The sequence below is a fragment of the Stegodyphus dumicola genome, chromosome 2, assembly GCF_044657685.1.
Source record: "Stegodyphus dumicola isolate Sdum_Otavi_A_Nest chromosome 2, ASM4465768v1".
NCBI classification, from domain to species: Eukaryota; Metazoa; Arthropoda; class Arachnida; order Araneae; family Eresidae; genus Stegodyphus; species Stegodyphus dumicola.
In genome coordinates this window covers 80,927,158-81,401,828 of record NC_140769.1, presented here as the reverse complement: position 1 = coordinate 81,401,828, position 474,671 = coordinate 80,927,158, and the positions used below count along the sequence as shown (strand labels likewise).

The 474,671-nt window shown below is 32.1% G+C and overlaps 5 protein-coding genes and 1 long non-coding RNA gene across 11 annotated transcripts; 3 read left to right on the top strand and 3 right to left on the bottom strand.

The window, feature by feature from the left end:
- Window positions 1-14,133: 14,133 nt before the first annotated feature.
- LOC118182642 (uncharacterized) lies at window positions 14,134-24,932 on the top strand. Its single transcript, XM_085810816.1, has one exon. It carries the CDS (start codon window positions 14,643-14,645, stop codon window positions 15,960-15,962), a length of 1,320 nt encoding a protein of 439 aa, XP_085666942.1. The 5' UTR covers window positions 14,134-14,642; the 3' UTR covers window positions 15,963-24,932.
- Window positions 24,933-28,537: 3,605 nt separating this feature from the next.
- Window positions 28,538-29,026, top strand: LOC146998496 (uncharacterized). Its single transcript, XM_085810817.1, has one exon. The coding sequence runs from the start codon at window positions 28,538-28,540 to the stop codon at window positions 29,024-29,026; it is 489 nt and encodes a 162-aa protein (XP_085666943.1).
- A 19,039-nt stretch (window positions 29,027-48,065) lies between these two features.
- On the top strand, window positions 48,066-188,586 carry LOC118187126 (uncharacterized). 2 transcript variants are annotated; one of them, XM_085810814.1, is made up of 6 exons: window positions 48,066-48,402; window positions 158,074-158,193; window positions 165,002-165,104; window positions 165,206-165,366; window positions 168,103-168,169; window positions 177,066-188,586. In XM_085810814.1, the coding sequence occupies exons 1-6, from the start codon at window positions 48,259-48,261 to the stop codon at window positions 177,602-177,604; spliced, it is 1,134 nt and encodes a 377-aa protein (XP_085666940.1). In that variant the 5' UTR covers window positions 48,066-48,258; the 3' UTR covers window positions 177,605-188,586. The 2 variants fall into 2 exon arrangements, with proteins under 2 accessions (XP_085666940.1, XP_035213213.1); XM_035357322.2 differs by lacking the exon at window positions 48,066-48,402 and adding an exon at window positions 156,473-156,756.
- Window positions 188,587-191,684: 3,098 nt separating this feature from the next.
- Window positions 191,685-346,896, bottom strand: Vps8 (vacuolar protein sorting 8). The gene is made up of 41 exons (XM_085810815.1): window positions 346,693-346,896; window positions 346,450-346,518; window positions 327,978-328,093; window positions 321,237-321,375; window positions 316,979-317,033; window positions 313,445-313,569; window positions 313,271-313,357; window positions 304,064-304,131; window positions 303,870-303,920; window positions 298,785-298,900; window positions 290,709-290,752; window positions 290,320-290,442; window positions 286,903-286,983; window positions 286,372-286,455; window positions 286,157-286,243; window positions 278,417-278,527; window positions 278,200-278,290; window positions 275,256-275,442; window positions 270,387-270,609; window positions 266,790-266,879; window positions 259,336-259,430; window positions 259,106-259,221; window positions 252,378-252,451; window positions 244,452-244,486; window positions 243,973-244,039; window positions 242,217-242,309; window positions 241,744-241,883; window positions 241,043-241,127; window positions 239,660-239,758; window positions 237,309-237,398; window positions 237,175-237,224; window positions 236,897-237,056; window positions 233,357-233,452; window positions 229,735-229,899; window positions 229,564-229,645; window positions 227,056-227,138; window positions 226,888-226,968; window positions 214,262-214,425; window positions 212,515-212,710; window positions 204,740-204,805; window positions 191,685-192,076 (listed from the first exon to the last, which is right to left on the bottom strand). Exons 1-41 carry the CDS (start codon window positions 346,777-346,779, stop codon window positions 191,939-191,941), a joined length of 4,209 nt encoding a protein of 1,402 aa, XP_085666941.1. The 5' UTR covers window positions 346,780-346,896; the 3' UTR covers window positions 191,685-191,938.
- Window positions 346,897-390,164: 43,268 nt separating this feature from the next.
- On the bottom strand, window positions 390,165-396,284 carry LOC146998495 (uncharacterized). Its single transcript, XR_015039465.1, has 3 exons — window positions 396,147-396,284; window positions 393,519-393,608; window positions 390,165-390,302 (listed from the first exon to the last, which is right to left on the bottom strand). It is a non-coding gene; the product is annotated as an uncharacterized LOC146998495 (long non-coding RNA).
- A 20,953-nt stretch (window positions 396,285-417,237) lies between these two features.
- LOC118202698 (protein GUCD1) lies at window positions 417,238-472,911 on the bottom strand. Of its 5 annotated transcripts, none has more exons than XM_085810809.1 (10): window positions 472,762-472,911; window positions 470,621-470,779; window positions 448,182-448,250; window positions 447,892-447,991; window positions 444,728-444,819; window positions 430,215-430,320; window positions 430,068-430,116; window positions 424,110-424,184; window positions 420,764-420,853; window positions 417,238-420,410 (listed from the first exon to the last, which is right to left on the bottom strand). In XM_085810809.1, exons 2-10 carry the CDS (start codon window positions 470,725-470,727, stop codon window positions 420,319-420,321), a joined length of 780 nt encoding a protein of 259 aa, XP_085666935.1. In that variant the 5' UTR covers window positions 470,728-470,779; window positions 472,762-472,911; the 3' UTR covers window positions 417,238-420,318. The 5 variants fall into 5 exon arrangements, with proteins under 5 accessions (XP_085666935.1, XP_085666936.1, XP_085666937.1 ...); XM_085810810.1 differs by lacking the exon at window positions 472,762-472,911 and adding an exon at window positions 472,720-472,750; XM_085810811.1 differs by lacking the exon at window positions 420,764-420,853 and having other exon boundaries at window positions 472,762-472,910.
- Between the last annotated feature and the right edge of the window lie 1,760 nt (window positions 472,912-474,671).

Here is a 474,671-nt window from a genome sequence, read left to right as displayed (position 1 = left end):
TTAATAATGTCGATGTTATAACATAATAGGCCTGCCAAATTGCGATGGAATGTCCTTCCGTATCACGTAAATATATACTATGTAGATTACTGCTATACGAATTCATTATAGATAATCTTCATCAAGGTTACCCAGTAGAAGTACTGAATAAAACACTGCTGTTCTCAAAGAAGATAGCTTAACTTAATATTTTTGAGACCTACAAGACTGACAAGCGAGTTATTGCTCTAGACTGGATTCAAGTGACAAAGTCTTAGAAAGGATAAAGTAATCCCTTTTTTTATGGAATTCTCTAAATCAGAGTTTCTTAGTCGCGGGACCTGCAGCAAAGGATCATCAAAAATTTTAGCAGTTTTAATATTTCTTTAACTTAATATTATAATCTTACATTTGTCAAATATTTTTACATATTGTAGCTGAAAATAGATAAAGATAAGACAATACAGACAAAGAAAAAATAAAAACGTTTCGACGCATTCTTTTTATAATATAAACGTTCATTTTACTTGCTTTGCACGTGACGCTATCATTTTGTCTGTTACTTATTTAAAATTTTCACATTGCTCTATGACTTAAAATTAGAAACTAAAGTAAATGACCTAAAACTGCAATATTAAATTACAGAACAAGTGAAAAAATTGACATTTCACTAACGCGTGTGTCGGATTTGCGCAATGTTTATGGGGTCCCACAAAACTTTCTTAAATATTAATTGTCCTGGGGTCGCGAAAAATATCTCAGGGATAGAAAGGGGTCGCGACTGAAAAATGTTTAAGAAGCCCTGCTCTGAATTAGCAGAAATGACTACTTATGCTACAGATAAACCTCTGCTACTTGCGGGTACGTAAAATAATTTGAGATGAAGTTAAATTCTTTCCATTTGCTATTTTCCTACTGTAACCTCCTCCTTCGGAAATTTCATTATTCGCGTAACTTTTCCCTCTCCATTTTCCGATGATAAAATTAGCAAAAATGGAGGGACAAATACGGTATTTGTCGCTTTTAGAAGTGATCATCTTAAGGAGATGGTCGACTTAACAGGATTTATAATATTCAACTGTCCTCCAAAAGTTAAGGAACAGTATGTTTTTTGTGTCTAATTTGAGGATGAAGCAACATAGAAACAAGAAATTTACAGGACATGTTCACTAAACACTTCTTTAGTGAATGCGACGTAGCATGTTTCTAAAGTTCAACACAAACATGAATTACAACAAAAAATTGCACTCTTGGTAGAAAAATCCAGTCTTGGAGGAACATCACAGTTTTTTGAGGAAAAATGGGTTTGTAAAATTACAAAAATATGTTTCTAATAAGGAATGTGTCCACTCCTAGCTGCAATACATTGGCACATTGGCGGCAGCGACGTTCCTCGCTGTCAGTTAAGTTGTCGGTGAGTGAAATGGGAAGCAACGACCAGACACGGAGTAATCCTTGTTCAAGCTCATGCAACGACCCTGGATGAGGACTTAAAGCAGCAACCTGTCTCCCAAGGTAGTCTCAAAGATGCTCTATCGTATTCAGGTCTGGGAATTGAGCTGTCCATTCCATCCGCTCCTTACCGTGACCCTCAAGATATTCTTTTGCAACCCGAGTTCGGTGCGGTCGCACGTTGTTATCCATCAGAAGAAATCCAGGACCAGTATCAGCGGTATATGGGCGGACATACTGATCAAGAATTAATTTGATTGATTTAAACAACACAGAAACAAGAAATTTACAGGATATGTTCACTAAACAGTTCTTTAATAATATCTCGATATCTCACACCGATCAAAGTTCCTAAGTGCAGGTCAGTGTCACCACCGAGAGAGGTCCCAGCCCAAACCATTATTTTACCATCTTTGAAAATGTGTCTTTCTGTCCTTTTCTTTTTGGTTGTATCTAGTGCCCTCCAGATCAGCTTGTAGAGACATTAAGTATTTTTGGAAGCAGTCAAGATGAAAAATTAGCAACGCCTTCGCCGAGAATCGAACCACGGACCTCTGGAATACGCGCCTAGCGTGCAGATCACCACACCACGAAAGCATGCCATGAAGGCGGGAGAAATACTTTATAAGCTAACGACCTGAATCACTCTCCAATGTGAGCCGGGACTCGTCTGTGAAGAGAACAGACGCCCAATATTGACTGATCCAGAAAACCGGTTATCTTACCCAATATAAACGCGTACCTCTGTGTCCTCGGGTAAAGGGACACAAACAAGTAGTCGTGTTGCATCAAGACCCGTATTGTGCAAGCGTCTACGCAATGTAGTAGCTGAGATTCCTGTTCTTGTTGGCACTAAATGATCTGCCATGAGCTGAGGCACAGTAATGCGACTACGTACGAATGGCGTACTCTTTCAAAAGATGTAAAATGGTGTTCCTTTTAATGCTTTTAAAAGTTAGTTAAAAAAAAATATACATGAAAGTGTTAATGCCTAAAATGTTAGAAAAGTAGGTTAGCCCCTCTAGTCCAGTGATCCATAAACATACAATGACTAGCACTAGCACTGCAAAAAATAACCACTGACCCTAGGACTTGTTCACTGTGTTTAAAAATTGTTTTGGCAGAAGCCATCTATTATCTGCAAAACTCAGCCAAGGGTTAGGCCTATAGGCAAATGACAGTCATTTATCTAAATCCTCAAAAAAATAATAATAAATAATTCTCAGGCTCATGTTTTTAAATTGCACGAAAATTACAAATTAATGTTCCAACTGGTGCAAGAAGATTTTTTGCCGAAATGTGGAAAAAAAAAAAAAATAGTTGATTTCAAAATTCAAACAGGAAGTGCTGAAGGCGTCTTTTGCTTGAAATTGTTCTAGGCAATCTCTGAACAAAATCGTTAAGCCACTTAGAACACACACACACACACACACCATCATCAAAAAATAAATAAATAAATAAATAAAAATAATAATAATAATAAAAAAGATAAGCGCAATTAATTTACATATGCTCTTAGAATTTAAGTGATATTGTAAATTAGTTCGCAGCAACAATAATTATTTTTATTTCTTTGCAATAAGATTTCTAAATTAAATTTTAAATTTATATTTGCCTTATACGAACAGAGAATTTTATATTTGCTTTTTACGAATAAAGAATATTTGTTAAATTCAAATTTTATTCCTTGCAGCAATGGCGCAAGAAATTTATCTAAATTTACTATTTTTTTGTGAAAAAAATATAAATTATGATATACTAAATTCAGTTAAAAATAAAATACAGGTATAAAATCTTTCCTAGCTATACTTATGCAATAATATAGTATCAGATTGCAGTTATAGAGCTGAAGATCTCATTACTGTAGTGCACAGAGAATGAATCAATAAATTCGTACAGAAAACAGGTGGAATAATTTTCACTAAACACAAAATAAATATATCAGTACAGATACGCTAAATGAAAATACTTTAAATAAACGTACAAATAATTAATTACAAACTAATATTAAAGAATAAACATGCAATGACTATTCAAAATATGGATTTAACAAGGCTATTACCGCCATCAAATGGTTACATTTACTGTTTAACCATTATTGGCAGATTCACTCAATAAGCTGACATAATTCATTTATGATATTACGATTAATACGGTACCACAAGGTCTTGATTTCAGTTGTGTTCCTCGGCTCTGCATTCCGTGCTTCATGACTAGTGATCAAGGAAGGAAGTTTGAATCGCACTTGTTCCGATTGTTCACATAATTATTAGGAATCAAACATTTTCATACGTCTGAGAATTTTAATTGTGCTCTTAAAGCCTAATTAAAAAAAATCATTGGCTTGAGGTGAACGTTGAAAGATGATCGTAAAGAAAAATTAGCGTATGGCATAGCAATAAAACTACTCGGATAATTTTTTGAACCAACATCCCCTGATGCTAACGCAGCGGACTTTATTCGAACATGATAAAAGAGAATTTATGCAGCTTAAAAGCTACTGCTGAGAATAATGGAGAGACGTGTAATTTTGTGCCTCAGGAAACTTTCACGTTGAACGCCTGTTTTCATCAAACATGATGCGGTTAAATCACTTTACATCCAACTTATTCAGTTTCAGTTTTCGAGCTCACAAGCCAGTTCACTAATGCATGAATGTAATTTTGCCAAGCTAGTAATGTTGGACGAAGAAAAGGATTTGCAAGAGAATAATAGTATCATCAGCATAAAGTTCTAGAATTATATTGGATGTTTGGGGGATGTAGCTCACACATAGCTTGTATATGGTAGACTCCAGTAAAGAGCCACGTGACACGCCGGCTAGAAGAGCACAATGGGAGCAGTATGCGTTTGAACAGTTTCTGCCTGTTAGGTAGAACGTAATGATGTTTATAATGCTGCTTCGGAATCTCAAGATGAGTAAATTGTAAATGAGATCGTCTAGCTAGACCTTATCAAAAAACTTTAGCCTATATCAAGAAAAAGACCAGCAGTGAACTTCTTTTCTGTAACGCCCTTAGAAATCAGTTCGACCACCCCCTTTTAATAGTGAAAAGTGTTCCCCTTAGTCTCAGCAGTCCCACTATGCACCCTTTTTCCATGTTCTGGTCCTTAATTCAATGTCCCTCGTTTAGCGTGGCCAATTCCCGGAGGGCACAGTACTAATCTATTTATTTATTTATATTTATTTTTAATTCCGTTGAAGGTATCCAACAGGCTGAAGATCACTTAACCCAGTAGGCCAGCTGTTCCGTCGATGGCGAAAAGAAAGTTCAGACACCCTATAAAGCTGATGAGTAATTGTTAAGTTCCACGAAAGCCAAATTGCTGTGGAATCATGATTCTGTTTTCGCCACTGAAGGCACTGAGTCTTACCACTAATGACGCATAAGCGATTTTACTAATAGAAGATAATATACTGATTGGATGGTAACTTGTTGGCGAAGTGTGAGGCTTGTTTGGTTTTATTATGGGCAAAATGACCGCCATTTTCCAGGGTGACGAGAAATATTAATGTTTAAGAACGATGCTGATTATTTTCATCAGCAGAAGAACCATATTTAATGAGAAATTCTATGCCATTTTAATGGTGAATTCGTCAAGGCCAGGGCTTTTCTTGTAATTTACTTTCCTGATGTAGCCGTAGACTGGACCGATACTATCTCAATACGGATTTGTTGTGGATCTTGGTAGGACGGTTTAAGGACGGAATGTCTTTGCAGATTTTCATGAGGTGTCCCATAGTTGTCCCGTTGGAACTTAATCTTCAGTAAGGGAATTAATATAATTCGTCCATCTGAGTTGTGCTTGTTTATTGATAAGAGACTTGACAGCATCATGTAGTCTGTTGAGGACTTGTTTGTCAGCTGGATATCTTGTTCTTTGCCACTTTCTGCTGACAAAGTTTCTCTGTTTAGTAAAATTTTCACTCTTAAGCACTTTGGTAGAAGAGTTTTCATACGCCGAGATGATTTCATCCGTAACATTCTTGACCAGTCTGTCAATATCATTCCTTGAGTGTATTATTGGAAACGTGTACTAGATGATGCTTAGAGCTTTGGCAAAATATTACAAATTAGAAATAATGGCTCCATTGTCTGGTGAAATATAATGACTGATGTTCAAGATGATCCGAGCTGGAGTGTGATCTTATGATAATTTATTCAGCACATAAATAACCAGCCGATAACCGGTATTTATGAGAAAGTAGAAATCTATAATTCCACTGGAACCAGCGTTATACAATGTTGAGGTAGATGGAACTGCTAATTCATATCTTGGCAGGTTTTTCCCAAATTAAATACCTGTGGCGTTGGATTTGTATCATGACGCGATTGTTGACAGAGAGTAAAATATTCAGGTCGGAAGAAACATGTTCTGGTTGATGGTTAAGACCTATACAGTTAGAGCAAAAAGTATGTATAAGTGATGCGCTTGAAGTGATGTTAATAGCTGTGGTCTCTATGGCTGAAAGCTGGGGTATTGTTATTGGATACTGAGGAGTGCAACTCTTGACGAGAACAGAAGCACCTCCACCTTTCGGATGAATGTTGGGGGTTTTGTCAGAATGATAGGTGATATAGTAGTAAGTATTGATTTTTGTATCTGGAATAAGTCTGGTTTCTTGAAGAAAAAGGAAATTGAGGCTATAATCATCTACGCAATCACGAAGTCTACTGGACAAACCATTTACATTCCATGTAATAATACACAGTGAATTAATAGTGTTATTATGAATTAACAGAACTAGACACATCTTCAAAATTAAAAATAGCATAAACAATGTATGAAATGAGTTACTCTCAGATGGACTTGCGAAATTCCAGCAGTAATTTTATGAACAATAGTAAAAACTGAGGCACCATTAAATAAGACACTAAGCTCCATCAGGATCTTAAAGATGCCTGCAAAGGACCCACTATTTTCTTTTTCGATACTGGACCAAGCAATATGTTGACTTGTGGTCAGATTTTGGTTTTTGCCTCTAGGTATTCATGTTACTCATAGTGCGATGGAAGGGAGCATCCCTCATGGCATTATCAATAGTCTCCGAGCTTCCCAAAGGTTTGGATCCATTCATGTTAACAGATTTTGGATGCACGTCTCAGTACTCGTTTGGAAGGGAGTAGCCATACACATTATTAATTTTCGATTTTTTGCTTTTGAATCTAGTGGAGTATTTAGGGCACTCCTTATAGTTTTCAGTGTGGTCTCTCCCTTATTTACAACACGTACGATTTTCCGTTCTTTTCTCAGGCAGCTCATGCTTTGCAGCTCATGCTCATGCTTTTGCGCTTTCCGGTACACTTTATAGGGTTCAACACATACCTTCAAATACAGAAAATTAGTTAATTAATATATTTTTTCTACACCTGAGGCATTGGCAAGTTATACTTGAAACAGTGGCTTAGGCACCCTGATTTTAACTTTATGCATATTGGTTACCTTAATAACATGAAGACCATGTGAGGTTATTTAATTAAGAGTATCATCTAATGGAGAGTTCGAGGGCCGTCCCTTTACGATAATTTTAACAAGTTTTTCACTTGGCATGGAAATAGCATAATGTTTGCAGTTATCTCTTGTTCATCTGAAAGCATCACCAGGTGCGTCACATGGTTTCGCTATCTACTCCGTGAAATTCAAGTACTATGCGGTAGCTTTTGTTCTAATGACTACGTCTGTATGAATAAAATTGATTGTTTTTATGTAATAAGCAAGCAGAGCTTATAGGAAACAATATCAAATGTAAAGTCCTACATGTTCGAAGTTGTCGAATTTGTCAAGTAAGTAATTTGTTACGTAGCAAAGTGCATTCTCATCTGTTGGTTTAACCTTAAAGAACTCACCTTTAATGATGTGAACTTGAAATTCCGCTTTAGCGTCATTTTTCACCATTGTTAAAAGTTTAGATAGCATACATTTGATCTCACCATAACGGGTTTAATCCTAGGAACAGGGCACTGCGAATCGTAGCCCTCAGCTTTCATACTATCATTAACGAATAAATGTTCAAATTGGCTTTGCCTAGGAATATCATTATTAGGTTTAACCAATTTAGCCGAACGAGCCAGATTTTAAGAGTGCCATCCTCGTTATCACGCGGGACTTAACATTTTATTTGAAATTTTTCTCTTCGCACCCGAAAAGCTACTCGGAGTATTACTATCATTACACACATTTGCATTTTCATTAGAATATGGAAAAAAAAAAGTATTATTAGGCAAAACACAGCATAACTACAGTTTTTAACATGGTTATCATTAGCATCATTAATAATTAAATTACATGTTTGCTTTATTTCACTATTGTTAAAATTGCATATAATGATGATTTCACTTTTCTTCAAAATTTTCATAATGATGTCAGTTTCCTCAGTCAGAAACTCGCAGGATTAGCAGCCGTTTGCAGAGAAGAAATACTCTCTTCATTTGAGTATGTTAAAACAAACATCTGTTTGGCAGAATAGAAATAATTAAAAACAGCTTTTTTCATAAATTCTGTTATCCTCGTATTTCCTGTAAACAAATGGACGTCGATATCATGGGCCTTATGGCGTACAACATGTGAAACTCTTAAACACATGATTCGTTTGCGTTAGAAGCATTAGAAACTCTATCCAGTCGAAACGTGAGATGAAAGCAAATCAATCAGCTTGTAGAGTCATTAGGTTTGTTTTTAATCCGGACACACTAAAAATGAGCAATGCGCTCACCGAGACTCGAATATACTCCGATTGTGGTAACCGTTACACCATGAAGGCATGCCGGAAAGAGGGAGAAAATAGACTGGGGATTAGGGTACCCAATCGCCAAATCTTGGTGCTGAAGAATCATCATCCACCACCTTTTATTTCGGGCGCCATTGTAGAGTTATTAGATATTTTTAGAAGCCAGAGACATGAAAAATGAGCAATACTCTTGGTGAGACTCGAACCTGGACCTCTCGAATACGCGCCGAGGGTGCTAACCTTTACACCACGAAAGGATGCTGGAAGGGGGAAAATACCTTATAAAATTCTGCGTTAGTGCTGAGTTTCTTGAATAAACGCTAAGCAGATAATTCACATTTTGAAAGTCACTACCACTCGCATTTGCTGAAGCGTCGTTCTTAGGCTCCAACCGCAAAACTGCATCAGCGAGTGGGAGAAAAGAAGCACTTTTCATCACAGAAGCCAATTCGGAAAGCAGGTCGAAAGAGAACCTGCTCCGTTGATCGCCAAGGGAAGACTCGCTATGGGCAATCAAGAAAGTACTGGTCTAGAGTACTGGTCAAGAAAGTGGTCAAATCTTCCCAAACGCATGTGCGCCCGAACAGTCGAAATCACTAGCTCTACGTAAGATAAAACCAGGCAGATATGTTCATTATCCTGCGTGTTTCTTAACACAATCACTAGAAGAGAAGTACTGAAGTGGTCGCTATCCGCCATAACTTAATTATGTGTAACTATGACCGCAAAGAGCATTTCTTGTATTATAATCATGAAGGTAAAAACAGAAGAAGATGTCTTTCTTCCTCCGCAGCTAAAGCAGTTGCTTTCGAGCTTTTACAGTCAAACACTTGTTAATAATTTCGTCATACTTTACTTTCACTGGTAGTGAGGAACTTGAAAAAACTGCTTCTATGGCTGCAACAGATTAATAATTGTTAATATATCTGAAGACATTTAACTTAAAGAGTATAGGATCAATCTGGAAGAAAAATTGAACAAAAAGTAAGTAAAAGAAAACCAAGAATGAAACGTAATAGAGTTTTTCATACAAATAAACCAATATTCAGGGTCAGAGTATGATAATTTATTATCCACATTTAAATCTGTCGAATAGCATGATTATATGTTTCATACTGATGCTTTGAGCATACGTTCAGGAAAAACTAATGCTCATTTATCCGCTTATGTGTGTTGCTATAAAACTGAGATGGGCACTTGTATAAATGCAGTATAGTATATGGGCAGCAACCTACTGTCAGTGCCGCCCAGTCGGTACAGTGGTCAGGGAAGCTGACTGCGATGCGGAAGAGCCTGGGTTCGAATCCTAGAGAAGGCATGGTTGTAACTGTCCGTCCCATCATAGGACAGGCGATGGTGGCCCATCTATTAGGTGCCTCCATAATAAAGAGACCACCACATCCGGCCTTGTATAGATTAATGAACTGCGTTACATTTGTAATTGTTCACAATCTGCCATTGGGGGAAAAAAACCTACTGTCAGTCGTGAATCTTTTATCTGGTGCAAAAATAAAAGCAGTTAATTTATCATCATCTGATGCTTTTAAATTTGCAGACCTCTGAAGAAACACCCAGGCATATTGTTAATTAAGTGGTGGGGAATTATTAAACAGGATAACAGCATTTTAAAAGCAGAAACTCATGAACTAAAGAAACTGGGTGGGAAAAACCATTTCACATCTTTAAACAATATTTGCCCATAACAGACATCTACTATACATAATACTATGTATATATGTTGGGTTTAAGTAAGTTAAGAAATTCACTTGAAATGGCTCTCAATATTGGTTTTGAAAAGTGCTAGCAATTAATTTAAGAATGACGCCATTGTTACATAAAGTACCCTTATCCGTCAATGAGGTGGTATCTTCGATTAATTTCATATTTTTACTACCGACTAAAAGTTAAAAATGTGAAAGCACGTCTATTCCAACGATAGGTTTATTGATATCTGCAATCATTAAAAGGCTAGCTGAAAAGTCTGCTTAACTCCAGATAAAATTCCAACAGTTTTTGATCATACGTTTTGATTGTCGTACTGTTAGCTGCAAACAACTCAAGTTTATATACAGTTCTTTTCTCAGATGACGATGGTCGGATAACCAATGTTTCTGCTCCAGTGTGAATTAAAAAAATGTGTTGGTGGTGCGTTGTCACGAATATATAGACGACTCAGCTCGACCCCTTGAATTTTGGTCGCCACTGAAAGCCGAGGATTCAGTTTCCCTGTTTTAAACCCTCTTATTTGCATGTAGGTAAGCTCTCTCGCTAAAACGTTACTGAAGATAACAGTTATTTCTGTCACTGTTATTTTTGGAACGATTTATTGCATTTGATCTGTACCTTCATCTTCGTGGACTGGAATCTCTACATCTACTCATTTCGATTATCTGAGGTGCTAAGTTTGGCATCTACTTCTCAAAATCTTAGGCGATATTGTTATCAGATGGTGAAGAAACAATGCGAACTATCAGAGTTGAATTGGGATTGAATTCCCTTATCTTGTCAACCATTGTCGAAAGTCTGGACAAATCATTGCTGTTTACAGACAAAATGATTCGCATATTAAGCGAAGTCGCATATTAATACTTCGGATATTAGTCATTGCACCAAGGTTTTCAAAAATTAATCCGGCACCTGCTCCGTCGCCAAGCTGCGCATTTCCCAGAGATGTTGGGATGGTTTCCTGTCACCCAATTCTAATTTAGTCAGAATTTTCTGAGTTTTTTTTTTTGTGTTTCAGAATCGGCAAAAAATTCAGAAAGGTCTCTTCAATAAGCCTCGAACTGACTACATAGTCAGATTTTGCTTGATCAGTCGAAACTCCAGCCTTGCGAAATTATGTTTCAATCTGAAAGGATCACATTTTTTTTGGGGGGGGATTTCCAAAAAGAAGGAACTTGAGGACTTACCCTGGCATTTGTAAAGCTCTCCGATGCTGTTTCACCATTTTCGGTTGTAGTCATTTAATTGCTATCAATCAAACACGAACGCGGTTACAATTTATAAGTTCGTTGATTAAGGACAAATGTTTAAAGTATGCAGTAGGGAACAAACTTCTTTGAATAAATTTATTAACTAGATAACAGGAGTAAACCAAATAATAACGAGTTCTTCTCTCTCATTTTTTTCATATAAAAATTTCTAACGTTTATTTTCTAATTCCAAACTTTTTTCCTGCTGCCCTTGAGAAAAAGGAACTCCCAATGCGAAGAGTTTGACAGATAGCATTCTAGTATTCTAAACAATGTCAGCACAAATGACATGTTAGAGTCAACACTAAAGTCAAAATTGAAAATGAAATTCTAACAGTTTTAAATTCTTACAAGTATATCGGGATTATTACTGATCAACGCCTGACTTTCAAAGGACATATTACTTCTACAGAAGATAAGGCAAATGCGGCACTTTGGCTATTGCATTAAAGGAAGAAAATATAAATTAATCATCCGCATGTAAAGAACTCTTTATTTAACCTTAATTCCCCGTATCATGCTCTACGCAGTCCCGACTTGGGCAACTGCTTTGAAGACAGGAAGATTAAAGTTCAACGTCTTGCCGGGAAAAAAATAAATCGAAAGCCATAACAAACGCTGCGTGGTTTGTTCGAAATTCGCACTTCCATGAAGAATTAAATATAAAATGCATCCATGAAGAAATCCTAATCACAGCACATAATTTCTTTCAAAAAATGCAAAATTCTCCTTATCGAGCCGTTCAAGAAATTGCAAACAGTTGAAAACACTGTTAAAAGAACGATTCACTACAACTCACGCTGGCGGTAGAAAATCTGCACATATGTAAATAGAAATTTTCCTTCTCCTTGAATTACCTGGTACAGCAGGTTAAGGACTTTACTTATCAACTATTAGTTACTTCATTTATTTAACCATCATTATCATTCAAAGCTTTAGTGTGTTTGTAAAAATTACTACTAAAGTTTGAGCATGAGCGTTCGTCATTAGCCAAATCACACCACGTGACTTTACTTACATTCATTTCCAATTCGTCGGCCTGCAGTATGCGACTTCAATCCTAAAAATGATTTTCACAATTATTTCTCCCTTAACGCAAATTATGAAAGTGAAAACTTTCCCATTAGCTTGTTCATGTCACGTGATCAAGAAATCGTAAGTTTCAACATTCTGCATGTCTAAAACACTGAGTAAACAGTGTATATATAAATTAGAGACTAACTTTCAGACAGCAGTGCTTAATTCACTCGCTGATAAGAACTTTCTGATTCTGTAAAATTAGCTTTGAACTTTTGACTGTGCCAAAATAACAGCGTCGCCTCCGGGTGTAAGGTGCGATTGCAACATAATTTAAAAAATACCGTGATTGACCTTGGAGCAATTAACTAAATCGACTAGTAAAAACTCACAGAAGTTGAAGCTAGTAGCAAAGTGATGATCCGTGTTCCGAGGTAATTTGATTGGCCAGTGTCAGCAGTTCTTATGCATGCCGGCGTTCCTCAGGGAAATTTACTTTCACATAAAATGTTCAACATATTTGTTAATGATATTCCCAAATCACCTAGTGTCGATCTAACTTTATATGCGGACGACACGGCCATCATTTCTCAACATTCTAATATCACCACAGTAATTTCTGTATTGCAGAATTATCTTTCAAGCCTAGAGCTCTTGTTCGGACTGTAGAAAATTAAAATTAATGTCGCAAAATGTGCTACCACTTTATTCATCCGAAGAACTCACCCCAGTTTACCTAACTTGCAGTTCTTCGAAGAACCAATACACTTGGTTCCTACTTACAACTATCTAGGAGTGATACTTGATTCTAAATTAACTTTGCAACCTCACATTCGAAAAACAATCTCTAATGAGAAGGTTGTCAAATCCCAAGTATTGCCATTTTTCGCTACAAAAAGCGACCTGTCCAAGCAAAACAAGATCGCGCTCTACAAATCAAATGATAAGGCCTTTTGACATATGCAAGTCCCGTATGGGACGTAGCAGCAATTACTAACAGGAAACAGATAAAAATTTTCCAAAATATTATGTTACGGCAAATTTACAAAGCTTCTTGGTTTGTTACGAACAAGGATATTCATAACGCTATCAAAACTCTTCCCTTGAATCTCTTTTTACAACGACTTTTGGTAAACATTTTCAAAAAGATTCCTTCGATCGGAAACCCCGTTTTTCATGCTTCGCCTATTTATCATCCTGGAAATAGTTCTTCAAAGAAAAGACCCCAATTTTCCAGAGCTACTCTGGAAAACGCATATAATACGTTACCATTTTCTAAGAGACGTTGCTATGGGGGAGGAGGCGCCTCGAAGCTATCACTCTACTCACTCGATGCAGCGCCCCGCCTGAGCAAATTCGCTGTTCTTTCAGTTTCGTTCAGGATCACTCTCTTTGTCTCGTAAACGGGCTTTATTATCTCTTTCAATCGTAAGCAGCTGCAATTTAACTTAAGCACTTCCCTGTTAAAAAGGTTCGGGTGTACTTTCTAATGTTAAACTTTAATCTTTTTAAGAGAATTTATCTTATGTATTATTGGATCATAACACTTAAATTTACTTATTTATTTATCAATCCAGTTTCTCCTCAGAGGCGGATCGGGCCCTGTTTCTATAAATCTAACTAGCCTAACGAGTTCCCCCACCTCTCCCTTCCCAGACACGAATTACTTGCTACGTGAATGACCTTTCGCGAGTGGTTCCTTTCTCGTGTTGTTACACCACATGACCAATCTTTCAAAATCTTTTCAAAATTCATGATGTCACTCTTAAAAATTGATTCTGGACCTTTTTCGATATCAAAATTGTTAAATTAAGTCCTTCAGTGTGTTTACCTTCTTTCACTGTGGAAGACAGTTTACCATTTGCTTATTTTTGACAGTTTACCAATTCAATACTACATTTACCTCTTTGAAGATCCCTCTTTTTGGTGATAATAATTCATGTTTGTTGATATGGGGATAAAGGCATTAAGCCTATGAGCCTCGTTTGAAACCTTCCTTGTAATTGATTCCTTGGTTCTTGGTCCTGGCAATTCTAACGTCAAGAATTTTGCTAATGTTAACGGCTCTTGCTAGCGGTGTATACTCGTGGTAGATATCAGGCTTCTTTTTGTTTAAGCTCAGAATATCGCATATATTACCTTCGCATCTGAAAGACATCGTAAAATTCTTTCGTTTCATTGAAGCTTGCTTCCTTGTTTCACATGCACAGCTCTAATTTTTTAATGTCATTTTTTTATACCTTAGACAAGTATTTTGAGCCCTTCAATATGCATTTAAATTAGTCTGGCCAATTTTTATATCCGAAATAGTGTATCATGTAATATGGCTTGTTTGACATTATTGGCCTTACGAAATTTAAAGTTAAATATCGGCAACACCGGTGTTTATTATGTTAAGTAGGTGAAATAATAAATCGACGTTTTCATGTAAAATGCTTCTCTGAAATACGAATGGTTAATCTGTCGTACGTTTAATTAAAAACTTTATCATGATCGAAAATCAGATCATGAATAATTTAATTGTAGTAAACATGGATGCATATCCTTGCGATGCTGATATAGCTAATATGGATTCGTTTCCTTCGGATGCTGATATAGTTAATATGATAGATTCATTTTCTTGCGAGGCTGATATAGCTAATATAGATTCATTTTCTTGCGATGCTGATATAATTAATTTAGATGCATTTCCTTGTGATGATGGTGCAGTGAAAGTGGATGAATTGCCAGATAGTGCTGATATAATTAGTTTGACTGCAGTGCTTAGTGGTGCTGATGTAGATGAAATGAAATTTCCGTGCGATGTTTGTAATCAGCACTTTAAAAATAAATCGCAGCTTGCGGAGCATTCTCTCACTCACATAGAATTAAAACCATATGCCTGTAAAATTTGCAAGAAACGTTTCCGACAAAAAAATTACCTTCGAAATCATTCATATACTCATTCAGAAATAAAATCCTTTTCTTGTAGTGTCTGTAAAAAGCTTTTCAAAGTTGAGCGAGATCTTAAGCTACACTATAAAACACACACAGGAGAAAAACAATTTAAACCTTTTGTATGTGAGGTTTGTAAAAAAGGGTTTACTCGCAAGCGTCACCTTGAAGAGCATGAACTTACTCATACAGGTGAAAAACCATTTGCTTGTGAAGTGTGTAAGAAATGCTACAGAGTTAAAAGTCAACTTTATTATCACATGCGATCGCATTCAGCAGAGAAACCATATAAGTGTGAAATTTGTAAGAAAGCCTTTACAAAAAAGTGTAGCCTTCAAGTACATTATGTGAAGCATAGACGTGGAGAGTATTTTGCTTGTGGGGAATGTGATAAAACATTTACAAACAAAGAACAATTTAATGAACATAGCATTTCACACACTGGGAAAAAACCATATGCGTGTGATGTGTGTAGGAAGTGTTTCGGTAACAGAAAAAATCGCGATATGCATTTTCTTACACATTCCTTAGGAAAACCTTATGCATGTGATGTTTGTGATAAAACATTTACAAAAAGGGATGCACTTAAAATTCATTCTAGAACACATACTGGAGATAAACCATTTAAATGTACGTTTTGTGATAAAGGTTTCTTACGTAAAGATTCTCTTGAAGAGCATCATCGTGTCCATACAGGAGAAAAACCTTATATATGTGATATATGCAAGAGAGGTTTTAGTCAAAAAAATAATCTCGAAAGACATATAAAAACGCATGCCAAGGAAAAATATGTTTGTACTGTTTGCAATAAAAATTTTGCAGATAAAGAGAAATTAACAGCACATACCTGTACCCAGTCGCAGTCTGATCCATAGCGAAGCTTTCAATTTAAAAGTATTGGCTATGTTTTAAAAACTACAAGCAGGAAACTGCATATCTCTAGTATGTTTTATGACATAGCTTTTGCAAAAATTAATTTTTTGTTAAACATAAAGCTTTTTTCAAAGAAATTTAATGTTACTGTATAAAATATCACAATAATATAATTTTATATATATAAATAATATTAACAACAATAAACTCTTTTTGAGCTATGAGAAATATTTTAAATAATATTAACTTTGGCATTTTCTGATTATCTCTACTTCCCACCAAAAAGTCATAAACTCATTGCTGACTTCAGAGAGCATCCACAAACTTGTAAGTAACTTTGGAGAGGTACGTTTGTTTGGATATATTTACATTTTTTCAACAACACATCTAGTGCAATCTATTTTTACTTTCTTGTACAAAGTAAAGGAAGTATTGTAATCACGAAAAATTTCAGATTTGAACGGAAATATCCATTTTAACTATATTTTTGTGCGACATCTGTGCATATATGCAGAATAGAAGACTGTTTTTTTCCAAAACCTATAGTATAATGGCTTCAAAAGTGACTGCTGTAACATTTAGTTGTGCATCTCCCTTTTTTCATTGCAACACCATTACTGAGTGTGTGTAGGTATGTATATATATATTGTAATATATACAATATGTATATTTACATACACATATTCAGTATATTTATATGTATGGATAATGAAGTTAAAAGTCAGAACTTAAATTAAATATAAATTTAGTTAAAAAATATATAAAGCTCTACCTATCTCTGTCTCCAGGAAATGGTTACGAAAACTGAGTAAACACAAGTGAAGGGTACAATAAAAAAAGTAAATGATTGAAGAAAATTTTGAAAACTACAGAACATGAGACTAAAAAAATACAAATTGCAATAAAATTGCCCGAAAAATTAATCTCCTCTGTTTAACACTTCAAACAGAACTTCTCAAGGGAAAAGTGTTTTGAAGCCTTAAAATAAGTTGATTAATGAGTTTCGAATACGTGTTTTGTTCCTCTGGATCATTTGAGACTTTAAACCACTTTTTCAAAATTTAAATCGTAAATTTTAATGTATACTGGGTGATTCTAAATTGTTTTTGCAAATTGAGAGGAGTGATAGTATTCTTCCAGATGAGCAGTAATTACCATAGAACATAGGGTCGCATTTTTCTCTGAGAGGCAGAAAATAGATATACAGTCAAAAGTCGTTAATTCGGACACCCATAATCCGGACCTCAAAGCTAAAAACTTTCTGCGCATGCGCCGCTTTGACGCATGCGCATAGGCGTTTAAGCGTGCGCGTAAGACCTTTACGACTGCGCATTTAATGTATAACGGACGGTATAAGCTAAAATTATCTAATTGTCTATTTCAGTTAATGTTGATGATTGCGTTGTTCCTTAATCTTCGATTTGGATCCGGCGTATTATTTTTTGCAGACTGTAAGAGCAAGTTTATAAAAGTAAGCTTGAACTTTCGATTATGTAAAATAGAATTTCCGATGCTGGAGCTCCCAAAGGATCTACGAAAACGAAAGTATGTTTCGATGTCCATCAAACAAGAAGTGGAATTGCTCCAAAAAATGGATAAAGGCATATCCTTTGTTTATCTAACCGTTCCGAAATCTGTTTATCAATAATTTCATGCTGCTCTGCGCAGGGGGGGACGTGGCGGTGCGCAATGAACTGGAAGTTGATCTGTCAACACTATCGTTATCTTCAGGGCAGATGTTTTTATTTTATTCAGCTTATAATTCCTTATTAAATGTAGTATTTCATCTTGATGTACTTCATCTTTGATATGATTTAAATCAAATTCCTCGTCATTATAAATATCACGAATACAAATCAAATGGTTTTCTGGTTGCAGTTTTCTAATTTCGGCTATGCATAATGTATGCTTTACGCATGTGCGCGTTGAAAGAAATGTTTAATAAAGTAAACAAATAAATATTAAGCTTTTTTTTTTGTAAATTTTGATACCCTTTATATCATAATTGCTCATTATTTTATAAATTACGGTTTCATATTTTTAATTTTATAATTTCTGCATGCCATCTTACCAGATTTAAACTGATGATCGATAATCCGGAATCACCGAAGTCCGGATGAAAGACTTTTGACTGTATTAGAATTCCAATCTGAACTTAAGATATTGTTGGGAGAGTGAAAGAACGAAACCAAAAGTTTCACAGTTTAGGGAAAAACTTGCAGAGTGCACAAAACAGAAAACTGAAAACTTTCCGTTTTAGTGTTAATTCAAGCTTAGACTTTGATGGCAAACACTAAAATGCACATCTTTGGTTGGCAACGTCTCAACCTCAATGATTGCAACAAGTTAATTATCTAAATTATTAGGGGTGGGAACTACTATTTTGATATCAAGTACCAAGGTAACAGTTTTTTCCTCTTCGCCATCTTCTATCCTGTCCTCCTGGACTTGCTGTGCTGCTCCCATTCTACTTGAAGCGCCCTGCTAATGGGGTAAGAAGTTCTGACAGCCGAAACACAGCATGAACTTTTCATTCTAATCATGGCATATAGCGGAAGTTGGAGTTAGTTGATAATATTCAGCCCTTGATTAGATAATTAACTTGTTGCAATCGTTTGCGAGGTTGAGACCTTGCCAACCAAAAATGTGTATTTGAGTATGTGCCATCAAAGTCTGAGCTTGAATCAACACTCGAATGTCAAGCTTTCAGTTGTATCCATTTTGTGCACTCTCTGTGAGTTTTTCACTAAACTGATTGTGCAATTTTTGGTCTCGTTCATTTGCTCTTCCAATACTGTTGTAAGCTCAGGTAGGAATTCTAATATTCCTCTTTTCTGCCTCTCAGAGTGAAATGTGACCCTATGTTCTATGGTAATTACTGCTCATCTGAATGAGTGCTATCTTCCCTCTTAATTTGTAAAAACAATTTAGAATCACCCTTTATATGCACATACCCATCCCTGCAATTGGCCTTTATTTTCACAATAATTGGTTGTAGTCATATGTTACAGAAGTGTTTTAAATGATAAAAGTATTCATGTTTTGGCAATGTCAAATTTTTTTTAAAAAATGCTTTCTAACAAATAGCATAATCTAACTTTAATATGGTTTCCTGGTTCCTATTCTTATATTTAGGGTTTTTTTATACTCATTATGAAAAAATAAATTGAAGAAGTTTGACTCCCATACAACAGAAACTGACCTTTATACTTAAAATTTCAAAATTTGCAGTTTTGTCATTTTCAACTTACCTTTAGAGATCAATTAATTAAGTTAGAATAATTCAAAGAAATAAGTTTAAATGAAGTGTTGCAAAAAATGTGTATAATTTAATAGGTCTAACAAGGAAGTCATGTGGTTAAGAAATAAGGTATTTTTAACATTATTTTTCTGTACAAGACATGCATATTTTTTGTCGCTGTTATTCACCCCATGTAGACAGTGGTATGATTTTAATTAAAAAAATATAGGGATTTGCACAAATTCAGCATCACTCGCAACTGCAAACTTAAGATCTAGAAAAGAAGGGGCACCATGCCTATAAGCAAACTTCATTACATTCTACGTAAGCTAAGTCCAAAATTTCTTCACGATGATGAAAACTGCAGTATGCTATAACATTAGAACTCCTATAAGAGGGATCATAATGTGCATTGACATTGATGAAAATTTCTGAAGAATTGGAAAACTGTCTTAGGAGCTGTTATACCACATGCATGATTGACACATAAATACTTTTTGCTGACATCTTGGTTTACCATATGAATACATCTGGCAACAAGGTGCATTATATTTATCAGAACTTTTTCCTGGCTTTTCAGTGAAGGTGCAGATAATCAGAAAGTAACTATGTTCTTTGTACTTGAATAACACAAAAGTCTCTTAGATACAAGCAGAAACAAAATGTTTAAAAATCGATTCACCATTAGTACTTAAAACATAGGGCTTAATTTCTAAAATTAGAAATGCTAGGTCTGATAGGTTATCAGATAAGATAAATAGAAATGACAAATAGCTAAATAAAATGTAAAGATATAAAACAGTAAATTAATGGCAAAAAGTTAAATAACTAATTAAAAATACCAGAATTTATTTTATTTCAGGCTCTGACTTGAATTATTATTTTATTAAAAAAACTGAGAAATGCATAACTGATGAAACAAATTATTAAAAAGGTAAACATTATTATATGTGTGGCTGAAAGTTATTATCTAATGTAAGCTTACAATTTTGCTGTTTTGTAGTGATGTCCAGTGGAAATCAAAATTTAATCCCATATGTTAAGGGAATATTCTAATTTGAGGTGTATATTATAATTCTCATTAAGATTACAAATGTTAATAGTTAATTACGATGTTAGTGCATACTGAGCTCTAATTTCCCAGTCATATGGAATTTGTAGTTTAGAATTTCTCAGTGGATCATTTATGGCATGTAAAACAATATAGTGTTAATTAGTAGTATATCTAAAAGAAGTATAGTAACTTAAACTTTAAAATTAGGCAAATTAAACCTTAGATTGTTATTAATGTTAAAGAAAAACTGTTTACATTTTGAGAAATCTTCTTCAAGGTGTGAGATTATTGAATACCAGCCTAAGAATACATTTTGCCCAATTTTAAATGCTTTATGTGTCTGTGATTCTTCAGAAATGTTAATCTTGTAAAAGTCTGCAATTGCACGATGTTAATAAAATTCCACTTACAACAAATGTATATAGAATAATAATTAGACTAATGAATTAAATGTGTCTCAAACTCAGTTTGCATGTGGGCTGAATGTGTAGTCTGAAAGCAAATGATGGACCAGATTTTTTTTTAACAAAATGACAGTGAATATATATATTTAGATATATATATAGAGAGAAAGAGATATATATTGAAAAGGTATACACAATTCTGAATGGTAGTATTGTTATAATGCAATCTAACAGTATGCACAAATAAATAAGTTTAATAAGCTGTACATTAGTATGTCACAATCTGTACAGCCATATGAACTATACAGCTATGCATCCAGCTAAGCAACTGGTGACAAATTCAAGGAAAGTCTATAACAGAAGTGCCAACTTAATGAAAAAACATGAAAACATCAGAATACTAAAGCATTATCAACTGTTTTCTTGCAAAATAAATTTACTGATTGTACCAATACAAGAAGTTCTCCCACATTAACCAGGTCAAGTGGCCTAGCATACAAGCACGTAATTGACAAAGTATTAATATATTCATTCTCTTTTTTCATTCAACAGCAGTCATGTGCATAAGTCTCTACAGCTTCAATATAAACACTATACTTGCAACAAAAACAAATATGTAATTTAAATGTACTTATTGGCCATAAAAATTGCTTTGGGGGCTGGATGTAGCCCATGAGCTAGCAGTTTAAGATCACTGTATTGAATAATGATGATAAAAATTCAAGCAGATATGTACAGAAGTTTTTAAATGTTAAAAATATTTATTGTATTGATAAATAATGTTACAAACCATATTAGCATGGATTTGTAATGAAAGTTTTATACCTTTCAAAAGCATGGTAATTAAAGAACTGTGATTGATATTTTAAAACACAGTTCAGTAAAGTTATGTGTAATTTTAGCTTTTGCCTCTCATTTTACTAAAATGTAAGAATTGTTATGAATGTGTAGAGCATCGATGCAGTTGTATGTTTTACTCTGATGTGTGACAACTAGTATGTGTTTTAATACAAAGCTTTAACTGTCATTTATCTTTTTGAATGTTTTACATTCTAATGATACATAATTATAATAACTTTAGTGAGTAACTATATTTGTCTTTAAACTTTAGTGATTAACTATATTTGTCATCCTTCTTTACCAGCAATTAGCTATGAATGTCAACATTTTTAAATGCACTATATAGGCACGTTCTGTAGGCAATATATATCTCAAGCACTGTTTAATTCTAGCCTTTAAACTCAGAATTAGTTTGTAGTGTGCAATATAATTAATGATTTTCAAATATTAACTAAGAGCATTTTCTTAAAATTTTTATGAGACATGTCCTGCAAAATATTTCCCAGCTATAAAACTTGCCAACTGTATTCAAAGAATTTTAAATAAAAAGTTGTGCTCATGAGCAGAACTTAGTTTCTGAAATAAAAAGATTAAAAATCCTATTGAAAAGGCAATAAAACAGTAACTAAATAATAATATTTAGTATGCATTAGAAGACATTAATATATTTATAAAAAAATAAGAATTAAATATTTAAAGGAAAAGAAAGGAATATTAGCAGTAAAATATGGTAATAAATGTCGAGTAAATGCAAATATTTTTTCATATAAGTTCTTATATTATTATCATATGGCATGCTTTTTTAATCAGACTATTAGGAAATATTTTATAATTATAAAAAATTAAATTTTGAATAAAGTAAAACACTGCAGATTACAGATTTGTTATATTTTAATTTTATCATTAATACTATATTTGATCTAACAAGTAATGTGTATTTGAATTTTCCTACTGATACTTTAAAGAAATTTCTTTTTCAACAAAGAAAACAAAGAGAATGTATTTTACAGTAAACATCTTTGGTGTTACATTATGAGTATGCTTAGAATTTAATTTAATATTTGATTTTCTTTGAATGTTAAATTATTTGTAATACAGTATATATATAAGGCACTCAAATTAAATATGGATTAGGTATCGAATACAAGTATTAAATTTTTTTTTCAGAAAAAATAAAAAGAAATAGTAGAATCAATAAAAATGTACCCTGTCTGAAATTAAGCTCAGCTCATGAAGACTGCTCTTTTCACAGTATTAAACATGCAAGCTGTATGTATAGATTCAAAAATACTTTTTCTCCATGCATTGAAGGATATACATAAGCATGCTTTTTAAATGTGTCTAAATGTTTAAGGCAGAATATTGTGAAAAAGATTCCTAATATAGAGTAGCAGGTCATAGTTAAAATTGAGTAGATACATGTTTCTCATGGCAATATGAGATTTTTGGCATTTTGTGCACAAATTTTCAGATGTTTATAGAATTAGAGTATTACAAATAATTATTTTAGTTGTTAACTCTCATGTATAAGGAAATAATAATAATAGTGGCTCAAGTTTGCTGTATTAAATTAATATCACTTAGCACGTTTCTCTGGATGATAATAATAATAGTACTAGTGTTTCAAATTTGCTGTATTAAATTAATATCACTTAACTTGTTTCTCCGGAGTGGAAAACTTATTTATGCTTAATGTTATTCTAAAATGTAACTATGATATAATTTGAATGATTTTGTATTGATATAATTTGAATTAAACTGAGAATATTGTTGTGCTTATTAAATCCAAACATACAGCAACTTAAACCATCTCATGAGTAATCTTGGGTGATATCAAAAATACTTTTTATTAATATTGAATGTTTGGACACCTGTGGTGACAGATTAACTGTGTTGAAGTACATCTCAGTTTTGATAAAAATATCTCAGAAATTGAGATAAAGATCTTGTAATCCCACTCAAAAGAACTTTTGGCTAAATATATTTTAAGTACTGTCATTCCACAATAGCATAATATGTTTGCAAGCATTCATATCTTATACAGAATTCAAACACAAACACAGTGATAATGGCCTCAGCTTTGTTAACTGCTAAGGGGTAAGGATGGATTTAGAGTGAGGGATATTGTGATTCAGGCACCTCTCTCAGCAAGCCACCATGCAAGTTCCATAAAAAATTACCATAAGAAAGTTAAGTAGTATTTGTTACTGCATGTTTTCTTTGAAATACTATATATAACAGTAAATAGAATTGTGTAGTGAGCTGTAGATTTTAATTCTTCATCTTTAAGTGTTTCCTGTCTTTTGGGGTGATTTATGCTATGTTATATACTCTCTATAATAATGTAGGACTTAAATGGTATTCAAATATGAAGATTTTTTTATTGCTACATCTTAATTTATTTTCTTTATGCAGACTTATAATTAAAAAATTATAGATATTTTATGTAAAAATAGAGCAAAATGGTACCATATTTACTTGATTAATCTCTCAGATGGCACTGATATTATAAGCCATTATTCTGTGAGTATGATGTAATCATCTCATTTATTTTAGTTTAGTAGGATATATGTAGTCATATGAAGATATCTGGAATATTGGTTCCTGCATTAGTCCATCAGTTAAGTTTTAAAATGATTTGTTCAGATGTAATTATAGTTTGTCTTACAAGAGTTTATCAGTTTTACTCTAGCAACCAGAGTGCTGAAGAAAACATTTCTGCTAGATTAGAGCATCATAACCCTTCCCCCAAAAAGGTACCTTTCAGAATAATGGAATTTTAACAGGTAAAAGAACTCATTTATTTCTATATATAAATTCCTTCTTTAAAAAAAATATGCTCATACCTGCTTTTGCCACAGATTTGGATGGAAGGTAAAATACTCCTGTGTAATAAATAATGTGGAAGAATGCAATAACTTCATTTTCACGCCATAGTAAATTGAAAATTGCTATCCTTTTGAATATGGAGGGGGGGGGAATTATTGAATAAAAAATTTTCTCAATTCTCATTATTTGATTTTTGTTGTGGTTTCAGGTTTGCTATATCGTTTATCAGTAAACATTACCAAATTTGGCAATTAGCCATTGGTCGTCAGAAGTACTAACTTACATAAATGACATTTTAATCAATGGAAGAAATAACCTTTTTGTTTCTGTTAAATTAATGCATAATTACAAATTTGTTAGTTATGATAATGAACTAATGTCTGTCTCAGAAGTGTAACTTCTTTATTAAAACACATGGTTACATTAATTTAAATTATTAATCATGATGCATCAGATGAATTATTAATCATGATGCAGCCGATAGAATCAGTGCATTTCACCGAGTCAAATAATAAAAAAAACCGCTAGTTTATTTCTCTTACATATATTTGGCAGACATTGACACACACACACACACACACACACATATATATATATATATATATATATCTGTAAGAAAAATAAAGAATATGCAAAAGATTAAATTTGCAACGTAAATTTCCCTTCTCAATTCTAAAAATAGTAACCTCTCTCTGCAGTGCGTCATTTCTAGATTAATCCATGTCATATAACTCTTACATAATTCTGGTGATGTAAATGGAACTAAAACTCAAGCAGCCAATAGTAATTTTACAGCAATATTAACTATCCAATCAAAATGCATTGAGAACCAAAACTAACTCTGTCTGAATTAAAATTTCACTCTGAACATAACACACTTGCTTCCTATGCTTTGGCTTAGCTGAACTGCAACCTATCTGCTCCTTCTTTCTTACTACAAATTTACCTAAAATGTAAACTTTTTGGGATAGGCACATTTAACGTGCCAACTTGTTAGTGGACGCAACATGTTGCTGAAATAAAAAATGAAGATTTAATCTGCCTTTGCCTCCAATTTCCTATTTATTATGAATCAACACTTCTACACCATCAAAATTCCTGCTGGTAATTACTTTTGTTTTTATCACATATATATATACACATACATATTGGCCGGCAGACAACTCTTATACATGGTGGCAGACATTCACATATGTGTTGATGGCATAATTATGTACTTTATTATACATCATTAATTTTCCCTATTAATTAAAATTTAAATTTGTTTCTACTTGAAAAGTTCTTCCCATAGATAAGTTATTATTCCTTCAGATAATCTTCGAGTTATTTATCTTAATTAACCAATCAATTGCATTTGCTCATAAATTAGAATATACTATATAAAGTACATCTGATGTGCCATATTTACTCATATATTTCTCTTCCTTGCATAGGCCACATTAGTGCCTGAGTGGTAAGACTGCTGAATATACAGGTGTTGGCTGCATGGCTGGTAATGTAAATATGAGCCTGTTTTCATTAGAAGGTCCTCCACAAAAGCATCTTACCCCTAAGCAGATAGCCCTTATGCGTTATTCAATTAACGTCATTCAGTTAATCTCTCCGTTGGATTTTTTTTTTTGGGGGGGAAAGGGGTTAGCCTTTTCAGCATTTGATTTAGAAACTTCTGATTTATGGTAACAATGTAAAATATGTGCACAGGTTAAATGATTTCTTTTATTAAAATAAAATAATACTAGTATGTCCATTTGTTACACTCTTTTTTCCTTCAATGGTTTACGAAGGGATTGATTGAGTAATATATACGTAATTATTCCCTCTCAATTTTCAAGAGGTAAAATTAGTAAAAAGGGAGTTATATGGAATGAGTTAATATGGAATAATTATGATATGTCTGTTTATAAAGATGCAGATGTAGTTTTTTTTAATATTATTTATAGTTCTCCATCATTCATAAAATTAAGTGACTTTATGAATGCAAGTCCTGTAGAAAGCAGGGTTATGCATCATTATTTGTTTTGTATTTGCACTAATTACATGTCAGTTTTTTATATTCAGGAATTTCAGTTGCTCCAAGTTATGATATAGAATATAATTTATTGAATTAATCATTTTCTTAAGATATTGGGAATATTTTGATCTGCTAAGCTTACATTTTTGGGCATTATATGAATGAATATAAGAAACTTGTATAAATTCATTCATATAAAAAATTCTGAAAGCTTTCAAATTTTATAATACACCCAAAGGGGCGTTTTTTTCATTTACACATATATACACGTTTTGAGAGCATTTCAGCTAACACCTCTTTGGGCTAAAAGTATTTAAAAATAGCATATGGTTAGAGTTTCCGATGGACAGTTTTGTGTGCTGAAGATAAAAATATTTTATTTTGCACAGTGTGTTCAAATTGTTGCTAATCCTTGGTTTGAAATCGTTGAGTTTGTTAATAAGTTTTAAAAATATGAAATAGATAATAAAACAAATTCAAGATTCAGGCTTCCAGGTGCTCATATTTGGGGGGAGGACTATGTTATTAAAAATTTGATGCCTCAGGTATCATTGTTTTTTTCACAATGCGAGAAACTATGTACATTCATGATGATTCTTCGTTACTTACTTTCTTTGAATATAAAACAGGACGATAATATTTGATGGCAACAATTTGAAAAGTGATAAATCTGTGTATAGTGATTCGACACAAAATGTCATTTCGTGACTAATGGTCCTTCTGGGCTTTTGCCTCTTTGAGATAAAAAAAATTCTCACATAACTTATATATCAATGAGCCCAGATTAATTTTTCATGCGAAGCAATGTCTGTATTCATTCAGAAGACGTAGTAATGCTTGCTGGTGATCAAGGTCTAGATCCGAACCAATTTTAACTTCGCTTTAAATTTTAGGAACTTTTATGTTGTTAATATTTTCCCTTTTTGTGGGATTCGAGCTTAATTCATAAATTTCAGTATTTAAACATAGTTCAACTTCTTCTCTCCCAACGTACTGATCGTTTTGGAGCCTAACACTTCTATCGCCAATGTTAATCTTTGGTATGCAAGTTTCACCATTTTTAATTTCTAATAATAAACAACCGATACCTCCGGAAAGGTTTTCTATCATAATTAATCCATTATCTACAAAATCTGTTTGAGAATCGATAAGACTGATCGCATTTTTCTCTAATTCATTTGCATCAAGAGCTTTGTTGATGAGGCATTCGACGAACCTATCTCTTCATAGCAGGAAACCAGTACATTTTTTGAGAAAGGCAGACTCGATTTATTTTTTCATCAATTTGGAGGTTACTAAATGGTTCATCTTCCCGATATCCGAAGTGAAATCTTTTTCCCATTCTGACACAGGCGATACGAGGGAGATCAAGCCATGTCTGTCCGATGATTAGATCAACTGGCTGTGCATTATCAGGAACAAGGTATACATTTATGCCTTGGCCTTTTACATTATCAACTTCAATATCGGCTTTAATCTGTGGTGTTGCCATGAAAACACCGTACGAAGTTTTGTGAGTTCTGCGCATGCCCGCCTCGGATGAGCAGCAGATGGTAAGGAGAGAGTGGTGTGTATGGAGCCGGAATTTCCCTTCTCATCGGAATGTTATTATTGATGTGTAAAATAAAGATTATATATTTTATACTTGTGTCTTGCCTCACCATGGAACTCCTACATTGGTGGCTGACGTTGGACAACGCACATCTTTTGATCGTTTCTTGGAATCTGGACAAAATACGAAAACGAAACTATCCAAACATCATAAACAATGGATGAAATATCTGCAGTGAAAATACCTCCTTTCATTCCTTCTGATCCATCTCTTTGGTTCACAATGGTGGAATCTACTTTTGAATTAGCGGTTCCGGTTTAATCCTAGTATCCGGTGCACACGGGATTTGGCTGTTTTGGCGACTTTTATGATGAGCAGTAAAAACGGGACATATACGATAAGTAGTAAACGGGTATTCAAAGAATATATATAGTTATACATAGTATATACTATGTAGATAGTGTATAGTGTACTATCACTATATATACATAGATGTTCTTTTGGTAATTTTCGGTGTTGGCGATAATTTTTAAAATCGCGCCAAGACTGCACCGTATATTAGGATTTTACCGCGGTTCCAAAGGCTATAACAGAATCCAGAACCAAGTATAACCACTGTGTGGCGCATTTACCTCCTGACATCGCTATGACCGTGAGGGATATCATCATTTCTCCTGACAACACAGATCCATATGGGAAACTGAAAAATGAAGTCATTTCTCGCTGTGGTGAAAGCAAATCGCAGGGAATACGTCGCTTACTTGCCGGTGAGCAACTAGGGGATCGAAAGCCGTCTGAACTCTTACGCGTTATGCAGCGGCGTGCAGAAACTCATAACGTGACGGATACTTTTGTTTTGGAATTATTTCTGCAGCAACTACCTACACATGTGCAATCTATTTTAGCATCGATCACCCCTCTAACCACACAAAAGGCTGCTGAAATAGCAGATAAAATAATGGAAGTGTCATCTGCTCAGGTAAGCGTAGTTTCTGATTCTTGTGCATCATCTAGTGTTACACCGAACTCTGAACTGCTTAAAGAGATAAAATCGGTTCGCAAGGAAGTTGCATTTCTAAGACGTTCAAGAAGTCAGTCTCGTAATCGTAATTTTTGTCATGCAATCAAATCGTGAGAAATCTGAAAAAAGTGATCTATGTTGGTACCACCAAAAATTTACTTCTAGAGCAAAAAAGTGTACCCCACCCTGCAATTTCCAGGGCAAGGAGTAACGGCGACATACGCCTCGCCTTCTAGTTCTCGTCGCCTATTTGTTCGTGATCGCAAAACCAATATTAATTTTTTAATTGATACCGGTAGTGATTGTTCCTTAATTCCAGCCTCAAGATCTGATAAACTGACTACTCCTATTCAAACTTTTCTGGCTGCAAATGGTACTCAGATAAATGTATATAAACAAAAGTTATTATCTTTAGATTTAGGTTTAAGAAAACAGTTTGTTTATCCTTTTTATGTATGCAATGTTCAAACTGCTATAATTGGTGCAGATTTCTTACATTATTTTAACCTACAACCAGATCTTAGAAATCGTCGCTTAAACGATACATGCACCAAATTAAATTCTTATGGTACTTTATATGTTGCTAGTATATATTCAGTGAAATCTGTAATTTGTAATGATCATTATGCTAAGTTGTTAAATGAATTTCCTCGTATTGTTCAAGCTCCCTGTGCAAACCAAATTGTCAAACATTCAGTTCAGCATCATATTGAAACTTTTGACCCTCCCGTTTTTGCCAAACCACGTCGGCTTGCACCCGATCGTTTGAAAATTGCAAAAATGGAATTTCAACATCTGTTAGATTTAGGCCACATTCGCCCATCCAACAGCAATTATGCTTCGCCATTGCATATGGTCCCTAAAAAAGATATGAATGATTGGCGTCCTGTCGGTGATTTTAGGGCCCTTAATGCTCAGACTAAAAAGGACAAATATGCAATCCCTAGTATTATTGATTTCACAAGTGAACTCCATGGGTGCAACATATTCTCCCATGTAGATTTAGTCAAAGCATTTCATCAAATTCCGATTGCTCCCGAGGATGTCCATAAAACTTCTATCTGCACACCATTTGGACTTTTCGAGAGTACTCGGATGCAATTTGGTTTGTGCAATGCATCAAGTACTTTTCAAAGGTTTATCGATGAAGTGACGAGAGGTTTAACCGGTGTATGTGCATTTATTGATGATAATTTGATTGCCTCTAAAAGCCACAAAGAGCATATTAACAATCTACGAGCTCTCTTTCAAAGGTTAGATCATTATAGTTTAGCAATCAAACCCTCAAAGTGTACATTTGGTGTTCCTACCTTAGATTTCTTAGGATATAAAGTCTCTCGATCTGGAAGGTATTTCTCCCATTCTAGATCGAGTTGATGCCATTTCTAAATTTCCTAGACCAACAAGCTTAACACAGCTTCGCAGATTTGTGTCACATGCAACGCACATTTTGTCCCCTTTAATTAAGCTTCTCGAAGGTCATTCTAACAAAAAGAAATTATTCCGTCCAACTAAGAAGACTGAAAATCCTCTTCCGTGGTCTGAGGACGCCGAAAAGGCATTTTTAGCAGCTAAAGAAGCTCTTAAAAAGCTACCCTCTTAAGACATCCAATTCCTGCTGCTCAACTCAGTCTTTGGACCGATGCATCTGATGTTGCTATTGGCAGCTCTCTCATGCAACTCCAAAATGGTCAATGGGAGCCAATAGCATTCCTTTCTTTAAAACTGAATAACAGTCAACTGAAATGGTCTACATATGACCGCGAACTTCTGGCAATATATGAGTCTATCAGGAAATTTCGGCACATGTTGGAAGGTCGCAACTTCATCATATTTACCGACCAAAAACCACTAACATTCGCTTTCAGACAAAAAGCAGAAAAGTGCTCTCCTCGACAATTGACACCTTGACTATATCTCTCAATTTTCTACTGATATACATTATGTTAAAGGTAGGGAAAATGTTATTGCTGACACATTCTCCCGAATAGAAGTACATTCTGTTTCTCGCTCACTTATTCTGGATTTCAAACAGTTAGCCTCAGCACAACTTACAGACCATGAACTACAACAATTACTAACTTCTAAATCTTCTTCTTTGAAGCTCTCCAAACAGTATTTTCCGCTTGAAGATATTTATCTCTATTGTGACTTTGTTCACAACCAATGTCCCTCGTCCTTTCATTCCCTTTTCATTTAGACCTAGCATCTTCCAAAGTATTCACAACCTTTCGCATCCAGGTATATCTGCCACTTCAAAATTGATCCGCAGACGTTACATTTGGCCTAACATGCACACTTTTATCAAAAACTCTGTGAACGCTTGTGAGAAATGTCAACGTTCCAAGATACACAAGCATACAAAATCACCCATTTCGACATTTTTACTTCCTGATGCCAGATTTTCTCATATTCACATACATTTTATTGGCCCATTACCAATTTCTGGAGAATCAGTATTGCTTGACCATAATCGATCGTTTCACGCGATGACCGGAAGTAATTCCTACATCTGATATGTCGATTGAAACTTGTAAAGCTCTAATTAGTGGATGGATAGCTCGTTTTGGATGCCCTTCCACTATCACTACTGACCAGGGTCGGAACTTTGAATCGCATCTTTTCAGGGAGTTCACGAACCTGCTGGACACTCATCGTATTCGTACCACTGCCTATAGACCTCAATCAAATGGAATCATTGAACGTTTTCATCGCCAACTGAAAAACAGCATAAAATCGCAAGAGAATCCTCGCTGGACAGAATCGTTACCTCTTATACTTTTGGATATTAGATCTTCCGTCAAAGACGACATCCAAGCAACTTGTTCTGAGTTAGTCTATGGTACTACCTCAAGACTGCCTTCGGACATTTTGTGCTCAGATCAGCTTTTTCCGCCATCCCCGTCACCAACATATGTAAATCGTTTACGATCTATCATTCAATCTCTGATTCCATCGCAACATCAAAACACTGTTCAGAGCCTATCCACATTCATCCATCTTTAAAATCGTGCTCTCATGTTTATTTGAGAATTGACTCAGGTCCTCATCCAGTCATTGAGCGACATGATAAAACCTTTATCATCTCCATGCACGGTAAAAATCAAACTGTTTCAATTGATCGACTCAAACCTGCATTTTTCATTAGTGATAAAACCTTTGTCCCTAACACTAAACCTTCCAATAAGACAGACACACTGAAACCTACCATGTCACATGTTCCTAAAACTGTCACAAAATCTGCACGACATGTCAATTTCCCTCAACATCTGTCTACCACCTACTATATATAATTTATATATATTGTTATTTATTCAGTATTCCATTATGTAGTTTAAAATATTATGTGTTTTATATTGTACCTTTTCCCTTCAACATACTGTTGAATTGTATATATAAATTGTATAATACAAATGCTGTATCATTTTTTTTTGTGTGTGTATCATTCGGTCTCCCTCACTGGGGGGATACTCTGTGGTGTTTCCATGGAAACACCGTACGAAGTTTTGTGAGTTCTGCACATGCCCGCCTCGGATGAGCGGCAGATGGTAAGGAGAGAGCGGTATGTATGGAGCGGGAATTTCCCTTCTCATCGGAATGTTATTATTGATATGTAAAATAAAGATTATATATTTTATACTTGTGTCTTGCCTCACCATGGAACTCCTACAAATCATTCCTATGGAGGTCAGGCAGGCGCCCTTTGATTTCCAAAACTATACAATTTATTCATAACATGTTCGGGTTTCACTTTTAAGTTTCTGAGCAACTGAAGTCCTTAAGAGACAACAAGAACTCCCTGTATCAATTAAAGTCTGTACTTATTCAGAATTATTCAGTTTTGGTTTCTTCAAATATGAATTGCTCTCTTCTAAATTTTCACCAATTTGCTCAACAGAATAGTTTTTATCATTTGAATGATTATTTTCAGCTTTAGTAACACAATTTTTAGCTTTATATCCTATTTTATTACATTTTCGGCATATTACTATTGGTTTTGGCAGCGGACAGTCCTTTGAAATATGTCCAAAATTATCACAACTGAAGCATTTTGGTTCACCTTTTTCATTATGTGTGATACCATAGAGTTTTTTCTTTTTGTTGATTGTAACAACTGAACCATCTTTAAAGGAGTTGCCCTTGCATTCCAAAAGAAAAAAAGCAGTAGCCGCATGCTACCTCGATTTTGAGAAAGCTTTTGATCGAGTGTGGCATGCTGGTCTCATTTTCAAGCTCTCTAATTTTCTACTCTCAGAGGGATTCATAAAAATTATCAGTTCATTCCTCAAGAACAGAACTTTCCAAGTAAGGATAGAAGATATCCTTTCTATTAAGAAAAGAATGTTCTGTGGAATCGCACAAGGAAGCTGACTCTCCCCACAATTATTTAGCATCTATATTATTAATGATCTGCCTCAACCATTGAACTCAAAAGTATTAAAATATGCAGATGACACAGCTGTTCTTGCTGAATCAATAAATCCGCAACATGCATTGAATAATCTTCAACTTTATGTTAGCAATATAGCCCATTGGTGCAAAATATGGAAAATTAATTTTAACGCAAATAAATGCTGTACAGTCCTTCATAGAAGGTATAAAAAGAACATGCGCGTAAATGCTGGCATTCTCATCAATAATGTGATTATTCCGCAATCTCATATGTATAAATATTTGGGAGTTGTAGTGGATAAACGTCTTACTTTAAGACCAAATTTAATATGCAGCAAATAAAGGGAACGCCGCCTTTATGGCCATTCACCCTATTATAGGGAGAAATTCAAAACTGAATTTGAGAATTAAGAAAATGCTTTAATCATCCCTCATCAGGCCCATCACTTTATACGCAGCCCCGGCTTGAGTTATTGGATTAAAGTGAGAGAGGAAGAAACTTGATATTCTTCAAAACAAAATTTTAAGAGCTATTACGAACGCTCCCTGTTTCGTCAGGAACAGGGATATTCATAAAGACCTGGAAATTCACCCCCTGCTCACGCAGATGCTGATTAACGCTTATAAATTCTACGAAAGCATGACTAACAGCTCTTATAACACGCTTAAAAATATTATAGACTATGACCCTACTTTAGAGCATGTGGTCAAAAGACCAAAGACTGTGCACCACAATTCGAAGTGGTAGTGTATATAATGTATATTTGTATATAGTTTTCTCTCATTTATTCAAAATCATTTTATATATTCAAGTATTTACTTTTAATTTCAAGTTATAATTTCTCACTTCGAATGCACCCATGTGACCGTAGGGTCTAATCCCTTTTCGTATCGCGCTCAGCCTTATTATTGGCCGAGAGACATCATATGACTGACACTACACCCTTCTTTTCACTAAGCTCCATACTCAGATAGAGAGAGGACACAGAGCAGGAAGGACGCTGTGCTGATTATTGCCATTGCTTATCAAGATTTGCCTTCAGACTACCCAGAATGCCATTGATACTGCTTCAGATTACTAACAGGACTGTCGCTTATCGACTGTGCTTTTCTTACTGCCTTCTTGAACTTTTTAGTTTGCTTACGGATATTTTAGGAGCTGCCACTGATCTTTATATTCTTATTTCTTCGATAGATCGTATACCATTTACAGACCTTATGCTTCATGCATTTTTTGCTTATCACACCGTTTGCGGACCCCTTTAAGGAATGTATACATTTGCAGTACAGTTTTTCGCCTTTTGGTGAGGTGTTTAGACACCGTTCATATTTTAACAACAGCGAATGTCCAAAGGTAAATAATGGAACGACGGGACCAAGACTCTTCGTAGTCAATGCCCGATTCTCACAGTAAAAGATTATATTAGATTAGATTACAGTTTCGTTTGTCGTAAGACCCTTCTTTAGAGAAAGCGAGAATATTAAAGAAAAGTTCTTTAATTTCTCTAAATCGGATTACTACGTGTAGGGGGACGTTTAAGAAATGACAGATTATCAGAGTTTATGAAACATAAGATAATGTTGCCTAATAACCATCCTGTTACAAAATCAATAGTGAAGTTTTACCATGTTAAAATATATGCATGGATGAGTACAATTAGTTAACTCTGCGATGAAACAAAAATATTGAATTATAGAAGCAACCGGAATACTCAAAGAAATAAGAAAGTACGTTATCTGTGCTAGATTTTGCTCTGAGGGTTTCGAAACAAATGATAGCCGACTTTCCTCCTGCGAGAGTGAATCCCGGAAGACCATTTCTTAGATCCAGTACTGACTTTTCAGGACCATTTTTGATCACTCTAGACGCGACAGAGGAGTTAAACCACTGAAAATGTACGTGTATGTGTTTGTGTGCTTCGCATCGAAAAACCGTCCATTTAGAACTTGTCAGTGATGTTAGTGCTCAGGCATGTATAGCAGCTCTAAAACGATTCAACGGTCGATAAGGAAAACCATCGGAAACAATCAGTGATTGTGGAACAAATTTTATGGGTGCAAAGAATTATTTAAAAGTGTCTACGATCGAGGCACTTGGTTCCTACTTGACCAGTGAAAGCGTTAAATGGACAATGAAGGCTTCGTCAGCCCCTCATTTTGGAGGCCTTCGGGAGGCTGACGTTAAACCTATGAAGTTTCACATGAGACGTGTTATAGGATCGCAGATCCTCTCACAAGAAGAATTTTCAAAGTGTCTGGTGGTGATTGAAGCAATACTTAATTCCCTTTCTTTTGTGGCTGCTTCTGAGAACACAAATGATTTTTCTGGCATTACACCGAGTCACTTCATTATCGGTTTCGAGTTAAATAAGGTGTTGTGAGCTCCATGATTTATATTTGTAACGATATTCAACAGCCGTTGGTTTCTTTTTTAGACGAAGTTTTGTTTTTCTTATTTGGCAACAACAAAAGATTAGAATAGTATAGAAGTAAAGAAGATTAGAATAATGTTTTGATTTCCGAAAATTATAATAGAGTGGTATAATGCCTAAAATCTCGTTTTGGGCGAGATGAATTACTTATTGAGTTCTACGTACGAGAACTGTTAAAGTTAGTCGTAAAAAATGCTACAGGCAGTAACCGAAAATTAGACACTGGTAGACTGTACAACAAACTGGAATGCTATTTGAGAGCTCTGGAATCCATTGGTTTGACATCGGATAAATAGTCTGCCATACTTTACTCTCTCATTGAATCTTTCATACCGGAGGACATTTTTTAGGGTGTGGTAGCGAAATCCGATAGTTAGTACACTGGATGAATCAGCAGAGAATCCATACAGTGAGAAGCTAAAAAGCTTGTTAATGTTTATGAAAACGGAAGTAGAAGGAGAGCAAGTTCTCTTAGCGAAATTTGGGTTTTCAAATAAATATGAAAAAGAGGAGAAAGAAAGGTGAATAAAGCTCTTAATCAACCGACAGCTGCAGATTTATTTTCAGGAGTTTTCGAAAAGAGAAAGCAAAACGTAGCTTGTGTATTTTGTGAAAAGGCGCACGAGAGCAGAGATTATTTTAAAGCTCAAACTCTGAATTTCCAGCAGAAACAAGATATTTTAAAGGATAAGAAAGTCTTCTTTATATGTTTAAGAGCCGGACACCAGTCAAACTTTTGCAAGACAAATATTAAATGTATTCTTTGTGGAAAAAGACATTTGTGACATTTAATGTGTCCAGAGCTGAAAACTAATAAATTAATGAATAATTCTCTTAAATCCGAAGAATCAAAACCAAGCAATAACATTCTGTCAAATCATTGCTACTCTGGTGAAGTTCTACTTCACACATTACAGGTTAGATTGAAATCAGGAAATAAAGAAAAACAAGTGAGGGTATTCATTGATAGTGGCTCACAACATTCATACATATTGAAGACAACTGTAGAAGAGATGGGTATGGAACCTAATGATAACAGGTTTTTGATTCACACACTTTAATTATTAACGACAGGATTAACGACAGAGATAAAGGAGCATCGTCAGTATGAACTTGACATTGAATTCTCAAACAATACATTTTCCTGTAAGATAGACGCTCTAGATCAGTTTATTATTTGTGGAAATATTTCGCGGCTAAAGAAAGGGGGATCATGGGAAAAAAGAGTTAAAGGAAAAGAAGATATTGCTTAATGATTATAGAGAGAATTTTCCTGATATCGAGATATTGATCGGAGCTAATTTTTTGTGATCATTTGTTTACGGGGAATCATTATCTTAAGTGTGGCTTAGTCGCATATGAAACGCTTTTGGGCTGGCTGATTATGGGGAAAATGTTTGATGAGAATCCTGTTAACACCTCTGCAAACTTAATCACCTCTCTACTGATAAAAAATACATCAATTGCTGATCTGTGGAACTTGGATAATCTAGGCATCAGAGATCATGTTGAAATGAAATCTAAAGAAGAGACATATCAATTAGTTATGCAACAGTTCCAGCGAACTGTGAGAAGGGATAAAGAAGGTCGTTACATCGTGAAGCTGCCTTGGCTAGAAGAGCAGGAGATTTTGAAGGAAAATAAATTGGTTTGCGAAGCGCAGGTGTGCATCCACTGCGGAGAAACTTACCTCTGAGCGTTCCAGGATTTTGGATCCGTCATGAAGACCGGTATTTAAACAACATTTATTAATTGAGTTTGCGTAATTACTTATTTTAGTCTGTATTTTCTAAAACTTACATTCATTAAGATGATATTTGCATTATTAAAGAAAGTAAGAAAGCAAAATATCTTAAATTATAAGCTAATATATACCAAGTAGCAAAACTTCTGATGACCGGATAAAGCAGGTCATAACGCTCAGAGGGTTAAGGAAGGCAGATATGCAGATTATGATGCTGTTTTCCAGGAATGGTTAGCGGAGAATATTACTGAAGAAGTACCACCTAAGGAAGATAATAAAATTCCATACGATTATTTACCCATCGAGGCGTTTTCAAGAAACAAAACTCCACCACAAGCGTTCGACTTGTTCTCGAGGCTTCATGTAGATTCGGTCATTCTCCATCACTTAATGATGTTCTAGAAAAAGGACCAAACCTCTTAGAGAAAATCCTTCCACGGCTGCTGAGTTTTCGGGAAAAATCGATTGGCATCATTTCAGAGATGAGAAAGGCCTTCTTACAAATTTCTGTTGCGGAAGAAGATCAAGACTATTTTTTATGGTGGGATTTTTATAATTTTTATGGTTTTAAGATTTTTATGGTGGGAGAATTTCGAGAAAAGAATATTAAAAATTTACCGCCATAAAAGGGTAGTCTTTGGACTCACATGCAGTCCATTTCTCTTAGCTACAGTCATTAATTTTCATTTGGAGGAATGCCATGATGATTTTCCAGAAATAGTGCTTAAATTAAGAAATGCCTTTTATGTGGATAACTGTGTAATAATTGTATCTGATGAAAAGGAATTACAGTCAAAAGTCGCTAATTCGGACACCCATAATCCGGAATGATCTATAATCCGGACATCAAAGCTAAAAACTTTCTGCGCATGCGCCGCGTCGACACATGCGCATAGGCGTTTACGCGTGCGCGTAAGACCTTTACGACTGCGCATATGCGTGTGCGCAAACGCACAATACGTTTTCGCGTGCGCGTTTTATGTATAACGGACGGTATAAGCTAAAATTATCTAATTATCTATTTCAGTTAATGTTGATGATTGCGTTGTTCCTTAATCTTCAAATTGGATGCCGCTTATTATTTTTTGCAGACTGTAAGAGCAATTTTATAAAAGTAAACTTGAACTTTCGATTACGTCAAATAGAATTTCCGATGATGGAGCTCCCAAAGGATCTACAAAACGAAAGTATGTTTCGATGTCCATCAAACAAAAAGTGGAATTGCTGCAAAAAATGGATAAAGACGTAAAGAACGGGACACAGAGGTTAGTGAAAACGAAAAAATTTCGATTGACAAGTTAGTCGGTATTCTCGGCACAGCAATTACGGGACTTGAACAGCGGAACTTTGTAACTGAACAAGAAATTATGTCTGTTTATAGAATTAAAGAGAAAGTATTATCACATAAAACGAAGCAACTTAAACAACTTACATTGAAAGAAATGTTTAAGAAAGTAAACAAATAAATATTAAGCTTTATTTTTGTAAATTTTGATACCCTTTAGATCATAATTGTTCTTTATTTCATAAATTACGGTTCCATATTTTTAATTTTAGAATTTCTGCATGCCATCTTACGATATTTAAACTGATGATCTATAATCCGGAAAAATCGATAATCCGTAATCGCCGAAGTCCCTACGAGTTCGGATTAACGACTTTTGACTGTACTGCAATTTGTACATGAGGCTAAACAAATTCTAGCTTCAGCATGTTTTGACTTACTTGGATGGGAATATACTTCTTTAACAGGAGATAAAAGAGAAAAGGAATCTCCCGTTCTTGGATTATTGCGGGACAGAAATAAAGATGTCCTTTTTTGTAACTTAGAAAATGTTTCCTTTAAGAAAGAACCTGTAACAAGAAGAAATATTCTTTCAGCTGTCAACAGTATTTTTGATCCCATTGGATACCCAGTAACCATCTGCATGAAGATGCTAATACAAGAAACCTGGACTCTTAAATTAAGCTGGGATGAGGTATGTCTTGAAAGTGTTTGTAAAAGATTTTCACTGTGGACGGAAGATCTTCATTTATTATAGGAAATTAAAATTCCAAGATATGTTCATTGTGATGGTTCCCAATAATGATTAAGTCTTCACACTTTTGTAGATGCTAGCAAATCTGCTTACAGCGCAGCTGTATTTCTTCGTAAAGAAAACCGTGATGAAGTGAAAGTTCATTTAATTCAAGCTAAGAGCAGAGTTGCTCCCTTGGCGAAAGCAACAATTCCCAGATTGGAATTATTAGCCTGTTGTGTAGAAGCACGCATTATATCTTATATAAGAAAATAAAGGAATTTGACAGAAGTCCCAACCACATGTTGGACAGATTTTTCAACCGCTTTGTTTTGGATTAAGAATGAAGATAATTGGAGTAGTTTCGTTAAGGAAATTCGAGGTTTTCACTTCAATGGATTCAAGGAAACATATTCTTGGCAGTCATAATCCGGCAGACCTCCCATTCAGAGGTTGTTCTCCAAAATTTCTCCTTACATCGAAATGGTGGGAGGGACAAAAGTGGCTAAAGCAATCTGAAGACAACTGGCCCAAATCTCAGATTCAAAACCAACAGTGAAGAAGCTTATGAAGAGCGAAAGAAGGGAGAAACTGCTTTAGTTAAAACTTCTGTGTCAGACGAGCGATGGTACTTACGACGATTTTCCAAGTATTTAAAGATTTTGCGACTAATAGCCTGGATATTGCGTTTCTACAATAACCGTAAATATTCTGAGAATGTATTGAAGGAAGAGTTGTCTGTACAAGAAATTTCGTGGCAACTGTTTCCGATAAAGGGAACATTCCTCATAAATCCGAAAATGTTAAAAGAGAGTGACTTTAAAGGAACTGATTTTGAACTAAAAACTAGATGTGGCAGAAAAATTGTCAAACCTTCTCGCTATAAGTGAACTTTTTAAGCATATGTTCTGTATTATTATTTAATTTGTATTGTGAGTATATTAAGTACTAAGGAAGTCTATTGAGTAGAAAGTCTAAATTTTTATTTTATTTAATGTTTTGAGTTTCATAATCTATTCTAAGAAAATCAAAAGGTGGGAGTATGTTGTGAGCTCCATGATTTATATTTGTAACGATATTCAACAGCCCTTGTTTTCTTTATTAGACGGAGTTTTGGTTTTGTAGTTTGGCAACAGTAAGAAAGATTAGAATAATGTTTTGATTTCCTTAAGTGTGTAAGCAAATAAAGTTGTGCCTTTCTAAGCAAGAAAATGTTACTGTTTATTTAAAATATTTCTTTTCAAATGTTATAGAATGGAGTCAGATTTAATTTAAGGACGAGAACGACTGAATGAAATATTATTCAGTTAGATTCAACGCAACAAAAGGTGTTTCTGAACCTGATTTTACAAATGAGAAAATTCTCATCCCTGAACGAGTGGCACAGATTTCCCAATCGTTTTGGAAATCGGAGTCAAAAGACTGTTTGACTCAGTTCCAAGTACGTAATAAGTGGAAACTCACCAGTGCCGATTTATATGTGAATGACTTGGTGATAATAAAAGAGGAAAACTTGCCGCCACTTAACTGGAAAATGGCAAGAGTAGTTCACAAATATAAAAGAACTGACGATAGAGTAAGAGCAGTGAATTTAAAAACTGCCTCAGGTGAAATGAAGAGACCAATCCATAAACTGGCTCTACTTCCCGTAGATGACTGACTGATTTGATATATGTTCTTTTCCTTCATTTATTTTATGTCTTATATTTAAAATTAGTGTGCTTAATTTTCATTTGAGCTGCTGATGGGGTCATGGGGGCCCAGTACGTTACACATTCACTCACCGAAAGAGGGCGTTTCTGTTTTTCATAAAAAACTAAAAATAATTTATTTCTGCTTTTAAATGAATGAAGTTTTCTATGATTTTTTTTCAGTGATGTGGCAACACGTGATTATTTTCATTATAACTGTGTTGTAAAGATGTAATATTTATTATGTTGTGTTTGCAGTTTGTGTTTACGTTGGAGAAAAGTAAAATATTTATGATATTTATTGTGTAGAGTTTGTTTTCCAGCCCTTACCACAAAGAGGTGAACACTGCTGATGGCATTTCCCTGAATTTTACTGAGCACCGCCAGCTAGTTTGCATCCTAACGACTTTTTATGCAGCCTATTTTCCAGAAGAAGTCGTATGGCCGCTATGGAACAGCTTCAGTATAGCCCACCTTCAAAGTTTCACGAATTAGTTTTGGCGCCAAAGCACATGAAATACGTTATTTTGAAAAATGGTTGCCATCAAGATTTTCGACGAAACTCCGTGTTTCGAAAAATGGCGGCCATCTTGATTTCACCAAAAATCGTGGATAATAGAAATAAATTTACGACTATTATACACGATTTTAAGAGAAAGAAATAAGAATCACCAGAAATCATGGATAATAGAAATAAATTTACGACTATTATACACGATTTTAAGAAATGATTAATAAAAATGATTAAGGTTAAAAGGATGTAAGTTTAAAAACAATACCGGAAACCTTTAGCTATTTCACCTTTAATAAATAATTTGGTAAAAGCGTAGAGTATGTTGCATCAACAAAGTTAAGAAGGCGGAGCTGTGTGACATCCATAAACGGGCGGGAATAAGCTTGTGACGTCACAATGTATTCTCCATGCTACGCGTAATTTGTATTTTCTCTTAAAAATAATAATGAATTTTTTATTAATGTTATTTTAAATTACCATCAAATTCTTTACTTTAAATTTACATTTCCGACATTTAAGCTTAAGCTTAAATGAAAATAAGTATAATAAATTGTTTATATTTAAAATTACTATGATATAGTAAGCGAATTCTTCCGATTATTAAAACGATAAAGAACGTCGCAGTCGCTCATACTTGTATTTCATACAGCTTCAGTATTTTCAAAGACTTTAAGCTTCAGCATTTATACAAATAAAAAAAGATTTTTTTAAATTTAAATTAATACTCTGGGACATATCAATTTTATCATATTTACAAATTAACGTTTTGCTACATAACGACATAATTCCTTACATACCAGTAACTAGACAATTTTCATTATTTTCTAAAAATTTTAAACTTCACATTAATGAAAAACAGGTTCCTAAATTCCTAAATCACATCATATTCTCTGTAGGGAGGTATACTAGAATTCTACACATTAATAAATAAAAAAATCTAATTTCTCACAATGAAAGAAAATATTATAAGCAAATAAATACTACAAATTTGGAACACTAAGCAATGCTTCACATACACACACATATTATCAAGTGTAATTCCGATAGCAAAAACTACGTATTATAATAATGAGGTAAAAGTTACTTATAGGGTCAAAGCTTACAGTTTTGCTACTATTGAGTAGATCGTCGGGCTATCGATATATATCGTAAGTCGGAAAGCATTATAAACATATCAAAACCAAAAAATTAAAAATACAATTATCCTAATTGATTTCTCAGCCGTACGTTTCTTGCATCTCCAAATACTACCATTCGATGACTTTTTCTGACTAACTAACCAGCATGGTATCTTACATTTTTCACAAAAAACGTTATCCTTCAATAATCGACAATCCATCAAAAATCCTCTAAAAAGTTCATACTCTCTTGTTAATTCATACATAAAATATCTGTTCCCCAAATTTTACGCTTGTTTGAAAACTCCCACCTTAAATTTTCCTTTATAATCTCCTGATACTTAATTACAACATCACTAACAGCAGTTTTAGAGCAAGCAATAACTAAACGCAAAAATATCACCTCCAAAGTAACCAAAAAAGATATACAAAATAGTATTCACTGTATCTGAGCGTTAAACAATCGACAATAACAGTGTTACAAATTGTGTATTTAGGTATTAATTTTAGTAGAATTCTAATTTAAAATGTTGTATTCCCCCCTGCAACGCAGCGTAAGACAAATTTTAAGAGAAATCTATACCGGAAAAGTAAGAATACGGGGCACGTGCATTAAACTTTGAGTAAATGGATATTTCGGTAATTTGTATTGCAATTGAATAAATGTAACTGACTACTATATTAGCTGTAACCGTAATTCCATCCTCTTGTTTAAACAAGGAGTGCTGACCGAGGCAAGCGGCAGCACGATCGCTGCGCTCCGTAAAAAAGTGAAAAAATTTCCTTTCCTCTTGGTGATTATCAATTAAATTACTTTGAAAAATGTTTTTTTTTCCTACAACACCTATATCATTCCAATGAATTTCGGCTCCGATGTTGACGAGAATAAAACAGCGGACAATGTAAGGATATACTCCAAAAGCCTGGAATTTTAAGACAAGTACTTTTCTTTCATCTAAACTAAATCAAATTTCTATAAATAAGTGCCTTTAAATCAATAAATCTTAATTTTTCATCAGTTTAAAGCATTAAAAAATACTTGAAATTGCCATTGCTTGTGGCTTCCTTTGTGTATCAACTCCAAACAGACGCCAACGTTATCAGTTCACGTCTGTCAACATTACAAAGCCCTTAAGGAATCTCGAGAGAGGGAAAATTTGGGGATGAGAGGGAAAATTTGGGCATCGCGCTATTTCCCTCTCGGATCTTCTGGATTCTCTTTTCTTTTTAGATCGCTTGAATATAGTTTCGCCTTTAAATAATATTATACCTCACCGATTTTTTCTCATACAGTTCTTTGCTATCTGTTAAATGTCCATATGTAAGGGATGGTTTATTCTTCACCGCCTTAAATGAATTCTTAGAACTATGAGCTTATATAAAAACAGTGTGCCTCATTGTGTTATACTAACATTAAATAACTAGTAATAAATTATGATAGTAAAATAATTAATCTTGTAATAAATTATGATAGTTAAATTAATAAATACTGTTTAATTTGTATTTTTAATACAGATACTCAGTAATACACACACACACACATATATATATATATAGTATATTTTTGGTGTGTGCGGTTGTGGTCTTGTATTGTATATGGTTCTATGTTGTTAGTCTGCTACTGTTTTTTGAAAAATGTATGAAAATGTTGAGAATGAAAGTAGCATAAGTTACTTTAGTTAAATTAATATATACTTTTGTTTGATGACTTTTGTTGATATCTCAGGATGCAAGCATACATATTACTTTATATTCCATGGTAAATACCTTGATACGAAGCATTTTAACACCGTCAATGTTTGTTTTTCCCCAGTAACACATCTATTCACCATTAAACACACTCACTACACACACATACCTGTGAGACACTATTCATTGTAAATGAAGACAGTTTCTTTTCCTTTAAACTACACTCATGGACACAATCGTATTTTAGGATATTTTCTACTTCTTTTCCTTTTCTTTCTATAGGCACCCTTTTCCCCCCTCTATTATTTTTGAACCATTTATTTTAAATTTTATTTTGTCCCATCTTTTATTCCTGGTTCTTTTGAACTCGTACAAGATGTACGAAGTTCCTTTTTACGCTCCTCAAATACGAAATTGCCCCTCTTTCTATATACCTTTCCTTCGCACCTATGCTTGATTTTTCGCCAATCGGTGCAGAAAGACTTAGCGGGTGCAAAACAAGACATCTGTCTACTTTGTCTGTCTTTGTCGGAGTTCCCAGTTTCCTCCACTATCGGGGAATGAAACTCCACGGAACAAGTGGCGTCCATGTTTGTAACTTCAAAACATTGCATTACGGCAGAGAAACGTACTTGTTTTTAAGCTGCTCCGTGCACTAAAAATATGTAAAATTTATTATGAAATACTTCGCTAATGTTAGTTTTTTGTTTTAAAGTTACAAAGATGATATCCGTAATTTATTACGTACAGAAAATCATTAAGAAATATTTCGAAATCTAAATGCATGTGCATAACATTAAAGTCTTTAAAAATAATGTTTCTGCATATTTCAAGAATTTGTTTAGGTTTTATTAGCAACTTGTTGGGTGTACTTTCCAGTTTTTCCTTTAAGAAGTGATATTTCTGATTTATTCACAATATTATAATTTATTAAAGAATCATTTAAAATATATTTAACCTGAAATTAATAGCAGATAATTATCTAAAAAATTAGTCACAGGTTGCATTTTTTTAAATGAAAGTTTTAAATAAATTCTTTTAACAACCAACAACCTTATAACAACAAGAATATAAATATTAATAAAATAAAACAGGTTTATGTGAATTCAGTGATTTTAGTTTATGCGCGTTTCATATTTATGAATCTCAAAGAAATTGCCTTGAATTAAGCTGAATTACAGAAATATACCTATACCTATATTTTTGGACACATCTTTCCACATGTTCAGTTGTGTAAATATTTTACTTACTTTTATCGCTATACTGCCCACAAATTTGTAAATTTATGCAAAAAAATTTTAACAACAGAAAAGTGAGTTTATCTTGATCAAATGCACAAATTATATTCTTAACAGTTAAAAAAACTTTAAAATGAATAATAAGTAATACATAAAGAAAAGCATTACTTTATTTAACACCTTTACAATTCATAAAAATAGTAACAATTGCTGTCCTACTTTTCATGAAAATTATCAAACGAATTACCTAAAACGTTCAAATTATACAGTTTAAATCCTAGCATACATCATTGTATATTAAGGAACAAAGATGCCAGCTATAAACAGAAACATTAAAATGTATTTAACATATTTTGTTTATTATTAAGTCCTTTTTTTCACATCTGAAAAGAAAACAACATGACATTGTTATATTTTTTACCATAGTTATCAAGTTACATAAAAAAAAATCAATACTTACGCGTGAAAAGTAATCTCAGGAATCATTTTCGAAAATCTATTTGTGCATCCATATACAACACAAGCTGACATGCTTCAAAAAGAAAAGCCAAAAAATATTGCAATTACAGACTTCCTTGCACAAGTCACAGCGATAACAGGAACATGGCCGCCAAGCTTCATCGTTTGAGTTGAACCTTCCCTCCTTCTATTCTAACCTCCTTGTGTTTAAATTGCGTTTGGCGAATAGTATGGGTTACCAGATCATATCATTTATCGCCGCTCTTGGCAATATTGTTTTGTTTAAAATTCCGGGTGGGCTGTACTGAAGCTGTGCCGGCACTTCAAATCTCTTCTATTCATTGATTTTGACCGTCCACCAGCAACTCACCTAATTCGTTGACTGACGCCACTTGCTTTAATACTTTCGTCTTATTTTGTCCTCACTGCTCCTTTTGTTTTACTAATGGTCTTCACCTGATACAGAGTAAAAGGAAGCAGTACTTTCTGAAACAGTAATTCACTATAAACTGTAATTCATCAGTTGCCATACAAATCTTTTACATGAAAAATAATACAGTGTAACCTCGAGATACGAGTTTAATTCGTTCCAGCATTGAGCTCGTATAACGAATTTCTCGTATCTAGAAACAAACTTCCCCATTGAAAATAATGGAAATCCAGTTAATCCGTTCCGCACCCCCTTATGTTTATCTTTTGTTTATCCTTATGTTTATCTATGGTTTCTTTCTTAATTTCAACCACCCAGGGCTTTTTTTTTTTTTGGCAGCACTATCTGAGGCAACAATCTTCTTGGGAGGCATCGTAAAATAATTATTTACATGTTAATTGTAATAAACAACTAACTCACAAGCACACAAACACGTAGATCAAAGAACACCGAGTGATCTGATGAGGGAATTCCCCGAGTCGAGCTGAATCGGGAAATGGTGCCACGCATACCGACAGCCTGGCTTAGTGCTCGTTACTCGAGGCAATGCTCGTATTTAGAGAGAAAATTTTCGTTTATACTGTTGATATGCATATAGGAATGGACTGTTGCCAATAGCGCGATAAACAGTGTATTCTGGACATCCTGTAAAGGAGTTAATTGTGTAACTTGCTTATTCTTTACTCTTACTTTTCTCACTCCATCAGGAAAGGACAGTGATATGACACTGTCTTTTATATAACACCCTTTTCGATATATATCTAGAATACTAACAAATCTTAATATATTTTAATGTCAATAAAATGTGTTTCAATTACAATTTCTGTCTACAAACTCTTTTTGGATTACAAGTTAATTAGCTATCATCTCGCTTGATGATACGCTGGATAAGGTAAGAGGAATCATTTTGCTCTCTACTTTTATTAATTTGTGAAATTTCGAGGCTATAAAAATGTTTTAGAACACATACTTTCCTCGTATTTCGAATTTCTCGTATTTAAAGGTGCTCGTATGTCGAGGTTCCACTGTAATTGCGATTTCGACATATAAGTGCTAGCATAGTACATAAATACTTTCATCATCTTTTACTCAGAAGTAATCTTACAAATTGTAAAAAAAATAAACCTACTTTAACAGTCTATTAGTAAGAAAAACCATTAAGAAATTGTTTAATTATAAAAATTAATTTAAAAGCGTACACTTATTCTTTTTATTTGCCTGGTGAGGTAATTTTGTAGAAATCAACGTAAACCATCAGGGAGGCTAGAATAGACCTCCTTGTAAACCAGGCGGTAAAAAAAATTACGTAACCAAATGGAGGCGGGGAAAGATCGCGAAGTAACAAATCACGTCGCTTGAAAATCTTGCCGCTAGAGCGACAGGTTTTGTTTATGCTGTCAAACCTTTGGCAACCCTGCAGTACTGAAGTAGCGCGTCGCGTTAAACACCGCTCAGAGTCTTTTTAAGTATGTCTTAGTGGAATCCGCGAATTGCTGTGTAAGCTATCCGGTGAAATGCACTGTTATATAGTGGCTTAACTGGATGTAATCTACAATTTTCTAGTCACCCAACCGCTTTACTCATAATATATTTGACGATTACATTTTTTATTAAAATTAAAATGTTCGTCGGCGGCGGTATGGCGTCCCCCAAAACCACCAAGAAACACACTAAAAAACATCGCCGGCATCATCATCACCATAGTCATCATCATAGCTTTCATCCACCTCAGGATCTTCAGTTATCTCATCTTGAGGCATCCCAAGTAAGCAGAGCATTAAGTGGATTGTTTCATTCAATGTAGTGTGTGCTTCTACTTTGATAGAATAGCTAAAACAGTTATAGCTGGAATTAATTATGTACTTTTACGAAAGATTTTAATATTTTCTAGCAGTTTTAATACTCTTAATATTTACATATATACTGATACTGTGTGGTTTTTTTTTTTTTTAAATTATTATTTTTATGGTAATATAATGCTTATAGCCTGGTGTTGATACTACAGTGAAACTTCATGGGGGATTAGATGTTCAGTATTAATTTTGAAGCTGAAGAGAGCTGTATATTTCATATAATCTTGTTAATTATTTTATCTTCTTTGCAATATTTACTTTCCAACTCTTATTATAATGTATGATTTTTTATCATAATCGGTAAAATTATTTGAAGAGAACAGATTTTAGAAATTAATTTCTTAATTTGTAACTCTTTTTTGCTTAGTACTTCTCATGAAGCTAAATTTGAAGTACAGTTTTCTAAGAGGTTCTTGTAAGATTACATTAAAATTTTGTTACAGAGCTGAGCACAAAAAGCAATTTTTTTTTTTTTTGAACATCTTTACTCAGTAATCTTCTAAATCACATGCAATTTTTTAAAACAGACTTTTTTTGTAAAGTTGTATTAAATTTGTATTGCAATTTATTATAAAACATATTTTTGAACATCTTCAATCACTTAATCATCTAAATCACATACATGATTATATTAATTATATATTAGGATTGAATTTTACTTTTAATTACAGTAATTATAAAAAAATTGGATTTGTTAATGAAATTTAAAAAAAATGCACAGTGGAATTTATTTTTTCTACTATTAATTTTGAATTAGTTAATTTTCTACAAGTAAGATCTAAATATAAATGCCATATGAAAATTTGGTACTGTTCTGAAAGCAGGATCGGATTCAGAAATGAATGCATGTATATATGGATGATGTATGTGTTCATGCATGCATGTAAGTACGATTGTATGTGTGTATATACATATACACATACATACAAACACACATTGCATATATTCATATGTTTCTGAATTCGGTCCCTATAACAGAAAAGTATCAAAAATATTTGATAATAAATTATTGCTTAATTTACGACCTGAGGTAAATATATATATATAATTTATCAAGCAAAGCAGTAATTATAATTTTTAAAAAAACCAATTTTGGTACACACACAATAGTGCATATTAAAAATGCAGTGTCAGGGCCAGTCCCAGAGCCTGTGTGGCTGCAGAAGGTGCCAAAATTCGTAGAATTAAAGAGTCACTGGGCTGCAGAATTAGGACCTGCAGAGATTACATCGGGTGCCAAAGTACCCAGTGCCATCGGGTACAAAGTACCTAGTGTAATAGAAGAGTGTATATTCAGTTTATAATGTTAAAAGAATTATATGTGTTTGTGGTAAGTACTTTATAAGGTGCTAGTACTTATCAAGAGTTAAAACTCGTAAAGCAAGAGTATTAAATGTTTGGTTGTTAAGTATCTCTGTGCAACAGTGGCTGAGCAACTAAAATTGAAGAATGCTGGTATTTTGCCCCATGTTTAGGGATTAATACGCTGTATGCACGTATTTTCAATGTTTTTCCCTATGTGTCATATATGGCCCATTTTCAAATTTTGCTTACATATGCTATCCCAGAGAAAAAGAAAGAAAATTCAAGATAAATTAATATTTAAAGTTTAATCTGAGCAATGCATTGCGTAAAATGACTATAAATATATTTCTACAGGAAAATTGTTAACTGTATGTGTACTTTATTCTTCTTGATCATAACTACCATATGCCTGGGTGTGTTATGTATATTGTTGTTATGATGGAAAAAAGAGTGAATAGAAGAAAGATGGAAAATGATTTAATAAAGAAATAATAATAAATAAATAATATATAAGGAGAGTGACCCCAGAGATCACGTGACTTATGTATTGTTAATGTAAACAAACAATGTAGATATTCTCAGAGATCATGTAACTTATGTATAGCTAATGTAAACAAACAAGATCCTTCTCTCTCTTCTTCTCATACGGAATGTATCTCGTTATTGCAAATTAGGGAACCACTCTTATTCACGCCCTTGGTTGGCGACAAATTTAGAAACTCTACTGCACCATATTACTGTTTCAGAAGTGTAGCTAGGGTTTTCAGTGCCCGGGGACAACTGAAGATTTTGCGTCCCTTTCTGTGTACCAAGAATGTAAAACATTTAATTCTAAAATTTCATAACATGAATTCGGCGCCCCCTGAATGCTGCGCCTGGGGACAGCTGTCCCCGCTTGTCCCATCCTAGCTATGCCACTGTACTGTCTAATTTTTTTTTTTTTTTTTTTTTTTTTTTTACATTTTGAACTTTAAGCTTAAAATGTCTGCAAAAACACAGTTTTTGCACATGCAAAAACCACATTTTTAACACACAATTTATGCCAAAAATCAGAAGCGAAAACAAAAAATTTAGATGGCAAAAATGTAAAGTTTTTAACTAAAAATATTTGTATCCATGTACATGGTGATCTGTTTTAACTTGAAAAAAATCAGAGAATTGCACAATCTATGCAGTGTAGGAATCTAGGTATTACACACACCTCGCTAAAATAAACTAACATAACAATGAATTTCAAACAATACCATGTACACAGCGTTCTTTTTTAACTTAAAAAAAATCAGCGAATTGTACAATCTATGCATTACACACAGCCTGGTCATTGCACAAAAATCAACAAAATAAACTAACTAAAATAAATTACAAACAATTCAAAAAGCAACAATAACGACTGAAACTCATAGCAAAAAAATAATGAACATAACATTCTACAAAATAAGAACAACAGTAAAATGAAATGCACTTACCATTGTGACTGCTGCTTCAACCAGCAGAAATATCAATTTCAAACATCAGCAAAACTCATCAATTTCCACCAACTTTATCCATCCTTCCCCATCTTCTGAGACACAGAGCAAAGTCCAGCATACTTTCGTGAATAAAATTTCGCCCGTACCTTTTAATACTAAATTTACCTTGCACACAATCCAAAATATGCGACTGAAATTTTGCCACCACGCCTTTCATTGCAGCAAAAGCCATTTCAAAATACCCATAAAACCAACCAACCAGCAAATAAAAACACTCCAGCAAAATCAAGTTTCAATGTCAAAAGGGGTGCCATACAAACAATATTGTGCTAAAAACCATCGTAGGACACACAATCATGCCAAAAACCAGAGCAGAACACATTTGGCGATGCCATACATCTGAGGGTATATATAAGAGTAGCACCCAAATTAGTTAATAATTATAAATTAATATGCACAAAATTATAATGTTTATAAAAGCTTCAGAACTTTTGTCAGTCATCAAAAATTGTCTCACAACCACATTTTGGGAACTATTATGTTAAATATTATTTAAAGAATTTTTTTTATTGTGTTATACATACATAATCAAGTGCTGCAACATATATGATAATTTTGCATTGCTGATGTTTCAAGCATGGTTAAGTACTGGAGTTTTCAATACTACCATCTTCCTGATAATCTATTTATGTGTCATCAGATACTTCTGTCTCATAAAATTCCTTGTAATTTATGAGCTTTAATTTTCTAGATCTGTATATTATTTATTCTTTATGGCAGGACTGGATAAAGACTTTTAGAGGCCCTAAGCAGTTAAAAGATTTTGATGCTGTCATGTAAATTATGCTATTTCCCCCCCCCCAATTTCTTCTCTTTTGGTCTTGGTGTACTACCATACATTCCATGATTAAATCAGCAATGGGAAAGTTTTGTGGTGCTTCCTTACCTAAGTGCTTAAGAACCTTTTTGTGTTGCCCTTTTCCTTGATGCACTAAGCCCATGTTTCTTTTGCTTAATGGTCAGTCTAGGTGTCTAAAAGGATTCAGGAATGAGAGAGGGCTACAACTGTTTTGACTGAAATTTTGGCCAGACCTGTCTTTTTGGTATGCTGTGTGCCTGATCCATCGTATAGTTAATAACTGTAAAAAATTTAATGGCTGCACTAGAATTGTAAAACACTAATCATTTTATTTCCTGTACACATTATCATTAGGGAAGTTTTATTTTGATATCATCAACTTATCTCTTTTGGATGTATGTCCATCTGTAATATTTGGAGTTATCAGACTGCTAAAGCTAAATAAGGTTTAGAGGTTGACAGATAACATGTGCTGTAATAAAACAAGTGGTGGAAAATTTGGAAATTTATTCTACTTTACTCTTCATTTTTTTTAAATGAAATTTTTATAGTTTTTAAAAAATGAATATACAGTCAAAAGTCGTTAATTCGGACACCCATAATCCGGAATGATCAATAATCCGGACCTCAAAGCTACAAACTTTCGGCGCATGCGTCTTGACGCATGCGCCTAAGACCTTTACGGCTGCGAATATGCTTGTGCGCGTGCGCAAAATATGTTTACGAGTGCGCGTTTAATGTATAACGGACGGTATAAGCTAAGCTAAAATTATCTAATTATCTATTTCAGTTAATGTTGCAGTTTGCGTTGTTCCTTAATCTTCGAATTGGATCCGGCTTATTATTTTTTGCAGAGCAATTTTATAAAAGTAAGCTTGAACTTTCGATTATGTCAAATAGAATTTCTGATATATATTTATTAATATGTAAAGGATCTACAAAGCGAAAGTATATTTCGAAGTTCATTAAACAAAAAGTGGAATTGCTGCAAAAAATAAATAAACACATATGCTTTGTTTATCTAAACTTTAACGTTTGTTTATCTAAACTCTGTTTATCTTTAACGCGGCTGGCGCAATGAATTGGAAGTTGATCTGTCAGCACTATCCTTATCTTCAGGGCAGATGTTTTTATTTTATTTGGCTTATAATTCCTTTCTAAATGTAGTATTTCATCTTGATGTACTCCGTCTTTGATATGATTTAAATCAAATTCTTCGTCATTATAATGCGCTTCCGATAGCGAAGAAAGTAACAGAGGTTATTGAAAACGAAAAAATTTCGATTGACAAATTAGTCGGTAGACACAGCAAAATTATGTCTGTTTATAGAATTAAAGAAGATGTATTATTACATAAAAAACAAAGCAACTTAAACAACTTACATTGAAATAAATGTTTAATAAAGTAAACAAATAAATATTAAGCTTTTTTTTGTAAATTTTGATACCCTTTAGATCATAATTGTTCTTTATTTCATAAATTACGGTTTCATATTTTTAATTTTATAATTTCTGCATGCCATCTTACCAGATTTAAACTGATGATCTATAATCCGGAAAAATCGATAATCCGGAATCGCCGAAGTCCCGACGAGTCCGGATTAACGACTTTTGACTGTATTCCTCTGATATTTTACTAAGCTAGCATAAAGGTGTATTATGACACTTTTTTCTTAATATTACAAATGGTAGAAGCAAGAAGTAAATCTGTTTTATAAAACCGTCTGTGTTATACTGAAAGTGAAGAATTTTGCTATGAAACAATCGAGTACATCCAGATTTTAAGAAGGCATATTCATTTAGCAATTTTAAGGGTATGAGGTTTTATATAACTGTTAACCACATGTTTATTTTACAGAAATTTAATTTAGTCGGCTCTCAGAAATATGATGGACACTGAGAGAAAGTTTGGAGGTAATCTAGACTATGTCTCTTATTGTGAATTCTTTAAACAAGTATCCAAGTATTAACAAATTTGAATTATTTTTTAAGAGGTAATGTAAAACTTACCAAATTTGGAACTACAAACAGTGCTATCTGCATAAGCTGATTGAAAATCTCTAAGACTTCTTTTCGTATTAGATAATGGCCACAGATGTAAGGGCCTTACATTTTTTTTTCTTTTTCAAATTAAAGTATTTCATATTGAATTGCACTTTTTATAATATTTCATGAATGATTCAAAATTATGAAATGGACTGTCTTAAAAGGCATTTCCTTTTAGCGCTGCAAGTGCAGTATTTTTTCAACTTTTTTATCTGAAGAGAAATTCTCTTTTTAGCATTAAAAATACCTAGGAATCTCTGTAATTAAGTCTGGGCTATATGAAAAGTATTTTTAGAGCTGTGTCAAAGAATTCAGCCAATACCACAGCAACATTCTGTCAACATTTCCCTAGAGTAAAAAATCATTGTTTCTTGAGCAAATTTGATATCTCTTCATTATGGGTCCCTGCAATTAGGTTTTTCAGAAATTTTGTAGAATACCATTTACTGTCTGCCCACAATTTGGCAGTCCTGATGCCTGTAACTGCTGTGGATGCCCTGCCAGGTAAATGCCATGGATATTCAGTTGCAGGTTTAGATATAGTGATGTAAGATATTGACAAAATTCAGTGGCGGGTTTTTATGACTAATATTGGGGAGAAAGTATTGAAGTAATCTTAAAATTTCTCAGTCGGTATTTGTGTGTGAGTTTTATTTGAAATTTTTATAGACTGAGATAAAAAGAATGAAATTTAATAAGAAAGTGCATTATTTCGAGACTGACTTTTGTGTGAGAAGAGATTGTTAAGTTAAAATAAATTTTTTCTTTTCTTCCCTTTTTTGCTGTTTGCAGATCTAGACTCCTTTTATTTATATGTGGGGATACCTATATCATCTAAAACCATACTTTGTTAGGCATTTTTTTTTTTTACTACTGGGAGCAAAATCTGTAGATTTTTATTTATTTCAATTTTTAATCCCTTAATTTCATATAATAATAAGATCAGTTCGTAGAGTCATTAGATTATATCAATGCAGTATAATGAAAAATGTACCATGCCCTTGCTAGGATTCATACTCCAGATCTCCCGAATATGCACAGAGTGTGCTTCCATTTATACCATGAAGGTGTGTAGAAAAAAGGGAGAAAATACCTTATATAATCCCCCTTTTAAAGGATGACTGGGTAGAAGGTGCCAAATCCTCGTGATGACGAATTTTTATCCACCACCACCATTTTTTTTATGTTTCTTTTATCTCCTTAACGGTAACTTCTTTTAAAGGCTATTACCCCATAAGTAGACTAATTTTTTCTTCCTTATTTATGACTTACGTTTTAAGGAATCATCACATTTTCCATTGTGTGTTTTTGTGTGATTTTGTGATTAGCATTTTCTGTTAGTCATCTGTTGCAATATTCATGGATTGAATCTCATTGATGGTGCAACTGATTTTCCATAAAACATGGCTTAAAAAATCCAACAAGTCTATATAGCTGGGATGGCCAACCCAATGGCATGTGTACCACAGTGTGGTGTGGTGGAATTTTAAAAGTGGCTAGTATTGTCTGTATCAACTGTGTTGGTAGATACACACATAAACACATTAGAATAAGTATAATAATCCAGTTTCTGTGCAAGATGTTAATTGTTACCGAACTGAAATCTAAATCAAAATAAAATTATTGACCTGTACCAGCATATTACACTGAAAAGCAAATATATGGAACTTGTTTCAAATGCAATCCAAATTATATTGAATTTTGGAAATTTGTACCAACAAGCAATTATCCAATTTACACAATTTGGCTGTCAGATATTGTTATAGGATTGGATTAATATATCTTTGTGAACAAATGTTTTCTATTATGAACAAATTGAAATCAAAATATTAACTGATATGCACAATTTTTAACCTAATTTTGTTAGCATTTTCTAAAACATCTAATTTTGTTAGCATCTTCAAGAACTAATCCTAATATTTACTTGGTTTAAAATATACTTGGTTAAAAAAAAAAAAAAAAAAAAACCCAAATTCAAAAATTACATTAATTAAGTACTGACTTTTTAATAGTTATTTAGAATTAAATGTTTAAAATTATTCATTTTTATTTTATACATAAGCTGACTGAACTTTTCAAAATGTTTATTAATAATAAAACCCTAGTTTGTACGTTTGTTTTATTTATTAGTTTATTTTTTAAATGTCCACTACTCAGACTTACTTAAAAATGTGCAATTTTATTAAAAATCCCATAGTCAGCATATAAATAATTTTTTTTTTCTTTTTTTCCCAAAAGGTTGGTCACCCCTGCTCTGTTCTGATGCACATACTAAATATGTGGTTAATGATAATTCATGACCATCTAGCTTTGGTTGATTGGCTCTTGTGCCAGTTGTCTGTTAAACAGGGGAGAATATAAGGAATTTTTTTCATCCTCTATGCATGTTTTCATGGTGCAATTAATTAGGACATCCTTTTAGCAGTTGGAAGATCTGTGATTAGAATTCTGGTGAGGGTACAATTGATTTTTTACATTTACTGGCTCTGAAAAACTTAAAACGCCCTCCAGTGTTTTCTTTCATAATTTTCTCTCTTTACCATAATTTACATTTTCTTTTATAATTTGGTTGCTAGTGTATTCCTTCAAATTTCTTTTTCCATTATTTAGTTAGCATGTTAAAAATCGTCCATAAAAATCTTCTGTATTTAGTCTCAAATTTAATGTGTTTAAACATTTGATTGGGACTGTAACAGCAGATTTAAAGAAGAAAATCTTGAAAAATTCTTAGTTTTATGTTAGTATTATTGATTGTAACAGATCTTGATAAGCAATAAATTTAGGTATAAGATTAGTCTTCTTTGTGCTGGATATTGAACGGAAGAATAATTGTAATTCAGACTGCATTTCTTTTTAACATGTTTGCTACCAACCAGCTCATATATGATCCAAATAGTTTCCTCAAACAGATCGAATCTTATGTGTGATGCCTTAGAATGTCGTGCACAGAGACATTCTGTGTCTTAATTGGATATTTTTTGTGCCTTACAATAATTAATTAATCCATTTATTAACTGATATATCATATAAGCTTTAAAAATATAGAAATACATGCAGTGTTGTAAACAACATATGTAACTAATAAATAGTTCTGTACAAATATGGAAATTATATTATCTATGTATTATGGTGTGGTGTCATTTGTTTTTAGTAGTGGTTCATATTTCCATCACATGCAAAATGCGAGTACTTATTTCTTTGTGTTCTGTATTTACTGTAAAATAAATCATACAAAATATTGCTTTAATCAATTATGCATTTGGAATAAATTAGTAAAAAGGATATGTATATTTTTAATTACTTCTATTATTAAATGTTTAGCCATTTAAGAAGGATAAATCCTTTCAAGTCTAAGAAAAGTACATTAGCCTCTAAAATTGGGAAGAGGGAAAGATGAAATTAACTTATTCTATTTCTGAGTGTCAAAAAAATGCATGGGTAAGAGGAAAAATGAAGAATTTCTTGAAAGGGTTCCTTAAAGTAGTTAGTTAATCTTAAATGTGTGATATTTATTAATAATTTTTCAGTAGATTTTTGGTGAGTCAAATTGATGTTAGAGAGGAAATATGTAGACTGCATGCAACTGCTGTGAAATCCCTTTGCAAATGCTTCATTAATTAACACCATATATCCTCTAAAATATATTGACTGATATGAAACTAAGTATGGCTACATAGAATTGATGGGAAGCAAATCCGGTTTTTCCAGTACATGTTAATTATGTGTTATCAAAAAGTTTGTGAAAATGTAAGGATATTTATGGGATGTGTAATATAATTAATTAAAATATCAATCCTTTTTGTTTTTCTCATATAAATATTGCCCCCATTTTCATATTTTGAACAAAATACTAACCTTTTAACTGTTAGAAAAGTTAAGATAAATGACTGAGATGAGTTAAATTGCCCCCATTTTCATATTTTGAACAAAATACTAACCTTTTAACTGTTAGAAAAGTTAAGATAAATGACTGAGATGAGTTAAATGTGATGTGTTGATAGATTCTCACTATAACTATTTGGAAATATTTCTCAAGGTAAATTTAAGCAGAACTTCTATACTTGTTTATTTTCTGTGTAACTTGAAATGATACTGACTTCATAAAACAGAATTCTGAATAGTTGTCTTAGATTTTGATAAAAGATGCAAGTTCAGCAAAATTATTTAGTTAGTTCAGCAGCTTCTGATTTCTCAAATTATTGAATGATATTATTAATTTATTAGAGTTCTCTGGAGTAGAAAGGGAACAATCCAGGGAAATATTAGTTACTGAGAATCTGAAAACAGATGGATTTTTCTAAATTGCTTTTACATAGAAAAAATAGTGCTAATTATGACTTAATTCTGTGACATCAAATGTCATAACATAAGACTATTATTTCATCTTAGACAGGGACCTAATTTGCAATCTGTAGAATGAATAAATACACTTACTTGGCACATTAGCAGTCAGAGCGAAGTACTGAAATATTTAGGCGATGTATATATGTTTACAGAATAAGGCTTTTGCTTATAAACTTCAGGTGAGGAAAATTGGAAAATAAAATATGCATGAGATATGATACCCTTACAAATGTGAATTTTACGGTGAATGAAGAGAGTAGGAAAAAGGGCCCTCTACTATTGCATAACTCAATCAAGTGTCCAAATGAAAGATAATATCTACATAAAGTAAAACACAAAACGTAGAAAAAGGAGTGAACCTTATTAAAAGTGATGAGTAGAAAATATTCCTAAGGTAGTGGGTTGTGTATAAGTTGTAGTAAGTAGTCTTTCCTCAATGCCTCCTCATGTTTAGTCAGCAAAACTTTCTCATACAGTCAAAAGTCGTTAATTCGGAAACCTATAATCCGGACCTCAAAGCTTTCTGCGCATGCGTCGCGTTGACTCATGCTCGTAAGGCCTTTACGGCTGGGAATATGCGTGTGCGCATGCGCATAATAAGTTTACGCCTGCGCGTTTAATGTGTAACGGACGGTATAAGCTAAGCTAAAATTATCTAATTCAGTTAATGTTGCAGATTGCGTTGTTCCTTAATCTTCGAATTGGATCCGGCTTATTATTTTTTGCAGACTGTTAGAGCAATTTTATAAAAGTAAGCTTGAACTTTTGATTATGTCAAATAGAATTTCCGATATATATTTACTAATATGTAAAGGATCTACAAAGCGAAAGTATGTTTCGAAGTCCATTAAACAAAAAGTGGAATTGCTGCAAAAAATGGATAAAGGCATATTCTTCGTTTCGCTAACCATTCCGAAATCTGTTTATCAATTTCATGCTGCTCGGCGGGAGTTCAGGGCAGATGTTTTTATTTTATTTGGCTTATAATTCCTTACTAAATGTAGTATTTCATCTCAATGTACTCCGTCTTTGATATGATTTAAATCAAATTCTTCGTCATTATAATTCGCTTCCGATAAAGAACAAAGTGACACAGAGGTTACTGTAAACGAAAAAATTTCGATTGACTAGTCGGTATTCTGGACACAGCAATTATAGGACTTGAACAGGGGAACTTTGTAACTGAACAAGAAATTATGTCTGTTTATAGAATTAAAGAGAAATTATTATCACATAAAACGAAGCAACTTAAACAACTTACATTGAAAGAAATGTTTAATAAAGTAAACAAATAAATATTAAGCTTTTTTTTGTAAATTTTGATACCCTTTAGATCATAATTGTTCTTTATTTCATAAATTACGGTTTCATATTTTTAATTTTATAATTTGTGCATGCCATTTTACCAGATTTAAACTGATGATCTATAATCCGGAAAAATCGATAATCCGGAATCGCCGAAGTCCCGATGAGTCCGGATTAACGACTTTTGACTATATTTGATTCTGGAAAACTGAACTCAGTACCTGAATCTTTAGAAAGAGAACTTTACTTTCATATTTGTGAAAATGTTTTCTGCTGCCTTTTATAAAACACCTGTGAGTGACCTGTAATTGAAATAAGCAGGAATCTTAAGACATGTTACAGATATATTTTTTCTATCATTATAAAGGAACTGAGTTAAAATATTTTGCATTCAAAGAAGCTCTCTATGAAAGGGTGTTAACCATACTGAATATTGTAGGAGTAGTTCCATTCTTTGAGAAGTCATCTGCTGAAAATTTAATAGCTTTTTAAAATTTAATTTTATATAAATTTGGCATAGCATTGGTTTTGGTTTTCAATATATCTGTTAGGGTGGATAATGCGGATTTGTATCTAAAATACCTGCTACGAGATTAAAGCTGACTTTGGTTTACTAAGATACCTAATGGTGGGATCTGCTTAATAATGATACCTGATGAATGTGCTTTTCCTACCTACTAGAGCGGCGAAGCATCATGGGCACTGACGATGACATCGGTAGGTACTTCACATGTGTATGAGTCATCAGATTTTTAACATTTGGTAGCCCTGCATACGATTCCGAAGTCTGTCCAGTGTTTTAAAATTATTTATTTAAGTATCCTGATTAATGAATTCAGTGGTGCGGAGCGAGGCCACGACGTTCAATTGACAACTGTATATTAATTTAAATAATGAATATCATTATTTTAGTTATATTAAAGTGTGTTTATGCTGTATCGAAATATATTTGTATGATGTTTGTAAAATAAATTTGTAAAATATCTCATTGATATAGTATAAATTAATAAAAAAGATATCGATATCGATTCCATACTATTTCAAATTCAAAAATCCAAACTTTGCTCGAAATTATTGTCAAATTTTTCAGAATTCAATTTTGCCTTTGTAAAAGCAAGGAATGTACGCGGGAGGTGGGTAACGAAAGAACGCTGTGCTTGAAGTCTTAAACTGGCTTAATCGAGGCCGATTTCTTATTACAAGTGATAGTATAGTTGTAGCGTACTGTTTTTAAAATCTGATATTGCTTTTGAACTTTCATTTTATAGTATATGATAGTTTTAACTAAGAATGTATCTTCTGTTTAATTTTGGCATTGGTGTCGCCCTTATAACGAGCATTCCATATGATAGGTATGCTGAGATTTTGATTTAGATGCGATTCTTGATGGTCATTTTTTTAAATGGTGCTTGTCATCTTTTAAGCTGTAATGAAACTTTTTGCAAAAATTGTTGTAAGTAGTAGAAATTTAGAATACGCTCTAAAGTTTGATATTTGAAAGAATTGCGATTATGGTGCAATACGTCTGGAGTGGTAATTGAATTGTACCCTTCTCACTGACAAATTAAAGGAATGATATATGTTTTTAAATGATTTATTATGAAGTTTAAAATATTAATTTCAGATATTCGGTAAATCTACGACGTAAATTTATTTCTTCAAAATAAAGAATCAAATACAAAAAAATTTTGGATGCGGTAAACTTTCTCCGAAACTGTTATTTTAATGTGGTTGTTTAATAAGAACGAAGAACAAAAGATTGTTTTTCTTATGAAAATGTACAGGTAGAAAAATGAGGGTTTCTTAAAAAATAATGTCACTTTTCTTTCCTTCCAAAGATTCAAGACATTACGAATCCTTTATTTTAATACTCTTGTTTCCTTTGAAACTGTGATGCAATCGTACCTTCAGCGTAAAAGTACTATTAAATACAGTATTTTTGATTGAATGAGGAAAAGTGATCCAGTTTGAATGTTAGAAAACTGGCTGATCACGTTTTTAGAAAAGCAAGTGTATCTTTTTTGCTTTGAAGGAAAGAGGAAAATGTTCATTAATTTTTATTATTCTCGTTTGAATGGTCTTTTGTGGTGACTGCAAATATAACATATGAATGTAAAAAATTGCTGCAGAAATATACGGAAACACAATACTTTTATTTTTAAATGCAAAAAAAAAAAAAAATGTTAAACTTGTATTTTTTTACGTTACGTACTTGGGGGTTTCCTGTTTCTGAGGCCCAAATGTGCCGTCAATAATTTATATGATTTTTTTAAAGGGAAAAAAAAAAATGAAACTGTAAGTATATAAAAATAAGGCATTCATTTATTTCGCTGTGCTGAATAATAATTCTTTAAGTTTTCTTAAAAATCTTTTATTTAATTAAATTTTTAAATGGAAAGGAAATTCTAGAGGTTAGTTTAATTAATTAATTAATAAAACTAATCAACATAATTTGTTCCGTTCATTTCATTAACAAAGATTTTAGAATTACCGATGCTTGTTTTACTGGCTTTCACTATAATTTGTTCCGTTCATTTCATTAACAAAGATTTTAGAATTACCGATGCTTGTTTTACTGGCTTTCACTATAATTTGTTCCGTTCATTTCATTAACAAAGATTTTAGAATTACCGATGCTTGTTTTACTGGCTTTCACTTGCGTTAAATTTGCGACGTATTTCCAAAGCCAAAAAGGACATTCAGGTCTTTAAGAAAATCTCGCTGTTTGTTGTTTTATTTCCTAAATGACTGTCAGATAGTTTCTTCACTATGTTGACATGAGTCATAGAGCTCCTTCTTGCATAAAAATTGTGATTTCCAGATACTGACGTTGCAGCAGTGTTGATATGACATCGTTTTTCCAGAAAGATTCATGTAGTCATTGACAGGTGACAATGTTTTCAGGACCGACTTTCTCTAAAATGAGGACTTTCTCTAAAAGGTCTGCTTGAAATGCGAGCTATACATTAACCGTTGAATAATGAAGAGACAACTGATACAATGCTTGAGCATTTTCAAGTGTCCAGACTTTGCAGTTTTGTGTATTATTTACATCTTGAAGATGGAAACATTCTTCATCCTTTTACAAAATGTTCCGTAGTCGGTCATCGTCGACTTTCATCTGAGTAGTAAATTGGAACACGAACAATTTTTGTATATTTTTGTTCCTTATACGTAATGGGTAGCATTAGTCATGTTCAAGAATTGTTGAAAAGTGTTGTATGAGTAACATTTCAAGGGTGTGCTTCAAAATTGTTCGCAAACTACAGGAAGATCCATCAGTTCTATGCGCACATCCATGAGTATTGCGTCTTTGAAGCAACTACCTGGCTAACGATCGGCTTTCTTCGTTTTCGAGGGCTGATGTTTCGAGAGTCTAAACAGTCAGTCTTTAGAAATCTTAAAATTATTGTGCTCTAACCGTTAGCTGACACTGGCCCGGAATTTAACATCTTCAGTGCTCTAAATTTTTAAAGGAGAAACGTTTTGATAACAGAGACTTAGAAGAAGAAAGAATTCGACCAGTAATGATGAAGTCGCAGAATACTGGTAGTTCGGTTCTGGATTCGAAGCCAGGCGAATGGGCAGGCTGCATAGGCGTTTTCTTGGTTTTCTCCATGTGTAATGCGTATACGAGCCGGTTTTCCTTAGAAAGTCTTACCCGAAGGCATTCCTTGCCCTAGGCAGATAGCCGTTGTGTGCTTTGCCGTAACTAAATAAACCAAATCAAACGATCATTTTAATGACAAAGTCACTGCTATTGGAGGGGAGGGGAAAAAAAAAAAAAAACCGTATCTTTCACAATTAGAAGTATGTTTTATGGTTTCCTGCAATATCGCAAATGTTTCTGTTGCGTGCTTGTGTCACATTGTAAGTCATTTCCAACTTTTGGTGCTACCAGTAAATATCACAGCACCATCCAACTGGAAATTTTTTAGTATTATGTTTTTTCTTCACCGAACAAATTTCTATAGTTTCAGGAGCATTCGTGAAAAATTTCAAGTCATTTTTATTTGTGGTTTTTATTTTAAACCATTTTAAAATGTATTTTAAATAGTTTGTTGCCGAGATTTTAACATATTTCCTACGTAAAACTGGATATTAAAGAAATTAATCCTTTGTCAAATTTAGGTACTATATGTGGTGTTAAATTTATATACTTAAAAAAAAAGAATTCTTATATGATTATTATCATACGCTGCTCTTTCGAGAACAATAATGTCTTATCGTGTATGAAATTCAAAGCTTGAGAACAGCTGTGTTGTAACCCTCAAAATAAGAAGGATGTATTAAAATGACTAGAATTCCAAACTGATTGCTGTGATATAATAGCAATCAGTATACTATGCTATGGTGTGAGCACGGGTTAACTCAAAATTTTATAGGAATGATTGCTTTGTATCCAAGCGTGTGATACTCGAATCAATCATATTTCATTTGCAAAGCTTCTCATTGTCACATATCGCAGTTTGTATATTGTTAAGTTTTCAAACCCCTATTTTAGTGGTGTGTAGTAGAATTTTCGGACCAAGGACCAAGGCGTTTTGATTGCGGAGTACCTTTGCAATTAATTGAAATTACCCCCACATCTTCGTTAATAAAATTTGAAATAGCTAAGAGAAGATGTTCGCTAAAGAAAGTGAAAGGAGCATTAGGGGCTGAGAAAAGAGCTCAATAAAGAGGTTAGAATTTTCGATCACCAGTCTATTCCTGCAGTTGTCTAGATGACGTGATACTTGCATGCGGTCACGCATACTTATAGCCGACAATCACATAGCTGACGAGACACTTAACCGACATCAGTTAGCCTACAGGACATTTAGCTGACAAGACATTTTTCTGATTCGGACAGTTAGCCGACATGACATTAAGCCGACAATGAGTCTCGCTGTTCCCTCATGCTTTCAAATTTCTAATACTTTCACATTTCATTATTACTTTGCTCAACACATCATGCCACATTGATTCTGGTATAAAGTCGGTTCGCTCCTCCTACTAATGACATTTCCTTTCCCTGTCAGGAAGTAGAGTGATTCGCCCTACTCCTCGCCGCACTGGAACTACTTTTTTCCCCTGAAATGCAATTTTATACCCTCAGAATGCTATATACACGTTAGACATCGTATATTTATTAATCTGGAATAGGGCTCCAGGCTAGGAAATCGTGCCTCGTGGACTGCGGCCACCTAACAGAAGTAGGTTGGTTTATGTAATTATGGCAGAGCCAGAGGGCTATCTGCCTAAGGAGAGGGATATCTTTGTGGAGGACATTTCAAAGGAAAACTAGTTCGTATACACGTTTACACTAGGGGAAGATTATGAAAACACCCATGCAGCCAATCCGTTCGCGGGAGTCGAAATTCGGACCCAACTACCAATGCTCAGCGACTTCACTGCTCGGCCACCGCTGGGCCTAACAGAAATAGTGTATCACTTTACGTAATATATAACTTGTCATCGTCGTATTCAACTTTTTTAACATTTTGTGTGTTAGCTTTCTTTATTAAATATCATGTTCCTCGCACTTAAACCATAAGATCCAGTGCAACAGCAATATCGCAAAATAGTTTTAAAACGAGCATATCTTTAGAATTTCCGATACAGAGACTCACGCGCTGGAGATAAAAATGTTTTTTTCTGTACAACGTTGCCATTGCTCGCTTTGAAATCCTTGAGTTTGTTAATCAAAAATTCGTCAAAGTTTTAAAAAATAGGAAATCGATCATAAAACAAATTTCAAATTTCAAATTTGGTCTTCCACATGCTCATATTCGTTGGAGGATTACGTTATTCAAAATTCGATGACTCTATGTACCGTTGTTTTATCACAATACGAGAAATATACATACATTTATGCAGATTTTTCATTATTTAATTTCTTCAAATATAATGCAGGACTCTAACATTTTGTGGCAACAGTTTGAAAAGTGAACCGACATTTATGAGTCCGATGCAAAATGCCAAAACGAAACTAATAGTCCTTCGGGATTCAAATCCCTTTGGACTAAAAATTCCTTTCGAAAATTAATTGATATTCTCTGACGAGAAATTTCAACGCTTCATTTTCAATATGGCCAATATACACCAAACAGCACGATGGATATCAAACTATGCTAAATTACACAAGAATTAAAAACACATATAAGATGATTATACATATAAGATGATTATACATTAAACACATATAAGAATCGAAAAATGAATTTTACTGATAGGTAAATACCGAATTTATAGAGAAGTAGAGAAATAATTATAATTCATAGAAAGTTAAAATAATTGTTGGGTATATGTCAGCTAAACGTCACTGTCGACTTAATGTCTTGTTGACTAATTATCTTGATTGTTAAATGTCCTGACGGCTAACTGTCTGTGTCGGCTAAATATCCTGTCGGCTAAGTGTCCATGTCGGCTAAATGGCCTGTCGGCTAACTGGTGTCGGTTAAGTGACCAGTTATCCGGCTAAGTGTCACGGACCCACTTGCATGCAGTTTCAAGCTCCTGTGTTTTCTGAGCTCATATTTTTGCTCCAACATCATACTGATGAGAACTACGTGATAAGAAAAATATCAAAATGGGGACTATTTAAGATTGTTTAGTCCTTAATCTACATATTACATGAGATTCTTTTTGGAACTATGTATGCATACGAAACAACGCAAATAAAAGGAGAATTGAGCCACTGATTTCTCTTAAGCTATAGCTTTCTTTAGAGCTTCTACCTTGAATCAAACTATAGTAAAAATTCGATGATTTGAATTCGCAAGAAGTCGGACTAAAATCTCCTATTTATCAAATTTAGTAACAATTAGTCATCTTTTCTCGGCAAGCTGAATTTTTTATCCGAAATTTATAACAACCTGGATCATCATTATCGTCTTTCTCCCTCCCTTTTTTTGAATGATGCTGAAATTATATTTATATATCTTTAGTAGCGCCGAAATCAGATATTATACTTAAAAACCACGGAGGTGATGCCTCACATCTCTTTTGTAGAATACTTCAATGCGAAATAATTAGCATTTTCTTCGGTTCTGGATTATTTAATAGTCATTCAACAAGCATCTAGTATTTTTCCTTTCGTAAGAATTTAAGAATGTGCTATACGAAAAACTGCAGTGCCAAAAAAAGAACCTGTTTGTAATATTGTATTAAATCACATTAATTATGTTAATGTTTACACAGACTATTTCTGCTTTTGAAAAAAATATTACCGAGTGCAATGGAAACCTTTTGTTAATTTTTATCGTTACTTTCAAATAGGACTATTAGTATGCGTCTGATTTTTAGCAAAGCTTAATGATTCCGTGCCATCTATGTTTTACGTAACACTTTTCTAATGTAAATATGCTAATAAAGATGTATTTCTTGGTTTTTGCATTCAAAATTATTATTGTTTTTACCTTCGACATTACTACATCAAAATAATTCTCATTCTTAATGTGCTTAATATTTTTTTTCATATCATATTAGATGAAAGAAAGTGCTGCTTATTTGTTTTGAGTTCTGTGTATTTTGACGTTTGAAAATGCCCTTAGCAAAGCTTTTAGAAAATTTCTGGGCCGTTACGCTACGTTACGTTACATCATGCTACCAATCCACATATCATTGACTCGCCTCGGCATTGATAAAAACATAAAGCTTTTATCTTTCATGCAGCTTCCCGAAGAATCAGTTCTCAATATTGCCATTCAGTAAAAAATAAGATGCTTAATGTGCTGACAAATTTAAGTTACACATAATTCTTTAACAAGCTCATTGATTTACAAGCAGTAAACACTTAATTTAAACATTCATTTTATTTTTAGTAATATATCTAGCCGATACAAATTACACTACATTTAATTTATGTATTATATTTAGTTGATTATTCTGCAGCGTTATTGTAGTTAACTAAGATGTTTCTAATATCATTAATATTTCAAATAGTCTATATTACGTACCAGAATCATTTAGGTTTTTAGAACAATTTGCAAGTCTCGTTATTTTGAATTTTTGATTATTCGAATCTTTTTCCTTTCCTGCTTTGTTTAATTTAAATTTATCGAAGTTAAAACTATACAATTCTAGAAAACTGAATTTAAAGTGAGAAGAGTTTGAGTCCATATGATTGAGTAGCCGTAGTATTTGATATTACATTGCTCTCTCTGAATGCTTTAGAAAGCATATTTTTGCTTTTGACATTTGGAATATTTTGAAATTTAGTTTTGTTTTACCTGAATATTTGTTGCTTATAAGTTTTACATCTTTTCGTATATTAAAAACTATGAAATTAAATTATTTTTAATTATAATTCTTAATAAATTATAATTTTAATTAATTACAATTTTAATTCTTTGCTATGCTAGTAAACAGAGATTTTTTGAGCATATTTTATAAGTTTGTTTTTATGCGGCTTCAACTAAATCGAAGCAGATAGTTGACATTATTTTGAAAGCCTAATAAACGATGTGCATTTTTGATAGATGTTATTTCTCGAAATATCGAAAAGGCATTGTACTATTAACCTACATCCGTTGGATACGGGTATATGGATGTAACGTATACTGAATTCCATTACAACTGACGAATTAGGACTTTCTTTTTTTTTTTTAGTCCAAAGAGGCAATTTGGCCAGGAATATTAATCTCGTTTTGGTATTTTACGTTGAAATGTTGGTTCACTTTTCAAATTGTTTCCACCAAATATTAGAGCCCTGTATTATGTTTAAAGAAATTAAATAATGGAGAATCTACATGAATGTATGTGTTTCTCGCATTGTGATAAAAACAACGGTACCTAGAGCCATTCAATTTTGAATAACGTACATTTCCACCCGATTATGGGCATCTGGAAGCCCAAATTTGGAATTTGTTTTATTATCTATTTCATATTTTGTAAAACTTTAACGAATTTTTGATTAACAAAATCAAGGATTTCAAAGCGAGCAATAGAACGTTGTACAGAAAAAACATTTTATCTCCAGCGCGAGACTGTGCATCGGAAATTCTAAAGATATGTTCATTTAAAAATTATTTTGCGATATTGCTGTTGAACTGAATTTTATGGTTTAGGTGCGAAGAAGTGTTATTTAATAAATAAAGGTAACACACAAAACGTTAAAAAAACGCCCCTTTAGGCGTAATGTAAAATCTGAAAGATTTATTTATTTATTTGTTTATTTATTTATTTATTTATTATTATTTTTTTTTTGTTCATGCATTTAATCGTACAAGTACAGCCTTTGAAAAGTTTGAGACTGAAAATGATTTTGCGTTTTTTTTCGAACATTAAAAAAAAGGGGGGGGGGACTTATGAACAATTTTCTTCAGTCCGTGAATAACAAATAATGTGTAGGATTAGCACGTGCTTTTTCTGTAGATAATTGCAGTTCTATTAATTTTTTTTCCCTTCCCGTATTAAAAAATTCCGATGTTTCAGGATTTTTACCTTCTGTCCAGGCCTTTGTTGCAAGGTATAAATTTGCTTCTAGCTTTTGGTGGATATTTGTGACTCGGGTCGTCTTACGTACGTGTTCTGCTGATGAATTTTCAGTATTTTTAAGCAAAATATTAAAGCACTGATAAATTTGAGACAATTATAGTTAAATAAATATCAGATAACTTATATTTTTTGTGCATTTAAACAAATCTGCATGGCATAAGCAGCTTGTTGAGCAACATATTTGCGCTTGAATATTTGAAGACCTCCGGCAACATATATTCAGTGCAGGATTTAAGCTATAGCTTAGAGCCCTGCTTTCTTGGGATCCTCCAAAATACTCCTCTAGGTATTAGGAAATCATATTTGGCGCTGATATATAATATCTGGACTTATAAAGGGCCCCCATATCTCAAATAGCTTAAGACCTCATTAAGTCTAAATCCGGCCCTGCATATATTGAATAAATAAGGCCTTCGGCCCCTTGCATGTAAGCTTTTAATTACTCCATAAATTGCAACCTGTTTTATAAGATCTGGAGGAAGAAATTTAAAAGGGAATCAAAAGGTAGGGAAAAAGAAGAGAGTTGGCTCCTTATAATAATATATCCTTATAATCTCCTTATATAATAGTGCCTTGAGGTCATAGACTTTACCAGAGCAAAGGTATAAGGTGTGTAAGCCAAAGCTGGAATCAGGTCTGGAGGAGAAGGGATGCATTTGTCTTAAGGAACGCATCCTCTTTCAGGACCTTGTAATTAAAATGGTTATTAGTTTTCCGAAGGAACTTATCGTTAATTTTACTAACACAGTCAGGGATTTCATTATTTTTAAGATTTCTCCGTTTTGTCCCTCATAAAATTGCCAGTAATCATGAGGTGTTCATTTTATATCATTTTCAGAATATAAATGCTCTTCCAGGTTGCAGTTGCCTGTGCTGTAGAAGCATACTCAGCAATATGCCTGGTAATAGCTATACAAAATGCGCTTTTTACCTAGAAAGTCGAAATTCGAAAAGTGATTACCTAAAAGGGGGTAAGATTATTCACAAATGGAATTTCGTGTGTCAAACATGGTGATATTATGACTGATGTCGAGTTGAGTCGTGATGCGATTTTTATCAGAATTAATGCTGGTCTTCCATTTTCAGCGTCAATCATCCACTATCGGTATTTTATTTTATAACTTAGATATGCATATTAAGTATGAAACGATTTGGTTAAAATATCCGCATAAGCAACTTTGGTTCTAACGTTCGGAATATCGTAAATACATTGGAAGTAGAGGATGAACCGCAGAGAAACTTCTCCTTGGATACTTTTAATATGTGAGTATAAATTACTTTGCCTGACTTAAAATGTTCGATGCTGTAAGATGGATTTCATGATTAAGATGGTTTCTCTGTAGGCAGGATTATCAATTTTATTGTAATTTTTTTATTGGATTTTGTGAGTTAGTGTTTAATCTTGTTGCCTTGCCTCCAGAGCGAATAAAGTTTTGATTATCCAGCATCCGCTATGCCCGTTGAAAATCGAGTTCAGCCTACTAAGTACCATCGTCATCTTCCGGCTAATATTAGCCTAGTTAATATCTCCTTGCCTTCCTGTTTCCTGTTCCTATTAAATTAATTTTCTTATTTTTATTTATTTGTTTTATACTTTCTTCTATCTCTTAATCCAATACTTTATATGACCTTGATGTTGTTTGTTCGAAATAAAAGAATAAGCATTGTAGCTTCTATTATTAGAAAACATTTCGTTTATAAATCCGGATGTCGATAATTTCAGAAAATAAATTTCAGAAAATTCTCATGAGCAAACTATAAGTTCTCACAACTTCAAAATTTGGACTCAACCGTATTTAATTTCAGATATTAATTTCTAGGTGAAACAATTCAAATTTTTGCATGTTGAAGAATTAAATCTGAATTTCTTTTGATGAAAATGGAATAAACCAATTTTGAAGCGAGACCGAAGTGTAGGTTTATTTTTCTTTGGAAACATGGTCATTTACTTCATCCTTTATCAACTAATACTGAGTATAATTTTTATCTTTTTCTAATTTTCCTTACTTTTGGCCAGTATTTAGTGAAGTTTTAATTAAATCACTCGAAATCCAGTTTTAATAAAATTAGAATATTACAATAAATTTCTTTCTTTAAATATAACATTTATAGATAAAACAATTTCAAAATCTAAATTAAAATTAAATTTTACTTCAAAATATTTTATTAGTACATTTTTTCAGAAACTTTTCATTTTTACATCCTTAATATTTTACATTCCTTAATAATTTCCAACACTTTTTCACATAACTTTACAGTTTGAATTTTGCAGTTTTTACACATTTTTACAACAGAACACACATTTTACATTACTTAAAGTTTACAGAATAGGTTTTTAAAATTAATCACAGTTAGCAGCTTTACACTCAACTTAACCTTACATTAGCGCCCTCTATTTAAAGTTTGCAGAACACACTACTTACATCACTTAGTTTGGCAATGCTTCTCCACCCCCCAACAACAAACTAGTTGGTGAGTTAAATTAAAACTTACTATTTACTTGCTTTTTTAGTATTTTAAATATAATTATATGTTTTTTATAGATAATGTCTAGTTTCTTTTCATTTAATGCATAATTCGTGCTGGGAAAGTTTCTGTGAGCAAGAATTTCTAAACTACTTTGGTATTCTAAAAATTTGGTTTTCTACTCTTTTTTTAAAATTTTAATTATTGTCTTTTAATTGCTAATTTCTCAAAATTCCACTTGTTTAAATTTCTTTTTAGTAATTCACCACATGAATTGAATGATTGAAGAGTTAGGTTAGGATGCAAGCCAACTTCCCCTTGATAAGTTTGTGCCCTGCCTGCTCAACAATCATTTACTTATGCATTTTTCTAAATAATTTTTTAGGATTAAATAATTTATAGAATTTTATATTTATTCATGAATTTGATACTTGCACTTGATTTACATATGCTCTTAGAATTAAAATGATATTGTAGATTAGTTCGCAACAACATTAATCATTTATATGTTTGCATTAAATTTAATTTAAATTAACTTTAAATTTGCTTTTTACGAATAGAGAATGTTTGTTAAATTCATATATATATATATTGTTACGAAATGTCAAGACGCGGTAAGATAGCTTCCCCGCAAAGCAAGTTTAGGGTTGCCATAAATGGCAATTTTGGCGACAAAATTGGCGATATGCCATGGACGGATGGAGAACCTCCTAGAACGAACTCTTACCGATTTAGCCCAGTATATTCTCGAACACAAGCCGAAATCTATATAAACCCCGTTGGTCCGCAGTGGGAGTGTGCCTTGTCTAGAGAGCGAGATAGTGTGTCTCATCTAGTTAGTCCGTGCGGAGACTATCGAGTTCACAGCCGGCCAGCGAGTGCCGAGTGGGTCGTCGAGTGCATCGAAGAGTCTCTTAGTGTATCGCGGTTAGTGCATCGTCGAGAGAGTGTGTTAAGCTCAGAGAACGACTGAACTGAAGAGTCGGGAGCCGTACTTTGTGTGTCGTCGAGTGCACCTCGATTTGTAGCGTGGAGAGTCTCGAGAGTACGTGGAGTTCCGAGAACGACCGAGCAGAGTCGGGAACTGTACTCTGGTGCTTTGCAGTGAAGCTGTCTTCACTGTTATAGCCTGATAGTGTGAAGGCTGTGTAGCTGATTGTGTCAGCGTGTTTATATAGTAGTTCTTCGACAAACAACTGTAACGTGATTTTGGACCTGTCCTGATTAATATTGATAAATAAAGTGTGTTTCGATACTTCATCAAGTGTCGTCGTTATTCTCTCCAAATCCACACGAACCCGTCCGAACGTGAAGGAAGAAAATAACGTAACAACTGGTGTCAGAAGAATAAAAAAACGCAACTATGTATGTATATAAATTATTATTATTTTTTCCCTCTGGAAGGGGGCAGTAAATCGAAGTTGTCCCAATGAACTTTATTTAATACTTTTATTTATTAAATCGAAGTCAAATGTTGTCCACAAACCATTAAAGTAATTCTCCAATCCGCAAATGTAGAATTCTTGCATTCTAGGTAAATTATTTTCCCGTGGTATTGTGAGCTGTCTGTATTCAAGGAACTTGTATTCTTGCTGTTATGAATGCTTAAAAATGCTTATAAAGAAAATTCTAATTAATTTTATAAATACAATCTATAAAATGTCAAATTTTTATTTGGAATGAAGCGAAACTGCGTTATTAAATATTTTATGTTTTTCTTAATATATATTTATATTTTAAAACAGTTGATATATTTTCTTTAAAAAAATCAAACGACAGCATGTTGCCCAAATATGAATTTTTGCCTCATTTAAAACATTCTTGTAACTGAAAGTATATGTCTACGACCTACGGTTGCGAAAATAAAGGCCGAATAACGACTTTTATGGATACTGTACATCTATACAGAAACCGAGGTGTTTTTAGATGCAGTTCTCTGAAAATCTCATTAATAACAAAACAATTAGGAAATTTCGTTTTTTACAAATTTCAGTTTATGTAACTTCGACCATATTTCAGCATATGTATTTGAAGTGATGTATTTTAGAGCTTGCTTTTTTTAGCTGAAATATATCCTAGATCTCTTTGTAGGGAAGCAGTATTTAGTTAATGTCAAAACTATAAATATTTACACTTTTTTCCTTGTGTATAACAGATTATTTCCTAAATCAGTTTCTGCTTTTGTAAATCAGTTTTTTTTTTTTTTTTTTTGCTTCCTGAAGTATAGTCATAAAAATGATAAACTGCAATGAAAATATCGCTGTATTTTTTCTTTGAATAGAAACAGCTTTTATAATTTATTAAATTTATTCCAACATCATTTCAGCCAACTGCATTTTTTTAGAAAAGTAATTTAACAGGGAAATTGGTCTTCATTTCGGCTAAAAAGAATGGTTAAATTTAAAACCAAGCAAAAACTGTTTTCCCGTTGCTTTTTTTTTTTTTTTTGGTTGTGAGTAGCTATCAATTTGACAATCGCTTTTCAGCATAAGTAAAGAAAGGGAAGAAAAGGAGTAATCCAATAATCTTTGAGTGCCGAACCACAGAAATCGGTTTAGGGATCAAATTATTCGATTTCTTTTGAAATTGGCTTTTATGTGAAATGTAGCTAATCATATTTCCTTGGTTTAGATTTGTAATTCAGCACCATTATTTATTTTAAATGGTTACTCTGTCTGTTCCCTTTGTTTTATACTTATTTATTGCCTTCGAAATATTTGTGAGTTCGTGTTAGTAGATTGTAGATTCAGATTCGTAGGCATAAGTGCATGTGATTCGTTCTTAAGGTAGATTTTCGGGATTAAGAAGATCCAATTGAATATTTCTTTGTCTGCCAAAAATGTAGCACAGACTGATTTTAGTTATTATTAGTCTTTTGTTGAGAAGTATGTTATGCAATGCAAACGATTTTTAAAACAAGGAGATAAAACTGTGAAAAGACTGATGAGAATTTACTTGGAAAGAAACAATCGAATTTTTTTATCGGATCTGTTTTGTCATATTATTCTATGTTTGAAAGTTTCGATTTTTACATGCTTTGATTTGGGTTTAATTACCTGTTGTTAAGGCAATACCTAAAATTGTTTTAACGTATCAAATGAAGGAAAGCATTGTTAGAGAATTTAAAAAAAATATATATATTTTTGTTGTGTAATAAATTTCTGTGTGGGTGTGCTTAAATAAAATAATTTGATGCTTGCTAAATATAGGCAAAAGCTCTAGCATTTAATAATGTATATTCTGTTTTAAACTGAGTTAAAACTCTTGTTCAGTTTATTGATATATCTGATTTAACGACAATTATTGTGGTCTTTTGGTGGTTGCTACACGAAGTTTGAGTGTATTTCCAGAAGACTTTAAAATATTTCAAAAGTTCGAAAAGATGGAAAGAAATAAATAAGAAATTCCGTATATGTTTGAAAAAGAATATATACGGAATGAAACATATACGAAAACATTCTGTATATGTGCCTGACTTATGTCAGATTTCGTATACAAACATATACGGAATCTTCATTAAACATACAAACATATACGGAATCTTCATTAAGCATACAAACATATACGGAATCTTCATTAAAAATTGAACATTCAAAGCATTCAAAAACATCTTCATTAAAGGGTGTAACATGACACCCTCCTAAAACACCGAATACACTTAAAAATAATTAAAATTTTTTTTTGCATTTAAAATTACTATAAAAACAAGCAATATCCAACGGGCGGAAAATGCACTTTTCGGTGCACCGACGAACTGTAATTCACTGTACTACTAAGAGTTTCAAATATTAACACAACCGCGCCACTTCTGGACTGTATCAGCAAAACAACTCAACCAAGTGCGATTTGAGGTCATCGTTATTACTGAAATTCTTACCATTTAAGAAGCTTTGTAAACTTAGAAGTAAATGATAATCCTGTGGTGCAAGGTTGGCGTTACATGGGGGATGCAATATCACATCCCAGCAATGCTCGAATAATTTTGTACGTATTGCTAAAGATGTGTGAGGCCTCGCATTGTCGTGGTGGAATGCGATTTGCCACTCTTGGCCTTTTCTCTTTGATTGCTTTCGCTATTTTCATAAGTTGTTGGCAGTAAACATCTGAGTTGATTGCTTGGATGCAACTCAAAATACACAATACCTAGCATGACCTTTTTCTGGATTACTGTTATTGTAGGCGATCCATTTTTCATCACCTCTGTTAATTCCTTTAGAACAAGGGTCGATAACATTACATTTGAAATGCGTATCGCAAATATTGATTCATTGTGTAGAGTGAATTTCTTTCAGTTCATGCGGAGCCTAAATATCGAGCTTCTGAAGAGTCCAAGACATCTTACGTGATTTTCAGTTGCTGTGTCTGATACATTTAACATTTTGCAAACTGTCGCAATATGACGATTCGATTGAATTATGGCTTTAACTTTGTCTTCATCAGTTTCAGAAGGTCAGCCAGAACGTTTGTGTTACATTACGCCCATATTCTTCAAGTGAAAAATCTCCAGAATGAAATTTTTTAAACCATTCTGATGCGTGCATCTTTCAATCAACACCACAAACTTCATGTATCTCTTGGATTTTAAGCTAGAAAGCACTTTTTTATTCTTATTTTTTATTTTTGGTATCTGTATGAATTGTTAAAAAAATTCTTTTATGTCGTGAAGTGTCTATGTAAGGATTAAGATAATATTGGAGATAAAGCAATCGATATCTGATGTGTACTTGGATTTTGGCAGAATGGCCTGAATTTCTTTTAGATGATTATTTCCGATCTTTATTCAGAAGATATTCCTATTTTCTATTAGTACAGCGATTGAAATTCTGCGATGAATTAGTTCGATCTCCAAGCGAGGATATGTGCGGATAATTCGTTAGGAATCGAGAAATTTTAAGTACTCTTCTTCCATAAGGACAATAAAGTAGCAGACGCAACAGACAAACATAGACCTCCGACCCTGATCCGACTTGCGGACCCATGCGGAGTATTTATTAAAGAATTTTATTTTAGTATTTAGTGGAAGTAAACATAATTAAACTGTAAAGTTTTATTTATGTTAATAAATAGAAATCTTTATTTATTTATTTATTTTTAAACTTTGTTTTTCAGCAAATCCTAAAAAGTCATTACTATGCAGTATAAAAATAATTGTACAAAATATCGCAAAACATTGGATAGAAAATTTTATGAATATTCCTTAAAATAATATCTATTAAGCTATCAATCTTAACTGTAAATGAATAAACGATCTTTTATATACGTTTTTCCGTAAGCCTATTACTATGCATTACTTAAAACAAAAGAATCTAAACATTTAACGAAACGCGCATATTCAAACCTGAAGAAAAGTCACGTCACTTTGTAGCTTTCCGTGACGTCACTCTGTAGCTAACATGAACCTTACAAGGTCCATGGTAGCTAACCAGGCCATGTTCTTCCATTTGGCCGTGGCGCAACCCCCGCAGTACCCGCCCGGCTTTATACAAAGCATTGGGCAGAAAAAATCGTAGATATGAATTTTACTTAGTTATTTTGCCTCCGGGCAAATCACATTCTATCGGCAGCGTACGTCGTAAATTGCGTTCTGACCATTCTGTGAGCCCCCGTCACGAGAACTGAATGGAGTCAAATCCCCAGGGAGTTAGTTGGTCGACGATTTCCAATCTAGCTCCAACCACAACCGAAGGAACAGACACGACAACACCAATACGGTCTCTGCCAAGCCTTAACTTGCCTTAGACAGAACTAAGGCTGTAGTCCTGTGATGTCAAATTATGTGCCCCCATGGTTGAGACTGCTTAAGTACGGATCCTAGCTTGTACTTCCAGCGTCGGATCTTTGATTTTTCTGATGTGGAGCAAAAGCTAAAACTGCCGCTCTCACCCATCATCCTTTAAGCTTTTCTAAAAAGTTTTAATTTCTTTACTAAATACAGAAATAGGTAGTGTTTGAGGTCAAAAACCTAAGCTCCATTTTATACTAAATTCTTAACTTTTTTTTTTTTTTTGGCTATAAAGGAAATATACGTAACGAAGTTACATAATTAAAAATTCGTCCCCTCCTAGGTGAACCGCCTTTCTGGTGAGCTTACTTTTGGATTCAAGTTTAATCCTAACTCTAATCCTGAGTGCTTCTAACCGTGACCTTCGAGACCGACCTGTTCTCGAAGGCCACGTTCTAACCCTCCAGTCCTCGCCACCATTCGTTTTCGTTCTAGGGACAACGAGGATTCCCCAAGCTTCTCACTATTCCGTATTATTGCATTACTGGTTAAATTAGGTTGGGTTAGATTACATGAATATGGCAAAGACAGGAGAGCTACCTGCTTAGAGGATAACTGCTTTCGTGGAGGAACTTTTTAAAGGAAACTGGCTCGTATTCATATTACACATGAGGAAATCCACGAATAGAAACCATGCAGCCAGCCCATTCTTTTGGGTTTGAACCCAGTCAAGGCCGAACTACCAGTATTCAGCGGTCTTAATCACTCGGCCGGTGCTCAGGACATTTGTTTGATTATTTACTATGTGTTTCGCCATTAGGCTCTGCATGTTAAAGGAGGAATATCCAGTGGAAAAAACTTTGTAAGGGAAACTGGCTTGTATCTATGTTACACACGGGGAAAATCACGGAATTGTTCATACAGCCAGCCCATTCACCTATACTTGATCCTCGGACCGAACTACTAGTGCTCAGCGGCTTTTATAGCTCAGCCACTAATGGAACCTTTGCATCAAAATATTGGCTATTGCCGAAAGAAAGTATTCTGATACAATTATACAGAATATGGGCTATTACTGAGAAAATTCGTCTTGCTTCCTGTCTTGTTTTTCATACTTCTTATTTCATAAGTAATTTTACGTTCTTATCTGCTTTAACGCTATTAAAATATCACGGAATTAGGAACGAAAATTAAAAATTTACTCTGTAAGACTTTTGTTCGGCAAATAAGTACATGGAATCGTCATAATTTGATCTGCGGTTTGATTTTTGCTTGCCAGAATCGCGAGAATTGATAAACGCTCTTGGCTCACCGATGATCGTAGATATTTTTTAATATATTTTAATTTACTAATTCAGAAGTCAAACAACAAAAATCAGCGTTATATTTACAAAATTTTCACAGGACTAGTTTCTATGGTTTTACCGAACCACCATCCTCAGCTGCAAAACCGCAAATGAACAAGATAGGAAATAATGATTAGATAAGAAAGCCTAGACAAGAATAGGCAAGTGGCGCCATCTGTTGGTAAAACCAGAACTAAAACATAATTTCTTTAAAGGCCGAAGGCAAATTTGGATTGGAATTAGGATCGTTAACTAAAACAGAAAGATTTTTATGAATGTGAAATGCCTCTAGAAAATCCAATTCTCCAATGGAAGATGTTTTTTGAATAATTTTGGCAACAGAGAAATTGAAAGTGTGATTTTCGGACCAACAATGTTGAGCAACAGAAGACTTCTGTGTTTCCTTTTTTCTAACATATGCCTCATGTTCCTTGACGCGAAATTTTAAGGCTCTCTTAGTTTGGCCAATGTAAATTAAACCACACTGGCAAGGAATTCTATAAATACCCCAGGAATTTATATCCGGAATGGGATCCTTGAGTATGGAACTCGGAATTTTATTGATGGGAGAATAAACAACCCGGAAGTTAAATTTCTGCGAAATATGTGCAATTTTATAGCTAATTGATGGAAAGAAGGGAATGACAACAGAATTTTTATAATCTCCTAAAACAAGAGTGTGCCTTTTAGTGTGTTGAGATGAGAATTTTTTAACTGCTTGATTAATAATGTTGGGTGAAAAGCCCCTGTCAATAGCTATTGCTTTTAAATAATTTAGTTCTCCATCAAGGGATAGTTTGGAGGAGCAAACTTGAAGAGCACGGAAAACATAGGAATAATATGATGCTAACTTTTGTTTAGTCGGATGACATGATTTAAAGTGTGGTGGAAGGCAAACCGATGAAGGTTTACGGTAAACCGTAGTACTGAAGTTGGATGTGTTACGTGTGACCAGAATGTCGAGAAACGGAAGAGAATTGCAAGTCTCAAGTTCAAAAGTGCAGGCTCAATAGAATTCATTGTTGAAAGAACTTTATTTAAATCATCTTTATTACTTTCAAACAGGGTAAAAGTATCGTCTACGTAGCCGGAACTGTGCCGGGAAGTTTAAAGTTTCAAACAATTTTGATTCATAGTAATGCATGTAGATATCAGCCAGGATGGGACTGAGGGGGCTTCCCATGGCTAATCCCTCAGTTTGCTTGTAATATTTATTTTGGAAAACAAAATGTGTTTGTTTCAAACAGAGTTGAGTGAGAGAAATTAGCTCATCAATTTCGATGCAGGAGAAATGAAATTCGCGAAGTCTGGTTTCTAGACATCTTAATGCACCCTCCACTGGGACATTGGTGAATAATGATTTTACATCAAAAGAAACCATGAGTAAATTACGAGGAGAAATGTTTTTAACCTTTTTTACAAACTCTATTGAATTTTTTATGGTGTAAATGTTATTGTCTAATAGAGTGGAAAATCTAGAAACTAAATATTTAGCTAAAGGATACGAGGCAGTACCTAAATTTGATACAATAGGGCGGAAAGGAATACCACTTTTATGAATTTTGGGAAGAGCATATAATCTGGCACAATTCGCAACAGAAGGGATAAGCGAATGTTTTAAGTTGCTTGAAATGATTTGCGAAGATTTGATCGCAGTTTTTATTTTGGATAAGTCCGAAGGTGAAGGATCTTTAGGGATCGGATTATATGGTCCTTCGTTTAAGAGTTTAGTGACACCATCGAGGTAAGTGTTCTTATCCATGACGACTATTTGGCCACCTTTGTCGGCCTTTGAAATGATAATATCCGGGTTAGAATGAATTTCGCGCATTGTAGCTCTTTCTCTCGCAGTTAGATTTGGTTTCAAAGGTTTATTATTGAATTTCACATTATGAGCGATAAGATGCCTAATCATTTCTTTCTGTGAATCTGAAACTTTACTGAACTTGAAAGCTTTTTCGATAGGAGCCAAAATCTTTGGAATCGAGGGTTTACAGGTTTGTGAGAAGTTAAAATTATATTTTAGAATTCTCTCTTGTTCTTCTGAAAGACTAATATTAGAAATATTAACTATTGGCTTGATGTTTACAATGGGAAGATTTTTTGAAGTACTTGAACTGGAAGACTGTAAAAGAAGTTTTTCGAATTTAACTGCAAGGGTGTTTTTATGACGGTTAACTGCATTCTCCGTTCTAGACCAAGACTTTTGCTCAAGGCCAGTGAATTTTGGATATGATTTAGCGAGTTCCAGGTGAAGCTTATAGAGTTCATGTTCAACTTTGGACAATTGTTGACGTGTATCCCTTATCACGGACCGAAGTAAGGCAAGCTTGCAATTTAACAGAATTCTTGAAACGCGACTCGAAAGTTTTTGATTAGTTTTGATTTGAATAAAATTGGGGATCAATTTTTTACATTTACATTTAAGTAAAAAGTCAAGATGATTCAGGAATTTTTGCCGTTTCAGGCGTAATTTAGTGAAACGATTAACGGATTAAGGCATGATAAACAATGCAGAAAATCAAACTAAATTAACTGAGCAATAATAAAGTACACACAAAACAGCAGAAAAATCCCTCACTGAAATGAATAGAAAACAAAACGTTTGTAAGCAAAATGCATGAAATCAGACAAGCAAAGCACAATATCCAAATGTACAAAACATAAACATAACTTGAAAATTGCAAAAATGTACTCACCGAAACTCCTACAATCACAAAATGGCGGCCACACCACGTGCAAAAAAGAAAGCAAAAACCGTAAACCTTCATCGGTTTGCCTTCCACCACACTTTAAATCATGTCATCCGACTAAACAAAAGTTAGCTTCATTTTATTCCTATGTTTTCCGTGCTCTTCAAGTTTGCTCCTCCAAACTAGCCCTTGATGAAGAACTAAATTATTTAAAAGCAATAGCTATTGACAGGGGCTTTTCACCCAACATTATTAATCAAGCAGTTAAAAAATTCTCATCTCAACACACTAAAAGCCACACTCTTATTTTAGGAGATTATAAAAATTCTGTCGTCATTCCCTTCTTTCCATCAATTAGCTATAAAGTTGCACATATTTTGCAGAAATTTAACTTTCAGGTTGTTTTTTCTCCCATCAATAAAATTCCAACTTCTATACTCAAGGACCCCATTCCGGATATGAATTCCTGGGGTATTTATAGGATTCCTTGCCAGTGTGGTTTAATTTACATTGGCCAAACTAAGAGAGCCTCAAAGAACATGAGGCATATGTTAGAAAAAAGGAAACACAGAGGTCTTCTGTTGCTCAACATTGTTGGTCCGAAAATCACATTTTCAATTTTTTCTGCTGCCAAAATTATTCAAAAAACATCTTCCATTGGAGAACTGGATTGGAAAACAAAATGTGTTTGTTTCAAACAGAGTTGAGTGAGAGAAATTAGCTCATCAATTTCGATGCAAGAGAAATGAAATTCGCGAAGTCTGGTTTCTAGACATCTTAATGCACCCTCCACTGGGACATTGGTGAATAATGATTTTACATCAAAAGAAACCATGAGTAAATTACTAGGGGAAATGTTTTTAACCTTTTTTACAAACTGTATTGAATTTTTTATGGTGTAAATGAAGGATGTCAAATTCTCTGCCCGCGGGCTGCATGCGGCCCACAACAAATATTTTTGCGGCCCGGCCAGTGTATCGGCAAATAATAATATATAATAATAAAATAACATATCGACGAAGAAAAAAAAATGAAATTTTTACTGCTAAGTAATTAACAATAATTTATTCAGTGTTGTTAGATTACTCACAGCGAGCTGACACACACACTACTTAAATTACAAATGCGTGTGAGTAGCTTGCGTTCAGCTACCTACGGCTTTTGGGGGACACGTGCACTCAGAACTTGTACGCATCCCCCGATAGCCGAATGTGGCCGAACTCATGGTCTCAGTTTTCCAATCATAGTTTTGTACGATATATTGGTGCATGCATATGCATGCACTTTGCTTTATTATTAATTATTACTTAATTCATATTGTTACGGATTTCATAGTTATTTATTTATTTAGTTTTTTTTATTATTTAGAATTGTAATTAGATTTGCTTCATGTTGCCTTAGCAACGCAGATGATTTTTGAAAAGACAGCTGCGTTGGAAGGTTAAAAATAGAACAGCGCGTGCATTTAATACCTAATAAATAAATATCTCGTAATTGCTGTTGCCATCCACAAAAATCCAGATATTTATAGATGTTTCCAGTATATTCGAGAAATTAATTATAAAGCTTATAAAAGCCGAGAACAAACAACTCATCTCAGTAGTAGCTGTAGTTCTAGCGAACTGTTTGTTTACTTAATGCTGTGATTGATTTGTAGCGATTTCGCTGTGAGATAGAATTAGTTTCTCTGTTTTGAATTGATTTTTGCTAAACGTTTGACATTTTGTGATATTGTTAGAATATTTTTGAAGAAATATTTCAGCATTTTGATTTATCTCTTATGGAAAGAATAAATTTTTGTTAACTTTGAATTTTTGAAGAAATATTTCAGCATTTTGATTTATCTCTTATGGAAAGAATAAATTTTTGTTAACTTTTTAACGTTAACCGTGTTTATTCCAGCCCTTTGTATTCAGTATGCCTATATCAAAACCAAGTGGTAGTAAAATTAAGCGAAAAATCGCTGACGAACAAAGAATATTCCAAGTAAAATGGGAATTAGAATATTTTTGCTGTGAAATAAAAGATAAAATAATCTGCTTGATATGTAATAATACTATTAATGTACCAAAGTTATATAATATTAAACGTCATTACGAACAACACAAATCGAAATATAACAATTACGAAGGATTAATGAGAGAAGAAAAGTTAAAAGAGCTCAAGTTAGGAGTGAAAAAGCAACAGTCCATGTTTAGTAAAGTATTGCAAGAAAGTGAAGCGGCGGTGCATGCAAGCTACGTCTTGTTCGAGTTGATAGCTAAACATTCGAAGCCTTTTACTGACGGTGATTTCATCAAGGAATGCCTAATGAAAGCTGGAGAAATTGTTTGTCCTGGAAATGTGAAGGCTTTTCAATCAATTTCATTGTCTCGAAATACAGTTGCGGAAAGAGTTACTGATTTAGCCGCGAATTTAAGTGATCAGATCAAAGCAAAATCATCTAGTTTCGAAAGTTTCTCCATTGCCTGTGACGAGAGCATGGACATTAATGGCAAAGCTCAATTAGCAGTGTTTCTTCGTTCTTGTGACAAGAATTTTAACATTTTTGAGGAATTACTGGAACTAATACCGATGCCTGGTACTACCACAGGAGAAGATATATTTACTTGTGTTTTTGGACTTCTGCAGAAATACAATCTACCTTTGGCAAAATTAAATTCTGTAGCTACAGATGGCGCTCCATCAATGACCGGGAAAAACAAGGGCTTCGTAGCATTACTAAGAAAAAACTTAGTGAAATTCACGGTTCAAACATTCATCATATGCATTGTATTATACATCTAGAAGTTCTATGCACGAAAGTAATGAATATGGAGAATGTTTTGTCATATATAAAAGAAGTTATAAATTTTATAAGATCTCGAGGTTTAAAATCGGCTTCAATTCACTGCTTTCTTAAGTGAGTTAGATAGTGAATATTCGGGTTTGTCCTACTATACCGAGGTACGTTGGTTATCTCTCTCCAAGATTCTCAAACAATTCTGGGATTAGAAAGAAGAAATATGTCAGTTTTTAAAAACGAAAAATCAAGACGTAAGTTTGTTTTACGATCCAATATGGATACAAGATTTATCTTTCTTGGTTGATATAACCAAACACTTAACCGATTTAAATTTATCGTTACAAGGAAAAGATCATATCATTACGAACATGTTTGACATAATTAAAGCATTCAAATGTCAACTAGTTCTTTGAGAAAAACAACTTAAAAATGAAGATTTGACGCACTTCCCGACGTGCAGCATGAACAAATCAAGTTTAGATGATACTTGTTCGTATCAAAAATACGCAAAAAAAATTGCAAATTTAACAACTGAATTTTAAACGAGGTTTAATGATTTTAGTTCCCTCGAAGACAATTTTTCTTTTGTTTTCTTCGATTTTCTCAAGTATTAACTCAGTACCCAGCCATATGCAAATGGAGGTGATCGAGATTCAATGTAACTCAAATTTAAAAGCAAAATTCATTGAAGTGGGCGTGCCTGAATTTTACAAATATTTACCAGCCAGGTTTGAAAATACTCGAAAATTCGCATATGAAATTATTTCCATGTTTGGTAGCACTTATCGGTGCGAGCAGTTATTTTCAGTCATGAAAGGTAATAAGTCTCCTATTAGAAACCGTATTAATGATGCTCACCTTGGGTCAGCGTTGAAAGTTATCTCTGCAAACAAAATTTCTCCCGAAATAAGAAAAATAATAGCAGAGAAGAGATGTATCAGGACGTAAACATAAAATTTTTCTTGTTCTTTTCTATGTAAATATATATATATATGTTTATTATTGTATTATTCGAAATAAATCTACGTTTCTAGGAATATTGATTTTTTATGCGGCCCGCCTAAAGTTAAACCTTGTTTGTTTGGCCCAAGTGTACCTATGAGTTTGACATCCCTGGTGTAAATGTTATTGTCTAATAGAGTTGAAAATCTAGAATCTAAATATTTAGCTAATGGATACGAGGCAGTACCTAAATTTGATACAATAGGGCGGAAAGGAATACCACTTTTATGAGTTTTGGGAAGAGCATATAATCTGGCACAATTCGCAACAGATGGGATAAGCGAATGTTTTAAGTTGCTTGAAATGATTTGCGAAGATTTGATCGCAGTTTTTATTTTTGACAAGTCCGAAATTGAAGTATCTTTAGGGATCGGATTATATGGTCCTTTGTTTAATAGTTTAGTGACACCATCAATGTAAGTGTTCTTATCCATGACGACTATCTGGCCACCTTTGTCGGCCTTTGAAATGATAATATCCGGGTTAGAATGAATTTCGGGCATTGTAGCTCTTTCTCTCGCAGTTAGATTTGGTTTCAAAGGTTTATTATTGAATTTCACATTATGAGCGATAAGATGCCTAATCATTTCTTTCTGTGAATCTGAAACTTTACTGAACTTGAAAGCTTTTTCGATAGGAGCCAAAATCTTTGGAATCGTGGGTTTACAGGTTTGTGAGAAGTTAAAATTATATTTTAGAATTCTCTCTTGTTCTTCTGAAAGACTAACATTAGAAATATTAACTATTGGCTTGATGTTTACAATGGGAAGATTTTTTGAACTACTTGAACTGGAAGACTTTAAAAGAAAAAAATTCTCATCTCAACACACTAAAAGGCACAATCTTGTTTTAGGAGATTATAAAATTCTGTTGTCATTCCCTTCTTTCCATCAATTAGCTATAAAGTTGCACATATTTTGCAGAAATTTAACTTTCGAGTTGTTTATTCTCCCATCAATAAAATTCCGAGTTCCATACTCAAGGACCCCATTCCGGAGTGAGTGAGTAAGTGAGTGCACCGGTATGATGGCTTCCGACCACGGACATGAAACAAACGGAATTATATACCATCACGGCGGGTATGAATTCCTGGGGTATTTATAGAATTCCTTGCCAGTGTGGTTTAATTTACATTGGCCAAACTAAGAGAGCCTTAAAATTTCGCGTCAAGAAATACGAGGCATATGTTAGAAAAAAAGAAAACACAGAAGTCTTCTGTTGCTCAACATTGTTGGTCCGAAAATCACACTTTCAATTTCTCTGCTGCCAAAATTATTCAAAAAACATCTTCCATTGGAGAATTGGATTTTCTAGAGGCATTTCACATTCATAAAAATCTTTCTGTTTTAGTTAACGATCCTAATTCCAATCCAAATTTGCCTTCGGCCTTTAAAGAAATTATGTTTTAGTTCTGGTTTTACCAACAGATGGCGCCACTTGCCTATTCTTGTCTAGGCTTTCTTATCTAATCATTATTTCCTATCTTGTTCATTTGCGATTTTGCAGCTGAAAATGGTGGTTCGGTAAAACCATCGAAATTAGTCCTGTGAAAATTTTGTAAATATAACACTGATTTTTGTTGTTTGACTTCTGAATTAGTATTTATTCGGCGTGTTATTGTGTCTTAATGTTTTAATTTGCTGAAACTACGATCTGAACAGGTTGAAGTGTTCGTGATTCGTCCTCAAACAGTTCATCAGATTGCTTTTTGTGCTTTGGAATTCTTTATTTGTCAGAATAGACTCAACTGCAATTTTTTCGGCTACTGTTTTAGACTCTTGTAACCAATATTCCATAGGATTTTCCTCTCATTTTTTATAATTCCTCAGTTTTGGTCAGTTCTTTCGTTAACTACACAGAACGCGGAAGAGGAATTCCTTTTGAATTTCTGTATTTACTCGATTGAATTCTGGAAAAATATTATCTCAAATTTTTCAGGTTGATAGTAAATACAAATTTTTCACAGCATGTACCAGATGTCCATGCTTTGATTCCGCATCAAGAGAAATATCTTTAATTTCTTTTAAATATTTGAATATTTCCGGTAAATTCATTAGAAGGACTTTCACAGCCACATATTTTTCCGACCATCTCGTCTGGCCGCTTCCTTTTAAGTTGTATTTTGTACATTTTTTAATAATATACTGTCGAGTAGTGCATCCAACAAAAAGTATTTTCTGAGTAATTCCAAACAGATTAACTGCTTCCGCGCGCGAAGAAGCAGAATGCATATTGACAAAATACGAGGAGTGAGCCAAACATGGCACAAATTCCTCCAGCTTATTCATTTCTGTAATTCTAGCTTGTACTGTTTTAGAAATGCCAGCCATATTAGACCCGTTGTCGTAAGACTGACACCGACATTGTTCAATATCTAAACCATGAAGTAGTTAAGACACTAATTTTCTACAATGCGTTCAGAAATACATTCTCCTATCTTTCCACCAACTTCTATGAAATCAATTAAATTTTTCTTTATCTCACACAATCGCCACACGTTTTTACACAATCACCACACGTTTTTACACAATCACCACACGTTTTTACGTATTGAGTCACCTGGTTCATTTTTTTTCTATATGAGAAGCATATGGGGTAAATATGATTCCTTTCCCTTTGTTAGGTGCTTTGACCTATTAGGTGCTTGTACTATTAGGTGCTTGTAGTCGAATTATGTTTGGCAAGCGGAGAGATTAAATTCAGAAAATTTCCTTCGCTAGGTCGAGGACAGTTTGTGAACAGGTTACTTGGGATTTCATCAGACCCAAGAAAAGAACTACAGCTTGTTGAAATATACAGTGCCGCATCCATGACTATATAGAATCTCTCTCCATTTTTCTTTCTCTGTGTGAATGAGTCGCTCAGTGTCGTGATCGATGCCTTGGCACGATTTCATTTGTTGTACTCGAATTTTCCACTTAATTATGCATCTCTGTGGATTCCAGATGCTTCGCGCTCAGTTAATCTTGCTAAAACGTTTTTCCAATTAATGAATCCTGTTATATGTTGTAACTGCAGCACCATGTTTCTGATAAATCTTGCAGGGTGTACAGAAAATTGCATTCTTGTTTTTAGAATATGTAAACCAAAATCTAAGCTTTTCATTATTTACTTATGTTCTGTATTACATGTCAAATGTCTGCCATGACGTTCAATGAGATTGAGGTTTACGTTTTCCCGGATGTTTACCGGCTAATAATACTAGTTGACTGCTTAAGAAAGATTGTTGGTGACCGTTCATTTTTTTCTATGACCAGCCAACTGCATGCGTCCAACAAATCAAAATTTTTTAGTTTTTCGTCTTTCTGCTGCCCGCCCCCATCTAAATGAAGAGATCTTTATATCATGGTTTCATGTCCTCCAGCTATTCGTTTGATGTCGATGAAGAAGTTTATTCTTTCAAATGCTGACTTGTAGATTGTTTGGAGATGATATATGCAGTCATGTTTGGTCATGCAAATTGCAAGAAATATTAATTCCCTCTAGAATCTGAGCACAATCGGAATTGCGGCAAGATCTGACGTTCTACTTCTTTCGTGAAGATATTTTTTCATCTTAGCTGAAATTCGTTTTCTCTGTTTGGCTTTAACTTTGGCTCCTTTTTCTGTATTCCTCTTTTCTGCCCCTCTACGCGCAGATGGTTTCTTTTAATCTAAATGAAATTCACTATGAATTGCCTTAATAAGAATAACTAAGACTTGATATAATTACACTGAACATTCCGAAATAAATGGTCGTGTGTCGCTAAATATAGTGCAGGCTAAAAGCAAGCATATCTATAAAAAATAAAATAAAATAAATAAATAAATAAAAAATAAATAAATAAAAATAGTAAATTTAGCTTTAAAATTCAAAATGCGCTCCACCGTTCCGAGTCAAACCAAAGGTGACCCTAAGTTGCCAACTGGCTGCAAAAAATTCTAAATGCCTTGCTTCAGCTTGAAGACATAATGGCTGTGTCTTGTATATACTCGATGAATATTAATTTGAATTATTTAATTTGTCCAGGATGGCCCAAGGTTAATTTTTTGGGTTAGCTCTTAAAAAATAGTTACAATGCTTCTCCAGACGTTGCTATGGGAACCAGGTGACTTCTTCAACAATCTATCGTTCTGTTTATTATTTGAATACACCTGGCACAGACAGCAAATGATACAGGGACTTCACATGTTACTGATAGGGTCAGTTTGATTCTATCAGTGACGCCTGAAGTCCCTCTATTGACCTCTTTCTGATCTTGTATAGTTGTAATCGGTTGTACTTTATTTTAATTCATGCGCCTTTAAAAGGGTTCTTAGTATTTAATTACAAATCTTCTTAAAAGAGGTTTTTAAACTTGGCTTTAAAACTATTAATATTGTACTAAAATTAGAGAGCTGTTTTATCGAACAACATACCAAAACGATCCACCGTTATATTTGAATTTGCCGCCCTCAAAAGTTGCCGCCCGGGGCAAGAACCCCGGCTTGCCCCCCGCTAGATCCGGGACTGAGTACTTCCAAGGAATTCTCCTGAGTCCCCCCCGGGGGGACAATACAGTAGCAGATATCTGTGCCTTGTTTAAGATTCCAAACCATGGAGGTTACTTCCTACCTCCATGTTCCAAACAGAGCACAATGACTTCATTGTCATCTTCCGCTAACCACCACACTTTCCAAGGCGACCGAGAAACCGTATTTTTTTCTAGGAACAATTCAGCTTTATTTGCTAGATTAGGTTAGGTTTGATTAATTGATTGAAGCAAAGCAACTTGAGGACTATATGTGCCTGTGGGGAGGGTTGCCTTTAAGAATGGAGAATCTTTTAAGAAAAATTAGCTCGTATTCACGTTACACATGGGAAAAACTAAGAAAACGCCCATGCAACCAGCTCATTCTCTGTGACTTGAGCCCAAGTTTATCAGGTTCAATTGTTCCTTCTTACCTTCTTCGGGAACATGCAAGGACCTGACTCGGAACAGAGAGCTTACTAAAGCTATGTTCACTAATTGTGGGAAGTAGACAGGATACACAAGAAGGGTATACAAAACCCTTTATTTTTCTCTATTTACAAAAACTTCCGTACTTCGGAATACACCGACCCGCTACTTGGGGTCTAACGTAAAAATATAAAAATAGAACTAAACTCTAATTAACCTTTAAAATAATAAAACGTGGAAGATTGGCCTTATATTAACAGGAAGCGTATGTAGTACAGAGAACTGTGAACACTACAATACGTTTAAAATTTATCAAGAGGATTAAAACCTCTGGCCTGGAAGGCAACAAGCAACTGCGTAACTTCTAAGGTAAGCGGCCTGCTTCGACTCACTGCTTCCTCTCTTTCGCTTGGCAAAAAGCCACCACTTAAATACTTGGCGTTCGCCAGACAAACTTTGCATAAATACCTTCACGCTTATAATTCTGGCCGGAAGTAGAAAATAAGAAGTGATAGTAAAGATTTAAAATAAAATAAACGTTAGTAAAACTTAAGATCCTTACATACTTCCCGCCAGAGTTAATTAGTTTGAAACTGAGGTCTAAAACGACCTTGTTGAAAACTTTTAGCTCTAGAATCTAACGCGAGGCCAATCTTTTACAAATATTTTTTCGCTAGAAACTAGAAATTTAAAAGAAAGAAATTTGTTTTTACAATAGCAGTTCCCAGGATACACAATTTTTTTCATCTGTACTGCATCCAAACAGGAGCTGTTATTCAAATCTGGTTCCTTCCAGAGATCTGGAAGGAAAACTAGTTTAATGAAATGTTACACAATGAAATGGCAAGTAACATGTATAATTATATTTCTCTTAACATTCTTATTTCATTCATGACTATTTTAATTATCTCTCCCCGTGCTCTCTGACATGTGTTGTAAAAGAACACCAAACACGAATGTGTTTCTGTCTACGTGTTCCACACTTCCTCCTACAAACAAAACACTAACGTGTTAAAATTCAACATACAAGACCTCGTAACACACCCTAATTTCAACTCTAAACCCTGAGGTATTATTCTGAAAGTGGCTAACTCTGAAGTGTAGCGTCAGAGAGCCTAACTACATCATTCAACCTTTAACACATATTCACCATGATTTAGTCTTTTTACAGTCACACGAATAAAAAAAAATTTAACATTCACTTTTACCATATCACGGTATTTCTTAACATTTAAAATAACAGTTCACATTGTATATAAGAACATATCAACATGCCGTTAATTTTACACATTTGAAAACATACATTAGTAGTACATTGTTAACTTCTATTCTTTTCAAAGCAAGTGCCAATTCTTTCTACATTGAAATACTACATTTCAAAAAGTCTTTCAGACTAAAACTTCTTTCTTGCTAGAATGTTTTAAATAAAATTTATACAATAACTTTTTACAATATTTAAGTCTTTACACAACGCTATTATACATCAACTTTAGTTTTACGCGCGAGTAATTGAAAAACATAATAAGAAAATCGGTCACAACTCATTTCTCGCCCTTTTGGCGATAAAGGTAGACCTCGCATGAGGTAAAACTTCTTGAAATCTGCCACTTGCAGTAAGAATGAAAGATTAACTTAAGTTTGCAAAGTAACATAAAATTTTACTTATCTTTGTGATATTCGGACATCCTTTTCTGGGCCCAGTCCTTAAAGGTATTGCAGATAGTTGTTTGATTTATCCTCCTTCTTGTACGGGCTCGCCCTTCAGTGCCTTCCTCTGGAAGCTTCCGTTTTTCACCACTACGGCCACCCTTGAACATCTTCCTTCTGTCCTCTGCTTGTGGTCTTGGCCGTTTGAAGGCAGCTGGTCTTGGTGGAACCGGGAAACTTCTGTCGTGATCCTGCTTGGACCTCGTTGTTGGCCGTTCAAATTTTTCTTGTACTTTTTCCTCCGCCGCTGATGGCCCTTCCGCAGTTCGGCGACATTTGCTGCGGAGAGTCCTGTCGGATGAGTAGATCTTCCGTTTTAGAGCCGGGTTATAGTTGCCGTCATTTCTCCTGGTTCTCTTCACATACGTCGTCCTTCTCCCTTCTTCATTCTGTGGGTGTTCGTGAACTCTCTTTTCTGGACGGTGGAACGGCTTCTTTTTCTTGCTACCTTCACTTTTTTCGCGGGGAAATTTTCTTTTCACTTGCTCCTGCCTCTTAATGGCTTGCCCTTGTACTTGTCGATTTTCCACCTCTGGAGCTTGTGCCTGCGGTTTCTGCCGTGCCGGATCCTGCAAAAGATCTGAAAATATTTGCATTTTTTACGATCAAAGTAGGGTTTGATTTGATCAATGTTTGTGGAGCAGGTTTCACCATTTCTGGCTTTTAACACTACTACAGCGTGAATTATTTTTTCTATAACATATGGTCCTTCAAATCGTGGAAAAAATTTGGCAGTCTTATCTTCTGGTGCTGAAGAAAGTGAATGCTTAATTTTTAAAACTTCATCCCCTACTTTATAAGTTATTCCCCGTCGTTTCAAATCATAATAGAGCTTCTGTTTTCTTTGTGTTACTTCCGTATTCTTTTTTGCTTCTTTTATTAGTTTTTCTATATCACCCATTTTAAATTCTGGGGCTCTTTGTTGCACATAAAATAATTTATCTAACGGCGTTATAATCTTTCTGCCTAAAAATAACTCAGCAGGAGTTTTGCCCGTTGTATCATGTTTTGCGGTCCTAAGGGCGAAAGCAAATTCATTGACATAGTTATCCCAGCTTTTATGAAAATTTTTAACATAACTACGGATAATTTTCACTATATTTCTATTGACCCATTCCGCTATATTTGATTGCGGCCGATAGGGGACCATTTTTAAATGACGTATGCCCAGTTTTTGGCACATGTCTTCAAATATATTACTTACAAATTGAGGACCATTATCCGATATAACTTTTAGGGGCGCCCCGTATTTTAAAATATATTTATTTAAAATAGAATCAGTAACTAATTTCACGGAGGCTCGTTTTAAGGGAACAATTTCGGTCCATTTACTGAAATGATCAACCATAACAAGGAGATAGCGACTTTTATTTAACTGACTTTTTGGGAAAGGGCCCAATAAATCGATGCCAATTATTTCATTTGGAAATTCGGATTTAATACTATTTAGAAATCCGGCCGGGCGGAAATTAATATAATTAACTACTTGACATGTTGGGCAGGACTGAACATACGCCCTTGTTAACTTTTGCAGTTCAGGAAAGTAGACTGCCTCGCGTACGCGTTGGATAGTTTTTCGAATACCAGCATGAGAAGCTAAAGGGCTGTCATGGAGCTCCTGCAGGATATTTAATCTAAGACTAGCTGGGATAACAGGTCGAAATTCGTTGTTGGAATTCGTAGTTTTTGTATAGAATAATAGACCATCTATTAGTTCGTAATGGGCCGCCTTATTTCTTATCGCCACAATATCTTGGTGGCTAAAATTTTCAGGATCCTTTAAATACTCATAAATGCTTCCAAACTCAGGATCCTTACCCAGTTCGGTTATTACAGTTTCTCGGGAATTTATTGTACATGCTGTGAGCATTGCCACCTTTACGGTATTACCTTGTTCATCTATTTTAATTCTTGATAGGGCATCTGCTACGATATTTTCCTTTCCGGGGGTATGCTTGATTACCAGATTATATTCTTGCAGCTTGAGTTCCCATCTTATTAACCTTGGGGATAAATTTTTCCCTGAGTACAATTTAGTTACCGCCGCATGATCAGAGTACACTGTTATCGGCGCCTTTCCAAAATAGACTCGGAACTTTTGCACTGCTAACAGAACTGCAAGTGCCTCTCTCTCGGTCGCGGAATAATTTCTTTGTGTTTGATTTAAAGTTCGGCTAAAAAATGCCACGGGCTGCTGATTTTGCGAAAGTACCGCTCCTACTGCATAATCCGAAGCATCCGCTGAAATTTCTAAATTCTCATCCTTTTCAGGAAATTTCAACACAGGGGCTTGCGTTAATGCTTGTTTTAATTTTTCGAAAGCACTATTGGCTTCGGCCGTCCACGAGAATCTTGCCTTTTTCCTTTTTAATTTTAACAATGGCTCAGCGATAGCTGCAAAATCTTTTATAAAGGACCTATAATATGAACAAAGTCCTAGAAAAGAAGAGAGCTTCTTTGCCGTGTTTGGAGTCGGATACTTTTGTTCAGCGATTATTTTTGATTCGTCTGTCTCTATTCCTTTCTGAGATATCTTGTAACCTAAATATTTTAATTCAGGGGCTGCAAATTTGCACTTTTCGACATTAACTTTTAGACCGGCCTCATTTAATAAAGAAAACACCTGTCTTAAATCCTGTACATGTTGGTCGAGATTATCACTAGTAATAATGATATCGTCTAAATAGATAAATGTGGACTTTCCAAGAACAGGTCTTAACACAATGTCCATGCATCGCTGAAATGTTGCCGGGGCCCCTGAAAGGCCAAACGGCATACGCAAAAATGCATAAGTGCCAGACTTGGTTATAAAAGCAGTCTTAGGCACGTCCTCAGGCCTCACCCCTATTTGAAAATAACCAGTCGTTAAGTCTAAAGTCGTCCTAAATTTGGTTGATTTTATGTTCCTTAGAATTTCTTCTATGATCGGTAACGGATATACCGGATATTTAGTTATGGAGTTTAATTTACGGTAATCAATAGCGAATCTCCACGTTTTTGGATGCGTCAAAGGATAGTCATTATTTTTCTTACATAAAACCACCGGGCTAGCATAACTACTTGAGATGGGCGTTATGATATTTTTACGTAGCATATCGGTGATATGCCATTCTATAATTTTTTCCTTATTCTTATCATACCGGTATGGTTTTTGGCGAACTGGCATTGCATCTCCGGTGTCAATACTATGGTTAGTAACCTGAGTAAATCCTCGAATATAACTAAATAACGAAGCAAATTCACTTACCACTTGTCGGATTCTTCCTTGCTCGTCATTAGGCAGGTGGTCAAGATTTAACTTTGGCGGTTCAGCCTTTTCTGCACGAACTGGTTTCATTGTCAGCTTAAGGGACGCTTCATTAAAATCCAGTGTTGCTTGTGCGTCTGAAAGAAAATCTATTCCTAAGATTATATGTGCTTGCAGATTCTTTACTATAAAAAACATCACCTTTACTTGTTCGTCCTTGATACGGATATACAACGGTACTTTACCTATGCGCTTACATTTTTCTCCTTGCGCCGCTAACACTGTCGTATTATCCGAATTATATATGCGGTATTTGCGAAAATACTTCCTAAAAAAATCTTCTGCCACACAGGAACACTGCGCGCCTGTATCCAGGAGTGCGGTGGCTGGGATATTATTCACCAACACTTCAATCTTCGGAAGAGTCAAATTTTTCACCATTACTGTATTTAACTTGAAGGAAGAGGGGTTTTCGTGGCCTTCGGATTTCCGCACCCTCCCGTCAGCAGAAATCCGTTTTAGTTTAAATCCTTTTTTGTTTCCATGCTTTCCTTCTTTTTCCACTGGCCTTGAGACTTTTTTCCTGGGTTGCTATTGAACTGTCGACGTTCGCCGGCTGTTTTTGAATGCTCGGGTTTCCTTGCCCACTGATTCGCTTTGCCTCCGTACCGTGTGCTTGAGTTTACTGTAGTCTTGGCGTACCAAATTGGTTTCGCTGTTCATATTGGCGTCTTCTTTCGACGTCCGCCGTTCTTCTACTTTCAAACTGGATTGCTAGCTCAAATAACTTTTCCAGTGTAGTCGGATTTCTTAATTCAATAAAGTCTTGCACTTGGGGCAGTAACCTCGGCAAAATCACTTGAATTATTTCAGGATCCGGACGGTTTCCATACAAGAGTTTGAAGACGTGAATTTTTCTTAAAATAAAGCTTGAGAGGTTTTCGATTCTTTGTTGATATATACTGAAAAGTTCCGTTTCTAATTTCGCACGATCCCTTACAACAGGGAAGGCTTTTAGTAGGGCAGTCTTGAAATTCTCGTAAGTATAGGTGGGACTTCCTGCTTGACCCAAGAGACTTCTGCCTATACATTTGAACCAGTTAAGCGCTTGGCCCCTCAAAGCGCTGGTAGCTAAGGTAACTTTTTGAAACTCGTGCATGGGGTAGAGCATGAAGTGGTCATCCAATTTTTCCAAAAAACTGGTTACCGGTGAGTTTCCATTAAATGTTGCTTCTGGTTTCATCGAAGCGCGCATGGTCTGGACGATGTAACCAAATCCTTCCAGGGCGGCAGCTGGCATTTCTGGATTCTGAGCCGTTTCTGCAGGCAGCACAGGTTCTTCTTGAAACTCGGCCATGGTTATTCTTCTTCGTTGGGCGCCACTATCAGGTTCAATTGTTCCTTCTTACCTTCTTCGGGAACATGCAAGGACCTGACTCGGAACAGAGAGCTTACTAAAGCTATGTTCACTAATTGTGGGAAGTAGACAGTATACACAAGAAGGGTATACAAAACCCTTTATTTTTCTCTATTTACAAAAACTTCCGTACTTCGGAATACACCGACCCGCTACTTGGGGTCTAACGTAAAAATATAAAAATAGAACTAAACTCTAATTAACCTTTAAAATAATAAAACGTGGAAGATTGGCCTTATATTAACAGGAAGCGTATGTAGTACAGAGAACTGTGAACACTACAATACGTTTAAGATTTATCAAGAGGATTAAAATCTCTGGCCTGGAAGGCAACAAGCAACTGCGTAACTTCTAAGGTAAGCGGCCTGCTTCGACTCACTGCTTCCTCTCTTTCGCTTGGCAAAAAGCCACCACTTAAATACTTGGCGTTCGCCAGACAAACTTTGCATAAATACCTTCACGCTTATAATTCTGGCTGGAAGTAGAAAATAAGAAGTGATAGTAAAGATTTAAAATAAAATAAACGTTAGTAAAACTTAAGATTTTTACAAGTTAAGCTATGAGTTCCGTTCGACCGCTAGTGAGCCTTTTATTTTTGATTAAAATGCCGTGCAATTGTCATCTTCCACTAACCACCACAGTTACCAAGGCGGCCGAGAAACCGTATTTTTTTCTAGGAAAAATTCAGCTTTATTTGCTAGATTAGGTTAGGTTTGATTAATGGATTGAGGCGAAGCAACTTGAGGACTATGTGCCTGTGGGGAGGGTTGCCTTTAAGGATGGAGAATCTTAAAGGCAACCTTCCTCTTAAGAAAAATTAGCTCGTATATACGTTACACATGGGAAAAAACAAGAAAACACCCATGCAACCAGCAACCCATGCAACCAGCTCATTCTCTGGGATTTGAGCCCAAGTTAAGCTATGAGTTCCCTTCGACGGCTAGTGAGCGTTTTATTTTTGATTTAAATGCCGTGCAATTTATTTTACGTACGGCCGAAGAAAAATAAAATTTGTTATTGATAAAGTACTTTTTATCTTATAGTTCTTGTAATTTATGCAAAATATATAAATATTATTATTTTTGTGAATTTTGTATAAATTGTGTGAAACATGAGATAATTATTGTTTTATTACTCTAAGTTCCTTGGATACTTTGCTGAATGCTTAAATTTTAAAGTATAACTACATATCCCTTAAGAAGAAGGCACTGTAGCCAGTATAGTAAAAGTCTGATAACGCGGGAATATTTGAAAATTCTTACAAATTGGGGGGGGGAACAGTCGTGGAAGAGTTAAGTAACGACATCATAATTCAAGGATATTTTTAATTTGTATGTAGCAAAAGAATAAAGAATAAAAGAAAATTCGATCAAGAGAACTTGACGTCAGGCTGGTGAAATACTACATTTGTAAAATTTGCTAAAATGTAAAAAAATGTAATATTGAATAAATAATAAATATTCATATTCTGCTGATATTTTTCGGATTCTTTTTTAAAGAGCGAAGCTGTGAAGCAAGTGAACATTCGAACTTCTTAAGAAAAGACTTCATGCATGGATATAATAGTGATTTCTAAGTAAAAAGCGATTAAATACAATTAAAGGATGAATAAATTTATTTACTAATAAGTTTACTCATTAAGCATGTTAGGTTATTTTGAGTTTGAGGGGAAAAAAAACATAAGGATTTTCTGCCTAAGGATAGGGATGCCTTCGTGGAGGATTTTTTAAAGGAAGTTTACTCATATTCAAATTAAATATGGAAAAACCACATGCGTTCAGTGCGTGCGCCTGGTTTCGAACCCAGGACGACCTACCAACAATCATCATTCTTTAACCGCTCGTCACTTTTGGGGCCATTAAATATATTTGCAGAATTATTTTATCCAATGTCTTCAATATACTCAGTGTATGAAAAAAAGTGTTTATGACGTTATACCATTCAAGTTCAATGATTTGCCATATTTGATAATCAAGCATCGCTGAAGTCCCGAACATGCTGAATTATTGGACATTTACTACATATATTATATAATCTGGCACAATTTGCAGGATCGGCGGTTTGTTCGTTCTCTTTGAGCAGAATCAAATCATTTTTATCCTTCTTTAGTTTTTTGATTCATTTGAATCGTCTGAATCATCACTCGCATGTGTCGTGTAATACAATTTAGTTCTATTTATTTAACTTTCAGACTCTGGAATCTATTGTTACAAATTTTTTCCGAATGTTTTTGCTGCTTTTCATATTGGAAAAAGTCCCATTTTATTTTCTTCCCCGTTTGGTTAGAGACTGAATTTTATTATTTTCTGCCCAACTCTTTTATCTTTCCACCGACGTTAAATCACGTTATGCTTTTACGTATAGTGTCAGCGTGTTTGTTCGAGCAGTGGCAGCTCTATCAATTATGGTCGATGGTAGTGGTATATATTTGTCTTTCTGGACGTATTTTCTTCGATCTTCTTGTAAAGAGTTTCAGTCTAGATGCTCTCGAAGCAGAGGCAGTGTTTTTATATTTTGATCATTCCCCGCCTCGTTTTTATTTTTGAATTGACGTCGAAAGAAATTCATCGATTTCGTACGCAATCGATACGTCATAAGAAGCTTCTGAACGGCGTCATAAATTTCAGTCCATTGTCAGAAATTGTTTTGCTCTATGTTCATTGTAGATCATTGTTGATGTACTGCTCCCTTCTTTCTTTGGTACGAAACATCTCAAGCTAAGTGCATCATTAGTGGCTTATTTTTTATCTTCTATTCTTGTTACATGCCATGAATTGACATTTAGTGAGATTTATGGTTTTTTTTTTTTCACTTAAAAAAAAAAAAAAAAAAAAAAAGGGGGGGGGGGGTCTAAAAACTGCGTAAGCAAAGTTTTGAAGCATTAAGTTGTTCGTAAATTGGTGTTTGCCACTAAAATTTTTAAGTACTCGAGTGAACTATGCCGGTAAAAAAGTTTCAGCAATACATTTAATTAATTAATTAATTAATTTAATTTATTTGTGAGTTAAGCGTGTAGTATTTCTTATAATATCGCATATATTTTGAGCATTTTGGGATTAATCCTTAAATGCAGGTTTATTACAGACCTGCAAGAAACGAAGCAAAAGCCAGTAACACTTTGATAGTGATGGCTAGCAGAAATTAAATTAAGATTATTTAATTTAGGCTAAGTATACGAGGGCTACATGCCACCATCATCTCGACACTCAATTAAAACTGATCGAAGATGATATAAGTGATAATCATAATGTTGCAATTGTAAAAGCCACCGTAAAGATTTTTTTCATTTTATTTTTTTCTTTCTTTTTATATAAAATAGATATATTTTGAATTATTTAAAATTCATTCAAATGATAATTAATATTCCTTTGCTAATATTCCTACAGGCCTAATCGCTATAGAGGACATAAAAGGGAAAAAAAGATGCAAGGTTAAAAAATCTGAAAGGATTCAGATTTTAAAATCCCATGAGAAGGATTTTTTAAGACTTTTACATTCTTGCTGAGCTCGCCATTTATCACTTTGCTCTTGAACTATTCTTTTCTTCCCTGTTGACTTTTCGTTTTTTTTTTTAATGAAATTTGTTATTTAAATTATGAAATACATTCGTTTCCGAGAAAAGGATCCGTTTTGAAAAGTGTCAGACACATCAAGTGTATCGGCAGCTGATTGACAGTCGTAGCCAAACTGATGGAAATGTTCTTCGTATCTCCGACAATACCGTACTATCTCTGCCGAGTTCTTGACATGTAGTTCTTGAAAAAGTCTCTGCATGAAAGGTAGTCTACACGAAACTAATTTCTTTTCCAAAGGACAAACCTCCTTTAAGCAGTTGGATATTTTAGGAGATTTTAAGCCATTACTCATAACTAACATAGGAATTCTGAGATTTAAAATTGATTAGAAGTTATAAGCGTTATATGGTTATGGAAATTATAGTTATAGTTAGCGTTATGGAAGTTATAAACGTTATCATCCGAAAAGCAAATATTTAACGACGTGATACTTTTTAGAGTTATTTGAAAAAGATACACAAAGTGAGTATGCATACTACTATGATTTACAATGAGAAAAGATAATTATGATAATAAATAAAAATTATAAATTAAGTTAGTAAATATAAATAATTGTTATGGATTAATTTTAATGATTAATAATTAAAATAAGTGTTCTAAATAAAAATATTAATTCCATCTGCATTGTCGTTTCTCTTCAGTACTTGTAATATTGGGACAGTGGAATGGGTTGCTGCATTTTTGATTTCGTACTGCAAATTAGACTTCACGTTTCCTTTGCATCCATATCTTTTAAAATCGTAAAAACAACCTTGTATTTAGCGTAAGTATATTGAAACACTCAATCGATTTCGAGGGCAGCTAAAGGTCCCTCCTCATCAGGAGAAAGAAATACCTAGAAAGAAGAAAAATAAAGGGGAAGGAGTTTCAGAAACACGTGGTCCTTATCAGCACCGCACGTGGTTATAATCGGATTTTTAATCAGAGTTACACTGGCCGCCTACTTTTACTGAGCCAGGCTATCTGATCAAGCATGTAACACAAAGGACCAGTAAATTAGCGAAGTTAAAAATAGGGAGCGAGGGGCAACTGCACCTTCACGCTCAAAATCTGAACTTCGAATAATGATTAATTCGATTCGATTAATCGATTCGAATAATCATGATCATTATTTCGATTATATTATTATATTGTTTTTACGATTTTAATTGTCACATTAGCGCGTTTCTCTTCTAGTCCATATCTTTTACCTTCTCTTCGTACCCAACTTATGCCGGTCTTCGTATTTTCTATGTACACGATGAACAACATCGTGTACATAGAAAATACGAATATATCCATAAATTACCAAACAAGGTTCTTCATTTATAGCAGTTCAAGAGACTCCATCATGAATTACTGCAAACTTGCATTTTTAAGAGAATGACTTTGTTTCAAATCGCTTTCAGATCATTGACTAAGTTGTTCGTGTTGAATTGCATGGAAGAAATTGAAAGAAAGAAGAAAAAGAAAGAAAGGCTGCCAGAGTCTCAAGGAAGAAGTTAAGAAGTCAAGAAACTTGGACTTCTATTTCCACCCTAATTTTGACGGAGAGCACACCAAGGGTGGTCCGAGGGTCTCTCACTCTTACTACCAATCCACATGAGAGGACTTTAGGCTCGCCATGTATTTAGAGTGTTCCCATGCCGCAAAGACACAATACATTTACAAGCATCCATGCCTTCTTCGGGATTCGAACCTGGGCCCTTCTGTACCGCAGTAGGCTTTCCCTAATCACTATACTGTCTGGGCGGCATTGACTAAGTAACAGCTTAATTTGCATCAATACGCCGCATTTAGAATCTAATCTCGCCAGGTGAATATCTGACCAATTGTTAAAAAATTAATTTCCGAGGTTTTAAGGAAAGAATTTTTTTTACGATCCACCCCTCTCATTTCCTGCAATTCAGAAGGAGGATGAGAAGTGACCTGCAAGAGCATAATTGACCGCTATGCCCACAAATTTTGAGGTATCCGCAAAGTTCACGTAACTTTTAACTGGAATGTTTCGAGAGGCACACAAATCTTGCTCGCCTTTAGGCTAACAAGCTGCCTCAAAATAAATTTACCTTTTAGTGAATTTTATGTTTCTTATTAAAAAATTTTCAGTATATCATAATAAAATTAGAAGAAATAAATATATCTATGAGTTTATTTTATGCCATATTACGACGTTAACAATGCTTTTTTTTTTTTTTCTTTTTTGTTCTTTATCTAATATCAGATATTTCTACAACTAAGAGATTTACATTTGAAATTAATCTAACAACTGAAGCACGTAATGCAAATGTCCGGGTCTTCTCTAGCAGCTGTTCAAATAATACTATCAGTTTTTCTGTTTAAAAAAAAAAAAAAAAATTAAATATTTATTTTTATGTGTCTTATTGCGGCAAGCTTTATCTTGAACAACTTGTTATAGTTCAACAACATTTTTTCTTCTTTTTTTTAAATAATCTCCTTTTTGAATTTTAGTTTAGTTTGTCACTGAAGTGCATTCTATGCACTGTATACACAACCCTCCCGTTCACTCATATTTAGTAGTGTTCCTATATCCGCCGGTATTTCATTCGACGAGTAGCTGCGGATATGTGAAATCGCCAGTAACAGCGAACACTACATAAAACATGTACTCATACAGTGATATAAGCATGGTCAAGTTTAATGGATAAATTATGCATTTGTTTAAGATATTACTAAGACTAAATAAACGTCGGTAATAAAGTATATTGAAAAATATATTGCACAATATGATATGATAAAGTAATGCAAAAATGCAGGTTTGTTGCAAAAGATTCATCTTTTACGAAATCCTGTAATTTCTAGTATGTATGGAAGGTGTTCTTGAAAATCACATAATGGAGGAAAATATCTTTAAATTTTAATTCGCTTGTGCAAATTTTCTTGACGACATATCGTGTCGCACAGTGGTTCTCAAACTTTTTTGTCTCATGCACCCCTTTTACCATTGGCAGAGATTGCCCCCACCCTCCTTTCCAAAACTCGAAAAATACATGTACATTTTTGTAAATTTAGATTATTTTTTAATGTGTTTTATAAATAAATTTTAAAAAATTGATAAATGTTAAAATTTGAATAAAAATGGGTTCTTTATTCATAAATTAAAACTAAATACTTAAAACGTAAAAGAAGGCTGACCGCATGCACACCCTTGAAACTATAAAATTATTTCTCCAGGGAGAATTCCCACCTGGATTATTATTAAAATAAGACATTAGAGCAGGGTTTCTCGAACTTTTTAAATTTTATATCACATAAGTAAGGAAAATAAAAAATATTAAAACAAGATTTAAAAAAAAATAGCTGTTATTTAAAACTCATAAAATCATTAATGAATTGAAAGGAGAAAAAGAAAATGCAGTTTAATGGGGACAGTAGATTAAATAATTCTTATTATATAATTCATCTGCAATTTTATATCACGAATAGTAAAATCGTGGGGCGTTCGTGAGAAGTTTATAAAGATAATGGCTAATGCTTTTGACAGTGCAATTAATTGAAAAGCTTTCATTATTTAGGCACCCACGCTTTTATTATCCGTGATTAAAATGGCAAGTGAATTCTGAGAAGACAATTATTTAATCTATTTTTACTTTAAACTATATGATCGTTTATTTTTCTTCATTTATTTCATTAATTTTATATGAGCTTTAAATAAAACCCGATTTTTTAAAAACCTTTTTTTAAAATACTTTTTATTTTGATCTTTTAGTGTAAACGACACATTCTTAATCAAATTAATCAGATGAAAATTGTTTGTCAACAATCACTCTCTACGTGTTCTGTTACGTGTCTTATAGCGATTTTACCAAAACAAATCAGAAATTACATAAAAATTCTCATGAGAACTTCATTTAACATATCTGCAAAGAAGCGATAAAAATCATGTGACGTAATGACGTCATAATCTTGAAAATAACGTGTAAGCGATGTGATTGATGGCTTGGAAAAACCGATTCTCCCTTTTCTGTTTGAGACTGCAGCATATTTTTTTTTAAAATGTAGAAAATCACACAGTTAATATATATATATATTTTTTATATTTAATTCTTGTTTTAAAAGAAGGCGAAGTGGTTTCTTCTGTAATCAGTTAAAATTTCAAAAGTATATGTTCGATGCATTTTTAGATATTGAAATTTTAAAATCATAGATGTCAAAAATGGTCGGAAAAACTCAATGGTTTTTGAAAATTCGCCAGGAATTAAGTTGCAATCAATTTCTAGAGTTCTAATTCTTAAACTAGTAACTGCTTACCTCTAAATTCTTTCAGGTATTAAACTAGAATCTGTGTACCAAAATAAACTTTCAGTTTCTTTTTAATCTTATATATATTTTTTAAATTATTAAGTTTTAAACTCTACGAAATTTCTGAAGGTTGAACATTTTTAACTGTTATACCGATTTATGAAATTAACGTATTTCTCATAACCATTAGAATAAGTTCCCCCAATATTATCGTTTCTTCATTTCATTAAATTTAATGCTGATATTATATTTCGAGTTTATACTGATACAATTTTTTTTTTTTTTTTTTTTTTTTTTTTTTAACTACCCGATTTTCTAAATTGATACAGTTCGCGACTGTCAGTTGTATTAATTTAGAAAATTCTACGACTCGTAAATCTGCCGTACCATGATAAGGGAGCAATCTGTTCGGGTATGGATTTATGTACAGGTTAATAACCTGTAGCTGAAACTGTAATCCATCTGTAGCAAATCAGCAGAAATTTATGTATGTTATCTGTGTACGCATATATGGCTGTGAGAAAAACCTAAAAATATTTTTACCTTGACCTCACCACTGCTTATTTTCAGCCTTGAATTTATTTAGTCAGGTTTTTATGTCGTATTTTTTAACTGTTGCAAATCTCAACCGTACGCCTGCGGGCGCTATGGCGGCTGTCGGTTTTTTTTTTTGTATGTGCCTATTGTTGTTTAACATGAAGTGAGAAATTTGTTGGTTTAATTTTTTTAATAAAAATGGTGCGCCATTCCTTTAATGTCTTTCTGTAGTCGTAATTTCAAATAAAATACAATTAAAAAAAAGTTTTTATAGAATAAACTTTTATTTAAAATGAATATGATAATTAATGCGCTAAAAGGATAAAAATAGGTTATTATATAGTCTAATGGAATAATAGATTAAATAATTCTGTTTACAGAATTCATCTGCGATTTTATATCGCGAATAATAAAAGTTTGTGGTGCCTAAATAACGAAATCTATTAATTTAATTGCGTTTTCAAATATATAAGCTATTGTTTTATTAAATTTTCCGTTAATTTAATTGCATTGCAAAATGTATAAGCCATTATCTTTTTTAATTTACTATGGGCGTCTCACGCTTTTTATTAGCGATATAGAATTATAGATGAATTCTGTAAATATAATTATAATTAAACTAAATTCGAAATCTACTAAATATTTGCTACAAGCTAATAATTTGTTCGCTTACTAAGTAGCTTGAAAAGTTTCGTTCTCAAAATTAAAAAAAATTGTTTACTTTCTGATTTGCAGTTCATCCAGATATAATTCAGAAATGCGGCTTCGTCGATAATTCTTTCGTCTGCTGCTCCTTCTACCAAATTTTGTTCCTACCAATAAAATTAATTATTATCTTGTAAATTCTCAGGTTATTTTGAAGCAGAAAACATGAAAAATTAGCAGTGCCCTCGCTAGGACGCGAACCTGGACCTCTCGAATACGCTCCGAGCGTGCTACTGTTACACCACGAAGTCATGCTTGAAGGAGGGAGAAAATACCTTATATAATACTCCTTTTAAAGGTGATTGAGGAGAAACCCAATCTCCAAATTTTTTTTTTTTTTTTTTTTTTTTAAGTTCGGGCGGCAGTGTAGAGTTATTAGAATTTTTTCGATGTCAGGAAGAAATGCCCTCACCGAGACTCGAACCTTGACCTCTCGAATACGCGCCGAATGTGCAACCTTTACGCCACGAAGGCCTATTTATTTTCTTTTTTAATGTTAGGTAAACTTTCATTATAGATTTGATGAAAATTCGCCCACCAGCGGCCGAGCGGTAAAGTCGCTGAACACTGGTAGTTCGGTCCGAGGTTCGAATCCCGCGAAGGGGCTGGCTGCATGGGCGTTTTCGTGGTTTTCCCATGTGTAACGTGTATACGAGCCAGTTTCCCTTAGAAAGTCCTCCACGAAGGCTTCCCTCCCGTTAGGCAGATAGCCCTCGAGGCTTTGCCATAATCACACACACACACACACACATTGAGGAAAATTCATGTACGCACCCACGTATACTAATGACATACATAAAGCTGCATTAAACTAGTATCGCTTGTCTGATATTACTACTTGAAATTGGAACTTTGCTAATTTAACGTTACTGGACATTAATGTTACTTAAGAGTATCGCTTGTCTGATATTACTACTTGAAATTGGAACTTTGCTAATTTAATGTTACTGGACATTAATGTTACTTAAGAAGATTTACGGAAACTCAGTTAATACAAGCTGTTTAAACTAGTTTCGTAATATAAACTAGTTTTACTGCACTAAACTAAAACAACTAACTACGAGTACTAAACTGGTGCTAGATATACATTTTCTTTCCTCCATATTTTTACTGAAGTAAAGATTCTGATTAAGTGAGAGGGTTTGTTTACTGTAATCACGGCTAAGTGTCGAGAAAAATGCAAGTCAAATGGCTGTTCCTCGCTTTACCGTTTTAATCGAGTTTATACATACATTGTAAGATTATAATTTTAATCAATTCTTAAAATTCTGTCTTATATCTTTCAATTTTAAATTTCTCTCTGTTTAGTCGCTCTTCTATCTCCGTCTTCCGTCATTCATTTATTGATTGCTTGCCCTTTTAAGAACTCTTAGTAACTTCGAGTAAATTCTCAAGCTTTTGTCCAGTAATATTAAATCGGTCCAGTTATAAATAGTTATATTAAAGGGATACACTAGACCCCTCTGGGACAAAATAAAGGAAATACTCAGAAAGTAAATCGCAAGTTAAAAACATTGTTTTTTTCTCTTTCGCCGCTAACTTAATAGCTTGAAAACTTGTATAGTATTTAACTGAAGTGATCTACCTTTAAGATGCTTGTCTACATGTTTTTATACTAATTATCTGAGATATGGATATGTGTCGAAGGAATACAATGATGTAAGGCGTAACAGTATTGTTTACAATGTCAAGAGATGAATGATACTTAAGGTGCTAAAAGTGGAAACTATATTTTATGCATATTTCTGTATAATAGAATTCCATTTATCAACTAATTGCTGTAAAGCAATTGTGGATAAACTTTTCTTCGTATAACACATGACTAGGTTGGCTTGTTTTTATTAAAAATTGTAATGACATTTTTGTGCTCATCATTTTCGAATCTCGTGTTTTTAGTCCAAGGGGGCAATTTGCCTTGAAAGACTATTTATTTCGTTTTGGCATTTTGCGTTGAAAACTTTAAAAGGCTTATCACTTTTCAAATCGTTGCCACCCTATATTATCGCCTTGTCTTATATTTAAAGAAATTAAATAATGAAGAATGTGCATAAATGTATGTTTCTGGCATTGCGATAAAACAACGATACCTAGAGCCATCAAAATTTGAATAATGTAATCTTCCATAGAATATGGGCATGTGGAAGCCTAAATTTGAATTTGAAATTTGTTTTATTATTGATTTCAGATTTTGTAACACTTCAACGAATTTTTGATTAAAAAACTAAATTTTTTTAAGCGAGCAATGGCAACACTATACGGAAAAAAAAAAAAAGAGAGAGAGAGAGAGAGAGAGAGCATTTTTATCACCAGCCCACGAAACTCTGTATCGGAAATTCTAAAGATATGCTCATTTTAAAATTAATTTGCGATAGTGCTGTTGGAACTCAATTTTGTAGTTGGAGTACGTAGAATATGGTATTTAATAAATAAAGGAAACGCACAAAACGTTAAAAAAAAAACGCCCCTTTGGACGTAATTTAAAATCTGAAACCTTACATATTTTTTTAAATATTTTGATATCAAATAAATCTTAAAATTTTCCTGTAAAAAATTATTTAAAAAAAAATTTAAATTACATCAAAAAAGTACCATATTTAAGAAAAGAAAAGAAAGAAAGGAAAAAATTAAAAAAAAGAAAATGGATATAAATAATTTCTTATAATGCAGTTTTTGGAAACAATGAACATTAATTTTAGAAAAATATTACAAAATCTTACATTTTTTTACGTAATACAGAGAATATTAAAAAAAGGTTCTGTACCAAATGAGTAATATATGGCGTTAGAAATCTTTTTTTAAATTATGATAATGCTACATGTATTATAATTTACATTAGTTATATATAGCGTCAAAAACATCTTTTATAAATTACGACGATGCTACATGTATTTTAATTTACATTATTATAAAGATACATGAAGCATCTTATATTTTGTCGAGTGGCAATTTAAGTTCCTTCTAAGCTACGCTTGCACTAATTTTTCGAAAATTGCTCAAGCATTTTTGTATCCTGCACACAATAGGCTTGTTCACCACTTTTTTTTTAATTTCATTTTATAAAAGAATGCATCTAAAAATGGCAAACATCCAAATTTCACACGAAAAAAAGAAAACTTTAGTGGGTCAAAAAGCTTTTTGAAATCGGCCTTTGACATTTAAAGGTATTTAAATGTAAGATTATTTATTAAAAAAAATTGACTTTAAACACAGGCTCACCCCCCCGTCACACTTGCAGATTTTTACATATGTTTTGAACATTTTTGCTCCCATATACTTTTGCACCACTCAGTCAGAGAAAAAAATTAGAGTTAACGTTGGTGGAAGCGCTCTAAGAAACTGGGTATAACGTATGGAGGATAAATTGAAAACTGTATATTTTGCGCAATGGCAACACTTGCCAAATTATTATGGTTATTGGAATAGGGCAAAGCATACGAGGGCTGTCTGGCGAAGGGGAGGAATGCCTTTATGGAAGACTTTCTAAAGGAAACTAGCTCATCACTTGCCAAGGCGGAGGAATGATATTATGTGAGTGATATCATATCGTAACGAAATTTAGCGTAAAATATCAACGATCCAAAAATTTAGAAAAAACTTTATTTAGAGCGAAACTTTCTAATGTCAGAAGGATGTTAAATTTTTACGCCAGGATTTAGATAAGAGTCATATATCGACTTTTCTTTCGGCAATTGGTATGGGAATAAACTGAGCTATTCGTTAGAAAAGGGTAAAAATTCACTTGGGTGTACTTGAAAGATGTTATCTGATTAGTTTATTGAAATTTTTGATTCTTCTGTGTTTGGTACTGTTGTGTCCTCCCATTTACGTTATAAAATATTTATTTTTGAATGATCAGAAAATACTGGATGGACGTTTCTTTTAGGAAGAAGTGAAAATAACTGGTTTTCGACCATAGGTACCTTAGTATTAAAGGTTCAGTATCTTGTTATTAATCCAAATTCTTGTTTTTCTTGGCACTTTTAAATATAATTGATATAACATTCGTTAATTATGCTTTATTTTTTCCAACAGTAAGGGCAGGACTAATTTTATTGTTGTATGATTAGTGTCTGGGTTTTGAACGGATTCAGTCTTAATGCATTTTATTTTTTAGTTAAACGGGGTTGTATTAAATTAAGGTCATAAATATGCCACAGCTGGACAGTATTAACAAATTATGTAAACTACGAATACAGAAGGTGTGACTGGCAACAAGTTGCATAATTTAACTGGTTGGAAAACTATCTAAAAATATTAAAAAGAATATATTTTAAGCGCTTAATAATTATCTAAATTGAGCCGGTTACAAGCACTGTGTCATTTAGAAGTAAGTCAAATGTAGTTTATCTGTTTGTTTCGTATTTTAAAACGGAAATAAAAGGGATGAGTTGGTTTTCCTGCTGCTTTATCCGTTCAAAAGATATTTGTCTTGGACCATCAGTGATTCACTGGATCGTGAAAGGAGATTGAACTTGTGTAACAGATTGGTTTTCAGGTAAATCACGTAGAATGCATATCTTTCTATTTATCCTTGTTGGTTCAAGGTAACGGTTACAGCATTTAGTTAAAGGTGCAATTTCGTAATTCTGATACTTTTGCAGATCACGATTAAATCTCTTCGCGATGTCCGTGCCAGGAAATTTAAAAGCACAGGCATCCGTTGTTGATCAGAAAAAAGGTATCTCCTTTGTTCTCGCTTATTTTCCGTGTTCTTTTTAAAGCTTGTTCGCTGTACTTAGTATTTAAATTTGGCTTCGCAGCAACTATCATTTTCGTAAAACCATTATGAAAGGGGGAGCGGGACTATTTTTCTGATATGATTTCTGACCCTGATTTGCAGTTTATTGATATTTAGAAAGTGCTTATTAATACTAAAATGCGTTCCCTGATTGGTGTGGTAGTTAGCGTTGCTGGCTGCCATATCGTTGGACCCCGAGCTCGAATTTCGGAGAAAGCTTGGATGCTTCTAAGTGTGCAGTGCCTTTACTGCTGGGTACGCTTAACATAAACGGCGAGCCGAAAGTCCCGTCCGAGTGGTTTGGTAACTGGGGAAGACGGATGGGAGACTCTTGGACCCGTCTCTCGGGGTATTCTCTTTTAAAATTGCGATATAGCTGGATAAAGTTGTACTACTAGCCGCGATATTTAATGTCAGACGAGTGAGAAAAGTCCCAATAGCAAATACAAAAATGCTATTTATTTATTTAAAGTTTTTATTGCCGAAAAGAACGCCATCCTAATATGTTTCATTTTCCAATCTGAGGAAGACAATTTGCCTGAACACTCGTGATTCAATTCGAGTTTGAATCCCTGGTTTACGGGATTACTGCATGGATGTGTTCATGGTTTTCTCCATGTCTAAAATGTAAATACGAGGCAGTTTAAGGAACTCCTCCACGAAAGACATCCCTTTCCCTACCCTGATAGCCCTTGCGTCTTTGTTTGAAACACTTAAATAAACGACGCTTCCAATCTAGTAATCACATACAGATTTATAGACATTGCTATTGCTTTTATTTGTGGATTTTAAAATTATATCTCACGTTATAATGCTTAATTTATAATTTTCTGACTCCAAAATTAATCTGTTGGTTGATTTTTCTTAGCCGTTAGCCTAAATTGTTCAATAATATGCTATATATCAAACACGTGCTACTTAAATATGACGTTGTTTCACATATTTTAGTATTTGAGCACGTTAATATGGTATTTGTTTGGCTACATTTTTAATATCTGTCAACTTCTCATATTTCAGAACTTAATATAAAATCTTCAGTGCATGAACAATTTAAGTTACAAGAACTCTGTTAACAAAATTTGTTACGCAGCTATCAAACGTTTTTTTTTTTTTTTTTTTTTTTTAAAGATTGAAATCAAAATTAATATAAAGGCTGTAAGGTATATTTTAATTTTGTAACAGTTATTTTAATTTAATTGTGCTGTCTTGTCGGTTCTTGTTTCAACTTACAACTCCCTACCAGAATGAGATTTTAGAATCGCGTTAAATGCAAATGAGTAAGAAGTAGTATTTAAGGAAGGTTCAACTTCCTTACGAGAGAGAAAGAGAGCCAAGAATCCTAGTAGCGCGTGTTTGTCTCCGGGCTAAGTCTCTCAAGAAGCGATTACGCTCGGCCGTATATTACGTGCCTTTTGATATTCACCAGCTAGTTTAAATTAAGGGCTAACTACGTTAGATTTGTGTTAGATTCGACTGAGTGTCTTAGTTAGTTATAGTTAGTTCTTATCTTGATTTCAAGCCCGAGTGGAGGCTTTCTTGTAAGCCCGAATAAGGGGCCAACTGTTCATTATTTTGAGTGAAATAAAGCGTAGTTAACCCTTCTTGAGTTTACGATTTCTGTTATTTGAAGTAAGCGATAAGTCGCTTAATAGTTCACTTGGTTCCTCGAAATTCACTTTAGTAGAATAAGAATGAAGAATTTTACAACGTAAGTAAAGTTACTTCTCATTTCAGCCCTACCAGCCGGCGAGAATTTAAAGCCATAGAATTTTGATAGCTCGACTGGGTTCAAATCCCGGTGATGGGCTGATGAGACTTCCTGTGGTTTTTTTCCATGTATAATGTGAATATGAGCTAATTCGCTTTACGAAGTTGTCCACGAAGGTATCCTTTACATTAGATAGATAACCATTGTTCCATAGTCTAAATAATTCAAACTTTCAATTCAGTAATAATGTAAGGTAAATTGTAAAATTTATGCACAAAGTACGGTTACTACTAACAAATTTCTATATTTTTATACAAGTGATGTCAGTTTTTTTATGTCCAACAGAGCATTCTCCACCCTCCATTCTCTCTTCTTTTTAGTAGGTAATTGATTTTATCATTATTAATACAGCGCATATATTTACTGTCATGCTTTTACAGTTATTAATGCTATTACCGTACATTGTAAGGTATTAAGTTTATAATGTCTTTGGGAATAACATTTTGTTTCTTATGTGCAAGTAACATTGAGTAAGAATTTGGATAGAGTGCAAAATTACCATCTTTCTGACTTCAAACTGTCAGGAACTTCGTCATATTGTCAATGCAAAGGAAGCGCGCTATATATTTAACGAAGATTGTTATAATCATAGTCTACGTCTCAAAATTCTAGTTTAACAATGAATAAAATAATTCCTTTCATTTCAGGCCCTACCGAGCGGTAAAGTCAATGAATTTTGGTAGTTCGACCGGGTTCAAATCCTGGTGAATGGGCTGGTAAATGATCTTTCATCTATCGCATCGTATTTATAAACTGGACATAAGATTTATTGGTTGAATTATTAGTTTTTTCTTATTTTATTAATATTTTCTTTCAAAAATGCATTTGTTAATTTTTTAACCCGAGTTCCTATTATTTCTATGTAATCGGACATCAGTCGCGAATATATTTTTCAAATCCTCAGTGAGAAAAATATAACGTCAGTAAACATTATGTGCAGATAATAAATGCAATTACAGAATACATGTCACAGAATACATGTGCCATACTGTGTGCGACAAATTAGAAATTAAAATATATTCTAATTATATTTTAAACTTAAATATTGTTTCCAACGCAGAGCAGTAAAATAAAGAATTGTAAAATTATTTTAAATTTAATTACTGTTGCCAACGCACGACAAATTGAGAGATTGTCGTACCTTTTTACTGTGAAAGTGAGCTGCATAGATATGTAAAATTGCTTAATTTAAATTCGAAATAGAATTGTAATAATCTTTCTTGTTTCACTCTCCATCTAAAACAAAGGTACTGCAATTTTTAAAGCTGCAGTAAAAGTTCTCTAGTTCTATTTTACAACAGAAATGGTTTGCGAAATGCTTAAGACAGGTGATATCGTAGCTGATAGAGGTTCTTGTAGCCTTATCAGCCTCGGATGGAAATGACTTTGTTGATGTCACGGTTTTTTCCGTAATTATATGTTCATGGTGATTCAAAAATATCTGGCAAAGTAAAAATGTAAAAGCTGGTAGAGTAGAGTGAAGTAAGCAGATTTTGTAGTGAAATTCATGTGCAGAAATGGGACCTGTAAGCACTGATACTGGCACAGAAGAAAGGTGTGAACAATGGGTAAGAAAGATAGGTTAAAAAAAAATTTTTTTTTGTAGTCATTCAGCTTTTGACAATAGTGATCATCAACAAGATTCACAATAAATTCGAAATGACGATTCATCATTCTAATAGGTAATCGTTGTCTCTATATCCTTTGAGCAGCTGCTCTGTTTACAGCCCCTTAGGTAAAATACATATCTGCGAGTTACGCTTTCGCGTAGTGATGCATGTTGCTGGAAAGTTGGATTTGGAATGATGATTTACGCCAGCGGACTGCTTTCACTGCCCTGTTTCAACACAGCACCCCATTAATGCGCCATTTCTGCATACGCAGACAGACATTTCATTATCTATATATATGGTAGGGTACGAACTGCGCCAAATTTGATCGAAAATCCCCGTCACCCTTTTATCTAATCCACGAACTGCGCGACGTTTCCTACCCCCTATTTCTTTCCCAAGAAGATTGGGTGCTACAAAAAGTCATTTATCGCCATTAATGGAACATTCTATTGAGACTGCAAGCCTTTATTTTCGTTTATCAATATTATAAAAATTGTGCATGCAAAACAAATATTAATTTAAAGTCTGGTGTGTGCTAAAGTAAAAATAAATTTCCTTTACACTCATTTTAAAGTTTTATGATGCTTAAAGGAACGATGAGCCAGATCTTTTTTATTCTCTGTAAGAATTAAAAACTTTCCAAGTTGTAGATTTTAGTCGCTGATATATATATATATATCAGTTTTGAATAGTAAAATTGATAGATTAATGACATACACAAAACTGAGCTCATACAAAACTCATAAAAAAATTATGAGCGTCAGCAGAATTTTCATAATTAACAAAACAAAACAAAACAAAACAAAAAAAAAAAAAAAAAAAAAAAAAAAAAAAATTCAAACTCCCTTATATTCATATCCTGTGATTTTCACTCTCCCTTTTAATCCATTCCTTTTTCACATATTGTTGCACTGTACTCAAGTTTGCATTGTATGTAGAATTTATATACTTTGTATTGTATTTATGCCAATTTATATTTAAATAATTTTTACGAATTCTTGCATCACAACTCTAGTTAACAGAAGATGTTTCTAACACCTTGGCAAAGCTTAATCTTCAGCATGTAGCTTATTTTCTAACCTAGTTTCAGGCTGAATTATTTGTAAAATTAATTACTTGAAATTATTTGTTAACAAAGATCGCTAAATAACGCTAATAAAATTTCTAATTGTTGTAATTTATAATGCAACGAGTTCATGGGATTTGTAATATAATTCATTTATAATTTTTTTAGCAGTATTCAAATTAATAACAGATACTGATAATGTTATACATTTATATTACAATGATTTAGATTGTCATTGCCTTCTTCACTCATGCTTTTATGCTACATTCCTAATATTTCATAATGGCATACAGGTAAGTTTAACTCATTCACTTAAACATGTAAATCTCTAATTCAGCCCACTTTTGTTCTTAACGTGTGCTGTATCTTTGTTCAGCCTAATTTCAAAAGGTCTTATGATCAAGCGGAAAAGTCACTAAACATTGGTAGTTGGACCCGAGTTTCTAGTCCCAGTGATGCCCCAGCTATGTCTTTTTTTCTACTTATTTACTGTATAAAAATGTAGCGTAAAAATTTCAGTTCATGAAGTAAAAATACTTTTTTAATTTATTCTTTAAAAATATTGCAAACATTTTCACCTTTACCTTAGCATATCTTTTTACAAATCCCCCTAATAAGAAAAAATAAGGAAAGAAATTAATTCGGTTTCGGTGATTGATACCTCGGTGCAAATTATATGTAACATTTTTCCAAAAGCATAGAGTTTATATGGATATTATCAATAAATTAAGGATTATTTCTCCATCTAATTTTCTTAACATGTTTATTGCAGAATTGTCTTTTCACACTGTAGCGCTTTTCACACTCTTGAGTTTTCTATAATCATTCAATTTCTCTAGCCATGGCAACTTTGCATACCTTCTGACAAGTAGTTATATTTTTAACCACTGTATTTTAATTCCTGTTGAATATCAGTACATTATTCACTTGTTTCACAAGTGCAACTTTTAGTTTAAACGCAAATCTACGTAAAATAGCATTAAAACTTCAGTTATGCGGAGCTCCTGATCGATTGCTTGTTTTAGATTGAATGAAATTAAGCTTAATGTTACTGTTAATTAGCTTGTTATTAATTTAATTATACGTTTCTAATTAATTATGTTCAGATATTTCCTAGTATATTACTCAAACTTTTGCATCCCAATTTTTAATTTTTGGTTAAAAAGTAAACTTTTATTTATTGAGAGGCCTGATTGATTAGATTGTGGTGTTGCGTCGCCCCAACTTGCCCGCAACAATAGTAGTGACTGCTATGAACTGGAAATTACACAAACTCTTAAGAAGGGTTTAACTCCCTTTTTATTCCACTTTAGAAGTTACAAATGCGTTCACTTGACGCTCACAAAGTATGCCGACCCGGCGGTTAAATAAAAATAAGAAAGTACAACTAAAAAGGAATAAATAAGAAGTCATTACCTACGAGGCTCTATAAACGTGACTAACTTAACCGCGTTAAGATAAGATACAGCTGAGATTTCAGCAAACTTTCTGAATAAGAAGTTGAAAGATTCAACTAACTGCCGAAGCAAGCACACAGGCCGAAACGCGCGGTTCTTAAATTTCTATCTAGCAACCTTCAAGCTCGTGAATCAAGAAAGCACACCTACAAACTCGTTTCCCTTCTATTTAACTCAAAAATACTTCCGCTGAAAATTTGAATAGTTTGCGCGTTCTACTAAAATTTACATACTCTGGCATTGGCAATTCCAGGGGAAAGTAAAGGCTTGACAGGAAAGATAGCTTAAATTTAAAATAAATGTTAGTTAAAATAAATATAAACCCTACAAGATTAATTTGCAGTATTGTTTATCTAATTCCTTTCTTCTAGATAAATTTTAGAAAAAAACTTCTTAGCATAATAATTTAAATTTATTTACAATTTATACGTCAGTGTTCCAAATGCATAGTAATGTTGTTATAATAGATTTCATGCTAAGCTTTTTTTAAATTTAATTTCTGCAAACATTTACATGATTACTTTAATTAACAAAAAATATTTTTAGCACACTTTAACACACTTGGATATGAAATAATTTTTTGCACGCTAGTGAACTCTATTAAATTTTCCAGTCTAGTTCAGACATCTTGACTATTATTGATGTAATTTATTACTAATATAATTTGTATGCTTTATAATTATTTAATTTATGATATTATTATAATAAATGAAAGATGTTTGTAATGCTAATATGTATGCATACATGTTTACCAATACCTTTTATTTTCTTTGTTAGCTCTCGCATTTATTACTGTTATTCAAGTAATTAGCCTGCTTGTTAGATATTTTTTACTTGTTCTTGTGATATATAATTCTGTTTATTTATTTTTATTTTCCTTTTGGCTACAATTGGCTTCGAAAAGTTAAATTGTAACCCTGTAGGCAGCAGGGGGAAGAAATTTTGATTGGCGCAGTTGGACTATATCTCGACCCGGGGGGATTTTCATTAGCGCAGTTGGAATACACCCATATATATGTATATATATTTTTCCGATCTCCTTAACCTGTCTTTCCATTTTTCCAGATATTTTAGTATTACCCTGTGTGTATGTGTGTGTGAGTGTATTTATATATTATACGAATTTAAACAAATTTAAATTTAAATTTTAACAAACACGTATAAAAGAAAAAAGAGAAAAAGCAAATTTAAAGAAAAAAAAATTTAAAAATTTAAAAAAATGTGCAAACATATAAAAGATTTAATTCTCGAACTAATCTACAATATCATTTAAATTCAGAAGCATAAGCAAATCAAGTGCAAAACCAATCCATGAAAATAAATTCACTAATTTAACAATTTAAAAGTAATCCAAACAAGTTTTTTAAAAATACATAAGTGAATGACTGTTCAGTAGGCAGGAGACAGACTTTTCAAGGGGAAGTTGCCTCCAAACCTAACTCTCCAATCATTCAATTCGTGTTTCGTCATTCATGCAGGCAAGGGTAAAAGTAAAAATCAAAAGTAAAAAGTGAAAAATGTCCAAAAAGAAATACCAATAAAGTGGTACCCTTAGAAATTAGCATTTAAGAATTAAAGTTCTAAAAGGAAAATACTAATGAAGTCTTTTTGAGAAACAAGCAAGTAAAGTCAAGTATTAAATTAAACTTTTTTTTTAAAAAATTAAATTAAAAAAAATTAATTCTTTATAAAAAATAATCTAGAAACCAATGTATTTTAGAAACCCTTGTCTACAGAAACCTCCCCGACACGAATATGCATATCAATAAAAAGAAACTAAAAAAGAACTAGACATAATCCATAAAAACCAATAAGAAACAAAAAGAACTAATTTACAATTTTTAAAAACAAATGTATACTTAAAAATATAATTTAATATTTAGAAAATACTTAAATACTACATAAAAAATTTTAAAAAATACTTAAAGCAAATAAATAGTAAGTCTTAATTCTAACTTACCTACTATATGAGTGTTGGGGTCTGCAAAAATGTTTTTAAAGAGAAGTAAGTGTGTTCTTCAAATTAATTATATAGATGGCGCTTATGTAGGTAAAGTTGAGTGTCAAGCTGCTATCTTTGTTATATTAAATTTTTTTTGCAAACATTAATATTAAAGTATATAAAAATAAATAAATCTAGAAAAAATTAAATAAAAATTAAAAATCCTAAAGGTATGTAATTATCAATTATTTAGGGAGTTAAGTAGCTGATCCAAACAAGAGATGTAAGTGTTTGAAGTAAAATAAAGTTAAGTGGTATTGTGAATTAAAAAATATAAACTGTTTGTAATGTGAAATGAGTGTTCTGTTGAAAAATTGTGTAAATATTGTAAATAACGTTAAGTGAAAACATTTTTTGTGTGAAAATTGCAAATAATTAAAGTAATTAAGTAAAACTGAAATGTTTTAAAATTTAAGTTTTAAAGTAAAATTAAAAATGTCAAAAAATTTTCCAAAATTTTCTGAAAAAGTCCTTAAAAAACTTCTTTAAAATTCCCAGAAATTTCCCAAAAATTTCTTAAGGAAGTTAATTAAAAGTTAATTAAAGGTTATTTAATGAAAGAAAATATTAAAAGTTTAATGAACTTGATTTCAATTGGTATATCAAAACTTAACTAAATACTGGCTAAAGTATGGAAAATTAGAAGAAGATTAAAATCTTCACTCAATTCGGGCTACTCGAGCTTATTTAACGAATACTCCGCTAGAAGTGATAGACCAGTGCTCTGCATTTTAGTGAACCCGTACAAATAACATACACAAGCCTTAATCCCGAGAGTGTACACTATTGAGAGGTTCGACTGTGTTTTGTAAAGGCGACACAAGACTAATTGCTGTTTACATATATAGTCTGTAGAATGATTACAATGCTCAGTATTCATTTTGACTTAACATAATATTTAGGGTAGGGTACGAACTGCGCCGAATTTGATCGAAAATCCCCGTACCCCTCTTTTCTAATGCACGAACTGCGCGACGTTTCCTGTCCCCATTTCTTTCCAGAAAGATTGGGTGCTACAAAAAGTCGTTTATCGCCATTAATGGGACATTCTGTTGAGACTGCAAGCCTTTATTTTCGTTTATCAATATTGTAAAAACAGTGCATGTAAAACGAATATTAATTTAAATTCTGGCGTGTGCTAAAAAATAAATTTCTTTTACACTCATTTTAAAGTTTTATGATGCTTAAAGGAATGATGAGCCAGATCTTTTTTATTCTCTGTAAGAACTAAAAACTTTCCAAGTTGTAGATTTTAGTCGCTGATATAGATATATATATATATATCTATATCAGTTTTGAATAGTAAAATTGATAGATTAATGACATACACAGAACTGATACATAAACAACGTATCAAATATCGGATTTGTAGCTCACCTTAAACAAGTTTCTTGTCTAGATAAATATTAACAAATCTTCTTACATAGCAGAATGCTAATTCAGAAGTCAAACAACAAAAATCAGCGTTATACCTACAAAATTTTCACAGGACTAGTTTCGATGGTTTTTACCGAACCATCATCTTCAGCTGCAAAACCGCAAATGAACAAGATAGGAAATAATGATTAGATAAGATAAGAAAGCCTGGACAAGAATAAGCAAGTGGCGCCATCTGTTGGCGAAACCAGAACTAAAACATAATTTCTCTAAAAGCCAAAGGCAAATTTGGATTGGAATTAGGATCGTTAACTAGAACAGAAAGATTTTTATGAATGTGAAATGCCTCTAGAAAATCCAGTTCTCCAATGGAAGATGTTTTTTGAATAATTTTGGCAGCAGAAAAAATTGAAAATGTGATTTTCGGACCAACAATGTTGAGCAACAGAAGACCTCTGTGTTTCCTTTTTTCTAACATATGCCTCATGTTCTTTGAGGCTCTCTTAGTTTGGCCAATGTAAATTAAACCACACTGGCAAGGAATCCTATAAATACCCCAGGAATTCATATCCGGAATGGGGTCCTTGAGTATAGAAGTTGGAATTTTATTGATGGGAGAAAAAACAACCTGAAAGTTAAATTTCTGCAAAATATGTGCAACTTTATAGCTAATTGATGGAAAGAAGGGAATGACGACAGAATTTTTATAATCTCCTAAAATAAGAGTGTGGCTTTTAGTGTGTTGAGATGAGAATTTTTTAACTGCTTGATTAATAATGTTGGGTGAAAAGCCCCTGTCAATAGCTATTGCTTTTAAATAATTTAGTTCTTCATCAAGGGCTAGTTTGGAGGAGCAAACTTGAAGAGCACGGAAAACATAGGAATAAAATGAAGCTAACTTTTGTTTAGTCGGATGACATGATTTAAAGTGTGGTGGAAGGCAAACCGATGAAGGTTTACGGTTTTTGCTTTCTTTTTTGCACGTGGTGTGGCCGCCATTTTGTGATTGTAGGAGTTTCGGTGAGTACATTTTTGCAATTTTCAAGTTATGTTTATGTTTTGTACATTTGGATATTGTGCTTTGCTTGTCTGATTTCATGCATTTTGCTTACAAACGTTTTGTTTTCTATTCATTTCAGTGAGGGATTTTTCTGCTGTTTTGTGTGTACTTTATTATTGCTCAGTTAATTTAGTTTGATTTTCTGCATTGTTTATCATGCCTTAATCCGTTAATCGTTTCACTAAATTACGCCTGAAACGGCAAAAATTCCTGAATCATCTTGACTTTTTACTTAAATGTAAATGTAAAAAATTGATCCCCAATTTTATTCAAATCAAAACTAATCAAAAACTTTCGAGTCGCGTTTCAAGAATTCTGTTAAATTGCAAGCTTGCCTTACTTCGGTCCGTGATAAGGGATACACGTCAACAATTGTCCAAAGTTGAACATGAACTCTATAAGCTTCACCTGGAACTCGCTAAATCATATCCAAAATTCACTGGCCTTGAGCAAAAGTCTTGGTCTAGAACGGAGAATGCAGTTAACCGTCATAAAAACACCCTTGCAGTTAAATTCGAAAAACTTCTTTTACAGTCTTCCAGTTCAAGTACTTCAAAAAATCTTCCCATTGTAAACATCAAGCCAATAGTTAATATTTCTAATATTAGTCTTTCAGAAGAACAAGAGAGAATTCTAAAATATAATTTTAACTTCTCACAAACCTGTAAACCCTCGATTCCAAAGATTTTGGCTCCTATCGAAAAAGCTTTCAAGTTCAGTAAAGTTTCAGATTCACAGAAAGAAATGATTAGGCATCTTATCGCTCATAATGTGAAATTCAATAATAAACCTTTGAAACCAAATGTAACTGCGAGAGAAAGAGCTACAATGCGCGAAATTCATTCTAACCCGGATATTATCATTTCAAAGGCCGACAAAGGTGGCCAAATAGTCGTCATGGATAAGAACACTTACCTCGATGGTGTCACTAAACTCTTAAACGAAGGACCATATAATCCGATCCCTAAAGATCCTTCACCTTCGGACTTATCCAAAATAAAAACTGCGATCAAATCTTCGCAAATCATTTCAAGCAACTTAAAACATTCGCTTATCCCTTCTGTTGCGAATTGTGCCAGATTATATGCTCTTCCCAAAATTCATAAAAGTGGTATTCCTTTCCGCCCTATTGTATCAAATTTAGGTACTGCCTCGTATCCTTTAGCTAAATATTTAGTTTCTAGATTTTCCACTCTATTAGACAATAACATTTACACCATAAAAAATTCAATAGAGTTTGTAAAAAAGGTTAAAAACATTTCTCCTCGTAATTTACTCATGGTTTCTTTTGATGTAAAATCATTATTCACCAATGTCCCAGTGGAGGGTGCATTAAGATGTCTAGAAACCAGACTTCGCGAATTTCATTTCTCTTGCATCGAAATTGATGAGCTAATTTCTCTCACTCAACTCTGTTTGAAACAAACACATTTTGTTTTCCAAAATAAATATTACAAGCAAACTGAGGGATTAGCCATGGGAAGTCCCCTCAGTCCCATCCTGGCTGATATCTACATGCATTATTATGAATCAAAATTGTTTGAAACTTTAAACTTCCCGGCATGGTTCCGCTACGTAGAGGATACTTTTACCCTGTTTGAAGGTAATAAAGATGATTTAAATAAAGTTCTTTCAACAATGAATTCTATTGATCCTGCTATTCAGTTCACTTTTGAACTTGAGACTTGCAATTCTCTTCCGTTTCTCGACATTCTGGTCACACGTAACACATCCAACTTCAGTACTACAGTTTACCGTAAACCTTCATCGGTTTGCCTTCCACCACACTTTAAATCATGTCATCCGACTAAACAAAAGTTAGCTTCATTTTATTCCTATGTTGTCCGTGCTCTTCAAGTTTGCTCCTCCAAACTAGCCCTTGATGAAGAACTAAATTATTTAAAAGCGATAGCTATTGACAGGGGCTTTTCACCCAACATTATTAATCAAGCAGTTAAAAAATTCTCATCTCAACACACTAAAAGCCACACTCTTATTTTAGGAGATTATAAAAATTCTGTTGTCATTCCCTTCTTTCCATCAATTAGCTATAAAGTTGCACATATTTTGCAGAAATTTAACTTTCGGGTTGTTTTTTCTCCCATCAATAAAATTCCAACTTCTATACTCAAGGACCCCATTCCGGATATGAATTCCTGGGGTATTTATAGGATTCCTTGCCAGTGTGGTTTAATTTACATTGGCCAAACTAAGAGAGCCTTAAAATTTCGCGTCAAAGATCATGAGGCATATGTTAGAAAAAAGGAATACAGAGGTCTTCTGTTGCTCAACATTGTTGGTCCGAAAATCACACTTTCAATTTTTCTGCTGCCAAAATTATTCAAAAAACATCTTCCATTGGAGAACTGGATTTTCTAGAGGCATTTCACATTCATAAAAATCTTTCTGTTCTAGTTAACGATCCTAATTCCAATCCAAATTTGCCTTCGGCTTTTAGAGAAATTATGTTTTAGTTCTGGTTTCGCCAACAGATGGCGCCACTTGCTTATTCTTGTCCAGGCTTTCTTATCTTATCTAATCATTATTTCCTATCTTGTTCATTTGCGGTTTTGCAGCTGAAGATGATGGTTCGGTAAAAACCATCGAAACTAGTCCTGTGAAAATTTTGTAGGTATAACGCTGATTTTTGTTGTTTGACTTCTGAATTAGTATTTATTCGGCGTGTTATTGTGTCTTAATTAATAGCAGAATGGTTTTAACTTTCAAATTTACCATTTTAGGTAAACAGTTCTAATTTAATTATAAAAATTATCTTTATTAAATCTAAAAATTGGACTTCTTAAATCGTTCTAAATTCACACTAATATTATTGCAATATATTCCCGTATTAAACTTTCCATTTTTAATCATTGAAGTTATTTTAAGGTTATTTAAGTTTGTTACAAATTCCTTATTTTAATACTAGAAACGTTTAAATATTTATTCTGTTTTCCACTTGATGTACTTTGGCATACATTTAATTTCTAATGCACATTTAATTAATAAATTAATAATTATGAGCGTCAGAGCAGAATTTTCATAATTACCAAAAAAATTAAAAAAAAAAAAAATAAACTTCCTTATATTCATATCCTGGGATTTTCAGTTCCCTTTTAATTCATTCCTTTTTCACATATTGTTGCACTGTACTCAAGTTTTCATGCATGTAGAATTTATATACTTTGTATTGTATTTATCCCACTTTATATTTAAATGATAATTTTTACAAATTCTTGCATCACAACTCTACTTAACAGAAGATGTTTCTAACACCTTGGCAAAGCTTAATCTTCAGCATGTAGCTTATTTTCCAACTTAGTTTCAGGCTGAATTATTTGTAAAATTAATTACTTGAAATTATTTGTTAACAAAGATGGTCGCTAAATCACGCTAATAATATTTCTAACTGTTGTAATTTATAATGCAACGAGTTCATGTGATTTATAATGTAATTCATTTATAATTTTTTTCAGCAATATTGAAATTAATAGCAGATACTCATAATAATATACATTTAGATTAAAATGATTTAGATTGCCATTGCCTTCTTCACTCATGCTTTTATGCTACATTCCTAATATTTCATAATGGCATACAGGTAAGTTTAACTCATTCACTTAAACATGTAAATCTCTAATTCAGCCCACTTTTGTTCTTACGTGTGCTGTATCTTCTATTTTCTTTGATATATTGTTCAGCCTAATTTTAAAAGGTCTTGTGGAAAAGTCACTAAACATTGGTAGTTCGACCCGAGTTTCTAGTCCCAGTGATCCCCCAGCTCTTTCTTTCTTTCTTTCTTTCTTTTTTTTTTTTTTTTGTACTTATTTACTGTATAAAAATTTCAGTTCATGAAGTAAAAATACTTTTTTAATTTATTCTTTAAAAGTATTGCAAAAAGTTTTACCTTTACCTTAGCATATCTTTTTACAAATTCCTCTAATAAGAAAAATTAAGGAAAGAAATTAGCTCAGTTTCGGTGATTGATACCTCGGTGCAAATTATATGTAACATTTTTCCAAAAGCATAGAGTTTATATGGATATCAATAAATTAAGGATTATTTTTCCATCTAATTTTTTTAACATGTTTATTCCAGAATTTTCTTTTCACAATGTAGCGCTTAACTTTATGAGTTTTCTATAATCATTCAATTTCTCTAGCCATGGCAACTTTGCATACCTTCTGACAAGTTGTTATATTTTTAACCACTGTATTTTAATTCCTGTTGGCTATCAGTACATTATTCACTTGTTTTACAAGTGCAACTTTTATTTTATACGCAAATCTACGTAAAATAGCATTAAAACTTCAGTTATGCGGAGCTCCTGATCGATTGCTTGTTTTAGATTGAATGAAATTAAGCTTATTGTTACTGTTAATTAGCTTGTTATTAATTTAATTGTATGTTTCTTACTAATTATATGTTCAGATATTTTTAAGTATATTACACAAACTTTTGCATCTTAATTTTTAGTTTTTGGTTAAAAAAATGAGCTTTTATTTATTGAGAGGCCTGATTGATTATATTAATTTGCAGTACAGTTTATCTAATTCTTTTCTTCTAGATAAATTTTAGAAAAACTTCTTAGCATAATAATTTAAATTTATTTACAATTTATACGTCAGTGATCCAAACGCATAATAATGTTGTTATAATAGATTTCATGCTAAGCTTTTTTTTAAATTTAACTATTAATTTCTGCAAACATTTACATGATTGCTTTAATTAACGAAAAATATTTCTAGCACATTTTAACACACTTTGATATGGAATAATGTTTTGCACTCTATTAAATTTTCCAGTCTTGTTCAGACATCTTGACTATTATTGATGCAATTTATTAAAAATATAATTTGTATGCTTTATAATTATTTAATTTATGATATTATTATCATAAATGAAAGATGTTTGTAATGCTAATACGTATGTTTACCAATACCTTTTATTTTCTTTGTTAGCTCTCGCATTTATTACTGTTATTCAAGTAATTAGCCTGCTTGTTAGATATTTTTTACTTGTTCTTGTGATATGTAATTCTATTTATTTATTTTTATTTTCCTCTTGGCTACAATTGGCACCGAAAGTTAAATTGTAACCCTGTAGGCAGCAGGGGGGAAGAAATTTTGATTGGCGCAGTTGGACTATAGCTCGACCCCCGGGGGGGATTTTCATTAGCGCAGTTGGAGTACACCCGTATTTAGCTGTGACTTTCTAATCAAATGCATTAATGTATGGGTGCCTATTGTCAGATAAAACAGTTTGTACAAAATTCTTGTTTTGAAAACAAAACATTAAAATTGCAAGACATAATACGTGTAATTTTGTCCTTTTTTGTGGCAATCAAAATCAAATTTTTCAATTACAAAATAAGAGCAAATTTGGGTTCAACTTGAGAAATAGTAATAAGTTACCTAATGTAACCTTCTTTATTGTTTGTTTATGGTGAAGCACTTGAGGACATTCTGCCTAAGAGAAAGATTCTTTCCTAGGCCAATCTGCATAAGAGGAAGATTTTTAACGTAAACTGACTCATATTCAATTAATACATAGAATTTTTTTTTTTTTTTTTTTTTTTTTTTTTTGTGTGTGTTATTAACGATCGTGAACGAATATTATCTAGCAACCAGTTTTTTCAAATCCGCTGCATTTCTTCTAAGGATTGTTTTATGTTAATCAGTGTGCTTCAGAAATGTATTAGTTAGGAATTTCACTTCATACATGATTTGACGAAAAATTTGATTTAATTTTTAGACACCCAATGCTGTGATATATCTGTAAGTCTGTTGGTGTGCATCGAACTATTGTAAATGTGTAATCGGTGGAGAGGATTTTAAAAAGAAGTGGCCAAACTTGCTGCCAAGTATAAAAAACACTATACAAAAATAATCAAAACTTAAGGTTTCAACTTTGGCAGTGATACAGTTTTTCTGGAGTTGTGAAACTTATTGCTGTGTTATTTTTAAAGGACATGTTTTGCGGGGCATGCTTCGTTGAAAATAAGTGCCTTGTGATGATGACTAAACATTTTCATTGATACTGCAAGATCAACAACATAGCTACATATGAGAAATGAGAATTATGTATTCATCACCTGCCAGCTCTTATACGCTCCATCATGCTATGGATATGGAAATATCGATGATTGTAGGATCTAAAATGTTAATTTGGAAAATGTTAAATTATCACAGATCTTTTTTTTTTTTTTTTTTTTTTTTTTTGAAATCTAGTTCTAAACTTAATTCCTTGTTTTTTCTGTGTAAGGTTCTGTATTGATATAGCAAGGGATTCTGTTTATTCATATATCATCGCTAAGAGCTAAATTTCCAGTTTTTTCGTTGACAGTACCCCATTTGGTTGCATTGGATTGCTGAACACTGATAATTCGACCGGTTCCGAATCTCGGCAACGGATTGCTTGCATGGGCATTTTTGTTGTTTTCCTCATGTGTAGCGTAAATACGAGTGAGTTTAACTCAGAAAATTCTCCTCGAAGGCATGCATCCCTTTTAGACAGATACTCCTAATATGCTTTGCTGTAAGCAAAACAATCCAATATAATCCAGTCTGTTGTTGAAAAACAAATTAATTTAATTAAATTAAACAAATTAATAAACAAACAAATTCACGTGACTACAGAGCCAGCCTATGCTATATGCTGTTGGCATAATGCAAGAGTTCTCAACCCTTTTCTTGCATCGACCCCTAAACTGTATAAATCTTTTATGAGAATGATTTTCTCCTTCGACCTCTCACATTTTTTCTGTAATATACAGTATATAACATATTCACAATTCTAATAATTTCACTTAAGTAACTTAAAGATAACAATTAGACGAAAAAAAATTTAGAAAAAAAGTTATTTATTCGAGTTATTATTATTTTAATTTTACAAATGTAAACAAGTTTTCAGACACGAAATCACGAGTTCGAATTGCACAAAAGTTCGATTTTAATTAATGTGATTGGTGCTGCTGAGTATTGATGCAATTTATGGCATTAAGTAGCGTAATTTAATTCTGATATAACCTTATTAAAAAGTATTCCACCTGAGAGTACTTTTACCTGAGAGTTGTATTTTATAGTTTTTAAATGCACTTATCTATTTTGATCAAGTTCGTGTGACTTGAAATTTCTTTTTTTTTTTTCATTTAATGCTAGAAGATCCATCGTGTTTTTTAGAATAACTATTGTTGTGTCTCTTCATGAGTCACAATTTCTCAAGTTGATTTCGTTTTCAGGAAACAGGTTGGGAGAGCATTAGAATTTCGAATCAAAACTTCAAGATTTCACAGAACATAGAAATAACATTTATTAACGATAAACTTAACGATATAGTATGCTACTTCCGCCTATAGCGGCCATGAAAACATAATCAAGCATCAAAAAGGTATGACATGCGTCATTCTTTAAGTTCAAGCGTCAAGTGCAATATTTTTCATCGGCGCGCATCAAGAGCGCCACCTATCTACGAAAAGACGGAAAGTACTCCGCCCCGATGAACATTGGTTCATTACAACATTGTTATAAAGATCTTCAATTTTAGATTTAAACAAGTTTCCCAAACATTCAACAGTATATCATATAAAATAAAAATGCATAATGACAAATTTAAATTGAATAACAAAATTAAATTTAGCACAAAATTTTACAACATACTTACAATCTCTAGAAGGAAAACAAAATAATGAAACTGCTAAATTACCATATCCACAATTGTGGTCCATTCTCTGAATCTGAAAAATAATTGAATTAATAACAGTAAAGACATTAATTATGAATATGCAATTAATGTTTTTTTTAGTTATTCACTCAATGGTAAGCGGGAAAGTTTATGTATAGGACGCTTCATTTCGCCCAATAAAGTTTTTAGTTTCACAGCACGAACTTTTCCATCAGCACCAGGTTATAGTTCAATTATTCGTCCAAGTCGCCACTTTAATGGAGGCAAATTTTCGTCCTTTATCAAGACTAAGTCATTGAGGGCTAAATTTGGTTTATCCCTCAACCATTTGGTACGCCCTTGTAATTGTGAAAGATAATTTCTAGACCAACGTTTCCAAAAGCTCTGGAAAATTTGCTGTGTCAATTTCCATCTTTGAGCAGGGGTTAGCTTATTATTTGTAAGATCAGGTTCAGGAATTGCTGTTAATGTAGTCCCAATTAGGAAATGTCCAGGTGTTAAAGGATTAAAATCTTCAGGATCAGATGAGATGGAAACTATTAGCCTGGAATTCAAACACGCCTCGATTTGTGTAATTAAGGTGTGAAATTCTTCGTATGTCAGAACCTGGGTCCCAATAGTTCGCTTTAAGTGAATCTTTATTTGTTTCACTCCAGCCTCCCAAAGGCCTCCAAAGTGAGGGGCAGCAGGAGGATTGAAGATCCATTGAATATTTTCACCGCTCAGGTAGTTTTGAAATGCTTCCTCAGAGGAAAGTGTAGCTATGTATCTTCTTAACTCTCGATCAGCCCCAACTAAGTTGGTTCCTCTATCTGAGATCACTGACTACTTCTAGGTGAATGGCCTTTGTGGTGAAGCATATGTAAAGGCAAACATAACATTTATATCTCGTTCCCCCTCTTCCTTTCCTAGCTTTAATTAAAAAGAGGCCTGCAAAATTTAGTCCTGTATTTGAGAATGTTCTATCCGGCAATACGCGATAAGCAGGTAGATCGCCCATTATCTGACTGGATGTGCTTGTTCGATTTTTAAAACATTTTATACATTTCAAAAATTATTTTTCTTACAATTTCTCGGCCATTAACGATCCAATATTTCTGTCGCAGAGTAGATAATGTTAATGTGGCTCCTCCGTGAAGGTTCACTTCGTGAAAGTGTTTGACTATCAATTCAGTAACTTGGTGACTTTTGGGAAGAATGATTAGATACTTTGTGTTTTCTGAAAGATTCGAGTTACAGAGTCTACCACCGACTCTAAGGATTTCTTCTCTATCAAGAAAAGGATTTAATTTCAGGATTTTACTGCTGAGATTCAATTTCTTCCCTGCTTTCAAAAGTCTAATTTCTTCTCTAAATTCGGAATTTTGCATGATTTTAAAAATCAAATTGCTTGCCTTATCCAATTCTTGAACTGTTAAAAAACCATTGAGTTTTAAAGATGTAGGTTTACTATTGTGGCAGAATCTTAAACACCATGCAGTTACCCGTTTCACTTTTTTCCAGGATGAAAACCTGGATGTCAATTCAAATTCAACCTCTTGCATAATAACAGAATATACAGTAGTTTGATGCTGTTCTACCTGTACCTCTTCTACCATAGGCTCGACTAAATGATCAAAAGATGATGAAGGTAGATTTTTCTCCTTTAACCACACTGGTCCATTGAACCGAAGTTTATTTCCCGCTAGATCAGAAGCTCTTAATCCACGTGAAACTATGTCAGCCGGATTGTCATTTCCCTTACAGTATTTCCATTGCGAAGGTGATACAACATCTTGTATTTCACGTACACGATTAGCAACAAAGGGTTTCCATTTATCAGCGGTACCCCTGATCCAGTGAAGAACAATTTTAGAGTCACTAAAACAAAATATATTATCTTCTTGGATATTAAATAATTTCCTTAAATATTTAACTATTCTTGCGGCAATAATGGCTCCCATAAGTTCTAAACGAGGCAAGGTTAATTTTTTAAGTGGGGATACACGGCTCTTTGAAAGAACAAAAGACGTACAGCAAGAATCAGGATCACGAAAATATGCAACAGCTCCATATCCCTTGAGGCTGGCGTCACAAAAGACAAAAAGCTCTATTTTATCAAAATTTACACATTCATCATTTAATATGTATTTTCTAGGAATACACAAGTTGAGAATAACTTCAATTTAAAAGTACCAAGTTTTACTCGTAAATTTTTCACTCAAATAGCTGGACAAAATTGTGTCCCAATCAATACCCAATTCCCATAACTCTTGTAATAAGAATTTTATTCTGATAACAAAAGGTGCAATGAAGCCAACTGGGTCATAAATTTTTGCCACAATCTGTAATACCTTTCGCTTCGTAACGTGTTTCCAGTCAACTGGTTGTAAAAGTTCTTGTACATCTAATTTCAATGTGTCCTCATCCAAATCCCAAATTATTCCCAGCACCTTTAACGTTTTCTTATCCAAATTATCTTCCTTATTAATTAAACCAATATCTTGCCAATGATTTTTTAAAAATACGGAATTTGATTCAAATTTTCTTAAGTTCATACCAGGGTCTTGAAGAATTTTAACTGCATCAGTTGATAATGAGAAAACTTCTTCAACGGAATCTGCTCCATGGATAAGGTCATCAACATATGAGGACTTATTTAACATGTCAACAGCTTTGCTATATTTCTTTTCATAACCCTTAATATAATGTTTGATAGTGGCGGACAAAATAAACGGACTTGTTGTCATTCCAAACGGCACTCGGCACATTCGGAAAACCTTAAAGCCTAAACTATTGTCACTGTCGTCGTAAGAATGATCAAACCAAAAGAACCTTAAAAAATTTCTATGTTCACTATCAATTTGAATTTGGTGAAAAGCCTTCTCTATGTCTGCACAAAATGCAACTTTATGTACGCGAAATTTTAAAATTATATCCAACAAGTTAGGATTTAAATAAGGGCCTGATATCAAACATTCATTTAACGATTTAGCTCCTTCAGACTTAGAGGAGGCATCATAAACTATTCTTATTCTTGTTGTTACTTTTCCTTCACGTATAACGGGCCTTTGAGGCATATAATAACAGTTAGGTTCATTTTCAACAAACTTACATTGTTCAACAATCCCCCTTTCAACTTGTTCTCTAATTATATTATCATATTCATTATATAGGAAATCATTTCCCTTTAATTTATGCTTTAGTCCTAGAAATCGTTGTTTAGCAACGAAAAAATTATCAGCGACTTGTGATTTATTGTCCTTCCAAAAGAGTTTTGTTTCGTACCTGCCGTTATTAAATTTTAAACTGTCGTTAAAATGCTTAATAGTATCCAAATCAGTTTCCGAAAATGTTTTGTTTTCATTTTCAATTCCTATCGAATCCAATTTCCAAAATGACTGCAAATCAAATGTGTTTCCTTCAACGGTAGATAAAAACAACGCATTAATTCGAATATTATTTTTTACTTTACCCATCACTGTGTATCCAAATATCGTCGGTACTATAAACAAACCATCATTTATCATTGAATTACTTCTTGTTTGTATATACCAGAAATGCTCCGCGCCAAGCAGAATATTTATGTTCTCATTAACGGGACTTGTATCCGAAAGTTCCAAACCCTTTTTAGTCATAAATTCTTTAATGTTTTGACATGTTGATGGTGCCTGGAATTCTATTGATGATATTAATTCTATCCCGATAGCTTCTACAACAAGGCAGCGATCATCGTTTTTATTTTTTATTTTTAGACTATATACATCAAATTCTTGCGAGTTACCGCGCTGATTTCCAAACGAATAAATTGTTAGAGATTCTTTTCTAATGACTTGCAATTCTAAATCGCGCGCTAACTTGTGGGTGATGAAGTTTCGTTCACTACCTGAATCAATTAATAATCTTACGATTCTCGATTTATTTTTGCTTTGAGCAATAACAGAACATGTCTGTAAAAGCACACTATTTTCAGATTTTAGAATGTTACAGTGGGAAGTAGATACTAAAGTTTTATTTTGCGTATCTGCGGATTTAACATCTTCCATTTCTTTCGATTTCAAAAGGCAGAAAAGTTTATTATGATTTTTCTCGTTACAATTTTCGCACGGTTGTATTTTTGACTGACAAAACGACCGCAAATGTGATCTCAGAAAGCATCTGTAACAGCGACCTTCCCGTTTTAATTTGTTTCGTTTTTGTTCGTCGGAAAATTTCAAACATCCGGCAGATGTATGTTCGTTTGATTTGCAGAATATGCAAAACATTTTTACCGATGTGTTAAAAGCAGAAGCTTGTGATTTTACCTTATAATTTTTAACCCTTGTTTAGGATTAACCCCTGTGTATTTATTACCTTTTGAGCTATTAATCAAAATACTTGCTTCTCGGCATTCAGTTTCGATTTTAATGAACTCTATTAATTCACTTACTTCTATATTTTGGTTAGATGTTCTTTTTCTATGGAATTCAAGAGCTAAATCTTCAGGTAACAATTTAAGAATTATTGGGTTCAATAACTGTCCGTATGAACCGCTAGTAACATCTAAACTACTTAAATTTCTAACGCAGATTTGTAACTGATCATAGAGCTTTCTTAACTCAAAAACATTTGAAGAACTTTTAACTTGTTCTAACTGTAACAACATCTGCATGAATTTTGATATAATAACATCTTTACGACCAAACCTCTCTTCTAAACTTTTAATGCATAGATCATAATTTTCTTCAGATAAAGCATAACCAGAAACACAATTATATGCTGAACCATATAATAAACTTTTCAAATATGTAAACTTATCTATTTTAGATAAACTTGGATTTGTGGTGATGGCGATAAGGAGCGCGCCTTGCGCCCTCCGATAAGTGTGGCAACCCTAGAGGAGAAGTTTCTTACGAGTAGCGAGCAGAGCGAAACAGGCAGGCTGTCGGGGAGTATGCGCGATGTTCCTAAATAAAGCTTAATTTTTATTGTGCACTATGTCTTGTTAATATTATATTAATGCAGTAAGAACATAATCTGTGATATGGAATTCGAGGATTGGTGGTAAAAACATAACAGGAAATCTTTATAATGGTAACCCGGACTGTGTTAAATCGTATGAACAGTTCTCAAGCACTTTCGGTTTTGACTACAAGCCATCACTCAAGATCTCCAAACCAGAAGTAATGGATTACATCGGTTTTCATCCTCCGAATCACAGATGAGTAGTAATTATAGATCATTTTATAATTCTGTTTACTACTTATCATTTAATTTCATTTTCTTTAGTTAAATTTTTGCTTTTATTTTGGCTTAAAAACCTTGCACAATGTCTGATGTTCATGCCGTCCAAATTCCGGTTTATAACCGATCAGACCCATCTTTATGGTTTATTATGTGTGAAAGTACTTTTGCTCTTGGCACCCCCAAACCTATCACAGAATCCATTACTAAATATAATTATGTAGTTTCTCATCTTCCTCCAGATATCGCATCACTAGTACGGGATTTACTTATGAAACCAGACCCTATTGATCCATATGCAAAGCTTAAAACTGAGTTAATAAATCGTTCAGGAGAATCTTCTCAGCAAGAAATTCGCCAATTATTATCTGGAGAAGAATTAGGTTCTCGAAAACCTTCCGATTTGCTTAGAAATATGAAACGTCGAGCAGAATCTTTAAATGTTCCTGATAACTTAATGTTAGAATTATTCCTTCAACGTTTGCCTTCGACTGTTCAGTCTATTTTGGCAGCGGTGTCCAATTTAACTGTAGATAAAGCTGCAGAAATTGCCGACAGAATTTTAGAAGTAAATCCAACCCCAGGGACTTGTGCCGTTTCTCGCACAGTCGATCAGTCTCTTGAGGATAAATTATTTAAACAAATAGAAAAATTAAACAAACGTATTGATCGCATTTCTCTTTCTCGTGGTCGCTCGCCAAACCCCGGAGATCGCAATAGGGAAAGAAGCAATTCCAAAAGGAGAGATTATTCTGTTTGCTGGTATCATAGACGTTTTGGGAAAAAGTGTAGAGATGACAAATGTACAAAACCTTGTTCATGGCAGGGAAACGAAACCAGCAAAGAATAGAGGCGACTTATTCTTTGCCTCAAGTTTCACGTCGCCTGTTCGTTCGTGACCGTAGAACAAACCTTTCATTCTTGGTCGATACCGGCTCTGACGTGTCCTTACTTCCAGCAAATAATTCTCAAAAACGGAATTCGTCCCAACAAACACTTTTCGCTGCTAATTCTTCTACTATTCATGTTTATGGTCAAAAAACACTTTCTTTGGATTTCAAATTAAGACGACAGTTTACATGGACTTTTCTTATAGCAAATGTTAGTACACCCATTCTTGGAGCAGATTTTCTCCATTTCTTTGAATTGGTGCCTGATCTCAGAAACAAATGTCTCAAAGATTTAAAAACGCATTTTAAAACCGTCGGTTGCGTGAAAAATGCAAGCATTTATTCAGTAAAAACTGTATTTAGTGATACACCATATCACAAAATTTTAAAAGAATTTCCTTCAGTTACTAGATTACCAGATCCTAACCAACCTGTTAAACATAACACCGTTCATTATATCATAACTAAAGGTCCACCTGTGGTTGCAAAACCTCGTCGGTTAGCTCCAGATCGCTTAAAAATAGCAAAACAAGAATTTCAAACTATGATGCAATTGGGGCATTTGAGACCTTCGAGCAGCAATTATGCATCCCCACTTCACATGGTTCCAAAAAAGGGAAGTCTGGAATGGAGACCTGTAGGAGATTATCGAGCATTGAACGCTCAAACAATAAAAGACAAATACCCTATTCCATGCTTAGCCGATTTTACTGCTGCATTGCACGGTACTAAAATTTTTAGTCATGTCGACCTGATTAAGGCATACCATCAAATACCAATTAACCCAGCCGACATCCACAAAACCGCCATATGCACACCATTCGGTTTATTCGAAAGTATCCGTATGCAATTCGGCTTATGCAATGCATCTGCGACTTTTCAACGTTTTATAGATGAAGTCACGCGGGATTTAGAAGGCGTTTACGCTTTTGTCGATGACTTGCTCATAGCCTCTAAAGATTCTGAGGAACATTGCAGGCATTTGAAAGCTTTATTTTCCAAACTTCAGGAATATGGACTTTGCATAAATGTTTCAAAATGCACCTTTGGTCAAACATCTATTGATTTCTTAGGTTTTCACCTTAGTGAAAACGGAATTGAACCTCTTCCTGACAAAGTCAAATGTATTTTAGATTTTCCTCAACCTACCACTCTCACTCAGCTTCGCCGATTTTTAGGCATGTTTAACTTTTATAGATGTTTCATACCTAAAGCAGCACATATTCTTTCTCCTTTAATAAAATTGTTAGAAGGCTATATTAATAAAAAGAAATCTCGTTCTCGTGTTCAGGATTCATCCCCACAATTAAATTGGAACGAGAATGCTGAACAAGCCTTTATTGCTGCCAAAAATGCCATTGCTCAGGCTACCCTTTTGAGACACCCTATTCCCGGAGCCCAGCTAAGCATCTGGGTAGATGCCTCAGACGTCGCAATAGGCGGCACACTTATGCAGTTGTCTCAACAAATATGGGAACCTATAGCATTTTTCTCTGAAACTCAATACAAGTCAACAGAAATGGTCCGCGTACGATAGGGAATTATTTTCTATTTATTCTGCAATTAAGAAATTCCGACACATGTTAGAGGGCAGAAATTTTATAATTTATACCGATCAAAAACCGTTAATATACGCTTTTAAACAGAACCCTCATAAATGTTCACCTCGACAATTGCGACATTTAGATTTTATTTCTCAGTACTCTACTGATATTAGGCATGTGCAAGGTTCAAAAAACGTCGTTGCTGACGCTCTTTCAAGAATCGAAATTGATTCCATAACAAAATCTCCATTTTTGGATTTTAAAAAATTTTCGGAAGCTCAACGGCATGATCCGGAGGTACAAGACCTTCTCAAAAACAACACATCATCTTTGAAACTGGAATTTAAACCGTGCCAATATTCTGATGGTAATATTCTTTGTCACATATCAACAGACATTCCTCGTCCATTTGTTCCGAATTCCTTTCGCAGACTCATCTTTAATCATCTGCATAATCTGTCACATCCAGGAATTGCAGCTACTACGAAGCTTATTTGTTCTCGTTATGTATGGCCCGATATGAAACGTCATATCAAAAATTGGGTGAAATCCTGTGAATCTTGCCAAAAATCGAAAATTACTAGGCATACTAAAGCACCACTGGGCACATTCTCTCTTCCTGATGCACGTTTTTCAGAAATCCATATGGATATCGTCGGACCGTTACCTCCATCAGAAGGCAATGTGTACCTTTTGACTCTAATAGATAGATTCTCCAGATGGCCTGAAGCCATTCCCATCCCGGATATGAAAACGGAAACCATTTGCAGAGCCATCTTCAACTGTTGGATATCTCGTTTTGGCTGCCCATCGATCATAACAACAGACCAAGGTTCTCAAATGAGATCCGCACTTTTTGCAGAATTCACGCGCATTTTGGGTACGAACAGAATCACAACAACAGCCTATCATCCAATGTCAAACGGCATTGTTGAACGATTTCATCGACATTTAAAATCTTCTCTCAAGGCTCACGAGACCAATAACTGGACTGAAACACTACCAGTTGTTATGCTTGGTATTCGGACAGCCGTAAAGGAAGATCTACAGTCATCTTGTGCTGAACTGGTGTACGGCACAACTCTCAAGCTGCCTAGTGATATGATAACGTCATCTAAGATATCTCCGTATGACACACAATTTATCACGAATCTTCGGCATAGAATGCAACAGTTGAATCCAATAGCAACATCTGCACATTGCCAAGAAAAATGTTACGTAAGTGCTACCTTAAAGTCGTGTACGCATGTATACTTACGTGTCGATCGAGTAAAGCCACCTCTGTGCCAACCATATACAGGTCCGCATAAAGTTCTTTCTAGAACGGACAAAACTTTCACAATTGATGTTAACGGTCTGAAATCTACTGTGTCTATAGACCGTGTGAAACCAGCCTATTTGCTTTCGGACTCTAATTTGCCTGAACTGAAAACAAATAAAGACTTAAAGACAGTTCAGCAGAATAAATCTGCAAACGAACTCTCTAAGACACAAACTGTCACCAGATCGGGAAGACATGTTCACTTCCCTAAGAAACTTGCTTCTTACATAACAATTTAAAACATTTTTTTTTAAATTCATATCTTAACATATTTCTTGTTATTTCATGTTTATTATATGTGTCAATACCTTGTTATATATTGAATTGCATTTTGATCTTTTCTAATTTTATATTCTAATTTTGTAATCATGTAAAAAATACCCGACAGTACGGATCCTCTAAGATAATTTCATAACCTATGTCGTTCCTTTGAATAGTCATTAAAGGAACTGGGGGGAAACTCTGTGGTGATGGCGATAAGGAGCGCGCCTTGCGCCCTCCGATAAGTGTGGCAACCCTAGAGGAGAAGTTTCTTACGAGTAGCGAGCAGAGCGAAACAGGCAGGCTGTCGGGGAGTATGCGCGATGTTCCTAAATAAAGCTTAATTTTTATTGTGCACTATGTCTTGTTAATATTATATTAATGCAGTAAGAACATAATCTGTGATATGGAATTCGAGGATTGGTGGTAAAAACATAACAGGAAATCATTATAGATTAGAATGAATAGCATTATCATACGAATTAAAGAATTCGAGCCATTTACTGGGATCACCAGCAAATTTTTCAATATTTAATTTAGGTAACTTTACTGAAGCACTACTTGTAACAACATTATTACCATTCAGAGTACTACTAATACCATTACTAGTTGCAATTATACTTCTTTCAACAACTTCAATACTGTTAATTTTCTTTACTTTACTAACAATCTTAGCTTTAAACGTTATAATTTTTTCATCATATTCTTCACATACAAGTAGTTCGTTATCATATTCTTTTTCATCAATTATGAGAGCATCGATCTTTGAGTCAAGAGTTTTAAGTTTCTCATGGTATTCAATTAACAATTCATATGATGAATTTAGATCTTCTAGATGTTCTTTACTTAATTCTTCCGATAATATTTTCTCAAGTTTATTTAGAAGTGTAGTAACTTTACTACGTACAATAGCACGTTTCTTTTTCTCTTTTGCTAAATCATCCATTATGTTTCGTTTTCAAAGATCGATACCAAGAACAAATAAATCAAAATTCTTACCTTTCAAAAGGTAATTTCTCCTTTCCCGGGTTTCGGCACCAAAAAAATGTGTTGTGTCTCTTCATGAGTCACAATTTCTCAAGTTGATTTCGTTTTCAGGAAACAGGTTGGGAGAGCATTAGAATTTCAAATCAAAACTTCACGACTTCACAGAACATAGAAATAACATTTATTAACGATAAACTTAACGATATAGTATGCTACTTCCGCCTATAGCGGCCATGAAAACATAATCAAGCATCAAAAAGGTATGACATGCGTCATTCTTCAAGTTCAAGCGTCAAGTGCAATATTTTTCATCGGCGCGCATTAAGAGCTCCACCTATCTACCGAAAAGACGGAACATCTATGAAACCTTTATTTAATAAATTAGAGAGTTTGCTTAACTCAGGTAGAACACAAATTGAATACAAATTAAAGTTAACAGTCTTTACAAACATTTAAATTGATGTGTTGGAAAAAAAAATTACAAGAGATTCATTTATATATTTTTAATAGCTTCAAGCTTACTTATTAGGCATTGTTATCAGCAGTATATTCCACAAAAGAAGGTAACATGTTCAAAAGAATGAAGCACAAATATAATATGCAAGTATAAAATCTTAAGACTTCATTCATATGAACCACATAGGTAGAATTCTGTCTTGCCAATATATATCGTTTGGCGCTCGTTTGTTTCTGACGTTGCCGAGTTTCATTATGCAAACGTGACACTAATGTATTTTAACAGCATCCCGTGTTTGAATTCCACCGAAACAAGGCATTGCAAGGCGTTTTCTTATATTTTTTTATAGGCGGAGTATTAGCTATTTTCCCTTAAAAAAATTCGCCCTGAAGGCACCCTTCCTAAGACTGAGAGTGATTCCTTTTTGATTTTTGCCTAATAGTTACCCTTCAGCGTCATTTATCGTGCTCGTTGAAATACATATTTATGACGCAACGGTTGTGACAGAAGCACCCATAAACTCTGGGCTAGAATTTGAAGCCCTTAATATGGGACCCAAAGATGCACATCGAACCCCTTAAACTTACCTAATATGGAGTTAAGTTTATGAGTTACGATCGTCCAGTTGCTTCATTGAGCAGTTATTGGTGGGAATCAATTGGCATAACAGTTAAAGAATTAGAAATTCATGCTGTACACATTCATGTAACTATTTTATACCGTCTTATGTATGTACTGTACATTATTTAAATAAATGACAAATTTTGTGTGAGCTACAGTATACTTTATGAAATAATGTACTTGATTTTTGTCTGCTTTTTGCTGAATTTTTATCTGCTGTATCCAGATCTCGGTAACCCCTGAAGTGTCGGTTTTATGAATGGGAAGTTTCTACAACTTCCGTTGCTATTCCTTGCGCTTCAAAACAAAAGAAACTTCCGGATACGGAAGTAACACAATCGCTGACGACATTATTTTTTTCGACTCAGATGGCGCCATGGTATTTTTCTATTGGTTTTGCATGGGGTTGTCTAGTGCGCGAATTGTTGCTATAGGGTTAGGTTTCAAAGGATGAAATGAGCTGCTTGTTGCTCTGTCATCATTTAAACGGCGTTTCAGTTCTTTTAGTGCAGAAGACAACAGTTATTTATAAACGCAGAAATGTACATCTGACCTTCAGTGCGGTTTGTGAGGTTGCTGGGGATTTCTCTTTTTAACTATCCATACTTTAGTATGAATACATTTTGTTGTCTTGAGGAGAGTAAAATGTATTTTAACTGATATACGGTTTTAGGGAGGAATTGAGACAAAATATTTGTTTTATTCTTTTCTAATAATAAACATATTTCAGTGAGGCAGCTGGACGAGGAAGTGGAGGTGATTGTCTGCCCTTGGCGTCATTTTTTCTCCCTGAAACATTATTTTATAGGGGCTAGTTATGTGGATCGTTGAGGCAGGTAATAAATCATGAGATCCTGAATTGCCATCCGAAATTAAATTGAGAAAGAAAAGAGATTTTAGTGTAGATAAAGAATTCAAAGAAATCATGACGAGATTTCTACAGTTGCATGTTTGTTATGCCTTTTTTATTCCGTCGAAACTTTAGAATGCAAATTATGAATATCAACTAAATTATGATCACAATGACATTAATGAGGAAGCATTCGTCCTTAAGATAGAAATATTTCAGAGTTTTCTTCCGTTATTGCTAGAGGAAATGAAACAGGAACATAGAAGTGCGGTTCTTTTAAATTTTTGCAGTTTATGAGTAATACAAGCTTCAGTACAATGTTAATATAAAGAAAGTAAAACAGAACAAAGGAACTATAATCTTCAGATCTAAGTTGCAAATATTGTGATACTCTTGCGAACTTTCGTCACAGTTACCGCGAACGAAATCATTAAAAAAGTGTCTAAGAACTACAAATGTTTGTTTTGTATTTAAGTAATCTTTATTTACTGTTTACATAACAGCAGTTGGAGCAGTCAAATTAGAGCTCTTCTGAGTCATCGATGTGTTTTCGGTCAAAAAACAGGCAAAATAATAATATAATTTCTAAAATTTAGAATTGAAATTTTTCTTCAACGTTAAAAGTAGAGTTTTAATTTATTTCTCCAATTTCACTTCGATTTATTTGTATATCAAGTGGAGCGGCAAATTCAGGGAGGGTCCCTGGCGCCAATGGATGTTAAACATTTAATTTATAATACGTTGTTACGAAATGTACAGGCGCGGTGAGATGGCTTCCCCACAAAATAGTTTTAGGGTTGCTACATTTGGCGATATACCATGGACGGATGGATAACCTTCTGGAACGAATTCTTACCGGTTTAGCCTAAGGCTCCTCTAAACCAGGCTGAATCACCAACTTTTCTCTCTTGGCAAGGGAGTGAACGCGCTGCCAATTTTGGCGCGTTTATCGCACACGCTGGCTGAATGTCTGCTGTTTTTTTAAAGTTTTATTTTATAGACGTGCGGCATTCAGCGCATATAAACTTTTCGGATAATTTATTAATTCTCGAATAGTATATAGACGTTTTCACTTAAATAAAAATTTCGCGTATATTTTGTAAACATATTCAAAATAACTTATTCTTTAGATGTTTCAGTTTCGTTAGCAGACTAAAATAAATAAGATATGAATAAAAACTTTCAATAGTGTCAAATGGGGAAATAGTTAAAGCGTAGAGTGTGCAAATAAATTTATCTTAATGACATTTTAACAAAAATTTCCATAAAAACACTGTAAATTCATACTAAAAAAATAACTTAAGAATATGTTGTCATTTAAGTCTGAGGTATATGGAAATAATTGTGCAAGATTCTGAAGAAACACTTTCTTTTAAATGTGTGAAATATTTCATAACATATATGGAAGAAGAAAGTACAGCATTCTGTGTTTTGGGTGCTTTTCATCAAATGTAATATAAGTACGAACTAGAAACCGTAATAAAAAGTCCTTCCTCTTCAATCAGATCACCTTTGTGTTGCATTGTATTTGTAATACTTCTAAAAATCCAATTTTTACCTAAATTAAAAAACAGTTATTCCATAAAAGATAATAACTTTGAACATATATAGAATGAATTTTGTAATTTGAGTTATGTTACAAAATAATTCATAGTTTATATATTTTATACTAATAATTTAGATAAAACCTGTCCAATTTAAGAATGTGTGTTAACCACATTCTTAAATTGTAAAAGGACGACTTAACCACATGTAATTCATTTCAAAGCATAAAAGAAAGCTTATTTTTTATTTTACACAGCAACAGTATTTTCATGCAGTCAAGTTTTTTTAACTGCTAGTTATTATACATAATACTTAATTTTAAACCCATTCTTATTAGAAAGCATAACTAAGAAACTTCATTTTAAAGCACCACAGTGATTGCAAAGAATGTCGTTAAATTTACAAAAGTATTGAAGATATATTGAACAGCATTATAACAAGAAAGTACTGTACAAAATATGTAAATTTAGCATAACTTCTTTTTTAGTATTTGCATAGTTTCCTCCAAATGAACCTTAATGGGAAGTTATCTTGCGAAAATTTAAAAGTATTAAAATGGCCTCTATTTAAGATGTAACTGCATTTATAATTATTTTGTAATTGCGAATAGATTATATTACTGCAATTAGATTATGCACTTACAACATAATTGCATAAAGTAATGAAATTAAGAGTTCACAGATACAATGTAATATAATTACAATGCAATTACCTAAATTGTAATTATAATCACTTATTTAATACCGCAACATTATTACAATCACAATGTAATTTAAATTGGGTACTATATTTGCATACCCTCCACTCAAAAGGAGGTACTGATAAGCCTGGAAGTTATTATCAACAAAAAGCCTGTTCAGGACAGTTTGATGACAATTTCCACCGGGCGAAAAGTACATTCTTAAGCCAATAAAAATCATTTAGTCTTATGATTCACTATATTTTAAACCCTAAATTTGAATTCTTCACCAAATTATTTACCTATATTTTAACATACTTTATGAATTATTAGAAGCGATATGGCAAATATCTTCTAAAAATAACTGTAAAATATTTGTATCCATTAATTGATTCAGATACACACTTTTATTATTTAAGTATTTCAAAATAACAGTTTCATGTTCCTGAAATACAAAAATTATGGAAAAAGTTAAAGTAATATTCTTAGAAGCATATGATATTAGTCACCAGATGCAAAATTATAGTTAATTTTTTGCCCTAAATACAATTTTATTACACAGTAGTCAAATGTGTAACTTAATAACATGTTATATAAAAAATTAATGATAATAAGTTTATCAGAAATGAATTAATTCTGCATAACTTTCTGCACTTGAAAATTTTCTACACCTGAGGGGAGGGAGAGATCTAGTGAAATTAGATTTATTATAACTTCAGTTGGACCAAACACCTTCTCTCTATATATATGCATCACTAAAGAAATAAATAAAATTATCATGCTTAAAAAACAGATATACCATACCAGTTTTTTTCCCCTTGTTACCCTTTACATTGAGAAATAACAAACAGTACAACACTGAAAAATACTATCCTTGAAATTTTGTTTAAATGAAGAAACACACACCATCTTTTTATTTAAGCATTACACTTCAAAAACAGATACACATACCAATTTATTTTCACTAGCCTTTGTACTGATAACATGCCATATAAAAATGAAAAGAATTATCCTTGAAATTTAGATAAAATGAAGTAACACAATGGGAAAATTTATGCACACGGACATCTTTTTTCTATTGCATGTTGTCTGACATGATCCACAAGTGCCTAAAAATGTACCCAAAGAAACGCATTTCAATATTAACAAAAAATTGTTTACAGATTAAAATTCATTCATTTCATACCAGTATTATAAAGATCATGTATGAAACAAATCTGCTTTCCCATACTTTTAAGTAAAACTTTTATACTGGAAAATAGACTATATTTCTAGATATTAGAAACAAGAAAATACTAATTTGAATGTTCTGCATTCATTTCTAAATCTTTACTCCATTGCCAAATTGTATAATACTGTGATTATAAATAAACTTGCACAATCCTTGCAATTATCGAAGTCAGATTATATATATTTTGTCTCACACTATTCAATTTATTCCATTGACTTCAGATGTCAATGTCAAAATTCTGGAAGTTATTTTAGCCAAGAAACAGTAGTGGGCACCGTGCATAAACAACTCATCTAACTTTTTAACAATAGTGATTATAAAATAAAGAAAAAAATTATATATCATTCCAACGATATTGCAACTATAGTATAATGTTACATATATCTTTAGCAAACATTCAGATTTTATCTTGACTTTCCAAATTATTATTTATTTTTTAATAAATTTCAATATGCTAATGATTTTCATGTTACATTAGTATAAATTCCACAATTAGCACAGGAAAACAAAATCCGCGCTTTATATTAGAAGAGAAATTTCTTTTCCACATTCAAAACATCTACATTGGCGATGTTTGGAGACGGGTACATTAACCCTAGACTAATTTAATTATAACTATTATTACAGAAATTAGCAGATACTCAGGTTATTGTACACAAGAATTTCACTTTACTTGCACATTATAAACATCAGAGAAGATATAAACTCTAAATGAAGGCGTAATTAACATTATACTTACTAAGCAAAGTTCAGCGCCTGGACCAGGTTTCCAATTGTCTCTTCGGCAATTATTTACCCATATTTTTCTTCTTTCTTCATTTTTAGGAAATTTTACCAATGTATGACCTTTCCGTGAATGATTTGAACAATTAATAGCTGTACATCCGCCCATTTTACACACAAAAAAAACACAAAAAAATTGTTGCACCGTAACTACACAGCCGCCATTAAATCTCCCGCTTGGGAGCGCGAATGCCTGATGATTCAGCCAGTATATAGGAGCCTTAGTTTAGCCCAGAATGTTCTCGAACACAAGCCGAAAGCTATATAAACCCTGCTGGTCCGCAGTCAGTGTGTGCAAAGAATCTCTAAGGAGAAGAATGAAAGCTTGAAAGCTTCCATAGACGCAATGTAAACCTGTTTCGCCTCTGCGCCGCTGTACCGAAGAGCCACGGCTATGCAGTGAAACATCAGCGCAGGGTGGAATTTTAAATAGCGCAGTTCAAGGAGATAGTAAATTTTTTACTTTGAATTAACTCAAAATGTTTTATTTTCATACATTTCTGGAGTTTTATAAGCAAAGTGATGTTAGTTGGAATTTTGGGCGAATTATAGAAATCCTGTCCAATTTTTACTTTCAATTTAAACAGCGAGCAATACGACAAAATTTAAATGAAATAAATTTCTTAATACTTAACAGGATTAAGAGACTTTTATTTTAGATAAATTTTGAAGTTGATCTTTTATGTACTTATCTTTAATTTTTTCGCATGGAACATCCTAAAGTTCAATTGCAAAATGAATTTAAAAAAAAAAAAAAAAAAAAAAAAAAGAATAAATTTTATTATTTTTATATGCTTTATTTTTCCCCTTCTTTCTGTAAATCCACACAATTGTTTTTCATTTGATGTAATATCCATCATTAATTTATAACTAACATAAGAATTAACAGAAAACAAAATTAGGAATAATTTTTTTTAAAATAAAAATTACAAAAATGGCAATTTTCCACCTTCGTTATACAACTAATAATTGTAAAACTGCTGTATGCTTCGATTTTTCATAATTTTAATTTTTCAAAATATCTATTTAATCCAACATTATTGAACAAATGAGTACATTTAGTTCTGTAAATTTAAAAAGGGGGGGGGAACACATGCCATACAATACGTAATAAATTTTTATGAATCCATAGTTAAAATTTTACAGTGAAAATTTGCATATAACTAACTGAAACAGAAAAACTAATTAAAGACAATTAAAAGCACCCCTAAATAAATTGAAAACACTGAAATGCATTATAATTATCCGACAACAACTTAAAAAAAATTTACCATGAAAACTTTTAGACAATTATTTGTAATGACCATTATGAAAACCAAGAGCAAAGTTTGCACCCAATAGCCAAAACCATTTCACTTACATTTAAAAAGTCTTTTAAAGAATTTCACATAACTAGAACCAAGTACCTCTGACTACAACAACAAAGAACCTTTTCGAACAACGCGGTAAAATATTGCTAATATGGCCGACGGCATGCTGTTTTTATTTCGCACATGCGCAGTGAGGTACGGAGGATGGATGGATTGCCCCTTTAAAATAAGCTTCAGGGATATACATAATGTGTCTCTTCGGTCTGACGGAGCCACATTTGCCTCGAGGAATCTTTACTTCTTCTTAGATATTCTTTGGACTGGGTCGTCGAATGCACCGCAGGAGTCTCGTAGTATATCGCGGTTAGTGCATCGTCGAGAGAGCGTGTTGAGCTCCGGGAGCGACTGAACCGAAGAGTCGGGAGCTATGCTCGTGTGTCGTCGAGTGCATCGCGAGTTGTAGCGTGGAGAGTCTCGAGAGTACGTGAAGTTCCGAGAATGACCGAGCAGAGTCGGGAGCTTTGCAGTGAAGCTGTCTCCACCGTTATTGCCTGACAGTGTGAAGGCTGTGTCACTGATTATTCCAGCGTGTTTAGAGTATATCTTCGACGACTGCAAAAAGTGTTATTGGAACTATCCTGATTAATATTGGCTAAATAAAGTGTGTTTCGATACTTCATCAAATGTCGCCGTTATTCAATCGAAATCTACGAACCCCGTAGGAACGTGAAGGAAGAATATAACGTAACACCTGGTGTCAGAAGAAAGAAAAACGCAACAATATGCAGAGGCGTAGCTAAGGTTTTCAGCCCGGGGACAACTGAAGATTTTGCCCCCCTTTCTGTGTGCCACGAATGGAAAACACTTCATTCTAAAATTTCCTACCATCAATTTGGCGCCCCCTGGATGCTGCGCCCGGGGACAGATGTCCCCCTTTGCCCCACCCTAGCTACGCCACTGACAATATGTAACTGATAACTTTTATGAATATTTGCTGAATTAAGCGTAAATAATAAAATATGTCATAACACCGCACATTACATAACCATCACGGTACAATTTCTTCCTATATTTGGTTTGGTATATTTTTACTGCAATTGAAGTTGAAGATTATTTTTTCAAACCCTTTTTTAACAAATATTATACAGTTTGAAAGAATAAAATAATTGCTTTCCTGTTAATCAAAGGATGCATTAGTTATTTTAACAATATTCAGTGCTGAAATTATTTTTTTTTATTTTCTTGAAGACATACTCCTATTTCTAGTTCATCATCAATACTGAAACCAAACGATACTTTACGAGATATGTGATAAAATGACTGTAGAAACTTTTTTTTATTAGTTATAGTAATATATTTTAATTTGATTAGTTGGATATATTATCAAAAGTAAAATCAAGATTCAAGTTACTAAGACATGCGTTCATTGCTTTTAAATCGTTCAGTTTTTTAAGCAATTACTGACTGATTAAATACGAGGGATAAATTAAACAGGCGTTCATTGCTTTTAAATCGTTCAGTTTTTTAAGCAATTACTGACTGATTAAATACGAGGGATAAATTAAACAGTTTGTGTTTTGAGCTCAGTTTAAAAAAAAAAAAAAAAAAAAATTATTTTTATGGGTTGGCAAATTGTGCATTTTTTGCTTTAAAAGTGTTTTAATTATGTTGTCCTTATGTTCAAGTTAAGGCTTTAGTTATTCTGCATGCAATAGTTGTAGTATTATCAACAATCGAAAAGGTTTAAGCGCTTCTCACGCTAACGATACCGCCATTTATTTACATTTGAAACTCATAGTAGAATAGTGACTTAAGTCAGTTTCTGCACCAACTTCAGTGTCGTTTTGCCGAGTGGGACCAACAGTAAACTTTGAGTTTTGTGGTACCGAAAAATCGTTCTTCCTGCCCGCTAACCAGATTGATTGCTTGTTTTTGTGTGAAAATAATTTTAATTGTAAATTATTTTTTAACTATTTTAACTATATTTGGTGTTTTATGTTTTTCTGTATTTTACAATTTTTAATGAATATATTTTAAGTTTTTATTTATTTTTGCCTTGCCGCGAAATGAGAACTGAATTGATTGAAAGAAAAAATATCTGTAACGAAATTCGAAGAAATGAGTTAAAATGAAATGCAGCAATAAATGTGTATAATTTAATAGGCCGTACAAGGAAGTCATGTGGTGGCTACATCAGTATTTTTACTTCCTTGTACGAAGTAAAAGGGAAGTAGTGTAATCACGAAAAGTCTCAGGCAGCATATTTCAACCAAAATATCCATTTTGAGCGCTTTCGAATGCAATTTAACGATGTTTTTGCGTGATATCTGTACGTAAGGACAGAATAAAAAACTCTTTTCCTCCAAAAAAATTAAGAAACTGCTTTAAAATGAATTCTGAAGAGAATTTTTCGTGGCGTCTGTATGAACGTATGTACGTACGTATCTCGCATAACTCAAAAACGAGTAGCCTCAGAACGTTGAAATTTTGTATATAGGACTACTATAACATGAAGATGTGCACCTCGTATTTTGGTTGCAATCGGCCGCGCCAAACGTATATAAATATATTTATATATATATCCACTCTATTACCCGGCTCAGTGATCTCAGTTTCTTTACGCTTATATATTTGTAAATTGTGTATTTTTTGCTTTAAAAATGATTGAATTATGTTGTTCTTATCTTCCGGTTAAGGTTTTTATGCCTTTAGTAAATCTGTATGCGATATTTTTAGAATTATCAACAATTTTAAAGTTGTTTAAGTGCCGCTAAGCTTAATAATTTTTTTGATGGCGGCCATTGCTTGTTTACATTTGAAACAGCAGAGTAGTGGATTTGTTGCCAATCTAGAGAAACGTAGCTTCGCAATAACAAAGATAACGCCTTCATTTATTATTGCGAATTAAATCATGCATCATCTGGAATTTTTTCGAGAAAATAAGTGTTTAAGATTTACTTCGTAATTTTTAATACAGATATTTTGAGTTTTTATGTATTTTTGCCTTGTCGCGAAGTGAGAACTGAATTAATTGAATGAGAAATACTAAATCGTCTGTGAAGAACTGTTTCTTTTTTGTTTTGTTTGCTTAATTTCTTTTACACATCGTTCTGGCTTTATTATAGTATTTGAACAGAACATGTGGCAATGATTAGATAATTCTTTAAATAATATAAATTTTGGGCATTCTAAGTTATGAGCGAAATATAATACTGTTAAGTGAACCTAGCGCCAGAGTGTCTCTATGGTAAACAAATAGAGTGAATTTTAAAGAATGCATTTATTCTATTGTGGTTTATGCGCTGTCGGCGAAGTAGATTTAATTCAATCCAATAAGTTTAAACGAAATGCAAGAAAAAATGCGTATGATTTAATATTCCGTACAAGGAAGTCACGTGGTGCACACATCAGATTTTTTCTTTAATATTAGACGCTACTCAAGATATATAGAAGACGCTCAAATGAGTGTTGTTTAAAGACATGTTCATATTGCAACAAGTGATAATTCAAAACCTATAAATTTTATAATTAAAGAAACATTTCTCAGGTTTTATGCTGTAAAAGATCATTCTTCCGAAAGATTAAAAGACCTCATTCTCAGTTTCTTGAATGGAAAAGAAATGCCAGTTAAACAGTGTTATAACCAAGGATATGACGGCTCTTATGAATGGTGTCCACATTTGCCTCCAGCAAACATTGCTTGTCTCAAAACTTAAACCTCGTCATTTGTGGCGCAGTATACAGTGTCTCACAAAAATGATGGGACACTTGTGCTTTACAAAAGGAAACTGTTTATGTTGGATTTTGTGAAAGCCAGTCTGAGTTTTCTATTCTTTTCATTTACGAAGAATTTTTTTCCTGGCTGCTCTACCGTGATATCGAGCAGATCGAATTACTCTTCTAATAGTCTCAGGATTAACAATTACTCCATGTAATGCTTGTAAATCAGCAGCAACTTTAGGAGCACTCATTCTTGGATTTTTTTAAATATTTCGAACGATAATTCGCTTTATTCCATTGGATAACTTTGATGGTTCTTTTATCCTAAATCATATGATTCTTTTTATATCGTTTAATGATATTGAAAACTGTTGAATGACTCAAGTTAACTGTTTCAGCAGTTTCTGTAATAGATTTTCCATGTTCAATATGCAAATTAATAACTAATTTTCGAATTTCAGGCAAAGTTTCTTTTCGTTAAGCATTCATGGCTGCACAGAGCTAAAAAACACAAAAATTCCAAAACAAACTGGAGAGAAATACTGCAGACGATTTTATAAATTATTGCCAATTACATTTGAGTAAAAATAAAAACCCCAAAAAGTATTTTTATTGCTTACTTCAGACGATTTTTGTTGCATAGTACGTTAGCAGTATCTAATGGTATCTCATCATTTATGTGAGACATTTTTTGCTCCGTTCTAAACAATTGTACTTTTATTAAATTAATATTTTGAGAAAATATATGTTATGTAATTATTGTTACTAAATTTAAGTATGAAACACACCCACAAAAATTTTTTACATGTTTTTTTAATTTATTTTAGTACAGTTTCCTTTTGTAAAGCACAAGTGTCCCATCACATTTCTGAGACACTGTAAGTGATTGTAAAGAAATTACATAGTGTTTTGATATATTACAAAATACATATTTATTCCGTGGGAAAAGTATAAACCGATGGGATATGTTAGCAAATTTTACAGTCGAATAAGAAATATCTTTAAAAAATAATTGAACCTGACTCCTTGGTCAAGTAGGATTATCTAACTAAATGCAGCAAAATTACGTTACGGTAACATTCTGAAAGTTCGCACGCCCTTAAAAGCAATAAAAAAGAAACGCCGCAGATAAAAAAGCACATTTTGAATTTCTTGTTATTTCTATAATTATGCATAAAGTATTAAATAAAATGAATTTCGTTTAAAAAATATAACAGAAAATTAATATCTAGATGAAGATACGCAACGTTTAACTTACGGCAGCATAAATTCATAGAAATTATTAAAATAATTTGAACTTATTTTAGCAGAATTGAAAGAAATGGCCGTAAAATAGTATATTACTGCAGAATTTCCTAACTAAGAGATAAAATAAGATAAAGTATCATTTTTATGAGTTTTCGACACATCGTAAATTTCAGTCTCATGAAGAATATTTTAATATGAAGAAAATTTCACTGCGTTTTGAATATTATATTAATGCAAATAAATTATAGATTTATTAGTATGATAAGTGTGAGAGATTGATTTGTATTTTTGGAAGCTCGTTATGTAATCCATTCTAAATTAATTTAGAATTAATACAAAAATGTGACAATTTAATAGATGCCCACCAGCGGCCGAGCGGTAAAATGGCTGAACATTGGTGGTTTTCCCCATGTGTAACGTGTATACGAGCCAGTTTCCCTTAGCAAGTCCTCCACGAAGGCATCCCTCCCCTTAGGCAGATAGCCCTCGAGGCTTTGCCATAATCACACACACGCTGAACACTGGTAGTTCGGTCCGAGGTTCGAATCCCGCGAAAGGGGTGGCTGCATGGGCGTTTTCGTGGTTTTTCCCATGTGTAACGTGTATACGAGCCAGTTTCCCTTAGAAAGACCTCCACGAAGGCATCCCTTCCCTTAAGCAGATAGCACTAGTGTGCTTTGCCATAATTAAATAAACCAAACCAAACAATTTAATAGATATTTATTCCGAAACACTGTCGCCAGAATCTACTATATTAAATTTACTTTAAAATTTGTAAATGCACTGCAGTTGTATAAAGGTGAGCTTAATGAAAATATGGCCTTTCAAGGATTTAGGAACTTAATGTTAAAAATAGCCCATTCACTTGAAAGCGATTTCTGTGAAAAATGTATACAGTTTACTTATTTTATTTTAACGATTTCTGTTAACTGTTGCTACAGTAGAAAGCCCGTTTTCAAAGCTAAAAATCATTAAAGATTACTGAAGAAATGAAATTAGACAAACACGATTAAGCTGTCTTTCGCTTTTCTTCGAGTTATGTATTAATTCTCTCTTTCGAGTTTGTAGCAAATAGGATATCGCTGTGGTCTGAGATGACACAACGGTTTTAAAAGCTAAATTGCAATTTAATGGTATTTGCTGCGACGAATGTGGTTACATCTTCTGTAGTCTCTCTAAAACCAGTTTGGGAAAAGTCATTTAAATTGATCGTGAAATAAATGATTTCGAATTGGATAAAAAGTGCATTAGGTACAGTCGTCTGTCTTTTGTAATGTCTACGAACAGAAAGAAATATTTTTATCATATGAATTCTTGGAATTCAAAATTTGTTAAATGAGCCATTTTGTATTGGGGACTATTAGTAAAAATTTGGCTCGATTCCAAAGAACGAGTGCGAAATCACTCCTCCCCAATGCGTGAGTCATTTGCACATGCTGAATTGGCGATACATAATGCAAAAGTGGTGCTCCTCATGGCGTGTTGGCTCATCATTGTTTCATTGGCCACTTCATGGGAAATTTAGAAGCATAGGGCCTTTGCTAGCGTAACAGCTTCGTGCGATGCATTTCAGTTTTTATTCGTTCTTTTTTTAATATTGAAATTGACTGATTACTTGCAGCTGTTATTAGAGGGCGATAAAGTGTCATTTTATGTACGGGATTCATTGATGTTTTTTCTTCTCTATAACTATCATCCAGAGATTTAACAGTGCAATAAATGTATAATGAATCAACATTTATATTTTTTGAACTGTAACACTCATAAATAAGCAATTTAATTTTAGCAATGATTCATCAACAGTGAGTGGCACCGAATTTTTTATTTAATGATTTAAATAAGAAGAAATATAGACTTCTTAGCTTCTGAGTCCCTAAATGACTGAATGCTGTTTTGTGCGGTATAGCTAATATACTTGACTAATGCGAAAAAAAAATGAACTGGATATTGAAGCCATTACTATAAAGTGAGCTTTTTTTAAAGGCAATCCAAGAAATTTTTATCAACAACAACAATCAAATTTATTTTTTTATATATTCCGTTAATTATCCACATACTGCATTGGGAAAAAATCCACGGTTCCAAACGATTTTGGTTTTCCGTGTTTGTTTTAGAAAGTATGATTATTTATGATGTACAATACTTACATTTATCTATGTTGTGTCCACGTTAATCAGAATACTGTCTATGTTAATGGTGGTCTATGGAAAGTGGAAACCATGCGAGCGTTCATTTCATTTCTTATCGAATGTTTCTAGTGAACAGGATTCAGTTAGTAATGTTACAGCCTCAAAAGAAACCTGATTGCGTTCAAAATGAAAAAAATAACTATCTACTTTGTTTAATTTCAGTATTATCCAAGACAAATTGTTTAATTTTACACTGTTATAAATCTTACTACATACAGTATTTCTAATCTATTATCAGAAAATCTTCTTACCAAAGCTTAAAATAATAATAATAAATAAATAAAAAATAAACAAAAACCTGAAAGCTTTCAGATTTTATATTACACCCAAGGAGGCTTTTTTTTTAATGCTTTGTGTGTTACCTTTATGTATTAAATATCATGTTCTTCGCACTTAACCATAAAATTCAATTCAACAACAATTTCACAAAATAATTTGAAAAGAACATATCTTTTTCCGATACACAGTCTTGCACGCTGGAAATCATTTTCCCTCCCCCTCTCCGTACAGTGTTGTCATTGCTTCTTTGAAATCGTTGAGTTTGTTAATCCAAAATTCGTTAAATTTTTACAGAATAGGAAATAGATAATAAAACAAATTCCAAATTTCGGCTTCCAGATGTCCATATTCGAGTGGAGACTACATTATTCGAAGTTTGATATCTAAGTACCATTGTTTTTTCACAGTGCGAGAAACATACATTCATGCAGATTCTTCATTATTTAATTTCTTTAATTATAATTAGGGCTCTAATATTTGGTGGCAACAACTTTAAATGTGAAACGCCGTTTATAGTGAACCAGCGCCGAACCATTGGTTTCAGAGCGAATAATTCTATTTGCAAATAATTCTATTAAAAAAGCACAATATAATGCAGAATAATCTAATTTCCTTCAAAAACATGGCAGGAGTTATAGAATTAAGATCTTCAATATCATCTGCACCATAAGCATAGGACGGGAGTTTATTATGTTTTCACAGTTACAAAGTAGTGTCAACATCTATTCATAATTGAGGGGCGACCCTTCGCAAAACTCTTCTTAAAATTCGTTTCAAGATTTCAATCGTTCTCTTCCAAAAGCCACCAAACCATGACGCAGAGGGAGGAATAAATACCCATTCAGTAGAAGGTACATTGCATTCAGCGTATAATTTTTCAAAGTGAGTACTTTTCAATTTACTTACTAGTTCGTTTATACATAAAAGTAGACTCGAAACAGAATAAAACGAGCATTAGTTGCAGTGCGAACTATCACTTCCAAACGATTCTATAAAAAAGAAATAGACATACAGAGCGAAAAGTTCCACTACACGGTTACAGTTAATATATAAAACGATATTTCGCGAAAGGCCACTGCGTCTGTTCTTGAGAGGCTTTCTTGGAGAACTTTTGGAGAGAGATTGATTCGCATTCACCTTGCGTGCCAGGGAGGGAAACCACGAAAACGCTCATGCAGTCAGTCCATTCGGCTGGATTCGGACCCGGATCAAAATACTGAACAGTGTTCGTACCTTGTGAGTTAAAGCTGAGGTAGTTCTTTATCCATTTATATTACCATAGCCTGTCTTTACTCTTTTCATGTATCACTTTATAAAGATATGGATTATTACTGTCAGGTTGATTTGGTAATTACATGTGTAAAAGAAGGACTAGTATTTTCTTGTTGAAGAGATCACGGCCTTTGGCGACATTTGAAATATGTATGTTACGATTTGGCGATGAAGTTTGCCAGATTTGGTGACTAAGCGCGATGGCCGCTTTAACGAAAAGTACAAAAAGACTTCGCGCAGGATCTCGTAAACTGGTTTGTGTGTTTACGTTATACTCAAGGGAAATTAAAATTTTGTTAGCCCATTGATTAGCAGGCTTGCCAGCATTTTGCGGTGTAAGTCATCCAAGCATTGTGTATCACCAAGTGAGTGATTACAGTACTTATTGATTTGATGGCAAAAAAGGAGTTTAAAATTTACCCGCTGAAGAAGAAAAGGGGATGTCAAATCTGTACTATCGAAAACAAAAAGCTCATTGATGACTTTTGAAATTAAATATACAAATATTTTATGTAAAACCATGTGTAAAGAACAAATGTTTAGATAAATATTTCAAAAATACCATTATTATAAATTATTGGAACGTAAATTTTCTGGAAAGGTTCATGTTATTAATTTATGAACTTTAATTGATAACAAAATTTTTCAGCAACAAATTCAGCAATTTTTAGTTAGAAAGATCAAAACTCTTAATACATTAAAGACAGTACTGAGCTATAAAACTTTTAACATAGGACTCGGACTTATTTTATATCCTTACTCGGACTTATTTATATCATCCAAGTGACTTTGTATATTCATGAAAAAAAAATATGACATTCTAATTAAAAATTTTACTTTTTCAAAGTGTGCATGAACAAGAAAACATTTAAAAATATCACAAATATCACAGAAATTGTATAAATGACGATACAATTTAACTATGCAATACAATTTATTCCAGAAACTGCTAAACTTTATTCTGTTTTTCTTTCACGTCAGTTGATTTTCTTGGCGATTCAAAGGCTAAGTGAGTTTCCGAAAAGTTTCTACGTAAAGTTAAGATTATAATCTTAAAAGTTTCCCATTTGAGCAGACTGTCATCAAATATAATATATGCTGTACAGTAAATGTCCCCCACATGTAAGGAGATTACAACTCATTTTCTTTAAAGGGTTTTCCACGAAGCCGTCTCTCTTGAAACAGATATTCCTCGCGTGCTTTGCGATATTCTATGTAAGAAACAAACACACAACTGAACGTATATATTTGTTGCTTATAGTGATTTAAATCTCGATTTTGAGAAATGTAATTTAAATAATCGGCGAGTGTCAGAATAAACACATGAAGCACGATCATTTTAAATATCAAAATCTTAACTCAGTAGTTTTAGTTTTAAATAATCCAGTATTGTATTTACAGCATTATAAACGCTATTGTAAGTTTTTGTTAAAAAACTTTTGAATATTTTATTAAATTAGGAATAGTTATCAATAGGAATAGCACATCATTTTAATTGGATCCATATAAGGTTTTGTGTCTCGCGGAGATATTAAAAAGGATTATTTATAGCTCTAGTTTTCTTGCTGTTAAAGAAGTTTAACATTTTCGTAATACTACAAGTGCTCGAGTTAGAACTTGAAACTGAAAATTCTTTCGGTTACATTTGGCGCGAAATTTAGCCGAGATATCTGATTTGTCATCGCACTGTACGTCAGCGGCAGAATAAAAATAAAATGAGAATACCTTGTTTGCGATAAGGTTTCTATTGTTTTTGTATCGATGATTTTTTTTTTTTTTTTCAGCGCCAGAACTGTTAACTGTTATTTATGATTTTAAATAGACTTGTGCGGAAGAAGGCGTTATTGTATTAAATTATGGCTACGTTTTACACGGAATCTGAGTATGTGTATGATTCCGAAGCTACTAGTTCGGACGAAGACGAATTAGATTCAAGTAGGACCAGTGTATGTAGATAAATATTTAAAAATTAATAAGAATATTTTATTTTTTTTTTGGTCTAAATGTATTGCTGTACCTAAGTATATATATATATAGTCTTAGTTTTTATACAAAATTATTCTTTGATTAAAATGTAATTATCTCTAAGAATGTCATTTCTCTTTCAAAACATTACACTGTGTAGTATACACATATAATGCTGTGTATAATATAATTTAATTCAGTTCTTTAGTTGAAGTTGATAATTTGAATATGAGAGGAATATTTGCGTTTCTTTATGTTGTATTATTTGTAAAACATTATGATTTATTATGGATTTCCGTTGTCCTCGTAGATTATGAAAATTAAAACAAACGTGCTAATTTTATAACTGCTCATATCTTTTTTTAAATCCTAAATAAAAATATGTGGTAAAGGATACTTTTTATTTGAAGGAACTGATTGCAGAGTATATTTACGAAGAGGTTCCAAAATCAAAACGCATGTTTTTTTGTGGAGTATTTGTGAAGTTGTGTTGCAAATGAATTTTCTGTGTAACAGTTTTTCAGTGAAATATGCTTGCATATTTCAGTTCTTTAATCTGAACTAAATTTATTATGTTTGTATTAAAAGACTTTTTGAAACTAGTCGATTGGGGTGCAATATTAGAGTAAATATAAATTTGAAATGAATTATTTGCTGTAATTTCCAGATTCATAAATTAGTCTTGTAATTAAAACTCATGTACTTAAAGATTATACAAAATCTTTCATTTCAGGAGTTTTCTTTGCTGATATTAAAAAAAAAAAAAAAAAAAAAAAAAAAAAATCTAGTACAACTTGATTATTAACAGTAATCGATACTTGTTAACTTTTGTATACATGTTTTTATAATTTTTTTAGTGTATGGGAGAGTATGTATATATTCCCTTGAAAAGTAAATGTTACAATTATATTTTATTCATAATTTTGAAATGCCATGTAGAAAAGCATTTTGACTAATTTTAATTATGATAATTTAAGTGGAGGATCTAGTGCTGTGACACAGTATGTTTTGCACTTAATTTTTCAGAATGTGTTTCCTGTGATTTGTTGTTAAATTATTCTTTAAAGTAATTAAAGAAACAATTTTCATACTTTAAAATGACTGAATCTTTGACTTATCTGCTTTTCAAAAGCTCATATGTTATTTCTATATTGTTAGATTTTGAAGAGTATTAAGCTGAAATAATTGTTTATTTTTCACATTGTTATTTCAAAATATTAAATAAATATTTATTTTAAAAGCAGATACTTGTTTTTTAATTAAAAGCCAGTCTGTATAATTTTATTGAACTTTTTTAGCATCAGATTCTTGAAACTGTAAAAAATGACAGAGTTATTGTTACGCAACCTGAGGAGGACAGAAGGCGGCGCACAATCATAGTTGAACGCAGAAATGGATCATTTGGTTTCACATTACAGGTATAAAAGTTGTTTGCAACAATTTTTCATGTTTACGCTTTTTAAAATCAATCAGTCATCTTTTGTTCATATTTGCTCAAGTAGCTATTTTCTTCTTGTGTCGTACTTTTGCACTTTTTAGTTAGTTAGCCCACCAGCGGCCGAACGGTAAAGTCGCTGAACACTGGTAGTTCAATCTGAGGTTCGAATCCCACGAACAGGCTGGCTGCATGGACGTTTTCGGGGTTTTCCCCATGTATAACGTGTATACGAGCCAGTTTCCCTTAGAAAGACCTCCACGACGGCATTCCTCCTCTTAGGCAGATAGCCCTCGAAGCTTTGCCATAATCACACACACACACACACATTTTAGTTATTTTTGTATTTGATATTTATGTATGTAATAACTTACCTGTGATGCCCTATTTTAGTAGATGCATTAAAAAACAAATGTGCTTTGAGTTTGAGGTATTAACTTATAACTTCATAATTTGTACTTTTTAAAATTTTGCCATACTTTCATAATTTTTTTAATTTTAAATTTCATTATATTTCTCATTATTAAATGTTATTCTAATTTCTCATGGTTGTTAAGTAATAAAATTGGAAAATATATTTTGATTTTCTGTTTCAGATGGTGCAAAATATTTGTTTTAGAATATTCTGTATTTTATTTCTCAAGGATTAGTTAATTTTATGAGTCAGAAGCAGTTCTGAAAAATATTAGTTTTCACAATTTAAGTGTCTATGAAAAGTAATGTGGAAATTTTGAAATAATTATTCTTAACTATGATTTTATGTAAAATTTAATTATGTAATGATATTTTTCATGGTCTTTATTCATATAAAAATAAGATTAATGATGATTTCTGTAATTTTTTTAAAGTATATTAATATCAAATCAAAGGGGATCAGTATGATAAATGTCGGTCTGTGAAATAGCTCTATGGCTGCAATGTTTGGTAAAATCCTAGTATACGGTGCAGCCTTGGCGCAATTTTGAAAATTATCGCCAACACCAAAAATTATCCAAACAACGTTTATATACTATACACTATATACTATGTGTGTATATACATAATATATACTATATTTAACTATATATATTCTTTGAAAGACCCGTTTACTACTCATCATATATTTACGCGTGCGCGTAAGACCTCTTACGTCTGCGCATATGCTTGTGCATAAGCGCAGAATACGTTTTCGCTTGCGCGTGTTATGTATAACGGGCGGTATAAGCTAAAATTATCTAATTATCTATTTCAGTTAATGTTGATGATTGCGTTGTTCCTTAATTTTCGAATTGGATCCGGCTTATTATTTTTTGCAGACTGTAAGAGCAATACTATAAAAGTAAACTTGAACTTTCGATTATGTCAAGTAGAATTTCTGATTCTGGAGCTCCCAAAGGATCGTACAAAATGAAAGTATGTTTCGATGTCCATCAAACAAAAAGTGGAATTGCTGCAAAAAATGGATAAATACATGAAGAATGTGACAGAGAGGTTAGTGAAAACGAAAAAATTTTGATTGACAAATTAGTCGGTATTCTCGGCACAGCAATTACGGGACTTGAACAGCAGAACTTTGTAACTGAACAAGAAATTATGTCTGTTTATCGAATTAAAGAGAAAGTATTATCACATAAAACGAAGCAACTTAAACAACTTACATTGAAAGAAATGTTTAATAAAGTAAACAAATAAATATTAAGCTTTTTTTTTTTTTTTTTTTTGTAAATTTTGATACCCTTTAGATCATAATTGTTCTTTATTTCATAAATTACGGTTTCATATTTTTAATTTTAGAATTTCTGCATGCCATCTTACGAGATTTAAACTGATGATCTATAATCCGGAATTGCCGAAGTCCCGACGAGTCCGGATTAACGACTTTTGACTGTATGTATGTATGTGTGTGCATATATGTGTCTATGTATATACACACACACACACATTCGTGCTTACATATATACATTCATACGTAAACACATCCATACATACATACATACATTTCTAGATCCAGTCCTGATAACAGAACAGTACCTATTTCAATAACTGGAAAATTCATTGCTGTTGGATTGAGAGAAAATAACAGCATTTCAAAATAGTTTTTTTTAATTTTTTTTTTTATGTGTATAGAAGTTCTGCGTGTTACAAAAATGTAGTGGACCATCTGGAAAGTTTTGTGGTTTTCTGATAATAAAATACATATGAAGAAATGCAAAAATGTATACAAATTTCATTGGTACTTTTCAGTTTCGCTGGTGCAAATCTTGCCAAGCAGACTTTATTGGCGACAATGCACAGTATACACATAAAAAATGTTGACAACAAAATCATACTATCAGTTCAGTTCTAAGAATTTTTTATTTTGAAGACATAAACACTTTAATATCGTTTAAAATTTTGTAAAAAGACAATAAATAAAGACAATAAATCTGTAAACAGACATTAATTTAAGAATTTACTATGCTTTCATGGTACAACATCCTGATTCGCTGGTTTGTATCACGTGACCTCAAGTGATATCATCTCATGTAAACTAAGTTACAAAAATCTACTTCACTCAGTAATTATCTACATTAATTTCAAGTTAAAACTTAATTTAGAGTACAAGTTTAAATGCAAGAATTATTTCAATTCATATGAATAGCTTGCTCATAAATTATGTAAAACTGCAGTGCTTTACTTCACTAGTGCATTCTCGTTAAAATTGATGAATTTAACTCTTGACTTTCCCATTTCTATATTTTTGCCTTCGTGTGAGCAGTGTCATTGCATCCTAATTGACTTAATCACCAAGAATGGCTTTAGGGCATAAAATTGAACTATCTGGTAAAAATTCTTTGTAATTGTATGCCATTATTGAAAGAAACAATCAGTCTGATAAGAAATGGCTGCGGCTTGTTTTGAAAATGAGGCGTAAAAGGTTACCAACGAGGATATTCCGTTTTCATCGGTTGTACCATTTTTGACGACTTTATCGCCTGTGGCAGCAAAATGGAAAAGTACCATTTCATTGAATCATTTAATCACATAAGCATTTGTTTTATAACTTTTTGCCATCTCTCTGCAGTTGGAAAATTTCTTTATGACTTTTTTAAAAGGTCATTTATTCAAAGTTATTGAGATACTGTTTGACAATCTCCAAAGAAGTGAACTTCAGGCCACTCAGAGAATTTTGAAGTGACCTGAAGAGATGAAAATCCAAGGGGTTTGATTCAAGGTCTGGTTATTGTAGGAGATGACACAAAACATTCCAGCCATACTCTGTATAAGTCTTTCTCAGACATTCATCAAAATGTGGCACTGAACATTATCATAAGAGAAGACATCACCACAGTGATTAGTCAGTTCTGGGTACTTTGCTTCAATTTCTGCTTTTAAACCTGGCATTTGGGAAGAATATATTTCCATATTTAATGTTTGATTTTGTCAACAATTCATAGTATACCATTAATTTGCATTCCCAGCATATACAAAACATTATTTTTGGGGAGATGTAAACTCCCCTCTCATTCTTACTAAAGGAGGTTCCTAATGATAACCTGTGATTTGTTTTATACTACTCCCAGCATATACAAAACATTATTTTTGGGGAGATGTAAACTCCCCTCTCATTCTTACTAAAGGAGGTTCTAATGATAACCTGTGATTTGTTTTGTACTATTATTATATAATAGCCACTTCTCATCCCTGGTAATGAGCTGTTTAAAAAAAGGAGCTTCTGCATTTTTTTTCTAGCAAAGAATCATATGCTAAAACTTGAGCAAGTATTTCAGCTCTGTTAAAGTATGGGGTAACTGTATATTTTAGCAGCTTACATGCCCAGTGTTCTTAAAATGATCATGTACTGAACTTTTTGGAATATTTAGTCTGTTTGATAGTTACTTAACTGTATAACGTGGATTTCTTGAGCGTAATGCATAACATGGATTTAGCAATAGCTAATTTTAATAAATCCTTGTCTATGCAAGATGGTCGTCCAGAGTGGGCATCATCCCTGAGATCGAAATTCCCATCCTTTAACTTCTCAAACCACCTTCAAAATGTTTCATCAAAAATAGCTCTTTATTCATGCATTGCACAAATTTTACGAGCTGTCAGATTAGCATTTTTACTTCCTTGTACAAAGTAAAGGAAGTATTGTATTCACGAAAAATTTCGGGTACCACATTTCAATGAAAATTTCTATTTTGACTGCTCTCAAATCCAGGTCAACAATTTTTTTGTGTGTGACATCTAAATGTGCAGACAAAATAAAGAAGTCTTTTTTTCCAAAATGGATTTTAAAATGGATTCAGAAGGGAATTTTTCATGTCATTTATATGCACATATAACAAAAATGATTAGCCATAGAATGTTGAAATTTTGTATATTGCAGTGCTATAACATCTAACTGTGCAACACCCTTTTTTGTTGCAGTCTGCCTCTCCAAACGCGTATATATACACATACATACATATCTAGTGCGGTGAGCTGCCTTTTTTTTTAAATGTTGGTGAATTGTACATTTTTTTGTTTTAAAAGTGGTTGAATTATGTTGTTCTGATGTTCTATTTAAGGTTTTTTACTTTTACTTAATGTGCATGCAATAGTTATAGAATTATCATAAATTTTTTAAGTAGCAGTAGGTCTAACATGGTGGCTATTTATTTTGAAACTCTTATAGTATAGTAAATCAGTTCTTTTTTTTCCCAGTGAAACCTGAAGTTAACTTTAAGTTTTTTATGCACTAAAAATTTTGTACTTTTGCCCATTGGCCAAATTGCTTGTTTTCCCGCAGAAACTCATTTTATAAAAAAAAAAAAAAAAAAAAAAAAAAAAAAAAAAAAAAAAAATATTAACTATTTCAACTGTATTTGGTGCTTTAGGTTTTTCTGTATTTTATAATTTTTAATAAAATTTTTGAGTTTTTATATATATTTGCCTTGTTGCAAAGTGAGAACTAAATTGATTGAACAAGAAATATATTGCTAATGAAATTTGAGGAACTAAGGTTAAATGAAGTGTAGCAAAAAATGTGTATAACTTCATAGGCCATATGAGCAAGTCATATGAGGTGTCCAGATCAGATTTTTTTCCTTTTTGAAAATAAAAGTATAAGATGACAAAAATGAACCTTTGGGTTCTTCATCCTTTGCATTGCATTGAACAAAAAATTATGCCTCAACACAAGCTAGAATTACACAATATAAGCAGAAAATACCTTATTTTAACATCTACTTCAATCAAGGTCACTGCTCATCAGTAGTTCAAAATCATTTGAAGAAAAAGTGCTTTCATTTGAAAAACCACAGAACTTTCTGGATGACCCAGTATTATTTGTTGCATATGTTTTGCTTAGCATCTAGATAGTTTTGAAATTTGTGAGCCTGATGGTTAAATCTTGCATGCTTCTGTTACTCATTTTAAGTCCTTTGAACATTTGCAGTGGATATAGAATTTTTTGCGAGTTCAAACATTTCTTAGTTTAGCACTAAAACATCTCTGTGGATATAGAATTCAAGGATTTAATGTAAATATGAATAAAAATGTTTTGAATGAAAGCCCAAAGTCATAATAAATAAAAATACACTGTATATAGACAAAGTCAAAAATAAAAGGGACAGTTAAATGAAAATGAGACAGATGGGAAAAAATAATAAAATGTTTCTATTTCAAAAGTAATCACCATAACCGTTAATGCATTTCTCACTCTGTAAGACAAGACGTCAATGCTTTCATGGAAAAATATTTTCGGTAGCCTACGGAGCCATAATTGTACCCAGGAGTCCATCGCTTTGTCCGAAGCAAACTGATGGCCATAAATGTCTTTCTTCAGGGCTCCAAAAATATGGAAAATGCAAGGGGAGAGATCTGAACTGTACAGAAGCTATGTAAGTGCTTCCCAGCGAAACTTCTGCAATGTAGCTTTAAGAACCATGGCAACATGTAGGTGGGCATTATCCTGCAACAGAATGATGCCGTCTGTTAACATTCATGGGCATTTCCATTTGATGGCGCACTTCAATTTTTGCAAAGTTTCCTCATACCGCTGTGCGTTAATTGTGTTGCTGTTTTCCAGAAAGTCAAGGAACAGTGGCCCCTTGCAGTCAAAGAAAAAGATCACCATGACTTTCCTGGAGCTGACGCGCACGGCTTTGGATTTTTTGAAGGGGGTGTATTCCATTCAAACACGCATGCACGTTACATACTCTATCCTTCATACACAGCAGACACTCGGGTATGAATTTCACTTCATGATTTTCCTTCCACAGTCAAAAACACACTACAGCATGCTGTTCCTCTTTTCCAGCCTCCATAGTGATGGCGAATGCATACATTACTCGCTGACTTCGCATCGATTATGTCTAACTGACAAGACACAATGGTGAGCATTTGCGCTGTTCCTTTCTGATTCCCAAAATAGGGTGCTTCTATAAAATCTACCTGCGTTACCAAATTTCATGCCATGCTTATTAATGGTCTGTCTCGTTTTCATTTGACTGCCCCTCGTAATAACTACACATCTAAATATAATTATGTCTATAAAATAATATGAAATGAGTATCGAATATTAGCTACATTAACAAAAATGTGTATTACTGTTTTAAGTATTGAATTAAGTATTTGCATCAAGTAAAAATGTTTTGGCATGATGCTAAAAAAAGCTCTAGAAAATAATTTTGTAATATCCTTTCTGTTGAGATTTATTTTGATTTTTCCAGTGGAAATTTTAAAGAATACTAGAAAGATTATTTTTTTAAAAATATATCTTATCATTGTCCTTTTTACTACAGTTATGAGTTCATTACCTTTTCCTAAAATTATTTTTATTTCAGACATATGGTATTCATCATAAACGAGATGGGGAAATAGAACTTATTACTTATGTCGATTATGTAGAGTATGATGGTCCAGCATTTCGAGCAGGGATGCGACCAGGTATTTTGTGTATATATATATTCATTATGCTGTAGTAAGGAATATATAACAATTATAGATATAATAATTTAAGATCATTTATTATTTTTTCATAATTTTAGGGGATGTCATTTTATCCATAAATGGGCATGATATGGAAAAAGTTGATCATAAATCATTAGTCCAATACATCCAAAGCTGTGAAAAGACAATGAGAATGGTTGTTTTGTTTGAAGATTGTGTGCACAAAGTTGAATTACACATGAAATATCTTCGGCTGAAGGTCAGCTTTGCAATTCTGATTTGATTAACACCAAGAAATACTAATTAAATTGTTCTGAATTTGCTGTAAATGTATATTTCTTTTATTTTCTTAAGATTCTTTGTTTAATGTAAAGTTGCAGAAAGTCAAAAAAATAAGTAAGACTTTTCTTACAGTGAGTGAAAAAATATTGAGAATCAGCTCAGAATTTTCATCTATCAATTAGTATCTTATTCCCAGTATATAGACAGTTATGTAATATAGTAAAATTTTAAATTTTGCACAAAATGAAATTATTGTTTCTCATAAAATGCTAAAAGTTACGTGCTTTGTGTATCTTTTTAAAAAATTTTCTAGGCTCTTGGCTTTAACACTAGAACCGCGGAGCAGATCAATTTGACCCAAACTGTTGTTTAATTTGTCACCATGCGAAAAGTATTAATTGAAAAAAGTTCCTTTTATGACTTTTAATAATTTAAGATAAACAGTAACTTACTGAATTTGAAAATGTGTAACATAAATAAATTTCTGATTATTAACACTTAGACCCGTGAAGGTTATGGTGAATTTGACCCGTAAGAAATGTTTATGCCTAATGACGAAAAACAGATGCATTTCCTTGGAAGTAGATGTAAGCTACTTTTGCCTCACCCTCGATGATAAAGGAAGGATCACAAATGATAAAGGAAGAGAATATTTTGAAGGAAGTTGGGGGCCTAACATCACATGCTAAACACAATGTTATAAACAACAGTCCGTCAAGTACATGGAGACTTTTCATAGATGAATGGATATTCAAGCATATCAAGAAATGCACTGAAGATGAAGCTTATCGACAGATTCATGAAAATAAATGGAATATAACAATAGAAGAAATAGATGCTTTCATAGCAATTTTATATTCATGTAGGTTATATTGTTCAAAAGTACTTGAACTGGATAGCTTGTGGTCAATGAACTGGGGACCACCGTTTTTCTGAAATACAATGTCAAGAGACAAATTTCGTGAAATAATGAGATTCTTATGCTTCAATATAAATTTAATGAGATCAAATCGTCTAGAGACAGACAAATTTGCCCTTATCTCCGATACTTGGAATTGTTTTATTGAAAATTGCCAGACAAACTATACACCAGGTCCTAATATAACTGTAGATGAACAGTTCTTTTTTACAAAAGTTAGAAGTAGGTTTACTCGATATATGCCAAACAAACCAGATAAATTTGGAATCAAGTTCTGGTTAGCTGTAAATGTTGATGCAAAATATCTAATAAATAGATTACCATATCTTGGGAAAGATCACCAAAATCTATCCAACATTTCTCTTTCTGAACATGTAGTACTGCGACTATTAAGACCATATGAAAACAAAGGTAGAAATGTCACTATAGATAACTTTTTCACAACACTGAAGCATGCAGAGGCACTGAAATCCAAAAACACCAGCCTTGTAGGAACTGTAAAACACTCAAGAAGAGAAATACCATTCTCTGTAAAAATGTCTAAATCTGTATTGCATGTGACTACGGTACTAAAACATAAAGAACTCAGTCTGTTTATCAAGGAAAAAAAGATAGAAACACTTTGTTGCTAAGTAGTTTTCATCCAGTTGTAGAAATTATAGATAGTCCCAAAAAACCAACCTGATGCATGGATGTGATTGACCAAATGCCAAGGAAGTATACTGTCAAGTCTGCTTCATATAGGTGGCCAGTGCAGGTTTTTATAATATTTTGGACCTTGCTGCTATCAGTGCATGGGTTTTATACAAAGCCATATCTGGAAAATCTATTAGGAGACAATTCATTCAGGACTTAGTTGAAGAACTGAGAGAAAGATTTGTTCTCTCCCGGCAAAAAAAAAGGTGACATATGGGTGTGTAGCAAGTACTGAAAACGACAGATGACAAGTTAAGCGTAAACAAGTCCGATGCCACAGTTCAAAATGTGAAAATAAAACCCAAGATATTTTTCAAAATGCAAAGCACCCGTTTGTGGTAAATGTATAAAATTTATTACTAAATTTATTACTAAATTTTGTGCACAGTGCATACAATAAATTGGATTTTTAATAATCTGAAAAACTAGTAAGTAACTGCTAACATTTTTATTTTTTTTTCTACATTTATGTCTAAACTTATTTAAATTATATCTCTTCTTCCATGAAAATTAGAAGAATTATGTTTTATTTTGTTTAAAAGACATGTATGCTATTATGCTTAAGGAAATAAAATTTTAAATAATACAAATTTTTTAAAAATTTATTGTAATTTCCATTGATTGATATGAAGTACTTAATGTAAATTCTGAGAAATATTGATTGTTACATAAAAATAAAATGTTTTAATTAACTAAAGTAATCACCTGTGCATATTTTTAGGTGTTTTCTATTTAGGGCCAAATTGACGTGCACTGCGGTTCTGGGTATATCAAAAGTCCCGCAGTTCTAGTGTTAAGTTATATTACTATGCTGTCCATATCTTCTTAAATGAATTTTTTTAATTATGCATATAAATTCATAAATGTATGAAGCTGTGTTGGATTAATGGTATGAACTATTGTAGCACATTCACTCAAGTGTCAGTTTCACAAACTATTGAATTGTATCATAAAATGTAGTTAATATATATACATATTCAGTTTCTTCGCATATTTCATAATCTGGTTTTTGTCAAAAGTATCAGTTCTTATTGGAAATTTTTTTTTATGCGTTTTTTGTCTTCCAACAAGCTTTAAATAATACTTTTGTTTTATTAGAGGGTTCTTCAAGAAAAGAAATATGAACTAGAACAACTGTGTGAGAAGGAAAGACAGTTACTTCAAGGTAAGCTGATAGTTTTAAAATAAACTCATAAAATTTTATTAACTAATGCTTTAGTTTTCAATATTTTTAACACTTGCTTAACGATACTACTTATACTTGCCCATAATAATAAAAGATTTGCTGTTGGAAGTGTCAATAAGCAAACAATATTTTAGTTAGTACTCCAAAAAATTGAGAACTATAGGAAAAGTTTCTTGGATGAATGATGAACCTGCACTTTTTATGGCATTTTAAAATTTGCCCCAAACATTTGTCTCATCAGTCTTTAAGATTTTAATATACTCATTTACATTTATCTTATAGTCTGCAAAAACTCAATTTAGGAAAATCCTTATGATTAGGAGTTTTGTAGATGGTGAATTTATTTATTTTTTCTCTTGTTTAAGTGTAAAATTACTTTGAAAGTAAATTTGATGGTTGATATGCTGATTTTTTTATATAATTCTTCAATGCATTTTTCTAAAATAAAGAGTTCTTGTTTCCGCAAAAATTCTTCTCTCCGATACGTTTTCTCACTTGTACTGACATGTTCTAAATTTTTATTACATAATTTTTAAGTTTATGTATGTGGTTTAGTTAATTCATTACTTATCAGTTATACTGGGTCAAATTTTCTTAGTGATACTTATCTTTTTTTATCTCTAATTTTTTTTTGGGGGGGGGGGGAGTTGTAAAGTATAGTTCCAGTGACCATTATTTACATTCTTTCCTCATCTTTTAGTGCACCAATTTTTGCTTGAGATTTTTTTTTTTTTTCATTTAGCAGTTAAACATTTAATAATGTCAAGCAAGTATAACTTACAGAATTTGACACTAGCAGAACCAGGAGTTTATAGCCATCTTTCAAGAAATCGGTGCTTACTTCTCGCTGAGTTGTAAGACTACTGAACATTGGTAGTTTGACTCAAGTTCATATTCCAGCAAAGGGAATGGGGATTCCCTGCATGAGAGTTTGTATAATTGTCCCTTTGTGTAATGTGAATATGATTTTTTTTTCTTTAAAATGTCCTTGATTAAGCCATCTATTCTCTTAGGCTGATAACTTTTGTATTCTTTACCATTATTCAAATAATCCAGTACAAGTGTTTGGTAGGGTTACCAAACACTGTCATCAAGAACTGTGACACAGTATAACCAATAAGTACCATTAATTTTTTATATTCAGACAATACAGATATTATGTAAAATTTAAAAAGAAAAAAAAAATGTAAACAAAACTCTAAAAGTCATGACCAATAATGCACAGAATTCACTAATCAACATGATCCTTAGTCCTGAGTGATGTGAATTAGTGTAACTATCAGCTAAAGCAAAAGGACAACCTGAGTTATATAGATGCTAGATTTTATAATACTAGGAACTGGTATTCATTATATTATATAAATAACTTATGTGCTGGATATCTTTGGTGAATTCTATTTAATTTGAAATATACAAATAGTATTTACATAATCGTGTTTCTGTATTCATTCTTTTTGCTGTCTTCAATTTGATTATTCAAGTTTTTATTTTCAGCTAAATGAGCGAAAGAGCAAATAGCAGAATTTTATGTATTGTATGAATCACGAAATACTGAAATTTTGCTATGCATGGTGTTAATAATCTGAAAGTCAGTAAATGACAAAATGAATGAGTTACAGTTTACAAGAGGCAGATAAAAATAATGTAATAGAGCCATTTCCAAGCAAAATAATGCTCCATGTGGCTGAATACATCTGTCTTGAAATGCATAAAATCAGCACAGTATACATTACTTTAAGTCTCTTTTCAGAATACTCCTATGTTCAAAACACTTAGGAATAATACATATAGGCATCTTTGTTTGAAATGTAAAAAATAATTATCTAGTTACTTATCAGCAAGTATGTTTACTCCAGTGGATATTACTTTGGAAAAAGCAGACTTATTCCAGATCTTTAGACATTTCAGGAACTATTAGTAGAATGTCTCTCTTGGTGTCTGTCATAAACTGAGTCACTGCATTGTTTTAGACCATGCTGATAGAAATGAATCTCAGAATCAAAATTTAAAAAATCTGGTGAACAAAAAGGTTACGTCTTACCAGGGCTCTATTTCTGATAGTAGAAACACAGGCTTCTTTGCTGAAAATGCATCATTGTGCTAACTGAAATGATCTGTGGTTTACTTTAATGATATTTGCACTAAAATACAAAGTATGCTGTCCTGCATGTTATAACTTTATTTATTTCTTCTACAGAGAGTATGCTAACATTTTCTAAAAACCAAATTCAAGTATTGCAATTTTCACATCCGTAGCTTAACTCCTCAAATACTTTAAACAGAAGAGTAGTTATCTTTCAGTTGAAGATTTTGTATAAGTAGTTGAAACTGTTAATATCTTTTTCTGAAATATAGTTAAAAATTACTGAATTCGTAAAAAATATTTTTCAATGAACGATTATGCAAATTTAATTTAAATTTACGTTCATAACTCTACATATTTATTAAAGTTCTCGTGAGTCCAATGAATAGGAGTAATTTCAAAATATCATATTGTTTCAAATTAAATTTATACGTGAATTTAAATTGAATTTTTAAAAGTATCTAATTGAGGAAATCAATAAAAAGTAGCCATCTTCAAATTTCACTTAAGTAGGATTTTAAAATTGAAAAAATAATAAAAAATAAAAATTATTTTATGATAGGTATTAAAAAATAATAAAAATAAATTATTTACTTTAATAGGCAACTTAATTTATTAAGAATTTTCTTCAGGTGTGCTATTATTTTCAGAATTTTTATTTTTATTCTCACTCTTGCACTAGACCATATGATCACCAGTGCCATTTAAATCGTAATACATCATAAGAAAGGGGTAAAAGTTTTAAAAGGATCCACTGCAGAGTGGAAGATTGACAGAAATATATTGTTTAAAATATTCACTTTGAATTTAAGCTGCACCCTGATTTTATGTCTTAAAAATCTGAATAAAAAGTGCAGCTTAAATTTGATGTGATATGGTAATAACAATGCAGTTCCATAATACATAACTTTATTTATAGATAAAATTTATTCTAAGAGGAAAAATTTAAAAATTTTTAAAATTGTTTTACAAGAATATAGTAAAGTTAAATTAAGTTTAAATAATTCTTTTGCATCATTGCTGCAAGGAATGAAATTTGAATTTAACAAATATTCTCTGTTCATAAAAAGCTAATATAAATTAAAAATTTAATTAAGAAATTTTAATTGCAAAAATAAAAATTAAAGATTAATTATTGCTGCGAACTAATTTACAGTATCATGTAAATTAAGTGCACATATCTAAAACCATGAAAAAATATAATATTCCAAAAATTAATCTCAAAAAAATTTTAAGTGAATTTTTAACGTTAAATTAATTTGCATAAGTGAGTAATTGTTGAGCAGGCAGGAGACAGACTTATCAAGGGGAAGTTGCCTCCAAACCTAACTCCTCAAGGGTATAGTAAAATTCAAAACCAAAAGTAAAACCACCCTTGCCTATATGGGATGATGAAACACGAATTGAGTAACTGAAAAGTTAGGTTTGGAGGCAACTTTCCCTTGATAAGTCTGTCTCCTGCCTACTCAACAATTATTCACTTATTGCAAATTAATTTGGTCTTAAAAATTCATTAAAAAATTTTGAGATTGATTTTTGAAATATTATATTTTTTCATTGTTTTAAATTTGTGTATTTAATTTACTTATGCTCTTAGAATTTAAATGATATTGTAAATTAATTCTCAGCAATGATTAATCTTTTATTTTAGCAATTAAATTTTAAATTTTTTAAAAGATGGTTACAGAAAGGATTTCAGCTATGATTAAAGAAATTAAAATATCTTAAGATTTATGAAAGTATTTTTTTAAGTCTCTCAAAAAAGAAAAGTGTTTGGAAATAAAATTGTTAATGAGGAAGGAGAGTTAAGAATTAAAGTTATCATTTAGAGCAGCATTTCTCAAACTTTTTCAAGCGGGAATCACTTTTATAATTATAAAGTTTTACTGAAAATCTTATTCTTCTCATCTAAGAAAGATATAGGCAGAATTATGGATTTTTTACTCTTTTATATTCTGAGAGGTCAAACTTTGTGTTAGAATATACGAAGTTTGTCTAACATAAAGTTATTTTGGTATTTGTCTTATTTCTTGTTAAAGCAAACTAAGTTTGTTTTATACAGAGAACGGAAAAGCTAATATAAAATTTTCAGCAGAAGTATTTGGATGGAAGATGGAAAATAGAAAGTTCCAATATTGGCAAAACTGATTAAATCTCTTAACTCGCTTACATGGAACCAGTATTAAAAGTTCGTTTAATAATATGACTGATATTATGTCAGGATGAAGACCATTCTTGAGCAATAATAGCTTAGATGTCTCACAGACTGAAATACTATTTATTCTCATTATACAAAACTACGAGTCTAAAAATCCCTCTGATAACTATTGGTAAAGGTTTTAAAAATAATTTATTGCATAACTGGACAGCTTATTAAAATTTTTACATTCCACGAGTCATTCTCTTCTCATAAAGGCATTGTCTACATCACAATGTCCAGCAGATCATATTGTATTTTCCAGTTGTTAGCAAATGAAAATATAAACATCATAGTTTTCAGAAAGTAACCTCTCCCCTTGAAGAAGAGCAAGCTTAACTTAGCAATTATTTAAAAAAAAAAAAAAAAAAAAAAGTTGACAAACTAAATAAACAATTAACTGTGTGAACTGATGTAGTGAAATATAAATCAACTTTGATACATTAAAAAATACATATCATTTTTGCTTTGCCAGCGAAGTAATTTGAAAATACATGTGCATGCACATATGTATTTTGTGTTACTATTCTGAATTATTAGCCTAGAAGGGCTATTAATTTCATTTTGGCATTTTGTGTCAAAAATTTTAAAAGGCTGAATCAATTTTCAGATTGTTGCCGTGAAATATTATCACCCTGTATTATACAGTACAAAGTCCACAATACGGACGTCCATTATCCGAAATGATCTATAATCTATAATCCGGACCTTAAAGCCACAATTTTTTTTTGGGGGGGGGTATGCTTTACGCATGCGCGTTAATGCGTTGGAAGGATGTGTCTCCAGATATGTTAAAAAATGCTTGCCATAATTTATGGTCAGCTACCATATTTCATGGTGAAGACGATGAAGATTATAGCCGCGAATTTGAAGGTTTTCAGACATCGCAAACTGAAGTGAAATTTTCCAGTTATTGGATTTTAATATAAAATATGGAGTAATATGTAAAGAAATATGGAGAAGCGGTAATAAATGAAGATGATATAACAGAAGTTTTTCATTGCTGCAACAATGCCCTAATCATCAATCAATTAACAGATGGCGAAATCTGTAGTATGGCTCTAGATCCAGAACATACCGCTTCCAATAGTGAAGAGAGTGACAGAGAAGTTATTGAAAACGAAAAAATTTCGATTGACAAGTTAGTCAGTATTTTCGACATTTCAAGTACAGGACTTGAACAGTGGAACTTTGCAACTGAACAAGAAATTATGCCTATTTATAGAATTAAAGAGAAAGTATTAGCACAAAAAATGAAGCAACTTAAACAAGTTACATTGAAGGAAAAGTTTAATAAAGTAAACAAATAAATATTAAGCCTTTTTTTTTTTGTAAATTTTGATACCTTTTAGATTATAATTGCTCTTTATTTCATAAATTACGGTTTCATATAGAATTTCTGCATGCCATCTTACCAGATTTAAATTGATGATCTATAATCCGGAGAAACCCCTAATCCGGAATCGCCAAAGTCCCGATTACGGACTTTGTACTGTATTTAAAGAAGTTATATAATGAAGAATCTGCATAAATGTATGTATGTTTATCTAACTGTGATAAAACAACAGTACCTAGAGCCATCAGTTTTTGAATAATTTACATCTCCACTCGAATATAGGCCTGAATTTGAAATTTGTTTTATTATTTATTTCATGTTTTGTAAAGCATTTATGAGTTTTTGATTAAGAAACTCAACGATTTCAAAGGATTTTCAAAATGGAAACGTAATTTATATTTTAAAAATATAGCAATTGCAACCTGTACGGGGAAAAAAGAACATTTTTATCTCCAATGCGCAAGACTGTGTATCGGAAATTCTGTTTTAAATTATTTCATAATATTACTGCTGAATTGAATTTTATGGTTTAATTGTGAATAACATGATATTTAACACACAGAATGCTAAAAAATGCCTCGAGCATAATATAAAATCTGAAAGCTTTCAGATTTTTTTAAAAAATTATGTTGGGTTTTTACCACCGAATATTTTTCAGGATTTTCAAAATGGAAACGTAGTCACACCTGGTTACTATCAGTATATTTATATTTTAAAAATACAGTTAAGTTCATTTAATTTTATCCTGGTTTTATTCAATTAAGTTATTAGAAGAAAAGTTATGTTTGATTTTAATAATTCAAGGTTATCAAAATTTGGATACTCTTATTAGCTAAAAAGTAAATGAATATTGGTACTTGCATTAATGATGTGAATGAGCCTGCTTATTCTTCCCCAGTTGTTTAATGTTCAAACGTATACTTGTAACCATAAGTCCGAGATCATCATGCACATCAAGTGAATTACGCTTCTTTATTTTTATATAAGTTAGTGATGAAAACTCTGTCATACACAGAAGCAAACTGAATTATAATTTTTGAAGCACCATTGTATAGTTCACTATATTCCATTTTCACTGGTAATGAGGTTCAGAAATTAAACATACTTTCTGTTTGGAGTTTCATTTTAAGTATGGTGTCATTACCGAATTCAGTTAACTGTTCTCATTCTTTCAGTGACAGTTTGTTATTTTTAAAATCGTAATGGAAAATCACGAATCCATTAAAATTCATTACATTTACCATTTGGAAAATAAATTTCAAATTATGATCTCTTAAGTTTTTGATGTCTCCGAGATCTCTAAGTTTTGAGAATTCTTTTTCAATGATGATATAGTTTTCTACTTAAAATGATGAATGAAATGGTAAAAATTCTCTGTTTTACACAACTAATCCACAAACAAAGTTTCCACACAAATCTCTTATTTTCTCATATGCATTGAGAACAGTTAAAAAAAAAAAAAAAAAAAAAAAAAAAAATTATCTTATAGACAGAGATTTAGTTAATTTTGTTTTCCCAAATTAATTCATTTAGTTCTGAAAAATATGCCAGTATACTTGCCTATATGCCACTAGCAAGAAATGCTATAAAATTCTTGTTATTTTACGGAGGTTGGAACTTTAATAGTTGCAACACAGCTGAAAAAACACTACGCAACAAAACCAAAGAATATCGCGTATACCACACGTGAACTACATACATACCTACCTTACCTCTCAGCAAAAAGACTCGTCCTGCCTACGTCACGCGCATGCGGAGTGACGCGAAGAACGGATCCTTGTATTAGCTCGCGGTCTGAAGTAAGTGTTGTCGGGATGTTTTCAAAACAAGAACAACAATGTTGGATAAGAATTGAATGTGCCAGAGGTCGTACAGCACAACAGTGTCATCAAGGGCTTCAAGAGGCTTGTGGGGAATCTGCATTGCCTTACAGAACCATAGCAAGAAGGGTGAAAGCATTCAATAAAGGACGCCAAAACGTGGCAGACATGCTGCGGCCAGGTCGTCTGAGTGCCAGTGATGCAGATGTGCAAGCTGTTGCCGCACTAATGGACAGTGATCGACGCCAAACGATTCATCAGTTGGCCGGACAAACAAGATTAGCGCATACGACTGTGCTGCACATTCTGAAGGAACGCCTGTCCATGAGAAAAATTGCTTCACGATAGGTTCCACATCAGTTGACGGAAATGCAGAAATGGCTACCATATGATGCTGCGCGAACCCACCTGGAGCGCTATGAGCGTGAAGGAGATGCTTTTTTATGCCGTATTATTATGCTGGATGAGACTTCGGCCCGATTGTACCAGCCAGAACTGAAACGCCAATCAAATGAATGGTGTCATCACGACGTTCGAAATTTCGTCAGAACCCCAGCAATGTGAAAGTTATGGTGATTCTCGTGTACGACTGTGATGGTGTCATCCTAACGCTTACCGTTCCCCCACAGCAGACCGTCACTGCACAGTATTACTGCTCATTTTTGGAGCACAATCTCTGACTAGCTTTGAGAAAAAAACAGCGACACTTTCTGAAGAACCGTCCTCTCATTTTGCATGACAATGCTCGGCCGCATGCAGCGCAAGCTGTAACTGATTTGTTCAAGCGATGGGGCTGGGAAGTGCTTTACCATCCACCATACTCCCCAGATCTAAGCCCTTGTGACTATGACTTAATTCCTAAGATGAAGGAACCATGCTTCCAAACTGTTCCTGAGATTCTTGCGGCAGTAGATCGGTCCATTCAAACTATCAACAAAACAGGTGCTGCTACAGGTATTCTGCAACTTCCACATCGTTGGAAACGGGTTGTACGCAATGCTGGCGACTATATTGAAGGACTGTAAAACATGGTGATATGAATCACTTTTGCATTCCTTGTAAATAAATAGTTGCCACTATTAAAGTTCCAACCCTCATATGTATAACAAAACATTTTTGCAAATCTAGGAGGCAGGTTTTAAGAACCACAATTTGAGAAATGCTGATTTAGGGTCTTAAAGGAATTTCATAAAATGTTAAGTTGGTTCTTTCATCCGTAGGTTTGATGCTAATGGTTGCTCAGAAATAATATTTCACACTGTGCATCAAGTTTCCCTTTACTTACTTTTGTATAAGAAACATTGCATTTAATCTGTGCTTCATTATATAAATATGCTCAGTTAATTTAGTTGTTACATAAGTTTTCACAAATTGTACTTTATTAAATTGGCATAGTTTTTTGTAAAATTTCTTTTGATAGTATTTTTATCCTTTTTTAGAATGGAAAGATCGAGGCATTCGCATTCCTCCTAGTCCATGCTTAGTCACAAGAATTCACAATTTAGTGCCCCCTAGTTCTTGTAGTGTTCACAGTTGTGCCAGCTCAGACACCTCCAGTGGTGTGCCTGAAACAGTAATTTCTGATGACACCATTAGTTGTTATGGTTTTCCTGCTAATTGTGTTGGGCATGGGGGCTTCAAAAGTCATGCTGGAACTGCACATGCATCTCCTGTTATTGTACCAAAGCAATTTGCTACATTACCTAAAGCAGCAGGTGCTGTAAGGCGTCCATGGCCTACAATCAGTGGTGGAGCAGGATCTTTAACACCTAAAGGGTCTTGGGATGGTTTAGAATCCCAGTCAAGTACAGGCCTTTCAGAAAGTACTGATTTTTCAGAATCTTCAAGTCAAGACTCTAGAGCACATTCACCAGCTTTGTCAAGAAGGTCAGGAAACAAATCTGAGAGTGATTTACCAGACATTGCTCAAGATGATGAAGAAGATGAAGCAGATAGGGATGAAGTCACTAGATTGTAGTAGAGAACTAGTTAGATTATCCTACTAAATGTCAATTTCCTAACATGCATTTGCATCACTCGGTTATTTACATAACTTTTTCTGAACAAAAATGTATGATTAACAAATTATGTTTCATGCACTAAACTGCAGTTGAAAATTTTATCTAACATCCTAGTTTTCTAGTTTAGTGAAAATGTGGACAGATGTTTTCAAATAACTTATTAATTAGGGCAAATTTTTTCAAACAACTGATAAATGGTATTAAAATTTCTGTGTGAATGAATGTATTAATATACGTATTAGATTTTAATTTTAAATTAATAATTTATATTTTAAAAGTTTAAATCTTACTAAAATATATGTAAAATTTGAATAATGAGGGTGTTGATAATCCTTATTTATATACATGTATGCATTTACTTTTATTAAAATATTCAAATTTACATTATAACATCTCATGTAAAAAAGTGCAAAATACGTTCAAGTACATTTCAGAATACTGAGCAGTAAAGATTTAGTACTAAATTAAAGTATTGACTTTTAGGTATATTTTAGGAGATGTAATAATTTGTTTTAGGTATTTAAATTTTCACTTTCAAGCTGAACAATATATTTTCTTCACCTGTGATATAAAAAATGGTATGATTGATTTATCCTTAAAAAGATGTTATATTTCTTAAAGCCCAGTGAATTTTTTTTTTTTTAATGCAAAAGGCTGTATTGAAGCTATTGTCCTACCAAAGGCTTTAAGGGGTCTTTTTTCCTTTTATATTTAATTTTTACCGGCTGGAAATTTATTGTATATATGTATCTGCAAGCTATGTTCCATATCCAGCCATATTCTAACAAATTTTTTACAGCTGTTTGAGTTTATATTCAAAATGTTACGCATTATAAAATACATTCCTTTTCCTATCATTAGTTAAAATAAAGTTTCAAATAAAAAAAAATGAAATATATGGAGAGCTAGATTTATATGTAATATTTTTAGTAATTTTAAGTATTTTTTAAAATTCAGTAGAAAAACTGAGATATTTCTAGTGTTAACTTTTTTTTTTAAATTGGGAAAGCATGTTTGAATTGTGATCAAAGCTTGTATGTTTTTTTGTAACTAAAAAACTTCTAACTCAGTCTTGACTATTATTGAGTATTTAAAAAATTGTTTTATAAATAAGAATTATTAAAAAGTATTTGATTATTTTATTAACACATTTTGTAATTTTCATCTTCAAAAATTAAAAACTAAGACATAAATAAGTATTATAGAATTGCTATTTTATGCATCTATTCTGAAATAATTTTATTTTTGATCTTATGATGGCTGGATATATGTTCTTGTTGAATATCTTATAAAAATATTATTAATTCATTTTTTATTTACTGAAATACAATTAATAGTGACCTTTAAAGGAATTCTTTAATTCTTAATTTATTCCTTGAAAAATGCTTTTATTGAACTAGTTATGTCTATAAATTACTTTTAACTACTTTTCATCACAGAAAATTGTGAATTTTATTTCAAACTAGTATTTCTAATTCAAGAAAAGGAATAGAAAAGAACATGGCTACTTAAAGATCACATTTGGAACAAAGCATACAACATACAATGTTATTTATCATATGTGAATGGCTAACAGCAGTGGCATAAACTAGATTTCACTTGGGTTGGACCCAAATGAATTTTTTAGAAATTTTAATACAGGTAATTTTTATTAGTATGCTTTAAAGGTCACCTATAAGTTTTCCTGTGATGTTATTTGAAACTTAAGATGTCAAATATGAAAATTGGAGGAGGATCTTCCTGAATGTATCACTGGCTTATTGCACAATTGTATAAATTTATAGCAATTTGTATCAATTTATATAAAATAACTGGATATCATTCACTTTTGTTAAGTATTTTTGAAGTGGATTTACTGAGAATTCTTTATTCCTGATAATGAATGTAACCCAGATTTCTGCTAATGGTGATTCTGTGTTTCTAGTCTATATATACTGTACATAGTTATGTTTGTTATTTAAGAAATATATATTTATTTGAAATTTTATCTGTGCCTATATATGCTTTCTGTGATCGTTCTCAAATCTTGTGTCAATTAATGTTTGTACTTAATCTTTATCAGTCTCTCTGAAATGAATAGTGCCATAATTTTTCTCGGACTAGATGCTGCTGTAGTATCTCAAATATCTCTGGAAACATTGCCATTTAGGAATCTAATACCATCATGAGAAAAATGGTGAAATAATTAAGCTTGTAGGAACTATTTCTCTGCAATTTATTCCTTTTTTCTGCATGTCAAAATAAAAAATAACAAGAAGAAAATGTCGTTATAGCAATTAACAAGACTGTAAAAAGAAACAGTAAAATATGTACTGTTAGTATGAAATACCACTGTTCTCCCTCCAGTAAAAATTTCAGGTAGTGAAGGTAAAGGTAATTAAAAAAATTTAGGCTAGAAATGAAAATATTTTTTCCATATTAAAAATTTATATTAACTAAATTAAATAATTGAAAATATTGTCACAGAATTAAAAAATAAGGCATATACATGCAATGCAGGTAATTTTAAGCTTTGCATAATTTTATAATTTTGTCATATTGTCTAAAAAATTAGTGGGGCTAGTTTAAGAAATATTTTTAATTTATAGCACATGTACTTTACCATCATAAATTTTCATAATAATTGTAATTTTTTTTTCCTCCTTCAGTTATCTTTGGTTTCATTTATCATATCAGTTTCATTTAATGTTTTTAGTTTTCTTAAGTGAAAATATCATTTTTACATTTATTAGTTTGGTATTTTCACACAAAATTAATATCTCTTTTTCAATAGAATGGCTGTATTTTTGTACTTCAAATCTAGTTTCTAAATTGATTTTAATGATTATATAAGATTCTAAAAAGTAAACTCTTATCCTAAAAGTGTAATATTTAAAATTAAAAAAATATTAATATTTTCTAGCTTCTCCAGAGGATAAGCATATTTTGCATTGCACACAAACTATCTTGTAAGTGCAAATCTTTCTTGTATGATGTTGCCGTTGCTATTTGATTAAAACAATGTAGCATTTTGTTTAAATTATCTTGGAATGGACTATTTCAGTTTAAAAAAAAAACTCAAGATATTTTCCTTTAATGCAAAAGGTACGGACTTTTTAAGAGAGATCATTAAACTTTTAAATAATGATTTAAGTAATTAATTAAATTTAAGGGAAAATTTATAACAAACAGTATTTACAAGTTTATTTAGTAAGAGTATCGAAACCTCACTTGAATGATTTTGAAACCCGAAAAGATTTTATTTACATGTGACATATTATATCTTTTGTTCACAAAGTAATTCATCATTTCCATAATTTTTCAAAAAATTTTTCATAGATATATTTGTTGCACCAGCAAGATGTGTTTTCCTTGAAACCAACTCCCATTCATAAATAGAATTCCTTATAATAACTCAGCGACAATCATTTTAAGGAATTTTTTTGGTTAGCTTTTTGATGATGAAACAAATTTTCTTTTACAGAACTTCTTAAGTATCTGTAGAAAACATTTTCCAAATCACAATCATGATTCAGGTCTCTGCTGTTTGTTAGATGGTAACTGAGTTGGTGCTAAAAAAGGGCTAAGTCGGAGTCTTTTCTCATACCTTAACTGAGACACGTGCAAAATTTCTGAGTAACTCAAATTTTGTCAAAATTTTTCATTTTCTAAATAATTATAAAGTAATACAAATAATATAATGTTAACATGCTTTTCCAATCCAATTTTTAAGAACTGTACCGTAAAGAGCATGCTGACAGCTTCAGTTTTCGAAGTTAGTGTCTTATCCAAAAGAAGGAAGGGGGAAAAAAATCTGAATATGCACCAGAATTATATTTTTGTCTTGCCTGTTATGACTAACTTTGTTTTTATCAGTTAGTTTTTCAACTGGCCACAACTAACCCTGGTAACAACTGTATAAATTAACCTTGTTAGATAGTATGCCAATACTTAACCTTTAACTGCTGTGACAATTTTTTTTTGCATAATTACTGTGAGTGGTCTCACAAACTGCTTTAAAGAAACATGTAAAAATACATACTTTTATGCCTTTTTAAGAAATGTTAGATACTTTATGCATATTTATAGAATTCTAATTCATTTAAATCAGTATATTTTAAACATAAATCATTTGATTTTACGCAGATGAATTCATATAAAATATGACTATTTTCTTAGTTTTAAGGAAAAGTTTTTAAAGAACAAAGATTTTATTAAACATGCATGAAAATATGTGACTTTATTAAGTATTATTGTCAATTAAACCATGATTCTACAACAGTGAATTTAATTATTAATAAATAATAGATTAGTATATCTTTGTTTACAAGATGAATCATAAGATGATATAAATTCAAAACACACTTTTTGAGAGTACTGAAAACACACTGGTTCCTTGCATTCCAAGCATTTGTATGCTGTTTTTCTCTTCTTACAAGGTGGGCACAGACTACATGTTTTCTTTCTTCTAATTTTTCTTGATAAATCCATTCTCTTAATTTCCTTTTGTCCAAGGATTCTTCTAATTGTTATCTTCAGTTCCCTGGGCAAAAACGCAGAAGTTATCCCAACTTTCAGATGCAGTTTAATACATTGATTAGCTAATAAAAGCATAAAATGCTTTTCTTTTCAGTTTTGTAGCATCAGGATATGACTGGAACAACATATGAACATAAATTCCAAGTATCTTTGCGCTCTGCTCTAGAGCCTATTTTGCAGGATGTTTCATATCAGGGAGCTGAACTATTATGGTATGTTTTGGTGTTCGTACTGCCTGACTTGGTTCTTTTTTGCTCCATTTGAAGTGCTTTTTTCCATAAAAATTATCATTTTGTTCACAGTCAGTAGAAAAATTGATATTCATCTGCAGAAACTTTTGCTTTCGCTGTGAATACTACATGGTTCTTCAGAATCAGAGTATTCTACATCAAAAATATTGTTGACAAGATATTCAATTTCTTTTTGAGTCAGATATATGGAACGTTCTCTTGTAAAATTTGAAACCATATTTATCACTTTTGCGAAAAACAAGCATTTGATAAATGATGTCTATCATCCACTAAAACTGGTACGCATCTGCTGTGAGCGGTTTCCCAGACACCTTAAAAAGTAAAAAACGTGATAACTGAAACCGTAACAAAGCTAGAAGTGTGAAACTGGATATGTGACCTTGTGTGACGGGTTTGGGAAGGTAGGAGGAAGGACAGGTAAATTCTCCGTTTTTAGGGGTGGAAACGATGGCTAGAAAATCCTCAGCGGTCTGTCAGACCGCTCACAATAGTTAAAAGTTAAGAGAAGTAGTGAAGTGGTATTAATGTAAATTAAGAAAGGCAATTAAATTTCTTTATTGATTTAGATACACATGGAGTGTCTTTAAAAGGTTTATTTTGAAATTTTTCATAGGAATACTTTTTAATTGTTTAATAATTTAAACTCTTAGTATGTTTACTGCCTTTAGCAAAAAGTTGCCTATTTATCAAATACTGTTCTAAAATTATTACATCAGTTTGTCTTATATAATAGTTCCCTATTTGTAATTGTAACAGTTAACATGTTTTGCTGCTATGTATGATAATACTTGTAACTGCCAAACTGAGTTTACTTCTCAAATATGAGGTAAAGTATTACTGATCACCTTACGAATTTTGCTGTAGCAAATACATGTAATGCTTGTGTTTAGCATACAGGAAGGGGCTAAATAATAGACTCGGCGTACTGAAATAGATAATTTATTTCTCAAAACTTAGATACAAAAACTAAATGCTTTTTTTAACAGAAAACACACACACCCAAACTTTTTTTTTTGTTCTTGTTTATTCACTTGGCAAATGTTATAAGCAGACTGATTGAATTCTTGTTCAGTGATTCATACAAGACTAAGGGAAAATACATATTGCATGTCCAATTTTGCATGAATGCAGAGAAAAGATGAGTATTATTTAGTTTCGATTTATCTTGTAGATGGCAGACGGAGCAAAAATATTATATGCCAATTATGAGTATATTCGTGTGAATTTTATTTACTGCTGAAATTAATTTGTTGTATCTGTATTTAAATAATAAAACTGTGAAAAATAATTTAAAAACATAAAAATACAAACAGGGTCTTGGTGCATATGAAGGGAGCACCATTATCAACAGCAAATGTATTAAATATTTTTAACTACAGCATTATATATACAATTGTTATTTGGAGGATTTTTCAGAACAAAATATTTTTGCGTCATTAAATATTGGTGATTCTTAAAGATCTTAATAATGGTGATGGTATCATCCTCACTCATGTACATGTCTCATCAACATTGGCAATCTAGGAAATTAAAGGACTGATTGCTTAGCAAAACAAGCTGTAAATCTTGAAATTAACACCACAATGACATTGCATCGTTCTTTGAGAAACAGAGTAAAAAAATTCTCAAGTGGAATAAATTATTAAGAAATTCTATTGCCTCTCTAACTAAATTATTTTATCTTGCTCTTTACAAACTCGATAATAAATACTTTTTCACACAATTTTGAAATTACTACATTTCTAACTAAGCACAGACTTCAATTCATATCTGAAGAGATTTCAGCTATCTCAAATGGACTTATGTTCCTGTAGCTTTGGGGGAGTACAAAATGTCAAAATATTTTTTTTAGCCATTCAGAGCTTACAAAAGAAAAAAAAAATTCTCGGTTAAATTCTTTAGATATTAAATTTTCTTTACCTCTCCGTATGTCTGTTCAAGATAAAATGGCATTTTCTTCTTTCTGTACTTTTTCTAACATTTCATCTGTGAATTGGTAACTTTATTTTATTTAATTTTTTTTTACTTGCTTCTGTAAGTTTTGTGTAATAATATGTGGTGCACAAGGAGTTTAAATATTAAAAGAAAAAAGAAATATTGAGATACTACTACATTTTTCATACAAAAAAGAAAAAAAAATTACAAGTTAAATTCCTAAATTGCTTTCTGTACTATCCAAAATATGCTTTATAAAATTTCATTTTATTTTCCAATTTGTCATTTTATTAGAATATTTTAATATAATTTTAATCTTGTTAGATATATTTATATATATCTAACATCTTTATGTGGATAAGAAATTAAAAACTGAATTATTGTTTTAATGTTTTATACTTTTGATTCTATTATCATACTTAACATATTTTGTCTTTAAACTCACCTTTTCAATATACATAGTTCATGGAAGAATTTGATGTATCATGAAAAAAATCTTGTGATGAACTGTAAGACTGATTCAAACTGCTGCAAAAAAATGCTTATTTATCAGATACTATACTAAGATTAGTTTATGAATCTATTTGTTTAGCTATCAGCTTCATATTTATATTACAGCAATTGTAGGTATTTTAAAATGTATTATGTACTTATTTGAAAGCTCAGAACAATAATTTTGTTCTTAAATGCATGCCTCTATCAGAATTAATCGAGGAATTAGAGGTTGTATTGGGTGTTAATGAAGTGATTGTATATTTTATAAAGTTTGAAAAAAATCTAAATTAAATCTTTGAAGAAATGTATGGGGGCCTAGATTTAAAATAAATTTTGTTTAATGAAAATTTAACCAAAATGACTGCTATAAACTGGTTAAAATTTTAACAATTAGATTGTGTATAACTTTCATCTTACCACCCATTTCATAGAATAATATACAAAATATGTTATTGTAGAAAGTATACGCTTAATTAAAAAATATGCTTTATTAGTATTCCTTAAGAATATTTGATTAGATTTGCTTATAAACAACTTCTGTTCTTAACAAATAAAACAGAAAACTTAAACATGACATTTTAAGATGACCTTGTTATATGAACAGTACACAGTAATCAATGCTTTCTTTGTACCTGTTCGTATAGCTAAATATTATCACATTTCTTTTCAGAATTTATTGCTCGATTTTCAGGAAAGTTAGATATAGAATGTCAAAATATAAATTTCTAATAATAGACTTGCGTGAAAGTATAATGAGTATGTTAATTTAATGTGAGGGCTACATACATTGACAGCTTACATGCCTCTTATAAGATTTTCCCTCAAAAACAGTAAAGCAATTACAATTGGTTTTCTTTATAGTTTACTAGATTGCAAGGCATTTCAAGATATTATATTTTTTATACAATATATAATAAAAACTTATTGATTTCATTAAGTACATCTTAAAATGGAAGGGATATACATAAAACCATTTTTAAACTTTATTATTTATTTTGTGAAAGCTGATATATTTATTTTGAGTAAAGCATACTATAATGCTTGAATTACTCCAATTATTTTGCCTAGTTTTAATTTTACAGATTATTAATATAACTTTATAGGTAACTTGATTTATTTTTATCATTGCCTGAAAGTATTTCCTTAGTTGTGTATTATTTTGAATGTTCTTTTGATAATTATTAAATTATGAATGATCAAGTATTTCAAGTTCTTCAGCTTGTTCATGCTATTTTTTATGTTTTTAAGTTTATAGGTTCTTTTTATATCTGAAGAACTTAGGTGAACAGTTTCATTCTCAACAATCGAAATGCTTTATGGCATGTCAATGGAAAAATTATAGTGTCAGTTGTATTGTGAATGCACATTTTCAAGTGAATTTTGCTTCTGAAGGATATTTCTGATTCTTGAAGTACGAATAGAATAACTTATGATAACTGAAATTACAACTAAGAATAGGTATTATGTAAATTCTGTAAAAATTTAAATCTAAATGTAATAAGGTTCAATGCTAGGTACTTTATATGTGACATGACAACTTCTGCCCATCTCAATCCCAAATTTAATCAAGACCACATTGAACGAGCAGAATCCATGGATTTATACCCCTCTTTTAATGAGAATATTATTTTAGGCTTTAATTTTAAAAAGTTATTTAACATGCAAAAACCTCTCAACTCTCTTTTGTTTTTCAATATTTGATTTGTATTTAGATATTTATTCATAATCTACACCAAACTAAGAATGCTGTTTTGCCTAGTTTAAAATTTTACATTAGCATGTTTGTCTTCTAACTTGATGTGAAAACATACTACCATTCAATCTATATTTTTCTAATTCATTTATTACATTAGCATGTTTGTCTTCTAATTTAACATGAAAATATAACTACCATTCAATCTATATTTTGCTAAGCCACTTAAAAAAATGATGTAGACACCATGTGACTTCCTTCTATGCTTATTAACACACTTTTTTGCCGCACTTCATGTAAACTTATTTCTTTGCATTCTAACTTAATTAACCGATTTCTCAAAACAAGTTGAAAATGATAACAAAACCATGCCAAACATGGATAATTTTCATCATTTTAACATTTTAAAAGCTTCTATTACTGGAAGTATATATCTATGAAAATAAAGGCCAGGTAAGGGGAGTGAGTGCATATATATATATACCCTTTATTTTCATTCTATATATATACACACATACACCTTTGGTAGAGTCAATTGCAATAAAAACGGGAGGTGATCAGCTGGGTGTTATAGCAATCACATATACAAAATTTTTCACAATTATAATACTTCTTTGACTTCATACAAGGAAGTTCCCGCCCTCCTCCTCAAAAAAAAAAAAAAAAAAAAAAAAAAAAATGCGTTTAAAGAATTATGCAATAATTTAGCAGCACTGCATGTTTTGCTAACATCTCCAATTTTCTATGAAGGATTTGCACCTTACAATATAAGTGTTACTAATGTGATATATATTGCGAGAGACAGTTTTATTAGATGCATCACATTTTTCAGTATTAGAATATATATAGATTTATTATATTAGTATTATATATCTAACAATAAATATACTTTATATAATCTCAGCATTTTAAAATATACAATTATTTAAATTTAATTTTATTCAATTCAATTTTAATTTCATTTCCAAGCAATAGTTGTTCAACTTTTAATAAAATCACTAAATACTTCATTATAAATTATGTTCAAATGTGTGTCTATAAGTTGTTTAAAATTCTCAGCATGTACCATCTTTTAAAATGAAAACATATATTTAGCTTCTTGCTTTTTTATATAATTTGTTTTATTGAAAATTCATACAAAACATTTTGAGACATTTGATAATTGTAATTTCATAATGTTTGTAGTTGTAGGATTATGCACTTCAATATCTTCCTCTTTTATATACATGCAAAAAAAAAAATTCATGCATTATTTAATATTAAATTGGCATTTCGGCATATAATTATAGATATATATGTTACGGTGAAAGACCGAAATCTGGAGAATGTCGACTTTCACCGGTGAATATCAGCATTCTCTTGGTGTATGTCCGAAATATTTTCCAAATACTCTTATTTCTGGCTTATACTGGTCATTGTCGACATTCACCATATACTAATGGTGAATGTTGAACATATAACAATATTATATTTTCTTCTCCATAATTCAGTCGCGAATAAAAGCACTTGAAACTTGAAATAAGAACTTAAGAACATGAGAACCTAAAACACACAATACATTCAAAATAAGAAAGGAAAATAATAGAAGTTAATATACAGTACGTTCTAAATGAGAAAATAAAATAACAGTAATAAAAAACTTACTAAATTATGTGATTCAAATCTTATTTTGCAACAACTTAAACTATTATGGCACTTTATGACCTCTCTTTTCGACTTACACCAGAGCATATCTGCGATTGTCAACATACACTGGTGAGGGTCCGAATATACAAGAATGTAGTGCAATATTCGATCTTTCACCAATGTATTAGGTGAATGTTAACATTCTCCGGTGAAAGTCGACATTCTCCAATTTCGGTCTTTCACGGTAACATATATATATGAATGAGAATACCCAAAGTAAGATTCATGAATTTTTCATTTCTATGTGCCTTTTAAGCCAGATTTTTATTTTTTAATATATGTTGCAATGTAATTAAGAGAATGCACTACGTTGTGAAATTTTATCAGTTTATAAATAAATAAATAAAGATTTTCCCCCGTTTATTGTGCAGTATATTTTTGAAACTTTATACCAAATTTTTTCCTAACAGAAAGAACTATGCAATTTTACTTATTATGAAGTTTAAATTATATATATTAAAATAAATAATCTACATATTTTATGGTAACTTTCCTAGAATTATGTCTGTGTATCTAAAATACAATAAAATAATTTCTGTACAATATGTTGTCTAGTGCAAAGCATTGAAAATTGAGAAAATGTAGAATATTTAAAATAATAATTATATCTTTATGTTCAGTAATTAAAACGAACTTCTAAATTTATGGATAATTATTTATTGTCCATATATCGTAGCTGCCAACTCATCTGTTTTTTTTAATCACGTCTCCTGGTAAATCACCTAATCTCCTGGTTTCCTAGCAATATATAAAATTTATTGAATTAATGAAACTTAAATAAGGCAAATTCAATTCCCCCCACCTCTATAAATTTTATTTCACATAATTGTACTTTTTTCTTATTACATTTTATTGATCTTATTAAATTTAATTTGATTCGAGTTGTCTTAATCTACTGTAGACATTTGCAGATTTTTATATATAAAGATTCAAGTGAAGTTAATATTTTCATTTAATTTTGTTTTCTTCAATATATGGAACATTACTAAGTTTATTCGCACAAATACTATGTACATTAATTATTAATTTTAACATATTTAACCCCTTAACTGCCGCGGGCGTATATATACGCCTTGCTCAGCCGATGCGTTAACTGCCCCAGATGCGCAGCCGATGCGTTAACTTTGCGAATAATTTTAGGTGTAGCAGCGCAAAGCAAATGATAGCAGTTTGGAAGGACGTATATATACGCCTGGGGCAGTTAACGCATCGGCTGAGCAAGGCGTATATATACGCCCGCGGCAGTTAAGGAGTTAAAAGTACTTTGAAAAATTAAACCCAATGCCATAGGAATCACTCAGCTTGGTCTTATGCCTCAGTCTGTTGTAGCTCAATGCATTACAGAAAGGCAAGAAGAAAAAACATTTTACAGCTTATATTCAGGGATAGCATGAATGTATTACCTAGAATTATTGTGATATGGGAATGATTTAAATATATTGTATATTAGCAAATAACAAATACTTCATGAAGTAAGCAGCATAAATAATAATATCTTTCAAGTTAAGTTTTTAAAATAATGGTTAATTTATATTAATTTAACATAGATAATACTGGAAAAAAAAAAATCACATGTGAATTTTATTTACTTTCGTGTTTTTAGATAAGCACTGAAAATAAAATGTAAAAATGTGTGAATGTCTTATTGTATCTAATGGCAGTTTAAATTGTGTACATTTCAATATAACAAAGTAATTCCATTTAAGTTAGACCTATAAATAAAACTTTTATAATCCAAACTTCAAAAATTTTCAAGATAAAATTGAAGTCAAACTTTTGTTCACTTTTTTTTTTTTTTTTTTTAAATTTCTTCTTGAATATGGAAAGAATGCGAGATATTACAAAATTCATTACTTTTGCAAGTTTCTTGAAATGTGCAGTTGTAATGATATGTTTCATACCAAAACATGAAATTTATATTTTTATTTTCTGTGGAAATGTGATTATTATTGTTTTCTTGTTACTGCTTCATAAATTTCTATTTTGTTAAAGTGCAAAAACAGAATTTTTTTAACACTTTTATCCAATTACGAAGTAACTTTTTGAGTAATTAATGTGCAAATAAGTATAAATTTCATGTAAATGAAAACTCTCACTTTATGATAAATGTAATACTAGTCTGATTTTTTCATTTTATGTTTGGGTGAAGTTTATGTAATATGAGTTTACCTTGTTATGAAATACTCAAAATGATCAAAGAAACAATGCATTGTTAAAATTTGTACATAATGCATATTTTACTTTTTCACTATACTTAAATACGTGTATCGTGCAATTTATGTATTGTCACTGAACATTTCACAGAACTTTTTTTTTCATTTTATGCTACCATATTTTAAGATACGTCTTTATGTACAAAGCATATGCATGTTTTGTTTTCAAATATTTTATTAAAGAGTTAATTGAAGAAGTTCCTACATAACTTCTAAGGTTTGAAATGTTTTAAGCAAAATAGTGATACATTTTTCAGTTTTTTAAATAAATAAATTTATAAAAGCTGAAGTTGTTTTTATTAAAATTAAAATATCACAAATTTATTCTTAATAAGGATACTGAATCATTACTTATCTATTTTATGATCTATCACATTACAGAAGAAAAAGCAAATCTGTTTTGTATTACAGTTCCAAAGTAATTATTTTGGCTTTCTTTCAGATTCATGAAAAGTGTTTTATTTCACTTGTATCAAATATTAAATGGTTAAAAAGGTAACATAAAATGCATTTAAAACACATTCAATGGAGAATATCAGAAGTAAATTGTATCTATCGACTAATACAAAAAGAATACTAAAGTGTCATTGGCCAAAGCACTCGGCATATTTAATGTGTATTTTCTCCTATTTGACCTTATCTAACTGTAAAAACTTTTTTTTTCACATACTTAATAAGAACTTTATCATGAACTTTCTATTGTTGAAATGTTTTTTAATGTAATAGTTGCAGTAAATGGATTAAAGCAAAGAACAATAGGATTATCTAGATTAGATCCATAATTATCATATGGAAAATGTAAAAAATAATCATGACATCTTATAGTAACGGGATAAGCAATTATTGTGATGATGAATACATAAAAACAGCAGAGCACAAAACTTGTAAAATATTTGAATATACACTCCATTCTGCTTAACGCTCAGAAGTGTTCAGTGACTGGTGAAAAAGATTGTGCACACAGCAAGAACATTGTGCGCATACACTATGAAAATCAACAGTGGTTGCCAACAGAAAGCCTTTGTGGAAGATTTTATACATAGGTTGTTATGCCAATTAATGTAAATTTTAAACAAGCCACATTATTCCAATAATAATATATTCTCACAATAACCGAATTTTAGTCACAGTTCCACATAATTCAGTTATAAGCTTTACAGAATATTTTATTTGTATTTAAGTGATACATAATTATGTACAAAACCTTTTATGATTTCTTTTAAAGAGACTTAAATAATACAACTACTCATTATTTATAAATAATTTATTACAATGAACTGGAGAACAAGTATATCCATATATATTATATACATATTTCATTTTGTTAAAAATTTATTTTATAATTTTGCAGTCACAGTTCAAAAAGCAATACTGACTGAATTCATCACCAATTAACCTAAATAAAACTTTATCCCTTGTGGAATGTTTATACACAAATATTTTGCATTTAGATATATAAATTACAATTTTTCTCTCTTTATATGTATATGAATAAAGTTCTCAAAACTCAGAAACAAAGTCATCCTTACATGCTGGAGATAAATTAAGTTTTAAGCCAACATCACTTTTCCTACTTTCAAAACTCCTTTGCTGTGTTCGTTTGCTATCATCATATGCTAGTTCTTCAATGAGTGATAACTGCAAGAGAGAAATTGGTTGTTAAAGATTTTCATGAATGTAAAACCAATTATATGACCATACTATTTATAACACCTTAGTAATAAACCTGCAGTGAATGCTAGATTAGATTATTATTTATGATAGACCTTATCATAACCCTTTGAAATGGAGTAAATGAAAGACTCTGTTGCCTCTTAAAAGCACATGACATGCCAGATGGACAGAAATACTCCCAGTTATACAGCTGGGTATTAATTTAGCTATCAAAAATGACATAAAAGTATCTTGTTTTGAATTAGTATAAGACAAAACATTAGCACTGCTTGACATATTTAGTGCTTTGATCAATCACGCAATTCAATATATGTGAAAGATTGAGGCATTCATTTCTGTTGCCACACCCAGAAAGCGAAAATGTCCAATCTTTTGCCATCTTTGCAATCCAACAGATATGTATTTTTTGCACTGATTATGTAAGATGACCTTCAGGTCAATTATTGAGATCAGATGATGTCAACTGCAACAGTAGTGGTGTCAAACTGGCAGCCCCCAAACACATTTCAATCATGAATTTATTGTAAATAATGCTATTACAGTTTTAAAAGATAAGGACTGAGCTAATGTGCGAGATATTAAAAGGGGAAAATATAGAATGAATCGTTTAATGTTCTGTGTTTGTATGTATATAAGTTAGACGATGTGATTATGGTAAGGTAGGAGAACTTCCTGCATAGCTATAATCAGTAATTTTAGTTTGCCAGCCACAATTGTTTCAGTATTTTGGCATTTCCAGTTTTTTCTGTTAAGTTGGTACTTCTGATATATATTTTCCTCAGCTGTGCAAGTCATATTACACTGCAGATGGAGACAACCGAACGTGGCTCATAAAACTATTTATTTGTACTTGTTTGACCTACATTATAACAATACCTATACATTTAACAATACCTATACTGTAAAAAGTTATGCACAGTTCTAGAAACTGCACATAACTTTTTACATTATAACAATACTTATACTTTAAAACTGTGCATAACTTTGAATGCTACTTTCATTCAAAAATTCATCTAGTAGAATAAAACTAAATAAAAGTTATAAATACAATTATAATGGTCATTTTAATTGAGAGACAAATTTGTAAGACGTGTTTAACAAAAGACGTCAGGAAACTGTACATAGTAGGATGTGCTTTTCAAGAAAAATGAGAAAATGTGTACTTTTATGGTATTTATGCAATAAAACTGCCTATTTTATTTAAAAGAGGATATCAGTTCTACAAGAGTACAATTTACATTACCACTGCAAAACAAATTATAAAGAAAAATTTGAAATTTCCAAAGGCAAACTAAGAAAAGAAAACGTTTCTGTAATTTGGGTTTTAAAGGCAACAAAATTCTTTTACAGAAGCAAATAAATCTGTGAAGCAAAGGTCACTAAAGTTTTGCTCTATTCCTATGTATATAGTATGAATATATATGTATTCACTATCATTTTGTTAAAAAAAATTCCGACCCATGAGCTGCTTTCAGCTTGTATGTAATTTGAGTTTGAGACCACTGGTATACAGGATAATATAAGGTAATTAAAAGGTCCAATAAACATCTCTAACAAATGAATTTTATAATCATAAAAAAAATCTGTACCTCTGGATTGAGTAAAACCTGCTTTCCTGCCACATGATGATAATAAATCAAATGAACATCTAGTTTTCGTTATTAAACAGCTGGATCTAATAAACAGTCGAAACTTCTAATGCAAGAAGGAGAACTGTATATTTTTCAAAAAGAATAACGATACAAATTATACAGCATTAGTTTCTGACACCATCACCAAAATATTAAAAACACAACAAAAATTACAGCACTAAAATTCAAGTCTCTATAATACCAAAAAATTAAGACATAAAAATTTCACAATTAAAATCTTAAAAATCTTCAGTGATTAGAGGTGAAGCAATCACATGCTCATTGCATAAGGCCATTCAATACAGCAGGAGAACATCACCACTGTGTTGTAACTTCAGGTCAAGGTAAAGACAGACGAGCAAGTGCTGTTTATTCATAGTGTCTGTTTTCCAAACAGGGCATTGGCTATTTGTAAATACGCCTATTCTGCTGAGATAATTGGCTAAGCAGTTGTACCCTGTACCCCATTTGAAATTAGCCACAGCCTTTCTACGTGGCCTGCGAATGAACTCATTCCTGATATTCTTCCAGATTTTACCCTTTGATGTGATTGATAGTTGTGTGTTATAAGCTAACATAAAATTCTCTCATATACTTCCCAGAGAACCCAAAGGAATGGAACTCTGTTCCATAAATAACTCTGTACCCTCCTTTGCCAAGAGATCTGCTTTTTCTTTACCATTAATATCTACGTGGGATGGTTTCCACTGAAATTCTAGTTTTACCATTTCTATTTAGTTCCCTGATATCTTATTTTATTTTTGACACAAGAGGAGGCTGAGTGGTATTGAAGAGCTACTGCCTCTATGGCTGACTTAGAATTAACAAGAATGACAGCCTTTGCAAAAACTTAATTCTAGATTTCAAATTAGTCAACAGCCAAAAAGACTGCATGAACTTCTGTATCAAAATTGGAAAAATGTTGACCCATTGGGGCATACTGTGAAAACAGTTTATAATATGCACCTGCACCAGCAGCATTTATCATTCCAGAGCTCCAACCTTTTGACTAACACATACCATCTAAACAAAAACTGAAAAGCTTTAGTACCACCACTACATTTTACAATTTCTAGATAGAAATATTTAAAATATATTTTGCAATTTGCACAACTATGGGGTATTTGTATTAAATATGCACACATGCAAAATATTAGATTAAAAATTGATTACCATTTTAAATATCAAAGTTTAAGTTATAATACTTTAATTCAAAAAATGTAGTGTGAAATAGGGCCAGTTTAAGAGAGATCAATTTCTCTATGTCTGGTCTTATTTTAATTAGTTAAAACTAATCTTTTTATATACTTATTTTACTTAGTAAATTAGGATCCATTTTTAATTTTGTTCTGTATTTATTTTTCAAATATAATATGGAAATAATTCTTCAATAGCTTCATTTCAAATACCTTTAAATTCATGTTTTTGGTTTAGACAAAAAGTTAAAAAGTGTGTTATTTTTTAAATCTTCAGTTAGAGTTCGATCTCAGGAAATTTCTATCAATTGTTCTTTTTCTTAATGAGATAAAATTTCAGGTACATTTGAATAAAATGGATTTCTAATCCAGTTTTTTCCCCGTATAATCCTAGGGAAATTACATGTAGAAATTGTTTATCAATGAAAAACAATGGTTTTTTTATGTTGGATGCTAAATCTTTTATTTTCAAGCTATTTTCAGTTAGAAAAACCTTCTAAAAGTGGTAAAAAGCTTAAAATATTATTATTCAATTCTTTGTTTATTAGGACTTTTTTTCTTCATCATTGCATTTATTTTATCTCTAATGGTAAACAAATTAACACTTTGTTCCTGTAATCCTAAATTTAGTTCATTCAAGTTTCCAGAAATATCAGCTAAACATGCTAAACGCGCCAACCATAATTCACTGAATAAACATTTTTGCAGTTCAAATTTTGAACCACAGTGGAAAATTTGAATTTCTAACTGAAGTTCAAAAGGATGATTTAAAACTTTGCCTCTCAATAACCACCTTACTTCAGAATGTAACAAAAGCGTTTCATCTTCATTGCCCATCTCTTGGGAAAAAAATCGTAAGTATTCTTCTCGAATTTAAAGCTCCGCTTTTAATAAAAATAACAATTTTCACAGCTTGACTCAAAACGATCTTCAGGTTTTTGGGGATTGTTTTCGCTACTAAAGCTTTACGATGAATGGAGCAGAATGAAAAATGGCACACATGGTAAATGTGTAGCTGACCAAGCAAAACCTTTGACTATGTTTGCTTCAGTTTGAATTGGATGGCTCTTATACCAAGCTGGAATAAAGTTGAAAAGTTAGAATTTTTAGGCAAAATCCTCAAACCAGTTTTTGTGACATATCAAGGTCTGGTTGCGTAGCAACAAAGCTCAGCATCAACAAATCCACACCATCAGCAATTTCAAAGTTTCAGATTGATTGTTCATTCCAAGCTACGTTTTCAGGACTTTCTTCCCTATCACCACTACCATGGAGGAAACAACAGCCGTAAAGATACTGATTTACAATCCTATTGATTCTGCATTATGGTTTGCTATTGTGCAAGTCAACATTTTGCTTTAGCCACACCAAAGCTTATAACAGATCTCAAGATGAAATTTAATTACTGCATTGCTCATTTGCCACTAGTGATTGCTTCTTTGTTTGAGACATTATACTTCAGGAGTGCACTGATTCTTCTTATGAAGACCTGAAATCTGAGCACTGTGGAGAAAGCAGTAATCCGGAAGGAAATCCGGAAATAACTCGCCGGGAAGCAACTTGAAAACAGAAAACCATCCGAATTGCTTCATATCATGAAAAAGTGTGCTGTAAAACATGATACATTTGACTAATTTTTACTAGAGTTGTTTATTCAGCAACTGCTGCTAAATGTTTTAATCTAGCCTTGCCTCTATTGAGCCACTTGATTCTTCTAGCATAGTAGTAAAAAAAAGCAGATGTGCTGTAAGAGTGATTTTTTTATCAAATTAGCTAAGATTCCTTTCCGCTGCTTTAGAGAAAATGCATCGATTAACATATGCTTGGATACTTGTATTAAAACTGGCATTCAACTGATTCATTGAGCTGGCAAGAGTTTTAAGCTCTTCTTTCGTTATTACATGATACCAGGAAACAATTATAGCCTCAATTAGTTCCCTTTTATTTGATGGGTGCCTCATTCGGACAAGAGTTTTCAAACGGTGCCACAAATTTTCGATAGGATTGAGGTCAGGACTGTTTCCTGGCCATGACAACAATTTCATGCTCTTTGTACATAACCACTCTTTCGATATTTTGGCCGTGTGGCAAGGAGCAGAATCCTGCTGAAAAATAAATGAAGCATTGTTGAGAAAGAGATCTCTGATGGAAGGTAGAAGTTTTGGTTCTAGAATAGTGTCAATGTATTTTCTGGCATTCAGTGTCTCATCGATGACATGAAGGCAACCAATACCATCTGCTGACATGCATGACCAAATCATAACAGTAACTGGGTTCTTCACAGTTGTCTGAATGCAGTCAGGATGTAGCTCTTCTCCTATTCTACGTATTACATATTTTTGCCCATCACTACCGAATAATAATATCTTAGTTTCATCACTTCATATAACTTGTGACCACTGATCATCTGTCAAATTAATTCCCCACTGTAGTCTTTTTCTTCGTTGCTGAAAATTAAGATAAGGCTTTTTTCGTGGAATTCTACCTCTCAGTGCAACATCTGTTAACTTTCTCCAGATTGTTCTTCAACTGACAGAAACACCAGCATCATTCAGATTACTTCTGATGGCCGGTGATGACATTTTTCTACCTTGGAGACATAGTCTTTTTATTCTTCTGTCATCAATAGATGTGATGCACCTTTTTCGGGCTTTTCCTTCTTTGTTTTTTTTATTGAATTTGTCTTCTGATATCGTAAACAAAACTTTCGGACTCCAGATGTAGTCGCTGAACCGCCCACCGTCTTGCAATTTCAGCATAGGAAAGACCACTTTCTCGTAACACAATAATATTACATCTCTTTCTAGGTGTCCAATATACTCTTTTATTTGATGTCATTGTTCTTGACTAAATATTAAAAACCTTTACAAAAATTCCTACTTGTAATTGCAGTGTATAAGAAACAGGTCCTCCTTCTACAGAACAAAGCAAAATAATGAATTGTTTCAAGTGTAAACATGATGTCAGCTTCTACTGGCAGTTACTAACATTTGATTGGTTCTGAGAATAAGAACAGTGATTGGCCAGGAAAGCTATATCAGGGTCAATGTTCCTTCTAACCTTCTTCGGGAACATGCAAGGACCTGACTCGGAACAGAGAGCTTACTGAAGCTATGTTCACTAATTGTGGGAAGTAGACAGGATACACAAGAAGGGTATACAAAACCCTTTATTTTTCTCTATTTACAATGACTTCCGTACTTCGGAATACACAGACCCGCTACTCGGGGTCTAACGTAAAAATATAAAAATAGAACTAAACTCTAATTTAACTTTAAAATAATAAACATTGAAGATCGGCCTTATATTAACAGGAGGCGTATGTAGTACAGAGAACTGTGAACACTACAATACGTTTAAATTTATCAAGAGGATTAAAACCTCTGGCCTGGAAGGCAACCAGCAACTGCGTAACTTCTAAGGTAAGCGGCCTGCTTCGACTCACTGCTTCCTCTCTCTCGCTTGGCAAAAAGCCACAACTTAAATACTGGGCATTCGCCAGACAAACTTTGCATAAAAACCTTAACGCTTATAATTCTGGCTGGAAGTAGAAAATAAGAAGTGATAGTAAAGATTTAAAATAAACGTTAGTAAAACTTAAGATCCTTACATACTTCCCGCCAGAGTTAATTAGTTTGAAACTGAGGTCTAAAACGACCTTGTTGAAAACTTTTAGCTCTAGAATCTAACACGAGGGCAATCTTTTACAAATATTTTTCGCTAGAAACTAGAAATTTAAAAGAAAGAAATTTGTTTTTACAATAGCAGCTCCCAGGATACACAATTTTTTTCATCTGTACTGCATCTAGATAGGAGCTTTTATTCAAAACTACTAGTTTAATGAAATGTTACACAATGAAATGGCAAGTAACATGTATAATTATATTTCACTTAACATTCTTATTTCATTCATGACTATTTTAATTATCTTTCCCCGTGCTCTCTGACATGTGTTGTAAAATAACACCAAACACGAATGTGTTTCTGTCTACGTGTTCCACACTTCCTCCTACAATCAAAACACTAATGTGTTAAAATTCAACATGCCAAGACCTCGTAACACACCCTAATTTCAACTCTAAACCCTGAGGTACTATTCTGAAAGTATCTAACTCTGAAGTGTAGCGTCAGAGAGCCTAACTACATCATTCAACCTTTAACACATATTCGTCATGATTTAGTCTTTTTACAGTCACACGAATAAAAAAAATTTTAACATTCACTTTTCCCATATCACGGTATTTCTTAACATTTAAAATAACAGTTCACATTGTATATAAGAACATATCAACATGCCGTTAATTTTACACATTTGAAAACATACATTAGTAGTACATTGTTAACTTCTATTCTTTTCAAAGCAAGTGCCAATTCTTTCTACATTGAAATACTACATTTCAAAAAGTCTTTCAGACTAAAACTTCTTTCTTGCTAGAATGTTTTAAATAAAATTTATACAATAACTTTTTACAATATTTAAGTCTTTACACAATGCTATTATACATCAACTTTAGTTTTACGCGTGAGTAATTGAAAAACATAATACCAAAATCGGTAACAAATCATTTCTCCCTCTTTTGGCGATAAAGGTAGACCTCGCATGAGGTAAAACTTCTTGAAATCTGCCACTTGCAGTAAGAATGAAAGATTAACTTAAGTTTGCAAAGTAACATAAAATTTTACTTATCTTTGTGATATTCGGACATCCTTTTCTGGGCCCAGTCCTTAAAGGTATTGCAGATAGTTGTTTGATTTATCCTCCTTCTTGTACGGGCTCGCCCTTCAGTGCCTTCCTCTGGAAGCTTCCTTTTTTCACCAGTTCGGTCACCCTTGAATACCTTCTTTTTCTCCTCTGCTTGTGGTCTTGGCCGTTTGATGGCAGCTGGTCTTGGCGGAAACGGGAAACTTCTTTCGTGCTCCTGCTTGGACCTCGTTGCTGGCCGTTCAAATTTTCCTTGTAACTTTTCCTTTGCCGCTGATGGCCCTTCCCCAGTTCGGCGACATTTGCTGTGGAGAGTCCTGTCGAATGAGTAGATCTTCCGTTTTAGAGCCGGGTTGTAGTTGCCGTCATTTCTCCTGGTTCTCTTCACATACATCGTCCTTCTCCCTTCTTCATTCTGGGGGTGTTCGTGAACTCTCTTTTCTGGACAGTGGAACGGCTTCTTTTTCTTGCTACCTTCAAATTTTCCGCGGGGAAATTTTCTTTTCACTTGCTCCTGCCTCTTAATGGCTTGCCCTTGTACTTCTCGTTTTTCCACCTCTGGAGCTTGTGCCTGCGGTGTCTGCCGTGCCGGATCCTGCAAAAGATCTGAAAATATTTGCATTTTATTACGATCAAAGTAGGGTTTGATTTGATCAATGTTTGTGGAGCAGGTTTCACCATTTCTGGCTTTTAACACTACTACAGTGTGAGTTATTTTTTCTAAAACATATGGTCCTTCAAATCGTGGAAAAAATTTGGCAGTTTTATCTTCTGGTGCTGAAGAAAGTGAATGCTTAATTTTTAATACTTCATCCCCTACTTTATAAGTTACTCCCCGTCGTTTCAAGTCATAATATAGCTTTTGTTTTCTCTGTGCTACTTCCGTATTCTTTTTTCCTTCTTTTATTAGTTTTTCTATATCACCCATTTTAAATTCTGGGGCTCTTTGTTGCACATAAAATAATTTATCTAACGGCGTTATAATCTGTCTGCCTAAAAATAACTCAGCAGGAGTTTTGCCCGTTGTATCATGTTTTGCGGTCCTAAGGGCGAAAGCAAATTCATTGACATAGTTATCCCAGCTTTTATGAAAATTTTTAACATAACTACGGATAATTTTCACTATATTTCTATTGACCCGTTCCGCTATATTTGATTGCGGCCAATACGGGACCATTTTTAAATGACGTATGCCCAGTTTTTGGCACATGTCTTCAAATATATTACTTACAAATTGAGGACCATTATCCGATATAACTTTTAGGGGCGCCCCGTATTTTAAAATATATTTATTTAAAATAGAATCAGTAACTAATTTCGCGGAGGCTCGTTTTAAGGGAACAATTTCGGTCCATTTACTGAAATGATCAACCAGAACAAGGAGATAGCGACTTTTATTTAACTGACTTTTTGGGAAAGGGCCCAATAAATCGATGCCAATTATTTCATTTGGAAATTCGGATTTAATACTATTTAGAAACCCGGCCGGGCGGAAATTAATATAATTAACTACTTGACATGTTGGGCAGGACTGGACATACGCCCCTGTTAACTTTTGCAGTTCAGGAAAGTAGACTGCCTCGCGTACGCGTTGGATAGTTTTTCGAATACCAGCATGAGAAGCTAAAGGGCTGTCATGGAGCTCCTGCAGGATATTTAATCTAAGACTAGCTGGGATAACAGGTCAAAATTCGTTGTTGGAATTCGTAGTTTTTGTATAGAATAATAGACCATCTATTAGTTCGTAGTGGGCCGCCCTATTTCTTAATCGCTACAATATCTTGGTGGCTAAAATTTTCAGGATCCTTCCAGGGCGGCAGCTGGCATTTCTGGATTCTGAGCCGTTTCTGCAGGCAGCACAGGTTCTTCTTGAAACTCGGCCATGGTTATTCTTCTTCATTGGGCGCCACTATCAGGGTCAATGTTCCTTCTAACCTTCTTCGGGAACATGCAAGGACCTGACTCGGAACAGAGAGCTTACTGAAGCTATGTTCACTAATTGTGGGAAGTAGACAGGATACACAAGAAGGGTATACAAAACCCTTTATTTTTCTCTATTTACAATGACTTCCGTATTTCGGAATACACAGACCCGCTACTCGGGGTCTAATGTAAAAATATAAAAATAGAACTAAACTCTAATTTAACTTTAAAATAATAAACATGGAAGATTGGCCTTATATTAACAGGAGGCGTATGTAGTACAGAGAACTGTGAACACTACAATACGTTTAAATTTATCATGAGGATTAAAACCTCTGGCCTGGAAGGCAACCAGCAACTGCGTAACTTCTAAGGTAAGCGGCCTGCTTCGACTCACTGCTTCCTCTCTCTCGCTTGGCAAAAAGCCACAACTTAAATACTTGGCGTTCGCCAGACAAACTTTGCATAAAAACCTTAACGCTTATAATTCTGGCTGGAAGTAGAAAATAAGAAGTGATAGTAAAGATTTAAAATAAAATAAACGTTAGTAAAACTTAAGATCCTTACAGCTATACATTACAAACCACTTCATAACTGTGTTTTTTATTTATATTAAAGTACACATAACTTTTTTTGTATTGCAAATAATTCAATTTTGTGTTTTGTATTGAATTCAGTAATAAATTCCCTTTAAAATGATATATACTAGTTTGCATTTTGCGAAACGTAACATTTTTTATAAGCATACAAAGTTTAAAAACATAAAAATTTCGAAAAGTGTCCACAATTTTGGCCACCACTGTAAAGTCCAGGATTAAAATAATTATTCATTTACTTTCAACACATGGGAGGTTATCAGATGGTGCCACTTGTTTAGTAGCTTTGGGCAGGGAATATTTTCTATATGACCTAAACAATAAGTAAAGTGCAAAGACATATTTGTTTGGAGAAGGTTATTGGTATATAGGTTTTCTTTTGTAGGCATAGCAGCAGGGAGAAGAAAAAGAATTATATTCTGAAGAACTTATGTTCATTTAATACAGCAAATTTCACTCTTATGTAACTTTCTAATCTGATCCAACTTATTATTTTTTTAACACCAGTTATTATTTTTAGCTAATATTATTATCTTATTGAAATCAAAGTTTAAATTTCATTTATGTCAAAATGAGTTTCTAATTCTTGAGCTGTAGCCAGATTTACGAAGTAAAATATTTGACCTTGCCTTTTACAGAAGCCTTGGCTTTAAGAAGATGCAATTTCAAAATTCAGGAAAACAGTAACCTTATTTTGACATAGATTTTGAATGCTATAGAAGGCGAAATTTTCCATTTATGAAATTTGTGGAGAAATGATAATAAATGAAGATGATATAACAGAAGTTTACCATTTTCAATCACAATGCCCCAGTCAGAAATCAACAAACAGATGGCAAAATCTGTAGCATGGTTTTAAATCCAGAAAGTAAAACTACCAATAGTGAAGCAAGTGACAAAGAGATTTTTGAGAATTAAAGAATTTTGACTGACAGTTTAGTGGGAATTCTGGGCACGGCAATTGCAGAGCTCGAATTGTGGAACTTACTATATATATCTATAAAATTACAGAGAAAGTTTTAACACATAAAACGAAGCAGCTTAAACAACTACATGAAAGAAATATTAAATAAAAAAAAAACAAGTAAATGTTACACATTTTTTGTTAATTTTGATTACCTTGAGGTCACAAATGCTTCATCATTTCATAAACTTTTCTTTCCTTCACTTTTTTTAAAATAATTTCTTCATGTTATCTCACTAGATTGAAACTGATGATTCAAAATCCGTATTTACCAAAGTCCTGATGATCCTGGATCTAAGACTTGTTACTGAATTAGCTTTATTTTAAAAGAGATATAAAATAGTTCCATAATATTTTAGGTTTTAAAACATTTCTAAGATTTTTGTTTTTAATTTAATGTTAAACTCCTTTTTGAGGTGTTAAGACTGTAATCTGAAGTTTTTAAATTTCAAGTTTATTCCAGATAAAATATGACATTCCTTTCATTTACTTAATATTTGTAAACTAACATATCTTCCAAATGGATAAATCTAAAATCTGAAAATTTCTAAAGGACAATATGGCACTGATCATTAATAAAATACATATACTGAATACTTATACAAGGAACTAATTAATCTCACTTAATGAAACACTAACATAAGATTAAGAGCCATATCACACATTAAAAACATTTAAGAACTGTTCAGCGGAATTTTTTCTGCTTTGTTACATGATATAAAACAGTCAATCACTATAACCCCCTTTAGGTTACAATGTAATGGTAAAACTGGTACTTCATTACAAACATGCAAACTACCAACAAAGAATAAGTTCAACAAAAACATTCAAGTTCTTTGGTTTGATGTTGACAGTTGAATGGTTAAAAAATGCAAAACTTGCAACTTTTTGTAGAAGACATAAAACAAATCATGCACCTCTCTTTTAATGATCAATTCGGTAGAAATATCATTTGAAACAAGTTGTAGTCTGAAACAGACAGATGTGTGATAGTGCTCCGGAAAACAATAACTGATATTCAGTGTAAATCTTCTCCATCATGTGATCAAAATAAAAATAGGTATTTTTGTTTATAGTTTACTTTTAAAGGAGAAAAGGCCTTTATTTAATTTTTTCATAATTAAAACAATGTGAAAATAAGATTAATTTAAATGCTCAAAAGCATCATTTGATTCCTCTATATTTTTTTCACTTTAGTTTTGTTTTAATGAATGTAAAAAGCATTTCTTTAAACCAATATATTTCATAAATAAAGTTACCATGTTAGAATTAACCAAGAAATGCAAAATTTTTTAATATGTACTGCTTAAAACAACAGATTTTGTCTGCAGTTAAAAAATTATTAATGAATGTTATTGAAATTTTCAGCAACATATCACTACTTGATAGATCACAATTTCTCGGTAATCAAATAATATATTTCTCCACTCAATTAACTTTTACATATTTTTTTAGAAAAGGATTTATGATAAGCTGTTTTAATTTGTTTTAAATGTGAATAATATAACTAAGCTTTATCCAAGGGACCACAAGATAAATCTTATCTTGACTAGCATGCCTGCATAAACTTCAGTATACAGGTACAGGCTTTAAATTATAAAATATAACTACTTACTCTTGAGGACTTCTGACATTTTCTTACAATTTCAAGAGCCTGTAACTGCTGAGCATTCAAACGAGTCTAAAAAAAATGAAGTGATAGGTTACTTTAAATTGATTTACATAGAAAAAATATTAAATTTGAACTAGTAAACAATTTAATGCTATTTTTAACAGAATAATCATATTTTTAAGAAATTACTTTGATAAAAAAGCAATTTATATGAATACATTGCAAAATTTACCATTAAAATAAAGAATACTTTTAAGTTTTCTTTTCCTGTTTCATTTTCGATTTGCATGTTTTTTAGTTTCATTATTCATACTAAGACCTTTTTTAAGAACATTAGTTTTTTCCTGCATCGAAGCCTCTCCTATTTTCATAAGTGCTTTTTAAGAACATTTGTGCTATATGTAAGTTTAGTATTTGTTCTTCTACCTTTTGAGGAACTTTTATGTCTCAACGAGATGTTACTATTTTTAGTAAGTATGTAAAATCCTGCCCTAGCAAAATAAAATCCATAAACATGATCAATCAGACATTCAAATCGAAACATGCATGTCTGACAGGACATGCATGTTTTCGATTTGCATGCACACAATCAGACATTCTTCTTTATATGTATAAATTTTGTAAAACTTACCAACTTTTAATTAACAAACTCTACAATTTGAAAGAGAGCAGTAGCAACACTTTTCAAAATAAAGCATTTTTATCTCCAACACTGAAGGCTGTTGCCACTCTGAAAAAGGAGTGCGAAAATTAGCACTTTCAGAGTTTTTAATTAATATTTAAGCTGATTAAAGTCGTACGAAGATGGGAATGGTCAAAATGGCTTCCCACAAATTTTTGGAATTGGGAATAATGTATTTAATGTTTGGCAATGCTATTTTTATTTCATCGTAAAACTTAGAATTTTTTTACTAACAAACTCTAGGATTTGAAGGTGAGCAGTGGCAATAACTTTCAAAATAAAGCAGATTTTCATCTCCAGCTTGCGAGACTGTTGACACTCAGAAAAATGAGGGCAACAATTGTCGTTTTTATGAGTTTTTAATTAATAGCTCTGATTTCAGCTACTTTTTTTTGGAAAAAAGTAGCTAAAAGAACGTCTTTTCCAGGACCCATAAAAGAATCATATAAATTTTGCCAATGATAACTATAGTAGTGACTGAGTTATTTAGAGGACAAACAAACATTATTTCTTCTTTACATATATATAGATATAGCTAACAAAATTTTATGAACATTTGTATATTTACTGAAATTAATAAAAGATGTTTTTAATACCAAATGTTATAAGGTATTTTCTCCCTGCTTTTCCCATGCCTTTGTGGTGTAGTTGGAAGCATACCTGACGCATATTCAAGAGGTTCAGAGTTCAAGTCACAGCAAGGACACTGCACATCTCCCGCTTTAAAAAAACCAAATGATTCTAAGTGGCATCTGAGCTAAAAGATGGTGGAGAATAATTCATCACCACCAGGATTTGGCAGCTGGATTCCTAATCCTGAGTTGCCCTTTAAAAGGGGAAGTATATAAGATATTTTCTCTCTCCTTCCTGCATGCCTTTGTGGTGTTATTGGAAGCATACTTAATGCGTGATCAAGAGGTCCAGGGTTGAAGTCCTGGCGACGGCATTCCATATTTTTTACATCTCCTGCTTCAAAATAACCTAATGACTCTACAATATAACTAGTATAAAATCATTAGTTTTTTTAAAGATTTATTCTTTTTGAGGTATTACATTAATCTACAGTTTTCAGATTTCATATTTTAAAAATTCCTTTAAGAATATCACAGGAATTTTTTTTAAACAGGTAAAGGCCAACATATGATAAATTATTTTGACTTTAAGATGAAGGGAAAATGCTACATATTTAATGGAAACCATAGTTATAATTTTGAATTTTAATAATTTTTTGTGCTGCTAACAGTGTAAATAAGAGTAGTAACCATATTCTCCTGAATGTTTGCTGAGTTTCTGAAATTTAGAAAATTTTTTGAATTAATGATTAGTTTATTGCTCAATTTTCTCTTTTGAAAATTTATAAGATTCTAAAAAAATTAACTATTTTTTTTTAAATAGTTAATTTATCATCTAGTGAAAAGTGAAAGAAAATAATGAATGTATTCCACTCTTTCTTGAACAATCATTGTAAATGAACCACCTTGTTTCTTTATTTGATAAAGTTGCAAAGGAGATATAATTTTTCCTTTTGTCAAGTTCTAGTAAATGCCAAACAGAAACTTGAGAGAAAGATTTTGCCAAAAATTATTCCAAGAATTCACCCTGGCTTTATGAATATTGCATTTAAAAAGCACTTCTTTTCTGTAAATGTTGCTTATAAAGCACTTCTTCTTTTCTGTAAACGTATATTTCTCTCCCACTTACTCCAAATCTCACTCTGAGACCTTCGTCTCAACGCCCTTACCTTTTTCCTTTTAATGGTTAATTTTTTTGTCTATCAAAGATGGGACTTAGTAAAGGTTTTGGAAATTTTATTTGTAATTTTTGTATTGTTGTATAGGTTATGTAATTTCTCTCTGGTTTGTAATTAATTTGTCTATTTGATTTTCTGTATGTAAATCTCCAATATATTAGAAGTTAGTAGATATACCTTCTCTTAAAGTTATCCAGTCAGTCCTCTACAGTTTCATTCTCTGCTTATTATTTTGCAGAATTCAAACATTGTTTACTTTGAATCAAATGATCCAATGGTCACTTAAACTAATATTATCTTCCACATTCAGTTATCTACACATAAAACCCCATGAATTTTTACCACAGTGAGATCTATCCATGATTCGAATCAGTAGGCTTATCATGTGACTGGAGTGTTGGGGTCATTGTACAATATAAAAACTGAGGGAGCTACAAAATCACATACTTGAATCCCTTTGATACTATTTGCATGAGAAGGGCACCAGTTTGGTGTTAGTCACCTGTAACAATAACTGAAGACAATAATAACAATTATTAAATTTCCAAAAAAGACTTTGTATGTTCCTTAGTAAATCCTCTAAAGGCAAAGATGGTGAGCAGCAGACGGAGCAAATCATAAATGGATCAGGTCCTGCTATTAGAATTTCTAGAGTGTACTCTGTACAATAAATTTCCAAGATTGAGAGACCATTTAATTTGATCCTCTTAAGGTCATAAATGCTGCGTGTCTAGAAAGAGACCTGCTGATTGGAACAAACCTGAAAAGCCTGATGTAGGCAAAGTTGGCAAGTGTTGAAAGTTAGTCAGGCTCCAGTTAATGATGCAGTTAATGTCATAGCTTTGTGTAGAGTTCCAGGGGTTGTAACTCAGTTAATATACTTTAAGGTTCCAATAAGCCATTAAAGCACCAGAGGGGGGATAAGTTGTTTTGTATATATTATTCTAAGTCTCAGTAGATGCAAAAAATAAGTTTTAATTGAATTTTTACATTTTTGTGTTTTATCTTATGACCACAGTGAGTATTAATGAAAGGCAATAACTAGCTTTAATATGTAGAGATAATTTTTAAGGGTAAGTAGTTAGTTCTAAATAATTAAATTAGGTAATTAGATAACCTTAGTCATTATGAATTTACATGGCCACTATTAAATTTTATTTTTTAACAATATTTGTTAAAAAAAAAGCCCTATTAAAATCAAAATCTAATAAAATTTTGCAGTTTAAAATACATGTAATTTATGACATTGATTCTTAAACGATATTAGGATAATTACACATTAAAAGCTACAAAACATTTATGCTTTGTAACAACAACACTCAACAAAATAGTTATCCGTCATTTTAATTTGAAGCCTATTAGGTATTTCTTCCACCTTCTTGGCAAGCCTTCATGTAGTGGTTTGCACATTGAGCTGGTATTCCAGAGGTTCGCAGATCGATTCCCGGCAAAGGCGTTGTTAATTTTTCATCTTTCCTGCTTTCAAAAATACGTAATATCTGTACTGTGGCACCTGAACTAAAAGGTGTTGGATGACGGTTCTCCACACCCAGGATTTGACGATTGGGTCCCATAAAAACCCCAGTCGCCCTTTAAAAGGTGCAGTATATAAGGTGTTTCTCCCATCTTCTTGGTACAGTGGTTTGTACAATGGACCAGTATTCCTGGGGTCCACGGTTCGATTCCCGGCGAAGGCATTGTTAATTTTTTATCTTTCCTGCTTTCAAAAATACCTAATGTCTCTACAAGCCTTCGCAAACATTTTGGCTAGTTTATATCGATTTCCTTCTCTTTAAGCATCCTTTCTGACAATAATTAGAAATTTGTCTCAATATGCAAACTAGTGTTCTCGCTAGTTTCTGTGCTTTATTTCCTAGCTTGTCAAGCTCTCCACAATGTACCTATGAGGGTTTACTTGATCTGGTAAAAGTTAAATAGTCCCAACCCCCCTGATAGATGTGAAGCAAATTATCACTGTGTCTGAAAGAAACTACAATATCAGACAAAGTTAAAAGAACTTAGAACATAAAGGCATGTTCTGATGCTAACAAAGTCAATTACAGCTCACGATGACATAATTAAACAAGAACAGTCAAATTCACACTAAAAATGTGTACTAGTGGTCAAAGATTATACAATTTAATTTTAATTTAATCTGGCTAAGTAGATTTTAATTTAATCTGGCTAATAAGACTATCATATGAAGAAACAGAAATGGGAAGTTATAGTAAAGGCTGAAATCATAAACAATTGGGTAATTTACATAATAATAACTGCACATATCTTTGAAGAATAATTTTATTTATGTATTCATTTTCTTTCTTCAACATTTCACTTTAGAGTTTTTGGATTTAAATAAGGATTTATGTTATTCTAAAAAATACATTTTTAGAATTTAGAGCAGGCACTAGAAGCAGAATTTAGGATCCACAGAGATTGCATCAGGTGAGAAAATGCCTAGTGCCACCTATGTATATGATGCATTAAGACATATTAGATGAATCTATTAAATTAATTACTAATTATCTATTAAATTGATTAGAAATTTAAAATCATAAGTTTTCAATTTCTTTATTAATAAAAAAATCCCTTTCTATAATGACTGCCCATGTGATAAGATTAGAAGCATTTTTGATATTTTCCATGCTTGAGTCTAGTGAAAAGTAGAGAAAATAAAGGGAAGATAAACAGGTTAAGATTCTAATATCAGAAGTAAAACATTCAAATATTATGTTTCCATTATTCTACCAGACGTTCTCCAAAAAGTAAGAAATTCATTAACCCCTTCGAGCCGGGTAGCGAAAACGCGCGCTTATCGCTGAGGCCGGCAGTGTCTTACGCGAGCGTCTCTCCAGGGCCGGGGGCTTTTTTGCTACTAAGCCTAAATCCATGAAATTTCCGAAGTATCAACGCATTGTTTAATAATGCTCTATAGAGTATTTAAACGGCTTATGCTTTATAAATATTTTTATATATATACTTTAATTACCTTATTTCTTGTTTAAATGCATATTTTACACATTTTATTTTAATTACTCACCATTTTATGAATTTTAACATTATACATCTGAAAACTAAATATATTACTTAAAATTCTCTTTTCGTATGAAAAATTTGAAAACAGGGATCTACACACAGTCCTACGTTACATTCCTTGCACTCGTAATAACTCATTTGCCGTTTTGGAGGATTTTTCCGGGAATGTGAACAAACGAAGCATCGTCGTCTCATTTTCTTATCAGTCTCTTCTGAACAAAGTTTTGGAAAATGTCTTTCAGTTAATCTTTCAGAATCAATATCAGAATATCAGAATTTCAGAATCAATATCTGAAATATTTTGCATCATTTCTGCTATTTCATGCTCTGTTAAACATTTTCGATGCTTCGACATTGCAACGATAAAAACAAAGAATTCACGTCTAACAAGATCTAATTATTTTCTAAAAACTGAACTGCAAACCGAAATACCCAACGCTTTAGAGCAAATAAAACTTCTCTACTTACAGTAAACAACTACCACGTACGAATAAAGTGCGATTTAAAGAGACGTCATAAATCACGCCATTCGGAAACATTTAATTCCCCGTTTGTTTATATAATCAAAAACACGTGTATGTGAGTCATACTTCTCTCATTTCGAGTAGAAGGTCTAATTTACATGTATCTGAAACCATATGGACATACAGTGCCATCTTGTGGCAGAAATTATAGTTTGAAAAACGTTCCAAAGTACTGGCACAAATACGTGACAGTCGGTAGAGAGTGGAACTATCCTCTGGCACGCCTGTGTGTCGGCCGGTAGGTAAGTGTGTTCGTTGCTGGCATGTATACGTGACAGTCGGTGCGAAGGGGTTAAAAACTTTCTGTAAAATACATCCATTATGTGTTGATAACATGGAGACATTTTTCATTTTGTCACATATTTCTTGAATCCTCTAGAATCGTGGATCTATAAATCTTGCCTTCAAATCCTTCTAAACCTTCCAAGCTGCAATGTCTAAAATACTAAAGAAAAAATTATCCCAACCAATTCTGTAACAACAAAAAGCCAGAAATATTGGGGGGGGAAGAAAAAGTGTAAAATTAATTTTATAGAGAAAACTGATGCATATTCTGAGAATTTCAAATAATCTGAGAGAATTACATGGGAAAAACGCTTACTATGAAAAAATTAAAAAGAAGACATTTTTAATTAATTACATAACTAATTTTGCTTTTACTAAGAGCTGTTTTGTAAATTATGCTTTATAGCATTATACCTTGCTTATTTTTCAGATTCAAAATATTGTATAATAAGTTGCCAAAATGAAACTTTATAATATGACAGCGAAAAAAATGTTTTTTAATGTTATTTTTTAAATATAATTCTAATATATTACCATTATTTTAATGAAAGTTATCAACGTCATAATGTTTTAAAAAAATCGTCGAAAAATTCTCAGATCTCGAAATTAAAAATTTACTATAGAAACTGATCTTAAAATCACCAAAATGTTGACAAGTCATCAAATTTATAACCATTTAATAAAAGAATTCACAACTCTAAAAGCAAAAAGTTGTTTAAGAGCTCTTTATTAGAAAAAATGAATTTCGAAATGCTTATGTTTCACTTCTTGCTTAGAAACTCGAGTATCCCATTATTTATATTAGAAATAGAAACAAATTATAACCCATGAACCCATTCAAAAGATAACCATAAACGTCAGTGAATTGTCAAAAATATTCCTCCAAAATGCTAATTCACAGTCAAAATGGCAGTCGTAAAAACAGAGAGAAGTTTCAGATGACTAAAATTAAGGACCTACTGCTGATTTTGGCCAAAATTAAGAACTTTTAAGGACCAAAAATCGATTTAAAAAAATTGAAGGACTTTTAAGGACTCTTAAGGACCATACGAACCTTGTAAAATCGTTTTGGCAACCTGAGTATTTTTTTTTTTTTTTTTTAATTTTCTTTTTAAAAAAATGATTTTGTGTTCTGAGCGGAGTAAAACATACAGAAGTTTACAAAAACATAAGTATAAATTTATGATAAATCTTTATTAATGTGAAAATAATTGTAGTTTTGAGAATGTTGTGAAGCTGAAATTTATGTACCATGCTCAAAATGAGTGTGTAAAGAGTACTGCAGTTTAAACATTTTGTGTTATGAATGCGGAATAAATAAACTATGTTACAAAAACTATCTTTTCATTCGAATTGTTTTATGTGAGTGAACTATTTCTTCTCATTGCATCTGATGTCCATGACATCTGGCATCTGTGGCAGGACAGCTGCACATAGAGAGCTAAAATGTTCTTCAGAAAACAAAATTAACAATTAAATACAAAATTAAATTTAAACAAACCTCTCTGAATGATGAAGTTTTACTCCTGGTTTTAAAATTTGGTACCATCACAGGTTTTCTTAAGCGTATTCTTGGGTTCTTAACATTGATTTCATACCGTTGATGCCTTTCACATTTTAGGCAGAAATATGTTAATGGCTCTTCATTTCCTTTCTTTATTCCTCCTAAACAGCTTGTATGGTAAACATGACCACACCTATACAAAAATTGTTAAAAAATTCACAGAATTTCAATATTAAAATATAATTAAAATCACAGCATTAACTATTAGAATTTACATTATAGGTATCACAACTATGCAGTTATTGTGAAACAAAAAAATATTACTAATGAATTTATGCTTTGAATAAACAACGTTTATAAATAGATTATGATTATAAACAAAAAGATGGAAACTAAATACTACAATATTACCAAAAAACGTTTGAAGACATAACTCTAGCTGCATTTCCTTGGATTTTACAGAGTATACCATGAACTTACACGAGCAAGTTACTACTCTAATAAAATATATGCATAAAAATTATAACACTGAAAAGGGGAAAAAAATTTGATGTATACACTACGAGTTCCTTGTATGGCCTATTTAAATTATATACATTTTCTGTTACATTTCATTTAAAGTTATTTCTTCCAATTATTTTAACTTAATTAACAAATCCCTGAAGGCAAGTTGAAAATGATATAAAAATTCCAATCAAATATCCCAGACAATTCAAACTTCTTATAATTTTATTTTTTATAACAAGTAAAAAACTTTCCCAAATAGCATAGGAACTGGGAGATCACATTAAAAGTTAGATTTTGTTATTTGTTGAAAATAAACTTTTTTTTTTTTTTTTTTGAAAATCTGACATTACAAAGCATGAATACATTCATCATTTAAAACATTTCTGTAACTGGAAGTATATGACTATGACCAACTATTGCAAAGACAGGGTAAAGACTTTTAAGCTAGCCAAGAGAGGTGGCTGTGTGTACACACCCACCCCTCTTGGTGAGGGTATACACACACTCACACATTTGGTACTGCAAATTGCAATAAAAAAGGAAGTGCACAAGAAGATGTTACAGTAGTGCAGTTCAATATGCAAAATTTCAATGTTCTGTGCTAAATCATTTTTGAGGTATGCAGCATACATGTGTACATATGCATGTCATGATAAAAATCCCTTTTGAATCCATTTTGAAAAAGAAAGAAAAAAAAATCTTATTCTGTCTGTATGGAAAAATGCCATATAAAAAATCATGCAAATGAATTCAGGAACGGTCAAAAGAGATTTCCTGTTGAAATATGATACCTGAAATTTTTTGCTATTCCAGTACTTCCTTTACTTCATTAAAAAGGAATTCAATGAAAAAGGTATGGAAAAAATTTAATGCAAATTAAATCAAAATAATATTTAAAAATTCAAAAATTTAAATTCAGAATAGAATTTCAAAAAGCAGAAATTGCCTCTTTAGTTCGAACAGGTTCAGAAAAAATTCGTGGCCATGATGCAGTAATATAAGATTATAGTGAAAAAATATTCAACAAATTATTTGACCCATTAAACATATTTTATGGGATAAAAATATGAAAACATATTATTTTAATAACTAGAGTTATATTTAAGGGAAAAATCGAAAATGAATAAATCTGAATATGACTTTCAGACACTATTAAAATTCAAAACCTAAATCATGTATGTAAAATTGAATATTGAAACAAAATACTTTTAAAATCTGTTACAAAATTATATCATACCTGAAAACTATGATTTCAACATTTTCTTCATCTCCTAAAGGATTTCTGCAAAATAGACAGACATCATCATGGCATGTGAAAACTTGATTTGCTGTTTTGCAGAGATTTCTCAGTTGGTTATGTAAATCATCATTTAAAAGTTTGGTTGTGGTTGAAAGGAGGGTCTACAAATAAATATATCTGTTATTTATAATTTGAATAATGTGGAATATAAAGCAGAGCCTACAAATAAATATACTACAGGAAAAAAAAATCTGATGTGTACACTACATGACTTCCTTGAAGGGAATATTAAATTATACACATTTTTTCTTGCATTTCATTTAAATTTATTGGACTGAATTAAATTTATTTCATCGATAGCGCATAAACTACAATAGAATAAATACACTCTTTAAAATTCACTATATTTGTTTACCATAGTGACACTCTGTCCATAGGTTCACTTAACCCTCTTGGTGCACATCCAGCGAACATCCCATAGGCAACGTAGAAGTAGCAAAATTTGCACAACCCGCGATTTCCGCGGGGATGAATTTTTGCCATCTATTTAACTGTGCAACCTGCTCTTTCCCCGTTCAAGGTTTCCTTTTGGCTTTTCTGTGATGTTTAATTCTTTATTTAGATGTGGGCTAACAGATGGCATTAGTTGCCCATATTTCTGCCAAATATACAAAATACCTAATGTAACATTTTGCACATGCTTTTCAGAGCTCAAAGATGTCTGGCAGGAAGCGTTTCGCAAGTGATATAACCTATATTCCTGACAATATTTCTGACACTTGTAGTTTTGAATCTGATTTCAAGTATACTGAAGATAGTTACAGCGAACTTGATGAGAATTTCTCGGATTCCTCTGCAGATAGTGATGAATCTGAAAATTCAGTTTCTATTGAAACCGTTCGACAGTGGTGCAATATTGATATGCAAAATATTACATTATGCAAATATTGTCATTAGTATATATGTTTTATCTTTGTATTTAAAAAAATAAATCATAATTTAACCAATATTAATTTTCAAAATTTTCCTTTTATATCATTATTCTTCAATTTCAGTATTCTGACAAACTTTTTCTATAATTTAATTCTATATTGGAAAAAAAAAAAAAAAAAAAAAAAAACCCCTCTTTTCCAAAAATTTTTTGTATATTTTAACTCTAAAACATATGTAGATTTGAAATATGTAATAAAAAAATACCCAATTTTTGAACCTATTTTGATAAAAAAAAAGAAGTACGCAGTTAACAGTGTTACATTTCTTTCATTTTTTTAACTCAGAAAGCACAAAATTTATATCATCTTAAGAATTATCTAATCATTGCCACATGTTCTATTCAACTACCATAATAAATCTAAAATGATGTATAAAAGAAATTAAGCAAAAAACCCAAATAAAAAAATAATAATAAAAAGAAATAGGTTTTCACAAACAATTCAGTATTTCTCATTCAATTAATTCTGTTTTTACTTCACGACAAGGCAAAAATACATAAAAACTTAAAAATATCTGTATTGCAAATTATGAAGTAAGTTTTAAATACTTATTTCCTCAAATAAATTCCAGAATGGATTAAGCGTGGTTCAATTCGCAATAATAAAAGAAGGCGTTATCTTTGTTACTGTGAAGCTTACTTGCTCTAGATTGGCAAGAGAAGTTCTAAATAGGTATTGCTTAAAAGTACATTTGATACTGAAGTTCCAGAGTAAAAAAATTACACCATGTATAAAAAATAATACAATACAAAAAAGCAAAAGTTATCGCAAAAAACTTAAAGTAAAAACTACAACACAATATAAACTTCAAAAACATAATGGGATTAGAAAAAAACTAATAAATTTTAAACCAAAAATTTTAAATGAAGCATGCAAATAATCAAAAACATTTCAAAGACAAAGAAAATAAATACAAAGAATTGCAATAAATGGCAAATTAGCTCAACTCGAGGTTTAAGATGGACTTATCAAGGGAAAAGCATGATAAAACTCGAATCCATTAGCGTGTTTCGTCAAACGAAAACATTTGAGACTGAAAGCGGAATTTCATTAATAGAATAATCAAACTAAATCATCTTAATATAGTAAGTCTCAATGATTTCACTTCTTTTTCCAACACGCTTGCAATTTAAAATTGTACATGTAAAACTTACTATTTTTGCAAGACAAAACTATACAAGGTAGACTTGTTAGGCGAATGTACAAATTAAAATAAATAGCTTAAAAGCTATTAGTCAAAAATTACACAATTTTAAGGGAAATCTCAATGAGCACAAAGAATAAAAACTTTGTTAAAGAGAAGGATAAAATAAATATAAAAAAAAAGTGTCTCAAAATGGGTCCTGCTAAGACCAAAGGCTAAGAAGAAAAATAGAAGAATAAGACAAAGATACCTGTGTTCAAAGCATTGGCCTGATCAAAGCGAAGTGAGCAAAAGGCGCTGAAAAAGGTTGCCGGAATTGAAAGAATTCCAAAGGAATGCTACCAGAAAAGAAAAGTAGTCAAAATTCACCAATTAGGTGGGATGACATGGAAGGGGGAAACAAACGTAATGAAACAGTAGCCAATGGTATGTAATGATCTAATGTAAAAATGTAACATAGTTTCCCAATACTGCATCAGTTTTTCTATCTTATATTGGCACAGAACTTCAGTTAAATTATAAAATTTATTATTTAATATCACTGTTTTCTGGCCACACCTATCCTTTCATTAATTTTAAGGGCCAATTTTGTCCGCCCTCTAGCTCGAAGAATTACGACTTTTTACTACGCAATTTATTTTAATTTGTACATTCACCTAACAAAGCTACCTTATATAGTTTTTTCTTGCAAAAATAGTAAGTTTTACATGTACAATTTTAAATTGCAGGCACGTCGTGAAAAGAAGCGAAACCATTGAGACTTATACATTAAGATGATTTAGTTTGATTATTCTATTAATGAAATTCCGCTTTCAGTATAAATTGTTTTCGGTTTACGAAATGCCGGAATCGAGTTAAGCTAATTGGCTATTTATTGCAATTCTTTGTATATATTTTCTTTGTCTTTGAAATGTTTTTGATTATTTGCATGCTTCATTTAAAATTTTTGATTTAAAATTTATTAGTTTTTCCTAATCCCATTTTGTTTTTGAAGTTTATATCACTTTGTAGTTTTTACTTTAAGGTTTTACGCAATAACTTTTGCTTTATTAGTATTGTATTATTGTTTATATATGGTGTAATTTTTATTACTCTGGAACTACAGTATCAAATGTACTTTTAAGCAATAGCTATTTAGAACTTTCCTCTTCTTTGCAAATATTTTTTTAAATTTTGCAGTTCAGTGTGCAAAATTCTCAACCACATAGGTCTCTCTTGTTCACGTACTACTTTATACTTATATATATAAATATGTATACATATATTTATATACTTTTGGTGCGGCCGATTGCAACCAAAGTACGAGGTGCACATCTACAAGCTATAGCAATCCTATATACAAAATTTCCCGTTCTGAGGTTACTCGTTTTTTAATTATGTGAGATATGTACATACGCACAGACGGCATGAAAATTTCTCTTTAGAATTCATTTTAAATCAGTTTTATATTTTTTTGGGGGGGAAAAGAGTCTTTTATTCTGTCCTTACGTACAGATGCCATATAAAAATATCGTTAAATTGCATTTGATAGTGGTCAAAATGGATATTTTAGTTTGAAATATGATGCCTGAAGTTTTTCGTGATTACAATACATCCTTTTTACTTCCTACAAGGACGTAAATCAGGGTTGGCATTAGGGTGTTTGGAAAAAAAAAAAAAAAGATTTAAATCTGAAAGGTTTCAGATTTTAAATTACGTCCAGAGGGGCGTTTTTTTACCTTTTGTGTGTTACCTTTATTTATTAAATATCATGATCTTTGCACTTAAACCATAAAGTTCAGTTCAATAGCAATATCACAAAATAATTTAAAAATCAACATAACTTTAGAATTTCGGATACACAATTCCGCGCGCTGGAGATAAAAAGGCCTTTTTCCCCCTGTAGAGTGTTGTCATAGCTCACTTTTAAATCATGTTGAGTTTGTTACTCAAAAATTCATTTAAGTTTTACAAAATATGAAATCAATAATAAAACAAATTTCATATTTGGTCTTCCACATGCCCATATTCATAGGAGGATTACGTCATTCAAAATTCGAAGGCTCTATACCGTTGCTTTATCACATTGCAAGAAATATACATACATTTATACAGATTTTTCATTATTTAATTTCTTTAAATATAATATAGGGTGATAATACTTTGTGGCAACAGTTTGAAAAGTGAAACAGACATGTATAGTGATTCTACGCAAAATTGCAAAACGAAAATAGTCCTTCACGGACAAAGTCCCTTTGGGCTAAAAAAAATACCTCTCAAGATCAGCTTTTTATTTATTTTCTTTCAATGGCAGAACATTATTTAGAAGAAGAAATAAAACAACAAAAGCATATTTTAAATAATTGAACTGTATTTTAATCAAGAATAATTAATTAAAAATTTAATTGAATATTTATTTATAAAATTTAATTAATTACATAATAAAGGAATTTTTTCCTCACATCTGTGCTTTTATTTTTCTGCATTTTAGAACACAAAAGTAGATTTTTTTTTAAAATATCTGAACCGGCATACACTAAGTTTTTAACTCCTATTAATACAAGTTTCACAAACCCTTCTAGCAACATAATCATACATAAATAAGACTTAGTATTTTAGTTTTGAAAATGATCTTTCAATACCAGTTCGCAAAGTCAATAATATTTTTAATGAAATAGAAAAGTTATAAAAGATAAATGGATAGGTATGATTAACTAATTGAGATTACCACTGTGCACTTTTAGCAGTATAAAATGTTCATTTAAGGATGTCTATGCAATATCTAAAAACAAATTAAATACATTAAATTTGTCTTTGAATGTTTGCAGAGTGATTCATCTTGATGTTCATACTGAAGCTGTACTTTGCCTTCATCAAGTTTTAAATGCAGATTTAAAATTAAGCTCCCTAGCTACATTTTCACTAATTTAAAAAAATTTTTTAAGTGTGCTGCTGTGATTAGAATCTGATACATATTTCTAATAAAACATTTTATTTTCCTTGAAGGATTTTTGAAGCAAATTTAATATTCTTAGATGTTGCTTGAAGCTGTTGAATTATTCTGTTAAAAACATTATGCCAAATTATTATACATGAAAAAAAATTTAAAACCTTTAATTTTGTTTGTAACAGATAAATTTGTGCCTCATTAAAAATGTTGTTCATTATTTCATAAAATATGTCATAAATATCTCACAGCTGATAATTGCAGAACACTTTTAATTTGCTTTCCCAGTGGTATCCAGCGGCTGATTCAATGTTAAACTGGATATCAAAATTGGATACAAAGAATTCCTCGACTCTTTTGTAGGGCACAAAGAATATATTATTAAAGGAAGGAAAGGTTTAACTGGAAACAGCAGAGCAAAGTAAAATAATAATTTTGTGAGAGTATATTTATATATAACGTAGATTTGACAGTGGTTTCAATTTCAGAGTTTTAAGAAGCTGAAGCTTAGAAGAAGTAGCATAAGTCTTCTGTTAAAAATCTTGCAGCTTCTTCAGTGCAAGCACTTTTGTCTGTAATGACTTAGCCACTATCAATTTTAAGAATAATAATAGTATTTGTATCACAGTAAATTTCATACAAGGCTGTTTTCAATTTTATATAAAGATTAGAAGGGAATTTTTTATTGATTGATTTCTAATTGAAGTTAACTGCAATAGTATTAACAGTATTGCCACCTTAATGGTTTTTTACCCTGACAGTTTGATATTTCAGAGTCTGCCAACTGCTAGTTTGATAGATTGGCTGTCTGGTTTTTCAAAGATTTCTGTCCGATATTTAATCACATAGCTTATGTTAAAACTAACTATTAGGTTTTATATTATTGTATATAATATTCATACATACATATTTTCATAAATAACTTGAAAACATAATCACTCATAATATTTAGATAATTACTGATCATATGTCAGAAATGACAGTAGAACTCCAATTAATTGAAAGCCATCTTAACAGGAATGGTGGAGAAAATAGATTTGACTGATAATCATGGCCAATACTTCTTTTCCTCAGAAACCTTGGCTATACATGAAAACAGTAAATTGAGAAATAAATCTTTCCAGGGAACAATTTTAAATGTTTTATTATATTATGTCAATTCAAATTTGCATTGAATAAAACAAGGTGGAAGTTGCTAAGTTACTTAATCAGAGAAACCAAAGGTTCTAATTATCTTTAAAAAAAACTGAGTTTGAATTTAATACCATTACAGCTTTGCACAGAGTTGCTGTATTGATTCAACAATATACTTTAAAGAAAGCAATATGACACATGCTTTCATAAAGAAATATACATAGAGTTAGCATTACGCTTTCTGCCCTCCACTGCTTACAGAACTTTCCCACCCTTAAATTTTGAGTCCCGTGCCATCACAATGGTTTAGGTACTAGCCCTAAATACACACAAATTTTACTCTTGCCTTGAGCAAATTCTAAATATCATTTAATGATGAATTTACTGTATTAATTTGATGTAAAATTAGAGTGCAACTTAAATAAAAAGTGAATATTTTAACAATTTCTGTCAATTTCGCTCTCGAATTTTAAATAATTAGTATCAAAAATCAAAATGATTTTATAGTGGGTATTCATCAATGCTCATTACGAAAACATTTTTCTTTCTTTCTACTTCTTTTTCAGTGGCTTGACAGCCCATGATGAAGCTTGGCCTTCTTTAGAGTCTCATTCAATTCTTGGCCTTAGTCTTCCAATTAATATCCTTTATTTTAGGCAAATCTCTCTCCAGACAATCTAGCCAAATGAGTTTTGGTCTCCCTCTCTTTTGAATGCCTATTGGCTCTATGTGAATATTTTTCTGCAGTTCTATTTCCAAGCATTCCGGCTAGGTAACCTATCCATATTTATTTTTGAGTGTTAATAAAATTTATAATGTCTGGATATCCTTACATCCTGAAGATTTCTGCATTGGTTCTTCTCAAGATGCCATCCATCTACTTGAAGACTTCTAAGGCCAATATCACACATGCACTAGTTTCATACGAACAACTGTTTTGGACAATTTTTCTGCCTGGTTAACTATTGAAAGAAAGGCACGCAATTTTTTGCTTCATTTCGAAAAAAATTGCAAGTTGTTCATTTTCAACCAATCAGCTTGTTTGTAATAGAGAACCAGTTTCCCCTTTACATGTGAACCCCAAAGTGATCTGTGATGATTGGCTGTTGTGACAAAGCAGAAAAAATGTTCCAAACAGTTGTTCTTCTGAAACGACTCAAAATCCTTCTCTCAAAGACTGCAAAAATATTTCTTTATCCTTTTCAGCCAATGTCCATAATGTGAAATCAGATCAAATTAAAAAATTTTAAACTATAAGTTAATTTGTTCTTTTGATAAAGTTTGATGTCAAGCATTTATTATTAATTACTTTTCCAGTTTTAAAATCCTACTGGGCTGAAATTCAAAGTAATATGGTAATGTGCACTGCCCTCATACATTTAAATTTTTTGAACAACATACTTTGTATGTTGCATAGAATTACTGTTAAAAAATTTATTTTCAGATTAACCATGTTTGAAATTATTACAGCATATCCGTGCATTAAGCACTAATTAAGATAACTGGGAGATTCTGGTATTACAGGAGATATTCTATTTCTAAAAATGAATATCTATTGTTATTTATGAAATATTAGATTTATTTATTTCATGTTTTTTAGAATTAAGACTTTTTTTTTAATATTCCCAAGTTTAAACTATAGTACTGCTCATTCCAAACATACTTTTTTCAAACTCATCTCAATAATTTAAAAATAATACTTGAAACAGAAATAAAAATTTATACTTTCTTAATTATGTGTTTATTATATTATTTCCCTTTTTTCTTCTTATCTTTTTCTTTAAAGATTCAAATAACAATTAAGATTATACATTAAGAATGCAAACCTTGAATTTTATCCCTCTCGCCCAAAGGAAAAAAAAAAAAAAAAAAAAAAAAAATAGCATTATTATAAAAAATGCTATTAAAAAAAATTTTTTTTTTAAAGCATAGTTTTTATTTATGGTGAAAACAACTAGGCTGAGACTAAAATCAAAACATAGCAGTTTTCAAAGGAAGAAACACAATTTTAAAAAACTAAAATTTAAAAGTGCATTTACTTATTATTTGATTAGTATAGACACATAAATATATTTCAATACACAGTTTCAATTAACAGCATCATAACTAGTCATTTCTAACCTTTTACTGTTATGTGTTATTTGAAAGTGTTACCCAGTATGACTCTATTCTGTTATTGTGGATAAACAAGATTCTACTATATTTACTCTCTAATTTAAAAATGCTTTCTTAATTAAGAAAATAAATAAACCCTTCACTTCAATAAATGAAAGCAGTATAGTTTACTTATTTTAAGGATGTAAAACTCTCTCTGGAAAAGGCCTTTTCATCAGCAATTCAGTTAGAAAAAGAAGGAGCTCTGATCTTGGCTATTTATAATCAGAAATGGACTGACCATCTAAAGAATTAGAAACCTTACCCTAAACTTTATTCAATGGAAAAGGTGTCTGTATTTTCAGAAATTCTTTCTAGACATGATGTCATATCGTTTCCCTAAAATGATATATGATTTTTTAGATTTCAAAGAGAGCCTTGTTAGCTATCACTTATGAGTGCATTTGTGTCCTGTGGGCAGATAGAACTGCTGCTTTCATTCAGCATCCTTGGATGTGATACACCTTATGAATTTTCTGAAAATGGTCCAAACAGAGAGCAAGGTAAACTTTGCAAATGAAAGTATTTCTAAACATAATATTTTCATCAGCGGTGATTTAGTGCATCCCGCTTATGTTAAGGCAATGAGTTTAAGAACATCTGAATGGATATATTTTAATTACTTTATAATTAGTTTGGTTCAATAATAGTTTGGTTAACCAATTTTTCTTAGGAAACTTTTAGAAATGTAATACAACAGAAACTATGAAATAGAACACTGGGGACAAGCCCAGAAATGAAACAGAAGCTGAATTGTTTATGATTGACTGTAAATTAAAGCTAGCACTTTTGCAGCATATATTTTAGAAATAAGTATAATATTTTGACATATAAGAAAACTACCATTTCCACATCAAATATTTATTAACTAAAAAAGCTCACAGTAAATTTGTCTACATATGCTAAACTGCATTCTTTCAAAACTATTCAGGGTTTCCAAAGTTTTAGCTTTACATCCCAAAATGTGAATCACTTCTACTAATGTAAATTTTTAGTGTTTTATGTGGTACTGTGTGTGTGAGTGTGTGATTATGGCAAAGCCTCGAGGGCTATCTGCCTAAGAGGAGGGATGCCTTTGTGGAGGACTTTCTAAGGGAACTGGCTTGTATACACGTTACACATAGGGAAAAGCACAAAAACTCCCATGCAGCCAACCCGCATGCGGGATTCGAACCTCGGACCGAACTACCAGTGTTCAGCGATTTTACCGCTCAGCCACTGGTGGGCCCATTTTAGTGTTTTATGAATTATCATTAATGCACAACCCATTCATTTTTCAACAACTCCATTAATGCTTCATTATGTGACAGTGTGGTGTGATGTCTCGACTTTTCAAAATAAGTAAGTCAAAATTCACCAATTCAATATGAGGTAGCATGGTACATAAAGTTTAAAAATTTTAATGACCAATTTCCTGTGCTTAAATTATATAATATATAATATAAATAATATATTTATATTAAATATAATTTTTTCATTACATATTACTCTGTTTTAATTATTTTTCACATACTTGTTTATACACACAATGTAAACATAGTTAAAAGAAAATTTTCATGTGGTTGATTATAGTCAGAGAAACATCCACTGGCACCCTTTTCTGGGCGATGCCCGCCAGCACTGCAAAACTTGCTTTACCATTTCTGTCAGCTCTGAATGCAATCCACATTCAGCATGATAATGTTGAATGTTGCACATCTTTGACCACAATTTGTATATTGCAGATGATGCATACATACAGATTTGATCTTTCACTTTCAGATTACTACTTTTCCTGTTTAATGAAAGTCAGTTTACAGAGATAACAATTTTCTTAATAAAGTGGCTGTAAGGAATTAGATAAAACAGCGTAGACCAGAAGTTTTTCAAAAAGGATTTGAGAATGGGATTTAATACTGATAGTGTTTATAATATTGTTGTTAGGATCAATAATACCTTCTGTAATCTCTCTAATAATATCAGAAGTGTGGGCACACCGTGCTAATTAACAAAACAATTGACAAAAAGGTTAAGCCGACTTTTCTTTTACATCAAGTATGACCCTCATATTAATGTAGTATTATAAAAATTCAAAAGATATTAATAAGAATAATTTTTCAAAACAATTAACAAAGGCAATTGCTAGAACATAATAACAGGCCTACATTTTATTTTTAGCCCAAAGGGCATCAGCTCAGAAGGGCTATTAATTTCATTTTGGCATTTTGCATTGAAAACTTCATATGTCCGTTTCACTTTTCAAATTGCTGCCACCAAATATTACCACCCTGTGTTATATTTGAAAAAATTAAATAATGAAGAATCTGCATAAATGTATGCATGTTTCTAGCATTGTGATAAAACAATGGAACCTAGAGTCATCATATTTTGAATAAAGTAACACTACATCGAATATGGGCATCTGGTAGCCCCGAATTTGGAATTTTTATAATTGATTTCATATTTTGTAACACTTTAACAAAGTTTAGATTAACAAACTCAGTGATTTCAAAGCAAGCAATGGTAACATTGTATAGGGAAAAAAAAAAAATTCTCCAGTGCATGACACTGTGTATTGGAAATTCTAACAATATGCTCATTTTAAAATTATTTTGAGCCATTGATATTGAATTGAATTTTACGCTTTAAGTGCGAAGTACATGATATTTAATAAATAAAGGTAACACGGAAAATGTTAAAAAACCACCCTTTTGGGCATAACGTAAAATCTGAAAGCTTTTAGATTTTTAACATCTGCATGTGCACACATTTCTTTGTAGCTGACCTTTTCTTTTAGTGCTGCATTAATGTTTTAATAGTGTTAATAACATTTAATTTTTATACTTATTTAAAAATTTTCCTCCAAAAAATGTTTACTTTATCTTTTTGAAAAATGAAATCTTTCAGACATGACAATTTTGGTTGTATGCTAAATATTATTAGATGTTTTAATTTAAGAATTAAATACTGATCTAAAATATGTATTTCTAATTACAAAGTTTCTTAAAATAAGGTGCAGAATTCTATGAAAAATATTTTAAGAATATATGCAGAATATATCCTCAATATTTGAACAAAAATTTTAAACAGTATTTGAACAAAAATTCTAATTAGTGGATCGTTTGATTAGTATTGTGATAAATAATAATAAAAGATTTGTATTCACTGTAGTTGAAAAGCTAAAATTTCATACCTTTATTCGAGAATTAACTTACTGACTTAGGTCATTTTTCCATGTTCAATAATGATGCTATGATATACTAGATCAGATGTTTAAGAAAAATATTGAGGAAAAATTACAAGAGAAGTTGCTCATATTGGCACCTAACAGCTCTGATTTGGTTAAAGTAGCATTTATTATTATATTTGTAATTGACAAGAAAAACCCATAGTATTTGTCAGTTTAATTAAATAAAGCAAAATGAATATTCTACTAATTGGAACTTTTACTCCACAGTAGCCATATAAACTATTTTATTTCTACAAGACTGTTTACATAAAATTCTCTAAGAAGAAGAAAGAAAGAAGAAAATTTTAAAGAAAGAAAATTTTATTTCTAGAATTATATGTTTGAGATAAATATTTAAGGAAGGCAGTATATACACTCACAATTTTTACGTTCCCTACATGCATTCACAGAATCTTACATTCAGCGAGGTGCATAAAATACCACAGTATTACATTAACCGACAATCATAAACACAAGCTTTGGAAGATTTTTCCCTACTAACAGTAGGAGGCAGTTAAATTAAATATAGCCAGCTGTTTTTTCCTCTTCTTGTCTGCTTTTCCTTCAACTTCTCTTATTATTTTGTTTGCTTTTCTTACATTAATTACATCTTAATTTTTTGAGTTTTTTACTTTTACATAATTTTCTAAATACATTAATGGGTTTACTTCATTAGACGTTTCTTCCTTGTTTCACAGCTTATGTTGCTTATTTACATTAATTCTCTCTCTGTGTATGTATATGCATATATATTACTTTTATTCAACATCATGATTACAGATTGCTTTTAAATACAAAACAAAGGATGATATTTTTTAAAAGGTCTACAGTTTATTAAATGTTTAATCAGCTGATGTTTTCGTCTTATAGTCATTTTTATAGTTCAATTGCATTTGTACTCATGCATTTATATGCAGTCTTTCATTTTAGATCAATAACAGTCAATATAATGATAACCATAACTGACCAATCAAAGCTCAAATCCAATTTTATTATTATTTATCACAATACTAATCAAACGATCTCATCCAAAACTTCAGTAAAATAAAGTTTATAATTACTTACTTTCTCATAATTGTAGGTTTCAAACATTCCCATAATAAGCTCTCTAATTTCACCAAATTTTCCTGTATTATATGCAGGATCCTGAAAACAAAATTTGTACAGTATAAAGCAAATCTAACATCTAATATTTATTCACAAAAGCTGAGACTTTTTATAGAACTAGCTAACCTGAACTACACGCTGAAGAATAGCAGGTAGAGAAATATAGCCCATCATATTGTTTAGTAAATGCCTTGTCAGTTCCTTAAATGCTGAAAATATGTATAGAATTATTTAATAAAAACTTACTTTAAATAATTCCTTGAATTATATTAAATGCTTTAGTTTCTTTACTAAATTTGTATTTTAAGTCAGTTTTTATGCAAAAGCCAGTGTATTTTTAAACAAGCTCTTACATGAAAATAACTATTTTTATGATTTAAGATTCTTCTCATGATAAAGAATCTGAAAACTTCCCTTCCATTAGCTGACATAGTACTAATGCTTTTAATGCTAATAAATATGAAAAGATAAATGATAAATCTTCAATACATTATACATAAAACAAATTTATATATATTATGTATATATAACAAAATTAATATCACATACCTTCAGAAGCTCAGTGAAAACCCTTCACATGATATATTTCATAAAAAATAAAACCAGAATTTAACTTTCTTGAAATTCCTTTTAACTTACTGGCCTTAATTATTATAAGTTAATCAGCAGAAATGCATAATTTTCATGTCTATGAAATAGGTGCAAAATTTACCAGTATTAGCAATCTTTTGAGAATTTAAGGAATAACCATTCAATCTAAAGCATTTTATCTCACTTTTAATTTCATTCTAACCATGTGCGCCAGCTTATGTTTCAGCACACAACTAAAAGATAAGTCAGTATTTGCAGTAACTAACAAAACATTCAGCAAACAAGGACAGTGTGTATTTGCAAATTTATTGATAACTATTGATTCAGAAAGACAGCAAACATATTTTTTGACAAGTATAAATTTTTTACATGTAGTTAATATTTCTACCTGTTTTCAAGCAATAATTGATGCATTGAAGTAATATGAAATAGAATATCCTGAAATAAAAAGTCTAGAGACAGAACTGAATGCTTTACATAACTATTTGCTTCAACTTACTGAAAATACTTGTCGGTGACAATATTTTGCATTATCAATGCTGAATACAGAAAGGGAACTCTTATAGTTATGTATTTATAAAAGAATTCAAAGAATTAAATACCATTATAGCCAAAACAAGGCAATATTTTTGCACTAAAAAATTAACATTGCATACTTAATGTACTTAAAGGAAAAGAAAGCTATTTCAACTAACAGCAAAACTTTATCCAGCCTTATTACAAACAAATAATATATATACTGGTTCAAAGCTTATGTTATTTGAGTGAATATATAGAGCACAGTGTTGTGATGAATTTTCTCAGATAAAATACAAATTTAAAATAGCTTTTTTTTCTAAATTCTGCCCAAAAGTTATGAAACTCATTCAAAATTTAGAAGGATCAAATTATACATTTGCTTACATCCAGTTAAGTCAGACAGATAATTAAACTCATTAAATGTTCCCTTGGTCCCCAGGGCCTTATATGAAGCAAAATAGGTAGGGTGTTTAAAAATTTTCTATTAAGCACATGAGTGGAGGTTGTTTGGGGACAAATGAAAGACAAATGAAGAGAAATGAAAAACGATAAAGATGTAGTTGATCAGAAGCTCAACATAATTTTGATGACAGCAGCAGAGAACTATTTAAAATCATTGGCTCTATTTATGCTATCCAATACAACAAAGTATATTTGCAGATTATTTTATACATCTAGAGCCACCAAAAATGCTACAGCTTTGAAAACAAACTTATTATTAGGATACCTTTTGAAAACAGCATTTTTTTAACATATTCCAAAAGAAAAGCTCACCGACATATGCAATCATTTTCATAAACAACTTCTTGGAGTAATCAATCAAAGTATTCACTTTAATATCACATAAATTCTTAAAACAATAAAATTCTAACATAAAAACTTCACAAGGGTAGCTAAACACTTTACAGCCCTGTTAATAGCATGGATACTGAGAGATATCTTAGTATTCATAGCTTCGTAGTTACAGATAGAAGACGACTCAAGGAAGAGAAAAATGGGACCAAAAGTACCCCAATTTAATAATAATAATAATAATAAAAACACTTGCATTTAGTTTTGTTTATACATATAATTTTCAAGTAACATTGCAAGCTTTTATTAAAATCTCAAAACTAACAGTCAACAAATGCTTCATAACATTTATCCCTTTTCAAAACAGAAATTAAACAGACATTTATTAAAAATAATATTTTTCAAAAATATGATACAGTTTACATTTGTGATTATAATACTTCCTATACTATTAAAAAAGGGGGGACCAAATGGTCACTGTTGTGAAGATTAATTTAATATATTCTTAACAGTTCAGGACTTTTCTACTAATTTCTGCAATGAGATGGCCACAATAACCAGGGTCAAATGTATATTCATTAGTTCATAATTTCATATGACTGTCCTTTCTTTCCTTCATTAAAAATTATCCCTAATGTTCACTCAAACATGCATACATACAGCTACTATTATGAACAATTTTAAAATGTACTTTTAAAACTGTTTATATAAATTGATAAATAATTCACAAACCATTTAAATATTCAGCATTGACTCTGCCTCTTAGCTGCCTTTGAGGAGCCATCATTGATTCTAATAGTGGAAACCAGAGTAGCTGCAACGTAAATTAATTTTAATATAATTGAAGAATAATAGTTTTTTTACAGATTGAAAACTATTTTTTCTTAAACAACTTTTACTAACCTCTCTCTCATCCTGATTCATTTTATTTGAATTTCTTTGGCACAACTGAATTATGACTAAAACACGACTTTGAAGTTCATTCCATGAAGCAGAAAATTCCAAGTTCAATGCAGTAGATGACGTTAATAACTCATGTGAAACTTCTTTGATTTTGCACTGCAAACCCTATTATGAAATGCATAATTCTTATTAAAAATTATTCCATAATCTAGAAACACAAGTATCAGTTTTGAAAACTCTATTTTAAGTCATACTACCAGTATATAAATGTCTATCCAATCTATGTAAAATTTCATTAAAACAAACTACAGAGGGCTGGTTACATTTTATTACAGTGATATACATTAAATTCTACATTGACATGCCAGATTTTTACATGCTAAAATAAATCCAACAAATGTTTATTATAACAGAATTTGATTTGCTGCTCTTTACTTATTACTCAGAACTTGATTCTTCTCAACCATTAATATATAGATAAAGAAATATATCATTTACATAAACATTACCAGTGTAATGTTTTTGAAGCATTTAAGGAAATAAACTTGGCTACTCCAACTCACTGCTACCATTTCTCCTTTTTACTTTTATCTTTTTTTTTAATTTCAAATTTACAACTCTCAAGAAAAACAATTCTGATGTTGCTTAGCAATGGTTACAAGATACACAATACAAAGGATATCCAATGTGGCATTGCCACTCCAATATTAAGGACATATATGTGTATAAAAATGAGAAATATAAATAAGAAAATACTACAACCAATGTTACAAGACATAAATATGTATAAAAATGAGAAATATAAATAAGAAAATATTACAATAGTTTATAATTCAACCTGGAGAAATTAGGTTGGACCTTCAAAATTTTTTTTGCATTCCAATTTTTTTGCTTTTTGTTTTATATATATTTGAATTTAATATATATATATATATATATATATATATGCATGCAAAAATACCCATGTCATTTTATTCTCAAACAGAATTAGAAATATTAAAATATTTGGAAGAATTCCTATTGAAAAATAAACATGTGGGGGAAGGGGGGAAGTAGTGATTCTAACATAGTACTTTATAAGAAAAAATGTGCATGGTATAATTAAAGAAATGTATCATTTACATGAATATAATTAGAATAATAACAAAATACTTAAAGTATTGATGCAAGCAAATAATTTTAAATATTAACAGCTTTTAATTTAGTACATGATAAGCTTGAGTACTTTTCCTTTACTTGGGTGCAAACATCACCAGCCAACAACAGACCGTTTTTCACTTCGGCAACAGGGAAAATACAAACATATTCAAAAAATAAATATAACTTATGTTAATTTCATTTAGAAAGCTCCCTCCCCCCCCCCAAAAAAAAAGAGAGAGAAAAAGAATAAAAAAAGAAGCGGGAAAAGAGAAACAGTTTACTGTAAAATAATCCCACAAACTGAAGCCTTTTTATTTAAACACCAAAGCAGGTTTTGCATTTATTTTGCACTTCCTCACAATCGCTCAATTTTTTGGGTGTGTACCCCACTTTCTGGGTCTATCAACTTGTGAATTGAAATGTTTATATATTTTTTCTTTTAGTTTTGTAGTGCAATAGCCTTTTATATAATCAGGTTATATGCTAGATCCTTCTTTGATATTTTCTTTGATGGCTTCTAATAATATACTTATGAATCTATTTGATATCTGAGGAAGAAAACATTTATATATATACTGGCAGATCCCACCAGACAGCCAGTGTTCAGGAAGGACATATCCCATATCATTCTTTTACCTCACAGATATGGTTCATTGATTTCAACAATTACATTGCTCCCTTTGCTAATGTTACAAAAAAAAAAAAAAAAAAATGATGCAGACAGACTTCTGACATATAACTGTTTCCAGTCTACAAATGTACTACTTTTCAACTGCTTCTCAAACCACTTTACAGAAGTCAGTTCTTCACTATAACCATAAATGAATTTCAGAGATTAACTCAGTCTTGGTGATTCCAGCCATGTTTCTTTATGAATACTGTTTTTGCTACAGCAGGTAGGAATATTGCTTTGCCATCAAATACCATCTCCAGTTGAAGTTGAAAAAAGTTGAAGGCTCTGAACTGAACTGACAGCCATTCAGAGCCTCTTGCTACAGGATTGCTGAAGAGAGAAATACTAACAGTATTGGAACTTCTTCTCTTGCTCTATGACATTTCAGGATATCTCACCAAATGCTGGCCCACCAGCGGCCGAGCGGTAAAGTCGCTGAACACTGGTAGTTCGGTCCGAGGTTCAAATCCCACGAACGGGCTGGCTGCATGGGCGTTTTTGTGGTTTTCTCCATGTGTAACGTGTATATAAGCCAGTTACCCTTAGAAAGTCCTACACAAAGGCATCTCTTCCCTTAGGCAAATAGCCCTAGTGTGCTTTGCATAATTAAATAAACCAAACCAACTCACCAAATGCCAAGTAACATTTGGAGCCAAACATGTCATGCCAAATGTCAAGCAACATTTGGAGACTGTCAAGACCCAGCAGGAGAATTTTCCCCATATTTCTGGTTCTAGAGCTATCCTTACAAACAAATTCGAATGACTCAGAATCAAAAGAACTACAGTGTACTTCAAGAAACAAACATAAAAATACTTAAAAATCTGAAAGTGTCCAGATTTTAATGATCGCTTAAAAAGGCTCTTTTAAAATTTAATATGGTTTATCAGTAGAGATTATTGATAGAGATGGCAAAATCAGAATAGTCAAACATTTTGTAAGATATTAGATGAATATGCCTTTAGTCTAGCATAGGAATCTTAGATACGTTATGCATATTTAAAATGTGAAAATATGTCTAAAGTTTTAAATTTGATATATTATGAATTAAATGCATTTTTATTTATATTAATCAGATTAAAAAGTTAAAAAATATTATTCTCAAAACTGCATCTACTACTTTTAAATAGTTCAGTTTGTTAATAACAGACAGATTAAATATGAAAGAATAATAGCTTATATTCTTCCAAATGGCAACACACTCAAAAAGTAAAACTATGCAAAATTATGTTTCAAGACTTAACAGCACTTTTGGGTAAGTGATCAAAATTTCAAGATTAAATAAAACACACAATAAGGAAACATAAAATAACTAAACAAAGTGCCTTAAATAAGTCAATAAGTAAATAAAAACAATACACTTCACTACAATATTATTTAAAAACCTAAATTATGAATAAATAAGCAGAAATATTTACAAAGATTTACATCACTTTTACAAAAATTTACAATATTATGCAACAGTTTATTAATAAATATAGATAAATATGGTGATACCTTTCATTTGCAGAACCTGATATTTAACCTAATTTAATTTTTCATAACCTTTTTATAATAAACTGTATGATCACAAGCAATTTCTTGTATTAATTTTTTACTTTAAATTACTGACATTTTAAATTTTCAAGCAGTTAATTTTTGGTTTTCATAACAGAACTAAAAATATTTTCAGTCCCCTTCCTCTTTATATGAAGGATCTAGAATGATTCTAACTCACCCAGTGGTTTACAGTATTTTTTATCAGATAAAAATTTGAAGCAATATTTACTGAGAGACAACAAAATAATTTCACAAAAAATATGTACTTACTTCTAACATTATATTAAATGCTCCATGAATGTCACCTGCTCTTTCAAGAAGAAAAGCAGTAGCTTCCATTGCATTATGTTTTCTTTTTCTACAAATCTGTATATGTAATAAAATATTATTTAATCTGTCTACGTGCTTTTCATTTCAAAATAACTACAATAACTTAGAAAGAAATAACAGAATGAAATATAAAGTATCTAACACTGCATGGTTTATGATGAATTTTAAAAAGATTCATTATAAAACATAAATGAGTAACTTTAAAACAGCATAAACTTTAAAGAAAAAAGTCTAAAGATTTCTTAAAATTTTAAATGTAAAATAACCAAAATACCCCATCTTGGAAAATTACATATTCTAGAAAAGGCTTCGGCTAATGGTTGTAAAAGACTTCCAATTTGTTTCTATTCCATATAGCTCTTACAAATTTTAATTATGCAAAACCAGGACATGCACTCATAAATTTAAAAAAACTTAGATTACAACTTTTATAAACCCAGAAAAAAATCTAGTTTTTATCATATAGCAACTCAAGTAAAATAAAACCTAACACTCATAAAACATTTTTTTACATTCTTTAATTTTTTCAAACATTCTTCATATCTTTTATGACAAGTTTCTTGTATGACTACTTTTACCAATTTAAATTTAGGTTTCCATATATAGTAATTCTGGGTACTCATATATCCCATCGACTGCAAAATTATCACCAAGCAACGCGGTTCAGTGCCAGCTATGCATAAACATGACATAACAACACACTCATAATATCTGTGCTTTCATTTGATGGAATCTTTTGTGATTCTCGATAAGACATGTTTTGATTTTACAAATAAGGATATAAAATAACTGTCATTGCAGTATTTTTAATTCCATTTGGAAACAAATGATAAAAATTTGGAGTTTGCCTTCTACAGAACAAGCAGTTGAATATTTACAATGTTATGATATTCTAGCATTAAAAAAAATTGTGCATTAATGAACACAATATAGTCAAATGAATATGGCTAACAAATTGCAATATTTCGGAACAATTACCTGTGGGAAGTTTGTACTGTTTGTCCTCTAAATAGAGCTTCCAGTAAAACTGGAAGGCCTAACAAAGCAGTAAAAATCAATGCAAGCATTTTTATAAAGTGTATCAAATACTGATTGTTTATTAAATAAAAAAGCATCAACTCCACCAGAATTTTGCAGGATCAGCTTGTGCAGGAAGGATTTCTGCCAACTTTTATGGTTCAATATTAGCTAACTTCAATGGCTGATGGGATGGAAGTAGAAAATTTTGATTAGATCAATTTATTCCTTATTTTGCATTTAGTTGGTGTTTCACAGTTCTTGATTTAAGTGAATTTGTGGCTTTTGTTTTTATATGGTTTACTTGAGATGAGACTCTTTCTACACTAGCCAAAGATTGTGGTAAAATTGTTACCCTAGTGAAAGTTAGAAAATCCTCAGGTACTTTTCCATTATGCACCTGCCAAGCTTTTCGGAAGCACACTTTTTTCTGTGATACAGAAGAGAAGCCAAACACATGCTGAGATCCAACACTAGTGCTACTGGGTTATCACTGTGTGGGCGTTTGTGTATCTATCAACAATTCTTATGAATAGAAATTGTTAAAAAAAAAAAAAAAAAAAAAAAAAAAAAAAAAAAAACCTGCTGATGCATAATAGAAAAGTATCAAATCTCAATCTAGAATGATTAAAGGCCATTTTTTATGGTATGTAACAGATATTAAAATTCAGGGATGACTTTGTAAGGGAAGTTTAAACCTTGATTTAAATTAAATGATCTCTATTCATCATCTTTTAGGGCTTCCCTAAAGATGATGAATAGAGATCCCTTTTCTAAACGTCTCATTTCCCCCTCACATTTTCACACCAGGATGCAAATTTAAAGTCAAGCGAAGAGAGTATAAATACAGATGAATCTAGAAGTTTATTCAGATCATGATTTCGTTAGCCAGCGCACGTTATTATTCTGTCCTCGCTGTTGTTAGGTGGAGTTGCTGATCTGCCCTTTTAGCCATTTAATAAGTATATTGCCAGCTAGGTTACTGAGTCAGTCTAGTTAGCCTTAAACTACATTGTTAGTTCAGCCCTACTATTTATCTTTGAATTTATTGTTAAATTATTCTTAAATTCCACCACAAGTCGTCGGTGTTATTGTAAGCACGATGTACAAGCATTTATGTTAAAAGTTTGATGAATAATAAAAGGCTTATCTTCCCTTCTTCTGTGTTAGTATTATTCATGCCTCTGCGAGAAATCATCAGGTTTCCTAATAAGATCATTTTATTTTATGATAGCAAAGAGAATTAGATCTTACAATCTAGATCTAATTTGTCTTTAGAAATAAGGTGATGGAACTGCATTGCTAAATGTAAAACTGAGAATGACAATCTGGCATGATCATGCACCACTATTAGGTCAGTCTTTTATGAAAAATCGAAACATATTTTTATTTCAACTGAAACCACTTGATGAAATTAGTGCAATCCGAAATCCTCAGACTGAAATTTAATATTCAGACAGCTTATTTTCTCCAGTGCATATCCTGAAAACAGTAACATATACTTAGTTTCTTTGTGATCACAGTAGTGGAAAAATTCCCTCCACAAGCCATTTTGTCGATTTTGGATTCAGATTGAAAATAAAGAACTATCATCCCATTGCTCAATAGAAATTTTTAGTACACTGTCCCAGATAAGCCAGTGTAAGATGCACCTTTTTCATTAATGTCTTCTTTCAGCCAATCTTTTAATTCTAGATCTTCTAATCATCCATGTGTAAAATTTTGAGTATATCACCATTATGAGTTCACTCTTCTTACTCTCCAAGAAGCATCTTCTAGACATCATGAGTGTGGTTAGTTAATACGAGTAGCTGTTCTAAAAAATAAATAAATAAAACACTACTCCACTGACAAAAAATAAAAATAGCCACTACAATTTAAAATTATTGCAACACAGTATGTAGCACATGTACAAATATAAAAATCAAATTAAATAATGCAACTATCCCACAAACAGTGGTGAAGACTGTGCAGTAAAGACCCCCTTCTGCCTGCTCAATAGGCTATGCAAATGAGATGTTAATAACACAAATGTAAACTATAGGGCAGAACTCTCTGAAAACTTTGAAATCCTTTTACATTTAGTATTTTGAATAAGAACTTGAAATATTACAAAGAAAATTGAAAACTGTTATTAAATGCATTAAATGTAATTGTATTTACAAGAAATAAAAATTAATTTTGATTGAAAATCTAAAAATTACCAAGTGCGGAAAAAAGATAATAATCTATTTTTGTGGGGGGGGGGGGAACCTATCAACATGGATGAAAATAAAAAAAAAAAAAAAAAAAAAAAAAAAAAACAGCAAACAACTAATTAAATAAGAATTATAAGAAATTGAATTGTACATATAAAGGTTTCTTCTTCTTTTTTTTTTAACGTACACAAAAAATCATTTTCAGTAATAAACATTCATTTAAAACAAAAGCTGAAAGATCTTTTATAGAAAGTATTAGTCTTACTTCAAGAGTTTCTTCTAATCGGTAACCATCTGCTCGGCGCAAATAATTATGAACTTGATTTAAATCATACTGGCACATTAAATCAATGTATGTTTCAACTACAAGAGGATCAACAATAGGAGTATCTTTATTAGACAATGGCGATATAGAACCAAGATCTCTGAAACACAAAAATTACGATATTGTTACCTTATGCAAGGCAACAAAGATTCAAGAGACAGCACAGTATAAATTATATATTAAAAGAAACACTGTATAATAATAAAATGAAGTCATACTTATTGCTAAACAAGCCTTGAAGAAACTGATACAAAATTTCAGGAGAATCCTGAAATAAAGGACATTTAATTGAAAAAAAATTATTAAAAACTACAGCAACAATAAAAAATAAAATACTTTTGTCAATACCTACTTTTAATGCAGTTACCACACTTAACAACTGATTAGGGAAAAACTCCAGCAGAATTTGAGATGTTCGTCTGTTGTCAATATCTACAAGTTGCTGTAGGTAAAAAAGGGTAAAAACATTCAAGCATTGTAAAGATACAAATTACATAGAATTTCACAAACTGCTAATTTTTTAAGTGTAATATGTAGTTACTATGCTAGTAAATTATATAATTATATAATTACATATACTACTGTAATTATATAATTAAATTTACATATAAGCAAATATTACTACAGTACAAAGTCCAAGATCTTAACTCATTGGAACTTCAGGGATTTTCCAGATTTCAGTTTAAATGTAGCAAGATGAGATGCATAAAATTAAAAACCTGAAATAGTTCTGTATGAAAAATAAAGAAGCATTTATGAATGTCAGGGAATCAAAATAAAAATTTAAAAAAAAAAAAAAAAAGAGCCTTAATGTTTATTTGTTTGCTTATTAAAGATTGCTTTTGATGTAAGCTGTTTTTAGTTGCTTCATTTTTTGTGCTAATACTTTCTCTTTAATAGGTATTTCTTTTTCAGCTACAAAGCTTTGTAATTACCATCAAGAGAATTTCCACTATATTCTCAATGGAAATTCTCTTGTTCTTAGCAACCTCTCTGTCCCTTTCCTCAATGTTGGTAGCAACATTTTTCTGGATTTGGAAACATGCTACAGATTTCGCCATCCATTATATGATTGATCATTGGGGCATTGCCATCACAATGGAATAATTATGTTAAGCATCTTCATTCATTACCACTTCTGCACATTTCTTTATAAATTCCATTAATTGGAAAACTTAGCTTTTTGTTTTGCACTATCAGAAAGCCTTCAAATTTGCAGCTATCATCACAAAACTTAGTGAGAATCCACTAGTATGCTATTGGCGATGTATCACAAGACTGGTAACTAACATGTTGATCTGCTAAAATTTATCTTGTTGTTATCGTGCCCCCAAAAAATTAAGCTTGAATTACATTAGTTTTGCTACTTATTATACTATCTATTTCCCACACATGCTTAAGATTTATTTGAGTCATGATGGAATTAATTGCCATATATTTTTAAAGCAGTACTTCTTGGTTATGCATCTGCCATGCATTTTGGTAGGCTTTTAAGAGTAAACAATTTCTAGTTGTAAGAATGTATCATAGTAAGAGATTGCAGGTTCATCATCCTGTAGAGATGTAAGTTAATACAGGGATAAAGATCATACACCTAAACATGCATTCACAGTTTGGGACAGATAATAGCCAACAGATCATAAAAGCATGGCAGGTGCCTGGAAAAGTATCCTTAAGGTTTATTGGAACAACAAATGAGTTACTTTTAATTCAAACCACACTAAATGGCCTGTGGGTATCATTTACAAAATCTATTTTTAGAAATTTCAGTTAAACTTCTCCTTGTCAACATACTTTACACGTCATAAGTTCATAACAGTTAGTTGGCTTAAGTTTGTAACTATGGTCAAGCGTAATGTTAGCATAAAAGGTTACCATGCTGTTTAGTATTCAGTTACTCCTATTTAAAACAAAAATTGTTCTGTGAATCAATAGTCATGTGGTAATAAAAACAAAAAATAATTAAAAATAATTTGCCAGATTGGCATAAGGGTTATATTATATTCAGTAGATATGAAATCAGTGATAAACTTTGATTGTTTTGACTTAAGATGCACACCAAGCGGTTAGGTGTGATGTGGCTAAATTTACTGATCACAAGTATTTATGCTAATAAATGATTGTGTTTCTTCAACATAGAGATATTGTTGCTGTTATTAAATATGGCTTTATTGGAAAGATCAATTCAAACATATAAAACAGCTCAAGTATCACACAAGAACAAAGATAAATAATAAAAATGAGCAAACATTTATAAAGTAAGAATAAATGAGCATGGGAACATGGGAGACCCATGCTCATTTATTCCTAAATTCATGCTCATTAATTAGTGCCAAAGTGAAATTAAGAACCAGAACCCACCACATGCTTTACTATGAAATAATGTCTAGTGCATGTGTGAAGTATTAGGCATATTCTACTCTCTACTCTCAGAATCTAATTCTTTCTCCCTTTCAGGAAAAAAAAAAAAATAAATAAAAAATAAAAAAATAAAAATAATAATAATAAAATAAAATAAAATTAAAAAAAAAAACTTGCTAGTGATCAAGAGATACAGATGACCTGTGCTGTATAAACTTATTAACAACAGCAGAACATGAATTATATTAATCGTTTAATAGTTAAATGCATTTTACAAAAGTAACTTTTACATTTTCAAAAGCAAAATTATTTCCTTCCTGAAATTCTAAAGCTGTGACATACCTCAATACTTTGAATAATTCTTGTTTCAAGAGCTTTTTTTTCTTCTGCAGTACGTTTTGGATGATTAAGTATTTTTTCAATGAAGTAGAAAACTTGTAACTGAAAGATAAAGATTAACAAATATATTTTTTAAAATAGAACATTAAATTATAAATTGCATTAAATTCTGCTGACAGTAGGAACTAAGATCCCCCCCCCAAATGCAATATATAAGCATACAAAATGAATATACCAGATTTCTGCACAGTTTTAAATACCAAATTTAAATCTGTTCTTTGGAATTATGTAGCAAATGTTATCAAATCATGAAAATAATTTGAATATAACTATCATATTAGCATGTCATAGTTTCATATATTTCAAATTTGATTTACAAATTACAACAAGAAATAAAATCATTTATTTGGTAAAAATATATCTAAATCATTTATAATTTTAGTTGATGCCTTTAACAAGGTTTCATATGGTGTTCATTTCAACATTCACTCAAATATACCAGTTTTATGCACAGTTTAAATAACAAATTTAAATTTGTTTCTATGATTTATATAACAAATGAAAATAATATGAATATAGAATATTATAAAGCTAGTTTTATAAATTTCATATCTGTTTCAAAAATTAGTGCAAAAAATTAAATCATATATTTCATCAAAAAGTAATTTAAAATTATATATAAAAGATGTAATTTTAGTTGAAGCCTTTAATAAGGTTCCATTTCTTTTTCATTCACATGCATAAAATTTTAATTGTTAGTTTATTACATGATCTAAATTAGATAAAGCGAATTTTTCTTTCAGGTCTTGTTTTCTTGTTACTTAGCAACATGGGAAACAAATTTAGGTAAATAGTTAAAATAAAAATATTTATGTCTCATTTTAATGATATTAAGGAAACAATAATAACAGTTTCATAAACGAAAAATTTCGTTTAAGTTTTCATTAACAAAGAAAATTATTTTAACAAGAAATATCATATTAAAAATGGTACATTCTGTTAAACACCTGTCTGTTCTTTAGCTCCTGTGAAAGATAAGCCAAACACATGGTTTTTTAATTATAAACAATTTCTAGTAATAAAGATAGTTTATAGAAGGCAATATATTTATTTCTAGTTACAGTTGTTGTGTCTTGGTGTGTGTTTGGCTTCTTTCAAAAGTGCCAAAAAGCAAGGCAGAGGCATAATGGAAAAGTACCTTAAAAATATATTAATACTTAAACAAACATTTAAAAATTATTAATCACATGCTGAAAAAATACTTTCCCCTAAAATATTTCGGGATAATAAAATTCCTTCAAAACTGAATATTAAATAGTACCATAATAATAATGTACATTATGCAATATTAATGGTTACTACAGATTGTTGTTGATTAACGCAAACCTTCCTTGATGGATCTTGAAGATAACACTCAAGAATTTTGTCATACTGCTGATGTTTTTCATAAAGATGTTCACATACACGATAGCTGTAAAATATGACAGAATATAATCACTTTGTAGAAGTGAATGGTTTTACACGAATTGTTAAATATTATAGCAAAAATAAACATTTTTAAGAATTAAGATTTAGCACTTCTAAATACCTAAATTGGTAAATAATATTTTCTAAAATATATAAAACATAACTTCCTTTGTTATAGATAAACTGCTCATTCTATCAAATTAGCATAAAATTTTTCTGCAGCTACCATTACTGCTCCATAATTTCGATTTAAAAATATAAAAATGTATTTCTTAAAAAATTAAACTTAGTCTGACTTTAATATTCAAGAAAATATTTTTAAGGCTGATTTTTAGAAAATATATACATAAGATTAAAAAAATCATGAATAAAAAAGTATTTCTCTAAAAACAAAGAGTTACAATAAGATAATAAAAGTATGAAATAAGAAAGTAAATAGAGCAATAAAATATTATTTGGAGGGGAAGAGGAAAGAATAAGAAACTCTAAACTTTCATTTAGCAATCAAAGCCTTATAAATAAAAAAAAACAAGAAGAAAAATTTTAAAGAACATAAAAAAGCAATTTTTATTTCTTTTGCTTATTTTAGATTAATATAAAAAACTATAACTATAACTTACAATTTTGCTCTTTCTGCAAGTGCAAGCACTCTTTCTTCATTTACTTGTGCTAGACCACCAGCATGTAACAGTTCCATTAAAGCTTGCTGTCTTTCTTCTAAGCGAGTCTCATCACCTGGGTTTGTTAAGTGTTCTAAAACCTAGAAAAAATTTTAATATAAAGATAATAACTGATCTTTATCATATCAACTCACAAAATAATTTTCAAGATGAAAATAAACTTGCAATAAGTAAAATACTGTAATAACTTAAATGTGATGTAATTTACATGAAAAAGATGAAATTATATATAAATAAAAATGTAAAATTAATTTCTTTATGATTATTTACCTTAACACGGAATAAAATATTATAAACCTATCTAATACATAGTTGCATGCCTAATTAGAAATCGAATTTAAATACTATACAATTAAAATCAAGTTATTTTTTTAATAAATTTTCCTAAAGAATAAATACAAATGATAACTTACTTGCTCAAAGAGAAGTCGATTGACCATAATGCTGTTTTCTTGCTTTGCCATTTGTCTAGCAAGGAAAGTAAACAATGCTCCAATTTCAGTAGGCTGAAAAATGAACAAGTAATTACTATCACAGAGTCCCTTTGAACCTGGAAAGGCCAATATGATGGCCATTGTGTTTAAAGCTTTAAAAAAAAAAAAAAAAAAAAAAAAAATACTATGGCTATTGTGTTTGAAGCTTAAAGAGGCTCAGAATGGCCAACAAAACAGCCACAGTATTTTAAAGTTTAAAAAGAGGCCATGATCCATATATTGATCATGCCTTTTTCTTCTTTTCCTGTAATAAAGACAGCTAGGTAAATGGCAGTTTTCTTCACTGGAGGCTAAATTTCATTTCTCTCTCCTGGATTTGTGAGAAATGTTGTCATTCTGTTTTTTGCCCTTTTAGTTTAATTGGCAAAAGCAGCTTTATGCACAAGTGTGAATCCACTTTCACACAAAGAGTTTTGCTGCAAACAGAAAGTGATAAATCAAAAGTACGATAATGGAAGCTATAAAAAAATGGTCTATTAAAGCATCTAAAAGATTAGAAAATAGAATGAATTCACGCAAAAAAAAAAAAAAAAGTTTTAAAATGTCAAAATTCCATGTAAATATAATAAAAACTATTTGTTTTCCTTATAGATTCAAACAATTAAATGTTTATTTAAAAGGCCCTTTCCCAATTGTCCCATTGCTAATATTCATTTTGTGTATGGATTAGTGAAGACTGCACAGAAAGCAGGGTTTTCAAGTAAATATGCATAAACAAGAAAATAGTTTTTTTTAGCACTTTTTATAATTATTCATTGGATATGAATGAGTGATAGACTAAGAAAATAAAAGTGAATCAGGCATTTTTTTTTTTTTTTTTTTTTTGAAGGGGTGAGGTTGCTTACTCAATTTGTACTGACAGTGTCATGTACTTTGGAATCACAATGACAGTGGTAAAAGAAATCTCTTAGCCATGATGCATTTTGTTGCTTCACTTTTAAGAGTTTGAAATGTAGTATGATAGAAAACAGTAATGATTTGCCTAGATTTATATTTTTTTCCATTTTAGTCATAAGTGTTAAAAACACAATATTATTTAATAATAATAAATGCTACAGTAAAATAAAAGAATTATCCAAGAATAAAATTAAGACAAATGAAAAGTACCACTCATTGTGGATTGGTCTATTCTTTCTAGCTACACTACTGAAAAGAGGTTTCGAAATGTCTCATATTGGTACAGAAATTCATTAAGAATTCTCTTTCCTTTTCTGATCCTAAAAATAAAACCATAAATCGAAAACTGATTAAACATTAAGAAGGGGAATAAAACAATTCTTGATTTTTTACCTTGGATGTGTATCATATTCTCAGTTTTTTAAACTGATTTGTTTAATGATATATTTAAAATTATGAGCAAAGCCAACCTGGAGGTCTGGAGGAGATGCATGCAAACGTAGAATTTAACTGAAATAAAATGTTACTTTTTTAACAGTTTAACCAGTTTTTGCTTAATTTTATATACCAACCTCATGATTGTTTGACCACAACACTGAAACAACAGCAGAAATGTCCATTTTACCTGTTTATATCACTACTGTCTTTCACGGGGAAAGTCTTCCAAACCAAAATTGAACACTGCTTATATAAATAAATAAAGCTTTTGTATATACATATTTTTTTTTTATATATAAAATATACAACACATGATGGAAAAATAAAGAACAGCAGTTACCAAAAATCCTTCATTCTGAACCATTATTTTGAGAAGAATATCAACCACTCTTTGTTTCTGGGCTAGTCTACAACAAAAATAAAAACAACTATGAAAGACCAAATAAAATTATCATTAAGATCACAGAATATCCACTACTACTATTTTTTTTTCCTACTAAAATGGCTGAAATTCATCACCTATACCTTAAAAACAGCATTATTTTGGGGGAGAATATCATATAACTAAAATGAATTTTATCACATTTTGCAAATCAGTCATTCAAAAATGCATTGTAAATTTTGCACATCCAGTAGCAAATGTCATTTCATAACTCCATTATCTATTATTATATACTTAATTTTGAAGACAAACTAATTTAACATTAAATATATATTGATATACACGATTTTAAAGGCTTGATATATACATGTATCTCACATTTTCAAGTAACAGATTTTATTTAAAATTTTACATTTTTTTTACAAATTTTTAATTACCCAACTTCAGTGCAAAATTCCGGTTCCTCAAAAGCCTGAAAAGTAGAAATAAAGAATAAAGACATGCATTCAATTATATATTATTAAACATTAAAAAGAAGTGTTCAATAAAAAACGTATAAAAGTATGCAAACCTTTTAAAGCAGAAAATTACCCAAACAAACAAAGAACAGCTTGTATGACAGTAATAAAAAATGCTGATAACACCTAACACCCTCAAAAATTATATTTTACTTCAATGCTTGATTAATTTGTGTAAGGATTAGTATATTAGAGTTATTCCCCCCAAAAAAAGGGGGAAAGCAATGCAGAGATATGGTTTGTTTCACCAAACGGTTAAGCAACAAAACTATATTAAAATAAAGTAAATTTCTGAGAATTTGGAAGAACAACAGTCAAAATATACAATGTATTTTATAACTGAAGAGTAATTAAAACCTATTCTGACTGGACATGTCAGGGTAGATTAACAATCAAAATAATCAGCAGCTAGTCCCATTCTTATCTATCATTTCGACTAGAAAGCAAAAAGAATCTTTTCTCCAAAATAAATGAAAGAAATTACATTAATAAAATACAACTTTAAAAAGATGACATACTCATACTTTCCATAAGTACTTTATGAAAAAGGCAATTATAGTGAAGAAATAACATCCTGTGAGAAATATCAATGTGCTTTTTTTCCCCCTCCTATTTTGTACTTTATACTTTCAGTCTAATTTTAACTATCTAAATACAAAATACAGTACAAAGTCGGAGATCCAGACTCATCGGGACTTCGGTGATCCATGATTTAGGATTTTTCCAGATATTAGATCATCACTTTAAATCTACTAAGATGGCATAGAGAAATTATAAAATTAAAAATATGAAATCATGAGTTATGAAATAATGACGTATTTAAGATCTAAAGGGTATCAAAATTTACAAAAAAAATCTTAATATTTATTTTCTTTGTTAAATATTTCTTTCAATGTAAATTGTTTAAGTTGCTTCGTTTTTTGTGCTAATACTTTCTCTTGAATTTTATTGACAGATGTAATTTCTTGTTCAGTTACAAAGTTCTATTGTTCAAGTTCTGTAATTGCCGTGTTGAGAATCCTGATTAACTTATCAATCGAAATTTTTTCGTTTTCAATAAACTCTCCGTCACTTTCTTCACTATTGGTAGCGGTATTTTTTTGGATCTAGAGCCGTATTACATATTTCGCTATATGTTTGGGGCACTGTCAACACAATGAAAAACTTATGTTGCATAATCTTCATTTATTACCACTTCTCCACATTTCTTTACAAAATCCATCAATTGGAAAATTTCACCTTTGGTTTGCGATATTCGAAAACCTTCATATTCGTGGCTATCATCTTCATCAGCCTCACCATGAAATATAGCAGCTGGCCATAAATTATGCCAAGCATTTTTAAGGTGTCTGGATACACATCCTCCCATGATCTTGCAGTGCTCCACATAGCAGATTTTATGCTAAAATATTTTAAAAACTCTTGAATAGTCTTCATATTCAAGAAATTTAAAATGGACTTTAAAACTGCTACTTTATATTTGCATTTCAGCTCATGCACTAATCCAATATCCATAGGCTGAATGATGGATGAACAATTTAGAGAACAGTTGTCTATGATCAAGATGATTTTTGCATCATCAGCTAATCCAACCAAATTCAAATGTTGCCGGACCTCGGGAATAAAATGATTTTCAAACCAATCATTCATTAACACTTGTGTCATCCATGCTGTTTTATTTGCAAGATATATCACGAGAAAATTTTTAAGCTGTGTTCACACTGGTCCGTTAGGACAAAAAGCGTCAACGTGGGGAAAAAAAAACGCTTTCCATGCGTTTCAGTTCACACCAGTGCGACAAATTTCGCTTTAAAAGTTGTCATATGCTCGCACTACATGGCGCTTCCTATTGGAAACTTGGGGGGGGGGGATGTGGAATTTTTGTGTGGTATTAACAATTACATTTTAAAATTAAAATGGATTTAATTTCTGCTCGATTCAAACTTATTTTACTCCCTGCTTTACTTCCCATAAAATCAGCTACATACTAGCGAGCTTTGTGTAAGAGAAGCAGAATGCAGTGGTTTATATTATTATGTGAGAGATGACTGCAGTAAGGAGTTGCAAATAATTTAATTGAAGAAATGTGCTTGAATGAAACGAAATTTCTTTTAATTACCTTCAAATGACACCTCATCAACTCTGAATTTCTATTGCTCATTGAACTAACAAAAAGAAGAACACTACTTTTTTCACTAATTATCATAATAATTCACTAATTTATTCAAAAAAAGAAGACTAATTTTTTGTCAGAATATCACAGAAAAGTCTCATTTGGATGATAGGAATAGGATATCCCAGAAAAGATTTGTTGTATATATCAAACACTGTATATATAGGATTTAATTTATTTATGAATTTTGTTGAATGATAATTGAAAAATCCTAATTGCATGATTCTATTTTGGAGAGTATATTTTTCATGGGGTAGAATACCATAAATGTTTTTGCATGATGTATGAACTTCCCTTAAATGCTTCCTTAAATAAACTTCCCTTAATTGGTTTAAATAATGCAATAAAAAATTATATTTTGTTTAAATATATGTAGGATTTACAGCATTACTAAATTAAATATCACACTTAAAAAACGCAGTTATTTTTAAGTTAATGAACAACAGCAATTTTTTTAAATATTTTTGATACTGCCTTATGTACATATTTTTTACCTTAAATGCAACAGTAATTACTTCAATTAGTCATTCATATATTAATGAACAGCCACTATCTAAAGCTTTATTTTATACGGTCACTTTTATCTAAAACTTTTTGAAGTAATTGCCTTTTATATAATACTTCTTTTTCTGCATTAAAAATTGAATTCCACAATTAGCAAATTTGCTAATGCTCATGCAAAAGTTCTTTACATTAATGAAAAATTATCACAAGATTAAACCTGTCGAAAAGTGGTCATGCATACTAAGAAAAACAAACATGAAGCCCTTAAAATGCATAGAAGTATTCCATAAAATCAGCTACATACTAGCGAGCTTCTTTTCTGCATAAATAAAAGTTTTCTAAATTTTTTAAACAAATGGTTTACTCGTCACCACTCATTTAAAATTCATAACTCACTAAATTTTTTAATTAGATGAAACAGCAACTTAACACAGGGTTCATAGCCACACTTTAGTTAAAAATAAACACCTATAAGCACTTTTCAAGCACATTTTAAGAAAAAAAATAAGCACCTGTCTAATTACATTATACACAACTGCATAACCTTAAAAATTAGACTTGTAATTTAAAATATGAGAAATGCAGTATTTATTAAGAGAGAATAAGCATTACCTCAACCATGGAAAATAATTACTTTTTTTTAATTTTAATTAACAGTTCAATTTACAGAACTAGTTTACAATGAGAGAAAAAAAAAACTATGCAGAACTAAACTATATTACAAGATTTAATGATGAAATTTTGGTTCAAAATATAGAAAAAAATTAATAATAAGGCATATTTATTGTATTTGCTTGGAACCTAATAATAAATACAATTTATTTTTCCACTCATATTGATATTTAAATAATTTAAATCTAAATTCTGAACATTTTCTAAATTTTCATTGTATATCAGTTTTCCCTTAACAGATATTGCAAGCAAAGTAATTTAAGTAAAAAAGAAGAACATTTCTGAAATCAGAAGACAGAAATTAGCTTCATGCAGTCATCCTTTAACAGTAAAAGCTTAACTAACCTGCATACTTGGAAATTGGCGAATATTCGGACAGTCGAGCGTAACTTGAAAAAGAGGAGCAGACGGGGGGGGGGGGTAGACTGTAGCCGCTCTTTAGATTTTTTCCACTAAATAAATGCTTTTGACATTTTGATATGTGCATCATATAAAAATAAACCAATGGAACTGAAAAATGTTCTGCTTAGCAAGCACAATAAAACTCTTTTAAGTGTTCATAAACAAATCTCAGACAGAACATCAAAATTAATTATCTCTGCAAAATATCGCACACGTTATTGCGCAATACGTGCGCCGTAATTCTACCCTATGTGATATTACGCAATCAGAATCAACAGCTGCCGGTATTGGGAGAATAAAGAAGTAAATAACTGGGGGTTTTTCATTCTAATTTTCAACAGACGGCATTAAATTTCCCGAATAGAATCATTCTTCGCTTGGGTTGGTAGACCGCAGAACTTTTAGTCCTATTCAATCCAGATTGGAAAGTGACAAAAAAAAAGTCCATCACTTGTTTTGCAGCGAACTGCAATGGTTTCAATATTCGAGATTTTGCGGAGAAAGGGGAGAACCTCCCAATCTTCGTACTGTATAATGTATTGGCCAAAAAAATGAAATTATTTTGACTATTCGATTACTTTCCCTTTATTTAAGCCATTCCGAATATTATTCTTTAGAAAGCTAATCTGTGTTAAAACACAACCATTTTTAGAAGTTTACTATACTTCAGCAGTTACTGCAACTATGTTATTATAAACATTCATACATATGCTCATAATATAAGCATAACGATCATAATAAATACGAATATGAACTGACCAAGCGGAACGAGAATGCAAATTATTAAGATCTTGATAGAAATTCAAGCGTGTGTAATATTTGGGTGGGAGGAAAAGAATGCCAAACGTAACGGAATTCTACTGCTTTCGCAATTCTTTGACCAATAGAACGATGGGCACCTGTCTGTACTCTTCGTGCACACCAAAGGTTATGTTAATGCAGAGAAAGGGGGAAAAGCTATTTCCGAGAGTATGATTCACCATTTGACATTCCATATTAAGAAGAAAAGTTGTTTATTTAGTTTCGGCTTTGGTACCAGGAAAAATAGCGTGTTCATTAAAAAAAGCACTAAAAGCAAAAAATAAGCACTAAAAACAAAAAAATAAGAGCTTTAAAGAAAAAGTAAGCACCTATAAGGGCCTTTATATTTTATTTTAAAATATAAGGACTTATAAGCACTTAGAAGGACTGCTACGAACCCTGTTAACAGCAGCAAACAGCAACTAATACCAGTATTGCTTTTGCTAGTCTTGTGTCAGCTGAAATAGAATCAGATCATAGTAGTCAGATCTTCTTATGAATTATACCAAAGGCTTATTTTAAAAAAAAGGATAACGCACACAATGCCAAGCGAAAATTAGGTTTATAAGAATGCTGAATGAAATGAAATGAAAAATAAGTGCAAGCTTCTTGTGTCCCCTCCTCCCGAAAAAAATTGCGGTAGGTTAAAAAAAAAGTATATTCGTACCATCAATCAAAGGTAGGAAAAAGCAAGGCCTGAACCCGCAATACATGTCCCTAGTAAAAGCTGAATTTTTTTACTTGAGTGTGTTACCTCCGTGCTAAGGTATCTTCCGGGTAAGCATAGTTTTCACACTTCACATTCAGCAAACTGAAGAAGCACCTGGGCTACTCTGAAGGTAGCCATAAAATTTTCTGTAAACATTTTTTTAATATCAATTCCATTATAACACCCTTCTGGTGATGAATCCAAAATCTTTAACTCAAGAAGCCAATGTTTTATCTACTAGGCAACAAGAGCAACCTTATACTGATGTAGATATATTTTAAGAAAAATTCAAAATCTGGGATTTCGAAATCCATCACTATTTTCTCGCAACAATCTGCTGCTTTAGATTATTCTGTAAAAATTATCAACCATATATCATTTATAGTTGATATTAAGGTTTATTACTGCTAATAAACTTGAGAATTTTCCTTTAAATAGTTTATAAAGCTATTTATTCTATTAGCATATGCATTTTTTTTTATTTAACATGAAATTTTTATTAATATTAGTTTATTTGTCCTTTTTTTTTTTCATCAAGAAGAATTTTTGAAAGTGCAATAATTAAAAATCATGGCATAAATTGGACGTTTAAAACAAGATGCCTGAAACTGACGCATTAAGCGTCAAAAAGTTGAAGTTAAGTCAACTTGCACAGTCTATGGTATGGCCATCTGGCAAATGCCGCCTCTGAACTCGCTTCTGATTGGTATCCTTACGTGCGGACGCATAACCGTGTTGGTGTGAACGCAGCTTTACTCCTTTAAATACTCAAGGTCTTGCATTTTTCTGATTAAGAAATGTTTATGCTTGTGTGTTCATGCAGCATTTGCACTTGCTAAAATTGTTAGCCTCAATATGGAATCTTTGAAACCAGCTGGAGCCTTTTCTGCATAGTTTGCCAAGGTATTTCTTACATATTTCCAGAAAAGACCAATTTTATCAGCACCATAAATTTGTTTTGAAGATAGCTTTTCACTGTTAGTGAGTTCAATAAATTCATCTGCAAACAGTTCAGCAGCTTCAGTATCAGCTGACAGTATAAGCTGTCATGAGATTGGCGACGAAGACAAGATGGTCCATTAAATTTTGTCTTGCTTCTATCACACACTGAGACAATTAAGCATGAATTCTATTATTTTAGCTATTTATTATACTTACGTCTATTTCTTGCACATGCTTAAGGCTTTTGCGAGTGCTGAATAAGTAAATTCCCACATATATTAAGGCTTTTTGAGGGTGAGCGCTAGATATCTTAATGCAAGATGCAGTCCCTGCGGGTCCTAAATTCTCCTACCAAGTGCCACCTCAAGTTCTAAATTTTTGCCGCCCCTAAATTTTGTGTCCTAGTACTTTCCCGAAATTCCAAAAATTTTGCCATTCTCTTAATTTTGTTGTTTGATGCTTCTCTAAATTCCACGAATTTTATCTTCCCTAAATTCCCGGTCCGGTGTGGCCATATGAACTCTTTTGTCAATTCTAGTTTCTGTGAATAACAAATCAGTTATTCTTAACTCAAATAGCACTAAATATAAGCTTTTGGTCTATGAGGGTCATTAACAAAATCTATTTTTTGCATATGGAGAGAAATTTTTGTTAAATGTTTTCCTTGTCAACATTTCTTAGCATATTTAACATGAATCTGTAATCATTGCCAAGCGTAATGTCAACAGAAAAGGTTACCATACTATTTGTTATTAAATTACTAATGTAAAAATAATTGTGTAGGAATCGCTGCATGAGTCATTACTCAAAATGTCATGAGCTGATAAACATGCAGTGATGAAAGCTAAACATAATAAATAATGATTTGCTAAGTTGGCATAAGGGGTATAAAATATTAGTTGGTGTAAAATCAATGATGTTTCTATGTAGAATGTTTTCATTTAAGATGTATACCAAGCAGGAGTCAAATTATTAGCACACAAATTATGCTTAATGATTGTTTCTTCAATTATGAGGTATTTTATTTAGTGCCCAAGTAAAGTTAAGAATTGGGACTCTCTGCATGTTTTATTATTGGGGGGGGATCAAATGCACATGCATAAAGCATACAAAAAAAAAAAATACATATAAGTTGGTGGCCTGTGAGGTCCGGATTTTAGATCATTCTGGATCTCGTACTGTGTACTGTACATACTGAAAATAAATTTTACCTTCCTTTTTCTAATAGTGTCCTCTGTTTTTATTGGAAAGGTTTTACATTTCAAAAATTATATTTGATAAGCCCTGAACGAAAATAATCAGACACATACAATGCTATATAAAAATTCTAAAGCCACTTATCCCCCCCCTAAGTTTCAGTTTCTAAAAGCATTATTGACCTTAGGTTTGCATTATAGGCATCATAAAACTGAAGAATTAAAAATAGCTGACATAATTTTCATAAATAATACAAAGCTTTCAAAATACATGACATCATTTTCATAAGCAATAGAATGAAAATTATAGTATTAAGCCATCATTCCAATTTCAGAAGAATTTCAAATATTCATTACAAACTAATGAATGCATACTGACTATGAAATCAGAAGATTTGTTAAGAATCTTTATAAAATTTTTGCAAAATTTACCAACTTGAACTCACCAATGCTAAAACATTTAAAAATTCTCTTGTATCAAAATGAAGTAGAGTTTTCAAATATGGATATATTTCAGTATCTGTTGTAAAAAAGTACAAGTTAGTAATCATGTAAAATATATATGAAGAATTAATTTCAAAACATGTCACACATAATTTTCAGATTTATATTCAGTCATGGCTCATTATATTAGGAAAAACTAAGCACTTAAATGTCTACAATTTTAATCTATATATTATGCAAACATACAGATGGAGGACAAAATAATGCAAACACCTGCGAAAAAGTATTATATATTTCACACCTGCAGTACAGCCGCGCCACCTGCAACAAAAGTCTGCCACCTAGTGAGCGTGAAGAGGAAGGTATCAGTCTCTCAACAGCAGTCACCTACGTTGCATGCTTTGATCAAACTGTCTGTGAGAAGTTGAAATGTCAGACCTGTCAGAGTTTCAAAGAGGGATGATACTTGGAGCGCGTTTAAGTGAAGCATCGGTTATGGAAACAGCAAACCTTGTGTGGTGTGCAAGAAGTATGGTATCAGCCATTATGACAGCATACACGAAAGAGGGTAAGACGATGTCTTCAAAGCACAACAGTGGCCGAAAGTCAAAGCTGGCTGATAGGGATAGACGGGCCTTGAAGCACATAGTAGCCCAAAAGCACAAGCAATTGTTATCCGAGATAACATCTGAAATGAACAGTCATTTCCAGGACCCCATTTCAACAAAAACTGTCAAAAGGGAACTTCATGCTGCGAACATTTATGGCAGAGTGGCAATGCATAAACCCTTGGTGACAGCAACTAATGCTTTCAAGCGACGCGAGTGGTGCAGAGATCATAAAGGCTGATCCCCACAGCAGTGGCGACAGGTAATATGATCAAATGAATCATCATTCCCCCCATTTCAGATGACCAGAAGCGTTTATGTCTGGAGAACGTCCAAAGAAGCGTTTCATCCTGACTGCCTCTTGCTGGCTGTGAAGCATGGGGGTGGCGCCATTATGGTATGGGGTGCGATATCTTTGCGTGGTCTTGGGCCACTTGTTATTCTGCATGGGAGGATCACATCTAATCACTATTTAAGCATTCCAGGGGATCATGCCCATCCTTTTGTCCAGACTGTATTCCCTGGAAAGTGACCACTTTTTCAAGACGACGCCCCTATCCACACTGCTAAGTGTATTCAAGAAGAGCACGACGATGCAATTGAACATCTTGCTTGGCCACCTCAGTCTCTAGACTTGAATATTATCGATGATTTATGGGCATATTTGGAATCCAAACTTTGTTCCTGATTTCCACCTCCATCCAGAGTTTTGGAATTAGAGACCGCTCTGCAGTAGGAATGGCTTAATATTCCTTTAAATATTGTCCATGACTTTTATGCATCTATAACACCCTGCATTCAATCTGTACTTCAGTCAAAGGGTGGTCCAGCCCCCTATTAATAAAGATTTTCCATTATTTCACAGGTGTTCCTATTATTTTGTCCTCCCTCTGTATATACAGTTAAACTAAGACTTATTCAAATCATACATGACCAAGAATAAAATTTTTTAAATTAATATTATTCATTAAAATGGAAGCCAATACAGCAGAGGCAGAAACTACTAGGGGAAAAAAACTGTTTAACTTTCTTTTCTCATATTAAGGTTAGACTTATCAGAGGGGCTTTGCTCTTTTTGCCCTAAGTTTTAACTTGGACTTTGCTGCAACAGGCAGTAAAGAAAAGACAACTAACTACATAATGACTCTGGAGCCACTGGCAGAAAGAAGTGTAATCCACCACCATATGCAATCCTATGTTCTTTCTAACTGTTCCATGCTACGTTTCAAAGGTCCATACTTCAAAGTTGATTGTTAAATTATTATTTTGGAAGAAAATTTCCTTCCAAGTTACAGCAGTCTTATAAATACTGCAGTATAAATATATGTAGCATCTAAATATACAAAGTAAAATGAGATGCAAATTAAAAAAAATTACACTATATGCAATAAATAAGAATTTATAATGGAATAATGAAATAATGAAGTATTTATAAAGGAAATCAGTTGTAATAACCCAAAACTGTTTTCAAGATTTTTTTCTTCAAATTTATATCAACATACAGTACAAAGTCCGAGATGTGGACTTGTTGGGACTTCGGAGATTCCAGATTTGGGATTTTTCCGGATATTAGATCATCAATTCAGAAGTCAAACAACAAAAATCAGTGTTATAATCAGCAAAACCGCAAATGAAGTTAAACAACTGAAGCCATTTGCGGTTTTGCAGCTGAGGATGGTGGTTCGGTAAAACCATCGAAACTGGTCCTGTGAAAATTTTGTAAATATAACGCTGATTTTTGTTGTTTGACTTCTGAATTAGTATTTATTCGGCATGTTATTGTGTCTTAATTAGATCATCAGTTTAAATCTAGAAAGATGCCACATAGAAATTATAAAACTAAAAATATGAAATCGTAATTTATGAAATATTGAAGCATTTATGATCTAAAGGGTATCAAAATTTGCTAAAAAAAGATTAATATTTATTTGTTTACTTTATTAAACATTTCCTTTAATGTAAATTGCTTAAGTTGCTTTGTTTTTTGTGCTCATACTTTCTCTTCAATTCTACAGACAGACATAATTTCTTGTTCAGTTACAAAGTTCCACTGTTCAAGTCCCGTAGTTGCTGTGTCAAGAACTCCAACTAACTTGTCAATCGAATTTTTTTTTTTTTTTTTTCAATAAGATCTCTGTTACTTTCATCACTATCGGGAGCGATATTTTAGGATCTAGAACCGTATTACACATTTTGCCATCTGTTTGGTCAAAAATTATTTTTTAAAGTACCTGGAGGCATATCCTCCTACGATTTTGTGATGCTCCACACAGCATATTTTATGCTAAAACATCCCAAAAATTCTTGAATAGTCATGCTATTATTCAAGAAATTTAACTTGAATTTTAAAAATGGTACTTTATATGTGAAATTCAGTAAGCACACTATCCCGATATCCATAGGCTCAATGATGGACATACAGTTTGGAGGAAAGAATAACACAAATACATTACCTTTCATTAAAACTTTAAGTGAGATATGAGCCGAACAGTTATCTACAATCAGGACAATTTTTGCATAATCAGATAAACCAATCATATTCAAATTTTGCCAAGCCTCGGGTATGAAATTATTTTCAAACCAATCACATATTAACGCTTGTGTTATCCATGCTCTTTTATTTGCATGATATATAATGGGAAAATCTTTACTCCTTTAAATGCTCCAGGTAGTGCATTTTTTCCGATTACGAAAAGTTTACACTCGTGTGTTGCTGCAGCATTTGCGTATGCTAAATTTGCTAGTCTAGCTTTGGAATCTTTGACACCAGCTGGAGCCTTTTCTGTAGAGGTTACCAAGGTATTGATTGCATGGTGCATATAGCCAAAGATCAGTTTCATTAGTGTTGTAAATTTGTCCTGGAGATAACATTTCACTATTAATGAGTTCAATGAATTCATCTGCAAATAGTTCAGCAGCTTCAGTATCAGCTGAACAGTTTTCATCTGAAATTTTCAATTGCATTATACCACGGAGATTTTAAAATTTGGTTAACCAATCTGTCGGCGACACTTTAGTGTTTAAGTGACAGATTCAAATTCGACAGATTTGAAGTTTTAAAGTTTATTTGTCTCAGTTTTTAAGTTTATTTCTTCATGAAATATTTTGGCTTGAGGCATTAGCATTGGACCTGTCAATGGCCCGCCCTCGCTGTGTCTCTGTATGGCCATTCAAATCATCACTTTGTTATGATCATCACATTTAGCATAAAGAATAATTTTTCTGTTATTAATTGTGAGTGGGATGTTGGAATCCACAAAAAATTCATAATGTTCCTTTTCTGTTATGTCATACACAGTTGACTTTCCAATGCCATACTTCTCACATAATTTGGAGAGGGATATACCAATATCCAATTTTTTTGCAGCAATTCCACTTTTTGTTTAATGGACATTGGAACATGCTTTCGTTTTGTAGATCCTGTTGCTTCAGAATTAGACACTCTTTTCGACACAATCGGAAGTTCAGATTTTAGTTTTCACAAATCTGCTGTAATTATAACAGCCTACAAAAAATAATAAGCTGAATCAAATCAGAAAGTTAATGAACAGCACAATCTGCTATATTAACTGAAATTGTTTGGGATCAGTAAGATATAATTTAAGCCTAGCTTAATAGCATTCACTATACATTATTGGCTATGTAGCATGAGATTGGCGACGAAAGACAAAATGTTCCATTAAATTTTGTCTTGCTTCTATTGCACACTGAGACAATTAAGCCCGAATTGTATTAATTTAGTTATTTATTATACTTACATCTAATTCTTGCAGATGCTTAAAGCTTCTCTGAGTCGTGAATAAATAAGTTTCCACATATCGTTAAGCTTACTGAAGGCCAGCGCTATATATTTTGCTCACATAGTCTCTGTGGTAATTCCCAGAGTTCTAAATTTTTCCCACCCCTTAATTTTGGGTTCCAATGCTTTCCCTAAATTCTAAAAATTTTTATCATTTTTAATTGTGCTACTCGGTGCTTCTCTAAATTCGAAAAATTCTGTCTTCCCTAAATTCTATCGCCCAGTGCAACCATGTGAGCTCTGGTGCCTGTTCTGGATTTATATGAATAAAAAATCAGTTAATAGCATTAAATGTAATCTTTTAGCCTATAAGCATCCTTAACAAAATAAATTTTTTACATGTGAAAAGAAATTTTTGTTAAATTTTTTCTCATCAACATTTCGCATATTATATATTTAAAAAAAAATTGTTCAGGCATCTCTGCATGAGTCATTACTCGTCATGCGTTGATAAACATACGGTAAAGGCAGCAAAATATAACAAATAATGATTCGCCAGGTTGGCATCAGGGATATAAAATATTAGCAGTTGTAAAATCAACTATGCTTCTATATAGAATGTTTCGGTTGAGATGTATGCCAAGCAGATACGCAGCCATGGAGCCAAATTATTGATTACACAAATTCATGCTAAAATGATTGTTTCTTCAATAATGAGGTATTTTATATAATGCCGAAGTGAAATTAAGAATTGGGATACTCCACATGTTTTCTTATGTGGAAAATCAATTGCACATGCATAAAGCATAAAAAAAAAATAAAAAAAAATCCTTAAAAAAAAAAAGTGTTGATTGCTTTAAATTCCAGATTTAGATCATTCCAAATATTGGACATCCGGATCTTGGACTTTGTACTGTATTAGAAAGCATTAAGTACTATTTTCTCCAGTCTGTACACTAGAAACTATTCAAGAATGTAATTTGCTGTGTTTTTTCCTTATTGTCAACAATGACCCAATGCCATATTTACAAATAAGAAGATTATGCTTAATTTTGGATTCTAACTTGAAGAGAAATCCATTACATATGAAACAGATTACAGAGAAATAACCACAATCAAATATGTATAGCCTTACATATTTGAGCTAAAGGAAGTGGAGACATTTTGGATAGAGTTTTTACCAGAAACTTGCAGTAACTATTTTTGGCATAATGTAGCTAAAGGAAGAGAAAATAAACACAGATAAGAAGGAAATTAAATTATCCTATGCTGAATGAAATAATGTAAGCTGTGCTAATTTTAAATAACAAGCTTTCTTTTTAATAAGTCATCTGTTTTATCATAATCTTAATAATTTATTGTCTAATACCATTCTTTGAAGATAATTATGAGAGCTAGTATATATTAATTTCTTTATTCAACAAGATGTAAGGCAACCTGAAATACCAAAGCATACAATATTTAAAAATATTAGGATGGGCATCCAGGTTCTCAAAAGATTTAAAGCACACATTGATGACAGCTTGATAAAATTTATTTTCATAATAGAAACACTCTTCTAGAACTTTCCACAAAAACACTCATACAGCTCTTCTCAGTACCACACAGCATAATTAATAGTTAAACTACAAACTACTAATAATGTTAAAATACAACACAATCTAAAGTGCACCTAAAAGGCGAAGCTAGCATGGAAATCTCAATACTCCAAAGTCAAGTCTGAACTAAAAACTGAGAACTGATACTCACTTTGGTCTTATATAGTTTTCGCCTGGTTGCCGAGAGCTGGAAGACATTATGAGGGCCGGATATGGTTACAGTTGCATAAAGGATCAATTGCAGTTATTCAATTTATATACCCTTTACATGTATAGCGGACTGGACCAAAATATTGCCAAGTTTGGCGACTTTTGACGATTTCTCGCCAAATTTGGTAAGAAATTATGTCACTAAAACCATATTGCCAATTTAGTGAGGCAGCCATTTACCTCAGTGTTAAATATACTGCAATACCCTGCAATTTTATTTTTCTGGCAGAGCTTCATCTCTTGAGGCACTCCATGTTACATATACAAAAAGTACTATAATTTTACATATAACTGGAATAAAATTGTTTATGTATGTACAAAATTCATAACATTACACACCACTGAAGTATAATGCTATTATGAAAGCTTTCTTTAAATGTATCATATTTCCATCTCAATTTCAAATTTATGTCCAATAAATATAATCATATATTTCTGTTCATTCTTTCAGTAAGCAAAATTTATTCAAAATGGGATTTTAATGCATATCATTTTCTTGCATCTTATCTCAAACTTAGGGAGATAATTTGAATGCATAAACATAATATAACAAGAGATTCAAAGAATCTATTTACCTTCCATATTTTTTCCATGCAAATTCGTGACACAGTGAAATACTTTAAATTTTACATCAGATGCCAATTCTTGAGGAATATCCCCCCATGGATATGCTCTTCCTGCCAAACAACAACTAAAATATAAAATTAACGAAACCAATTTAATTAATGTACATGGGATATACCTGGTACCAAATATACTCTATAAAAAATTTTCATTAATAAATTTAAAAAAAAAAGTAATTTACCTGATATATACCAGTAATTTATTTCCTAGCTTAATTTGATCATCAGTAAGTTGCTTTCCTCTTTTCACAGCTTTCTGAAGAATAACCATTAAATCCTACATGAAAATGATAAAGTCCAGCTTAAAATTCAGAGAAGGAAGGTTATTATAATACAACTTTGACAGTCATAGAATTAATGATTTATATAATATGAATTTAAGATAGAAGCCAATGGAAATTAATATGTTACACAATATAAGAGTTAACATTAGTCTCTGCCAGTTTAACTGTTAGCAACAAATAAACAAAAGCTTTTTTTCCTCTTCTCTCTTCTGCTCTCTTCTCTCTTCCATCCAAATGCTCTTCTTTTCAAATGTTTTACGGCAGCAATTTTTGTCATATATCTGATCTAACGCTGTTTATGATTTTTCAGAGCACTGATCAATTTGAGCAGGGAAAAAATGTAATGATGCCATTCGAAAATTTTAATTTTTTTTTTTTTTTTTATTGTGAAAGCTCTATTGTTTTATAGCATCACAATCTCAGGCACATACCTTCAAATAACAATACCATATGAATTTTATTTTGATTGCTTGAGAGAATAAGCCACTAGGGGATATATCGTAATATATCGGGGAAGTATTTTTATAATCATCCTCTACATAGCATTGCTCTAATATACAAATTTTGACCAAAATTCAAACTTTTTCTGAAATTATATGCAATTTTCTTCCCAAAGTTCTATTCTGTACCTCAAATTCTGCATGCATAAATAATAAATTTTATGAAAGCATGTCAGAGATATTTGCATGTTTGAAACTTGGTACTTATTTTCAACCTGATGACCCTCCCCACACACAAAAAAAAAATTCAACAATTCGTAAGCTTCTAATTTACATTAATTCTGACACTTAAAAAGAGAAAGAAAAAAAAAAAAAAAAAAAAAAAACCTCAGTCAATGACTACAGTAAGACCCCGCTTAACGCTGTTTCGGTTTAGCACTCTTTTATTTCAACCCGGGGATTTCACGAAATCGCTCGCAGCATACGGGGATTTCCCGAAATATTATGCAGCGATAGGTTTCAAATACATATCCGAAAGAGTGTACTTGTATTTCTTGTTTGGTGCGGTATTGTACAGACATATTTTGAAGGGGTAAATGTGGAAGATGTCGAAGAAATAATTCAAGAAGCAGCGGCTAGTCTTTCTAATGATGAGCTCAAGGAATTAACTGAACAAGAAGAAAACAAAAATGTTGACAGCAGTGATTCAGAAGAAGAGCAAAAAGAACTTTCGATGGCGTTTGTAAAAAGGAGTTTGTCTACCATAACTGAAATAATGGATCAATTCATTGAAAATGATCCAAATTTTGACAGGAGCTCAAAAGTAAGGCGTGGTGTTAGAGATGCTCTATCCATTTATGAAGAACTTTTAAGAGAACAACGCAAAAGAAAAAGGCAAACAACATTAGATGCTTTTGTCACAAAAAGGCAGAACACTGAAAACGCGGAAGGCTAACTAAATATGACTGACTGAGAATTTTATTTGTTTTTTTTTTAAGAATATTCGTTTTGTTATTTATATTTTGTTTTTATTTTTGCAAGAAATAATAATGTGGTATTAATTTGGGCTTTAAGAAATAAATGTTTGGTTTTATTTTTATTAAAAACACATACTTTTTAAATTTAATACCTAACCAATTTCCTAGCCATCTTCCCCTAACCCCAATATTTACATGTAAAGATAGCCTCGTTTAGCGCTGTTTCGCATTACGCTCTACTTTGATGGAACGTATCCCTCGCGTTAAGCGGGGTCTTACTGTATATGCTAAAATCTTTCAGACCTTTAAAACTCAGTTTATATATAAGCTTCAGCACTTTAAACACAAAATCTTTATATTTTTATAAAAATATTATAATTTTTTTAACTGCATATTTTAAAAAAAAAAGTGGATTCCAGAAAAATAAAGACAGGATTTGCTAAAAAAGAAATTCTTTTAAATTAATTCTTTATTTAATTCTTTATTTGATGGATATTTTGATTTGTCCTAGAAGATGAAATTCTCCATAAAGAAGATGTAATTTGGTATAAAAGAAAATGTAAGTTATTATGAAATCTGAATGAATCTGAATATTATGAAGGTCACATTTGCATAAAGAATTAACTAAATACCAAATATGAATAGCTGTTATGAATTTTGTATAAAGTAACCTGAATGGCCTTCAGAAAGAAAAGCTTTGCCAGAAAAATAAGATTACAGGACCAAGTTAATTTAATATGGAAGTAAAAGGCTATCTCATTAAATTAGCGAGTTATCACCAAGCTCGTGATAGTTTTTGCAACTACTTTTTATCAAACAAATTTGGTGAGAAACAACTAAAAGTTACCAAACTTGGCAACCATTTAGTGACATTTGGGTCTGGCCCCTGCACAACTGTAATTGATCCTCACATACAACCGTAACCATATCTGGCCCTTACATGTAACAGTAACCATATATGACTTCCGGTACCTTCAAGAAATGGAAGGCACTAGAGATTTCTTGCAGGCTTGGAGAAAACTACATAAACCCAAAGAGAGTATCAGTTCTTAGTTTAGAGTAGACTGTGGAGTATTGAAAGATCAACATGTGAATTTTGCTCTTTAAATAAACTTTGCATTGTATTATGTTTAACGTTCTTAGTAGTTTCAAGTGGTAACTACTGACTGTGCTCTATTATACTGAGAAAAGCTGTATGAGTACTTTTGTGGAAAGTTCGAGAATTGCAAAGCATTTCTTTTGAAAAAATAAACTCTATCAAGCTATCATCAGTTCCACGTGCATTCAATCCACTATGAACCTGTAGGCAAGCAACATTTTTAGTGTTAGAAGTGGGGCTGAACGCTGGTGACCACAGCGATGGATGAACAACTAAGACAGCTGGTGACAGCCTTTGCTGCATTCCAGGAAGAGATGAAAGGGGCTGTCAAGTCTGATTAAGAAGAAATGGAAGCAGGTTAAGAAAAGATGGAAAAGGATGTCAAATCAGTTCAAGAAAAGATGGAAGTGGGCCAAGAAGAAACAAAAAGAGAAATTACAGCCATAATAGAAAATTATTTTGAGGCTATGGAAGGCAGAATATCAGGAAAGAAAATTGGAGAAGTTGAAGAAAGAGTTTCTGCTGTCAAGCAACAAATTGAAGAAAGCGTTTCTGCTGTAGAACAACAAATCAATGAAGAGTTTCCACTGATGTCACCAAGGAAGTGTATACCTTGAAGAAGTCCACAGTGACAGCTGGATATAATTCCGATGCCTTTAAATTCATACCTGTATCTTCCTAACCTTCTCTAAAGCTATCCTTGCATGATGAAGAGACCTCTTGACAAGGTCCAAGACTCAGTTCTATATAATGGCAAATGCAAATGGATAGGACTCCAAAACTAAGGCCTCCCATCTCGTCATCTCTGACAACAAACGCAAACTCTGCCCCAAAACTGGAGGCTAGATTTTGAAGCTCTATCCAGCGTATTGGAGTTGCGCTTTGGAGAGATGAGTTAAAAGACTATGCAAACGTTAGTTCAAATCTCCCCAAAAGATGATCATGGAAACACTCCAAGAGATTACCATGGATGTTCAAAGTTTGTCTCATTTCGCCATTTCAGATTGCCTAACAGAAAGAAAGAAAATTTGGTCCCAGTGCTTCATTGGTGGCATCTGGGATCCTGAGATACAGAAAGTCCTGTGAATGCCAGATGTCAAGGATCTAAAAAGCGCTTTAATGTATGCCATGAAATTCGAGGCACCCCAGTAAGTAACCTATAGAGATTGCCACTTAATCAGAGTTGCTCATGTTCAGGAGCTAGTGGATCAACAGGCTGCTCATCTAGACAATTTAACCAGACAATGCCTTGAGGCAGAACAGGAGTGACAACCAACTGACTCTAATATGGTAGAACTGTAATGGTGAAGGAACTGCAGAACACATCAAGGCATGGAAGCTAAGAGTGCTCCCAAGCAAAAAGGCAGGAAACAAATTGGTGGCCATCTTGTGGAACGGAGGTTGTTAAATAGAGAGAAACTCCATTTTAAAGCGCTTCAGATTTCTGCAATGAATGGTTGCAATAATGGACTCTTCATCATAGGACATATAAATAGATTTCCCTGCAATATGACCATCGATACAGGAGCTTATGTTAGCACAATTTGAAAAAATTTGGCGTAACAATTGGAAGGTAAACTCACATGGAAGACTCCTGCGTTACCCTCCAGATTGTGTCCAGGCATAAAATCAACATTGATGAAAAATTATACTTTAACATCACATTTGGAAGCACTGCCTACCATCACATTGCATTATGTGACAATTATTACAGATCTGCGACTACTTGGATTAGACTTTGAAAGAAATACAATATTGCACGAATAACGAACTGCATTCTGCCTTTGAGGATATAACCCTATTTGGAATTAAAGATGAATCCACCAAATCACAGCTCAAGACTATATCACAGTACAGGCAAGAACACAAATTTTACTTCCTTGATTCTTAGCTGAAAATATAAATTTTCGGTATGGCATAATGGAATATTCTAAGAACTGTAACAACCCAAATGAGTACTATTAGCCTCAGCACTCATTGACCTAACAAGAAGTATCATCCCAGTGAAAATTGCCACAAGTGATAAAGCAAACGTCATTAAGAAAGACAAAATGGTTGCAGCACGTATTACAGTTACCTACATTACATGAACCAGTATCCTCCAGTCCTCAGCCTTCAGAATGCCTAATATTGGAGTTATTGAAGAATGTATGATTAAACGATGAAGAGGAGCCCACCAGCAACTGAGCGAAAAAGTTGCTGAACACTGATAGTTCGGTCCGAGGTTTGAATTCTGTGAACGGGCTGGCTGCATGGGCGTTTTTGTGGTTTTCCCCATGTGTAACGTGTATACGAGCCAGTTTCCCTTAGAAAGTCCTCCATGAAGGCATCCCTTCCCTTAGGCAGATAGACCTAGTGTGCTTTGCCGTAATCTCAATAAACCAAACGATGATGAGACGAGTGCTGCAGAATGAGTCATTCAAGAGTTTGAAGAGGTTTTCTCCTATACATCTTCTAATGTAGGTTGATGCACTTTGGGACAGGTTCTTGGGCCTCTCCTATCATTCTGGACAGAAAGAAAGATGTTTCCACTATATTTTGCATTGACTGACAACATTCGGTTATGGAAGTTACTTTTGCATATGTTTCATGAATTTTAATGTACGAAAAATGGATACCGCCCGGTGGTGAAGTGGCTAGCGCATTGCGCAGCTGCACCACATGCCTGGGGTTTGATACCCAGGCTGGGCAAGGTTGACTCAGCCTTTCATTCCTTGAGTGGGTCGATAAAATGAGTATCAAGTTCACTTGGGGACTAAACACCCGGGGTCCTGCGACAAGCTGACCACTTGCCCAGGCCATATGCTGATGTAACCCAGGGCCCAAGGTCAAGAAAGCAGGTTTGGGGGCACTTCAGGCCGTGGCCCACTAGGGCTGTTATGCCACTAAGTTTAGTTTTTTACAAATGGATATAATGCCTAAAAAGAGAGAAAAGATTACAGCACTTAACAATCCCACATCCATGGCTGTAACAAATATTGCCTCCATGCTTGGTGTTGGAAAATCGAGCGTTTCTGGAATTCTGAAAAGGCACAATGAAACTGCATAATTTTTCTCGAAAGGATGGGGAAAATGTAGAAGGCAAAGAAAAAAACTCAAATCTGGTGAATTTCTACCCCAAAATGGCATAATTAATTCAATAGAAACTAGGAAAGATCTTTATTTAGGTTAGAGATATTCATCCTTTAAATGTGCAGTATAGACTCATAGCGGGTTGGAAAGTGAGAAAGCATATTAAAAAATAACTTATAACCTATCAAATGAAGTAAACTGTTTATTGTGCCCCCCGAAAAAATACAAATCTCGGACTACAAGTGACTGGGAAAAGGTCATTTTCAGTGATAAGAATTATTTATTTATTCACGGTTACACATCTAACATTGTTAGATAAAGCAGGAGTGAATCAATAAGGCCTCAACCTACCCAACAAACCATAAAATACCCCCCCCCAAAAAAAACAAATGTTTTGGTATTTTTAACTGGAGATAGCACTGGAAATCTAGTTCCTATTCATAGGATGATGAACTCATTGAAGCATATAGAAATTTTAAAACATAGATTTGAGCCATTCTCGAAAACCTTTGCAGAGCATTTCAGCATGACTTGGCTCCATGCTATAATTCAAAATTCATCAGAAGGTTCTTGTTGGAAAACAAAATTACTGTGCTAGACTGGCCTAGAAATTCATCAGCCTCAAATCTGATCGAAAACTTAGGCACATTCTCAAGGAATAATTTAGCAAAATGGATTGTACAACAAAAGAGTACATAATTCTGAATGCTAGAAAAGTGTGGTTCCACGATGAAGTAAAACCTATAAGGACAAGACTAGTAGAGTCAATGCTTAAGCATATTATAGAGCTAATATGTGCTAAAGAAGGACATATTTTCTAGTAATTTTATTATTATCATTGTATATGAAGGTATGAATATAAATTTCCAAAAAAATATCACTTTGTCCCAATTAATTTGCTCATTATAGTATGTAGAAGATCAAAACAGATTCCCAAACTTCTTTCAATAAGCAGTATTACACACCTTCCAACAATTACTCATAGATCAAGAGAATATGTGCAAAACTTTTTTTGCCTACAGAAGGGTCATAATCAGCTGCTCTAGTAATTCTTGCAAAAAATTGGCATCATATTAAATGGGGTCAGATAAAATGAGTCAATGGGGGTAAAATATCTAAGGTCCCAGAAGATGAAATAAATAGCAGACATGTTGACTGATCATTATCGCTAAATGACAGATTTGCCCAAGCTAAGTTACTGTAAGAAAAAAAAAAAAAAAAAAAAAAAAAAAAGATCTGCTTAGATACTTTCAAATATTAAAGTTACAATTTTTGGAAGAACCATCATGCTGAAACTACTTGTGTCAGTAAATAACTGCAAGTTCATCACGCAGCATCAAATGCAATTTAATGGAAAAGATTCAAATTTAAAAAATAAGAAATATACAAAAGCACATGGCATAATAAATTGTTTTTCTTCATATGTTTCCATGTTTAAAGACATTTACTTCGTTCTCTCATATTTCTAATAAAATTTTTAAAAAAATCATTTCTTTTGCCTTTGATCCTCATTTTTTTCATGAAGTTTCATATCAATAGAACTTCAAAAGATCAGAATATAAATAACTAAAAAAAGAAATGAGTCAGAAAAAATTAAACATGACATGAAGAATAATATATATAAAAGTACAGACATAAAGAATAAAGGTGAATAAGTATTGCTAAGAGCATACAGTAAAACTAAATGAAAAATAACTTTTAAATATTTTATCATCAGCCTCTACTGTTACAAATCTAATTTGGAGACATTACACAAATATTTACCTCAAATGGTGTGACATAATCTATCATTCCATGATTATATATATAAATAATTGCATCATATAGTCCTTCATTCCAGCATAAAGTCATAACCTAAACATGACAATATTTGTAAGAAAGAAAAAATAGTTTTATTAATAAACATAAACTATTTTTTGAACTATAAAAAAATTCAAATGCAATTAAAATTTTGAATTTTAATAATTTTAAATTATTGAAAAATGTCAAACTCATTTAATTATGTATGAATAAATATGAATAGTTAAGCAAGAATAAATATTTTAATTAAAATTTTAGTATCACAAAAAATGTTATAACGTGTTAGTGTAATAAATGTTAATGCCGTTTCTTTTGGCTGTGGTTTAATTACTATACTTCCAAATACCATACATTTATATTTCATTGGCATATTGAATAATCCTTTAAAAACATTTTCTTTATCTACATAAACTCAATTTCAAAAACATTTTCTTTATCTACATAAACTTAATTTCAAAAACATTTTCTTTATTTACATACACACATACTGTAATCATTACTTAATTACTAATTCTAGAAAGGTAACAGTAACATATAAAAAAAGAAGAACACTATAATTTGCATAATGTAATTAAAAAACACCTTGGAAGACTTTAACAAATTAAATGAAAATAAAGATAGTATAAACTTTTTTTCCCCAACAGCAGGCCCTCAGCTGACTTCCGCTTGGCCACTACTAAGGCCAAAAGTGGTGGTGACTTTATTATGAAGGCCACCTTTACCTACTATGAAGGGACAAACGGTTACAACCAGGCCTCCTTGGGGATTCGAACCCAAGCCCTTTGGTATCTTAGCCAGCTCTCCTAACCACTACACTATCTGGGCGGCTGATAGCATACACATTATCAAACAGATACTTCATATTAAAACAATAGCTATGATTTACCAAAACAAGCAAATTTAAAACAAGCACCTTATTTGATTTTTAGACTTAGTTCAGATGGCTTGTAATATCATTCATCATTATTTAATTTTTCTTTAATATTGGCCATTTTTAAATGTGAACATAAAAATAAGTAGTGTTTTACTCTTTTTTTTTTTTATCTCAAAAGCAAGAAACAAATAATACTAAACGAGAATGTTAAAATTATCCCGAAATGAAATTATGCACTGGAAGAAATGTACTTCAAGATGCTGTGTGAAAATCTTCAGGAGGGGAAAATCTTCATGTGGTAATAGGTTTTGTTTGTTTTTTTAATCTTCGTGTGGTAATAGGTTTCAGGATTCCTTTTCTTACCATAACGCTTTTCATGTATTACTGGGTAGAAAAACTTGTAACAACTACTGATTGACACAACTACATGGAAGAAGTGTATTTTTTGTTTCTAATCAATCACTTGTAAGCTAAAATTGATAGATCTGAAAAAACTATCCAAGATTGACAAAAGTTTTTTTGTCACACAAAAGGACAACATGAGCAAAGTTTTGCCAAAACCACGGGCCTTCAGATGAATATGTACAGAAAAAAACTGATATTTCCCAATGCAAATACCGAACAGATATGCTGAAATCCTAATCAAGATAATCAAAGAACATATGCATAAAGGAAGAGCAATATTCAAAATTTTTGCCATGCTTATCAAAACAAGAATTTTGAAAAGGCTAGTTTCCTATATTTTTTAAGTGAATCACAAGTATAACTTTACAGATCTAATATCTGATGCATAAATGTAGTAAATGAAATGACTTTGGAATCCCCTCAAATAGTGCACCAAATGAGAAAATAGAATGCATTATCAATACCTGCATTCATATTTATGAGAATTTGCATGACAATAAAATATTTGATTCTCTGATAGCAGTTAAAGCCAAATTACGGCCATTAGAAAGTTGTTATTTTGCTCATCGGCTGTACCTTTTTAAGAACTGCCATAATACATAGGGGAGTCAACTGAAAACCATAAAAGTAGAAATAAAAATCCGCATATGGCGCCAGTGAGCCGTAAGTTGGCATGCCTGTTTACGATAGTATGCCAGATGTCTAATAGGTGGCAGCAGCCGGTAGATGCACAAAAACCAGCACAACAACAGTTCCAAAATGGCAGCCCCACTAGCCACATGCACCAGCGTTCTGTGATTCGGTTTTTGCGAAGTGAAGGTGTGAAACCGATTGACATTTTTAGGCGAATGAAGGTTCAGTATGGAGATACGTGTTTGTCACAGCCACAAATCTATGAATGGTGCCGGAAATTTGCCAATGGTGTTACGTCCGTGGCCGATGCTCCATGCCCTGGCCAGGCTCGGTGTGTAGTGACTCCAGAGACCATTTCAGCCGTTGAAGCTATCGTTTTGGAAAATCGTCGTGTGACAATAGATGAAATTGCAGCATGTGTACACATGAGTCATGGATCGGCACATCATATTGTGCATGATGTTCTCCAGTTTCATAAGGTGTCTGCAAGATGGGTGCCCCGACCACTGATGCCTGAACTGACGTGTTGATGCGTGCAAAGACCTTTTGTGGCGTGCTGAACGTGATGGTAATGACTTCCTGTCACGAATCGTCACTGGTGACGAAACATGGGTGCATTGCCATCAGCCTGAAACAAAGCGAGCGAGCAAAGAGTGGCGCCACTCCTCATCACCGAAAACCAAAAAGTTTCGGACACAGCCGTCTTCAGGGAACGTTATGCTGACCCTCTTTTGGGACGAAAAAGGCATCATCTTGGAACACTACACCCCACAAGGAACTTCTGTGACGAGTGCTACGTACTCGGACCTCCTAAAAAATCATCTCCGGCCTGCCATCAAAATGAAACGATGTGGATTGCTGTCAGCCGGTGTGCTGCTGCAACACGACAATGCACGGCCCCATACGGCACGTACAACGGTTGCGACCATCACAGACCTGAAATTTGAATACTTCCCACATCCCCCTTACTCGCCAGACTTCGCACCGAGTGATTTCCATCTGTTTGGTCCGCTCAAAGAAGCAATGAGCGGCAGGAAGTTCCACTCCAATGAAGAGGTACGCAACGCGGTGCACAAGTGGTTGCGGTGTCGCCCAAAAGACTTTTTTTTCTGCACGTATTCAGGCTCTTCCGAAGCGCTGGCGGACTTGCATTGAATGAGGAGAGGACTATGTTGAAAAGTGATTTACTTCTGTACCCTGTGTGACCAATAAATAATATTAAAAAAATAATTATGGTTTTCATTGACTCCCCCTTGTATTTTCAGTTTTTTTAATTTAATCTATTTTTAATGTTGCCAAAGCAGTTGCCATTTTTTAAATAAGGAATTACAGAAAATCTTTTAACTAGTTCCTTTAATTATATCACGTAAATTTATTTAATGCATGAAAAACAGATCAGCAAAATATATATTATGCATTCATTAAAAATACATAAAATAAATTTTTTACATTCTGTTAGTCCTTTACTGTTTTAACTTCTGAAATCACTGCACTTCTTAAAAAATAAAATGATGAATTAATTTAAATAATCAAAATGTATTTAGAATAATTTATTTTTTAATAATGGCAATGAAAACTGTTGTATGGAATAAATGTTCATATTCCATCAAAAACTAAAAAAACATCAGATGTCAAATATAAAAACATACCTGATGAATATCCAGACTTGCAATATCTAAACGTACAATACAAGCTTCTAAAGCATTATACTTTTTTTTCTCAGAAAAGTGATCAACAAATTCTTTGACAATTTGAGGAGTCATTGATTTTAGACGTCCATCTAAAATATATGGTTCTAGACTTTCTAAAAATACTCCAAGAGCCAATGGATCAGCCTGAAAGCTTTCATACATCTTCCCAAAAAGGAAATCCCTAAGAAACATATCTTTCATTCAGCAGAAATAAAACTTAAAATAATTACTTTGGCAATAAACTAAATATGTAAAATTCTAAAAATGAATTAAATATAACTAAAAAACAAATTGAACTTAATATGTACCATTAATTTTCATAACCAGATAAAATAAATCTTAAAGGTATTTACAGTTACAAAAATCAAATCTCAAATGCTGTGAGAATTTAAAATTCAGAAATATATGATAAGCATATCACATCTAGAGAACAAAACAGCTTTTATAGTGGTAAATCAAAAACAAAGTATTCTTGCAAGCTCTGTTAATTATATGATTATCAAATCAATCATGCCTCGAAATTTTGCCATGCTGCTGCAAATTTTGATAGGTAAAAATTTGTGTCAACTTCAAAATATCTTTTAAATGCCATACTTTCTCAGTACATTTAGTAAATAAGCAATATATATATATGTCATGCTATGAGCAAAACAAGGAAAAGCCAGAGCAATGTCGATGCGTGCTTAGATCCATATTGAAGAAGAATTTTGATTGCGTAGTATTAAAGAACTTGGCAGTCGAGGCAGTTTTAATTCCATTTTTATTTCCAATTGATATTTGTGGCCACAATCACTTGGCACTCTAGTCGTGCCTTTCCACAGAAGATTTACATTTTTGATATTGTTGGGATAGAAAGCAAGCTAGCGAAATTACATCTTAGCACAGCACAGAGCTAAAGCTGAAGTGCATAGTTATGAAAGATGGAAGCACGCGAAGAGAAAAGTTTTCGTTTACATTTCGGTGATTGGTCGTCAAGAGGCATCTGGTATTAACGGTTACGTAAGATCGCATGATTAATTTGAATGACGCAATGCAGATAAGTTATTATGATTTTAGAATAGAGAGGAAAAATTAATGTTTATAGTTATATTATAATTCTGATTCATACATTTTTATCTTACATATATATATATATGGGAAAAATGGCATAAAGGTCATAGATAATAATGGTCAATATGTACTTAATTAAAATTGATTTTCAATAAAGAAAATGTTTGTTAAAATATGTACCAAAAAAGCATGGAGACTTTTTATATGACCCTATATATATATATTTCTGTGTAATGCACCCATTACACTTACATATATAAATAAGCAATTCTTAATCTTAATTTTGAAAGCACCTAAAACATAAACTGTTGCTTAAATATTTTCATCCAAATTACATTTAAGAAAATGAACTTTGATATTTAAGTGTTTCAACTATATTGTTACGTTATTTTCTTCCTTCACGTTCGTACGGGGTTCGTAGATTTGGAGGGAATAACGACGACACTTGATGAAGTATCGAAACACACTTTATTTAGCCAATATTAATCAGGACAGCTCCAATAACACTTTTTCTAGTCGTCAAAGATCTACTATAAATGCGCTGGAACAATCAGCGGCACAGCACTGTCAGGCAATAACAGTGGAGACAGCTTCACCGCAAAGCACCAGAATACAGCTTCCAACTCTGTTTGATCATTCTCAGAACTCCACGTACTCTCAAGACTCTCCACGTGATGCACTCGACGACGATACACAAGAGTATAGCTCTTGACTCAGCACAGTCTAAGACAAAACTCGACGATGCACTAAAAGACTCTCCTGATGCACTCAACGACCAACTCGGCGCTAGACACTCGCTTAATGACTATCAGCTCGCTAGACAAGGCACACACACTCGATACTAACCGACTGCGGACCAGCAGGGTTTATATAGCTTTTGGCTTGTGTTCGAGAACATTCTGAATAAACTGGTAAGAATTCGTTCTAGAAGGCTCTTCACGTCCATGCGATATCGCCAATTTTGTTGCCAAATATCGCCAAATGGACGATTTCTCGCCAAATGTGTCAACCCTCCCTTTCCTTGCCATGTTATAGCAACCCTAAAACTGCTTTGTGGGGAAGCAAAGTTACCGCACCTGTACATTTCGTAACACTGCCCCCTCTCAAGGACTGCACGTCCCGGGCAGTACAACCCTTGGTCAGAAGCCAACTTCGATACAATCAAAACATAAAACAAACAAGTAACATAACTAAAGAAACAAATATTTACACTACATACAAGTTATATACGCAAATTAAACACATCACAATTTTAAATTAAATTTCATAATGAATTTCAGTCTCAGTCTTTTCATTAAAATATACCCGGGTCAAATACCTTTCCACTGCAGTTCTCAGATGTATTTCTGTTTTGCATATCACAGTCTGAAGATTCAGTCCTTTCAGACTTATCATCCACAGGAAGATGTGAAACAGCTTGTTCACCACTCTGCAGTTCATTCGCAGCATGCATACAGCTCAACTCGGTATTTTTAGCAGATGGTACATACTCGTATTCCCCAGTTTCCTGGAAAGCAGCTTCAAATTCTGCATCAAAGTCATGAACGGAATCTGATTCTTTATAAACAGAAGCATCCTGGTTTAGAATCAAGTCCTTGTCTGCACAATCAGCACTATGAGACGCACCCATAGTTTGTGAGGTAGGTGAATTTTCTTGCAATACTGGAGCACACTGCTTCAGCTGTACATCAGCTTCTTCAATCTCAGCATCACATGAACTTTCAGATAGTTCAACACTTGCTGATTGCATTTTCATAACTTCACTATCGGTTTCGAAGAACTTAAATGTCGCATTTTCACTTTCTTCTACTTCCACTTCAGGCACTTGAGAAAAACTTGTTTCTTGTCTTTCATTTCTTCATGTTTTCGCTCTTTTTCGTTAATCCCGTTAGATGCTTCATCCATCATTTCTAGAATCTTTCTTAGACAGTTCATTTAGCTACTTCTTTAAATTCCTCATCCTTTGATTCTTCAGATGCCACTTCTCTAATTTCCACACCATCTTTTATGGATCCAGTTTCTTCTGGAAGCTCGACTTTCACCTGTTGGAGTTGCTCTCGGACCTTTTCTTGGCCGACATTTATTTCTTCTCGTCAGGTTTTCTTCTCTTCCAGGGCTTTCATCTCAGCCCTCTTCTTGTCAAAGAGGTCCATCAAAGTCCTTGTTTCCTCCGCCATAGCTTTCCTCTGCAGGCGGGTCACTGGCATTCACTCGCAAACGCCGCTCCTGACACCAGTTGTTGTGTTATACCACTTCTGACACCAGTTTTTGCGTTTTTCTTCTTCTGTCACCAGTTGTATGGGGTTCGTAGATTTGGAGTGAATAACGACGACACTTGATGAAGTATCGAAACACACTTTATTTAGCCAATATTAATCAGGACAGCTCCAATAACACTTTTTCTAGTCGTCAAAGATCTACTATAAACATGCTGGAACAATCAGCGGCACAGCACTGTCAGGCAATAACAGTGGAGACAACTTCATCGCAAAGCTTCCGACTCTGTTTGGTCATTCTCGGAACTCCACGTACTCTCGAGACTCTCCACCTGATGCACTCGACGATACACAAGAGTATAGCTCTTGACTCAGCACAGTCTAAGACAAAAATCGATGATGCACTAATTCACGATGCACTCGACGACCAACTTGGCGCTAGACTTCGAGACACTCGCTCAATGACTATCAGCTCGCTAGACAAGGCACACACACTCGATACTAACTGACTGCGGACCAGCAGGGTTTATATAGCTTTCGGCTTGTGTTCGAGAACATTTTGGATAAACCGGTAAGAATACGTTCCAGAAGGCTCTTCATCCATCCATGGGATATCGCCAAATAGACGATTTCTTGGCAAATGTGGCAACCCTGCCTTCCCTTGCCATGTTATGGCAAACCTAAAACTGCTTTGCGAGGAAGCAAACTTACCGCGCCTGTACATTTCGTAACAATATATTTCTTTTACTAGATTTTGTTTGCATCGTCTTTACAAATAAAAAAAGTGTTTTAAAAAACTATATTCTTAAATTCATTTTTCATTAAGCATAGCATTCAAACTTTTAATTAATAACTTCTCAGATTAAGCGCCCCAATTTTCAGTGCTGATAAATGAAAGATCTGAGGGACTTGAGATTTGAATGATTTCATAAATTTTTAGAATTTAGATACAAGAAAATTTAGGAATTATTTCCTCTCTAACATAGATAAATATAATCAAAATGGCATACGGAATATGCTATGAAGTTAAAAAATGTTAAATTTTTACAATTATACAGTTAGCACTAATTTTTAATCTTTTTTTTTTTTTTTTGCTTAATCGCAGAGCACTTTATTAGCCATTAGACCACTACAAGGGCCGGAAGTGGTGGCCTCCACCGTCTCCTATGAAGGGACAGACAGTTACAACCAAGCCTTCAGTATTCAAACCCGGGCGCATTGCTACAGCAGTCAGGGTCACTAACCATTATGTCAGCTGGGCGGCAATTTGTAATTTTATAATGTTAATTTTGAAATACAAAAATAAAACTAATAAAAAAATTAAGTAAGAAATTTCTCTTCCTAAAAGCTGAAGACAGAAAATTATCTCACACTGTTTTACTTAATAATGCATTAGATACATAAAGTAAATTCAGTTTTAACTTATATTCAGAATGAAACATTCAAAATTTACATTTTCAATAATTAAATCTATAACTAAAAATTTAATAGTAAATAACATCAATGTAAGCAACTTACAACTTAGTTACAGGGAATTAAAAATAAGAGGATTTGTTATTACCTCCTTTCTACTGCTATACAATAATCAACACAAACTGGCACTTTTTCTTGATAATGATGCATTAATAATTCTATTCTTCCTCTTTCTGGACAAAGTTGTGTCATTATTTGGTCAACATATATACTAAGTATTTCAATAATTTTTGTGGCAACAAGCTCTCGCCTTTGTGATTTCTTTCCAATTAAGCCTAGGGATAAAATAAATTTTAAAATATTTTGATACCTTCTAATTATGGAAGTAGAATTAGAATTTCTCAAATATTTATGATATAACTTTAAAATTTCATGCTTATCAAACATATCAGAAAACTGAGGAAAAATAACATTACTGAAAAATTTTACCCATATTTATTCTACTATAACAAAAAAGCAACTGAAATTAAAATAATGAAATGGTTTATTAACTTTCAAATCTTTTCACAGGTTTGGGATGCTTTGAAGGTCATGAAAATGCACAGAAGTAAAATAAAATCTGCTGTCCAACAAACAGGACGACGTGCTTCAAGGAATAACTAAAATATTTCAATATGAATTTTTTTTTACCTACATAAATTTAAGCCAACATTTGGCAAATACTCCCCCCTCCCATTCATATCTACATCTCTTACTCTCATTATACAGTTTGAGGAATCATGTGAAAATTGAGAAACTCTTTTTCCCCTTTTAGATAACTTCTCAAACGTATTTTATGAAAGTTTATTTGTCTAGATACTCCCCAGCTATTCTCATTCTTCAGACTTCCCCATCAGTTTTTTTCATACATACAGCATCGCTCCCTCATTTCAATTTCGACCTGCTATATTTAATCCAGATATTGAACTTTTTCCAATCAAAGTTTTTAATGCAATTGCAGTGGCATTTTTATACTAAAATACACTCATTTGTGTTAGAGATTGCTATGCTTTTCAGAGACGGAAATATGAAAAATCCTCTGTGTATTAACCAGGAATCACACAATAAACCAATGATCTTAAACTGACAGCCCACAGCAAATCTCAAACTGGCCCCATAGCAATTTTATGTGGCCTGCGAATACATTTCCCACAAATCAATTGACATTATTATGACATTACTTATTATGGCAAGAATTTGAAGAAAGGTTTAAGATTATTTTCATTACCATTAAAAAAGAATGTGAGCATCACTCCATAAAAATCTACAAATGGAGCTAATTGATTTATACTCTGATATAAACATTATTCAAATAGTTAAAGATACATATGTGATTAACTTTTTTTCATCCTTGCCAAAAGACAAGTACCCTTTTGATGCAAATTTTTGCAATAAGAATAATTACTTTGTTTGGAAATGCATTTATACATGAACAGTTTTTTTTTTTTTTTTTTCCATTTGAAAATTAGTCTATAAAAAGAACCAAGCTGATAATGAGCATCTATAATTTATGACAAAGACAGCTGCAAGTAATTCTATGAGTAGCTTATTTTACTCCAAAGTTACAAACTTTACCAAAATTGAAAGGCCACGAGTCTTTCAAGTATCTGAAGAGTTGTAATACAAAATAACGAAGTCATACATTATTTTTGAAGCATGCAGAAAAAGTTATTATATTTACATACAAGCATATGTATTTTTTCTGCATGTGACAAAAAATTTTAACAAATAAAAGAAAAAGAATCTATTGTCATTATTTATTTTCAAGTTTTGTCTCACAGTTTTGCCTCCATAATTTTTTTATTTATACCTTACATTTATTATTTAAAGCTTAATTCAACACATTAGGATTATTTGAAATAAATGATAGCCTGAAAATTTAATATTTAATTATTCGCATGTTTGAATTACAAAGTGCAAACAATAAAAATTTTCTGCAGTTCACACAGAAAATAAATAAAAATCGGAATATTTTTCTTTGCAACAATATTATTACTGTTTATGTATGTTTTAATAAATATTTATTAAATAAAATTCAAAATTCAGTTAATTTTTTTTTTTTTTTTTTTCTTTTCATTTTGGTCAAAAAATAATTTGGCCTCTATGCAATTTGAGTTTGAGAACACACACATAGAGTTCCCAATTCATATTTCCAAATGTCATGATTTCTTATATTCTCTCTCTCCAAAAGGCAGAATGGAGTTCACATTCTCTTTTGGTGAGGATGGGTGTAAGGAAGTAAGGTAAGAGGGTGTAAGGATGAAGCAGAGGGGATGTAAATAAGAACACAAGTTCCAATCTATCAAATCCCAACAGAAACAATTTATTAATCCATCAAATTTTAACTCAAGCACTAATATAGAAACTTATATATATATATTTAAGTGGGAAGTGTAAAACATTAACTGCACCCTCTTTCAATCACAGATCTTCAAGCTGCTAGTGGAATGTACTACTTCTTGTAGTACAGTTGAAACCATTGTACAACACGAACACCCATTATCATACAGGGCAAATCCTACTTTCAAAAATAAATGATTAGTTTAGAATAACTTGTCATTACAATGCATTTTCTGAATTTTTGAAATAAAAGAAACAAGGTTATTTTAAAAGACAGTTAAATATTTAATGTGTTTTACATGAATTCTTGTTAAAACCTTTACCTGATGACTGAGAACTGAGACCTTTACCTGATGTTTTTTCATCCATTCTACTTATTTTAATATTTAAATCAAATCTACATTAGAAGAAGTGTTTCTGACAAAGACCTCTCAACAAACAGAATTGCACAATCTTTTCAACAAAAACAAATGTTAGCTAGCATTAAGCTGTTCATTGTTAAGTTATAAGCTACATACATTTTTTACATAACACTATGTAGAAGATTACATTTGGATTAACTATATCTCAATTTAAAAAAAAAAAAAAATAAAGTAAAAATAAAATTGCCTAATTTTGTTCCAAAAGAAATTAATTATAAATTTTGCACAACACTTACTGCATAATAAAACTTTTTATACATAGTAAATGAAAAATTCAATATTTAAACATACCTGATACAGCTTTGGCATTTTCTTCATAGAATGATAAAGCAAGAGTCAAAGCTTCAGAGAACATCTTTTGTTTGACTAAAAAATCAATCCTCTAAAAAAAAAAAAAAAAAGTATTTTATATGGCATACACAGTAACTAATTTAAAATTTATGCCAGAAAGAACACCTTCATTCGTTAAATAAGTATAATCTGATAAATTTAATAATGGATCCTTTACCTCATTCCATGTTCTCATGGTCATAACATGAATACTTTTAATTCCAAGAAGCAGCAGCTGACTTCCAAATGCTGCCATTGAATAATAACAAGCTCTTTCTCCAGCTACAGCCTATAATTAAAATGCAAAGTTATAGCTAAATTAATATTTAAAGTTTATATTTACCTTTATTTATTTCTCTTTTAGTATGCTTTATTATGTAAAAATCTTATATTTTCAAATGGTAAGTTACACAGTAGAAATTATTTTGAGCAGCAAAAACTCTCTTTACTACTAATCTTTCAAGAGTAGTGTTATAACAGACACATAATCAAATGAAAAGGCTTAAAGAACTTCAAAAGAATCTGACACTTATCACTCATTATTAGACGCAAATTACTCTAAAAGAACAGCCTTAGAATAGAAAGGATCTAACATATATTTTTTAATTTAATTTGTAATATTAGAAATTATCTTTTGATTTTCTCGGAAACAGATAGTTGGTTATTCACAAAAATTTCTAACCAAGGATTCTAAAGGTTGAGTCTCACTTACTTTTGCTAAACATAGTGAAAGCATCTTTTGCTCTATTTTAAAAGTTAAATTCTTATTCAGTAATAAAATAAATACTCAAAAAAAAAAAAAAAAAGATTTTTATTTAAAACTTAGCTAATAAATATTGTTTAAAAATTATATTACAGCTTTTTAACTAAGGTTGCTTGTAATTTTGATATAATAATAAAGAAATTTATGAAATCTTTACTTCATTTGTCATTATAATTTTTTTAAATTATTGGTAATCATTTACTTTTCTTGTTTAAAGGGTAAAAAATATTATAAGAATTCTGAATACTGAGTGATTAATAATCAACTGTAAGTACACTAAGGATAAATTACATTATACAGAAATAATAATATCCATTTCATGATTAGATTAATTTATATAAAGCTAAAGAATAATAATTAATAATAATACACTACTTATAAAATTTTATTTAAGGCATGGGTACATACATGTAAAATCATAATAACTCCTTCCAAACCTTATATAAATGCACTAAAGCAGGTTTCCTAATAATATTTTTGACACTCCTTCAGAGATTAAATTTTTATTAGGAACACAAATTCCTTATAACAGTTTCTTCATAATAAAAGAAGAAATCTAATATAGTGTGAATTCAGATTATGTACTTGACTGCAATACACTACAGTACTTCAGTAAAGTAAAATTAGATATTATTTTCGATGCTTCTCTCTTATTCATAAAGATATGAATGGATATTTGGTGAAGCTTGCAGTCCTCAAAAGTAAAAAAATTTAAAATGCTTTTTAAGGCAAAAAACTGTGCATAAAAGTTTTACTTGTTTATTTATTTTTTATTTTATTCTTCCTATTTTAATTAATTTACACAAATTTTTACAGTTTCCCACCATATCAAACTTTGATTAAAGCTATGTTCTTAATTGCATTTATAAACAATTTATGCCTGACATTAGCATACTGTTTTATGATATTAGTTGTTTGATGTAATTTAAAATAATAAACAACTAATTTTATGACTGAAAATTAATTTCATAATAATTTTCATAATTTCATACTGTGGAACCTAAGGTCATGAATGCTTCCCATCACTAACAAATCAGTTCACAAACAAATTTTCTTGAAAACACACACACACAAAAAAAAAAAAAAGTTTTGGGCGACAAACTAGATCTTGGCTAACTAAGAAACAAGCTGGAAACAAATAGTCTTCTAAACTGTTTTAAGTAATCTCAGACACAGGATTAACACTCAAAGACCTTCTGAAAACACCATTTCAATTGCTTTACTCTCATAGACAAATGAGAATAAACCAAATAAATGACTTATAGGACCATGAATTTGGTCTGGTAGAAATTATAGTCGGATTATGTTGCATATATTAATTTTAAAGGCATTGAGACACTGAAGATTTTTTGCTATTTATGATATTGTGTTTTTTGTTATTTATGAGAAAGCTCTGCATGAAAAAACAGCAACACCTTCAGAAACAGGAACAAAAAATAATTGAGAAGAAAATATCTTCCGAGTTTTGGTTTATTTCATTATGTCAAAGCATATGAGGGAACAGAAGAGACGCCTTCATGGAGGGACTTTCTAACAGAAATTGCTTTGTAGGCACAATACACATGTGGAAACCATGAAAATGCTCACATAACCAGCCTATTCACTTGAAATAGAACCAGGCTGAACTACCCGCATTCAGTGACTTTCCCCACTCAGGCACTGTTGAGCCTATGTTCAAAGGAAAATGAAAGACGATAAGATGATCCTAATTCTTTTATCAGAAATATTTGAGCAAAAGCAAGTCACAACATACAAATTTTCAACAACACCGCAATGACTCACTTTAGAAAAATTTTTAAATGTACACAAAAATAAATAACACTGAAAATTTTTTAATTAGGATGAAGAGCTATTGATTCTTAAACACAATGGCTCTAAAAGACAAAGAAGGGGAGGAAAAGAACAAAAAGTTGCAGAAAGACAGTTACTGATGTTTTCATGGAAGGCGACTGTCCCATTCAAACATCTTTTCTCTTCCCCACCACTTTCTAGATTTACCATTAACTCTAAAACAAATACTGTAAAATTAAGTCTTCATCTCTTTAATCTGCTCAACATTGTGTTTAGCATCTCTTTTTCCTTTCGCCTTAATGATTTTCATTGTTTTTGTGTTATGGATTTGTGTACTAAGTACTGCAGTAGTAATTTAAATAAGCAATCATATGTAGCCCAGGAATAAATTAATAATAAATTAATCCATTCTACATTCATTCTTGTGGGGAAAATACAGTAAAACCTCTAGTTAATGAGGTTGCAAAATTCTGGGAAAAACTTAATTACATGAAGGAATTCACAGAATAAAGGTACGACAAAATACGATTTAAGATTAGAAATTTTTTTAATTTTAACAAAAATAGTAAAATGAAATATAAATGCAAAAATACATATATTAATGTAATCATTCCATCAAAGTTATGCATGAAAGTTATATAGATTCATTCAGAAAAATAATCATTTACTTTGATTCTCAGGAAACAGCATTTCATGTCATAAGTCTCACATCTTTGTAAGGCATGGGGAACGTCTTCTGGAATGCCTTCTTCAAACTGAAAACAACACTGTAGAGTATCAAATGCATTTAACACTTTTCCTGGCAAAAATTTTATATATTCATTAAGTTTCCATCATTATCACCCTCATTAGCAGTCGCTTTCTGGCTGCAATTTTACAAGATCTCCAATATGTCTTCTTCCATAGAAATTCCTCAGGTCTCAACATTATTATCTATAAATAAATAATCTTGTAATTGCTCATTATTCTTTAATCATTCATGATTTTTCAACATCCTGTCCTCCATCTTGTCCATCGTCATCCTTGATAATACAGTTATCACTAGTATCAATTTTCATGAAGAAGCAAGCTCTTTTGAAGTAATTGCAAACAGTTTATTCAGTGACACCATAATTCCATACTTTTACAAGTTCAGATATGTAATCACATAAACTTACTGCATATAAAGCCTGATTACTTTTAATACTCATTATGGACTTCTTCACAATTCTTTTGCAATAATGCATCTTAATGCTTTTAATCGAATCTTGATTCATAGGCTCCAAAGTTACAAACATTTTTATACTTGTCTTTGGTATCCTGAGGGTGAGCACAGCAACTGTTTATCACTAGAGCAATTTTTTGTTTCTGTACAGCCACATATTTATCTAAATTCTTTTGCAACGCTTAAAAATTTCTGAGGTCATTCATGAATTTTTGGTGAAAACAAAATTTAGTTCGTGATTTAATACCTCCAAAACATTTTGGATTTTTAATCTTTCCTATAAGAAATAAAAAAAAAAAATTTCAATTTGTCATTTCCTTTGCACCTGCACATAACAGTACAGTACCTCTAAGTTCATTTTACCTACTTCCAAAACATTTCTCTCTCTTTTGAATGTTAATGTTCTCTGCGGTAAACATTGCTAAAAAAAGGAATTTTTGTTGGCATTATCTTTTGGCTCATACACTTTTCACAATTTTTTTCAGTTGCAGAGCACACAGAGAGAATATGACACAGACATCTTTGCTTTCAACAACTGTGATTCTTGCAACCACTCCATGTTTTTAATTTCTCCACCAACCCATAGCTTGTATGAAATTCACTTTGTCCTATGGATTTAGAAAACTCTGTAGCTTTCACAAGTATCAATGATGCTGATATTGGTACTTTTTTTTTTTTTTCCTCTCACTGTGCACAGCTATTTTAATGTTGCTTTTAATCATTGTCTACATGAACACATATTTTCTTATGTTTGGCAATTGGATTGATGGAATCAAAGCTTGATGAATTTTGTCCCAATTTTTTAGGATTGTCAATAAACTATTTTACAAAATACCAAGTTTTATGGCAATCTCTTTCTTCTTAATTTACTACTCTTTCTTCTTAATTTCTTAATTACATTTAAAAATTTTTCTAAAGTGAGTCATTGCGGTGTTGTTGAAAATTTGTATGTTGTGACTTGCTTTTGCTCAAATATTTCTGATAAAAGAATTAGGATCATCTTATCGTCTTTCATTTTCCTTTGAACATAGGCTCAACAGTGCCTGAGTGGGGAAACTCACTGAATGCGGGTAGTTCAGCCTGGTTCTATTTCAAGTGAATAGGCTGGTTATGTGAGCATTTTCATGGTTTCCACATGTGTATTGTGCCTACAAAGCAATTTCTGTTAGAAAGTCCTCCATGAAGGCATCTCTTCTGTTAGGCAGAAGGCCGTCATATGCTTTGACATAATGAAATAAACCAAAACTCGGAAGATATTTTCTTCTCAATTATTTTTTGTTCCTGTTTCTGAAGGTGTTGCTGTTTTTTCATGCAGAGCTTTCTCATAAATAACAAAAAACACAATATCATAAATAGCAAAAAATCTTCAGTGTCTCAATGCCTTTAAAATTAATATATGCAATATAATCCGACTATAATTTCTACCAGACCAAATTCATGGTCCTATAAGTCATTTATTTGGTTTATTCTCATTTGTCTATGAGAGTAAAGCAATTGAAATGGTGTTTTCAGAAGGTCTTTGAGTGTTAATCCTGTGTCTGAGATTACTTAAAACAGTTTAGAAGACTATTTGTTTCCAGCTTGTTTCTTAGTTAGCCAAGATCTAGTTTGTCGCCCAAAACTTTTTTTTTTTTTTTTTTGTGTGTGTGTGTGTGTTTTCAAGAAAATTTGTTTGTGAACTGATTTGTTAGTGATGGGAAGCATTCATGACCTTAGGTTCCACAGTATGAAATTACGAAAATTATTATTAAATTAATTTTCAGTCATAAAATTAGTTGTTTATTATTTTAAATTACATCAAACAACTAATATCATAAAACAGTATGCTAATGTCAGGCATAAATTGTTCATAAATGCAATTAAGAACATAGCTTTAATCAAAGTTTGATAGCTTTAATCAAAGTTTGATATGGTGGGAAACTGTAAAAATTTGTGTAAATTAATTAAAATAGGAAGAATAAAATAAAAATAAATAAACAAGTAAAACTTTTATGCACAGTTTTCTGCCTTAAAAAGCATTTTAAATTTTTTTACTTTTGAGGACTGCAAGCTTCACCAAATATCCATTCATATCTTTATGAATAAGAGAGAAGCATCGAAAATAATATCTAATTTTACTTTGTCCACTTTGTCAAGAATCAGCTTTATCTTTTAAATGTTAGACACTTTCACCATTTTGTATCATTCAATACACAATTTCAAAAATTTTTGCAGAATAAAATCATAAAAAGTAGAAATAAAAAGATCATGTAGCCATTGCTTAAACTTAAACTGGTTAGTGAAACAGGATTGGTTGGGGGATTTTCAACAATAGGGTGGATAAATGCTTTTTCGTTCGAGAATCTCCCTCTTCCCACTTTGTTCATTATGTAGAATGAAATGATACAACAGAAAACAAGCCACTTGCTTTTCTTTAGGACCAAAGCAGTGAACACGTATGCATCACAGCAAATGAATAAATCATGTTAAAGTAGAAAGAAAAATCTCAAAAAAATCATCCTCTTAAAAAACTGTTAAACAGAGTGTATACTTTGTTGTTTGAAGTTTTTCATACAAGGAAATTCACACCTCAAGATGAATTCTGTGAAAAAACTTAATTTAGTAAAGGAATTCGTAAAATACAGATTTGCCTGTAATTTCAGATTACAAACATTTTGGATAATGAACAGTCTTCAAGAACAAGTTGTATTCATGACCCAAGGTTTCGCTGTGTTAATAATTTACTCTCTATATATGTGGGTGTGCAGATAATTTTTTTCAATACTTAAATATTATCACTGGTTTGTTCCTGTTCTGAATAATGATTTTAGTTTAGCACATCGAATACATTATATTACTGCATGTGCATTTGTACACTTTTTTTTTTTTTTTTTTGGTGTGTGTGTGTTCGATTTGAATTTTTTAAAGTTACAATTAATGAAAATTAATTTGTTCTAAATTGTAGGAAAGCACTTACATGCAACACAGCTGGCCATTAAAAGGGCTACACCATGAAAAAAGTGCATAACAATTGCATGAAAGCTAGAACATATTAGGATAGGCAAGGCAAATAATTATTTCAAAGCATGTACACTCTATAGACAAGAGTAATGGCACCTTGAAACAGCATATAAAAAGGTAGATTGAAATGTCAATTTTCATTTGTAATTTGTGTTTACTATTTTTTTAATTGAATGTTGTTTTATGCTTGCATAAAAAGAAACAACTCTTACCAATACATCTCAAACTTCAATTATAAAAGAATCATAGCTAACCAGGACCAGGAATCATAGCCAACCAGGGTTTTTGTACTGCAGAATCACTGCTAACATTGCTAAAGATCCACTGACTGTTGTGAGAATTTGGAACTGATGGATTCAAGAGGCCCATGTTCAGTAATGTGCGGGGTCCCAGTGGCCCTCACTCACCAGTGTTAAAATGACATCTATTTTGTCCACATCGCTGTACATTCAAGGATCATACAGCCACATCATATAAACATCATATACCATTTAGTCAGGCATCAGCTGTGGGTCAGGAATTTGGGTGCATAGTACAGTACCAAGTATCCATATGTGTGATGCAATGATGTTTGCAAAGCGCAGAAATTGTTAGCAAAGTGTCCCATTGCTATGGCTTACATTTGAAGCTAAGCTGCAAAGGCATCAGCACCTACAATGGTGCATTCAGTGGCACCATGCGGATGCATGAATGGAATGATGTCTTTTCAGATAAGTCCCATTTTTGCTTACAGCATTATAGCGATCATATCCATCCATATCTTGAGGCACTGAAGAGACCCAAATTTTAATCATTTTACCCTCTCTGCTAACTGCTTTCCTTCAGTATGCAGCAATTTTAATGGCCAGCAGTACAGTATCTATCCAATTTAGCTTTAGAATTATTAAGAATATTTTATCATAATAAATTAAATATGTTGCGATGATGAATTTTGGCATTTTAAAAACAATAAATTTTGCAATATTTAAAACTGAGAAGAAATATTCACAACTGAGTTTAGAAGAAACTGTAATGGGCAAAAATATATTTAATAAAAATAGCACTTTTTAGATAAGATGATAAGTTCAGCATTGATTATGAAATATATAATTAGTACTTACACAGTATCATTGAAATAATATTAACAACTGTATGAAAATTATATTTTTATTAATACTTACCATAGCTTTACTGACATTACCACCAGTAGCAAGTCCTTTGAAGTGGGAAGTACCATAGACCAGCTGAACATCAACTAAATCTAATACCTACATATAATAAAAAGTATAATTTTTATTCTGAAATCATATATTTTAAGTTACATACATCTTGTAAAGTAAACATTATATCCAAATAGAATTCAGTATATTAAAAGAATTTTTTATTTAATACATACTTCCAGTTCTTCTTCAGATTTAACATCAACAACATGAAGATGCTCCAGTATATCAAGTATGACCAATGTTCTAGAATTTAACCACTAAAAAAAAAGTCAGCATCTGAAAACATATCCTAAAAATATATTCACTAAAAAAAATTAAAACAATGACTAAATAGCAAGCATTACTTATGTTAAAACATGGCTTAATCTAAAAGTTTGATATCATTTTTAACTTCATTTTAGCCATTGGCAAAATACATATTTGGATATATAAGATATTTATTCTACAGGATTTTTCATTTAGGTGCAATTATTTTAAGTTGTAGGAAATTCAAGATTTTAAATTTTTACTTTAATGAAATAAAATTCATTTCAAATTGCATGTTTCATAAATTATATTTGGAAACAGATAAAATTAAAGTACTTTCCACAATTCCCTTTCTTTCAAAAAATAAAAGTATATTCTTAAGTATTTATACATATTAAACACAAACAGAACATATTAATTGAAATGTACGTCACAGTATATGGAAAATTGGAACCTACCGCAAAATTTTGAAAGACATACTGCAGTTCAATTTTCTGTAGTGGAATGAAGTTTATTTTTTCTGCAGAAGCAAAGTTGACCTAAAATAAAACATATATATAAAATCTTTACTGACCATTTAGAGCTATTTTTATTCTTTAAAATACTTTTAAAAAATTCTCAAAAGCCAACAAAGAAATTTAAAACTATAAAGGTCAAAATAATTACCAACATCAGTTAAATATTAGAGAGAGCATTACTGAAATCAACATTCATATTGCATTTTTATTGATACTTTTAATATAACTAAATTATAATATATTTTTCACTTAAGACACTAAAGTTTTCTTTAACATACATATCATCTGACAATACTTTAAATTAAGTTTCCTGCTGGGTCAAATCAAGTCTTTTGACATTAGCAGATTCACAGAATTATGATGGCTGGTCCCCACCATTAAAGAAACCGCGAGTTTTCTAATAATTTAATACATAAAAATTGAGATCTACTAGATTAAACTGTAAGTTAAGATTCAATGCGAATAAATATACTTAAGAATTTAAACCCTTAGTCTAATGGAAACAGGAAACAGAAGAGAAACACGCCAAGTGAAAATAAGCCAAATTAGTAACATAACAACTTTGAATTTGATTTAGTCAAGATCTCAACCGATTTTGAGGGCAAACAGATACAGTCAAATAAGTTAAGGACTAAAGAGATAACAAATCAAAAAGACTGCATAAGAATCAGCATTCGCACAGCTGATACCAATTATGTTATTTTTAATGCATACCATAAAGTTGTAACACACAGCTCTACTGCAGCCTGTAAGTAATAAATGTGTTTAAAATGATGTAAAGTACCACGGAATTAACTAAACATATACATTGCAGCTGATTAAGTAAACTTCTGAATTTACCTGTAAAATGTCCCTCTGTTAGAAAGCCAATAAATTCAAATTCTATTAGAAAACAAATCACCAACTAGTTTCAAATGATTATCCACTTAATTAAAATTCAAACTTCACCTAACTTTCTGATTGAAGATAATGATAATCATGTGCTAAAAATCTGAAGAAATGGAAAAGCTGCTGACTGGTATGGTGATTTGCAATAACAAATGCCATATTATTATGCCTAAGCTTGAATCCCAGAGAAAGTACAGATATTTATAAGTGTATAGTGTTTTTGTGATACAAGTGCATTTAAAATACTATCAAGCTGGAGGTCCGCTTGACAGCTGATGTTAGAGGGGGAAATGTGACTCTTAAATTCCATTTCCCAGGGTATTTCTCTATCAGTTTTGAGTAAAACTATCATACTGTCACCTATAAAACATTTAAGGCCTTGGCCAACAAGAGACACCCTCTACCTCTTCATTAAGTAATTCATAGACCTGATTTGAGCAGATATCTCAAGATTAGGTGGATAAATAGCAACATAAATAGAAATCATATAATAATCTCATACGATTTTTTTAATGTTATGTTGATGAAGGTTTTTAGTTGCACTTACTAGCTATACTCAATTTTACACGATTTCCATTTTTTCCCCATTATTCATATCAAACAACTACAGTCACAGACAGTTCAGTCATGTGGTATTCAGAAAGTAATTATAATGGTCAGTTTCATATACTTATATCAGAAGATTCATCTACAGTGCAAAATTTAATTGAAAAACTGGAGTTTGAAAATACTCTCAAGGAACCAATTTCTGACCACACTGTGTAGTAGCTTATAAACTAGCAACAAAACAACTTATGCAGGTTTGTGTATCTACCAAGGTTTAAGTAGTACTTTTCTTCACAGAAAATGGGGAAAAGCCTAAATATATGTTGCACTCTGAAAACTTCAGATTATAGCCTAGATAAGAATCACTGTGAAATATGAAACAATCATAACAAATCAACTTCTGATGGATTCATTCAATCTTGGAAACAGATAGCCAGATTTATAACAACATCCAAAACTTCTAGTAAACTGCCTGATAATAAATTGCAAAATAGCTTTATATATTTCCCTCTATGCTTAATTAGATACAAAACAAAATATCATTCACAGTATTTATATTTATCATTTCTATTTGGCAGCCATATTTAATACTATTAATGAAATCTAAATAAAGCAAACTTTTTTGACGTTTCCCTAGCTCAGTATAATATTACATGCACAGACAGGGCCAGATTTACATATAAGTTACACAAGCTATAACTTAAGGCCCTCACTTTCTTGGGAGCCCTCTAAAATATAGTTTAAATAGTATTAACCTTCTGGGCGTTATGACCGGCTTTATCCGGTCATCAGAAGTTTTGCTACTTGGCATGTATTAGCTTATAACTTAAGATATTTTGCTTTCTTACTTTCTTTAATAATGTAAATATCATCTTAATGAATGTACGTCTATGAAAATACAGACTAAAATAAGTAATTTACAAATTTAATTAATAAATGTTGTTTAAATACTGGTCTAAAATCCTGTGCCCCTCAGAGGGTTAAAATACATTATAACAGACTTATAAAGAATCCTGTGCCACTCAGAGGGTTAAAATACATTATAACAGACTTATAAAGAGCCCCATATCTCAAACAGCTTAAGGCCTTATCAAGTCTAAATCTGGCTCTGTGCACAATGCATATTAAAAAAAGGGGGGGGGGGAATTAATATTTTTAAATGATTTGCTTTAAACAAAATATATGTTCTACAGGTGATAAATGGAACTAATATTAATAATTTAGAAGAAAATACATGGATAACTACCAAATATATACATTCATTAATATTCATATAAAATTTCTGTAACAAAGCGTGCAAGATACATGTAATATTTGTTTACGTGCAGCTACAGTTAAATGCCTAAAATTTATTACATAGGGCTTTTACGTTTTAAATTTGTGTGACCTAGAATGGCATAATGATTAGCAAAGACCGACTGCTAGCCTGAAACTAAGAGTGAAGATATGACCTCCACATAAGGTCCAATTATATATGAATGTTTCTCTTTTCTCATAGATGCAATAATCATTCTACCCCTGGGCAATGCTTTCAGTGAGGTTAAATGAAAAACTGATTCGTCCATGAATACTCTGAAGCAAATGTCTAGCAACTAGATGAAAATAAAAGACCTCTTTCAAGCCAGATATAGCAAGTTAGAAAAGAAAACTATTTTTTATGCTAGGATACAAGTAGAAGCATTTAATAAAATACCTGCGCAAATATGTATTAAATCATAAAAAAATTCAATAACAAAAATCTGCATTTCTAATTGTTTAATAATTGGGGATTTAGGAAAAATTCACATTATACATTTCATTATTGAATAAATTTTTTTGAAAATTATTTATGAAATGCAGAATTACTACTTGATTTCTATTATTCAAAATTTCACCTTGTTCTAAGAATTTCTATCATAATTATAAAGTATAAAAATTACAAACCTGAAAGAAAAATATTGTACTTTGTCGACCAAATGCTAAGACAGGATCAATTATTCTAGTTGTTGAAGAAACTTGTATAACAACAAACTGCCAACTCAAAACTGGCAAAGTATCAGGATCTGCCTTGAAATTTACAAAAAGAAAATATAAGAAACATGATAGATATAAATATCATATTTAAACATGAGAATATTTAACTAGGCATAAATATAAGAATATTTTAGTCATTTTCATGCACATTACAACTGAAAATGAAATAATATTAAATAATAAAACAATCAACTGCAACAAGTTTCAAAATGCATTAGTTTACATTTAAGCAGATATATAAATTTTAATACAAAGATTCAATTCAATTACTCAACAGATGCCAAAAACAAAGAACTTACTCGTAAGGCATTGAGTAAACCAACACGAAGAGATGGTCTTACAGGTCACAGCAATAACCTAAAGCATTTAGAAATTTGAAACATAAAGCTTTCCAAAAATATACATAAGGCATAAAAATATATAATGCACATACATATAAATGTACAGAGAAATAGAGACTAAAATATAATGAACTGTATCATGACTATTTCAATAGAAAGCAGTCCACCAGTGGCTCAGCGGTAAAGTTGGTGGACACTGGTAGTTCGAGGTTCAAATCTCATGAATAGATTGGCTGCATGAGCAATTTCATTGTTTTTCCATGCATACGAGTCAGCTTCCCTTAGAAAGTCCCTCCTCAAAGGCATTCTCCCTTCCCTTACGCAGATAGCCCCTCGGGGCTTTACTCTAATATAAAAATAAACAAACAAAAAATCAATAGGAAGCTGAATGGTATGACAAGTTGATTACATGAAATAAAAAATTTTCAGATGGAAAATTGGGAATCTTCTCAACGGAAAAGAAACATAGTAAAATGCAGTTGATAGCTCCATTCTTAAAAGAAGTCCATTAATGACCTAATAAAACTGATTCCTGGTACAGCTCCCAGTTATTGTAACAGCATCGCTGCATGACATATTTTTAGTTTTGCTTATACAGATAGTAAATACAAGAAAGTTTCCTAGAAAGACCTCCACTAAGATAACCGTTTTCCTACTAACAGAAATAGCTCTTAAATATAGAGTATATAATATTTAAATATAGAGTGCTTAGCTATAATTATATTACCTATTATTTACCCACTAGAGAAATTAGGTTAAAGGTAGCAGAGGTCACACTCGAAACTAAGTTTTGAATGAGATGCTGTATGTTACATATTGTACTATCGCTGTTAGCACTTAAAAACAAAATCTATTTGTTTGAATCAAATTAAGACAGGGAAAAAAAAAAATCTTGTAACTTAAGTGATAAAGCATAAGGTAAGTGCACCTAATGCTTGAAATTGAAACGCAGATATCTTTTCTGCTGTTGAACTGTAATATGTATTCAAGTGATGGAATGAAATGTGCATCCAAGGCTGAAGTTGCAACAAGGTTGTGGGTATCATTTTTACCAAAATGTAGCAATATCCCTGTAATTTCTTCACTTTAAAATGAAATAACTTTACTGCACAAGGATCAAGAAAGAATAGAAAAGATTCTTGAATGTCCAGTGAGTTGAAGACTAATAAGAATGTAAATATACCTTGATGTAATCACCCTAAAATGGGAATGTAGAAGGAAAAAAAGAACAATACAATTTTTTGAAGTTCATTATTGTTTCTGAAGGAGGGGAGAAAAAGAAAAAAAAAAAAAAAAATGCTGACATATTTTACTCATTTTAAACTCCATTTCAGATCTTGGGGCTTTCAGAGAAAATTTTCATATATGATTATTTTCAGTTTTGGTAGAACTAATTCCCTATAGAAGGAACCTTCTTAATACTGAGAGTGTAACTAACAGAAATTCAAGCAATTTTCTCCGATGCAGGTTTCAATAGATGGTTTTACCGAACCACCATCCTCAACTGCAAAACCGCAAATCATTTGCGGTTTCGGTGGTTCAGTAAAACCATCGACACTAGTCCTGTGAAAATTTTGAAAATTAATGCTGATTTTTGTTGTTTGACTTCTGATTTAGTATATATAATGAACTTCACAAATATTTTCAAATTTGGATCCCTCCATCCCAGTTTGCCATCCAGAAAATCTGGTCACCTTATTTTACACCAAAATGTCCACGAAACCAGTGGTAAAGAATCTGGTACCAATGGCTCTTAAAGTTTAAATGTAGACTTGCCATATCAGTTACTATTATATTCTATGCATCAGAAAATTTCGAAGCCTTTTAGAGCATGAAATGAATTAGTATACAAGATAAAAAATTTTTGACATATATTAGATGAATTCAAGTGCATAGTATGCAACAGCTAATTCTGAGGTGAGGACATCATGAAGTTTTGCATCCCTTACGTAATTCTCGATAATAAATGATACACCAACATGAATTGATGCTTTAGATCCATTTGTAAACACAATGTAACTAGTGCATTTATGTTTGCACTCGAAGAACAGATGCCTTATATGAACTTATTAGTATCTTTCTTGTAAATATTCTTAAAAATATCATATTCTGCAAAGGAGGATTTAAAAATAGTAGTGTCTGCACTGTAGATGTTCAAAACACTCTGGAGCATATATCCGCAATGCCTGATGGTGCCATGAAAACTGAAGACCATACTAAACCATAAACAACTTAGCTGTAATCACACCTAGAGTGAACAAGTGTTCTACAGGATGCAGAGTCATACCAGGAGGTGCTCGCCAGGACTTTTAAAAGATTCAAAGTTTCGAAACATTTCTTCCCCAGGTAGAGGATGTGAGGTAGGAAAGTCAGTTTTGGGTCTATCACTCATAAAAAATACTTCAGCTGCCACCAGGATCAGTGAGTGACCTATGAAGATAAAGCTCAGGCTCAAGATGAAGATTATGCTTTTCACAAAAGGATATACACATGGTTTTTTGCTTTAAAAACATACATCCATGTTTGTTTGACCACTTCTGGAATCGTGTTAAGATTGATCTGCAACTGTTTCTCTACACATCTCATATCTACACCTTGACAGCTTATCTGGAAGTTAGCAACATATACTGATTCTGAAACTGTAGGAAAAATTCTCTTAAAACAGAATTAATTTAGCTAAACAATGTAACACTTAGGACAGAATCTTAACACAGATCTTAACATAAAACATGTTATAACATAGAGCCAATTCTTATTTAGAAAGTTCTCACCCTACAAAAATTCTGAATAAATATTAGAAAATTGCTGTGCAAGCCACAGCCACAAAGATCATACTAGATGACATATCATGATGCCTTGTTATAAGTCTTGTCTTGTAACAAAACATGGCAATATGCCATCTAGTAGATTTCTTTTCATAAATACTGGCTTCCAAAAGAGGAAAGTTACAGCTTGCAAGTGTGACTGGCTGACAATTTGAAGGATTCTTTAGATCGTTCCCTGGCTTAGCTACAGGAATGACAACAGCTTTCTTCCATGCATTGGGAAAGCCATGCTTTTAAAACGCCTTCGGTTGTAAAAAGTGAGCAGGGCAATTAGTGACTTTCAGAAAAGATGCTTCAGCATTTCATAACTTACACCATCTGAGCCAGAACTATGTGTTTGCATCAAAGCCCCTCCTTAGCTCTACCATGGAAAAAACACCATTATATGGCTCTGAGTTGAAAGAGTTGAATGCAAGGTGAATATTCTCTGAGTGATGCTTAATGCTGGTAAGTAATTGGTATCACTGGAGATGGCAGCAAAAAGCACTTTGGGCCAAAAATTTGCAGATACATAAAAGTTGTGGAAACAGTGAATGTTATCCATGACAAATTCAGAATCGAGATTTGTTGCAATTATTCGTTGCATTGCTTGAAGTGCTTGAAAGCAAGCACAGAGAAATGATATAGTATAATGAGGTAAGATGGTTGTGTTCAGCAGTGGTGCTAAAATGGTTTTTTAATTATATTTTCATTTAATAAATAAAATCAAAATCTACTTGACACGAAAAAAAAAAAAACTATCAATGAGCTATATAATGATACATGGATAACAGATTTAGCATTTCTTGTTGACTTAACTAACCATTTAAATATTCTCACTAACAAGCTGCAAGAGAAGAATAAACTAATCACTGATGATAAAACTAAAGCTTTTAAAGTTAAAATTGCAACTATGAGTAATATAATTAGAATCACATTTTTAACATTTTAAACCTGGTCGTATTATTTAAAATGAAAAATCTCAATAATATATAAGAAAAATAGCATTCTTATAAGAATTTAGGATTGATTTCTTGATTTTGACGACTTGGAATCCAGTTTTACATTACATTCATTCTATTAAATTGAACATGAACAAACCTCTACACATGGCTAATTAATTAACAGTGTGATAAAAATCTTATCCAAAGATTCAGAGATACAGATTTGATTAACTTTTATTAATACTTAACAAAAGATAAAAACCCTCATTTATGAAATTTCACAAGAATTATTGCTTTTATTTAGGAGTACATTTATATGTGAAGAGCATTTTTCACAGCTGAAAATTAATAAACCTGAGAAAAGAGCACAGAATTCACAATCTGTGATGACTGTTTCTAGCAATATTCCCTTAAAGCTACAAACTTTATCAAAATCAAAATGCCATCAAGTGTTAAGCTGCAATACAAAATAAATAAGTCTAATTATATACATACAAATATGCATAATTTTTCTGTATGCTTCAAAGAAAAATTTAATAAATTAAAGAAAGAGAGATATCATTATTTATTTAAGTTTTGCCTACTTTAAAAGCTTTCTCTGAAAACTTAAAAAGGTTGCATAATTTGTTTATTTCCTGTTTAAGTAAGTTATTTAGTGATTAACTCAAGAGATTAGAATTATTTGAAATAAATGCCAGCCTGAGAGTTTAACATTTAGCTGTCAGTATATTTGAATTACAAAGACAGGCAATGGGAATTTCTTGCAGGTACCAATCTTCAGATTTCAGATAGAAAATAAGTATAAATTTGAAATTTTTCTATTCCATTTTTATTATTACTGTTTATGTATATTTTAATAAATATCTGAAAGGGGTTCGGCATCTAAAGAAAACAGGAAAAAAAAATTACCTAAGAGAAAAGAAATACTTCTGAAGCATACAGTATTTTCTAGATCATTCGGTAATTGTTGCCTCATACTACATTGTAACTTACACAGATTTCTTATGGTTTCTTAAAATCAGATGGATGCTATACAGTCAAAAGTCGTTAATCCGGACTCATCAGGACTTCGGCGATTCTGGATTATCAATTTTTGCGGATTATAGATCATCAGTTTAAATCTGGTAAGATGGCATGGAGAAATTATAAAATTAAAAATATGAAACTGTAATTTATGAAATAAAGAACAATTATGATCTAAAGGGTATCAAAATTTACAAAAAAAAAAAAAAAAAAAAAAGCTTAGTATTTATTTGTTTACTTTATTAAACATTTCTTTCAATGTCAGTTGCTTAAGTTGCTTCGTTTTTTACGTGATAATACATTCTCTTTAATTCTATAAACAGACATCATTTCTTGTTCAGTTACAAAGTTCTGCTGTTCAAGTCCTATAATTGCTGTGTATACCGACTAATTTGTCAATCGAAATTTTTTCGTTTTCAATAACCTCTGTCACTTTCTTCGCTATCGGAAGCGAATTATAATGACGAGGAATTTGATTTAAATCATATCAAAGATGGAGTACATTGAGATGAAATACTACATTTAGTAAGGAATTATAAGACAAATAAAATAAAAACATCTGCCCTGAAGATAAGGATAGTGCTGACAGATCAACTTCCAATTCATTGTGCGCCCACCGCGGCGTTAAAGATAAACAAAGTTTAGATAAACAAAAGTTAAAGTTTAGATAAACAAAGGATATGCCTTTATCCATTTTTTGCAGCAATTCCACTTTTTGTTTAATGAACTTTGAAATATACTTTCACTTTGTTGATCCTTTACATATTAGTAAATTTATATCAGAAATTCTATTTGACATAATCGAAAGTTCAAGCTTACTTTTATAAAATTGCTCTAACAGTCTGCAAAAAATAATAAGCCGGATCCAATCCGAAGATTAAGGAACAACGCAATCTGCAACATTAACTGAAATAGATAATTAGGTAATTTTAGCTTAGCTTATACCGTCCGTTATACAAGCATATTCGCAGCTGTAAAGGTCTTATGCGCATGCGTCACATTGACGCATGCGCAGAAAGTTTGTAGCTTTGAGGTCCGGATTCTAGATCATTCCCGATTATGGGTATCCGAATTAACGACTTTTGACTGTATTTGCTGTCTTAGACCCTTTCTGTAGAACTAAAGGAAATATATAAGCCATTTAAAGACATTCAAATGTATCAGATCATTATGGCCATAACCTCTTTTAATATTTTGCAGATTTCCATTGGATGTTAATGCAGATAGCACTTAAGGTTAATTTAATGCTGGTAGACCAATACAAAAATAGTTCTGCTCAACAAACACAGTTTTTTATGCTTTTCAAATTATAAAACAACAGGCTCAGAATATCAAAATGTACCATGTGAGTAATCAAATGATACTGCTTCACAGAGAAATAAGTCTGAATGAGTTGAAGAATCATAACAGGTTTATCACACCTCTAGATTACCATGTGCATCTTCTCTCCAAGCTTTTGAACTGTGGTTTAACCCTTTGACACGCAGTGGTCGCGCCCTGAAACCACCATTTTCCCAAATTTTTTTTCTTCTCTTTTTTCCGAAATTTTTGAGTGAAAATGAATTGATTACTAATCTTTTACATCTAAATAACACAAAATGACTGTAGAATCATATATGTTTTAGGTATTAATACTTCAGATCAGATGCCTTTTAAAATTCGTTTTCGATGAGACAAAATAACTTCCTTTTATTAATATAAACAACTTTAAATTTCAAAAGTTAGTCATCGCACATCATGATTTCTATCATAAACAATAAAAAACTGCAGTAATTAAACTGCATATATAAAAAAAACCTCTATATGTATGGCATTTGCTATGCGGTTTCAGAGCGCGACCACTGCGCCACTACAGCATTGTGTCACAATGCTTGCAATCCTCTCACGCCTTGAAACCACTGGTGTTTGCTTCTCAATGGCGTTTGCTTGCTTTTCAAATAGGAATGTTTATTTTTACCCCAATATAGATAAAGAGCTTTGAAACCACAGAGTTATTTTATTACTAAACAATGCATGCACCGGCCCAGTAAAAAGGTCTTTCTTTTCCAAATACTTTTCTCTGACATCAACACACTTGCTCCCCAAGCAGGTATTGTGATTTTATAAATTATTTCCTGTGGTTTAAATTTAATGTAAATATACTTTTCTATAATTAAAAATAGAAATTGTGTAAAAGTTTTATTTAAATTAAAAATATTTTCTGAATATTTCGGGACGAAATACGAATAAAATAAGTATGAATGGGAAATGAACGATCCGTACAAAGCCAAAAGACCAAGCCCCTCCCCCCCCATTAACATAAAAAACGCAAATTTCATGTGCCAGATGAAATGAAACTAAATAACGCTGGACATATACCAGTGAAATTTAAATCCAGGCAGTGTACATTTTGTAGCACAAGGAAGAAACCTCATAGAACAAGATGTATGTGCGAAACATGCAATGTGGGTCTATGCATGTACCAAAGAGACAAAACATGCTTTGAACAGTGTCACAAAAAAATTGTTCTTTAAAATTATAAAAAAAAAAAAAAAAAAAAAAAAAAACCACTGAGTTCTTTTTTATCCTTATTTTATTGAGCTTTTTAATCCATTTATCCAAATGTCCTTATTATGTAGGTACTTATATTTTCACTGCTATAGAAAAATTACATAAATATTTATTTTTTAATTTTTTCTGATGATTCACTTCATAAAATAATGTAAAAATTTATATATAATGAAATTCTTAGATAACTTTTTTTTTAAATCCGTAAATTTTGTCATTTATTGGAAACGCGAGCAGAAAATGGTAAGTAGTAGTTTTTTTCCCCTACTACATCAGTAAGTTTCAAAGTCCTAGACTCACGGTGGTTTCACAGTGCGACCACCACCCACAGAACAATGGGCAAGAGTAGATTTTTTTAAATTCATATATTATTTGTGTCTAGGATCAAAATATTCAGTTTCTAGAGTTTTTAGTTAAAAAATTATAAAAATAATATTGCGCGCGTCAAAGGGTTAAGGAAACTAACTTTCATTAATTATTTAAATTTTATGGTAAAATAAAAACACATAATAAAGTAGTAATAATGTTGGTGACCTTATTTGTATTTTCTTATTAAAAAAAATACAAACATCTAAAAAATTACCCTAAAAATTTTTCAAAATTCAACTCAACATCTAAAAATTACCCTAAAAATTTTTCAAAATTCAAGTCAAGATACATAACTGAATTCTATATTTCACTAAATGAAGCCAGTTATTTAAGTTATAATAATTTACAGTTGATAATTACTTTTGTAACAGTTCCAAGAGCAACAAGGCATACTTCTTGACTGGGATGGTTTCGAAAATGAGGTGTCATTCTGAGAGGTTCAACAGCACATACTTCACCACGACTTAAAAAATTAAATTATGATAAATTATGATAAATATATTATTGTGCATGTTAACTATGATACACACACACATGTACACACAAAGAAAATCATTATGAAAATAAATAAATCATTTAGAAATAAAAATTTTAGCATTTGATTAATAATACTTTATCTATACACGAAAACTAATCACATAAATTAATCATTCAATTCAAGACTATTTATGACTCTGTAGACCCCAAAACTGTATTCTTTGCAATAACTGCTCACAATGCATGAAATTTCAAAACTTGTGAAAATTTCACTTTAGAAAATCACCTAATTGAAAACATTGAATTTAATCACATAATTTTCTATAATTTAAATGGAATTTAAAAAGGAAAGTAGAAACAGGGTTATAAGCATTTAAGATGGAAATCAAATTTTGTTTTCTTTGGGGGGAGAACACTAATCCCCCCACATACATTAAAGAATTTTATTTGATAAACACATATCAAATAAAAACAAAAACGAAAATTAAAGCTTTTTAAAAACAAAATTGACAATATGTGATTTAATTGCAATGCTTTATTTCATATACCTGACAGATGAAATTATTATAAGATAAATTTTAATTTATTTCCAATTTGCATATGTTGAATATCTGAAAATTTAGACGTTTTAAAAATTTATGACTTTAACTTAACTGAATCATGGTGCCAGACAAAAACTCAAAAAAATAATACAATCAAAACAAATCTAATTCATAATATATCAAAAGATCAATTGAATAAACAATCGTATAGTGGTAGTACAAGTTAAATTTTAGGTTCGCGTTGTGAGTAACCTATGCAAAAGGAAAATCAATAACCCCAAATTCAATAAAACTCCATGTTCCTTAAAAAGCTTCCCGGCTCAAACAAATGGAGGGACATGACAGACCACAGTAAATTACACACAAGATAAATACACAAATGCAATTAAATTTTAAACACACATTTATTAAATTCTTGAATATAGTATATTATTAGTAAATACTTGATCAGTGTCACCTACAACATATTTTTACTATGAAAATATTGCATCTGTCACACAAAATTTCCACTTACAATAATTAAAATTTTAAATTAATAATTAACATTTTTTTCACAAATTAAGAAGGTGTAACATATTTTAATTCTCCAATAAATGGTTCTCATTAATTAGGAATTAACATTTTTCTAACTCCAAATTCAATAGGTGAAACAAATTTTAATCCTTCTAAAACTGGCCTTAACTTGAAATTATAAATCACTTCTCAATTTTACTAACTGTAATATTTAATTTATATAAGTAATAACAATATAAACAGGTAGATAAATCATTATTAACTGTTCCACTATGGCATTTGGGATTACTAAGAGAGAGAGAAAATAATCTAAAAAATTTCACTCACATATTCCTCGGAATACACAACCTTGGGGGGAGTGTCCAGTTTTACTAGTTATGGAGGAAGTCTATTTGCTTGAGCCAACACTATGATTACAGTTTAACTGACACTCTTGCGCTGAAGTCCATTCTGTACAATAATATCTGGAGACGGGATGAAGTCCTTTTTGTAAAACTAACCGCCAGATCAGGGAAAAGTTCGTAAGTCTTTTTTTTTTTGTAAAACTAACTGCCAGATCAGGGAAAAGTTCGTTCTTCAGGAACATATTTCTGTGCGGAACGTCTATGTGTCAGGAAACACAGGTGCTGGATAGTACTAACCAATAATACTTCTACCTGGAAATGTTTATGTGTCTGGAACCTCAGGTGCCGGATACTAATGACACATACTTCTGTTTGAAACTTCCAAAAATCAGACAATTTCACTTCGGGAATGTCAAAATTTCAGTTTCAGAAGGATTATCTGGAGATTCGGGTGAAGAGGGAAAATCTGTAATAAATTGCTCTTTACATCTCGCACTAAATTAGCAATCAGCTTGCAATAAAATGCTCTTTTCAGCTCGTACACATTTCTCCAGACATCTCGCAAGAAATTATTCTTTACATCGCGCACAAAATTTTTAACCATTTCATAGAAAAAATGCCTTTTCTGGAGAAAAGAAAGCGCAGCTCAAACCCTCTTGCTCAGGCAGCCCACAGCACAGCAAGCCGGCCAAAGGGCAAACGGTGCTCGAACTCTTTATCTAACTTCACATCACTGCTTCTCAAAATCCCTCCATATCAGACTCCAAGGGAAAAACCATAACCAGAGCCCACTGGTACATGCGAGGGGTCAAACCCCTACTGTTTTCTCCTTTTTCTTTCTTTTAGCTTGAAAATCAGAATCAACTCTAGCCCGGTGCAAGCAACGAAGTAAACTCTCTCTCTGCCCCCAAAAATTTCATTGGCTTACAAAAAATCATAAAATTAAAATCACACCAATGCCAGAATTTTACTTTGTCAAATTAAGAAAATGACACCTTCATGACAAATCAAACACAGAAAATATGACAATGAAATCCCAAAAACATCTGTACACACACAACGTGGGAACTAAAGTGGACCACCCCAACTAGCAAGCAGAAACTAAGCTTTATGAGAATCCAATTACCTAAGCTTACAACAACCTCTACTGTCTTGAAGTAAACAAAATTGCAACTATAACAAAGCGAAAGGAAGACGATTTTCGTTACAAATGCCATTAGTAAAAGGCGACAAAACAATACCCTACTACCTCCATTCTTAGTAAAAAGGCCTAAACCAATAAACTAGATGTGTTTCCTTGCAACCGTCTCTCACTTTGTTACACTTCCTACTCAAGAATGACGAGTTAAATAAAGCTTTAACAACTTAAGAACACTTTTTTTCAGATTAAAATATAAATGAGTAAAAAAAAAAAAAAAAAAAAAACTAGAAACTAGAATAATGATAACGTTAAACACATATTAATAATTCAAATTCGTGACATGGCACATACTCTAAAATGATTATATCGATCTGCAGCTATAAACAACAAAAATAAAAAAGTCACTAAATGTTTTAAGTTTTCAAAAAATGATGTAATGAGGTAAAAACTTAAATAAGAATAGTAATACACTAATCAAAGTTATCAAACTGCAGAGGTTGTTCACATATCTTTTGAATAAATTTGATAAAGCAAGTAACTGAATCATTTAAGCATAAAAAATATATTAGTAACAGCTTTTTAATTGAGGGTTAAATTATTAATTGCTGCCATCAAAAACTTTATATGTTCAAAACAGCTCATATAAATCAATTTAAAACAGAAAGCTATGTTTTTGCGAATTTTAAAGAAATATATTCTCTGAAGGACACAATAAACAATATCAATTCATAAAAGTTTTAAAAATGGTAATTACTGTTTTCTACAGTAAAAAGAACATCAAATGTTTATCAAACTGAAGTGTGTATTTCGAAGATCATTTCAAAATTAAATGCATGATCCCAAAAAAGAATTCATCTATTCAATGACTTCTGAACAGTAGAATAAGATCAGATATAGAATTCAATATGACACTCATTTATCACATGAAAAAAAGAATTTTTTTTTCCCACTGTAGAAGAATTATGACTGCATTTGAATACTGGTAACAGAAAATAGTCCATTTACTATCATAAAATTGAACCAAAAGACTTAGTTTTAAAAGTCTAATGAAAGTTTCAATACAAAGTTTGTGATTACAGTTAGCTTTCCCTAGAATGGAAAATTAAAATTAAGAAGTGCTGGTTAAAATATATATATATATATATATATAAATTCTACTTGTCAAGAAACATGTTTTGACTCCCACATTTAAAAAAGATATACCACTTTCGTATCCATTCATTGTAAAGAAGTTGAACTGTAATGGAAAAAAAGTCAACAATCAAGTTTTAAAATGTATATCTAAATTTCTCAGAAAATGGAAAGGGAGATTCTTATAAAGTATCCACAGCAATACCTTACACAGTCTAACTTCAAACAACTTGGATTTACAATAGTCTGAATAAGAATTTCAGAACAAATGAAATATTAACCAAACAAAACAAAGCAAAATTCTAAAAAATTACAGTTTAAAATTCTTTTTTTAATATATATATGATTCATTTTTACCTTTTATACAGTGCCGTCACCTTTTTTTTTTTTTTTTTCTTTTTTTTTGGTTTAATGTTTTGCAGTTTTAAAGTTACGTGATGTGAAACTAGATAATGAAACACTTACTAGTGTAGATGAATAATGGCTTACAAAGAACAGAAATATAACCTAAACAATGTCTATTAAGTTTCTGTATGAGAATTAACAGCTGAATAACTAGCAAAAATAACTAGAATGGTTTAAACTTTGTCAGATCAAGTTGAACCAATGCTGAATGTAGCTTTACAGTTTGCCAATTATAAAAAAATGTAGTCCATTGTTACAAAGAAAAATATGAAAGGAAAAGGGCAAAGAGAAAACAATTGGGCAGACAACAATACTGTAATTTTTTAGAATAAAAGATGAATATGTATTTATTAAAATTATTTCTATTCCAGACATTTGAATTTATTAATCACATTCCATTTATTGAAAAACAGAAAAAAATTTTTTGATGCAATCACTGTTTTGAATATATTTACTTCCTTAATTAACTTGGTTTCAAACAATACGGTGGAACAAATTATTTTAACTATGTGATGTATCGCTATACGCTTTCAAAAGATACCAAATAAAATCTTTTTGTGGGAATAATGCTTTCAAACTATTGAAAATTTCACTTTCTACCTGTTAACCAAAGACCACTGATAGATTATAGAAAACAGCACAAGAAAAGAAAAAAATTCCAAGGTAAAATTAAGAGATGTCCTTTCATCATGGAAATCAAGGCACAGCTTGAAAGATCATGAAAAAAAATTATCAAACTGAGCTCTTAAAAAGTAATATTTATATTATAATGAACTGTTTTGCTGCATTAAAAATCCTTCAAAAAATGTGCAAACATCCTCTATAAAGACGTCTCACAAAATCTGAAATAATTGGACAATATAATTATTATAATAATACCTGCCAGAAAAAATGCATCGAGTTTCACATGTTCTAGTTCCCATAACACGTCTAAAATGAAAATTTTTAAATGCATAATAGATTAATAATTGATAATAAAAAGTTATACAAACCAAACAGCATCATATTGATATGTGTAATGATTATAACAAATATAAGAACATGCAAAAAAAGAATTTAAAAATAATACTTACTTAAAGTTCAATTCAAATACTGAGCCACCACTATCACTGCATAAGGCAAGTGTTGGATCATCAGTAAACTAATCAAACAAAAGTAATAAAACAAAAATTAAAAAAATCCAAGTTGGTAGATATTCCAATATATTGTTTATAATTCAGTACTTAAATGTTTTTGCTAGATGTTCATTCAAAAAAGAAATTAAATTGGAAATAAATAGAGATGCAATACAACAGTTTTATTTCAAACAGAATGTAAGGTTTGAAAATACATGAGCACTTTTAAATATTTCTTTGAGATGTTTATTACTTTCAGTTTGCAGATTTCAAATCCTTATTGAATAGGCTGCATTGCTATTTGAGGGAAATAATCCTTACAAGCTTTATATGAAAGCAATCTAGCAAAATAAATGTGTAGCTGTTTCTAGAATTGTTTTTTCTTTATTGTATAAATGTACGCGGCATTAAATTAAAGTGAAATAGTGTGTGTGTGTGTATTTTTTATACGGCTTTGTTATTCTGAAAAACTCATTTTAAATACAAGATTTTATATCTTTAATTTTTGTGGGATTCATTCTTAGTAAGCCTGTCCTAGCTGCTGATTATAAATTTTGTCAGGGGTTAAACTGCAATCTGCATAAAAATATAAGAATGCAGTTCCTTTTTTTCAATCTTATGATTTCCATAGCTTTGTATTTCTTTAATATTTAATTCTCTTTTTAATTTTAATAGTAAAATCTTAAAGGTAAAGTGTTAAAAATTTTAGACTGGAGGTTCTTAACCAGGGGCCACCAGGTAAAACCAGGAGGAAATTCACCCCTATGCAGTCAGTTTTTTATTTAAGCATTTAGCTTTAGTTTATGGATATAAAAGACTACTTTTGTTCATGTTTTGGTATTTATCAATATTTTCTACACTTCTTCTTGTTTAATTTATAAAATAAGTTATAAAATAATCTAAATTTAAATAAATGTATATTTTTGGGGGTTGGAAAAAGGAGGGGGAAATACTTGTCTAGCAATAGTGAAAGGGTTGCATGGAACAAAAAAAAGTTGAGAATCACTGTAATCTTACTAGATTACAGACGTTTTTAGATTGCAACATGTTAATATGTATTTTTTATGTTCATCTCAAAATGAAGTTGATATAGTAAGATACACACTGAATAATACCTGTAAATTCACAAATACAACAGATACTGAAAGATCAGTTTCAACAATCACTTAAGCTCATACCCATGCCTATCAAATACTGTTTCCATACCCTTTCAATCCATAGATAAACACAACACAATAAAACAGAGAGAACAGTCATGTATTGCCTGTTTTATTTAGCCAAGTAACAAGAATTAACATGGATTTTTCATTGTCTCAAAACAATCCAACAACTCAAACAAATTATGTAGAACTCTTTGATAACACATCTTTTTTAACATAAAATCAGACTTGCTTTGATATGCCCCAAAGTTTAATTCTATACCTAACATTCCCCTTAAACTCTAGGCACAAACAATATTTTTAAGTTAATTCAAAATTTCATTTTCATACTAATCACTGAATTTAGCTCATATCTCACTATATCCCATTATAAATTATATATAAATTAGTTGCTTCTGCAGCTAACCACCTAAAGTAATTATTATAAAAAAAAAGAAAAACATATATGGTGATTTTAATGAGCCTACCCAGCATAATTTCACAGGTCCAACCAATAATTAATAGTAACAGTAATGAAGAACAGCATTTATTGCTTTTAAATCATTTAATTTGTTAATCAATAACAAACATCTAAAATTTTAAAGAAAAATTACATATTTGATACTTTACGGAATAGCAACACACTGGCACATAGAAGATAAAAATATTTCATTTCCGGGAATTGCAGCACATTTCTTTTAAACCACTTAATTTGTTGATTATATTCCAAAAATAAATATATTATGCTTTACCAAGTAGCAACACTCTTTTAAATTTTAAAGACATACATTTAAAGCTCTGTCAAGTGGCAACACATTTCTTTTAAATCACAGAACTTTTGGATTAAATTTGAAACAAAAATATCTTATGGTTTGTCAAGTGGCAACATGTTGCTTTTAAATCATGGAATTTGTAACTATAAATGAGATTTATAGTTATTTTCACAAAATATGAAATAAATCAAAAACAAATTCAAAATTCAGGCTTTCATTAGACAGAGGTTTGAATGAAGGATTATGTCTGTTCAAAATTTGGTGTTTCTAGAAGCCGCCATTTTTCCACATTACATACATACATACATACAGATTTTTTATGATTTAATAACAGAGATATAAACACAAACACATTATAATTTAGGCTTAATACACAAAATTTCAATTGCTTCCTCTAACTTAATTCAAAGAATTCGTTCTTAAATAAACAGTTTTACAAATACTTTGAATAGTTTTTTATATAAAGGATTTAGAGATAAATACTTGAACACTTAAAATGGTTACTGGTGAATTCAGATTTAATTTAAGATTAAAAGCAAGAGTAAACTAAAAATAGACATGTTCTACTGTGTTGATGAGATTCATCTCCAATGGGTATTTTCATTTGATTTCATTCATCAACAATATTTAATGAGCTATCTTTTGTGAGCATAATTTTTAAATACTTCAATTTAAAAAATTAGGTGAAACAACTAACTTTTTACTGATTACAGGCATATTAATAAACTCTAAAGAAGAATGAAATGGAAATGATGTATATTAAATTTGTAAAAAGAGATTTTTGTTTACTTTTGGTAATATTACCATTTGAGTTGCAGCTCTGATGATTTAAATATTTGTTTTTTAAATAAAGGGCATTCGCCTCTCATTTAAGCAAATTTTTTTGTTCTTCTCATATAACTAAAAATTACATCTTTAAAAAAAAAGAAAAGAAAAAAAAAAAAAAACCTCTTAATTAAAAGAGAAAAGTGGTTGCTGAATTTTCATGAAACTCAATAATGATTTGTAATATGAAAGGCTACGCAACTTAAAACTACACTGTTTAATGCCTTCAATTTTCTAAATGTATAAATTTCCTAGAATTAACACAAGTTGATATAAAATACTTTAATTTGTTGAAGTTTGCTCTTTTAAATGCAGCAGAACACTTAATATCTAAGATAACTTAGACCACAAGTTATCGTATGGTTTAAGATATATTAAAATATTTCACAATTCTTCAAGTATTCCAGATTCTATAAAAATTCATATACAGTACAAAGTCTGTAATCCGGACATCCATTATCCGGAATGATCTATAATCCAGACCTCAAAGGCACAAACTTTACGCATGCACATAGAGAATGCGCATACATTCCGCATGCATGTAATGTATGCTTTACGCATGCGTGCGTTGAAAGAATTGTTTAATAAAGTAAACAAATAAATATTAAGCTTTTTTTGTGAAATTTGATACCCTTTAGATAATAATTGCTCTTTATTTCATAAATTATGGTTTCATATTTTTAATTGCATAATTTCTGCATGCCATCTTACCAGATTTAAATTGATGATCTATAATTTGGAAAATCCCCTAATCCGGAATCACTGAAGTCCCGATGAGTCCGGATTACGGACTTTGTACTGTATTCCAAAATTCAGTATAATTGAATTATTTTTATTCAGTAATTCAAATTTATATTTACCTAAACACAAATAGAGGAAGTTTGTTTATAGTCCAAAGGGATTTCAGTCCCGAAGGACTATTGCTTTCGTTTTGGCATTTTGCGTCGGACTCATAAACGTCGGTTCACTTTTCAAACTGTTGCCACAAAATGTTAGAGTCCTGCATTATATTTGAAGAAATTAAATAATGAAAAATCTGCATAAATGATTGTCTATTTCTTGCATTGTGATACAACAATGGTACATAGAGCCATCGAATTTTGAATGACGAAATCCTACTGCGAATATGGGCATCTGAAATCCCAAATTTGGAATTTGTTTTATTATAGATTTTATATTTTGTAAAACTTTAACGAATTATTGATTTACAAACTCAATGCTTTAAAAGCGAGAAATGGCAACGTTATATGGAAAAAAAAATACTTTTATCTCCAGCTCGCGAGACTGTGTATATCGGAAATTCTAAAGATATGCTTAATTTAACATTATTTTGCGATATTGCTCTTGAACTGAATTTTATGGTTTAAGTGCAAAGAACATGATATTTAATAAATAAAGGTAACACTCAAAACGTTAAAAAAACGCCCCTTTGCACGTAATTTAAAATTTGAAAAATTTCAGTTTTTTTTTGTTTTGTTTTTGTTTTTCATGCTCTGTTTCAATAAATGTAATAACTTCGAAAATAAAATATGACGTGTGAATAACTATCAATATAAACTATAAGACTAACAGAAAGGAAATTATTGCATTTATACCACACACAATGAAAAACACTGCATAGAGAGGAAGCAGACATAACACTTGCTAAAGTTTGTTCAGGTTATTTTTAGAAAAGTATAACTAACGATGCTTCTCCGAATAAATAACAAAAAACGAACAATTTTGTATCTATAGTATATCATAGTATCAGATTTATAAGGTACATATTTGCCAGATATTTCAAGCCAAATAAAGTACAATGCATACTCATCTAAATGAATTTAAATTTTTTAAAAAGAATTTATATCTTTCATACAATTTAAATCAATGAAAAAATATCTCAGTAAATTAAAAAAAAAAAAGGCTTAATTTAATTTGTTCTTGAAGGGGGGATATGTGAATTAATAACAGAACAAAGAAAAATCTAGTGCCTGGAAAATATGAAGTTTAGACATTATTTAAAACATTTATCAGCATTTCATAAAAGCTTAACAACAGCAAAAATGAAATTCTGTTATTTCCATAAACATTAGTTCTCAACAACCGAGAGATAAGCACATTTAGTGACAGCAAACGTATGAACATGAATTGAAAGTAAAGACTATACAGTCAAAAGTCGTTAATCTGGAATCGTTGGGACTTCGGCGATTCCGGATTATCGATTTTTGCGGATTACAGATCATCAGTTTAAATCTGGTAAGATGGCATGCAGAAATTATAAAATTAAAAATATGAAACCGTAATTTATGAAATAAAGAACAATTATGATCTAAAGGGTATCAAAATTTAAAAAAAAAAAAAGCTTAGTATTTATTTGTTTACTTTATTAAACATTTCTTTCAATGTCAGTTGCTTAAGTTGCTTCGTTTTTTACGTGATAATACATTCTCTTTAATTCTATAAACAGACATCATTTCTTGTTCAGTTACAAAGTTCCGCTGTTCAAGTCCTATAATTGCTGTGTATACCGACTAATTTGTCAATCGAAATTTTTTCGTTTTCAATAACCTCTGTCACTTTCTTCGCTATCGGAAGCGAATTATAATGACTAGGAATTTGATTTAAATCATATCAAAGACGGAGTACATTGAGATGAAATACTACATTTAGTAAGGAATTATAAGCCAAATAAAATAAAAACATTTGCCCTGAAGATAAGGATAGTGCTGACAGATCAACTTCCAATTCATTGCGCGCCCGCCGCGGCGTTAAAGATAAACAAAGTTTAGACAAACAAAAGTTAAAGTTTAGATAAACAAAGGATATGCCTTTATCCATTTTTTGCAGCAATTCCACTTTTTGTTTAATGGACTTCGAAACATTCTTTCGCTTTGTAGATTCTTTACATATTAGTAATTATATATCAGAAATTCTATTTGACATAATCGAAAGTTCAAGCTTACTTTTATAAAATTGCTCTAACAGTCTGCAAAAAATAATAAGCCGAATCGAATTTGAAGATTAAGAAACAACGCAATCTGCAACATTAACTGAATTAGATAATTTTAGCTTAGCTTATACTGTCCGTTATACATTAAACGTGCATTCGTAAACGTATTTTGCGCACGCACACACACATATTGGCAGCCGTAAAGGTCTTACGCGCAAGATGCATGCGCAGAAAGTTTGTAGCTTTAAGGTCCGGATTATGGGTGTCCGAATTAACGACTTTTGACTGTATTACATATAAAGTCTCTTTGCTTTTAGGGCAAAAAGCAAAAATGCACTTCTTGCAAACCAATGCAATAATCTCTTCACTTCCTTGTCATTATCAGTACAGTTGGAGCATTTTTTGTTTACACAGCTCATCATTTGCACTGAATATGTATGATATTAGCATATATATCCCAATAAAAATCTTCAGTTTTAGGTACAGGAAAAATTCTATGCAGTTGGATGCGGCCTCACTGATCTATTCACTTTCTATGCAGCCTTAAGGATGTATGCAGTCTTACAGATCCATAAATAACAAATTATAAATAATATTACAGTTTTTATAAATACTTTTCAAAAACATAATTCCTCACACACGAAAATGACCAGTAATTTTATTTCAAAATAGAATATTCTCAATATTTTCAACAACAAGACAGACATAATATTCCCTTAAATAAATAAGAGTCTTTATGTGAAACATGAAGCTTGAATTTCTAGGGTTCAAACATACCAAAAAACATTAAATGCTAAATATACATTGATTTTTGAATTATATGAAAGAACTACTTTTGAATAACAACACAAATTTAAACGAATAATGAGGAAAGTATTTTTTTTTGGGGGGGCGTAATTTTATTACACATACATATATACTCTACACTAGCTTTTATTTTATATAATTTTAAGTTAATGAAAATAAACATAAATAATTAATTAAAATAAAATTAATAAAAAATTTCAAAGCTCTGAGACTTTATATTATGCCTAAACAGGCATTCCCCCCCCCCATTTGCACACACATACATGTTTTGAGAACATTTGGACTAATGCCACATTATGCTAAAAATATTAAAAAACATGTTCTAATAATCTTTAAGAGATCTTAAACATGCTCTAATAATCTTTTATCGGAAACTCTTAAAGCTATTAAACATGCCTAATATCTTTAAGAGTTTCCAATAATCAGTCTCATGCGCAAGATAAGAATGCTTTATTTCCTACAGTGTTGCTATTGCTCATTTTGAAATTGTTGAGTTTTTTAATCAAAATTCATTAAAATTTTACAAAATATGAACTAAACAATAAAACAAACTCCAAATTTGGGTTTTCAGGTGCCCATGTTTGGGTGGAGGACTATGTTATTCATAATTTGATGACTCTAAGTACCATTGTTTTTTCACATTGCGAGAAACATACACACACATTCAAGTATTCTTCATTACTTAGTTTCTTTAAATATAATACAGGACGATACTATTTGGTGGCAAAAATTTGAAAAGTAATTTGGATATTTGAAGTAATTCAATGCAAAATGCCGTTTCGAGACTAATAACCCATCTAGGCTAATGCCCATTTGGGATAAAAAATTCAGGCTTAAAATTAAAAATGGCAGATTAATCTGTCTGACTATTAAAACTATTAAAATTAATTATTGACTTATTTAAAAGCTACTTCAACGTAGTATCTTCCGAGTTTATGCTTTGTTGGCATCAAATTTTTAGTCTTTCATACATCAAATACATCAAGTGACAAAGAGTGAAAAGACTGGGAAAAACTAGAGTGTGAAATTAAAAAGTAGTGCTAAACTTTTAGCATGGTTGGCTGGTTATATGAATATGGTAAAGGACACAGTGGTTATCTGGCTAACGGGAGAAATGCCTTTGTGAAGAACGTTCTACGAGAAACTAGCTTAGACTCATGTTACATATGGCAGAAACCATGAAAATAACCATACCACCAGACAATTCACCTGAACTCAAACTTATGACAGAACCCAGTATTCAGCAGTCCAACTGGCCACTGATGGGCTAAACTTCATATATTAATAACAGCAAAACTGTTTGAATGATTTAAAAAAAATCTGAAAGATTTCAGATTTTAAATTATGTCCAAAGGGGTGTTTTTTTAACATTATGTGTGTTACCTTTAGTTATTAAATATCATGTTCTTTGCACTTAAACCATAAAATTCAGTTCGACAGCAATGTCACAAAATAATTTTAAAATGAGCATATCTTTAGGATTTCCTATATACAGTTCCATGCGCTGAAGATAAAAAGGTTTTCTACCCCCTGTAGAGTGTTGCCATTCCTCGCTTTTAAATCATTCAGTTTGTTAAAAATTCGTTAAAGTTTCACAAAATATGAAATCGATAATAAAACAAATTCCAAATTTCAAATTTGGGCTTGCAGATAGCTCCAGGTACCATTGTTTTATCAGAATGCGAGAAACATACATACATTTATGCAGATTCTTCCATTATTTAATTTCTTCAAATATAGTACAGGGCGACAGTATTTAGTGGCAATGATTTGAAAAGTGATACATTGTTTATAGGGTTCCTACGCAAGATCACAAAACGAAAACAACAGTCCTTCAGGAATAAAGCCCCTTTGGACTAAAAAAAAACTTTACGCGTAGGTATAGTTTGAAGCACAGAAATGAAAAATCAAAAAGAAAATTGGCATGCCATTGTAAAAAAAATAAAAAAACCTTTATTTCTTAATTAAAAAAAATAATTCATCTCTCTTTCTTTTGGATGGAATAGGTGCAGTATGCCCATTCAGCATTGCATAGTAGGCAACTAATTAAATCTTTTTAGTGTTTACATAAGACAGTTTCTCAGACTGATTAGACATACCTAAATGGAAGAAAACATCCAAATTAAAAGAATGAAAGTTCATTTTCTCTCTTTCTACAAATGTATGATTTAAGAATTTTTAATTTGAAACATTCTGCAAATTTTTCTGTAAAAATAACTATCAAAAGAGTTTTAGAATGCGATTTTTAAAACAATCTAGATCTTTTTTTCATTTATTTATTTATTTCACATTTATTTATTAATTGAAATTTGTTATTCAGAGCAAATTATATTACTTCCAAAACGAACAAAAGAGCCACCAAAGTAAATTCACATTTCCAGGCCTATTTTATACTTCAGTTAATGTTCCAAAATTTCACAAAATGTGACATTTATCTTAAGCACATATGAAACACATATTAAGTATGCATGTAAATTTATACACTGCACTACTCTTCTGAATTAAGGATTTTTTTTAAATATGCTGCATTAATGAGAATGCACTTACTTTATTCCTTTTCTTGGGGAATGTGAATTCATACAGTAGTCATCACATTTTCAAAACATCTTGTTAAGCACATAAAACAAACACTCAAACAGATATGAATTGACAAATGTACTACAACACATATTGCACCTCAAAAACATTTTACCTTAATGTGTAAAACAGCATTCTGCATAGGATGAGCATCAGATATGGTCCTTATCAGCTTTCCTTTATGCAAATCCCACATAGTGATCTAGAGATTGAAGAGAAACATGAGAATTTTAAAAAACATTCCCCCACCTTTTTTTGATGACGACTTATTAAAAAAATGCATTCATACCTCTCCTCTGCTATAACCTGCAAGCAAACGACTACAGTCTGTATTGAAAGCTAGTGCTGAAACAGAGCCATATTTTTCACCAAAGTCTGTAGATCCTAAGCACCATTTTAAAACTTGTTGTGGATCTGAAAAATGAAATACTTAATTTACATAATGACACAAAAAGAAACAGTCATTATTACATTTAAATTTTCATATATTTCAAAATTTATAGATTTACGTATATTTAGAGAAATTCTTTAATAAGAAATTCCGTTTAGAAGACACTCTCCACTAATGCAAAATTTTTTAATCCCAGCCACTCTCCACTAATGGCAGATTTTTTTTTTTTTTTTTTTTTTTCTTTTTGAAAAAGAACATAAATGAATTTCATGTCCTGAATACAATGAAGAGAGAAGATGCTAAGCAAATTTTTTATACGAGTTCATTTATTTAATTGATTATGGAAAAGTATACAAAGGCTAACTACCTAAAGGGAGGGGTACTTTTTGTAAAGAACTTTCTAAAAAGATATTGGTACATTAAGATTGCACATGGGGAAAACCTCAAAAATTCCCATGGAGTCCTTGCATGAACATTGTTGAGTTCTCTTTTATTGAGTAATTTAGACAGGTTGAATGGCCAGCATTACTTGATCTTATCCCCTAAGCTGTTGGTGAGCCTTTTTCTCAGTGATGGATGAGCTTTTCTACACAAATTAATAGAGAAGACAAACAAATAAAAGAAGCTTGTCCTTCAGTTATGCTTTTGTAAGGAAAATAAACCATTGAATTAAGAAAATAAATATAGAAATAGCAAAAAAACAAGTATATGAAATCTGGAAAATAAGAATAGAAGTCAAGAATATATTATCAAAACTTCAACTATTTGGTTGATATAAGCAAAATAAGAGTAATACTCAAGAATATATTCTCAAAAACTTAAAATATTTGGTTGATATTTATATAAAAATTGGATTTGGACAGGATTATACAGTCAAAAGTCGTTAATCTGGACTCGTCGGGACTTCGGCGATTCTGGATTATAGATCATCAGTTTGAATCTGGTAAGATGGCATGCAGAAATTATAAAATTAAAAATATGAAACCGTTATTTATGAAATAAAGAGCAATTATGATCTAAAGGGTATCAAAATTTACAAAAAGAAAAAGCTAAATATTTATTTGTTTACTTTCTTAAACATTTCTTTCAATGTAAGTTGTTTAAGTTGCTTCGTTTCATGTGATAATGCTTTCTCTTTAATTCTATTAAACAGACATAATTTCTTGTTTAGTTACAAAGTTCCGCTGTTACAAAGTTAGTTACAAAGTCCTATAATTGCTGTGTCGAGAATACCGACTAATTTGTCAATCGAAATTTTTTCATTTTCAATATCTCTATGTCACTTTCTTTACTATCGGAAGCGAATTATAATGACAAGGAACTTGATTTAAATCATATCAAAGACCGAGTACATCGAGATGAAATACTACATTTAGTAAAGAATTATAAACTAAATAAAATAAAAACATCTGCCCTGAAGATAAGGATAGTGCTGACAGATCAACTTCCAATTCATTGTGTGCCGCGTCGTTTCCCTCCCCCCGCAGAGCAGCGTGAAATTGATAAACATATTTCGGAATGATTAGATAATCAAAGGATATGCCTTTATCCATTTTTTGCAGCAATTCCACTTTCTGGTTAATGGACTTCAAAAATACTTTCGCTTTGTAGATCCTTTACATAGTAGTAAATATATATCGGAAATTCTATTTGACAGAATCGAAAGTTCAAGCTTACATTTATAAAATTGCTCTAACAGTCTGCAAAAAATAATAAGCCGGATTCAATTCGAAGATTAAGGAACAACGCAATCTGCAACATTAACTGAATTAGATAATTTTAGCTTAGCTTATACCGTCCTTTATACATTAAATGTGCATGTGTAAACGTATTATGCGCATGCGCACATGTATATTCGCAGCTGTAAAAGTCTTATGCGCACGTGTAAACGCCTATGTGCATGTGTGAACACGACGCATGCGCAGAAAGTTTTTAGCTTTTAGGTCCGGATTATGGGTGTCCGAATTAACGACTTTTGACTGTATATAAATAGATAACATTTCTACATATATAGCAGCAGGGCAGTTATTTTTCAGGTACACAATATAATTTGTAACAGCAAAATATGATAAATATTCAAAGTTCTAGTCCAATTATGCTTAAAAATTGTACTCAACAATAAAGCTAGCATTATATAAGCAGATCTCAAATAGAAAATTATAATGAACCATTCAGTTATACATAAAAATAACTTGATCAGTATTCTTAGATGAAAATGCTCAATAGAATACAGAAATGATTTGTTAGAAGCAAAACACCAATATTTTAAAAATTACAGATGATACAGTACTGATTTAATAAGTGTTAAGCCAATAAAATAAACTAAAAAAATCTATAATAAAGATATTAGTAAAGGAATCCACAATAAAAACCTGGATTGAAATATTTTAAAAAAGGCTAAATTGTATAATATTCTTCCAGTTATATTTATTTTTAAGCTGAATATAGCAAAGAATTTTATATAAAAAAGCTAAAAGTAAAACTGTATAAAATTTAATTAATTGTATAAAATCTTTAATCTTTTTCAAGTACCAATCAGATAATACTTTAGGAAATGGTGCACAAAGATGATCGGAACAATATGCACACAGTTCAGTTTATTTTGTCTGAGACTTCATATTTAAACTCTGTTCAAAGTTCAGAATTCCATTTTATTAAAAGAAATGCTTGCTTATATCTGATGATTAAATCTGAAAATGAAGGTCAACAATGGAGGAATGGTATTGAATTCCAGGCTGTGAAGCTATAGAAGACCTGTGTAGCCATTCTGAAAGTGCAACATAACAATCATCATTCATCGCTGTGAATATTGATTGACTTTGGTTGGTTCTTCTCAATATGTATCCAGTGTATTGAAATTATTTCCACAAATTGCAAATGACACTGGGCATTACACTGAGCTCTGTAGTCAAAAATTGCTTGTTATCGGCCTGCCTCCAATCAGTCGACAATTCTCCATCTCATTTCATCATCCATACATTCGTGGCTACTCATTTTACTTGACACCTAATAAAATTTACCCAACTCTTGCGAGAAATGCGGCAAATGTCGTGAAGGAGTACCAACACACAAATCGTTGAAAACTCCACTCTGCAGGCAATCGCGTGCACACTTACATATTCGACTCTGAATATTTGCATAACTCTTTGACGGCATAGTTAATACCTTCCGTTCAATACATTTGATAAAAAGAGACATAAGTTGCAAGTTCTCTTAAATTTTCATATTAGCAATGAGTTTTTCATACTTTAATGGCTCTGATTCTTAAAAATTGAAAACAAAATTGCTAACAACAGTTTCTACTGTTTATCAACAGTTTAAATAATTAAAAATAATTTAAATTTTTAAATAATAAATTAATTTTAACAGTTAGTGTATTTTTCCCCATGAAAGGCTTTATTGATAATGATGAAATACACCAATTATGCTTACCAAAAATTAAAGTGATGCCATGAAAAGTTCCAACAGCTATAAATGATGACACAGCCTAGAAGAATAAAAACACAAGAGAGAAGATTAATAAAGAGTTATACATTAATTTTTACATAAAAAAATTATTAAAATACTTTGTTAGAAAATAATAAAAATTATAAATACATTGGATATTCTGCAATGCTTAAAATAATAATAATAAATAAATCATTTTAAAAAAGGCCTTTTACAATAAAACTTATATGCTAATATTTTGCTTTAAATCTGATGACATATTTAAATACTTTTTTGTTACATATTTTGAATGATTCAGAAACAGAAATTACTGAAGCACAAAAATTTAACTGGCAATAGTTTTTACGTTACAGCATAAACTATTTTTGGCAGCAGATAAAGTTTTTCTGAACTCAAAACAGCTCATGTGAATAAACTTTAGGTAGATGACTCCCTTTTTTGCATTTTCTTCAGAAATATCTTCTCATTTTCAATAAAGATATAATGTAGGAATCTTGGAATAAAAATATCCAACAGTAATAAACAATGTGATTCATAACAAAGGGAAAAAAATCAAGAATCATTGTTTCTCACTGCAAAAAGAATATATTTTGCAAAGAATATTTCAAAAATTAAAACAATGATCCTAAAAAGAAAGTTACATCTATGGAAAATATCAGCAGTTTTGAAACTGCTAGTCCCGAGTGTGAATAAAATAATAAACAATGATTTAAATATAAAAAAGCCAAAATACACAATGTCAATCTTCTTCTAGAATATGTGGTACAACATAAGACCAGATGTAGAATTCTTTAAGACAATAATTTTTCACAAGAAAAATGTAAATTTTTACGAGTACAGATGAATTATAATTATATTTAAATAACCATAATAGAAAATGGTTCATTTACTATTGAAAATCAAAAACTTAAAAATTTTATTGAAGAATATAAAGAAGGTTTGAGTGAAAGATTTATAATAATTGTTGACATATCATGCAATGAGAAACTAAAACTATGAAGAGCCAAAACGAATGTAAAAATAAATTTCACATATTATGAAAACAACATTTCAATTTCTCAACATCTACAGCTAAATTTTTTTAAAAAATAGAACAGGAAATTGGTATAAAATATTCCAGAAAATCCTTTTAGTATGGCACCAACTGACTAGTGCCACACCAAAAGAGTTGTGTTTTCAGACTATTAAAAGGGCATTTTAAACACATTATTTAAAGCTAGTTGATAAACTATACAAAGGAAAAGAGGGAAAAATCCCATGGTAAAATTAAGAAATGACCTTTTTTGACAAGGATTAATAGTTAAGAGAAAGAATGCAGCCTGATAATTAAGAGAAAAGGCTACTATACTGAGCAGTTATAGAAAATTACATTATAATTAATTGTTTAACTGCATTAAAACTCTTAAAAAATGTGAAAACACCTGCATTTTCCAGGTTCCAAACTAGTAAATTTCAGTTTCATGCCTGAAGTTTTATCATAGTGCATATTTACCTGTTATTAACATAAAAACATTCATTTATAAAATTAGATTTAAAAATTAGCATACAGTACTTCATCGAGAAAAGATAATTAACATCTCAGAACATTTCTGAGACACCCAATTCCTTGGTTTTATGGAAAAAATGTGATGATTATTTTTACAAAACTCTTCAGCACTTTGCAGAAAAATTTAAAATATTTAACAGACTATTACCCCATATTTACTATTATTAAAATTAGATGCACAAAGTGATGAGTTAAGCATCTATTAAGAAAGATTTACTCATTTTACACTCATTAAGTAATATTTGTATTTTTTCCTCAATTTTTATATACTGAAAACGATGGTGGTGCATGAAAACATTTATTCAACTTTTATAATTAGAGAAAATGAATATCAAATTAAAAACATTAAAACAATCATATATATTATAAAATGTTATTAATTCATATAATTATGAATTCACAAAAAAATACGAAGTAATAACTATACATATCTTATTAAAAAAAGAGAAAGAAAAAAAAAGAAATTAGAGATAACTTTTAAATAAAATGATCAGCTTAATGAATTTAAATTAACAGCTATAAAAACAGTTCAACTACAGCTAATTTTTTTTTTTTTTTTTACTATTGACTTGCTTAGCTAATGAATTACATAAATAATTCTGACTGAAAATGGAATACATAGTCGCATTCTTTTATAACAGTATTTGAAACTTTCATCTGAAAATTCTGAATTTAAATTATTTCATTAACAACATATGAGGTATATGGTTAAAGAAATTAAAAGTTAGTTTAAGTCTTAATCAATAACTTATTGATTAATAGTCAGATTAATGGTACTTCCATGTTAACTTCCATATTAACTGCTACCAGGAACTAAAGTCAATACAGTCATAAGTCTTTAATCCAGACGTCCATATTCCAGAATGCTCTATAATCCGAACCTCAAAATTACAAACTTTATGCGCATGCGTAAACACATAATGCGTCTAAGCATGCACAAAATACGTCTACGCATGCACGTTTAATGTATAACGGACGGTATAAGCTAAGCTAAAATTATCTAATTATCTATTTCAGTTAATGTTGCAGATTGCATTGTTCATTAATCTTCTAATTGGATCCGGCTTATTATTTTTTGCAGACTGTTAGAGCATTTTATAAAACTAAGCTTGAACTATCGAATATGTCATAAAGAATTTCCGATTATGGAACTGCCAAAGGATCTACAAAGTGAAAGCATGTTTTGATGTCCATCAAACAAAAAGTGAAATTGCTGCAAAAAATGGATAAAGGCATATCCTTTGTTTCTCTAACCATTCCGAAATCTGTTTATCAATTTCACGCTTCTCCGAGGGAGGGGACGTCGCGTCGCACAATGAACTGGAAGTTGATCTGTCAGCACTATCTTTATCTTCAAGGCAGATTTTTTATTTTATTCGGCTTATAATTCCTTACTAAATGGGGTATTTCATCTCAATGTACTCCATCTTTGATATGATTTAAATCAAATTCCTCGTCATTATGAATATCATGAATACACATCAAATAGTTTTCTGGTTGCAATTTTCTAATTTCTACTATGCGTAATGTATGCTTTACGCATGCGCGCATTGAAAGAAATGTTTAATAAAGTAAACAAATAAATATTAAGCTTTTTTTTTGTAAATTTTGTTACCTTTTAGATCATAATTGCTCTTTATTTCATAAATTACGGTTTCATATTTTTAATTTTATAATTTCTGCATGTTATCTTACCAGATTTAAACTGATGATGAACTGATGATTTAAACTGATGAATGATCCAGAAAAATAAATAATCCGGAATCGCCGAAGTCCTGACGAGTCCGGATTAAAGACTTTTGACTGTACCAAGTTTTGGAAAAACTTAGCAATAAACATTTGTCTCCTTGTTATTACTATGACTTTAAATCACCCTAATCTTCCTTAAACCATGAGCACACGCCTTTTGTATTTTCTTCAATAAGTTGTTATAGGTCATTAATATTCGCCAAATAAAGAAATAGCAGCTGCATTTTTCAGAATAATGGGAATATTTGCAAACAGTTAAAAATATTCTGATGTTCACACTATAAAATTACACATCACTAAAGACAATGCAGAATACAAAAGAGTATAAACAGACAGTATGAGGATAGGAAGTCAGTCATATTTACTTACTGCTAATAAAGGAGCTATATTCAGATAAATTTTACACAGAAAAGTATGTCTGGATAAAGAAACAGTTATAGCCTGGAAGAGTTATATTTGTGAAACCTGCATTATTCAAATGAGAAAGAACTGAAATTCTCAACATCAAGATTACTTGGGTACCAAGTTTACAGCAGTGGTTAATAAAAAATATATCATCCTTTGTACAAATATAACAACAATAAACTAAATCTATAGTAACACTTTGGGACATTTTAATCTTACAGACTCACTTATTTTCCAAAAAAATTTTCTGTGCAAAACATGTTTTTATCACAGTTTGTCAAATGTAATGAAATGAAAAGACATGATGGTGTGATATTCTATTTAACATACATTTCATGATAATACAAATAAAAATATAGAATGCAGAATTAGTTACATTTCACTTTCATTGCAAGCATAAGTAGCAGTTGTGATGGAGTTGGCACACTCATTAAATTACACTGATTATAGATTTGATTCTAGATTTATCACATTGCCAACATGTGATGCAATATTAATTAATAGAATAGGAAGAAAAAATGTATGATTATACAATATTCTCACCATAGAAGTTGGCTTCCCAGCATTGACCCGCTCTGCTGCAGACTGAAGCTGGGCAGATACTCCTCGAAGTGTTACATGCCTAAGAATTGATCCATGTTTTTTAAAAAGTGGACTTTTCTTCTCCTTATGGGTAGAAAGCCTGAAAATATTAAGTTATTCAAAATACAAGAAGATGCCAGATCTCTATAAACTTTCATAAACGATAACTACAGTTCAATTATCTTTACTCTAAATATGGAATTAAATGATGACCTAATCTAACTACATCACTTGCAATTTGGAGCTACATGTAGATAGAAAAATCAACATTTTAAATACTTCATTCACGAAAAGGTACTTTTCCATTATGCACCTGCAATGCAAATACCCTTTTTATACCCTGTAAAAGAGAAGCTGAACACATACCAAGAGCCAAAGATAGCACCATCTGGGGATTACGTGTGCATGTGTGTGAATGTATATAAGGCTAATTAAACACATATACGTACATTATTATAATAGTACTGCCCAAATGTGTAGCAGGTGCCCTAATGGAAAAGCATCTAACTAAAGAAATAGTCTCCTTCTCACAGTTCTCATTATTTCTAATAATAGGATAACTCTAAAAAAGTTCATCTAATTTTTTTTAACCTTTTAATAACAATATCAATTTTAATTCATGTATGATTAAAGTGGTTTAGTAACTAAATAACACTTCAAGGACATTAAAACTTTATAATTTAAATTTAACTACCACTTGCATATATTTTTAAGAATTAGACCACAAAACATTACATAAAACAAATAATTTTAATAATTAAGTCTAATAATCAGCATGCAGACCCTGTTATTGAAAGCTTATAAATTATTAATAGAATTCAATGCCCATTATTTAAATTTTGCAATGTTTTGTTGTTAAATAAAATCTAGTACAAAATTGCATTCATGCCACTATGCAGATTCAATTCAATAATCTGCCACTGTTAAAGTCCCAAGCATATTGAATTTGAAACTTATAATATATAGTACAAAACTTTATCTGGTAAAATGAAATTATAAAAGTTATTTAATGCTGCCAAATATATTTAATAAACTTAAAGTTGATACTTTGCAAAGAATTCATAAATTAGAAAAAAATTATCTTTGTGTCTTTCACATACATTAAAAAAATATTTCACGGTAATACACGCCTTCCTCATGTACCAATTTATTTTGCAACATTTTAAAGCACAAATGAATAGGCATTTTGAAATCATCTGCAACATTAATATTATATAATTAGCTTATTTCATAAATTTATATCTCTGTATGCATTTCTGGAAATCAATAAGACTTTTTTCTTCACAGAAGAGTCCAGGTTCATGTGGAAGAGTTATTCAGGTCATCACCTGATCTGGAGACAATTCAATAAGGCAATAATTCTATAAATGAATTGCTTCCATACATACCATATACTACAGTACCAAGTCCACAATCTGGTTGTCTGATATACATATTGACCTACTTTCAGAGCCTCTGGACTAATGGACTAACAATATGTTTTACCCCTCATTAAAGTCTAGGAATGGAGAACATAATATTCAAGAAAAAGCAGGTGTGCCATAAAAGCAATTTTTCTCCTGATTAAGACTTCTGAATGTCACTTTCAAACACCTGATTAGGTACTGATATTATTTTAGAAATATTCCTGCTGATTAGAGAACTGCAGCATGGTCAGTAACAATGCGCAGATTAACATTGTATCAATGTTCATCATGATAAACAATTTCAGCCATTAAGTGGTTGTACGATGGGGGATGATTAGCACACTAAATAAGTGAAACACCATGACATATATGTATGTTTAGAGTAAGATGCTGCTCATACAGTTTTTCTTTTATTGGTCTAGCAGTGCACGTAGAATTAGATTCTAAGTTCAGTTAACACAGTAAATTGTGCTCTTTCACAACTTTCTAATTTGACCTACCTTATTTTTTGCAGGCTGCTATTATTACATATTTCTTATCAAAATTTTGATAAGAAATATAAATAATATAATAAAGTTTGAAATTTTGATTATTTTGAAAAGAGCTTCAAATTTTGCAAAGGGAAAGTGTGTTTCGATGTCATATTACATATTTCTTATCAAAATTAAAGTTTAAAATTTTGATTATGTTGAAAATATCTTCTAATTCTGCAAAGTGAGTGTTAATTAAACAAAAAGTGAAATTGTTTCAAAAAAAGGGTAAAGACATATCTGTCTCAAAATTATGAGTCATTAGAAGGTCAACATTATTTAACATTAAAAAAAGAAAGAAAACTAACTGCTTAATTTTTGTGGACTCTGACAATCCACACCCAATCAATAACAGAAAAGTCATTCATTAAGCTAAAAGTAACAATCATGACAACACAATGATTGAATACATTAAAAAGTGTCACAGCAAAGGTGCGTCATTGATGTGTTCAATGTTTATGGTTCAAGCCAAAATATTTCATTGAAAAATGAATTTAGAAACTGAGAAGCTCACATTTGGAAAATAAATAGCTATGGAATATGGAAGTTTTAAGATTTCAGGTGAAAGAGCTTCAGATGAACAATATGTAGATGAATTCAGTGAACTCGTTAATTATGAAAAGTTATCTCCAGAACAAATTTATAATACTCACATGCCTGTCTGGGAATATGTGCTCAAAAATATTTTGGCAATCTATGTAGAACTCACTTGAGTGAAAACTGTGAGTCTAATGATTTTGGCATGTGCAAATGCTGCAGACATGTAATCTTTATGTAACTGCCAAAAATACATGATCTCAAAAATAAAGATTTTTTCAGTCATCTCTTGCTCAAATAAAGCAGCGTTAATGACACAAACACTGATAAACTATTAGGATGTAAATTAGATTTATATATACTATCGTTCTAACACAGGTATTTTGACGGAAAATCCAATTTTTTCTTTAATAACACACAGATTTTTTTTTTTTTTTTTTTCCCATACTTCTATTCGGTTAGAGTAGAGAGAAGGGTACCCCTTGTATTATCGCAAAGTTGTTGTTGTTTCACTTATCATGAAGTTGTTGTTTTCGTTTATTGCCAAGTAGTGGCTTATTTATGGTAGCCTGAGTAGTTGAATGTTAGGCCCATATCACATGGCGTTTGTTTCACACGAACAACTGTTTGGGACAATTTTTTCTGCCTGGTTTACTATTGAAAGAAAGACGTGCGACTTTTTCCTTCCTTTCGAAAAAAGTTGCAAGTTGTTCGTTTTCAACCAATCAGCTATCAGCGCCGAATGCTGTTAGCTTGTTTGTAATGGAGAACCAGTTTCCCCTGTGTTAGCTCCAAAGCGAGCTGTGGTGATTGGCTGTTGTGACAAAGCAGAAAAATTGTTCCAAACAGTTGTTCTTTCGAAACAAACCGACATGTGCTAGCAGCCTTATGGAAATCCTATTATGATGTAATCGGCTACTTGATTGCATTGAATTTGACAGTAAAATGGCTGAATGTGATAAGATTAATTTGAAGTTTTTGTACGATTTGGAAAGAAAGGGGAAAAGAGCATTACTTGACTGGTGTGTAAATTAAGGTTTACTTAGTAGCCATTATTAAGTGTCTTGTTTGGAGGAAAGAAATGTGTATGTTCCGGAGATAACGGCACTACAGAGCATATTTTTTACTCTTATTCTGTGGCGAGGCCAGTATACAGATTCTAGTTCAGATAATTTTAGGAAGTTTTTGGATGCTGTTAAGGAATTTTGTTTGACTGAAGACGTGTTAATTTGTAAATAAGGTAAGTGGATATTTCCTTTGTGTAGTGCAAAGATGAATTTCCTTTTTTACATTATTTCATTGTTTGATTTAAAATGTAGTTTATTAAAATTATACATTGTTTTGTTGGCCACTCCTTTGACTTTTTAAGTGAATATAGTTTGATATGTACATGGACAAAGGGAGACCGTAAAGCTTAGTTTGTGCAATTCTCTTATGTTTTTTTAAGTAAAACTAGGTCGATGTGTACATGGATAAAGTCAAGGGAGTGCACAATGCCAAGTTCGTGCAATTCTGGTATTTTTTTCAAAGTGAAAATAGGTCGATGTGTACATGGATACCGAATCTGTGCAATTCTTTGTCTTGTTATTTTGGTAGGGGCGATTTTTGTCACAAAAGTCACCGCTATTCTATAACTCAAATTATGCCTAAAATTAAATTTGCAAAAAATTAAAAAATTTATTTTGGAGCACCTTTTTTAGTTTGTGCCAAGAATAATTCACTTGGCAAAATTCTTAACTTACGGTAACCTATTTTCTTTTCCCTTTCATTGTGCATGAAAAAAAGGTGCATCATTCATTCTTTCAAATAATTTTAACAAAATGCATAAACCATATTTGCTGTTATTATAGCTTATAAAAAATATGTCAGATTTCAAAATGCACCAATATATAAATTCGATACTATTCTGTTATCAGGGCCAGGTTCAGAAATGTATGTATTGTATGTGTAGATGTATGTGTTCATGTTATGCATGTATATAGCTAAATTTTGAATTGTGAAAGAAGGAATGAAGTAAGTTTAATATAAATAAAGATATTAATAAATATATACTAAATTCAATTAACACCAAGGAGCTAAAATTCTGAGAGCTAAGTTTTTAATTATCCATGCGATTTTTACAAAACTTGGCAGTTTGGCATAATTTGAGTTGTAGAATTAAAATAGGTAAAAAAAAGTATGTCACTTTAGAAAAAGCCTGACTTTGTGCTAAAATACATATGCTTGAACAATGCCAAGTTGAGCTTTTGAGATATGAAAATCGCACGTTAAATTCTGCCAATCGGCCCAGTAGAACCGGATAGAACTGCCCCCTCCTTCTTTTTTTTTCCTGTGTGTGTGTGTATGCAGAGTGTATATCCATCATTAAGCCACAAAATATCAGTGACGCATGTACTGAAATGCAGATATAAAGAAGCATTTTTTAATCTATGCCTTATTTTCTTAACAGTGGCAAGATCATTCAAGAATTTAAAAACATATTTTAAGATAAAATCTGCCATGTGAGCAATCTGCGATTGCAAGGTCATGGGATGATGTGTCTGCAGATATTTTTTTTTAATGCTTTGCATAATTTATGATCATTTACCATATTTCATGGTTATCATGATGATGATAATAGCTGCAAATATGAATGTTTCTGGACATCACAAACTACATATAAAATTTTCCAGTTAATTTGGAATCTGTGGAAAAGTGATAATATAATGGGTATGACATAACATTAGTTTCCCATTGCAATGATATCAACTAACAAATGAATGGCAAAATCTGTATTATATTTTTAAATCCAGAATATATTGCTGCAAATAGTGAAGAAATTGACAGTGAGATTGTTGAGGGGAAAAAAGATCTCAACCCACGCTTTAGTGGGATTTTGATGTGACACTTACAGGTCTTGAATAATGGAATTTTATGACTAAACTTTATAGAAATTTATGACTGAAAAAAAATTATATATGTAAATTTAAAGAGAAAGTATTAAGGGGGAGTAAATAAATAAGTAACTTAAACAACACATGTTTAATAAAACAAACAAATAAATATTGGGCCCTTTTTTTTTCTGTAAATTTTGATTCCCTTCAGGTTTGCTTTACCACTTTATGAAAAACTATTTTATATTTTTAATTTAATAACTTATAAATTTCATCTTATTAGATTAAACTGATCTAAAATATAGAAAACAGAAGTTATGCCAATTCCAGCTTTCAGACTTTGTACTGTACTACATTTTCATGAAATTTGTGAGTATACACTTCAAGGAATAGCCCGATGGTAGCAAAAACTAGACCTTTATTATTAAATTTTAAAGTAATATGCATAATAATACAGTAGTATAATAAAATAGCACACAATATTGTTGGAGATACTGTTAGAAATTTCTGTTTCAGAATATAAGTTGTAATACAGAAGTATGAAATCAAAAGCAATAGAAAACATACCAAAAATTAGTAACAGGCTCTATAACTGAAGTACAAAAGTAAGAGGCATAATACTGAAAATTAGTAACAGGCTCTATAACTGAAGTATAAGAGGCATAATACTGAAGAAACATGTTTTTCCTCTTAAAGAAGATTGAACTGAGAAAGAAATGAGTTTAAATGCTATATATATAAAAAACAAATTTTTTTAAAGCGTTTTATCTATGAAAACTTTTGAAAACTCGTAACTTTTAAAACTTGAATACCTCTTTTACACATGCTATTAACAAGCTATGGATATTTACAGAAATGAAAATTCTCATATTATATTAACCCCCTGATTGGCATGGGATTTCACTAAGAAAGCTCAGATTTCCCAAAACTGCACTGAACCTGGATTTATGTACTTTTAATATATGCTTTAATTTCTTGGGTATATATCAACATGCACATACATATACTTTTAAAGATGCCACAAAAAATATTCTAGGCTGCACATATACATCCTTGCTTTTCAGAAGGTTAAAACATAAATAAAGATTAAAACACAACCAAAATTAAACATAAAGATTAAAAAATAACCAAAAATATTTTAGGCTGCATATAGTATACACCCCGGCTGGTCAGATGGTTAAAACATAACCAAAAATTTATATTTAAACAATTTCTTAGTAATTCGGATTTCAACACCAAATATTTGAATGTCAAACATGAATTTTGCAAAAATAAAAGTACTCAATTCATAAATTTTTTATAAGGAAATTATTTGTTAAACTAGTAATATTTAGAGAAAAAAATATAAACATTTACTTTCTTTCTCTCCGAGTGTGAGATTCAATACTATCAATTGAAGTTGTCTCGCATGTTTCTTGAAAATACCCGACATGACTAGAGAATTCTTCATCACTTAGAGAAGCATCATCAGTCTGAAATATTAAACAAATACATGAAAGCTAATCACATTATAGAGGAAAAAAAAATAATTCTGAAAACACATACTAGCAATTACAGTCTATGGTGAAAAAATTTTTCCATGAATTTATAGAACATACTTCTAATTCATATTTGAATTCGATTAAAAAATTATAACATATAATATTAGATATACTAAAATATTTCTTTAATTAACCTTCCAGTAGGCGCGCTCTTATTTATTTCACGAGAGAGCACGTGTCGTAATTTTTGCGACAGAATGCTTTTGTCTATTATTACAGATTTAAACTGTTAAGTAAGCGAATGTCGTTTGTAGGTACATCTGCTGTACATATAGCATTTCATGGATGCTGATGGATAGTTTCCTTTCGTTTGTACACAAACCACAAGTTCCTCGTTTCAGTACCTGCTGCTCAAATGTTTCTTCAGAAGGCAATGCATAATTCATATTTAGAAATATTGAAATATCACATGGCAATGATGAGATTTTGACTCGAGCTGTAAGGTGTTCTTTCATACTTGGAGCTAAGTTTTTCAAGACATTTTTTCAGCTTTGTTGAGCATCAGGTTTATTTAGCAAGTATAAAATTTGTGCATTTATTCTGGCAATGATTATGAAGCTGTAAAAGACTGCACATGGCCATCTCCTTGTTATCCGTAATACTGAGTAAGTAGTGAACATCTTGTCAACAGTATCAACCTCTCCTTTTGTAGAGTTGTACAGGTTTATAATTTCAGATTTATTAATATTTGGTGTGTCATGCATTGTTGAAAGTAGTATAACAGCTCTGTGAGGAACATACAAAACACGAGTTTTATCTTTTTGAAAGCCAAATATACTCGACCTAACGATCCTTTTTTTACATCGCAAAAACTCTGGGGGAGTTTCTTTTTGTTCTTTTTCAGGGTTCCTACCAAAATCAGTTCAGTCAGTAACCAGTCTTTTTACAACATCTAGTGGAGAATTTGAAACTACATGTGGGCCATTTGGTTGTGATCCACAATAAATTTCAAGATTATATGTATAAAATGCCTTTGAATCACACAGAGTGTACATTTTATTCCATATTTTGAAGGTTTACTGGGGTTACATTGAATAAACTGGCAACGACCACAAAAGGAAGGCAGCATTTCATTTATTGTAGCAAATTCACTCTATAGCAGTCATAGCAGTTCCTTAGAAAACTGTCAAATAATTGTTCGTATAGCTGCTAGTTTATTTTACACCTGTTTTTCAATTTGTTATGTCATCAAATCGAAGACATCTTGTTAGAAATAAAAGTCTTTTATAACTCATGACTGCACTTGCAATTTGCACTGCTGTGCCATTGTTTGTAAATAACTCCTTGACATTGATATGATGCACTATTTTTACTCTTATCAAATACAATAATCCAAAATATGCCATCATTTCACATCCTGTAGTATTCTGGCAGTCTCTTTCTCTCTAGTAATCATGTTTCCCTCTCAGATGACTTATATATTAGTTTGTATATTTCAAAATTTCATCAATCATGTTTACATCAATTATCTTTGTAAATGATCCAATTTCATCATTTTTTGCAAAACTTTTCATACCAGGAAGAACTTTCACAATGTTCAACTTTTCAGTTTTGGAGGACTTGGCATATTCCCTTTATAGCACCTAGTAATTTTTTCTTTACCAATATGAACATCTTCATCTTCAATTGATTCTTCATTATCTTCAGACATAGATTGCTCAGATTCACTGCTGATAGAATTTACTTCAATATTTTCCTCACTAAGATCACTACCACTGTCTAAAAACATTCCAGCGTCAGTCCTTTCCTTTTCTTCATCAGACAATTCTTGAGGAATATGTGGGGTACCTTCCCATTTTACCAGTTTTGAGGACATACTGACAAAAATATACGAATATATAGTTTTAAACTTTGTACAATGAATTAATAAATCAGTATAATATACATAAAAAACATTATAAAAACAAAACCTTAAAATATGTTAAAAGAATAATTATTAAATCTACTACCAAGAGCGGGCCTGAGTCATAAATTTTACGACGAAGTACAATACTGCATAAGACTTATATTAACTCGAAAACTGAAACTTGACCTTGGAAACAGGATAAACCTATTTCATCTTCAAGGGATGGAAAGCATAAATAAATAAGAATGATTCTACAACAGCTATTCTCAACCGATGGTATGCAAAGAAACAAAGTATTTGTAACAATTAAATTAAAAAATTAAATACCCCAACATCCTGTTCAAGTTTTCTTTTTTTTTTCTTTTTCTTTTTTTTCCTAACACTTGTAAATTTACGTGATCTGAGCTTTGTTTAAGGTCAACTGTCTCTCATAGACTTTAGAAAATAATTCTTTTTTATTTTTACAAAAATTTTTTAGCCATAGACATAACATAAGCATAAAATTTGATTTGTCACTAATCAAAAACTGATGTTTTTAACCCCTTGCCTGTTAAATATTGAGAAAAACATGCCAAAAATAGAAAAAAAAATTCTCTTTAATTTTGTTCATTATTATCATAAAAATGTTAGAAATGGATTATTAAAAAAAACTCAACGAAATAACCACTATATATTCAATATTTTCACATATATATGAAATGTTAATGGATTACAGTAATTTTTGCTCAAATTATAGCAAAATAAATCAAATGACATAATTTCCAAGATAAATATAATAAACTAATACAACAATATTATTTATGTCAACTGTCATGAATTCCATTTCCCTCAGACTTTTACATGAATGGGCCAAATTTTATGCAGTTTTGCATTAGGGTGTGTTTCAAGATATTCTTCATTGTTCACAAAATGCAAATATTTTTTTATCTTTGAAATCTATCGTAGGACATAACTTGGTGAAAAAATTGAGTTTCAAGACATGTCTTTTTTGACCAAAGTGTTCAGACACCTGACCAAAGTGTTCAGACACCCAATAATACCCTGTAAAACATGGAGCAACAGAAACATTTTCATTTCATGGTCCTTTGTAGGCCACCCACCTTTTTGATTGGCTTTTTGGCTTCAGATGTTGCCTTTCAATGCATTGCTGTGCATATCTATTAGTATCTTCCGTAATAGTGTGAATCAATGTCATTAAAAACTAGTTCAAAAATATTGTTTTTCTTGAGTAGAAGTAGAAGTGTCAATTGTTGCACCCACTTGTGGTTGTTTGAATGGGAATCTTGGCAGGGCTGGAGGAAGGTTATTCCAGCAGCATCCAGGTTCGGCATGAAAGAGTTCCTCTTTCGGCGTCACTTTCGGAATAGTCATATTCTTCTGTTGAAACACTGGTATCTGAGCATAAAGAGCCTAACAGGTATTCTTCATCATCTTCTGATTCCAACATTGCAAAAATAATATGGTTTGAATGAAATTTGGGAAGAACTGCAAAATTACAAAAATCTGACAAATGGCGTGAAACTACCGAACCTTTCCCGGGAAAGAATTGCTATCTATTGGGAAAATGGTAAATTACATATTATGCATTGGACGAACTGAGTTTGGGGTTCACAGAATTAAAACATCAATTTTTCCCTTGCTTAAACCAAGATCAGGCATTTCAAAATTAGCGCATTTGCATTGCCTGAACTGAGTATGGGTGTCATGGGCATGGGGTTAAATACAGTACTGGAAATTGATGTTCTATAAAATAGAAAATAAAAATAAGTTCATATAAAAAGATGATATATCACATTAATTCTTTTAGAGCTGATCGATTTATTAGCATGTCTACGCTTTATGCCGGCACCATTTCCGGGCTCATATTGCTCTACTTTCAATTAGAATAATTTTTAATGTCAATTTGCTATCTCTAACAGCAAGTACTTTCTCTTCTTTTTGCTTTGTATTCCTTACTTTTCCACGCGATTTGAGAATGTTGTCATTTGTTTTTGAAGAACTCGTAACATATTGTGCATTTAAATATTTGTGAAAAAATAATAGAACAAACTTCGATTTTCAAAATGGAAAAATGGCTAGGATTGACAAAGCGGAAAAGTGATGATTCACATGTGAAGGATCCAGGACAATCCACTTGTACTAAGAATATTGGGTTAGAGTAGATTTAAAGGGGCACCTTGGATTATCGCTAAGTTGTTGCTTCATTTACCGCCAAGATGTTGTTTCATTTATGGTAACCTTGAGTAGTTGAATGCTATGGAAAACCTCTCATGATGTAAGGTAATTGCGGTGATGCTCTTATGATGTAAGGTAATTAATAATTGCGGTGAATTTGAATAATGGGAAAAGATTTGGAAAGGCTTGTTAGCATGTTGGATTTTGGATAAGAAGTACATTGTTAAAGAAGTTATTTTGTGGTTTACATTGTAAAATGGCTGAATGTGGTAAGATTAATTTGAAGTTTCTGTACGATTTGGAGTGAAAGCATTAATTGACTGGTGTGTACATGAAGGTTTATTCAGTAGAAATTATACGTGTCCTGTTTGTAGGAAAGAAATGCGTATGTTTGAATGTTGGAGGATACTGGCACTACAGAGGATATTTTTTACTCTTATTTTCGTGAATTTATGTCAGACACCAGTACACAGATTCTAGTTCAGATAATTTTAGAAAGTTTTTGGATGCTGCAGGATGGATGCTGATGTTGGGAATTACTTTTGACAATAATATGCCATCAAGTTGGAATCACTAAATGAGTCCATAGTCATAGTAAAATTGGAGAGTCCAAAGTTCTAGAAAAATATCATTGTGTCATTGTGGATTTTCCATGAAATTATTACTAAGAATAATGCACAATGATCAGACGTTGCTAAACTGTTATGCTATTATGCATACCTATCGCATAATGTGATTACTGCATATAAATTATATACATTATCAACGACCTTTCCATGGGGATGCATGTTACATTTATTAACAAATTAATATGGATAGCCTCAGTATTATTTTAGGTTATAACAGATAGTAGAAGACTTACACTGAATTTCTAAATACTGTTTGAACATAATTACATAGTGTAAGAACAGTATATAGTATGACTATATACACATTCAGTATACATAGTATAAAACAGTACATAAGAAGACTTAAACCAAGTACCTAAATACTGACTGAATCCAAAAACTTCCTAACATTATCTGAACTAGAATCTGTATACTGGCATTGCCACATAAATTCACAAAATAAGATTAAAGAATATCCTACATAACGGCGTTCGACCGTACGCATTTCCGACGTTTGACCATACGCATTTCCTTCCTACAAACACAACACCTAATAATGGCTACTAAGTAAACCCTCATTTACACACCAGTCAAGTAATGCTCTTTTCCCCTTTCTTTCCAAATCGTACAGAAACTTCAAATTAATCTTACCACATTTGGCCATTTTACCATCTAAACCACAAAACAAACAATATACTTCTTAACCAACACACACACACTACAAGCCCTTACGAATTTACTGCAATTATGCAACCGATTACATCATAATAGGGTTTTCATAACATTCAACCACTCAGGCTACCATAAATGAAAAACTTCAAGATAATACAAGGGGTACCTTCTCTCTACACTAACCTCTATGTTTTGCATTTGGATATAAATTTAGAATTAATGCTAACGAAGTTAATCTTTGGTTTCCACATAATTCAAATAAAAGACATAATGTTAGAAATGAACATTAAAAAAATTTATACAAATAGTCTTTCTTGATACAGTCAAAAGTCGTTAATTCGGACACCCATAATCTGGAATGATCTATAATCTGGACCTCAAAGCTACAAACTTTCTGCGCATGCGTCGCATTCATGCATGTGCACAGGCGTTTAAGAGTGCGCGTAAGACCTTTACGGCTGCGAATATGTTTGTGCACATGCGCGTTTAATGTGTAACAGAGGTATAAGCTAAGCTAAAATTATCTAATTCAGTTAATATTGCACATTGCATTGCTCCTTAATCTTCGAATTGGATCCGGCTTATTATTTTTTGCAGACTTTTAGAACAATTTCATAAAAGTAAGCTTGAACTTTCGATTATGTCAAATAGAATTTCCGATATATATTTACTAATATGTAATTTATATCTACAAAGCGAAAGTATGTTTTGAAATCCGAAATCTGTTTATCAATTTCACGCCGCGGATTGGAAGTTGATCTGTCAGCACTATCCTTATCTTCAGGGCAGATGTTTTTATTTTATTTGGCTTATAATTCCTTACTAAGTGTAGTATTTCATGTCCATGTACTCCGTCTTTGATATGATTTAAATCAAGTTCCTCGTCATTATAATTCGCTTCCGATAGTGAAGAAAGTAACCCAGAGGTTATTGAAAACGAAAACATTTCCATTGACAAATTAGTCGGTATTCTCAACACAGCAATTATAGGACTTGAACAGCGGAACTTTGTAACTAAACAAGAAATTATGTCTGTTTAATAGAATTAAAGAGAAAGTATTATCACATGAAACGAAGCAACTTACATTGAAAGAAACGTTTAATAAAGTAAACAAATAAATATTAAGCTTTTTCTTTTTGTAAATTTTGATACCCTTTAGATCATAATTGTTCTTTATTTCATAAATTACGGTTTCATATTTTTAGTTTTGTAATTTCTGCATGCCATCTTACCAGATTTAAACTGATGATCTATAATCCGGAAAAATCGATAATCCGGACTCGACGAAGTCCCGACGAGTCCGGATTAAGGACTTTTGACTGTATTTGGAACTCGTAATGACAGCCAATAAAAAAGTGAAGATTTTCAGATTAAAAGTTTGTAAAAAGTTTAAAATGAAGTCAAAAATTTTTGTATACTCATACACAGTTTATAAACACGAGGATTTCATTATTAGGAGGTTCATAAAAATGTGAGCATGCTGTAATGTAAAATAAGGTTACATAATTCTCTTATATGCGCCCTTAGGTCGCCAAATGCGGCAATATGTGTTGTGCGCTGGTTTTTGGCACAATTGCATGTTCTGCTATGGCTTTGGGGATGATATTGGTTTCTATGGCAACCCTTTTTACGTGGAAACTTGGACTTTACTGTTGGCAAAATTTTTAGTCAAAAGCCTGGTACAACTATTTTTTCGGGTGACTGGAAATTCTACCAGTATTCAGAAGGAGGTGGTTTTGAACATTTATTTGTGAAAGATAATATCAATTTTGTGGATAGCGAGTCTGGTTGTCATATAAATATGATAGAGATTACATGGCGGCATGTTAAAGCTACATTGCCTATTTATAATCTGAAATGCGATTTTGAATTTTATTTTGTAGGTTTATATATTTTTTTTTCCATTGTTGTTCTGAAGCAGGAGATGCTGTTTTCACCTCATATTTGTTAAAAGTAACAAATATGAGGCGAAATTGTTCTGGTGATATTTGAAATTGGTATTTCTGCTGTTGTAGTTTAATTTATCACAAAGTTGTTGTTTAATTTATCACAAAGTTGTTGTTTAATTTATCACGACGTTGTTGTTTCATTTATCGCCACATTGTTGTATGATTTATGGTAACCTGAGTAGTTGAATGTTATGGAAACCCTATTATGATGTATTCGTTTGCATTATTCAGGAAAATTTTGAATCATGGGATATTTTGCAAGGTCTTTTGTGGTGTGTGTTGCTCAGGAAGTACATTGCTTGTTTCATTGTTTAGACGGTACAATGGCTGAATGTAGTAAGATTAATTTGAAGTTTCTGTACTTGAATTTGGAATGAAAGGGGAAAAGTGCATTAATTGACTGGTGTGTAAATTAAGGTTTACTTATAGCCATTTTCTGGACAGTCCGGAACTAAGTAGTATATTTTTCACTCTTATTTTTGTGAATTTATGTGGCGACACCGATATACGGTTTCTAGTTCAGAAATTTAGATAAGATAGGAAGATAACCATGAAATTTATATTATATTTCTGAAGAAAGGTAATTTATTACCTCATACTTGAAAGTTATCTGGCTTAAAAAGATTGCCTGGACTAGGAAGATTAGCTTTAAGTCATTTATGACGATTATTATAATAGTAAGTTTTTGGATGCTGTTAAGGAATTTTGTGTACCACAGACTGAAGAAAAACGAATTTCTAAATAAGGTAAGTGAATATTTGCTTTGCGTAGCGCTTAAATGCATAACAGGTTTTTCCTTTTTTATGTTATTTTATTGTTTGGTTTAAAATGCAGTTTATTAAGATTATGTATTTTTGTTTGCTTCTACTATAGAACTGAGGGCTTTTTTGACGTTTTACGTAAAAATATATCTATGTGTACGTGGAAAACTCAGGGAGTGCGTAAGGCATAGTTTGTGCAAATCTCTGATGTTTTTCAAAAGAAAATAGGTTGATGTGCACATGGATAAAGTCAAGGAAGTGAGCAATGCCATTTTTGTGCAAGTCTTGAATTTTTTTTAAAAGTGAAAATGTGTCAATGTGTACATGGATACCGAGTTTATGCAACTCTTTGTCTTGTTATTTTGACTTAGTGTAGCTGCAATTTTTGGAGCTGCAATTTTTGGTATAAAAATTGCTGCTACACAAGCCAAAATAACAAGTCAAAGAATTGCACAAACTCGGTATCCATGTGCCACCAAAAATCACCAAGTTTCGCCAAGGGGTACACTAAAAGATACTTTTACCAAAGCATTCATTCATGCTAAGTGCATTTTATTTTATTCTTGTTCTTATTTTGTAGAATGTTATATTCATTGTTTTTTTAGTACAAATTTCTGTTGTTATTGTTTTTTTTTAATTGTTTGAAATTTATTTTAGTTTATTTTGTTGATTAGTGCACAATGCCTAGATTGTGCAATTCATAGATTTTTTTTAAAATTTAAACAGAACGCTGTGTACATGGTATTCTTGAAATTTATTGTTGTTATGTTAATTTATTAAAGCGAGGTGTGCGTAGTTCGTAGATTCCTTCGCTACCTAGATTGTGCAATTCGTATATGTTTTTTTTAAGTTTAAACAGAATGCTGTGTACATGGTATGCTTTGAAATTTATTGTTTCTTTCTTATTTATTTCTTTGAACTTTACGGTACTTATGTATTATCGCAACCACCTCAGTAGAAGTCGCCAATTTTTCCGAAGTCGGCAAATTCTGGCAACTATATGCATAACAATTCTTTAGGTAACCATACCCATTGTAAGTTGCAATCCTAAAATTCACGAAATTGCCTTTTCCTTCTGTAAAAAATAGCCATCTGCGCCAAGGGGTTGCACTAATACGTAAGTACCAAATTTATTGTTGTTATGTTAATTTATTTAAGCTAGGGGTGCGTAGTTCATAGATTCCTTTGCTGCATAGACTTTGCAATTCTGTGATTTTTTTTTTTTTTTTTTTTAAGTTATAACATATTGTTGTGTACATGGATTCTTGTCAAATATTTTTGCTTACTTTACGTTTTTGCTATCTAAATTTTTTATTTTTGTTTTGGATTTTTAGCTTAAATTGTGTGTTCAAAATGTGGTTTTTGCACATGCAAAAATCACATTTTTGGAGCCACTTCAGGCTTAAAGTTCAAAATGTAGACTAAAAATGTAGATAGTAATATGGCACCATGGAGTTTCTCCCAAAAAATATTTGGTGAGAAATTTGTCGCCAAGCGAGGGTGTATATAAGAGTAGTTCCTAAAATAATAATAATTAAAGCAATGTTTTTTTGACCAGTTTATTTTGCCTTGGTAAATATTCTTCATCACTTCTCTTTGGAAAATTACGAGTCAGTTACATAATAGTAAGGTTAAGGTTTTAAAATAATTCAGATTCTAAACTGAAACACATATTTTGAAATTTCATTTCAAACTTAATTTATTTCAGAAAGTTATGAAACTGAAGACATAAGCACAATATAAATTAATGGTCATCAGACTTTGTCAATTCACATAACCCTTAGAACCAAAAGGATTTACCGGAGAACTGCACCCCATCCTTAGAAAAATATATCTTAAAATAATATTTAAAGTACATCAATATGTTATAGGTACTTTATATAAAAACAATGAAAGAAAAATGTTTTATTTTTCATGAAAAAATTTTAATATACAATTAATGTAATTTACTTATTAATAGCATTAACTCATGCTCCAGGTGTGACCTACCCTAGCATTATATCAAAGTGACAGTGATGTGCTTGCACTTTTTTACACAAACTGACAAAGTCCAGCTCTATTGATATTATCTGCATCACATTTCACATTCTGCATTTAATTTGTTTCTATATTTTGTTGTTGCATGTTCAAAAGATTTTTCACTTAGCTACATTGTTCCAAATGGTATTAAAATGTTCGTAGTTGTGTGAGAAATTTCTAGGTATCCTGCATGAACCTACAACAAAAACTTTAGAAGCAATTCTTGCTTAAATTTAGGTTTTTAATGTCGAATCTGTTATATGTTGATAAGCTAGTTCCTTTCTTTTATTGGCATGTGTTCTAATTTATGATAGTACTCAACTGGATTTTTTTTTATCCAGTCGTAGTTAGTTTTTTCTTCAGGGAAATATTCTTTTACAGATTTCTTCAATTGAAAAAGGTGCTCCATTGTAGTATATTTTTTTTTAATACTATTGTCTAAATTCAATTCAGATTCCATTAGAAAACTGTTTAGTTTTGCAAAACATTGCATGTCATTCTCTTATGCATGTGATGAGCACATATTTAAGCTTTTAAACTAATGTAACTAATTGCAGCTTCATATCTTTTAATTAATAAACACTAGTCAGCTAGCACTTTATAATAACAGTGCTTTATAATTTTCTTTTTGAATTTTTATTTTGACTCGTGAAAAAAAGGATTTCAAGAAAACACTTTGAAGACCACTGTTACATATCACAATAGGTTGCCTCTGAAGCAAAAGTATTCAGCAAAAGTAATTACTGTTATATGTAACTGTAAAATATATTTTTTATATATATAGTATGAAAATTTTAAGGAAGAGAATCTTCTGAAAATAATACGCACTTAATAACTAATAAAAATGATTTGTATCATAACAGAATACATTCACAAATGCATTTTTTACATAACATCTGAAACTTACCATGAAATTTATATTATATTTCTGAAGAAAGGTAATTTATTACCTCATACTTGAAAGTTATCTGGCTTAAAAAGATTGCCTGGACTAGGAAGATTAGCTTTAAGTCATTTATGACGATTATTATTCAAGTCCTATAATTGCTGTGTCTGATTTATGACGGTACTTTGTGGAACTTCTACAGCAATTTCACAAAAAAACTGAACTTGACAGAAAACATACAAAAAAAAATTAAGTCTTGTTGCTCATGTACATAAATAAAACATGAAGATCAAGTTCTGTCACTTGCATCTATAGTTAACATGCAAAGATCAGAATGACATTTTCTGTAATTAAAATGTCAAAACTTACAAGAAAATTTCCCTTATCAAGTGCATATTCCTGGTTCGTGTGCAGAGTTTTATATTAAAGCAATCAGAGTTTTCTATAGGCAGTCTTGGAAAAATTAGCTTTAACAAGTTAAGAGGAAAAAAAGCTTTGTTTGGAACATATAATGGGTTTTCATCTGCAAAGAACCTGTTGGCGTCATTCCAGTTTTATTTGCCAAGTTCACCAACGGTTGATATGATCAACGTACGGTTATCAAATATTACAACACATGGAAGTAAGCCATGTAAACCTGATATTTAGTGCATATAATCAAAATAGTGAAAGAATAAGTAACATAAATTCAAGTTAGCAGAGAAAGCAATATAGAGTCAAAAGTCGTTAATCCGGACACGTCGGGACTTCGGAGATTCCGGATTATAGATCATCAGTTTACATCTGGTAAGATGGCATGCAGAAATTATAAAATTAAAAATATGAAACCGTAATTTATGAAATAAAGAACAATTATGATCTAAAGGGTATCAAAATTTACAAAAAAAAAAAGCTTAATATTTATTTGTTTACTTTATTAAACATTTCTTTCAATGTAAGTTGTTTAAGTTGCTTCGTTTTTTACGTGATAATACATTCGCTTTAATTTTATAAACAGACATAATTTCTTGTTCAGTTACAAAGTTCCACTGTTCAAGTCCTATAATTGCTGTGTCGAGAATACCGACTAATTTGTCAATCGAAATTTTTTCGTTTTCAATAACCTCTGTCACTTTCTTCGCTATCGGAAGCGAATTAGGCTGATCTTTAGAATATGGTAACTGGTAGTTTGGCGACATTTTGGAGGCGATAAAGGTTACTACCTGGGACTTTGGTAATAATGTGAGCAGTACTCAGTTCCGATTATGCATTATTTTGTGTGAGGGAAATGAGAGATCATGGGATATGTCATGTGATATTAATGGACGAATTACGGTTCTTTAATCGGAAAAGGGGGGAAATCGGGAAAAATCTGGAAATTTTGTATTTGGCTTTATTCTGTGTTGTGTGAAACAGTGTTCGTTAATTTTTGGATCCCATGGTCCTAACTAAAGTGAATTCGAAATGGGTATTTAGTGGGATTGAAAGGGGTAGTAATAAGTGTTTCTTTAAGGTTGTGCAAGATAGAAGTAAAGATGTTTTATTAAGTTATTTATTTTACCTGGTACCTTGGTGTGAACTATAAGTATGATTTTAAAGATCCTGAAACAGAAATAAGAAAAGTTTATCGGACACGTAATCAAGATTCTGAAGAAGAATAGGTAAGTTAGTATTTTTAATTATTTGAGGATATTATTTTTATGCATTGTTCTAAATGTAAGGTGGAAGTAAAGTAATTTGCGTAAACGTGCATGGAAATAATTTAAATATTTGACACTAAGTATTTGTAACCATTTGTGATGTTTGCGGTATGAATTACTTAGTGACGTTTGTAATATAATAGATAATGTAGAGGTAAAAGTTTTTGGATATTTTATTTATTTTATACGGGGAAATGTTCATATTTGGAAAGGGTATATACTTTTTCGCGATCAGGTAATTTCATATATGTTCTTTTTACCGGGTTTAAAGATTCAGAAAATTATTATGCATTTTCGTGAAATTTTTCTAATTTATGAGAAAAAAGCAGTGTACAAGGATATAGTGAAGAGTGTACGCAATGCCATTTTTGTGCAATTCTGGGATGTTTTTTTAAGTAAAAATAAGTCGATGTGTACATGGTTTAGTGATATTTTAATTAAATGATAGTTATTTTGTGAATTTTAAGTTTGTAGGAATTTGGTATATGTTTAAGTTGAATTAAATGTGCATGGAAATAATTTAAATATTTGACACTAAGTATTTGTAATGCTTGCGGTTTGAATTCGTTGGTGACGTGTATAATATAATAGATGATTTAGAGGTAAAAGTTTTTGGATATTTTATTTATTTTATATGTGGAAATGTTCATATTTGGAAAGGGTATATACTTTTTCGCTATGAGGTAATTTCATATATGTTCTTTTTACCGGGTTTAAAGATTCAGAAAATTGTCATGTATTTTCGTGAAATTTTTTCTAATTTATGAGAAAAAAGCAGTTAGTGAAGAGTATGCGCAATGCCATTTTTGTGTAATTCTGGGATGTTTTTTTAAGTAAAAATAAGTCGGCGTGTACATGGTTTATGTGTATGTGTTATTTTGAAAAACGTGTAAGGAGTATGGTATTGTGCACTTTTTCCCAATTTTGCAGTGAATATTTGTCATGATTAAGCAGTTTTGTTAGATAAAATTTCTAGCATAAGTGTAATTCGGCTAGTAGATTGTTGGAAGAAGTGTTCAGTAGATAAAAAGAAAAGAAACTTGTCTTTACTTCGTGAAGACAAAACGGTGGCGGGGGAAAAAAATAGAGGGTTGCTGTAGGACAGTTGGTCGCCAAATTTTCTCAAAAAAAAATGCCAAGTTACCATAATGTAAAGATCAACCGCAAATTATAATGACGAGGAATTTGATTTAAATCGTATCAAAGATGGAGTACATCGAGATGAAATACTACATTTAGTAAGGAATTATAAGCCAAATAAAATAAAAACATCTGCCCTGAAGATAAGGATAGTGCTGACATAATCAACTTCCAATTCATTGTGCGCCGCGGCGTTAAAGATAAACAAACGTTAAAGTTTAGATAAACAAAGGATATGCCTTTATCCATTTTTTGCAGCAATTCCACTTTTTTTTAATGGACTTCGAAACATACTTTCGCTTTGTAGATCCTTTACATATTAGTAAATATATATCAGAAATTCTATTTGACATAATCGAAAGTTCAAGCTTACTTTTATAAAATTGCTCTAACAGTCTGCAAAAAATAATAAGCCGAATCCAATTCGAAGATTAAGGAACAACGCAATCTGCAACATTAACTGAATTAGATAATTTTAGCTTAGCTTATACTGTCTGTTATACATTAAACGCGCATTCGTAAACGTATTTTGCACACACGCATATTCGCAACTATAAAGGTCTTACACGCATGCGTCAACGCAACGCAGGCACAGAAAGTATGTAGCTTCGAGGTCCGGATTATGGGTGTCCGAATTAATGACTTTTGACTGTATTAAGCATATGGAAGTGAAAATTAAAAATTAACCGGTTAAACGTGATATACGAAAATAAATTTGTATTGAATTCAAGTTAGCACAGAAAACAATATATAAAGCCTAACGTGATAATTGTAATAATCATGTATAAGTAAAATAATCATGTAATAACGAGCTTTGTAATAATGACCCTTTTTTTCTTGGCAAAGTTATCTATTTAATGGAAAAAAAATAGTAAAATTCAGATCATTCTTTGAATATCTTTCAATATTATAAAATTTTTCAAAATGTTCCCATTTTTAACAGTGCAGTTTCTAAAGAAATTGTAAAAGTATAAAATTAAAAAGGCAATTTTATAATCAATATCTTCATTGCATAATTTCAAAGTACTTCCAAAACTATCATTGAAAATCAATTATCATCACATTAATGAAATCAATAGATAATTCTCATTTAAACAGAAACTTAATTGCAACTATCTGATCACATAAAAGTTTTTTTAGTAAAAAATTATAAAATTATATTCTGCTCTGACTTTTTTTTACTTTATATATATATATGTTCATGTATTGCACAAAAAAGCCAACATATTCACATTAAATTTGGCATATTAATTTTTATTAAGATTTTCTTTCTTTCTTCTCAGAACTAAACTTTCTTGCATGTAACTCATAGCAAGAACCAAGGAACATATTTATTATTCAGTGCTTTGCAACTGATATGCAGCTCATCAGCGGCCAAACAGTAAGGCGACTGAAGTCTGGTAGTTTAGTTAGCCAAGCAAATGAACTAGTTGCATGATTCTTTTCATAGTATTTCCAATATGCAACATGGATTCAAACCAGTTCCTCTCAGAAAGAACTCCTTTAAGGCATCCTTCCTCTTAGGCAGATATCTTTCCCATGCAAGATGCTTTATCAGCATAACATACTAAAATCTCTCAAAGATGAAAACTCTAGGAAATTTTGAGCTTTTGTGAAACAACTGCCTTACAGAATATGGCTGTTGGTGAAATTCAATATTAATGTTTATATGCGGTCTCAAAAAAATTCTCAACAGCTTGAAAGTGGTACGATAAAAGGTTGAGAGGTTCCATTATATGTATCGGGTCAGTCCATAAGTTAGTGCGCATTAAGAGTATACATGGACTTCACTATGATGCATTTACTAAAAAAATACGATACAACTCTAATATACGCCCTAATTTCACCAAATGTGGCAATATGTGTTCTGCGCTGGTTTTTGGCGCGATTGCGTGTTCTATGGCAACCCTGTTGACGTTGAAAAATCTTTCGCTGGAGCTCGTTGGTTCGCCTCTATGTCTGAGAAGATGGGAGGGAAAGATAAAATGGTTAGTTGTTGAATTGAAGTTCGGAAAAGGAAATATGATTGTGGCTATCCTGCTGAGGGGTAGTGGGTATTTGGAAGTGTGGAAAGAGGGTCTGGGAGATTATTTTTAATGGCAGTGCATGATAGAAGTAGGGATTTGTGATTTTATTTATTTGTGAACCATAGTATAAATTTTCTGGATAGTGTGTCTGGCTGTCATGTAAATACGATAGTGATTACGTGGCGGCATGTTAAAGGCGGTATGAAATTTATATTTCTGCTATTCGAAAACACATTAATTCATGGTAAGTGCATTTTATTTTATCCTTGTTCTTATTTTGTAGAATGCTATGTTCATTGGTTCTTTAGTATGAATTTCTGTCGATATTGTTGTTTTTTTTAAATTGTTTGAAATTTATTTTAGTTTATTTTGTTGTTTAGTGTCTAGACTGTACAATTCTTAGATGTTTTTTAAAGTTGAAACAGAACGCTGTGTACATGGTATTATTTGAAATTTATTGTTGTTATGTTATTTTATTAAAGCGAGGAGTGCGTAGATCGTAGATTCCTTCCTTGCCTAAATTGTGCAATTCGTAGAATTTTTTTAAAGTTCAAACAGGATGCTGTGTACATGGTATTCTTTGAAATTTGTTGTTGTTATGTTAATTTATTAAAACGAGGTGTGTGTAGTTTGTAGATTCGTTCGTTGACAACATTGTGCAATTCGTACATGTTTTCTTAAGTTAAAACATGTCGCTGTGTACATGGATTCTTGTTAAATATTTTTGGTTAGAAACTTTACGTTTTTGCTATCTAAATTTTTTGTTTTTGTTTCGGATTTTTAGCTAAATTGTGTGTTCAAAACGTAGTTTTTGCATGTGCGAAAACCGCGTTTTTGGAGACATTTTAGGCTAAAAGTTCAAAATGTAGACAAAAAATTTAGATCGTAATATGGCAGCGTGCAGTTTCTCGCTAAAAATATTTGGCGAGAAATTTGGCAACTTGAGGGCACATATCAGAGTAGTTCCAAAAATACAATTTTGAACCTGTTGAAACTTGTCATCATTTCACTAATATATTATTCAGTTCATCACCAACTTTCGTAAATATCGAAAGCATTTTAGTACCCATAGAAGATGAATATAGATAATCGGTACAAATGTGCTGTGCTACATTTTTTATTTTCGTGTGGTGAATCTGCCAGGTTTGCAGTGATAAAAATTAATAGTGTACATGGTGAACACACTATTTGTGTAAGGAATGCCCAGAAATGGTTTAAAAAATTTAAAGTTGGAAAAAGCAGCACTGATGATGAACCTCGTTCAGGATGTTTTGAACTATTAGAACCAAATCAAACGATTAATTCAGAAGTTTATAATGAATAACTTTACCATCTAAACTCAGAATTGATCAAAAAATGCTCACGATTGGTGAACATCAAGAAAGTGTTATTTCATCATGATAACGCTAGACAGCATACGGCTCGAACAACGCTGCAAAAAATTAGTGAATTTAATTGGGAGCTTTGCCACATCCTGCTTACTCCCCAGATATTGCCCCAAGTGATTTTCACTTATTTTGTGCCTCACAAAATTTTTTACTGGGAAAAAAATTAAATTCTTAACAAGATGTGCACAATGAACTTTCAAGTTTTTTTTGCATCAAAACCAGTCATTCTACAGCAATGGCATATAAAATCTGCCTGTAAGATGGCAAGACATTGTAGATAATGGAGGAAACTATATGATTGATAAAAATGTTAAATTGTGTTTCTTTGTATTATTTTAAAATTTACCAAAAAGTGCGCACGAATTTATGGACTGACCTAATATTATTATCTTCCTCTACAGCTGTTGCACAAGTATTAGAAAAATGTGTTTTAAAATTCAATTAATTTTATGAGTTTTTTTTATACACAACCAGTACTGCATTTGCTTCTAGTAAATACAATCCAATCATTACTGTTATGAAGCTGAAAAAAATTAGATTATCTGCAAAGAAGAAAAATCCTTGCCTAACCTCGATTTCGTTTTTAACAGGGTTAATCTTCTAATATCACAACTGTTGTACAGCTTTCTAAATACCGTATTTCAATAAATAATTTCTAACCAGATAACTCCTTTCATCAGAATATTTTCTAGCGACAATTATTGTTTCTGTACATTATTTTCATCTTACTTCGCAAAGGTGATCTATTTAAAATTCTATACACGAATGAATTTCACTCACATAAGAAGTGTAACTGGAATAGAAACTCACAAACTTTCAGAAAAGATTCTTCCCTTGGAACTCCCATATTCCCTAACACACAGAATGCAAGATTATTTGATTACCAAGCGTATTTTTGATCCCATACAAATTTCTTCATGACTGTATGGAGTGCTAATACAAAATTCAGAATTTTTTGCTAAACCAGGAGCATTTACACAGTCTAAGACACATCCTGAAGATGGTCATCGCACTACAATCCACTTCTGGCTAACATAAGCTGGTATGCCTGGTCACTTTATATATGAAAACAAAAGAGTCATAAAAAGTTTTAAACTTTCCTCTCGTAATTAATTAAAATACATGTAGACACTTACTTCATTCAAAATACTTTCTAATGTAGGAGGTGTATCAATAGTAGGCAAGTCAAATTCTTTATCGTCCAGCTGCATAAAAACAGAAAATTATTATCAAACATACCGCATAATGAAAATTATTTTACAATTAACAGAAACCACATGAAAATGCATTGCATTAATAAAACAGTAACACATATATTTTATCTCCTGTTTAGTTCAAGATATTTCCTACAGAAACTTTTAAGATTACTAAATGTGAACCTCTTCGATGTCAAAATTCAGATCTCCTAAAGCAGAAGGCGATATTTCTCGCCTGCTCACGGTTGGAGTTCCATAATCTTCAGCCATAGCACACCTAAACGAAATGTAAACAAACCGTTAGTTGTCTTAGATGTCACTGTCTTCTTCCCAAGGCCAACTTAAGTCTCGTTTCCACTACTGCGTATGAACATGGACCTTATAAGAAATAGACTAACCCAAACGGGTTTTCTCCCTCGTCTGAGGCGTTGCCGGCTGTCACATTGATAACATCCGGAGGAGTAGGGACGACTTGCACAAATTTAACATTGGTTGCCTATTGCAGCATGTATAATTGTCAAGAAAAAGCTGGTTTTAGCGCCTCATTTCACAAATTATTATGTTTGAAATTCAGATTGATTTTTAAAACTTTAGCATATTTAACGTTCCAAATAATTATAAAGGTATTGCATGCTTTCAGGGCTGGATATTTTTTTAGCTTTTCTCTTGCTATACGGAAATTTGTAACTACTTCTTTTAGAAAATAATATTTTAAATCTGAACTAATAGAAAATTTCAAACAAGCAATTTTCTCTTGCAATTTTTATGCTTTTTATTGGTGCAAATAAGTAAAAAACACTAAAATATTTAAAAACGAATTTTTGAAAGTTGCGTTTAAAATTCTAAATTGTGCTGCTTTTTTAAAATTATAGATGAGTATTATAGCACAATTTTTATAAAGGAATTTTATTTCAATTATATTTCATAATACATCATAGAGATAAACACTTTTGACTCCTTAAAAATTTTGATACATTTAATTCTAATATTAAAATTGTATTTAACCTTAATAATTAAATTTGCTTGTATTTTATAGTGACTATTTTTTAATTTATTTTTAGATCTGCATAAGATCTTTTTTATTTACTGTTAATTTAATTTTTTAACCCAAAAGCGGCGGTCGCCTAGAAAGGCTGTTAGTTTCGAAGCGGCATTTTGCTCTGTTTTACTATAAGTGTCCGTGTCTCCTTGCAAATTGTTGTTACCAAATATTATCGCCCTGTATTATATGCAAGGAAATTAAATAATGAAGAAATCTGCATGAATACATGTATGTTTCTTGCACTGTAACAAAAACGACAGTATCTAGAGCCATCAAATTTTGAATAATGTAATCCTCCAACCGAACATGGGCATCTGGACGGCCGAATTTCGAATTTATTTTAATCTATTTCATATTTTCTAAAACTTTAACGAATTTTTGATTAACAAACTCAACGAGTTCAGAGCGAGCACTATACGGAAAATAACAGTTTTATCTCCATTGCGGAAATTCTAAAGATATGCTGTTTTCAAATGTATGTGGTTTACGGGCGAAGAACATGATATTCAATAAATATAAGTAACACACAAAACTTTAAAAAAAGGTTCCTTTTGGTCGTAATATAAAATTTGGATGCTTCTAGCTTTTATTTTATCTTTTTCTTTTCCCTTCATTACGCTTAGCAAATTTTATGCTCCGAATTTTATGAATTATTAAAATAACTAATCCACTTTAATGTTAATAATTTAATGATCATATAATAAAAAAATATGATCGTTTTGTAATGTTATTATAGTTTGAAAAATCACTGCCTGAAAATTTTCATTAAATTTTTTAAAAAAATTATCAGATCTTGTTTAATTTTACCTTATTTATTTCAAAGCATCACGTACTATCAATCTTATTTAATTTTACTTTATTTTTACGCAAAATTAAGTTCATAAATTTTGTGCTTAGAGTTTTTACCGTTTTACCAAAGTAAAGATGTTTGTACAAGAATTACGCGTGAAAAATATGCGCGAAATGCAGTAAAAAGTGCTTTAATGAGATATATTAAATACTATTTGGAAAAAACTGTGGCTTTCATAATCTCATCACTATACAACGTATCACATTTAATAATTAAAAAGAGTTATGTGATACAAACGCCATAGGTTTCAATGTTAAAGTAAACCAGATCGTCCCTACTCTTTCTTGCCCACATGTCGGTGACGCGCACCACGCCCACTGGGTTAGTCTACTTCTTATAAGGTCCATGCGTACGAACGCGTTGCGTCAATTGAAGACACGCCTGCGGCATCCGTACAAGCGTTTCCACTGCCGCGTATGCGTAGAATATCTTTACCTTCAGAACCCATTTTCGATCCGTAGTACAAAAATTTAAAATCACCACAGCTACTATGCGACCTCTTCTTGGTAGAAAAAGCAACTTATCTACTACAAACAAATTAATTCTATATCGCTCTATACTGCGCCCAGCTCTTCTTTATGCAGCACCGATCTGGGGACATGCAGCTAAAACCAATATTAAACAATTACAAATTCTACAAAATAAAATTTTACGAGAAATTATCAATGCTCCTTGGTATATTCCCAACATCTATATTCACAGAGACCTTAGAATCGAACTTATTCAAGAGTATATTAAACGATTAGCGGTCAACTTCTTTTATTCAGTACAAACCCACAGTAATAGCCTTATTAGCACTCTCAGACACTCCCCGCGTACCAGAGAAAAACATCGTTACCCCTGTGACGTCCTTCCCACATAAGAATCACAACCTTAATTGACTCATTCACGCAAAACTGACTCTGCGGTTTTACCACTCGCGGCTACATCTTATAACGACACTGAACTTGACACCCCCCTTTTTTCGTAGCCGCTATTGCGGACCTCACTCTCTTTCATCCGCCTCCCACATTCCTTTCACCCGTCTCTTTCTCCCCCCCCCCGATCTTTATCAGAAGTCGAGTAAAAATATGTTTCTACATCTTGACACTCGAGAATAAAATACGATTTGTGTGTAGAATATTTTCATTTTCCGCCGCCAGGTGTCACTGTAATATTTTGGCGCCATACAAGCAGTTCGCGAGTTACGACGCTGAACATCTGAATTTTTCCCGCTTAAGCGAGTATTGTTTGTTTTGGATTTGATATGGATCCTGACGTCAAACGCAGAAAAGTTTTGTTTACTAAATTCCATGTTATTGGAAATTTTTATTTCTGCTTATGAACTACGAAAGTAAAGTTCGCTAGCAATCTTTAGATAAGTAAGGTTATAATGCATATTATGAACATCACTAATTCCATAGAAGCTGAAGTAAATTTAAAAAAATTTTTTGCGTTTCTAGAAGCCTTAAATATTAATGAAATAATATATATATTATTAAAACTAAAATGTACTGTTAGTGAAAAAATAAACAAATAAATAAATAAAATAAAAAAGTTACAGGAATTAAAAAATAGTTGGTACTTTAAAAATACAGAGCAACTGTAAAGAAAGGTTCACAATATTTACACAAAATTTGATATGCTTGTATACTGCTGACTTCAGGGTCATAGCTGGATAATTTATTAGAAATCTTGTTTGTTTTAAAATGCACTATAGGCAGTTATATTTTATGCATAATCTATAAAATATTATTTTTAATTTAAACATTTTTAATAGCTCTTTTTATAGAAGAAGTTATAAAAATAATATTTTTCTCTTTATATATACACACATGAGGTAAAGAAAATGGAAATATTTAATTAATTAATTCCTGCGCTTCTGCTGGAGAGGACTGAATTTAAAAGCAATTATTATAGTAATTTTTTGTTAAAAATGTTTAGGGCATTAATACTGTCTCATGTTAATTGGAATGAAAGTTCAGAGTCGTAAACATCCCAAAGTCTGAGCACATGTATACACATTCACATAAAAGTGAAACGAAAAAATCTATATATATGTACAGGGTTTCAAAATAAATGAAATTTAAATAATTCTCTTGCGCCATTGTTGCAAGGAATGAAATTTGAATTTAACAAACATTTTCTATTCGTAAAAAGCAAATTTAAAGTTATTTTGGATTTTGATACTTGCACTTGATTTACAAATGCTCTCAGAATTTAAATGATTGATATTGTAGATTAGTTCGCAGCAATAATTAATCATTTATTTATTTGCATTAAATTTCATTAACTTTAAATTTGCTTTTTACGAATAAAGAATGTTTGTTAAATTCAAATATATATGTACAGGGTATGCTTTAAATTAGTATTATATAATTTTCAAACTTTTTTTGCGAGGGGAAATTTAGGTAAATAAAAGCATAAATAAAACAATATATTTAACGCATATAATAACAGAAATAAATTATAAAACACGAATATAGATCAAATTAGAACAAAAAACTGAGAAAAATGCAGACAGGATGCAAAAAGCATATGGGATTCGAACTCACGACCCCCAAAAGTAAACATTATTACCATGAGCTTTACAACTAAGCTCCATTCACACGGAAGTCGTATGCATATTTTGGCTTATATACATCATCAAGTAAATCAATTCTTAAAACTAAATTTTTTGGTTCTATTTCAGTGTGCTATCGTCTGAAAAATTGCCCAGAGTTTGTTCTTCAGCTTCTAGTACATTTTTTACAAAAAAACATTATCTTTTAAAGTGGCGTTCCGATTGAAGTTAAGCGGGCTGCTAAAAATATATTTCAGGTGCTTACAAATATATGTTAGCCAAAAAGATATATTTATAAAGGGAAATACATACTCTTTAATGTAGTGGAATATTTAAAAGGCTATCGAATTTAATTTATAATTAACGTTTTTAGTTTTTACCTGTTTCAAAAGAAAAAAACAACAAATCTTTTAATCATATCTAATTTGCTATAGCAGTTTGATATAGTCAGATATTCATTTTTATTAAAGGTAAATGAGTATGCAGAACTAGGAAATAATTGTCAGGACAAATTTTGCTATTTCATGGACTTGGAATTAAAATTTTTGGCCGCTGATTTTCTTGAACTGAATTTCTTGGCCGCCTGATTTTATCTGCGAACAAGTACTGTAGTTGCAGTTATCTTATTTTTCTTATCTTTTTTTAACTGAATTCAGCTGATTGCTGACTTTTTCAGTACGCAAATTTCTCCATATAATGTTAATTCAGCTATAATGTATTTTTTAGCAAAACATTCTTTCCCTAAGCCAGCGTTCATCGCTACTTCTGCCGCCATTAATTGTTGGTGACAACACCTGATTGCTCCTTTTTACCACGTGACCACAACGCGTCCGCAGACATACGGATAGAAGTTGAACATTGTTGAACTCCATCCGTATGTCATCCGTCACCGCACATCGACCGGATTGCAGATGTCAATCAAAGTGAATTCGCTCGCTGATTGGAGAAACGCATAGACACTGCAACGCATACGTAGCAGTGGAAACGAGCCTTTATAATCAAGGCCTGTCAGTGTGAAAATATTCTTTTGTGTTTTCGGTTGCCTGCGTGATATTCCTACTGACCGCAAGATGGCGCTACAATTCTGCTACACTTTGCGATGTTTACAAAAATCGGAAAAGTACCAAAAAGGAATTCTGTCTTCAAAAAGGAATTGTGTACTAGAAGCTGAAGAACAAAGTTTAAAAACAATTAATCCATAGTAGTCAGAAATTGTTGATTTCTTATTAGTAAAAATATTTTAATTAGAAGGAAAGCATGGAATTATAAGCTATCTCATCTTTTTTTTCACACATAAACACCAGCTATTTGATCTCGATTTTAATTCCTGCTTTCATCTAGACATGCGCTATTCTGAACTGTACGCATTACAACTATTTATTCTAATTTAAAGGTAATTCAGAGTATACACTTTATTTTTTAATTATTTATATAGTAAGAAGTTAACAGATAGCTTCAGATTATGTACTATTTCAGTGAAAAATTTTCAAATTATTTCTATCGGCTGTACTTGGCCAAAAAATAATTTAGTATCCCCTATCAAAGATGTGATTAATACACCGTGATCTAAAATTTGTATATCTGTTTCCACGGCATTGGAATAAAAATACTAAAGTAGAGATTAAAGTAAAAATATTACTTAAAGAGATTAAATTTTACATACTGAAGAATTTTTTTTAATTATTAAATAACTGTTTTTAGGAAATCTTAAACAATAAAAGTTTAAATAATGCAGATTTTGATCTCTGTGCAGTATTTGCATTGCAGATATTCAAAAACATTCTAAAATTATTAGGCGAAAGAAAAAAGTCTTACTATGGCATAGATTTTGAATGAAACTCAAACTCAAAGTTGCTTTTTTGACTAATTTTAATATTACACAGGTGTGTTCCTCTTCACTTTCATTTGTATTCTAAATTTCATTGATGTTAATATTAAGAAACTAGTAATTGAATTAAGTGCATTGCAGCAATTTACATTTTCAGTGTTAGATAAACTTCAATTTTTCAAATGAAAATAATGAAATTTTTGATAAAGCTATTGATCAAATCAATCTGTTTGTTATAAATAAAAGAGACACAGACATCATAAAATATATTTTAACAGCACACAAAAAATAATAACTCTCATAATCACAATATATGATTAAGAAAACGTTCAGTTCTGTATATCAAGGATAAAATTTGAAAACTTGCAATGGCTGAATATAAATAATATATCCATCACACATGCCCACAATGCTAAGTAGAATGAGGTATATACACAATTTTAGATATATATGCATTTAAAGTTAGGCAAAAAAACAAGCTTATTAAATGCATCACTTAAATATACAGCAGGTAGACATTTTTACACACATACAACATTTATCAGAATGACATGTGTATAAAATTTTATGGCTGGCAGCGTGAGATACTGATATAGTTCATTATCAAGAATAATGTATACATGAAATAAAATTACTGAATTTTACAAAACAATATTATCACTATTAAGCACACATATACATGAGGGCCATTTTGATACATTACCTACATGTAACTAACTACCTGACATAGATCCATGTGTACCATTCCCATTCCATATTAATCAGAAGAAAGTTACAAACAAAATTTTGGAAATAACAGCATTAGTTGCACAAAGATTTCAGAATTAAATAAGCTGAATGAGGAATTTCAGAAGAGTTCAATGAGGTGTATACACAATTTTATACCTATATGCATATAAAGTTATGCAAAAAAACCAAGTTTGTTAATTATAGCCCTTAAATATACAGCAGCTAGACATAAAATACACTTTTTGTTAATAACGAGCCACGTTGCAAATAGTGAGCGTATAGCAAAATTGTAGCAGAATGCGAGCGCCACCTAGTGATGAATTTCGCGAAAGCCACTGAAAACTGGGAACCGGAATTTCGTTCAGTCTGGCAGGCCTTGAGTATAAGTTAGGCTTGCTTTCCTCTCGAAGCTTGGCTTCCCTTTGGCGCCTACAACTCAACGGCGTGGCTGAGATTCTTTGCTCACTTGAAAAGAAGCTCATCTGTCTCGCATATTCACAAAGAATTTATGAATCGCTTGCCTTATTACGGAAAACGGCGTAAAATCACCTGGGCTGATTGTGCGCATGCGCGAGTGTAGGTTGTGTGAATAGCCTTTCAGCTATTCCACTGCGCAAAGCCTACAGACCGTTTCTGGTGCTGTTTGTTCCGATTGGTTGAAACGGGAATCGTATTTTTACGTCCTCCCTAGGAAATGCAACTCGCGACTAAATTTGGCGATTTATCATGTCTTGGCGAAATTGTGTGGCTAGCGTATGCGCAGAGACGGACGGACTATCATGATGATATGTCGTATTTTCTAGCGTGATATTTGATCGCCGATATTTCGTAATGGCGGCTTATATGTAATTCTGTATGTGTCAAACATAATTACTGAAACAGCAAACTTCATATGTGATTAGTAGGAGGGGATATTAAACACAGAAAAATGGTGGCTCATTTTTCAACAGAGTGTACTTATGGTGCTTTTTTGATGTCTTGATTATGGTGTCGAGCTATTGGCAGTTACTAGCACTGTATATGGTTAGCGTGGTCGCATTACAGTAAAGATAAATATTAAGCATATACGGGGGGGGGGAATTCCTTCAGCAGAGCATTAGCTCATATGATATGATAGCAATGTAGGTGGGTAGAAGTGCTTTTTTTTCGGCTCAGGGAATGCTGGAGTTGTACGTACCATGTCTCAGCACCTGTGCTATTACATCTTTCCTGTACATTTTTGGGATTTAGTAAACCATGATATTTAATAATGACTATTCTTAGTTTAGCCTATATAGTTCAGTATTAATAACTCTAACTATAACATGTATTGTATATATTTACCTATTAAATAATTCTGATAAGATATGTATTGTTTCTTATAAAATATCAAGTGGATGTATAAAAGTTATTAATTTATTTATTTTAACAGTTTTTATTTAACTCATTTCATCTTCCTTTGCTTCCGTTCTCTAGTTTGTAACATATACAAACACTTACTATATATACTATATATATACAGTGGCTCCCAAAAGTGTTCGTACACTTATGATTTTCATTGAAGTAGGGCTCTAGCCATTAATTAAAAGTAAATTTTCTGAATGAGATTTTAATAATAAGATCTATAATCTATTCGTAACAAAATTACATGAAATATTTTTTAAATATAGCGAAACTTTATTTTTAAGAAATTAATAATCGAAAAATTATAAACATTTTATCTCACAAACGTCTTCATACACTGAAATATTTTCAGATAAAATCAAAATTAGAATTATCTTTCGCTGCTTTTTTTTTTAATTTTTGCATTGTGCGGCATTTAAAAAATCGTTTTCTTTAATTTTTTATTGTTTACTTCATAATATTCTATTTATTATTGAAAAATGGGTCACAGTCATATAGAAATTACAAACAGCATTCGAAAATTGATAATTTTTCACCATAGTTGTGGTAAATCAATTCTAAATATCGCTAAATTATTTAATTTATCCCATTCTACAATGCAGTATGTGATAAAACGCTTTAAAGAAGAAAATCGGATTGAAAACAAGGTAAGAAAATATCGACCGAGAAAGTTAACTAAACGTGATGAGAGATTTATTATTAGAAAATTTGTGAAAACCCCACGTTTGAGTGCTAAAAAAGTTTCTGAAGAATTTAATGCAAAGTTTTATACTTCAATTTCACCTGAAACTGTTCGACGAGTTCTCAGACAAGCTGGATTACATGGGCGTTCTGCCCGTAAAAAGATTTTTGTTAGTGAGAAAAACAGAAAGCTTAGGCCTTTCATTCGAAAAAATCAATGATAAATACACCCGAAACGTATTGGAATAATGTCCTATTTGCTGACAAAAGGAAATTTAATATTTTTGTTTCCGATGGTCGAATAACTGTATGGAGAAAAAAAAAATGAGGAACTTCATTCAAAGAACTTAGTTGGAACATTTAAGCATGGCGGTGGAGGTGTTCTTGTGTGGAGGTGCATGGCAGCATCAGGACTAAGTAATTTGGTATTTCTTGATGGCATAATGAATCATTCTCTTTGTTTAAATATTTTAAGAGACAATTTAAAATTATGAGTCCAAAATTTGGGTATTGGAAACAACTTTATTTTTAATCATGATAACGATCCTAAGCATACGGCTCTCAACGTTCGCCTGTGGTGTCTCTATAGTTGTCCCCAGGTTATTAAATTACCAACTCAGTCCCCAGATTTAAACCCTATAGAACAAATTTGGAAAGAACTGGAGGTTAGAGTACGGAAACACGACATCGAAACGAAAAGCGACTCGAAACAGTCATGATGGAAGAATAAATGAACATTGATACAGAAGTTACAAAAAAACTAGTAAAATCTATTCCCAGACGTTTAAATGCTGTTGTGTATGCTAAAGGATATACTATTAAATATTAATTTAACGAAAATTAATTATGTATTATAATTAATTATATCCCCAATAACTTATAAGCATGATATCAAAACGTACTCATAAATTCTCGGTGGTTTCATATAACACTAAGAAATCCTTAATAAACCACTTTTATCTGTTGATTATCTAACCAAATAAATAGCATCTGTTCCTCCCAAATTTCCACAAATAATTTTTCAAGGTTTTTTATATGTAATATCTCTACAGTTTCTGTTGATTATGTAACTTAAAAAGAAACATCTCTTAGAATAACTTTTGAAAGGACAATATTTCCATCAATCTTCTTGACTGATAAGAAAATATGTAGATAATGTGTGGGGTTATTATAGCATAGGAAAAGATATGACACCAATTTTACAACAAATCTGAAATTTTGTTTTGTGTGCCTTTGGTTAAACTAAATGCTATAATTTATTTAGGATGAAATAATTCTTTGGTATAATGTAATTCCTATCATCTATGTTGCTATAATTCTGTTTCAATACAAGACCATCATATCAGTGTAAGATTTCCAGGGGCGTAGCTAGGGTTTTCAGCGCCCGGGGACAACTGAAGATTTTGTGCCCCTCTCTGTGTGCCACGAATGAAAAACACTTCATTCTAAAATTTGGTACCATCAATTTAGCGCCCCCTGGATGTTGCGCCCGGGAACAGATGTCCCCCTTTGCCCCACCCTAGCTACGCCACTGAAGATTTCCTATGTGGAGACTTGGTTTCTAATCTTTGTGTAATGTAATACGGTGAAGCTCATACTGTGAATTTTGATAAGTATAATTTATTCTTCTATTGGATTGGAATGGACTCGGTGTTTTCATATAGGATGTTTCATATTCAAAGTGTTGAAGTTCATACAATGTAATTAATTAATAGACTTATCACACAGACCTTTTTAATAGACTTATTCTTGAATTTTTGGCTCAGATATAAAGTTAATAATTAAAAACAGCATTAGAAAAACAAAAAAATTAAACTGATTAAAAGAACAGTTCAGTTATTTTTAAAATTGATATATTTAAATGCTTTTGTTCATATAAAAACAACAATAAACACATTTCTAAATAATAAGAAATTCAAGAATCCTTAAGAAAATTTGGAACATTTATAAAGGTTTGCTAGGACAACATGATCGATTTTGTTATAAATCACATGGTTATGACATGTTTTGAGTATGCTCCTACCAGATTGGTAGAAGCCTGGTGATCCTGTTATGAACAAATCTTAACAGATAAAGAAAGATATAACATGTGAATATAGAATCTAAAGGAAAGGTAAGGTTAGATTAGGGTATTTGAATATGGCTAAGCACATTGGTTATCAGCCTGAAGAAGAATGCCTTTATGAAGAACTTTATAGGGGAAACTGTTTCGTATTCACAAAACACATGCCAAAAAAATATATATATATATATATATATAAATAAATAAAAATAAATAAATAAATAAATAAAAACTGCACAGCCAGCTTGTTCACCAGGAATTGAGCTGAGATTAAATTATCAGCATTGAGTCGTTTAAACCACTCGTAGGACAAATCTAAAGAATATGCTTGTAATATCATGTAATCAAAAGTTAACTACATGTTATATGCCAGGATTGCTTTCTTAAGTACTGAGGTAGGTAATACTTAATCTGCTCTTTTTTTTTTTTTTTTTTAATGTTTGGTCATAGTATTATTCATTGCATGTATTTTTTATAAAACATATAGAATATTAATAGTTCTATAACAAGTCTCTTTTTTTCATTTTTAAGTGTTGATATTCTCAAAATTGCATCTGATAATTAGTCCTATCATGTGTATAATAAATACAATAGATGCATATAATAGATCAATATATTTTTAGTATACATATAATGATTCAATATCATTTTTATGCGAAAAAAAGACACTTTTGACTGCACAAATTTTCTGGAAACCCCAAGTAAAACACATATGAAATCATTTGTTTACAATCAGTGAACGTTAAAATCGGCTACCTGTCACAATACAATAAAACAGCGACACAATTTCCTACAACAGCCAGCAGTGAATTGAATCGCGGATTATGTCAAGATTTTTTTGAAGTGTACGAACATTTTTGGGAAATAATATGTTGGTCATGTTTTGAATATTAATTACTTAAAAATACAGTTTCGATATATTTTAAAAATATTTCATGTAATTTTGTTATGAATAGATTATAGATCTTATAATCTATCATAATCGAGTAACTGGTTACTCGGTTCCTGGCTGCCGTCGGTGAAGCACGCACTCACCTCTCTTTCCCTCCGTGATGTTATTGTAGCTGTAATATGACTTTCTTGATTTTTACTCATGCGGACTTGCGAACTGTAAAAATGCTCATCTTGTAACTACATGCAATGTGATTGTGTATAAGTAAATATATGTTAAAATATATATCATCCTAGAATTAAATATAAATGTTAATATTACCGAGTCAGATTTTATTAACATTCAACGTGCAATAAAAAATGGCATCCATTAACAACAGCCATAAATGGTGACTCGTCAAGTTAGTTAACACGTGCCTCCTGTAACCTGCTTGCATCCTCAAGCTCTGTGATTATAATGTGCTATGAAGTGAAAATTATTTCTGTTCATGCAAACTACTAGCGTAATCCATCATTATTTTCGTGTCATCAGCAATATAGTGTAAAAACAGTTGTGCCTGCTTAACAACGTGCTTGTGAATTATCATGTGTCTCATGCAAATCGTCAAAGTGCTTTGAAGTGATCCCCATATAAATCGTACAACGTGGTTACATATCATAAAATAAGTTTTTTTGGAATATTTTTTCTATAAGTGAATTGTGTTGTGCTGAATCTGCTGCTGACTGAGCAAATATTTCTCGTATAATTCGGAGGTAAGCCAAGCAAATTCTTAGTATTACTTATGCTTATATTCGGATAGCTTACCTGCAAAAGTGTTTCTCTCACGTTAATGTTTACATTTATTTATTTTGCACTAGTGTCGTATGTGAACTTATTAGTGACTGATTATTGTGTATTTATTTGTGTCATATTGGCAATATATATTTGTTTTTGTGAATCATGGCTCCACCACAACCCATCGCAGACGATCTTAATATTTCACGTGTTTCCGTCAAACCTCCCCCATTTTGGAAGATCAACCCTACTTTGTGGTTTGCACAACTAGAGGCCCAGTTTCATATCGCCGGAATCACTATTGACTCCACGAAATCAATCATGTGCTATCTGCAATCGAATCTGATATTCTCATTAGCATTTGTGATATCGTTTTACACCCACCTGTGACTGGCAAATATGATACACTAAAAACACGCTTAATTGAATTGCATTCTGAAAGTGAGGAGTCAAAGATACGTACACTTCTTCAAGGGCTAGAACTTGGCGATCAACGCCCATCGCAATTACTTTGCCGTATGCGAAACCTCGCTGGAGAGACCCATGGAGAACCTTTGTTGAAATCCCTATGGATATCTCGTATCCCGCAAAATACACAAAGTATACTTGCTGCCTTAAGTGATGATCTTCCAAAACTAGCAGTTGTAGCTGATAAAATTACAGATCTCACAACTCTCCCGCACATAAATAGTGCTGCTATGGCATCTACCTCTTCCATTGAACAGCAAGTTGCAGAGCTGACAAAGCAGGTAAATGAACTTTCGCTAGCCCTCAAAAACAGCCGTGAGCTTTCCTGTGAACGAAGAGACGCAACAGTAGGCGTAATTCCAAACGCAACAGTAGGCGTAATAGATCTAGTAGACGCTATCGACAGTATAAAAAACCGTGCAACAACATCTGTTTCTAAAATACTAATTTTGGTTCCAAGGCACGAAAATGTGTTTCTCCGTGCAATTTCCGGCAGTCGGAAAACTAGATCGGGGATCGCTTGCCGGCCAACGTTGCGACCGCCACATCAATCGAATTCTTTTGGCCGATTCATCCTCAAAGCTGACTTTTTTAATTGACACCGGAGCCGATTTATCGGTCATTCCCAAGAGTTACAGTCAGCATGCCAAAGTACCAGCTGCACTGGAACTCTTTGCCGCTAACGGCACTAAAATTGCAACGTATAGCACCAAACTTTTGACCATCAATTTAAACTTACGTCGCTCATTTACTTGGCCTTTTATCCTGGCAGACGTCAATCAACCCTAAATATAATCATAGGTGTTGACTTTCTCACAAAGTTCAACTTACTCATAGACGTTAAAAATAACCGTTTAATTGATGGACAAACAAAACTATATTCTTGCGGTAGACTTTCTAATGTGAACCCGCTCAATACTAGCATTCATATTTTGATGGGTAACTCAAAATTTGACAAAATTCTTGCCGATTACCCTAGCTTGATGAATCCTTCGCAAACTTTTGAGAGGCCACCAATGTCAACGATTTTCCATCACATTGAAACAAAAGGACCTCCTATTTTCTCCAAATCTAGAAGATTATCTCCAGAAATACTTCAAGCTGCACGTCAAGAGTTTGTTTTCTCCTATCAAAAGGCATCATTTAGCCTTCAAAATGTCCTTGGCAAGCCCCCTGCACATGGTTCGTAAGGCTAATGGCGACCGGCGACCGTGCGGGGATTATCGTCGCTTAAATGCCGTTACAATTCCGGATCGCTATCCCGTACCCCATATTCAGGATTGCACTCAAATGTTTTCAGGAAAGAACATATTCTCAACACTTGATTTAGCACGTGCCTATCATCAAATTCCTGTTAACCCTGCAGACATTCCGAAAACTGCCGTCACAACCCCTTTTGGTTTTTTTGAATTTTTGGCTATGCCGTTTGGTTTACAAAATTCAGGCCAAACTTTCCAACGTTTTATACATGAAGTTTTATTTGGATTGGATTTTTGCATCCCTTATTTTGACGACATCCTTATTGCATCAACTAGCGAAGAAGAGCACTTCCGTCATCTTCGTCAAGTGTTTGATCGTTTGAATAAACATGGTTTGACATTAAACCCTAACAAATGTGTACTCGGAAAACCATCTGTTTCATTTTTAGGTTGCCTCATTACTGCCTCAGGTGTAAAACCCCTGCCTGAGAAAACAAAAGCAATTACCGACTTCCCAAAACCTACCACTATTGTCGAGCTCAGACGTTTTTTAGCCATGATAAACTTTTATCGCCCCTTCTTACCAAAGGCAGCCGAGACCCAAGCTTCACTGAATGAACTCTTAAAAGACTCCCGTAAAAATGAACGCCCTGTTCCTTGGAACGACGAACTTAATCAGGCATTTGAAAAAATGTAAACACGACCTTAGTAATGCTGCAACTCTCTCCTATCACTCCCCTAACCAAAAGCTGAGTGTTATAGTCGACGCTTCTGACATTTCCATCGGAGCTGTCTGAAACGTTCGACATTCTAATGACTACCAGTCGCTAGGATTTTTCTCACGTAAGCTGTCCCCTACAGAACAAAAATACAGCACGTATGACAGAGAATTATTAGCTATTTACGCAGCTATTAAGTATTTCAGGCATAATCTTGAAGATCAACACTTCACTATATTTACTGCTCACCGACCTCTAACTTATGCATTCATATCAAAATCAAATTCTGCTTCCCCGAGACAAATTCGGCATTTAAATTATATAGCTCAATTCAGCACTGATATTCAGCATATATCAGGTTCCAGCAATGTCGTCGCGGATACTCTCTCACGTATTCAGGGCATCGATGCCAATGCACCACTGGATTTCACGCTTATTGCTCACTCGCAAGCCACTGATGAGGAGCTAAAACGTCTGAGTGAAGACCCAAACTGCTCGCTGAAATTCCAGTCATTACAACTTACTCGGGACCTCCAACTATTGTGCGATACCTCCAACAACAGACTGCGACCTTATGTACCACTTGAGTTCAGGAAAAAAGTTTTTGACTGTTTTCACAACCTGTCGCACCCAGGTATCCGGGCTTCCAAAAAGCTCATACAAGAAAGATTCGTTTGGCCATCCATGCTAAAGGACATTGCCAACTGGACTCATTCCTGCATCATGTGCCCACGTTCAAAAGTTACCCGGCATACACATAGCCCTTTGGAAAAAATTGCGATGCCATCCGAACGATTCGACCATGTCCATATAGACATCGTCGGCCCTCTGCCACCATCTGACGGTTATCGATATCTACTCACCTGCATTGACAGATTTACTCGTTGGCCTGAAGCTTTTCCCATTCAGGACATCTCTGCTGACTCTGTGGCTCGACAATTCAACACCGGTTGGATTGCACGATTTGGTGTACCATCAGTTGTGACTACTGATCAAGGTCGACAATTCCAGTCACACCTTTTCGCTTCTCTGACATCTATGCTTGGAATACGCCGAATTCGAACTTCACCATACCATCCTTCCGCCAACGGCTTAGTGGAACGCTTACATCGCGACCTGAACGCAGCCCTGAAGGGCCGTAATGACACCCGTTTGACTACTTCACTTCCTCTTGTGCTTCTTGGTTTGCGTTCTTCTTTCAAGCAAGACCTCGCAGGTACATCCGCTGAACTTGTCTACGGCACACCCCTTCGATTACCATCTGAGTTTTTTCAGCCCTCCTCTGCTCCAGTCGATCCAGCATCCTTTGTCCAGACTTTCCGAGAGGCGATGAAGAAGCTATCTCCGACTCCTACTTCGTGCCACAACAAATCTGCCCCTTTCGTGCACCACGCACTGAGCACTTGCACTCACGTGTTTGTGCGAAACGCTTCGAAGCTTCAAACACTCAGGTTCCTGTGACCAGCGATCCTCCTGACGCCCCGGATCCAACTGCTACTCCGGATACTCCTCCTTCGACCGACCTTACGCTTCCTCCCAGTGCTTCGCCAGTCGTCACACGATCGGGAAGACGTGTGCGCTTCAACACCAGATATTTGTGAACTGATTTTTTTCATCGTACCTTTCGTACTCGGGGGGGATACTGTGGAGAACTCTTTATTATTATTATTTGTCCGATGTCCCGAGAGAGGGCGCTACCAGCTTTCTCCCTCTTCCTGTCTGGAGGAAAATTCGAACTGGTTACTCGGTTCCTGGCTGCCGTCGGTGAAGCACGCACTCACCTCTCTTTCCCTCCGTAATGTTATCGTAGCTGTAATATGACTTTCTTGATTTTTACTCATGCGGACTTGCGAACTGTAAAAATGCTCATCTTGTAACTACATGCAATGTTATTGTGTATAATTAAATATATGTTAAAATATATATCATCTTAGAATTAAATATAAATGTTAATATTACAGAGTCAGATTTTGTTAACATTCAACGTGCAATCAAAAATGGCATCCATTAACAACAGCCATAAGCATTTATCATTCCAGCAAATTGGAGTTAATGGCAATCGTATGGACATTGAACAAGTTAAGAGAATTCTTAATCGACATAAGATTTACGATATAGAAGCATTTACTACAAGAGAAAAATTATTTCTAATGTGTCAGTTAAGTAATTTGACAATTGTAGTGTTTAAATATTAATTACATTGGCAAAATGACAATTTTATGTGCTACCTCTCTTGCAAGACATACATCTCATTTTAAAAGCATGAAAATATTTTAAGACTTGTTTTTAATAGTTTCCCTTCTTATTATACAGCAAGGATTATATACACCATAAGTTTGGCATATTGTTACTATTTTAGGTTATGTGCTATTAATATGCACTACGCACTTACAAGAAATAACTATCTTGAAATTTAAAGTTTAAAAATGATGGCAATTGTTTTAATTAATAGTGTCGAGCTGATATAATTACAGAATTTTCAAATTTTAATTAAAATCAGATTTTTTTAATACATAATGAAAGCAATCTTTCATTGAACATTTTTATAAACAAAATGGTATATGGTAAATAGTCCTTTGATATATACCATTTTGTTTATAAAAATTGCTTTTTAAAAAGGTTCTCGGATTAAAAAAAAAAAAAAAAAAAAAAAAAAAAATCTGAAATGTTTCAGATTTTAAATTACGTCCAAAGGGGCGTTTTTTAACATTTTGTGTGTTACCTTTCTTTATTAAATATCATGTTCCTCGCACTTAAACCATAAGATCCAGTGCAACAGCAATATCGCAAAATAGTTTTAAAACGAGCATATCTTTAGAATTTCCGATACAGAGACTCACGCGCTGGAGATAAAAATGTTTTTTGTGCACAACGTTGCCATTGCTCGCTTTGAAATCCTTGAGTTTGTTAATCAAAAATTCGTCAAAGTTTTAAAAAATAGGAAATCGATCATAAAACAAATTTCAAATTTCAAATTTGGTCTTCCACATGCTCATATTCGTTGGAGGATTACGTTATTCAAAGTTCGATGACTCTATGTACCGTTATTTTATGACAATGTGAGAAATATACATACATTTATGCAGATTTTTCATTATTTAATTTCTTCAAATATAATGCAGGACTCTAACATTTTGTGGCAACAGTTTGAAAAGTGAACCGACATTTATGAGTCCGACGCAAAATGCCAAAACGAAACTAATAGTCCTTCGGGATTCAAATCCCTTTGGACTAGGAAAAAAAAAAAAAAAAAACACCTTTCAAATTATATTTAAACAAATTAAAATTACTAAAATATAAAATGATGTAATAAATATATAGTTGGCATTTAAAAAGCCAACAAGTGCATTATAATTGCAGGTGGTTGAGTAATGATTATGTTTGGTATCCTAAGTTGTCAAAGATCTGATAGTAAGATATGCAATTTTTTTATGCAGGAAGAAGAACGAGGATCATTTAGTAGTATCTTAACCATTGCTTAAATGTGTACTGTTCTTATGATTTCTATGCCTGTTTGCTCACAGCACTGGCAATTCAGGTTTATATTGTGTTATGGTTAGCATAAAATATTAAAATTAATATATTCAATAAAAAATTTTGTTTTCATACATGATCAAAGCATTTTGAAAAAACTGTGTTAGATCAGTATACTTTCTTAAAATTAAGGCGTACATTTTTGCAGTCATTACATTAAATAATAATTTCACTTTTTCATTCTAGAAAAATGAAAATTCATGCTTTCTTTTACAACCCTTAGATCTTTCTGAGAGTAAATTTAAGACCTTTGCAAAAGAGAAGTAGCATAAAGGATTTAGTTATTATAGTCATATAATTTGGGAATAATAAATTTCCAAATATTAAAAATACTTATTTTTAATATTTAGGGATTGAGTAGGCTTTGCACTAAAAATACAGAACTTCCCATTGTTCAGATATAATTTCATTTTTCTTTCAAATTATTGAGGTCACATAAGAGATTTTTGAAGAATGAACAAAAAAAATTGAGTACCACATATATTTTTGTTTTGATCCACTGTATTCATATGATAAATCTGTATTTATTTTGAAAAGTTTAAAATGAGAATTACAGGGCTGCAGGTTGGTGGCATTTAAATTTCACTTCACTATGTGTATATAGCAGAGCTTAAATTGTGTCTGTACTTCTCAGTTCTTGAGATAAATTATAATTTCAGCCGGAGCCCTAAATAAAAGGGCTCGGGTACTTTTTTTATGCAAGTGAACCACAATTTTAACACAGAAATTTTGTTTTAATAGTAAACATGTCTTAAAAATCCGATTCTAACTTCTGACTGCAGGCCTGTCTTAACATCGCACTTAAGCCTTGCACAGAGATTGAGACTTTTGAGGAAAGAAAAGCTTCCAATTATATGTCAAAGGCTTATTCTCCAGGATATGCAATGAATTTATGAGAGCGGGTAAACTTTGTATTCCTCAAAGAACTAAACGTGACACCCTGGTCATGCACGTTCCATGCTAGTGACTTCCTTCTGCAGAGCTGTAGACTTTCTGAATGATGTAACCAAACGGGGGACCACTACTGCCGCCTGTACCAAGAAGTTTTATATTTATTCTCGCGTTGTATTCAGGAAAAGTAATCAGGGAAAATTTCTGCTTGACGGCTAGAATTATATCGACAGGGCATAGCGATCAGGTAGTCTTGAACTCTTCCCTCTTCAAAGCTACACTTTTCAGTTAACTTTCTTTCCATGACCTCATACTGTTTCTAGAATTCTCACTATTTTCCTCAGTGGAGCTTTAATCGTTTTATCTTTTTTCCTTGGTGTGCTGCGAAAAAAAAAAACTGATACTTTTCATCCCTTGGAACAGTACATTTTATGTATAATCAGGGCTTAAACTCAGACGGAGATTAGTTGAGCTGCTTCTTAGCATATAAGTGGAATTGTAATTCCAGATAATGCCTCACATAAGACGAGGTCCGATACTTTTTTCCTATTTAACTATTCAAAATTAATTTAATAATTTATAAAATTTCTCTTTATCTTTACATTTTCCTCATTTAATTAATTAAATTAGTTAATTTAATCAAATTAATTAATTAAAATTTATTATCTAATTATTAGCTATTTTATAATTATTTATTTATTTTTCTTTCCTTCGTCAGTCTTCCATAGGGCTCCCGGACTTCTAATTTTAGAAATTAAGCCCTGGTATATAGCATGGAACAATAAGTCCTCAAGAGTTAATGGGAACGGAAGAGGGGTAGACGATTTTTGGATCTATCTCCTAGTCATTGTTTCAAACTGAAATAGAGCTGGGCAAATTCACATCGTCACCTATAATGTGTCCAAGGTTTAAACTAATGATAGACATAACCAAGTGCACTCTTGGTCAATGATTTCGTAGGCGTTTTTGATGTTACTATCAGAGGAGTCTGTGCTTATATTTAGAATTTAACTAAATCAAAAGTTACTATGTGTTATTAATTCCTTCAACATTCAATTAATTTATTATTAAATAATCAATTAGTTAAATGATTTTTCCTTCTATCGTGTCTGAATAATTTTATATTCTGAAGCTGTCATTTCAATATACATATAGAAATTATAAATTTATTAATTATTCCATAATGTAATGGATGAATTAATATGCTTAAGCATATTAATTCTAAGCAATTGCAATCTAATGTGCTTTCAGCTATTGCAAAAAATGCCTTCAAAGCTTCTAAGGCAATTAAAATGCACACACACACAGATCGTATTTTATTCTCGAGTGTCAAGATGTAGAAATATCTTTTTACTCGACTTCTGATAAGGATCGGGTGGGAGGAGAAAGAGTAGGGTGGAAGGAAGTGTGGGAGACGGAAAAAAGAGAGTGAGGTCCGCACTAGCGGCGGCGAAAAAAGGGGTGGTGGTGGCAAGTACAGTGTCGTTATAAGATGTAGCCGCGGGTGGTAAACCGCAGAGTCAGTGTAGCGTAAATGAGTCAATTAAGGTTGTAATTCTTATGTGGGTAGGATGTCACAGGGGTAACGATGTTTTTCTCTGGGATGCGGGGAGTGTCTGAGAGTGCTAATAAGGCTATTACTGTGGGTTTGTACTGAATAAAAGAAGTTGACCGCTAATCGTTTAATATACTCTTGAATAAGTTCGATTCGAAGGTCTCTGTGAATATAGATATTTGGAATATACCAAGCAGCATCAGGGGCGTAGCTAGAGGGGGCAAGGGGGCCATCTGTCCCCGGGCGCAGAATCCAAAGGGCGACAAACTGATGTTACGACATTTTAGAATTAAATGTTTTCCATCCTTGGCAAGCTGTAGGGGGCGCGAAATCTTCAGTTGTTCCTGGGCGCTGAAAACCCTAGCTACGACTCTGAGCAGCATTGATAATTTCTCGTAAAATTTTATTTTGTAGAATTTGTAATTGTTTAATATTGGTTTTAGCTGCATGTCCCCAGATCGGTGCTGCATAAAGGAGGGTTGGGCGAAGTATGGAGCGATATAGAATTAATTTGTTTGTGGTAGATAAGTTGCTTTTTCTACCAAGAAGAAGTCGCATAGTAGCTGTGGTGATTTTAAATTTTTGTACTATGAACCGGAAGTGGGTTCTGAAGGTAAGTTTTTGGTCAAGGGTTACTCCAAGGTATTTGGTTTCATTAATCCAGTCTATTTCTTCGTCAAATATTTCAGGGGGTGGAGGATAGTATTTCATGTTTCCTTTACGGAAAATTATTGCCTTAGCTTTTTCTACCAAGAAGAAGTCGCATAGTAGCTGTGGTGATTTTAAATTTTTGTACTATGGACCGGAAGTGGGTTCTGAAGGTAAGTTTTTGGTCAAGGGTTACTCCAAGGTATTTGGTTTCATTAATCCAGTCTATTTCTTCGTCAAATATTTCAGGGGGTGGAGGATAGTATTTCATGTTTCCTTTACGGAAAATTATTGCCTTAGTTTTATCAGTGTTAATTTTAATCCTCCAAAGGGTGAGCCATTTTTCCAGTTTTATGAGATAGTTTTGGAGTTAGTTTCTTACGGCGATAACTGTGCAGGCTTTAGTAAGTATGGCGGTGTCATCGGCAAAGAGTGCAAGATGAACAGAAGGGTCTTTAGGGATGTCTTGTGTATAAATATTAAAAAGGTTCGGCGAAAGTGCCGACCCCTGTGGGACACCAGCATTGATTACTCTAGTGGTAGAGTAACCAGTACCGATTTTGATTCTGAATGTTCTGTTGCTGAGAAAAGAGGCTATTAAGCAAATAAAATGATCTGGAAAATTGAGAGTGATTAGTTTGTAAATAAAGCCTCGATGCCATACCCTGTCAAAAGCTTTCGCGATATCGAGGAATATAGCACCGGTCGGAAGCTTGCAGTTGTAGCCTTCAGTGATAATGTTGATAACTAAGAAGTTGGTGGCAAGTGCTATGATGATTATGAAAACCGAATTGTTCTTCTGGGAGAAAATTCATGGAAGGGTGAATTTTTTGGATGTGGAAAAGTAGGATTTTCTCAGTAACTTTAGACAGATGGCTAAGTAAACTGATAAGGCGATAGTTGTGTGGGAAGGTTTGATTTTGTTGCGGTTTAGCAAAAACAATTATTTTAGCTTGTTTCCATGAGTTAGAAAAATGAGCGAATTTGATAATGTTGTTGATTATCTTAGTTAGGCAGGTAAGAGCGTTGATCGGTAGATGCTTCAGTGCTTTGGTCGAGATGCCATCGAGCCCTGGGGCTTTCTTCGTTTGTAAGGAGCTGATGGTGTTGGCAACGATTGTTGGGGTAGTCAGGAAAGTGAAGTTGTACGGAGAAGGGGTATTAAGGAAGTTATTGCCCACCTGGTTGACCTGTTCAATATGGTTATTGTCGTACGGAGTGGGATTATGAGTTAATGTATCTTCCATATAGTCCGCAAAAGATTTAGCTTTATCTTCTTTTGTATATGAAATTTCACTAGGTCCATGGATAAGTGGAATAGGTTAATAAGGTTTCTTGAATTTGCGGGAAATATCAAATAGGGAATTGTCCTCTATAGCTAGGTTATTTAGGAAATTGGTCCATTTTTGGTTTTTGAAGTTCTTGATTCTTCTTTTGATTTCTTTTTGCATAGAGTTTAGTTCGTGTTTGAGTTGTGGATCCCTGGTGGTTTGCCATCTTTTACGGATCCGGTTTTTCTCTTTAATGCTATTTCTTATGTCGGCAGGCAGGGGGAGGAAAGGCTTGTTCACATAAAAAGTATATGCCGATATCTTAAGTAAAATTTATTGTACGCAATATGAGGTACTGAATATCACGAAAAGTAATAAAACATATTGCCCATTAGGTAAAACAATTCTACGCTCAGATTTTATGAGACTGCCTTTATCGTCACCATTTAAACGGTATTTACTAACAGTGAATTATGGATGTATAGCAGAATAAAAATATTATATCATTAACTGTTATTTTACCGGCACGAAAGTAGTTGATGAACACTTCTTTCAGCGATTCAATTGGACGCAAGCAATTCCACGCTTCAGCAACATCACACCGATGTGTATGCCGCAATGAAACTTTAATCAAAGTGCACAGATTCTTTTTTACATCTTGTATACTTATTATTATTTTTTTTTTATTTTGACACGCTAAACATTCCTTATTTCTGAAACTAGCCTCTTTCTTATTTACTCTTGCATAAATGTTGACACACATGGAAGACACTACTTCGTAGGAATATCGATCAAATAAAATTCATTTTCCACTTTGTTTGACATACTCGCGGCCAGCACAAATTTGAAACACAACCCACAGCGTTATTTCCTTTTGCGCATGCGCTTGGTGTAACAATTTCGCCAAGACCTGATAAATCTCCAAATTTAGTCGCGGGTTGCGTTTCCTAGGGAGGAAGTAAAAATACGCAAACGGGAAACGTAGGGTTACAGAATCTCGTGCTTGGCGACATTTGTTTCACCGTCTTTGCAATTTGTATATGAGCGTGGTGTATCAAAAAGCGTGCAAATACTAAGGGAGAAGCCGCAGCTCAGCGGTACGGAACACGTAAAGAAATGTCTGACTTCTAAATCGGGGTTCTATACCCGCTCGTGACTTTTACAAATTCTGCCCTGTTTGGACTTTGTTTTATTTTTATCCTCACTTTATTGAATGATTTTGTCATTACTGGTCTTTTTGGCTTCGGGTGCGGTGTTAATAATAATTTAGCACCTTTATTTTCTCTATTTTTGTTAATGCTAATTTTGGTTATTTTTATTGACTGCTTTGTACTATTTGTAGTAGGTACCAGAAGCAAGATTACGATCCAAGATCCCGAAAAAAGCGTTACAATAAAAATAGCGCATAATGGAATAAAATATAATTTGAGTTACACTTACTTGTAATTTAAGTAAAAATAATAGGTATCTGACGCCCTTAAATGTTTATTGAATATTTTCATATGGTTTATTTTTTTAATATTCCTTTATTTGTATAAATTAATGCGCTATGGAAATTTACACAATAGACTCTTTCTAACAGAAATGACGAAAAATTACATATACTATTTCCATGTAAACACATTTTCTTGCAAAACAGTTATCGTACTTTTAACAGTTTAAATTGATTCTTTAACAAAATGCAAATAAAGTATTAATAAAATCAGTAGGTTATTTAAAATATATTCCACACAATTCCCCTTAGCTTTCATTCATAAAATAAAAAATTATCAAATGAAATAAACGCTGTTTCTCCTCGCTTTACTAAAAGACCACAAGGTTTGTTTGGAGTTAATTACCAAGCCTATAAGGCGATAACTCGCCATTCTAAATATGACTGCCAAGCGGATGTTTTATCCAATGATAACAGACTGTAGAAGGAAAGGTTTGTAGGCTTTGTGAATATGCATCTGGCTCATCCCCAAAACCTCCATGCAAACAAGCACCCACTTTTTCTCAGAAAGAAACGTTCTTGAATCTTTGAGCCTATGGAAATTAGGATATTAATATATACTCTCCAACTCGAGGATAAAAATTTTAAACACAGTATGCCTGTGATTAACGGAAAAAGACCTAAAACAGCCAATAGTAGACAGCTTTAGTTTATTTATTAAAAATTCAACGAATACCTATGATTAAACGCCTTTCCTTCGCCGAAGCTAGCAGTTATTATCACTATCATAAAATAGCTTGAGATTGACAATAACGTGTACTGGCCCCAGACTGTTGTAATCAGAATTCTTCCGAAACAAGGTGTGACAATAAGAATGTGTAGTGGCCCGAGTATTGCATGAGAAATAATTATTTTTTATTTCATACTATATTTTTTCATGCGTTTAATTACTTTATAAAATTAACTTTAATATTTGGTTAATTATTCATATTTATATTTCTTTTATGCTGAATGGCACAAGTAGTTCATATTTATATTTAAATTTCGTTATGCTGAATGGCAACTAGTTCTGGTTCATGATTACTAGGTTTTGGCAAGGAGGTTAGAATAGAAGGAGGGAGGGTTCGCAGTTTCCTCCACTATCGGGGAATGAAACTCCGCCGAACAAGCGGCGTCCATGTTTGTGACTTCAAAACATTGCATTACGGCAGTGACATGTACGTGTTTCTAAGCTGTTCCGTGCATTTATTTTCCAGTAAAAATATGTTAAATTTATAATGAAATCCCTCGCTATTGTTGAATTTTTGTTTTAAAGTAATAAAGATGATATCCATAATTTACTATGTACAGCAAATTATTAAGAAATAGTTCGAAATCTAAATGCATGCGCATAACATTAAAGCCTTTAAAAAATGATGTTTCTGCATATTTGACGGATTTGCTTAGGTTAGAAAATAAATCTTAATAAAATAAAACAGATTTATGTGAATTCATTGATTTCAATTTATGCGCATTTCATATTTATTAATCTCAAAGAAACTGCCTTTAATTAAGTTGAATTACAGAAATACACCTATATAAGTTTTTGGATACATCTTTCCACATGTTCAGTTGTGTAAATATTTTACTTAATTTTATCACTATACTGCCCAGAAATTTGTAAGTTTATGCAAAAAATTTTTAACAACAGAACAGTTTATCTTAACTTAAAAAAATGAATAATAATTAATATATAAAGAAAAGCATTGCTTCCTTTACAATTAATAAAAATAGTAACAATTGATTTCTTACTTTTCATGAAAGTTATAAAACGAATTAACTAAAACGTTCAAATTATACAATTTAAATCCTACCATATAGCATTGTATCTTAAAGAACGAAGATACCAGCTATAAACAGAAACATTAAAATGTATTTAATATAATTTGATTATAGTTATATTAAATAACCTATTTTAAGTCCTTTTTTTTCACATCTGGAAAGAAAACCACATGACATTGTGATATTTTTTGACATAGTTGTCATATTACATAAAAAAAGAAAATTAATACTTACGTGTGAAAAATAATGCCCGGAATTTTTTTCGAGAATCTATTTGTGCATCCATATGCAATACAAGCTGACATGCTTCAAAAAGAAAAGAAAAAAATGTTGCAATGACAGCCTTCCTTGCACAAGTCAAGGTGATAACAGGAAGATGGCCGCCAAGCTTCACCGTTTGAGTTGAACCTTCCCTCCTTCTATTCTAACCTCCTTGGGTTTTGGTTTCTAAACGTTGCTCGTAGCGTCGCATTTCGATGGCTGGAAAATAAAATGCAATAAACTTAGCTATTTGTTTATAATTCATGCTGTTAATAACCATAAATTAATTTTAAACGGAACAGCTTCAGTATAGCCCACCTTCAAAGTTTGGCGAATTTGGTTTGGCGCCAAAGCACATGAAATACGTTGTTTTGAAAAATGGTTGCCATCCAGATTTTCGACGAAACTCTTGTGTTTCAAAAAATGGCGGCCATCTTGATTTCACCAGAAATCGTGGATAATAGAAATAAATTTACGACTATTATACACGATTTTAAGAGAAAGAAATATTAAGAAATGATTAATAAAAATGATTAAGGTTAAAAGGATGTAATTTTAAAAACAATACCGGAAACCTTTAGCTATTTCACCTTTAATAAATAATTTGGTAAAAGCGTAAAATAGGCTGCATCAGAGCTGTGTGACGTCCATAAACGGGCGGGAATAAGCTTGTGACGTCACATTCCCATGCTACGCGTAATTTCTATTTTCTCTTTAAAAAAGAGCAATAATAAATTGTTTAGTATTGTAAATTAACATCAAATTCTTTAAATTTACATTTCTGAGCTTAGGCGTAACTGAAAATAAGTATAATAAATTGTTTATATTTAAAATTATCATGATACAGTAAGCGAATTCTACCAGTTATTACAACGATAAAGAACGTCGCAGTCTCTCATACTTGTATTTCATACAACTTCAATATACAGCTTCAATAGATTTTTAAGCTTTAGCATTTATACAAATAAAAAAGTTTTTTTTTATTAATACTATGGAACATATCAATTTTATCATATTTATAAATTAACGTTTTGTTACGTAACAACATAATCCCTTATATACCAGTAAGTAGACAATTTTCATTATTTTCTAAAAATTTTAAACTCCACATTAATGAAAAACAGGTTCTAAATTCCTAAATCACATTATATTCACTGTAGGCAGGCATACTAGAATTCTACACATAAATAAATAAAAAAATCTAATTTCTCACAATGAAAGAAAATATTACAAGAAAATAAATACTACAAATTAGGAACACTAAGCAATGCTTCACATACGCACACACATACAGTGTCTCACAAAAGTGATGGGACACTTGTGCTTTACAAAAGGAAACTGTAGTAAAATAAATTAAAAAAAACATGTAAAAATTTTTTGCGGGTGTGTTTCATACTTAAATTTAGTAAAAATTATTACATAACATACATTTTCTCAAAATATAAAAATATTAATTTAATAAAAATACAATTGTTTAGAACGGAGCAAAAAATGGCTCACATAAGGGATGGGACACTTACTTTTCCATCAAATATTTATCCAAAAATTTTACTTTAAAAGGTTTTAATATTTTGTTGGAATTCCTTTTACTTTTAAAACACGATTTAATCTTCTTGGGATGGATTCGATTAATTTTTTTTTTGCGATTTCTGGAGTGATTTTACCCCATTCTTCTTGAAGCACCGATTTTAATTGTTGTTTTGAAGAAATGGTGTGTTTGCGAATTCTTGATTCCAATTCTTGCCAAATATTCTCTATGGGATTTAAGTCTGGAGATTGTGGTGGTGTTTTTATTATTTCAGGACAGTTATACAGCAGCCAGAGTCTAAAGTTCAAAGCAGTGTGCTTGAGGTCATTGTACTTGTAGAATTTAAAATCGTTATGAAGGTTCAATTTTCGTGCTGACAATTTTAAATTTTGATTTAAAATGTCAATATACTGTATTGACATTTAAAATTAAATATTAAATAATGAAAGTATAATGATCCATTATACTTTCATTAAAAAAAAGATTACCAATTCCAGCGGACGACATACACCCCCATACCATAACTCCTCTTCCACCATGTTTTACTGTTGGCACCAAGTTTTGTTTTCAAAATTCTTCCCTGAGTTTTCTCCACACCAAGATTCTACCGTCACAACCAAATATGTTAAATTTACTCTCATCAGCAAATATAACTTCATTCCAGTAATCAGAATTCTTATTTATGTTGGATTTTGCGAAAGCCAGTCTGACTTTTCTATTCTTTTCACTCACGAAGAATTTTTTCCTGGCTGCTCTACCGTGATATCCAGCAGATCGAATTACTCTTCCAATAGTCTCAGGATTAACAATTACTCCACATATTGCTTGTAAATCAGCAGCAACTTTAGGAGCACTCATTCTTGGATTTTTTTTTTTTTTTTTTTTAATATTTCAAACGATAATTCGCTTTATTCCATTGGATAGCTTTGATGGTCGGCCAGGTCGTCTTTTATTCTGAATCATATGATTCTTTTTATATCGCTTAATGATATTGAAAACTGTTGAATGATTCAGGTTAACTGTTTCAGCAGTTTCTCTAATAGATTTTCCACGTTCAATATGCAAATTAATAACTAATTTTCGAATTTCAGGCAAAGTTTCTTTTCGTTTAGCATTCATGGCTGCACAGAGCTAAAAAACACAACTCCAAAACGAACTGGAGATAATTACTGCAAACTATTTTATAAATTATTGCCAATTGCTTTTGAGTAAAAATAAAAAACCCCAAAAATATTTTTATTGCTTACTTCAGACGATTTTTGTTGCATAGTACGTAGTAGTATCTAATGGTGTCCCATCACTTAAGTGAACCATTTTTTGCTTCGTTCTAAACAATTGTATTTTTATTAAATTAATATTTTAATATTTTGAGAAAATGTATGTTATGTAATAATTGTTACTAAATTTAAGTATGAAACACACCCACAAAAAATTTTTACATGTTTTTATAATTTATTTTATTACAGTTTCCTTTTGTAAAGCACAAGTATCCCATCACTTTTGTGAGACACTGTATTATGAAAGAACTCATATTATCAAGTGCAATTACGATTGCAAACACTACGTATTATAATAATGAGGTAAAAATGACTTATAGGGTCAAAGTTTACAGTTTTGCTACTGTTGAGTAGATCGTCGGGCTATCGATATATATCGTAAATCAGAAAGCAGTATAAACATATCAAAACCAAAACATTAAAAATACAATTTAAATGAAAAATGATGTCTTAAGTATAATTCACAATTAAAACAAGAATACAAATTTAAAATACTCAAACGATATATTAAACATTACATATAAAATACGTTACATTACAGCTCGTCATCACACATTATCTCGTTTTCCTTTGTACACAACGATCCGTATTCGCTCGAAAAACATATACACATCCATCTATTTCCACCTTAAAAATATCAGAGAATTGCACAACCTCGGCATTGCGCACTACATTGGCTTTGCCCATGTACACATCGATCTATTTTCACTTAAAAAAATCCGAGAATTGCACAAATTAGTCACCGCGCACAACCTCCGCATTGCGCACTACATTGGCTCTGCCCATGTACACATCGATCTATTTTCACTTAAAAAACATCCTAGAATTGCTCAAACTAGGCACCGCGCACAACCTCGGCATTGTGCACTACATTGGCTCTGCCCATGTACACATCGATCTATTTTCACTTAAAAAAATCCGAGAATTGCACAAACTAGACACCGCGCCCAACCTCGGCATTGCGCACTACATTGGCTCTGCCCATGTACACATCGATCTATTTTCACGTAAAAAATCCGAGAATTGCACAATCTAGGCACCGCGCACAACCTCGGCATTGCGCACTACATTGGCTTTGCTCATGTACACATTGATCTATTTTCACTTAAAAACATCCTAGAATTGCACAAACTAGGCACCGCGCACAACCTCGGCATTACGCACTACATTGGCTCTGCCCATGTACACATCGATCTATTTTCACTTTAAAAACATCCGAGAATTGCACAAACTAGGCATCGCGCACAACCTCGGCATTGCGCACTACATTGGCTTTATCCATGTATATAGCGATCTCTATTCACTTAAAAATCAGACATTGAATAAACTCTGCATTGCTCATATACTAAGAAATCTGCTTTCACTTAAAAGAAATCGGAGAATTGCAGAAACTCGCGCATAAGCAACTCCCTTGATTCGCGTTGGGAAAAAAAAAAAAAAAAAAAATATTCTTGAAAAATTGAGCTTACTACAGGCGAATCAAGATCCTATCTTAATTGATTTCTCAGCCCTACATTTCTTGCAAATACTACCATTCGATGACTTTTTCTGACTAACTAACCAGCATGGTATCTTACATTTTTCACAATAAACGTTATCCTCCAATAATCGACAGTCCATCAAAAATCCTCTAAAAAGTTCATACTCTTGTTAATTCATACATAAAATATCTGTTCCCAAAAGTTTTACGCTTGTTTGAAAACTCCCACCTTAAATTTTCCTTTATAATCTCCTGATACTGAATTACAACATCACTAACAGCAGTTTTAGATCAAGCTATAACTAAACTCAAAACTATCACCTCAAATAGCCAAAAAATATATATATATAAAAAAAAAAAAATAGTATTCACGGTATTTGAGCGTTAAACAATCGCCAATAACAGTGTTACGAATTCTGTATTGAGATATTAATTTTATAAGAATTCTAATTTAAAATGTTGTATTTCCCCCTGCAACGCAGCTGAGACAAATTTTAAGAGAAATCTATACCGGAAAAGTAAGAATACAGGGCACGTGCATTAAACTTTGAGTAAACGTATATCTCTGTAATTTGTATTGAAATTGAATAAATGTAACTGACTGAGCGTACTGAGCGCCACGGGCTGAACTTCTGACCTATGAATTCCTATCAGAATTGTTCAGTCCGTGGAGACAGGTCAGTCAGGCATTTATTGAGCATATTTCAAAAGGTACAGAGACATTGGCAGTATAGTAGTACAGACATCTTTTCCATAAGGCAAAATACATGCAGAAAGTTTATAATACAGTCAATATACAAAAATACTATATACAATAACAAATTATGTACAGACTAGTTATCAAAGAGAATAGTACAATATGTGCAAATATTAAATCAGAAAAAATCAGGTTTATATCAATGGCAATGACAATAGGCATAAGGTTCAGGGTAGACATAAATAATTAAGATGCAATGGGAGCATAATATGTGCATTGAGCTTTAAAATTGTTTCATACAGATGATGATTCAGATGATACAGATGATACAGTAACACAAATGTTACAGATGATAGAGTACAGAAGATACAGTTACATACAATACAATAAGACAGGAACACTGATGTTGAGAACAATAATGTGTTAGTGTGACACTAGGAAGCAGAAAAGTTTGCATTATTATAGGCGCAGCGGTCCGAACAGTTCCGCAATATGTCAATCAGTTTACCATATAACGTGGGATGCTGCAGTATGTGTTGTAACCAAAGTGGCCATGAAGTGTCTGGTGGAGGCTGCAAATGGAAAGGTATCTGTCTTTCACCAAGCGGAAAAGGTATGAGAAAAGTACTTCTTAATCCTAAAAGTGTGTTGGCAAGCTCGTGTACAGCAATCGATGAAATGTCCATATGCCCGATCCAATGCTGAGGGTGAATCGCAGGCATTAAAACTGGCGATTATCCCATCCAAGTAAGGAGACAAAGAGGATCTCAATTTAGCAAGTTGTCTGAAAGATGTCTTGTAGCGACATTTGACAAGAATATTATTCATGCTTTGTAGAGTAAAGGTAATTGATCGATGATCGCTAAGTGTAATCATGTCATTAACCTTCCAAAACTGTATCAGAGGAGCTAATGATGGAGAAGATAATGTGATGTCGATCTAACCTTGAGCTTTAACAGTTGCAAAGGTGAGGGGGGAGACGTAGAATTTAATATAACATAAGCATGCATCTCAATGAAATCAATAAGTGATGCGGAGCGAGAGTCTTCTTTTGAGGACCCCCAGAGTGAACTTGACGCATTAAAGTCTCCACAGATAAGTACATTAGGAAATTCTGTCTGTAGTATATAATACAATTCAAAAAGGAGTTCATCAATATTTCGACTGGGAGGGAAGTAAGTAGAGACAAGTAAAATTTTTAGATGTAAAAATTCAATTAGTGCAGAAACCGAATGTTCAGTGGATTTCCAATGAGTTGGAGATAGTGCACTATTGAAAACTATTGCAGCAAGTCCATTAGAAGAAGAAAATTGTCTTAATGAGGCAGTTAAACCTTCAAGAGTTCCATCAGGTTTAAGATATGGTTCCTGGAAAAAAGCAATGTGGATTCCCAATTCAAGAACTTGATGAATCATGTGACTAGTAGCTACTATTGATCTTTGCAGACTTTGTTGAAGGGAATCACTGACAAACTGCTGCTGAGTGTGAGGGGATTTCCTCATTATATTCTGAAGTTCCAGCTTGTATGTGGGACATTGCGAAGAGCTGGCTGGATGATGAATATCGTAGGATGTTTTTAAGACGTCGTTAGAATGCAAACAGTTGATACAAGCCGGTGCTTCCTGACAGTTCTTGGTGGGATGTTCGTGAGACTGAGCACAGTGAACACAACAAGGCGGTTCCTGACAGTTGCGACTATTATGCCCCAAACCTTGACAATTGAAAATCTATAATAACGTCGAAAAGGGCAGGAATAAAATCCAAAATATAAACGGCCGTGATCACCTATTTGATTAAAATATGGGAGATCAACCTGAACCACCCAATTCTTACGTGAGTCGGCTCTATGCAATGGTGTTCTAGGGTGGACGGGAGTGGATCCGTCAAAAGAATGAAAATTTCCAAAAGCTTGAACTACGCCTTCGGCAGTAAAGTCTGCTGGAACACCGAACACAATTAGTGATTCCCTTGGAATACTTGGCTCACGATAATGTAAGTTATTAAGATCTTTAGCGGATTCCAAAGTAGCCTTTAGCTTTGCAATATCCTCCTTATGAGTGCAACGTATGAGCAATTCTTTGCTTCTGGTTGGCCTTATTTGTTGTATCAGAATATTAAGCTTTTTAGAATTAAGTCTTAAAGCTAAATTGCGTTGAATATCTTGTGGAGTTGTATCCGAGTCTTTAGAGGCTATAAGTAAAACGTGTGCTGATGGTTTGACCAGAGGACGTTGTTTCTTCTTCTTGCGTTCAACAAGTGTAAAGGAAGAACTGTCTTTTTCAGGTTCAATAGGAGCTGTTGGGCCGGGAGTAGTGGCAACAACAAGAGATGGATCAATTAAGGTGATAGATTTTAATAGAGAATCGTTCAAGGCTAGTGCAGTATCTTTTTGTGCCTTCGCTTCAAGAAGGCGATTGTCTCTATCAATAAGAGCTCTCTGTAAGAGCATAAATAAATCTGTGAGGAATTTAGTATCTACTTTGTTTAACTTGTGCTTCGTGCGCTCAGAACCTGCAAATTGCTGAGCTGAGGCTAATCTGGAAAAAATATAGTCCGTAGTCAAGTTTTCAGTGTCAATTGATAATCCGGACGCAGAAGGTATGCGTGAAGAAGATAAAGTTCCGATTATTGTGTCAGAGGCAGTAATTGATGATGTAGTATGTGACGAGGCCATGAACAAGTAGTTATCGATAGTGCATTAACAATTCTTAGCAAATACAAAAAAGGTTGACAAAGGAAGAATGTGTATACAATTATAAAGAAGAAAATTATAATAACATGAAGTTAAAAATTTGTCTTAAGTAAATAAACGTATAATGATATAATACAAAGTACAGTTAGGGAAAGAAATGCAGGAATAGAAAGTAATAGAGTGCAGTCTGAAAGCAGCAATAAGCTTAGGAGGTAAATAAAAGTTATAATGTAACAGTTAATCAGTCACGTAAACACAATAATGAAAATACAATATGTAGAAATATTGATAAGTGATGCAGAATAATGATAAAATAAATCACATGAAGTAATTAAAAGTGTAAAATAATAAACTTTATATTGAAATATTACACTTGATAGCCTTTAAATAAAGAGATTTATCTATTGGCAACAATGATTTAAAGTATACAGTAATAAGAAATCAGTTATTTATGGGGAATAATGGTATAAATTTAAGCAATCGTTATGCTACTTTGAGCTCAAGACTTAAATAAAATTAAAGGAGAAATGGCTGTGCAACAGCTAATCAGTTAAAGAAAGTTCACTAAAGAAAATACATAAAGTATAAACATTAGCATGCGAGGCAAAAGAAATAAAAGCGCATGAAGTCTAATAAGTTAAAAATAAATTAAGTATTAAATTATTGCACTGGAAAGTAAATAGCTGTAACCTATGGCAGCAATGATTTAAAATTTAAAGAAATAGGAAAATATGAATTTAATGAAATTCAGGGGAATAATGGTACAATGTTAACTAACCGTCGTTTATAAAACTATAAAATGAAATAAAACAATATTAAATATATATAAATAAAAGATAATAATTCAGAAACATTACAAATTAATCACTATTAATTATTTAAATACGAATTATGAAATAAATTAAGAAATACAGGAAAAATACAGGATGTAAATACAAAACGTAAACAACTTATCGTTTATCTTGCCAAAGTCTGTAAATGTTGATTAATTCACTCTAAGATGTCTAAAAAACAGGTGGGAGCACTACGATTGAATGTGCAGACGATACCTGATCGATACCCAATTCCTTGCATTGAAGATTTTCATCATATTTTAAGAGGTACAAATATTTTTTCTAAAATTGATTTATTCAAAGCTTATTTTCAAATTCCCATTGCAGAAGAAGACAAATGTAAAACGGCTATCATCACTCCTTTCGGTTTATACGAATTTAATGTAATGAGTTTCGGTTTAAAAAATGCTCCTGCAACGTTCCAAAGATTTATTCACGAAGTCTTTAGAGGATTAGAATTCGTTTTTCCCTACTTAGACGATATACTCATTGCATCCAGTACCCATGAAGAACACGAAAATCACCTTAAATTAGTTTTCGAAAAATTACATACATTTGGGTTAAGAATTAATGTTTCAAAATCTGTATTTGCTGTTCCACAAATCGAGTTTCTAGGCTACCTAATTACACCTAAGGGTTCCCGTCCTTTGCCAGAAAGAGTTCAAGCTATTACTAACTACAAACGACCAAAAACAATTCATGAACTTAGAACTTTTCTTGGAATACTTAACTTTTATCGTCGTTATATAAAGGATGCAGCGAAGAATCAAACATTGTTACATGCGTATCTCAAGGGAGCTAAAAAAAGGGACAAACGTAAAATCGAATGGACTGAAGAAGCTGAAAAACAGTTTGAAACGAGCAAGAATGACCTGGTGAACACGGCACTGTTGTCTTTTCCCAATTCTGAACTACCTCTGGCGTTACTTACATATGCTTCAGATACGGCGATTGGCTCAGTGTTGCAACAATATGGAAACTCCTCGTGGAAGCCAATAGCATTTTTTTCTAAAAAATTAAGTGATACTCAGCAAAAATATAGCACCTATGATAGAGAACTATTAAGCACATATCTTTCAGTTAGACACTTTAAGCATTATCTAGAAGGAAGAGTATTTACAATTTATACAGATCACAAGCCCTTAATATTCGCCTTTCGTCAAAAACTTGACAAAGCAGCACCTAGACAGGCTCGCCAACTTCAATACATCTCCCAGTTTTCGACTGATATCAAATATGTAAAAGGTGAGAATAATATTGTGGCGGATACATTATCTAGAGTTAATGAAATTTCATCGATACATTATGATAAAATAGCTGACGAACAAACTCAAAACGAAGAACTGAAGAGTTTGCAAACCACTACTTCCTTGAATTTAAAGCAATGTTCTCTACCTTCGGGGAAATATTTGTGATGTGATACATCAACTAAACATATTCGCCCGTATATTCCTCAGGCTTTCAGAAAACACGTCTTTCAGCGAATTCATGGTTTATCACGCCAGGATTAAAATCGACTATGAAATTAATGACATCAAAATTCATTTGGCCTAATATAAAAAAAAAAGATGTACAGTTGTGGACAAGAACCTGCATTCCTTGCCAAAAAGTTAAAATAAGTCGGCATACCAAAACAAAATTAGGTGAGTTTGAAGTACCACCAGGAAAATTTTGTCATCCATATTGATCTCATAGGACCACTTTACACGAATAAAGGGAATATTTATTGTCTTACTTGCATAGATAGGTTTTCTAATTGGATGGAAACAATTCCTTTAGAAAATATTTCAGCTGAGAATGTCGCAAGAGCCTTTTATAGCAACTGGATTGCGCGTTTCGGAACGCCAAGTAAACTCATTAGTGATCGTGGATCCCAATTTAAAAGTGATAAATTACGAGCTTTGTCTAAGATCTGTGGCATCAGTTTACAGCACACTACTGCCTACTACCCCTCGTGTAATGGCAAAGTTGAGCGCCTTCATCGAACATTAAACACAACATTAAAAGCCCACAACAACATATCTTGGACGGACACATTACCAACAGTACTTTTGGGTTTGCGTACTGCTATTCAAGAAGATATAAATCATTCTATTACGCAAGTAGTTTATGGTCAGAGTATCAGACTTCCTGGAGAGTTTTTCACCGAACCAAGTATGCAGACAACATCGGAGACTTTTGCTAATAACCTCCAGAAACAGATGGAAGTTATTGGACCTAAACTAATTCGTAAAAATTTAGCTGAACGGATATTTGTACATAAAGACTTAAAAACTTGTTCTCATGTGTTTCAGCGAATAGATCGGGTAAAAAAACCTTTGGAACATCATTATGAAGGACCCTTTCCTGTTATTGATCGGAAAGACAAATATTTTAGTATTAGCATAAAAGGAAAACATGTTAATGTATCCCTAGATCGCTTGAAACCAGCATATATTTTAGCTGAGGAAAATTCCCAGCTGATACAACCTGACTACAGTAACTTGCAGAGACCGGACTCAAATTCGGATGTGAATCAAAAACATTCTCGCACAGGCAGAACTATACGTTTACCTGTTAGATTCCAGGACTGACTCTAAATTCTTCTGATAGTGGTTAACACTGCAATGCTTGTTACTACCTATTTCTCCATTTTCGTAACATAACTTAGTTACTGGTGGAGGAGTAGTGTAGTGGCCTAGTTATTGCATGAGAAATAATTATTTTTTATTTCATATATTTGTTCATGTGTTTAATTATTTTACAAAATTAACATTAATATTTTGTTAATTATTCATATTTATATTTCTTTTATACTGAATGGCAACAAGTAGTTCATAGTTATATTTAAATTTCTTTATGCTGAATGGCAACTAATTCTGATTCATGATTACTAGGTTTTGGTTTCAAAACGTTGCTCGTAGCGTCGCATTTCGATAGCTGGAAAATAAAATGCAATAAACTTAGCTCTTTGTTTATAATTCATGCTGTTCCTAATCATAAATTAATTTTAAACATTAGTAGCCAAGGCCACAAATGAATGAAAATATTTTAAAGAATGACTGGAACGTTCTACGGAAATAATCTCAGTTATAAAGCCAAAAATTTTATACTAAAATTGGTAAAAAATTCTCAACGGGAAAAAACATAAAGAGGAGTGATACACAATTCTAGTTTCGATTTAGATCTTCCTTGACTAGTGGTGCAAACAACGAAGTCTGCGGTGATCTACTTCTATTAAAAAGTAATTTGCTTGCGAACATAGTAACGAACTACTACAGATCTTACGTAATAGTGAATCATAGTTCTAAAAACCATTAGAAAGTAAGGTGCATGAAAACTATAGGCAAAGCTGTCGCATACAGAGTGTAAGTTAACAAACTATCTTACCAGCTGTAACCAAATACACAAAATTCATGATAACAGATCAGAGTATAAAGTATAGCATAGTTCATATACATTCAACCAGTGTAATATTATTTTCCGTTTAGTTTTGCTTTAACTGGCAACAGCTGTAAACTTGTTTGGTTGTGTTAAAATTTTTAGAAAGATTATTTAGGTAGAAATAAGCTGATAAATGGACAAAATGGTGAATATTTAATGTTGTATCTAACATTTGGTGGTGCTACTTTGGTAGACGGTGGCACGGATTTTTGGCGATTTACTTTGGCGCAATTGTTGGCGCGGTTTTTACAATCGTCAGCTATCTTGAAAAACGTCGTTTTTACGTTATTTTCCGCATAGTAAAGTATTCGAAACTTTAAAAAAATAAATATCGTTAAAAATAATGGATTAATTTTTTTGTTGAAAACGTTGTTTTTTAAGATGGCAAGCAAATGTAAATAAATACATTTACTACGAGTATAAAATACTAAAGAAAGGTTAAATTATTACTTTCATATAGCCGTATAATTATAAATAAATATAAATACCGTATAAAACATATAAATACTTTCATAACTTTCATATAAATACCGTATAAAACATTGTGCCAACGTTTAATTGGATTAAAATATTACGTAAATTGAATATCGAATTAAAAACCATTATACCAACGTTTAAAAGAATTAAAATATTACTTAAATTAAATACTTTAAAATAAGTAAATAAGAACGCTTCGTACAGTAGAGCTAAAATGACAGCAATTAGTTTATTGCCGGTAAAAAAAGGAGGAATGTCTAATACTTTTCTTACCGTTACAGCAATTATTTCTTCAACCATGACCACAATACCATATACGGCTGTCCTCAGAATCGGCTCTTCTAACGATCTTCATCCGTGATCTACATTTTCGCACTTAATTGAAGAAGCAATTAGCGAGGTTTACTCCAAAAATTTAAAATAAATTTCCTCTGACCCTTGTAAGAATTTAGAAATAAATCTTTGATTAGAAAAGCCAGGCTGGCCAAAATAGGGTCTCAAAGGACAATTTTTTGATTCCGATACCAATAATTCTTGGTACTTATCAAAAACAACATTCATCTTTGAAGGAGACATTTTTGAAGGAATTCGAAGATATGAATTAAATTTTAAAATGGCGCGGTAATGCACAAATTTTCAGCAAACTATCAGGGAGCTGATTACAGTTCGTTAATGCACAAATATTCTATAACCAATCAGAGAGCTGATTACATCACGCCTAGAATTAAAATTTAAATAATCATACATAATAAAATCATTTTAAAAAAGAAATGCAAAATTAAATTGTATTTTAATATTTAACAGCCATAAATAATGTTTAAAACATTTGATTAAACTTGTAGATATTAAAACCAATTACTTTTAAAGTAAGGTGACGTCATTGATTACATCATCCACAGCATAAAATTTCATAAAATATCATAAACAATAAAATTTTTATTTCAAATGAAAATGCAAAATTAAATTCATTTTTAATATTTAGAAGCCATAAATAATATTTAAAACACGGAATATATGCATAATAATACGCATTATTTTTTTAATAAAATGACAACAAAGTATCGGTTAACATAAATAACTTATCTAGCAATGGGTTTACCGTAAGTCGTATTACTCGCCAAAAGAAAAATTGCCAAAATATCGCAAAAATCCGTGCAACCGTCTACCAAAGTAGCACCCATTTGGTGACCCCCAGTACCTGATTAAAATATAAGAGGTGAGTACTTTATCTAAGAATTAATTGATTTTTTGGTTTTGGTTTGCAATGGAGCATCTTGTTAAGAAGAGATCTCCTTTACGAACATCGTTTACTGAGACTTATAAGTTTAATATCTCTGTTTACTGATGAAAATATAGAAATAAGTGATGTTAAGATTAAATTAGCTACTTTAAAACGCATTAGTGCTGATTTAATGACTCTTGACAAGGGAATTTTAGAACTTGCATTAAGTGCAGACGATAATGGTAAAAGTTATTCTGACGTATTTGAATCTGTAAAAGAATATAAAGTCAAATTTGATGAAGCTATACACTGGTGTGCAAAAATTAAGCACGAAGTCGAAAAATTAGCATATCAGCTGAACGAAGAGGCAGAGCGGACAGAAAGACCAATCAGGAGATTAAGTAAGGTGATTACGGTAGCACATGCGCAGATATGCAGGTAGACGTAATGGGGGAGTGTCTGAGTAGTATAAAGCATGTTGTCAGTGTAAGATCAGTATTTCTGGCAAAGAGATTGCACTCCGTATAGCAGTTAAAATCACACAAGTTGCTGCCTCAGCGAGAAATGGCGACTAATCAACCTGTTAGACGACATCTGAATGCTTTTACCCGAGGTCGAATCATTGGGAAGTTGGAGGGAGGCCGCAGTGTGACAAGTGTGGCTGCGAATTGCTCACAGCATCGTTTCACGGCTTTGGAGACAATTTCAAACTACAGGAACAGCTATCCGGGGGTTTAGTAGTGGTCGTCCACGAGGAACCACACTCGCAGATGACCACCCACATAGCACAAAAACATCCTTGGGATATCCCAAGGATGTTGCTCTCGGGATATGCGCACATCCTCAGGACATCCCGCGAACCTCCTCCAGAGTGCTTAATGTCCATCCCGGGATATCCTCAGGACATCCTAACCAAGTCCCATCGACAGCGTGCGGGATGTTATTAGGATATGAACTCCTACTTACTACATCCTCAGGACATCCCACAAACCTCCTAAGCACATCCCATTATATCCTAAAAACATCCTATCTATGTCCCATCGACAGCATATGGGATGTTATTAGGATTTAAAGTCCTACTTACTACATCCTCAGGACATCCCGTAATATCCCAATTTCCTCCTAAACTCATCCTCCTGAGCGCTTAATGTCACATCCCAGTATATCCTTAGGACATCCTATCTACGTCCCACCGTCAGCGTATGGGATGTTATCAAGATTTGAAACACTAGTTACAATATCCCTTTAACCTCTTAAATACATACTCTCAACTGCTTAGTGTCACATCCCAGTATATATACAGAGGAAAATTCCAGTGAAAGTATGTGAAGGTGTGATGATCTAAAACCTACTTTTTTTTACACAGATAGTCTCAAATCGTTCTCCTATGGTTACTATGGAAAAATCAGAAATGTTGAAAATATTTATACAACTTATTTTGTTTTTAAATCTGAATTTGTGAATACATTAAAACTGAGCAAGGAAATTAAAATGAATTATTAATACAAAATATTAAAACTGAAAATTTTGCTTTTATTTTTAAGATATTAAAAATCTTTTGATCATTTTTAAACATCCAATAGCCCCCAAATTGAATTATTCCTAATTAAATTATTTTACAAAATCAGTTTCTAATTTCAGTTAATTTGTATTAAAAATTGAATAATAAAATTACCCATTTAATAATCCTTACATAAATGAATCATCTTTCTTTAAAACATGTAAGGAATTTATAGTGTTTTGATGACACTGTTGGGAAATTGTTAAAAGGAATAAATTGTATTTTAAAACTAAATCAATTCCTAGCCTCAGAATAAATATGTTTTCGTAACATGAGAATGCTGCAGGCTTTTTTTATATATTTAATATTTAGTTGTAAAAATTTGACATTATGTTAACAATTCTTTATATCATTCAAAAGGTAACTCAAGAAGCTCTTCTAAAATTCTATCTTTCTGCTCACACAGTTAAAAAAAAATCTGAAAGGCCTCAGATTTTAGCAGTCACTCAAAGAGGCTAAAAGTTTATGAAGCATAGATTATCAATACAGATGGGGCAGTGGAAATAGCAAAACATTTTATAAGATACTGACAGCAGAAAGTTATATATCTTCTATATATTTGAAAAATGAAGAAATATATCATGTAATTATGTAGAAATATTAAAATGTTTTCAATTACATATATCATGAATTAAATGCATTTTAAATCAATCAGATTAAAAATTTAAAAAAAGCATTGTTAAGAACTGTGTGTAATGCTTTTAAATAGCTAGGCTTGTTAGTCAATAATATATTAGATTTTAAAGGTAAATATGTTAAATTTTGCCAAATGGCAAGACTTGAATGAAAAGCAAAACAAGTTTACGACTGACGATATGAAGTCACATTTCAAAACTAATAGCCCTTTTAGATTAAAAAAAAAAAGTTCTGAAAAAAATTTGCAATGGTTCATTAGTATTATTTTACGCAAATTTCAGTAAAATGAAATTTACCCGTTGAAATCAGCACCAAATTAAACTTTGTAAATTCTAGCGCATGTTAAAGGTTGTCTCATTCAGAATTTTATTACTAACCATTCATTTCAGAGCAAAATAAAACAATAATTGCCATTTATATGACAATCAATATCAAAAATTTAAATCTGCATTTTACGCAACATAGAAAAACTTCAAAAGATCTACTGTTTACCATGCAATTAAGGCATTTTATTCTGCTATCAACTCTACCAATTATTAATTCCATTAAGTATATTCAGTTTACTCTTTCTGCTCAATATATGCAATGTAAAATTTTCCATAAATTTATTAATTCATTTTATTTTGAGGTGAGCTTTTATTCAACTCTCAATGTCAACGAGAATGTTTAGTTCATTTTTTATTCGCTCTCAAAAGAGAAATCAAAATACATGGATTTATGTACGTGTATTTATGAATCAAAATACATGAGAAATCACAGTGAGAAAAGCACTGCTACCTTAAACTGTGATTATACATAACAAACGCAGTGAATTATAGTTAAAAAATAGTGAAAATATTTATATTTCTGAACTATCTCATGTATAACATTTTCAGTTTCGCATATGTGGCAATTTAAGAACTTTTTTACGTATACCAATTTTTTGAAATATCTGCAAATTTTTGTATCTTCAAGGAAAGCTTATTCTTTCACCTTTAGTATATAAGTAATGGTAATTTACCAGATAAAATTACTTAATGGGGAATACAGAAAAATATCTAACCACTTACCTTTGTGACTTCATCTGCAAAGAGACTAAAAAAGTAGTTCAGCTACATCTGCTATTATAAATATTTATAATGGTGCTAAATTATGCAATATCTATTAATATGACAAATTTTTGTAAAGCTATTTATTTGGATGAAAAATAAACATATTCAGAAATTTATGGCACTATATTATGATTAACAGAGGAAAAACACTTTTCAAAATTCAAAATAGTTTTTATTAATCCAACTTATCACATTTTATTTGAATTCATGAAAAACAATCTTATATCCATGTATTCTTATGTATATAAGAACTCTTGATAAATTGGATATCTCTGTCATTGCCTTTCACAGCATCTAAAATAAAAAAAACACTCACAATTACTATATGTGAATATAATTCATAATTAAATTTAAACAAATGACTATTAGAATGCAAATTAAAGGAAGCATTTAAAATATTTTAACATTTAGTACCTATAAACGGAGTAGCAATTATTTGATTTTTCAATTATAGTAAAATAAACATGGGGGATGCCTTTTAAAATTTTTTATGTCAGAAAATAAACTCAAACCACCAGCTGAACATATGAGCAGTTTTATCAATCAGCCACTGGTAGGTAACCTGGATACTGAATCAACATATAAAGTTGCCAAGATAAAGAGAGAAACAAAATTATGATAATCACATCTTACCTATTCATAAAACTATTTTAAATTTAATGTGTAGGCAAGTCCAAAAAGAGTGAGAATGAATTTATTTTGCAACACAAAGTAAAGTCTTACAGGAGCAAAAAAAACTTGTCTCATGAGATTGGCAAGTAAAAAATAATTAACTGCATCTGGTAACATTTATCTGACAACACATAAGTAATTGTTAGCTACGTGCAGAAAATAAAATCTGATCAGGGGCGTAGCTAGAGGGGGGCATCTATACCCTGGTGCAAAATCCAAGGGGCGCCAAACTGGTGTTAGAACATTTTAGAATTAAATGTTTTCCATCCTTGGCAAGCAGTAGGGGGCACGAAATCTTCAGTTGTCCCTGAGCGCTGATGGTGGTATGGTGTATTTAATTATGGCAAAGCACATGAGGGCTATCTGCCTAAAGGGAGGGATGCCTTCGTGGAGGACTTTCTAAGGTAAACTGGCTCGTATACACGTTACAAATGGGGAAAACCACGAAAATGCCCATGCAGCCAGCCCGTTCGCGGGATTCGAACATCGGACCGAACTACCAGTGTTCAGCGACTTTACCGCTCGGCGGCCCCCTGAGCGCTGAAAACCCTACCTATGACTCTGAATCTGATCATGTTACTGCAATTTTAAACTTTTGAATTTAACCGCAGAAATTTACCAAAGAAGTACTTGTAACAGTAGTAAATGAAGATGTGGCTAATCTTTACGGTATGGTACACCTTGGTTTCTGTCTGAAAAAAAATCGCAAAGTGGTATTGGTTGTTTGTGAAATGTGGAAGCCCATTGTGTCAAATAAGTTTTTCGGTAACCCTAATGTTGGTGAAAGTAGCCTTTGGGGAAAAAAAAAACTTTTTTTTTTGTCAATAAAAAGGAGTTATTTCTGCAAATATTGCCAACGTGCTGTGATAAATTTAGTTTTGGGATACTTTTTTTAATAGTAAACCTTTTGTACGGTCCCAGGTTTTTGGTTCTTACCATTCTTTTCAATTGCTGTGTTTGGTTGCACGGAAGTGGAATGGTCTTGTATTTTGAACATACTATTTATTATTTTGGTGTGGGTACCATCGTTTGAGTATGTCTGAGGTGACTAAGAGACGAAAAATTTAATTGAATTGCTTACCTGGAGGATGGTGGTGGGAAACCTAAACATATGCATGTGAAAAAAAGGTATGTTAAAAAAATGACGTTTCATTTATTTTTTATTTTTTTGTCTCTGTGTGTTAATTTTTGTTAGAAGATTTGTTGTTTAATGTTTTTATGTTAGGAAATATGTATTTTTGGTAACTTATTCCTCTCTGTTTGTGTATTTTTGGTTGTCTGTGTGTTAAGACAGTGGCGAATTTTTTCTGGTAACTATGATATTTTTAACTTTCTGATTTTCTTAAAGTGGAAATAGATCAATGTGTACATGGACAAAGTTAAGGCAGTGAACAATGCCCAGTTTGTGCAGTTCTCTGTTTTAATAGGTCGATGTGTACATGGACACAGAGTTTGTGTATGTCTTTGACTTCTTATTTTGGTTTTGTGTAGCGGCCACCTTGAAATTGGTGCTGATCCTCTCAGGTGACGATCTTGATATAAAAAAAAGAAATAATTCGCCAAGGGTTACAGTAGAGTAAATTTTTACCAAAGATGTTCTACCATAATCACCATTTCAGTGGTTTAAACACTAGTGGAGCAGTATGCAGAGATGAAGATTTGAGTTTTGTTTACACGGCATGATGGTTTAGGCACTCCAGCCATTACAGTGAACAAAATTATAATAAACATAGCCACAATAATTGTCTATAAATATTGATGTATAACACTGCATTAACTAATATATTTCTTATGCTAGTATATACAGAATCCTTAATCGAATTGAAAATCAGAAGACTGTGCATGCATTTTCCTTTAACTGAAACATGGATTTGACTATACAAATCTCAGTCTTACGGGACATGCCACACTATGCAGATAGACAGTAAAAAGTGCTTGTGTTGTTTTTATTTGTTAGAGGTATGAAATAAATATACTTCTAGATTTTAATTTTTTCTTTTCTTGTTTTACATTTGGATTACCTATCAAAAAGTAAGGAATTTTGATATTATTACAATATCGGAGTTAAAATAACAATTATTGGACATGTTAAAGTAATGAAAATTTTAAATTAGGTTAAAAAGTAACCCTTAATGTGGCATATTTTTGAATTAAACTCTATCGACATTAAAAACAACAAAACGTCCCTCTTTATTAAGGACTTTAATTAACTAATTTTAAATATGGAGCTATGAATGAATTTTTTCCCTTGCATGTTATAATAACTGAAACAAAATTACTCTGATACAGTCAAAATTCCTAAATGCGAGTACATAAAATTTACTTTAGCAATTTAAAGAGATGAGACACACTGAACACATGAATAAATTTCTATCAAAGAATAATTTATTAAATTTGGCCCGTTCCATAGTAAACTTTAACCATTAGATTACATTATTAAACCATATTATCAGTTTGAAAAGCAAGTCATATGCCAGATCTTGGATGTAAAAGAAATGCACAAAATAATATACAGATTATTGAAAAATGATGTATACCAATGTTTATAGATATGATTAAATGTAACAGAAAATTTACTGTCACAACGACATTTTTAAGTGAAATGTATTATTTTAACATTTTACAATATTTAAGGTATGGCATTAAATGCAACATTATGTGCCTGGATATAAGTTAGTAAATTAAAAAAAATAATAATAATAATCAAAGAATGAATGTCATGAAAAATTTCAAAAACAAGCAGAATTTAATTTAGAAGACCTTTAGACACTTATAAATAAATTTGAGAATTCTTCACCCAAAATTAAATTATAATTAACTAAAACCAGTTTGACTGACCTTCTACAAAATCCTTCAGCTGCAATTTTTTCTAGCTTGAAAACCAAATTCTTCTCCACATGGTAATAACATCTTAACCAGTTGAAATTCCTGCAGAAAGTTTGATAACACAGTAATAGAATTAATAAAATAGAAAAATTAACACAAAAGTATAGAACATCATTTAAATTTAACATTATTACAAATTTTGGTGCTTTCTGACTATCTGCAAAGCTGTGAAAATTGGCAAAATGGTTAGTTTATGGTTCATATCTACTGCTCTGTTCACAAGCAGTAATTCAAATAAGCACTTTATAAGGAACAAGAAATTTTAGGATGCACACACACAAAAACATATACATTGGGTCAATATTCACATATTTTTCATCCAATGGAATACTATTCAGAAATAAAGATTAAATATAAAGCATGTAAATACATGTGTGTGGTATGCATATTCACAGTTTACTATTATCGTGTGCATACTCTTGCTGGTTTAGCATAAGTTGAAGCTGTGAGGGCAGATGATAAGAAAGTATCAGAATTTTTCATGTATAAGAAAAGATTGCCCTGACAATAGTATCTCAATTGTTTAGCACTGACATTTACATAGCGCATTAGAAATATATAGTAATATATGTATAATAAAAAGATAATTGCATATTATTAATTCATTTTTTTAAATGCCAAACTTTAACAATTCTTTCACATATTATTAAACAGAATTCTTTCACATGAACATCTAAAATCCATTCTTAACTAAAGAATAAATAATAAAACCATGTAAATTTCTTATCAAGCCCATCATTTCCGAAATGTCTACTTCTGAAAGTTCCCAGCATTTCTCAATATATTATTAAATTACTAAACTAAGCATCAATGATCGTCATGTTCGCTAATGTGGCAATATCTTTCACACTTCTTTGTTACCACAAGTAACAAGTAGGCTTCAATAAATCTTTAACTGTTACATGCTACTTTTGTCTAAAATTTGTACAAATAATAAAATTAAATGAGCTCTTTATAATATGCTCAAAGAAATAATTTTGTATGAAAATTTATATGTTATATATTGGCCTGATTAATGATTCAGGAAATAATTCGGGTTTTCAAAGTGCTTCCAATAATTCAAATTTCAGCTTGTGTCAAAATAAAATCTATAACACAAAGATAAGCAAATTTCCTTATGAACAATGCATTTTAACATTATTCAATCACTGGCAATCACACAGTACTGATTGCTTCAATAAACATTACTGTAACTGTGTTATTTAAAAGACTGTAATGTTTTAATTATTTCCTTAATTAAAACATTACAGTCTTTTCCTCCTTCTAACACCAAAAGAAAACCCAGATAAGAAATATAAAAATATCAGTAAAAATAAATTATATTATTGAATGACACTTTACATTAATTACACTTATGCATATATTATTTTATTATAAATTACTTCAAAATCAAAGAAGAGAAGGGGGAGAAACTTTAATATTGACATTTCTAAAATGATATAAACATTAATCATTTAGTACAGTTTGTTATTTCAGGCAAAAATAATTCACTTTTCTGGATAGCATTTATATTTCCATCTCACTTTCAATGAAACATTAAGCATATAATTTAAACACCAGTTTATTTTATTTATCAGACAGATTATGTCAACTCGAAAAAACCTATCAGTAAAATTCGGTAGTAATAATTCTGAATGTTAGGCAACTTGCAAGATTCAACAAAAATTATCAATACTTTTATTATAATGACAATACTACAGTAACATGAACATAAAATTAAACTGCATATAACTATAAAATAAGCCAGCATATAATAATGGTGCATTGGTTTCTAAAACAATGGGCTCGATGAAAAAATACATGTATCATGGTAGCTATTCATATTCTTCAGCTATCCTAATATTCTCATGTTCACTTTACATAACTAAAGTATCTAAAATACAATAAAAATGCAAACAATATTTATGAGAAAATGTTAAAAGCAATCATAAGCATTTGATTGAATGACCATATTTTGTCTTCCTGCAAGTCGAATCTTAAAATGATATGCAGTTTGAAAAATGCTTAATCCTTTTATAAAATATTCAAAAGAGATTAAAAAAAGATACTGTTCTGTTATCAGGACCGGGTTCAGAGTTGTATTTATGTATGCTTGTATATTTGTATGTTTGTGTGTCTACATATACACATCTATGCACATACTTACGAACACAGGTTCATACATTTCCGATTCTGGTCCCAATAACAGAACAGTACCCCCAAAAAAACTTGAATTACAAACTAGATTAAGATAATGTTTCAACCATACATATTTTGGACAAAACAATGCAAACTCTTATTTTTATACAATTGTTCAAACTATTTAACATAAATTTATTGCTTCAATAAAATAATAATAATAATCTGATCACACATATTATTTTGAAACTGAATGCATAAACTAGACTAAAAAAAATTCAGTCATAAACATTTGGATAGCAAGGCAAATTAGATATTTGAAAAGACAGCCAGCCATTGAGATACACGTAATTCACGACAGAATGGTAACAATTCATAAAGCTGCGAAACATTTAACTGTCAAAATGACATAAATTCGAAAAGCAAAAAAAGTAAACATACAAGTATTGCAACTGAACTTACCTTTCATGCAACAAAAAATATCCATACAAGTTAAACTCATGGCGCAGCCATTTTGGATTTCGTTTCAAATCAGACAGATGTTTACGGATTTGCAGAAGAATACGAGGAACTAGTAGTAAGGTATACTAGTATATAGGAGCCTTAACTAGTAGTTTGCCGGATACAATGTGCAATGACGCGAAAGAATATAGTTCTGTAGAACTTCCTACATTATTCCGTAATAAACAGTACTATTTCCTAATTTTTCTTTATCTAATTAATTAATTAATAGCGAAATAGTTAAATAATGCCGAATTCATTTTTAATGAAATGTAAAATTTTGCATGTATGGGACAACCACCTTCCGTCGAATATTTCTGAGAATATAAACAAATTTTGGAATCTGAGAGTATCAGTAAATAAATATATAGAATATCGCCTCTCAAACGACCACTTCTGAAAGTGACCAATAGTTCTGAGATTATAAATAAATATTGATATTAAGCATTATTTCTATAAGACGACCATCTCTATATAAGACCAAAGTTTCTAGAATCTTGGATAGTCATCAGAGATGTATTTTTATTGCGAAATTATCGCACGACTGTAATTCAATATCAATAACAGATCGCGCGATTGAAAAACATTTTCTGTCCTGTAATTAGAGGAAAAAAATTTTCCTTATGAGGTATTTCTCCCGCTTTCCTAGCGTGCCTTCATGGTGTAATAGTTCTGCACGTTGGGCCGGTATTTCAGAGGTCCGTGGTTCGATTCACGGCGAAGGCGGTTGCTAATTTTTCATCTCTACGGCTTCCCAAAAAAATCCTAATGTCTCTACAGTGGCGCCAGAACTATAAAGGTGTTGGATGAGGTATATCCACACCCAGGATTTAGTGATTGGATCCCCTTAAAAAAAGTGTCGGCCTCTAAAAAGAGAAGTAATATAAGGTATTTCTCCCGCTTTCCTAGCGTGTATTTGGCCCACCAGCGGCCGAGCGGTAAAGTCGCTGAACCCTGGTAGTGCGATCCGAGGTTCGAATCCCGCCAACGGGCTGGCTGCATGGGTGTTTTCGTGGTTTTCCCCACGTGTAACGTGTATACAAGCCAGTTTCCCTTAGAAAGTCCTCCACGAAGACATCCCTCCCCTTAGGCAGATAGCCCTAGTGTGCTTTGCCATAATTAAATACACCCCCACCACACCTAGCGTGTCTTCGTGGTGTAGTGGTTCTGCACACTGAGCCGGTATTCCAGAGGTCCGTCCTTCGATTCCCGGCGAAGGCAGTTGCTAATTTTTCATGTTTCCTGCTTCCAAAAAATACCTAATGTCTCTATACCCAAATTTTAAAAAAAATTCGTTTCCGTATTTAAATATATCTATATCTAATTTTACCTATATTTGTAGTAGGGTTTGTAATCTGTAAGTAATTATACATGTAATTTATACATTTTTTATAAAAAAAATATATGTTATTTAGAATTTTTCAAATATTCTAGAAAATGCTAATCCATTGAAAAAAATCTTTTCCATGACTAAATAAATTTTTAAAAACGTCAGAAAAAATAGCAGTTAAAATTAATAACAAAATAACAAGAATAAATCATCAATCACACCAATATTTTTAATGTACAGCATTTAGAAACAACTTAGTAAAATACATATGAAAAATAAAATAATGTGCAAGTTTCAGATGTGCAATGTCAAAAAATTAAAACTGGTAAATTTGAGAACAAATATCCTCAAAATGTTTGACAACGAAAGTCCTCCGGACAATGCAGAATGAATGTCCTCAGGATGTGAAATTGGTGAACTCCTCAGGACATCTGAGAATCAACATCTTCAGGACATCCTGTCATATCCCGGGACATAGCGACTTAAATAAGACATCCTCAGGATGTTAAATTACGATCTCCTCAGGACATCTGAGAATCAACATCCTTAGGACATCCTAAGCATGTCTCGGGATATTGCGACTTAAATAGGACATCCTGAGGATGTTTTGTGCTATGGGGGCAGTATATTGCCTTACAGGCCAGAAGAAACAGGCGGGAGAAATCGCTAGACACACGACACAGGCGACTGGACGACCGATATCGCGTTTTACCGTGGCCAAAAGACTGCACGGTGAACGGTCTGTTTGCACGACGCCCTGTACGGTGTGTACCTCTAACGCCTGCCCATCGGAGAAGGCGTTCTCTGTGGTGCCGGGAATACCAGAATTGGAGAGACAATGTGATGGGGAAGAGTACTTTTTACAGATGAGAGCAGATTCAGTCTGAGTAGCGATTCTCATCGCATACTCATCTGGAGAGAGCGGGGAAGCCGCAATCATCCCTCGAACATCATTGAAAGGGACAGGTATGGAGGTGGCGGTGTTCTCGTTTGGGGAAGCATCATGCTTGGTAGTCGTACAGACCTTCACATCTTCGACGCAGGTTCGGTCAACGGGACCCGTTATTGTAACGAGATTCTTCTTCCATATGTGCGTCTATTTAGAGGCGCTATGGGTCCGCAGTTCCTTTTCATGGACGACAATGCACCATGTCATCGCACAGTAGCTGCCGAACAGCTCTTAGAGAGTGAGGATATTGAACGTATGGATTGGCCGGCACGATCTCCGGATCTCAATCCCATCGAGCATGTATGGAATTTTCTAGGCAGACGCTTGGCAGCTCGTACCTTACCACCAGTAACGATTCCGGAGCTTCGATTGGCACTGCAAGACGAATGGGCAGCAATGCCTCAACAACTCTTTGACACCCTCATTCTCAGCATGGGCAGACGCTGTGAAACTTGCCTAGCAGTGAGGGAAAATCATATCCCCCTATTAAAGACCGGATGTTTTTTGCTGGACACCCATCACAGGGATGTTTCGGCCTTCAGTCGCATTGCGCCCCATGCTACTTTTTCAATAAAGCTTCTTTTTATCCCTCTGATTTCTCTTTTAGTAAGTGTTGCTTACATTACTCATGTCCTTACGTATTGGGGATCTTACGGTATTAAATGTGTTGATTTGGAAAGCTTTTGTACAAAGCTATATTGAAAAAACCGTCTCGTCCTTAATTTTTGCACACCAGTGTAGTTTGCGTCGATTCTTTCATAGAAAGTAAATTACAACCAAACAGGAATATATTAAGTAACGAGAAATCAAAAATAAAACTTCCCAAACTTGAACTAATGATATTTACCGGTGAAGTTAAAAGAATGGTTATGTTTCTAGAGTCAGTTTAAACGAATTCACGATCACAAAGAAATGGAATTGGAAGACAAATTCCAATATTTTATACAGTGTATGTTGTCAGGTACAAGAGCGAAAGAGATCATCGATAGCTATCTACCTATGGCAGAAATTATACAAAAACGATTGAAAGCCTCAAAACAAGATTTGGCCGTGAGGAATTGTTGGTGGAATACAATGTTCGCGAACTATTAACTTTAGTTGTTAAAAATGCTACCAAATCAAGGCTTAGTATCAATCAGTTATATGATAAACTTGAATCCCACTTCAGATCATCAGAATCCATTGATATGACCTCACACAAATATTCTGCAACGCTTTTCTCGCTTGTGGAGTCGTGTATTCCAAAAGACGTGTTGAGAGTTTGGTTTAGAAACTCAGTAAATGACGAGTAATCATTTAGTGCAAGAGAGCCAACTTTAAAATTTTTTAAGGGCTGAGGTCGAAGGAGAAAGAATAACTCTAGCGAAGTCAGGTATAAAGCAAAGTGATCCCTACAGAAAAGTTCATAAGGATAGGGAAGATATTATTACTATACCTACTGCAAGCAACTTGTTTTCGGGAGCAAAATAAATAAATAAAAATAATGTAATAAATTATATATTCTGTGAAAAATCTCATCAAAGAGAAGATTGCTACAAAGCGCAAAATTTAAGTCATGATGAAAAAATGAGAATTATGAAAGAGAAAAAATGTTGCTTTACATGTTTGAAAACAAACCATTGAGCTAAAATTTGTAAAAGCAAAGTTCTATGTATGTTTTGTGGTAGGAAGCATTACATTGTTTGTTGTCCAGAATTTAAACAGAAATTAAAAGTTCCTGTCAAGTGCAATCAAGAAAATTGTGAAATTAGCACTCTTTCTTCAACAGGCACTTTAGGAAGAGTTTTGCTTCGAACTTTAGTGGTTGCCATTCAACATGAAGGAAAGAAATTTCATCTTCAAGCTTTGATCGATACAGGATCTGAATATTCCTATATTTTAAAATCAACAGTAGAATCCTTAGGAATAAGATCAATAAGATCAGAAGCTCATAAAAAAATAACACACGTTGTGTTTGGAGGAAGGACATCTGATATGAATAATAAATGCTATAAAATAACTGTCGAGAATCTGCATACTGGTTATAATATATTTTCAATTTTTACAGTACGATACTGTGTCAAATCTTCGATAATGTGTAAAAGATATGCCGAAATTATTAGTTGGTAGGTGCTATTATTGCTTATTCAACGAAGACTTCATCTATGGCCGATATATGGCGTCCCCCCTGATCAACTTCTTCACTGCTGAAGACTTTGCACTTTTATTACAAGTGCACAGGACTTTTCCATTTTATGGAATTTAACGAACCTTTACAGGTCCTTAGGGGATTGATAAACATGTAGTGGTTAAGGCCTTCGGGTCGAACACCACTTAACGAATGATGATCTCCGATCTCCGAAAATTTAAAAACAACCAAACAAGTTTTTTCTAGAAAAAAAAAAAAAAAAAAAAAAAAAATAAATAAATAAATAAATAAAAATAAAATAACATTTTTACAATTGTTGCCGCTCAAAACTAAAGAGAAAATAATATTACACTGGTTGAATGTATATGAACTATGCTATACTTTACATACTCCCACGTTTTGATAACATGATTTTTATCAAAACAAATATTTAATTAATCTAAAATTTAACCTCCATTTTGAAGTTCACTTAAATGTCTATTGTTAAGTTCACTTAAATTCTATTTTAAAATTCACTTAAAAGTATATTTTAAAGTTTAACGTCCTTGAATATATAGAAGGCACTTTTATACCTCGACCACTTCATAATCTAATCTATAGCACTCATCCCAGTAGTCATCAAACGTTTTGCCATCTGGGATCACAAACTGGTTTAGGTTTAGAAATTACTTTATGAAATAAGGATTTCTTTCTAACCTTTATCTTTCCTGTCTGATTAGAGAGATTATTTAGGTAAAAATGAATTGATGAATGGGCAAAATGGTGAAAATTTAATGTCGTATCTAACACAAAGATTTACCGAATACCAATATAAATTTATACTACCAATATGAAATAACCCAAACAAGGTAAATAATATACGAGGGCTGTAAATTAAGTAATGTCAACATAGGCATAAATCAATTTTTAATGAACTTACAATTGCATTACATTCCTTCTATGTAATCAACAGCAAAGCCTTTTGCCAAATATCGGAAAGCCGTTGTCGACCAGTGGCAAGGTGTTGATTGTTGATGTGAGCGACCGAACGCCCTACTGCGTGGAGTACAGATGAAACGTCATGAAATCGGTGACCTCGGAGGGATTCCTTCAATTTCGGAAACAGATCGATGTCACAAGGATCGATGTCGGGTGAGTAGGGAGGGTGTTCCAGGATTTTCCACTGCCACCGTCGCAAAAGGAGAGTGACATTGTTTGCGACATGACAACGAGCGTTTTCATGCAATACAATAGGGAAATTGTTGTGCAATAAACGTGGACGTTTGCGCCGAATAGCTGGACGCAGATGGTGCTGTAGAAATCGGCAATAGTAATCTGCGTTGACAGTTTAACCTTCAGGTACAGCATGTGTAAAAATCACACCGTCCCAGTCGTATGCCATAATCAACATAACCTTCACCCGACTGGGTTCCTGTCGAAATTTCTGTGGACGTGGCGAACCTTGGTGACGCCATTCATTTGATTGACTCTTTAATTCAGGCTTATAGGCTCGTGCCCCTTTCTCATCAATGGCGGCAATACGCTGCAGAAATGCGTCTCCTTCATTACGGTATCTCTCCAAGTGGGTACCAGCCAGTGCATACCGGTGCCATTTCTGTACTTCGGTTAGTCGATGTGGAACCCAGCGGGAAGCAATTTTCCTCATATTGAGAGATTTCTTCATTATGCGCGACACTGTTTGATGACTCAGACCAACCTCTAAGGATAATTCTCGAACAGTCCATAGACGGTCTATAAGGAGACCGCTCAGGATGTCAATCTGCTCTTGAGGAATGGAGGGCCGACCTGTGTGTTGCAAATCCGCAGTCTCATTCCGACCCGAATGAAATGCTTGAACCCATCTTGCTACTGTACTATACGGTAAAGCATTTGTGCCACAGGCTTCCACTAATCCTCGATAGCATTCTGTTGCATTTTAGCCACTGGCAACCTCGATTTTAAGCCACGACTGCTGATCGCCTTTTGAAAACATGCTTTAGAGCGATGTAAACAAAACTCCTCACTTTAACGCCACGCAACAACTACCCTTCTAATCAGATCGACTGTTTTTTGCACTCTACACATCGACAACAGCGCCACCTCACCGCTCCCATATCCTATTTGCGCATGCCCGCCCTTCTGCGAGTTTCAAGGTTAAGTTGCCACTATTTAATTTACAACCCCCGTAGATCAAAGATTAAGTTCGATTTAGATCCACAAAATCATAAATCTAAAATATAATGGTAAAACACCATGTATATTTTAGAATCAACTTCTAAAACATACATGGTCTTGTTACATTACAAGAAAGCAAAGCTGGTGTAGATGGTGCATCGGAATCGAACAGAAAATTTAGGGCCTGAATTTTTTTTATTATTATTTAGGGAGTGTAAGCACGATTATAATTTATTTGTCGTTATTAAGACAGAATGTCTATCAAGAAATGGCAACAGCTAATTTCTAGATGTCTTTCTATTTATATATATATTCACAGAGGATGTACTGTTGGAAACGGTAATAGTTAAACGCATTTCTTCTTCGAACTGTTGAGACTACTTTCATGGCAACTAATCCTGTAGAAAAAAAAAAAAAAAAAAAAAAAAAAAAGAAAGAAAGGTTTCAGATTTTAAATTACGTCCAAATAGGCGTTTTTTTTAACGTTTTGTGTGTTACTTTTATTTATTAAATATCATGTTCTTTGCACTTAAAAATCATAAAATTCAGTTCAACAGCGATGTCGCAAAATAATTTTAAAATGAGCATATCTTTAGAATTTCCATTACACAGTTCCGCGCGCTGGAGAGAAGAAAAGTTTCTTCCCCCCTCCCCCCTGGTAGAGTGCTGCCATGGCTCGCTTTGAAATCGTTGAGTTTGTTAATCAAAAATTCGCTAGTTAAAGTTTTGCAAAATATGAAATCGATAATGAAATAGATTTCAAATTTGGGCTTTCAGACGCCCATATTCGCAGTCATGGACCTTATAAGAAATGGACCAACCCAAATGAGTTTTCTCCCTTTCCCTGGCGCATTCCCGGTTTTCACCTTGACCACATACGGAGGAGTAGGGGCGACTTGCAGAAACTTAACAATAGTTGGCTAATGCAACGCGTATAATTTTCATAAAACCAGCTGGTGATAGCGCCTCATTTCACAAATTAGAATTTTTAGATATTTTTATTTTTGAAAGTTTAGCATGTTTATCACGCATAATTAATGTTCTAAATAATTATAAAGCTGTTGCATGCTTTCAGGTCTGGATATTTTTTTAGCTTTTCCTATGCTGTAAGGAAATTTTTAGCTACTTCTTTTAAAAAATAATATTTTAAATCTGAACTAATAGAAAAATTCAAACAAACAATTTTCTCTTACAATTTTTATGCTTTTTATTGGTGTAAATTAGTAAAAAATACTAAGATCCAAAAAACTGGATTTTTGAAAGTTTTTGTTTCCCATTCTTAATTGTACTGCTTTTTTAAAATTATATCTGAATATTATAGCATAATATTTTACAAAGGAGTTTTATTTCAATAATATTTCGTAATACATCATAGTGATAAACACTTTTAACACTTTAATATTTTTTAATCATCTATTCTAATGTTAAAAATTGTATTTAACTGTAATAATTAACTGTCCTAGTATTTTATTGTGATTATTTTTTAAATTTATTTCTAGTTCTGCATAAGTTTTCTTATTTATTGTGAATTTATTTTATTAGCCGAAAGAGGCGGCAACTCAGAAAATCTATTAGTTTCGAAACGGCATTTTGCTTTGTTTCACTTTAAATGTCCGTTTCACTTTGAAAACAGTTGCCACCAAATATTATTGTTCTGTATTATAAAGAAATTAAATAATGAAGAATCTGCATGTATGTTTCTCTCGCACTGTGAAAAAAACAACGGAAAAGACATCAAATTCTGAATAACGTAATCCTCCACCCGAATATGGGCACCTGGACAGCCTAATTTCGAATTTGTTTTAATCCATTTCTTATTTTGTAACTTTAACGAAGTTTTGATTAACAAACTCAGTTCAAAGAAAGCAATGACAACCCTGTACAGAAAATAACATTTTTATCTCCAGCGCAGAAATTCTAAAGATATGCCATTTTCAAATATTTTGTGATATTGCTCTTGAATTGAATTTTAAGTGGTTTACTTGCGAAGAACATGATATTTAATAAATAAAAGTAACACACAAAACGTTACGAAAAATGCTCCTTTGGGCGTAATATAAAATCAAATCTGAGTGCTTCCAGAGTTTATCTTTTTTTTTTTTTTTTTTCTTTTTTTTATTACACTCAGAAAAGATTATGTTCCGGATTTTATGAATTACTAAAATAAATAATCATCTTGTAATGTTGGTAATTAATGATCAAATAATCAAATAAATAATCATCTTGTTATGTTATAATAATTTTAAAAACTACTGCCTGAAAATGCATATAAAATCAAAGAAAATTATCAGATCCTGTTGAATTTTACCTAATTTGTTTCAAAGTATCATGTGCTATCAATATTATTTAATTTTACTTTATTTGTACACAAAAATAAGTTCATAAGTTTTGCGTTTAGAATTTTTACCGTTTCCTAAAATAAAGAAATTTATACACGAATTACACTTGAAAAAAATGCGCAAAATGCAGAAAAAAGTGCTTTTATGACATATATTAAATCTTATTTGCAAAAACTGTGACTTTCATAATCTCATCACTTATACAACGCATCACATTATGTGATACAAAAGTCGTAGGTTTCCGTGTTAAAGTAAGCCAGATCGTCCCTACTCTTTCTTGCGGATATGTGGGTGACGCACGCTCCTCTCACTGTGTTAGTCTATCTCTTATAAGGTGCACGTTCGCAGTAGGATTATGTCATTCAAAATTGAGTGGCTCTAGGTACCGTTGTTTTATCACAATGCGAGAAACATACATACATTTATGCAGATTCTTCATTATTTAATTTCTTCAAATGTAATACAGGGCGATAGTATTTGGTGCAACGATTTGAAAAGTGATACGTCGTTTATATAGTTCCGACGCAAAATCGCAAAACGGAAACAATAGTCCTTCAGTGACAAAGCCCTTTTGGACTAAAAATATGAAAGATTCAGATTTTGAATTTCAACCAAAGGGGCGTTTTTTAATGTTTTGTGTGTTGCCTTTATTTATTAAATATCATGTTCTTCGCACTTCAAACCATAAAATTCAGTTCAACAGCAATATCGCAAAATAATTTTAAAATGAGCATATCGTTAGACAAGGAGGTTAGAATACTTCCTTGAAAATTCTAACCTCCTTCTCTTTGAAATTTCCGATACACAGTCTCGCGCACTAGAAAAAAATGTTTATTTATTTATTTGTACGGTGTTGCCGTTACTCGCTTTGAATCGCTGAGCTTGTTAATAAAATTTTTTTTAAAGTTTTACAAATTATTAAATAGATAATAAAACAAATTCCAAATTTGGGCTTCAAGATGCCCATATTACGTTATTCAAAATTGGCTCTAGGTACCGTTGTTTTATCTAAATGCGAGAAATATACATACATGTAGCAGATTCTTCATTATTTAATTCTTTGAATATAATATAGGGCTTTAATATTTGGTAACAACAATTTGAAAAGTGAACCGACATTTATAGTGAACCAACGCAAAATGCCGAAACGAAATTATTAGTCCTTCTGAGCAAATTACCCCTTTGGACTAAAAAGAAGAAGAAGAAAACAGTTATTGATTCGAGAGTTTTGGCAACAGAAAGAAACCAGACGAAAACCGTAGAACTAGCATTTTTTATTCATAACTTTTACTTGAACTCAATTTTTTGGGAGTTTCTGAATCGGCTTTAATCGGTGTTGGTGTATTTAATTATGGCAAAGCACACGAGGGCTATCTGCCTAAAAGGAGAGATGCCTTCGTGGAGGACTTTCTAAGGGGAACTGGATCGTATACACGTTACACATGGGGAAAACCACGAAAGCTCCCATGCAGCCAGCCTGTTTGCGGAATTCGAACCTCGGACCGAACTACCAGTGTTCAGCGACTTTACCACTCGGCCGCTGGTGGGCCTCGGCTGTAATCGGATATTGTTATTTAAATGATAATCATTTTAAACTAAAAATGTAAATAATATTGTGTCAACATAAAACTAAGGAAAGCTAAGTCATGTCTGATGATTATTTCTACGTTTTGAATGATTTATTAAAGAAGACATTAGTTTTTTTCTAGCAGATATTCGGAATGTAATCCAGCATAAAGAAAATACGGGAAAGTGTAGAATCGCCCACTGCTTGTCGCATTTTCACACATCCTTCGGTATCCATGTACACGTCAACCTATTTTCACTTAAAGAAACATCCTAGAATTGCACAAAAATGGCATTGTGCACTCCCTTGACTTTACCTATGTACGCATCGATCTATTTTCACTTAAAAAGTCAAAGAAAATTGAAAAAAAATTCAATTCTTCTTACTCTTGTAGCCCATCAGCGGCCGAGCGGTAATACTGGTAGTTCGTCCGAGGTTCGAATTCCGCGAACGGTCTGGTTGTATGGGCGTTTACGTGATTTTCCCCCACATGTAACGTGTATACGAGCCAGTTTCCCTTAGAAAGATGAAGGCATCCTCCCCTTAGGCAGATAGCCCTGGAGGCTTTGCCATAGTCACACACACACTCTTGTAAAAAGCGCCTAACAAATAAGTGGGCGATTCTGCACTTTAGTTAGAAAATCATCAAAGGGGTAAGTCTTGAAATTTATTGAGCCCTTATATTAATAGATTGAACCCAATTGGAGTATATACTAGTTTTATTTAAAAGACACGAAAAATTTGGTGAATCGGACGGTACGTGATAATATTTATTTATTATTATTATTATTTTTTTTTTGTTTGGCGTGGACGACGATAAAACTTCCCAGCTGAATGCCGAAGCCAGCAAGGTGAGTGTGAAAGTTCCGCCATTTTGGGTCGAAAGAACCTGAGATGTAGTTTTATCAGGTAGAGGTCCAATTTCACATTAGTAGAATCAAGAATGAAGAAACGATGTTCAATTATTTGGTTGCTCAATTAGAACCTAGATTTATAGAGAACATCTGGGATATCATAAAAGACTAAGAGCAACAAATATTCGGTTGCTATGGAACGATTATTCAACACGTTTAAGGAAAGTGAAAATCATCGCATTAAACGTCTGCTCACCGGGTGGGAACTTGGCGACATAAAACTCAGCCAGCTCCTTCTCAGAATAGAATCTTTGGGGGTAGACTTGTCGTAGAATATTTTGCGATCTCTCTGGCTGGTGTGTGGTGTGGTGTATTTAATTACGGCAAAGCACACTAGGGCTATATGCCAAAGGGAAGGGATGCCTTTCGTGGAGGACTTTCTAAGGGAAACTGGCTCGTATACACGTTACACATGGGAAAAACCACGAAAACACCCATGCAGCCAGCCCGTTCGCGGGATTCGAACCTCGGACCGAACTACCAGTGTTCAGCGACTTTACCGCTCGGCCGCTGGTGAGCCCTCTCTGGCTGGAAAACAAACGCTGTGAAAAACATTCTAGTAGTTAGTGACAAGACTCTGGATAAATTGGCTACAATGGCGGATTAAATTTTGGATCTAAAGAGGAGGGTTATTCGTAGGTATAACACAATGGTTTAGAGTTGATAACTGCCTCAAAATGCAGTCAATGCCGTTACCATTTTTTCAAACGTAAAACAAATCCTATCAAGGATCTTTTCAGTGGTGTTTTAACGGTGCGAGCCATTTTTCCCGAAAAACCGCCTCACCAAGAGGCTCTAGGCACAATTAATTTCCATGTTATTTTGTTTTTTGAGAAATAATCTAGAACTTCTTTTGAAATGTTCTTCCAAATTTCTTTCAATACTGAATGAGTTTTGATAAATGTTTTTGCATTATCACTGTAAATTATTTTACAAAGTCCTCTTCGTGCAATAAACCTTCAAAGAGCTAGAATAAAGATGTCAGTGTTCAAATTTGTTACCAATTCTAGATGTACAGCCCTAATTACCTAGCAAGTACATAATAAAATATAAGCCTTTTCGGAACCAGATGAAAGTTTGATATAAATCGGTCCATCAAAATCTATGCCAATTGTTTCAAATTGTGGAGTTTCGATAATCCTATCTCTATGTAATTGTGCTATTACCTCCTTAAACTGGAGTAACATTAAATCTTTTACAAATTAAGCAAATTTTTAGAACAAATTTCCCGCATCTTTTTCCTTTAATGATAAAATATTTCTCTCAAAGATGTGATAATGTGGTAGCTACTCCAAAGGTACAATCTCACATGTATCCATAATCAACAGCTTGACAAATTTAGAATTTTCAGAAGTACCCATGAGTGTTTTTCTCGTTCTTGGAATCAGAGAATTGCAGTCAACCTTCCAACACAAACAATCCATTTTCATCTTATTCGGGATTAAGATTATAAAAATTTGATTCCTTACTGATAGATTTTCCACATTTTAATTGGTCTATTTCAACGTTAAATGTCGATTATTGAGTACATTATGCCTTATCCAGTTCTGAAGCTGTCAATGGACCGGAGACCTTTTATTCGAATTATGCATAAAACGCATTATAAATGCTGTGATACGATAAACTCTTTTGAGACTGCTAAAATTCTCAACACCTAAAACTGTTTCCGGTATTACGGTGCGCATATTTCACAAGTGCACATCTGTGTAGCCACCGAAGGAGTGGCTTCTAGGATGGACCAATGAGCATCCAGTAATATTTCTGTCATGTCACATGACCTTTCGCACGCTTTAAGATTTAAGCAAGATGTTTGAAAATATTTTGCCACGCAATTTTCTGTACAAATTTCTGCACATGGTCTATTTCTTCTGAAAATTTTCATTACGGAGTTAGATCATATATAAGCAATTAGAAAGATTTCACTACCTGGTTGAAAGAATTTGAAATAAATCCAAACATATGTTGGATACTCAGCAAAAATATTCATGCGAAATATTACTTCATAAGTGATAAATAAGACAAAATAAATATGTGATACACATCTGAGCCCAAATGCCATCCTTACATAAAATTTTGCATATGAGAAAAATATTTACACCAGTTATATATGTAAATAGAAGTCAGCACTTTTTATTGCAGTCTATATGAAAACGATGTTCTACACTAATAGCCAATGCATAATTTTTATTCAGGGTTTTATTCATTCATTCACTTCACTAATTTGCATTTAGTGTGTTAAGTTTCACATTTTATAACCGCTCACTCTTAAACATACAGAATGAATTTATCTATTCACAACGAATATATTCAATTTATTCAAATATAAATTTTAATGTTAACAATGGATATAATCAAATCATACACAACATGTATTCTGAATCTTACACTTTCAAAATTAAAAGAATGCAAGCACTGAAATAAGAAAGCACTAGATTCATTGTAACACTTCCAGTCCTTTCCAGTTCAATAAAAAATAAAAATTAAAAAAAAAAAAAAAAAACTATACACATGAATGAATTTTCTTAATCCACATTTGTTAGTAAATGCATAATATTCGATGATAATTGCAGCTTGAGTCATTTTCTCGATGTAAAGAGCTATAATATGCCGTGAACATAAATCCAAATATCAATGAGTGATAAAAATCGTGAAAGTGAAATGTCAGCGATTAATTAAACTCATAAAACGAAAGCACTGTGAGATTTTCTACTATACGCAATACAATTGTACTGCGAAACAAATGCAAACAACATACGCTCACATGCACGAAGATTTAGCGTCACAAGAGCAATACAAGCTCATTGGTCCATTTTCGAAACCCCTCCCTCAGTGGCTACGCTGATGTGCACTTGTGAAATATGCTTACGGTGCAACATAATTCAGTAATTTGAGGTTTCATCTTTCTTTCAGTTCAAGCATCTTCGCTTAACTCAGTTACTAATTTTGACGGCCATGAATGTTCTTGAAGGGATAACCAAACTGAACCTTGCCACCAGACGTTATTTCCTATAAGTGTTATCAGGCCTTCACCTTGCGTCACTAAATCAGCTGGATTTTCTTTTCCACAACAATGGTTCCAATTTTCAGCATCTGTAAAGTACTGAATTTCTCTGACTCTTTTGGAAACAAATTCCTTCCAATTCACAGCAGATTCTTTTATCCAATGAAGTGGTATTGCTGAGTCTGTCCACAAATTTATGTTCGCGTTTAGAAAGTCTAGTGCCGTCTTTAAAGTTTTAGACATCTTTGCGGCAATTATGGCACCCATTAATTCTAATCGGAGAAGCGTAATTTGTTTTACAGGAGAAACTCTACGTTTTGCTTAGATGAAACTTGTTTTATTTTCATTATAAAATAAGCTATTGCATCAAATGCATTAGGACAAATATCATAGAAAATGTGGATTTGAACCTGATCCTTTATCGAATTCATTCTTTGTTGGAAATATTTCCTAGGTATCTCTAATCTCTTAAGATGTTCTGTTTCACAGCAGCAACTTCTCCATTCATTTTCGAAATCCAAGGGTAACTCATCATCCCAGGCCAAACCTCTTTTTCCAAATTTCTTGCAATAAGCTTTTAACCCGTATGGTGAATGGAGATACAAACCCTATGGGACCTTTAGCATAGTCTTTAAAACATAACGTCTTTGTAGGTCAAATACTCTCTAGGTTATCTATAAGAGGCTGAACATCGAAAGGTATCAGAATTGGTATTCCATAATATTCCTAAAACTTTTAAATGGAGACAGGAATTTTCTTGTTCACTGCATAACATATTTTCTTTCCACATTTCTCTTAATTTCATAGAATTAGAATTAAATCTGCGTAAATGAATCCTAGCATGTTTAAGAAGTTTTGCGCAGTAGAAAATAAATAGTACGCCTCTTCATCAGAATTTGAACCCGAAATTTAATCATCACCATACAGGGATGTGTCTAACATTTCATAAACTTTATATTGCTCTTTCTTATATTTCTGAATATGATGTTTGACATTAGCAGATAAAATGAAGGGGCTACAAGTAGCACCGAATGGCACTGGAATAAATCTTAGAATTTTCAACAAGTCAACTGCCATATATCATCAAACCACACAAATTACAAATAATTTCGGTCTTCTGGTGTTAAGAAAATTTGGAGAAACGCCTTCTTTAGATTCGCGCAGAATGCGACTTTGTGTTTTCGAAAATTGATAATAATATATAAAATGATAGGGTTTAAATTGGGCCATGACCATAAACAATCATCTAACGATTTAAACTGAGTTTCTTTTGAAGGAGCATCAAAGACCCTCACTCTAGGGATGGATTTCTCATCCCTCTTAACGGGTCTATGCGGCATGAAATGTTCTCAATGTTAGATTACATTCATTATTCAACTACTTATTTCCCTTTTGTTCAGTAACAATTTCTTTATATTGGAGAAGATCGTCATTTTTCGCGAGCTTACGATTTAATTCGAAAAACAAATCTTTGCCATTTCGAAATTAGTCCCTAACCCTTCCCCCTTACTATATTCCACAATAATTTCTCTTTATATCTGGTATTAACAAAATTTAAATCGTTTTCAAATTTATTAATGATTTTTTTACCTATTTTCGAAAATATATCGTAACTAATACCAACTGCTTCAAGGTCCTATAATTTTTTTAAATCTTCCTGTTCTGCATTCTCAAGATCTAATTTGAAAACGGACGAATTTTTATTTTTTGCCTTTTCATCATTATGTATGGAACAACAAAGCAACCATCCAAATAAGCTTTCACACACAAAAGGCGATTTTATTTTTTTTAACTGTCCTTGGATTGTTTACCTCCCAGAGACGATCGGCGCCGCACTCGAAAGCCACATAACGTATTCCAATTAGAGAAACACTCTGTACTTAAATTTGATAATAATTCTAAATAGACTCCTCCAGTCACTACACAAGTAAACAACGAAATATACACTTTTGTACCATCTTTTAAATACAAAGATCCAGGAAAATCTGTGCTGTGCCACTTTACTCAAATGGTTGAGTTTTCTCCACTCGGTCATCAGAAAGAGAAGCCGATATCTTATGTCCAGCTCTAGCATTGTATTTTTTACAAAATCTACAATCATGTACTACAAAATTTACAAAACGCCTAGCTTAATCAAAAATTTCAGTTTTACTTGCACTAAAGTTTCATTTGCACCACTATGAAGTATTTTTTCACGACAGCTTAAAATAATTAAACGAGAAAAATAATTATTTGGTAATATTGTAGTTTGAATTTCATCAACATCTAATGATGATTTTTACTGATCTACTTCCAACCCTTAAACAACCTTTTTCATCAATTATTGGATTTAATTCAAAAAATTTGGAATTATGAGAATGTTTTGTTACACTTAACATCACTCAATTCTGCAAAAAAATACTCACCTTGTGATAAGTTAATCCAATAACACTTAGCATTACATATTTCATTTTTGGTCACAGGACCCTGTGACTTTAAATTATTAATGAATAAATATATATGATGTGACTCATAAAATTTTAATTAAGTCACCAAAGTTCTCTATTTTTAACACAGGTTGTAAAGGTTGAACACTGCTGGTAACTCGAGCCACAACTCTCTTTAACACTATCTACTTACTATGTTACACTGCTCCCTCATTTTAGGCCAATTTATTTCATCTTGATGTAGCCATGGAGGTCCACGACACTACTTCATTCCGGCAGTTTAGAAACCACCATTGTATATGATCAAGTTTTGCCTTTTGCTTCATTGAAAAATAAAGTAAAGGGCTAAATACTGGGAGGGGGGGGGAAAGATGGTGACTTTTATCTCTGAAAGCTTCAGAAGTCTGATTTTTGTTTTGAAGAAGTTTTAAATGACATGCTTTTTTTTATTATGTAATAACAAAACAAATTTATGCATAGGAAAAATTCATATCTAAAGTACAATGGAATGTAATCTTCAGAAATGGCCGGATGTCAGCTGTTGAAATAGCTCTGGAGAACAAGTTTACTAAGAAAATAAAGTGAGTAAAAGAAGTATTAGCAATTGCCTATAATTGATCACATCAACTAACAAAGGAAATGCTTGACAATTTTAGCTCGGGATAATGAACACAGGGGTAATAAACACATCTAATGAAACTTTCATTTTAATATGCATTTTACACAAAATATACAACAAAAACGTAAATTTGCATGTCAAAAAAGCATTGGCAAGATCATAGAGCAAAATGTGGAAACAAAATTTAATACATTTTATTCATACTTTTTGCATTTATAACCTATTTCTCATTGAGAAAACCAAAGTCTTTGTTGTACTACTGGGAATTTTGTGCCATTCTTGCAGGAATATATGGTTAAGTTCATCTTTACACGAAATTTTGCATTTCCTGACTTCTAGATCCAATTAGTGCATAAATTTTCAATTGGATTTATGTCAGGCGATGTCTTTAGCTAGCGAAAAGAGTTATAGAGTAACCATTCCTGGGTGAGGCTCGCTGTATGTTTAGGGTCACCATCCTGTTGAAACACGAATGATGCTACTAAGCCAGGTTTTTGGGCACTGAATTTCAAGTTACGGCGTAATTATGTCAAGGTACGTACGTGCTGTCATAATACCATCGATGAAGAACAGTTTTCAAATCCGTTTGCTGCCATACAGCACCAAACTACGATGGTCTTTCCACCATGTTTTGTACTCGGTGTTAAATGTTGTTTTTCCAGTTCAGTGTTTAGCTTTCTCCACACATACTGCCATCCATCACTCCCGAAAATGTTAAACTTCGATTCGTCGGAGAAAATAACTATTTTTCGAAACTCCTCTAATAAATTAACATGAGATTTTGCAAAATCACAGGATGCATCTCTTCTCCTGTTTATTTCTGAAATAAAAGGTTTCCTTCTAGCAGCCCTTCCGTAATAACGTCCTTCATGTAAAACATTCCGTACAGTCTGTACACTAAAAGTTTTAGCGAAATATTAATATCTTTGCCTAACTGGGGTGCACTTATTTTAGGGTTTTTCTAATCTCTTTGATAATGCCACATTTTTTTCTCTTGCAGAAAATATTCGAGGCCGTCCACTTCTAATCGTATTTTCCGTCGATCCTGTCACGTTGAACTTCTTAAACACTTCTAACAGTAAATAAACTATGTTTAATTGTATTGCTATAGCACTATAAAATGAGCCCTGATTTCTGAACTGAATAATAATGCTTTTAATATTAACATTTAAGTTCCTCGAAGCCATTTTATCACAGTATTAGCAAAATAACGTTTTAAAAGTTTTGAAGTAGCACTACAGATTTTATATTAACAGGGTTCAGTCTACACATGTGACCTCAACATAACAAAATTTGCATAGCAGTTAGAGCTTTGCCATTACTTTTTTGATATGCAAATTTACGTTTTTGTTGTATATTTTGTGTAAAAAGCATATTAAAATGAAAGTTTCATTATATTTGTCTGCTTATTACCTCTTGTGTTCATTATGTTCTGTTTATTACTTCTTGTGTTAAAGTAGTCAAGCATTTCCTTTGTTAGCTAATATATGATCAATTATGGGCAAATACCAAAACTTTTTTTACCCACTGTATGATTTTTGTGTTTTACATTTACTAATGTAATAGCAGACAATATAAATAGTTTATCAACAGATAACCGGCTCATCCTTCACAGGCATGTGCTTAATATGGGGAACTTGGAAAAAAATGCGAGAAGTTTAATTGGCGATTATAGTATTCAGAGTAACTTACTCGAAACAAAAGCTGATCTCCAAAATATTAATTGTCCATTCTTCACTACAGCTTCCAAATCAAAACTTTCAGCTCTTGAAGTAACTAAACATGCTATAAGCATGAACTTGTGTTCCCATCTATGTTCTTTCTATTCCTGCAATCAATATCATTAATGATTTAAAAGCTTAAAAATGGCATGCTGGAATTACATGGCAAGATAAGCGCTGCATGCGGAACTGTTTTCTTAATATTAAAGTAGAATGACTTGCCTATTTAGCTGGAATCTAAAAGCAACTCTATCACCTCAGCACGTTATACGTCTTATGAACAAGTACCCTTGATATTTTCCTTCAGCAAAATATCAGCAATTCGTTTCAAGTTATAATTTTTGATGAATTACGCTACGATTATAGTTCCGTTCAAATATACCTGGACAGCAGTTACTAAAAATTATCAACGCACGTTCATAACTCTGCTCAAAGACATAATAACACTGCTACAAGTCACTCAAGTAGCGAAATTTAGGCTGGCTTGATGGTCTCTTGGTGATATAATAAAAGAAATACTGTCAAGAAGCAATGGCAGCGTTAAACATGTGCAGCAAAATACACAAACTTTCAATAGTGAAGTCATGGCTAGTTGATTAATTAATCTAATAAAGTGTTTTAGAATTATTTACTTTAGAGATGCTTGCATAGGCAATTTTCTATGGAACACAGGGTCATATTAACATTACAGAAGCAAAATCTATGCAGCTAGGTACTGAATCTAAAATGAGTACCATATCTCAGCAGTCTTATCCATTTAGCTACTGGTGGGTTACTTACTGAAGTCAGGTATCAATCTAAAGCATAAGCAAAACTCAACTGGACTAATTTCCCAAATTTTATTTCTGCAGATGACAACAAAACTCCCTCTTAAGTTTTATTTGTCATTTTAAACTGGCAATAATTATTCTCGGAAAAAAATAATGTTACATCATCAGCAATAGAATTTATGAAGCAGATCTGTTACATGACATATAATTTTCAACAGATTAAAACTGCAATTAATTATCTACATGACAGTCAAAAATATTCCTCATTATTTATCAAAATTTTATTTAAGGATCATATCAAATGCTTAATCATGACCAAAAAAAAAAAAAAAAAAAAAAAAAAATGTTTGAAATCTGAGATATTAAAAATTCGAAAAACAGTATTAAACCCAATAAGTTTTTTAAAATTATCACTGTAATAATAATAAAAAAAAATCTACATGGTTCAAGAATCTCTTTTTTTCCTCCATATGCAGGAATAAATAATATGATACATAAGACAAAAGTACCAATAGATGTTAAATAAATATATAAAACGAATTATTTAATGCATTTTCCAATAATATAATCATTGATCTAATAGAAACCAGTTTTGACAAGTTTCAAAACGAGTTGATAACATCAAAATAATTAATAACTGTTTCCTGGCAATTTCAGTATTTAACAATATTAATTCAAACTCCAAGTCGTATGTTTTCTCCCTTCTTTCAGCGTGCCTTCGCGGTGTAACTGGCAGAGTTCTTGATGCGTATTCGAGAGAGCCAAAGTTTGAATTCCAGAGAATATCACATTTTTATGTTTCTGTATCAATAAAAAGTAATAACTCTATAGTAAAATGTGCAAGTAACAATCTTTATTTTAAGATAAAAATTTAGGAAAACTAATAGAATACAACTTTAAAGAATGCAGAATTTTTACAGTTTAAATACATTTTTCAAAATTTTACTATTAAAACCCTACTTTTGAAAATTGGAAATAAAAGATTATTATACAATGATATAAATCATTTATTACTAGAATTGATTGACATTCTTTGAAGTTCATTAAAAATATATACAAATAATAAAATTGCTGTAGTAATTAAAATATATCAGATTTTTAAGATTTAAATATTTAAAATTATCAAACAGCTCACACAAGTCTAATATTTTATTGATATAAAGCTCACAATAAATCTTAACAGACAACTAAATGATAATAAAAATAACAGTATGGTAAACAATCAATTGATATAAAAATTTTAACATTAAAAAATTTTGTGAAATTGTATAGGATAAAATGCACTATGTACATATTTTCAGAGTTTAGCACATTTTGTAAGCATTACAGTTTAACAATAATTATCACTACTATTTTTTCTATCAATGCTTATTATCTTTATAATTTATAATGCATATAATTTGAATAAAATTTATAAATATTTTAAGAATGAAAATATGTGCAGATATTTTGATATTTAAATATTTTGATATAGATATTTAAATGATCATTTTAAATATACTTTGTTAATAGTATACAAGCATTATCTCTTTTATTCTTTTAAGCATGACACTGAAACTTCAAAGTACCTCTCAAATCAGTAACATCTGTATGCATAAAATTTTTAGTGAAGTTGTTCAGATAACTTGGATAAATAAATGAGATCAATAAAATAGGACTCCAGAGTGAAAAGATAAAACTATGTAGAGCCCTTTATAAGCTCCCACTCTAATAATAATTTAAATAATAATAATAATAATAATAATAAAATAAAATAAAATAAAAAAGCTGCCAAATTTTAAAATTTAGAAAGCTGAATTGAGAATGCTGAAATGGAGTGTTGCTAGGAAGATTTCACAGATAATTATATTAATTTTCTTTTCTATAATATTCGATATAATTATTAAAAAAGTAATTACAACATATATTTACAAATTAAACATCTTTATAATTAAATTAAAATATAAGCTATAAGCTGAAGCATAATACATGTGTTTGATCAATCCTGTAGCTGATGCTTTTATAACAGTATTATTTCTGAGATGAAATTTAACAAAAGTAATCATTAAAAACAGAAATTAGTTTAGCATGAAACAGATCGCATATGTCTTTATATTTTTTTATTTATGTTTTATTCTTAATGAATATATGCCATTGATATTTTAGATATAAAAGTTTAAAAATTTTATATTCAAATACTCTGGAACAAAGCATACTTGTTTTTGGCCCAAATGTTGAAAAATACATCATACATATAATATATAATGTAGAATTTTAAAACAGTGAGCATAATTTTAATGACTGATAATTCATATTTTTTTAACACATTCAAGGTACTCACTGAAACAAACATTCCGAAATCTTTCTTTTGTGGAAACAACTGATATGCAATAAATTTATTTAATATTTTTGTTCTACAATCGTAATGCAATTATGCTATAAAAGTAATTCCACTTAACATTTTATTAAATAAATTCTAATAGATTGAGCATCAAAATTAGTAAAATTTCAGTATTAAAATATATTTCTTATAGTGCCCTTATATTAATACAATTTAATGCAGAAATATATTTCTTCCATTTCTGCAGTTAAATTTCTCTAATAAAAAATATATATAAATATCTTTTTTGTTATAACTTCTACACAATAAACTCTGTTTTTTTTTTTAAATAAGAACCGGTTTAATAAAATTGAATAAAATCAATTCCTTTGAAACTTAAAACGCAGTTATTTTAGCAGATCTCCATATTAATGAACACAAACATAACACTTTGTCAGCTAAGGGTAAATTTCATTTAAAAAATAGTTGCAAAGTGTGGTTGCTATGTTATACAATCTACATATCTAAATAAACAGTTTTATTTTCAGAATTACTGCATTAAAGTCACAGATTTCACAGGTATAAGGTTAAGAAATATCCAACAATTGTTTTGCTTAACTTACATTAGATTTGGAAACAAGTATTTATTTATAACCCTGATTTCTGTAAAATTTTAATTCATTGTTTATAGTAGTATAATATATAATGTAGCATTTTAAAACAGTATAAATAGCATATCACTATAAGTAAAACCTTTCAGAACAAAATAAAATAAAATGCTAAAAAGATTATAAAAGATGTAGATCATCTAAGGAATCTTTCAATCAAAGATAATGTAGAACACAGTATATATAATTTCCATACTCTAAATATGAAGAATGTCTCAGCTCTGTTTAAGGGAAAAAAGAAAGTATAAATATTATTATGGATCCATTTCTTGCCCTCCACAAAAAAGGGAGGAGGATAACAATACAAAGCAGGAGAAACCATATGGCCATTCTTGAGATAATGCACAAGCAGCATTGGATAAGAAACAGTAATGCCTATTTCAATTTTTCTTAGGATTTAGAATCTGTTTTGTTGCTGGGCATGATAAGTTCGATCTTTTTATAAAATAATTCATATGGCTTCATCAAAACTTGAGTTCACCAACAATAAACATTACGAGTGCAATTCTTTTAAGCTAAGTAATTCCTTACAATTTGAAATCACTTTTTACATAATAATGTTAGCACAGAACAAACAGATGAATATAAATAATGCTGCAAAAATAATGTAGTCGTTTTCATTAAACTTTAAAAATCATACTCTGAAAATACATAAAGATTTAAGACTAGGTATCTCTTAGAGATAAAACATGAATTAAAATAACAGCACAGTTTTCAGACATATTTTAGATTTACATGGCACATCATTTTGCATACTTTGGTATACTGATAAAAATTTTAGCTCATTAGACTATAACAATCAGTAAATATGAGATGTGGCAAAAAAGCAGAGCAGTATGCTTTTATATATATATATATATATATATATATATATATATAAATTCCTTTTCTTAGCACTTTATGAAAAACTTTCATTTTTCTGTACAAAATAGTATGAGAAAGTTTTAGGAAAAATGCATATGAATGTTTAATCGTAAACAATCATAGATAATACTTGAATTATGAAAGCAATAAATAATATGATCTTTTCAAACACAAGGAAAGGTTAATTAACTTTCTAGATGGGAAAGTTAACACAAAGGAATGCTGATCTGATAAATGATTCATCACAATTAGATAATAGTTACTAAGTTTTAAGTTCTAAAATCTACCCTTTTCAAACTACTTTTACCCATTTGAAACAATACAACCCCTTTCTTGGGACAGGACTATCTTTCTGGTGAGCAGAGTTATAGGAACTTTAAAACATCAAGAAGTGAAGTATACAAAGAGCACATCTTCATCTGTTCCGAAGCTCTTTCTGGCATTCTCAAAAGAATCATAAGGCATTGTACAAACCTCTGAAATAAAAAATTAGGAAAAACATCAACTCAATATCATATTCTTTTGCCTTTAGCTATAAGGCAGATTAAAGTGAAAACATTTATAATTTATTATAAATGAAATGGAGAAATATAGAAAAATTATCCCATTCTACATTATTTTTTGATGTAGTCTTCATGACATACAGCACATTTATTCCAGAAGTGCATTGATACCTCATGTGAAAAATTCTTTTGATGTTACTATAGCCCCTCGTGCACCATCGTTTTTCACCTTTCTATCGCTTTGGAAATGCTTGCCTCTAATCACATCTTTGAGAAATCCAAACACACAAATATCACAAAGGACTAGGTCTATAAATAAGGCATACCTGTTAAACAATCAAATTTCATATCCTGAACTGTCATAACCATTAAAAGGGCAGTGTAGAGTAGAGTATTACCGTGTAGTAACAATACACCTGAAATCAAAAGTGTTCATCATTTTATTTCTGACTGCAGGGTTAAGGTAATTTTGGAGAAGAAATGCATATGAATTACTGATCACTGTCACTCCAGTTTCCATATAACATTCCAAAATGAGCTCATTTCCATTCCAAAAGAGAGTAAGTATTACTTCTCCTGCTGTGATTGGGGATGGAATGTTTTTGGATTTTGCCAACAAACTATGTTGACCTTTTTGTTTCAGACAGGTCATAGTTCACTTAGATTTAATTTTCTGTAATAATTTTTCCTAAAAATCAATCTTTTCAACCTAAAAGCAAACACAAAATTTCCATTCATGTGGCAGTCTCTGAATTCAGCCTGATGTTATACTTATCTCACTAACATGTTATTGAATAGGACCATAATATGGAGAATATAATGAGCTGAACCAGCAATTTCATCTAAAATAGAACAATGCCAATGTCATTCATAGTAATATGACTGCTTTCCTTTTTAAGCTCTCCTACTGCAGCATATTCACTATGATGTTTTTGCTTGTCATTTTCCTGTATGCTTAGCCCAATCACAGCATCCTCCATATTCATGATGCCACTTTTAAACTTTCTACACCTCTCAAACTCATAGGGATAAACATGAATCATCATCTTGCAATTTCATTTGGAAATGGATTTCGATTAGTTTAACACTTTCACAACTAAAAAAGATACAGATTGAAGTTGTGCTTTACAGATTGCAGTTCTAATGCAGTGCATGCCAACAATGTGGTGGCCATCGTTACATTGATGCTTCTTCAGTGTTAACAAGTAAAAAAAAAAAAAAAAAAAGCTAAATAATTATTAATTATACTTAACTACCAGTTTTCACCTTTCATTACTTTACTGAATAATTTTTTGTCTGTAAGTGCTCTAATGCATGCATTTGCTATTCAGCTTATTTTCACTTCATATTATTTACAGTTTATCTTTACTAAATGCATTCTATTTTCCTTTTAATGTAAATTTTAAAGCAACAGTTCTTATAAGCAAAAATATAAACTGTTAGAGAAATTCAGTCAAACACGATTAATACATAAGTGACAAAGGTTACAAAGGAGGATAAATTTGCTATTAAACAAAGCTGCTGTCAAGAGAAATAGCCCATGTGTGATTCATTGTTACTAACACAATGGGAAAATTCATATTTATTCAAAAATAGTATCTTTTACATATGCATTTTATAAATTTAAAATTAATGCATATATTAAACATTTTAATATTTACAATAAAAATGAATTAACCCTTTGTGTACTCGATTTTGATACATTCTGGTCCTGTAATACAGGGCGGGTTTTTTTTTTAATTTTTAATTTTTTATTTTCTCTATCTTCATATATTACTATTCACATCTTTATAAACAAAATTAGTAAAATGCAGCAATTTTAATAGATTTTTTAATTTTTATAAAACATACAATATGGATCACACTATTTTAGCTTGCATGGAATAAAAATTCACAGGATCTTTTTAATTTTGATAAATATACATGCTAACTAACTTATACAGCTAATAATATTAATTGTACTCACTTATACAAAATTTTTGTTAGCGTAGTTAACTTTGAAACATGGCTTTAAACATAATCCAACTTTAAATCATTCACATCAAATGAGAGTCTTTTTATGCACTTTTCCCCCATTGTTATCTTTTTATTTTTTTAAAATCTTTTTTACACAGCATACTGCCTCCTAGGTTCATTTTTAAAATATTTGGTGGTATGTGGCTTGCAAAATGCCTTCCTACAAGATGAATAAAGTCCATACTATCACCACTAGACCATACTGATGAGCAAATAGCAGAACAATATTTACCAATGATTTCCTTGATCACAGCCAGCTTGAAATCAAGAAGGGATTTTTTTCATGTTTGCTATTTTTCTGTATATTACATACGAATTACATATTGCCTGATCCAAGATATGCAAAAAGTTATTTTTCTGTATATTATATATGATTCCACATTGTTTGATCCAATATATGAAAAACCACTTTCTTGCAATATTTACAAGAAAATATTTTGTTTTCAGGTACTAGAGTAGTACAGCACCTCCTGATCGCATTTGTCGACACCACCCATTGTAAAGTTATAATCATAAATCACTTTTGGCATTAGTTTTTCTTTTGCAGTCCCTGAATAAACTGGTAAAGATAACACATCCTCAACAGAACTAAGAATATTTACTATTTTCTTATCATTCCACTATGAAATAAGCAACAGCTTTAACTGTGTTCAGCTGTGAAGAAACAAGAGTACTCCCTTGCAATAACATAAACCTGTAGCACCATCTAAGTACAAAACAAAATATGAATATTACAATATTCTCAACCAACACGGAATAAAAGGCGAGATCCACTATATGGAAAAATATTTTCTTGTAATATTTATGAAGTTGATTTCGGGTACTAGGGTAGTACAGCATCTCCTGATCACATCTGTCGACACCACCCACTATAAAACTATAATCATAAATCCCTATTGATTTTAGTTTTACTTTTGCAGTCCCTGAATAAACTGATGCAGATTATGCATCATGAAAAGAACTAAGCATAATTACTATTTTCTTATCATTCCAGAATCCTTTAGTTAAAACTAGCCTAACTCTTATTCTTTTTGTCTAACTTAGTAATCAGTTCCACACTTAATTTCTTGTCAGATCATACTGTGCCTCACATACGGCTAATATTATTAATATTTAACCTTCCTCTTTTCGAAAGCCCATTTTTGGAGTCATTCATCAAATTTTCTTATTCACTTCTGAATTCCATTTACCATTCAAATATGTTTGAAAATTATCGGGAAAGGATAGGTGATGACTTGAGAATTCTACAGAATTCTTGAAAATGTTGCCAATTTCTAAAAATTAAAAAATATTCACAAACTAAAATTTTTAACGAAAAACATCAGTGACAGAAATTAACTGCAATTCAGAAACTGTATTTATCCTTTTATTTGGTAGACAAAGTTATCTCATTATGAAGCAATTATGGAATGTGATATTCAAATTTCATATTCTGTGAAAAATTTCATATATTCCACATAAAATAAATCTCAATGAACATGTACCTGACCTCCATCTTATAGACCTAAACTTTTCAATGTATAATTTTGCTAACAACATTTAAATAAACATAATGAAATATTCTGGTATTGGGAAATATCATACAGCTAATTTAAAGGTAAAGACAATAGAAAAGCATTAATATCAAAAGCAATTAACCATACTATTATCACTTACTATTCAATACTGAAGGGTTTCGATATAGAACTTTGTTTTCCCTTTTATCAAATCCACACAGTACAATGAAATGTCCTATAAATAATAAATGAATCTTAACTTTTATTTATGCTAACTACAATAAATGTACAGTGTAACCTTGGATCACGAATAAATTCCCTCTGCCCAAAAGAAGTGTTTTGGACGACAAATGATGTCTCAAGATATGAATAAGTAAACTGGCACCAAATGATACCAATAATGCAGAAGTGGAAATGTCTTTAGAAGAAGACAGGATATTCTTAGTTATTTGATCCATGGAATTTGTGAAAAAAGGGGTAAGGTAAAAGGTTCACAGAACATTATCACCCTGATAAACCAGTAGTAAGTTGTAGTATAAATATTTGCAATAACAATGCTACTGCTTTAAGAACATGCAATAGCATGCTTTAGGAACATTTTTAAAAAAAAGGAAGAAAATAACATTGAACACATTTTTAATTAAAAAAAGAGTCCAGTGATTCTCAAGAATGGGAGAGTAGTGATAAGAAGGGAAGGGGGGACAGAAAGACAGCAGTTATCTGATATTTTTATAGAGTAGGATTGCCCTCTCAAACTATAACTTTTTGCCCTTTTGATTTTTCACCATTTTCTAGTTGGTAAACTTTCCTTCATAGAGATACAGTGCAATTTACTTCAAGTTTTCTAATTTTTTATATTTAGTACTGTGTTAAATATAAAAGGCATATATATATATATATATACATATATACTATATTAATATCGTGCGTTAGTATATGTGTTATCAGATTTAATGAATTCCATCAAATTTGCATTATATGAACTTACATTCAAAGTACTGTTTTCAAAGCAATAATTCAGGATCCAGGAATGAATTAATTCCTATACTTCAGTTTATGAATATTTTTGGTGACAAAGTATCTTCAGGAATGAATTAAATTCGTAAACCAAGGTTTAACTGTACATATTCACTTATATATTACCTAAATGTAATATTGTATATTAAGGAGGTATTCAAGGCTTTAACTAATGAAAGGAACAACTCCTTTCCTTTTGGCCACAATAAATTCATTACCCTGATCTAAATTTTGTGACAATACAACAACATTAAAAATTTTTACAGTTTTCATTGATGCTATCTTATACAGAAAAGCACATAAAAATTGTTCAGTTGTTCCACAAAATACAAAAGAAATAGCTTTGGAAGTTCATAAGTATTTTGAACATCCAAAAGCTACAGGAATAATACAACTATTAAAAATTTGATGTGTACACCACGACTTTCCTATATGGAATATTAAATTATACACATTTTTTTCCTACATTTCATTTAAACTTATTGAATTAAATCTACTTTGTTCATAGTGCAGAAATCATAATAGAATAAATGCACATTTTAAAATTCACTACATTTATTTACCATAGCAACACTCTGGCACTAGGTTCACTTAACAGCATCACATCTTTTCATTTTATAACTCAGAATGCACAAAAATTATATCATCTGAAGAATTATCTAGTTGTTGCTACATGTTCTATTCAAATACAGTACAAAGTCCGTAATCCGCATTCATCGATTCCAGATTAGGGTTTTTTTCAGATTATAGATCATAAATTTAAATCTGGTAAGATGGTATGCAGAAATTATGCAATTAAAAATATGAAACCGTAATTTATGAAATAAAGAGCAATTATGATCTAAAGGGTATCAATATTTACAAAAAAAAAAAAAAAAAAAAAAAAAGAGCTTAATATTTATTTGTTTACTTTATTAAACATTTCTTTCAATGTAAGTTGTTTAAGTTGCTTCGTTTTTTGTGCTAATACTTTCTCTTTAATTCTAAAAACAGACATAATTTCTTGTTCAGTTACAAAGTCCCACTGTTCGAATCTTGTAATTGCTGTGTCGAGAATACCGACTAACTTGTCAATTAAAATGTTTTCGTTTTCAATTACCTCTCTGTCACTTTCTTCACTATCAGAAGTGCGCATGGGGTAAACGCTTTACGTGCATGCGTAAGTTTGTGGCTTTGAGGTCCAGATTATAGTTCATTCCAGATAATGGATGTCCGGATTACGAACTGTACTATAATAAATCTAAAATGATGTTTAAAAGGAATTAAACAAATAAAAAAGAAACAGCTTTTCACAGACGATTCTGCGCCACTTACCTAATGCACATGCGCTACTTGTAAACATTCTCCTCTGTTCAAGACAGACTGGTAACAATATCTGCTGCTAATACGAAACACTTATTTCCTCGAATTTCATTAGAGATATATTTCTCATTCAATTAATTCAGTTCTCACTTTGTGGCAAGGCAGAAGTACATAAAAACTCAATATCTTCATTAAAAATTGAAAGATATAGAAAAACATAAAACAATAAATACAGTTAAAAAACAATTTTTATGATTAGATTTTCTGCACAAAACAAGCAATTTGGCCAGCATGGGAGAAGGCAGATGTTTTGGTGCACAAAACTAAAAACTTCGTTTTGGTCCCACTTTGCAAAAAGACACTAAAGGTGCAGAAAGACTTAATTCACTATTGTGCTAAATTTCAAATGTAAACAAATATAGCTGCCATAGTAAGAAAAATTAGGCTTAGCTGCACTAAACAACTTTTAAATTGTTGATAATTCTACAACTATTGCATGCAGATTAACTAAAGCATAAAAACCTTAACCGCAAGATAATTCATTCATTTTAAAGCAAAAAATGCACAATTTACCCATATATGAGAACATAAAAAGCTCACAGAGCCGAGTAACAGAATGGGTATATATATATATATATTTGGTGTGCGGCCAATTACAACTAAAAAGGGAAGTGCACAACTACATGTTATAGCAGTTCTATATACAAAATTTCAGGGTTCTAAGGCTACTCGTTTTTGAGTTATGTGAGGTACATACGTACAGATGCCACGACAATATCACTTCTAAATCCATTTTAAATCAGTTTTATAATTCGCCAGGGGAAAAAAGAGGCCTTTATGCTGTCCTTGCATACAGATGTCATTCAAAAACATTGTTAAATTGCATTCAATAGTGGTCAAAATGGATATTTTCATTGAAATATGATACCCAGAATTTTTCGTGAATAAAATACTTCCTTTACTTCGTACAAGAAAGTAAAAAGGAGCAGCAAAATGCTTTCTTTGTACTGTCAATATTCATAACTGGAGTAACATTACTTATTGTGCACAATTGTGAATATTAAAACGATTGAAAACTTTTGCTTTTTACTTCCTTGTACGGAGTAAAAAGGAAGTATTGTGATCGCAAAATGTTTCCGACAGCGTATTTCAATGAAAATATCCATTTTGACTGCTATCGAATGCAATTTAACGATGTTTTTGCATTACATCTGTACGTAAGGACAGAATAAAAGACTCTTTTCCTCCAAAAAAATTATAAAACTGCTTTAAAATTAATTCTAAAGAGAATTTTTTGTGGCATCTGTACGAACGTACGTTACTCACATAACTCAAAAACGAATAGCCTCAGAACGTTGAAATTTTGTATATAGGACTGCTATAACATGTAGATGTGTACCTCGTATTTTGGTTGCAATCGGCCACACCAAACGTATATATATATATATATATATATCCACTCTATCACCCGGCTCAGTGATCTCAGTTTCTTTACTCTTATATGTTTGTAAATTGTACATTTTTTGCTTTAAAAATGATTGAATTATGCTGTTCTTATCTTCCAGTTAAGGTTTTTATGCCTTTTGTAAATCTGGAAGCAGTAGTTGTACTATTATCAACAATTTAAAAGCTGTTTAAGTGCGGTTAAGCCTTAAGTTTTAAATAACATGGCGGACATATTTATTTACATTTGAAACAGCAGAATAGTAGATTTGTTGCCAATCTAGAGAGACTAATCTTCACAACAACAAAGATAATGCCTTCATTTATTATTGCGAATTAAATCATGCCTAATCATTTCCGGAATTCTTTCGACTAAATAAGTGTTTAAGATTTATTTCGTAACTTTTAATACAGATATTTTGAGTTTTTATGTATTTTTGCCTTGTAGCGAAGTGAGAACTGAATTAATTGAATGAGAAATACTAAATTGTCTGTGAAAATCTGTTTCTTTTTTGCTTTGTTTGCTTAATTTCTTTTATATATCATTCTAGCTTTATTATAGTATTTGAATAGAACATGTGGCAATGATTATATAATTCTTCAAATGATATAAATTTTGTGCATTCTGAGTTATATGAATGAAATATAATACTGTTAACTGAACCTAGCACCAGACTGTTGCTATGGTAAACAAATATAGTGAATTTTAAAGAGTGCATTTATTCTACTGTGGTTTATGCGCTATCGACAAAGTAGATTTAATTCAATCCAATAAGTTTAAATGAAATGCAAGAAAAAATGCATATAATTTAATTTTCCATACAAGGAAGTCGTGGTGTACACATCAGATTTTTTTCCCCTCAACATGTAATATTCCACTAAATAAAGGCATGGAGATTTCTCTTTCCCTCTCAGTAGATAACTGCTATAAAATGTTATTAACCACTTACGCTACGACTAAACTTTACGGTTGCGATGCCGTGCACTACAATGTAACAAGCGGTAAAGTGTCTCATTTACGCCGCTCCGAGTCTGCGAGTGCAATCCAGAGCTGTAACTCGAGAAATAAACAATCTTGTTGTTAGGTGACGTGTGCACCACGTTTTTTTCATTTTTGCGTGTGGTTTGAGACAAAAGCATCTAACGTGCGTGGCACATCTTTTTAGCGCAAGTGGTTAAGAAGAATAGATAAAACTATTTTTAAGTATTTAGTTTAATTTGTACTAAGCAACATGCTTCTATTAGACTGAAATGAAACATATAATGCAATGTTTATTGGCAGAAACATCTATTTAATGATGGACAGAGTTTTATTACAAACTAAAAATACAAACTCCACTCTGAGGTGTTCAGTTAGCTATAGAAGAATATATATACATATAACTTTTTAAATGATTAACTTACACTGGGCAACACCCTTTTATAATATCAAAAAGTAACAGACTTATTTTATGTATCATCCACTGGCAAAAATGTCTATGGCAGTCAGAATCTTGATGCAAACTATATGTAAAAATAACTCATAAATATTTAAAAATGATATAGAGTGGCATATATACAAATATGTAAAAAAATTTCCTAAAACCATTGACACTAGATATAAATACACATAAACAAACATTTCCTAAAATCAATTTTAACCCCTCAGCGAGTTTCATGTGATAAAATGGTATATATACAAATATATATAGCTAATAGGCTTCCCACTTTTTGCTTCATTTCTATTACAAATATCATGGCGACAAAGAGATTATCAATGGGGAAAAACTACTTCTATATATTTTTACATCCACCTATATATATTTTCTCTTTCTTGCCAATGAAAAAAGAGTTTCTTGCCATATTAATCATGGGATTAGTGATTTTGCATAATTTTCCCATATTTTATTAAGCCTAAATACACCAAAGCAATTTCAAAGGTTTATCAAAATGGGCAGGATGATCTCGGATGGATTAGTACTAATTATGAGCCTCTTACACTTGAGGTAGCATTCTGTAATCATACTTAAAAACAAATATCAGTTTAAATAATCTTTCAGTTAACATTCACTTAGATATTCTATGATAAATACGATGCTACATTCCTGACAGTTCCCAGCCAAGGAGTGTTTTTTTCCCTACATATGCAGATGATTTGGAATATTTGTATCAAAAATGCCATTTTTTTTATAAAGACAAATGACATTTCTACAATTAAATAAAATTTGCTTGACAAAAACACAAAAATTATTTTTTCTTTCTACTAACATTTAGCTACATTTTATCAGACTGAATTATTTAGACTTTGCATGGGTAACCAAACAATAAAAACTATTGCAATTCTTTTCAGCATAACAATTCAGAACTTCAATTTTACCTTGGTATGAAAAAGAAATATTGCAGTAGCTGGTAATTTTCATCAGGCACTGAAAGAAATAAATGCACAATAAAAAAATACTACTCAATGCATTGCTACTTTGAATTATGACGAAGTACTATAACTAGAAGGGAGTCAGAAACTAACCTTGTTAGTGTGACATGTATCACAATACAACAAATTAGCATTCACAAGAACAATTGCTGGATTACCAGAAGCTAAATGATCGATTATTTCTTCCATTTCAACAGATCTGTAATAGAAAGATCAATTACGTTACATCATACATGTAGTAAATTATATTACAACTATCATAGAATAGACTCTGAAAATAACTAATGGAACTTCAGCTTTTCTAGAACATAACATTAGCAAAATATTCTCAATACAAATAAATCAGGTCTGACATAACATACTACTATAACACAGGTTGATTTTTTAATGTGATTAAATTTGAAGTAAGTATGCAATTTGGTTTTTGAAAAAGAAATAAGACGAAATAAAATTTTTAAAGAATTTGTGAAATGATAACTCTGTTTTAATACATTTCAAAACTTTCTGAATTGTATTCTTGCATTATATTTCTCAGTTAAAAGTGAATTTCATTCCTAATTTCCAATCACAGACCAACTATATCATATACAGTCAAAAGTTGTTAATCCAGACTCGTCGGGACTTCGGCGATTCCGGATTATCGATTTTTCTGGATTATCGATCATCAGTTTAAATCTGGTAAGATGGCATGCAATTACAAAATTAAAAATATGAAATCGTAATTTATGAAATAAAGAACAATTATGATCTAAAGGGTATCAAAATTTACAAAAAGAAAAAGCTTAATATTTATTTGTTTACTTTATTAAACGTTTCTTTCAATGCACGCATAGTCGAAATTAGAAAATTGCAACCAGAAAACTACTTGATGTGTATTCATGATATTTATAATAACGAGGAATTTGATTTAAATCATAACAAAGACGGAGTACACCGAGATGAAATACTGCATTTAGTAAGGAATTATAAGCCAAATAAAATAAAAACATCTGCCCTGAAGATAAGGATAGTGCTGAGAGATCAACTTCCAATTCATAGCGCGCCGCGGCGTTCCCCCCCCCTCGGCCGTGAAATTGATAAACATATTTCGGATTTTGAAACATACTTTCGCTTTGTAGATCCTTTACATATTAGTAAATATATATCAGAAATTCTATTTGACATAATCGAAAGTTCAAGCTTACTTTTATAAAATTGCTCTAACAGTTTGCAAAAAATAATAAGCCGGATCCAATTCGAAGATTAAGGAACAACGCAATCTGCAACATTAACTGAATTAGATAATTTTAGCTTAGCTTACCCCATCCGTTATACATTAAACGTGCATGCGTAAACGTATTATGCGCATGCGCACACGCATATTCACAGCCGTAAAGGTCTTAGGCGCATGCGTCAAAGTTTGTAGCTTTGAGGTCCGGATTAAAAATCATTCCGGATTATGGGTGTCTGAATTAACGACTTATGACTGTATTAGCAGTGTTAACGTTAATTCTTCTAGTAACTGAAGTTACACAGTCCATTATTTAAATTATTATGAATCGTTTTATACATTAGTTGGACACATAAGTAATAAAAACATTGGTACAACTCTACCAAAAAAAAAAAAAAAAAAAAAAAAAATCAATTTGTGGCACATGCACTTAGTACAGTCAAAAGTCTTTAATCTGGATGTTCATAATCCAGAATGATCTATAATCCTAACCTCAAAGCTACAAACTTTCTGTGCAGCGTTTACACATGCGCATAATACCTATACACATGCGCGTTTAATGTATAACGAACAGTATAAGCTAAGCTAAAATTATCTATTTCAGTTAATGTTGCAGATTGCATTGTTCATTAATCTTCTAATTGGATCTGGCTTATTATTTTTTGCAGACTGTTAGAGCAATATTATAAAAGTTAAGCCAGAACTTTCGATTATGTCAAAAAGAATTTCCGATTCTGGAGCTGCCAAAGGATCTACAAAGCGAAAGCATGTTTCAATGTCCATCAATCAAAAAGTGGAATTGCTGCAAAAAATAGATAAAGGCATATCCTTTGTTTCTCTAACCATTCCGAAATCTGTTTATCAATTTCACGCTTCTCCGAGGGAGGGGACGTCGCGTCGCACAATGAACTGGAAGTTGATCTGTCAGCACTATCTTTATCTTCAAGGCAGATTTTTTATTTTATTCGGCTTATAATTCCTTACTAAATGGGGTATTACATCTCAATGTACCCCATCTTTGATATGATTTAAATCAAATTCCTCGTCATTATGAATATCATGAATACACATCAAATAGTTTTCTGGTTGCAATTTTCTAATTTTGACTATGCGTAATGTATGCTTTATGCATGCGCATGTTGAAAGAAATGTTTAATAAAGTAGACAAATAAATATTAAGCTTTTTTTGGTAAATTTTGATACCCTTTAGATCATAATAGCTCTATTTCATAAATTACAGTTTCATATTTTTAGTTTTATAATTTCTGCATGCCATCTTACCAGATTTAAAGTGATGATCTATAATCCAGAAAAACCGATAATCCGGAATCGCCAAAGTCCTGAAGAGTCCAGATTAAAGACTTTTAACTGTATATAAGAAATGCAGACATTATTTAGTGTGTTCCACACAATAATAAAATTAAGTGAGAGGGGAAGACATTGGCACACAAAGCACTTATTTCCATCATTACAATGAGCTGACTCGTCAATTATGATAAATAAAGTAATTATTATGAGAATTTTTCATTTTCAATTAAAATGAAGTTAGTTTTAAGTTGCTGAACTAGAAATTCTCCTTTTAAAATATGTGATGATTAAAATGTCTAGCTACTGCCTCTACATTTTACCTCTACATGTATGCAGATAGATGAATTGGAAAACTAAATGTAATCAAAACATAGAACTTAGAACTGATGCAACATTCATAAATATGCATTTGGTAATAACAAATAATTACTAAGGGCTGAATGATAGTGTCAATCACAAAGTTCAATGAACTTAAAATATTGTTACGAAATATCAAGGCACTGTAAGATGGCTTCCCCGCAAACCAGATTTTAGGGTTGCCAGAAAATAGTAAGAGAAGGCACAGTTACCACATTTGGCAAGAAATCACCCATTTTGTGACAAAATTGGCGATATGCCATGGACGAACGGAGAACCTTCTGGAACGAATTCTTACCAGTTTAGCCCAGAATGTTCTCGAACACAAGCCAGAAGCTATATAAACCCTCCTGCTACGCAGACAGTCAGTATCGAGTTAGTGTGGCTCGGCAGTCAATTAGTTAGTCCATGTCAAGTCGATCAGCGAGTGCTGAGTGTGGGTCATTGAGTGCACCAAAAGAGTATCCTAGTGTATCGTGGTTAGTGCATCGTCGAAAGAGTGTGTTGAGTTCCGAGAATGACTGAACTGAGGAGTCGGGAGCTGTACTCTATTGTATCATTGAGTGCATCATGAGTTGTAGCGTGGAGAGTCTCGAGAGTACGTGAAGTTCCCAGAACCACCGAGCAGGGAGCTGTAGTCTGGTGCTTTGCAGTGAAGCTGTCTTTACCGTTATTGCCTGATTGTGTGAAGGTTGTGTCTCTGATTGAGTCGGCGTGTTTATTGTAGTTCTTTGACGACTGTAAAAGTGTTTTGGAGCTGTCCTGAGAATACTGGCTAATAAATTGTGCTTTGATACTTCATAAAGTGCTGTCGTCATTATTCACTTGAAATCTAAGAACCCCGTACACACGTGAAGGAAGAAAATAATGTAGCAACTGGTGTCAGAAGTGGGATTTGTGAGTGAATGCCAGTAACCCGCTTGCAGAGGAAAGCCATGATGGAGGAAATGAAGACTTTGATGAACTTTTTAGCTGAGATCAAAGCCGAACTGAAAGAGATAAAAACCGGATACGAAGAGATAAAAGCTGGTTTGAAGAGATGACAGCTGATATGAAAGCCAGACGAGAAGAGATAAAAGCCAGCTGAGAAAAGGTGCGAGAGCAACTCCAACAGGTGCATAATTTTTGAAAATATTGCAAGATATATGCTTTTTAAATGTTCAAGGACTTGTAGAGAAAAAAGTCCAAGTCTTTTAAAATTAATCATAAAACAGAAATGTGAACAGACCAAAGAAACCAAATTCAGAACACAAAAGTGATCAAACAAAGCATATAAACAAAATGACAGCAGATCAAACGACGATATTTCCCATAAAAAATTACAAAAATAAGATATAAAAATAGATGTAGAACAGATGCAACATACAAACCAGCACATTTGATAATAACAAATAACCGCCAAAGGCTGAATGGCAGTGTCAATTAGAAATTTCATTCAATTTAAAATATGTGCTTAAAAATTCACAATTTTTGAAAAAATTGTAGGATAAAGATGTTTTCAAATGTTCGAAGACTTTTAGAGCAAAAAATATACAAGTCTGAAAATTAATCATAGAATATAAATGCAAAAAGATCAAAGAAACCAAATCTAAAACATGGCAGAATGGAGGAGGGAGGAGATCAAACAAAGTATGTAAACAGAATGACAGCAGATCAAAAGACAATACTTCCCATAAAAAATATTGCACAAAATATGACTGAAAACTCTCTACATGCTATATACCTGTACCTCTATTTTGTAACATATAATAACTTATACCATGCACAAATGTTTATTTATATATGATCATTCTATTCAGAAACTGAATTATAAATCATATTGAGAAATTTCATTCACAATAAATAGGCCCACCAGCGGCCGAGTGGTAAAGTCGCTGAACACTGGTAGTTCGGTCCGAGGTTCGAATCCCGCGAACAGGCTCTCTGCATGGGCATTTTCATGGTTTTCTCCCATGCGTAACATGTATACGAGTCAGTTTCCCTTAGAAAGTCCTTCACAAAGGCATTCTTCCCCTTAGGCAGATAGCCCTAATGTGCTTTGCCATAATTAAAAAAAATAAGCCAAACCATTCCCAATAAATAAAGTTTCATCTCTTTCTGCTTGTCTGCAATCCCTTTTCAAAAAGTATTTATGAAGCAACACACTGTGTTGCCAAAACAATTATGAAGCAAGGTTTGCCAAAATGCATTTATGTGGCAATCATTGAAATACACATGCATTTCAGCATACCTGAATCACCATCCACCAAATTTAACGGTTACTTTTCCAATTAGTGGTTGTTTCTGGGTTGAATAATTTTTTTTTTCTTGCAAAGAATCATAATGGGACTGCAGAGTTTGCCAGCTGATGAAAAGAAGGTAGTATTTTCTTAAAAAATATGATGTTTCCCCCAACAGTAGAGAATTAAAAAAAAACATGAAGTTTTATTTCTTAGATGATTGAATTTTATGGAAATTAGAAAAACTGCATGCAAAGTGTTGAAATAAGGAATGAAAAATAATAATCAGCAAATTTGTGCAATTCACTCTCTCCTTTTTTTTTTTTTTTTTTTTTTTTTAAATCCAGTAAAAACAGATTACTATGTAGATGGAAAGAATAACACAATACACAGTGCTGAACTTGTGCAATTTTTTGACATTTTTTAAGCTAAAACAGACCACTGTGTACTATGAAAAAAAAAAAAAAAATTCATAAGGATGTCCTTAAAAAATTAAGTGTTTTATTACAGATATTTCTTGCTTTTTTAATTCATTCTTCTTTTATGGACTATTTTAAAGCCACTATTTTAAAAATGCTGTTGCATTTCATGAAGTAGCATGGTAAGAAATTAGTTGTGAGTGAGTTGATACATTTTGGGAGGGAGATTTGTATAATCAGAAAGTACCAAATTTCCTTATGTTTGTATGTTAACAATATAAACACAGCAGATATACACCAACTGATGTTAATTGCATGAGGAAAATAACTGGCTTTATACAGTGAATGTTATAAAAATGTAACAACATAAACAGAAAAGACATTTCTATCTCAAGTAAATGAAGAGTCATTTTTATATCAGAAAATGAAGAGTACAATCATAATAATTCAGTACGAAATATCATTCCAATCACATAAAATGCAAAAAATTAAAATCAGCAGAAAATTAATTGGAAATTTGCAAAAATCTGAGTTAAAATAACTATTTATTATAATAAAAGCTATGAAAATTTGCACTAAAAAGGCCAAGTAGAAAATAACATACAAATAAATCCCTCACTCATCAATTATTTTTCGTAAAATAGTAAGATAAAAAATATATTCACCGCATTTTCGAATGAAATACTGTGACAAGGAAAGCCACATAAGACAAATTTCCTGTGATTTAATTACAATAGAATTTCACAAACTACCAATAACTTGACAATCCCTTTTTGTTTAATTCCTACATGATTTCTGTTGGGCAAGCAGAAAACAATGTGTGGATTTATGAATAGTTAGACAGTAATAATTTCTAACAATGGATATATGATACACACAGTATAAGTACATATTAATTACTGTATTATTGCAATTATAGTACGTATTTATGCATATGGAGTATTCACATGCTTTTCTGTTCAATGATTTGTAATGGTATTCTAATTTGTTAGCTTTTGTCTTTTTCCCTGTGTGACACTATGTCTCGTAACCTGCATAATGAATTAGGGACAGGTCTTATTATTTCAGCAAAAATTCCAATCTACACCATTCCTCCTCTCAATAACAAAGTGGATGAAGAAAATCAAGTAGCAGCTGTTAATTAACATTCACATAGCCATTTAGACATTGGCGTTGCCTGTACAAGTGGAATGTGGACTGAGAAGGGAAAAAACATAACTAATCAACATGATAATGGATATCACATTGGATTCATTAAGAATTTGCACAAAGTATTAATAAAACTGATATGAACTTAGGAATTGGATAAATAATTGTTGCATAAGTACTGGTTCATAATAGATTGAATGCACACAGAATTGATGATAGCTTGATAAAATTTATTTTACCAAAAAGTACACTTCACAGCTCTGGAACTTTCCCCCAAAATACTCATAAACTCTTAACAGTGTCACAGAATGCCATCAGTAATTGCACTTTTCAAATTACTATGGACGTTAAGCCCAACACATCTAAAGATTACAATGCACAGCGCATCTAAAGAGCGAAGCTCACACGGTGGTATCTCAATACTCCTAACTCAAGCTGAACTAAACAACTGCTATTCAGAAATTGATATTCTCGCCAGTCTTATACAGTTTTCTGCTAGCCACAGAGATTTCTAGTACCTTCTACTTCTCAAGATTACTGTATGGCATATGAAGGTCAGATATAGTTCTTATAGCATCAATTACAATACCCATTACAGATATACAGTGAACGGGCCAAAATGTCGTCAAGTTTGGTGACCTCTGGCAGTTTCACACCAAATTTAGCAACACAAGTTAATTGTATAAACCATCGGCAGCTTGGCGATATCTCGCCAATTTAGCGAGATAGCCATTTACTCAATGTTAAATAGACTTGCCCTGTTTTCTTACTTTTCCGGAACAGTTTTGCTACTTCAGATTTTCCCGTTACATTATTTAAAACAACAACAGCTACTGTTTCATACAATTTCATTAAAATTATTTACATATCTAGAAAATTTGTAACAATATTATGAGTTGTAAATAAACTTCCTTGGTTTCATAAAACTTGACATTTTTGGTAACTCATCATCCTCTCAATATACATTAGGTTCAGTTTGTGAGACTGCTGTATGTACTTTTCATACCTACTCAAATCTGAACATTTTCTCTGAATGATTAGAAAGGTGTTTAACAATTTTAGTGAAAATTAAGAGATGTAACAGACCTATTTAAGTGTAATTGAACTATTTTATTCACGCCATGAACTCATGAACTGTAACCGAACTATTTTATTTAAACGCCATCTCGTGGCGATATGAAAAAACGTCAGTCAACCTCCAGCCGCCATGATGATAGTTTACTATGTTATGTTATTCAAATGTTTGATGTTCCATTTGGTATATGTTTCATTTTTATGTATATTTCTTTTGTTTGTAACCGTTCCCGTGTGCTCTGTTAATAAATCCTTTTAAAGCTAGCCGGCATTAGTGTCTATTGAGGAACGGCTACATCACATTGGCGCCCAACTAAATTTGAATCCAAAATGGCGCAACAAAATGTTTAGAATTTCTGTTTGGCTTTAACAAGTTCTTACTCCCGAATTTAACTTTTAGTTGCTGGAGATCGGCTCAGTTTCTTTTCAGGTGTGGACTACTGGTCAAATATTCTGGAAACCAGTTCTGGAATTAAAATTGTCATACCGTGCTGCTAGCACATCGAATCATCAACTGGACAATTTCAACGGAAAAGATAAGTTTCGTTTACATTATCGTTTAATCTGAGTTTAAAGTTCTTTTAAACTGATTATTTATTATAAGCTGCTTCTTAAAGCAAATGTAAATTCTTTACTGAAATCTCATTTATTGATACTACATAAGAGTATTAAACGAAAGCAAACGGCTTTCTGTTAACCAAACGTTATTTCTTGAATTGTTATTTTAAAATGTTAATGCGCCTAGTAAATTAATTTGTGAATAATATTGTTTCACTGAATACATGTTTTGATGTTAAAGTTTGAATATATTCATGGACGTTGTTCATTAGAATTTATTAGTTTCGATTCTGACTTAGAGCAGCAGATGTTTTCCCCCGCGGACATGTTTAGACAAGCGATGATTTATGATGTGTTTATGTCAAATCTTTTATTATTTTTATTTCCTTTGAGTGCTGTTGTTCCTTATTAAATGTTTTACTCTACATAAAATAAAATATTGTACTTGTTGATTTATCTTTCGACGAACTTTTTGAGAAAATGATTATAGTATAATACTTTAAGAAAATACGATTGTTTTCCTTTAATGAATGCATGTCTTGAAAATATTTCTTGAAGCGAAAGAAAATAATTATGAATAAAATCGACTGACTATTTAAATAAAGTAAAAGAGTTACTAAGTGTGTGTTGCTTAATCAGCTTAATATTTTGTTAAGATTAAGATTTCGAAGAATTCAGCTTGAATATAAAAGCTTATGGTAAGACATTTATGTATGTTTTGTATGTTTTGCTAAGTAGTAAACAATTTTTGAGCAATTTATTATATGTTATTTTCTTGATACAAGTTGAATTTATAAGGGCATTTTATGATATTTTTACGACTTCGAAATAATAAACTTTGTGAGTATTATTGTTTACATTTATAAATACTGTTTAATAGTGGTATATAAATGTATGAGTAACATTGTTTACATTCATACATGCTGTTTAATAGGGGTATATACATTTTACTTAAAGGTATAATTATTAATTCTAAAATACTGTATTGTGAATAAAATCGAAATAACAACAAATTCAACTTCATCTTTTCCCTCCCCCCTGACCTCTCATATAATTATGGCTTACCTTGCCAAAGCACGAAAAGAGGATTTAAAAACTCTCGCTGCAGAACTGGGTTTCACTGTAAACGACACTATGCGAGTAACAGATCTTTAAGATCTTATTGTCAATTCTGACACTTATGATGAGGCTTTTACCAGGAATCTTCTGGAAACTTTAATCGAAACTAGACAACAAAAACAACGTGAAAGCAACGATCTGGAGACACGTCAAAGAAAGAACAAGAACTTTTATTAGAATTGGAACGTTTAAAATTAAACCTGGCAGCTGCTAGCTCAAACCCTAACTATGCCGCCTTTGCTTCAAATGCAGCTATTGGAACAAATATTCAACACCTAATCCCTAAATTTATAGGAACTTCTGACATTGCAACCTACCTGCAAATTTTTGAAAGACAATGTGAGAAAGTTAATATAAAACAAATAGATTACATCACTCATCTCCTACCTCTTCTGCCTATAGACATTTCACAAATTATTTTAAGAGAACCAAAAGACAAATTAGAAGATTATTCTTACATCAAGAAGATTCTGCTACAAAGATTGAAATTAAATGCTGAATCATTTCACATTAAACTTACTACACACCAAAAACACCCTGGGTCTTTATGGAAAGATTTTACTTACGAATTAAACAATTATCTCGAAGAGTGTCTTGATGTTACAGACTTTGAATCACTCAAAGACTTGGTTCTGACGGATCAGCTTAAAAGAAGAGTCAGTAGTGACATTAAGGAGCATTTTATTGATACTTGGGGGAAAATAAAGAGTTCATCTGAATTAGTACAGAAATTGGATGATTATGAAGCTGTACGTGTTAAAAATACGAACTATAAAACTGAACTTCCTGGCAGGCGGAACTATTCTTACAAATCGACTAATCCATCCAAACACAAAGTGGAAAATCGAACAAGTGACATACAGGGAACTCATAAAACCTTTTCAAATCGTGTTCAGCAACAAACAGAGGAAAAGCGACCTCCTTTAACATGCTATGGGTGCGGAAAAACTGGTTTTATCAAGTCTAAATGTTCAGACTGTAACCCCCCAAAGACTTCAAATTCATCAAATTTTGGCACTATCCAAATCCGATCCTGTTTATCTTCTGCTCGGACTGCTGTATTTCCAATTAATATTGGTGGTGTTTCCGGTACAGCTTTCGCCGACACTGGTGCTAGTCACTCAATTGCAAGTGAATCCCTCTATCATATTCTGCAGAAACAAGATGCAGTATTTGAAAAGACAACACTAGAGGTGTCTTTCGCTGATGGTTTGGTATCTGAAAAAGAGGTACTTCGCACCGAACAAATTATTCTTCTCGAAGGCAGAGAGTTCAAAACTCCGCTCCTTGTGTTGCCTGATGCCAAAAATAACTCGACTCTGTTAGGAACTGACTTTCTTCAAAAAGCTAAAATTGTTTTAAATCTTGCTGAAAATAAGTGGAACTTTTCTGATGAACCTCGAAGAAAATATAGCTTCGTGAAACCTCATCAATCCCAAGTACTGGAAGAAACCCCAGTTGTTGTAAACAACTGCCGACGACGAGAAAATGAAGGACAGCAATTAACTACAGCCCAACGGCTTGCAACTGATGCATTGCTTAACAAATATCACACTGTCTTCAAAGTAGGGGGAGAAGCCACTCCATTCATTGAACACCATATTAACACAAGAAACAGCCCCCCTGTTTCAGTCCCTCCATATCGGATGAGCCCAAGTAAGAAAGAACTGTTGAAAAAGGAACTTGATTCCCTTCTAAAAAAAGGTATCATAAAAGAATTTGAAAGCCCCTATGCCTCTCCTGTGGTTCTGATTCCCAAGGCAAATGGAAAAGTACGGTTATGCATTGATTATTGTAACCTAAATGCTCAAACCGTTCCAGACACTTATCCTTTGCCACGTATAGATGATTTATTTGTTGAGTGAAGCAAAACCGACACCTTATATGTCAACTATTGATTTGAGATCCGGTTATCATCAGGTGAGAGTAGCTGAAGAAGATCAAAATAAGACTGCTTTTGTTTGCCCTTTTGGTACATAAAAATTTACCCGAATGCCCTTCGGATTGAGAAACGCTCCTGCCACTTTTTCTAGATTGATAGATAGGTTCCGTTCTGGACTTAATAATGTGTTTGCTTTGACGTATTTAGATGATATCATCGTGCTGTCATCTAGCTTCGAAAAGCACTTTTCTGATTTAGAACAAGTTTTCCAACGTCTATCGTTATTCAAGCTCAATGCTAATCGTGAGAAGTGCCACTTCTGTTGTGAAAAAGTGAAATATTTAGGGCATTACCTTACTAAGCATGGTATAGCTGTTGATCCACACAAGACTGCTGCCATTGCAGACATGCCATCGCCAAAAACTGTTAAGCAAGTGCAATCGTTCGTACAAACGTGTTCCTGGTATCGTCGATATATTCCAAATTTTTCTCAAATAGCCAAACCGTTAACGGATTTAACAAAGAAGAAAGCGCTGTGGAAGTGGGAAGCACAACAAGAAGATGCTTTCCAAGAGCTGAAATCCAAATTAATTAGCCCGCCGATTCTTAAGCAAGCTGATGGAACGAAGACTTTTATCATTCGCACAGATGCTAGCAATGTAGCCATTGGAGCAGTGTTGCTACAAGGGGAGAAAAATGAAGAACACCCTATAGAATATGCCAGCCGCTTGCTGACTGCATCAGAACGAAACTATTCCACCATAGAAAAAGAAGCCTTAGCAGTAGTATGGGCACTCAACAAATTTAGAGGATATGTTGAAAGCCAGTCTATCACAATCACCTCTGACCACCAACCATTGAAATGGCTGATGTCTTTAAAGTCACCAACTGGTAGGCTCGCAAGATGGGCCTTACAAATCCAATCCTACAATCTGACTATCAATTACATTCCTGGACGATTGAACTTTATTGCTGATCTATTGTCTCGTCCTATTTGTGAACATTCAAGTACAGATTCTTGTCAAGTATGGGCTATCTCTGTCGAAATCCCTACTATTAGCCCTGCAGAATTAAGACAATCACAGCTAGAAGATGATGATCTTCGGAAGATCATCGAAACTTTTGAGAGTCCAGAGAAAGAAGCAGACTGTGCAACTTGGACTGGAAGAGGCTACGTTATGAACAGAGGAGTTTTGTACCGATATTCCCCTGATTCAGAAGAGGAAGAAGTTCAACTAGTTACACCTCAAAAAAGAAAAGCAGAAATCTTGAAAGAATATCATGATTCGCCAACGGCCGGTCACTATGGATCTGAAGGAACATTTTATCGAATAGCAAAAAGATACTACTGGGTTGGAATGAGAAAGGATATAACAGAATATGTCAAAAGCTGTCTCGAATGCTGTCGTTATAAAGCCACTAATCAAAAGCCATCTGGTTTACTTCAAACTCCAGTCTATGCTCAACGTTTTGAGACCTTGTCAATTGATCTTTTCGGTCCTCTTCCTGAAACACCGTCTGGTGAAAAATGGATTTTTATTTTGCAGGACTGTGCTACGAAGTGGACAGAACTATTTGCTTTAAAGGAAGCCATGGCCAGAGAATGTGCCACTATTCTTTTGGAGGAAGTCGCCCTTTGATTTGGGTTACCCAGGAAAATAATAAGTGATAATGGTACCCAGTTTACTAGTGCTGTTATGCAACAACTATGCTATATCTTGAACATTGATCAAAGTCTTACTCCTGTCTATCACCCACAATCTAACCCAGTTGAAAGGAAGAATAGAGATCTGAAACCACATTTAGCAATACTTGTTGGTAACGACCATCAGTCATGGAAGGATAAACTGCCATTAATAAGGTTTGCTTTCAATACAGCCAAATGTGATTCAACTGGACATTCTGCTTCTTTTCTTCAATTTGCACAAGAGTTACGAACCTTAGATGATGTAAAGCATGATATAAAAGCCGTAATTGAGAACGATAATTTTGTTCCCGAAATTACTCCATATTTGAAACGTTTTGCAAGACATGTACAACAGGTACGAGAAAGAGTCGAAATGCATCAAGATAAGCAGAAACGATATGCTGACAAAAAACGAAGAGAAACACCGAAATTCGTTCCTGGAGATAAAGTTTGGGTCACCCTCCACCCAATCAGCAAAGGTCCACTGAAGAAAACTGCTAAATTCATGCCGAAGAGAGATGGTCCTTATGTGATAGTGACTACAAGATCTCCAACCACTTATGATATTGCCGATCCTCATGAACCAGACAAAATTCTCGGCAAGTATCATGTTTCAGCCTTGAAACCATATCAAGATCGAAATAAGCAAAACTCAGCTCATGTAATTCCAGTGGTTCCCTTAAAGAAAAGAGGACGCCCAAAACGTGTAATACCATCCGAATCTGCACTTGTTGCACAAGGTGCTGGTGAAGCAAAATCTACTCCTCGTCAAACTGGAGCCCGTCCATCTGATTCTCCGCCCGCTGCACAAAGTAGACAAATGTCAGTTCCTGACTTCTTGCCGAGACGTCTACGAAGTCAGAGGGGGAGGATGTAACAGACCTATTTAAGTGTAATTGAACTATTTTATTCATGCCATGAACTCATGAACTGTAACCGAACTATTTTATTTAAACGCCATCTCGTGGCGATATGAAAAAATGTCAGTCGACCTCCAGCCGCCATGATGATAGTTTACTATGTTATGTTATTCAAATGTTTGATGTTCCATTTGGTATATGTTTCATTTTTATGTATATTTCTTTTGTTTGTAACCGTTCCTGTGTGCTCTGTTAATAAATCCTTTTAAAGCTAGCCGGCATTGGTGTCTATTGAGGAACGGCTACATCACATTTGGGGGAGGATGTAACAGACCTATTTAAGTGTAATTGAACTATTCTATTCACGCCATGAACTCATGAACTGTAACCGAACTATTTTATTTAAACGCCATCTCGTGGCGATATGAAAAAACGTCAGTCGACCTCCAGCCGCCATGATGATAGCTTACTATGTTATGTTATTCTCAATGTTTGATGTTCCATTTCGTTTATGTTTCATTTTTATATATATTTCTTTTGTTTGTAACCGTTCCTGTGTGCTCTGTTAATAAATCCTTTTAAAGCTAGCCGGCATTAGTGTCTATTGAGGAACGGCTACATCACAGAAATGAGAATTAAATTCTAATTAAAAATTACAGCAAAAGGAAAACTCAATACTTTAAAAACAATTAATGTAATTTGCCCCTTCCCCTTCCCCCAAAAAATCCAAATATATAAAAAGAGGGGGGAAAAACAACTTTTACCTTTTTTCAACTTTTACACCATTAGCATCAGCAGTAAGGAATCTTTCATTTATTCTTTGAGTATCTTTGTTTAAAACATGGAGGTAAAAAGCCTAAATATAATTTCATACATTAAGATTCACTTCATTTCTAAATTTAAATAATTACTAATATAAACTGAATAACCAATTATATATAAAATAAAAAAACTGAACCTTAAATTTACATTATAGTGATATCATGCAAATAGATTCCATCAATCCAATATTTTGCTGACTTTAAGTCATCTTATAATGCATTAGTCAGGTTACTAGAAAAATTGTAATTCAATTCTGATGTAAAACATATTAGCATTTAATTGGATATTCTAAATTTTATGTTCTTTGATTTCATTTCATACATTTTCTTATACTTTTACATTGAGAAAATCCTGAGTAGTGAAGAAAAGATTTTTGTATCAAAAAATAAAAATTCAAGTACATAAGATATTAAATGGATGGAGTTAGCATCTTTAAAAAGTATTGCTCATTTTTTTTATCAAAGCACTTTTAAATACAATGAAAATAATATTAATACTTAAAGTGTATAGTATTTGCAGGGATACCATATATTGAAGTAAACAAAATTAACTACAATAATACAAATATCAACTCATTAAACACTACTTAAATCTTTATATAAATGCCTACAGTAGATTAAGACAACTCAGATCAAATGACATTTAACATGATCAATAAAATGTAATGAGGAGAAAAAGGTATAATTCAGATGAAATAAAATTTGATAAGAAAAATTATTCTGAATAATCATTAGATATGGGGAACGAATTTGTCTAATTTAAGTTTCCTTAATTCAATAAATTCCATTAATTGGTGGAAAACATTACCTTTAGTAAATGTTAAAAATTAAAAATCTGGAGATTTGGTGATCTGTCGGATGACCAGCCAAATGTGATGAAAAATCAGGAGAGGTGGTAGCTGTACCAAAGATATAACTGCTCTTTAGCTGTGGCCATCAAGGGTTCCAAGTTAGAAGGGGCTCCTAAGCTTCAAAATATCATAGAATCCAAGACCTCACTATCACATAATAGCATTTTCACATCACTTTGTATTATTAATGAATTTTACTTACATTTTCAAAAGCAAGTACTCATTCAGAAATTTCCTTTCATGTTTAATATTTTTATTTTATGGTTTAGATAATTTACTAAAATTACATGATACTGGGTAAAGGATTATTTACTGAATTTTGACGAGAAAACTGATGATATGAGTGGCAGTGTCAAATCAAGTGAAGATGCTAATAATGATTTTAGCTGGGAACAATATTCTGTAGGTTTGTAAAAATTAATTTCTGATCTCATTTTTAACTCCCATCCCATACCTTTACCTGAACTAAACCATTAATTCTATGTCTTGTAAACCTACTTTTAAAAATTACCATTTCTGACCAATTAAAAGTTTCACAATCCACCTTAATCTTGAAAGTGATTTTTTATTTTTGTGAATGTATACACCAGACAGACATTATATTATGACCACCCACTATCTATAAAAATGGGCTTGGCCAGGAACAAAACCAATGCACGTGCACAGCTGATGTTCGAGTATATACAGCGATTATGCATTGTCATTCTGAACATAGCACGATTAGCAACATAATGGGAAAATCAGCTGATTTAGCAGACTTTAATAAAGGTGAAATTGTTATGGCTTGGCAACTGGGAACATCAATATCAGAAACAAAGCGTTTAGTGGGCTGCTCACATGCAGTTGTTGTGAGCACATATAGAAAGTGGTGTATGGATGGTGAAATGAACAAGTCACTGACCAGCAGTGTGTCATCAACGGCACACTGATTCCAGAGGAAAGGAGAGATTGCTACCCAATTGCTTGCTATGACCGAAGATTAAGAATATAAATGGCATCTTGATGAAGGTAAGTTTATGAAAATAGGGACTAAAATAGGTAAATGTACATATTTAGCTAATAAAGGGTCTTTAAATACAGGTCGTCATGACACATTCAAAAACCCTGGCCACTCAGAGGGTTAAAGTAGTTCATCTGTACTATTATTAGTATTACACTTCCATAACAGTGTTATTTTATTATATGAGAATTATTATATTCTTAAATCCTTAACAATAGACTATAACCCAGGGAGGAAAAAAAGCAACTTAATAGTTAGTTTTGTCCATAATTATGATGTTAAATAAATGTTCAACAAAAGACAAACAGAATTATATTAAATGCATAGTTAATTGAAGGCAGTTATAAATGTATACAGCTGTAACTTGCTAAATATTTGTTGGCAAATTACCATATTAACAGCTAACATTCAAGTATCAAATATTTTTGGAATATAAAATTTAAAGATTATCACTGTATTATGTAAAAGCAGCATTGTAAGTTGAATATATATATATATATATATATATATATACGCAGTGCCTTCCCGCAATGTTCAAATTTATATAAATAAATAGACGTCCAAGAAGACACTTGGTTCTTTTATATGATAGAGGCCATCATGAACAAAAACTGCCAGCTCTGAAATCAATTGCCAAAGTGGACTGTTGATTAAAAACCAATCTACTTAAACTTTATCCAGACAACTTGTTTTCTCAAAAAAGACACTTTATAAACCACAGACAAAACACAAACTGTGTACTGATAATTACCTTAATCGTTCAGATGCAAAATATGTTATCAATTTTCAATTCACCGAGAGGTGAGAAAAATACAGTAGCATTCTTTCAAGAGAAAGACATCTTAGCTCATAACAGACTATGCAAAAAAGGTTAAAAATATATTTATACATCAATGATAAAAAGAGTTTAAAAATATTTTAAAAGTTGGAAGAAGAAGATAATCATTCAAGAGAGAAACTGTATGCAAAAAATAAAAGTAATATTATTACATTGTACTTCTATTATGTTTTTGTTATTTCCATGCATTTTTTGCTTGTCCCCCCTCCCAATGCTCCACAATTTGTGCTTGGCAATTTTCTGTCACAGTAGCCATTATAACATAAAAGTACCACACAATTTAATAACATGTTCAGTTGTTTAAAATTATCTTAGCCTAATCTGCATATAATGGAATGAATAAATGAATTTTTGCAAAATAGATATACTGGTGTAAAAACTAATAAACAAATGTAATAACTGCAAGAAGTAAATTTACCTCTTTGGAATACCCTGGATTAACTCCTAATGTTACAGTAGCATAGAGATGCCGAACACCAAATTTATGAAGAAGATATGCCAAATCAATTGTCCATGTACTAAAATTTAAAGAGGTTCAAAATAAACAATTGACTCTCTGCAGATGGCTGACACATATCTATTTATATTTTTTGATAAAGATATGCATTAACCATCTTCAGAGGGTTAAAAATTACATCTAAGGAAGTTCACTTTAAAAAGTAAAACAAGAGATTAAATGTTAGTGAATTTTATAATAAATACACTAACCTTTTATTGAACCCTTCCTGCTTGGAAACAGTATCCAGATTTTGTTGCAAATACAATCTATCCTCCTCACTGAATTAAAAAGAATAAACTAGATGTTTCAAAAAGTGATTTATAAAAGAGATCTTAATTAATATAAAATATCTAAAATATAGAAAATTCACTTACAATATTTATAAATGATATTAAAAAATCAGTAATAATAATAAAAAAGTAATCACAAAGCACCAACGTACTTCCCTAAAAATAAAATTTTACCAGTTTAAATATCTTTATTCTATAGTAACCTTTTTCAAACTTTCTTGATTCATCACTTCCTCAACTTCTGTAAAATTTAAAAATTAGATGCAATAAATTTTTTTGCACATGTATTGCATTTACAGATGCTTTACATTGCGCGACTGCAATACGTGTTTAAAAATTATTCAAAGCTCAAGAATCTTTAAGTATGAGAGGAAATTAATTAAAACTATCAGAAATAGAAATATTTATTTCAAAGAAAATGATAAAATTATGATTATATTATTTTGTACTTAACTAGAATGTTGATGTGAGCAGTGAACTCATTTCTCATCCATAAACACTTTGAAATATGGCATATGTTTGAAAACTGAAATTCTTATTCCCCCCTCTCAATTTTTGATCTGGACTTGTATTTAATTTGATCACAGTCACAGCTGAAAATCCAACCTCATATATATATAGAATATGTGGGTATATATATACAGTCAAAAGTCGTTAATCCGGACTCGTCGGGACTTCGGCGATTCCGGATTATCGATTTTTCCGGATTATAGATCATCAGTTTAAATCTGGTAAGATGGCATGCAGAAATTACAAAATAAAAAATATGAAAACGTAATTTATGAAATAAAGAACAATTATGATCCAAAGGGTATCAAAATTTACAAAAAAAAAAAAGCTTAGTATTTATTTGTTTACTTTATTAAACATTTCTTTCAATGTCAGTTGCTTAAGTTGCTTCGTTTTTTACGTGATAATACATTCTCTTTAATTCTATAAACAGACATCATTTCTTGTTCAGTTACAAAGTTCTGCTGTTCAAGTCCTATAATTGCTGTGTGTACCAACTAATTTGTCAATCGAAATTTTTTCGTTTTCAATAACCTCTGTCACTTTCTTCGCTATCGGAAGCGAATTATAATGACGAGGAATTTGATTTAAATCATATCAAAGACGGAGTACATTGAGATGAAATACTACATTTAGTACGGAATTATAAGCCAAATAAAATAAAAACATCTGCCCTGAAGATAAGGATAGTGCTGACAGATCAACTTCCAATTCATTGCGCGCCCGCCACGGCGTTAAAGATAAACAAAGTTTAGATAAACAAAGGATATGCCTTTATCCATTTTTTGCAGCAATTCCACTTTTTGTTTAATGAACTTCGAAATATATTTTCGCTTTGTTGATCCTTTACATATTAGTAAATATATATCAGAAATTCTATTTAACATAATCGAAAGTTCAAGCTTACTTTTATAAAATTACTCTAACAGTCTGCAAAAAATAATAAGCCGGATCCAATTCGAAGATTAAGGAACAATGCAATCTGCAACATTAACTGAAATAGATAATTAGGTAATTTTAGCTTAGCTTATACCGTCCGTTATACATTAAACGCGCACTCGTAAACGTATTTTGCGCACGCTCACAAGCGTATTCGCAGCCAAAAAAGGTCTTATGCGCATGCGTCGTTGAGGTCCGGATTATAGATCATTCCGGATTATGGGTGTCCGAATTAACGACTTTTGACTGTATATACATATATGAGATGCATTTAATAGAATCAAAACTTTCACAGCCACTATGAAGCACGCATATCCAAAAATTATATATCTGGATATTCTTTGGAATTACATACACCATACTCTGGCTATTTCATGCATCAAATTAAATTTTGCTATCAAAATTACTATTTTCAGTTCTTCCTTCCCATAAGTCCAAAAATGTAAAAGAAAAGCCATCACAAACTTGAATAATCAAAATGGCATTTCAGTTCAAAAACAATTTTGTTCTGTAAATGTTTCTGTGCAAGTTGCTGGAGACTTGGCATTTAAAGAATTTTTGATCCCACCATGTTTTTTAAGCTGCTTCTGAGAAATGTCAGTCAAAGTGAAAAGCAGGCTTCTGTAATGTGTGATGGAGTACATGAAATAAACTTATGCTCCTCTGGTTAAAAAGGTTGAAAATTATGTAATGAATGGGTAATGTGCATGAAATTCTGGATTTTATTTAATGCATGAATATCCCCTTCACAAAATGAAGTATGCAGTAAAAGAAAGCCATCATTAAAATGTCCTAGGTAGAATTTGGTCCCTTCCACTTCCAAATGCTAATTTTTTTTCCACCTCCATGGTTGTAAAATCTGTTTCTTTATTTTATAAAGTAGGAGGTCTTCAACCTTTCCCGTCCGAGGGCCACATCATTAAATTCACAAAGATCTGAGGGCCAAATGTCTATAAAAAAAATAGTTTTGTCAGAAAATTTATATAAAAAAAGGGAGGCTTGTTTTGCAAGACTACAATTGATTCTAAGCAAAGAGATAGTGTTACAGATTTGTATATATATATATATATGCATTGGTTCCAAAAAGTCAAATGGAAATCGAATTAAAATGTTTAGCAATTTCTTTTAACTATAGGAAAAAAAAAAAAAAACTATAAAAATGATTGTACAGAACGATGTTATAAATGCATTTATAATAATAATAATAATAATAATAATAATAATAATAATAAAATAAAAAAAAAACTTGAATTACTGGCGAGAAATGGTAGTTACTTTAGTTTTAATGTGAAATTTGACATAGTTTTTGCTTGATTAAAGCTTCAATATCCAGTTTAATCTGTGTTGTTGCAATTCGTAAAGTTTCCTTCAAATGCCTGTCTGTCAGCCGTGTTCTTGTTTTTGATTTTAGGATTTTCATTTTACTAAAAAGCTGTTCACATATGTAAGTTCTGCCAAAGATAGAAGACATGAAGAGTGCATGTTTACAAATTCCTGGATACTTGTCTTTGGTCACGTACTTTGAATAAAAATCAAGTAATGTAGGATTTTTAAGAAACTTGCATTTTACTGCAAAGTCGTACTGTAAATCTATAAATTCTAATTGAAGTTCAGGTGGATCGCAATGTAAATCTATAAATTCTAATTGAAGTTCAGGTGGAACACTTCCAACGTCTACTGAAAATGGCGAGGAGAACATTCTCATAAAAATTTCATTTTCACGAAAATTGGAAAATCTACTTTTGAATTCCTCTTTCGAATTTGAAATGTATTGTACATAATTATTTGAATTTCATGTTTTCCAGTTCTTCACACCATCAATTTTGAAAAAGTGAGTGGAATTCTTATTTAGCAACTGACTTTACCACTGGATAAATTTTGTCTCAAAAGCTTTCACAAAGCAATAAAGATTATGAACAAGTAGATCTTTTCCCAGGAAGCGGTAGTTCAAATCATTGAGATGACCTGCAATATCGACAAGAAATCCAACAACTTCTCATCACTGAACTCATGAATAGATTTACCTTTAGATTCCATTAATTGTTGAACTTGCACTCTTCAAAGAAAACAGGCGCTGAAAGAATCTTTCCTCGGCTCAATCAACGTACTGCCACATAATACACAACACCACCATATTCAGCTTCAAACTCACTCAAGAACTGTTGAAACTGCCTGTGATTAGACTGAATGAAATAAACCAATTTTACAACAACATTCATCATATGTTCAAAGTTTGAGAAGAACATCTTGCACAAATTGGTGGATGATGCAGTGGAAAGTTATCATAGTATTACTTCCACTTGCCTTCACATCAGATTTCAGTAATGTTGTTACTCCTATTTTCTCTCCAGTCATAGATTTAGCACCATCCGTGGTTATAGCAAACATATTACTAACATTAACTAATAATTAAGTCTAACTCACATTTATCCAAAAGTTTGTGTTAGACTCGAATACAAACCTGTTCCTCATGTTATACCTTTTAGTGCAACGACACTGGCTAATTTATAATTGTGAAGTCTCTATCAACGCCACGAATAAAAATAGCTACTTGTACAGTAGCTGTTTCACCTGTTGATTCATCCATCGCTAAGAATAAAATTTTTTGAATTTGGATTATAATGTACTGAATATATCTGTTGCGAGATCCTCTATGCTTCTCGCTACTGTCACACCAGACAAGCTAATATTCGATATGACTTGAGCCTGTGATGGACAACGCACATCAACTGCACTCTGAAGACATTCTTTTACAAATTGTCTATTACCAAAGGGTTTTCCACACTTAGCAATTTTTTCTGCTATCATGTAACTAACACGAACACTATTTTCATATTCTTTATTTGCTGTGGTGAAGAAAGACTGCTGAAAATTTAGTTTTGATTTTAATACACTCACCTTATCACTTCAAAAATGACCCAAATACAGAATATTTTTCACTCTCCTTAGTATCATAATGTCTCTTAATGTTATATTACTTCATCACAGCTACACAGTCATTGCAAATAAGGCAAACTGCCGTACCCTTATGTACAACAAAAAATAAAGATCTGACCAATTTTCTTGAAATAATCGCACTTTTCCTTCAACTTTTCTTTTATTCAAAGACCATAAACACTTCTGAAGTTTAGAATGTGGAATGACCGCGAGTAACCTAGCTTAAAATCAACAGTAGAAAATCTGCTTATCACTAAATCAAATAGGATGTTTAACCCATTAGCCGCTGGTGTTGTGTTGACGCAATGGTCAAAATAAATGGGTATATAAATATAACTACCTAAGATATTTTATACCAGCAGATGATTTTGTAAAGGGAATATCATAAAGATTATTTCTGTAAAAACATATTTGCCTTCAACAATCATTTTGTTTATAATAATTAATCTCATACTTTAAACAAAATTTAAGCACAATTTTTGACCGGGTATTTTTGCTGAAAGTATTTAACGAAAGAATCGCCGTCTTTATGAGTGATCTATTTTTAGTCAAGGTCACCGTTTATCAAAACATTACATCAGTCAGATATTTATATTTGTGTTGGGAAGGAAGGGAAAACAGGTGTTGCTCTGACACAATGTCAGCAGGAAACAGGTAGTCAATCTCCTTTTTCACTCATTCCTTTCGATGTTCTGTTATTTAAAAATGCCTAGAATGAGGTATCTTACATCAGAAGAAGCCCTTCAAAGATTTTTTGATGAAGAAATAGATGATGATAATGTTAATAATGACCAGAATGAAACTGATATTGTTGTTGTTTCCTCATAAATTGTAGAAGTTAGTGACAAAGAAGAAAGGAATAGCAATGTTTTAAATAATGATAATGATATTTTACCAAATGATATTGCTGGGGAAGTTGAAATTCACGAAGGAATTTTAGAAGGCTGAAACTTACTTTCAGCCTTCTAAAAGTAGTTATAGTTATACTAAAACGTTTAAAAAGCAGAAGACTGAAATCTTGAAGTGGATAAAAAAGGAACTGTTAGTTATGTCTCAGGAAGAACATGAAGAAAGAGATAGAATTATAAAAGACAAAATACAAGGTAAAACTAGTGCGCAGATTTTCGATTTTCATTTTGGTTTGGACATTTACTCTCTTCTCGTTGAACAGACAAATATATATGCTCAGGGGAAAAAAAAAAAAAAAGCCCAGAATTTATTGCATCTGAAACCTATATGAGAAGAATTTTATTGGAATAGTATTGCTTACAGGATAATATTCTTTACCTCAAGAAAAAATGTATTGGTCTTTTGATAAGGACATTTCTGTTCCTGTTGCACGAGAATCGATATCACATTTGCAGTACAGGAATATGAAGCAGAATTTGCAATTGACAATACTGATAAATTATATGAAGTGAGACCGTATCTAAACTTACTAAATATCACCACTTTTTACTACTGGAAATATAAAGTCTCTTTTAGATTTCAGACACGAGAATACATTACTCCTTTTGCAAACTCCTATTGAGAGCATAGAATTAGCCAGAAATAGATCAGCAAAAGGAAGACCTAGTAAATTCAGCATTCAAAAACCATTGCATGCAGATGGTAGACATTTTATTGTTAACTCCGTTGATAACAAAAGACTTTGTTGTAAAGAGTATCATAGCCAGACTGTTTACAGATGCAAAGTATGTAATGTAGCTTTACATCATGATTGTAATCAAGCTTTTCATGCTTGAATCTTTCAGTTGAAATATCTGTATTTGTAAAAGAAATACAATGTATATTTTAATATTAAATTAATTACAAGTAAAGTGATTTGTAGATATCTAAAACGTTATACAGCTAAAAAGTAATCCTGTGCTTCCCTCAAAAGAAACATCACACGAGTACAATCCTACTCACTAAACATCCATAGTCTTATTCCGCTGATGTTACGCGAACGCAACACTCGCTTTTTCCACAAGTAAGAGCATTTTTTTTATTTTCAATGTAAATTTATGTTATAAATGCTTAATTTAATATTTGTTATTATTTTCATGAGAAAAGAAACATTCCTTGTAGTTTTGGCGGTTAATGGGTTAAGATCACCATTCCCTTTGACAACTGATTGCAACATTAGGAGAAATAGAATTCTATTAATTTATTCCTGCCCCCCCCCTCTAGAATAGGGGCATGCTCAAGTTCACCTTTGGTGAAGTATTGAACAAAGCTGGACATCTGTTGCAAACCTGTTAGAAATAAGAATCTAACCTTTTTAATGAACAGAGATTTTGTGCATGGTCAAACTTTTTATTTTTAAAATTACATAAAAGAAAGTGAAATTTTTGAAAAATTAGTCTTTTCAGGAAATTTTATCTCAAATGATATCAGGCATGTCAATAAAATGTTCTAAATATCCTGAATAAGAGGAAAAAAAAGTTTTTTTTTTTTACAACAAAAATCTGACAAGGCTAGTTTTATTGAAATCAAAATTTTGCAAAAATTTTTCAATTTTTCTTCAAATTCAAATGTGGGGCCACTTAAATGCCTTCAGCGAGCCACGGGTTGAAGACCCCTATTGTAAAGTATGTTTAATAAGCTAAGTTTTTTCAAAATATCACAAAGCTATCAGTAAGGTTTTTAAACAATGCAGTAACCTTTACACACACACAACATGCAGTTTAAAATCACTGCTAAAAACAAAATATCATTTTATGTTTGAAATTATCTAGAAGATTATTATAATATAAGTTAATAGCAATACAAAATTTAGAAATAAATTCCTGCATTTTAATTATAGAGAATAACCAATGCTTTTTTTTTTCTGTGGGATACATACATCGAAACATTTTATGAATCTATCAAAGTAATTTTATGTGGCTCTTTAATATATTTTAATTATGTATTTGTAGCAAATATTATAGGGACATAAAGATTTGGTCTCAGAAACTGCTATTGAATGAAAAAAAAAAAGATGAAATGAATGTTTGTCTGGCATTGTATGCTTCTAGATCAAGCCATATGAGCAGGTAAGCCCTTTGAGCACCATGACCAGCTTTATCCTGTCATATTTTTGTTACTTGGTATATATTAGCTCATAATTTAGGACAATTTTACAAATTTTGCATTTAGACAGGTAATTTTAGTAAAATTAAAATTGTATTTTTCTATGTAATGTAGCATGAGAAAAAGTTATACTGGAAAAGTCAGAATACAGGGGCACGTGCATTTAACATTGAATAATCAGGCAGCTCGGTAATTTGTATTGAAATTGGTGGTGGTGTATCGAGAATACTGCAAAGCACACTAGGGCTATCTGCCTAAGGGGAGGGATGCTTTTGTAGAGGATTTTCTAAGGGGAACTGCTCATATACATGTTACACATGGGGAAAACCACGAAAACGCCCATGCAGCCAGCTCGTTCGCGAGATTCGAACCTCAGACCGAACTACCAGTGTTCAGCGATTTTATCGCTCGGCTGAATTGAATAAATGTAATTGACCACTATGTTAGCTGTAACCAAAGCCAGATTTAGACTTGATAAGGCCCTAAGCTATTTGAGATATGGGGCCCTTCATAGTCTGTTATAATCTTACTATTTATACTATATTTAAATTTTTGGGGGCTCCAAGAAAGTGGGGGTCTAAGCTATAGCTTGTGTGGCTTATACATAAATCTGGCCCTGGCTGTAACCGTAATTCCATCCTCTCATTGCTTTCCAGTAATTTCAAGAAGCACAAAATACTAGAAATATCTTGTCGGCTGAAAATTATTTAAGGCTTTTAAGGCTGTACAGAGAGCATCTGCTCTCAGATGTTTAGTTGGTTGCTGTTGTTACGGTTGCAAGTTCAGTGCGAAATTGCATTAGCTTTCTCTTTAGATACGCTTTACACTGCGTTGTTCTTTACGTTCTTAGCAGTATAAAGTGAAACTACTGATTATACTGTGTGATAATGCGAACACGAATATTTCTGTGGAAAATTCCAGAGTTCTGAAATATTTCTTTTGATAAAAATACATTTTTATTAACCTATTATCGGACTTCTGCATTCAAGTTATTACAAACCGGTACGCATGCAACAACATTTTGCTTTCTTACTTTTAGTAACACTTTTAGTAATGTCATCTGATTAAATGCAAGTTTATGAAAATAGATACTAAAACAAGTAAATATACAAATTTAACTAATAAAGGCTGTTTAAATACAGGTCTTCATGACAGATCCAAAACCTTTCCTGCTCAGAGGGTTAATGTGTGTTGGAAAAGATCGCATAACGCTAGAGGGTGCTGAGAGCGCCATTGAGTGTGTTCAGAGTTGATGGAAGGTGTGATGCAGTGATGATGTGAGATTTCTGAGATTGTAATATTATTTTACTCCAGTAAATCAATTTATATTTTATTGATTGGTGATTATTGAAAATTTATGTAATACCATGAACCACCATATATTAGAAACATGGATTACCACTGAATCCAGAGCTTAATTTCTAAGATTAGAAGTGCCGGAGCCCTATGGAAGACTGTCAGCAAAGAGGAACAAGAATAAATAAATAAATAAAATGACTATTAAACTTATTAATAATTTTAAAATTAAAGAGTTAATTATTATAAAATTATTTGATAACTATTTAATTAACGTTTATAAATTGTTATTTAATCAATAATTATTATTTATTGAAATAATTAAAGATTAAAGTAATTAAATAATTAAAATTTTAAATAATTAAAATTAAATAAAATGTAAAGAGATAAATTGAAATTTAATACACAATTTTTAATATAATTTTATAGTTAAAATAAAATGTTCAATATAAAATTTCTACTGAAATTGTATTCAATTACATAAAAGGAGTGCAGCAGCCTTCTTATTCAGGGCTCTGGTGCGTTCCGGCTAGAATTATGATTTATTACAGAAACTAAGAAGCACCGGAGCCGAGATCCGGTGGGCTCCCGCCCGATTTAAGCTCTGATCATAGGGGTGGGAGGGGGAAGTTCTTTTATCATCACAAAAAACTTAAATATACTTAAAGTACAGCTGATGAAAATTCCACGGAAAAACAGAATGAGGGTATAAGTGGGTGGAAACAAAAAATGAGGGGAATCTTGGTGAGAGAGAACGTTCTCTTTGACCGTGGCTCTCTGCTGATATAATTATAGCCATCAAGCAGATGTGTGTAAAGGGTAAAATGAGTCCTGAATCTGACTCCTAAGGATGAATGTAAAGTTGCTGGTGACGCTTCCCCCCCCATTAGTGGATACTGTGGGAAGACAATGTATAGGACGTGCTTCAGCAGTTTATCTCAGTATTTCACTCTTATTGTACTTGCTGTCACTTAACGCACATTTAAGAACACAAATTTTCTTTCCTGTGAGGATAGCTAACTGTAAGTATCGATAACAATACACTAGATATGATGGCATGGTGAGAAACTTATGCATTCCTAAACAAACTCCCCTAAATTTATTGCTTTTCTTAAAGGGAAAGGTTTTTGCATGTGAACGAGGGGACTTTACTTGAACCTCTCATGTTCTCATGAGTTCGTATTTCTAGGGAAATAGAGTATTGCAAGGTCTGCTTGTTGTTAAACTAAAACGTTAGGAATTCTAAATTTTTCTCCTTTAAATTGTGGTTCAGTTTTATAAAGAGAAGTACCGGAGCTCATCTTATTTAGGGCTCTGGTGCGCTCCGGCTAAAATTGCAATTTATCTTAAAAATTGAGAAGCACCGGAGCCTGGCTCCGGCGCAATTTAAGCACTGACTGAATCTTCAAACCACTGATGTGCATTTGGTGCATATTGGCCGAAAACCAGGCAAGAGAATCTTTACTGAATTAATGAAACTGAACTACACCTGGATAGAAATTAAATATGGCTGAAAATCTGTCAAAGTTGAAGAAGAAACGCACTTCCGTGTTTTCGATGTTGACGAAATTAATTAACAAAATAGAAGTTGCTATCAACAATGAAAACCAAACAGTTGGAAGCATTTTTGGAACAATTAATTGGAACAGAAACTGACTTAAATTCTTTAAATGATGAAATTGAAAATCTTTTGCGTGTCAAAACAATACCTGAAGTTATAGAAGCTTCAGAAGAAATCAAAGAAAAAATAATTTTTTGGAAATTTAAACTTCATTCTAAAATAAAGAAAGTGAATTCTGATTCTATCTAAGTTGATACAGTTTCACAAAACATTCAGTTGATTAATAATGAAACTGAAAATATAAATATAAAATTGCCTAAATTACATATTAGTAAATATTATGGTAATTAATTCTGGTTGGTTAGTAAGACTTTTACAATTTATTTGAAAGCTCTGTTCATAATAATCCTAAATTAAGCAAAGTTGATATTTGAAATTCTATCTCGGTGGTACCGTGGCAGCATGTACGAGGGCTATCCAGAAAGTAGATTACGTTTTGGAATAAAAAAATAAACAAAGTATAGGAAACAAATTTTATTATATACAGACGAAAGCCACACTCAAATACTACTTTTCTACATAGTCACCATACAAATTAAGGCATTTATCGTAGCGATGTACGAGCTTGGAAATTCCTTCGTCGAAAAATTCGGCCGCCTGCGCCTTCAACCACTTCGTTACCTCTTCTTGCAGCTGTGCATCGCCATCAAAACGCTGCATAGCCAGCCACTTCTTCATTGCTGGGAATAGGTGGAAGTCGCTCGGTGCCAGGTCGGGACTGTACGGCGGATGAGGAAACAACTCCCACTTAAAAGATTCAAGAACTTTACGAGTGACATTTGCCGTGTGGGGCCGGGCGTTGTCGTGAATCAACAAGATCTTAGAGCTCAACATTCCTCTGCGCTTGTTTTGAATTGCTCTTCTGAGTTTTTGGAGAGTTTGGCAATACGAGTACCTTTGAGAGTTTATTGTAGTGCCTCTTTCCAGGAAGTCCACCAAAATTACACCTTTTCTGTCCCAAAAAACAGTCGCCATCATCTTCCTTGCCGACATTGTTTGCATGCATTTCTTGGGTTTTTGGGGAGAACTTGTGTGCCCCCACTGCATTGATTGCAATTTCGTTTCACAGTTCACATGTTTCACCCATGTTTCGTCACCAGTAACGATGCGATCGAGTAAAGAGTCACCATCCTTATGGTAAGCGTCCAAAAAGTTCAACGCTGCAGCCATTCGCTGATTTTTGTGGTCCTCTGTCAAGATTTTTGGAATCCATCTTGCACAAAACTTGTGGTAACCAAGCTTTTCGCTGATGATTTCGTGCAACAAACTTCGCGAAATTTGTGGAAAACTCAAAGAAAGTTCCGTTATTGTGAAATTTCGATTTTCACGGACTTTAGCATCGACTTTTTTGAGAAGTTCGGCAGTCACTATGCTGGGTCTCCCACTTCGATCTTCGTCGTGAACATTGGTTCGGCCATTTTGAAATCTTATGACCCACTGACGCACTCCACCTTCAGTGATAATGTTGTCCCCATACACTTCACGAAGCTGCCGATAGATTTCTATCGGTTTACAGTTTTTTGCAGTCAGAAACCTTATTACTGAGCGCACCTCGCAGCTCGCGGGATTTTCAATTAACGCAGACATTTCAAACCGTCACAGTATCTGAACGGAGCACAGCATGAACCTCTCACTAGCACGGCTAGATGCAGACTGAGCTGCGCAACGCTCTGACCCCAAGATGGCCGCGCTAGCCCTGCCCCTAGCGGACACAGACGGAAACGTAATCTACTTCCTGGATGGCCCTCGTATTAGTGGATTTGCTTTAAGTGATGAAAATTATGATAAAGCACTTGATTTATTGAAAGAAAGGTTCGGAAATGAAAACATTTTGATTAACACTCATTTGAGTGTTTTGCTGAATTTAACTCCTATTAAAAATCCTAACAATATTATAAGTTTATGAAATTTATATAACGCGGAAATGCAGATCAGAAGCTTAGATTCTTTAGGAATTACAGGTGAATCATATGCAAATCTATTGACACCAATTTTAATGAAATTAATTCATTCAGAATTCGTTTTAGAATTTACTCGCATTCAAGGTGACAAAGAATTTGACTTTATTAATGAATTGTAAAAGAGTTTTTAAGTCAAATTCTTTGTCACCTTGAATGCAAGTAAATTCTGAAACGAATTCTGGATGAATTAATTTCATTAAAATTGGTGTCAATAGATTTGCATATGATTCACCTGTAATTCCTAAAGAATCTAAGCTTCTGATCTGCATTTCTGCATTATATAAATTTCATAAACTTATAATATTGTTAGGATTTTTAATAGAAGTTAAATTCAGCAAAACACTCAAATGAGTGTTAATCAAAATGTTTTTTGATTAAGAATGTTTTTTGAAAAAGAAATTTGAAGCCGCGAGAGATCCTTTCCAATTAATAATTATAAATCATCGAATCAGCGAGTGCACTTATTTTCCTTGCAAGAGAAAATAAAAAGTAAAAATTCTACTTTCGTTAGACATAACTCTTCAAGACCTCTGCCTAAGAGGAAGATTTCTTTCTCCTCCCCACACATGCATGAATTCCTGGCGTCAGTTGAAAATGTAATGTGTTTATTTTGTAGCAAAGGTCATAAATCAGAATCGTGCTCTACATTTAATGCATATGAAAGGAGAGATATATTGAAGAAATGAGGTCGCTGTTTCTGTTGTTTGACACCGAATCATCGAGTTGCAGACTGTTTGAAGTGTCCTAGCTGCGGTAAATCTAACCATGTCTCAATTTGTTTTTCCAAAAGGAGAAACCGATAATGTTGTATCGGCGAATATTGTATCAGCAAAAAAGAATACTATGTAACAAAATGTTCAGCGTTAATTGATAATGGAAAAGAGCAGGAAATTGTTAGAATTTTCCTGGACAATGGTTTACACAGCTTCTTTTTTTTGTCAGCTATTTCCAAAAGGTTTAACTTTCCAGTTGTTAGAAAGAAAGGAAAGCCTTTCCATTTGCACATTTGGTGCTAAGGAGACGGAAACAAAATCATTTAATGTAGTTAAACTTAAATTAAAAAATAGAGATGATCAAAATTTAGGCATAGAAATTGAAGCACTGGAGACAGAATATATTTCGGGCACACATTTACCGACTCCTGATAAAAATATTGAGAAAAAATTTACACCTTTAAAAATTGTACAACTAGCGGACTGTTATGAATTTAACAATAAAGAAATATCAATATTTAATAGGTGCAGATTTATATTATGATATTGTCACTGGTCGAATTACACGCCTATGGAAAACCCTCGTAGCAGTTGAAACAATATTTGGTTGGTGTTTGCAAAGCCGAAACATGAACTTAAATGACACGTTTGCGATGAGTGTTATGGTAAACGAAACCAATACTTCCAATCAACTCAAGGAATTTTGGGACTTAGAGAATTTGGGTATTGAGGATCAAGTAGCTGACATAGAACCCACTGAGAAAGAAGAAAGATATAATGAGTGAATTTGAATCCAGAATTACATATAAAAATAAGCAATACACAGTGAAATTGCCCTGGAAACCAAATATGAAGACATTAGAAAATAACGAGCAAATAGCAATGAAAAGGATTTTGAGATTGAAATCATCTTTTAAAAATGACCTTTCATTATTTTGTGAATATAACACTGTTCTAAAGAATTATCTTTTGGAGAATATTATTGAACCTGTCCCAGATGATGAAGTAAATTTACACCAAAATACATTTTATCTACCTTATCGATCTGTAATACGTACAGATAAGACTACAAGCAAATTACGCATTGTGTTTGATGCTTCGCCGCATGCAAAGGGTCAATTATCTTTGATTGATTGCTTATACACGGGACGACTTAATTTTATGCCTAATATGTTTCTTCTTTTGATTAGATTTAGAACGAATCCAATAGCATTTGTTGCAGATATTAAGATGGCCTTTTTCCAGATTGAAATAGATGAAAGTGAATGAAACTACACCAGATTCTTCCAGGAAGAAGATCCAGGAACTGATGATGAAAACAAAAAATTGGAAATTTTTTGGCTGACAAGGGTGTTATTTGGGGTAAGATCTAGCCCATTCCTTCTTGCAGCCACAATCAAACATCACTTGAAAAGGTATGTAGACATATTTCCTCTGACTTCTAAGCATCTTAATGAATCATTGTATGGGGATGATTTGATTTGTGGGCAAGTCACTGTTCAACAGACTCTCAAGACTTGTAAAGAGAGTGCAGACATTCTAAAAGAAAAAGTATTTACCTTCGAAAGTGGCGAACCAATTCTCCTGAGCTAAGTAATGAATTAAAGAATTTAAACTTCAATGTAGATCTGGGTGAAGAGTCTTTAGATATAAAGCTGATAGCTTCAAAAGTATTGGGAATTGGTTGGGATGAAGAAACTGACATGTGTTTTATTTCAATACCAGAAATCTGGATCATTTCTTTCAAAGAGAACTAACACAAAAAGACACTTACTACAAGCGGTAGGTCGACTTTTCGATCCAGTAGGGTTTACAGGACCATATACTATTAGAGTTAAGTACTTGATACAAGAAATTTGGTGCTTAGGATTAGACTGGGATGAAAAATAGCCCAAACAGTTAGAAATTGCTTGGAATAAATGGTGTGATGAGATCCAAGATGTAAAGGAAATAATTATTCCTCAATATTATTTTCAAAATTCTTTGCCCAGTCACGCAATCACAATTCAAATTACACTGTTTTCAGAGGCATCTAGTAAAGCTTATGGTATTGTTGTGTATTTACGCATAGAATTAAACAGTGGAAATATCATTTCTAGGTTTGTAGCATCAAAGGGCAGGGTAGCTCCATTAAAAGCCCTTTTGATTCCTAGATTGGAACTCATGAGTGCCCTTTTGTCTTCAAGATTGAGCAATAAAATTGCAACTGCACTAAGTTTTCCAGTTATTTGATATTTTTGGACAGATTCCTCAATAGCTTATTACTGGATCAAAGATGATCCAAATAGACATAAGGTGTTCATGAAGAATAGAATAAAAGAAATACGAAAATACAGCAACCCAAAGGAATGGCATCATTGTATAGGTAAGAATAATCCTGCCGATTTGATTTCTAGGGGTTTATCCTTAAGCAAGCTCAAGACTAATCACCGCTGGTGGCATGGAGCCTGTTGGTTGACAATGAATAGTCTAGCATAGCCATCCTTTTTAGAATCAATGGAAGAAACTGAAATAGATGTCAATAAGTTAAGAGTTTATGAAGTCAGTTGTTGTAAATATGACTGTTTAAAGTAGCCAAACTGAAAACGATTTGATCCCAAGATACTCCTCATTCAGTAAATTAATTAGGATAACTGCTTTAAGATTTATAAATAACTGTAAAGTGAACCCAGAGTTAAGAACAGACTTCTTATGTGCTTCTGAATTAAGGCATGCTACTGAAGTTTTAGTAAAACTGGTACAGTCAACTGAATTTCGAAGGGAAATAAATTGTGTGAAAAACAGACAATCTATCCCAAAAAATAGTAAAATATCATCTCTGAACGTATTTCTTGACAAAAATGAGGTACTTAGAGTAGGAAGAAGACTGCAGTATTCTAAGTTTTCTGAATTTCAGAAACATCAGATACTCTTGCCAAAGGCTCATCATTTCACTAATTTAGTTATTGAATATTATCATCGAAAATCCTTGCATTTTGGTGTACAGACTACATTATCTTTAATAAGATAGTGGATATTGGATAATGTCTGGTCAAGATCAAGTTAGAAGAGTAATAAATAAGTGCACCACTTGCTTTAGAATGAAGAATCAAATGGTAAGCCAGATGACAGGTAATCTACCTAGAGACAGAGTCGTACCTTCTAGACCTTCCGAGAAGGTTGAAATGGATTTTGCAGGACCTATAATCACGAAACCTAATTTGAAAAGGTCAAAGGTGACATTAAAGTCTTATATTGCATTATTTATCTGTTTTTGCACTAAGGCAGTGTGCACTTAGAAGTTGTTTCTGTTTTAACAGCAAAAGCTTTTCTAGCCTGTTTATGACGATTTATTGCCAGAAGATCCAAGCCAGCCGTCATCTGAAGTCAAAACACCACAAATTTCAAAGGTGCGAGAAATATTCTTAATGCATATAATGAAATTTGCAAATCTAACCCAATTCTAGAATTCAGTGCAGAAAAAGGCATCCCATGGAAATTTATCCCACCAGCTTCTCCTTACTTTGGTGGACTGTGGGAAACAAACATAAAATCAGTGAAACTGATTTTGTTAAGGGTAGCAAAATCAGCTATCATGAATTTTGAAGGATTAACTACTTTAGTTACTCAGATAGAAGCAGTTTTGAATTCCTGTCCATTATCACTGCTTTCTTCTGATCTGAATGACTTACATCCTTTAACTCCGGGGCATTTTTTGACAGGAAATGCTATATTATCCTTTCCTGAACCATATATTGCTTCGGATTCTCTTTCTTTTCATTCCAGATGGGAACTAGTTCAGAGACTCCAAGCTAAATTTGGGAACCGGTGGCATTCAGAGTATCTAAATCAATTACACAACCGTGCTAAATGGAGCATCTCGCTGCCAAACATACAGATTGGTCAATTCGTATTGCTAAAGGACTCCAACTCCAATCCCTTGCATTGGCCATTGGGTCACATTCAGCAAGCGTATCCTTGTGCTGATGGTCTAGTCAGAGTAGTTGAAGTTCAGACGTGTACAGGTGTTCTTTGGCGAGCCATCAACAAAGTCATTCCCCTACCATTTAAAGACTAACAGATATGAACTTGGAAAACTTTTATTTTATATATTTTAATAATTTACCAATTTAATATTTAGTTTAGTGTAATTTTATTGACTTTAAATTTATATAAATATCTGAAAATTGAAATGTAAACTCCATCGGAGTTTAAGCGGGGAGAATGGTAAGACCTGTGTAATGCTAGAGGGTGCTGAGAGCACCATGGAGTGTGTTCAGAGAGCTGATGGAAGGTGTGATGCAGTGTTGATGCGAGATTTCTGAGATTTTATTATTATTATACTCCAGTAAATCAATTTATATTTTATTGATTGAAAATTTATGTAATACCATTGATTATTGAAAATTTATGTAATACCATAAACTATCATATATTAGAAACATGGATTACCATGGATTTGAATTTTCAAACCACTGATATGTATGTGTGACTTTCGCATATTGGTACAGTTGTTTGTTAGCTGATAGGCATATATTTGAATTTTCCCTGTGTTGTTGTTATTATTGTTTATGTATGTTTTGATAAATATTTACTAAGTGAAATTTAAAATATACTTAATTTAATTAATTTATTAAAATTTTTTTCATTAAAATGTTTTTAAATTTTGTTAAAAAATGTTCTGGTCTGTAAGCTGCTTTAAGATTGAGTATTTGGCCAGCATGCAATTTCAGTTTGAGGCCACTGATTCATATGATTTGTCAAGTTTTTATGTAACCTGTGTTGGCAAGGAAGATTTGTTTTATTTAAACTTGCTAGATATTCTGCTTGTCATTCAAAAAATGGTGCATCTTTGAGCACTGAACATGCCACCAATATCACTATCATATTGATCATTAGGGAGACGGGAATAGGCAAATACACTGGTCCCCAAAATTAGAGGCTAATGACAAAAATACAACGCAACTGATATTTGATGAAAAACTATTAACAGAAATTGGTACAAAAGCATAGTTAACATAAATTACAATGTTTGGCAGTTGGTTACTCACAAAATATTGAAACGGAAATTGGAAAATGATGGGAAAATTAAATCACTTCTTGCAGAAAGAGGGTTTCTTTAATATGGTGTATGGTCACCTCGGACAAATATGCATACCTCACATCTTGATTTCATAGACCTTTATTAAAGTGTTGATGAAATCTTGTGGACCTGTACGCTACTCTTCTAAAAGTGCACTTTTCAGATGCCAAACGGCTGCCTGGACTGGGGAGGAATTTAGCATGCTGAATTTTGGTGCCCTAAGACATCCCACACATGTTCAATTGGGGGTCAAGTAGGCTTAGTAAGGTGGGCAATCCATTTGAGTGGTATATTCTGTTTGCAAGTATTCTGACATCACATATGCTCAATAAGAACAAGCATTGTCATTCATTATCAAAACCTCTGGCCCCACAACAGTAGCCCTAAGCAGTCTAACTTGGGCTTCTAATACCATGTCTACATACCACTAAATAGTTACAGAACTTCCTTGAAAGATATGCAACTCGATTCTGTCATTTGTTATGATTCCTCCCTATACCATTAAATTGCGGTCGGGGAAACAAGATATTTCATGGATAAAGGAAGGCAAGTTGCATGTTTATTCCTCTATCCAGATCAAAACATGTCAAGAATCACTGTTCAGACTAGATCTGGACTCATCAGTAAATAATACTTGGGCAAAGTTGTCTTGGGTCCATTGAAGATAACGATGGCACCAGTTTAAATGGGCCTCTGCGGAAGCTGGAATGAGTGCAACAGAAACTGTTGGTTTTCTTGCATACAGTCTAATCTCGTTAAGCCTTCATGCAGCAGTAAAACAGCTAATTCGAGTTCCTGTGGCAGCCTGAACGTCTAAAACCAAATCTCTTGTAGTCGCTTTCCAGTTTCTTTAAACTGACAACAACAGAAAATTGTATTCTGATACAGTTGTTGCTCTTGGTCACCCTTGACCTGGCTGTCTATCAACTGATCTAGTGTTTAAAAAGTGGCTCCAAGCACCTGATATGACACTTTGAAAGGATATTCAAATCTTGGGTGACCTCCATTTGTGTTTGACCTCTCTCAATTCTATGAATTATTTGGCACTTTTGATCTTCACTTAAATGATGCATTACAGCCATAACTACTGAATACTGATGACTCTCAGAAACTAACTACATTCATTTTAAACAACATAACAGACGAGAATTCCAACATGCATCCATAAGGCACCACATTATCAGTTAGTGAATATGCATATTTCCGGCACAATTGCATGCGCAGAAGTGCAATTTTGTGTTCAATTGTATTTAATTAACATAAATAATTACAGCATCGAGCATTGGTTCCAATTTTAACTTAGTGAGCATATTTTTTCTCATTATCCTTTAATTTGCACAAACAAGGCTTCCTTAAGCTGGTTGCAGTGTTGGTACTTAGAATCTAGCAAGATATTTGGTGAATCTTATTGCTACTACTGATAGTAACCAACATACCATACTAATTTTAGATGCAGAAGTAAGGCGGCTATTAAGAAAGAAAATATTCAATAGACTGTTTTGTTTAAGTTAAAATATGAAGATCAAGTTTTCTTTCTTTTCCCCCTTCTTTTTAAGACAAACTTTTCTTATTTAAGTTCTTCAATGATGTGGTTACAACAACTTCCTATCTACTCATATATTTTCCTACCTATCTGAATATTTAACTGACATATTTTCAGAAATAATTAAACTCAGCTTAAGATTATAAAACAGTTCCATAACTACTTTCAAAATACCTGACAAAATTGATTTTTGGGAATCATGTACAGAAATACACTAAAACGATTTTTCTGAGACAGTCTATAACTTATAAGTAAAATTAAGATTTAAAAAAAAAAAAAAAAAAAAAAAAAAAAAAAAAAAAAAAAAAAAGAGAGATTTATTCAAACATTTCTTTCTCAAATGAAGTCAGGAGGACAATTAGGTTTCTAATTCTCTCAACAATGATTTCTTTAAAAGTGCCTCAAAATTATCACTTTCTGAGAAAGAAAACTTATTAAGCTTTCACCGATTGCTCCTTGCTAATAGTCTTTAAAAAGAAAACTCAATGAGAGAAGAATATGAAGAAATATATGACAAAACATTAAAATGGTTGTTGCCATTTACAAATACTGAGCTTCTGGAGAGAGCATTCTTATCTTACAAATAGATTTAAAACAATTACAGCAATAAGCTCGGATGTGGTTCCTGACTTAAATTTTACTCTCTAAATTTGATTCAAGAAATTGAACTCGGTGAAACAGGCTGAAGAAATAATGAGGTCTGAACAATAGTCAAGACTGTCTTACATTGTGTTTTTCAATTAATTTTTAGACGTACAATATGATAACGTTTCATTCATTTTGTGTGCAAACATAAAGTAAAGTACAGTCAAAAGTCGTAAATTCGGACACCCATAATACGGACCTCAAAGCTACAAACTTTCTGCGCATGCGTCGCTTTGACGCGTACGCATAGGCTTTTATGCCTGCGCGTAAGACCTTTATGGCTGCGAATATGCGTGTGCGCAAGCGCATAATATGTTTACGCATGTGCGTTTAATGTATAACAGATGGCATAAGCTAAGCTAAAATTGTCTAATTCAGTTAACGTTGCAGATTGCGTTGTTCCTTAATCTTTGAATTGGATCCGGCTTATTATTTTTTGCAGACTGTTTAGAGCAATTTTATAAAAGTAAGCTTGAACTTTCGATTATGTCAAATAGAATTTCTGATATATATTTACTAATATGTAAAGGATCTACAAAGCGGAAGTATGTTTTGAAATCCAAAATCTGTTTATCAATTTCACACTGCTCTGTGGCAGGGGGGGAGAAACGCCGCGGCTTGCAGTGAATTGGAAGTTGATCTGTCAGCACTATCCTTATCTTCAGGGCAGATGTTTTTATTTTATTTGGCTTATAATTCCTTACTAAATGTAGTATTTCATCTCGATGTACTCCGTCTTTGATATGATTTAAATCAAGTTCCTCGTCATTATAATTCGCTTCCGATAGTGAAGAAAGTGACCCAGAGGTTACTGAAAACGAAAAAATTTCGATTGACAAATTAGTCGGTATTCTCGACACAGCAATTATAGGACTTGAACAGCGCAACTTTGTAAATAAGAAACTATGCCTGTTTAATAGAATTAAATAGAATTAAAGAGAAAGCATTATCACATGAAACGAAGCAACTTAAACAACTTACATTGAAAGAAATGTTTAATAAAGTAAATAAATAAATATTAAACTTTTTCTTTTTGTAAATTTTGATACCCTTTAGATCATAATTGTTCTTTATTTTATAAATTATGGTTTCATATTTTTAATTTTGTAATTTCTGCATGCCATCTTACCAGATTTAAACTGATGATCTATAATCCGGAATTGCCGAAGTCCTGACGAGTCCGGATTAACGACTTTTGACTGTAGTATTTTTCTTATATATTGAATCATAATTTTTGTCTTAATAAGAAGATATAAGAATAATACAAAATTATTTAGCAATTCACTTATTATAGGCTTGGTATTTTTTATATATACTACTTCAATATTATTTTGAGTTTATAGTATAGTCTAGACGTCATTAATAGTCAATAATTTCATCAATTCATTCAATGATTTTACAAAAGTTGATACTCAAACTACAGTACAATGAAAAAGTATTATAAAAAATGCATTATCATTGTGTTTACTAAAAATATTGTTGCTGATTATTTCAGCAAGTTTATCGTACTTTTTTTACAACTGTAACGAGTCTTTTGAACTGCCCTGTGTAATATTGACGAATAAATTGTGTTTTGATTCTTCATCAAGTGTTGTCATCAATCACTCCAGTGCAAATCCAGCTTTTATTTTTCCCTGATCTTATTCATTGCAGTCTATTAATTGTATGGTATTATATTAATACAAAGAAGATATAGAGCAAAATACTAGATGGAGTGAGGAGATAATTACAAAGTATTACTAAGAAACACTGAAGGAAAAAAAAAAAAAAAAAAAGATTGGCACCTGTTGGTTTAGAACAACATAATTTTAAAAGCAACAAGATAGTTGGATATCAGATGACAAAGGAATGTAGTTTCAAGGAGAAAGAATCCAATACATATGGACAAATTTATCTCTTTACAAGTTGTATAATAAGCAAAATTTGGACTATAGGAATGCATTATCATAACTCTCATTAAAGGAATGAGCTGCATGTTATTTTAAAAATTTTGCCTCCAGACATTTTCTTATTTAACACTTTAAAATATTCAGTGTTAAATAAATAATAAAATAAAGCACATTTGTTCTAATTTTACCTCAGCACCATCATTACAGCTGTAACTCCACAATCCCAAGATAAATGCTGCTGAACATGAACCAATGGAATTTCAATTGACTGAATTTCACGAGCTCCACCACCCATGATTTCAGGTTAATGCTTTCTTACTATAACACCTTTATTGTTTTAAGATAATCTATAATGAAATAAAAAGTAAGTTTTTTTATTATAAAACTAAAAACAGAATCTAATAACAAAAAATTATAACTAAATAAAATTTTGAGTGATACATTTTAATCTACGAAAGAAAAAATGTAATGTATTTTATATAAATGCTGCATTGAAAATAAAATTTCAAAATTTCTTAAAATATATACTTTACGATTATTATATGCATATTTATTACTTTTCATTGTTGTACTTCTACTTTAAAAAAAAAAAAAAATTTGAAGTTGGAAAGTTTCGGAAGAGACAATTAAGTATTTCATGTAGTAGACTTTAAGGTACCCCTTGTATCATGGCGAAGTTGTTGTTTGATTTATCGCCAAGTTGTAATTTCATTTATGGTAGCCTGAGTAGTTGAATGATATGGAAACCCTATTCTGACGTAATCGGGTGCATGATTCTGGGAAATTTTGAATCATGGGATGTTTTGTAAGCGTTTTTGTGGTGCATGTTGGTTTGATTCTTTAGATGGTAAAATGGACGAATTTAGTCAGATTAATTTGAAGTTTCTGTATGATTTAGAGTGAAAGGGGAAAAGAGTTTTAATTGACTGGTATGTAAATGAAGGTTTACTTAGTAGCCATTATAAGTGTCCTGTATATAGGAAGGATATGCTTCTAGTTGAACGTAAAAACCATTTAGATGGATTTGAATGGGTTTGTAGGAAGAAAGGTTCAGATGGTCACTATGTGAAGCATTCGATCAGAAAGAGTACCTGGTTGATACATTTGAGTATGATTGATATTTTGATTTTTACGTGGCTCTGGGTCTACGAAGCGAACTCGAAAATCATGGTAAGTGAATATTTGCTTTTGGTAGTGCTTAAATGTATAACATGTTTTACTTTTTTTATGTTATTTTATTGTTTGGTTTAAAATGTATTTTATTGAGATTATGTATTTTTTGTTTGCCTATATTGTAGAATTTGGTGCTCCTTTGACTTTTTAAGTGAAAATATATCAATGTGTACAAAGGGAGTGCGCAATGCAAGTTTGTGCAATTCTGGGATTTTTTTTAAAAGTGAAAATAGGTTGACGTGTACATGGATAAAGTTAAAGAGTGCGCAATGCCATTTCTGTGCAATTCGGGGATTTTTTTAAAGTGAAAATAGCTTGACGTGCACATGGATAAAGTCAAAGATTTTTTTTTTAAAGTGAAAATAAGTTGATGTGTACATAGACACCGAGTTTGTGCAATTGTTTGTCTTGTTATTTTGGCTTTGTGTAGTGGCGATTTTTGCGCCAAAAGTTGCCGCTTCGCAAGCCAAAATAACAAGTCAAAGAATTGCCCAAAATCAGTATCCATGTACGGCCAAAACTCGCCAAGGGGTACCCTAAACTATACTTTTACCAGTATTTCCTCATAATGGCTGGGTGCTCACTTCAAACCGAAACAAATTTATATATAATGGTCGGGGGGCACATTCCAGTAGAGAAACATATCAAAATTCTGGTGGAATACAGAATCTACAAATACTACACAATTCGTCATTGATGTATAATACAAACTTAATATTTTCAAAAAGAGGGAATACAAAAATTCACTAGGAACATTTTACAATTATTTATAAAATAATTTTGAAGCAAATCAATTCAAGATAAAAGTAACATTTGAATGTTCCATTTAAAGTGAAAAATAAAACAATAACGTAGTAAGAAAAATTTGCGCATTATAGTAAGGATTTGAAGCAAAAGTCAGTTGAAAGTTATACTCGAAATAACTTACTCCATAAAATTATGGAATTATTTCAATTATAACAATCAAAGCATTATACCCATTTCATCAGCATGTGCAGCATTAAGTGATAAAACAACATGTGACATTCATCACTCACACAGAAAAGAAAAACTAATAATGAACAAAACGAAATCAATATAACTAGTTATAAAATCAAACATAATTCTTTTATACGGTTAAAAATGACGACAAGATGAAATTTCGAATACATCTCACCATGCATTCTCTAACTGTGTAGCAAGTTACTTCATAAACAAAAATAAGCGTACTGCAAAACACGTTGCCAAACTTTTAGAACTATTCTAAAGTTTAAAGGTCCATTTTCTTGTTTAAAGGTCTTGCACATTTTTCATGAAATGCTTTCGGGAGATATGTTAAATAGAAAAAAATAAAGTAAAAAAAATCGCTTATTTTATTTTCTTGATTTAATTTAACTTTTACGTTAGTCTTCACATGTAGACAAGAACAGTTAAGAAATGTTTGGAAACCATATGCACGAATTTGAACGGGGCAGTAACATTTTTCGACATTTACCGGCTGTTTTTATAAAAATGTTAACTTTGTTCTCTTTTTTAACATAAAATTATTAATAATTCGTTCATGCTACTAATACAAGATTACAAGTTATGAGATTATTTATGGCTGCGTTGTAAATGCATATTTATATTTTATGTTAAAAAAGAGAACAAAGTTAACATTTTTATAATAATAGCCGGTAAATGTCGAAAAATGTTACTGCCCCGTTCAAATTCGTGCATTTGGTTTCCAGACATTTCTTAGCTGTTCTTGTCTACATGTGAAGACTAACGTAAAAGTTAAATTAAATCAAGAAAATAAAATAAGCGATTTTTTTTACTTTATTTTTTTCTATTTAACATATCTCCCGAAAGCATTTCATGAAAAATGTGCAAGACCTTTAAACAAGAAAATAGACCTTTAAACTTTAGAATAGTTCTAAAAGTTTGGCAACGTGTTTTGCAGTACGCTTATTTTCGTTTATGAAGTAACTTGCTACACAGTTAGAGAATGCATGGTGAGATGTATTCGAAATTTCATCTTGTCGTCATTTTTAACCGTATAAAAGAATTATGTTTGATTTTATAACTAGTTATATTGATTTCGTTTTGTTCATTATTAGTTTTTCTTTTCTGTGTGAGTGATGAATGTCACATGTTGTTTTATCACTTAATGCTGCACATGCTGATGAAATGGGTATAATGCTTTGATTGTTATAATTGAAATAATTCCATAATTTTATGGAGTAAGTTATTTCGAGTATAACTTTCAACTGACTTTTGCTTCAAATCCTTATTATAATGCGCAAATTTTTCTTACTACGTTATTGTTTTATTTTTCACTTTAAATGGAACATTCAAATGTTACTTTTATCTTGAATTGATTTGCTTCAAAATTATTTTATAAATAATTGTAAAATGTTCCTAGTGAATTTTTGTATTCCCTCTTTTTGAAAATATTAAGTTTGTATTATACATCAATGACGAATTGTGTAGTATTTGTAGATTCTGTATTCCACCAGAATTTTGATATGTTTCTCTACTGGAATGTGACCCCCGACCATTATATATAAATTTGTTTCGGTTTGAAGTGAGCACCCAGCCATTATGAGGAAATACTGGTAAAAGTATAGTTTAGGGTACCCCTTGGCGAGTTTTGGCCGTACATGGATACTGATTTTGGGCAATTCTTTGACTTGTTATTTTGGCTTGCGAAGCGGCAACTTTTGGCGCAAAAATCAATTAATTATATTCTCTTTATCTCTCAAGTAAGAAATACTTTTGCATAATCGGGTTTCATGTTTTTCTTATATGTAACATGAATACAAGCTAGTTCCTTTAAAAAGTTTTCCACAAAGGCATCCCTTCTCTTAAATAGTCAGCCCTCTTATGTTTTGCCATATTCTAATAACCTAACCTTAACTAAGAAATATTTTTCTCTAACTAAATTTATTAATAAGGAAATTGGGTTACTTTAACAATACAGCTTAAATACATAATACGTAAAAGCGTGACATAATTTACAGGAAGGAAGATCTAATATACTAAATTTTAAAATAATCTCAAATTGACATAAAGGAAGCATGTAGAAAAGTTGAGCGTTGTAAAGTA

Excerpts from the sequence above, each read along its gene's own strand:
- LOC118182642 (XM_085810816.1), top strand. The coding sequence starts at position 14,643 with ATGATCGAAAATCAGATCATGAATAATTTAATTGTAGTAAACATGGAT.
- LOC146998496 (XM_085810817.1), top strand. The coding sequence starts at position 28,538 with ATGACCGTGAGGGATATCATCATTTCTCCTGACAACACAGATCCATAT.
- LOC118187126 (XM_085810814.1), top strand. The coding sequence starts at position 48,259 with ATGTTCGTCGGCGGCGGTATGGCGTCCCCCAAAACCACCAAGAAACAC. Across the intron at positions 158,194-165,001 it reads CATTTGGTTTCACATTACAG|ACATATGGTATTCATCATAA; the intron begins GTATAAAAGTTG and ends TTTTTATTTCAG. Across the intron at positions 165,367-168,102 it reads TGAAATATCTTCGGCTGAAG|AGGGTTCTTCAAGAAAAGAA; the intron begins GTCAGCTTTGCA and ends TTGTTTTATTAG.
- Vps8 (XM_085810815.1), bottom strand. The coding sequence starts at position 346,779 with ATGGCTGAAGATTATGGAACTCCAACCGTGAGCAGGCGAGAAATATCG. Across the intron at positions 237,057-237,174 it reads CAAGGCTTGTTTAGCAATAA|AGATCTTGGTTCTATATCGC; the intron begins GTATGACTTCAT and ends TTTGTGTTTCAG. Across the intron at positions 229,646-229,734 it reads TGAATCAGGATGAGAGAGAG|CTACTCTGGTTTCCACTATT; the intron begins GTTAGTAAAAGT and ends TTTACGTTGCAG.
- LOC118202698 (XM_085810809.1), bottom strand. The coding sequence starts at position 470,727 with ATGGGTGGTGGAGCTCGTGAAATTCAGTCAATTGAAATTCCATTGGTT. Across the intron at positions 424,185-430,067 it reads TATTTCTTTTTCATACCAAG|GACATTTCATTGTACTGTGT; the intron begins GTAAAATTGAAG and ends TATTATTTATAG. Across the intron at positions 420,854-424,109 it reads AAACCCTTCAGTATTGAATA|GTGTATTGTTACTACACGGT; the intron begins GTAAGTGATAAT and ends TTTTGATTTCAG.